Source organism: Pocillopora verrucosa, chromosome 5 (assembly GCF_036669915.1).
Source record: "Pocillopora verrucosa isolate sample1 chromosome 5, ASM3666991v2, whole genome shotgun sequence".
NCBI lineage: Eukaryota > Metazoa > Cnidaria > Anthozoa > Scleractinia > Pocilloporidae > Pocillopora > Pocillopora verrucosa.
The window spans coordinates 27006704-27567837 of record NC_089316.1 but is presented as its reverse complement, the minus strand read 5'-3'; the positions used below and the strand labels follow the sequence as shown (position 1 = coordinate 27567837).

Genomic DNA, 561134 nt, shown 5'->3' with positions numbered 1-561134 from the left:
CTCCACTGTTGAGATAAAAAAGCGTTCAGCTGAATTTTACTGTTTGGCATTACAAGGACCCTCTAGCTCCAAGGATATAATCATACAATTTATAGGATAAAGAATAAGCTTTGAGTTGAGACTGTAAAGAATGCTATTGAGAAACTTTAACCAATATCTATATGATGTTCCCTACACTGTGAAGGAGAACGATTTTCTGCAATTCATATAGCTGATAAACTAAGTTGAACTATAAAGCATTTCAAGCTTTTTCGGCCTTTAACTCTGCTGTTTTCTAAGTAAAAGGTCCATGTGGTCTTCAAAAGGTTATAAGGTATTCAGGATAACACTGATTATCAAAGAAAACAACAAAGATGCTGGGGCTTAATTGGTTATTTACCACAGAATCGTAAAGAATTTCAGGTTTTGATGGGTTTTTTGGTGGAGGCACAATCATTGAAGGATTTCCAACACAATACTGCCCCACGAGAACCTTGGCAAGATACATGTGGCGCCCTCCATAACCACCACCCCCAGCGTATCCAACAGAGTATTGAGCGTCTCTAGCAAAATAAACACCACGTCCATAAGCCGTGCCTGAAAAAAAAAAGAATGCTCAATTTAGAGAAAAATATAAAAAAAACATACATTCAGTGACGTTTTTGTTATAAAAGAGGCAATTGTATTATTCTTCCGTTATTACAGCTTTTATTACCAATTTTTGGCTCCAAAGAGTGATTTGGCCTGAGCTCATGCAACGTCTGGGTCACTTGTTAGGACAGGTGGACAAATATATGAATAGAATTGTGGCCAAAACACTATTAGTCTCACCAAAAAATTGCTTTAACTTGTTAAGAGCAATCGCTCAAAAATGTTGCGTCAATGCTCTTTTTTAACACACGAAGCTTTCGAAATGAATGATCCTTGCAGGATGTGGAAGATGTGCCAGATATTAACCACGTGAAAACCCTGCTCATCATAGAGTCTGTAGCTCAATAGTAGAGCGTTGAACAAGGAAATCTGAAGATCTGAGGTTCGATTCCTCACAAGTACTTGAAATTTTTCCTTAATCCCACCCCGTAGCTAGACGAGAAAACTTCTCCTCTATTTAAAGTTAAACTGACTTACCATGAGCCCCACAGAAGCTCCTGTTGAATCCTTGTGTGTTGATATGGTTGATATTTTTAGCATCAGTTCCATGAAACAGCTGTCTTTCACTATTTCCTCTCGTATCTTTATCCATTTTCTGTTTTCGTACCATGTAAGACTGATACAGATGAGGATTCTGTACGCGTTCAATCCTCTGAATATTTAACGCTCCGGCCGTGGCTTGAAACTTACGTACCACATCTTGATACTCAGGGGAGCTTGGGTGCAATTGTACTTTATGTACAGTGGAGTCATGGCTGGGCATTGGTGTCCAGTGCTTTGGCAGAGCAATTCCTACAGAAAGGACCAAAACATTAGAATGTTGAAATGAAAACCCATCGACTGAAGTTAAATTTCAACATCCAAGAACATATTCAAGGTAAGACACATTCAAGATTATCAAGAAAGCTCAGTGGAGACATTTAAGGACAGCTTTTCTGAATATCCCCTTCCTGTATTAAATGTTTATTACCTTAAACGTCCTCTGGGACATGAAATAGCTCTCAGTCCTTTCTTAAAGCTTATCGAAACATCCTCTTCAAAAGAAATGCATAGCAACTAACCTTCATCAGCACCCTTCACCTTTCTTTTCAGTGTTATTTGTTCACCAGACGTTTGTCCACGTCCAGAGTTTCTCTTCAAGTCGATAACAAACTTGTCTCCTCGTAGAGAAACTTGCACTGTGTGCTCGTCTTTGCTGTGGGCCAACTCAATCCTGGCATTTGCTTTCGGAGCGAACGCCATTTGTATGCCTTGTATTTCATAGCTCCACTCTATGTTCTTTGAAACCAACTTCGCTTGTTCTTCCTCCTGCTTCTTCTTCGTCCTCTCATTGATCTCTTTCCAGATCTCCCCGACTATTCCAGAAACTTCGGTTGGTCCACCACGAACGAAAATGCGATCAACGTCATCCTCAATTTCAATTTTGACGTCACGGTCTTTAGCCTTTTTTCTCAGGATATCTTTCTGCTTATCGGAAAGCTGACTGACGATTTCATTTTCGACTTTTTCCGTTGTACAAGCGTCAGAGAAACCTTTCTTCAAGGATTCCACGGCTTTTCCCACGCTCACCTTGTCTTTGCCGATCACAGAAATTCTTATAGAATGTTCATCACTTTGGCCTGGTGCCTGCCTATGTCCGCGTCTTCGGGTTTGCCTGGCTACTGCATCCTCTGAGTCACTGTCTTCTTCAATACCTTGCACCAGTTGTTTCTTCTGCTCTTGTAGAAACTCCTGCATCATAGATGCCTGGAACACGACCACTCTTACTTTTTGAATATTTTTACAGCGGGCACTGAATGCATTTAGTGCTTTGAACGTCAGTTGGGCTGAGTCCGCTCCGTTCAAGCCGTATCCTCCTGTGCCAACACACGGAATTGAGATAGCTTGAAAGTTATTGGCGTCCGCAACGCGAAGACCCTCCTCCAAACATTGCTGGAGATGTTGCTTATCTGAGGAGCCTGGAATTATGTGAATAATATGAGGTACTTGTAAACTACCTCCGCTTGTCATTATCGCTGTTCCAGGAGGTTGCTTTCCCAATTGGTTGCATTCTTGTTGCACTTGTGGACCACTCTGTCTTGCTATGGCTTTGCTTAGGTCTCCGGCGTTATTCATGTTCATGTCCGTGCTGTTGATATTCATGATAGCGTCAGTGCTGCTCTCTTGCGTCAAATCACCATTTATCACCTCGATACTGAAAGGGCTAGTTAAGGTCATGCGCTGAGCCACACCTACTTGTGGAGAAAACGAGTGCCTCTGATGTTCTTGCTGAAATGCCGATAACATTGGAGACTCGAAGATTACGATCCTGACCTTGCGGACACTACGGAAGCTTCCACTAAAGTTTGTCAGGGCCTTAAATATCAGACTGGCCGAGTCCACTGCAGAAACATGGAATGCACCGGTACCAACTGCAGGAATCGAAATGGATCCAAGACTATGCGTCTCTGCCAGCCGAAGACATCTTTCAACACACTGCTGAAGGTGGTCTTTATTATTGGTGTCTGGAATTAAGTGAATAATTTTCTGCGTAGGGAGATTTCCACTGCTGGTGATCAATGCGGTTCCACCTGATTGTTGTCCGAACTGCTTCAACTCAGTCTCAACCTGTGGCCCGGCTAGCTGTTTCACTGTCTGGCTCAACTTTCCAGCACTGTCCATATTCAAGTCCTTACTTGTTATATTCACTATGGCATCCGTAGTTTCCTGGCACAAGTCGCCCTGCAAGACTTCAATGCTTACACCCAATGTCCCCACTGTTTTCTTCCATCCAAAGAAGGAACGTATTCCTCTAGTTAAAGTCGTGAAGGCAGGGAGGCTAGTTTGCTTGGGCTGTAGTTTGTCCATCTCTTGTTTGAAGGCGGTAGTTAATGCTTGATCTTGGTTAAACACGACAAATCGGATGTCCCGTAAATTAGAACCAGGGTTGGTTTTGCAGAAATTGACTGTTTCATCCAACATGATTCTCGAGGCTGCATCACGTGGGAAGTGTAGGTTTCCAGTCCCAATGACAGGAAATGCAATGGAGTTCGCTCCAAGCGTTTCGCCTGTTTGCAGACACTTTTGAACGATGGCCCTTAGCGTCTACAAAAGATGAAATAGAAGTTGTTGACAATCATTTCATTCTTATGTGATCTCAATAGCAACTCTCCACACTGTCTTCTGTTCATTTTTTTTGAGTTTGGCACTTAAAATTTGGCGTTAAGTCATGCAATATCCCCTTATTGATATATTTTCCTTCTTCCCGTCACCTTTCCGGTTGATAATGGATTGATAAAGGGAGGAGAAAAAAACTGACTGGTCCTTAAAGTAAAAAGGTTAAAAAACTGAATCCCTTTCAAGCTATTTTTAGACTTCCTGAAATCTGTTTTCAAGAGATCAAAGTTATCTGAAACTTGAATTTTATTAACATTTTTCAGAGGATATTAAGAGGGCGCCATGTAGGATGTTCACACCAGTAGTAATTTCCTTACAGGATCAGCATCGAGGATGTTTGAATTATAACCTCACGGAAATTACCTATGGGCCTAATTAATTCTTTTCTAGTGGTGAAAATTTCACAGCTCAATTTTTTTTTCTAGTAAGATATTTGCTCTTACTAATTCTACAAAATTTCTGATTAGGATTTTCGTATGATATTAGAAATTGAAAGTTACCCAAACTTCCAACACCTTTGTTTAGAAGCCTGGCATATTAACTCCGCCGACGCTCCTCTAAATCGTAATGATGGCGGCTTACCTCCTGACGCCCATTTACACCTCGTTAGAAAAAAGGCAGCTAATTAGTGAGCGTATAAAAGGACCTCTGGTTGCAGCGTTTAGATCACCCCTGATGAAGACACTAGACAGGAGTGTCGAAATATTGGGTCTATGAATTGTAACTTCTCGGTTACATTCATTAAATCTTTAAACGAGAGTAGCATCAAACCATGTCTGACATGACGGAATGTTTGGCGATAATCTACATCGGAAATAACATCAAATCGAGCCTAAACAGTCTTCAGTTGCTGTATCCTACAAGAGAATGGATAGGATTCGCCAGTCGGGCATCCGATATCGTTTAGGCTTTCGTCAAATCTAAACAACAAGTATTCTTCGATGTATTTTAGAAAGGTCCTTTCCTTCGAAAGTGAACTAATACTTGATTAACTACGTAAACTTCATTGTTTCTTACCGGCTCCCCTCCACCGTTGTTCCACTTACAACAGTTAGTGTGAATCACGTGACTGACAGAGGAAAAACCACCAGAGACAGTGATGTCACCAACGTTGGGGGTTGCGGCCTGAGGACCACCGGAATTCATGATTGCTTTATCGCATGCTCCTTGAGAACTGACAAGTACGTCAGCCTGAAATACACAACCAAAAGAATATTGTCAGTGCTTCATTAACATCTTCAATATGGTGGACTGTTGTCGTTATCAGACTTGGCACTCTTAATAGGCGAGGCGTTAAATAATGTAACCACACTCAATGAGCTGATGAGAGCTAAGTGAAGAACTAAAATCCATAAATATACCAACAAAATCCTCTAAGGTATTTTCATGGGATATTCTCCTGGTGTGAAGAAATCAGTGTCAATCCTACCTTCTCAGCCTCTATATTTCCAGGTTTCCACGACACTCTGTGTCTTTGGGCTATTACCAGGGTACACGAGTCAGTTCCAGCAGTGGTAGCGTGGTCATCCACAGCATCATCTTCACTGTCGCCTGAAGAAGTAGAGGCGTCGGATACAGATTCGACGCGCAACTCCTCGTCCCTTCCTCCTCGGCCTAAATTTTTCTGGACTTTTATGGCACAGTCTTTATCTTTTTCCACTGATTTTACCAGCTGATCTCCTTTTCCACTGTCAAAGTATTTTCGAAGGCCTGGCTGTTTCACTTCAAAGGTTTTGAACTCAGTGGAATCCATCAGAGCATCGAGCTTCTTTCCTACACGTTTCAAACCCTCTCTGTTTCCAGAAATGACAAAATCATCATCGTCTTTTCCCTTTTTAATACTCACTACAAAATCTTTTAGTTGATTCTCTATGGTGCGTAGATCTTCTTGACGTAGCTCAAGAAGATACCTTCGCATAATATCAGACGTGCACACAAAACTTTCCTCCCTGATGCAATTGTTTTCAAGAAAGGTATTTAACTTCTTTATCACTTCGGTCACGTCATCACGAAACCCAGCTACGTATGTATCGTTCCAGTTGTCCCTCCGGACACGGACAGCCGTTTGGTTCATCTCGCCACACAACCTCAGCCATTCAGATGACTTCAACAAATGCTTGCTTTTCTCGTCCACTTGAACTTTCTCTTCCACCGTCAACTTGTTCACGAGCCCCGCCGCGTTGTTTGCATGCGCTGCTGATGATCCCACTATGGTGGCGTCTTTCTCAATAAAGAACACTGCTTCCACGTTGTTTCTTTCCAACTCACATTTGACAGTCTGAAGCTCCTCATCTGAGTTTAAAATCTCCAGGATGCTGACAGATAAAGTTAGTTTCTTCTCAACCATGTCAGCCATTTGTTTGTAGAACTTCATGGTTGCCTCAGTGAATTGTGGCTGGGGACCTTCGAAATATATTTCTTCACCTTCAGTATTAATCTTGATCTCCAGCTCCTTGTTCTTTTCTTGGAGTTTCTCGGCAAATTTTATCTTCTTCAGCAAAATTAGGCGCTTCTCAGGAACATTTGGAATTTTCTTCTTTAGGTAAGTTTTTCTGGTCTCCTCGCGGTATATTTCTTCCAACTTTGACTTCACCTTATCCTCGTTACTTTTCACGTTTGTTCCTAGTGAAACGATCCTAGCAATATTTGAATCAGGAATAGTCTTGATCAGCGGGGGATCAACTCCTAAGCAGATGCGAATGCTGGGAACTTTTGCTACAACGGCTTCCCAGAAATCCTTGTTGACCTGCACATCGCACTTCGCAAACTTGCCGAGGTAATTTTGTACTTGGTCAATGCATTCAGATTGCCATGAATCACTGTCATCTTCCCCACGGTACACTATTACAGCCATTTTGCTGTTAGGTTTCCAGGTGATTTCGCTCTTTTTTCCAGACAGTGAATTGTTCAGTTCAGCTTGGAATCCTGTAGACGTGACGTATTCCATAACATCGGGATCTACAGCTATGTGCAGCTGTTGTGCTTTGGCATCAGGTTTCTGGCTCACTCGAGATTCACTGGCCGCGGTTGCAGTAGCTCCTAAGTCACCGGAATCCTCCGCTCCATCAACGTCTTCGTCTTCGTCTTCTAGAAACTCTCGGTAAGCTCTAATAGACAGCTGGGTTTGTTCAATCTCATAAGGTTTCTCTTCATGTCTGGTTAACACTCTTTCCATATCTATTGATTAAAGCAACTAGGTGTCAGGAATTTCCTTGAGGAAGTTGTTTATCGTTTCACAACACTTCACGACACTTTAATTTGAGAGAGAGACGCACAGAGTAAGGACGATGGGGTTGTTGGGGCGGAGTAGATCAATCAATCAATCAATCAGTCAGTCAAACAATCGATCAATTCACGATCTAAATACTAATTCATCCCTCCTTAAGTCTAATGTGTAACTCAAGTCTTAAATCGGGGCAATCAATATTTGCTACGTATGTTCGAGGATCAGATGTCGATTATTCGTGCCTGAGGGAATTACACTATACTTATATTTTAGAGATCAGTGACCTACAAACCTTTTGCGTCTTGAAACACAACCACAGCTTGACTACTTTTAGGAACATGGTGAACCTTCTCCACAGGACCCCCACCATTTCGACGACTCTCAAAGTACAGTTCAATAAAATCATGGGTAATGTCTGAAAACCCAGTGACAAGGATGCTTTTGCAAACCGGGACTTGTTCGATAGAAACCTTTGCACCATCCAGACCTCTCTCCTCGCATTTGGTCTTTATTTTCGTGAAATCTAAAAGATAATAGATCACATTCTCAAAAACGTTTTGTCTCGTGTGATCTCCACTTTTAGAGTGTTCCTGAAAGGAACAACACTCAATGAATTACATGTACAGTTCACAAATAAATTGATTACTTGATCTGGATTATTTTGATAGTTTGGAGGAGAAAATCGAAATGTCTTTTAATGGTGAGACACCAAAAATAAGGCATCTTAACTCTTCAGGTACTAGTTAAGCATACAACAATCTTAATCAATGAAAAGTTAATTTCATATAATTTGAAGGTAAGTTCATTTCTTAAAACTAAGAGGATGAAACTGAAGTGGCGTGACCTTTCATCCCTGATAAATCGCGAACAGATCCAAGTGCGATATAGAAATTTCTGCTTATTCTCCAATTATCAATTGATTCATACGTCAGCGTGCGTTCATCGAGATATGAAGCACGCGGGGAGTTTGGAGAGCACGAAGGATGCGTAAGAGTTGCTCGAGGCGTTGCCGAGAGCAACTCTAGCTTCTTGAGTGCTCTCTAAACTTCTCAAGTGCTTCATATCTCGATGAACGCACAGCTGATGTATGAACCAATTGTTTTATAACATTTTCAACCCGATGGGAAATTTTTTCTCGAGGAATACGTTTGCTGACGTCATGAGCGTGCTCAATAGCAATATGAAGTACGCTCGCGCAATTGAATTTGATGAGACAAATTTACTAGGCGTGTTATAAATTCAGTTGAAAGGTATGTACCTTTGATTTCATCAGCCATGGTGACCAAGGCTTTTCCATTCTTCAGCATCTGTACGTCTTTGACCTCTTCCCCACCACTCTTTGCCTCAATAAAGTTCACCAGTCCGTCTGGCGAAGTTTTCTCACTAAGCCCTCGAATGAGTATTGTATTTCTTTCAAATTGAGACTGATCAGCAGGACGGGGGGCCGGGGTTTTACTGCTGACAAGCTCCCTTTCTTGAGAATCTCTTCCTTTTCCACCTAGTTGTTTCAGTTTTCTTGGCATGAACTGAGAGTAATCTTTAGCATCTGAAAACTGATCGCTCTCCTGAAAATCTCCTGGAACTTGATGTTGCTCCTGGAAATTGCCACCCCGTCCCCCACCTCGTCCCTTACCCTTTGGCTTCGGTTTTGGTTTTGGTAGACGCCCTCGACCGCTTTGACCTCCACGTCCCAATTCAGGTTGAAAATTGCCTCCATCACCAGAGCGCCATTCCTGAGATCCATAAAGCGAATTATCTCGATGTCCTGCGATTGGGTTCGGACGAAAGCCACCTCTTTGTCCTCGTTGGTTTCCACGTCCTCTCTGCGACGGAAAGGCGTTTTGATGACCAGACCACTGTCCTTGAGGGGCATAAAATTGATCATCTCTAGACACTTGGGTCTTGTTTGGACCCTGGAAAAACCCACCTCTGGGTCCCCTTTGCGGTCCTCCTCTTGTCATGCCTCTTTGCCTTGTGTTGTTACCTCGACAAGCTTGGCTCCCCTCATTTTGATCAGACTTATCGCTATCACAACTATTTCTTATTTCACCTTGTCGTTCTGCATCGCCATGTTGCCCTTGCGTCTGATTTTTTTTTCTGGGTTTTCTTCTCTTTTTCTTCCCTCTATTACTTTCCTGTTCAGGGCCTCCGGAAGATTTGTCCTCTGCCACCCAAGCTTGCTTAATAGGACCGTGTGTCTGAGGATTTTCAAATTTTCCTTCAGGTTTCGTAATCAATGGTTTTCCTTCAGCTGGATTTTTAAAAAGGTCCGCAGGATTCTCCATATCTTGAAACTCTTGAAGCTTCTCACTGGCTTTTTCGATATTTCCTTTCACGTCATCTCGACGGAGAATTCTTTTGATAAGAACTGGTGGCAAACAACTGAATATCTCTTGCAGTTGTTTTGATTTTCGTTCAAATTCTTCTGGGTCCTCTTCTTCCTCTTCCTGCTCTTCTTTCTCGTTCTTGTTGACAGCAAATGAAAAACCCAATTCCTTGTCAATATTCTCTTCAACTGTTTCACTAACTCCGCCATCTTCTTTGTCAACAAAGTCACTGACATTAAAAAAACCAAGATCTTCATTCCCTTCTTCTTCTTCTTCATAATCGTCGTCGTCGTCTGTGAATGAAAAAGTGAGGGACCAGTTAGTTTTTTATCAATGGTGGCCCTGTAATACATGTTATACCTCTCAAAGTCAACTAACAAAAAAAAAAAAGAAATACAGCTGATTTACGAGCGCCTCAAAAGTCAGTGAAGGTGATGATACAGGACTCTCTCCTCTCTCTCCCCCACTGGAAATTTCTTCCTACCACCCTGCGTTTCAAATGTCGCTGTAGCTTTTTCCACCAAAACCGCACACGATCTGCCTACAGTGAGGGTCTGAATGCCTCTGAACATATAATAAAACGTTTCATTACACTACAAAATTCAACGTAACAGTCTTGGAGTTAGAGAGACGAAACTCCTTTTTGTGAGGAGGAAACCAACGACAGAAGTAGTGTGTGATAAATTATGCCGGTGTAATTTGGGGCATAATGCTACAGTTGGAGCATCAAACATAATGCCTGTATAATGATTAAAACTAATTAACAATTCCCTTGATTTTACAGTTTAACAAGAAATTAATTCTGTCGCCATAGAGTCAACAGTGATCCTGCTTTTCTTGTTAAACTTTAGGAATTTTATCCAGTAACTTGTCGTGATCTGAACTAAGCCTTTTACTCTCAGTAAGTTTTACCTGTTGGTGATAGGAATGGAAGGGAGGCTGAGGGGCTCTTAAAAGCTAACAATTATTACGAATTATTGAACTGAGCATAATGGAAACAAATTACCTTAATGCCATTTTGTTTTCAAGGGTGACACTCAAAAGTATAATGCTCAAATATTTTAGCATAATTTATCTGATCCTAGATTAAAGTAGAACACAACCACTCGTGGGCATTTCATTCCGAGATTAAAAGACTGAAGATATCTTGATATGCCTGAATAAAAAATAACAGCATCTCCAAGTGTCTGCTTCATTTTATTTAGCGAGCTTTTTTTAAAATCATACGGTGCATTTGTCTGGTATTATTTTTCCCGATTATTTTACATTTCTCTGTTGCGGGCAAGAATTTTTGCTGCTTCTAGCTGATTGAAGCAAGCTCAGACAGTAATATTTATGTCCTGGTGTTGATTCGATTTGTTTGTGTCACAGACTGTCTGAAAATGCTGAATTGATAGTGAGTGACATTAGATAGTCTCGTGTGATAGGACTTCCGGTTTAAATCGAGCAAATAACATGGGGAATGTCCCTCCGATGAGCAAGGGAAAAAAAAGTTTTTCGACGCTGACCTAAAGATTTATGATTTATCAACCTGTAACTTTGAGGATTCTATCATCTCAAGAGACGTAATTCCTTAATTGTGAAGTTTTTTTGATGCCCTGTTTCCCGAAAGTGTGCTTGCATCAGAAATTTACTAGTACAAACAATTGCTTCAGGATGCTTTGACCCTTCGAGATTACTGCGCTTAATTTTCAGCAAATTTCTCAAATCGCGGGCATTTAGGCAATAAGCAACAAATGCACCTTTCACGTTATTTCTTGAACTAAACTTAGGATAAAAACTCGAGAAATTTGCGAAGTCATGAACACGAGCCCAAGTGCAGTGGTGCGTTAATAATAAACACCTACGATATCTGCAATATGGGAGCCAAAAATGTCTCGATCGGTCGCTTTAACGCAGGATTCTACTAGATTAAGTTCTCAATCCATTTACCAAAAATCTTATACCTAAAACTAGCGGTAAAAATTTACTGTCGAACAATTATGAGAGCAAACGATCTTATAAGTACACTAGAATATTATCTGTTTGGTTTCTATTTACATTCATAGCAAACCTTACCGTAATATGAATATTCGTCCTCCATTGTTGATGAGGCACGAGCTTGAAACTTGTCTTTGATAACTTGTAGAACTAGCGAATGCTGAAATGGAAAAAAAGGTCTTTGTCACTGCTTACTCAAAGACTACAGTGAAAATGACAACAGTAGAAAGTAAGAGTATATTGCAGTTTCAAACGCAAATATCTTAAGTTTGCTATGAATTACAGAAGGCAGCTTCATCTCTAAAGCTGTAAAAGATTTTGTCTCTTTATCAAGTAGTTAACACTAGAAGTCGTAGATAACTTCTGAGAGTACTTATGGGGAATTAGTTGCTTGTATTTTCTAGTACAAAGCCAGAAAATTGTTCCGCTCGCGAGAACTTGTGTTAGTTGATAAATCCCTGAGAATTCTGAGAAATTATCGATGCGTTCGATCACGGATTACACCAGGATAATTCACAAGGAATCCAGAAAACTCACCGTCAATCTTTACAATTTTTCAAGCGAGGATTCCTCTTCCTTTCCCGACAGAAACACCGTCATAAAATAACTACTTCGTATGCAGTGCACTTTCACTTTACATGAAGTAACATTCTAGGAATCGTACTTCCGGCTTTCTTGGAAAACCGTGAGGAGAAAAAGAGACTGGGAGCAAACCAAATTGGGACTTCCCTTTCCGGGTGTTACGTGTGAATCCAGTTATTTTCAGCAATGATTTTAAAGACACGGAAAATGACAAAACACCATAATTAAAGTTAGCTTTTCTTATAAACATTAAAAGAGGCACTGTCTCGCAAGACAAACGATTAAACGTTTATTTATCATTATAGCCGGGATGACGACATTTTTGTTGCATGAACAGGTTTTAGTCGAAGATGTTGCGGAAAGCTCGCGCAAGAAAACAATATTTCAACGTTTCGCTGGTCGAACCAAGATTGTTACCCAACATAATTGTAAGTTGACGTGGTCGTTTTCTTATACGATGTAGAAAAAGAGGAAATGATCCTGTTTATTCGAGGCTTCTTATATTTGAAAGTATAAGCTTGAACTTAATTTCCGGGATTATTATTGATGTCAGAGACAATGAATTTTAAAGTGGACTGCTAAGATCTTTTGTTTTGGCTACAACTCATTGCTTTTTTTTTCTTTATTATTACGGCCCCACTGGGGTGGGGGGGGGGAGGGGGGGGGGAGGGGTCTGAATATCTCGTATCCTATTTATTCCTGTGATTTGTATCACATACCAGTTCGAAAGATCCTGTATCTTGTTAATTATTTCCTCAAGTATCCTTAGGGCCTCGTTATTTTTTGTTTTCCATCGCCACATTTGGACAACTCATTGTCCTCGCTAAATTTTATAACTACTCAGTACTCCGACATTGTTTTTATATCACGCATAGTGGAATATTTTCTTTATACTTCCTGACGGTGCGGTAAATCGGCGAAAGCTCAGAATAAAAGGGAAATACAGTAGTGGGAGACCCTCACGGAATCGTTCATTTAATCAGTATGCTGCTGAAAGACAACTTTAAACGTTTACTAAAACTAAAGAGTGTCTTTCAATTAACGGATTTTTAGTATATCATGACATACATTATTTATGTCCTAACTTTCAAATTAAACTGTTCTAGGTAACGTTTTCACATTTCGTACGTTATAAGAAATATAAAGAGTCTACCGGTAAGATTACTCTACTTTGAAAATTAATGAATTCTCTTCAGCAAGACCTCGTTGAATTTTGTCTTATTTTCATCCTGTTTTTCGAAAAGTGATTAAATATTCTGGGTAACACTGACTGTCTTGATACACGACAGTGATTAAAGGGTTAGCCAGATTGTCGACCGTGGAATCAAACAGAATCTCCGGAAACTCAGGATTTACAGGAGGAGGTTTCATCATGCCCTTTTTTCCTAAGCAATATCGACCCACCAATACTCTGGCTAGATACATAAAGCGATGAGGACCAGTACTGGGTCGAGTTGCGTAGTGTATTGAATAGGAGGCGTCCCTGGCAAAGTTGACTCCAGCACCATACATAGCTCCTGCAAAAGAAGAAAATGGGAGTAATAATTTATGTCATTTCTAGTGCGATTTTGAATTGGTATTGAAGGACACGGAACCTTTTGTAAAACTGCTTGTGTGGCGTTATGTAATGTGTCACGTTAGGTCGAGTGTGTGACAAAATCACATGATATGCGAGAAAAGACCTCGTGCAAAATATGTTATCTTTGGTTCTGTACTTTTACAGTGGACCGATATTGTACGATTTTAGGTGCTTACAGCCGGTCAGATTATTTACTGGTTCCAGCACAATAATAGACAATTTGCTGTTTAAAACGGAAAACACTTGTTATGCTTTTGAGTTGAAAGTGCCGACTTCCTGTCGAAAAAAACTTTTCTTTTATCTTTTGCCCATGAAAAGGGTTTAGGACACATGCGTCAAAAATAGTTCAGTTGTTCTCCAATTCTATTTTTTTGTGTGGCCACAAGCCAAAAATGATTTTTGGCCAGACCACCCATGTGGAAAGCGATCACATGTGTAAATTTCACAGATTTTGTCCAGCGCGCTGCGCCTGCAATAATGTAGCTCACGGAATCATATCTCGCGACAAGTTACAAAATGTATTCAGTTCGTTCACAGACAAAATATGAACACTTCAATTGAAATACTTTTCATACCGACGTGATCAAAGGAGACCCTTCTCTTCGACCTTCATTTGTATATTAAAAGTTCACCAATTTGTATGAAAGAATTCTCAATATGCAGGCGTTAATCGGGCTAAAAAAGCATATCAGTGTATAGTTTATACACCAATGATTCTACTCAGCAGAATCGAAGTGAGAACGGAGTTATTTTGTTGTTATCCTTCTGTCTCGAAATCCGCTTATCTGGAGAATCTGCTAACCTGTAAAGTGAGACTGTTGTAACGACCTGCCACTGAAATCGAATAAGGGAATAACATGACTTTTTGAGGGAATATTGTTTATTTGCGCCCGCGTAGTGTCAAATGACACTACGCGGGCGCAAATAAACAATATTCCCTCAAAAAGTCATGTCATTATCATTATTATCAATAAACAAGGCCAAATGATATCAAGAATGCGAGTTTTAATAATACAAGCTAAGTGAATGGCGAATTCAAAGTCACTTCAAATCATCATGTAAGTGTTGATTGAACAAGCTATTAAAGAATCAACTCAGTCCAGTGAACTTATTGAAAATTACCGAAAAAATGCTTAAAATCGTCTATAAATAATAGCTATATATATCATATATATATAAATATATATACATAAATATATATATGTTATTTGCCGGCTGGGAGGTCCGTATGGTGAAAAACTGTGACCGAGGTCTTGAAAATACTGCCCGAGGCCGTAGGCCGAGGGCAGCATTTTCAAGACCGAGGTCAGTTTTTCACCATACGGACCGACCCTTAGCCGGTAAATAACATATTTATTGTTTTTAAACTTGACGAAATTCTTTCCGAAAGAACCCGAATGATTTATGGCCGTAAATACGGCAAGATCTTCCATAAACTGAACAATTTTTGAGTGGGTAAATGGTAGTTAAAATAGAGGTGATGCAAATTTAAGAGAGATGCCTCAGCGAAACATTTTCATTTCCGTAAAGATAAAGGTGATTTAAAAGGCTTCCAAACAAACTTTGAAACATTATTTTTACAAGTATCTGTCACAATCTGACACCTGTCAATTAGAGAGCGCGCAAGAAAAAAAAAAAAGCGTAGGAACATTTGAAAACCAACAGAACCAGTTTGGCAAGGACTGTCACGACAATGTTTTCTTCAAAATCAGTTAATGATCTAACGGAAAGTATTATTCACTCTCATCGACCATTCATTCATGTACGAAGATTTACCTCTGTTCATTAAGTAAACGGCGAGGAAAGTAATTGTGAGTAAATTCAATTTTTTTTATTTGAAGTTGTGAGAGTTTGCTCGTTTGTTTGCTGTAATGGCGTGTTTAACTCTGATCTTTCCTTCACAAAAACTAAATTCGAACGGCACACTCCAACGAGATACAAGGGAATGTAATGCGGCCTTTTCTCAAAAAATTCCTTCAATTTCTGTTGTGCAATTTAAGGTACAAATGTCCAAATTGAACGGAATTGGAAAGACTCACCAGGAGCGTATATTTGTTGTAGAACTTAAATTAAAACTTCGCTCGCTCTTTCACTATGAACAAATTGCTCGAGAAAATTCAGATATTAAATGAATGAAAGTTCCATCGTTCAGTTTAACTGCAACCAAATACCTCACGTTTCAACTTTCTGGGTACTTTTTGTGAAGGATTAAAATTAATTGCAGACGGTTTTTAGGCCGCTTGTCAACCAACGTAATGACACTATTGTTTATACAAATTCATTCTGAAACCAATATTTTTCTGTCAACCAAAGTGATTTGATAGAGAGAAAAGAGAGGATTCATAAGTTATTTATCGGCTTGAGGTAGTAACCGACGTGTTTGCTTAAAAAGACTGCCCAGCCGGAAAACGAGGTATGTTTATGAAAAATGACAACGAAAGTTGGGATGTACTCGGCGACTCACGAAAGCGTTACCGTGGCCCGTGGGCAGAGATAGGAAAATACTGACCGGGTAAAGAACCAATCAGATTGCAAGCTTCGTTACCGTGCCCTCTAAAAAAACAATAAATATAAATATCGTCTATAAATAATATCAGCTGTAGGGCTGATAATGTATTAACAGCCCGCTGTCAGTCTTTTGCGGCCCGCTGAGCGTGTGTTTTGAAGAGGCCGATTTTCTATTTGGCCGCGTATATTGATAATAATAATTATTAAAGCGTGGCTTGATATTATGCGGTTCGTGGTGGTCATTTGAGCCAACCATTTCCTAGTTAGGAAAGAATGCTTACCGTGTGCAGATCCAGAGAATCTCCAGTCGAATCCTGAGTAATTGATTTTCTTTGTGTTGTCAGGAATGGTGCCGTGGAATAATTGTCGCTCGTTGCTTTCTCCCCTGTCAGATTCCATCTTTTGCTTCAGCAACTGATAAGCTTGATACAGATAATAATTTTGTACCCGTTCTATACTCACGATATCAACTGAATGGAGAGTCTCTAAAATTCTATCCATGACTTTCTGGTACTCAGGTGAAGAGCTATCAAGTTTTACCAAGTGAAAACTGATGCCGTTTCCTTCGTTATCGTGTGACATTGGTGTCCAGTTTTCTGGTAAAATGTTTCCTTTGAGATAAAATGCTTTAGTTAAAAAGTGAATCTCCGCTATTATGTGAGATTTCTTAAATGTTGGAAACTGGCTCTTACTTCAACGGAGAGCCTATCTTGAGAAAAAGAAGCTATTAGTTTGACCTCGCCTCTCATCTCATCACGTGATTGTTGCTTAGTTACCACGCAAGAACGTTATTATGGACACAAACCTAGTATGTTACATTAATGGAGGGCTGATTTACACAAACAGGTCTAGATTTCATGAATAACTTTTTTTTTGAGGTCTTGGGCACTATAATCGTCAATTTAAAGGACAAACAAAGACCCTTCCCAAAGTGATAAAGATTTGCAGTTGGATTAAAATAAAATTTACACTACCTGTGGGTTAACTATAAGTTGGGTGAAGTACACCTAGCCAAGACGTGGCTGCACCGAAATGCAACGGCATACAACTGTAAACAATGCGGTAGATTACAGACTCCGCAAATTGACTTTCTTGGCTTTTACATTTTTTAATCGAAAGTTAGTGTTACCTGCTTCCGGCTTGAAATCGATTCCTTGCTTTGCAAATCCTGATGACTTTGGATTTGGTGGCGATGCCTGCCTGCTGGACGGTGAGAGTAAATGAGTTAACTCTTGTGGATGCTCTTGTTTGCTGGATTGTGAAGGTGGTGGAGCTGACTGTAGTTTGGGTGATGATGCTTTCCTGCTGGACTGTGAAAGTGATCGAATTGATTGTGGTTTCAGTGCCACAGGTGGTGGTATTAGTTTGCTAGACTGTGAGGGTGTTGAAGTTGATTCTGTTTTTTGTGGTAGTGCTGGCTTGCTGGACTTTGAAAATGATGGAGTTGATCGTAGTTTCGGAGCAACAGCTGGCGGTTGTGGTGTACCAGTCCTGGTCTGTGACGGTGGCTGAGTTGATCGTGGTTTCGGAGCCACAGGTGGCGGAGGTGGTTTACCGGTCCTGGTCTGTGACGGTGACTGAGTTGATCTTGGTTTCCGAGCAACAGCTGGCGGTTGTGGTGTACCGGTCCTGGTCTGTGACGGTGGCTGAGTTGATCGTGGTTTCGGAGCCACAGGTGGCGGAGGTGGTTTACCGGTCCTGGTCTGTGACGGTGACTGAGTTGATCTTGGTTTCCGAGCAACAGCTGGCGGTTGTGGTGTACCGGTCCTGGTCTGTGACGGTGGCTGAGTTGATCGTGGTTTCGGAGCTACAGGTGGCGGGGGTGGTTTGCCGGTCCTGGTCTGTGACGGTGACTGAGTTGATCTTGGTTTCCGAGCAACAGCTGGCGGTTGTGGTGTACCGGTCCTGGTCTGTGATGGTGGCTGAGTTGATCGTGGTTTCGGAGCTACAGGTGGCGGGGGTGGTTTACCGGTACTGGTCTGTGACGGTGACTGAGTTGATCTTGGTTTCTGAGCAACAGCTGGCGGTTGTGGGGTACCGGTCCTGGTCTGTGACGGTGGCTGAGTTGATCGTGGTTTCGGAGCTACAGGTGGCGGGGGTGGTTTGCCGGTCCTGGTCTGTGACGGTGACTGAGTTGATCTTGGTTTCCGAGCAACAGCTGGCGGTTGTGGTGTACCGGTCCTGGTCTGTGATGGTGGCTGAGTTGATCGTGGTTTCGGAGCTACAGGTGGCGGGGGTGGTTTACCGGTACTGGTCTGTGACGGTGACTGAGTTGATCTTGGTTTCTGAGCAACAGCTGGCGGTTGTGGGGTACCGGTCCTGGTCTGTGACGGTGGCTGAGTTGATCGTGGTTTCGGAGCTACAGGTGGCGGGGGTGGTTTACTGGTCCTGGTCTGTGACGGTGGCTGAGTTGATCTTGGTTTCCGAGCAACAGCTGGCGGTTGTGGTTTACCGGTACTGGTCTGTGACGGTGGCTGAGTTGATCGTGGTTTCGGAGCTACAGGTGGCGGGGGTGGTTTACCGGTCCTGGTCTGTGACGGTGGCTGAGTTGATCGTGGTTTCAGAGCTACAGGGGGCGGTGGTGGTTCACTGGTCCTGGTGTGTGACGGTGACTGAGTTGATCTTGGTTTCCGAGCAACAGCTGGTGGTGGTTTACCGGTCCTGGTCTGTGACGGTGGCTGAGTTGATCGTGGTTTCGGAGCAACAGGAGGCGGTGGTGGTTTACTGGTCTGTGGCGGTGACTGAGTTGATCTTAGTTTCGTTGCAACAGATGGTCTTGGTATGCTGGATTGTGAATGTAATCGAGCGGATTGTGGCTTTGGTGGTGGTGCTGGCTTGCTGGACTGTGACGGTGGCGGTGTTTTCATTGATCGTTCTGAGAGAGTTGATGGTTGTGGTTTTGACCTCTTCCTTTTCCCTGTGAAGTATAATAAAAAAAACTCACTGTCCGTGGAACGAAATGTTGTAATTATGGATCTTCTGCATCCTCAGTTCAGTTAGTAAACGCTGACTACTTAACACTTTACTCCTCTTTTGCGCATTTTCTTGGCATGTCGTCGAATAATACAGCATTTAAAGTTTAAAGTCAGGGCAGTTTCTGCTGCTCTATTTTACCTTCTCTTGTCCAGTTGTTTTCCTTCTGGCTGAGTCCATCCAGGGGGGTACAACTTAACCCCTTTTTCAACTCCTTGTCAGCGGCTGTCGCCGGTAGATTGCGCATCCTGGTATTTTTCTTTGGTTCAAATTGTTGTAAGCACCGAACGGCTGCTGTTAGGTCCCCATTAACTTTATTGTTGCAAAGAATTGCTCGAAAGAGAGGCTTTGGCAAACCTTGGAACTCATCCTTTAGCTTTTTAACCTTATCTTCCAATTCCATTGCTTTATCCCCCAATCTTCCAGTACGCAAGTGGGTGGATTGCTATCCCTGGGTTGCAAATTCGAGCGATATCTAAGTTTGAAAATATATTTTAAAACAGCAAACTTAAATTAGTACTCTATCAAAAAGAACTCATGGTTTTTGGAAACGTTCAGGACACACAATGTCCTAGGAGACATCTATGGCAGTGAACGATAGCCATAATCGTGATGTCTGTGTATTCCCAGAGTTTTCTTATTTGGTGCATGCATTTTCTATCAGGGAAACCTATTCTTAGTGGGTATAAATTCAATACTTCTGAATCTGTCAAGAGCTCACGTTTTTGTATTTAAATCTTCATGGCAAGGATCTATCCTTTAGCAAATGCATGGAGGTAAATCAGTACCTCTTAATTAAATCCGATCGAGCGGAAAAAGCGAGGTTCCGTAACTTATAATTTAAGAACAGGCCTGGAAAACGAGGTTAGTAAGATATTTTTTATCTCTCTGGGTTTAAGTAGAGGAGGAGTATTTCAATTCGAACAAAGTCTTTAATTCAGCGGGCGTACCGTGAGATACGTACTGTCAAATTGACCGAGAATAGCACACGTACTAACTGAGAGATGTAATTGCAATTAACGAAATAAACGAGTTTGTAATCATACAGACACTCCTAACCAAGAGAAGCCCATCTTTCTTAGATGGAAGTACAACTGAGTGTCTGATAAAGGCGATCTGAATTGAATATTCTTCTTTAAATTGATAGTCTCCTTCAAAGCAATTCTTGTGAATGTCACACAACAATTCACTAAACGAGTTTCTGCTTGCGTGACATCAGGATCAATACATATTACAATACACTTTATTATTACGGCCCCCCCCCTATACGAGGCTATTCTGTCGTGATACAATAATATTTATATAATAAATTACAATGAGTAAAAGAATGTTTAGATGTGTTGCAAAGAAAAAAGACACAAAAAATTATAGTAATAATAATAATAATTAACATAATTTCGTATAAAGGTTAAAAGATCCATTTAAGAAGAGTTTCTGATAAAATGGGCCACTTTCCTTTCTAAACTTAAAATATCGTTTGTGCTTCAAATGTTTCCTGGAAGGAGGTTATATTCGCGAAATGCGAAAGAGTGTTGGCCAGTTGATAATCTGCATTTAGGTAGGTTTAACTGAGACATATTTCTAGTGTTGCGTCCCGACACTAAATCTGTCATGAAATAAATAAAAAAGATAAGGTGGTGCCTGCTTTGTTCTACACTTATGGACCATGGTAACGGTATTTAAAAAAAAACAAAAAAAGCAGTGCATATAGTTATTATTATTTCACTTGCATTTAAAATTGCCTGTGTGGCCTTGTCAAAATGGTGAGTACATTAGAATTTTCGATCAAAAGTGTGTCTAACAGTACTTATCTTCAGCAATATTTCCGCATAGCGCCGTACTAACAAACATTATATATGTAAACAGGCCTTTGTCGAAAGGTGGCAAAGTGCGAAGTAGTAGGTTACCTTTGAGACTTCTGGCTTTGTTATTAAGGGGTTCCAGAACATACGGCACCGAAGCATCCACTAAAACAATCACAGCAAGTAAAATCCGTTTTCTCGACTTAACTTTGCAAAAGAATCAACTTCAGGAGTTCTTCGGGCTTTCGATTCCCAGAAAGGAAACGGAAGTAAGTGTGCACTTCGAGAATGAGAGGGGAGGGGAGGGGTCGTCTTCTTTATCGCTCTAGTAAGTAACCGCTGAATCAGATATTATAAGCACCACTATTGGGCGACAGCGAATGTGGGTTTTATTTTCTCTGCGGCTAAGAAAGGGAGTTATCGAATATTTTTGTTTCAACACCGAGAATATTCTTCCGCTCAGGGGAGGTTTTCTGTTTAAAGACAAGCAAAAATGTATTTTTAAAAGGAGGACGAACTCAAGCGAGTAAAACGCCTTAACAGCGGCGAACCACATCACTTTATCGCGAGATAGATAATTTAACGTCCATTTTCCATTACAACGAAACATGCGCATCTTTTGAAAAATTCACAGTTTTTAATATTATAATACAACAGAAAGAATTTGTGTAGAAAAAAAACATCAGTGATATTTTATCGTTTCGGTCGAACCTAAATTTCCACCTATCAAGAAACTTTTGAAAATCTTTCGATTTAGCCTTTGCTGCCAATCTTCTTTCCTCCCAATGTATATCGATACGCTCTGGTCTTTTGTAACCTGGATGAGCTTGGCGTAACAGGATTTTGTGCAATAGCCTCCTTTTGAAATGTTGAAGGTATCGTGGTGTTCATTCTCCATACCTAATAGGACATGTAAAGAGTTCACTTGGGAGATCATTAAATGTCCTTATTTTAATTTTCATACACGGCTAATGGCCGTGGTTTTCAGACGAGAAGTTGCAGAAGCGCCTCGGACAATAGATCCGTCGAAGCTGTCTCGAAACGAATTTTTAGTGTTCCGTGCATCACCTGATGCATATGAAAGCACGTTTCCGATGAAAAGCTGGTTAAGTAACTTAATTATACGAGATCAAAGTGCCTTTATAACGAGAAAGTTGTTTTGGCGGAGATCTTCTGAGTGTCTAACTGAAAGACGATATCATTTGCTCACTTAAAACCATTCATGACTTGGTCGACTCTAAGAAGAGAATTTGCATTTTGTGACAGAGAGCGGTAGGGGAAGTTCATTGTGTCTTGGGAATAAGATAAAACATTGAAAAATAAAACAAAGAAAAGAAAACTTTTCTTTCATAGTTTTTCTTTTGTTTCTTTGCTTAGTGCCTGTAAAGAACAGCGAATCATGGTCTAAAAAGAGACACCGATCAGTCTCTCCTCCCTCCCCTCTATGCCTCCATTTCTCATTCCTTTTTTTTTCAAAGTTAATTCCCTTAGCGAGTAAACGCTGACTTAGATATCGCGGGCACCGTGCCTTAGCGTACGCCTCTGTTGTGCTTACCTGCATGTAGCAAACAGTTCCTTGATTTACTCTTTACCCTGTAGTCTTAACATGTTAGCTGAATTAAAAATATATACATGTAGGTTATCAACGTCGTTCAACTGTTAGATTTTGTCGACAATTTCCGAGGACCGCCCGACTCGGAAACTGGTTTTTAGTACTCCTCGGTTGTGCTTCACGTCGCCACCTTACAAGTGCCCATGCTTCCTTCTAAACAACAGTGCTGGTCATCATGGGTCCACGATACAGAAATCAGGGATCAAACCGTCTCACAAAGGCCGCGCAAGGCGATGGTAAAAAGATCAAACATAATAAATCCCTTAAAAATAAGGTCAGGGACGTACAGAGACTGCTTAAAAAGGTGAGACAACTCGAATATTCGAACAAATACATTCTAGCTGTTATTTGCAGCGTGTTCATTAATTTGTTCGTCAGCTGTTTGAGGTAGTTTTGTTCAGCAGAGTTCAGCCTTAAGAGAAATCGCTAAGCCTTAATTTTCCACAGAGGGCCCTGGAAAAAAAAAGAGAGAAACTAAAAGCTCGTTGCAGTTACGTTCTGTCTTCTGTACTGTTCCAGTGATCTTGTTTCTTCTCGTACATTAAGTTAGTGCCTTATATCACGAGATTGTAAGATGAATTGAGACGCAAAAAAAGCTCACGGTCGCTGCAGTCACAGCAGTAAACTTGTATGCTTCATCATTCTCCATACTGTTCACCATGCATTCGACAAGGAGGTTTGACAAGTACTGGCAAGTTTAATGATCATTTTCTTAATTCCCATGACTGAAATGTTTGATTCATAAGTGATGCAGTAAGGGGAAATAAGACATCAAAATCCACAGCTACAACACAAGGCGTGCAAACACCTTTTGCCTACAATTACATAGGACATTTATATTTGTCAGTTTTACCGTTTTCTATCAAAGCCCAAAGTTTTTCAACTCCCTGGCTTTTGAGATTACTGCCTTTTTATCTCTCCCATCCTTCAAGAAAAAAACCAAAAATATGTATTCTCAACAACTACCAATTCCATTGAAGAAGTGTACAATGGTTTCCGTGTTTACATAGCCTGATGTAAACTCGCTGGAGGTTGGGAGAACACGAGATAGGTGTAGGAAACCATGACGCGAAGCAGAGGGGTTTCCAGCTTATCGAGTGTTCTCCCAACCTCCCAAGTGTTTACATCAGGCTATGTAAACACGGAAACCATTTTACATTTCTTTTATAAAATAACTAAAGAAAGAGGAACGAAAACCATGTTTACATACGCTCATGTAAAATGGTTTTATGGCCAATCAGAGTGCGCATACTATTTGAATTTTTTTATAATGTAGACTATTGTATTGCTTCACATTGAAAGAAAAGTCTTATTTGAATGAAAAAGTTTTTAAAATTTAATTTGGTGTTTCCAATTTTTTTAGAGTGATCTTCCAGCAACAGTGAGAGTTGTTCAGGAGCGCATGCTTGATGTCATCAAAGAGACAATTAAAGATAAAGCAAAGGAAGACAAACAGAGAAGGATTGAGAAAAGATCTAAAAAAGTCAAATTCTTTGGTTGGTGATTCTGACACCTTTATTGTATGTAAATTTGAGGTTTAGCTGCATAATGAAGTAAATTTTGAGAAAAAATCATGAGGAGAAAAGAAAATACATTATTTTGCACAAACCAAAGGAAAAAAAAGTGTGTGCTTGAGCCAAGGAGGAGCTTATGCAGTTTCTGTAGCATCAAAAGATCAATATCAGTATCTGGGCAACTGCCCACCTACCCCTCCCCTAACTCAACAACAGTCAATTGATAACAAGTTAGGGTTAATGTTGGGTTAGGGTAGGGGTAGGTGGGCAGTTGCCCAGATACTGATATTGATCTGTATGAAGAGACTAGAAGTATCACTACTCCCCCCTGGATGGGATGCTGGTCCATTGCAAGGTTTTCCCTCAGCATTTCACCAGACTTATCTGATAGTCGGCTGGTACCCATATATACTCCTGGGTGAGGAGAGGAAATGTCAAAGCAAATTATTTTGCTTCAGGGACACAACAGAATGACCTGGTCAGTGCTCACCCTGGAGTCCAGCACACTAACTTTAAGGCCCCTGCATCTCCCTCCAAACAGAAACCAATTCAAGTAGAAGTCTTTATTTATTTTAACATCACAGATATAAGTTGCCACCCTTTCTATCCATGAATAAAGGGGGTCTAAAGAAACTCTGGTGTTGTGTCAGTGGGTGAGTATAGCAGGTAATTTAGTGTTAACAACTGAGTTGAATTTTAAAGCCAATTTTTTTTTTCAATTCAGTTGGTAACACTTCATTACTCTCTATCCATGGTTTACACTTTGTATCCAAATTAAGTAAAAGATCCTACTAGTAATATTTTTGTTTTCAGATTAAAAAAAATTAAATTTTTTCTTGTTTTTTCTTTCTCTTTCAGAGAAAAAAAAGATCTTTAGAAGGTTCAAATCCTGTATGAAAGAGCTCAGTGATGCAGAGGATATTGAAACAAGGTTAGTCAGAGCAAATGGCAAAGGAACAACACTCAAAAAGTCAGCTTTGAAACTCTTTACAGTGGCCAATTTATATTAACAACTCCATTGATAATACCAAAGTACCCTGTTATACACAGTAACACATTACTCCACTGTTCACTTCAGAATTAAGACACAATGATAAAAAAGAAATGCCTATGTATTTCAAAAGTAAGAGGTGAAGAATTTATTACAACTCTGTTCTATGCATTAACGTAGGTTTTTTGCAAAATATAAATGTTTTTATTTGATCTAAATTTTTGTAGAAATTCTGCACTGAAAGAACTTGAGGAGATCAAGCAGCAGTGGAATTATGTTCAAGTAAGCAAAGGGTGGTGTCTGATAAAATTTGTCTAAAAAATGTTTTAATTTTGTCTTAGTTTCCTCTTGAATTGGTTTTGTTTTTGGCAGTGTTAAATTTGAGTTCAGGAGTTAAGCACCTGGTGTAACCTATGACTCCCAAGAGTACCTAGAATAATTGTTTGTGTATACCACACAGAAATCGAAAAAAATCAGTTTATTTCCATCAATATACCAAAGAATGGTCAGAAATTATTAATAAATTTGGCTGTTTGAAGGTGAACAATACATGCCAATCACTTCTCAACCAGCCAATCAATGTGGATAAAAAAACACTATACACCTGTGTGGTATATAGGTAACATTGTCTTTTCTTGGGGGCTGTCCAAGATCATGTTACCATCATGTTAATGAACCACATTTCAGTGTCATTTTTTCTTCATGTCAAAGTGGTGTTATTGTAATTTGAAAATAATCTTTTGCTCAATTAACACTGTTTTATCTTCTTGTAGCATTTTCCAGAAAACACAAAGTATATTTCATTATTTCCGCTGACATCCCATACTAATGCAGAAATTGTTGCAAAACAAGGTACAGTTATCTATGATTTAGTTACATATTGGGATAATGTTTACTATATCAGTGTGGAAAAAGCTGCAGAAAAATCCTGGAATTTATATATTCAAAAGAATACATTTCCCTCTGGAACAAACATGAACCTAGCTCATAAGAATGACTTTGGCAAAACCAGCCCAGAATTATCACAACAACCAATCAGATTAAGGGAAAATATCACAAGGTGCCAATGAGAATGTAAATTAACAACAAGCAAATTGCTTGGAACACAGAAAAACACAAGAGAGTGTTTTAGTTTTGTATCTCTTCAGTTGAGAGAGGGGCACAATTTTTATGTACAAACCACTGAGCAGAGTAAAGTAAAACAAGTGCTATCATAGCTTTTTTTACCCTGATTCAAGTTTATCCACATAAAATTCAACCTAAGTTGATTTTATTTTTATGCAATTTGCAGAAAAAATCCAGGAAACTATTGCAAAGAAGGTGGAAGCTGGTGAGTTGGTGGATGCATCCAGTACAATTTGGAAAATGGGCAAAGCATCTCAAAGAGCAAAAAAGGAAAAACCTAATGTGGTATTGAGTGATGAAGAATTTGGACGAGCTGCTACAAAAAGAGGCAGTGAAGATGGTGAGATACAATTTGTTGTGTTAATAATGATGGTTGCCATGGGAGATGTGGAGCTCCTTTAATTATGGACCCTAAGCAGTCAGGACAGTGATGCTAAGGAAAATGTTGAATCAAGAAATGAACTTTCATTTTTGTGTGGAATTTCGGCAATGGCTCCATGAGGTCATCCTCTATACCAGTGCCAGACCTCATTGGGATAGAGGGGGTTAGTTTCTGCAGAAACTGTGGTGCTGTGTCGGTGGGAGAGTATAACAGGGTAATTTAGCATTATCAACTGAGTTGATTTGGTAAATTAGCCACCATAAAGAGTTTAAAAGCGGACGTTTCGAGCATCAGTCCTTTGTCAATTGCTTTGATGAAGGGCTAATGCTCGAAACGTCAGCTTTTAAACTCTTTATGGTGGCCAATTTACGTAATCAACTCAGTTGATAATACTTAACCCTTTAACTCCCATGCGTGACCAAGAGAGAATTTCTCCTTACTATATCTATACAATATCAACCAGATAAGTGGTGAGAATAAAGAAAAATATCAATTTGAGGATATCAGGTTGATCCAATACTAAATTCTCTAAACTAACATTATAAGAATTGTATGGTTGACGGTGAGGAGAATTACAAATTTGATTTGGGAGTTAAAGGTTTAATCACCCTCTCATCAGGGTAGGCAGTGTTGAGTTCAAAACGCAACTGCCAATAGATGCATTTAGTATTAAACTGCGCATGCAGAGCCACTACTCTGCACATTGCAAATTTAAAACGACTGGCAAGAGTAGAAGCGCAAGTCTCCACTTTTATCTTGATTATTCCCAGGTTTCTTAACTTCTGTGAGCACTTTGTATATATTTAGTTGGAAAACCCTTAAACCTACAAAACCTCCCAAGCAAGGATATTTTATACTCAAGCGCTCTCCCACTAAACTATCTACAATTCTGGGTGGAGAGGGGCATGGTGAGAGCTTAGTGTCTTGTCACCAAGACACAACACAATGACTTGGGCAGTTTTCGAATCCAGACCTCTGCATCTGCGGTTCAGCGCGTTGACCACTAAATGTTTTGGCAAATGTGATGAAACATACTGATATGGTGAATGTTTGTGCGTGTTCTTTTAGAATAGATACTGAGTTCTTTCCTAAGGGAAGAGCGTTTTCGGAAACCATTTTTAATAATTTTTCTGCTTGTCATGTTTGATAGAGTCTGGAGATCAGGAACTACCGCTAAAAGTCAACCATGAAGAGGATGACTTCTTTATGGATTCAAGTCCAAGCCCAGGTAAGTAATGAAGATGTAGTAGCGGCGGTGGCAAAACGATATGGAGGTTTGGGTCGGGTCGAAAAAAAGAGGAGAGAAATATGGGTCCGTTGGGTTCCTTAACCGACTCGTCCTAAGCCTCCCTCCTTCCTTCGAACCGACCCAAACCTCTCGCTTTTTTTCGCTCTGCCGCTATTACAGTGCACAGTTTGACTAACGGAACGACTGGGACAGGCTCGGTTATCACTGGTTGTAGAATCACGCGTGAAAAATTGGAAGAGAAAAAAATTAATGTAATTTGTGCGATATTCACACGCATATTTTGTGCGTGCAGATATCCTTCCATTCCTCAGAACTGGTCTGTTGACTGTGTTGTCCATAAATAGAACGGATAAGCTCTGAAAACTCACGGGACTAGTTATGGGCTGAACTGGTACTGGAATTCACGTGGACTACTTGTGAAACACGCGAGAGTTTTCGGCGCCAAATGCCTAGTCTAGAAGGACCACTAGTGAAATTAATTTTGACTGTAAAAGCATGCAAGACTATGCAACTTACACGCACTACCTCGCGAGGACTACTCGCAAAATTTGCCAGAGTCTTAGTCGTTGTATGCTGCAGACAGTGGTGGTAACGATTCCCATTCGTTTTGACTCTGGTAACACGCGAGGCAGCGTAACTTGCACGCGTGTCTACGCGAGGAGTACACTTCACCGGTTTGGGCAAGTTTTTTTAACTCCGGCCAAACAAGCTCTCTCAGTACAATTAGGCTCAGAAATTATGGCGTATGTTGTCTTACCATTGTTTCTTTTTATCTTTATGCAGTAAAAAAAGAGGTGAAAAAGGAGAAGAAGAAGAAGTCGTCAAAGAAACTAAAAAGATCCCAGTTTAAAATCGAGAAGAAATAATTTTTTTTCTCAAACCGCTGCTCATTTCTAAGAGGATGTCTTTCAGGTACATACTGCAGCTAATGTTTTCGTAAAATTATTGTTAAAAAAAGAAAAAGAGAACTGATTACAAAATCAGAGATAGTATTGAATTAAGTCAGCTTAAATATATTTTCGTATGTTTCCTCAGAAGTAGTAAAGCGTTAATAGTGTGAGTTTATTTATTAATGACATCGATGTTGTCGAAATTTCCAAAAATATTTATTAAAACCTCAACTACACTTTTGTTGGTAAGAAATATATCCTATTTTCCTTCACATTGTATGTGAAATAAAGTAAACGACATTTTCGGTACGTGACGTGAATTTTTTTTCATTGAGAAGCTACAAAGAGGTAATACCTGTTTTCATAACCATTACGGTTTCTTCAAATGTGATTGGTGAATTAGCTGCTTTATTTTCCACTAATCATTCTGTAGAGTTGTAATCGGACGGTGTAAAGGGACAGTTGGCTGTAATGGGACACCTGTCATCGTACTGTTGAAGCAGCTAACCGTACTTAGTCCACTCAGCTAAATCCGCTAATCTCAGAATTTATCACAGTAACCATGGCAAGAACCACTTATCCTTAAAAAAAAACTGTGTAATTTCCAAAATTGAAGAATTTTTTACTATAGACATCGTCTCTTCTGGAGATGTTTATCCTAAATGTATTTTTTTTATAGGAAATTGCAACGGTTATGATTAATTGGCGACTGGACTTCGTGTCGTCCAATTGGGTTTGTAATCATACCCGTGATTGACAAATCACTCGTATGATTACAGACCGAATAGGACTCTACTCAGTCCTATACCATTATCAATACACATTATTGATTAGTTCCAAATTATTAACAGAATTTTGAAATAATATAACTTTGGCAGAAAATAAATTTAGTGAATAGGAAATTGCGTTGGGTTTTCTCTACTTCAAAATGTGATTGGTCCGGTAAACTCGCGCCACTTTTTCAACCAATCACATTGAAAGCTAAAACCAATCATCGCGACTTGGTCACCCGCGTCTTCCCGCGCTTCGAGCAGTTGCGTTGCTTTTACTTCATTGGCTGCATGTGGTTTTTCTTCTTTGCTCTGATTGGTTGTGGTGACTTCTTTTGTTTTGGTTTTACGACAGCTGATTGACATACGCTATAACAAGGCGTACATCAACAATATTGGATCATTTGCATTTCGTTCAAACGTCGCTGCCTAAAATGGCTTAACTGTAATGAGCTTATTTGTATTGTAACTAGTTAATATCAGTCTTAACGCCCGCAGATCGAGTTTATTCAAACAAAACACTAAATCACATTTTCACTTTATCGCATAATCTGCTCTTGACGTCAAATAGAAGTGTTTTTACACTGAGTTTAAAATGCATGAGGTGATGTTTTATATACTGCTAACAATGGAAACGAACAACTCCATAAACAGTCTATTATTTAAGAAGGACTACACTTCAGAATATTACGTCATGTAACGGTTACGCTTTGCTTCAGCGGAAGCGCTTTCAGCTACAATAACACTCCACTGAATTTGCTACTAATTTATTTTTCGAATGGCAAGATATGACAGTCTTACAGTCTAGTTTTAATTAAAAGTATTCTATGCATTGTCTCTAAGGCTTCCTGGCGTATTCTCTACAAAGAAATTGGCAACCGGAATATAACACCTTTTTCATTTTGCGTACAGCGTTCCGTGTTCGTTCTCAAATACAATCACTTTGCGATGGCACTCAAATGATTAAAAAAAAGCAAATGGAAAACCGGAGAAACAAAACAAAACAGAAGGGTTTTATGCACGACATAGAAATATTTGTGTTACAATAACAATGATTAAACGGAAAGAAAACGTTAAGGGGTTGCGTGGTATTCACATTATTTTGTGAGCTGTTCTTTACTTTTCAAGCAATAATTTTATGAACTTAGCTTGAATGTAAGCTATTTCAGAGACGGAAATATAAAATATTAACGGAGTGTTTCAGTTTCCATAACGATGATTTATTTAGCTAGCGTTGGCTAGCAGGTGTTTATTGAGCTAAATTGATGCATGGAAATTACCAAAATGAAAATTGTTTTACATTTATTTTTTCCTTTGTTTCTTTGTTACCTGTGATTCGTCAGTTGCAAATAGGTTTCTTGTCAGGTCGGAGCACTGACGCTTAAACTAGGAGGAAAAAAAAGGGCGAACTGATTAGAAATCTTTTAGAAGGAGGTTATTTAACCTGCTAAGATGTTAAACGGGAAAACAACTGCTGCTGAAAAGGACGGAACTGTAAAAGTTGTTATTCAGATGATCGTGTTTACCTTCATTATAATTGCTACATTTGTAGGCAACGGTTTAATCTGTATTTCGGTGGTGAAATTCCGCCATCTGAGAACAAACACGAATTTCATCTTGCTTAGCTTGGCGCTGACTGATTTGACAATGGTAACAATAATGATTCTTAACGCTACAACCACCGCTATCGGAAAGTGGATTTTTGGCGAGTTTTGCTGTCGTGCGATCGCCTCTGTTGGTCTCACGTTGTCGTTTATTTCAATTCTTCATATGTGTTTGCTGAGCGTTGATCGCTATATCGCCATCCAGAAACCACTTCGTTATCAATTTATAGTTACAAGAAGAAGAGTGATAACAATTTTGTTGCTAATTTGGGTGTCAGTGAGTGTCACTCTGAACATACCACTAGCTGACTTCGAGTTCCGCGCAGACACTTATGGGTGCACAAGTGACTCCAACCGTGACTCCAGTGAAGATTCCGTGTATATTTTCTTCCTTGTGGGACTATTTATCATTTTTCCATTTGGAATAATTTTCTTCTCCAACGTTGTTGTCTTTAAAACCGCCTTCACACAAGCAAGGCAGCTGAGCAGAGTTGAACGAAGCCTGCGCGAATCATCCGCAAACATGTGTGAAGAAAGCGAGCCACAACACTCAACGAGAACTGTCGAAACACACTCTTTGAAGCGGGAAATAAAATCAGCCGGGACTTTCGCCTTGGTTGTTGGAATATTTCTGCTCTGTTATACGCCATTTTACACGGCTGGAACATACAGAAAAATTGCTGGACCTCTGAAGGTTCCTCGTAATGTGCTAGTAACGACAATGTGGGTTGGGTTTGCCAATTCGTTTTGCAACCCAATTGTCTATGGATTGAGGTATTCACCATTTCGGAAGGCCTTCAAAAAATTATGCCCCTTAAAATCAAAAGGGAATAGGAAAAGAAATTACTGTTATAATTCTTCAAGTGATCGGTGCGATCGATTTGGAACGGTTTTGTCAACTAGTTCTGCTCTGTAATTTTAAATTCTCTGTCGAGTCGTAAAATAGCTGTTTTTCTCTTTTTTAAGGTTCGATTTAGATCTCGCATTTTCTCAAGTAGCAGGTGCAAGGTCAGAATTTGTTTCGTTTATTAGTAAGTCTCAAGTTGACAACGTCAAAATGAAAACAAAACTATTTTATCTACAATGACAAAACGTTAAGCTGGTAGAGTAGGAAGTAACAGGCTTGTATCTTGTACACAAAAAATCGTTTCTTGTACCTTGAATTTAAAAGAGCTAACAGCAAATAATTTCATTGTAAAATTGATATTCTGTACGTATTAATTTAGTTTGTAAAATGTAGATCGGTTGCGGTCTCGATTAAGAAAGATTATTGCCAAGTAATTTGAATTTGAATCAATGCGAAATGTATTTATTCTAAGCTTCTTACATCTGACAGCTGTTTCATCGTCAACTCTTATTACAGTGCTGACAAAATGCCGTTTTTTACAGTTTATTTATTTGATACTGGGCGGTCAGTCTGACCACGTAGTGTTAGGGAAATTTTTCCTGGAAAAACTCAAGCAAGCTGAATAAAGTTATAAACGAGGAGACGGCTTTTAAGCTCGTCACAGCATGGGAAGAATCATATGACGTCATTACAAGACAGCTGAGCATCAGACAATATACATTCATGAAAAAAGGGTCGCTATTCAAGTGAAAAACAGCAAGGAGCTGAATATATTTTATCAGTTCAAGCTGTGAAAGTGCATTTACTGAAAACATTCATTGAAGAATTACTCAAAAAGTAAATGATTTTCATGTATGTTTTCAATTCACGAAAGTCAATTTGCATAATTATTTGGGCGAAAACTATTCAATGGAAACTAACTTATGAGCAAATTATTATTTTTCTGAGTTTCAATGCCTCGCGTTAAATAATTGATATTCTGAAATGGGAGTGAAATGGGGAAAAGACATGCTAAGCTATGGTGGATTAAAAATATTTTCTATAATCCTTGTGGTCGCAAGCCATCTGATTTTAGAACTCTTTCGATCGTAAAATTACCGAGCAAAAAATTGTTTTGGTAAGAAATAATTTAAAACATAAATTTAATTATTAACGAGTTGACGATTTCTGAATTCAGCTAACGACCTTTTGTTGACATTGCAAGATAATTATCTCAATCAAACAGAATGTGTGAACATCACTTGTTCTGTTTTTCGTCGAGAATTAATCGAAAAAATACAAACAAGGGGAACATCTCAATAGAATCTTCCCTTGACGAGTTCCTCGGTCCACTACAATTAGCCACGCACATACGCTTAGATCACACGTAAACTGCAGGCGCTTCCAAGATGGAATGACCGTGAGCGCCTAGGTGAAATAGGAAAATTGGCCCCAGTCGCACGCGCATGTGGGTAATTCGCGCGAGGCTCTGGTGATCAGAATTTATCACAAAAAAATCCAAAAAATGCCTGGACTTCATGAACTCGACCTAGAGTTCCTCGAACACGTTGAAACATTTCGCGCGTGTTCCATTCAACAATCAAGAGCTTCTTTGATTCGTGCATTGTCGTGACCTTAATGTTTTATTCAGGGTGATATTGTAAGGCGAAATTAGATGCTAGTCACGTAGGGAAGTGAAAGGTTTGGGCCCACACTGTCCTTCGGGTTCCCGTTCAAATTATATCGACATAATTTTTCTTCATTATTCAGTTTGCAACCTTCCCAAATGAACGTGGAAATTTCCAACAATTTGTAAAATCCAAAAGAAACGTTTATTATATCGCATTCGTTCATATTCAATATTCATAGGTTATTCGTACATCTTTGAAACAGACACCAGGTCTGCCAAATCAAAGAGGTTTCACCCTCGCATACACTCAGAGTCGATGAACTGAGCTAAGAGCAAAGTGAAGTCAATCGATAATAACTCGTCAATCATCGACATTTCGCAGCTTTGACGAGTATTTCTTCGGCCTCTATCGGCTCATTGTGACTTTTTTCCAAGAAGGAGACTCTAAAATTAGTCCCGCTACAACTCAATTGACAATATTCAGATAAAATTCACAATACTTGTCTCCTTTTTCAGCTGCATACTTATTTAAATTATTTTCTTTAGGAAGCCTTCAACTGCTTTCCGAGATACTCCCTAAGGGAAGAGAAACACCGTTAGTACTGAAAGACTAGTTGCAAGATTTTCACCTTTTATTTTACTAGCGTCATGTTCTCTCGCGGTTTCGACCAGTTATGAACGCACAGCAATATTTCAATGCGTGTTTCACTAGTGGATGTAAGTTTTCCACCGCACCATCACTGGTACAGCCGAACCTCGTTCTACTGCATTACCCGCTTACACAAACTTCAGCCTCATGTCACAACGTTTTCTTGTTCAGTTTTGTCTTGGTAATTTTTTTTTTTTTAAAGTCAATGACAAAATCTTCAGCAAAAATTTTTTTCCTGTCAAACTGCGAAACAAAACCTCGGTTCTTGTACGTTTCCCGTTATTTGGAGCCTCAAGGATTGATCACATTGACAGAAGAAACAATCAGAAAGATGAATCATCTCAGAACTCACCAGTTGTGAACCATGAGTTTCTGTACAGCAAGTAGAGCTTCCTTGCGAACATTAGGGTCATTATGGGTCATCATCTTCATCACCATCACTTTACACCCAAGATTCTCCAGTACGCTAGAAATAAAACAAGTAGTCACCCATCAGCTACAACAAACCATGTGACAGGCGTTCCTTGTAGGTCGAAGGAGACTGGGACTAGAGACAATTCACCTGTTTCCGCGCATTACCTCCAAAATATGCCTTTAACTGGTCATTACAATCTGAGACAAATCTTTTCCTTTCTTACAAGAGCTGACGAACGGAATATCTTTTCCTACATTCTCCGAAAAGCCGTCGGATGGAGAAATGAAAATCGGATAACGAACTTACTGTTTTCCACGTGGGTAATGCCGGACGTACTCTCCAGTATCGTGAGCCGCCACTGCTAAAATAGTTGGATCAGCGGACTTCTCCAATAACTTAGTCAGGATTCTTGAAAAAAATATCAGAGCAAATACATAAGTTCATAACTCTTCTCCACCAGCGACTAGTAACCTTTGCACGCTGGTGACTATAGAAGGTTTCGTGGTAATATCTTGATAACACGGAGCAACAGTACCTAAGATACTACACCCTGCTGCACAGGTTCTCATTTCACCATACAACACTTTTTGCTTCCACGGGCACACCTCACACAGGGATGTTCTGAGATCTATGATAGATATGTTGTAAACTTACTTCAACAGTTCGTAGTTCTTTTCGTTTAGACGTTGAGCGTTTTCTCTCTGCAAAAAAAAAAAACAATAATTTTAATAGATACTTGGTGCGCGTGACCAAAAAGACTGTTCCTAGAAACGTGCTGCTCTAAAATATTGTCGTTAATGAGAAATATAATCTTGATCATAACGGAATCAGAGAGGAAAAGCTAGGAAAAATATATAAAGTATTAAAATCAAGCCAAGTGAAAAACATGAAACTGTTATAGCCATCTTCAATTACTAGGAAATGAAAAGTAAGTTACCCAGAACTTCTCAGATTTGTGTACTGGACTCCACTCCAGTCTCCCTGATCTAACTTCAGCAGCGTATTCATCAAAGGTACTGGGTCGAGAGAGAAAAAAAAAAGAGATCTGTTCAAAAACCAGAGCAAAATGTAATGATCTTGACAAGCGAATGATTCTTACCTCAAATCTTGTACACGTTCATTTAGTTTTTCATACACAAACTCCACATCTTCCTGAAGAGTAATAAGAAATACGACGTGAAATCCCAAGATCTGATTGTAAATTCTCCCATCTTCCCATTGGAAGTTCGTAGGGCTGAGTCGTAATTTAATTTCATGAAAAGCGGTAAATCTGGCAACCCACTGCTTCCAATATGTGAGGGGTTGTTGGTTAATAATGAATCAAAATACAATGTAAGGCACCAGCTTCAACACAAGGTTATTGTTAATACTAATAGGTTTGTAACGTTTCGTTATGCACATAGTATTGTTAATTAGGGTGTTGCGCTGTACCTGTAATCCAGCCTTGTGGCTGCAATTGGTATTAATAAACAAACTACAACTACATCTAGCTGCGAGGTATTTCCTTGTAAATTAGTTACAAGAATCTGGTGTTGGATCAAGTGAACAACCTTAACCTGATAAGTTCGAGTATTCTCATTACCTGTTGGGTAGTTAATGAATGGATATTATAAGGAGAAGTTGCATGTTAATCACATCTGGGAGTTTAACAAAACCTTTTTGAGGACGGGAATTACATATAATTATACAGCTCAATTCCGGCGGAAGTAAATTTTCTCTCAAATCTTTCCGAAGCTTACAATGTAACAATTACCAAAATTGATGAGATTTGGACCTACAATGGCTGAGCGATCAACCAAACGGATGCGATGCTGGCTGAGATTTCCAAAATTCCTTCTCGTATAGGGTCAACTGCAATCACCTTAACCACCATCGCTTCCGCGGTAACTCAAAACTGGTGGACACTTTTAATCTAATCTGTTTCTGAATTTTGTTCTGGATTTATGCATCTGAGAGTAAACTCCGGTTACCTCACCCGAACACTTCCTGCTGATTCTCGCCTATTTACCCAATCTCAAATAATTTCGTAAGCCTCTACCTTCTAAGATCTCTTGGCAATTCTTCCTAATAACTACCATACATTTCCAATAAAATCCTCTAACTAGCAAGTTTGCACATCTGCATCAACTCTTTGTTGAATTTTACATAAACATTGTTAAGGGATGTTACCGTTTAAACACTTCTAAAACTTAAGTGAACCACACACCTTTATGTCTTCATCGACCCAAGTTTTGCCATTCAACACTGAAAGAACCTAAAAAAAGGGACACGAGTTTGTATATAAATATATATATATTTAAGATTCGTACGCTTCAGAACATTTACTTATCTCTAACTGGAATGCCTGCCAATCTCGTTTGTCTGTTCATAAGCACTGTTCATTTTAGAAGAAGAAAAGAAAAGAAGAAGCCCAGCGAAAAAGCGGAAGAAAATACATTACTTCCTTTCTTACGGCACGATAAACATTTCTTTCATTCCTAGTTTTAGATTATCTATAGTAGCCTCATTACGCGCTAATTTACAAGCAAATTTCATCTAATTCTCCTGAGACACTTTGACTATTTTTCCGTTTTTTAACAAGTCATTGTTTTGGCTCAATTTTCGATTTCAACCAGATGTAACTTATTGTTTACAACGACAAATCTGGGAAATCTAGTTAGTAATGGATTCGTTTGTAAACGTCTTCGGGTCTTAGAAGAGTTTCAATGTTAGAAAAGAGAAGGACTGAGGTTGAAATACTCGTTTCCTTGAAAAATAAAAAATTAATAAATAAAGATAGAGTAGCGAAAAAAAAAAAAAAACTTCAAAGTTTGTCAGCTTACAGGAAGAAGCTTGCATTGAATCATGGACAATGCTGCTTCGTTCTTCTTCTCCTCTGGTTTCTCCAACAAATTCTGAAAAAAGAGAAAGTTTTCCTGTTAGATTTAACACTCTATGATGCATGTACACGACAAACAAAGTTATTTCATCTGAAATTCAGGCATCTCCCGCTTCAAAATAAGGTGCTGGACAGAAGTTGTCTTCTCCGTTTTTAGGCGAGTGGGGGCGCGTGTGAGACGCGCGTGTGAGACGCGCGTGTGAGACGCGCGTGAGAGGCGCGCGTGAGAGGCGCGCGTGAGAGGCGCGCGTGAGAGGCGCGCGTGAGAGGCGCGCGTGAGAGGCGCACGTGAGAGGCGCGTGTGGAGAGTACACGAAAGGCAAGTCAGGCGCCAGTGAAGGAGTGGCAATTCCTCCCATGCTCCCCCACTCGCGCATTCGCCTCTCACGCTCTCTTCGCGCTTTTCGCAAACTTTCCTCGCGCTTGCCTCCGCTCGCCTGAAACACAAAAAAAACCGACGTCTCCTCCGCAGTATCCAACAAAGAAATGAACCGTACTCGAAAACCGTCTTCACTAAACTTACCCTTAGCGCAGCAATAATAATCCGTGTCACTTTCTCTTTGCCTGATTCTCTCAAAATGTCGGCCAGCACACGAATAACAGCACTATTTCTGTAAAAGAAAATGATCATATCATCACGACAAGTTGTAGTTCAGTGAGTGAAAGATTTACCTTTATTATCGCATGAGAATAACTAAAGAGGAAGGGGTCCACAGGTATTGGTGAACTCTGGTTTTAGGACATGGAATTTCTTGGCATCCTCCAAAATTCCAAAGACGTGCTTGTGTGCTACCCTTCCTGTTAAAAAAATCTACCTTTGCTTCAGTGTTAAAACAAAAAATGTTAAGTTTTACATGTTCATTACCCAATCATACGCTCCACAATCCTTGGATCAAACGACAACAGCCAGAGAACAAAAATGAGCTGGTACTGAAGCTGGAAACCAATATTAGGGGCCACAAGAGCAGACACAACACTGAAGGAAACAGATAAAAAAAACATCAAATAGATGACTTGAAAATTAACCAAGACTGCAAATCAACTAACCCTTTAACTCCTAAGATCTAATTGTTGATTCTTCCCTCAAGCTCCTGCGTATTTCTTTGTAAATTAGTAACGAGAATTTGGTGTTGGATCAAAATAACAACTACTGTCCGATACATTTGAGTTTTCTCACTACCCGTTTGCTGAATAATGTTTGGATATTATAAGGAGAAGTTTAATGTTAATCACCTGTGGGAGTTAAAGGGTTAAAGATGCTCTAAGAATAAGCCTTTGAAAGAATTACATCTGATTACATTTAATTCAGGTTAACTTCCTCCCCCTTCCTCCCCCTCCCTCCCCCCTCCCTCAGGATTATAACTGGTTACAGGGAAATAGTTGGGGGGAATCTGAAAAAAATTCTGGGGGTTGAGTGGAACATGCAGTATGCTTCACTTTGATTCAGTTGAGCATCCTGTGTAAAAGGGGCTTGAGGTAATTCTGTTATATTTCTGTTTAAACACACCTTTGAATGCCATCTGCCTTGAAGAACGCTTGTCTGTATACATGATGTCTCAACATCAGCTGAAGACACTGAGCTACACTATGATGGTACCCATTTCCCTGAAAAACGAAAAAAATTATTTTCAGACACATTGATGTGACAGTAACTGAGTGAATAGTGTTTTATTAACAGCGTATCCCTTCGTGTTGCTCTTCATTTACGGCAAACCATTCAGCCTGATAAAAAATAATTCAAGGTTACAGCAATGCGTTTACCCTTTACACCCTAACATCAATATGCATATTCTCCATACTGTTCTCTATACATTTCCCAAGGTTCTGACAAGGAGAATTTGTTTAACAATCAAGAGCTTCTTCAGTTAGTGATCAATTCCTTTATTCTCATGATCTTAATGGTTGATTCAGGAGTGATGTTGTAAGGAGAAATCAGATGCTGATCACTCTTGGGGTTAAAGGGTCAATTACTTACTGCTGATGCCAGGCCATTTTTCATCCAAGACAGGAAGTAATTTAGGTCAGAATCTGGCAACAAAACTTTTCCCCAGGAAGCCAACTTAGCTATAATAATACCTGTCTGAAAAAAATATAATTAAAAACAATTATTTTACATACAGCGGTGATGAAAAATAATTATTAAAATAAATATCATTTCTCCCTGAGAGGAACTTTAAGGACAACTATTTCATGGCGCATAATATTTGTAGGGTTGACAGCTCCAGATTTCCTGAAGAAGACTTGCAGTTTGTGGTCAAAACTGCACAAGCCACATGCAAAGTTACTACACTGTACATCTGGAGACAAGCGAGAAGGGGAATGTTGATCATCTGAGAGTGATACGGTGAAAGCCCAGCTGTTACCTGATGAACAATAAATTGATCCTCCCTGTTGAGAAATTTCAGAAATGAAGCCCACACATTGACATTTGCCCTGTGTAACAAACATGAAAAAACATTCATCATTCATAACTCTGAAGGCAAACTCAGGTAAAATGAGGGGCACACAAAAATCAATACCAAATGCAAATTTACCTTTCACCAAATTCATGAAATATAGATGCTCTGCTTCTTTCCTCCTGAAAGTGGAAGAATTCACAAATTCATCTTTTTGAACTAAAACTAATGTTATAAAAGAAGGAAAAAATATAAGATAATTTTTGTAATTTCTTTCACACTCTTTGGGAAGTCATCTTCATTTTTACCTCTTAATTTTAATCATGAAGCTCCCAAGATCTCATAGTTAATTCTCCCCTCCAGCTGCTACACATTTCCTTGTAAATTAGTTACGAGAATTTGGTGTCTGATCAAGATTAAAAACTTCTATCTGACAAGTTCAAGTTTTCTCATTCCCTGTTTGCTGGATATTGTAAGGAGAAGGTAATTGCTACAGTGCATAGAAAACAACTGGTTTAAAAGTAATTATAAATCAAATTTGATTTGAAATATTTTGTAAATTGATTTGAAATATTTGTAAATTTACTGTCCATCTATAAATGTTCTTTTTCATTTCACGTTCATCAACTAAAGCGACAAAAATTAATAAACTATTGTGCTTCACTGGACTTCATCATCAAACAGACAAGGGACTGCTTTCATTGGTCAAAAACTCAACACCTGTTTCAGCCTCACTCAATTTGCTGTTATGGCAAAATATAAATTGAAATACTTACAGTCAGCATATCATCAATTAGAACAAGTATATATCTGATTGTCTTGTCCCGTGACAGTCGAGCAAGCAATGACAAACAGCTCTTGGCAAACTGAAGAAGAAATATGCCGTGCCAATCAAGTCCATTGAAGAGAACAGTTTGAAGCAGTTCTCAAGAAATAAAGTTTGAAAGTGTTTTGTCCACTTTTCACGTTTTCATACCTGATCTCCCTTCTCCTCGAGAATTTTTCCTCTTTCTTCAACTCCCATGCAGTCATAATCAGCAATCATTTCATAATCCTCCGGGTTTATCATTTGGCTCCTTATGAAATTAACAGGTAATCCAGTTAGAAATAACATCATATAATAACTAAAAGACATTAGCAGGGATGTAGATAATAGCAGGAGGCTGGGAAAATTACCCAGCTGTGAACGTGATTTTTCTGGCTGTGAAGCACCACTTCCTTATCCAAAATGTTTTTAAATGTTGTCAGAAGATTGTTATTTATTTATTTCATTTGCTTACACCTTCAAGGTATAGCGTGCCAAAGGCATGTAAGAGTGGGCCTTCAGCCCAAATACCTGCCTATCATTGCAAGATTCCCGCCTGTTAAAAACTTTAGCTACATCCCTGCATTATTAATATACATGCCAGTAGTAATTTTGACACTGAAATCATTTTGAACCCATTTCCCTCTGTTTGCAAAGCAAAAATGGACAAAAGTTCAAATTGTTGTTAGAACAGATCATCTAAATCATCTGTACTTACCCTATTTATAGGTGCACAATTTTACTCTCACTGCGCACCTGCAAATCACTAAAACTAATGGTACCTTTTATAATGGAATATTTTCACAAAAATATCCTGTTGGAAAATTGACATTTTTGCATTCTTAAGTTGGCAGTGTGTCTGGGTGGGTTGTGTAGCTGAATAACTACAATGTTTTGTCATTCCTGTGGATCATTATTGTCTTGTCTGTCATTACTTTTAAAACTATCGATGTGGTTATCAGCATCATCAATAATTGTCTTAGAAACACCATCAATCATCACCAAATGTTACAATCTTAGTAGGAAAAGTTGAAATTCTTGTTTAGGACTCAACTACTTAGAATGATAATATTTTGCATGCCAAGCTATGGAAAAATTCAATTTTTCTCTAATTTGTTACAGAGCTAAGGTCTCCTGATGAGAAAGGGCATGGAACTTACTGAACATAAGTCTGCCAGTTGACTTTCTGTTTCCTAACTTCTTCACTCTCAACTGATAACAATCCAAATGGCATAACAATGGCTGCAAAAGATACAAAGATATGGATGGAGCAGGTAAGGGTAAGTGGCTCTCACAGCCAGTAACTGTGACTATTATCTCTTGATAGAGTAATTTTCAATTGAGTATTAAAAGTTATTTCAGAATGTTTTGATTTTGCCTTACTTTTCTATGTAATTGGTCCAAAAAACTCAAAGTACCCTCCCTGCCAATCAAGTTCAAACTAATAGGGACCTTACACAGTCAGGATAGTTATGTCTTGAGAGATGTCATTTAAAAAATTAATTTATATTTCAGCTGGAATTTCACAAGTGGCTTGAGGTGTTTACAGTCTCTTAACCCTTTAACTCCCATGAGTGACCAAGACAGAATTTCTCCTCACAATATCATTGCAATATTAACCAGATAAGTGACGAGAAAATAGAAAAATATCAATTTGGGGATGATTAGTTGATCCAATACCAAATTCTCTGAAATAACATTCTAAGAATTGTATGGTTGACAGTAAAGAGAATTACAAATTTGATCTGGGAGTTAAAAGGTTAAAGTGTCACATCTCAACTTCAGCATATTGTATCTAAGCTGGATTGAGTTCCAAATGGAAAGTTAAACAATTTGCTGTCATGGTTTCCTTTCTCAGACCAGCAAATTCTGGTGATTTTAATGTATTTTGGAGAGGACAGTTAAGTATTGTACAAAGTTTTAAAATGCACATGTATGCTGAGCCATTGTTTAGCCATGTCCTCTGAGCCATTGCAGTTGTGGTTTGCTTCAGGTCCCTCCTATCAATTTTGAACTCGTCACTAGCACTTTCTCTCTTCATGATCATTATTCAATTTTTACTTTCAAACAAGTCTTCATTTTCTCCTCAAGTTATTTTCTTGACACTTTTCAGTTTGTTCCAAACATTTTAGTACCCCAGTTATAATTACCTCCCACTGGGTGATTACAGCAAGATATGTTGCAATCCTCAACCAATCAGAGTGTAAGAATATCTGTGATCACCTGAGCAATGGTACTAGAAGCTTAGTACCTGATACGTACACAAATAAATTTAAACAGCGCCAAATAGATAGACAAATAAATAAATAGGATAGATAAACGAATAAACTTTACCTGAGGAAAGATTTGGATCTTCCACGCCCTTGTCTGTGGCAATATCTGTGAAGCTCTCGTAACCGGCCATAGTTTGAAACTGAAGGAAAACAGATAAAAATAACGCAAAATCAGCTGTTTCGACAAGACACTGTTTTATGATTTCCGACACAAATTGACAAAGCTGATACTACCACGTACAGCGTACTTTAACTGACTGAAAATAAAGACTCGAGTAATCATTAAGGTTCACCTCAAATGTATAATGGATTTTCCAAACGGAAGTACTGTTACATCTTTCATGAGGGATTTTTCGACAAATACTGTATCTGGTAAATTAAATATAATCACTAACAAATTAAAGATCCTCTCCTATTTTCCCCGACATGAACTGAGTGAGCCTTCTAGAAAGTAAGAAGAAGTCTAAAAACACATAGACTAGAATATGATGTAAAGGAATTACCGGCTAAATATCGGCGAATACAAACTTGTTATGAAGATCGAACCTCCATCACCCAGATTCATGTGACCTGGCCAGTGAGACCCGCGAGAGACTGGCATTGCGACAAGGCTTGGTTACATGTCCTAAACAAAGATGGCGGACGCTCTTACAGTGCTCTGTGAGGATTTTAGATGAAAAAGGAGTTAGTTGTTTCCTTGGAATGGCCTGAATTATCTTGAAAAGTATTAAAATGGAATCAGGTAAATATTATAATCCTATGTGTGAGTTTAAGTTTCGAAGAAGAGGATCAAATGTTGTTTCAAATGAGAAGTTATTCAACAGTACTCTTTCGAGGTTTTTTGGGTACTAAGCAATTTTGTTGTTGTTAAGCTTTTCGAGGGTGCAGGAGGTTGTTGTTATATGTGGTGGCTGCTTTTCCTTTGATTATTTTAAGCCTAGCTACACCTTTAGAATTACGTTTTTCATTTCTTCACCTGGACTTGAAACCCTGGTATAAAAACGTTAATGTTTTTATTTCTAAATCGTATTCCGGTGCAATGCTGCTTTGCTTATATCTACAGAAAAGAGAGGCGTCAGTCCATCCCCAAGCATACCGCCCATCTCTAGAGAACAAGCTCTACTGGAGACATTTTTTCATGCACTCAGTCAGTTTGCTTTTGATAAGGCAAAGGATCAAGTGGTAATCTCCTCGGCATTTTTTACGACTTATTAACCCTCAAACTCACCAGATCTGTTTCTAAACCCCCCCCCCCCCCCCCCCCCCCCCAATGGTGGCTACACATTTCCATGTAGATTAGTCACAAGAATTTGGTGTTGCATTGTGGTAACAACTTCTACCAGATAAGTTTGGGTATTTTCATTACCCAGAGATGCCAACCTGTTAAGATCTTAAATCTTGAGATTTTTCTCTTATACCACCACAGCATCAACCCAACAACACCTTCCCAACTGAAAAATTGATGCCCAGCCCTGCTATGAAATCTATCTCCTTCCCTGAAAATGTAGAAAGCCTTTGTTTAGTTTCTGCAAGATTTGATTGCATAAAAAAATGCTTTAAGAAATGGCAACATGTGTGAAAAACCAGAATTGTTTTGATTTGGGTAAATTTGGGAATACAATGTTAGCCTACACTGGAGCAAATACTTTAAAAGACTGTTCATTGCTAATATCCAAGAGATTTGGTAAATTATGTAGGAGAACAGAAGATTTGATCTATATCTAAGAGATTCCTGCATCATGTGGGAGAGTTGGCATGTATGATTTCCTGTTTGTCGAATAATGCATAGATATTAAAGGGAGAAGCTACACATGAACCCTTTCACTCCCATGATCTCTTAAGTAATTCTCTTTACTGTGTACCATATACTGCTTACAATTTTAGTTTGGAGAATTTGTATTGACTCAAATAATAATCCACTAATTGATATTTTTCTAAATTCTCATTACTTGTTTACTTGAGATTGTATTGATATTCTAAAGAGAAATTCTGTTCTGGGTTCATCACTCAAAAAACTATGAATTCTACCTTACTTGACAGGGGAAGTAACTTTGAAATGTTTAACTTTTTAATTTAATGATTAATTTCACTAGTATTATCAAGGTTCTTACTGAAATTAGATCCTCCTTGGTTTCCCAAAATGGACTTCCTCCCTGGATTTAAATATACTTTGTTCTAAATTTAAACTGTGCAACCTCTGAATAGTTTCTAATACAAGCAATGAGACAAAATCAAATACAGCTGTGTCCTTTTGGATAGCCAAGTCTTGAGTCAATTCAGCAGAATTTATAGTTTAAGGTGGGAACCAAAGGCTTTTTTTGCTCAGAAGTGATACTGACATTAAATTCCTGGTTATTTTTCTCATGTAGGAGAAAGAGAAGGAAACAAAAAGATTACCTCTGGTATCCAGTACACCATGGTCTTCACTGCTAGTTACCCTGTCACATCTGGCTTCTGCAGAAAAGACATACTTCTCTTTCCCTTTTATTGCCAGAAGGTTGTTCAGGAAAGATGTATGTAAAAAAAAAAGCTGACCAGATTTAATACCTGACTGACAAATAATTCCTTGCCTTGCTTTTATAATGATCTCCAGTCAGGCTGTTGAAGTATCACTCTCTTCTATCAACCGAACAACAGTCATTTTCAGGACTACTCTCACTATGACAAGGAGACTATAGAATCTTTTAAACAGAAAGTGACTAACCAGGGTTTTCAAAAAGATTTGGAGTAACCAGACTGTGATAGAAAGTAGCTGTCACCAGAAGTCAAAGGCTCCTCTGCAGATGAGGGTACAGGGAGCCACACGAAAAGCCCACATGTTTTTCAGAGTAGACAATAAAATGCAGTGGTTGCTAGCATATTTTGACAACCCTGGATTAATAATACTGAATACTTTGTCAGAAACAAATTATTATTAATATGTATCACTTAATTTTAGTCAGCTTACTATAACAATATTGTGATTATGCATGCAGGTCAGGTATAGCTAATTAATATGAGCTAACTAATTCTAATCAGGCTAATTATATTAATTAATGTGTACTTATGGGCTAATCATTTATGTTAATTATTTTTTATGTGTAAACTGATTGAGAACATGCAGTTTTGTTTTGCAATATTCAAGTTACATGTAGGCCAGAAATGTAATGCAAAAGAAGGTCTTGGACAATATGCAGGTAGTGTCTCTATTTTTTTACCTAGGTAGTTAAATTGAAATCTGTATATTTTGTTTGCAGTCTGTAAGGGACAGCTTCAAAACCCTGATAGTAGAGTTGAAGAAAATTGAAGAAACAACACACAGTTCCACAGGGTCTCCACTAGAAGGAAGTTTGTTGGCTGAGCTGTGCAGACATTTGTGTCAATTTTCCCAGGCTAGACAGGAGTTAATTGACTTGTATCTTTTGGTAAAGTTCTACAGACTTGTTCACTCAGCTTACGTGTCATAGAGAAGGCTGTTTTTTGTTGTTATGTGGTTCTTTGGGGTGATTCTCTCTGAGTAAAAAAATGATCATCCATTTTCCAGGTCAAGACTTTGTACTCTGATGCTCAACTCCTTCCTCTCTTGTTTAACCCTTTAAGTCCCACCAGTGACTAAGACAGAATTTCTCCTTATTCTATCAATACAATATCAAGCAGACAATTAATGAGAATTTAAAAAAATATCAATTAGGGGATTATTGGTTGATCCAATACCAAATTCTCCAAACTAGCATCACATGAATTGTATGGCAGACAGTAAGGAGAATTACTACTGAAATCTTGGGAGTGAAAGGGTTAAATTAGTTATTCTCCCTTCCAGCTGCCATGCATTCCCTTGAACTTGAGCAACTGTACACCTACCCCTCCCCTAACCCAACATTAACCTTGACTTGTTATCAATTGACTGTAGTTGTTGTGGGAGAGGGGTGGGTGGGCAGCTGCTCAGATAATAACATTGATCCAAAGAAATTAGTGCGATATCATTATTACATCCCCTAACTGTTCAGTTTCTATTTTCTCATGACCTATTCTCTTGATATTGAGTAGACAGTGTAAGGAGAAGTTAAAAAACAATCATGATGTTGATATCTTGCCACAGCCACATGCAAATGATGTTTTCTTGCTTGTCAATTTAATGGAACATTTTAAATTGGTACTATATTCCTTGATTGAAAATGTTAATTACAGTTATGAGGCCATGGCAATGATGGGATCAGCTACAAATGTAAAATATACAGACTTGTCAAATATGATTGATGAGATTTGTCAAAGGTACGTAATTTTTTGAGCTAACAAGTTAACAATTGTTGCATAAAAAGTGTAAGGACTTTTTCTCAGATGGGCTCAAGACTTAGGTCTCTCACTTCATCAAGGTTGTTAATTCTTATCATTATCTGTTCATATGTTAAGCTCTCAGGGGAATATTTAACACATACATACAAACAGGGGTAAACATCAATAAGGGCACTGGTATGTGTCATGTGGTGCTCATATAAGGTGTGGTTAGAAGAATAGCCCCAATCTCTTCACAATGATAGCCTGCTCAAAGTTAATCAAGTTGATATGTTTCTTTGTAGACACAATAAGGGCTTTCATCATCCCATTTTAGATTCTCTTAAATCAAGCTTCAGGTATGTGACTCAGATACACATTTTTATCAGTTTATTTGAACTCCAGCTCATGTTTTTCTAAGACTCTGGTTTTGGGTAAATTATGTAGAGTTGCTATGACAAGATGATAATCATTAATATAAAAATCTAAATCACTGCTATCGAAGGACCCAAAAAGTTGGTAAATGTGACAGAACAATGATCTGCATCTATACATTGGCCATGTGGTGACTGGGTCATCTGTGGCATTTTTGAGATGTCACCATTTGCCATTGACATGGCCATTATGGCTTTTGGATCAGATTTCTTGCCGTCCCACACTTACCAGGTGCATAAAATAAAGGTTGTACAGTTTGGCCTACATGGCTGGATCTTATGCTGTCAAGTATTAGATGAAATGACCAAGGCGTTGGAGCTGTCCCTCAGACTTTCAGCCGGCAACTTTCTGAAGAAACTCCCTAAAAGTTAATTAACCATTTAAATCCTAAGATCTGATTGTCGATTCTCCCTTCTAGCTGCTGCACAATTTCTTATACATAAGTGATGAGAATTTGGTGTTAGATCAAGAAAACAACTTCAGCCTGATAAGTTTGTTTATTCTCATTACCTGTTTACTAGATATTGTATGGGTATTATAGGGAGAAGTTAAATGTTAATCACTTCTGAGATTTTAAGGATGAAATCATGTATAGTGTTTCATTTTCCTAATTTCTAATTGATCAAGATCAATTGAACAAGATCAAACTTTGACAGCTCACCAAGATTTTGTATTTTTTCACCTAGTTTTGAAGTGGATATTTTGTCCAATTTGTTGAAAGCGCAGTGTGACATGGCCGACTGGAGATTCCTTCCGTCCCTTCTTCACCTTCATGAAAGTTACGTCAAACTGTCCTCTTGGTGTCAGTTTCTACCACCAGGGGAGGTAAGTGTTAGACATGTTACATCTCTAACCTTTTTGCTCCCAAGATTGGATTGTTAATTCTCCCCTCTAGCTGCTACACATTTCCTTGTAAATTAGTGACAAGAATTTGGCATTAGATTAAGTTGACAACTTTAATTTATGATAAGTTTGAGCATTCTCATTACCTGTTTGGTGGTTAATGTGTGGATATTATTAGGAGAAGTTACATGTAAATCACTTCTGGGAGTTAAAGAGTTAAAGTAGAGAATTTATAGTTCACTAGAAGTTATTCCCCATAGTCATTGAGAAATCAGATTGTGGCAATATTGCTGATTACACTCCAAAGATATGGGCACATGCTTGGAGAGTCATTGAACTATTCTGTGTGCAAACAAATATCATTATCCCAGGGAAAAAATAAGCTCTAACTATTCCTTGCCGGGAGGCCCTCATAATTATTAGCAAAGAACAATCGTTTCTTTGCCTGTGAATGAGATGAGGGGAGGAGAGGTCTACTAGGGGTCTGGCACTAATAATGAGTGCTGTACCAGACCTCTTGCTGGCTCACTTTGGTCAAGGACTCAAACTTTCTCCTGGGAAAAGAAACATGTTGTAATGTAGCTGTTTTGACAAGGGCCTGCTCTTATGCTGACCATTTCTTGACTATAAAACAAATGATTGATTCTCCATCATCCTCCCAGCTATCAACCTCACTCACACGAAAGAAGTCACTATTTGGCAGCACCCCAAAGAAACACATTGAGGCACCTTTTCTTTATCAGTGGCTTGGAAAACTGCAGGATGCCTTAGTTTCAAAGGTAACAATGTAAAGTTCATGTACATGTTATCTGTTTTGTAACTCAAGTTGGATGGAAAATGATGATGATGATGATGATGGTAGTGTTAGTAATGATTTAGACTATTAGCAGTCCTTCCTTTTCAGCAAAGTCCATCATGCAAAAAGTCATCAGAGAAAAAAAAAGAAAAAATGGTAGCTAACAGGCCGCACATCACTCATGCTAGCCACCATTTGTTTGTTTGTTTATTTTATTGCTGATTTATCTTGGGAAAGGAAAAAGGAGGGACTCCTTATAGTCTAGTAATGATGACAATTGCATCAGTATACATATCAGTATAATATTAAGGAGAAGTTTGATGCTAGTCACTTTTGGGGTTTTAGGGTTGGTTAAATATGACCAGGAGGTGATGGGCTTTAGATATGAATCACTCATAACCCTTAAACTCCCAAGCTCTATTTGTAAATTCTCCCCTCTAGCTGCTGCATATTTTCTTGTAAGTTAGTTACAAGAATTTAGTGTTAGATCACAATACACTGTAACAACTTCTATGTGATAAGTTTGAGTATTCCCATAACCTGTTTGCTGGATAATGAACGGAAATTATAGGGAGAAGTTAGATGTTAATCACTTCTGGGAATTAAATGGTTACACTACATGATGCAGTAAACTCAGTCTATTTTATACTTCATTCTTCTTTTGACACGCATTTGCTCCATTTTTTTTCTATTAGTTCACTCTTTATTTCTACTTTATACTTGGGAGACAGACCACACCAATGGACATGAAGTCATTAATTTCACGGGCTAGTATTGATTATGTAGGAAGGTATGTGTCACTTTGCGTATCGTGGTGGCTAATGTTATTCATTATAATTGTGTTTACTGCTTCAATACTTGTTCCAAACTAGTGACAAGATCCTGAAGGAAATCTTTTGTGTATCTAATGAGTACTTCAACCTTTCAATCCAAGATCTGAAAGCTAATTCTCCTAACTGGTGACCTTAAAAACCTTGAGTGTCTATTTCTGAGAGTTAAGTGTCCTATCAAGACACTTACCCCTGGTTAATAATTTTCTTGATTCTCAGTAACAATCTAATTGACATTTTGATAAAGCTGTAAGGAGACTTTATATGTTGGTCACTCTAAGGAGAAAAGGGGGAAACCTTTTTGTCCCTAAGAGTGACTGGCATCTAATTTCTCCTTACAATATCACCCCTGGTCACACGTTTAAGTCACAAGAATAAAGGAAAAGATCACCGACTGCAGAAGCTCTTGATTATAAATCAAATTCTCCCTGTCAGCACCTTAGGAAAGATATGGAAAACAGAATGGACAATATGCATACTGATTTGAAGTGTTTGTGTTTTTCAGGATCATGGCATTCATCCGTCGTTCAGATGCAATAAGTGTCAACATGTTGCTGGATACTCATCAGTTGGAGCTGTACCAGGGACATGGATACCACTTTCCCTACGATATTAAGGAGAAGCCCTCTGGCTTGGGAGCTTTCCCTGCCATCTTTTCATTCCCTGGGGTAAGTAACATGTCCCTAGGGGTACAGTCTTTTCTGAATTTGGGAAGCAACTTTCTGATGTAAAATGGATAATCAAATAAACAATGTTATGGTATAATTTAACCGACAGAAAAAACACTACAATCCCACAAACTCAACTACTTTATTAATCAGCAAGTAATGTTATTAACAAGGAATGACTCCTATAAGAAGTACAATACTTATTGTTAAAAAATTTAATTTAGCCCAATAATAAATATCATTGCTGTCTCCAAAGTTCCTTGAAATGAGCAATCTTCGGCAGTAACTCTCTCTTGGTATAGCTTTCAAAACTGAGTTGTCCCTCCGACAACAACTACTACTACATAAGCGAGGCTTTATATATATATTCACAAAGTATTCTAAACCATCCTCAACGTTGTATGTGAAAAGCTACACACTGTACTGGTTAGCAGGAGTGTTTAAGAACCAAGGCACTTTTGCAAAGAGAAGGGAACATAACTCCCAGTGTTATAGTCTGGTCTTGTTATTGTTTATACAGGCCCACACTTATTAACCAGCTTTAGAGCTGAACTGGGTCAGCCTGGCTAAATGACACAAATAGATAATTAACCCTTTAACTCCCATGAGTGACCAAGACAGAATTTCTCCTTACAATATCAATAAAATATCAACCAGATAAGTGATGAGAATCAAGAAAAATATCAAGTTGGGGATAATTAGTTGATCCAATACTAAATTCTCTGAATTAGTATCATCAGAATTGTATAGTTGACAGTAGGGAGAATTACAAATACGATCTGGGAGTTAAAGGGTTCAATAAACAAAACATTAGTTCAGATTGGGTGTAATTCAATAATCAAAGGATATTTTTAGCAAACTACATTTACACCTGCCCCTTATAAAACTTCCAAGATTACAGGTAATTTACAAAATATGAAAAGAGGTGAAAAAGAGAATTTTAAAAGGGCTAACAAACTTTCTTTTTTTACAGGAGCGGCCTGTAGGGCACTGGCCAAACATTGTGTCTATACTCCTCGATAAAGTTCATGAACTCAATGCCATGGAGAAGATCGTGTACTTCTTTGACAATGTAGGGCTAATTTGCAAAGAATTTAGTAACATCTCCTTTTCTGCCTTATTTCTCCACAACTTTTTCCTACTCTCACTTGTCTGCGTTGGTTTAATTTTCAGCGTGTCCAGAGCACATACTTCTTGACTCGAGTGGACCCACGCCTGACTCTTGTAGTTATATTCAACAGTAAAAGATCAGAGAAGGACTCTTATGTTAGCACGTTTCTGACTGGTAAGGAAATGAATCGTGAGAATTGGTTGAAGCATTTATGCACAGTGAACATTCCTTGCTTGAAAAACAACCACTAACTTGAATTTGGTTGACCCAAATTTCCTGTAAATACAAACCCATAGCCATTTATTGCCCTCGATTAAACTGTGGTACTATGTTAGGGGAAGATTTTACAAGACAATTTAGTTGGTAATGTAAATTTGGGACAGTAAGGAGTTTCTAAAGCTGGCATTTCAAGGGTTAGCCCTTCGTCAGAGCAATTTGCTCGTCAATAAGAAACTCTTTACAGTGGCCATTCACATTATCAACTCAGTTGATTATTAAAACCAAATTATGTTGTGTTTCTCTCAAAGTTCATTTTCCAGGTATTTTTTTACTGTCAGCTTACTTCATTTGAATCCTTATTTTCTTGATCAATCCTGGTTTCCCTGTTGAGCTGAATTCTGCTGTAGTTTCCTCACTGAGTGGCACTCCAATCTGCTATGTCTGGCCACTAATTTATTTTTTTACTTCACCACATGGTGAGTTTTTGACCCTTTACACCCTAACATCAGTATGCATATTCTCCATACTGTTCTCTATACATTTCCTAAGGTGCTGACAAGGAGAATTTGTTTAATGATCAAAGTTTATTAGGTTGGAGATCATTTCCTGTATTCTCATGATCCTAATTAATGATTCAGCAGCATTAATGTAAGGAGAAATTAGACACTGGTCACTCTTAAAGGGATTAAAGAGTTGAGTGTAAAACTCTGTTGAGTAATTAAAGTATGGGTGGCTATTGATAACATTTTTGGTTCTCGCTTGCATTGTAGAAACAGCTGCCCTTCTCAGAAACACAAAAGTCTTTGCTATGCTTAAACAAGGGGGAAAGAATTGAACATAGAGAGATGTTCTTAGTGAAGCTGTATATCTACCATTTCAAGAAATGGAGCTCGGAAGTTAAAGGAAAAACAGAAAAGAAGGCTGGATGATTAGTTAATCACAACATTGTTCTAAAATACCAAAAGGATAGACAATCGATGTAGTAAAGAATATTTATTACCGAGTTGATCGTGAAATTGAAGTGGTGAATAATATTAAATGTAAAATTTATTTTGATATTAAGTATGAGGCCATTAAATGGTAAAAAACACTCGTCTCCTACCACTTTTAGACTCATCTAGCCCATGTTAGCCACGTTTTTCTCTGCTAACCTACATCTACCCAAAGCTACCAAGTTTGCTCACATCTACCCTTTGTTAGGCAGGTTCTACCACTTTCCTCAACATCTAAGCTTTTTCTTCCCTGAATTTGCCCCTTTAACCCATATTCATCCAAGTTAACCACACAGAAAAAGGTTAAGTTAGGGTAGATGCGGGTTGACGTGGTAGAACAATGTAAACTAGGACAGAACGTAACCCATTCATGAACTACTGAGGGCTTGTCTTACGTGGGACATCTTATGGGCTCACAGACGGCTCAAGCTCCAGCTGTGAGATGATCGTCTTGCGTAATAACAGTCATAGCGGAATTATAAGAGTTTGTAGGGGAATATTTATATACGACCGCTCACATCTATGTGTGAAAACCTTGAAATGGATAACTCGCTAAAATGCGTTCTTTTCATCAAACTAGACCCTGTGAGCAGGGTAACTGGGATACCTGGATGGTACTGGATCCTTGGAATCAAGTGTAGTGATACTACGGGTGTCAGACTAGTATACTGAAATAGTGCGCTCAAGTCTGGCCAAGGGCATAGACCTATTTCAAAACATAGGCATGCTAGGGTGGGTGGATTACTTGAAACATTGTGAGTGATGTCTACATTCTTACAAAAGGAGAGAAGAATATTAATGTGGGAAAGAACGAAAATGTCGAATTACCTCACACACAGGTATTTTGTGGTAGATTATGTGTGTTTTGCGAATAAATGTAACCAAAAATAAACTGTATTGGTGCCACGGATACCTGTTAGTACAAAATGCAGACTGCAGACTGGGTACAAAATGAAGACTGAGAATCTGAAGAGTTTTTACGTCTGGTATATAACAGTCCGGGCCATATCCATTTCTGGATACTTGATGACGTCACCAATATGGATATGTATAATAACATGTCATCTTACAGCTTACCGAGCGTCACGCAATCGCTTTTCTGCGATCCGCCTTCACGATTATTTGCACTATTGTGGAATATTCCTGGCCCATTTCTTGATGAAAATCGATCGCAAAATTATTTCAAGCCTTCAATATAGTCTTCTTACTTTGCGCGCGAGTTGGTTGGTGTGATGTCTGTACAGATTTTACCAACGTAATAAAAGTAGATGACGTGAATAACAGTGATGGTAAAGCAAGCTTAAAACGGCAGAAATCGCCAGAAAATACAACGGATACACAGGGTATGAGTAATTTTTATTGATTTTACAAGAAAAATGTTCATATTTCGAAATATGTATCGTTGTAAATCGACCATACTTCGTTCCCTGTACTATTCCTTATAACGTGCAGTTCCTCTCGTAACTTAACACCGAGTCACACAACGCGTGATGCGTTCATGAATTAATCGTTGGCTTTTTCTCGAGACGTGAGCTTGGGCCACCTGTGACAAGACAATTGCGTAACAACATTTAACATAATAACATTATACACAAAAAAACACAGGGTTTTGGATCACGTATTTATTAAAAAAGAATATCCATACAACTACAATGAAAACAAACATAAGATTCACCTTTCCGATCATGAAATTAATACCATTCGTACTGTTATCGTAGCTACGTTCCTTGCCATCAAGTGAATCCAACATGTCGTCTTTCTTCACAAGCAGTTTGCATCCATTATAGTTATGTTCTTCAGTCTCATGGTAGTAACGTTGTTCAATAGATTGCATAGAGTATATGCAGTTTGGTTTCAGATTTCAGATTTTGCTTTTTACAACAAGTGAACGTTTTTCAACTAAGACATTGGCATACTTAGCATACAAGGTATTCAAGGCTTTCAAGCGTTCGCGACTCAATTCGTTCCAAAATTACCACTCAATAACATCTTTCAGTGTGGATTAGCCGCGATTAAAACGACTTGTATATGCGTCTGTAAGTATTTTGCGCGTTTGCGCCATAATGCTCCTGAAGATCGGAACGCAAATACGTTGAAATTTATAAACAAGATCTCGTGTTCGTCATGTGACCCGGCCCTGTCAGTGCATGACAACGTCAATCATCATCAAGATAACACTCGTGATCAGCATGTGAACACCTCATTGGATCACAGTTAGTTGTCATGTCAGTTAGTTCCGTAACATTACAACAGATTCTATTTATTATTGATTCGGGGATGACTCATCATGAAACAGCTACTCTAGGACATTCTTGAAGGTCAGACTACATTTCCTTCGTAAGCGAAACGTTTAAGACTCAAGATGTATGGAGATCGAAAACCGTTCTATGGCGATCAGCTACGTATAATAGGGTCACCCGAGAAGCTGGAGAGGGACGGAAATCCAGGCTCAGATCTTACAAATACAAGGAGGGACCTTGAACTGCTAGATGTCTGGGGCCGAAAGAGAAAGATTCTATCTTATCCAGCTACAACAACATTTGACTCAAAAGTCAATATTGCGTTTCACCCACTCTTTGAGATAAGCCACCCCACGTTTTTGTACTACACAGGCCACGGACTTGACAAGAAAAAGGCAAGTGAACTTCATTATTCGGCATCTCCTCGCCTCGACGAGTTAATGAAGAGATTTGTTCGTTATCGTGAGCGTCCTGATGATGATCCTTTGTTCCATGTATTAGACACTTTAAAAGAGAAATGCGATGGTAGGAAAGTAAAAGGGGGAGAGCTCTTTCTACACCAATTTGGTTTCTGTGACCTGTATGGCCTGTTGAAGTTTTGGTGTGCGGGTGTCTGTGACTACGTAAACTGTTATCCATCATTTCATTCTAGGAAAACATGGTTTCCCGAAGATGAGGAACCATGGTTTCTCGAAGATGAGGATCCACGGGTTCCCGAAGAGGAGGAAACAGGGGTTCCCGAAGATGGGGAACCAAGGGTTCCCGAAGATGAGGAACCAAGGGCTCCCGAAGATGAGGAACCAAGGGTTCCCAAAGATGAGGAACCAAGGGTTCTTGAAGATGAGGAACCAAGGGCTCCCGAAGATGAGGAACCAAGGGTTCTTGAAGATGAGGAACCAAGGGCTCCCAAAGATGAGGAACCGAGGGTTCTTGAAGATGAGGAACCAAGGGCTCCCAAAGATGAGGAACCAAGGGTTCTTGAAGATGAGGAACCAAGGGCTCCCAAAGATGAGGAACCAAGGGTTCTTGAAGATGAGGAACCAAGGGTTCTTGAAGATGAGGAACCAAGGGTTCTTGAAGATGAGGAACCAAGGGCTCCCAAAGATGAGGAACAATGGTTTCTCGAAGATGAGGAACCATGGGTTCCAAATCTTTTTAATTCGCAGCTGGTCGTCATCCTAGATAGCTGCTATAGTGGAGAGGTTGCTCAGCAGTTACATGACTTTGTCAGAGATATTAGAGAGAAAGTCCCAAGTCCACCTGATGGAATAAAAATCACCATACAAGCTGCATGTGGTAAGGATGAACGCACATTTGGTGGGTACTTCACACCTGTCTTCACTTACCTCAATGACCCAGAGAATGAGGAGGTTTTGGAAAAATGGAAGGATGAGTGGAAAAAGATGACAGAAGAAGCCAGGAGTAACTACAAATCACTAGACCTGCCATCTCCAATGGTAGTTACTACATTGCCTGCACGTGACGATACTACTATGAAATTTACCTTCCGGGGAGACTATGGTTTGTATACTAATGTCACACTTTTTCCAGATGCTGGATTCTTCAAATTTTGCTTTGTGAAGGTGCGCCGACACCAGGATAAGACATTATTTGAAGGACAGGATAGAGTTCTAGATGGAACAGAAGCCAAGAAATTAATGGACAATGGAGAGTTTAAAGTTTTTGACTACAAGTTGAAAACCTTTAGCGGTTCTTCTGGACAAGCTGCTAGATTTAGAGGAAATCCTGTGGGGTTATTTTTGCTGGAAGTACCTTCTGGTAAATTAAAATTAATCATCTGCGCACACATCCACTTTGCCCACAATAACACCGGGTATCACACCAGGATAAATCTTGTTCAGCACCACAACGTGCCCTGTGTAACAGGCTTATATGGGGAAGATCGTGGCAAAATGACTCCAACAAAAATCAAGAAGGGTGAGCACAAGATTGACGTTACCGATCACTATAATGCTGGCAAATTGGTGCAGAATTGTCGTGAATTTGTAGAGAAGGAGGAGCCTGGCAGGTGGTCTGATGTCAGTAAATGGGACATGGCAGGGAAAGATGATGTCAGTGTACTAGGAAAATTCAAAATGATACAAGAGCGTTCAGCATGGGAAGACGAGTCTTTGAAGTACATTGAACAGTTTAATCTCCCAAAAGTTTCAGACGAGTAACTCTTGGTAAGACTTGTTGATTGTGTGTTTGTTTTATTTGGAATGTTAATTCAAATATTCTCACCAGGTAATGTGCCAATTTCAAGTTTCAGTTTGATCAACAAATGTTGAAGAATCTAGCAAAGTAACATATTAGTTCTTGTTGTTGTTGTTGTGATTTTCATTTGTAAGCATCTTTTTACAATGCAAAAATTGTCTATCTAAGTCTTACACTCATGAAAGCAGGCTCTTTACTGTTAAACTCCTCCGATAAAACACGTCTACTATGCTGGAGAGATATGACCCTTCTGGTTTAAATGCCCAACCAATCAGGCACAGACGGCAGTCAAATGCCCGTGGGATTCCAAGGGGGATGGTGAAGCCTCTAATTAATTGACGCTTAAATTAGAAAGGTTACTAGCCATCCTATTGTTTAAAATAAGGTTTTAGAGAAAAATGTAGGTTTTACAGACTTTATTAGAGGAACAATCAGTTGAAAAGGTGTGGAATAATCAAACACTTTAACCTCTTTACTCAGCTAAAGATTTTATCCTTCATCATTGGTCAATTTTTCTGCATGTTCACTTGTACAAGGTAGTGTTAACTACTCATACAAATACAAATTAGTTTCCTCATAAAGCTCTTGACAAACAGTCTGCCTGGTAGTTGAAAAATGAGCTCAAACTTGGTTGTTCAGAAAACTATGCACACCCAAATATATTTGTTATGTTGGTAGAATGGTAGATTTATGATCAAATTTGTCCAATTTCATAATGATTTGGAATGCAGTTTTAAAATTTATTTTTTATTTACTTATGTTGATCAGAAAGGCTAGTGTGAAAAATCTTTGATTATAATGCTGTATTTAGTGATTTTGATTAGAAATGCTGGTTTAAAAAAAATCCCAGATTGGATTTCTGTATTTTATGTTAATTATAGATGCAGTTTTAAAAAACAAATCTTAGATCAGAATTCTTTATATCAGGATGCTGATTGGAAATGCTTGTCAGAAAAGTGTAATTCTAGAATCCTTTACGAATGACGTAAATTTTAAATTCTGTGCGAAAAAAGTCTCAAAGTACATTGTTGTTTTTACTTAAGTTGATTAGAAATGCTGTTTTAAAAGATCCAAGGTTAGAATTCTGTATTTTGACATAGCATAAAAATGCTATTTTTAAAAAATGTTAGATTAGATTGCTTTATTTAATTATGTTTATTAGAAGTGCTTTTTCAACAAAATGTTACAGTAGAATGCAGAAATGATGACATTGATTGCCAATGCTGTTTTGATTAAATCTTAGATTAGATTGCTGTAGTTAATGATGTTAATTGGAAGTGGTATAGTACATGTAGATTATTATCCAACTGCACAAAGTAGAGTACCAATAACCCACAAAAGAGTACAAATATCTTGCAAGATTGTACAGTTATTTGAACAGTTGGTTATTTTGTATTGTCTATCTGCTCTGCTTTTCCTGCCTTACGAGAAATAAGGAGAAAGATAGCAGGAAAAAAAACAGTTGGATAATATCTTATTTTAATTATTTAACATCTAATAAGATATATTTATGTCATATTGATGACATTGATTGCTTATACTGGTTTGAAAGAATCTTAGATTAGATTGCTGTAGTTAATGATGTTAATTGGAAGTTCTCTTTTTGCAAAATGCCGTTGTAGATTATGCCATATTTATGACATAATTTGATTACAAATACTGTTTTGGATAAATCTTAGATTAGAATGCTTTATGTAGTGATGATGATTACCATGCTTTTTTTTAACCCTTGTTCTCCCTTGAGTGACCAAGACAGAATTTCTCCTGACAATATCAATACAATATCAACCAGATAAGTGATGAGAATTAAGAAAAATATCAATTTGGAGATAAGTAGTTGATCCAATACTAAATTCTCTGAACTAACATTGTAAAATTTGTATGGTTGACAGAAGGGAGAATTACAAACTTGGTCTGGGAGTTGAAGGGTCAAAAGATCCTTATATATTATGCTGTAGTTAATGATGCCAATTAAGAATTTGTTTAAAAAATACCTGATTAGAATGTTGTATTCACTAATGTTGATTCAAAACACTCTTTGAAATAATTTTAGATTAGAATGCTGTATTTTTAAAGATTTCCATTGAATTGCAGTATTAAAAACTCATTTAATGGATTGCCATTTTATCAGTGGTTATCTGGTTTGTAAGGGTCAACTTAGGGGATATTGTTAAAAGGACTTAACACCCACACATTTGACAGATTTTCATGAATCTAACAATGGAATCTGTGCAGTTACAGAATCTTCAACTTTGCTTAAAAGGGTAAGAGATAACTTTTGCAGACTTAGGGAATGCAGGAGGGTAGGTTTTAATTTCACAAGGCAAGTTTAACTGAAGAGGGTTGGGAAAAATTGTTTTTGGTTTTCCTCTATCATTGTATTATCTATAAATTTCCAGAATGGTACATAGCGATTTTACTCTTTGTCAGGGGTATCATCTGCTCATGGGTGACAATTTGTTGACTGGTAGGGGTTTGGGACCTGAGGGGATCCTTTTCACATAAAACCTAGTGAAGCCCACTCTCCCCTCCCCAAACTAGAATGTTTTGAAGATTCCAGAGGTTGGTGTAAAATAGATAGAAGTTTCAAAATTTGAAATAACAAGTTAAACACAATAGACACAAAGCAATTAATTAAGGTGTACTTTATTTTTCGCCATGTAATACTGGATGATTAATTTGAATTCAAGACCAGTGCCAACTAGCATCATTTAACCCTTTCACCCCCGAGATCTCAATTGTTATTCTCCTTACTGTCTGCCAAACAATTTTTATGATGTCAATTAGGAGAATTTGTGAATGGATCAACTAAGGAACTAATTAAGGAACTAATTATCCCATAATTCTTTTTTTTTATTTATTCTCGTGACTCGTCTGCTTGACATTGTGTTGGTATTGTTAGGAGAAATTCTGTCTTGATCATTCATGGAAGCTCAAGTGTTAACAAGAGGTATATTGAAGGAATATTGATTCTTTTCTTATTTCCCATGCATACATACTTGGGTTTCCTGTGACCTAGAAATGGTCTACCAAAGCTTTCCAATGACACAGCTTAATATTTTGTGAACGTCACCCTTTTGGATATCTATTACGTAAGGGGAATATTAGCTGAGGTAAGTTTACCTAGCGTTCCAAAGTTCTTTTTCTCGTCTACTTCCTTTTTATGCTTGCAGTTACTCACGCATTTGACTACTGTCTATTCTTTATAACAAAAAAAACTGCTTCGTTACAGTTATGTTTTCAATTTGAGAATTTGATTAAAAATGTCCGAATTGTAACTCTCACATCCCTTCTGTGACTGTTACGTTCCATGAGTAGTCCACGCAACCCGTGTCCCCGAGCGTTTTAAGTAACACGCCAAAGAACAGCTACCGTTGAGAAACGATGAGCAAATTTCTCCTGAAAAAATTGAAGACGTGGAAAAACCATTCTGGCCCTTCTTAAAACCTACGTTAATCTTCCATCATGAAAAACAGTTCAAAAACATTATTTATTTTTAAAACACACACGCTGAAATCAGTCTATCTAAAAAACTTAATCCACAATAGCTTATTTTCCACTTATTTGCGCTTTACATCTAGGTTTCACGTCTTTCAGACGTTCTGACTATAGTAAGCAAAATAATAATGACAAATCTCATGGTACTAAACATAAAAAGACTTATGCTTGCCAGCTATATTGCGAAAATAATTGCGAATGATTTCAGATTGATTATATATATAAATTTAAAGATCATGTGATAAAATATTTTGTTTAACACGGCCCAGCCTTCATAAATTTAACATAACCCAGAGCGTAGAAAGGACGCGGATGGGCGAAAAAGAAGACCTCCCCAAGCCCCTCTCATTTAAGTTTCCTTAGCTCGTTCGGAGTTTGCATGCCCAAGGCCCTAACAAATGGGAGCGTTAGCCACGCCCAAGCTACGTAAGCCTATTTAGCACTTTTAAAAGCGTCACATGAAGACTATTTTTGATAAATATTTTTCAAGGAAATTTCTAAAAATTCCGAAAGCAGAAAACTCATTTCGGCGGCACATAACTTGAACCATCATGAAATTCGTCGAACATCTTTTAAATGTTTTACATCATTTCTACCTTATTTGAAGCTAAATACACACTGATAAACAATCAATACTCTTCACCTTCGTAACGTACTGCTGAAAATATTTCATCCGATCAACTCTTTTCAAAAAAGGTTTTCCAAGAAAATCTTTTTCCTTTTTTTCTCGTTCGATGTGAAGTTTTCCTTTTCCAAGCAGGCGTGATTGAAAGACCTGTCATCATTCATCGGCTGGGGGGAGGGGAGGGGCAAAGGAGTTTGGGGGATCACATGGTTTCCAGGGGGATCAGAGGGGGAGGGGGACTCTAAGGAATATCACACGCCCTATGTAAATTCCATCGTGACACAGACGACATCCTCTGACCTTCCCTCCCCTCCCCTCCCCTCCCCCACCAGTCCCGATGGTAGGTCTCTTCCCCCTCTCTCTCCGTTTCTAAATTTCCTATAGGTCTTTCTTTCCGATGTACAGCCCTTTTTCTGTTATTGAGAATTTTTTTCGTTGCGTTTTGCCCACTAATACCCAAAACCCCACTCAAAGCAAAAACGGTCTGTCCTCACTAAAGGCGTGCTGCCTTGATAACACACCAAATTCTCCCCACGTGCCCTCCGATACGTTGCATGAGACAGGCAAGGAGAATTTTCATTTTCACATTAGAATGTCGTAAGTTAACAAAGTGCTAGTCTTGCTCTCACACTCACCCGTATCTACATATTTAACAATTTTATACGACTACCATTCTTGATTTTTTTTTTCTTTACCTCCCTAAAATCAGTACTAATCTGCCAAATCTTTTCGCATTTCTTTCAATGATTTATAATAATGGCGCGTGTTGTCGTCAGTCATGTGACTTTGACGTCTCTAGCTGTGATTGGCTGTGATGAGTGATTGACAGTTGATTACATCCACGGAAGGAAGGCCAACAAGAACGCCAGTAGTCCTGCTCGGATCTCAAGTGTAACTTGCGTGGACTGGGAACGTGTCTTACCTTAATGCAGAGAAAACGAATATATTAGAGTAGAATATTACAGTTACAGATAAAGAGAATTTATCATATTTTCATATATGGACGATAACTAAAAGGAAGTGACAAAGAAGGCTTTAAAGATTCAGGCTTGGACGGGAATCAAGCTCGTGCCTCTTTGATACCACCTCTCAGTCTTAACGCATACCTTCACCCGGTGGTTGAACTTCAAGTCTGTCTGTAAGGATCTTTAACGGACCCAAAGAAGTAACTCCCTTGCGCTGGTCTTGATTCGATGCATCCCGCCGCCTTCTGCTGTTGCGAAGGTCTTTTGTGCAACCTTCGGCGCAACGCGTTTTGTTCCCGGAGTTTTCAGCGCAGATGAGTACCTCACAGTGAAGATACACTACTTCTGACCCCTCTATTTTAAACGCTGAAAAACTGAACCGCTGATAAACTGAATCCGATACTTTGTAGTTTAAGTATTCCGTCTTAGGGCATCTGAGAAAAAAAGTAAAAAGGGTTAGGTCTGTTTGAGCTACAGGGCCTCACGCCCGCTTAATGGCACGGAGTTCTTCGTTACAGAGTTTTTTGTTGGAGAGGGTTACAAAGCAACGAAAGACGTTCTAAAGGCTTTTTTTCTCAATTTTTTTTACATTCTACCATAGGGACATGAAACCAAGTAATCCTTACCCCTCCTCTATCAACCAGTAGACCCCCGAGTCGTTAGCATTCCGGTGTTGGTGTTGATGTTGGTGTTGGTGTTGCCAGCAGTTTTCGAGAAGCATCGACAAGCCTGACGCATTGGATTTCACCCTCACTTGCAGATAAACACTTTCACTGACATGAACTTTCACCGGAAATTGAGTATATTGGCTAATGTACTTGTCCGTTTGGAACATGTTGGTTTCAAATGTGAAGTTCCCAAATTCTAACCAATGAGAGAGCAAGGAGAGAAAAAAAAGGAGAAGTAATACGTTATTAAAGTTTAAAATACTTCAAATTTTACCAACGACCTTTTGTAATTCTCGCCACTTAGGGGCAAGTAGCGGCGAGAACGAGGTTTATAATGCACGGTGTCTAGAATGACACAACTTTCGGATCGATGTAAGTATCTGAGCAGCTGCCCACCTACCCCTCTCCTAACCCCAAAACAGTCAACTGATAACAAGGAAGGGTTAATGTTGGGTTAGGGGAGGGGTAGGTCCGCAGTTCTTCAAATACTAACTTTGATCCTAACTAAAGGTGAAAAAGAGTCATCATTTTAAATCCTAAATGTACTGACACTATACAGTAGAACCCCCACAATTTAAACACTCACTTTCTCGTAATTCGTGATAGTGGCTTCCCTTTCCCAAACAAAATATTCAATTTTGCTCTGACCTTTCAAACCTCCTGATACAATAGAATCCTAAACTTTCCACAATTTGCGACTACAACATTATATTTACTCTCCCCCGCCCCCGTCAGGAGCTTCGAAAATTCACAATTTTCCCCTGCAGTCAAATTTAACATTTCGTTGTAACCTAAGTTGTACCAGACATTTAGCTTCAATCCCTGAGGATCTAGCGATGTTTTCAAGATAGAAGGGAGAAAACTTCGACAAACTCGCCTTTTAGGAAATTTTATGCATTGTTTTCTGAGCATTATAACCTTTTCAATCCCAAGATCTCTTTAGTGATTCTCCTCACTGTCTGCCATAGTTATTATGATGTTACTTTGGAGAATTTGGTATGGGATCAACAAATAATCCCCTAATCGATATTTTTCTTGATTCATCACTTGTCTGCTTGACATTGTATCCATTTTGTAAGGAGAAATTTTGCCTTGGTCGCTCATGGGAGTTTAGGGGTTAACGAGGTCTTACCTGTTGGTGGTTCAACGATGACTTTTGTGTCAGGTTTGAAGGAATGCAGCATTATTTTCGCAGTTGTGTAGTATAAACAATGCAGGCGAAACTGATATGCAGGTTCTCGTGCGATGGGAGATCTACCAGCGAGATCCGCGTATACTTCATTACGAAATCCCAGTAAGTTTCTCTCCGGACCGGCCTTGGTGCCACATCCACCCAGCGGTGCTCTTATGACCATAATGGAACTGTTATAAAAATAAGGACCACAACTGGGGTCTGTGAGGCGGAGAGTGGCTGGATCGATCCTTGCATAGTGCTTTCGCGTGAGAGTCAATTCCATGTAATCTGGTTTACAACGCACGCGCAAGCCTTGATAACCGTTGCCTGAGAGAGAAAGCGTTTAACGTCAATACATTTTATGCTATACAACACAAATGGGGAGAAAAACCTAATTTTAACAGATGAAATAATAGGGGATTGGAACTAAGAGAAAATCTTGTCTTTGGCTTCCCCTCAGACTTCTCGTCAAGAGAACTACTTTTAAATTAAGTGAACCCGCAGTTCCTCTCGCGAGAGGGCGCGAATATTCTGCGAGGAGGGGTAAATACAACGGTCAAATGTCTATGCATGAGCCAAAGTTGTAATGACTTGGTGACACAGCGGTCACATGAGTCAAATGAGTGCGTAGCATCTGTTATCACTTCTAGCGCTTCTTGTCATCGCCCCCACAGTAAGCAAACCCCTGGAGAAAAACCCTAGACAATTGTTGTCTGGGCGAAAAACCGGCGTCAGCTTATGTTTTGCAGAAGAAGACTCGCAGCCTTCAACGCTCAAATGGCTCCAGTGGCGGAGCATGTGCAATCATTTTGCCGCTGTGTCTCGTTAGGTAGGATGCTTTCAGGCTGTCAGAACCAAGTTGTTTCTTACAAGTTACAAACAACCCCACAAGCTAATAAGTCTCGGTGTTTTTTAGAGCGCATAACTTTTTGATAAAGCTCAAAACGGAATGGTAAGTACAGGGGGATACCCGTACTTGAATAAGTCTTGAGTTTTCCATATTGTCACAGTTATCTATGAACGTTACAACTTTCTTTTGCTCATTTTACGAGACAACGGTTGTTTCTTGTGTTTTCCTATGACATTTTGCGCGGGAAATTGGGGCGCGGATGGCCAGAATTGATCTCCTCGCGCATGCCCAGCGTTTCACCTTGTTGTTTCAGATACGCAGCCCCACGCGCGCGAGGAGTTACACGAGCAAAGCTGTGCGCGTGTGTCTCCGCTATACGTGGGCCTCGATTTTATGCACTCAACTCAGTTTCCAGGCCCGGGTCTAGCCATATTTTCAACACTTTTTAAATTCACCTATATTGGTCAACAAGTGCCTTTCGAGAAATTTGGGAAATAAATTCACAGCCTGAAGCGTCAAGCTCACACGATAACGTCATTCAACCGTCTACTATTAATTAAAAACACAATTACAGTTAAGTCAATGATGTGGTTTCACGATGTAAACAATTCAGTGTGTTTTGACATGATTTCGTTTCCATTCTTTTAGATTGGTTCCAATTTTATGAATCGTTCGTAGGCAGTTTGACGAGCAAGTAAATAAAGAGTCTTAGCTCGTCTTCAGAACTCTGAGAGGCTAGATTTACGAAGTAAATAACGTTAATTAAAATAAATGATTGATTGATTATAAATTGAGTTTATTTGTACTGTACTCCGAGACATGACTTTCTCAAAAGTTCCATGGGAGACAACCAAATTGGAAGTTCACAGACATGACATCCACAGCATGAAAAACAAATCTACCAGTTGTAGGCCATTGTACTGTGAATAGATTACAACTGACTTTCTAGCTCTAGCTCTTTCTAGCATCGATGCTACACCAAATTACCGGAATAACACTCGCCATAGTTAATCTAATGTTATTCAGCAGAGCATAAACTTTAGACAGCAATCCTTAAAAGTTACGCTTTCTCTCAAGCAGAAACTTCATGTTTCCGTCCGAACGAAAAATCTAGTCGACATTGCAACCAGCTGCTAGACTGAACTGAGAAAATATGCCTAAAATGTGTCGCCTCCAATTGCTATTTGTTCGTTAGAAAGCTTAAACATCGCCTACAATACCATCTTTGTGTGGTCTCGTCTTACTAATCTGACACACCCGCACAGGGATTATTAGCGATTTTTTTAAGTTTTACGAAGCATTTCAAATGTTTCCCCTACATGAAGCCATGCCATCGTAAATAACTCCCCAAACAATTCACCTCTAACACTTTGCACCATTTCTAAAATTTCGTGAAGAACTGGCTGGAATTTGCTCAAGAGCGTTAGCCCTTCGTCAAATCGATGACGAAGCTCGAAACGTCAGCCTTTAAACTCTTCACGATGGCCAATTTATGTTTTCAATCCAGTTAACAGCACTAAATTACCCTGTTATACTCTCCCACCGACGCAGCACCACAGTTTCTTTACCCCCTATATTCTAGAAAACTTTTTGAGCGGAAAGAGTACTGTCGAAGCGAAAATTTAAGGATTGAAATTATACGACATCGGGTGTGAAAGCGGCCGCAGCAGTTTCTAGACAAAAATTTGTAAGTATAATTTATATTTACATCAAGAAACACACAACAACATGATCAGAGCCAACATTTTCTCAATTAGCGGGTTTATAAAAAATAAATACTAGACCGGCCGGTCGTACTAATATTGAAAAAAGCGACAATGACCTACTTGAGGCGCTCGAATTTAAACCGCGAATATGGTGTATTTTTTGATCTTGTTCATATGTGTGGGTTATTATTAATGCACAAGAGAACCATTTTGAACATATTAATGGATTAATTTTCCATGCATGACAGAATATGCTGGATTGCTCGAAAACTAGACGCTAAGAGCTTCATTTTGCATGGAAGCAGTATCTAGATTTTTTTGTCGTAAAATGATTATTGGAGAATAAACGAAATAAAACAGTCATTTAGTATAAAAGGAGTAATTAATATTTTTGCCTCACAACGTCGAAATATTTAAGCAATGGAGACATTTTACAATGCAAACTTTTCAGTTTGATTTTCACCATCGAACCACTCAAATTACGATCTTTGTATAATGAAAGAAATAAAACATATTCATTAGGTATTTAAGAAGAACTTGTCATCCGAGTTTCACGATGTCAAAATATTTCGGCAATGGAAGCCATGCACAATGCAAACTTTTTAAGATTATTTTTGCGCAATCCCTGACAACGCACTCGCTAAGTTGAAAGAATGTTATAAAAATAAGTGCCAGCCATAGTTCTTGTCATAAACGTCTTGGGTTTATCAAAAAGATCCCATGGCCAATCTGTCAACGACTCAGTTTTATCATCACTCAGTATCTTTCACCGACAGCTTATTGGATATTAATCTTTCATTAAAATTCGTCGTTGCATAAAACGCTTTCTCTGTTAAAAACAATTCAAGCTTGAAGAAGTCAATAACAGTTCTAAATGATTTCTGAGAAGTAAAACGCTTAAAGACTGTTATACGCCACGAAACGATGTATGTTGTCTTTGAGGTTCGTTCACAAAGGTGTCAAAACAGACACCAAGACATAAACGTTCGTTCGTTCTCGAATTGCACAACAGCGCTTGCCGGACAATACATTTGATATTTACTTGTAAAGAGAAGTTTTCTCATCTGCACTACATTCTGGGGTGAAAGCGTAATGGCAAAGCGTACTTATGTATAATGAAGACAAAAAGATATATTTTTTTTAAGTTCAACAAATACACGAAGTAAACAGTGTTTGTATGATGTTGAGAATCAAATACAGTCAACTCAGTCGAACGAAATTGCGACTGATGTTATAAGTAGAGTTCTCAAGAGATGTCCCCAACAGAAAGTGGTTCTTAATGCATTGATTTAGAGCGAGATGCGACGAAACAGAAGCATAAAAACCGAGGTAGCCGCTAAACACGTGAAACAAGATAATTTGAAAAGTGTTTGTGATCAAACAAGAGCTTTTCTATCGAATCGTACAGTGCTCACCACAGGAGAAACTGAACATAAACCAAATAAATCATAAGATCAGCTCATGTGAGGTCCACTCAAATGCTAATTCAAAATTCTCTTTCTCAATATGAGAGCGTATTATTTGAAGCAAGAGCAACTTTGAGTGCGTGAATTTCACGCCAGGGTTGTTTATATTAATCTTACTCTGTTACAATCTTTACTTACTTGCATGAACTGTCACAACGGTCAAAAGAGCCAAGAAAATCTGGGCAAAGCATTTCCTGAGGATAATTGTGGTGTCGGGAACCATTTCCATAAACCAGTGACAATAATTCCAAGTTGCTTGGGGCAAATTCACAATGGTCAACAAAAACCTTCTCTCTCGACGAAAGCGGCGCCAACTCCTGTAAAGCCTGTTTAGTAAAGCCTTTGAAAAAACAATGTCTGGCTGCGAAAATCTGAAACTGTATCCTCAGACACTGCAACGCGATATTTCTACCACATATAGCGACAAATCCAATCAGCTGGAGTGCTTGAGAAGCGTGTCTTTAACTTTTTTTAGTCAACACGAGTCGGAGTCATTTCGGGAAAACCCGCTGACCCATTGGCTTTGTCACGCGGTTTCGTGACTAGCACTTTCCTATTGAGTTAGATCACGGATAAATTTATGTAGATTTTTTGATAACCTTATTAGACGTGGCATTTCAGCCGTATCTTTGATAATTTTGATATGCATAAACATTGAAGAAAATTCCAGATGTGAAAAGTTTTTAAACATTGATTTCAACTTCTATTTCAAATTATTGAAAAAAAAAACAAACAAAAACAATTGAATTACTCTCCTACGGTGAATTTTCAACAATGGACGCGACGGAAAATCGCGCATAACTTACTGAAACAAAAGAGCAAGTACCAGAAAAACATGGAAGCTTATCAGTCACAGCACGTTGTCCACCCAATTATTGTTTCTTAAGTACAAAATTGATTGACATACTGATCTCAGCCGATAAAGATGTTAATTATAATCCAATTTGTATAAATTTACCAAATAGATTTGTTTGTGATGTCTGAGTCGCCATGAAGGTTATCAGGGGTTATCAGGTGTTGTAAAGGCCGGAGCTAGCGAGCAAGAACGAATATTTTTCAGTTTTTAGGGAAGAACGTGAAAATTTGGCAAAATATCAGAACTGGTGTCTTGACTTAGACTCGAAACGTCATAAGAAAAAACGCGTTGACATTGACTTCTTTTGCAGATACGTGATGCTGATATTTGAAAGATAAAGTTTGAAGTACATGAAAAGCTTATGTGAACAAGTTGCACATTAGTTTGAAGAGTACGTTCTGCTTAATCGAGCAGGTAATATTTAGTTCAGTTGGAATACCCGAGGCTGAAAACGCACATGACGTTGATTTATAGCGTATGATTGCGGTTAATAGCTTTCGGTGGGATGCGAAAGAACGAAAACATCGAGAATTCACGCAAAAAAGTAACCAACTAAAACAGGTTCAAAAAGCGAAGGGAAGTCAAATGTCCCAGGTGATCAAACACTTTCACCTTTTCATAAGTGTCAAATTCTCGCCAACTACTTTTCTGTCGCATGATCACGTGTCTACTCGTCATCCTTAAACAATCTGACTCTATAAATGACTTCCGTTGTTAAATGTGTCATTATGATTCCGTCCAAAATCGAAATATCGATCAGTCTGTGCCATTCTTTCAGAAAGTCACGAAATACCTCTATTAAGCCACACTTTATCACGATCGAAAACGACCGGCACAAGAGTGGAGCTTTAAATAGTGATCAATACTCTCCATAGAGTGCTTGAAGCTGCATGTGTAAGAGGCCCTTGATAAAAGATCGAAATGTTGTGATAATGCTCAAGGGTCAAATCTCTTTCATCAAGAGTGCTTCACACTGCATTAGCTTTTATGAGAAGCTTCACAGGCCAACTACTTAAACTTCGAGCAATGTGCTCTCACGTGAGATTGGGCGGGCATACGTTTAAATAATATCCTAGAACTTCCTCTGACTTGAAAAGCGTCTTTTCAGTAGTCCATAAAAGAAACCGATTTGAAGGGGACAGTAAAACAAAAATATTCCATGTTGTCGTGCTTCTGTTCAATAATAAATGTGATATGAACAAAGAAGTGGCACGCGAGGAGCAGCCGAATGTCCGCGCGAAGTGCAGCCGAATGTCCGCGCGAGGTGCAGCCGAATGTCCACGTGAGGTGCAGTCGAATGTCACTGATGTTAGTTCTCACCACATCCGGTGGCGTTTTTTATGTTCTATTACTGAAATGATGTACGGCAACATAGAATCTATTTGTTTTATACAGTAAAGAAAAAAAAATATATAAATTTTTATGTTTAGTATATGCGTCTGTCCTCTATGAGATCATAAGAAAGACCCTCAAGATAGATTTGGCTTTTCATTTTTTATTCAGTTGTTTGCTTTGAATCTTGGTCTTCGTTGATTTCACCACTCCATGACTTTTAGTTGAATCATACTCTTTCTTTTTTTATTTTATTTTTTTTTACCTAGAAGCGTATTGCTTTGGTTCTCTGAGCTCGTTTTCTTCATAGACTGAAATATATGAAATCTTAAATAGGACGCTGTCTTCCGAGAGGATTGGGTCGAATTGCTAAGTTACCCGCGAACCGCCGTCCCAGGTCGTTTCGGCAGACTTCTTTCCCATTAAATCTAGAGCTCGAAAACTCTTAATATTGTATAAATTTACCTCATTTTTCTAATATTTTTACTTGTGTTTCTGATAAACTATCATCAGATATGAGCTAGTTATAAATCCGATCAATTCCTTAGTGACTAAGCTTTTCAAGGAAAAGATGTAAGTGAAATTTTTCCTCGTTTTTCTTTCTTCTGTACATGACACCTTCCTTTTAAAGAAGATTTGAAACTTCAAGCCTCGGTCGTAAGTTGCCTCACCCCATAAATTTACTAATTCATACGTTGTTTTGTGATAGTACAGCGTTGTCACGATATGGAACATGCGCAATGACGGTGGATATGTCTCTCCTTTTCCTCTATTTATTTTCCGCTTTTTTTTCTATTTATAAACACTTTTCCCTTTATGAACATGAGAACCTAATGGCTGTCGTGGTTCACGGCCTAAAGGGGGTAATTATTTTTTGCACAACACAAAATAATCCTTTAGTTGTTAAGAGTCAGCGTGGTTCTGTAGACGAAACGGTACGCAAAGTGTGACTGAGACAATAAGTGTCGCTAAAACCCACCCCCCACGGGGAAGAAGACACAAAACAACGAGCCTGTGTCTTGAATGTATAACGCTCCCAAAGATAAAACAACCAGGGTTCCTGCGTTATTTTTTATCTGATTACAAGTCTGAACGAAGCCAATTTTAGTCTACCTATGCATAACCTGTCTGCTTTTCCTTTGTCTTAAGATTGTACGGTTTAGACAAGTGTATTTCAAAGATTTGGGTGTGAAGCGAAATCCTCTAACAGACCAAGACGTGGCTAATTTAATCATAGGTTAGATTGTTTTGACTGAAAATTAACTCCTCTCAAAGAGAGCTTGGCCTCGTGAATGAAAATTTTTCGGGAAGATTTATGCTCCTTTAAAAGCTCTATAATCTTTTTTTCCGTTAGCGGGTTTGAATTCCAGGATTCTCTAGACAACTGTGTCACAAATGAACGATATGATAGACATATCATTAAAATGATTTACCGTAAATGTTTGCATTGAACTCAAAAATTTAATAAATTTTGTCTGGCTGACTGCTCTTTCTTTCATTTTCTTAGCTTCATAAGTTAATTGACTTTCACAGAACAATTAAATGCGCGACGCATTTGCTTCTAACTCCTCAATGACATATTTTCGTTGTGACTTTTGGTCTATAAATATCATTTTCAGCCTAACTGACTTCCTATTTCCTCTTTGTACGTGAGATTCTATGCAGGAGACAAATCAAGATCCTAATTCGGGTAGATTTTGAAAGAAAGTCTAGTCGAAATTAATTTCACTGTCAATTTCTGTGAAGCTCGCTGAAACCATGGCCTGCGTAATTTATACCGAATGTCCGGTACACAGAAGTAAATTAACAAAACCTCGTGGTTTACTTCTGTTTAAACAAAAAGCTTAATCTAGGACATTGTACTTTGGCGCTTTAAAAACAGGATATTCATTATTTGCAAAGTCGAGATAACATTGTGATTGATTCAGTGGTTCATGAATTAAAGAGCTCTTAGCGATGGTTTGACGCGTTATTCATCTAATCTGCGGAAAGTGTTTGGTTGTAAGGGGTACCATGTGGCAATTTACTAATAGTGGGTTTTATGTTCTGATATAATATCGGCGCGGAGCGGTAGTAAAAGCATTCAGGTCAAATCATATTATAGCTCGGTTTATCCTTAAGTCTATGAAGTTCCGTTGGGGCCGTCAACAGAGCACGCTGAGGAAAATTAGCGCCTGATTAAAGCTCCATTCATTAGAGCATTTTTTACTGATGGTTCAAGTAAATCCAGCTACAATTGACAAAACCATGAGAGTACCAACACAGTTAAGTTCTCAGTTGACTGCAACTGGCGAATCACATATGTGCTGTACCTCTATAGAAGGCCTAATTGCGGTCCTAAAGAAAATCGGCTTTGTACTGGACAAAGAAGGATAACACATCATGGACGATTAGATCTTTGTTGATCAATAAATGTCTTTTTAGAAGGAAAAAAAAGTTGAAAAAAAACCAACGAGATCGATATTCTCGAAGTACGCTGACCAAGCGACTTTAATCGGTTTTTCATGCTGTGAGTCTAATTTCTAAAATTAACAAATTGAATTGCTTTATAGGTGGTAAATGTTGAGACGATAACCTTTTACAAGCTTTATTTCAAAATATGCTCTTTCAGTTCACATATGTAGTTTTTACTAAAAACGTAACGGCAAAAAAACATGAAATTTATTTTAACCGATATGTATTTGTTTGATGGCGTGGATTTACTCTTTTCAACCAATGTTGTAAGCCAGTTTATTGCAATTAAGCTTTCATCCACCAGTAATCTAAGACTTTTATTGCCTCGGGCAGTATAATAATCCGCTGTAATTTCTATTCGTTTAGTTTCTCGCTCTGTTTAAAACTCAACAAGCGCTGCTCTCTCACGGGAAATTTCGATGGAAATCAAGTGCTGCCGCGCTTACGAAACCTCGAGGGAAATCAAGTGCTGCCGCGCTTACGAAATCTCGAGGAAAGCTGTAGTTTTAATCAAGTGCCGCTAAATACTGTTTTAAAACATAAGAGCCTTGTTGAGTTGCAGAGTGCTGTAACGCCCTGTGAGGACTTTGGGAATAGCAAAGCTTTGTTTGTTTTCATGCAGATACCAGCTAATCATGTGAAAACACTTGCACAATAAGTTTCTGAAAGAAGAAGACACAAGTATGTTACTGCCTTCAATTCTCACGGCAACTGTGTTCTTGTAACTTGTAACTATTCAAATTGTAGTTCTTTGAGTTAGTATATTGTATCGTTTCCCTTAGAGATTATGTGTAATATAAATTATGTGTAATAAAATTTGTCATCTGATTGTCAGAGTGCGAATGTCACTGTGATTTATTCACGACACACACAAAGCACAGGACTTCAAAATTGAATAAATTATGCGTGGTACGCGGTTGAATACTCTACAGGATGTAGCGATCTCGATTGTTAAGAAATACTGTAAAATTTATATCAGTTCTTTGAAGTTCTTGATTATATAGCGCCGTCTGAGCAAGAAGAACATCTCGAATCATTCGTTTCTGCCCACTCTCAAGAGCATTTATTTTATGCAAATGAATGTTGGGACCGCCTAGTACAAACGCTCCAGAACAAAACGGATGGTGATAACTAAGGCGTGAAAGACAAACACTATTGGTTCTTGTTTGTGAATAATAATGAAATAGCGGCCCCATAAAGAATACCATCCTTGATCCCAGCTAGCTGATACTTAGACGTCTGCAATAGCTGGTGTGAGCGCAGCTCGTCTTTGATTCTCCAAATTCGTCTTTCGGTCAAACTTCTTGGTGAGGGATTCGCCGATTAAAGCGATTACTACCAAAAATGGCGCTGCACATTCTCGTTGCACTTCTTGTAGGATTTTCAAACGGTAAGAAATTGTCATAACTTCTTTGGTTCCTAGAAGATTCCATTACTGTATATCAAATATTTGGATTTTGATTTAAGCTTGCTTTTTTAACAGTTACATCTTGCACAGACGAACAATTTGTTGATTAATAGACGCGAATAATACTCTTCTGATGTGATCTTATGGCGCGCTTCGGAATAAATTGTGCAAGAAAATTCTTCGTAGTTTTCCGTCGCGCTAACCAGAATTCGCACTGAGGCGAAACGGCGCCGTACTTTCCTTAATGTCTTGCACAAAGCTCTAATTTTACTAGTGTTTAAAGTTGGAGAAAGTTTACGACAATTTCGCAATGCGGTAGACCAGCTAACTTGAACAAAATCCTTTGACTCTTTGTTCGGCGACAGAGAGCTACATTCAACATTCTTTCAGTCGCTGACGATTCATTTGCACATCCCAGCGCTTGCTATCTGCGGCCTAAATTTTTGTTTCTTTGTCTTACACGCTAAAATGATTGATAATTTTGAATTTGGTTCGCTGAATGAAGTGAAAAAGATATAGACTGCACGTTTCTTCGAGTCTGTAGGACTGGTCGCAAGGCCACGCACCATTGCATACCGGGTTAAATATGCATAAAATACAGCTTGAAAGCAAACATGTGCTGTAGTTTATTAAGTGATGTTTGTTTTGTCTCTGTTAGACGCTTTTAATGGAAGTCACTTTCGCTGTTCATTTCATTAGGTGAATCTCAAAATTTACTTGTAACTTTGTTCTCCTAGTTTTGCTTGAAATTTTTTTCGGGTGTGGTTGAATTGAAATCAGACCTGAAAACCACAAATCCCATGCCTTTTCAACCTCCGAATCTAATGAATATTAATCGCTAAATCCTTGGCACCTTTTTGGAAAGTATTGACAAACAGTTTTGACAAAATATTTCGCTTTGTTTGGACTTGGCTTACGATATCAGCTGTGTCAAATATAGCTATGCCCGTTTCAGACATTTTGGCTATGAAAACCCTTGCGTGTGTGCGGGGCTTTTCGCGCGGGGCTTCGAAGCAAGTATCGCGACTTAAAAACCTAAAGCCACAAAAAGGTTTTCGGGTCAGTCAAAACAGCTTAGATTAAAACGTTTTTAATTCATTCCGAGATAACTTCGGCTTCCCGCGTTGTGCTTTGTCTCATTGTGTTGGTCGTCGAAAGAGTGATCGAGATCTAGCAAACAAAATAGTCCCGCGGAATTTTTTAACGTGGATATTACACTCATAATATCGGTGTGTCACCGTTTTGAGGCAGAAGATTCTCAGACGCCTGAAATATTATACATCTGATAACGATCCATATAGTCCAAAGCTTTGATTCGCATCAAAGAATTTTGTTCACACTTGTGATGCAACGAGTGAGTGCTTCTATTGTTTACGAGCCACCTGCCTTTGAAAACACCGCGCGCATTTTTATCAGTCATAAATGGTCTCTGCGCAAATTTAGCACAAACCAGAGAGTCAAAACTGTCTCGGTCTTGACATCGCTAATATCTTTGTTGGCGCCCGATGATATAAGCAGATCCAAATCTAAACAAAAGTCACGGGGTATATTGATATGATTTTCATCATAGATGCCATACTCCCAAGGTTCATTCTTGCTCAAACAAATCGACCGAAACTTCTTTATTTTTTTTATTGGGTCTTTATTAGGTAGTGAAGGTCCTGAAGACCACAGCCCAATTTGCTTATGGCCTTAAAAGCAAGAGCTTTTAAGTGGCTAACTTTAACAGCCAACTTGTCAACTTAGGCTAACATACTTGCAGTTTTTTCGTTTACAACCTTCCCTTCGTTACGCGCTACCAGATTTTCGTGAGCTTTGCAAAACGTATTTGATTCTTCGCAGCTAATGTTTTGAATGATCAGTAGACCGTTTATTGTCACTTAGCTAAAAGCTTTTATCTTAAAACATAGTTTGAAATATGGATATTATCAAAAAAATGCATATACAATACGAAATAATTTGCTTTCACCAAACAATATTATGCATACCCTAGTTTCGTGTTTGGCGCACATGGAGCCACCTTGCGTTGCCTGATGAGATATCAATTACTATCTGTCATATTCTACCGCGTTTTCTGAAGCTAATTGCTTTTAAAAAGACGTCTGCAATTCTTGCTTGATTAAGAATTAAAACTGGTGGCAAAGTTTATCAACTTAATTAACTCGTGGGTTCACAGGTTTAAACCAGCCGTCGCCACTCTGATCCTGAGTCCACAAAGCCTAGCTTCTTGCATCTTCTTAAGTAAATGTCTTAATCCCATATCTATTAATGCAGGGAAAATTGAAAGCGTAACTACGAGATACAGCAGCAGCAGTATGCTAATAGAACTTTTAAGTAACAAAAAGGAAGATACAGAAAAACTGTTCACACAGAATTAAACCTCGCGTGACACGCGCAGCAAAGGAAGAACACGCGATGTTTCTTGCTCGATCGAGTTTAGGCGTTTTTCCACGCCCTTCGGCAATGCTTGTTACCTTTAGAACGTTCAAGCGGTTTTATGTTATCCCACTTCTAGCTATATTTATATCTGAAGTGACAGGTATTGTAAATGACGGGGAAAGCAGCAGCCCAGAAAGATCGAAGAATTCCGCGAAGAATGTCGACGTCTTTAGAAAACATTAGGTCCCAGGTCTTTGTACTTTTACTGTGCTAGAACATTCGAGGGACATTGCATTCCTTTTGAAAAAACATAATTTTGTTTAATAAAAATCAACTGAGCAGATATTATTTCAAGCATCCTTCGACACGTTTTGTTCAAAATTGTAGTGCCTGCTTTGTTGTACACTCAAAAAACTGATGTTTTCTGTTTATTTTCAGTTTTTGGCCAAGAATCACCAACTTCTGGTCCCTTTAAAAGTAAGTAACGCAGACGTGAGATCAGCGCGAGAAACGGTTTTGGTCTCTGAGCCATACCTCCGGAAATTTAGCGAGACTGTAGAGATATTCTGTTTACATTAATTATGGGGATTGTTAAGTTCTGTAAAACATTAAAACTATCAACAGAAAAAAAAAAAATTGGACTGGTTACAATACCAGAGGAAAAATTAAATTTTAATTTTAAAAATTTGGCCGCGGGTTTTTTTTATCCCTGGGCACAACATTTAACGATCAAATTGATACAAGTTCAATTTGGAGGAGAAGGGGTTGGGCAGACACTCTTAGCTATCAAGTAAACAGGAGTAGTGAGTTTTACTTAAAGTGTTCTATGGCATCCTGAGCATGAGGCTAACGCACTTATTGTTGGACCCAGTAGTGTGGTATTCAATGTTTTATCATCTTTGTTATCTTAGCCCTGTCCGTCGAATGTACTCACGAGTATATGATGGTAGTGTTGGAGCATCATCCCAATCATACAGATCTGGACATGGACAAAATCACTCTGAAGGACGTAAGCTGTACCCTTAATGACCTGGGAGAATTCAATGCAACCCATCTGTGGATGAAAGCTCCGCTTGATGGCTGCATGACAGAACACAACACAACTGAGGACACCATCACATACTTGAACAGTATCGTTGCCGAGACAAGAGCCTCTGCAGGTAGCGTTCTGATTTCCAGGGAGTTTCAGGCAGAGTTCCCGTTCAAGTGCAGCTATCCACGCTCCGCTATCATGTCTGTCGCCAGCTTCTCCCCTCGGGAAAAAGTTATCTACACAAGGACAGGTAAGAGAGAGGTCTGGGTACTTTTTTCTCCCCAGGTCTTCCGCGGCTAGATTAACATCCACTGTCAGTCGCCTGTTAGGCTTTCTTCAAGGCCCTCAGGACCAAACCATTAGGCAAATTCAAGAGGGACAAGACTCGGAAACATTTAAGTTAAACCGAATTTTGAATGTTTTTTTTCCTATCTGCAGCTCAATTCGGCAACTTTACCTTTACGATGGACATGTACGAGACGGATCAATATTTGAAACCATATGACAGCTACCCGGTGAAAAAGAACCTTCAGGAAAAGATGTACCTCGAGGTGAAAGTCACGTCCAATGATTCCAAATTGGTGCTGATTCCTGAGAAATGTTGGGCCACGCCCAGTGATGACCCAAACGATGGAAAATTCTTTGCTTTTATCGATAAGGGGTAAGAGGCTCTGAAGATCGTCCAAGAAAAAATAGGAATTAAAATGACGAAATGAAGCGTTAATACGACTTTATCAAATTGCTTTAAAAAAAAAAACCTTGGTTTCTTGATTGTTTGAAACATGACATGCTTGAATGAGAGACTTAAGATCAATGACAGTATCTGAGAAACTACAAGCTCACCCTACCCTAGTATAACCTAAAAGTTCTCTGGACGCGACCTGGAAAGGAAAGGGAAATGCCATTGTTTTTTGCGTAGTTTGACCCTAACCAGTTGGCTGAAAAACGCTCTTTCGGATTTTTCTTTTTTACACGAAACTAAGCCGAGGAGCAATCACTGAGAAGAATCCTTCTTTGAGGTTTGATTAGACGGACATGTGTCAACTGTGATATCTCCATAAATTTATCGGTATTTCTGGTATCACGATCGAAATTCCCGTTATGTCGTACTTCTGTATCTAATCCGTGTCACGAAATCATCGGAAGTCCTTACACTTGTACATGCACTTACATCTATACTCTACGTTCTAATTTTCCTGTGTTGTAACTTCGGTTCTATCCAGTTGCGGTGAGGACGAAACATTGGACTTTGAGTACAAGGAAAATGCAGTTCAACGCTTCAACTTAGACGCTTTCCGCTTCTTAGGGGAGAGCTCAGGGTCCACTGTTTACCTTCACTGCGCTGTGGAGGCCTGCCGTAAGGGAAACAACGAGTCGCGTTGTGCCAAGGGATGCGACCGGGACAACTCCAGGAAGAGGCGTGACCTGGAATTGGAAAGCGTTGGAGAGCAGACCGTTAGCATCGGACCATTGACCGCTGAAGATATTCAACCACAAGAACAAGGTTAGTGTGCGCGTGCGTGCGTGCGTACGCGTGTGTTCACGTACGTATGTGTGCGTGTGCTTTACATATTGCGCGAACGTGAGATTTGTGATTGCGTGAGTGAGTGGCAATAATATGCATGGACAGCAAACATCTCGTTAAATCGTCAGCGTGCGTGAGTGTTATCGTGGGCAAGTAAATGGTTTTGACCCGGTCGTAAGCTTGTTTTTTTTTCTCCCCCACGAAGCAAAATCTCGCTATAAAAAGTAAATTCCTAACATGTTTGGTTTCATTCACTTCACAGCTCAAGAATCTGGAAGTTCGCTGACCGTTATTGCCGCGGTCGCTGGTGTCTTGGGCGTGGTCGTGTTGGCGCTTATCACGGCTCTGGTTGTGTTGTACAAGCGTTTTCATTCACCCCAACAGGCTGGTCGAGTCGTATACACTACGGCTTCCAATGATGAAAGCAAGATGCTTGTGTGAGAGAGAATGGGTTGACGTAACGTGGCACACTAAAGGAAAGTCTTTCGCCTTTCACCCCTTCCTTTTGTTAGCCTGTGCAGCAAATAACACTTTCGATGATTTTTATTCTTTTTAGTTTTTATCGAAAAATTTTTTTTATCACTCGAGCTTTTAAATGATAAGTTCTAACTTTGAGAACCTTTGAAAAGCTCTCAAAACCTCGATCGTTTGGTCTTCATTTACACTTTTGTACTAAGGCAATAAATTTTGCATTGAAAGATGGTGTGCGAACAAGAAGTCGTTTCAGTAAAATAATTTTTTTCCATTCAACTGTTTTTTATACAGAAACAAATCAATTAATCGGTGACAATTTTATCGAAAGTTTCTAACAAAATGTTTGCGGTGATGAATTGCTCAAGCGTTTTTGCATGTTGGCGTTTAAGGTTTGACTAAGTTTGATTAATCTATGCAGACTTGCTACCAGTCGTTACGCAATAAAGATTTGACGAGTTGGCTCTGAGACTAGAGAACGCTTTCCCAGCCTTCTTTTCGTACTTCCTTGTTCCTCCTCAGCCCTCTATCTCTTTTCCTAGGCGTGTAAGAAGGAAGGGATTGGGCGCAAGTCTAATATGTTGATCAATCGTTGCTGTTTTTCGTAATTTCTAGGAAATGAAGCGAAACAAGCATGCTTAGAATTCTAGCAAAAGGGTGCGACACAAACAGAACGACTATATCACGTTGTTACCGCTTTTAAAGCAAGCTCAACAGAGTGAAGAAATTTATACACTCTTCTCGATTTTTGCTGGAAAAGGGACCAATAGAATCATTCTATTCAATTAAGACATAATCAGATTGAGGGGTAGCTTGTATATGTAACTTTGTTTTTTATGAAGATTTTCCATCGAGCAGAATCCTAGCGTTGCAGGCTAAGAAGCGTTACTTTTTGTTATCCTAGCTTTTAATTCCATTTTTAAAAAATCAAGATAGCAATAATGTGCCACTGTAAGAAAGTCTTTCTTTCCTATTAAAAATGCATGAAAAAATACAGGCTTGTGAATTACGAACCTATTTTGAAGTGTTCAAAGTCGGTGGTAACGGTGGTTTCGTCATAGTCTGCAGAGTTGTGGCTGTCATCTGATTTTTACGGCAGCGAAAGGCTGAGGAGAGAAAAAAAATTTTACCAAGGGGGGTGACCGAAGGTCAAAAGGAAGTAGAGGGGAGGGGTGGTGCCTTTTCCTGCCCCTCCCCCCCCCCTTACCGTCCACTCTAACTCTGTATCAAACATGGTCGTTCGGAATGAACAAGCGCGAGCTTTTATCTTTAATCCACCAGAATAAAACCCCTGCACTGCAAGGTAACTTCGTCACCGGAATTTTCTTAATAAATTAAAAAGTATTGCACTGCACATGCTAATAATTCTGCGCTTGATTACCGCCATTTTTGTTATCAGTCTCCCCTCTTTTTAGGGCATGTGGTCTTAATGGCGAGTGGCTCCGGGGACGAGAACGGAGGAAATTGCGGTCTTTTCATGGAACCTGTATGAAGGTTCACCCCTGTATCAGGTTCACCCCTGTATCAACCCCTGTATGAAGGTTCACCCCTGTATCACCCCTGATGAAGGCACTAGACAGGAGTGTCGAAACGTTGGGTCTATGAATTGTAACTTCTTCGGTTACATTCATTAAATCTGCAAACCAGTGTAGCTTCAAACTATGTCTGTATTGATTAGTTGCAAACAAGATTAAGTGACTATCATTTCCCTTTTTTTCTTTAATCCGGGAATAAGCACCTCAATGCCGAATAAAGGTCATAAAAAATAATCAGAGACGTAAGCCAAGACGTTTTCGTGTTTTAAATCTTCGAGTACCGCACAGCTAGCCTTCGATCAGGCTTCATGAGCATCTTTAGAAGCCTCCAGAGGTCTGTGAGCCGTCTGACTCATTTCTCGTGCCAGATCCCTAAAAACCTCCTACTACCGAGCAAAGAGGGCAAGCTAGACTTTCGCAGACTTAACGCGAAGCCCGCGATACTCTCGTGCTGCAGCACCAACGAAATCGTTCTCGCAGGCGCTACTACACGACATTCAACGTGCAAAGTTTGACAAGGTTCTTTCTCAGAGCAATGCCTTAAATAACCCGAAAAAAAAAGAAAAACAGAGACAAAAATCATGATTCAGTATTTGCAATTTATTTAGCTACCTCATTACGTTTGATTTAAGCTTTAAAAAGCACATAAATACTATTTCCGTCAAAAAGAACTTCATTCCCCAAGATTCAAATAATACAATAAATACATATTAGTGATAATATTACAACAGTTGTACAATCCTTTGATATATTGTCTCTTCAGTGTCTTTAAATAAATATTTCCTTATAAATAAAAGATGTCTACCTATGACGTGGAATGCTTGAACAAAGAACCATTCTCGTCCATATTTCCACTACCAAAGACTTTGGTGAAGTGAAAAGTGAAATTATATAAGATACTAGTTTAATACATAACTATATCGGTCAAACCGTCGTTGAAAACCCAACGCTACTTAAATGAAATTCTCTATTTTACTTAAATTAATCTTCCTTTTTACTGGTTATCTACTCTTGAAAATGTGCCATTTGATATTCAGTACTATTTGATTTGTCACACATTACTCTTGCGTTATGCACCGTTTCGACCCGGTGAGCATAAGACCGTCACGCGACATAAGACCCTATGTCACGCGACTCTTGAGCCCTTACACAGGTTTGGTCCTTGCCCGTGGAACTATTTTGTCACGCTACGTTTCTGATCAGGAAATAGTTGTGTGACGAACCATAGAACTGCTGCCGACAAGACAAAACTTAGACATTTGCTCATAATGTAAAAAACGAAAAAGGATTGAAAACTGAAAAATTATATACCTAACACTGATCTTTCTGCAGTCCTTATATTTAAAGAACAGCACAGAGCTAGAGAATCAAACCTCTGACTTCCAGAAGTGACTAAAATACAGCTTCTCCTTACAATGTCTATTCATTATGAAAACAACAGGTGATGAGAATTGACATGCGCATCAGTAGGAATGAGTCACCTTCATATAGCACCACATTCCCCTACCAATTTTTCATGGCAATGTGTACTGAGCAGCTCGTAAGGAGAATTTCTTACCAGATCAGGGAAGTCAAAGGATCAACCTTATATGAAACAAGGCAACCAGTTAGGTCAAACAGTGAAGTTAAGACATCGGTGGTTATTCATTGACTAATAAAATGACGCAATAGCCATAACTGAATGACTTGCACATAACAGTGGTTCGTTTATATTCGCTTCGGATCTTTTTTTCAATCAGGCGGTAAATTTAAAGAGGCAATTTCACAACGGCGTGTTCAATGATGAAAAGTTTTTTTCATCCAAAGTTATTTTTCCTTCTGAATATTAGTTCGTGGTTCCTATAAGCACGTCTCTTTAGATTGTTCTTAATTGAGAGAAAAATCAAGCTCAAGTTCCTTACCTAACTTATTTACTTACGTAAAAACTAGTCACATGATCCTCGTCTGTGTCACCCTGTGATCAATCAACTGAAAGTCTGGGGCGAGGTCGGCTCTTAGTCTTAAAATTGTTCATAATTTAACTATAAATGTAACTGATTCTCGGTCTACTTCGCCCATAAAGCGTTTCCGTGGTAAAAAACATTTCACATATCGTCTGTTTATTCATCAAGCATGAACATTTCAACTCCGAGTGAACTTTTACTCCAAACAGAATTCCCAGAATTCCACAGTGGACGCCCCAAGCTTAATCCATGTCATACAGGTGTCAAACTCATACATAGTCTCCCTCCTCGTCCATGTTATGCGCGTGACCTGGTGGCGGGATGATAGTGGGCATCGGTGACGTCATGCGCATAGGACTGGGCACGCCCGGTTCCCTAGGGGAAGGACCTGGGGACTTTTTAGGCGATCCACCACCGAGTGGGGAGGAAGATGATGGAAGGGGTGGATCACACATGGATGACGTAGAAAACAGTTTATACCAACTAATAACAAGATTACTAAGGTCCAACTCGTCGAGTAAAATCTGTACAACGCCCATGAAGACTTTTCTGTCCATGCGTCCGTAATCTCCCCACACAATAACCTGCAACAGAGAAAACATATGAGTCAAGTAAATCTTTCAATAATAAGACTTTTAACATGTTAAAATAACTAGATTAACGGATCTTAAAACGCACCGGTAAGGTTTGACGCGTAACTCGCGGTGTACTCCATTGCCAGTTAGCAATGAAAACGGAAGAATCGTACCCGGAAACACTCAAAAAAGAAACACTCAATTCACTTACCTGAAGCGTCTTTCCAGTGAATTCTACCTTGAACTCGAGTTGTTGTTGATATAACGGTTCTAACGTTCTTCTTGCGGTTCTGGTTTTCTTTTTAATTAAGCAGCGTTTACCGTCCATGACATATACTTTAACATAAGGCGCTGGAATCAGAAGAAAAAAAAAGCAGATTATTGGTGCTCACAAATGAAAGCTAGTGTGCGAGTGGAGACTCATATCAGTGCAGCAAGACGCACCTTTCCCCGCCGTCGGGAAGATTGAGACGATTCGAGAAGTTTGCCGGGGGTCTGGTACTTATCAGTGCCAGACCCCTTACAGACCTCTCACCAGCTCGCTTCGCTCATAACTCATTTTCTCGCGGGCGAGGAAAGCCGAAGCGCTTATAATGAGCGCATGCTCGCAAGCTATATTAAAGCTAAACGGCACAAGAAGATGAAGACTAGACGAAGCAGTGTGATGATAAACGGAGACACCTCAGCTTTGTGTGATTATTTCATTGCAAAAGGAAAAAAAAAGAACTTGCTATCGACGAATTAACAAGACCTTGTCGACAGAAGTAAACGAAGGGCATTAGACAGCAGCTAAAATACCTTTCCGCAAAGAGAGAAAAGAGAATTGGTCCGCTATCCTCCACACTTCCGCCATGTTTTTGATCGTTTTTGTTGCATTGTGGTCTCAAACTAAAGATTAACGAACTGACGAAGAAAACGTTCTCAGTTAAGACCAAAATTCGCATGCCCTCCCCCCCCCCCCCCCCTCCCGACCTCCGTTTTCCAGGCCTGGTTCTAAGCGAAGTAAATGTGGACATTCCAGCCAAAAACCAAGTGTTTACCTGGTAGAATCTTCGAGCCCGGTTTCGGTAGCAATCCCTTGGCTCTGATGACCTCGACCTCTAACACTCCTCGCCTGTTGTAGAGCGCCAATTGGATGTCTCCCATGGAGGGTGATGCGAGAACCTGGCGCCCAACAATCTGCGCTGGACCTAAGCCATCGATAAAATCATTCAGGTGACCCTCGTTTCCAAGTTTTATTCCGGGCGGAACCCAAGGACTGAGGAGAGACAAAAGATTAGCTCGGTCAGTCAAATGCGAAAACTCTTGTAAAAGAGGATAGGTTTCTATGGAAACAATAGAGGCGAAGGTAATACAAGAGGCCATTTGCTAATCCTTCCATCAAAAGAATCACCAAAGATCACTGTTGTCGACTAAAAATACCAACGTTGAATTCGCATCAAAATGAGAAACAGCTGGGATCATTTCCAAGGAAACAAAAACGTGTGAAAGCTATGTTCCATCTAAAAAAAGATATTGTATAATAACGAAACAGTTTTTTGCAACCTTTAGTTTAACTGTTAAACTGATCACGATAGCTTCCGTCAAAAAGGTCTTGGATTATCTAAACGCCTTCATTTCAAGATCTGAAGGCAAATTCATCCAAATGATAACTACAGGTTTCTTGGTTAGCTATTTCTGAGAATATAGTTCGTTATCAAGCAAACATCTGTTATTAGCTCGGCAAAGCGATAGGAGGTGCTTTCCGTTGCTTTAAAATAATTGCTGTAGATTTATCATTACAACAATCGATAAGTTTATGACCAATCAGGCGCAAGTAAAATCTCTTTGATTTAAAAAAAATCCCTTGTCATTTTCAGAAGTTTGATAGTGAATCCAAATTGTCGGGAGAATTTCGAAACTGATCGTCGACCATGTTAAAACCATACTAGTACCGTCAATTGAGTGAAGGAAAAACATACATTTCCACCAATAAAACCCCTTTTCAATGACAATTACGAGACAGCCTTGACAATTTGAAACTATGTTGGATATTTTACTTCGCTAAAATATTATTTGCCGACGTTGTTGGGCTGTTGTCTAAACAAAAACGCATTATAATTAAAAGTAAATTTTCATCTTTAAGTCCCCTGCCGTACTGGCAAACATTTGTCTTTACTTTGAAGAATATCGTCTTTCATTTATTTCCGAAAACCATCTAATACTGCAATCCTTCATAATTTAAACTGATTCTCGATCGCACAAGGGTTGTGGTGTAAGACCGTATTTGTAACTCGAGATTAATCAGCGTTGTGTGTGTAATTAAAGAACAGTGTTATGAGTTAAGTGGACATGGCATTTTGTATCTATTTTTGTGTTGCTGTGATACGAGGACCGGTTTGTCTTCCTCGTCATGTTTCAAACGAACCGAATAACACTTCGGTTTCTTGTACCGCAGTTCACAACGTTTTAACTAAGGAGCTTTCTAACCCCGTAAATCGGGAAAATTTTTGGATCTTCTTCCTTTCGAAGTGACACAGTTCCAACAGAGCATTTGGACCAGAACAAACAGCGATAAACTCGTGAATTCATTAACAAATCGATCTGTTTCAGCACAAAAAGTGTTCACTTAAAGAGTTACTCATTCACGTATCTTGTTTGAAATTCGTTTTCAACGATAGAAGTCTTTCTCGTTCTATTTAGCCTTAAAACCACTGCTTGGCATCTCGAAAATACTACGGCAATTTTCAAACGATGAAAATGGTAATAAATTTAGAGAAATTATTCTTCCAATTCGCAGAGGATAAACCGATACATTTCGAATACTCGGCGGTAAACCCTTTCAATACTATTGTAAAACCATGCCTTGAAACATCGAAAATATGACAAGATACATGAAAGATACATTAGCACAATAACCGCCGCGCACAATAAACTTCCGCTCTAGTTAAACTCACAGTACCAAAGATTATCGCGTAAAAAGGTACCCACAGTTTTTGACGTTCGCCGGTTAATAGGTGTGGTCTACCTTCGCTCTGATTTTTAAAACTTTGTCTGTCTTGGTAAAATCCACTACGATTGTTCCTTATTTGTTTATGCAAAAGTCTGAAATTTTACGTCGTGGCTGGCAAAGAGCGAAAATTTAGGACCGTCAATGAATTAACGTTCACTAATTTAGACACTCGAGAGTAATTCCTTAAAGGCTGCGATTGCAACCGAGCGGTGCTGAAATACACGGCATAAATACACAAAACATCATCCTGCAAATATTAGAGAAAATGTTTTGGCTACAGTGACTACTGAACAGAGTGAACTCACCTTTCTCTATTTGCTCTAACAGCCTGACCAACCACCTCAAAAAATTTCGTCATTTCAGCCTGAAATTCTCCCACAATAACGACTTACCGCTGTGTTATGTCACTTAAACGCATCTTAGGGTTGTCGCGCAATGAGAATCAGTGATAATGTCATGTTACAAAAATGAATTGTCACTCTAGCCGTCAACAAGCCGTTAAGATGGTTAAAAGGCGATAACTAATAAATAAATCATTAACACGATAATATATGCATTATTTACGTATACAATCCCATGGAGCATTAATTATTCATATGCCAGAAATGCCTTAGATAGATCAAACCTGGGATTTAAAAAGGAAATGCATTTACTCGAGTATCAGTTAGTGATGACCTTCGTGGCAGAAAGTATTACATTTTGTCTGCTCCACGCAAGGCAGCATAGGAAAAAAACATCACAATTAAGCGAAGAACATAAGTAAGCAATGGCTAGCGACTCAGTATTGCATTAAAACCTACTTCAAAACTCTCTGTGAAGTGGAGTGAAGCCGCCTTATTGCCGCGCTTCATTTGCGTACATTTCTTAAAATCTTGGTATTATTTCCACTGAGAATTTGCTAACTTTAAGACCTATTTCGTTTGTTTACTTAAATCTTGACAGAAAAGCACCAAAATAGCATTTGCAAGCAAATAAACAGGCTGACTCAATCTATCTTTGATTACTAAAGCAATAAGAAAAAGGAAAAAAAGGAAAAATCAAGGCAAATTATCTGTAAATAAAATTTAAAAAGTATCACAGTGCAACTGAGAACAGAAATGAGCACGATTGACTTCACGAGTAACTCCTTTTTTTTTTAAAGAGAAATTGAGTAAAATTCTCAAAAATTACACGCAAAATTCGAGAAAGGATCAATGATAAAACAAATTACGTGAAGTACCTCACAGGAGCCCACAAATGTGTTGCAACCGTTTGAAAAACTCGCTCGATCGAAGACATGAGTTAACACGACTCGCTCCCTCCAAGCAGAAAACTAAATGGTTTTCAAAGTAATATTTAGCAAGCGTCTGTGAAGAACAGACTGATCTATTGAAAATTTCTAAAATAAAACAGCTGGCAATCGTACCAAACAAACCACCAATACTGTAACAATTAATTTGAATATTTCAATTTTCCAAGGAGTAACTATAGACACCACAATGTCCAACTGGTATTTGAAACTCACCTTTTCAATCAATCATTTCACTCCGACCGCCATCGAGCGCTAAATTTCTTTGAGATTTTTCTCTCAGTTAGTGTTTGCAAAAATTGGTCTTAGAGTTGCTTTGCGCCCTTCAAGCAAAAGCTCGTTAAAAGTGCGTTTTTTTATTATTTTCAACTAAAGGCTTCGCTACCTTGAAGGGCCAGCTAAATTTGAAGAGCGCGTTGAATAATCCTTTCACAATAAACCCGCTTACAAATGAATTTTAATATGTTTTTTGGGTTTGCAGAATGGGCGTTAATCATCTCACACAATCCTGGTCAACGTTTGGAAATGATTCTGTAAAATCCTGCGATTTTTAACCGAAAAAAAGTACACTTACAGTTGTAATTTCAGAATTGAAACACCGAAATATGAAAAAACCCATTAAAAAGTCCTTAATCAGTACTGTTTTCAAGTTCAACACTGTTTTCAATAAAAACTACGAAACTGTTTTCAATCAACAGCTTTCACTTGGTTGTGAATTCAATCAACTATATTAAAAAACGCTTTCAAGTAATGAAATTAAACCTGGAACATAACAGATTTGTGGTGCCTTTGATCCAACTTATCCAGAAAAAAACAAAGCTCTACAACCCAACAAAAAGAAATTGAAAACTTTTCCGACAAAAACTACACCTCACGGGCCCTCCAGAAATTTCAGCAGTGCTCATTGTAAGAGGTTGATCCAGTTTTCAAGCTTACAATGAAACAGCTATTCCGTATGCTTTCATTATGGACATTTGTTATAACGCTAAAGAAAAAGTTGTTGATTTGGTTTTTGTAATTACCGGCGTTTTTCATGGTAGCCTTCAAATAAAAACAAATAATGACCAATTGGAAGCACACAGTTGAATATGCGGGCTTCTTTTTACACCAAATCAATTTCGTCCACTTCAGGTGTTAAGTGAAAACCATGCACTCACAAATTGTAACTGGATTTTCTCATTCGTTATTTATTACTACCGTAAAGAGCTGACGAGTTTAAAATTTAATGAAAAAGAAATTATATCACCTGATAAAGCGAGTGATAAACGAGACTGAAAAACAACATAGCCAAAAAATGGAATTTCCTTCTTTTAAGAAAAAAATTATCACACAGATTTTCAAGTTTGACCTATCTTATGGAAATCAGTAAGAATTTTAAGAAAGATATAAAATATTTATAGCGTGCGTGGGAGAGAGAAAAACCTGTGTCCGTCTTAAGTTAAAAAAAGATATAACTAGGCTAAAATCACGAAAATGGCACAACCCGAGCCTGCAGACATACGTCAGTGGCACTTACCTACTCTCGACACTAGTAACCGAGCCTGGTATACTGTTCAAGCTTCCGCTCCTGTCACTTGCTATAGATGACGACCGACTGCTCCTCCCACTGCCGCCGAAGCTCTCGCTACGTCCCGTCCCGCGGGATGGCTTGATGTAACCGCCTGTAGGGAAGACATGAAGATTATTTAGACTGCCGGAACGAGCTTCTTCACGAGCCAGCAGTTTGCCTGTGGAGGAGAGGAGTGAGGAAAAACTTGTCAGCATGTTTACATTACAAAGTGGTACAAGGATACAAAGAAATATTATTACGCCAAAAGCAAGGAAAGAAAAGTCAAAGTATAGAAGACTGAACTCACCTTTAACTCAGCAAGAACGGTTAGTGTTAGCATTTGAAGCAAAAAGAAGATTGTTTGATCAATATCTCTGCACTGACCAAGATATTAAACGTTACATGAAGAGATACATATATAAGCAGAAATAGAGAGACAAGCCAAGAGAAAAGTGACTTAACCCCCTCAAAACTGACCGCGGTATATTTACACTGAGAAGTTTTCATTGCAAAACTTTTCCCTGCAGCTTATGTGGGAAAATATGACTAGTCTTCCTTCCCAAAGTCCTCTTATCCTCTATCAAGTCATTTTTGAACAAGGAGGTTTGTCCAGAAAAAAAAAACTTGCTAGGGACGTAATATGCTGGAGTAGGTGACTTGCGAAGTACTCTGAATTAAGACATTTTGGAGGTTTCATGGTAATTCCACACATGTGAATTAAATCTAGCAAGCGTCGTTGGTAAGGTTTCGTGCTGTAGTATTGGCAAAAAATTTCTCGACAAATGCGTTCATGTACTGATTAGGCATAGCATGACAAAAGACAAACTGAGAATTTTTCGCTTTAACGGAAACTCACCGTTTGGGAGCCCGCGATCTTTATCGTGTAAGCTTGAGCTGCTCTGACTTCTGCCATGACCGAGAGGGACTGGACTTGGGATTGGAAATGGACTTCTAGGCCTCTCGCCTTCCGAATCAAGGTTTGGCAAGTTGCTTAAACTGTTGCGGCGCCGCCTTCCGTCTTCTGTCGACAAGAACGAATGAAAATATGTAGAAAGCTAGCTTCCTCTCGCCAACAGCACGCGTGTTTTCAGGGGAGCGCGTGAGAAGAAGGAAACACGCATGTAGAGCCAGCACATTTGTTCTCACGCGTTCTGGGGAGACGCGCGTGTGGAAGTAAGACGTACGTGGAGGGAAAGGTCGTTGTCCTCATTCGATAGTTTTTCTTTTCTTTTTCTACTGAAACTCAGATACTCATCGATATACAGAGCACAACGATTTTCATCATCTGAAAATGTAAGCGATGTAGGACCATTGGCTGCAAAGTGGTACTTTTTGATAGCGGATGTTTAGCAGGTGAGGAAAAACGAAAAAAATGAACGTCGGCATTGAAAATCAACTGTGAAAGGTAGGTGGGGCTACCACATGTATAATATCTAGATTCTTGTCAGCATCATGATTCGTTTAAGTTCACGTCTTTAAGTTCACGTCTCGTTTAAGTTCGCGCCTTTTCCCGCTCGCGAGAAGATTTGAGTTGAGTCGCAGAGAGGTTTCCGGGGGTCTGGCACTAAAAATGCCAGTGCCAGACCCCATGCAGACTTCTCACCGCTTTGCTCAAAGCCTCATATTTTCCAACGAGCGTAGAAACGCACGTGCTGAAGCGCTGATAATGAGCGCATGCTCGTAAGCTAAAAAGAACAAAGTTGAGTTTATAGTACAGGGACCGGTAGTTCGAAAGGTGGATACCGCTGTCCACTGGATAAATCTTTATCCGGTTGATAGCGTAGTATCTTTTGTTAACACTTATCCGCTAGATAGTGTTATTTGCTTTTTGAACGACTGGTCGAGTGCTTATGCCCTGGTAAGGGCGACGGACTCCCCGTTCTGGCCATGGGCCTCGGAGACTGGACCCAGAATTTTCATGTGTGACCAGGCCTGGTTAACAAGTTTATATTGCTATTTCATTGCTTAACGTGTAAGCAAAGTTAAGATGACAAACAATGTCAATGGTTTAGAATTGTTTTATGTTTGATGTTTGAGTGATTAATGAATGAACTCACGGGGTCGTCTGTGACTTTCATACGGTACTCCATGGTCATGCGGTGGCATATCAGGTGAATACATGCGGTCTACAATAGCAATATAGCATGATTAGAATTTAAAACAGGCGATCTCCTGTTCGAGCACTAGAAAGCAAAAGTTACCACTGAAAATTTAGATCACTGTTATTTTTCCCTTATTTCTAAACATAACACATTAAAAAAATGAAACTTAGCGATACACTTTCAGATTATCAAAGAATTTTATCTACAACCGTCTGAGTGGCAATGGCTTGCAAAATTTAAACAAACTGATGATGGATGTTTAACGTCTCCTACGTTCCTCTTTTAAGGGATCTCCCTAAACACTTTTGGTGAAACTTAAACACAATTTGACTCTTTGTAGTTTGTTTTCAATTTTTTTTTCTTTCGTATGTAATTGTCGTTATATTGAGTTGAGAAGTATACGAATCAAGTCAAGCTGCTTAAATTCGCATTAGAATTTACTTAATTAACTAATTAATAAATTAATTATAATTTTTATACTATGGGTCATTCACTTCACTAAACTTAATGATATTAATTTATATTAATTTATTCGCGAGATTTGATTATTACATCAGCTAATGTTACCTTGAGGAGTATGTGGCCCCTGATGATGCGGGGGCATCCCCAAAGAATGCTTATGCCCTGGTAAGGGCGACGGACTCCCCGTTCGGGCCATGGGTCTCGGAGACTGGCGCCCAGGTCGCGGGGACATGCCCGGATCAAACATTCCCTCGTTTTGCGCAAACACGGCGTCTGGGGCCTGGCCATATCCCATCCGGCCTTTAGCGCCGCCAACGACTAGTTTAGCCCTAGCAGGGTCGACATCTTTTAATTTCTGTTTAACAGCTCGGGCCCGCTCTTCTTCGTCTGTGGTTAAAACGGCTTTATCTCAGAAATTACATTTGTTTTAACTTATTAGCTGTGATTATTGGGAAAGTTAACCAGTTGTTTTAAGACTTAAGTTTATGCATTTCTCTCTTGAAGAGGCCATGGTTATAACAATTTTTGAACGAACTTGTGTTGAAAGTATTACATAAGACTCGAGTCAACTGTTGTTAAGAGTATACGCCAAACTCGTTTTCTCTTATCGGTCAACAGTAACATGTATATTTTAACACCATCTCTTGACAACTGAGGTTATGTGTAGTTTGTTGCAAGCCTAAATGTCTTATCAATTGCTGCGGACGGCAAGCATTACAACCAAAACATTCGTGGTTACTTCATGCAAACGTTTCTTTAAGATAGTCAGAGTAGGAATAGTGCTGTATATAGTTTTTCAAGGCAAAATTTCAAGAAAAATTTTTATCCAACACAAGGTTTGAATCACGGAGTGACAGCATAAATTGTTGTGTGGTCGTCCGCTTGCGGGAAATCCAGGAAAGAACAGCTCTCGGTGACAGTGGAAGACGTTTCGAAAACCTAACAATGACCCCGCTCCGGCTGTCGAAACTTTAGTAAAGTTAACTGCCACCGAGAACAGTCTCCTTCAGAGCCACCCGCGCTTGGTCGATCCCAACAGAGTCAGACCGTGTTCAATTACAGTTTCCACAAATAATCTTAAAACTTTTACATATTTATCTTTTAAGGTCAAAGTGCAATGTAGTGTAGCGTAGATATCTGTGCTGTGGAAAAGTGAGTGATGCTTGCTGTGGTGTTTTTCAGTCAGCTTACCCATAGGTTCGCGTCCTGGCGGCAATTGAGGCAACATGCGGGACTTTTTAGCCCCGGGGCCTCCGCTAGGGGACATTCTACCAGGGGAATACGTTCCGGGGGAAATATAACCATGTATACTCGGGGACATGCGATCGTCGTGAAAGCGACCAGGTCCATGTTGGTGATGCATTGGTCTAGTCTGTTGCGCCAGCATTCTGTTGGGGTCAGCGGCATAATGGGGGTAGCTAGAACCTGGCTGAGGAGACTGGGACGGATGATTTGGTGACGTATGGTATGGCTTGGCAGTGTACGCTTCAAGTGAAGTTTATACGAAGATTAGAACATGCAGGAAAACGTTAGGAAACCGAGGACCTTCCTTGCGTTACTTTTGAAGAAACAATTAGTGCTCTTTCTTTTAAATCGACGTACTGCAGTGGTTGATGAACAATCGCACAGTTCACAGCTTGTAAAATTATGGTTAGGTTCGTTTAATTAATTGTGTACAAAGAGAGAGTTTAATTCAACTTCAGAAAAACGACTTACGTTAATGGCTTGAGTCTGATGGTTTAAAAAATTACTTTTTTAGTTTCTTATTCAAAAAGTTTATTTTCCCAACAAATCTGATCCTGTCCTGGAAAATTCTAAATCATGTTCGTGTTTTGAGCAGTCGAGTTACGATTAACAGTGGGCAGTACTGCGTTGATTATACGCAAATTACGCGCTTAAATCTCTGTCCTACCTTGCACCATCTGTTGTTGGACGAACGGAGGTCTGGGACTGTCTCGGTGATGATCAATCAACTGTTGCTTCAGCAGGTCATTCTCGGGTGACTGAAACGGAGGCTGGGAACTAGTTACCGGTCCATTTGGAGTATATCTCGACTCTTCCTCATAATCGCTTCCATAACCGGTCGGACCAGCTGAGGGAGAGGAAAAGAAAATGATTAGTACCGCAGCACATGACAAAAATACGAAAGGAGCTTTCCATATATCTGCGCAATGGTTTGGCCTGCGCTTATTATGTCATACCTTGATCGCTTACTGGCTCCCCAGCTCCTCTCGCTCCTTTAAATCTGAATGAGTTGTGAGGAGACTGGTTAGGAGTGGGCGGCACCAAAGGATCATTGTCGTCTTCGTGGTTCTTGAGTGGGTACCAGTACCCGTTACCGTCGAGGTTTGCCTCAGACATGCTCAAAACAACCTGTGTCGAGATTGACAGACATGAACATAAGGTCATTTATGATTTGAGTTTAGAGCACTTTGTTGAATTTAACAACGATATGTTTCAGCAAACGAGGAATATAAATTGGACAGACACGAAACACATTTTACTGGTGAGAGAGCAATTAACAATCAAAATACTATCTCATACCTCGCCAATAAACTCGCTTGAGCCAACTTTATCATAATCCCATACGGTCACTTCGAGAGCACGGCCACTGAACTGCAAAGAGAAAAAATAATAATTCCGTCTAAAATAACCCTTTAAGAAAATGTCTTAGAGAACATCGAACACCCTAAAAGATCTTTGAGGCGTTGAGCGACAGAATCAGTTAACCCTTCAAGCCCTTGGAGTGACTGGCAGCTAAAGTATCAGACCTGAAACACATATTGAGCTCATGAGAACAAAGGAAACAATCACCAACTTAAAAACCTCTTGATTGTTAAACAAATTCTCCTTGTCAGTACTATAAGAAATGTATGGGGAAAGTATGGAGAAGATGCAAACTGATGTCAGGGTAGAAAGGGTTTAAGAATCTCAACTATCTTACAAGAGTAGTTTAGTATTATCAACTGAGTTGATAGCGTAAATTGGCCACCGTAAAGAGTTTCAAAACTTAAAACAGAACTGGAAAAACTGTTATATGTTTTCCACATGACAACAATTGATGAGGAGAGGAATTACCTTCTGTGGCCGGCACGGATAAACAAACGTCTGATTCCATTTGGGATTGAAAGATTTCATTGCTGTCTTTGTTCGTCTTTTGCTCTGCATGCTAAAAAGTGTATACATATACTGTTACTGATGAAATTCGCTGAAAGATATCTCATCAATTTTTCATCAACAGCCAGCAAAAAGCCTTCATTATTGGCACTTCTGCACGAGCGTTTTTTCGCCTGCGGGAAAGTACGAGGTATTCAGTAACGAGAGTCGGCGAGAACTCTGCAAGGGGTTTAGCACTATTAATGTCAAATCCTTTGGCAAATCTTTCCCCGGCTCCACTAAATTATTCCCGGCGACGAAGAAACGCACGTCTTGCAGCGCTAGTAATTTATAAGAGGCTGCCAGAGGCTCCGTCAGTGGCCTGGGCGCAATTCATAAAGGTACATGACAGAATATGACATCATATGACAGCATACCTCTTATCAGGAAGAAAGTAAATCCTAATATAAGGGTTAGGTGGTGTGGTGGTCTCTTTAGGAGCCAGGCCTTCAGCTCCCACAACTGTCACGTTCAAGTTCGCAGCATCTTCGTCATAGAACAGTTTCAACTAAAAACAAAAGGATGCAGCGTTATATTCAAAAATTATGGTTGGGAAAAACCGTCGAGAAAGATGTAGACTTGCGTAGGATTACATAGGCTTTCTCCACGAAAAGTCCTAAGTTTTCCTTTTTCCTCTACTTTTGTTTCATTTTCCAGATGTCTAAGAACGTTTCCCTAGCATATCTTTTGCATATTCTGCAAGACAGCGGTTGTTTCTCAAGTTTTCCGCAAAAAAGGAATTTGTGCGGGAAATTGGCGCGAGGCCCTTGGCGCCCTTGATCCCCTTACGCATGCTCAACGTTTGACCGCTGTGTTGCACTAGACACGGTTTTCCTGACTCGCATCCGCACTAAACAAAAATAGGCCTGCGCTCTTCACAACGACTCCTAAAGCCACGGAACCACACGTACCTGTAGACGACCTGTAACTTCTTGCTCCTTTTCCTTGTCCTTGTCCTTGTCCTTGTCCGCACCAGTTTGTTTCACAGACTTGTTGGATTTTTCATCCGGTAAAGGACCGCCACCAAAGAAAAAATCGTCATCTTTGAAAAAAGAGAGACAAAATTGTGCGAAATTTTCTCCAAACATCGACGAAAAAAAAAACTAGGTGGTTTTAATGGGATCTCGTTACTGAATAATCAATTTTGTTTTCTGCAAAAAAGCCGACAAGGTTTTTTAAAGTTAGAGAATTCTTTTGTTTTTCCAACCAGAAAGTGCTTCATTGTTTTCGATAAAAACAAATACATAAAATGATTGATCCTTTCAACCCCAAGATCTCGAGTAATTCTCCTTACTGTCTGCCATACAATTCTTAAGACGTTAGTGCGGAGAATTTGGTATTCGTCACCAATCCCCTAATTGATATTTTTCTTCATTCTCATCACTTATCTGTTGATATTGTATTGATATTGTAAGGAGAAGTTCTGTTTTGGTCACTCATGGGAGTTAAAGGGTTAAAGACATAAAATAAGATATGGAATCTACACATTTTTTATTCATTTCACGAAGTACTCGCAGTGAAATCTCGTATCCAATGTTGAATTCGTCTTTGAGTCTCACCGACTCGATTTTCAGAGAAGTAGAAATATAACCAGATTTGAGATTAGTCAAGACTTTGCTTGGTAGTTAGATTCACAAAATGAAAAAATTTAACAGGAAAAGACAAGGCGAGGAAAGAATAACAATGTTTCAAACCTGCTGGGGGCTCGTACGAAGACGACTGACTTCTACCAGTAGACATAAGCCCATTCTCCCTCTGTGTTGGTATGACTGTGGTCTCTTCCCTTCTGCTATCCGGTGGCTTTCTGTCCTGTTGAAGTGACATTGGAGCTGCAGATGGGGACATCCGGTCCCTTTTTACGGGGGATTCTCTGGTAGGGACCTGCTTGGGAGATTCCCTCTTTTGTTCTTGTCCCCGTGGTGACTTGTCGGGTGACTGGGAGGTCCTAGCTGGAAATTTACTCCTAGGGGAAAAAATTTTAAGAAAATCCTACCATTTAGGAGTCTTCTCAAAAACTCCTTCCTCTCCCAACCAACAATCATATTTTTATGTAGGGAGGGGAAGGATTTCGTGTTCTTTCAGAATTAAAAAATCCCTCCCTGATCATTTTCCCCATTCTCACTACCGTTCTCCCTGATTACGAAATAACTAGGTAATGAGAATTTATGTGGATTGATCACTCACTTATCTCTACACACGATGAGGTGAAGTTCGTTGCTATCTTGATTGTCCTCCATGGATGAGTTGATAATTTCCACCACTTCCTCAAACGTGCAGTCCACCAAAGACTGTTCATTCCAGTCCTGAATTTCATCACCTGTGTAAGACACCATTTTTAATTAATAGCAAGGAGCTAGCTACCAGATGGAAAATGCTACCCAGAGAAAACACCAGTCATTGATAGTTATGAGTATTTCGCGTCGAAAACTGACAGAACGACGAAAGAGGCAAATAGAAGAAGTCGGAGGTCATAGACGCGCTGCCAGACAATCAGACAGAAAGACAGACAAAAACTGTGGTGCTGCGTCGGTGGGAGAGTATAACAGGGTAATATATTATTACCGACAGAGTTGATAACTTAAATCGGCCATTGTAAAGAGTTTAAAAATTAACGTTTCGAGCGTTAGCCCTACGCCATTCCCTCTGATGAAGAGCTAACGCTCGAAACGTCAGTTTTCCAACTCTTTACGGTGGCCAATTTACGTTGCGAACTCAGTTAATAACACTAAATCACCCAGACAGACAGACAGAAAGACAGACAGACAGCCTAACATAAATACTGAAAGACAGGCAAACAGACAGACTGCCAGACAGACAGGCAGATTGACTGTCTCACATACTACCAGACAGACGGACTGCCGGAAAAAAATGGACAGACAGACTGCAAGACAGATTGGCAGGGGGGAAAGAAAGGATAACAGATATAACAGACAGAGGCAGGTAAACATTTAAACTAACAGACCAACAGATTGATAAACACCGACAACACGGAAAAAGAATTGTCTGCTTGTCCATCAATTTGTCTATGTCTCTGACAATAAGTCAATTGATTGATCAGTCAGTCCGTGGTCCACAACACTAATTTTCCTGACATTTGTTCACTTTTTCCATCAGTCTGAATTTCTCTCTTCCAGTCTACCACATAGCAAAAGAACTCAAGTCATTACCAATTTGAAGCTTGGCTTGTCTCTCAGCTGGACCTCCCTTTCGTATCTCAGTGATAAAAGCTCCCAGTTTCCCATCATCTGTCATCTTTCCACCTATCACCTTAAGCCCATATGCACTGTACGGATCTGAAACACCCATCACCCAACATCAGTGCGCATATTCTCTATAATTCTCTCTATACATTTCGTGAGGCGCTAACAAGGAGAATTTGTTTAACAATCAAGAGCTTCTTTGGTGGGTGATCATTCACTTCATTCTTGTTACCCTAATATATGATTCTGGGTTGACACTGTTGGGAGAAATTAGATGCTCGTCACCTCTAGGGATAAAAGGTTGATAAGAAAAAATTCACGTTACCAGTTGATGAGCCCTTGTATTTTGGGTCTATTGTCAGCAGCACTTCGCCTAAACACTTGTTGTCTTCGTCAGGAGCAGACCACTTGACAAAGGTCTGAAAACGGAGAAGGAAAGGATGTCAAATTGATTCTGCTGCAAAAACAGGACTAAAATCTTTCCCACAAGGGTAAAATTAATCTCATGAAGCTGACTTATCTCCATTACCAGCCATTGTTCAGGAAATGAGCCTACACTCTTAGTTCCTTTTCTAGAGGATCAAAGACCAATGAAAGAAGATGTTGGAAATGGAGCCTAGAGGCTGATCTTCCAGGAAACTACTTAGTTAGGTTAACTATACTGGCTTTTTCCTGCCCAAGATTATACCCAGAGTTCTATGGCATGGAGTCACAAGGATTATTGAAACTTCTTCTAGCAAAGGTGTATGTATACAAAAAGCTGAAAGACTGGTCAAGCTAGCAATAAAGACATATGGCTAAACTGGCTGGAGGTTATCCTAGTTTCTGTGGCATGAAGTGACCTGAAGCAGTAATCAGGCTTGTCTGATAGTTCACTAGCACTCATGTATACTCTTGGGTGGAGAGGAGCACTGTGAGAGTCGAGAGTCTTGCCCAAGTCTTGCCCAAGAACACAACTTAATGATCCAGCCAGGACTTGAACCCAGGCTTCTCAACCCAGAGTACAGTGCACTGACCAACAGTCCCCCACTGGGAAGAGTTATAGCAATATCTAATAATACATTTGAACTTCACAACAAAATCTGCTAATATTTCTCTTTTAGTTTGGTTTTTCTTTGTCACTGTTTCCCTTTGTGGATGTGACAAATGTACTTATTAATGAAGCTCACATCAGACTTATCTGCACAAAGCACATCACAGCACTTTCTGCTTACATGTATAAAAAGATATATTTAAAGGCAACCAATTGGTCAAACTGCCATGCACGTAGATAACAGACAATTTTTATAAAAAGATGTCAAATATTTATCAAGCAATTTTTCATGCAACAATCATATGAATTCAAACCTTTTTTGTACTGGACTCAACTCAGTGAAAAAACAAAGAAAGTTCAAAAAATATTCTGATGTCCCACAAATCATTTCATCAAACTAATCCAATTTACCAAAGGAAACCACATGATGGAATTCCTTGCTGTGGAAACCATGTTGTTCAATAATTAGAACTGCAGAAAAATTGAAAACTTAAGTCACGATCGTGGCAAGTGAATTTATTGGTCAAGGACAGGATGTAACCTAACTGTTTCATTTTTCTGTATTTTTCATATCTAGTTGTTTATTTTTTGCACGATGTACTGCAAAGTGCAGGGCTTTACCCTCATCATGACAGCCTGGGAGAGAATTTTACTCCACCTCATGCATTACAGAGCTTACTGCCTATAGTAGAGGTAATGAACACATACACTGTACAAAGAGAACAAGCTTCATCACTTTTACTCCTCATTTGTAGGAATAAAAATGATGAAAACTTGTAAGATGCACATGTACTTGTAACTACACTCCCTGTCAAGCTGATCAGCTAAGAAAAAGATTTTGTGAATTAATCACACATCAGTAGGAGAATAAATTAAATAAAATTCTAATAATTGCCAGAAGCAGATAATTCAACATCAAACCTGCAAGGGGTCTGTGTTGGTCTCAACAGCAGGAATGATTTCAGATTTCTTGACAGAGCTGACAAGGTTACTGACAACAGCAGAAGGTGTCATGGACACAGAAGGAGAAGAAGAAGAAGAGGTGGCAGTAGAGGGAGCAGATTTCTTAATAGAAAGAGCACTGACAAATCTGTCTCCCAAAGACTCTCGATCCTGAATTGAAGGTGGCTCATCTTTAAAGAACAAGTTACTCTGTGGGGAACCGAACAAACAAAAGTCAGCTCAAAGCTTCAAGATCCTCTCAAAAACACTAAAATTTGCATGCTGTATCAGCCACAAAAGAAATTACTGTACATTCAACAAACAATTATTTAAGAGATTATTCCTACCAGAAACATTCTGAAAGAGGATGGAATTAAATCTAATAAACACTGAAATCAGAGCCATCCAACAGAAGTCTGCTGCATTGAAGGTCATAAATAATTCATACTTTCACGTTTTTGAATGTTAATTTGAAGAATAACTTAATTACATGTATTGATAAATTTTTTTTATCATAATCCAGCAAGCTGATCTTGAAAGAATGCCACAGAAAATAAAATATTTATCACAGCAAAGTGATTTAATTTCTTCAAAATTTGCAAACAATTTAGGGGTCAAAATTGAATGAGAAAAATCCTTCAGCTAATGCTTTTCTTGGGTAAAATTTTATCTTCAAAACCAGTACATATTCCTTAAGTGAGGCTCCATAGCTTTCAACAAAAAATAAAACAATTTTGTCTTCTGAAATCAAATTTAAATGTTGTTTGATATGAGAGATACAAGAGTTATTTGCAGAATATCATTTATTAACTCTTGTATTTCATCACAAATAAAATATCTCTGGTTTGGGAAAAATTATTTTTAGTGAAATATAAATTAAGAATAAGGATTTGGCCTAAATTGCTTCTTGAAAGATAAATATTCATGTAAATTTACTGAGAGAGAGTACATTTGTGTACAGAGGAATAAAAACAAGTATAGGTGGCAAGCACAGGATTTTCCTCTCAAAAGTAAATGATGTTTTTATAATAAATGACAAGAAAATTTTGATTCAGAAATATACAAATAAACTTTTGTAATAAATATAGAAATGGATGCAAAACGAGTGTGGACAGGGATTTACTTGAGATGGTAGAAAAACTTTGTATCATGATGACAAATTCTAACCTCACACCAAAAATACTATGAAATAATAACTACAAGATTTTAGAGGATGACGCAAGAAAGCTTTCTAAAAATCAAAGTAACACAAACATTGGTAGATAAACAGCAACTTCTTTATCATGAATTTGATTTTAAGCCAGAGGGTCAGATCCATAATGTATATCTCTGGGTCTAATTTCTATGATGTTTCATAACTTTCCCACAGAGGAAAAAAACAGAACTCCAAATTCTTGTGAAAATATATGTTTAGGAAAGTGACCAGTAAAGTATTTTTCACTTCCTTCTCCTCAGTTGGAGGTGAAATGAAAGCAAAAAGTGATAGCTTGAACTATTATTGAATGTCACATTCGTAATGATTATGTTAACTTTACTTTGCAGCCTGCCAAATAATATGAAGAAAACCATTGTACACAGAACATCTGCATCTTATTGAAACTTTGCTATTGTATCAACTCTGACAAAAGTTATTTCATATAGAGCAACCTTCAAAAAGCTTGCTTGTTTGATTGCTGGGTTATACTGCCCAAATATTTGGTGCTATACTACAACAAGAATTTCTAGAAAAGTCCCGAATTCTTGCTCACTATTGCTAAATAAGATCCTATGAGCCATTGCCCTGATGCATTGTGCTAATTACAACTGACGTGGCCGATAGTTCAAGAGTCATTTAGAACACAACACTAAAAATAAGCGAAGTGACATGAGTGGACCACTGTATAGTTTAGTTATTGAGGATAGTACACAGGACTATGGCAAGTTTCTGTGGCAGATATTTTGATTGTTCAAGCATCCTAAGGAAGAGTTGAAGCATTTTCTTTGCTCTGAAAAAAGGCTAATTAGAGTAAAATTCCAATTCAGCTTTTTAAAAATTTGCTGTGGTGGTAAATCTGTTTTGAACAACAACTTCACCATCAAAACAAAGCAAGTCTGATTGGAGCTCTTCAAAATTTTTAAGTATGTCAGGAAGCTTACCTTGTCTCTTGTCTCATCAAGTGACATGCTCCTTGGTGGGCTTCTTCTGCCATCAGGCTCCTCATCAAATGATCTGACGCCATCTCGATATCCAGGTCTATCTGTTCGTTTGGGTGACTGTCCCAGCATGCCGTGCTGATTAGAATCACCAGCAACAGGTCTCAGCTCCACTCTCTCCTGCCTGTTGGAGAGGGCAGGTCCCACCCTTCCATTCATCATGGAGCTATCATGTATCTGGCTGTTTCTGCTGTCAGACTTTTGTTGCGCACCTTGACCATGCTGATCTGGAAACCTGTGAGGTACAACATTCTGCGCCTCAGGACTATATCCATTTCTAGAATCAGGCAAATGTTGCCTTCCTGACTGATCTAACACTGGACCTTTATCAACAGAGCTAGCCCTTGGCTTTCCTTGTTCCATAGGATGACCTGGTTGTGCAGGTCCATACTGCCCTCTAGAGGGGTCCAAAGAAGAGCCCTGTGGTTGATTTCCATAGGGCCCTCTTGGTTGCTGTTCTAATCTTGGCTCCTGTGGAGATGGTCCCATTCGCCCCCTTGTTTGGTCAGGCATACCATCTACTTTGCCCCTTCCTTGTTCTGGATATGGACCTTGCTGGGGTGCCCCTACATGGTTTCTAGGAGTACCTAGCCTAGGTGAGCTCATTGGACCTCTCATTGGATCAGGTCCCATTAAAGGAGAGCCAGTCGGGCCTTTAGGATGTTGATCCAGAGGAGGTCCTTGCCTTAGTGACCCTGACTGCATTTTTGCTGGATCAGGGCCCAAATTTAGGCGTGGCGAGCCTAACTGGCCTGGATGCTGAGGCTGGCCACCCTGTTGACCAGCTGGCATTCCATGACGTGGTTGCCCACCAACAATCATCCTAGGCCCCATCTGAGTCACTCCCGGTGGTGCACCTGCTCTTGGACTATGCTGGGGTCCCATGCGGTCACCAGGTCTTGGGCTACCTTGCACTGGGTGAGGGCCTCCTACATGATTTGGAGGGAAACTTCCTGGCTGTCTTGGCCTATTGTCCATTGATGGATGCCCAACAGCTGGTCCTCCTGGCCTTGGACCTAGATGGTTGCCAGGTTGGGAGCCAGGTGGAACCCCTCTTCCATGACCAGGTTTCCCATCAACCTGTCCTGGAAAGGGAACTCCAGGTTGGCTTCCAGGGGGTGCTGCTCTGCCATAACCACCTGCAGCTTGTTGTTGGGGTGCTGGAAATCTTGGCTGCTGATGAGGCCCTCTTATTCCAAAACCAGGTCTAGGTTGATTTGGAGCAACGGCTCCCCTGGGACCCTGCTGCTGAGAAGCTGGCAGAGCTCCTCGTGCAGCAGGAGAGGTTCCTGGATGTCCCACTGGAGTAAAGCTTGAATTCTGTTGCTGAGGGGGAAAGTTGGGGTGCATTCCTGGTTGAGATACTGGACCATGCATTCCTCTACCATGAGGTCCCCCTGGGGGAACACCAGGTCTGACACCTGGTCCCTGGGGTTGTTGAGGTTGTCCTGATCTAATTCCTTGAGCTTGACCAGGCACTGCCAGTCCTCTTCCTGCTCCTTGATTCATGGGGCCGGCCCTTTGCATGTTTGGCATTCCACCAGCAGCACGGCCATGAGGAGCATGATCTAACTCTTCATGTCCCTTGAATTTTACAACTTTTCGTCGTACTTTATTTTCATCTGGTCTGTACAACTCATCATCACTTAAGTAAGCAGGGCTCCCAGGGGGTGTCTCATGTAGTGAATCCACCTCCTCATCAGAAACTGATGGCCTGCGAAACCGATTTCGTTCACCATCCTTCCCTTTTGTCCTTCTCCCACTACCCCTTCCAGAATCAGATCTGTGTAAGGAACCTTGTCGCCTCATAGCTCGTTTATCTTCTTCTGTTGGAATTGCTCTAAACTCACTTAATTTTAAGTCAGAGTCATTGCTTGGTTTAGTTTCATTGGCAGTTATTGCAGGTCCAAACCAATTACCAGTTTTAGTGAGCATCTCCTGCTTCTTCTGGCACACAAGACAAACCCATGACACCTGAAATCAAAGAGTATGTGCCTCAGTCTCATTTCAAGGAACACTTTCACTGTCTTACTACATAACCCTCTACCCTTTCTTAAATTCTACCTTGGTATTATTCTACCAGTTCTTTTAAGTCCAAAGGGTGCTTAATTGCAGCCCTTTTTTGCAGGATTCCTCTCTCTGGCAGATTTCTAAACTAATGGAGTAACACCAATTACACCAGATACTTCCTCATGTACCAATCCCAATAAGAGAGAGAAGTGGCGCTGCAATAAACAGTTTTAACCAAGTTAGCTTTACTTTCTATCTGGCCTAGCCTTATTTATCTGATATAGCCAGACTTCATGAGTCAAATGGCACCAGTAAGACTCAAGAACTCTATCACACTAACACCTCTTTCAGTTAATCCATGAAATAAATTCAACTTACCTTCTCACAGTTGAATTTTTTCTACTTTATAATTTTTAAAATTTGTATAAAATCCTGAACATCTTACCATAAAGTATGTGAACTCCATTTACAACCCAGTTTAAAGGTATTTCAATAAATCAATCATTGAATGGTGATTTCATTCAAACTTGGGTGACAAAATAATATTTGTCCCTTTCTAACTTTTAAAAAAATTCAAATGTTCATTTAAAATCTGAGCCAAAGCAAAAGTTAATAGAAAAAGTTAATTGTGAATGACATCAAAATTAAATAAAATGGCTTTAAAAAACGTGCATGTCAATATTATAATTCATTTAATTATCATGAGCTATATAAGACTTACGTAAAACCTAGTAATTTACATTTATTATCGAGTTTAATTTATCATTTACTGCATATTGAAAAAAAGATATCTAGCATAACGTAAGCAGATTTTATCATAAAAAGTGTTGGATTACATTTTTAAATTGTTTAATTTATCATTTATGTTATGCCAATTATTTCAAATTATTGTACATTTTATTTAGTATTTGATCTAAACATGAGTGGTTTTATCTTTTAGGTAATTATAATTATGCTTATCCAAGGCCTGTTTTAATTTAATTTAATTTTAATTCATACTGATTATTCCACTTTATACAGATCATATGTTACCACATTAAAGACTAGCTATCAAATAGTAATTAATTACTATTATAATATAAATTATGCAAATAAGCAAACATTTTTTAATCAACTCCTTCATAATTATGTCGTCATTTACAAAATGTTATATTTTTTAATTTTAAACAATTTTGAGCAGATGACATTCATTCCTGTTTACTAAAATTATCATAACCATTAGTTCTTATCATTAGAAGAGAACGTTAAGGGAAAAACATGTTTGGCAACAAGTTCACATAACAAAGTCTTGCCACATGTAGTCTGAAAAAAAGTCACTGCAGCCTTGGGTGGGGACAAGTCACCCCAACACTACTGCTCCTGTGTTAAGGCAAATTTTGTGGAAATCTTTGTAGCTGTCAGTAACAGAATTTTGTTGCGTGGATCTGATCCCAAATTCAAACCAATGTGATTCCAGCAAAAAAAAGATATTTAGGAAAATTCTTCATGTTAAGAAAGACAAATTGTTGTTGCAAATTGTTACTACATTATGTCACTGTGATTCCATCCCTAGTGTTCCTTGGTCTTAGATTTGTCTGTTGTATGCAACATTAACCTGTCATTTCATATCTCATGCCTTACTGTTCTTTATTATGTTAATTTAATGTTATTTACCCATTCTTAAATTTATTTTTAAGAATGAAGTATCAAGTGAAACTCTTTAACAGGTACCTCTTCTTTCCAAAAATTAAAGATCATGTCAAGAAAAAGCCTGAATGTCATTACAAAACCAGCAGCTACCTGTGGTTCTGTATTCAAGTTTTTGGAGGTATTAGTAATACTTCAGTGTCAGGTTAAAACCTAATAAAGGAGTCCTGTAACTTAGTGTCCTCCTCTTAAGGGAGTAAAGTGTAAAATTTCCTGTCAATAGTAACTTTTATTGCTGCCTAAAATTGTATGGAATTGTTGAAAATTCAACTAGTAAAAGGATTGCCCTGGAGGATTGACATTTTCATTAGCTGTTGTTCTTAAAATAAGAGAGAAAACTGTCCCATTAACTAACATGTAGCTGTGTGGAAAATGAAAGGAAATAGCTGATAATAAATCTCAGATCTCACTTAGAAACAATAAAACACTTGGGGGGGGGGAGGGTGATGATTGATGATTTTAAACTCAGCATCAATATTAATTAGCTCAACAATTCTCTATAAATTTACTTAATATCTGTAAACTAATTGATGACAAAAAACACTTGGAAAGTTACACTGTGGCATCTCATTGAAACAAAAGGAACATTGACCTAGCAAAGTTTCAATTCCAAGATATAGCTATAAAATTTATAGAGATTGTGGATAAACTTTTTGGTTGAAATATTTTATAAATTATGCATAACTTCTGTCACAACCTCAGTGAGCAAAACACAATAATTCAATTGCTACTTCAGAAGGAATTCTCAAACCAAAGCTTGTCAAACTAATTTTTGCATTATTCTGCGCGATCATGAAACGATATTTTTATTAAATCCAACTTTTTAGAGAAGAATAAAGATCTGTGAGTCAGTTCAATCCTAGAATTAGGCTATAAAGTACATAAAAACACACACCAAAGCTTAGGAAAAGTAGATGAAATAATGAAGAAACTGCTATTTGGAAGAGTCAAATTATGAAGCAGATAAATTAACATGTATGTTGTTTTTGTAAGTGTTATTAGCATACCCATCTCTAAAATCTCTCAGTCCTGGTATGGAGAGGCCAGCAATCATTGTGGTTTAAATTTGATTACACACTCCATACAAGCCCTTGAACAGAGTAATCTTAGTAGTCAAGAGGATATTAACATTTGAAAATGTATAGCATTCAGGTCCCCAACTGAGGTTCAGGTGGATTGGATCATACAGAAATGTCAAACATTCCTTTCTTTAAATTCACAACAAGGAGATTTCACATTCACACAGCATGTAAAATTTACAATAAAATATTGTAGCCTAGCATGAACTGTAGAACATGCTTACTAAAAATCTCTTCACAGATGCCTCATTATTACAAGTTCCCATAAGTTCTTGTTCAGTGCAGCAATTTTCAAATATATTGAAGTTTTGCACTTTCATGCAGCTTTGACAAACACAACAAGAATACTTTCTGCACAAGATCACTTTCACTGCTTCTCCTGAAATTTTATGTAACATTCAGGAAAATTACTGAAGTTGAAACAAAAAGCTGTTTCGAGCATTGAACACCACCATCATATTACAGGAACACACTTCCAACAAATTTTTACAACAGCCTTGTTCCACATTTGGTCATTAACCCTTTCACTGAGATCTGATAGTTAATTCTCCCCTCTAGCTGCTACCTATTTCCTCGTAAATCAGTTATAAGAATTTAGTGTTAGATCAAGACAACAACTTCTACCTAGTAAGTTAGAGTTTTCTCAATACCTGATTGCAGGATAATGTATGGATATTATAGGGAGAAGTTCCATGTTAATCAGTTGTGGCAGTTAAAGTGTTAAAAGCACTTTTACCACAAATTCTAAGGCCTAGAAGAAAGCCCTGAAGTAAGTACAGAAAAAGAGAGTACCTTGGAAAGGTTGTACTGAAAAGAACTTTAAAATAAACACCAAAAGATGGATATGAGGAAATAGATTTTACACTAGAAATTCTTTGCCAAAGCATTCAGATTGTACACTTTGTAATTTCACATATTTTTGCTGTTGAATAAAATCAGATTAAATTCTAAGTTAAAGTAAAGAGGTTTGCCATTGCGCAAGGGCTTCTATAGCATATACATTGTATTAAATACAAACTGTGCATGAATCCAAATATTTTTTGAACTTGGGGATCTTGTCTTGACATAACACCTAATTCTTATAACTAAAATGCAAAAATGTATGATGGTCAATGATAAGAATTTTAAGATAAATCAAGAGACAGAAATTGTTTCAAACAAATCAATATTTTTTTCACAAGAGAGTCCAAATAAACCAACTCGAAGGGAAAACACTCTACAAGAAAACTTTTAGACTTGTACAAAAGTGTTCCACTGCCATCTGTGTAACACTGACACAAAGTAAACATTTTATACTCTAGACAATGAAAACCATTAATGGTTGCTTTTCCAGACAAAGCAATTTGAATAATGCATTCCCTAATTAGTGCACACTAAAGTGCAAAGGGAAACAATAATAATTACAATTTTTCACTGAAATTCTAAAGGTGTCACATGCCTTTATATTGTAAATTACATTGAGTCTCTTGCAAACCTATCTATTCATAAGAAATCTGTTCCATTAGTAGGCTTTGGTGCAAAGCTTTTCAAAGTAGGCTTTGGTGCAAAGCTTTTCAAAGTAGGCTTTGGTGCAGGTTTACATTTCTGTGGTATTTACAATTGCTCAAAACTAAATCACTTTTAGTCTGCCTCTTTCAATTGACTAAAACAACAATTTCTTGGAAGGTTTTTTTTAATTCACTTGGTCTTAGTTTCCAAACAAAAAATGCCAAAATATCCTTGAACCCAAAACACATTGCATCTTCATCAGACAAAAACAATTTAAGGTGTTTTTCTAGTTAAGTTCAGTAGAACTCCCCCATGTGTTTCTTATGTACAGAGAAAGTCACTCAGATACTCAGTAACACTGGTTTTCTAAACATTTTGTAATTTGAAAAGTAAACACAAAGTGATGAATAAACTTGAACAGCCAAATTCTCTGCTAAAAATAAATTTCACAAATTGCAAAAATATAAAAAAAAAACTATCGAAAGCTGTTTTTGCCACAAAACCTTTAACATTTAGGGTATACATTCAAGAAATTGTTACTAGTGAGTAAATAATTGATGATATAGAAACACTAGCTTGCATACATCAAGTCACAGGCAGCAATCAGCAAAAAAAAAGTTACCAAGTGAGTAGTCAGCAATTATTGACAATCCCCTAATTCATTTAAAAACAGAAATATCTATTTCAATGCTCTCACCAATCCTTTACAAAGCAAATAAACAAGTGCTGATTAAAAAGCTGCATGGATGCTCTAGTTAACACATATTTACATATAGATTACAGGATTTCTATTCTCATGATAATTTCATAACACAAAAATAAACACTCCTGCACTGAGTTTACTCACAGGGTGCCAAAGGCAATTAACAGTCTTTAAATGGCTCCCACAGTGAACTGCTCAGTAAATAATGAAAAATGAAACTTATTGACTATTCACCTCTAGACAAACTGATGCAGGTCTAGAAAAAAATTAAGCTTCCTTCTGGATCTTAATTATACACACACACATACACACACCAGAATCCTGATTATCTTACATTTAGTTCATTTTAATTATTTTTTATAATACAAAAGTTTAAGTTTATGGTTATGTTTATGCTTTAATATCCAAATTCTTACAATACTGTCAAACAAGAACAGATGTATGCTATTCATGAGGATTCATGACATTTTCACATTTACACAGACTGACATGTATTGAATATTTTAAACATTTTAATATTTAAGGGGGTTTACCGTGTGAAGCTAAAGAGTCTTTAGTTAATGACCATTAATTCACTGTCAAGTGTATAGACTGAAGTTTAAGATCCATAGCAAAAGAGTTTTAATTTAACTGACAGATGCAGTTACTATGACAAAAGGGATTGTTAGGATCTGATGGAAGGTCATGTGCAGCGCCAATATAAGCAGTAATGCATCAATAGGGTGGTTGAAATTAAAGGAAATGAACAAAATATGAAAAACGCAGGTGCACACCAAAGTGGCATCAGTTCCAAAGAAGTTAAAGCGTGTTTTTCAACAAAACATATATGGCTCCATGATAATTTAATTTGAGAGCAATTACATTTTTTTTCTTTGGCATGATAATAAAAGAATTTATGAAGAATTTCAAAAGGGCAGTTTCAGAGAGCTACAGGACAGACTTGCAAGACAGGAGAGAATGTACAAAAGGACTTCAAGTCTGGGAAAAATTTATATAAAAAGTGGGGGAAGGAGTTGGAAGAAGTAATATTTCACAGAGACTTGCCAAAAAAAATCGTGCATCATAGGCAAGCTTCACAAAAGAAAAAACCATCACAATTTCAGTTTAACAGGAATCAAGTGGTACAAAGCATTTCAAAGGAGATCATGGCTTGCAATTACAAAGTTTGAGTTCAGCACTCTAGGCATTAGATTGAATACAGACTAGACAGATAACAGAATGAAAAAAAAGGAAGCAGAGCAAGCTGAAATGTGGGGATGGGAATGAGGTGACTGAGACACCAAACTGAGAAAACAACCCAACTCAAATTATTTTCCAATATGTCCTTTGCACAGCTCAGTAGGAACAATGCACCTCTGGTCAATTGTGACAAAAGCCCAACAGGGCAGTAATTGACTTGTGACAATGTGTGGGAAAGGAGTGTTTTTGGCAATTAGTCTTACATGAAGTCACCACGAAAAGATTTGTCACAATATTACAAGATTGAATTTTTTTCAGTGCCATTTTCAAGCAGACTGGTGATATTTTCTACGCAAAAATGTGTGGGGGTGTCAGAGGGGAGGGGGGGCACAACCCATAGATTATCCTTCAGAGCAACTCCATGACCTACGGATAAAGATCAAAGACCATCAAGACAAGAGACTGACAAAAGTATAGAGTGTTTACAGACCTCAGGACCCAGAGCAAGAGTCTTGAAGTCTTGTATCAAGTTCGTAAAGAGAGACAGGCCCTGTCCTTGCTGCAAGAAAGTTGAACAAGTTAATACACATTTTACAAAATAAGATCTGTGCAAATCAGAAGAAAGAGACACACAAGAGCCTAAAGGCTGAGTTGTACTAACAATAATGTCGGAAAGGCCAGAGACCTTTGGCTGAAAGAAAACAAACACAGACATCAAGGCAATTCAACATGCATGGTGGAAAGTAATATTATTCCAGGGATATATTAACAGTTATTTCAAATTTACCATTATAAGTAAATAGACATATATGCTTAAAGTAAATTACTTTACGTGGATTTTTAAATTATTGTTTGCCAAAGTGAGTATTTTGTGAGACAATTGTTATTTCTTACCTGAAGTTCATAAAATTTATTACATGTAGTAATTTTACTCATATACAGTACAACTGTGTGATATTTTAATATCAAAGTCCTGAGAAAATTGTTAGTTCACAGCAAAATTGTTCATAAAAAAACAAATTGTTAATATTTCTAACACTTGATGTACGTGTACATCTGTAACATAAAAACTGTCCGCCAAATAACCATGGTACAATGTATATTAAACATTCAAGTTAATAGCAATTGCAATGTTAGAGGTAAGTTGAATTATCATCTATTATTAATAATATTAAGATTAATACCACCTGACTCAAATATCGATCAATAAATTTATAATATAATATGTGACTACAGACATTATCAAACATTCTGCAAAGATGCTTGGACAGCTTAAATCAAAATAAATGGAACTACAATGAACATGTAGGAGGCAAATGAAATGAAAAAGGAACAAAAATGAAATTGAAACAAGAGCTAAATGACAACTTCTCACAACTGCGAAACAAAGATCTACTGCACACAGTGTTCACCTTTTGACCCCTAAGAGTGAATTTCTCCCCACAATATCAGCCCTGAATCAAACATATTGTCATGAGAATAAAGCAAACGATCACCAACTAAAGAAGCTTTTAATTGCTAAACAAATTTTCCATGTCAACATATTAGGAGATGTAGAGAGAACAGTATCAAGAAAATTTATTCTGATGTTAGAGTGTAAAAAGGTCAACTGCCATCATTTAAGGATGCTTCTCAAGATCAACTTCAACCAGTGTAATCACTTTCAAGTTGTGAAATTTTACAAGATGACATGACAATTTCACCAATGACAGCAATTGCCTCATGAAGATTTAAGGTACGTATAATTTTAAAAGACTGCAACACACTGCTTTACCAATCAAACAATGATTCATTGAGATACTTTATAGATTACGAGCATTTGTTATACCCTTCCCAGTTTGTATACAGTAATGGGTATAAAAATCTTAATTTCTTCCGGATAACCTTGCCTTAATTTGTTCTTGGTTCCAGCCATTCAACCAATATCTCAGTCACAAAAACAAAAATCTTGGAAACAGACTGAACAACTTTTCTTCTCATATTGAATTTAGGGAACTATAGGCTTGGAACAAAGCTATCCTAATTGACCAGACCAGAGAAAAAGTGAAATAATTACAAAATTTGAAAGCCTCTCCACTACTGCTGCACATTAACTCTTTGCATTGGAGTAAAAAAAAGGATTTTACTATTGAATTCATAACCACAGTGCTTTTTCATATAATTTTTCAAAATGTAAGAACATTTTTTCCCAGAGTGTGCACAGTGCTTGCATTTAAAACAAGGTTAAAACTTATTATAAGTATCAATTCATTCAGACCAGCTGAGCATATCTTAAAGCTTGGTAGCAAAACAAGAAGCAGGGAAAAAATGCTTGCAAAAAAAACATTTGGCAGGTTTAAAGACATCAATATTTTTGAGGGAGTAATCAACCAGAATCTCAATTTATGAGACATTACCTTCTGAACAATTCCCATCAACACTTAAACCATAAATTAAGAAAACTGTTTTAACAGGTGCATTGCCAAAGTACCATGCCAAAACAAACACATTTCCAATATTACCATAGCCATCACAATTAAGAATGTTATTGCCAGAGGGAAGTTCATCTATAAGTTGTTCCTAAGCAGTGTCTCAAATTCTCGGCCGGCATTGTTTTAAAAAGGAAACATGTAGTCTAAACAAAAGTCGGTGTCTTTAATTTGTCAACTTGATGCAAAAAGTATTCAAGAATTTGAACAAAACCAGAAGAAGGATTATATAACTACAAGATGCAGAGTCAACACAACAAAATTTCCTTAATGAGATATGCAAAAAGATTGTTAAAATTTGGTGGCAATTTAGGCAAATGTTAAATTTTTTTTTCATTCATAAACAGTCAAAAATAACCCCTATAGAGATCATACTATTGGCTTTGGGAATGTAAAATGAGAAAAATTTTATCAAAATGTTACCAAACAAAGAAAAAATAATATTTCAAATTTTAGTATGTTACAGTTTAAAGCATAATCTTGAATTATCATGAAAAACTTCAAATAGAAGTTCTTTGAAGTTGAAAGTTAATCAAAACCCACCATCAGATAAATTAATGCTAAAAGCATTTGGTCAGATGAAGAAACTGCCTTGGGGCAAAAGCAAGTTAACAGAATACTACTGACATAGCAATCGCTTAATTGACCAGCAAACAGTAACAATTTTAAAACTCCTCCATGCTTATAAACCATGTCATTGGAAATGCAACTCAGCAATAAAAGTCATAATAAAGAGATTTTTCTAGAAAAAGGCGCAAATAATTTTTGTGCCTCATCAAATTTCGAGAAAGAAATTCTTCACTTTTTAATTAATGTTTGGGTTAGTTTGAATTTTTAATAGACTCCAAGACGTAATTGCTATCATTTATCAGTCTTATAACAGTTGCAAATCTAGAACACCAAAATTTGGCAAGTTTTTTTTGCATGAGGAGATAACCTTGTTCACTCTTTGAATCAAGTGTCAGAGCTAAATTCTAACCACAAAAGAAGCAGTTGTGTCTAGCTTCACTGAAATAACCTTTGCCGTGAACTTTAGATCTTATCAATCCCTCTTAAATGCATTTTATATATGGCTTTGTTCTACGTCAGCAACACAGACGCATAACCACACCAACTGGTAGGTGTAATGCGAATAATAATTTCAAGTGCTAAACACATGATTGTAAGAGGTAAGATGAAAAAGCAAAGTAATTTGGAATAAGAACAAATATTGCGTAATTCATATCGCTGCATAAAAGTTTAAATTTTTGTTATTGTAATGGCAAGAGAGAGGATGAAAAAAGGAAATTACCCTGTGGTTTGGGTGACAAATAATAAGACCAGATATTTGGTTTCAATGTACTTCTGCATAATCAATGTGAAGCTACAATCTGTCAAAATACACTTTATTCTTCACAAAAACAAAAAGTATTCTTTAAACTTGCAAAATGCACAAGTTAGATCACAGCTTAAAGGGCTTTTCAGTCAGACAGGTTTTAAAAATCTGGCTAAAAACAAAAATAAAGGAAAAATCTTATGCTGAGTATTATGAATATTGATCACAATTTAATAATAGAGAGTAAACAAGATAATTTTTTTCTAAGTTTGAAAAGTGTACATTTGAAAATTTTCCAATACAGAATGTAGAGGGGCTGAGCAGTTATTTCAACCAGATCTTGACACAAGACAAATATAAATCAGTAAATTTAGCATTATTTACTCAAGGCAGGTTCTTTAAATACAATGCTTTATGAGGCCGGAATGTTTTGATCTAGTAATTATTCCAAACAGAGAATTTCCACTGTGAATACATGTACACTTTTAAAAAAAAAGAAAACATTGTTTTTAAAAAAATAATGCAGAAGTATTTGGAGTGGTTAAATTTTAGACATGTCATTTCATAAGCAAAATGTTTGCCAAAAAAAATGTTGGGTGGGTCTATAATATTCACCTGTACATCACAACTGGTGACAAGCATATTGGAAAAAAGTACTGTTCGAACATTTCACTATAAATTAAGCCATTTTCTACTCATTCCGATATAAAAAAGTAAACTTTTGAAGTACCCTATGATGTTAGCGTCCATGGGGATTTGCTAAAATGCCTAGAAACTTCCATATTCATAAAAAGTAATCCGCCAAGCAGAATTGGAACATAAAATAGTATGTGAAATGTAATACTCCGAGGAATGTTCCCGACACAACAGTCTGTAGCCCTTAAAAATAATCCGCAGGAAATTTTCACTACGGAGTTGTAATTGCAGATTACCATTTTAAAGTTTAAGCCACCGTGGGCAAATGATCGATGAAGCTTACCGATAAAATTGTTCAAGCTTCAGTGAATAAGAAATTATTTTAAAAGTAAATCTACAAAGTGGAAGTTTTTAAAAATACATGAGCAAGGAAGCCTCTAGCTGTCAACACTGTGTTTACTATCAGCTCTGCAAAACCCTTCAGCAAATGTTTTGGAAGATCTCGAGCCTTGAAATAAAATGTTAAAGTGTAAAATTGGAAGATTAAAGTTATACTTTGACTTACCGAAGTCTGAGTGGGCATCGATGCAAGAAATTGTCGAAGAATCCGATATGAAGGTGGGGAAAAAAAGTAGAAAAAAATATTCAGTTATTTTAATCTAAGCGAAATCGAGAACCACAAAGGTTATCCACTACTCATCAAAAAGATCCTACAGTCGTTTAAAATTATTTAAAAATAGAGAGAAAATGTGAATGACGCCTATGATAACAATAGTATCTTTTACACATTTCCCTACGTTGAAATCGCTTAAAAAATTTCATAAATTCACCTGTTTTGTTCCAGGAATAGTAACTTGAACTCCGCACCGCGCACAGACTTTGAGTTTACAATACTTGCACTCTTTTCCGGCACCATCAGTAAATTTTGTTTTGTGGCAAATTTCGCAAACATTGTCCTCCTTTAAAGCAGAATCCGCTTGTGCTTGACCACTCTTTCTTTCGACGCGATGTTGATAACTTTCCACCTCCTTCTGTAGAGATCTACAGCAGAAACATGCCAAAGTATAAACACTTGTTTAATTTCCAACCAAGCGTGAAAAAATAGCGAACTATGCAAGCTCAATATAATATAGTGACCAAACGAAGTTCAAACGATTACTTTTCGGAAAAGATATCATTTCTTCAAAGGAATAAAATTAAACACGCCGAGAAAAGCAGCATCAGCTATCGCCAACATGGCGTTATGTATAAATTTTAGTAGTGGGAATTTAGCTTACAGTTGCAACTGATTTGTCTCCTCTTCCATTTGTTTTTGTCGTTCCAATACGGACTGGATGATTTCCTTTTCCTCCTCGGTTAAATTCGAGAGATCTGGCGGCGGTGGAGACGCCGGTAATCGAAAACCAGCCATTTTCCTCATCCTAAACAAGGAACGTCAGGAGAAACCTTGAGCGAATTTGTGGGGATTCGCCTCAGAACGGCGAACAAGTCCACGCTAAACAGAAAGTTGAGCTCCTAAGATGCTGCAAATCGCTATCTAAGTTGATGCTCAAGCTTCCACGTTTCCACTTCCATCGTAATTTTTCATTCATTCTTTACAAAATTCTCTCCATGCCCAGCAAAAAATTATTGTTAAAACCACAACACTGCCTATATTCCGTGTAAAACTTGACATATATGCTAATTTTAGCACCGGCCGAATGGCGCAGAAATCGGTAATCTTCGGAGACTGTCGGTAATCTCCGGAAAACTAGTGGAAGTCACGAAGCAACGCGAAGTAGTAAAGTGCTCTTGAAACGTACGGAAAGGAAAGGATGATTCGCCGTGGCGTCCCGCAAATTCAACATTTTCGTGCATTAGATCAGTTTTACAGGAACATAGCGTGACCGAAATTACGGGATTAATCTGGTTGGAAAACGTCTCTGGTAACTAGGCTACCCAAGGTTATCAAAAAAAGTTGCCTGCGAAATTGGAATTAACTTGATAATTGCTGCATTACTCAAGGTACTAGACGGTTTAGTTCAAAATTGACTTGTTTAAAACATTTGATCCAAAAAGTTAGCCATACAGTAACCCAAATATTGCGAAAATTATGTAAGAAAGCACCGCAAGAAATTTAGCGCCGAAGTCTTCTCTCTGTTAGCCATTAAAGGGTTTTACTTTACTTATCAACTTTGATTGACATTTTGTTAAGTGTCAGCACCTGCTCCATGGCTGAGTCACGCTATCAATACTGAGCTTCTGAAAACGGACTAATCAGAATGCTACATATACACTAGAGTAGGACTGGGGCGACTGAAGACCTTGGCCTCAGAGATACCGAGATTATGAGTACTTGGAAAGGCGAGACAAAGGTAAACTTGTCAGCTACAAGGTCACACTGTGAGTTTTTTTGCTTTCGGTACACGTTTTTGAAGAGACACGTTGTTGTTTAAGACTTCCCCGCGTCTTATGAACCAAAAAGAGACCATGTGCTATCTGTTTTAGTTAAACAGGGGACCACTCTTCATTTATCGGGAGAGGGGGGGGAAGGGATCGGAGGAATTTTGGGGGGATGGGGATCACATACTTTTCGGGGGGGGAGGGGGGAATTACTACTACAGAGCCCTGAGGGAGGATCATGTAAATTATGGGCCAATTACCCGTGTGATTGGCTCCTGATATAATTTTTTTTTTCGTGGCAGAGAAACAGCAGAGAAACTAAACTGAGAAAACTTTTTTCTAACTTTAGAGTCCATTTAGGACTTAGTAATGCTTTAAACTTGGATTTTAGGGCAATGGCATACAAAATTATGTAAATTAACCTTTCGTGAACTCAGCGATACGTATAAGAAGCTTCCGCAGACTGTTGATCAATCTATCAATTCAAAAAGGTTTTTTATCCGTGTATGCGAAGGCTGAACGTACATCTCATCAAAACACTTAACAGCAAGTGCAATTTTGCGAATCTGTCTAATTTGAGTTAATCAATTTCAAGTCACGTTCATAGATGTTATGTCTTCGTTCAAAGCATTTTCATTATTTTCAATCAACTTGGTATGTCGGATATTATTTCTGTGTCACTAATCGAGTCCCTAATTAAGCCAAAATGCAAAAAGATTCTTATCTTGTGACGCTAGAGTTAAGTGATGCGTTTTTTTACAGTGTCATATATATATATATATATATATTTTTTTTTTGATCTTTCTAACGCAAAAGTAAGGTGTAGCAGATTGAATCGTTTCATTTCGCAGAGCTCTCTGAAAGGGGAGTCTCTACGGCCACCCTGGTATTTCACGTTGGCTTGTACTTTGAAGCTTTGCGCAGGGATCCAACTTTTGAATTTTCAGAAAGAAAAACAATTTGATGATTGCCTGTATTAAATTAATGCGATAGGTTTTTATCTCCAACTTGATTTTGGCGGATAAACCGGAAAAAAAAATCGTTACACGAGTGTCACTATTGTTAGGTTGGGGATAGAACGCTGTACCAGCTATTTTTGGCTCAGAGGAGAGGGGAACTTTGTCTTCAGTGAGGTGTCTTAATAGCATTTGAGGGAATACCACGTCGTAATGTCATTTGAGGTCATCGCTATTTTGGCAAGGGGGAGGAGTGACACGAGTGCCTCAGAATACCAACACCCCTCCCCTAAGCTGCTACTGTCGAGTTCAGCTGATTTTGGATTCTGATATTTTTAAGTTTTATTTCGGTGATTTTGTCCCGCTGATATTTAATTAAATTAAAACATGGCCCATCCAAATTTTGTGACAAAAAGACAAATACAGAAAGGATTTATAATATAAACCATCACACCCACCCACTTCCCCGATTAATACAATCGAGGCCCAAAGAATTCATGATCAAAGATTTTCACTCCACCTACTCTATTTACACTCGTTATATCTCTAAAATTTACATTTCAGATTTCGTTCCTAAAATGTATCTGGAATGATACTTATTCTCTTAAAAATGAACAGACATCAGAGCTTACGGTGTGAATCACGAGTATGGCTTTGCTATTTTCTGCTCTCTGACGGATAGGGAAGATTAGAAATCTTAAATCCGAAAAGTTTTTAAAACTTTCACAAAGTAGCGCCCGCTGATTCCAGTCAGCGGCTATTCGTACATTTCATGTCACGGCAAATATTAGTTTTTTACATACGTATGATACAAATCTAAATTCGTTATTGATAGGATATAAAAACCCTTTTTTTTTTCAAAATAGTATTCGCTAATAAATCCGTCGGCTATGTCTGACTCTGTGAGCTTCGAATGAACTCTTTACAATATTTCTAGAGTGTGCAAGGTATGAATTAACAACAGTCAGTTTTTTAACCAAAAGCATTCATTTTCACTGTCGACCATTGAGTCATCAGCTTCGAATGTTTGGCGCGAGAAGTCTGGGGAGGGTAAAAGATACTCTCTACGGAGGGATAAGGTGTCAGCCCTCCCCATGCCCAGCACTCAGAGTTGTTTTACCCTCTCCAGAGATCTCTTTTGGCAAATAAATCCAAACTACAGCCTAGCGATCGAATGTCACAACCCAACGGGTTTAACTTGGCGCCAAAATTTCCCAGGACTATTCACAGTCCTTTTCAGGCGTATATGACGCGACACTTAGCACGTGACCTCAAAAGGCACATTAAATTGCCACCATATTTGGCAAGTTGAGGTGCACTGTTTTTTTCTTAGCTTCTCTTCCAGTGAGATAATACGTAACCAACTGTCCTTTTCCTTTGACTTTTACAGGTCCGCGGTAGATGAACTTAAAGCCCCTGTCTTTCAGAATCTCATACGTCTGCTCTGTAACCTGCAAAAACAACAGCAAGTTCCTCTAAATCATTGAAGCCGCCACGCGAGTGTCGCAAGCAGGCTTTGACACGCGCGCGAAGTTCGCACGTTTCGAGACGGTCAGCGATGCGAGGTTTAAGAAGCTCAATGCCGCAACGCTTTTGAGAGCCTCCTTGCAGACTGCGCAATTTATTGGTTATGGAAAAAAGTTTCGGTATATACATTTGCAGAAAAATAAACATATGTAAATGACATTTGAAAGGAAAGCTTCCTGGGGAAGCTAATCTGTTGAACTCCCGTTTTAATATTGTTGGGTTACGGTCTTCATCAAATCATCTTTGTTGGCAAAATTTTTCTTCAACAAGCTTTTCCCTTAAAATTTCTCGGCCCAATAGCTAGCAAGACAGTACTACACATTCGTAGCATCGGTGTTGAAATTTCTAAGTAGTGCTATGAAAAATTTTCCATGTTCCATCTACCTTTTGCACCTCTCAACTAAGAAACAATACAAACCTGCATATAGCCAGCTTTTCCAGTACTTTCCATCCTGCTTGCAACATTTACCGTGTTGCCCCAAATGTCGTAGTGCGGCTTTTTGGCGCCAATTACTCCGGCTACAACAGGACCTTGACAGATTCCTTAAAAAAAAGAAAGGAAAATTGTTAATTAGAAATACCGAAGGTTTTGGAAACGGACTTTCACTTTCTCTTCGTTTGTCCAAGTAGAGCCACTCTCGACTTGTTTACTTTCTATAAACTTATGGAGGGAAACTAAATGCGATAACTCACCCACTCTTAGGACAAATTGATTGAAGCATTCTGCATTGATAGAATCCAGTTTGTCTCTTAAGGCAAGTGCAAAGTCCACAACCGTCACAACTTGTTCCCAGTTCTCACTGTGTTGAGACTGAACATTGAAACAAAAAACAATAAGTACCCGGATCTGAACAGCAGTACCAACTTTTTCGTTCTGTTACTATTGCTACCAAAAATTAGACCGACGATTTTCCGCGAAGGCCTGCAATAATCTTGTTTTGCTATCATATCTTGACAAATTAGTGATAGGCCTAGCTTCTAAGTTTCGTCATGTTTTCAATTCCTCTTAGGGACGAGCCTGGCGGGAGGGAGGAAGCTTAGAGAGTTTTAGAGGATCACATGGTTTTCAGAGGGGGGAGGAGAGGGAGGGGGGGATCAGTCGTTGCTCACAGAGTATAAAGAGGGAATTATAGTAGACTGACTGCCAATCAGGGGGGGTGGGGTGGGGGTGGTCATTAGAATACTATAGAGCCTTGGGGGGGGGTTTATTCTGACACAACAAAAATCCTTCTTTACAAGTTGAGGAGTTGAGTTGTAGTATGTTGGTCCTTGTTCTTTATCTTTTTTACCTCACATTCTGGTTTGAGTCCTGCAGCCGCCATATAAGTGCTCTTGATCGTTTTGATTTTCTCAATACTTCGAAATCTTGCCTCTGCCAGAACCTGGAAAACAAATGAAAATTAAATAATATATCTTCAAATTCGATAAACTTCCATTAACATTTTGATGGAGTAATTTTCAATTGAGGGCAGAAAGTAAGCCGGGATTGCATTGGTTTTGTTTTATTTTGCTTTGTGATTGGTCCAGAAAACTCACACCTCTCTCTCTCTCTCTCTCTACCAATCAGATGCAAAACTAAAACCAATCACGACTTGGTGCCTGCATTTTCCCGCGCTTTAGGCAGATTATTGTTTTTTTTGCTTTGTTTTTGGTTTTACGACACTCAATTGAAAAGCGCTCAAAGATTTTAACATACCAATAACCAATTCAAGCCCTTGCAAGTTTGTTTGCAAGTGCTCAGGTTTTACGAAGGATACCCCACGGGGGGGGGAGGGAGGGGGAGGCAGCTGCCTCGTTTCTAGGAACCATATTAACCCTTTCACTCCCATGATCTCATGAGTAATTCTCTTTACTGTCTGCTATATATTTCTTATGATGTTATTTTGGAGAATTTGGTATTGGATCAATTATAGTCCTTAAATTGTCATTTTTCTTTATTCTCATCACTTGCCTGATTGATATTGTATTGATATTGTAAGGAGAAATTCTGTCTTGGTCACTCCTGGGAGTTAAAGAGCTAAGTGAATGTCAGTGCAAAGGTCGTGAATTTCTTGTGTTACTATTAGTTTCACCATACCTCGTCAAAATCGTTTATGATCTCGTTCAAGAACCTAATGCATTCCTTTCCACCATCGTTGATTTGATCTTCAGAGTAAAACTCGTCAAAGTTTGGAATCGAAGCAAACATGACAGTCACGTACTTGTACGACTGGCTGTACAGGTCCTGTCACGCAAAACAAAAGAAATATGTCATGCAACGATATGATTTCAACTTGACTTTGTTTCGTTACTATTAAAATATTTCGAGTTAAGGGCCCAATTTCATTCCAGTTCATGAGAGCTTTGAGTAAAGCTGAGACGTTTGGGATTTTTTCAACAGATCATGTAGAATTTGTCCATAAACCGAACAAAGTCAAGTTTTGTTTTCACACAATTACCACCGTGGGTCTTCAACCAATGAAAGACAAGCACTAGATGACTTGGCGCGAGTGGTAGAGTTTCCCGCGTTTTCTTGGCCAATCACGTGAAGCCTACACCATGATTAGGTTTGAGAGATAAACCATAATACTCACAAATATGAAAATGACGCAGCATCCAACCTACCGTTTCGTCTTTATTCTGATGTTGAAGAAAATAATCCGCCACGTGTTCAGGTAAAATGTTATTCACTAACTTTTGATTTCTTTCCCTGATTTTTTCTAATTCTGTTTTCTTTTCAAAAGCCTGCAAAAAAAATCACATCTTGCACCTCAAAAAAGAGTTTCCCGAAGCGCGCTCTAAAGGAGTCTGAAGAAATAATCGGAAGGTCGTACGTTCGAGCAGTCGGAGTTCTTTTTTTCTCGAGTATGCCCGTGTCTTTTATTGAATAACCTCGTTTTTCATTTAAAAAGTTTTCCTTTCGTATATAAACGCAAAATGACTCGTGGCACAAAGAGGTTGATTATGGAATCAAATATTCAAGCATACCTCCATTTTCCACAAGAACAACAGACGTGCAGTTCGCTCAGCCTGAAAGAGACATTTGTAGACATTAGCCAGGTGTGTGTAACATATGCGCGCACGTGTCTTAATGAAGACCACACCCACTTCTACAGCCTACTCAATCATTGAAAAAAGTGAAACATGGGTATTTTACTCAATTTATCTCTTACTTGTCGGCCATGAAGGACAAGGATGCAAAAACAGAGCCCCATGATGACAGACGAAAAATACTTCTTTGGAACAAACGATGTGTGTCTATGGAGAAAGATCAGAGAATAAAAACGAATTAAAACAGTTAAGCAAAAGAGGGAACTGTACATGTACAGACTGGGACGAAAGACGAGACAATGTAAAGGAAATGAATGGGTCGGCGAGAAAGACGTACAATTCTTTTTCATTTTTGCTTTCTTCAATCTAACCCCTCCCCCCCTCCGTGCCTATTCCCTCATCTCTTTTCCCTAATTCCCTATCACTCGTCCCCCATCCCCCATTGCAACCCTATTCCCTACCCCCATCCATCGTTCTCTATCCGTTGTACACTTTCTTCTATTCCCATTCGCTATCCCTTATCCCCCTTTCCCCTATTCCCTATCCTCCTTTCCTCGATCCCTTTTCCCCTATTTCCTATCCCCTACCCCCTATCCCCTGTCCCTTATCCCCAATCCATCCTTTCCCCTATCCCTTTTCCCTATCTCCCTTTCCTCGATCCCTTTCCCCATCCCACTATTTCCTATCCCCTACTCCCTATCCCCTAATTCCTTATCCCCTATCCACCCTTTCCCCTATCCCTTTTCTCCTATTCCCTATCCTCGATCCCTTTTCCCCTATCCACCCTTTCCCCTATCCCTTTTCTCCTATTCCCCATCCTCCTTTCCTCGATCCCTTTTCCCCTATCCCCTATTTCCTATCCCCTATCCCTTATCCCCTATTTCCTATCCCCTATCCCTTATTCCTTTAACCCCTATTCCCTATCCACCCTTTCCCCTATCCCTTTTCTCCTATTCCCCATCCTCCTTTCCTCGATCCCTTTTCCCCTATCCCTTATACCCTATTTCCTATCCCCTATCCCTTATCCCCTATTTCCTATCCCCTATCCTTTATTCCTTTAACCCCTATTCCCTATTCACCCTTTCCCCTATCCCTTTTCTCCTATTCCCTATCCTCCTTTCTTCGATCCCTTATCCCCTATTTCCTATCCCCTATCCCTTTTCCCTTATTCCTTATCCCCTACTCCCTATTCAGCCTTTCCCCATCCCTCTTCCTCTATTCCCTATTCCCTATTCCTTTTCTTACTCAGTTGCTCAAAAGTTGGGACAATCGGGACAGGCATATTCCCCAGTCGCCCATTTCCTTCCCCTACCCCTTGTCACCTATCCCCGGTCCCCCGTTCCCTGTCCCCTATCCTCTATCCTCTATCCCCCGTCCCCTGTTCTATATCCCCTATCTTTTTTGACTAAATCCATCCAGCACGATGTTCCTCACCTCAAGCCTATCCTTCGCTGTTTCTGCCTTTACGCTCCATAAAACCAAATACCTCCTCTCTCCTAATCCATTCTCTCTATCCATATACGCTATGTCCTATCCGTCGTCCCCATCCCTATTTCAATCAGCTAACCCTGATCTCCTGCCCCCCCTTTGTCTTATCTCCTATCCCCCTGTCCCTAGCCCTAACCTGTATCCATCCAACATCATATCCTTTTAACTTGCTGTGTACACTAACAATCAAGTTAGAAACTTACTCATGGCTATAGTGCACATAAGCGTCGTAGTTGTCGTAAATGTCTTGTTGAACAAATATGTTGATGGTGCAATAAGTGAGTAACACACCCAGTGTTAATAAAACCTTTAGTGAATGACTGAGTTGGACTAGCACCGAGATTCCTACTAGGATCAGGATACCATTGTAGGAGAAATACTAGAAACAAACAAAATTAAACGAAACATAAAGTTAAACAACATTTATTGGAGGAGAAAATAACAAATAACCTAAAAATCAGCGAGAGTGACGCAAGGGGGTGTTTGAATTTTTCCATCTAATCCGGTTTTGAAGTGACTCTGTAGAAACGATCGCCTTTTCTAGTCACCAGAAAAAAAATGTGCGGAAAGGCTAGGTCAGCAAAACCTCGAGAGGATAATATCTTTATTTCAAAATGTATCAGTTGAAAAAATCTTTTACTTCACAAAGTGAACTTGGTATGGAAGGTAATAACCGCTCACAACATTTCCCGAATCTCTCTCATTTTCTTCAATAGGAAAAAAAAAAGCAATACTTGACTTCACGTTAAGATTTCCATTTCCAAAGCTCTTGCCATTCTCAAAGGCGGAGAAGTGTGGCAGAAGAGGCAGATATTGTCGAATCTGAAGTTTCAGCCACCTCCACCTCGTCCCAGTCCTCCGAGGGGCAGAGAAAGAGACAAGGCTTCCTTTAAAAGACTAGGGCCAAGAGACAGTTCACTTTCCAGTTACTGAGCTTTGTGCAACTACGTACCTGAGGGTATTCACAGGACGGACTTAAAGGATCAAGATACTCTGATCTGTTATATCTAAGCGCCACATCTGTTTTGTCCAGTTTCGTTGCTGTACAACCAAGCTGAGGAGGGCGTGAAAAACAATCACATTAAGTTACCTGTCTGTTCTGTGCTTTTGCACAGCGGTCAAACGTGTGCGCAAGTGCTAACGTTATAATGACGGTAACGTGCTTTCAAGCTGTTTGAACCAGGTTGTCGTACAAGCCAGTAAGTCACGGTGTTTTAAAAGTAAACAACTTTTTTTTTACAAAGCTCAAAGTAAAATGGAAAATCACAGAATACTCATAGCTTTGTCCTCGATTAGCCTCAAGGTTTTCTCTCACCCTATTTTTTTCCTTGAAACAATTTATAAGCACGCTTCAGTTTTTTCGCATGTTTTGCGTGATAACGAAACAGTCCTTTGAAACAGTGCGCGGGAAATCGGTGCACAGTTAGCCAGAGTTGATTCCCTTACACATGCCCGGCGTTTAACCGCTGTTCTTAGTTTGCATGTCCTTCTCGTTTTCAACGTAGCATATAGGTTACGCGTCTAGAAAACATTTTAACGACTCAGCTAATATTTTGTTTGCTGTCTTTCCTGAAAAATACCAAAGTTACAAAATAAATTCGGGGACATAGAGATGATGGGTTCATATATTCAGTTATCGTTCCAGAATGGCTTATAATTTAGTTTTTCTCCTACCCAGACCTCGCACTGAAAATGTCAATCATATAAGGTTAGACCTGGGTACGAAATTGAGGGAAGCTTACCATGTCAATCAATTCTGTTCCAGCCAATAATGATACGCTTAAAGCAGCGAGAAGCGTCCGAGCTGGTTTACTGTTATCGAGGACGTTTGAAATATCCATCAAGAACTTGGGGAAACGCTGAAAAAAATATTCCATATATGGATAAATTCTTTAATGGAGTAGGTCCGTGTTTGAAGAAAATTGTTTCTTAGGGAGGTAAACATTTAGCGAACGTGTTGGACTCGGAAGAAATCTAAGGACTGCGTTAGATTCAAACTCTGGCAATGTATGATTTCGCAGTTCATTACTCTGCAACTGAGCCAAAGAGAATTCAGCGGTGAACCAGTCACCCATCCAACAAGAGCTTATCCGTCTAGGAGTATCACTACTCCTCCTTGGATGCAAGTTCACCACAAAGTTACCCTCCAACATTTCATCAGGCTTGCCTGACAATTCATTGGTAGCCATTGAAAATAAAATGCTTTGCCTAAGAACACATTGACCCGGCTACGAATCCAGCGCACTAACCACTTCGCCACTGCGTCTATCGGTGATCCAAATTATGTACTTATTTCATTTGTTCCTTTGATATCTAAAACTAATGCCAGACATTGAATGATAAAAATCAGCAATAGAAAGCTGTCTCTCACCTTTGGAAAACTGAGAGCAGCTGTTAGGACCGTGGGAATTGCCAAGAACAGGAATCCCAAGGAAAACGTCAAATAGTTTCGTAAAGATCTGTGCGAGACAAAATTATCATGAGATACTTCGAAATATACCTTGCTTAAATGATCCTAATTTTTCTTTCGTATGCGTTGTGGAATTAATTTAACCGTCCCTTCATACCGGATCTCTACGACGACACAAAGACAAAAAGGTTGTTGATTGGCTTTCGGTCTGGCACTTTTCTCCATAGCAGTGGACAATGACTGTTCACTGTAGTGGAGGAAAACCTCCAACTTCCTCGAGATTGTCTTTCTTGAGACCGCAAGTGACAAATAGATGTCAATAAAATCTCTTCATTTCCAGTCCCCACTAACCCACCCTCCACCCCCCCCCCCCACCTCTTACTTACCTTGGTAAAATTGCAAGTTCAACAAAGAAACAGAAGACGATGATAACGCAGAGGCAAAACAGCGACCCTCCACTCATTTCTTGTTTTTCCAGGGCATACTGTAGAAACAATGCATGAGAAAATATTGTCAAAATGAAACAGCACTACCCAGATGTTAAAGCATAACCGTTTTGTCGTCAGGGCCCCTGTTGATACCAGTCTTATGACTGAAGGGGTCACCCTTTTTAAATGTCAATTATTATTATTATTATTATTATTATTATTATTATTATTATTATTATTATAAAAATGAAGTGGAGTATGGGAGAAGAACCTGAGTAACTTTCGATGGAATGCTAGATTCTCCTTTCAATTCTCTTTGTTCCCTTGTGAAACAGAGACAAAAGGCAAAATCTATATTCGAGGCAAATCGCCCATTCATCCGTAGCTTTTCCCAGCTTCCTTAGCTTGAAGTGACTGGGAGTATTACAACTACTCCTCCCTGCGTATGATGCTAGTCTATTGCAAAGTTACCCCCCCCCCACCCCCACTCCGCTCCCTCCCTCCCCTCCCTTAGCCGGTCATCAGGCCAGTATTCAGTTATACTCCTGAGTGGAGAGAGAGAGAGGTCGTGAAAGTAAAATGTTTCGCCCATGAATGTAATACAATAAGCCGGCCAGGTCTCGAGCCCAGACCTCTCCAACCGGAGTCCATCGCAGTAACACTACGCCACCGCGTCTCCCGATGTAAAACAGAGGGAGATGTTCATATTGCATCAAAAGTCACTTAGGCTTTTCTACCAAGGAGCTCTTCAAATAAATAGTGAAAATTTTGTTTTTACCTGGAACTCACAGTCACTTTCCACAAATCGTAGAGTAAAAGGATTCATTTTCTCCCTGACGCTAAAGAAAATTAAAGGATGAGAAAATTACTTACAGTGGAATACTGCAAAAATAAAATTAAAAGCCATAAATGAAAAGCTATGGTAGCTATTTCTTTATTCATCTCGCTTTTTTATGTGTGTATTTATGTATTTCAAAATCCATACCCTCCTGCTCTCTCATCAAGAACGTCAGACAACAGTTTGTTCAGATTTCTTTCACTGAAATAATCAACAATGAAGAACGTGTTAAGGAAGAACAAAGACATTTCAGCAGTAATTTTCAGAACCCACAGTTCTAAGAAATAAACAGAGTTTACTGTTGGTGTTTCCAGACTCTCTTTAAACATAATCATTGGAACACCAATGCAGCATAATCTCAAGATTTACTGATTTTGCAAAACAGAAAACATTTTTAGAAATTGCCAACCATGTTGCAGTCGAGGAGTCTGCCTTTTCCGACTCTTCCTCCTAAAATGAAGAAAAGATTATTTCACATCCAGTATTTACATAAAAAAACAAGAAGTTCGCATCTGACCAATCAAGAAGAAAGTAAGAAAATATAACCAGTATTAACCAATCAGTATTCAGGACAGAAACGTTGCGAACGCGCCAAGAGCGTGAAAATATGCAACCTGCGCCAATAGCGGGAAAGCATGCCGCCCGTACCAAGAGTGAGGTAACATGCAGCCTGCTCCAGTAACGGGAAAGCCTGCAGCACATGTAAAGAGTGGGAAACATACAGTTTGGTGTAAACTACGTTCTTGCTGAAGGACTGCTTGTTTACAGGATCACCTTTTCTCTTCTTGTATCAATTCAAATAGTACTTTTTAAAGACTGGTTTTAAAGTTTCTAAACGAGAGAGAGGAGATACATGATTCTGATAAGGAGAAACCAAACCCGTGATTTAGCTAATTGCGAGCGTCTTAAAGATAAATTGAGAGTGAAAATCAATCACTTACATCAAAAAGAGAAACCCTTCTAAACTCCATGTCTTCTCTGTTAATAATACGCTGTTTATCTCCCGTAATAAGCTCCACTATCGGCGACGACGTTCGTCTTTTTTCTTTTGAAGAAGGCTCAGTCAGCCACATGGCATCCACGCTTTCCTGCCAAAGTAAACAAAAAAATAAAATCTTTGCACTTTACATAGCAAATAGAAATAATTATGGGCCGTAAGAGACTTGCGTTCATAGGATTGAGGTTTTTCTTCGCGTCTTTCCAGTTGTCTTACCATATCATCCATTTATGACAGATAAATAAATTTATAGCACTTTTTTATCAAGCAACGTGAAACAAAAACCCAAGTAATCACGTCCGCCAATCAGAAGAAAGTAAATGTCAAGAGCAGCTAATGAGACCTGAAGCGCGGGAAAACGCGCGTAACCAAGTGTAATTGGTTTTATTTTGAATCTGAGTTGAAAATGGTGCGGGTTTTTAGGAAGTAAAACGAAGCAAAAGTAATCCCACGTTACTAACGGCACTCAACTAAAAATTCTCTTAAAGACGAAGACTCACCACGCTTGGGGATGAAGCTGTTTTATCACCGTCTTCGTTTTTTCTTGTCACAATCAGGAACGTTTTAACTCCTTGTTCTTTAATGAAATCATTTCTAGTGTGACCCTCACCCGGCTCGACATCGTAATCCAGTTTAACGCAGTTGTATGTGGGCTCTGATATGTGAACACGACTGTGAGAGAAAACGATGATTAGGGGAAAAACAACTTGATAAGGGCGTGGATAGCACAAGATTCCCTTCATCTTTAGCAAGAGGAAATGATAGCTAATGAAAATAAAACAGACTGATATGTTTGTAGTTGTCACTGAAAATATTTGTTCACGGTCCGCTTACTTGAAAAACCCCTCTGGGTCTCTGATTCATGTCACATTTTGAGATCAGCACCGAACAAATTTATAATGGCCATGAATAAGCAAGGCGGTATAAGAAATACTATCAACGGACGATGAAAAAAGTGGGGATGACACGAGGCGAGAGCTATTGACTGCAAACGCAGTGGCCTGGACTCAAGACCGTAACATTAGGGTTTAGTTTCTCGCCAAATCGACCTTGTTGCACACGTTCCTGCAACCGAGTTCCAAACCTCACTGGAAATTACGTGGATAACTTATTACCTCATCATACTCGAGTAAACGCGCGTTCCCACAAACAACCGCACAAGAAAATAATACTTTTATTATACCAACCCTGGTATTCCACCGGATTCCATGCTGTTAGCAAGTGTGACGTCATTTGACCAAGCATCAAATTGCCACTTAATCTTTCCCAGGACTCCGGCGAGCACAGATCCTGTATGGACTCCAACGCGCATATCTAAAGTTTTCACGCCGGTTTGTCGCCTGACCTTGCTGTGGGAACAGAAAAAAATACATCATTGCTATTCGTTCAAAAATATATATCACAAACACGGCGTTAGATGGCTACTCACGCTATGTGGCTTATCATGTCACGTCCCATTTCAACAGCACATTGCGCATGCGCTTTGTTGTCATCCAGGCCTGCGATGCAATAGTAACAATCTCCCAGAATTTTGATTCTTTGACAGCTGTTTTTCTGCATAAAAAGGAAGACAGAGTGAATGTCGACATATCAGAAACAGCGATATTAACTTCCGCCTGATAAGCTTGAGTATTCTCATTAGCTGTTTGCTGGATATTATATGGATATTATAGGGAGAAATTACATGCTAATCACTTCTAAGATTGAGTTTATAATTAGATAATTAGGTCAAATAAATAGGAACTTACTGTCCCAATCTTGTCAAAGTTAGCAAACAACTCGTTCAGTGTGATAATTAACTCCTCCGCTGTGCACTTAGAGGAAAGTTCCGTGAACCCAACAATGTCAGCAAACAGGATGCTGAAACGAAAAGGAAATCGTTTAAAATTTCATCTTAGCAGAGAGAACCTAAGTTTTACATTTCGCTGAGTTTTAAAGTTTTCTCACCAGTTCTCTTTGAAAAGTTAACCCTTTAGGGGTTTCCTCTCTAAAAGGGGATCAAAATCACAAATTACCTGCACTCCTGATGTCGTCTGATAAACAGTTTGTTAAAAGCTCCGTCTTTCAAAAATGTTCCATCATTTTCTAAGTCATTAACCATTTCTGTGGCTACGTGTTTGGGAAGGACTGAGTGAAGTAATCGTCTCTACAAGAAAAAAAGGGAAAAACTGCATTAACACGCTGTTAGGTGCTCTACAAAATGAAGAGTGCCAAACAGCGAGATAATGAAGCTTGGAATCAAACAAATATTTATTTCTTGTTCTAGATTAGTCCAAACGCACCACCAAATATAAAAATCCAAGTGATATTCCCCCGTTTTCAAACCCTACGTTCAATACGACAAGTCTTCGTTTAGAATTTAATTCAACAAGAAAGAGTGTTTTGCGGTTTTTACAGGAGAAAGGAAATGTTTGTTTGTGCATAAAGTCGTAACAGGGAACAATAAAAAGTGAACATTCCACGCATCAAGCTTTGTTCTCGGAGAGCTGTTTGCATCTCGTATATGATTGGCTGAGCCGTAGGTGTGGGGGGAGCCTTCCCTCACTTGAAGGGTAATTTTCCATCCCTCATAATCACGACACAGAATATTACGATGCAACTCTACCCAACTACTGGTGGTTACTAGGTAACGATGATTGACGTGCGGTTACCGGAATAACCCACCTGTTGTCGATTTTCCGATTCCAAGGCGATTTTCACCTCTAATGACTGCCTAGTTTCCAGAACAGATCTTCTTTGTCTTCTGTCAGCGATATAAGAATCTATAGCACCAATAATATTGCTGCAGACGAACAGAAGAATGTTTGCCCCCAGCTGTTGATAGAGCAAAAAAGATATGGATGAGATCGCCATAATTCTAATTATCTGTGAATTCACGATGGAAAGGATTTTTGATCAAGTTTGTTTTGGGTAGCTTGCCTTGGCAGTGAAAATTGTAAAATATGACAAGTTTTTCCTCTAAAAATATTTTTATTCAAAAGCTTGACAGCTTTTAAAAAAAGAGAAAAACCTGTCACTGATGAACTTTGCCAGACGGAATGAATTGCCAAAGACACCTGACAAAGAAATTACTGCTCATTTGAGGTAACCATTATTTATATTCTACAGTTTTACGTCGCAAGTGCAATTGAAAATCGACCTTCCTAATCTAGGTAGCAAACAGTAAAATACAATACAGTCAATACAGCCAAAAATGAAGAAAATCACATTAAAAGCTTAATTAAACTGAGGGAACACCGCCTCTTCCTTTGCAATCTGTCTACTTTGGACAGCTTCGTTAGTTCACATGAATATGTGTCCTACCTATTTATCAGAACGGGTACTTTTAGGCTATTACTTGACGCTGTCGAAGCCAACTTTTTCTGTGTATCTACAGTCAACTTCCGTAGTTAAAAGAGTTCTAATGTTGTTCAGGTAACCTTCATATTTTCGTTTTGGTTTCCAATATAAAAGTATAATCTATAGAGTCATTTATTCCTATCAAAATATTATCCCTTGTATTTGCCGAGCAGCAGGAGTTCATATCTCACTTCCTGAGAAACTCTTCAACTGCAAGACACATTGGGGAAAATTTCAGTCAACGATCACCCGTCTGTCATTAGGAAGTCAATAAAACAAAGCTGGGAGGAAAGGCTTTTGACAGGCCTTGATAAAATGTACAGTTTTTCAGCCAAGTCAGCTACGGGTTTCAACATTTTGTGCAACAAAAAGTGGTTCGCAACGCTTGGAAAAATAAAATTTTGTTCTGCCTCCAGAAACATCGTTAGCAAAATGTCGACCAACGGTTCAGATAACGTGACCGAGAAATAATAAAAAAAAAAGGTTAGTCGCAGATGTCCCGTGAAATCCATTTCAGGTGAATACAAAGGTTTCAAACTAGAAATCCTGGCGCCTGCTAGCCATATTTCCAGCCAAAATAAAAGCGATCTTTTTAAAAGAAAAATAAACTCCAGATTGTCACATTATTTGATGCAAATCGCAGATATTCAGGCCTTTTTTGATACGTTTGAATTTCTGATTCTTATTTTCAGTTGCGTGCAACAGTCTGTATCATATCACATATCAAGCCCGTGGGGAAAAACGAAAACATTCCGGCCGTTATCATCTTGGCAGCAACCGCTATTGTTAATTTACAAACAAAAATAGGTTTACTGTTTACAGCTGCGATCAGAAGAATCATAATGTTTTTGCTATATTCTTTTCTATCTTAATGGAAAATAATGATATCTAAAAGACGAATTATTTGCAATTAAAACCGAAATTGTATGAAATTCAGATGTTGCCAAGAGATATTAGATGGTCAATAAGCCTATTGAAAGCCGAATTTGACATCGTTGCGTTGGTCGATTTCAGGTTTGTCTTAAAGGAAGCTTTTAGAGTTTTAGCTATCTTTGACGAAACAATTCATTACTCAAATTACATCGCCGGTGATAAATTTTTCACGAAGACCGCTATTGGCGTTCCACTGCTAGTGACGCATTCTGTCTGCCATGTGACGAGGTAATAAGTTTCAAAGTCATTATGTACGAGAGACCTTTGTAAACAAAACCTATTGCCTCTCTCTTTCATTACAGCGCCATATGCAGGATGATATTTCTATTAATTCACAAAAGCTATTAGCTATAAAGCTTTTCACCGTAAAAAAGAACTCGCGTCTAAGTTTTCGTCAAGAAATAAATTAAACTCTTAAATAACTGGCTAGTCTTGATAGGGGTGTTTCCAGTATTATGCTCAAAGTAGAGTTTAATTATTTTGTGTTGCTAGGCTAGATACGGTAGAAACCCAAAATGATGAACTGAATACATTACGCAACCAGAAAATTTTCTTTCGCACTGACAGAATTAGTTTTTCAGGTCTAGCGTCAAACGCACGAATAAATTAAGTATTGGGTTATAGATTCAAAGACAATTTATGTTAAGTTTAAAATAACCGAAACTTTTACAGCAAATCTGCAAAACTAGGAATTTTTTTTCGCATTTAGTTCTTTCAATAAGCCATAATTTCGTCGGTTAACTTTGTGAAATTTGTGCTTTTAGCGCAAACGTTTTGGTCGTAAATAAGTCTGGTCACCGTAGCAACTCTACAAAACTCTGAGCGATAAAAAAAAGGTTAAATTTGGAAAAAAAACACTCTTGCTAAACCGTTGCGAAGAAACGAGTAAGTTTTGCATCATATAATGAGGCTCGTTTCGCTTATTTGCTCTTAAAGAGATGTTGCTGTAATAATATTAAGATTTTCTATTGTAAATATAGTGGCGCTTCAATATTGAGAGAAGGCGATCTCGAGAAACAACTTTAGCAGCTAATTTTGTGTGCGTGTCCGGTCAAACTAAGCAGAAGTTGAGATTGTTTTGCTCTACCTCACCAAGAAAATTGTCGCTCTTAGGTCGGCAAGAAAATGAGCAGTGAAAGTAAAGAAAGATTTTTATTTTTAAATACTAAGGCAAGGATATAAACATGAAAGGAAAACCAGATGGTTCTAGGTTTTCTGTATTGTGGCATCTCTCGCGGAAGACCGGCAATTTAAATCACACTTTGACATATATCTGCGCTAAAAGACGCGACATTGCGCGTGGTATAAATACACGGGTATGGTCCAATTTCGACGTCAAAACAACGAAATAAGACCTCGGAAGATCTTAATAGTGGGTAATTAGCGAAACCTTGCAAGCGTTCCTGATAGGGGACTGCAAATTCACTTTCATCATTCACTTCTCAAGTGGGCCGTTAGGTTGTTTCGACATCAGAAGTATAAATTTGCCACAACTAATAAGTTTTCTTGTTCGCCTACCGCGATTTTTAAAACTCTCCGAATTAGAAAACTTATATTTACTTACCTGCCTTCCAAAATACTCTTTATTCTGTGTAGCAAAACTGCTAGTGATAACTATATGTCCAACAGCAGCTAGGAGCGACATGGCAGCACACAGTGGCAAACTGGCGGGTAACATAACGTTTGTGATAAACATAAAAAACAGGAACATCCCAACGGAATCACTTGGCACTAGAGGATCGTAACCGATTGCCAAGTCCACTTGCAGCTGGAAGAACACTGTAAACCATACAATATAAGGCAGGAATTTAAAAACTCGAGCGGGAAAAAGCTTCAAAAAATACAGGATGATAAACGAGAGGTTTAGCGCGCAGAAGGTAGATGTCATTATAATTCGATTCACTTGTGTCGGGTTCGATTTGCTAAAAACCACGGAATACATTGTGATTAAACATAGATTGACCACAAAATCCAGTAAAATTATATACAAAATCCTGTCCAGTTTGTGTCGGCAGTAGTAGCGTTGGTAAATCTCTTCCAGTTGGTGAGATGAAAACTGTACTCTGAAACAAGCAGGCAAACACATCAATTTGCCGATTGATGCGAAAATAAGTCGCATTTTACTCGACTGTGCGTTGTTGTAAGAGCTGCTGTCTTTAGCAAAGGCAACTTTAACATTTGACGTACTGATCTTCGATTCAGAAATAGTTCTGTCACAATCGTGAGTTCTTGTGTTTATCGTTTTCAAGGAAGTACGAGTTCCTGAATTTTCTCCTTCCTCTGAGTGAGATTTCTTTCGTCCCTTGCAACTTTCCACCGCATTAATATTATTTTCAGTTTCGTCACTCCATTTCACAAACGCAGGCGAAACTCTCGCCGTTACCCCATTTTTCTTCATGATTTTTGATAGTTTTTTGTCACCCTTTTATGAAACACTTTTACCGCAAATTACCAGCTCGTGGCGGACTTTCATCGTATTTTTCATATGCGGCAATCAAACGAGTTTACACTGTCTACCACCTCACCACTGCGCTTATGCAAATATAAGTCAAACCTTCTGCACAAGTCTGATTGGTCATCTTAACAATGCCACGGTTGGAAGAAAATAAAACCCGTTGGCAGAATTTATTTGACTAGCATGTGTTTTACTTACAGGCAAAAATAAAGAAGTTAAAATTGTTGACTGTATTGTTGTTTTTTTTTTCGCTTAATAATCTCATGAAAATTTTAACTCAAAAGCGTCAATAAATTTTTTTGTTTTAATTAGTCTAAATTGAAACGTTTGCGTGCGAAGAACTGCTGTACACAACTTCGGAACAGTCATTTATTTTTTCATTTCGATAAAACACTCCTTTTTAAAGTGATAGAGTCCTTCGAGAAGAATTTGTACACCAATTTTCCATTCGTGTCGAATATGCAGATAAGTAAAATAAACTTCCCGTGTGTTATTTCGGTAGGGCTAATGACAATTTTTATCCTTTTACAAATTCGATGTCAAATTTTCATTTTAAAACCCGTTTCAGTAATATCAGATACGTGATATGAAAACTGACCTCGTTTGTTTCAGTCTCGATTCAGAGTGATATTGAGATCATTAAGGTACAAACTGTGTCAAAAACAAAAACTCGCTTGATTTCGGCAGCGATAGCTTAAGACAATTTATCTCCATTTTTTTTGCCAAAGTTTTTTGTGTTCGAAAATAAAACTGAATCCAAGGCACTTTATAACATCTATACCCATAATAGGGTATCACATCGATAGCTAGAAATGAAATATAACAATTGAAAAATCAGAGAAAGTATCATAGCATTAAATGGTGCCCGTTGGTCTCAACAAGAGGACAAGCAAAGCAAAAAATATCTTTTGAACAGAAGCGCCGTAAGTCTGATAACTATTACTGATTAAAAAAAAAAAAGTCGTGTTCCTTTTAATTAGTCTGACGATGGTTGTTTTGTAGCATATTCATTCCCTAAAAGTTTTTTGTAATTTTAATTTTCCTGCATTAGTTTCAAAGAGGGCGATTTTTCAGCAATGGATATTTTCAACAATTTCATCGCGCGCATAAAACGGGCAGAATCCAATAATTTGCAGTTGCCGTCAATTTGCATAAAACCTTTACTTCTTCGCCCAGAACCTCGAGCTTAAATGCTCAAAATAATATTACCCTAACTATTTTCCCAGTCAAAGTGCAATTTAGATTTTAAATGGTATAGAACTCGAGGAGCTAAAATTTATTGTCGGGCTATATCTACTAATAAAGACATTTGCACTTCGAACAGCGAAGGAAAATTAGTACAAATTGCTCCGGAAGGATCATTCATTTGATCAAAATTTAACCCGCAAAGAGGGAAAATTTATGAAGACAACAAATGCGCACCTGTGCTTGAACAAATATCGTATTAGTTTTTCCGACAAATATGTTATAATTAAAAACCGGCTCCAAGATGTTCTGTCAATTGGTGTAATTTCAGAGTTTAAAGCTTGCAATTCATCTTGTCTACAATTTGACGCAGGCGTTGATAAAAAATTTCTAGCAGAAAATGGAAACAAAGCGAGTTTAAAGCTTCCTTTGTTAAGAGTCTTTGGCCTTCACAGGGGAGGTGTCTTGAAAACAAGAACTCACTCGCGCACTTCATTCAAAAATCGCTCTGATTTGGACATAAAATTTACACCTTGGTGTCATATTTTGCTCCAAGATGCACATGCTTTTAAATATGAATTTAGGCAAGAAACAAAGTTCGAGAGAAAAATAAAAAAAATGGAAAAGTTTCGAAAGACGTGACGACGAATGACACTCCATGTTGTTGTTGCAGATTACAATCCTACAAATAATAGGCAAGCAAATTTGTACTAGCTGTTTTATTTTTCATATTTGAATCATGCTGTCAGTAGTTTCCTAGTAATTATCATTTAATTTTCTATTTGTTTTCAAGACCTGCTTTGTTTCGAGCGGAAATGCTATTCTATCGAAGGTCATTAATTTACTCATTGACAAACACAGAACTTTTGAACTGTCGTAGTTAATTAAAACAGCTACAGAATGGCCAATTTGTGTTCTCCAAAAATATAGAAAACGCGAATTCTTCCGTATTGCTAAGATTTGCATAGGTTGTTATCAAAAACAAGATACTTACATCTTGTGCAAACGTTTCTCGTCCATCTGTTTACAATCAAATTTGCATCTTGCTTCGTTCCATATTGTTTCAGTTTTTGTCTCAGAATTAAAATTAAGAGCTTCTCGAATTGACAATGAATAAGAAACGTTGCCATTTTGTTTTTGCTTTGCTATAATCTTTGTGAGTATCGAAAACTAGCGTGAAAAAAAAAGGGTCGATGTGTAAAATACTCCATGGTGAACAAATGTGTCATATCTTCTTTTCTGTTAATTTTACCCCCGAATAAATCAATTGGTCACATCAGTCAAACCAACCGGGAAATACGATTTAAAACGAGACAAATTTTCAAATCAATTTTTGCAGTTTTACTTCTTGGCTTTCTGTTTTTTTTTCTTATCCAATCTGCCACAAGAAAAATGTCTCAATTAAGTTTTGCTAAGGCAAACAAAAACAATGATGTATGTGATTATGACCCTTTACATCCCGACATCAGAATGGATATTCCTCTTAATGTTCCCTACACATTCCCTAAGGGGCTGACAAGGAGAGGTTTTTAAAAAATCAAGGGCTACTTAGGTTGCTGATCATTTCCTTTATTCTCAAGACCTTAATTAATGTGATTCAGGGGTGATATTGTAAGGAGAAATTAGATCCTGGTCATTACTATGGAATGAATAAACAACCCTATGCATTTTCGTAGTGTACCAAAAGCAGGTTCCTCAGTGGCTCGCTTCCCAACATTTCAAACAAGGAATATTTCGAATAATTTCCCTGTTAGTAAGAATCTCCTGTGAGTACCTAATTTTTCAACAGAAATAATTACTGCCACCTGCTTTTTGTACTAGCAGTCGAAACTTGCATGTGGTGTTTGAGGGGGAGGGGTGGAGGAGGAATGCGAACTCTTATTTACAGCGTTGAGGAGAGGGAGCTGGGTCGAGACGAGAAAACCTCTTTTCGTGCCACACACCATGCCTCCTGTCTGTCTCCCAACTTCCCCAAATCAGTCAGTTCTTCAGCACATGATGGCTTTAATGTTTAGCATAACTACGGTAAACGCTCAGATAGGCCCCTGAGGAACTTTGATTTGGGTGGGAGGTCCTACAGAGAATAGGAAGGAGGCTTACTTGAGAGAGCTCTTGCAAACGCCAGTCATCATTTTTCTTCTCTTTTGCAGCTCAGGATACTGTTTTTCAAAAAACCTGCATTGCAAACAGAAACTAGTACAAGCAGACTTTGTCGTGTAACGATATACATGAAAAAAATAACGCGCTTGTGATTGGCTGAAAACGAGTGCATTTTCCTGTAATACGAGTAAAAAGTTGTAACACGAGTGCAAATGACAAATAGCTAGCGCAAGCTGTCAAAATTTCGTCTGTCTTGACTTTCTGTGGTGCTTTTTTCAAGTAAATTATAAAGAAGTTATAACATGACTTCTCATGAAATTTAATTTAAATAAGTATTTGTAAATTTTTCAATGATTACAAACTGCTCTCGTCCTACAGGCGGATGCGATTTGTCGTCTTCGAAAAATTTAATAGTGCATATTTACACCAAATTGCACTCGAAATCATTTTCTTACCTGTTAAAAATTTGAGTATGTAATCGCATGGGCCCGAGGGTAGTTAAAGATTAATTTAATGCACATTTCCAAAGTTTAACCAAAATGCCACTAGTCTTCGAAAATCAAAAATCGGACACAAGTATCCAAAATCCTAAATTAGAAATAAAAAATCGGCCACAAGCGACCAAAATCAAAGATTGGCCACCAGTGTCCAAAATGCAAAAGGTTCAATCAGCATCAAGTCATCATACCTTTCTTGATTACAAAAAGTGCCCTCGTGATAAGAAATAACGCCCTCCGTCTCAGACAATCGGCATTCAGTAATTTTGCCCCGCATGTGATAAATATAAAAATCGCATCTCAGAAAGTCAAGACGGACGAAATGTAGGTAATTTGCACTTGTGTTAAATGAATATCAGAAGCGCGTAATTTTTACAAACACTACCGAACCCAAATGAAAGACAATAGCACAGTAGAACCACCTTCATGGCAATGTAAGTGTGACATGATTTTGTCGCGCGTCTATACTCTGGTTTTTTTTTTTTTAGGGGGAGGGGGAAGAGGAAAGAGGAAGGGTAGGAGGTACATGAAGATGGGGAGGGGGGAGAGGAGAAGGGGGAAGGCAAGGGTAATAAGAGGGTAGGGGGGGTTTCTAGAAACGTTGGATCAATGTCAGTATCTGAGCAACTGCCCACCTACCCTTCCCCTAACTCAACAACAGTCAATCGACAACAAGTTAAGGTTAATGTTGAGTTAGGGGAGGAGTAGGTGAGCAGTTGCCCAGATACTGATATCGATCCGAAACGTTTAAGGCAATAAATTGTTCTTTGTCAATAAAACGGATAATTTAATTCAAATAATAAATAAATAAACAAATAAACGCTTTTAGGAAAACACAAAGGGTACGATGTAACAGTTGGCTTGCAGCAATAAGAGATTGGTCCTAAAATATCAATTCTTGCAAAATCATGAAACCTGAGCAGTTGTTCAAATAATAAAACGGATCTAAACAAAGTAATCGTTGTGTAACTTTAGTGTGCGTTCATTCTTTGACCCAAAAAAGTAAATTTTTCCTGGTTTTTCTTGTCAAGCTATCACACAGTTTGAAGCCTGTAATTCTTCCTGTGTTAACTCTTTGGGTGCGTCTGAAGAATTCTCTACAGATCCTCGAATCCTGGAAGTGCTTTTGCATCCGTTTAGGGAAACCGTTCCTCCTTTGTGTAGCGATGTCAGTTCTGTGTCTTGATGGTGCGAGTTGAGTGGTGTATCATCAGTGACACCTGACTTTTCACTGAGTTTCTTCTTCATTTCATCCAATTCCATACGCAGACTACCAAGAAATAAAGACAAAAAGAAAATATTCTGTTAAAAGATGGTTTAAAACGCGTGAATTAAAATCCATCGTTGAAATCATTCAAAACCTATCCATATTTCATTTTGCAATAAGATAGGTTATCTACAGAGTGGATCAATATCAGTATCTGGGCAACTGCCCACCTACCCCTCCCCTAACCCAACATTAACCTTAACTCGTTGTCTGGGTTAGGGGAGGGGAAGGTGGGCAGTTGCCCAGATACTGATATTGATCCAACAGAGTTTCAGAGAATTTCGCTCCCATTCGCTCGCATACTATTTGGCGATGGAAACGTCAGTTTTAGAAACTTTGATCGATGACCAATTTAAATTATCAACTCAGTTGATAAAACCAAATGATCCGAATAAAGGAAAATAAATCAACGACATCGCAATTTCAGCCGAATATTCAATCGGTTTCTTTCTATGCTGCTCAATATGACGCAAAGAAAAGACACACAAAATCAAAATCGGACTTACCTCTGCATTTCACTGTTATACAGATCCTCCTGTTCCTTGATAGTTCTCTCCCTGACCTCTTGTGTTGTGTACTGTAAAAGCATAAGCTACTTAGTTCCGCAAACAAATCAGTGCAGAAGATGATATTTATTTAAATTGTTGTTTTTCCAGCTAGTCAGTTATCTCATAGCAAGTTTCGATTGACCTTGGACAGCATTGGTTTTGCCGTGCTATGTTCTGCGATCAGAGTAAAAAGCATGCTCCACTTTCTAAGGTGCAAAACTTAATCAATCTCGGCTTGTTCACCCCCTTTTTCCCACGCTTTTGATAGTTTTAAAGTTCTTACTTAGAGTTTAATTGGCTCTTTGGGATAATCGCTCTTCTTCTCAATTTCCACTGTGATTATTTTAGTTTTAATTTAACACTACCGGATCATCAAACTTCGCTAAAAACCCAAAATAAAGGGAAAAAATTAACAACTTCAGTTAAACCATAAACTGACAAATGACTTAACTAGCTCCAGACGTGGGAAAATCACCCGTGACCAAGTCGTAATGATATGCGCTGTTACATCTGATTGGTAGAGATAACTAAAGATATTCAACCAATCATAGAATGAGGAAAATACCCGACTGCTGATACCATGGAAACATTTCCACGTTCAATATATCACAAACCTAGTCGCCTAGTTTTGAATCAGATTCCGCTACTGCAAGTTCAAAGCGTCCGCATGTCACTCTCCAATCAGCGCAGATCGACACAAAGTCTTCCCAATATTCAAGCGAAAAGAACAACGGATTAAGAGGAAACGGCGCTACTTTCTATGAAGTAGTAACGCATTTTACAATAGTTACTTATAGCATTCTTGACAGTACCTCTTCGTTCCTATTCTTCTGACGGAAGAAACACCTGCAAAAAATATGAATCGTAGTTGTCAATGCGACATAAAACATTGGCGAAAATCTTGCGCCGGTTGCGTGCAGCCAGTCTGAAGCGCGAGAAATGTTTTCTTAGTGTCAAGCGTAGGAAAACATAAACTCAAAAGAGAAGCGCGGGAAAACATGCAATTAGCGAAGAGTTCGGCGCGCAAAGACTTGCATCAGGTACGAAGCGCGGGAAATATCGCCTGATCAAGGTCAAAAGGGCAAAATATGAGAATATTTTGAGACCGAGCAGACTCTTACTTTCCGTTGGGAGTCGTATAGGTCAAACCGGGGCAATTGACAATCTTGATCTCCACCACAAAACGATCTTCAACTTGCATCCTTGAACTGAGCCTGGCACAAAAACAAAAGAAGAAAACGATAAACTACTTTGATATATGAGCTGCTGGCCTTAAAATTCACAGTTTGTGCACTCGCACACATTGCAGACTTGCGTTGGGAGAAATATACCCCAGATAGCCTAATCTGCAACTCAATTCACAATTCCTTCCATCTTACTTTTCACTGCCTCGCTGTCTCACTACGGGTACAAAGTCCACTTGATAGCTGTGATGTTTGACTGACGGGTGAAAGCGATCCATAATATCATCGACACCAAGACGCAACTGATCACGCTGCGAAACAATAAAAAAATGGTTAAGGGCACTCATTTTGTTCTGCGCATGCTTGCCTTGTAACCGCTGGGCTCACCCAACCTTGGAACGGGAGCTCGTAAACAGGAAAGTGGAAGGTTTTACAAACAAGATGTAAACTTAACCTTTTATCTCGCACAAAACCATTTCTGGGTTCATTGAGGGAAACCATTCTATCTTCAAACCATTGAAGGTAAGACTTTCACAATTTTACAACAGACAAGCTTGAAGAGGTTAAATGTTTTTTTTTTTGTGAACTTTGTGAAGCAAAGAAAACTCTCAAGCATACCTGTTTTTTATTAATTTTCAAACCAGCCACAATCCCATCTTTGTGAATTCCAAGGTAAACTGTTCCACACTTGCCACTGTTCAAAAACGCACATAGGGATCTATAGAAGAAAAAATAAGACTAAGTTTTCATCCCTAACATCAGAGGCATATTCTCCATACTGTTTCCTGGACATTTTCTGTGATATTAACAAGGAGAATTTGTTTAACAATCAAAAGCTTTTTTAGTTGGTGATCATTTCCTTTATTCTCGTAGCCTTCATGATTGATTCAGTGGTGATATTGTAAGGAGAAATTTGATGCTAATCACTCTTGGGAGTAAGAGGGTTAATGCAAACCTTCAATACGCCATGGCTTACATTTTTCCACCAAAGTCCTTAGGTATGTAACACAACACTGCTATCACGCGATGTCACGCGATGTGGTCGTAACGCACTCATACGCACCCAGTCAAGGTCACATGTCACGTCAATAAAATGCCACATAGCTACCAATCATTAAATTAACTGTATTCATGGCCTCTTTAGGGCTTACCTTGTAACTGGCTTTATGGAGACATTATTTACGTTGGTCTGAGGCCTGGCAATTGAAACAAGTGAAAAAAAAAAAAACAATTAGTGTGGTACGGAAAACAACGTTGCAGAAAAAAAAAAAGGGCCAATGAAATCATTAATTACCTGATATCATGCAGGTCATCTTCACTAAACGATACATGATAGCCTTGAATGTAATACTTTTCTTTATCGACATCTGTCTACAAGAACAATTTGCAGTCATTGTTAGTGCATTACTAATAGTTTTCCGTAAAAGTAATATTGGGACTCAGGCCAAGTGCCAACGCTTAGCTCATCTAGGTTCTCTCAGCAAGAAATAGCATTCATTCTAGCATTCAATTGACCCTTTAAACTCTAAGAGTGACTAGCATCAAATTTCTCCCAACAATTTCACCCCTGAATAACACGTTAAGGTCATGAGAATAAAGGAAATGATCACCAACGAAAGAAACTTTTGATTGGTACTCAAATTCTCCTTGTCAGCACCTTGGTAAATGTATAAAGAGCAGTATGGAGAATATGCATGCTGATTTTAGGATGTACAGGGTTAAGCAACTGAGACTTGCCTGCAGTCATGCGCGCTAATTATTAGACCAGCGCGTTTGCAAAAAGTACCTTCCATCTGGAGCTCCGCTTTTTAGGCTTAGCTAAATCCATCTTTCACTTAACTTAATCAAACAAGATTTTTATCCATAAACCGCATAGTGAAGCTACCTACATTATCGCTGGAGGATGTAACTTGCTGGCTGGTCACTAGTTTTTCTCCGTCCGTGTCGCCATCTGTATCTTCAAAGCTGTTACTGTTGTCATAATCTGAGACTCCTTTTGATTCTCCGCTTGAACTGCGTCTAATGTTGTCTGGAGAAAGCGCCACTGGGGTAGGTTTAGATTCCACTTCGCCGCGACGCAACCTGTAAAATTTACAGTATTTCATTACTTGTGGAAAATAGATTAATAACCGTGCAATATTGCAGGTAAATGAAGATTTCTCGCTCAAGAGTGCTCCTTTATTGAGCGTCATAACACCAAGGTTAAACTAACCACAAAAGCCAATCAGAACGAGCAAAATATCATAGGGAGCCAATAAGAACGCAAAGCAAAACTGGTAAAAAGTTTACGGCGCGGGAAAACGCCGGTGACCAAGTCGCAATTTGTTTGAGTCTTGAATCTGATTGGTCAAGAGGATAAGCACGAGTTTTCTGAACCAATCGCAAAGCGAAGAAAAGCAAGACCAAAGCAATCCTTGATTACTTTTGACGGAAAATTGCTTTTACATGAACCCAGTTACTTGTTTGAGGAAGCACATGATACACTACTTGAATTTCTACTTTCATATAAAAAATGATCAACTTTACATAAAGTTACAGCTTTTCTGAAGCACGATAGTAAGCTACCTCCGTCGCCTTCGTCGAGGTCGTCTATGACGCGATCCTCCATCATCTGATACAGCCAAAGAAAACTTTTTTCTCTGTCGACAAATTTAAAATAAATTCCTTCGGTGACGATAAAAATAGCAACAACATTAGTATTATTTAATGAGGAGGATAGAGTTGCAACACGCACACAACCATTCGTAAACAGTGCAGTTTTAACTAACTAAAGTTACAACCTTATCACTTTAAGCCATAAATTTCGAGGTCACTCAAGCCGAGTGACCCACAAGGCGCCTCGGTCTTCGACAGGAAAAAACAAGGACTTTTGTATTGTTTCTCAGTGGGGTGTTGGTCTATGTTACCCCCTCCCCTCCCTCCCTCAACATTTTGTTGTGCTTTACTGAGAGCGTGCTGGTACCCATTTCCTCTCCAAGATTGAGAGAGGCATTGTCAGAGTAAAGTGTGTTGGCCAAGAACTCAACCTAGAGACCAGGCCAGGTGTCGTACCCAGTCCTCTCGACCATGAGTCTCACACGCTGACCGTGAGACCACAAAGTCCCTTAGACGTAAACTCTAAGACTCCATGGGCCTGTTATTTATTTATTAATTTTTAGACTATCTAAATTTGGCTGAATCTTTTATCTGACCATTTATTTTTGTGAGCAGTTTCAGAGAGCCGACGGCTAAAAGAGGAAAGCCATTTATTTATTAAATCAACTCTGTGAAGGAGAAAACCTGAAGCTTACTTCCTGCGTAAAACGCATATATACTTTTAAATTACCGTATTGACACCGTTGATATCGTCAACTATACTGCGGGGATCAAGGTCTCGAAACGTTTTCGTAACCTTCAAATCACAGTCCTCAAGACTTGTTCTGCGGAAAAAGAAAAGGATCTTTGCTCCAGCAAGATATGGGGGAAACATTTGATGCGTTGTGTGCAGTTCAGGTTACTTCTGTTTGCTCATTGCTTTTCTACAATGGCAACAATTCACAGCCACCCTTCATTTTCCCGTGAAGCTCGTCTATCCGACTAAATGTGCACTAACAAATGACTTGATAATTTTTAACGTAATTTTCGGTCGAGGGTCGAAAGTAATCCCAAATTTCTTTGCTTTTGCGTTACTTCGCTCTGTGATTGGTCAAAAAAGCTCTCTGCATGCTTTTAACCAATCAAACGGTCTACGAAAAACCAATCGTGACTTGGAGGCCAGAATTGATCCCCTTACGCATGCGCGACGTTCACTCGCTGTGATGGAAGGCTCATATTCCGGCTCATAACAGACTGTAAATTACTCACATATATTTGCCTACTAAGTTCCTGAGAGCATGAAGGCATTTGGTCTTTATTGCTTCACTTTCTGAGGCACGATAAATGCGACTCAGTACAATCAAGCCATCACTATCGGCCAGGCGACAGCGGTTCACATAAGAATCTCGAACCAGGTTTTGAATGGCTCCGACAGCCAGCAGGAGAATCTCTTCATCTTGTAAAAACCTCTGGCAAACATCTACAGAAAAACAGCACAAAAACCAAACAAAAAAAACGTAATAACTTGTAATCAATGTCAATCATGCAGTTTGCTTGCCCAGGTTAGGGAAGTCCTGGTAAGGACCGTTATTGTTGGAAGGGACCTCTGATCCAGCAACCCAAGTAATCATAGGCAGAAGTCATCATCAGAGGGGTAAGTATGTCTGCACTCAAGCCAAGTAGCCTCTCCAGGTGGGACTCATCCCTGCTTCCATGGCATGAAGGGACTAGGAGTACTGCTCCTCCCCCCCAGATAGGATGCCAGTCCAATGCTACGGCCCCCCCCCCCCCCCCCCCCAGCATTTCATCAGGCTTCCCTGACAATTCACCAATACCCACTAATACTCCTGGGTGGAGAGAGGCATGGGGACAGTAAAGTGTTTTGCCCAGGAACACTACTCAATGACTTAGTCAAGTCTCAGACCCAGACCTTTTGGCCCTGACTCCTGACTGCTATCTCATGAGCCACCTTGTCACCCCCATCAACAGAGCAGTCACCTGATTATGAGTTTCCAACTATCAAAATAGAGCAAAACAGTAAGTTACCAAGGAGAGCTTGAATGCCTCCCAGAAATCCAATTCTGACCTGCACCTTACTGTTGATGGCAAGATTCAGGAGGGCCCCTACAGCCTGGATACAAACATCTCTGTTTGGGACAGTACACAGCTGAAAATGAGCAGCAATGTTGGTTTAATTAGGGGTAAGCCAACTAAAACCTTACAGGTGATTTAAATAAATCGGAAAAACAAGATTAGATATGCAAAGTGTTTTTTTGGCTCAGAAGACGAGAAAATTCTCCTGCTGTTATGCAGATTTCTCTGGCCAGATCTAATTTTACTTCAGACATGAAGAACATTTGCTTGTTACTTTACATGTCTTGATGACAAGCCTTGACACTCAAATAATGATAAGTTGTGCAGTCAAACCTATTTTTGCTTGGAGACAACTCATCAAAGAGGTATATTAACAAAGCTTTAATGTACATGTAGCCTTGAACTAAATGCTGGAAAAGTCCTAAAGCTATATTTAAAACTTGAACTTAGTTCAGAATTAAATTCTTCTTTCCAAACATAAACTACTGAAAAAACTGTCCTCCAATTCAAGGAGTTGACTGGGCACAACCTTTATTTGACCAGACCTTGTGCATTGACCATCAGTCATTTCGAGCCCTGAGCCTGAGCATGCAATTCTCATAAATTCATGGAAGAAAGGGGTAACAACTTATTAATGTGGATTTCTACTCAGGAATGTTTATGGCTCAATTCTCACAGACAGACAAAATAATGCTCTTTTCACTAAAACAAGACCCACCTTGATAAGGTATTCTAGTCCTTCTTGAGCAGCGATATAAAGACGATTTGAGTTATCATCTTCAGTTAAATTTCTAAGGGTGCCTGAAATATGTTAGGAATGAGTATTTAATATTAATGACTGGAACATTATATACACATACAAAGATGAATCTGATTTTATCATAATGCTGTGTAAAGTGTCATGTATTTACCAGCAGCATGTTCCAATACTTCAGCACTTTTTGGTGGTGGTTGAATTCCAGACAAGCAGCATAAGGTTGCCTAGAATCAGAAAATTAAATTTTGCTCGTAATACAAAAAAGATAACCCTTTACACCCTAAGATCAGTATGCATATTCTCCATACATTTCCTAGAGTGTTGACAAGAAGAATTTGTTTAACAATCAAGAGCTTCTCAAGGTTCTTTTTCTTGAGGTTCTTTTTTTAACTGAGTTAGTACCTGGGGAGGAATCTGAAGTAGTTCTTCTGGTAAAACATACAAGCAGTTAGCAGAAACAGTCCCAGCGAAACCATTGTCGATGGCAAAGACTTGCACAGTGGCACTGCTATCAGTGCTATCATCTGCTAATAGGACTTGAGCTCTGTAGGAGTTCCAGTGACCTGCGACAATTTCAGTGACACAGACATATGTTCCAGGTTCTGGAATGGCATCTAGAGGAATTTGTTCCTAAATGACAAAAGAGTGCAAGATATAGGTCAGTTTTCCTTTCTAAACTCTTGCACTCCCAAGATCTTATTAGTAATTCTCCTTACCTTCTGTCAAACATTTCTTATGTGGTTAGTCTGGAGAATTTGGTATTGGATCAAGTAATAATCTCCCTATTCAAATTTCTCTTTAATCTTATCACTTGTCTGCTTGATATTGTATAAATGTTATCAAGAGTAATTCCTTCGCACTCACTCATCAGTTCAGTGGTTGACTGATTACAAGAACCTCTGGTCACTGTTTAGAATTACCTGTGCTAACAGCTTTCTATTAACTGCTTCCATCTTTTCAATCACTGGTTTACCTCCAACATGGGCCCAAAAGTGACATGCATCAATCACCTGGGTAACATAAATATCTGCCCATCTCCCATCTGCATCCTAAAAAATGACAAAAATTGCTTGATCTGTGTTATGTTCTGACTTTCAAGATAAAAAAGAAAAAAAATACTAGAGCCTGGTTTTAAATCAATTGAAAGAATTCTTTAGAAGAATATACATGTAATGGATGAGAGAAACGATGTCACAACCGGGGGGGGGGGGGGAAGGGGGGAGTAACATTTCACGTTCAGATAAGAGAAGAGAGAAGTCCTGAGAAGGACCATTGTCAATAGTAGTAACTGATCAACCACAACCTTAGCAGAAATAGTCCCTCAACTCTGATGATGACTTCCCTTACCTGTACAATCAGACCACCAGATCAAAAGAAAAGATAGATTAAACATAGACTTCATAATGATCTAAATCATGTACAAACTTGTACCTTAGCATTGACATATTTTCCTTTATCCTCTGAACTTTTAGTTTCGTCTAGTGACATTCTTGGCCACATTAACTGGCTCTTTATCAACTCGTCAGTAATTCTTATATCCTGATAGTCCATTGTGGTATCATATAAATCAATGCTGTATATCCTATTGACTTGTATCCCACCACTCACTAGACCTGCAAATCATAGTTTTACACTTAACCTGTTAACACCCAAGATCTGATCGTTAATTCTACCTCTGCCTGCCAGCCATTTCCTTTTAAAAATCGTTTCCAAGAACTTGGTGTTAGATCAAGATAACAACTTCTACCTGATAAGTTTGTGTATTCTCATTACCTGTTTGCTGGATGATGGATGAATATTATTGGGAGAATTTACATGTTCATAACTTCAGCAAGTTTAAGGGTTGAATAAAATACACAGTACTTTGACCTGCAGTTACCATAGAAGGAGGTTCATCCCACAGATTCAACCTGTGTTACAAGGATATGTTTGAACAGCCTGGTTTGACTGAAACACAACTTATTTCCTCACCAGTTTTGATTAACTTTACAGCCTTTTCTCTGATATTGTCCTTGTTCAGTTCTTTCAATTGGCCAACTAGTTTCTTTCTGTACGTTAAGTCATGAAGTAGTTGCACCGCATCACTGCAAGACCGATAAGGGGGCTGACAACAGTTGCCATGGAAACCCTCAGGGTTGAATATATCACACATTCTGACAAGAAGTTTGATTGCACCAGCACTGACTACATCTGTTTGACATGTTTTACTCTGAAAGGTGACAAGACGAAGCACTGCAACAGCCTGCTCATGAGCAAGAAATCTCCAGCATGCATCTTCTGCAGTGTCTGGTAAAATATAAATTAACCCTGATTAGAGAATCACGCTTATGAGGCAAAATTTATTTGAGATTGATTAAGTCCCTTTTAACTCCCAAGATCTGATTGTTAATTCTCCCCTCATGCTGCTGCTACACATTTCCTAGTAAATTGGTTACAGGAATTTTGTGTACAGCTAAGCTAATATCTTGTACCTGATAAGTTTGAGTGTTCTCACTGCCTGTTTACTGAATAATGTTTGGATACTGTAAGGGAAGTTACCTGCTAATCACTTTTGGCTATTAGATATGCAGACCTGTATGGGATACTCCATTTCAGGTTACCAACTAGAACCTACATCTTTAAATCTAACCTTTTCACACCTAGATCTCATTACTAATTCTCCTTACTGTCTGCTGTACAATTCTTATGATATTAGTTTAGAGAATAAGGCATTGGATCAACTTATAATTCCCTTACAGATACTTTTCTATATTCTTATCACTTTTCTGCTTGATATTGTATTGGTATTGTAAGGAGAAATTCTGTCTTGGTCACTTATGGGAGTTAAAGGGTTTGGTTCAGGATACCAACTTTTGTGCCACTGTACCTCTTCCAAACTCTTCATGTGCAGTTAAGTCAATATACATGAATCTGAAGTTTTGAAACCAGGGAAATATTTCAGCTCTAAAAGTCACGTCATTTGATTTTTTTGAAAGTCTTGTCTACCAAAGAGCATGTTCCCAATGAGTGGACTCACCCTACCCCCTCAAGGTACCATAGAAATTCCTCACTAGCTTTGCATGACACTAAGCAATAACTTTTCAAACCTCCACCCTCTCCTCCCTCCTTGACTTAGAATTCTCAATGATCTTCCAGTAATAGTTAGTAAGACAAAAATGCAAAAGAATCTGTGTAATTAGTTAAACGTCACAGCACCTGTATCTTCAGGTGACAGTTCAGGATCACAAAGCTTCAGCAGTGGAGGAATTCCTCCACGTCCCACAATCTTAGCCTTCACTTTTGGGTTTCCATAAGCAAGAACTCTGAGGGCAGCTGCACAGTATGCACCAAGGCTCCAAGGAATGGTTCTTTTGTCACACAAACCTACAACGCAAGATCTGACTGTTAATTCTGCTCTTTACCTGCTACACATTTCCTTGCGAATGAGTTATGAGGATGTGCAGTTAGATCAAGATAACAACTTCAAACTGGTAAGTTTGAGTATTCGCATAACGTATTTATTAGATGATATATAGATATTGTAAGGAGAAGTTGCATGTTAATGACCTCTTACAACTGTGATTATCGGCAGGATTTCATGTCCTCATATGCCCTCTGGGAGGTGATGCCTGCAACGTCACAATCCGAAGCTATGCAGTCGAAAACCTTACATTTTGCTAACTTGCTAGCCAACAAGCACAACAAAAGCATGCAACTACTCAGGGAGCTATTGAATAAAATTCAGACCTTCGGAAAACCTTTGACCTTCATAGGACAACCGCAGCCACCAAATAACAGCTAATTTCAAAGATCCTAGCATTCATTCCAAGAAGACGTATTTATACACGTAAAACCGAGTTTGTATCTAGTTCATTTCCAAGTATAACCCTTGCTTATCAAGCAGTAAACTACGCGGAGGTTACGCTTTGCACAAAGTTCTGTGTTTATTGATCTTTTGTCTTCCAGAACAATTATCAAGTTGTTTGAACACGCGCATGCATATACAAAAAAATATAAACAAAACTCTAGTTGCGCATTTAAAAGCTGGTAGCCATATTTTAAAAAACCATTACTAACCCTAAGTAAAAGATCCTCCTTACCAATAATAAGCTCTACAGATCCTTCATCGACGAATTCTTGCTTTCTCTCGGGATTTTCCAAAGATTCTTTGATGATATCTTTCAAAGCTTCGATCGTGTCGCCGTAATTCCGCTTGGAAGGCGCCATGGTAGAATATCTCAGATGCTTAGCTAACTTTTCGTGTAACCAAAAAGAGGTAAGGTATGATCCAAAAAAATTCAGGCAAACAATCTTACAATTTCACTACAGTACTATAACCGAGTTGCTATTTTGCGCAAAAGTGCGCGCGAGATGAACCATGTGTAGTCACAAGTCCCACAATACTTTGCGCGCGGTAGCAAATTTTCTTTCTCTCGTACTCGTCACAAAAGTTGTAGAGTTCTCGCCTCGAGCTAAGGCCTTGAATCCGCATCCATCGCTTTATCAAGGCAACCTACATCCGTATTTTTTGACAAAAAAGTAACGTAAGAAAATAAACTAAACGATGGCATCAACATCAGAACTTGCTTGCGTGTACAGTGCTCTCATTCTCCACGATGATGGAATCGCCATCACGGTACGTAATAATCAAAATGGCGGAATTGTCATAGGATAAGTATTGTTAATTTTAAGTGGCTGTGATGAACATACACCTCTGACATATGATCGTAAAAGGGTGATTCCAATTTTTTTAATTCTGAGCCGCTTGTTTGTGAGTATATTAGAAAATTAGTTTCGAATCCAGATGTAAGAATGCTGTGACATGTTTCCAGTTTCCACGTGAATGCTGGTTTTTGATCGATTTATGCATCAATTCAAACCAAGTCTTTACGATTAATCAGTTCAGACATAATTCGGTACAAGGTTGTTCTTGGTTTCATATTTAAAGCATAAACATGGTAAGCACAATAATTTATTCTACAAAACTACTTTGACTGCAACGTGTGACCAAGACAGAATTTCTCCTTTATGTCCATATAATATAGAGCAGAAAAGTGTCTGGAATAATGAAAAATATCTACTAGGGGGATTATTCAGGTATACTGAATATAGGGGGTAAATTTCGTAAGAAACTGTGATACTGCGTCAGTGGGAGAGTATATCGCTCTGACGAAGGGCTATTGCTTGAAATGTCAGCCTTTTAACCCTTAATGGTGGCCAAGTTACGTCTTCAACTCAGCTGTTAATGCTAAATTACCTGCTATTCAGGTATACTAGTTGATTCAATACTAAATTCTCAATACTAAGATCATGAGAATTGTAAGGAGAATTAATTATGAGATTTTTGGAGTGAAAGGGTTATATTAGCAGATATAACTTGTGAGGAGAAAAATGATGAGGAAGCACTGGCATTATTATTTTGCATGGTAAAGTTTAAATTTACAACTGGAGTTGCTATAGAAAGTTAATCTTGAAGCCCTGGCTGCAGTTTAAACCTAGAAATCAGTACAATATTGCTTGACAGATAAAAATTATGCTATCTTAGGATATGAAATGTATTCTTGCTTTAATATACTATATTCTTATTGTTACTCAACAGGCAGAGAAGATCGAAAAGTTAATTAAGGCTGCCAAAGTTGATGTAGAACCCTTCTGGCCAGGACTGTTTGCCAAAGCCTTGGAGGGACACAGTCTAGAAAGCCTTATCCAGAGTGCTGGTGCACCTGGTGCAGGAGGGGCTGCTGCCCCTGCTGCAGGAGGTGGTGGTGCTCCTGCTGCTGGTGGTGGAGATGAGGCTAAGGAAGAAGAAAAGAAGGAAGAGAAGAAAGATGAATCTGAGGAATCAGATGATGACATGGGATTTGGTGAGTTTAAACTCTCAGATTTAGGGAGCCTTTTTTGAATAAATAATCAATGCTGGTAATATTACATCGGGTTATAATTGGTTAGAAGATTGTAGTAGAGTCTATAGGGTTCCTGCAGTTCAATAATATCCTCTTTCAGGTCTCTGACAGTCATGGAATTTGTTTTGTTCATGGAAAATTATGAAAAATTATGGAAAATTAAAATGATTGAAAATGAAAGTTCAAGAAGTTAGTTGTAAAATACTTCAATATTTGATAATACAGTAGCTTTGTGGTGTAGAATTTATTATTTTTTTAAATTTGTGGTGAAAAAACTACTGTATCATGTTGGTACATGAGCAATTTTCCCCTTTGAAGTTTTCCTCCTAATTTGTTGGTATCAGATGAACTAACCTGCTCTTCTTTCTCTTCCAGGATTGTTTGACTGAGCAGATACTGTCACAGCAGCAAGAGTTACGTTTAAATAAAAAGATACAACAGAAACAAATTGTGGTCTTATTACTGAGTTTGTGTATTGATATCAATGTTTTGTTCATTTAAAAAAAATGGACTTGGGTTGTTTAAAATCTGATAGATTTGCCCCTGATATTGTTGCTTTTGGTGCAGTTGTGTTTTCTCAGAGTTTTACTCTTCTTCCATTCCCTTGCATCTACTAAAACCAAGAATTCTCATTAGTGTAATACATTCTGCCATTTCTAACACTAATAAGATCTGTATCAAACGTGTCTCAAATGCCTGTCCAAGAACTACAAACATTACTGCTCTATCTACAGGCTGGAAATTCATATGTAGAAAAACCAGTTATTTTTGGTGGAATGCCTTCCAGTATATCAATCTTCTGGGATGAAATTCTCCAAGAATCTTCTCAAAATTCAACCAAACTCTCCTTCAGGCAATAGTTAAGCGTTGGATATCATCAACAACTCTTCCCATCTGTGCTTCAAGGGTCTCATACTCACTTATCAGAGAGTTGAGTGAGTCTAAACTAGTATCAAATTGTGACACTTCCATGCCATCAACATGAGTGTAATGATGGACGTGAGCTTTACGTTTGTAGAGCTTCATGAAGCGATCCTTGAGGTCCTGAAAAGTGTGCCTGATGCATGTATTGTTAGATAGAGCTAACAGTGAGTATGGATGACCTACAGGGGGAACAGAGCACAGTCCAGTCTTCCATCCTTCCTGATTCCAGTGAATAAAATTTAATGAAGGTTTGAGTCTTTCAATGTTCCTTCTAATATCAGAAATTTCAACATTTCCCCTGAGCATCAAAGCACATGCCAAGTACAAGCTGTGTTTAGGATCAGCTTTGATGAGTTGGTGATCTTTTGAGAAAGCATCCGTAAACATTTGATCAAGTCGTCGAGGTGGAAGATTTACATCAGTGAGGCTGTACAGTGGTGTCTGGCTGGAGACCAGGTAATGGATCTTGGGAAATGGCACTAAATTCATGGTGATTTCATTCAAATCAACATTTAGGGAGCCTTCAAATCTAGCAGAGCTTGTCATGTTCAGTATAAGGTTTGCAGCAATGTTGTTCATGTTGTCAAATGGCTTCTCTGGTCTTTGGTCAACACCACCTTCACCTGATGTGACAGCACTGCTGGCTTTAACACGTGATTGGCTGCTTGAAGAGAACACCTTCTTACCAGTCTTGGATGGTGGAAGGGCACTTGTAACTTTATTGCAAATGTCCACCAAAGCCTTTTCAAAGAAAATAATCATAAACTAAATTAATCACCCAATGTTTTCTCTTTCACTGTGAAGCATATGCTGAGAGGAGAGAAAGTGAGAAAATGATATGGTCATTGTACAACTAGAGGCTGGAAAAATTTGGACATGAAAGGTGTTGTACTTGGGTCTAGTCAGTGGATTTTTTGTTCTTCCGCCTTCAGTTTTAACTGTTTACACCCTAACATCAGTATACAAGTTCTCCATACTGTACTATGTTCAATTCTTGTAGTACTTACAAGGAGAATTTGGCTGATGATCAAGAGGTCCTTGAGTTTGTGATCATCTCCTCAATTCTCATGAGCTTAATGTTTGATTCAAGGGTGATATTGTAAGGAGAAATTAGACGCTAGCCACTCTTGAGGGTTGAAGGGGTTTTACTCACACTCCAAAGACAAAGGAGAGATGTCGATCATTGTCTTAAATTAAGAAACATGATAACACGTCCATAGTAATTGTTTCACCCCTGTTTCACTAACCAATTCTTGGCCGACCATCAGCCAACTGTTGGCTGACTGTTGGCCGACTGTTGGCCATCTGTCAGCTAACTGCCGGCCAACCATCAGTTGACAGTCAACCAGCAGTTGGCCAACAGTATCTTTTGGGAACTGTTCTTCACTTTCACCCAGTGATAGAGGATCAGAGCAGAGAATCTGAAGATCTGGGTTTCAATACCTCATGGGAGACTCACAGTTTTTTTCTGTCTAATGCTTGTGAAGAATCAAATTGTATCTTTTTTTTAGTTAATACTTCTTTACAGAGTTTCTTTATCTATCCCACACAAAAATTTATGTTTATCTGGGAAATTACAGCGGCAACAAAAGCTCAATTCAGAAAAAAAAAATTATATCTCGTATAAACTAAGTAAATGTAAAAAACTAGTTTATTATTATGCCTACCTGGTTTTCTATTGGAAGAACACAGTCTGCAAACTCAGTTAGCTGATGCATGGCAAGGATGCTGAAAAGGGAAAAAGAAAATGACAAAATGATCAGCTGGTGAGAGTAAAACATTTTAATCCCAAGATCTCTTTAGCAATGCTCCTAACTATCTGCCATGCAATTCTCAAGATGTTAGTTGGGAGAATTTGGTTAACTTATTATCACCTAACTGATATTTTTCTATGTTCTCAAATTTCCTTGTCTGCTTGATTATGTATTTTTATTGTAGGGAAAAATTCCATCTTGTTCACTCATAAGAGTCAAAGGGTTGATAAAATCCTGATTATTTACTGGCTAAAAAACCATGACCTCTTTATCATTTGAGAAAGATGCTGATGTGAAGATACACTACAACTGGTCGGTAAATAATATTGCATACACTGGAATTGACAAGAAGTGTAGTGTAGTTTACCTGTTATATGGTGATGTGATAACATCATCATCAGCTGATGGGAACACAGCTGTAGTGAAGCGATACACATCTGGATATTCATCGGCGAGGAGGTTTAACACTGATGTACCCAATCCTGAACCAGTACCTTGACATTAGGATAAAATCGTTAGCAACAAAAACACCATTAGTTTATATAAATATGATAATACTTCTTGCAAAAAGCATCATTCTCAGACATGACTGGAAATTTAGTGTATCTTGTTTTTACCACTCACTCTCTTTATGACCTCATCCTTTGCAGCCTACCAAAGGCATGTGAAAGCAGATACCTTTTTTTTTTTTTTTTCCCTTTTCAAAAGCATGTTAGAGGAAAGGCCCCTTCATGGTGTTTATATTCCTAGGGAATAACTTAATTAGCCCCAGGCCTCCATGCTGCACTTAGCCAGCTGTCACTTTGTTTGTTCTGTTCAATTGTTCCAATTTCTTTACCCTCCCGACCCTAGGACTTTCCTTAAGCCCTCAGGAGCTCCATGTTCCCTCAAAAAACAATGTCCAAACTGATTTACTGTCTCGTTTGTTTGCTGTTTTATGTGAAAGAGGTGTGGTGGCAGACAGCAAAAAGCTGAACATATCTTCTGCTTTTGCAGGTAAGTTTTACCCCTTTTCTATTTACCTTTGATACAAAAAATATTTACAAAAATAAGATAAGACAGTCCAGTACAAATGCAAAGGCTAAACTTTTAACCTTTTTATTTCCTAGAGTTACCAAGACATAAATTCTTCTCAAAATATCCATATATTAGGTGATGAGAGGAAAGAAAATTTCAGTTTCAGGATGCTGTTTGGCTCTCACCAAATTTGCAGAACTTAAATTATAGGAAATGTTTACCAGACAGTGGAGAGAATTGATACTCAGACCTAAGGAGAGAAAGGATAAAAAAGGCTACCTCCACCCATGGAATGGATAAGGAAAAAACACTGTAGGCAGTCACAGAGTTCAGCTGCATGTCTGATCACTTCGCTGATCTGTTCTCTGTATTGTTGTCCGTACATCATAAATCCTGTGGCCCTGTGTTAAAAAATTTAAAAAAAAAAAATTGGTCTCTAATTATTCCCCAAGGCACTATTCTTTTTTTGCTTACCCTTAAGAGTGACTAGCATCTAATTTCTCCTTACAGCATCAAACCTAAATCACACATTAAGGTTATGAGTGGCTTAGAATAAAAGAAATGATCACATACAAAAGCTCTAGATTGTTAAACAAATTCTCCTTGTCAGCACCTTAGAAAATGTATAGAGAACTGTATGGAGAATATGCATACTGATGTTAGGGTGTAAAGGGTTAAGGGTCAAGCTTTTCTTGTGTCACACTTAATTTGTATCACAGTCCTTCTGCTTAAAATGTGCCTCCCAAGTTATGTGAAAAAAATATCTTATTAGGCCTTAAAACGCCTGTAAGTGATTAACATGGAACTCCTCCCTTTAATATCAAAACATTACCCAGCAAACAGGTGACGAGAATATTCAAACTTATCAGGTAGAAAATGTCATCTTGATCTCACACTAAATCCTCCAAATGAAATTACAAGGAAATGTCCTGTGGCTAGAGGGGAGAATTAACAATTAGATCTTAGGGTTAAAGGGTTAAAATTAAGAAGATTATACACACCAGTTATTTCCTGATCCAGACACATCAGTTATTGACTGTTGACAGTCAAATACATCACGCAATGGACCTTTGAGAATCTCATTCACAACACCTTCCTCCATATCGATAACAACTGCCTAATTAATGCCAAAAAAACATGGAAGTTATTTCACAAATTCTTAGCCAAGTACTCTGAGAAGGCCTGAAAGATAAATTCTGGGAAGGAGCTTGACAAAATGAAATTACAGATTTATACAACAATACACCTTGGAAGTTCAAAATTATGACTATAATGACACAAAGGCATGAAGAAGTCAAGTACCATTGACCCTTTCACTCTCAAGATCTTTTTAGTAATTCTCCTTACTGTCTCTCATACAATTCTTATGATACTGGTACAGATAATTTGGTATTGGATCAGTTAGCCTCTGGTTAAACAACACTACTGAAATTTGAAACCAACAGGGAAGATCTTTACTATAATATTCAATAGAAGTGTATCAGGTGATGTACTCTGGCTTATCATAATCTACATACCCTTGCTTTTAATGATTTTATCTTCTGCTTTGCATTGCCCAATGGAATATCAACGGGATTTTTGTATCTAAAAAATGCAAAAAATACTAGCTAAAACAATTACAGTAACTCTTTGAATTCATGTTTTTTCCTTTGCGACATAAAAAAACACATTTTGCTTGGCATACCTTGTATCAACATTACGAAAGAAACTGTTGAGGGATTCGTCAAATAATCCATTCTAGAACAGAAACAAAAACAGCCAGTATTTAAATGATAATTAGCATTGAACTGTTAATATGGTTTTTGACTTCTGTAAAAATTGCAGTGTACCTTATTTGTGCTGGCGTGTTCTCTCAAAGCCAAATCCCAGAATCGGCAACCAATCTAATTAGAGAGGGGGTTAAATAAGGATAATGACATAGATATTCATTGAATTTCACTTGTTCCAATTAATAAGGACAAAAAATGAAACCAAAAAAAAAAACAGAAACAATAAAAACACAAAAACAAACAAATTCAAGTTTCAAGTTCATTACCTCTAGCTAATCAAGGCAAGGGGCATAAAATATTCTTAAAGGATTACAATTACAAGGTCGAAGCCTTAAAAGAGCAGATAAAATGTATACCAAATACATCAGCAAATTTGAAATGGATAAAAAATTAGAAATTGCAGTCTGCAACGTACAAAAAATGGAGAAAATACAAAAAAAGCACGTCCAATGGTTAATAACACAGCCATTTTTAAAAATCTATTTAAAAAATTTTTCAGACAATGGGATCATACCAGAAGAAGAATTCTCACACGATTCTAATAATTAAATACAGTAAACAAAAAAAATTCAACTTTGACGAACTCACTTGGTTTCCACATTGTCCCACTGAAAAAAAAACGGAAAATAATAAAAATTTAAACACAAAATTAAAAAAAATTTTAAGTGTTAATAAGTTATTACCTTGAACCACGATCGACTGAGTCATTTTAAGACTTTCAAATTTGTTGTCACCAACGCAAAATTGCGCTTCTGCTGGGCGCCATTTTGAAGTTTCGCGCAAAAAATTGAACATGCGCAATGGCATAAATACGGGTACTTGATAGTGGAATTATGGGAAATCAGGTCTCTTTCACCATCGTGGCTGCCTTGAACGAATTTCTGATTGGAAAGACGAAATTTATTTAGGTATATTTTCTAAACTGAAGCGTCTATTATGTCTTTTATGCAGTAATAAGTTTCCTTAATTATCAATTTCACTCACTGAAATGTTTTTTTATTGATTATAGGCGGTCAAACAGCAAAATGGTGTCCTCTAAAAAACAGGTCTGTTAGAATTTTTGTACACGTGCATTTATTGGTAAAACTTGCAATAATTACTCTCAAAGTTTACGCGAGAGTTTTTGTCTAAATTCTCGTGTGAACAGGGGAAACTTGCATCGTAGCTTGATGAGGGGTTTATGTATAATTATACTTTATAATTTATTGTCTTTATTGTCACTATTGCCATCACATACACAGAGAATTCGAAATTACATGGATACTGATCACTAGACTGGTTTACACTCCACGAAGGTTTGGTTTCAACCATTCCTTGTGATCAGCTTAACTCTTTTCTCCCAATATCTGATCGTTAATTCTCCCCTCAAGCTGCTTCACTTTTCCTTGTAACTTAGTGACAATAATTTGGTGTTAGATCAAAATCACAACTTCTACCTGATAAGTTTGAGTATTCTCACTACCTGTCTGTTGGATAATGTATGGATATTAAAGAGAGAAGTTACATGTTCATCACCTCTGGGAGTTAAAGGGCTAAACAACTGACATGTATTATGTTGTCTAAGTGATACCTTTTAAAACCTTGCAACTGATATAAGTGACATAAACAGTGTTAACCCTTTACCTCCATGAGTGACCAAGACAATTTCTCCTCACAATATCAATACAAAATCAAGCAGACAAATGATGAGAACAAAGAAAAATAGTAATTAGGGGATTATTAGTTTGATCCGATACCAAATTCTCCAAAGTAATTCTCCATAAGAACTATATGGCAGACAGTAAAGAGAATTATTGATGAGATCTTGGGGGTTAAAGGGTTAAGGTATCTTTAAGTTTATATAAGTCCCTTCAGTATGTTGTAGCTATAGTTTTATATGAACCATACTTTTCAAAAAACAGAAGCCTAGACCCAAGGGTAATCTATCATTTTTGCTGTGGTTTTCTTATATCAAACAACTGTGTGAACAATGAAGTTTGGAGTTATACGGCAATCTTGCTCAAGAAAGTTCCATGCAACAAGCCAGTGAGCAGGCTGTATAGACCAGACTGTCATGTCATCAGTTGAATTTATTTGTTGACAGTGAAAAAGTGAAGTTTGTATTCTTAAATTCATAAAATCTTCAACATTAAATGCCTGCCAAATTTTCTTTACAAATTACTGAAATAAATTTTTGAGCAGCTTTTAATTGGTTGTCAAAAGTGATCCACAAGTGCTTTAGTTGTGATAAATGTGCTCTGTGATTGGTCCAGTAAACTTGTGTGACCCTCTAAACCAATCAGATTCAAAACTTTTTCGTGATTTGGTCACTTTCATTTCTCCGCGTTTAATGCAGCTGGTGTGTTTTTACCTAGAGTTTTCACTGGCTAACAATGATATCGACGATAGCATGGATTGGCTGATAAATCTGGTTTTGGTTTTTCAACTGAGAACAGCTCAAAGGCTGATGTACCGTATATAGTCTTGGCTTTTGTCCATTGTGTGTCTCTTACATTAATTCCTGTGTTCCTTACTTGCTTACCAAAGCTTGTAGAGAGAAGTTAATCTCAAACATGTTTCCTCCTCCAGAAAAAGGCAATGGAGAGTATCAACTCTCGTCTGGCACTTGTGATGAAAAGTGGAAAGTTCACTTTAGGATACAAGTCTACTCTTAAAACACTGCGACAGGGCAAGGCTAAGCTTGTTATCATCTCAAATAACACACCTCAGCTTAGGTAAGACATTTAAATGTCAAGTCTTATTAAACTGCGTACATTTTATGACCAGTTTGCTTAATGTGTGATTTAATAGTGATACTGTATTAGAAATTAGATCCTGGTAACTTTTTGGGGTGAAAGAGTTGTAATGAAAATTGATCGACTTAATGATGTATCTCTGTTTTCAAGGAAGCTTATGACTTTCTGCTGAATATATTTGAAAAGAGCACTTTTGCTTGCAAATAGAAGGTTTCCATCCACATTTGATAACAGTTAACCCTTTGATCCCTTAGATTGACTAGCACTTAATTTCTCCTCATAATGTCGTCCCTGAATAACACATTTTTGTCATGAGAATAAAGGACCTGGTCACTAACTAAAGAAGCCCTTGATTGTTATAAAAGTTCTCCTTTTCAGAACTGTAGGAAAGTATAGAGAACAGTATGGAGAATATGCATATTGATGTAAGGATGGAAAGGGTTAAGGTGTTTTATGTTTATAATGATCCGTGGTAACGGAAACACAAAGCTGTGCCTTTGTGATAAGAACTTTCCTTTTATGTCAGAAGTTAAATTAGGTTTTCCGTGAAGTAAGTCCATGTGCAGGTGATCTCTGCATGCAGTTATTGAAAAGTGTGTTGGAAAATTGTCCTTGATTTAATAATATTGAGATAATAATCTCTCTCGCAAGTGAGCAAAGCAAACTAGTGAGAGGTATCTTTAACAGCATCATTAAGATAATATTTGTGTCTACATGGAGCCATGTTGTATCCTCTTCATAAACCATGAAAAATTAAAACCTAGAAATATTTTGTATTTTTGTACAGGAAAAGTGAGATTGAATACTATGCCATGTTGGCCAAGACTGGAGTCCATCACTACACTGGTAACAACATCGAACTTGGTACAGCCTGTGGCAAGTACTTCCGTGTTTCAGTCCTCAGCATCACTGATCCTGGTGACTCAGACATCATTCGTTCCATGCCAGCAGAACAGCAGACAGCACAGCAACAACAGTCATAAATAAATGTTGTAGAAAATGTGAATTAAAATGTTTCTGAGAGAGGGGCTTTGTTTTTGTTTTATTAGTTACTGTCATTTATGTATATGTTTTAATGTTTGGGACACAGGCTGACTTTGTTAAATGTTTTAGGATGTACCATAGTTCTGAAGAGGGAAGAAAGACAGAGCTTTTTCTGACGTGTTTTGGCTGGTCAAACAAATGTATCATAATTACTTTCTGTAGATTCAAACTCCAAACTGGCTGCGTTAAGTAGAGCCTTCCATTCCTTGTTTGGACTAAAGGGATCACAGACAGAGCTTTTTCTGACGTGTTTTGGCTGGTCAAACAAATGTATCATAATTACTTTCTGTAGATTCAAACTCCAAACTGGCTGTGTTAAGTAGAGCCTTCCATTCCTTGTTTGGACTAAAGGGATCACAGCTCTGATTTGATCAGTCTTTTGAGCTGTTTACATCTAAAAGATTCATGCAATGTGGCTGTCTGATGTTTCAGCTGCTTTCTTGTCTGTATCATCTAATAGAGAGTCATTGACCTGCTACTCAAGGGTTAAGATTGGAAAAGCTGATGCTTTAGACTAGTGTGTGGGTGTGTGATGATGGTGAATATTTTGATAAAAGTGAGTTTTGAAGAGTCGTTTGGTTTCTATAAGAATGGTTCTACGTCTTAGCTGTCAAATGACCAGCAGGATGAATTCAAATGTTTTTAAACCTGCCCTAGGAAGGTGTGTTTCAGTTTGTTTTTTCAGGAATCTAATCAACAATGTAAATTATGCAGACTGTCTTGTACTCAAACAGCATGAAGTGGGGGTAGACATCCTATCCTCAGTTGTAGGGAATATGTTGAAAAGGGAGATGCCTATTCCATGGTTGAGAAAATTGTTAGCAAATAATTTTTTTTCTGAATTTAGCTTTTGTTTATCATGGGGATCATTTTGACATGTCTTTTAACTCGCCATAATAAAGGTGGAAAATATGTCCGTAGAAGATATGATATGGGTTAATTGGCTTAACGGAAATTATCAACTCTCAACTTCGTGCAAGAATGCGGGGGCTTAACGAATCGATACCGAGCATCATCCGATCACGACGTCATATGCCGATGGTAACGGTTGTGAGTCACGTGGCTTTCTACCCTTTTAAGGCTCTAAAACGGCCGTAAGAGCGAAACGGAAGTCGTCATCAGCGGGCCCGGCAGGAAGAGAACAAATGACTTTAGGCTAGCGCCGATCGCGTTTTGGCTGCAAACAAGTTTGTTGTTAAGAATTTTCTGGCGGTACGCAGTAAGGAGGCCAAACCTAATTCGAAGTACGTGTATCACGAGTCCAAGTGCCTTAAATGTCAAATGAAGAGGTGAAGGATTACGTGGGTAGCTCCGAGGGCGCGTAACAGCTGGTATGATATAGCAAGAGCAAAGCTGCTAAACACCTTCATTGCCAAGAATGGCTAGCATTCTTAGCGTTGTTTTGTCCGATTAGAGTTTGATAAATTGGTCGGCAAAACAGTATCATGGCAGAAAGGAATATGAAGATGAAGAAAAGAGTCATCAAAGAGGGGATCCTTCATAAAAAGACCAGCTTGCTGAAGCAATGGCGTCCTCGGTTTGTAGTTTTGAACCGACAGATGCTGTGCACTTTCAAGAAGGAAGACGACCAGAAAAGAGGACGAACTGCGGAAGCAAGGATCTTCCTGATGGACATTGAATCCATAGAGAAGTGCGAGAGTAAGAAGCGCAAACACTGTTTTAATTTGATCGTAGAGGGGAAGCCTTTCTTCAGCTTCAGTTGTAGTTCTGAGCTGGACAGAGAAATGTGGATGCGATCAGTACAGATAGCTAAAGAGAACGAGCTCAACGAAGAGGAAAACGATCCAATAAGAAGAAAAAGCACCAAACTAACTGGAGGACTCAAACGGATAACCATCCAGAGAGAGAAAGGACAGGGGCTCGGTTGTACAATTAAAAATGTCGGTGGAGTTATCCTTGTCAACAGAATTCTCGAGGATGGGCCTGTTTCGACTTCTGGCATCCTAAGGCCGGGTATGTAAAGCTTCTATGTCTTAATTAAAAGTTTGATCAGTGATGTTTACTAGTAACCTGAACTTTAGAACATAATCTTCTGCAGGAGGATGTAATGTCATGTTTCTTTTCATGCCGTCTACTGTTTATTCGGATAGCATCTGATCTCTTGAGAATTGGCGGCAGATAAACACCAAGAAAGCGCTAATTTTCTGTTGAATGTGGGGCCTAATTTCATAGATAAATTAATCCTAGCAACATAAATTGCCCTTGCGGTTAAAATTTACGAAGACATCCGTGTTAATATCCACAAATTTTGTGCGATGAACAAAACGTACAAAATTCATGAACAGAATTAAATTTATTCCATGTATTAGGACCACATCACTCTTAGGGAGTACAGGTGTTTTGTTTATTTGGAACAGAATTTTGTTAAATTGTTTAAATTTTTGTTCCGTGTCACCACAGTAAGTTTTCAAAGTGGCAACAATTTACCATCTAACGTGGTTTTCTGTCAGTTTTAGTTCACTACAGCCTGTATCTCACAAGAGTTAAGATTTAGACGAATTTTAGGTATTGTTCTTTTCGACTAATTAGTAAATCTTTTAATATCTTATTCAGAAGCGACATAAAGCGACTTTACATCTGTTCAAGACCTGCTAATTTCCGTATGCAAATTGACGTACTGCACGAAATTCACGCGAGCTGTTTGCATCATTTATCAATATCCATTGTTTTGTCGTCGAAGGAAAAAAAAATTCGACCAAATCTTCAGCGGCTTTTGTGACTAGAAGATATTGATAACGGTTTAGTGTAGTAAAAAAAGTGGAATTTTATTTAAAAAATCGCTGTTTTTTTAAGGGAAGTTCACCTTTTCCCATTTTTACTTTCTAAAGGGAAGAAATTGCATCGCCTTTATTACATTTTTTACGTCAGAACATCTGCATGAGTCCAATAACTTATTATGAACTAAAATTCGTTTTTCAAGATATGATATTACATTTATTTGTTCAACATGGCATAAATTCAAACTCCCTTACCTCCGCTGATACCGCAATTTTAATTGCTCTTTCGAGTTTCAGGTTAAATTTAAAAGATTTTCGACTCATTTTTAAACAATTAGAGAGGAAGTGAAATGCATGACTCAACAAGGAACAAAGGCAGTTTTTTTTTTGTTAGAAGGAATCATCTGATAACAATTCTAGAACTTTCAGTTTCTTGAGATATAATTCATAATGGTGATGTTTGCTGTACTTCAAAATATTATTGTCAAATTGTGCTTGTTTTTTTAAATTGGTTTCTGTCATATTAGGACATTTTGTTCCTAATAGTTTGGCATGTAGCAATTAAAAAACCATCAATTTGTTAGATATGAATACATAACAGGTTTTTATGCCTGTCAAATCTAGCAGATACTAAATTAATCTCTTGCTCTCCTGCTTCGTTTCCTGACAAATTTCTTAAATAACAATAAATTTAGATAATTTTTTTTTTGAAAGGGGAGGTCAAATAAATTTGGTAATTTTCCTTCATCAATTTTGGAGTATGGTGTTAATTTTAGAAACTCCATTTTGCAGAGAGAGTGTAGGAAGAAGGGCTCAAGAAATTAATGGGGGAGGGATGTTATCAAAAGTGGTAACCATCCCTACATTTCATATTTTAAAGGTTGACATCTCTGGTTATCATCTCAGGTTGTCATCTCATGACAAATTAAATTAATTTTACCTATTTTCTCCCTTAAACTCCCAGAAGTGATTAAAATCTATTTTCTCCCTTTAATATTCATCCATTTTCTCACAAACAGTCAATCAGAATACTCAAACTTATCAGGTAGAAGTTGTTCTGTTGATCTAACACCAAATCCTTCAAATGAAATTACATGGAAATGTGTAGCACCTAGAGAAGAGACAGGTATCCCAACAAAAGTGTCTTAAAACGTAGCTCAAAATTTACCTTCTTTTTTATTCTGCTTGTATTTAACTCTATTTCATCTCCCTTAACACAGGAGACCAAATCCTTGATATCAATGGGATTGAAGTTGGCGGCCGCTCTGTTTCGGAGATAAGTGAAATAATCAAGGGAAGCCCAGAGCTAGTTGTTTGCACAGTGAAACCATTCTCTGATTACCGTTACTGCGACACACACTCAACAGGTCACACAGAATACGCCGAAATAGACTTGGATTCTCTTAAAGCTAAGGGCAATGATGACAGTAGCAATTCTTCACAAGATGGTGGCTCTGATAGTCCACGGGAGTCCAATGATCAGAAAATACATAGGGATGAGGTAAAGAAAAGACACTCACTACCAACTGTCTTGCCAGACATTCATTCTGCTAAAGATTTTCATAAGGGAGACACTGTCAACTATCTCGAGCTAAACTTTCCCCAGAATGATCGCCCACGTGGTAGAAGTGATGCATCACGTTCCCCACAAGTGCCCCACAGAGCTGGCAGAGAGCGCAACAAGCCAGCTGCTTACATAGAACTTGAGTTTAACAAGAAGGAAAATAAGTTTCAAGAAGTTGGCAAAGAAAGTTCTGATGCTAAAGCAGGAGACAGGAAAAGTTCTTCGCTACCAAGATCATAAGAAAATCGGAGCTGTATGTAACTGTTTTTGTACAGGATTTAACCTACTCAATCACCACGAGTTAAAAGAGAAATTTTTAGCTAAAAATATCACTACACTTTTGAGAAGAAAGGTGAAGCTAAGAGTGAAAATATCAAATAGGTAATATTGTTTGATGTAACAACCAAATTCATAGAGCTAAAAATTATAAAACATACAGAGTTGTCATTAGAAAACAGTAGGCGGTGGAATGCTAGCTGTCAGTTGTGTCCCAGTATGGACATAATCATGTCCCACGTCTTGGGAGAGTTTGAAATTGCAATTTTTTTCCAGGAAGAGGGTGCAACCAGACCCCCCTAGAAGTAAGGGGGGGGTAAGTTTCTTAAGAAACTGTGTTGCTGCATCAGTGGGAGATTATAACAAGGTAATTTAGTCTTATCAACTGAGTTGATAACATAAATTGGCCACCATTGGCTCTGACAAAGCACTATTGCTTAAAATATCAGCTTTGAATCTCTTCACGGTGGCCAATTTACATTATCCACTCATTTGATAATACTAAATAACCCCCCCTCCTCTGCTTTGTGACATACCATGTTTGCTATGCAAGCATTGTTCAATTGAGCCTTTTAGTCAGTTCAGATTTTACATCTATCCCATTTCCTAATGACAACCCTGAAAATATAAAGGAAATATTTTGGACAATTCATATTTAAATCTTGACAGTGGACGTGTGAAGATTACAGGTAGAGCACCAAATGTAATGGCCAAAAACAAATTGGCCTTAACCCTTTAAGTCCCACTAGTGACCAAGACAGAATTTCTCCTTACACCAGTAGTGCAATATCAAGCAGACAAGTGATGAGAATGAAGAAAAATATCAATTAGGGGCTTATTGGTTGATCCAATTCCAAATTCTCCAAACTAACATCAGGAGAATTGTATGGCAGACAGTAAGGAGAATTACAAATGAAATCTTGAGAGTTAAAGGGTTAAGGTGGCTAAGAGAAAAAAACAGTGAGCGGAAGAAGAGAATGGCTCACTTGGTTGTGTTAATAAGTGCCCAATGCAAGTTATGATAATCTTTGTTAATTTTTTTTTTCTTTTTCCTATCCAACTTTTCTGTTAATCAAAACTACAACAAAATTCTCAAACATGATTGGTTATCACTTGCCCGATTTGAGTACTAATGGGATGCATCATGCTTTTGGTGGGACAGTGTAAGTGGATGGAGTTTATGTCATGTCTGCATAATTGGACAGTAGGTGTCTAACAGTGCATGCTGTTGTGGCAAATTGTTGTACTGTAGTTCCTCTTGTTCAAATCATGGATTCTCTAGTAGAACTTTTCTTAATTTACTTCCTGGTGATAATTGTAAAAAATATGCCGAACATCAAGTATAAATTCCTTTTTTTAATATTAATTTGTGTCAACTCTGAACTCTTTTGAAGGGAGAACAAGTGGAAAAATTGTGGCATGTTTACAATTTTATTGTAATTCTATTTTATCCTATTTATTGACAAACCTACAATTAGATCATTATACATTAGGAAAAGACCATTTATTAGACAGAGGAGAATAACTTTAGCTCATTCATGGTGTTAAATGTTCCCACGAGCCTAAGCATTGAGCCATGATGATGAGTAGTCAAAAAAAGTGAACTCTTCATTTATTAGACAGAGGAGAATAACTTTAGCTCATTCATGGTGTTAAATGTTCCAATCAGCTTAAGCATTGAGCCATGATTACGAGTCGTCAAAAAAAGTGAACTCTTCATTTATTAGACAGAGGAGAATAACTTTAGCTCATTTATGGTGTTAAATGTTCCAATCAGCTTAAGCATTGAGCCATGATCATGAGTAGTCAAAAAAAGTGAACTCTTCATTTATTAGACAGAGGAGAATAACTTTAGCTCATTCATGGTGTTAAATGTTCCAATCAGCTTAAGCATTGAGCCATGATCATGAGTAGTCAAAAAAAGTGAACTCTTCATTTATTAGACAGAGGAGAATAACTTTAGCTCATTTATGGTGTTAAATGTTCCAATCAGCTTAAGCATTGAGCCATGATCATGAGTAGTCAAAAAAAGTGAACTCTTCATTTATTAGACAGAGGAGAATAACTTTAGCTCATTCATGGTGTTAAATGTTCCAATCAGCTTAAGCATTGAGCCATGATTACGAGTCGTCATAAAAAGTGAACTCTTCATTTATTAGACAGAGGAGAATAACTTTAGCTCATTTATGGTGTTAAATGTTCCAATCAGCTTAAGCACTGAGCCATGATTACGAGTAGTCGAAAAAAGTTACTCTTCTGATAGATGCTAGGAATCACTGATAAATATAATTTATTTGAAAGCCTACAGCACAGAGTAAGTGTATATACTAAATACTTGTTGTGTGCATTGTATTGGTAAAAAAAAATGAGCAAGGTGAATTGTTTTGTAGTATAAAGCACAACTTTGGGAATTTTTTTTTTTTGGTGTGAATTTTATTCAGTGACTGCGATAAACAAGAACATACTAGTAATAGTTGGTCAAATAAATTTAAATGGTCAGTTTGAATTGTGTTAACTCATGAGTGACAATTATTTGTGTTACTTTTAATCCTTTCCATGCATATTCTCTATACCTTTCGTAAGGTGCGGATAAGGAGAATTTGTTTAACAATCAAGTTGGGGATCTTTTTCTTTATTTTCATGACCTGAATGTGTGATTCTGGGGTAATATTGTAAGGGGAAATAAGATGGTAGCCACTCTTTGGAGTCAAAGGGTGAAGACTGTCTCAAGGTAAGAGCAATTTTGAGCACTCGTCTCACTGTTTAAAATGCAGCGCAGTGGATCCATTACATTACTTTAATTTGAGCACCAAATTCTATAACCTTATCTGTAGGGAAGTTTATAATAGCACCTGGAGGTGGAAGACTTAGTAGAACTGGCAATGAGAAAACACAGCTACCTAAAATTCATTTTCAGGTTTTGGTTCTGCTGTTTTTAATACAAAGCTCAGTTGGTGGTGCTCATCAAGTATTTGTATTTTGTACCAAAATATTCTCAAAGCTCAAATCATGTGAAATAAATGACAACCAAAGGGGCCGCTTAATATTCAGACCCTGGGCCATAAAAGGTCAAAAGATTGTTTGTCTGTTTAATTGCAGACCTACTTTTTCCGAGTCGGTGAAGCACAAAGAGGATGATCGTGGACTGGAACGAATGGCCTCTCGACGTAGTTTACCTTGAACACATTTAAGAAAAAAACAGCTCCAAAAATATTATTGCACGTCAGGAGACTCTTTTTTTATGAAGTTTTTCAGACAGTGGGCAGCTTGTCTGCTAGAGCCCTTCTAGAAAATTCTGAAAACAAAGCATGAATTCGTTGCCTTGGAAATTAGCAAGCTACTTTGCACATCAATAGTCTTAGACCAGTGAATATTGCATGTACATTGTGGATTTTTGATGCTCCTTTCATGAGAAATGGCCGGACGAACCTTTGCTATTCCATGTGAAATATGCGCACAAGGATTAGCCGATGTGAGAGGAAAACTAAAAGGAGAATTCTGGAGTCAGACGAACTGGTTATTCCAGTGACACCTTCATAAGATCGCTGAAAAATTTTCGTATCTTCTCTATATAGTTACTGGCAACGTAAACTTATTGATTTATTACCGCCGATCGTGACAGTGATTTGATTGCAGTTTCTTTCTTAGCTCGCTCACCGTTTTAAATAGTGGCAGAGGTCTTGTTAGGGGAACTCTGACGGCGTTGAAATCTTAATCGGGAGACACGCTCCCAAACCCTGAGTATGCCGCCTAGAAAACCTCCTCATGTCGTTTGCTACATATGTGGTCGTTTGTATGGAACGACGTCAATCTCGCTTCATATTCCAAAATGTCTGGAAAAATGGCAGATCGAGAACAGTCAGCTACCGAGACATTTACGACGAAAGCCGCCTCAGAAACCAGCAGGATGGGGTAACACTGCTTTGTCAAATGACCCGAGGGAAAGAGAATCGCAACTAAATGTCATGAACGACATGGCTTTCCAAGCTTCGCAGATGCAGCTTGTTCCGTGCGAGAATTGTGGACGGACGTTCAACCCAGATCGCTTACCAGTGCACCAGAGAAGCTGTCGGCCTAATAATCCCCTCAAGATGTCCAAAAACTTTGATCCTTCGAGGGTTGGGTCTGGAAGGCAGAGCACGCCGGGAGGGGGTGATTATGGCAGGAGCCCGCCACCCCCCAGAAAGCCAAAAACTGTTGTGTGTTTCATATGTGGCCGAGAATTTGGTAGTAAATCTATCAGTATTCATGAACCCCAATGTCTGAAAAAGTGGGAGCTTGAAAATAGCCGATTACCAAAGCATATGCGAAGACCACCTCCTGTTAAACCAAGCATACTTCCCAGTTTGTCTGGGGGGGAAGACCTCGAACGCAGGAACCAGATGGCATATGAAGCAGCTCAGAAACAGCTGATTCCCTGCAGAAACTGTGGCAGGACATTTCTACCAGAAAGGCTAGAAATTCATCTGAGATCATGCAAACCCGGGAGCAAGACAGTGCCAATAAGACAGTCAGGTAGGTGTGCTAAAATTAGTCTTACCAGGGTTTCATTTAAAACTGGTTACCAGTGCTCTTCTACTGCCTATAGGACCTCTCAATACTGTCTGTTTAGGCTGCAAGCAGTCTCTCATGTTTTGGATTTTGACTCCCATGGGTGACCAAGACAGAATTTCTCTTTACATTCTCAATACAATGTGAACCAGATAAGTGATGAGAATAAAGAAAAATATCAGTTTGGGGATAATTAGTTGACCCAATACTAAATTCTCTGAACTAACATTATAAGAATTGTATGGTTGACAGTAAGGAGAATTGATCTGGTAGTTAAGGGGGTAATTACAGCCCCCTTTTGGGGCACAGCTGCCTATTACACTATTAGTACCACTTGTGGAAAAAGTTATTATTACCTCTGATTTCACACCAAGCCTTTTGAGTTTGTGGTTTAGGAGAGACTTTAGGAGTTTGTGTCATTTGATGTAGTTTTCTAGAGAATGAAAAAAAAAGATGATTGCAAGCTTATAGAAAATTCTCATGTGTCTCTTCACAGGTTCAGCTCGCCGACTGTCCCCTCTTACCAACCCAGGGGAGATGAATGCTACCCACACTGGTCAGTATGGCAGACAGAGCCCCCTTACCAGGTACAGTGATCAAAACAACAACATTAGTCCATTGGCTAAGGACAAGACTTTCATCAAAAGAAAGTCTACGAAATCCACTCCTCCTGCTTCTTCTCAACGTCCTGCAAGGTTAAAGCCAATGTCCAATACTCGTTCACCATCTCCATCATACAACCTTACTGGGAATTCTCCTGTGATAGGGAGTCAACCAACAGAACAGGCATCTGAACCAGCCAACCTGGTTCAGTGTTATAACTGCGGCCGCTCATTCGCTGCAGATCGCTTAGCAAAACATGAAAATATATGCCGCAAAGCTGGTAAACAAAGAAAGGTTTTTGATGCCACAAAAATGAGAACACAAGGAACAGAGGCAGCTCAGTTTAACAGACCTGGAGCTAGGAAGGCACCTGATCCACCCAAACCTAAATCAAACTGGAAAAAGAAACATGGTAAGGAATTGGGTGACCAAGCATGAATTTCTCCTAACTTCACAACATTGTAATGCAGAATGGTGATGAGAACTGAGAAAAGTCATCATCAAGGGGAATATTGTTTGATCAAGCAGCAAATTCCCAGATATAAAATCATAAGTAATACATGACAAACAGTGTGGGGAGTCTATACGGAGATTTTAGGTGTGAAAGAGTTTAAGCATCTGAATAATTATTAGCGGAGCTCACAGAGCGTAGCCCCATAATTATACAAAGTAGAAGTAACCCATCAAGCTGAAAAAATTTGGTTGTATGACTGTACAACTGTATGGCCATATGACCGTACGACCGTACGACCGTACGACCGTACGACCGTACGACCGTACGACCGTACGACCGTACGACCGTACGACCGTATAACTGTACAACCGTACAACCATAAAAGGTGCTACTTTTAACATGCCTGGTCAAATGTACCACGGGCACACCAACATCATGGCTTTGTCCAGTAGTCCAGTGGTCAGTGCATTGGGCTCCGAGTCGGACGACTTGGGTTCTAGTCCTGGCTGGGGCAAGGCGTTGTGCCCTTGAGATGTGTGGAAGAAAAAAATGTGAGCTCCGCTTTTAGGCTTGGCTAAATATATATATTAGATCAGTGATGCCTCATTAATGCTCTGTACCACAGATTTACAAAGTGTGTGTCATTTCATTTTCCAACAACGATTTCTTATTATTTACGTAATTTGTCTTTCTCTTGGCAGAGGAATTCATTAATGCCATAAGAGATGCCAAAAAGGTACAAGAACACATCAAACGTGGTGGCAAGGCATCAGATCTTCCCCCTCCACCTCCTAGTGAGAACCCAGACTATGTGTTCTGCAGGTTCTGCCAGCGACGCTTTGCACCAACAGTGGCTGAGAGGCACATTCCTAAGTGCCAGAACACAGCAAACAGGCCTTCACCTCCCAAGGCAAGGGCCTTGCAGGCAAGTGGAGGTCGTTATAACTCCAGGAATCCTACTTCCTCAACCAGGAGAGTTTATCGGTAGAGTGTATAGTTACCTTAATACTAAATATAGCCTCCGACGTTTATAGTGGAACTCTGATGGTCGGGGGGGGGGGGTTCGACATCATGCCACAGTGAGGTAACAAGGAGCCTGGCTGTAGCGACAGATCACTTCATGTGGTGTTCCTTTTGTTGTTGTTGAAATTTCTGTCTTCTTTCTCCCCAAATTATGTTGACAAGCAGGTTTAAGTTGGTGTGTACGATCACAACAGGGAATTAATCATGACATAATGTTACAGCAACTTGTGACCTTGTTGCTGCCTTGACCTTAAAGTTGCTGAACATGCCCAGTTTAGATGAGACAAGGCAAGACTTTCAAATCTGTTTGGGATAAGGGCCCTGTTCCTTCCCCCCAGAAAATAAGAAAAAAAAAGATCAGACTGTATGGAAACTAAAGGAAATGAAGCCTTTACATGAGGTCAGCCAGACAAGGACGAGCTGACCCAGGTCCCAGAGAGTATGCAGTGCGCTCAGTATTCTTCACAAAGGGTTTTGAGACAGAGACACTTTTCTTAACAGAGTGGGTGATAGGTGAAAAAAGGAGTGGGAGGGAAGGAGAAAAAGAAAATACTTCTTGCATGTCCCCTCTCCTCACCCCAACCTCTCAAACCCAAAATCAATCACATGGTGGCTCAGTGAATGATCTTGGGCTCCCTAGTAAGATGCCTGTGCTGAAAGAAAATTTTTGGTGTGTTTGTCAAATGCCCTTCCCCCCACTAAAAAGGACAACTGTTATGTGACAAAGTTAGCTGAATATTTTTGTCTGAGTTAGACAGTAGTGCCAATGCTCTTCATTACTTTTTAACTCATTCAGCTCCTGTTATAAGCTTATTGTGAAAATTATTTGTGAAATAGTGCATACTTTTACAAACATGGTGTGACTATTTTTTGCTGTTATATTTATGTTGCCGTATTTATGTGTTTGTTGGACTCGCATGTAACATAGCTTCTCAAACAAAAATAAATTAATATAAGTTTTATGAGCAATACTTTATGATTACCATAGAGATGAAATTAATATTTATCTGCTTGACCCTAACAGCAGGTATCATACACAAACTCCATAAATCAACCAAAAGAATTCAAGTTTATGATATCAAATGATAAAAGGTGTTCTGAACAGTGATACTTGATTTATGCATAGCATCAGATTAAAAGTACTGTTAGTTATCACCTTTGATGTTTAGTTTAAATATTTAATATATTTTGTCAATTCCTTTATTTATAACTTGGGGGAATAAATTCCAACCTGCTATTAAAATATGTCTTGTATGATTTTCAAGTTTATTGTTAAATTTTTCTGCCCTTGAAAATTTAAAAGAATCACTCTGGTTGGATCTGTAACATATCTTTAATTTATTGCCTTCTCACAAACATTGTTATATAACATCAAACAACATCTGTAAAATCAGTCTTTTTTCTTTCTGTAAAATAAAAGTAATGTCACTTGATATAAATTAATAAAATGATACTTTCCTCCAATATGTTTGTACCTTTAATTTGCCTAGTACTACATGTTACTTCTGAAATCCTTTTTGTTTTAATAAAGAGGTCCACTATTTCATTGCACTTAAAAGGGTTGTTCCCCTGGGTGTCTCCTCTTCCCCTCCCTAGGAAGAGAGACCTTGGGAACAAAGTTGACCCTCTATATAATTCTCATCACTTGTCTACTTGACATGGTATTGGTATTGTAAGGAGAAATTCTGTCTTGGTCGCACATGGGAGTTTAAGGGTTAATAATCAAAATTATCCTTTAGGGAGGATGGTTCTGTTCAAAAAAGCTTGTCTTTTCATTTTTACTTGATTCAGGCCTTAAATTTGTTTCTTGGCCAGTAGTATAATAGCCATGCCAAACTCAATAGCACTTCCCAGCGCACCAAGTGATGCCCAGCCATAATGTAACAACATAAAAGTTCCAATTCCAGGGGCTAATGTTCTCATGAGTGCTTCGGATGTTGCACAAAGTCCTAAGAGTAGCCCAGTGTTGTGTCTGCTGACAGCTTTGGTTGCCATGGAAGTTGTCATTGTTCGTGCTATGGAGAATCCTATTACCAAGATCACTTGTGAAACAATGTACGAAAATGTATGTGTGGCAAAATACTGCAATAAAAAGAGAGAAAATATTGGTTTTTATTAGCTAACTGCACTTAGTAGAGTACAAATAACCAGAGGATTAAGTAAAAACATCATGCAGTATTGTATGGTTATCTGTACAGTTGGTTATTTTGTACTGTAAAAAAAACCTGTTAACCCTTTAACTCCCATGGGTGACCAAATCAGAATTTCTCCCTACAATATTAATACCATGTTAACCAGTTAAGTGATGAGAATAAGAAAAAATGTCAGTTTTGGGATAATTAGTTGATCCAATACTAAATTCTCTGAGCTAACATCATAAGAATTTTATGGTTGACAGTAAGGAGAATTACAAATTTGATCTGGGAGTTCAAGGGTTAAACCAGTCAGCTGTGTGTGCTACGCTTTTCTATCTGCTTTGCTTCTCCCACCTTATGAGAAATGAACAGAAAAACTTGGCAAAAAAAAACAAAAAACAGTTGGATAATAAGTAACTTATTATACATTTTGGTGTGCAGTATCACTGAGTATTTCTACATGTTGTTTGTATTTTGACTCACCCTATGGGCTCATCAAAAAAAGGCACAATTTGTAAAAATACTCAGCAAGACTTAACCCATCAAAAAAAGTTGTCTCATAAGATTTATGTATTATTTGGCAAGATAGTATCAAGGTGAATCCAAGCATTTTGATTGGATCCTACTCAATCAGAATTTTGCAATACAAACTGTTTCTATGGAAATGGTCATACATTGTGTATTTTTGGTCACAAAAGTTGGCAAATTCAAAATAAACAAGTTTGGTCTGAGTGCCACACAATTAACTTTTTACTAATCTTACTTGCCCAAGGTACACTTAGGAATATTAGCCCTGTGTTTTTTGTGTTATAGTACTGTCACTATCTCAGGCCAATATTCCCTAGTGTGGCCCACATACTCTGTTAATAAAAAGTTAGTATTTTTACTTATTTGTATTTTACTTGTTTGTATTTTGACAGCTTTTATAGGCACAACTTAGTGATATGTTTTACCAGGTACTATCAAAATTCTCTGAAGTAACATATACTTGTCTAAACATTTATGTCATGGTAAAAAAAACAATAACTAAAATAAAGGAATGTATATCTAAGGGAACCTACCATCAAAACAAAGGCACATCCAGAAATAATAATAGCCAGAATTAGAAGGGAAAATTCAGTCAATCTTTTTAAGAGCATACCAATTCCAAAACCTTGAACCATCTAAACCCAAATGAAAAAAAAAAATTATAAACAATACATACAATTTTACAATGAGTGAGATAATTAGCATCTATCTATGGTGGAGGGTTGGAAGAATCACAATTTACAATCAGTTAAATAAGATTTAACTTGGATAATGGGAGTATATCCTCACAGGTGATCTACAGTGTTGGAAAATGCAGAAAAAGAGCCTGAAAAAAAAATCAAGCTTTGACAGGATTCAAACCCATGCCTTCTAGATACTATTTGGATGCCTCTGCCAAATAACCTCTGAAGCCACACTTTGGCAACAAGACACATTTTAGAGAATTTTCTTTCCTGTGGGGGAATCTGATCTCAATCTGAGTATCACTGAAAATTCAGGATAATGGCAGAAAATTTAACATAATAAGAATCACATTTGATGATGATGATGATGATTACAATAGTAATAATGATGATGACAAGGATGATTTTGAGTTATTGGTAATACAATACAATATTATTATTACAATATAATAATAATAATAATAATAATTATATTACATTAATTATAATTACATAATTATTAGTAATTCAATACATACAGCAGAGGCTGCACCGATCCCAGCAAGAAACAAACCATTTTCCTTTGGTCCAATTTTGAAGTACTCCATGTTTATAACTGGACCTAAGGCCTGGATCAATATTGCCGGTGCTAAAGAAGCTGCTTGTGCCACCAACATGTACAACACTTGTGGTATACTTAACAAGTCATAAGTTTTTGTAAGAATAGATTTGTCTTGGCTTTTGGAATCTATGGAGGGGAATAAGAGGTTAAACATTGGACATGCATTGAATAAGTTTTCAGACAGTTAATAATGGTTCCATGAAGGCCTAGTAAGTATAATTAAATAATCCCTGTGACAAATCAAGGGGATTTTTCAACAATATTCACTGAGTATGAGGTGCAAAACAAGGCAGCTGTTTTGAAGTTGAGCATCCTTGCTATACCTCATGCAAGGCAATTATGGTGAGATGCGATGCCATCCTTGACCAATCAGAGTGCATGCATCTCTATAATAACTGCAGAAATTATACTAAAACTTTGTAATCTCACTCACCTGCAGCATCTAGCTTGTTCAGTGACTTTGTGTGTTTGGGTAAAAACATCTGTATTGTTAAAACAGATACCAGTGATAATATTGAAGCTAAAAAAGCAGTTGTATTGTCACCAAACTTCTCTGTTACAAAGCCACCAATGAGTGGACCAGCCATGATTCCAAGAGAGAAAGCTAGACCAAGTTTACCCAAAGCAGCAGCTCTACCTGCAAAATCCAAATTTTCAGTCAGTTTTTAGCACACATTGCAGACCTATTTTTGAATTATTGAAAAGGAAAGTTAAACTGATTTAGGAATTATCACCTTAGAGGTAACTAAGGATTAAAAGGAAAAAAATTTGAGTTAGAATATTCTCTGGTCAGTACTTCACAGTTAAGTTTTTTGAGGCTAGAGTCAAGAAAAATTATTGCAAAATTTTTTTTACCTGCTTTATCTGATGTGTCAGTCATCACCATCTGTAGACCTGAAAGGCAGTGTTAGTATTGATTGGGGGATCAGTGAAATTATAACTCCAAAGAGCAAAGAATCAAAAACATCATCCCCACATGCTCTACTACAAAGATAAAATTTTACAATCAGTGACAAACCCACCAGTAGATAGGAAGGATCATGAGGGGAGGTGTAAAGGTAGTATCCTTGTATAGAGTTGATTAGAGGTGAGTTGACAAATGTTTAGAACAACCCTGTGAGTCACCAGAATCTATCTTTTCTTGGGGTGTTAACAACTGAGTTTAAAACATTAATTGGCCACCATAAAGGGTAAAAAAGCTGAAGAAGGGCTAACACTTGAAACATCAGCTTTTTTACCCTTTATGGAGGCCAATTTATGTTTTCAACTCAGTTGTTAGCATTAAATTACCTGCTATACTCTCACCCACCGACGCAGCACCGCAGTTTCTTTAGAAACTTACCCCTTTATTTTTTTGGGGTGGTCTAGGCACATATTTTTTCTCCTTAGATGTACAATTCTTAACACTCATTTTAAACTTAGGTAATTCCGAAAGTGAAGTTCCCTCCACAGCATAATAACACTTAGTAATACATAATTTAGCCACATTTTAAGCTTTGAACAACCATAACTAGCATGGACCTACAGTTCGGCTAAGCTAATATAGGCAGGCTATGGATATGATCCTTGTCATTTTTTGCAGAAATTTTCCAAGTATAGTGGAAGGTCCCTAGTGGTTACTATGACAACTTTGACAGCATTCATTTTTAATAATCAGCTCCCAAAGGAACAGTTCTTTTTTGGTGTTCAATCAAGATAATATCTTGTGTAGGTGCAAAAATTTGTGTTATTATTTTGTTGTTGTTGTTGTTGTTGTTTCATAGTTTTGTGTTAGGTGTTTAGTTTCTTGTCTTCATTGGTGTCCTTTGTCAGTTATCAGTTTTATACTTGTTATATTTATTTGCATATCATATATATTCTGTTTGTGCGTAATTTATTTGGTCAATTTTCTAGTTTGCGGAACACATCGGAACATATCATGCTTTGGGTTTCATTTTTTCGTCTTTTGGTTTGGTCACATTCATCTTGTAAGTGTCCTTATTCATTTTGTATTGTCGTTTTCCAGTACTTTCACTCATACATTGTAAGTTATTTTATGCTATTTCGCGCGTTCAACAATGTGTCATGTCAAGTTTGTTAAATTTTCGATGAACAGAAGTTTGTTCTAGTAAAGTTTGAATACGAGTGATTAGTGTTTGCAGCTATATCTCGTACCTGATAAATTTGAGTATATTCTCTTTACCTTTTTGTCAGATAATGTGCAGATACTATAGGGAGAAGTTACATGTTAATCATTTTTGGGAGTTAAAGGGTTAAGCCCATCTGAGCTGCTTTCTAAAGAAATATGAAAGTAAAAATTAAGGAAAGAAAATTTCCTAACCCTGAAATGTGTGCATGAAACCCAATGGAATTTGGGACAAAAATAACATTGGTACTGAATTTGCCAGGCTTTGAATACCAAAGCCAATAACAGCTGCAGAAAAAGAGAGCATCAGTGCAGCACGGGAGCCAAACACATCACCAAACCTCCCATAAAGAGGTCCACCGCACAGAAGGACAAAGGAGAACAGTGTGTTCAGGTAACCCAGGGTAACTACATCTGCTCCAAGCCGTCTAGCCATATACTAAAAAAATAAAAATGTTATTTGATAAGCACTGAAGGGATGTAGCTACAGCCTGGAAATATTAATTAACCTGAAAAATCTGGCTTTCACAGATGGTTGATTGTGTGCAGTAAAATGTAAAATGAAAGGGTTTATAATGATGCCTAAAAGCTAAGTGCCTCAGAACAGCCACAACAAGAGTCTGATAAATTATGCTAAAAAATTTGAGCATTATGCTTCTGAATGTCACCCCTGAATACATTTGCTCCCAATGACTCTCAGAGGCCCTGCATCCTCCCCCTCATACCCTCCCCCCCTTCCTCACCCCCCCCCCCCCCTCATACCTACAACTGCTAAGAGAAAAGGCTTCAGGACACAGCATTTACTGGATCAAATTCCTCAAGTGCCAGCATGAAAAGCTGGCTAACTGTTGACAGTACTTAGGCTTCAGAATTTATCTCTTGTTGAACTGTAACATAGAGGGAATTTTTAAAGAAGTTTCGTCATAAAGCCGGCATTATTTTCGATGCTTCAACTATGTCATTATGCCCAAAATTATGCCGGCGCAAGTTAACTAACCACAACCGATGAAGCGCGCGCGGTCGTTCTCCGGTTTTTGTAACACGAAGCATTTCTCTTCGCTTGATTGGGAAGAGGTGTAAAAGAGAATCGGCTTTCTCAGATGATCAAAGGTCCTAGCTAAAGTAACATTTGCAAACGTTCACACAGATACTTACCGGGAAAACAGATTTACCCATGAAAAAACATGACGAGAACAAGAACGAATTTACAAGTACGACTATCCTTACTAAACTGTTCTTCTCTAGCGTGTCTTCTTTATCTACAGTTGCAGCCGAATCATTGTCGCTCTCTTTGTGACCCATGGTGGTCGCAAAAAATTAAGTGAGAACCGCCTAGACCCCTCAGCTACGCAAAGCATTAATTACGTAAGCTCCGTGACACGAATAAGGGTCACGCAATGCCCTATAATACTAAAATCTGGAGGAAATTGCGGGTAAAAAGCGGATGAAGCAATAGACGAGTCGAGAGGGATCAGGCGGATGTGTGGAATGAAGGACGTAGCAAGCATAGGGGGAAAGGGGCTGAGGGAGAAAAAAGAAAATTGTTTGAGCCCCTCAAACTTTACTGATGGTTAAAGATTTTTGACGCATGGCAGCTGTCGCGAAATCGCACTCACTGAACATACTTTCCACTCTTTACTCAGATGCTAGATTTTAAACATAAATTGATAAGTTTTTTTAGGGACTACCTGGTCGATTAGAAACAAATGACCGTCTCCCGCCTGTTTCAGTCGTTCACAGGCAGCCCAAGCTCATTACACGTTCGTTTCTTGTAATTGATCTTGGGCCAACTGCGAGTCTTTCAGTTCGTAAATGAAGCGCACAAAATTAATGAAGGATTGAGGTAGAATGAACTTATTTAAAGCACCGCCGACTAACTAAACGCCTAGAACTGGCAGCCATTTCCCATAAGAACGAACTGCATGCACCTAAGTTAGAAGGCTGACTTTCTACATTGTACCACTGGCACTGCAAACAGAGTACCTTCGCTCACAATAAAGGGCAAGACATTTTTTTAAGGGGATTTTGGCGGACCAATGGAAAATCTGCGAAATTTGACAACACGAAAAGATATGTTCCTTGGAGGGCTTCAGTTAAAAATGAAACTTCTAGAGAACATGTCTTGCTAACAAACAAAATCAAATATAGAGAAACGAGACTAGATCAAAAAGGCATTACAATCAAAATATATTTTCATGTTCTCCAAGAGAAAGTAAACTGGTTACCAACAAAATCAACCAAAACCTCACAGAGGAATCAATTCAAGGGAAAATTTCTGAATTCAAAGAAAAACATTCAAAGAAAACTACCTCAGAACATTTTATCCTCTCCAAAACTAGATTTTGATCACGTTTTATGGATATGGTTAACTAATTTATCCCTCTTTAAGCCAACTGTTTAAATAAACAGAAGCATATGAAGTTACTTGCTTCTGTCTTAACTCATTTCAAACGTAAAACCAAAATCTAAAAAACCAAAAGTCTAAAGCAAATATTTCATAACTCTTGTTTCTGCTGTTCTTTTCTTTGTGAACTCTCTTTGTGTTCGGCTCCTTGATCATGTGGTTCTCCACTGTCCCCCACATAACTTGTGTCATCATCCTTGGATGGAGTCTCGTCCTGATCTCCTTTATGCCCAGTCTCCTGCTCGCTTGAATTCCCGTCATCCTCTTCGTCATAATACTCGGACTCGATCCCAAAAGTCAAATGGACCAGAGCATAATACGTATTCAAAAAGGTTTGGCGAAAGACGAAGAACTTGTCTAAAGTAAATAATCGAAAGTTGTCCAACACGGTTAAGTTTTTGAGAGCCATTTTCTTCTGCTGGGAAGGAGACGTTTCTGTCGGAGGAAAAAAAGGTGAAAAATCAACAAAAGATAGGAGTGGTCCTGGGAGCTGAAAATTTTCCCAGCCTAGATAGCAACTTACCCGGATGTAGAATCCAGTTCCTTAAAGTCTCGTTGTTCCACTCGGTCGTGTTAGTGAATATGTACATCCAACACGAGGGCGTTTCAGACACCGTGTACACCACGTGTGTGTCATTGGACGGAATGGAGATCTCTCCGCCTACTTCCACTGTATGGTTTGTTTTGTTAAACTCCACCTTTACTTGACCTTAAAAGCAAGTGCAAATCGATTCAGTATCTGAACGTGTTGGGTTTGTGCGCCCGCATTTCTTTCAATGCCATGGCTGGGTGCACAAATGCAGAAGTCGAGCGTAAGGCATGCGCAAATGGCTCAATTTGGCCGGCCGCTTGCAGATTTCCCGCGCTAAAGTTCTAATGAAATAAGACAGAGCCGCTATGACGCAAAATTCGCGCACGTAAATTAACTTAATTGAACTGTTCATAGAAATGAGCGAACTGGCTGAAGCGCGGGAAAAACCTCAATGGCCGACACATGACTGGTTCTAGTTTACGTTTGATTGGTTGATAGGCTGGCGCTAGTTTCCTAGACAAATCGTGAGGTTGGAGGAGAGGTTACACAAAACAAATGCAAACCGGATTACTTTCAAGACGTTTTGAGAATTTACCATGCAGCAGAGTCAAAGATGTGTTCAGCTCCTCGTCCACAAAATTCTCCAAAAGAAGACCAGGAAAGTCCGCCACAAAGGTAATTTCACTGAAGTTTGACTTTTCCTTCAGCTCTTTCCTGATCTGAACCAACTTCTCCCGCCATGGAGATAGTTCAGTCAGCAGGGGCTGTATCCAGGGCGTCTGTTTAAACGGTGACCACGGTGCCGTGACCATGTCCACGTTTGGATCCACCATGCGCTGTTGGAAGCGTCTGTTCATTGAGCGCCACACGTCTAGATAAATGGCAGGTTTGGTGATGTTCAGATCTTGGTGAGCCGTCAGTTTCTCAGTCATACATGTCATGTATTGTTTAATCATGTCCGGGTGTGAGTTCCAGCGTGACTGGCGCTGTTCCCTTAACCACGCCTACAAACAACAAAAAGTAATGACGATGACGTTAACGACCACGGTCACGGTCACCGTCACGATCACACCCACGGTCACGGTCACCCCAATTTCGATCATTGTCGTTGTCATGATCACACTCATGATCACGATTACGCTCACGATCACGCTCACGATTACTATCATAATAATGAGGTTTCACTTTAGTTATGTTTTAAATGATCAAAATTATGATAGGATTTGAAAACTGAGATTCTTACCGAGGGCCTTATATAGGTGACCTCTCCAGACACCTGGTCCACTACTTTGACCCTGACATGTTGAGTGCTCCAGGAATGCACCATCATGTCCCATGAATATCCATACAGTCCCTGGGTCCATGCATTGTAACCCTGACATCAAATGACATGAAATAAAATAAGTAAGAGTTGGCACTTTTGTAAAATGGCTCACAAGGTCTCTATCAAATGATAATGAATATATGAAAATCATATACGTGACCTGTGGATAAAGGAGTGAATAGGAAAGTGATCTTTGCAGTAATGAACACCACTTACGCAGTAACAAGGCTTCTTAGCTCAGTTGGTAGAGCACTGCATGAGTGCTTATTTTCACTTCTGCATAAGTAGTATTCAAGATCACCTTCATATTCAATAATAATAATAATAATAATAATAATAATAATTATAAATGCTTTATTTAACCCTTTAACTCCCAAGATCTGATTGTTAATTCTCTCCTGTAGCTGCTAAACATTTCCTTATAAATTAGTTATGAGAACTTGGTGCTAGATCAAGATAGCGGCTTCTACCTGATAAGTTTGAATATTCTCATTGCCTGTTTGCAGAATAATGTATGGATATTATAGAGAGAAGTTTCATGTTAATCACTTCTAGGAGTTAAAGGGTTAAACTGAAAAAAACCGATCAGCTAATTCATCATGAACTGGTGATCAGTACATAAAAAATACTATTCAAGGTCTCTATCATTTAGGTCTTTAACTCCCAAGATCCACATATGAATTCTCTATACCATCTCCATATGTTGCATGTGATTCTAGTTCTGAGAATTTGAAGACAAATCATCCAATATCTCCTTGCTGATGTTTTTCTTTCTTCTCGTTATCTTTTTACTTGAAATTGTATAGATATTGTAAGGAGAAATTCCTTGGTGATCACAACTGGGGGTGAAAGGGTTGAAAAGTTGCATAACATACAACAATGCTGAATTGTGTATGTTCTCTTACCTTTGTAACAAAGTGTGAATATGGAAGAAAGAGCTGGACTCCTATATAAACAAGAGTGATAAGCACAAACGCCTTCTGTTTAAATGTTGCCTTTTTACTTTTCTTTGAAGGCTTCTGTTCACTGCTTTGTTCTTTGCCATTTGCTGTACTTTTGACTGATTCCTGATACACACAATGTGCACTAACTTGAGGTTCTTCTTTGGAAGGTAAAATCATGTTCATGAAGGTGGGCATGCATGAAAAGAGCTTCTTGGGCCAGTCATAAGCACAAAACAAGAACAAAGTGGCCAACATGGTGTATGGAAACATACCAATGTGAAACATCTGAGAGTTCATTCCATGGAACATGGCTCCAAAGAAGATTCCAATGGGGCGTGTCTTGTCGAAAATTAGAAGAAAGCCTTCTGACAAGTCAAAGAACAGTCCTCCAAGATGGACAAGGTAAAGGTCAATAGCTTCATTGTCAAGGAAAGAACGGAATGGATCAAACACCCATTGGCGTGAGAGACCTGTCATAGAATACCCAGTCATCCAATCCATGTCAATTTTCTTCAAACCAGCGTAAAAATACACCAGAAATACCTACCAAGCAGAAAGATATGTGTTTACTATCCTCAAATCTAATTTCACACAGTCAAATTTATTTGACATTAATGATTAAGAAAACATAATTTTTGGTTATTGTTATAACCTTGAACTCTCTACACCCAAACATCAGTATGCATATTCTCGATACTGTTTTCCAAACATTTCCTAAGGTGCTGATGAGGAGAATTTGTTTATCAATCAAGAGAATATTTGTGATGCAGGGGTTATACTGTTGGGTAAGTGATTAAGTGATTAACAGGAAACTTCTCCCTATAATATCCATACATTATTCTGCAAACAGGCAATGAGAATATTCAAACTTATCAGGTAGAAGCTGCTATCTTGATCTAGCACCAAGTTCTCATAACTTATTTATAAGGAAATGTTTAGCAGCTATTTGTGATGCAGGGGTTATACTGTTGGGAAAAATAGGATGCTAGTCACTCTTAGCAATTAAAGGGTTGATAAAGTTTGTGAAGATTTAGGAGTGTGTTTCACTACAACTTTAACTCCCAAGATCTGATTGTTAATTCTCTCCTCATGCTGCTACACATTTTCTTGTTAATTAGTAACAAGAATTTAGCGCTAGATCGAGATAACTTTTACGTGATAAGTTTGAGTATTCTAATCAAATGTTTGCCAGATGGATATCAAATGTACGATGTATAATGTATGGATATCAAAGGGAAAAGTTACAAGTTCATTATTTCTAGGGGTAAAAGGGTTAGTTTTTGGCTGAGCTTGTCAAAGTGAAGGACCTGGCTGAGATATCACAGCAATCTATCTGCTGTTCATACAAACCTTATTGCAGGGGGATTATCAAAAGGAGGCAGTGTTGTTGACAGTTTTTTTTTCAGATGTGCCTCGCAAACCATATGAGGAAAACAGTGAGTTTTCACTTGAATATTCTAGTTTTGAAAGCTTCAATCTGCCATGTTTGTACCATTTATAATCATGGTAATTGAGCTGAGTGGAGTGCAATTTGGGCTGAAATCATACGTGTGATTTCAAAATCGAGTGAGCACACAGTACAAGTTCAATTTGAAATCACAAGTATGATTTCAGACTAAAATTGCATGGTACAAGGTTCAATTACCACTTTATTACATCCATTTTGAAATCGCCCAAGTACAGGACTTGGTCAGTTCAAATATTTCATTGATGTAGTACTGAGCTAGTTTGAAATTAAATTCATCCATTTTTTGGGGGGGAAAAACAAGAGTTTTGGAAACAAAGGTTGCAAAATTTGCCACATGATACTCTTTGTCTTTCATTTTCCTGCAATACATTGGTTACTTTAAACAAGCCTTTAAATCTGATTGGTTGTTTTGTTTTCAGTGTAGCCTCCTCATTTGCTGGGAAAATGATGCGATTTAAAGCAAAAAATGGTGCAATTCGTGAATAAATCGCACCAATTAGAGCCAATCAGATTACAGGGACCACCAGTGATTTCAAAATGGGTGTAATAAAACCTTTTAACTCCTATGTGTGACTAGCAGCTAATCTCTCCTTACATTATCACTGCTGAATAAAACATTAAGATCAACAGAATAAAGGAAATGATCACCTGCTAAAGGGGCTCTCTGATATTAAATAAATTCTCCTTGTTAACAACTTAGGATATCTATAAAGAACAGTATGGAGAATATGCACACTCATCTGATGTTTAGCTGTTAAGAGTTTAGCTTGTAAATACCTTGGACTTGAACTATACATTGTATATGATAAGTATAGTTATAATCCTTAGAACATGGGCTATAAAAAAACTAATTTACCTGAAAACGCAGCAAAACATAGTTCCACTTTGGAACATGGGAATTCTTTATCGTGGGATTTAAAATCCCATCCACAGACCTGAAAAAAATGAAGTGATGAGTAACAGGAATGAAAATATTTTAAAAAAAGTAACCATTTCATTTATCATTGAATGAAAAAAAAAACCACCAAATCAGAATTCACCAGTGTATCTTATGCGTCAATCAATTCAAAGCTTCAACATTCCGCAGCAAAACTCTCCCTGATTTATCTCAAGTCTCCCTGCAGGTGGGCAGAGAAACTTGCATCTTGCTGTGCAAATAAAGAGGAAGCCTGCTCACAAACTTCCACATACTTCAATTTCCATGAGGCATGCTGACAGATGAACAAATTGTTCATTTTAGCAAAACAGGATTGAAACTTACCAGTAACAGTTAGCATTGCTTAGCAGAAGCATCACTGAAAATAATCCATACAGATATGAATGGTTATTCCAACGCGACTTCTCCAGCAGGAATATATACCAGTAGGTTATCAAGAAGGACAAGCAGCTTAAACGAAACATAAATCCCAAGAAAATTCCACAAGCTCCCAGGAACATAATAAGGTAAACAACATGCATCCAGTCAACTGGTAGAGGTTTGATGAAGTTGAACAGTGGAAAGTGGCAGGTGTCTCCTCCAAAGTGTGCCTCAATGAATAACATGCTGCGCTCTTGAGGAATGTCAACCATCATGAGCAATCCTGGAGAACAAGATCTCATTAGTAATTCTCCTTACTGTCTGCCATACAATTCTCATAATATTAGTTCTGACAATTTAGTATTGGATCAACTAATAATCCCCTAATTGATATTTTTCTTTATTCTAATAACTTGTCTTCTTAATACTGTATTGATATTGTAGGGGGAAATTCTATCTTGGTCACCTATGGGAGCTAATTTGAGCAAACATTAGGAATAGTGATAAGCATCTAATTTCTCCCAAAAGTGTCAACCCTTAATCAAACATTCAGGTCATGAGAATGAAAGAAATGATCACCGCCTAAAGGAGGACTTTTGATTGTTAAACAAATTCTCCTCATCAGTACTTAAGGAAATGTGTAAGAACAGTATGGAGAACAAGAAAACTGATGTTCACATTTAAGGGTTAACTGGCTGAGAACCAGGTTATGTAAAATATTATTTGAATATAAAATATGATCAGTAAAAACTAAACATACCAAATGCAATTCTCAACACAGCAAGATTGGATGGATCAGCTGGTGACAGCATAAACATCAAGAACTTATTCCACAAGCTTGGTTTCTCCTGCACAGCTGAACGAGGATTCTTTTCTTCTGCTACTGCGACTACTTTACCCATCCTGAAAAACTATGATTTATTAAGATAAATTTATGTCTATTCACATTATTGTTTGAAACACATCAGCCTGGCTTTATTAAGATATCATTTATGCTGGAAGTTTGAAGAGCATGAAAGATGCTCTTTAGAAATTCTCCTTGCTGTCTGCCATACCCTATCCTATGATATTACTTTGGAGAATTTGGTATTGGATCATATCCTAATTAATCATTTACGTAATCCTCATCACTTATCTACTTGATATTATTTTGATTTGATTGTATTGAGAAATTAAGTCCTGGTAACTCAAGGGTTCCCACGATTATTTGGACTTCTTCTCAACAACGTATGGAAGATGAGTATACAGCCTTCAAAATGTACTTTTTGGGTCACAATCAGTTATCACCTTTATTCACAATGGAAGACATCTACATCTGCAAGTTAAAATCATGTTTCTTTTCTTATCTTATCCTTTTTTCCCCTTAATTTAATTAAAACATTTCTCAGAAAAGAACTTTGACCACTGTGTTTTAAGTCTCCTCTCAAAACATAAAAAAACATTTGAAATCAAAATGCGCTTTGAATTAAATGAAAAAAAAAGAGTTTATCGACAATTAATTCAATATTCACGACATTAAATTGAGATTTTAAAAATTAATCGCGCTTGAATGAATTGCCTACTCGTATACGTTACAGCTTCATTAAAGAGTAATGCAAAAATTGGATCGAAAATATTACCTTTTGACTTTTGAGTAGAGATTTCACACGCAAAAGTTACTGCTAACACAACGATCAAACGAACAATTTAGCCTCTTAAGTTTACAAATTGAAGAAGGTGCTTGGATTAGAAGACTTACGTTCAAAATATTATTCGTGCGGCGTCAATTTTAGGGTTGATACTCAATCAACAAGTCTGACGCGCTAAAAAATCAAAGATAATCGCTCAAAATAGTCTCAAATGACTTACCTTGTCCAAAGGTACCGTGCCGTAGGGATGTCTGATTCAAAGAAGCTCTATCTTTCAGCTAAATCAACTCTAATCCAATGAAAACAGCAGGGCTGTGACATTCAGCTGTCTATTTTTCTTTCATGAAACGCCCTTTTTATGATATTAAAACATCTGTCCAAGCATTATCAATAGTTTGCAAGGGCGCCATTTCCAACTTAAAAAAACTAGTTTCCAGTGTCTCTCGGATTAAAAGGATTAAAAGCTTAATTTTTCTTACAAAATTTTAGCAAAATTCTTAACCCTAGTGCCTTACAAATAAAGCAATAAGTTTAATTCATTTATTTGCTTTCATTTACTCGGTTTCCCTCCCATTGTGAGGCAGAATTTATTCTGTTCAAGCCTTATTTTGTGAAGTATCTTTCATTTAAGCGTACACAGCACACTAACTTGTAGAAAAAAACAATATGGCGGCCGTGTCACAGTACTGGTCGAGACACAAGAAAAAGTCTCCCCACGCGTGGTTTAAAGGCTGTATATTCCAGCATATATGGCGAGAAAAACAACATAGCTTTGCTTTAGGTGAGTGTAACTAATTTTTTGCCTCTTTGAGTAGCTTTGTATTGGGAAAATTTTCTCGCCGTGAAATTGTTGTTACATTGTATTCATTTGTGTTGTGCCACAAATCACACGTGGTTACCGTGAAATCTGCAACGATGGAGGCTTTGATCAAGTGCATCGTTAGACAGAAAGAAAACATAATAAGTGAAGAAACGTCCCATAGCTGAATGAGATTTGAAAACGGGATAGATTTTTTAAGAGAAATGCAAGATGATGTTTTGTTGAATTGCGAATTATAGTTAATGTTGAGAAAGGTTCTTTCCCCATTGATTGAGGTTTCACGAGCCAAGTATGGTTTAAAATATGCTTCTTTGAGACAATGTGTTTTGTTGTAGTGCAATTTTATTCTTGGTTTTAATATTCTTCCCCTTAACTTTGGGAATGGTAAACGTAATATTTTAGTTTTGAAAGAAGGAAGGAATTAAACCAAATTGTAGCTTACTTTCTCTAGCATTCTTTTGTAATCAATGTTCGATAATCTGGAAACTTAAAATCTGTTTCCTGGATTAGGTCAAAATAGATCATATCGCCTGCAGCACATCACGTATCTCACAAGAATGCTGCTGGACTGTTTACTGAGCCATAGATTTGATGAAGCCCTGGAGTGTCTTGTTGGATTATGTGGATTTTGTAGAAGAATACCTGAGCTGTTTTGGCGAGTGAGTTGCAACATATTCTATATATTAGTTTAACCCTTTAATTCCCATGAGTGACCAAGATAGAATTTCTCCTGGCTATATCTATACAATAACATGCAGACAAGTGATGAGAATAAAGAAAAATATCAATTATGGGATTACTAACTGATCCAATACCAAATTCTCCAAACCAACATAATGAGAATTATTTAGCAGACAGTAAAGAGGATTGCTAATGAGATCTTGGGAGTTACAAGGATAAGTCTGTATTCAAGCCAAGTGACCCATCCAGCTGGAGTTTATCCTGGTTTCAATGACTTGAAATGACTAGGAGAAGTAGGACACTCCCCTGGATGGGATGCCAGCCCATTACAGGGTAACCCCCCCAGCATTTCATCAGGTGTCTATGACAGTTCACTAGTACCCATATATACACCTGGGTGGAGAGAGGCATGGGGAGTAAAGTGTCTTGTCCAAAAACACAACACAATGACCTAGCCATGTCTTGCAGCCAGACTCTCTACAGGGATTCCAGTGCACTGACCATCAGGAGTCTTTGTCCACTGTGTCTCTCACATTTTTTAAGTAGTTTTCTGGAAAAAGAAAAAAAACTTGGCCAATTTGGGTGAAAAATTTGTTTTTCTAGTTAGTGACCAGTTACCATTTCTTGGACCCAAGTCTCTTTGCTGTGGCATCCAGGCATCCATCATGTCTTTTACCATATGCTTTTGACGGTTTTGTTTTTCTCTCTAAAATATTGAATTGTGATTGGATCAGTGGGCAAAGTAAAAAATTGGAACACTGAAGGAGATTGTTTGTCTAAGTTGTAGGACTCTGTGTAATCTGTAACCTCAACCATTTGTCAAAATTTTCCTTACAATTTAGGGACCAGTTATAATCCAATAGGGGAAGGGGTAGTTTTTTATGTCTGTGAGGGGGAGGGCTTCATCAGTCCCTCCCTTCCCCCACTCACACACATAATGACTGGTCTCCAGTTAAATATAACAGCAGAAAACAAGAAACTTTGCTTGACACTATTTTATTCTCCATTTGTGCTGTCCTCTAAAAAGCTAGAATTAGCTATTGGAAAAACTTTTTAATAAAGGGGACAGTTTCTAAAGAAACTGTGGTGCTGTATTGGCAGGAGAGTATAACAGGGTAATTTTACATTAGTATTATCAACTGAGTTGATAACATAAATTGGCTACTGTTAAGAATTAAAAGGCTGATGTTTTGAACATTAGCAATTCTTCAGAGCACCGATGAAGGATTAATGCATGAAATATCAGCTTTTAAACTCTTTACAATGGCCGGTTTACATCATCAACTTAGCTGATAATACTAAACTACCCCACTTAGTTTTTTTTCTCTCAGTTTCATTTTGCAAGAGGGTAGATAAATAGTATTAAGCACTTAAAATGTTAAGGAGTTTTAAACAGGATTTTGTCTTTTTCCTAGCTTGTTTGCACAGTGAAATATATCTTGTGAATTTTTTTGTTTTCAGACAGGATCCGAAGTTCTGAAAAACCGTCCGGGAAGCCACATGCACATGATGCAATTCTTAAAAAACATGTTTGTAATTTGTGTACCATTTAAAACCGAACTTCTGCTGGATCTTGCTATGTACTTGGTGAAACACAATAATGATATTACAGAAGCACAAGAACTTCTTACATCAAAACTTTCTCAAAAGCCATTCATGTCAAGCCCTGTTCTTCAAGCTTATGCTGGACTCTTTGCATATATTCAATGGAAGAAATGCAAACACAATATTGACAATAGATATTTAGAAAACGATGATCACAGTGATATGGACTTAACAGGAGGTGATAATAGGACTTATGCTGATCTGAAACGTCAAATGGATTTTCATGGGAAGAAGGCTCTGGTTTTTTTCGTCAACTTAGTCGAACATTGCGGTGTGTGGGACATCTTTATTACAAGACAAGTAGAGATGTTAAAATATTATGACATGGCTGATGAAGCAAAAAGTATCCTAGTGAAGTACAAGGACAAAAATCCTGAAAACCCTAATTCACATCGGTAAGACATTGATAAAAATCTAACCCTTTAACTCCCAAGATCTGATTATTAATTCTCCACTCTAGCTGCTACAAATTTCCTTGTAAATTAAATAGGAGAATTTGGTGTTAGATCAAGATAATAACTTCTATCTGATAAGTTTGAGTATTCTCATAATCTGTTTGCTGGATGATGTATCTATGTGAAAGGGAGAAGTTACATGTTTATCATTTTTGGGAGTTATAGGGTTAAGTAAAACAAAACATTTTCTTGTTAATATTATAACTTTCTCCTTGATATTTTTCTGCTTGATGTGGCACTCCTAGAATTTAAAGGGTTTTTATGACACAAATGTTTCCTAATATATTACATAAAATGGTTTTTCCTGATACATTGAAAGCTTTCAAATGATACCTGAATTTCCAGCCAAGGCAACATGACCGTTTTTCCATCTTGGACAATTTTCTGTTTTAACTCTGGTGGGTGTGTGACTCTGACGATGATTTCCACTCACTTTGTCAAAACGTAAGACACCATTACTTACAACAATCCTTTTCACCTTTACACTAAGCCCAGATAGTCAGGCCACAAAATCAAATGAGGCCTGTATCTGTTGATGATAAATATTTTGCAATAAATATTCATACTTTGTATTCTTCCCTAGTGATTTTATAGAGATATCTATATGTTTTTGAACTAATTTTTGTATATATTTAGAACTGTAGATGATAAATGTTTTGTGATTGATATTAATACTCTTCACTCTTCTTTGTTATTTTACGATTACTTGGTTGAATCTTTAGCACAGAGGACCACTAGTTTATCATTTACACTGTCATGTGTTACCCTCTCCAATTTAAGTTGTTACTTACCTACTTACTTACCCAGAGGTAAGTAAGAAGTAGAGTATTTGGATGTCTTATTGCATAAATCCATGTAGTAATAATTTTCAATGTTTTCACTTTTCATTTTTAATAGGTACTTATATTATTTTCTGAAGAATGAATGTGCCAGTAAGGAAGAACTATGTGCAGTTCTTGAAGATTTGCTGAATGTTGATCCAACAAGTGAATTGAGCAAGGATTATATCAAGCTTGCTAAACACAAGAATGGTAAAAGATTTTAACACTTTACTCCCTAACATCAGAATGCATATTCTCCCTGCTGACATGGAGAATTTATAGCTTCTTTGGTTGGTGATCATTTCCTTCATTCTCACAACTTTACTGTTTGATTCAGGGGTGATATTGTAAGGAGAAATTAGATGTTAGTCACTCTTGGGGGTTGAAGGGTCAATGTGTGTCCAGAAAAACAAAAAAATTAACCAGGCCAAAACCAACAATTTTTTTACAGCACAAGCTACTTAACCCTGTGATCCCTAAGAGTGACCAACATCTACTTTCTCCTCACAATATCATGCCTGAATCACATATTAAGGTCATGAGAATGAAGGAAATGATCGCCATGTAGAGAAGGTCTTGATTGCTAAACAAATTCTCCTTATCAGCTTGTGAGGAAATGTCGAGAGAACCCTATGGAGAATATGGATGATGATCTCAGGGTTTAAACGATTAAAACGTTTCAGTCCAGGTTTGATTCTCTAACTGTTGTTAAATTTTGGATGGTAAGCTCTCACTGTTGAGATTTCAAAGGGCCACTCATGTGATATTCTTTCCTTTGAATATACTGACGCATTGTCAAACAACAGTTCATTTAAATTGGTTTTTTTTGTGCTCTGTTTTTTTACAGATCAGTCAAATGGACTCGTAGATATTTTAGGAGCGCTTTTCGTAAAGCTCGACCATGCAGCATGTCAATTTTGTGTCACAGCCTGGAAGAAACTTGCGGCTGCTCTCACTCAGTTCTGCGCGGCTCATGACACGAGAGAATTGAAGATATTTTGGGACGAGAGAGCTGATTGGTGGCCACAATTTCACTTCCGTCTCAGTCTCGTTCCTAACAAGGATCACGTGTCTGAACTGGAATGGAAACTGACTCGTCATAAGGCAGAGGCTGCCAAGTTGCTCCTTGGACAAGGTGCGTGTTTTGTGTTAGCACATACAAGCGTTTTATCGTGCGTTTCATAATCATTCTTGTCTAGAATTAGGGGAAAATCTTACCGACAGAAAAACACTACAATCCTATAAACTAAACTACCTTATTAAACAACGAGTAATAATCTTGATAAAGAGCGACTCCTAAACGCAGTACAGTACTTATCGTTAATAAACGTAAGTAAGCCCACCACAGTCTGTATCTTAAACAATCGGTCACTCCTGACAACAACAAGGTGGAAACTTAGTTACTATTCCCGGACTATGTACTTTTTTACCTAAAAGTCGTGCGCTGATTATGTTCCAATTCTTTTCTTTTGGTCGTGTGACAAGTTCCTTCTTCTGCTCCTTTTCTTTCTCCAATTCTCCTTGGTTCCGTCCTTATTCTTCCTCTTCTTCCTCTTCATCGTTATCACAATCATCTTCCTCTTCTTCTTCTGTTTCTTCTTCTGTTTCTGTTTCTTCTTCTTCTTCTTCCTCTTGATCGTCATCGTAATAACAGTCTTCCTCTTCATCGTCATCGCAGTAATCTTCTTCATCATCTTCTTCTTCTTCTTCTTCTTCCTCTTGATCGTCATCGTAATAACAATCTTCCTCTTCATCGTCATCGCAGTAATAATTTTCTTCATCATCATCTTCTTCTTCCTCTTCGTCGTCATCATAATAATCATCTTCCTCTTCTGTTTCTTCTTCTGTTTCTGTTTCTTCTTCTTCTTCTTCCTTTTGATCGTCATCGTAATAACAGTCTTCCTCTTCATCGTCATCGCAGTAATCTTCTTCATCATCTTCTTCTTCTTCTTCCTCTTGATCGTCATCGTAATAACAATCTTCCTCTTCATCGTCATCGCAGTAATAATCTTCTTCATCACCATCTTCCTCTTCTTCTGTTTCTTCTGTTTCTGTTCTGATCGTCATCGTAATAACAGTCTTCCTCTTCATCGTCATCGCAGTAATCTTCATCATCTTCTTCTTCTTCCTCTTGATCGTCATCGTAATAACAATCTTCCTCTTCATCGTCATCGCAGTAATAATCTTCTTCATCATCATCTTCTTCTGTTTCTTCTTCTGTTTCTGTTTCTTCTTCTTCTTCTTCCTCTTGATCGTCATCATAATAACAGTCTTCCTCTTCATCGTCATCGCAGTAATCTTCTTCATCATCTTCTTCTTCCTCTTGATCGTCATCGTAATAACAATCTTCCTCTTCATCGTCATCGCAGTAATAATCTTCATCATCATCTTCCTCTTCTTCTGTTTCTTCTTCTGTTTCTGTTTCTTCTTCTTCTTCTTCCTCTTCATCGTCATCATAATAATCATCTTCCTCTTCTTCTGTTTCTTCTTCTGTTTCTGTTTCTTCTTCTTCTTCCTCTTGATCGTCATCGTAATAACAATCTTCCTCTTCATCGTCATCGCAGTAATCTTCATCATCTTCTTCTTCTTCTTCCTCTTGGTCGTCATCGTAATAACAATCTTCATCGTCATCGCAGTAATAATAATCTTCTTCTTCTCCTTCTCCTTCTTCTTCTTCCTCTCCCTCCTCTTCATCGTCATCGTAATAATAATCTTCCTCTTCATCGTCATTGTAGTAATAATCTTTTTCTTCTCCTTCTTCTTTTTCTGACAAAGAAAGAAGTAAAGGATCATGATCAAGTGCTTCTTCGTACTGATCCGACGTAAACTTACTACTTTTTTGTCTTCTCTAGAATGGTGCCGTTTCATTTTCTGGAAAAGATCGAAAGCTTTCACTTCTTCCACTTTCCAATTCATTGTAGACTTGCTTGAGATATAGAAGTCGACTTTGTGTGCCTTGAATGGCCTCCTCGAGGTTGCGCTATAGTCAGGAACTGTGACGTGTTTTGTCGAAATAATAGCAGTTGAAGTCCACTCCGGCTATGACACAGCACTTGTTAGACTCGTGTAATCTTGCTATGATTATCTTGGTAAGATATGAAAATTATCTTACGCTTTGTAGATATGTGTCGCAGGTGAACAACGCAAATACGATCCTTTATAGTCCGTCTGTCTGGCACTGCTCCACTTCTCAGAACTCTTGTTTCATTTTTAGGGATTATCTCTTTGAGAACTGTATCGAGGTTCACAGGTGATGGATCGACTTTCTCAAATGCGCTTTTTTTATAGATCACCCTCGCCTCTTGCCCGTTTGCAGCCTCCATGTAGTTGTAATCTTTCTGAGGTATCCCGGTGTCTTCGAAGAATCCGTCGATGCTCTTTATGGTCTCGTGTAGTATCATAACGTCCGGGTCGACGTAGCTAATCACACTCTCTAATATTTGTTTTCGAGCCTCTGCCATTCCTGCTCGGCCTGACCCGTTTATGTTCCAGCTGAGCACGGTTAAAGTCAAACTTTTGTCTTCAACGCCACGAGCAAGTTGAATATTTTCAATACCTTTAGAAAGTTGGTCAATTTCGGTTTTGAAATTCGTCTTCATTTCGTTGCAGTGATTGAAGCTTGAGATATAAAACCTTCAAAGACGAATTGTTTAGCGCAGTTGTTCTCAAATATGTCTGTCCGTATTTCGAAATACACTGCACAAATGCTATCACTAATACAAAACCAGGTCTCAACCTTCGGTCAACCAAGCTATGGTAATTTTTACCGTTTAGCTTACTTATTCTCTTAAATTTACTTCACTCGAGCTCTTTGTGCTCCCTTTTGGTGATAAGGCGCTTGCGAATGGATTGACGAATTCTCAGCGTCGCTGCGTCACATGTTTTAAATGAATAACTAATCTTCCAACTGCATCATAACAGCATGGGTTGTTATATCAATTGTCGATATATTTTTAGAATCTTCCCGGTGACTGGGTCACATTTAACATGCATTTCGAGTGCGTTAAACGATTTTGTGATGTGTAACCAATGGTTTTTAATCTCTTAGTTCTTGGTAGTTACCTCACTGCTACTTGTAGTTTGATATGCCACAAAACCAGAGTAGCTGCTCTAGCAGCGATTTTTAGATACCTAATATTGTATTAAATAGCAGATTGTGCGCGGTCATCAGCATGGTCGAGTTGGTTTATGACAAAAGATTACTTCGTGAATTGATGAACTTATTCCAAGCGTGACTGACCATGTTTATGGTTTGGTGAATAAAAGTTTTCTACTTCTCAAGAAAGCTGTATTTTATTTCCTTTTTGTCGCGTAAGGGAAAACTGGACACGAGTAAAAAAACATGATAATGATTTGTAACTAGACTTTGGGATTGATAGCTAGTCTATTGAAACTCTTGCGGATATCTTTGATATGATACATTTTCTTTGATTTCAGGAAACCCTTTTACACAAGCTGTGAGGAATCAAGAACCACAGGATAGTGAATTAGAATCGTCTTTATCTCACAGTGACACAGGATTACCAAGAATAAGAAAAACAGTTAATAAAGAGCCGTGTTCACCCCGGAAAAGGAAAAATAATGACGATAGGTCCTATAAACACAAAAGAAGAGTCCTGTGTGGACAAGTATTGGAAAAATGAATTCCCAGATCCGTTTTATTACTGTTAATTGTTTTCAAGTTTTTATTCTAACGGTACGACGTGTACTGTAAACAATTTGTTAGACAATACCCAATACCCATACTTGAATAAGCTTTGTGTACGAAAAGTCTTGACTTTTCTTTACCCTACATTCGTTTCCTTTTACAAATTTCTATGAGCGTTTCACTTTTTTCGCATATTTAGCGAGACAGCCATTGTTTTTTACGTTTTCCTTAGATATTTTGCGCGGGAAATTGGCGTGCAGCCGGCTAGGAATGATGCCTTTGCGCATGCCCGACGCTTGACCGCTGTCTTGGAAACGGGTTAGTGTATCGGTACGTCGGCACTAAACTGTAGGGTTAAGCCCTACCTAAGAATACTGTAAGGATTTCACACCACTGTATGTTTTGTGAACGGCAAACAGTAAAAAATTGAGCATATGCTAGGTGCCATTTTACGTTGCTGTGGTTTGTAAAACACCACGTTTAAATAAACGACAAACCAAAATCATGAACCCTGTTTTTGCAGTTTGAACATTGAGTTATCAGTTTATCTTTTTAAAAATTTGCTAAAAACTGTCCCTATTGTAATTCTATAACAAAAAAATAAAGGTTACCAACCCATTGTTTGAGGAATAAGAAAGATGGTAATTTTTTTCCTCGTTGCATATGAACTTCGTAATGGCCTTTCTCACTAAAGAGTCTCCGTGGTTCAGTGGCATCGGAGCACAGAATCCGAAAGTCCTAGATTCGATTCTTTGAAGGGGACTCAGAAGGTTTTCTTTGCCCCGCGCTCATGAAAAGACGCAGAGGGGGTTTTTTTTTTTTCAAAATTTTTGTCAGGTCTTGCTTAAACACGAAGGCACGGTATAAAAGGAGGCTTCCCTGAGAAGGTTATGATTCATTTGTCAATCAAAGGTCGATGAGTGAACCGTATGGAGAATATGGATGATGATGTCAAGGTTTAAAAGGTTAAAACGTTTCAGTCCAGTTTTGATTCTTTAACTGTTGTTAAATTTTGGATGGTAAGCTCTCACTCTTGAGATTTCAAAGGACCACTTGTGTGATATTCGTTCCTATGATTATACTGATGCATTATCGAACAACAGTTCGTTTGAATTGGTTTCTTTGTGCTCTGTTTTTTTACAGATCAATCAAATGGACTTGTAAATATTTTAGGAGCGCTTTTTGTCAAGCACGACCATGCAGCATGTCTATTTTTTGTCACAGCCTGGAGGAAACTTGCTGCTGCTCTCACCCAGTTCTGCACGGCTCATGATACAAGGGAGTTAAAGATATTTTGGGACGAGCGAGCTGATTGGTGGCCACAATTTCACTTCCGTCTCAGTCTCGTCCCTAACAAGGATCACGTGTCTGAACTGGAATGGAAACTGACACGTTATAAGGCAGAGGCTGCCAGGTGGCTCCGTGGACAAGGTACGTGTTTTGTGTGCACATACAAGCGTTTCATTGTGCGTTTCATAATCACTCTTGTCTAGAATTTGGGGAAAATCTTACCGACAGGAAAACACTACAATCCTACAAACTCAACTACTTTATTAAACAACGAGTAATAATCTTGCTAAAGAGCGACTCCTAAACGCAGTACAGTACTTATCGTTAATAAACTTAATTAAGCCAACCACAGTCTGTATCTTAAACAGTCGGTCGCTCCCGACAACATCAACTACTACTGCTACATAACTGAGTCCTTATATCTATTCACTAAATGTTCTGGAACATTCCAGAAGCTTACAAATGAGCTATTTAGTAGTATTACGAAATAACTGCGTCACTCGATGAAATGTTCTAGAAAGTTCTATGGTACTTATGTCAATATGACTAAGTAGTCTGGAGATTTCTAGAAGCTTATATTTACAACACTAATTACTCATAACAAAATAAAGCTATGAATCCTCGGTGGTAAGCTTTAACACTATAGCTAACAAGTTACTTATTTCTTAAGATAATGTGGGATCTCGTGGAAATTGAAAATAGGCACCTGTACAAAACACAATGAAATCGTTACTGAAAATATAATTTTCATGGAGGTAAAATTAGGCAGCTAATGAAGATGATACAGTCAACGAGGCCTGTATTTAAGCAATAAATCATTAATAAAGGATGCACTCAAGGTTTTTTTTTCCTCTTCTTCTTCTTTATCTTCTTCTTCTTCTTCTTCTTCTTCTTCTTCTTCTTCATCTTCATCTTCTTCTTCATCTTCTTCTTCTTCTTCTTCTTCATCTTCTTCATCTTCTTCCTCATCTTCCTCTTCTTCATCTTCTTCTTCTTCGTCTTCTTCTTCTTCATCTTCTTCTTCTTCGTCTTCTTCTTCTTCATCTTCTTCTTCTTCATCTTCTTCTTCTTCATCTTCTTCTTCTTCATCTTCTTCTTCTTCTTCTTCTTCATCTTCTTCTTCTTCGTCTTCTTCTTCTTCATCTTCCTCTTCTTCATCTTCTTCATCTTCTTCTTCTTCTTCTTCTTCTTCATCTTCCTCTTCTTCATCTTCTTCATCTTCTTCATCTTCTACTTCTTCGTCTTCTTCTTCTTCATCTTCTTCTTCGTCTTCTTCTTCTTCGTCTTCTTCTTCTTCTTTTCCGTTTACTTCTTCCTCTTTTCCTTCCTTTCCTTTTCCTTTTAACTTCTTTTTCTTTTCCTTCTTCTGTTTTTACTTCTGATAAAGAAAGCAGTAAAGGGTCATGATCAAGTGCTTTATTGAGCTGATCCCGCTTAAACCCATCACTTTCGAGTGTTTTGTCCAATGAAGAAAGATCGAAAGCTTTCACCTCTTTCACTTTCCAATTCTCTGTGGACTTGCTTAAGATATAGAAGTCGGTTTTTTCCTTGTTTTCCCTCCTCGAGGTTGTTGTATAAGAAGGAACTTCGACAGATGTGCTGTCGAATGAATCGCAGTTGAAGTCCACTCCGGCTATGACACAGCACTCGCTAGACTTGTGTAATCTTGCTATGATTTCGCAAACTTTAGTGGCTATATTTCCTCCATGGTTTCTGATGTTGCGGTAAGATACAAAAATTATCTCACGCTTTGTAGATATGTGTCGCAGGTGAACAACGCAAATACCATTCTTTATCATCTGTCTTTCTGGCACTTTTCCCCTTCTCAGAAATTTTGTTTCATCTTCAGGGACCATCTCTGCCAGAACTGTATTTAGGTTCACAGGTGATGGGTCGACTTTCTCGAATGCGTTGTTTTTATAGATCACCCTTGTCTCTGTCTTGTCTTCAGCCTCCTCGTAGTTGTAATCTTTCTTAGGTATCCCGGCGTCTTCGAAGAATCCGTCGACGCTCTTTATGGTCTCTTGCAGTAGCATAACGTCCGGGTTGATTCTGCTAATCGCACTCTTTAAAATGTTTTTTCGGACATCTGCCATTCCTGCTCGGCCTGACCCGTTTATGTTCCAGCTGAGCACTTTTACAGTAGAACTCTTGTCTTTAACGCCACGAGCAAGTGGCATTCTGTTGCATTGATTGAAGCCTAATGCGATCACTGATACAAAACCAGGTCGCAACCTTCTGTCATCTAAGCTATGGTAATTTTTTCCCGTTTAGCTTCCTTCTTGTCTTAAATTTACATCACTCTTTGTTCTCCCTTTCGGTGATAAGGCGCGAATGGATTGGCTAGTTCTCTGCGTCGCCAGTTCACATGGTGTAAATGAATAAATAATCTACCAGTTGCATCATCAACAGCGTGGATTGCCATATCGATCGTTAATATATTTTTTAAAATCTTCCCGATGACTGGGTTACATTTGACATGCATTTCGTGTGCGTTGTACGATTTTGTGAATTTATGACCTCCGGTGTAAAATCTCCCAGCTCTTAGTAGTTTCCTAACAGCTAGTTGTAGTTTGATATGCCATAAAACTAGAGTAGCTCTTTTAGGAGGGTGGCATTGGGACCTATTGGAAACCGCAAAACCGTAGAAAAATCATCCAAAACCGAAAAACCGGAAAAAATTCGATCAAAACCGAAAACCGTATGCAAAACTGTCTGAAACCGATACATTTTCAAATCCTAGTTAATAAAACCCTGATCGATCCGATACAGTGGTGACAAGTGAAGCATACAGAGTAAACTACACTAATTTCATTACAGGATTTATGAATGCTATAGACTTGGCATTCGTATCTTCTAGTATCTGCTTAAATTAACAGCTGCTCTCTCGAGGACCTCGAGCGTGGTCTCTGCGAACTCAGCAGCTGGTAATGGAGCCTAGTTAATTAAGGAAATTCGCACAAAAGTCCTCTATAGGATCGCAATTTTGCAGTCGCAAAAAGCTTTAGCTCTGGAAAGTTTCATCAAAAATCCCTAATCTAACATTTCCATTTGCGAACTAAGACCTGAAAGTTTGGAGATTCTATTGGAATATTGGATCATTCAGTCACGTGTGGCCTGTAACTTGGTCACCAACTTCAAGGTGGCGTTGATAAAGAAACTCTGGCAATGTTCTGTGCTTAGCCGTACCCTACGTGTAGCTGTACCATCCTCTTCCCCCCCCCCCCCACCTTGGGGGAGGGGGAGGGTACAGCTACACTTAAGCTACCTAAGGATCCCTGCGATATTTCAATTGGTTTGTCGCGCATTCCTCTCAATAAAATTGGCGTTTAGCGGCTATTCGAGATCAGTGGAGGTGCGTAATTGCCGCTCAGATAGAAGAGAAACCGGAACCCAAATAGGTCAAATAGGAAAGACCGAAAACCGCATCGGATATCAAATCCGAAAACCCGTTAGTATTTTTCACAGTGATCTTTATTAATTTTAGATGATAGCGCCATGACATAATTTTGCTTGATGAGAGTCGCGGTTTAGGTTGCATGTGTGTGTGGTTCGAACTAAAGAAAAATACAACAGAAACTAACATTAACCTAACTAAAAATGAAGCGATTGCAGGGAAAACTGAATACGAGACCCACACCAATGATACATACAAAAGATAAACAACGTAAATGAAAAAGAAATAAAGACTTACTTTGGTCTAGCTCCTAACGATAGCAAATAACTTGTAGCGATTATCTAGCAGCGATGATTGTGTAATAATCATTAACTTACGAAATACTTATTGATAAAAATGAACCGGAACAAAAACGATAATAAGCGTATCGAAACTAACAGAGCTTAGATACCTAATAGTGAGTAGCAGACCACATGTAGAAACTAGAATGGTTGGTGAACAAAAGCCCGTTTCTCATTTGACTTCCAAATTGCAGAGTTTTCTACTTTACAGGAAAGCTGTATTTCGTTTTCGTCGCCTAAGGGAAAACTTGATTCGAGTAAGAAAGAAAGATGGTAATTTGTTACTAGACTTTGGACTTGAGAGCTAATCTGTTGAAACTCTTGCGGATATCGTTGATGTGATATATTTTCTTTGGTTTCAGGAAACCCTTTCACACAAGCCGTGAGGAATCAAGAACCACAGGACAGTGAATTAGAATCGCCTTCATCTCACAGTGACACAGGATTACCAAGAATAAGGAAAACAGTCAATAAAGAGCAGTGTTCACCCCGGAAAAGGAAAAATAATGACGATAGGTCCTATAAATCCAAAAGAATATTCCTTTGGGGACAATCATTGGAAAAATGAATTCCCGGATCCGTTTTATGATTATAAATTATTTTCAAGCTTTTAGGAAACTTTTCATTTACACGGCCGGACACTGTCCTCAAAGAACTCCTTATTTCTCTTTAAAATATATCAATTTTCCTTGAAAATTTTTCTACCTTTTTTAGAATCCTCAAGCGCTTCTTGAAAGTGAACAAATTTGAACGTTGTCCGTTTCGCCAACTCTGCACACGCAGTACGAAGAGATCCAAGCGTGACACTAAGAAAATTTTTTTCGAACTCTACCGGCACGGTCTTTGAATAACTTAACGTCTGGCAGTCAGATATTTTTTTCATATTTCTCTTTGAAAAATAATATTTTCTATTGGAAAATATTTTATTTTTATTTAGAATCCTCAAGCGCTTCTAGTAAGTGAAAAAATTCGAATATTGTCCTTTTCGCCGACCCTGTTCCAGAGTACATAGAGATCTAAGCGTGGCACTTAAAAACATTTTTCTTCGGATTCTACTGGACAAAATTCAAAGTACTATAAGGAAAGTATAAAACAACGAACGGCGAATGTATTTACCCTAAAACAATTGACTATATGTCCAGGATGGCTCTTGAGAAAGACGATTTTAGAAGGTCTTCAGTAATCTGGGAGTTTCGTGTTACGGGAAATTGGGTCGCGGCGCGCGTTGCATCAAGGGTGAAAATGGGCCTTTCAGTAGTGATCATTAATCCGAAGATCGCTTTTATATTCATTTCTTTCTCTGCAGTTCACATATATAATTTTCATATATTTACAGCCATACGCAAAAACATCTTTTGTTATGATTCTAAGGGTGTTTGCAAGAGGGAGCATAAATACCATGGTAACGCAACTGTGATTCTTGAGGAGAAAAAAGGGTTTTTTTTTGGCCACCATTTAAGAAATGTTTTACCATGTTCAACGAAATAGACAAACGCATGGCATTATCGATTAAGTAAATATTTGATGTTCTGAAAAAGGAAATGAAACTACTAATTACTTTAGACCGGAAGTAGTCAGTCACAACGTGGCGTCATTTATGAAACTCCACGTATTCGAATGTGCTACCACTGGCACCGTGTGATTGCGGCTTCACAAATAGTTGCCGGCGTCAGTGACATGGCAAGTTTGACTTACTTAGTCCTCAATACACTTGTTTCGTCGGTGTCACCTGTCGAGGGAATCGTAATTGTGATAGAAGATGTCCCTAGACTCTGAAGTTCGTAAGAGATCCGACATGATGGAAGAAACTGGCCCAGATCCAGATCCTGTTATAACATCGTCAGGAAGTACGATCAAAACCACAACCACAACTTGCAAGAACAATCGTAAATGGCTACTTTTGAACACACATTTGAACGCTGTTATTTATTCTTCCTGTTTCTGGGTTCAGATTGGAGTTTTACCGGTAAGTGAAAATATTTAAGAAAATTTTATACACGAGTTTATGTAGAATCTTGTGTTCGGTTGATTTGTTTTCAAATTGCATCTTAAGGAAAAAAAGATTAAGGCAATGATCGTTTGTCACGAAACAGTAGGAATGGCGGAATTAGATCAAGTTTATTCAATTTAGTTTGAATTCTTTCCTTTTTTCTTGGAAGAGCACGCTCTTTTATGTCTACAGGAAAAGAAATTTTTCCTTGCGGTTACCGTGGAGCTTTCAGCTAAAAGCGGGAATTAAAAGTTTTTAAATAATCTGCTGACATTCGACAATGAAGATGGAGAGTCAACATTTGCACCCACGAGTTATCCCAAAATTAATTTAAACCGAAGCCAGTATGGTTTTCTAGGTAATTGCACCTGCTAATGAAAACTTGAACGTCAGATACACTATTCAGCAGAGATACCAACTTGTGACACTTGTCATGTCAAGGGAAAGTAATGTTGAATTTTCCATTCTTTTCATCAAACCACCTCGTGAATTGTCCTTCTCAAGCCATTCAGAGTACTTGAAGATTTTGTCACATCGCTTGAAAAATTTGCCATCTTAAGGGGTCAGGCTTATTAATTCTTACTGAGGGGAGAGAGAGGGAGTTGGAAGATTTGGTTGCATCACAATGAAATTTACCTGATCCCCCTCTAAGGCCCTATAGTATTTTGCTGACCCCCCCCCCCTTTATTGACAGTCAATTTTCTACAGTCTCCAATTTATACTCTGTTAGCAATGACTGATACCCCCCCTCTGTTCCCTATGAAAAACATGTGATCCCCCCTAAAATCCTCCCCCCCTGTGCATGGGATAAATGATGACTAATCCCTAACTCTCTTTGTTCTGAAACAGTCATGTCAGTTTTTAGGAAAGGTTTGGTGACCTGTGTGAAGCATGACATAATTTGCCATGAGAGTTGGTATGTCTGTGCAGCATGAATTTTTTTTATTTCTATCAATTCTTCCATATTTCACTTTTTCATTCTATCAGTATTTATCCAAGAAGCTTGGAGCTGACCCAGTAGTCTTTGGCTACCTTCAGACCACGTTTGCTGTGGTGCAGTTGTGTGGTGGACCAATATTTGGAAGATTTGGAGATATTTTTGGAAGCAGAGCTGCCCTGGTTTTGTCTTTTATGGCAGCAGCCATGAGCTACATGATTCTTGGTTTGGCATCAACTGTAAGCATGCTGTTTCTGTCAAGACTCCCTTCCATTTTCATGCACGCAATGCAAGGTTAGTACAGCAGAGTTATCAGGTTGTTTATTATGGCATAGAGATTGGAGAAGTTTTCAATCCACTGTGCACAATTTTGTGACTATTATATTTGATGGGTTAAGTCTTTGATTCAGATATGGAGAATGTCTTCCTGTTTTCTTTACACTACTTTCTAGGTACTACATTTCTTATCCCTTTACAGCCTAACATCAGTATGCATATTCTCCATACTGTTCTCTATACATTCCCTAAGGTTCATACAGGGAGAATTTTTTAACAGTGAAGACCTTCTTTCGTCAGCGATGATTTTCTCCATTCTTATGACCTAAATGTTTCATTTGGGGGTGATATCTTAAGGAGAAATTAGTTACTAGTCACTCGTAGGGAAATGAATATTATACCTCTTGTTCTTAATGCCAAAGATTTTTTTTTTCAAAATGTGTTGGCCAATAAGATTGAATTTTTATTTCTCAGGATCACAAATGGTTGTCACAGATATCTCAGAGAAGGAAGGTGAGTGAGGGAAATAAAAAGAACAAATAAAACTCTTTGCAAAGGATTTTCCTGGGATAATTTCCATCCTTTTGCTGAACAATGTCATGGTCCATAGTTTGGCTTTGCTGTAATTGGCTTGGGTTGTGGCCCAAGGTATCATCATTTTGCTAGTTTTTTGTATCCACTGAGGAGAATCTGGCTACCTATGTACCACACCAGACTAACACTGATGTTGATAACTGTAATATCATAGTGCCAGGGCTGGGGAAAATAAAGCATGGAGAAAGCAGGGGAGGAGGGTTTGGAAATTCCATGTTTCATATCATATCAATCTGGGCACAGTTATTCAAAGGGTAGATACATGCTATCCAATGGGTAAATGGCTATCCCACAGATTAGTGTTAACAAAATGTACTGCGCTTTTCACTGGATAGAGATTTATCCAGTGGATAGCAATATCCGCCCTTCAAACAACTGGGGCCGACTGTGACTATGACTGATTTTTGCAAAACATTTATTTATTTATTTATGTTTTTGTTTGTTTTTTTTTTTTGGGGGGGGGGTGAGGGTATTGGTGGTGGGGAGGAGGAGGGGTGAAGAGAAATAGAGATAAACATAAGTTGCTTTTTGAGATCTATTCCAAATTCTCAGAACTAACGCTAGCATGATAATAATTGTTCAGCCAATCCTTTTTCTTTTTTTTTTTTTTTTTTGCAGGTCGGGCAGATGCACTTGGCAAACTGGGTGTGTCTTATGCCATCGGCATGGTGATAGGTCCTTTTGTTGGAGGTCTGATCACAAAGAAGTATGGAGAGCAGTCAGCGGCATTCTTTGCTGCAACATTTTCATTCATTAGCATAATTATCTCACTACTTTTCATCCCAAGAAATACGAAAGCATTATCACCACAGGAGAAATCTGCTGAAAAGCTTGAAGCAAGTGAGTCAATGAATTTGGTTCTTAGGCTTTCTTTAGGTTAAGGGTCAAGCCTAGCCAAGTGAGTTGTTTGATGATGTTCAGGTAGAGCAGTGGCCTTAATGTTTTTGACGCTGGACTCTGTTGAGAGGTCTGAGTTGCAGACCTTGCTGGGTCATTGTGTTATGTTTTTGGGTTAAAAACACTTCACTTTCACAGTTCCTCTCTCCACCTAGGAATATCAATGGGTGTGGCCAAATTGTCGGGGAAGCCTGATGAAATACAGGGGGGTAACTTTGGGTTGAACTAGCATCCCATCCAGGGGGGAGTAGCAATACTATGGAAACTGGAATAAGTTCTGCTTAGATGGGTCATTGGGCATGGTCTCCTCAGACTCCTAAGGCTGTACTTATGCCATGAAATGTGCATATTAAATTTCCACATGGGCATGCTCTCCCCAGACTCTTAAGGCTGTGCTGATGCCTCAAAATTTTTAAATCAAATCCCCACATTGGTTGTTCCTCTACTTCTCATAGCCATTAGTAAAACTTATATTTATAGACCAGGGTTCTGACACTAAGGTAGAATCAAAACTTCCTCCCATAAATGGGGCATATAAAATAGGTTTAAAAAGCTTTCTATTAACATCACTGCATAATTGCTGTGCTTTCTTTCAGATAACAAGGAACAACCTGCAAGTGTTTTTAGCATCAAGAAGATCCTAGAACTTTTGCATATACCAACTGTGTTATATTTAATTACCATCAAAATCATCACAGGAATCCCATTTGGAATTTTCCAGTCTATGTTCTCATTAGTGTCCATGGAATTTTTCAAGTTGGAGCCTCAGCAGAATGGCTTTGTCATGTCATATGTTGGGGTACTTTCAATAGTAAGTGATGAAAGATGTGTTTAATTCCTATGAGTGACCAAGACAGAATTTCTCCTAACAATATCAATACAATATCAAGCAGACAAGTGATGAGAATTCAAAATCTTCCATTAGGAGATTGTTAGTCGATCCAATACCAAATTCTTAGAACTGACATCATAAGAATTGTTTGGCAGACAGTAAGGAGAATCACTGAATGAGATCTTGGGAGTGAAAGGTTTAATTTTGAGCCATTTTCTTCATTAGCCATCCAATGAGAAAGTTTTGCAGGCCTTTGTGACTAAATTGCATGCAAGAGAAGATGCCCATGTATGCTTATTATTTCTCATTGTGGAAAACAAAGAGCCAATTTAAAGGTGTTTGCCTGTGCAAGCAAATGATTATGTCCAGGGGTTTGGAATGTTGTCTTCTGAGTGGAATGTATAGGTCTTGCTTGAAGAATTGTGATTAAAACATGTTTGGTAAGAGCTGGGGTGGAATCCTTTTTCATTGTAAGACAGCTGTGAACTAAGGGCACCATCTTTTAATGCTTATTACCCTAACATCAGTATGCAGATTCTCCATACTGTTCTCTGTACATTTCCTAAGATGCTGACAAGGAGAATTTGTTGAACAATAATATTGCGATCCCCTTTAGTTGGTGATCATTTTCTTCATTCTCATGACCTTAATATTTGATTCAGGGGTGATATTGTAAGGAGAAATTCCATGCTAGACACTCTTGGAGGTTAAAGGTGTGAGATGAAGACAGATTAAGAGAGGGAATCTTCCATCTGAGAAAATTTAGGTTATGAAGTATGAAGGGCCTCCTTTGATTACGGTTCCTCTCAGTTAGTTGTCTTTTCCCAATGATGGTGAATAATGATGAATATTTCATGTGTCTTTTCTTACAGGTTGCTCAAGGACTTATTGTGGGTGTCTTGTCAAGAAGATTTAGTGAGCCTTTTCTATTGAGAGGAGCCATTTGTGTGATAGCATCAGCATATGGGCTTTTGGTTAGTTCCAACTGATTCATACATAAAAAGGTCTAACTTTACTTTGACCATTTCCAGTGTCTTCTAATGTTTTCTTCAACGTAACATTAAGAATTTGGTTCTACAATAGCATGAAAATGTTTATTCAGTCACACAATTTATTGCTTTGGTGTTCTTGAAACTCTTTTTCATCATTTTCCATGACCCAAATGAATGCTTAGAAAAAAGGATAACTTCTTTCAATATGTTTGTTACATTCAAAACAGTCAGTTACCTTTGAGGAAAGGAATTTTGACCCCAAAAGAATAAAAATATTTTTTCAGCCTGAAACAAATTTTTGATCTAATTGAAGAGTAATATATTGGGTGTAGACTTTCTCCTGTTTAACTGAGTATTTTTGTTGCTATTGTGCATCATTATCTGTAATTGATGTTACATTTCATTACTGATGCCGCCTTTGTGTAGTGGGGTTTCTTACAGACTAGCCTTAGAGTGGCTCACAAATTAATGCAAATTTTGATCATTTCTTATCCAATCATTTCCTTTTAGTACATGGTGACAGACATTTACCAGTTTTGCATTGTAATCATCCCAATGGTAGTTGGTGGGACAACACTGAATGTCATCACAACGTCAGCCATGACAAAAAGTGTGACAGTCACTAAAACAGGTGCTGTATTAGGTCTCTCCATGGCAACCAACTCCCTTATACGAACTGTCTCCCCAACCATGGGAAGTATCATGTACAAGAACTATGGTTGGCCCTCAATTGGTCTCTTGGGACTTGTGGTGAACGCTGCAGTTGCCTTGTTTTTATTTTACCATGGAAAAGATTCATTTTAGTCACAAAGCTTTGGATACACTCAGTTGTTGGTAGACCTTGAGTTGAGGTATTTTCATGTATGCCAACATTTTTACTGCAACACTGATGTGTCGTATCATAATTTAGCTCTTGAGAGTACAAGACAAAATCTGCCAGAGTTTTCTATGAAAATTGAAGATGTCAAAAAAGTTTTCTGTGGTGAATTTAGATCAGTCCATGATCATGACTTGCTTTGAAACCAGTTTCCCATTTTTCTGTACTTGGTAGATGACCCTTGTGTTTTGCTCACCTTTAAACTACAATACGCAAATAACTCTTCACACTTATGTCTGTGGCTGCTAGAGTTTGAGGCATACATGCCTACATTTTAATGTGCTCCAGGGAGAATAAGATATTTACAAATTATTCCTCTTGTTCACATATAGTTTTATCAGTCAATAATTACTTCATTACTTACAAAATATATTAGCTATCACCAGTAGAACCTCAACATAGATTCCCTTATCATCCTTGTGCGGTATTCTACCAGCCACACTGGTTCAATATGGGATCTATATTATTCCTTTTTTTATTGACATCATGTGAACATTATTAAACTATGTAAGGCTACATGAAATTTCATTGGCACCATAGGAACACTAACATTACTTTCCACTGTCACAGATGTTATGAATTGATGAAACTCAGCAGTGCAGACAAAAATAGATTAACCATTGAAGAGGTTAAGTTCTTGTGTCTGGGCATCCCATTAAATTAATTTGACTTTTCATTCATAGGGAATGACCATTTGAAAATAAATTTTCAGAAATTTTCTGCAGATGAATACCAAATGAAATTGAATTAATTCTAAACATCCAAAAAAAAAAAAGGGGAATTGTGTCAGTTTAAGCTGTATATTAGTAGCAATACGTATCTGTTAAAATGTTTCCTTTGATCAAGACTAAATTATTAAAAATAAGTTCCTAGTTGCTAAATGTTAAAATTCTACTTCTACTTTAAAAATGATTGAGTTGTAAAGTTCACCAGTTTGATGTTGTTGTTGTTGTTTTTTAACCCCTTCTAGCTGTTATACCTTTCCTTGTAAATTAGTTATGAGAATTTGGTGTTAGATAAGGATAACAAATTCTACCTGATAAGTTTGAGAATTCTCATTAACTGTTTGCTGGATAATGTAAGGATATTATAGGGAGAAGTTTCATGTTGATCACTTCATGGAGTTAAAGGGTTGAACAGAACAATTCTGACCCAAACAGGACTAAAAGTATTGCTCTCTTTGTGTAGTGGTCTCTTCAAAAATTCTTGTCATGCCTTCTAATGACCTTGTGTGACAGAAATGTTCTCTTCATGTCAAATATAAGGAGTATGATAGTTCATGCCATTATATTCTCAATGGTAATAACAAAAAAATAAGAAAAAAAATGATAAAAATACTTCTGCTTCCATTGCCTTTCTTCTAATGATGTGACAGATCAGTGTCAGTATCTGAGCAACTGCACACACCCACCCCTCCCTCAACCCAACAACAGTCAACTGATAACAACTAAGGGTTAATTTTGGGTTAGGAGAGGGGTAGGTGGGCAGTTGCTCAGATACTGATTACTGTAATTGTAATCACATCAATAGTATTTTCCATGATTGGTGAGTTTGTATCTGCAATCTTATTATCTTATTGCAATCTTATTCAGAGGCACGTCCAGATACAGAATTGAATTTGGAATGTAGGAATGACCAAGAACTGAACGTTAGCTCTTGGCCTTCTTGGATGCTTTTTTCAGTTTCTTGTAGCACGAGTGACACACGCGGACGGGAGCATGGATCCCAAGACGGCTGATCTCTGACTCGTAACTACTGCATCTGAAAAACCAAGGGACAGGAAATATTCTTAAGTAGTAAACTAAGTAAATGAAATCGATGGAAGCAAACCAGTCGATAAAGATTAGCTCTTATTGTCTTATTGTCCACGTGTCTGTTTAGTAGAAACATCAGTGACACAATTCGCTGCGCCTCATGCAATTCTTTTTTTGTGCCTGCCACATCTCGATGTCATCTGTGATCTATTACTGAACAGACGCACGACAACATAGAATTTATTAGTGAAACTGTTTTTTTTTATAATATCTCTCAGTTAAATTCAAAGTTTGTTGATATTGAAATCTTCCCCCTTTTATTTGAACCAAGAGATGCACCAATCCTTTAACTCCCAAGATCTGATAGTCAATTCTCCCCTCCAGCTACTGAACAGTTCCTTTTAAATTAGTTTCAAGAATTTGGTGCTAGATCAAGACAACAACTTCCACTTTCTCATTACCTGTTTCTTGGATAATGTAGGGATATTGCTGGGAGAAGTTCGATATTAGTCACCTCTGGGAGTTAAAGGGTCAAATATCTTACTCACCTTGTTTTTTCGGTCTGCGCAGTAAGTTAAGGAACCTCGTTAGTCAATAACTTACAGTACAGACCTCGAACTCAGCTAGTAAGAGGTATCTTGTAACCGCATGCAAATCACAATTTCTCCCGACGAACACCACAAACGTCTTTAGCATTAGACAACTCTTGGGAAAGCCAAACCCCAAAGATTATGAATTACCTTGCACAGAAAACCTTCCCACAATCCCTGCAGTGATGGCGCCTCTCAATGAACTTGAATCTAATTCCACAACCTGCGCAAATGTCAGCAAATTCGTCCTTCACCCAATGGTCAGCCATACGACCTGCAGGAATACATAGAAGATATCAACGGATAGTCTATACTATAATAGTAATTCTAAAAATCCCATGGATCTTTGTGTGTAAGATACGTGATAATGTTATGTGTGTGTATTTATCAGCATGATCGGTCCATACCTGCGGCGTCAGTCACAGACCAACTGTAGATCCGTCCGCGGAAATCTCCAACAAATAACTTGCGATGATCCCTTTAAAAAAATGGAAAACGATCGGTATTTAATCAGAGAGAAGGGTGGCTGAATCCTTTACATGATCATTGACAACAACAAGAGCCGAAAAAATATGTGGCTGTGTTAAAAGATGTTTTAAAAATGCGTCAGTCGCTCCGTTCGTAGTCCGTCGGTTCGTTCGTTCGTTCATTCGTAGGTCGTTCGTTCGGTCGTTCTTTCGCTCGCTTGCTCGTTTCTTCGTTTGTTTATTAGATGGTCGGTACGTTTCTCCGCTTTTCCTTCGTTCGTTCGCTTGTTCGTTGTTCATTGTTGATCGTTCTTTATTCACCGTTCGTCATTTATCGTTCGTCTTTTGCCGTTCGTTCATTCGTTCGTTCTTCGATCAATCGAAAAGTCAGACGTTCCTGTCTTCGTTCAGTCGGTCGATCGTTCGTTCGGCCGGCTGTTCGGTCGGTCGGTCGTTCTCTCTGTCGATCGATTGGTCAGTTCACAGAAATCACAAAACTCACTTCGACACAAGTAAAGATGTAATGGCCGCTGGAGCTGAATTATCTTCTCTGGCAAACGCTGTGTGCATTGTCAGCTTATGTCTGAGCACCAGGCGTCTTCTCCACACTTTAAATGGTACGAAACAGAAAAAAAAACCATTCAGCAATTTGTTTGAATCCGAGAGTAACAGCTGATTCTGTCGGGTGATCGTCATAACTATTGTCAGCAAATGACGTTTCGACAACCTGGGTGCCGGGAGGTTATCAACAAAGTCAGGTATCAAAGGTTTAGTTGAATGCGATGGAGCCATCCGCTCGACTCATGGGCTCGAAACGTCAGTCACATCAACATATATGATTATAAAATACTCTCCAGCTTCTTAAGACAGAAGCTAAACTCAAAATTGTTTCTAATATTCAAAGAAATGATAGAGAAATTTTTAGCTGAGAGTTGAAGTGGTTGCTTTGGTTTTGATTTTCTACGCTCTGTGATTGGCCCAGAAAACTAGCGCCACTTTTCTCAACCAATCAGATGCAAACCTAAATCTAATCACAACTTGGTCGCCCACGTTTTTCCGCGCTTAAAGCAGTTTCCGTTTTTCATTCTGAGCTCTCATTGGCTGCTTGTGATTTTCCCTTGGTTCTGATTGGCTGATGTAGTTACTTTGGTTTTGTGACCCTGAACCGGGATGCGCTCTATACATACCTGGTTTAGGCAAGTCTTTACTCTCGCAGTTTCTCTTATGGGTAATTATGACGTACTCCTCTTCTATACTTTCATCACGCAGGTTAGGTGTCATATGACGTCTTCTCTCCACTACTTCAGTCAACTCAACGTCCTCTGCTGCCGTAGGCCTCACGTGATCGCTGAGTTTTTCCTCCAAAGTCTCTTTTGCCAATTCAGGTCGAAGGTCTGCTTGTTCAGAGGTAACAACTGACTGGTTGGGCTGCGGGATCTGATCGGCCGACGCGTTTTCGCGCTTTAGAGAGGAGTCTAGATCCGAACACGATTCCGTTACTAATTCCTCAGTCCCAGTCTCCTGTGGTGCGTCCTCTGCATCTTTACCTTTTAGTTCCGAGTTCTTTGACGGAGTTTCGTCAGTTTTCGGAGATACTGATTTCATACTTCGGCGGGTTTTCGCCGCCTCGTCGTAGAATTCGATCCCCCACATCTGCAAAGACAACACTAGTAAATATTTAAGCCAAAAAAAATCTGTCATTGAAAAAAAAAGTTCAGCAAGAAGTTTATAAAAAACATGAACAGAAGGAAAAATAAAATTATGCTTACCCGTACGACACCGTCTATAGAGCCCGTGAGAATAACATTTTCCTCATCCCATTCAGAAAGCTGTAAAATAAACATAATATTAGAATGTCACATTTGAAAAGAAAAAACTGGATTGAATCGCAGATGTCAGGTAGAAAAAGCGTGAAGTCGATTTAAAAATACCAGCTGAAGTTTGAAATTTCATGATAAGTTCGCCGTAAAAGAGTCAGCTTGCATGCTTGTTAGTGACATGAAACGACAGTGAAATATCACATAGTTAGTTCATTTTTTTAAAATTCTAGTCACCTTTCCGCTTTAAAATGTATTGATATAGTGAGGAGAAATTACTAAATGGTCACCCCTCACTCCAAGGAGTAAGTGGGTCATTAGGAGTTCACCACTGCTCCTGAATAGTGGAGAAAAATCGAGTTGCGAGGCGCATGAGCAGAGCTTCGTCGTATCGAACCAGGGAAAGTTGTAGAGGTACAATTCTCAAGTCCCACAAATAACGTAAATAAAAGAAAAATGAAATAGTCTGGGAGAGCTTAAGAGTTGTTGCACGTTGTCTGTTGCACGTTGTCTGTTGCACGTTGTCTGTTGCACGTTGTCTGTTGCACGTTGTCTGTTGCACGTTGTCTGTTGCACGTTGTCTGTTGCACGTTGTCTGTTGCACGTTGTCTGTTGCACGTTGTCTGTTGCACGTTGTCTGACGCACCTCGGACATGGCACAGCATTGTATATGGTTGGTGTTCTGTAATGAAGTGTTCTCTTTTACAATCAGCTGCCCATTGACAGACCAAACGTAGAGATATGTTCCGGCGCAAGTCGCGATATCTCCCTGGAAGTAAAAAAGGAAAATAAAACAGAGGCTGTCAATGTGTAGGTTGCTAAACGGAAGTTGCGTGACATGACACTTGTAACGCATTCACGGTTAGGGTAAAATTGAAATAAAAGACGCGATGAGTAGAATGATAGGTTTTAGGAGAGAGTGTACTAAGTTTGCGACGTGGTGAATGTTGATGATAAACAATAAAAACAAGGATTTGACGATTGAGAGAAGAGTGCATCCCACAAGCTCGGTACATTGGATTTCAAATGTCGGGTTTTCTTTGCGTCGAATGTTATCTGAGCGACTACACACCTACCCCTCCCTCAACCCAACAACAATCAACTGATAACAAGTTAGGGTTAATGTTGGGTTAGGGGAGGGGTAGGTAAGCATTTCTCAGATACAGAAATTGATCCAAATAACAGAGAGTTGTTTGCTTACCGTTAGATCATTGATAGCTATGGCAGTGATTGGTGCCATGTGTTGAGACAACTGTCGGACGTAAGTCAATTTGCTCAAGTCCCAAACAATACATGTCTGATCCTGCAAAGGAGTAAGTTAAAATCTCATGAAATAAATGATACTAAAATTTACCTCGCCCTTAATACGTGGCTTCGTATCTCAGTTGCTAGTATCTGAGAGGAACGCTTTAGAATTACGTCGAAGCCTGAATTTTAAAGACTTTTCTACTGAAATGTCTTTAATAACTGTGTTATTGATAAATTGATAAGATCGTTCCTATAATTGTAGAGGATATAGATAAATCACTGTCGGTGAACAAAACAAGCTCGTTCCATAAGCCAAGTACACCAGGAGGGTTTAACATTTACACCTTGACATCAGTATGCATGTTCTCCATACTGTTCTTCATACGTTTCCTTGGGTGCTGACAAGGAGAATTTGTTTATCGATAAAGAGCTTCTTTAGTCGGTGATCATTTCTTTTATCTTTAATCTGTAATTCAGGTGTGATATTGTAAGGAAAAATTAGATGCTAGACACTCTTTGGGGCAAGAGGTTAATACAAGGAAATCATTAGGTTTATTGCAGCAGGTTTTACGTAAATGTATTCGTTACTTGTACAAATACGAATCCCTTTCATTCCGGCGACCAGACCTTACCAACAAAGCAAACTCTTACCTCAGAACCGCTGATAATAAGATTGTAGGCTGTAGATACTGCTAGGCACGTGACAGACGCGTGGTGCCCGTATAACACCTGTCAATCAAAATTGTACAACCATTAGACTTAGTAACTTAAATAGCGTTTTGGGAACGACAATGAAAGCCACTCAAGGGTAGAGTGAGGAAGGGTGCGGCTAGGGGAGGTGCCCAGAAGCAAGTAGGCGTTGAAGAGGGGGGGGGGGGGAAGGTACGTCAAGATTCTACTGAAACGCTGACAAAGTGCTGTTCCTTTGAAAAATCCCCTTGGTGTGGAGAATATTTGACTCACCTCGTGTAAAATAATCTGCGGTCTTCTCTCCCTTCCTTTCATCATGTCCCACACACAAACAAGCTGCATCATAACAACAGAGAAACTTGTAAGTTATTTTACTAGATACGAAAAATTCAATGGAGGCAAGCACGTGAAATGAAATGTCGCATTAACAAGTCTCGAGATCAAGATCAATTAGCACAATCACAGTCAATATACTGAGTCCTTTATACAATTCACCATTTCGACCTCCTTCCTCTTTTTTATACCCTGAGCTAAAGCGTAGTTTCTGCGCGTCATGCAAACGACTTGACTTGTCATACTAACCGTGCTTGTTCCTCCAGTGATAAGAGTGTGGGAGTCTGGGCACGACGCGCATAGAACTTGCCCTATGTGAAAGTTCTCGTAGACGGCTAAGATCTGGAAGAGATCATCGAAAAAAAAGATGAATGATTGATTAACATATCAACATATGAACGTAGTCCAAATCGCCATTGTCTCTATAGGTCAATGGAGAAGGGGAGGGGGGGGGGGGGGGGAGCGTCGGAGAACAAGATTAGAACTGACTGAGAATCAGAGCCAAAGGGGGAACTCTAAATTTTTTCCGTCCGACAATCGACACTTTATCGTAGACGTATTCATGAAAACTGAATACAAAAGTCCGTGAGCGAGTACGGTAATTACCCTCTCTGTTTCATAGAACCCAGTACGCATGCTCGAGTCACCAAACCCCCAGGCGATGTAGCGGTTGTTATGAGGCGGAACCAACACCTAAAAGAAAAGAACAAAAACATATGAGTAATTGTCTTGAATGGAATAATGGAATGGAATCTTCACTTCCAAATTGCCACAATCTCTAAAAATTCTCTTTTCCTTACTTTGTTTTTCTCCACAGCCAGAAGCCCCCGGTTGTCAGTTTGAATCATCTGTCCCACAGGACCTTTCAGCTCTGACAGAAAAAAACAAAAGTTTCCTGCAGTTTCCTGTGTTTGCTAACCTGGAATCGCTCACGACGCTTTTGAAATTGCCAATCCTAGTAGTACATGAAATGAGTGTTGCTTGCTGTCTAGCTTGACGCTAGAGAGAAAACAGTGTTGCTTTCTCTCTAGCGTGACGCTGGAGAGAAAGCAGTCACAGCTTTTCGCCGTCAGCTCACCAGTTTGAGCGGCAAGTGCATCTGTAGGGCCTTGGGAAAGCTACACAGCTTAACATTCTAATGTCTTTTTCTATCATGAAGGCGTTAACGTCTCTTAACACTGGAAAATTCTTGAAGAAAATTTGAACGCGTGGTGACTTACCTTTGACAGGCTGAGCTGAAGGCACTAAGTTAGGCAGATTGTGAAAAAACAGTCGATCGACATTGACCAACGCACCGGTCTGGGAGTCAGACTCCACGCTACGAAACACTCTCTTGGGAGGGTGGGGACGTTTGAAGAGCTGGGAAAATAATAATGATCGATTAATTAATTTAATTAACAAACGAATGAATGAGTGACTGACTGACTGACTGACTAACTGAATGAGTGAACAAGAGGACGAATGAACAAAACGACCAAAAATGTATTGTATTAATTATGCACTTAATTCAGGGTCTTACAGAAAGATTGCGGAGACCTTGTTACCAATAACCATAAGAAAGGGTTCCGGCAAAGTGCGAGAGGAACATGACAGAAAATTCTTGGTGGGAGGGGGGGGGGGGAAGGGGTGTGGAACTTTTGAAGACTATCAAGCCATCCGACCCTTAAAATGACTTGATCAAGAAACGTTCCAGTTAACCAAGGACTTGATGATACACATAATATTTCACCTGAAGAGGCCACAAACTTTTACCTGTTTTGGAGTTTGTCCAAAGTTGTCGATCATACTAATGATTGATTTTCTTTTGATTGGATCATCAATGCGATGGAAATCTGAACGTAATTAAGGACAAAAAAGCGCATAAAACCAGTAAAAACGATTCAGACATCAATTTCATGATACATAAGAACACGTTAAGAGATTAAAACTTAAACGAAAGTGAAGTCAGTGTAAAGGATATCAACATTGCTCTCATAATAATAGAAGTAGAACACATTGTTGGCTTCAACAGCGGCAGGACCCTGCTGTTTGTATCCAAAGATCAAATCAATCCACTCGTGGAGATGAGCACTGACGTAATCACACTCTAGAGCCTGGAAACGAAACATATAGCATGTGAGCCACGTTACATCTTCACAGCGGACAAACGCGCGCTAAATTCCCGCCAAAGCTTTTATCATTGACGGACGCGTTTGCAACTCCCGCCAAAACCTGCAGCAGCGACAAATGTGTGTTGAATTCCCGCCAAAAATGCCACCACTTAGTAGCGCACGGAAAATTACTGTAAACACTAACAACATGGTCAGACATGTTAAATTCCCGCTGAAACTGTTATCACTGACAAACGCGCGTGAAACCTCCGCCACAACCTGCATCACCGTCAAACGCGTGTTGAATTCCCACCAAAACTAACACTGCAGAGTAGTGCTCTTAAAATTCTCCGTCAAACATAACACTACGGACAAACATGTGTTTAACTCCCGCCTAAACTGCCAACGCAGACAACAAAACCGAGAGCGTCCTGGCGTTTCATTTGGTCACCTAGGACAAGTTTACCACTTGATCATACCTTTCTATGAAGCCGGATAAATTCCCGCGGATCACCCTTAGCCCATGTTGGCAGACAAACATCACCTAGGACTTCGCCGTTTTGCTTGGTTCCCAGTTCGAACTTGTTGTGGTTTGTGAGGAATTCCGGGAGATAGAAGAACTCAGGAATCAGCTCCTTGACGTCCGCCATGTTGGTTTGCGCTGCGGAGATCCATGCGTCTCTGATCGAGTGAAACAAACGGTCAGGAAGGTCAAAATTTCCCTGGAAAGATGAAGAAAAATAAAGATTAGAAATATTGAACAGAAAAATAAAATATCACCTAGTGATTTGAAACAGGTGAAAAAGAAACGGCTTTTAGTCGAGTGTCGCTCATTTCCTTGAAGTACTTTGGTTTAAACACTTTGATAAAGCTGAGGAATTTGCTTAAGGTCTGATTGGCCCACTGTGTTGTTTAAGTTCCATCTGATTGGCTGTTGTTTTTGCACTGGTGCCGTCCTTACCAATAAAAAGAATCTACATAAATGTATATAAAATAGATTAAAAATACAAACCGCATGATCTATTATCATAGAAAGCTTATGAGGATGGTTGTTATCACTGTCAAATTACTGGTTTGGCACAAAGGCTAAGTAAAGACCATTACCTGAACTCTGAGAAAATGCTGTGTAAACGGCTCAAGTCTGATAAGGTAGGACGCCACTATCATAGTCGACGAGTAGTGTGTCCCATAATGATACGGCGGAATCTCACCTATAAAAACACAATCAGCAGGATTATTGCTGGTATGCTTGAAATGTGTTAAGGCAACATGGCTATATTCAAAACGTAGGCTGTACGTCACAAGAAACTGTACGAGCTGAGAGGACTAGCTATTGGTCGAAAGTACTTTCCTGTGTATTCAGGCAGCTCATACCTTTGGCGGATTAAGTGAAAACAGTTGGGACTACAAATACGCATTCGCTCGCGGTTATTATTTATTGTGAGAAAATAAGACGTGTATTCTCAACTAACATCCAAACAGAAAAGTGGCCTTCACTACGTGCGTAAAACTGGAAACGAGGGGAGGGGAGATCTAATTTAAGATCTAATTTGAGCATGAGACTACATCTTTAGAATCTGGAGATAGTACTTCGCGAGTTTCCTCCCTTTGAATACTGGCATTTAAGCTTAGGCACAAAACAAGCCAAAATTGTTGCAAGATGTATTTACCCGTAGGATCTTCCCACTCTCTGTACTTCTTCTGGAACTGCATCAGTCTATCCTTAGACTGGGCTCCCATTGGCTTGGAGAAGACGCGGAAAGTCTTAGGGTTGTTAAGATCCAGCTCCTGTAGGAATACAGAATAAATAAAGAATTCCAATCTAAGTTTAGTGATCAGGCAAAAACAACATAGGGCAAAATACATACAACTGTAGAATTCACACTCAAGGATAGATCATACTGCTAGACATCTCTTAGGTTTCTTGGGACATAAGATATGTGTGTGGCGAGCGAGGAAACGCATTGGAAGAAATCTTGTGATGGGAAATTGCTGTTTATTTTTTTTCCAAATACCATTGCACAACAGGGAAACGTCTCTGGAAGGGGCTTCATAAACACAGAGGATAGCCAAATGGAACAAATTAAACCACGAAAGAAAACTTCGTGTGGTTATTTTTTAATCTATTTAGCGAATGAAATTTACCGATAAGCCTCGACTTAACCCAATTTTTTGACTCGCGTTCAAACATGGGAAGTGGAAATGTAGCTCCCAGTTCCTAACGCGTCCTTGTTTGACAGATGAAAAGGAGCAACAGCTTAAATTCAACACCAGATCCTTGCGGATATTCAAACTACAAAGTGTCTGTCTTTACCTCTGAGTCGTAATCAGCAACCACCCAAGGGAAGACGGGATATTGCATCAGATCATTATACGAGCGGCCGGCCAAGGTATTGAGGTGCATCAGGTACTGGAAGTTGGTTATTTCACCACGCTGATAACAAAGACATAAACAAGAACAATTTTTAATTGATAAAAGAAATTTCTTCTTGGAGCTATTACAATTATAGAAGGGAGCCAAATGGCGCATAATGCCAAAGTGACAGAGGGCATTTCTCTCCTCTTCCCTACGTGGGACGCTGGTTTATCACAAGTTACTCCCCACCCCTCACCCCCAGCATTTCGTCAGGTTTCCCTAGCAGTTCGCTGGTACAATTTTACGCTCCTGGGTGGGGAGAGAGAGGCACTAGGAGAATCTTAGCTTTGATCCAGATAAACAACACAATGACACGGCCGGGTCTCGAACTCAGACCTATCGACTCAACGCGCTGACCATTGGGTCACCACGCTCTTTCCACATCCTTTCCTTAACAAGCTAATTTACTTCCTTAAAATATTTCTTTAAGACTAGGGGCAATAGCTCAGCTCGTCGCATGACTCAGAAGTAATCAACGAAAAAAAAAATCACTCGACGCTTTTTTCGCGGTTACTCCTAAATTGCACGACGAACTGGGCAGGGAAAGACTGCTGGCGCTTACCTCCCATCTCTGAGTGACGGATCTTTCACCCATTAATGTGTGAATGAGACCCAGCCTGTTGGAAAAGAGAAGTAAAACAGGGTCAGCATGATTCTTATGTCAGTTTCTCTCTACTGTCCTTACTGGCACGCAAGTAACCAACTAAGGAGAGTTTCAAATTTGAACTCACCCGGCCTCTACATCTGTGTCTCTTTTCATACCCACAACCGACTCCTCGGCGTTCTCACGGAGAGTCGATGCTTTGGCCACGAGTCTGGATACAAAATAATCAGTCAATCGGTCATGCAAGTCAAGCGCAAATGTCATACCCCAGAAAATAATGCGTGAAGTTGTCACATACAAGCGTCACGCTAGAGTAGTTGAATTGTGCAAAAGTGTCACGCATTATGCGAGTAGAAATCGGCAGGAGTTTGTGGATAACAAGAACAAGATACTATTACTTACTTATCGTAAACTTTACTTCTCACAGGTTTGGGGAAAACAAGAAAATGATTCCGTCCGTCACTGGAAAATACTTCCAGAGCTGTCTCCTGAAATGAAAAAAAATTATGAAAAGAAAATTCTTATAAATGTGCTTCATTAAACGAAAGGTTTTGAAAACCAACGAAGTCTTCTAAGAATCTGAAGTTTCATGAACCACATACTCGCTGCAAAGCAAAGGAAACGTACCTGGAAAAGATAGCGCCTTTTGTGGACCTCTCGGATGTCTCCATAAGCCCACTTGCTGCACCTACAAGGAGACACGACAACACAGTTCTTGTCTGGTTTGTAGATACTGGAGCAAGCAAGGAAACCACAATCGAAGGATGTGACTTCCGATACATGTTAAATTAAGCTATCATAGTCTATTAGAGAGGAAAAAGCACAAATACTTTTTTCAACTTACATTCGTTCTTTGGTGCTCGATCGATGCTTGTCATGAGAGGAGTTTGGAATGATGGGATCGTGTGTCCTAAAATACCGACGGACATGTTAGTGATTCGTACATAATTATGTGGTTGAAAACGTCAATCTCAAGGCAAGCTGGTGGGTAGATTAACTTTGTTTTAGGACGACTTCATCAAAAGTAATTATCAAAAGTAATTATCAAAAGTAATTATCAAAAGTTAAAATGAAGTTGGAAAGAACACACAAATCTCTTCCAAAATATATTCGTCACTCGTTCCCCTTCCGCGGCACCTAAGTCAGAACAAGTAAATACCTCAAATCACATTCCGGAAAGTTTTCTACGTAATCGTAGACTTAAAGCCTCTTTTTAGAATACTTTTAACATCTTTAAATTACAGACTCTGAAGAGCATTCCTATCCCAGCTTTGAAACATTGCAAAAATCTTCTTTGATCTACACTCATAACCAGCTGGAAACCCATTGACTTGTGGAATAAAAAGGATATCAGAACACAGTGCGAAGTCAATCTCATAACCATTTTACCGGCTTACCCTTGTGGTAGCGAGTCAATATCCTTGATCTCTTTAGTGGATAGTAACGTCACACCATCTACTACATAGAAATGTTCTTTTCCAAATAGGAACAGTCCTTCTGCAGTGTCCATGCCCTGGATTGTAGCACATCGGAACATAGAGGTAATCTGATGCATTGTAAAAAAAAAAGATCCATTAAGTAATTGTAGCGAAACCGAACTAAAATTCTGAATAGCTTGATGGTTGTTTAAAGAAATGACCACCACAAAAGTTGTCATGGATCTTTGGAAATGAGAGAAATTGCGATATAATTCCAGTTTCGTTCTGAAGCCAAGTCTTCAAAGGATTGACAAAGTTATCCACCTGGGCCCATTTGTATAAGGGTGGATAACGCTATCCAACGGATAAATCGCTATCTAGCAGAAAGTGATAGCAAAACGTTATCCACCAGATAGAGGTTTATCCAGTGGATAGCGTTATCCGATCTTCGAACAACCGGGACTTGGAAGAAACTTTTCGAAACAATACAATTGTACTAACGTTCAGTACAAAAAAACAAAAAACAAAAAAACAGAAAAAACAAACAAACAAACAAACAAAAAAACGGACCATGTCAGTATCTGGGGAAACTGCGCACCTACCCATCCCCTAACACAACATTATCCCTGACCTGTCATCAGTTAACTATTGTTGGGTTATGGGAGGAGTAGGTGCGCAGTGGTTCAGATCCTGACGTTGATCCAAAATACTATCACTATGTTGTACCGTTTCTCCGGCCTCAAGGAGTTTGACAATTGTTTGATTGTTGTCCACCTGTAAGAGAAACAAGAAATTTATTAAGTATCTGAGAGCTAGAAATTTAAACTGACGATTTAGACCCTATTTATTTGGTCTTGAGTACCAGGGACAACTCTCCCCCTCGAGACAGGTCCCTTCCCCCCCCTCGAGACAACTTTACGGAGCGTTATATGAGGTTACCAGTTGTGATACCTATCCCGCCACTAGTCTCTCCGCTGAACTAAAACACGCGGGCTCCAAACACAGTTTCAGCCTCCTCGTCTCGGGTAGAAGAGCCGAAGTGTTTACATGAAAAAAAGGTGTCCTACCTAACAGGGTTATCCTATCTACCGAGGCAATACAACTCATTCTGACGAGCTGCATCACCCAGTTCGTCTCCCAAACCCCCCTCCCTCTCCCTCTCTCTCCCAAGACGAGTTCGTCATTTCATGTAAGCGGTAAACTTAGCTCGGCCAGGGTTACTCGGGGGAGGTCTGTGGCTCGAACCGCAGGGGGCATGTTTTTCTGTACTAATGCTCTTTTTTTCCCACCTCGCTTCCTTCATTTTCTTCTGTGATGTGGCTCGGTTCTGACGAGATCGTCCGCAAAGTGGTGACCCTTTTCTCATCTCTTTCAGTAACTACTACACAAACAGGAGTAAAAAAAAAATTGCAATGAATCCCTAGAGAATTTTCTCAGAATTGGACAAATCTTACACAACATTGTAGTAAGTGATCGCAACCGCTGCTCACCTTGATGTTGTGTGAGGGCTTCAATTGGTCCCAGCCCTCTTATGACATGTCCTCTCAGTTTGTAATGAATCTTGCTGTCGCGACTTATGGGCGCTCGGTGTTTTAGAGACCTCTGAAGGGAAAAAATCAAAGAGATGTCCTATTTTGAACCTTGCAAATAGATCCTTCTCCGGCCACAGTTGAAAATAAAAACCTTTCAGTATTACACTTAAAAGGGAACTCATGGCAGCACCACAAAAATTCACCCATAGTTTTGCAATCAGACTAATAATGTGTTCCTTGAGGTGTAATCATAAATCTGACAACATAACTTATATTCGTAATGTATGAAAATATGCTTGAACGATTCACGACTGTCATTTCTCCAATAAAAAATGAGTTGCACTAAGTTGAAATTCTCAGGAAACACCATTTGGGCCACGTTAATTCTTGATTGTAACGTGAAAATTTTTTTCCCTATACCAGTTTTATAATTAAGCCAATCACTTTTGAGATGGTTTCACTGTAATTGTTTCAAATCGCACGAAGAGTGCATTGGTAGTGCAAAAGAAAAAAAATTGACTCATTTTTCAGAGCCACACTATGTTTGACAGTGAAAATAATTCAACAAATTATTCCTTTTACATTTACTAACCTCTCTGGCTTGCTTTGCCACCTTCTTGTCATATGGGTAATGCAGATAAAACTTGTCATTACGATGCATTTTCTTCCTCATTCGATGTGGTCCTGATAACACGTAACACAAAGAAACAATCAAAACAGAGACAGCGAAGGAAAACTGTAATATCCTCATAGCGCAATTTAGTTCGCCTGTATTGGTGTTTCTTTATGTATTCGTTTAACTAGTTCTCATTTCATTTGTGCTCTCGTCAGAATTAAGAGCAAGCAATGAGCTCTTTCATCGAAAAGATGATGCTGATGCAATGTCTGTTAGTGACATAAACGCTGTAGAAGTTAATTCCGGAATCCTGAGATTAGGAGCATCACTGAGATTGGAAATGTGTGAACGAAAGAAGAGCGAACTTCACTTTAGGTCACAAATTTTTAGAGACCCATCTATGTCCAACATGAGAGGAGTTACTCATTATTTGATTGTAATATTTCTCTGTCTTAATAAGTGAAGTCGATATCTCGAATTTAACAAAAAATATTAATAAGACGCCATGTTTAAGTCTAACCAGCTCTACCGATAATTTACTGTATTCTCAACACATATCTGTTAAGTAACACCTAAATACCATAAGGAGATATTATCTTTTGAACACTGTTACCTTCCACCATGTCCAGCGCCCACTTGTCAAGCTGTGAACTGCTGGCGGGACCCCACAAGCCTCGCTCGCGCGTCAGGTCAGTTTCCATTAGGGCCCATTCCTCCGCCACTGATTTAGAAATCAGCTGATAATTCTGAAAGTAAAAGCACATTTGCAAATATAACAGAAGCAGGATGCAAGCTGACCGTCGTGCCAGTCTTCGCTCGACCAGGAATAGCTGCATAGAAGTCAAAACGTCAAGATACTTCATTGATAGCTTGATTTAACCCTTTACATCCAAACATCATTATGCATATTCTCCATACTGTTCTCTATAAATTTCCTACGGTGCTGAAAGGGAGAATTTGTTTAACAATGAAGAGGTTCTTTAGTTGAGGATCATTTCTGTTATTCTCATGACGTCAATGTGAGATTCAGGGGTAATTTTGTAGGGAGAAATTAAATGCTGGTCAGTATTAGGAGTGAAGGTGTTCAAATCGTGATAAATACGGTGAATCTTACGAGCGTTTTGATTGGTTCTTACGTATGGTCTATTAGGGAACAAATGAATAAATGACGTCACCATTAACTGTTATCGTCTTTTTAAATCACATTTCGCCGTAGTAACAGATCACAGAAGACGTCAGTATATGGTAACATCATCAGTAACTCACCCGAATGTGCCCCCTTTCTGTTTTAACAACATTCTGACGCCATCTGTGATTGTTCACTGAACAACGAATCTATTTTTTTACATAGAAAACCTCTCTGTACCTGCAGGTGATTTTTGTGATGAAGTCTGACGAGATCTCGCACCACTTTTGTGTGCTTCATTCTCCACAGGTGTGATTCGCTTAGTAAAGTTTTCGGATCTTTGTTCTCCTTCCTGGTTTTCTTCGTGCTGAGCATTCGGAGCGAGGGTCCGCTTCGTCCCTTAGCGTTCGGTTTCTTCAGAAAAGTGAAACAATAATGAATTAATCTTATCATGAAGATTTAGATATATGAAAATTCACATATTTGCACTGCGGTGGATCTTCTAATTTAATCTTATCATGTTGGACAACTTGAACCCCTCGTCTTATATCCTCCACTCTCTCTCCTGAACAATTTCCCATCTCTTATCGCGGATATTTTCTTCGTCCTCGTGCAACATTGAGTATTGAGCGAATGTTCCATGTTCAACGTTATTATCGTATCTCTCAGTTATTACGTGCACTAAAATTAATCAATTTGGCGGGGCATATCTCACTGTACGGCCTGCTAATTTAAAAAGGTTTGCTTTGATTAAAATTTTACTCCTCTATTTGAACCCAGAGTTGAAATAAGTATCATACTAACCTCGTTTTCTTGGTCCGTACTGTTAGTTACAGAATCTCTTTTTTTTTCCGCTCGGAGTTATGGCCTGCGCTCTTCGTGCTTGGGCCATAAATCTGAGTGGATAAAACTCAATCCATAACTTACAGTATGGACCTCGAACTCGGTCAATAAGATTCCTTTATCCCTCAGGATGTAGAGGAAGAACAAGAAGATGGCAAAAGGCAAGGATAATTTGTTTAACAATCAAGGGCTTCTTTCATTGGTGATAATTTTCTCAATTCTCTTGACCTTAATGCACGATTCAGGGGTGATATTGTAAGGAGAAATAAAAATCTTATCCAGCTTGACTGTACCGTTTGTCCTAAAGTCTCAGCTTTGAGTTTTTCTTCCTGCGAGATGTAAGTCATCCACATTTTAAGAGCCTGTTCACCAATCAGCGGCCTGAAACAAAACAGAAAAAAAAGGTCTCATTTGGTTTGGTTAGCAGCGCCGCAAAGAGTTAATGATCAACTGAGAATGAAAAACACCTTACCTAACAGATTTTAAATCCAGATTTAAGTTCGTTGTTCCTCCAATTGGCCTAAAGAGCGTAAGTATTAGAAATCAGTCTTAAATAAACTACGATAAAATACCTTGATATCCACACTAACCACAACAGTTTTTAGGATTGGGACACGCGAAAGACTGATGTTCCGCGCGGGACTCCAGGTCGAGAGGTCTGGGTTCAAGACCTAACCGGGCCATTGCACTGTGCTCTTTGGCAAGACACTTTACTCTCCCCATGCCTCTCTCCACTCAGGAGTATAAACTGATACCGGCGAACTCTCAGGGTAAGCTTACGAAATCCTAGGGAGTGGGGGTGGACTAGCATCCCATCCAGGGTGGGATGGGTGGGGATTGCAGTACCTCTACGTCATTTTATGCAACGGACTCAACGATAAGCTCTGGCGTCTGTAAGATTCCAACTAACAACCCTCTGAGTGCTTTAACCACACAAGGAAATAACAAATTGTAGACTACGGAAAACAAAGACGAAAAGCAGATTAATGAATCTTACATGTGTTCTACATAATAATCTCTGCTGCTACTGTAGGACTTGAAACTTGGCTTTGGGATTTCAACACTGAGAGCTGCTACCATAGCCTGAGAAAGAGAAAAAAGACAAAAGCGTCACACAGAAATTAAATCACCTGAAAAAGACAGAAGTAACTGTCAAAAACTTTCATGGAAACAATCATTTCCTTATAACACTCACTTCTCTTTTATTCTGAACAAATATGTCCCAGACCCTCTCGGCCGCAGCAGCAAGAAGCCTGGTACAGCTTGACAGCTCTTCTTGTTCGGACACGTGATCTGCACCGACCACTTCGGTCATCTCTTCACCAACATCAAGGCTGCCGACTAAGGCTGCACATGAAAGGAAACCAAGATTAAAACTAGTTGTCCATCATAATAAACAAAACGATACGAGAGTAATATTCCGTAGTTTCCATTTTAAAGGTCAAGCAAATGTTTTTTCCCCGTTTTTAGTGACTGGAAAAAAGATTTGTCCGAAATATGACCGCTGAGTTGCTTACCTTCCGACTTTTTTCCCAGGCTAGGACTGTTGTTCACGCTCACTGCCAAAGATTTGTGCGTTCCCATGACAAGAAGCCAGTGGCACAGACCAGCAATAAAGTTCGGCTCGTTGTTGACAGATGCAAACACCAGCTTGTGGTTCGTAGTCAGGATATGGAGAAACTCCAGAAGACTGGTTTGGTCTGAAGAAATGACGAGATAACACAACACCGTTAACAACCCGAAACTCAAGGAACATTGCGTATGTCAAGTTTTTCACTGTACGATTGGACCGTGTAAAGACGGCAGGTTTACACGCACTCAAGCCTCAATTTCGTGCACTCAACCCAGGTTTCCTCGCTCGTGTTCAAGCATGTAAAATGTGCGCCTTCAATACGCGCGGAATATTTCATGATAGTTGCTAAACCTTCCTCACCTGTGAGCCGAGCAAGCGGCCTGGAGAGTTGGTATAAGATAGTTCTGTTGAGAGAGTGGTACGCACTATCCATCGATACTGACTGACCTGGAAAAAAAAAAGAATGAAATAAATAAACAGACAAACAAAACTTGTCTCAGTTTGCCAGATCTATTTAAGATTACAAATCACTGGTGCTTCAGCTTAGTATCAAGTACTTCAATAACCTTTCATTAAATCTAAGACAGAAGCTTTTTATATAGAAAAGCCTCGTTTAGATTTCTTTTCTGCCAGCTAAACAGACAACCCGCATCTTGCGCCAATGCAAACAGGGACAGCTCTTCAAAAATGTACCCGCCTTGAAGCGATTTCCTTCGCGTGGACGCGGGTAAACTACAAAATTATCACAGCTAAGATATTTCTATACGTAGGAAAGTTTGTCATGTCAGCAGACTGATAAGGGTGGAACACGGCCTTTATAATCAAGGAGATGTATCATATATTCACGAGAAATATAATTAAAGTTCCCGTAATATGGTGTTACCTTTAACTGCTTCAATCATGCTGGTGATGAAGTTAAAAACCGTCTTGTAACCGTGAACGAAATTGCCTGAAAAATGAAAAAAGAATATTTCCTTATCTTAATTTTTAGAAAGTTGTATGATTCAGATTCAAATTCAAACATTAACAAATAGTAACTTTCATGAAAAAAGATCCCTAGATCGACCATTCTGCCCCAGGAGATGGGAGATGGCGAGTGGATTATTTTTATTCCAGCGGAAGAGGGCGAAGAGATAAGTTTTTTCGCATTCCTCTTGCGAAACAATATTACACCTTTATCGACGGCTGTTTCCCCTGGGGTTTCGTATGCTAGAATTTTGCTTCTGTTTCCTTACCTGCTAAAAACTCAAGAAAACGAGTAAAAAAAAAACTGTCAAACTTACCAATCCAGAGCTTATCAACAACTTTGGAAGCAAAAAAGAAAGCATTTGCCACGATCTTGGCATGATTGCCACACCCTGCTGACGGGTTAGTGAGTAGATTTCCTCCAAGAAAATACTCAATCTGAACAAAAAGAACTTCTGTTTGGAATTCTGCTTGCTGTGGCTGGGAACACTTGACTGGATAACACTGTGATGTGCGTAATAAAAACATTAATATGCAGGTGATAAATGCTAATGCATGCTAAGCAAATAATGGTAATTTATGACATTACATGGAAAATGATAATGTATGACATTTTGAAATAAAGCATAAAACAACAAAATTCTTCGACACCTTATTATAATCTATGATAATTGATTCAAATGCATGATAATTTATGATTATGTATCATGAATTTAGGAAAAATTATTTCATTTCGTGCTTTTCCCAATAGTTTCAAAGAGGTAAGATTTCTGCTTACCTCTAAGATGGTGTCAATGACACCCAGACTCTTAGCAGATGAGTTTAAAGTGAGGGATTCAGTCATAATCACCCTGAGGAACTCGAACACACATTTCCTCACTGGGTGAGAGATCAGGAGGGTCTGGGACGAGAAGACAGTCTCAGTTTCTGCTCCAGGTTCCCCCTCATTCTCACTGTCTGATCCAAGCTGGATGAAAGAAACACAACAATTCCTAAGACTCAGAAACTATATCATAATCATGTTCCTTTCTTCCGTGCTAAAATTTAGTGTTAGAGCAGTGATTAATTTACTTTCAAAAAAACCGAAACCAGTGTTATCACTGTGGCCAGTCATAAAGGAAATATTATCATTAGCCAATGTGTACTCACAGTAAAAATAGGCAAACTCCCAAAAGCGCGGGAAAACGTGGGTGACGCAGTATTCGTGTTATATTCTGATTGGTTGAGAAGATGGCGCGAGTTTTCTAGACCAATCACAGAGCGAGGAAAAACAAAAATAAAGCACTCCCAGATTACTTAAGTCCCTTAGTTGAAAATTGTTCTGACTGGACAATAATATGGCTGAATTATCAAATCAAAGGGGTAAAAATACGAATGAAACGATAAGTTTCCATTCCCATCTCGATACCTTAAAAAAAAAGCCAAGGATCAAGCCCTGTTACGTCACTATTAGAAGCTATACTAATTACAGCGCCGACAATTTCCTACGTGATTTGTCATTTGCGCCTTTTCACATAATAAGCCTATTTGACGATTTCAACGATCAAGTTGATGTATTCAACGAACTGTTCTTGGAAGTACTAAGTCAACATGCTCCAGTCAAGAGGGTTAAAATTAGATCTAAACCTAACCCGTTTATAACACCAGAAATTCGTCAACTAATGAGAACGCGCGACCAATGGCGCAAACTTGCGGGAAAAACAAATGACCCCTTCCACTGGAACGGATACAGATTTTTTCGTCAAGAAGTGAAAAGGGAGATTCGTGTGGCCGAAAAAGTTCACGTCAGGACTCAGATCCTGGATAGCAATGGAAACCCTAATTCAATTTGGAAAATCATTAACCGGTGTCTACCACGTAAACAACAAGATAGTTTTATGGCTTCTGAGGATCCCACTGGGTTAGCTAACGAATTAAATGATTTCTTCATCTCCGTCGGCAGTATTACTGCTCAAAAAGCCAGGGACTTATCTTTACATCATGGACTTAGTGTAAATTTGGACGTGCCGACTCCTTTACACATATCCACCGACGTTAGCCCCGAATTATTCGTTCTCCATCAAGTCACGGAAAATCAGGTAGAAAGGGTGATTAGAAGCCTACCATCTAACAAAGCTCCTGGAATGGACAAGATATCCTCCAGAATTCTTAAAGACAGTTTACCCAGTACGCTAACAACAATTACCCACATTGTGAATAACTCCTTTGTTACCAACACATTTGCACGTGCATGGAAAACAGCAGAGGTTACACCTATTCTCAAATGCGGTAATCCAGATGTCCCTAACAACTATCGCCCCATCTCATTATTACCAATAGTCTCAAAAGTCACTGAAAGGTTGGTACATGGACAACTTATGGAGCATCTAATTAGAAATAATAAACTGGCAGCACATCAGAGCGGAAATAGAAAGCTTCACTCGACAGAAACAGCTCTGTTGTACGTTACAGATCAGTTGCTCCAGGCTATGGATAACAAGAAAGTTTCCATCATGGTCTTATTAGACATGTCTAAAGCATTTGATAGTATTCGACACGACATCTTGTTATCCAAGCTACAAAATCTCGATTTTTCCCAGGGTGCGTTGAATTGGTTTCAGAGTTACCTTTCTAACCGACAACAGTGCGTTCGAATAGGTGACGCAGTTTCTAAAGTACTCCCACTTGAGTTCGGAGTTCCGCAAGGCTCTATTTTAGGTCCGGTTTTGTTTACAATCTATGTTAACGACCTCCTTTCTGTTCCTAAACGTTGTCTACCTGCCTCCTATGTTGATGACTGTAAATTGTACTTGTCCTTTTCACCTGCCGAATTACCCACGTCCATCCTCGCCTTAAACGAAGATCTTACGAGAATATCTCAATGGTGCTGTAAAAACTTTCTTTTGATTAATCCGGACAAAACTAAGGTTCTAGCTGTTGGATTACCACAACTTTTAAAGAAACTGTCATCATTCAGTATAACACTTTTTGACAAGGAAATAACACCTGTGCCTGTCGTTAAGGACTTGGGTGTTCTTCTCGACACACACCTCAGTTATAACCAACATATCACTGAGATTGCCTCTAAATGCCTTTTTAAATTGTACCAAATCAACAGAATCAAACACCTCCTGGATAGGAAAACACTTCTGTTAGTAATAAATTCTTTTGTCTTTAGTAAACTCCAATATTGTTCAACCGTCTGGAGTAATACCAGCAGCAGCAATATTGACAAGTTACAAAAAGTCCAAAACTTTGCCGGGCGAATTATTCTGGGACTAAGAAAGTATGACCATATTTCGGATGGGTTGCGATCGTTGACATGGCTTCCTATTAGAGAGAAACTCATTCTAAATGACGCTACTATGATGCACAAATGTATTAACAAGCTTGTTCCAGACTATCTTGCTGATATGTTTAAATCACGTTCTCAAGTCCATAATAAACAAACTCGATCATCTGGTGCTTTGGATATACCTTTATGTCGCCTGTCAACAGGGCAGCGCTCCTTTGCTTTCAGAGGAGCCAAACTCTGGAACTCCTTGAATGATAACATTAAGTCTTTAAAATGCCCCAGGAATTTTAGACGTCATCTTGCAAATGTTTTATTAAGTTGATATATTATATTATATTATTGATATATATTTTGTAATTATAATGTTATTGTATTTACATTCTCAATTAATTTATATATTTGTATTTTTTTTTTTTTTTCTATTGAGCTGAAAAGCCCACTTAGGGAGCATCAATAAAGTATATGTATGTATGTATACCTCTTGAAGTTTCAGCAAGTTTCTTCTCTTGGGAAACAAAACAGCGACAAGCTTCTCAAGGAATTCTGGTGAGGTGCACACGGTAGCGAAGCTGGAGATGTTTCGGTACAAGAAACTTAGGAACTGTATCAGCGTCACTGGATATTCTCTGAGCCAGGAAATCTCCTCTGTATCTTGCCACGGCTGTGAATGGAAAACTTCATGTAGGTATTTGAAGGTTTAACCCCAATGAGAGTTCGCCTCCCATTAGTTCGCTCGCATCACCACGAGTTTGCTCCATCAAATCAAACAAGTTTGCCCTAAAAATTTTCAACTCGTTTCCTGACGACAGAATGTTCCTCTTCTGATGAAAGCATACTTCATTTCGATCAACACGCAATTTGACTGTGCTTAGTTGGGACACAACAAACGGAGTCAATCCTTGGGTCAGCGTTAGCTTAGAGTTAGGTTTAGGGGGCTTCAAGGTTCCCAATTAAGCTCACGCCTTTTTAGATAGGAATAAGGTCCCTTATTCCTATCTAAAAAGAAAAAAAAAACATCCTATTTGGTGGTGATACAAAACATCTAATGAACAGCTTTGCTCGAATGTTTTAAAACTTTTTACATTTCTTAGCCGCCCTCTGCAAAACAACAACGTGAAATCACCAATGACCCCGATGACATGTTATTTGAGTTCGTGTTTGGAACTAAACGCTGTTTACATACGTTATGTTAAAGTTGAGGTATGGTGCCCTAAGGGGCGGTCAACATATCCAGAAATTTTCCTAGTTCTAGTCAAAAATATAAATTACTTTTTCAAGCGACGTCTTCCGCGGTGTTGCCGTCCTGATCACTAGTGGGCGGCGTAGGATTTTTTAGAAACAATCGGAGCACGTGATATATTTCACCGTATGCTTAAGATGGATAACGTTACTAAAGGATATGCTGTGCCGGACTTGCGATGCTTAAGTGAAAATCAGCGTTACAACACCTTTGAAGTTTCACTAACCTCGTTAACCATAATGTGCGCCATTGCCAGCAGCACATGCGCAGCTTCGGGGCAGTAGATGTTGTACGAACTAGGCTCCTGGGGACTGGGGGTGGGGAGTTTGACTCCTGAGGCTGACCTTGACCAGAACACAGAGTACAAACTGTCCCAGTCAAACTGCGCACCTGAATACACATCTGACAAAAAACAGTTCTTGAGTCAACTTCACACCCTAACATCAGTGAACATATTCTCCCCACTGTTCTGTTTACATCCCCTACGTTATTGACAAGGAGAATTTGTTTCATGATCCAAAGCTTCTTCGGTTGGTGATCATTTCCTTTATTCTCGCGATCTTAACCCTTTACATCCTAACATCAGTGTGCACATTCTCATACTGTTCTCTATACAGTTCCTAAGGTGCTGACAAGGAGAATTTGTTTAACAATCATGAGCTTCTTTAGTTGGTGATCATTTCGTCAATTCTTGTGATCTTAATGTTTAAATATGGCATGATATTGTAAGGAGAAATTAGATGCTAGTCACTCTTGGTAGTTAAAGGGTTAAAAGAGCAATCACCTGTGTTAGTTGTTGAGTTGTTTCCCTTCAAGTTGGCTAATTTATCAGCAGGACAGGACAGAATATAAAATCATTCAAGGAGAGCTAGTTTCTAAAGAAACTGTGGTGCTACTTCGGTAGAGGTATTACAAGGTAGGTAATTTAGTGTTAACAACTGGGTTGAAAACGTAAATTAGCCACCGTAAAGGGTAAAAAAGCTGATGTTTCGAGCGTTAGCCCTTCGTCAGAGCGATAAAAAAGGTAAAAAAGCTGACGTTTCGAGCGTTAGCCCTTCGCCATCGCTCTGACGAAGGGCTAACGCTCGAAACGTCAGCTTTTTTACCCTTTACGGTGGCTAATTTACGTTTTCAACCCAGTTGTTAACACTAAATTACTTGCTATACTCTCCCACCGACGCAGCACCACAGTTTCTTTGGAAACTTACCCCTTTATTCGTATTATAAGGTAGTTTGGTTATATCAACTGAGTTGATATTGTAAATTGTGCACCAAAAAGAGTTTCGCTCCGACGACGGGCTAACTTTCAAAACATCAAGTTTAGAAATTCTTCACAGTGGCCAATTTACATTATCAACTCAGTCGATAAAACCAAATTCAAAATTATTTGTCTGTGTCTCCTTATTACTCACCAGACACAGGGTGCCCAAGCAGAAGAGCAATTACCAGGTGATAAATCTCAGGAATATCAATATGTTTCGGCAGAAGCTTTTCCAGCATTAAGAATCCTGGGATATTACACACCTCCCTGTTGATCTGATACTTCTGTCTGTTATCAGCCACAGAGCCTACATTGAAACCTGTGAAAAAGAAACAACAAACAAACAAACAAACAAATAAACTAAAATTAGTGGAAAGTAAATTAGGAAAAAAAGAAAGGCAAACCGTAAATGGTTTGATAAGTTTGGATGTCAGCAAACGGGAAGTGAAGCTGAAGGATAATAAATTTCACCAGCTGGTAATATCCAGCAGGGAGCTGTGCCAGTCAGTCAGGGTTAGACTTGGAAGATTTATCTTGGTAGCGCGCTGACCACTAGACCACCGTATCATTCACTTGCAAGACTCTTAAGTGTTACTGCTCTCACAGAATAAATCAGCTCATACCTGCTACGACATAAGTTGTCTTGTTTAACATGATGTCAGTACCATCTAACCAGCTTCCACTACCCAGTCCCTCTCGGAATCTGTTGAGTGCTGGCACGCTGCTGAGCATGGTGACGAGTATGCGAGTGGCACGCACTACTGTGGTGTTATGGAGATGGGCTTGAATGAAGAGCAGGAGCCAATCAAATCCGAGAGTCTCCTGAACGGCGTCAGCGAAACTGTAAAGCATACAATATTTTAACAAAACACAAACTTCCACGCTGAATAAAAGTTTGTTTAGGAGCGATTTGAGCCGAATTCTCAGGTTCGGTTTCCAAAGGAGGAGTGTAGGCTCACCTTCCAAACAACAGCTCATTTTTTTAGCAGGTAATTTAGTGTCAACAACTGAGTTGAAAACGTAAATTGACCACCGTAAAGAGTAAAAAAATGTCGTTTCGAGCGTTAAAACGAAAGAACAGCTTTTGTACTCTTTACGGTGGCCAATTTTCAACATTTTCAACTCAGTTGTTGACACTAAATTACCTGCTATACTCTCCCACCGACGCAGCACCACAGTTTCTTTAGAGACTTACCTCCTTTATTCATCGCTCATTTTTTAGTTCAGTTTAGCAATCCGAGTAAGTCTTCTCCATCCTTGGCCATTCCTACTCTTTCGTATCACACTAATATCTTTTGGTCTCCTTCAAGTTAATTTACTAAATCGATATCATTTTAATCAAAAATTCAGAAGAAAAAAAAATGGCAATTTTCCTCGACTTACCTGTGATCCAGTTCACCTCCTTCAGCGTAGATCAAGCACAGAATCAGCTCAAGCATCACATTTCGTAAGCAGATGCGTCGCGGTGACAAAATCTCCTCTCCCTCCTCCCCTTCAGTAGTAGCAGCTTCAGACGATGAACCCAAATCCAGTTTCAATTCGTTTTCGTTCGAGGGATGCGCTGGTAAAGTAGAGACTAAGTATTGACCAAACCTGAAAATAAAGACAACAAAACTGAGCTGAATTCAAGTCTGGTCAAGCTCCACGCGACGAGAGAAAATCACAAAGTATTTCTTTTATTGATCAAGAAACCTATAAATGGATTACCACAGTTTTCCTGACATTATAAATAAACCAGTAAATTCAACGTTTTAAGCGGCGAAACCCTGCGGTCAAAACCCACGAAGGCTTAACCCTTTAGTTCCCATGAGTGACCAAGATAGAATTTCTCCTTACAATTTCAATATAACTTCGCGCGGACAAGTGATGAGAATAAAGAAATATATCAATTAGAGGATTATCAGTTGATCTAGTACCAAATTCTCCAAACTTACATCATATGAATTGTAGAGCGAACAGTAAAGTGAATTACTAATGAGATCTTGGGAGTTCAAGGGTTAAGCTAGAACATAGGCATGCAACGCATACAAGAGTTTTTTTTTAATGGTTAGGGTTAATAACTAACTAATTGGTGTTTGTGTATCTGTAAACGAAAAAGAGCAGATACTTTCCAAAGATTCCTACGAAAATATCGTTCAATGGAGAGGAAGAAAAAAGAAACCCCTTTAAATTTATCGAAAATAAACTCAGACACAGGTATTTTGTGGTCTGCTGTCACTGGTGTCTAAATAACTGTGAGCGGAAATAAACTGCAATGGTGCCATACTTACCGTAACCTCCTTCGCAGCTGTTGTTTGGTCTCGTCACGCAACGCTCTCTCTCTTGCTCACTCCCTACTGCGTGACGGGACCAAACAATTGCTGCGGAAGAGGATACGCTAGTCTGCAGTTAGCTCCTCATTATCGGCATTTGGTCATGCGCGTTTCTTCGCCCGCACACTAGCCAGCGAGAGGTCTACCCGGGGTCTGGTACTGATAATTAGCGCCACATTCCCCGCAAACCTCTCCCCGACTTGTCTTGCAACGCATACTCAATCTCGAACCCCTCAGGGGCGGACTGAGATTTATCACGCGCCTTTAACCTTTAAATAGACACATGCTGTGGAAACAATCTTTTCCCGCTTTAAAAAACTGAAATGTTTTGAAAAAAATTCAATAGCACATGATTTAAACCTCGAAATAATCTTAGATCGGCAACAATTTGTTGCTAAAAAGTTGACGTAAGTTTTTCATGGTCTGCAAAATAAAATGATGAACTCAACTTTAGGCCTATACCTTCCATGATCTTACTAAGTTTCCTTTTACAATGTTACAAATGTCGCTATAAACGCTTTCGAAAATGAAGTGTTGCGTCAATTTAACACTGTCCGGCTGATAAGTTTTATTAATTCTCCAAAACTGTTAGCTGAATAATATATTTATACTTTACGGAGAGACTTGTAAGAAGTTGGAGAGCGATGTAGTTCTGATTTTGGTTTTGTAAACAATATTTTATTTTACCGATTAAACTGTTATTTTTTCACACTAGTTATAGTCATTTCTTCTCTTTTTTTTCAGGGAAAGCATTATTTCAGTTTCTTACTCTCGGTTTCCTCGTCATACGATCAGAATACTAAACTCTCGAACCCCTCAGGGGTGGACTGAGGTCTACCACGTGCCTGTAACCTTTAAATAGACACACGCTGCTGACTCTAATTCTTAATTTGGCTGCTTCACTTGACAAAGCAACAAAGCGTTTAGTGTTAGAGTCGTGGTAAGTACGATAATTATTTATTAATGCGCTGATTTGTTAATGTAATATCTCATCAATTTTCCAACACATATTTCAACGCCTTGGTAATCAGAGCTGCTTTACATTGACTATCACTGAATTGCCACAGAAGGACCTCGTTGTGGATAAATTCCCCGTATGCTATCAATTGCTTTTCATATCCAATAGAGAAAAAGTTTCTTGTGCATTAAAATCGGTACTTCTGCCATGTTAAGTCAAATTCGTTTCATTCACACCTATCCAACGTTTTGATAAAAATCAAAGCACCTGTTGAAATTTAATCCAATAGACACACCTAATCTGTGCCCCAAAAACGTCTTGAGAAGTTTACAAATTTTAAATGTACACATCACGTTTTACGCGCAGGGTCTGTTGTGTTCGGTAAAACAATGTCCGGATTCAGAAAGACGGAAACCGTTGTTGGTGTTCCCAATGCAAAAAATGGGTGAAATAGGGCTATTCTAAATTGAATTGTTTTTCTGGATGAAAATGTTCATCACATAAGCAGAGATTCTTTTTGTCCTAAAATCTCCGTTTGGTTACGTCTAACGTTTTATGCCTTGGCCGTCCTAAGTAGCTTAACGTTTTTCAGGGTCGGTGGTGATGCAGAGAGTGTATACAAAACGTACAGCATTGCCACATCTCAAATAAATTTGTGATAGATGTTAATTTTAAATTGATAAGCGATGGATTTTCAGGTTCCTAAACGGCCTTTTTACTATTTACCGATAGAACCTAATCTTTTTACCTGGTATCCGTTGTTCCCTCTTTGTTTTATAATTCCTTTTTTTTTTTTTTTACCTATAAAATTTTCACGTCTTTCCTACAATAACTATTTGCATTTACCTTTGCTTTGCAGAGAAAATATTATTTCATTTTCTTCCTTTGGTTTCATCAGTCATACGACTAGAATATCAAACAAGACAAGCTCCTTTTTTAGAAGGTTAGTGGTAACAAAATAGATTTAGAAACAATCTTTTCCCGCTTTTCAAAAATGAAATGTTTGGGAAAAAAAAAATGGCACATGATTTAAACCTCGAGATAATCTTAGATCGGCAACGATTTGTTGCTAAAAACTTGACTTGAGTTTTAAGTCTGCGAAATAAAATGATGAACTCAACTTTAGGCCTATACCTTCCACGATCATACTAAGTTTCGTTCACAATGTTACAAATGTCGCTATAAATGTTTGAGAGAATGAAGCGTTGCGTCAATTTAAAACTGCCCTGCTGATAAGTTTTATTGATTCTCCAAAACTGTTGGCTGAATAATATATTGATACTCTAAGGAAAAACATGTGAGAGGTTGGAGAGCGACGTAGTTCTGATTTTGGTTTTGTAAACAATATTTTGTTTTACCGATTAAACTGTTATTTTTTCACACTAGTTAATGCCATTTTTTCTCTTTTTTGCAGGGAAAGCATCATTTCAGTTTCTTACTCTCGGCTTCCTCATCATACGATCAGAATACCTAACAAAACATACTTCCTTGTTCACGGGTAAGTAGAAAAATAAAAAATAATAAATAGAATACCTTACATTCCTTTTGCTTTCCCCCCTTTTTTTGAATTTTGCCACCTTAAATCAGGCGTAGCAGAAATCAAATTCAAGAACAACGAATTCTGACGTAAAAAAAAGAAAAAGCGCTACAATGCTTTTTAACGCATCACGTGGCGAAAAGGAGAGTCCTAGCGATACATCTCAGACCAAGAAATTATCAACTGAAGTTTTTAATCTCGTATCGGACTTTCACAGTGATTTTTTCAACCAATCAAACTAAGAACTTCGTTCTCACACGAGCTGCTTGCCCTTATTTTTGTTTCTTTCGCCTCTCGGTGTCATCATTCAAATCAGGACTCTGAACAACGCATATTTGTTTATCACACGGTTAGCTACTGAAAAACTAAATTCAGTGATAATTATTCTTTTCACGCTTTAATATAAATTGCAAAGGATTTATGGTCTGCATCATCTTAACCCTTTAAACTTATGATCTTATCAACAATTCTTCCTTCTGGCTCCCTCACATTACCTTGTTCGTCAATATGAAGAATTTTTGGTGTTGTATAAGAAAACACTCTCAGCTAAGAATTTTCCTCGTCGCTTGTTCACAAAACAATATGTTGATATTGGAAAGAGATGCAACCTGTTCCTCACTTCGTAACTTCAAGGTTTTAAAAAATCAGCCAAATCGCAATTTAAACCATGAAACTCTTGTTGATGATATGCGAGCTCCAATATTTATTGAGATATCTTGTGGGCAAGCTGTAATTCAAGTTCCATCCTTCTTAGGTTCACAATGATTACTTTTAAACGATAATTTTCATATTCAATCTTACGGTCGCTCTTTGCATTCTTCTTTTCTTTACAGAGAAAATTTAAATCAATTCCTTGACTTTGGTCTCCAAACTACCCAGGGATCTTTTCGTTTTTTCAAAGGTGTGCGGCTAATTATTTATTTCAGAAATTTTATGCGCTAAATTGTTTTGGATTGACATGTAGTAAGGATCGAATAACAACCTACTATGATGAGTCTGTTTACACTCACTACTTGATTGCTGTAAGGAGAAGCTAGATGGCCATCACTTCTGCGATGATGGAAAATATGAAGATCCCGTATTTTATTTGACAAATCTTATGCGCCACCGCGGAAACAATTTTCATTTCTACTTTAAGTTTTTTCCTATTATTTTGAGGATTTCTTCTTCCCAACCGTGTGAGTAAAACGTTCTTACACCAGCTATTTGCATTTACGTTTGTTTGTCAGGTAAAGTCTCATTTCATTTCGTTACTTTTGTTTTCATTAGTCACACCGTCAGGATCTGAAAATAAGGCATGTTCATATGTTTCAAAGGTAAGCTGTTTGTTTTGTTGCGTTTTTTTCAATTTCTGCATTTTTATTACTTCCTTTGTTTCATTTTCCATTAATACAATTGACATTGTTACTTTACCAAACAAAACAATTGGAAAAGTCGATGTATGAGTAACTAACCTAGCACGAATGCAGTACAATGAAATGGAAAGTTTTATCTTCGTCTCAAACCCAAAGCGTTTTGATAACGAGTGCACGGTTTAAACGCTGACTCGAATCTTTCCTTTGCCCAATTTTATGCTGCATTAAAATTAAAATCTTTCCAGTTTTGAAAATAACTATTGAGTAATTATTGACAACATTTATATGTTTTAGTTTCGTACACGTCAAATTAATAACAAAAACGAATTCCTTAAACTGACAAACCGGCTTTCTTTGTATGGGACACAAGGTTAGAAATACCAACAAAGATATATTCATCTGAACACCGTTGAATGGTTTCATACTTTGTTTTAATTGTAGAATGTAATTTTTTTTGCGTTGCACTTATGTCCTTCAAATTTGCAAGCCACGCAACGAAGCAAAATCTACGTCGCGTTGATGGATATCTCCGGATCGATTTAAGATGTACTGATTTGCCTCGATTCTAAATCAAACAACATTGCAAAGGAATGGTCCTGATCCTGTTTCACGAACGAATTCTAGAGAAATTCACGCGTTACGTATGCAAAAGGAAAACTTCACCTCTCTCTCCTTGTGTAGAAAGTGCATGCGAAATGTTAAGGTTTTCACGCAATGAAAGAAAAAATTATAGGGTCACGTTTATTTCAGGAGGCAAGTCACGGCCCACATTGGCTCATAAATTCACGAATCACGCTCGCCTTTGTGTAAAATTCACGCGTCACATCATAATTCTGGTCTTGATCATACACGTTATCATTTTCTCAAATGTGATTGGTGCTGCATTGGCTACTTTATTTTTTTCATTAATCATTCTGTAGAGAGGTAATCGGACAGTTGACTGTAATCAGACAACTGTAATCGGACAGTTAAAGCGGCCCGTCATATTTAATACTTTCAGCCAAATCCACCAATCACAGAATTGAAAACAGTAACCATAGCAACAACCACTTAACCTAAAAAAAAAGACTGTAAGTTGAGGAATTTTTCATTAGGACGTTGTCTCTACTACAGATATTTGTCCTAAATGTATTCGTTGTTTTCGGAAATTGTAACAGCGTTGATTAATTTGTAACAGGACTTTTTTGTCGTCCAATTCTGTCTGTGATCATACCCGTGATTGACAAATCAGACTTCTGCTTCGCGGTCGTCCAATTTTGTTAGTCACTCGTCTGATTACAAACAGAACTTCACTCCACTCGGTCCTATTACCATTATTTTTCACACGTCACGTGTAAACCTTTTGGCACTCTCTTTTTGAAAGTCAATTTGACAGCTTTCGTATGATAGTGCAATGGCTTAGAGAAAAATCTAAGATAACTGAAAAATTTGCGTGACTTCAAGAGTTTTCAAAATTCATCACCAAAAAAATTCAAACAAGAAAATCTACTTCCTCTAAGTTGACCCTCTTAACTGCCATAAAAACATATTATCACGGGATAAATTCCGGATTATAAAGTATGAGAAGAATTTTCATTCCAATCTTAAAGATAGAAAGAATGCAAAAAGGGAAACATCTTATCGCTTTTAATATTTCAGTTATTGAAGGTTGATATGTACTGTATTCCCGAAAAAAATCTTAATTCTGGGCTGAAAATCTGATCCAGTAAAGAACTTTCCGACTTCAGCTGCTAACTCCGCTGAAGCGAGTGACAGGGGCGTGCATGCGGGCGAAAAAGCGCAATCTTGTGCTCTACGATTATTCGAATCAATTTAACCCAGTTGATGCGATTAAGATTAGTTCCGCACAGACGTTTGTTAAAAGGAAGAAAATGATGACTTCCCTAAAAACACCTTAAGTACACCACGATTTATCAGTTTTACTTTATTGGACTGAGTTTCCTTTTTTGTTGATTCTTTCCTATCACAACAATCAGGAGAGAGCCGTTATGAAAAACGCAGCAGAAATCCGAAAATCACTTCAGATAGGTTTAAATGTCGCCACATTTCTTCTCAACACTGATCGTGACCTACGAGCGACTCATTTATTTGGTGAATGTGCGATTCTACTTCAAATCCTTGGAAATGTGCTTCATTCCCTTGGCGAACATCAGAAGGCTAAAGAATATCACAAGAAAGCACTTGCCATCGCGATAAAAACTGAATGTGCGTTTCATTCCCTTGGCGAATATAAGAAGGCTGAAGAATATTGCGCGAAAGCACTCGCTATCGCGATAGAAATTAGCGACAGATATGGAGAAGGAACACTTAGTGGGAGGCTTGGATCTGTGTATCATTCCCTTGGCGAACATCAGAAGGCTAAAGAATATTACAAGAAAGCACTTGCCATCAAGATTGAAATTGGCGACAGAAATGGAGAAGGAACAGCATACGGGAACCTCGGATCTGTGTATCATTCCCTTGGCGAACATCAGAAAGCTAAAGAATATTACAAGAAAGCACTTGCCATCAAGATTGAAATTGGCGAGAGAAATGGAGAAGGAACAGCATACGGGAACCTCGGATCTGTGTATCATTCCCTTGGCGAACATCAGAAAGCTAAAGAATATCTCGAGAAAGCACTTGCCATCGCAATAGAAATTGGCGACAGAAATGGAGAAGGAACAGCATACGGGAACCTCGGATCTGTGTATCATTCCCTTGGCGAACATCAGAAGGCTAAAGAATATCAAGAGAAAGCACTTGCCATCGCAATAGAAATTGGCGAGAGAAATGGAGAAGGAACAGCATACGGGAACCTCGGATGTGTGTATCATTCCCTTGGCGAACATCAGAAGGCTAAAGAATATTACGAGAAAGCACTTGCCATCGCAATAGAAATTGGCGACAGAAATGGAGAAGGAACAGCATACGGGAACCTCGGATATGTGTATCATTCCCTTGGCGAACATCAGAAGGCTAAAGAGTATTACGAGAAAGCACTTGCCATCAAGATAGAAATTGGCGACAGAAATGGAGAAGGTACAAGTAACGGGAACCTCGGATCTGTGTATCATTCCCTTAGCGAACATCAAAGGGCTAAAGAATATCACGAGAAAGCACTTGCCATCGCGATAGAAATTGGCGACAGAAATGGAGAAGGAACAGCATACGGGAACCTCGGAACTGTGTATCATTCCCTTGGCGAACATCAGAGGGCTAAAGAATATTACGAGAAAGCACTTGCCATCGCGATAGAAATTGGCGACAGAAATGGAGAAGGACCAGCATACGGGAACCTCGGAACTGTGTATCATTCCCTTGGCGAACATCAGAAGGCTAAAGAGTATTACGAGAAAGCACTTGCCATCGCAATAGAAATTGGCGACAGAAATGGAGAAGGAACATGTAACGGGAACCTCGGAACTGTGTTTTATTCCCTTGACGAACATCACAAGGCTAAAGAGTATTACGAGAAAGCACTTGCCATCGCGATAGAAATTGGCGACATAAATAAAGAAGGAACACTTAACGGGAACCTCGGATCTGTGTATCATTCCCTTGGCAAACATCAGAAGGCTAAAGAATATTGCGAGAAAGCACTTGCCATCGCGATAGAAATTGGCGACAGAAATGGAGAAGGAACATGTAACGGGAACCTCGGAACTGTGTTTTATTCCCTTGACGAACTTCACAAGGCTAAAGAGTATTACGAGAAAGCACTTGCCATCGCGATAGAAATTGGCGACAGAAATGGAGAAGGAACAAGTAACGGGAACCTCGGACCTGTGTTTCATTCCCTCGGCAAATATCAGAAAGCTATAGAATATCACGAGAAAGCACTTGCCATCAAGATAGAAATTGGCGACAGAAATGGAGAAGGAACAAGTAACGGGAACCTCGGATCTGTGTTTCATTCCCTTGGCGAAGATCAGAAGGCTATAGAATATCACGAGAAAGCACTTGCCATCAAGATAGAAATTGGCGACAGAAATGGAGAAGGAACAGCATACGGGAACCTCGGATCTGTGTATCATTCCCTTGGCGAACATCAGAAGGCTATAGAATATCACGAGAAAGCACTTGCCATTGCGATAGAAATTGGCGACAGAAATGGAGAAGGAACAAGAAACGGGAGCCTCGGATCTGTGTTTCATTCCCTTGGCGAACATCAGAAGGCTAAAGAGTATTACGAGAAAGCACTTGCCATCGCGATAGAAATTGGCGACAGAAATGGAGAAGGAACATGTAACGGGAACCTCGGAACTGTGTTTTATTCCCTTGACGAACATCACAAGGCTAAAGAGTATTACGAGAAAGCACTTGCCATGGCGATGGAAATAAGCGACAGAAATGGAGAAGGAACAAGTAACGGGAACCTCGGAGCTACGTTTCATTCCCTTGGCGAACATCAGAAGGCTAAAGAATATTACAAGAAAGCACTTTCCATCGCGATGGAAATTGGCGACAGAAATGGAGAAGGAACACTTAACGGGAACCTCGGATCTGTGTTTCATTCCCTTGGCGAACATCAGAAGGCTAAAGAATATTACGAGAAAGCACTTGCCATCGCGATAGAAATTGGCGACAGAAATGGAGAAGGAACAAGAAACGAGAACCTCGGATCTGTGTATCATTCCCTTGGCGAACATCAGAAAGCTAAAGAATATCACGAGAAAGCACTTGCCATCGCGATAGAAATTGGCGACAGAAATGGAGAAGGACCAGCATACGGGAACCTCGGAACTGTGTATCATTCCCTTGACGAACATCAAAAGGCTAAAGAATATCTCGAGAAAGCACTTGCCATCGCAATAGAAATTGGCAACAGAAATGGAGAAGGAACGACATACGGGAACCTCGGATCTGTGTATCATTCCCTTGGCGAACATCAGAAGGCTAAAGAATATTACGAGAAAGCACTTGCCATCAAGATAGAAATTGGCGACAGAAATGGAGAAGGAACAAGAAACGGGAACCTCGGATCTGTGTTTCATTCCCTTGGCGAACATCAGAAGGCTAAAGAGTATTACGAGAAAGCACTTGCCATTGCGATAGAAATTGGCGACAGAAATGGAGAAGGAACAAGAAACGGGAACCTCGGATCTGTGTATCATTCCCTTGGCGAACATCAGAGGGCTAAAGAATATCACGAGAAAGCACTTGCCATCAAGATAGAAATTGGCGACAGAAATGGAGAAGGAACAGCATACGGGAACCTCGGAACTGTGTATCATTCCCTTGGCGAACATCAAAAGGCTAAAGAATATTATGAGAAAGCACTTGCCATCGCAATAGAAATTGGCGACAGAAGTAGAGAAGGAACAAGAAACGGGAACCTCGGATCTGTGTTTCATTCCCTTGGCGAACATCAGAAGGCTAAAGAGTGTTACGAGAAAGCACTTGCCATTGCGATAGAAATTGGCGACAGAAATGGAGAAGGGACAAGTAACGGGAACCTCGGATCGGTGTTTTATTTCCTTAGCGATTTTCAGAAGGCCAAAGAATATCACGAGAAAGCACTTGCCATCAAGATAGAAATTGGCAACAGAAAAGAAGAAGGAACGACATACGGGAACCTCGGAACTGTGTATCATTCCCTTGGCGAACATCAAAAGGCTAAAGAATATTATGAGAAAGCACTTGCCATCGCAATAGAAATTGGCGACAGAAGTGGAGAAGGAACAGCATACGGGAACCTCGGAACTGTGTATCATTCCCTTGGCGAACATCAAAAGGCTAAAGAATATTACAAGAAAGCACTTTCCATCGCGATGGAAATTGGCGACAGAAATGGAGAAGGAACACTTAACGGGAACCTCGGATCTGTGTATCATTCCCTTGGCGAACATCAAAAGGCTAAAGAATATTACGAGAAAGCACTTGCCATCGCGATAGAAATTGGCGACAGAAATGGAGAAGGAACAAGAAACGAGAACCTCGGATCTGTGTATCATTCCCTTGGCGAACATCAGAAAGCTAAAGAATATCACGAGAAAGCACTTGCCATCGCGATAGAAATTGGCGACAGAAATGGAGAAGGACCAGCATACGGGAACCTCGGAACTGTGTATCATTCCCTTGACGAACATCAAAAGGCTAAAGAATATCTCGAGAAAGCACTTGCCATCGCAATAGAAATTGGCAACAGAAATGGAGAAGGAACGACATACGGGAACCTCGGATCTGTGTATCATTCCCTTGGCGAACATCAGAAGGCTAAAGAGTATTACGAGAAAGCACTTGCCATTGCGATAGAAATTGGCGACAGAAATGAAGAAGGAACAAGAAACGGGGACCTCGGATCTGTGTTTTATTCGCTTAACGAACATCAGAAGGCTAAAGAGTATTGCGAGAAAGCACTTGCCATCAAGATTGAAATTGGCGACAGAAATGGAGAAGGAACAGCATACGGGAACCTCGGATCTGTATATCATTTCCTTGGCGAACATCAGAAGGCTAAAGAATATCACGAGAAAGCACTTGCCATCAAGATAGAAATTGGCGACAGAAATGGAGAAGGAACAGTATACGGGAACCTCGTATCTGTGTATCATTCCCTTGGCAAACATCAGAAGGCTAAAGAATATTGCGAGAAAGCACTTGCCATCAAGATTGAAATTGGCGACAGAAATGGAGAAGGAACAGCATACGGGAACCTCGGATCTGTATATCATTTCCTTGGCGAACATCAGAAGGCTAAAGAATATCACGAGAAAGCACTTGCCATCAAGATAGAAATTGGCGACAGAAATGGAGAAGGAACAGTATACGGGAACCTCGGATATATGTTTCATTCCCTTGGCGAATATCAGAAGGCTAAAGAATATTACGAGAAAGCACTTGCCATCGCGATAGAAATTGGCGACAGAAATGGAGAAGGGACAAGTAACGGGGACCTCGGATTGGTGTTTTATTTCCTTAGCGATTTTCAGAAGGCCAAAGAATATCACGAGAAAGCACTTGCCATCATGATAGAAATTGGCGACAGAAGAGGAGAAGGAAGGATATACGGGCACCTCGGAGATGTGTTTGATTGCTTTGGGGAAAATCAGAAGGCTAAAGAATATTACGAGAAAGCACTTTCTATCGCGGTAGAAATTAGCGACAGAAATGGAGAAGGTGTAGGACACTTGAGGCTTGGATTTGTTTACTATAATACGCTTAAAAAAAATCGAGAAGCTAAAGAACATTTCAAAAAAGCAGTCGGCATCGGTACAGCAATCAGTGACAGAAATTTGGAAGCCAGGGCTACTGCAAATTTGGCATGTGTCTTCGCTTCTGTGAATGACCATCAGAAGGCAAAAGAACACTGCGAGAAGGCGCTTACCATCAGCAGAGAATGTGGTTGTAGAAGAGTCAAAGCAGAGATCTACCGAAGCGTTGGGTACATATTCCAATTGCTTGGTGAACCTGACAATGCAGAAAATTATTTAGAGAAAGCTCTCTCCATAAGCAGACAAACTGGAGACAAAATGTCTGAGTTTAACAGCCTTCTCATTACTACACTGTTCAGGTTATCGCAGTCGGGGTATGTGGAGGCAAAGGAATATCTTTTCAAATGTATTGGAAAATACGAACAAATCAGAACTTTTCTGAAAGGGAACAGTAAATTCCAAACGTCTCTGTTAGAAGTACACGGTACTTTTCCCTACCAGTTACTCACTCGCTTGCTTTGCAGTACTGGAAAATTTCAAGATGCTCTCTATGTTGAAGAGCTAGGACGAGCAAGAGTCCTTGCAGAATTCATGGCAGAGAAGTACGCCGTGGAAAGTCACATCTCAGCTGATCCACAGTCATGGTCCGGAATTGAAAACATCGTGAAAAGAGAAAGTCACTGTGTTTCTTTGTACATTTCGTATGAAGAACAGAGAGTTCTTCTCTGGGTATTGAAAGCAAATGGAGAACTATGCTTTCGAGAAACAGACGAAGTGAAAGTAGACACTCTTATTGATGAGAAAGTTTGCGATCTGGAAGGAATTTTCAAAAAGAGCGCCACCGGCTTTGGCGTTTTACCCGCAGCAAACTGCGAGGATCGATCCTTGGATGACAACGTGAAGACATCTCTTCATGATGAGAGCCGAGAAAATTTGCGAGCTGACGAAACCAAAGATACCGAAAGAATTCATCATTTGTGCTACAAATGGATCATCGCTCCAGTGGCAGATTTACTTACAGAGCCCGAAATCATCATTGTGCCGGATCGTTTTTTGTACCGAGTCCCATTTGCTTTATTGCGTGATGAACCGGCCGGAAAGTACTTATCGGAGAAGTACAGAATACGCATTGTCCCTTCTCTGACGACTCTCCGGATCATACAAGAAAGTCCAGCGGACTACCACAGTCAAACAGATGCACTAGTTGTAGGTGATCCTACGGTCGGCGAAGTTTATTACGATGGACATCTCACTGACATTACACCATTGTTCTGTGCACGTAAGGAAGCAGAGATGGTTGGTGGACTGCTGGGCGTTCAGCCTTTGTTAGGAAGTCGCGCAACAAAGCAGGCGGTACTTCACGCAATACCTTCCGTGAGTCTGATACATCTTGCCGCACATGGAAATCCCAAAAGAGGGGAGATTGCCCTCTCTCCTCAACGTACTTCTAACATTACTCCACAAGAGGAAGACTACCTACTGACAATGCCCGAAATCCAAGGAGTGCAAGTGCGAGCTAAACTGGTAGTACTCAGCTGTTGTCACAGTGGGCGTGGCCTGGTTAAAAAGGAAGGAATTATTGGAATCGCTCGGGCATTCTTAGCATCCGGTGCACGTTCAGTGTTGGTTGCATCGTGGGCTGTAGAAGACGAAGCAACGGAGAAGCTCATGAAACATTTCTACAAACACCTTGTTCGTGGAGAAAGTGCCAGTGAATCTCTTCACCAGGCCGTTCAATGGTTGAGAACCAATGGTTTCCCCAAACCTCGCCAATGGGCTCCGTTTGTTTTGATGGGGGATAACGTGACATTTGATTTTACGAAAAAAGGGTAAGTCTGATTATAATGAGCAATTTTCTAAGATAAACTGATTAGCACGCTTAACTTGTTCAGTTTACCAGCTTATGGTCTTTTGTTTTTCGTTTTTTTTTGCTTCCATTCATTGTTAAGAAAAAGAAGTTGATGTTATCTTTGACGAATCGCTCTCTAAAATTGGCCTTGAATTAGAGTTTCTTTTGTATGCAATACACTCAGAAGTAATTACTCAAGGTCAGTGCGATGCTAAACGCTATGACGATGAAGGTGACTTGACAAGCTGAAAAAGTTAGCTTTATCTTTAATAAATCCAAAAAAAAAATAATAACAATAACTTGACAATCTTAAGTCACTTTCGTATTAAGCATATGGTATGTTCGACAAGTTTGGATAATCATAACCAATGACATTGAAGAAGAAAGTAAATTCTTTTAATGGAAATCTGTTCCGTTTACTTTTAAGTTGAAATAGTGACAAATGTATAATACTTTTTTAGGAAAGAAGAACTCGAGGAGGACAACAACGAGGCGGAGAAGAAACAGAGTGACTACTGATTCTACAAAAAGATTCTTCTTCATGTACATTGTCTTTAAAAGAACACTGGTATTATTTTGCGAAGACATTTTAAATTTTCTTTTTAAGTAAAGTAGTAGATTTTGCGTGCTTTTGTAAGCAGGGTTTAATCGAAAGCTAGCGACAGTGAAACCTGCAAATTCAGCCTTTTGATCTATTAAGTAGATCAATAGGGAACTACAATAAATTAGGAAGGGAAAATTGAACGCAGGAAATTTTCTTGATATTTTAAAATGTGACAATGTTGGAAAAGTTTCGTCAAAGCTAAAATTAATCCTTGATTTACATCACCATGATCTAGTTCTCAATTCTCCAGTAGCACGCAAACGTAATCGTCAAAGAGTGATAACATCTGTTCGCACGTGCAAGCGATGATAACATCACAAGTTAACGGAACAGGGAAAAAAAAGTGCTCAAATACTAAAGAAACAATTAGATAGAAAAAAGAAGAAACAGTGTGGAGATTTTAACGTAAAAAAGACAGAAAAGAGAACAGTGGGCCAGAAATTACCGCAAAAACCAAACAGCGTAGGGAACAGCGCGCCACATGATAGTCTCACAGTTAAACGGAGAAGGGAACAGAGTCCAATATCATGACTTTTTGTTGTGGTAAAACTAGGAAAAACCGATTGAACGAGACACTAATGCAATAGTCAAATGGAATTGCTTGAACAGTTCGTGGGGTATTAAATTGACAATCAGCCAGTATTCAGAAGAAAAAAAAGAAAAAACGCTAGATTCTAGCGCAAGAAACAAATATAAACTAGAACAAACAGAGGTAGATAGTAACTTGGAAATCAAACAGAGAAGAAAACAAGCAATGTGTTTGATTCTATCGCAATATTCAAACAGAGAAGAGAATGCATAAGATATGAACAAAACAAACAAACAGAGGAAAGGAAAAAAAAGCAGTGCGCAAAATATTTACAACAAACAGAAGGAAAGAGAACAATGCACTGGACAAAAACGTCAGATTGGAAAGAAAAGGAGCATTTATTGCGCGAAACATTGAAGTAAAACTCCATCAGAACTGGGAAGTGAAGAAACAGTGCGCAAGATACTGATGTAACAAATATTAAAAACATAGGCATGCAAGAGGTAATTTTTTTGGTTGGGTGGGCTGAGGTGGGGCACTATGTAACTGATGTTTTTATTTTTTTAAACTGAAGAAAAAGAACTACGAAAATGCTTCTTTACCTTAAGAGAGCGAGAAAAAAACTTCCAATTTACCTAAAATAAACTAACTTACAGGTATTTTGTGGTCTATCGTATGTCTGCTGTCTAAATAATTGCAAGCAAAAATAAACTGCACTGGTGCTACATACCGTTGTCTCCTTCGCAGCCATTGTTTAGCCATGTCACGCAGTGCCCTCTCTCATTAAGGAGAAAGCGCATTTGCATGACGAGACCAAACAACAGTTTGAAAGGAGACTATGCTTGCTGCCAAAGTCCCCGTTGCGGGGGGACTAGGGCTAGATTTCATTGAACAGTTTAAAATTTTTGAGAGGGAATTTTGCAGGTGCCCCTAACGGGTTTCAGTAAAAGCTTGATATTCTGCTCTTTTCGCGCATAGTCAACGTGTCAAACGGACGTGTCCCAGGAACTGTTTCAACGATCATCGTGACTAATTTAATCATAGCTATACAAAAAGATGAAGTAGGTCAATTTTTAAACGCACTAGAAGGAGCTGCAATTGTTAGTGGATTGGATGACGGTTTAGACGTGCAGGCATCATATTTCCCAAGAAATTTCACATTTGATTGAAAATCCAAAACCACAAAACATAATATTTTGTCACAAGACTGCCTCAGGTGGTCTAGGAAGGCGGAAAGACCTTTTGACAAGACGTTTTGCAAGCGTTCTTTGCGCGACCCGGCCCAAACCTCCGTCCTTTACGCGTTTACCCAAGCCTCTCTCGGGTTCTTTTCACTCGGCCGCTACTGTTGCACCGTTCATTATTTTGCTGAATGCTTGAAATAGGCGCAAGAGTTCTTTGATGTCATGTGTTAAGCAGTAGAGAGAAGATGTAGGATATGTAACTTATCTGCACACCACTACATGTCGAATGAAGACCAAACTATGGTGAGAAACTTACTACAGAATTCGCATAAGTTTCCATCCTAGACCCGGTTTAAGAAAACATTTAGTGATATTACACCACAGCGATGTTGGGTGTAGCTGAATAAATTTCATACCTCAGCAAGTTCTTCTTGTCATTTGTGTTACTTAGTAGCACAGACAACACGCTAGCGATGGTGTGTGCTGTAGCATCTGTCACGCTGTCATCCTGGAGCACAAACAACAGCTTGGGAACCAAACTGAGTCGCTGCATCAGTTCAGCATTCCTCACTGATTCACTGGTGATATAAATGCGTTCTATTAATGGAATTGCAACGAAGATACGGTGATCTGAAAGTTAGCCAGCTCGATTTCGAGTCGGGAGGTGCAGATTCGAACCCTATTCAGATCATGGTATTGTCTTCTTGAGCGTATCATTTTAAAACCTCTCACGGAGCCGACGATTGTCCGCTACAGAGTACGCTCATAAGACAACCACTTGACTCTTAGATTCCTAGGAATGACCAGCATCTTATTTCTCCCTGCCCTATCAGCCCTCAATCACACATTAGGGTCACGAGAATAAAAGAAATGATAACTTACTAAAGAAGCTCTTGATCATTACACAAATTCTCCTTGTCGGCAACTTGGATTTGGATGAATTTTGATAATTGGATAAAATAAGTTAATGGATAGAATAACCTTAAAATCACTTCAGTGCATCAAGTGCAGTCCAACACGCCCCATAAAGAGACTTTCATTCCTTTGATAAAATAGTTGTAATAAATTATTAACAAACGTTTAAGGCAGAAAACGAAGAACTGTTTACCTTCCTGGGCCCAGGAGTTCCAGGAAATGTGAAAACAAGGACCGCTGTAGGTCTGCAGGCGCCTCACGCCACACCTGTGTTACGTTCAAAAAGTCACGCAGTCAGTAAATCAGGATCAATGTCAGTATGTGAGCAACTACGCGCCTACCCCTCCCCCTAACCAAACATTAACCCTTGATTGTTATCAGTCAGTCAACTCTCGTTGGGTTGGGGAAGAGTAGGTGCGCAGTTGCTCAGATACTGACATTGATCTGTACCTCACAACTCCACAAGGGAAAACAGCAACACTAACACGAGGCTAATTCATCTGGCCTCAGGTCAATAGTAGAAGATCAATTTGATTCTCGCGAGACAGGATGCACAACATAGAGCTCTTCTTTACTTCTTTCCTAGTGAAGTATCAACCCTTTCACCCCTAAGTGACTAACATCTAATTTCTCTTTACAATATCAACCCTGAATCGCGCATTAAGGTCGTGAGAATAAAGGAAATGATCACCAACTAAAGAAGCTCTTGATTGTTTAACAAATTCTCCTTGTCAGCACCTTAGGAAATGTATAGAGAACAGTATGGAGAATATGCATACTGATGTTGGGGTGCAAGGGCTTAATTGTCTTCCAGGATCATCACTTAAAAACCCTTTCTATTCACTCTTATTGATATTTTAGGTTATGGTTTATCATCACAGTATATTTTGTATTTTCCTTCCTGTTGCTAGTTTTAGCATTTTGAAGTTTCCTTCATTTTAATTCATTATCCATCTTGTCGGAAACAGCTAAAATATTTTACAAAGTTCCTTTCAAACTTTTTATCGGCATGACTATTCAAGATCGGGACAAACTATGCGACAGGTCTTAGTAGCAGATCGGTTTGTGCGCATTGCTTCTACAACAAGCTGCGATTCTTTTGTTGTAGCTATAATGCGCGCTAAAACTCGTTTGAATTCGTGCCATCTGTTTTGAAGGTTTTTAATTAGCCGCCAATTGAGAAATGGAACTAAGACGAGAAATTAAGACAGCATTGACAAAGATTTACAACCTTCATACTGCAAACTGTGTCTCGACCTTAAGTATGTCCACAAATGGGTACCACTCTGTTGCAATATGCCATATCTTTTGTTTATTACCTCTAAATCACAGAGCAAATCTTTAAAAGCCACTCGGTTGGGGATGACAGATGATTCCCTGTCACTGTCTACTGTGCCAACCAAGGCAAATGTTAAATGAAGAATGTGAGTATTTAACAAATGTTTCTTTCTCCGGAGTAGCAACGCCAGGATCTGTAAAGAGATTTGAAAGCAATTTACCTCTTGCTTAAATTAAAGACATTAAAATTATATCTTGCAATACCAGAGAAACCTAACCGAATATAGAAGAATCCTTGAGTTCTAATTGAAAAGAAGCAAAATGATTCAAAAGGAAATTGACTCGGAAGCCCTCTTGTACTGAAGAAATGCTTCAAAAATTGATCCAGGGTATTTTTGAAAACAAAGACACAGCAACTTTCAACTGAGTGTCAAAGTAAACCCTCGCGACTGAGCTGCTTTTACGTAAGGTCTTCTGACTACTGAGGAAAACGCGTGCCACCTTCTTAACCAATCAAATACAAGCACTACAATCCCCCACGACAAAGGCATTCGCGTTTTCCCGCGCTTCAGGCGTTTGCGTGAGTTCTGAGTTCTCATTGGATCCTGTGACTACACGTGACTAGCTCTCTTTTGATTGGTCATTGTGATTATTTTGGTCGGGTTTTGCGACAATCAATCTACATGCACTCCAATAATTTCAAGAAATTTTCTTTTCCCTTGCGTAAGAGCATGCTGTAGTCGTTTTAGGACAAGAGCATACAACTTTTCAAAGCTAGATTTTCACAAATAGCTTATCTTCTTTGCAAACCGTACCTGGTAACCTCTGGTTCTTTCCATGTCTATTCTCGCCGATGGATTACTTCTCAAAACACAACTAAGAGCCTTAACAGACGCATATAGCCCTTCAACATTGGTTGCCATAGCTACCAAACCCAGCAGAGCAGATACACCACCAATGCATTCTATCAACTTGGAGACTGGGTCTGGACAGAACGTTCGCACACCGGAGCAACCAATGATCACTGCACCAATGGTCCGCGCAGAACCTTGGAGATGGGCAGCGGTGTTGTGTATCAGTCGTACTGGTGTGGTGTTATCATGGGTTGAGAGTCCAAGCTGAGAGAAGTAAAACACCATCAAAAGGGAGTTTTACTTCTAAATTTCATTTACAAAAACAAGTTTGAGCTTGTCCATTTAAGAGTGGTACAAAGAGTCGTACTTTGTCCCACCCGGCCAACCGACTTAAAATATAAATAAAATACAATGGCAAGAATTTAGGAGCAGAACCAAACCTTGCAGGGTTGAGAGGAGATAGTTTAATCCAAGAAATAATCATCAACTAAAGAGGCTCTTGATTATTAAACAAATTCTCCTTGTCAGAGCCTTAGGAAATTATAGAGAACAGTATGGAGAATATGCATTCTAATGATAGGTTATAGAGTCAGGAAGATCTTACCTCTCTCGCTACAGCCTTAGTATCGCTCCTTCTGTAATGCTTTCTGATCTTCGCCAATGTGAGAACTGATTTTGCGTGCGCATGGATACCAAACATGACTTTGTCTTCACTAACAAGTGGTTCAACACCTTCAGCACCATACTGAGGATTAAAGAAAAACAACTTCAATTGATGTGGTTAACTTTGTTTAAGGGCTTATAACACACTCCTATCATTCCTCATGGTCAAAAGTAACTCATTTCATTGATACACTAACCACCGTGAGTTGACCTTCGGGACACGGAGCCTGGAAACTACCGACATAGTTCGGCCCCAGTCTATACATCTCCTCAGCGGTTGCACCAGAAAGAGGCTCTTCTATGAGGTGGGTAGAGCCCAGTCTCCACAACAATCGGGAACATCTGCGGTAGCCTGGGTTGGGTGGGGTACCAAGATAGGCAGAAATGTAAGGAGCCACACTGACTACTGTGCCATCTGGACTGGCCGCGGCTGCCTGGATGTACTTTGACTAAAATAAGAATATTTCAAAACAATAGTTTAAATTTGTGCCATTTCTTAGGTTCAGCGAGGGCTTTACATCTCATCCAATTGGTCTTTTCATCAAAAACTTCAAACAAAGAAGTGAAAACTTTCTCAAAAGTGTGGAATAAAGAACACAATTTGGAGAAGTTAAAAATAATTCATTTCGCGGTAATATTCTCTACGACTGAGATGTCGATATTCATGCGTATTTTTCTAAGAAGCGACACACTATTTCGCCGCTTCGAGCTTTTTCATCAAGAAATAGCAGATTGAAACAGAATATCTCCTTATCAAAATTAAAATTTCTCACATAATAAAGACATTTTCAATTGAGTTTCGAAAGTAATCCCAGATTACATCGGTTTTGCTTTCCTTTTCTCTAGGATTGATCCAAAAAAAACTCGCTTTACTCTTTAGATCAATCAGATGCAAAACTATTACCAATCACGACTTGGTCGCCCGCGTTCAGTTTTCCCGCGCTTTAGGCGGTTTCCTTGTTATGACTTTAAGTTCTCATTGGCTCTTCGGGGTATTTTCTCGTCTTCTGATTGGTCGTTGTGATTGTATTTTGGTTTTGGTCGTAAGATACTCAATCGGAAAGCGCTCTACAGTAAAATACTACACTTACGCGACACGTGCTAACATGCTTCCCATCTACAAACAGAGCACACGTGCTGTTCCTTATCAAGGCTTTGTTTAACACAACCATCACGTGGTGCCACCGGCCTTCCTCTAACAGCTGATCGCTTAGGAACCTGGCCTCTGTGCGTTCACGTTCACGATGAGCCTGCATTACTGCTGACTCGGTACCTTCTGCACAACCACCCTCATCCGTACAAACCTGTCAAGAAGTGAACAAGTTTATTGAGATCGAATTGTTAAGGAGAAACAGTTGCGTGCATAGAGGTCAGAAACACCGGGGGAACAGATAGTGGTGACAACTTTCTTAGTGAGGGGGACGTCTTAGTTAATCCCTGTCACAAAGGGTTCAGACGAATCGACTAAACTTACCACTAGCATTCTGTCTTTAGCTGAGATGCTGATGCTCAAGCAGGGAACGCTTGGGATTTTCTCGCTTCCACCACGAAACTGCCGCATAATTGTCAACAGCCTGACTGGATGCTGGTCTTCTGTGGTGTCACTGTACTGATCAATACACACCCATGATACAAATGTCAATCCTGCCTGGGGGGGGAACACTCTCTCCCCCACCCCTACCCCTGGGACACTGCTCACGACTGCGGAAGGGGCCATCACAGAGCTTACAGTTGCTAGACCTGCTAAGGAATAATATATATGTCACATGTCGAACAATGACAAACGCGGTGTCGTAACAGTTAGCGCGCTGGACCGCGGGGCGTAAGGCCTGGGTTCAAGACCTGGCCGGGTCATTGTGTTATGTTTTGGGCAAACAAACACACTCTCCCCATGCCTCTCTCCACCCAGGAGTATGGAGGGGTATTGGCGCACTAACAGGGTAGCCCGAACAAATGCTAAGGGTTGGGGGGGGGGGGGGGAACCGGGGATGGACCAGCATATCCCATCCAGGGGGGAGGGTAGAGTAGCAATACATCCAGTCGCTTATGTTACAGAAACCATGATGGTTGGGACACTCAAAGGTGGCAATGTCTGTCCTTTAAATCTTGACAACTGTGTTTTGTTCCCGGCCAAAGGAATTTATTCTCCCGACCCAGTAAAACCAGAAGCAGCTCACCTGTGTAGACTTGCGGCGCAATGGCCGGCAAGAACAGACAACCAAACCCATCCACACTCATGTCAAACTCCACAAAAGATGGGCAATCTGTGGCACCATGCGCACGTGCATCTCTTGGGGTTGTCATGGAAACTACACACTTGACACGAGTGAGTGACACAGCACCCCCACCCTGGGTTCCACAAGATACTTCGTCATCATCATCCTTCTCAATATCTTCAACATCATCAGCTTCATCATTCAAAGCATTTGTTGGCTGATTTAACCCATCGCTTTCAATCTCCGAATGCTCTGGGAGATATTCTTCCATGCGTGAAAGTCTGCCTCTTAAGTCATCAAAACTAACTTCAGCTGCTTTAGGTGGGGTGTCTGTGGCACTATCAGCTGTGTCTGTGCTTTGCATTTTCTCGTCTTCAATGTCAGACACCTCTTCGATATTAGTCTCAGAATTTTTTCCTTCAGGTGATTGCTCTGCTGAGCTCTCGCTAACAGTTTCCTTCGTCTCCCCTTTCAAATCTAAAATGACCATATCCTCTCCTTGATCAATGGATGAAACTTCCTGCGCAGTGTTACCAATCGTGTCAATATCTACTCCGTCAACCTCCGCTGTTGGTATGTCTGAGGGCTGATCGTTGGTTTCCATAGTAACACGATACTGCTGGCCATAGGGAAGGCTCGTATCTAGATCGAGAGAATTTTCAAAAGAGCGTCGCGCAGAATTTCCTTTAGATCTTCTCGGTGGAGGTTGTGGCGGGGTATCTTCACTCTCTGATTTATCATCGTCATCATCATTGTCCTCGTCAGTGCAAGGAGGGTTAGGTGAAATGTTCGATTTATGAACTATCAGATACTCGTCCTCGTCAGAATTTGATTCCACATCAGACACTGATTCTGAGCTTGGTTGTATCATACTCAGCATCACATCTCTGAACGTCAGAGTATTTGAGTGTGAATCTGCATCAGAATGTCTCCTACTAACAATGTCGGAAACCTTTCTAGGGGTTCCTTCAGAGACTTTTCTCAAAGACTCGTTTAAATCTTGGCTTTCTCCTGTTTTGTCTTCAGGAATTTCCTCCAGAACAGTTTCGTCACTTCCTTCTTTAGCATCACTTGGTGCCTCCAGAGATTGACAATAAAGAGGGGAACCCAGTCTGAGAAAATCCCTACAATAAACAAAATATCGTAATATGCTAAACTCCGGAAATAGCTCTCTGATAGAAATGCCATTCGGGCATATGGCAATGAATGAACTTTATTTCACCCCAGAGTAAGAAAAGAGGTTTTTAATACGATATCAAGAGGAAAGGAGATCTAGCTACCTGAAATTACCTCGGAGTTTAAGTCTACATCCTTGATGATTTGGGGGGGAATGCTTCGGTGAGTTTCAAGAGTAAAAAAATTAGTGAAAGTAAGAGCTAGTCCCACAAAATGCCAAGGGGGGAGGGTGACCCTTCCATTCTATCACAGAGGAGGAGTAAGACTCTTAGTCGCTTAATTCTACAAAAACCAAAATGTTTACCTCTTTGTTATCTAGAACCAGGGGAGTATCCAGAAAATTTTGAGGAAGGGGGGGTCTAAATTCTGATTAAGTAAACACCTATCTTTATTTCAACACTACAGCCTAAATAAGCTGAGAAATATTTCTTTCTGGGGAAACTTTTGATACTTCAAGTTGAGTAGTAATAAGCGATCCTTTTGTTTCATACAATTAGTAAAAATACACCAGGGTTTATGGAGGGGGGGAGTTGGGTCTGGATCCCAGCCCCTCCCCCTGGATTCATCTTAAATGGAAAAAAATTAAGTTTTAGACAAGTAGCAAAAATACACTAAAACGGGAGGGAGGGGGGTGGGGGGTGGGGGGTGGTGGGTGGCTCTTGACTCCTAGAACCTTTTCCTGAGTTCACCCCTGTGAAAAACGCTTTGTTTAAACCTACCTCAACACTGTAGGTGTCAAGGACTGGGAGGCCAGTCTTTCAAACATTCTTTGTAACGGTGCATGTAATGGATGTTCTTCTGTGACCAAAGCAGCCTCACATCTGTCAAGGATCTGCTGTGGTAGCCCTGCTTCACACATGACTTGCAGGTTGTGCTCACACTTCAAAAGATTCTGTAGATGACAAATCCAGTACAACTGTAGCTCTAAGCATTCCTGCAAAACAAAACCAAAAGGTGTTCTCCTCATTCTTTAACCCATGTACAAAATTCCTTCAGTTGATCCGTTCAGGTAAGAGTGGTCTTGAAGAGCAGTGCTCCAAGTTGGAATCATTTTGGTCACCATGGCAAGTAGAAAAAAAATTGTAAATAGAATAAGAGAGATGGTGAGTTTTGAGCACGGTAAAGAAATAGAGAAAGATGTTTTTCATCTTTTCACGAGTGTGGGACAAAGAAAAAACTCTGAGTTCCCATGAGGAATCGAACCTCAGACCTTCAGATTCTGCACTCTGATGCTCTAACACTGAGCCACAGACTCTACAGTCTGCAGAACACGTGTTATATGAATTTGTCTCACACTCTTGACAAGAGGAAAAACATTTGTCGATCAAATTGTAAACTGATGTTGCCAGTTAAGAAGGAGGCAATAACATTATCATTATTTAATTATTATGATCTTAAGTTAAAGACATTTGCGTAAAATATTTTTAGCACTCTGTTGATGCATTTTTCTTCTCAGTTGTCTTAGGTCTGTGTGTTTGATCTTGAGGTGTTGCACTAGCTTTAAAAAGCCATTGATGGCAATTTTAAAATGAAAATTACAAAAATTGCAACTTCTGTAAGGCAGTTGACAGTGAAAGTCCATGAGGTTTTGAAAATCTAAGCTTAGTTCATCCACAGAGTCAACCCTTACCTCTGATGTAGCAGTGCCATTCATTTTGGAAACAGCTGGAAGAAGATCAACGGCCGCTGTTACTGCACCACCATGATAAATATATGGAACACCAATACCATTTCTCCCTGTTTGTGTTCTGGATGAATCCACTGGTAAGATCCCACCACTCTTTAAACCAAATGAATCTGTAGCCATGTCAAAAAGGTTCTTGAACATCTCATTGGCTGCATACAGCACCGAAACTGGATCAAGATCCAAAGGGTCTTCAAAAACTAATGTCATTGATGATCGGACTGAGTCCGCACTCGCTCGTGGGGTCAGCGGTAGGTGTTGGAGTGATTGCGAAAATCGTCTCTCACAAAGTGTCCATTTCTTTTGTTCTTCACCCACACAATAAGGTGGAACATCAACGATGTCCATTGAAAAGCAACCCAGTAAGCGTATTGTGTCTGAAAGCCCTCGGAATCGGATCTTTACAAGTGAAAAACAACAAAAACAAATATCAAACCAACAACCTCTCCTTTTCTGGAAAATAGGCTTATATATTTGTTTCCAAATAAAAACTACTCACCAAGAAGGGAACAGTTTTCTGATAATCGACAAGCGAAATGATGCATTTTGTGTCATTCGTTCCTTCAAATACATTTCACAGCCAGCACAACAAAACATTTAAAAATAGCTTACCATCACAAACAGACCAGACTTTTCAGAGCGACTTAAACCCTTTATCTCCCATGAGTGACCAAGACAGAATTTCTCCTTACAATATTAATACAATATCAAGGAGACAAGTGATAATAAAGAAAAATATCAGTTAGGAGATTATAAGTTGATCCAATACCAAATTCTCCAAACTGACATCACAAGAACTGTATAGCAGACAGTAAGGAGAATTACTAGTGAGATCTTGGGAGTTAAAAGGTTTAAAAAAAAACATTTTTGTTTCTTGTTCTGTCACAGCAGCAAAATGTTCTCCTAACTGGAATCAGCTATATGTTTAATGGATTATAATTGAGGATAGTCCATCCATTCCTAAAGTGGTGATCAGTATCATTAGATCCATTGAAAAAATTAGGAAATTTTACCTCATCCATGAAGTTCTTGTTGGCAGGATCATCTTGAATGGCAGCTGTCAAAACATGGAACACCGTCCGCAAGAGAACAAGAATCTGTTCCCGGTTAACTATGAGAATACATAGTAATTAACATCATGAATACAGAAGTTTTCTATTGAGTGTAAAAAACTGATATCTAATATCAGCAACCAATCAGAAAGGGATTTACATTATCATTAGCCAATGAGAACTCAAAGTGAAAACAAGCAAACTACTTGACGCACATGAAAACATGGGTGATAAAGTCAGAATTGTTTTCGGTTTTGCATCTGATTGGTTGAGGGGATAGTGAGTTTTCTAGATTGATCACCAAGTAAAGTTAAGAAACATCAAAGCAATCCTGAATCACTTTCAACATTCAATCAAAAACAAGTAAATTAAAACAAAAAACTGCTACAGGTTATGTCAAGTACCATCAGTCCATGCAGGATTTACAGGGTCAGCCAGACTTCCTTCCATGTTTATCAAGACAGACATGACGTACACAAATCCTCCAACTTCACGAAACACAGCTCTTGTTCTGGGATCAAGGTCAAACACTTTAAGCAGTGCATCTAACACATCAGTTTTAAGCTTCACCTCAGACAGCTGAGTTGAGTGCATCAAGCCAAGGAGAGTACCTAAAAGAAAAAAAATTATGTTAGTAAAGATTCCAAAGTTATTATTTTTTATGTTCTTAACAATCACAGCACTTCGCTTTTTCTAATAAATTACACAAAGGACATTGGAAAATGTGAGGACTCTCTTCTACCTCTGGAGAGAATCTTCATTCCCCTAGGAAGAATCCCTCCCACCTCTTCCCTAACAAGAACCTCCCCTACCCCCTGAGAAGAATCTCTCCCCATTGGAAAGAATCTCTCCCACCTCTCCCCTAGCCAGAATCTCTCCTACCCCCTGTGAAGAATCTCTCCCCATCGCCTGAGAAGAATCTCTCCCCATCCCCTGGAAAGAATCTCCCCCTATCCCCTTGGAAGAATCTCTCCCACCTTCCCCCTGGCAAGAATCTCCCCTACCCCCTGAGAAGAATCTCTCCTCACTCTCCTCACATTTCAAAATGCTCCACTGCTCCTGTACTTAAATAATGGCCATGATTAAAAGACTGAATTCCCCTCACCAAGATCATCATTTCCACCACTTAAAATCAACTCTCTGATAATCTTCAAAGACTCTGTCCTTGAACTTGAGTATGGCACAATGTTGTGGACACAGCGAGCTCCTCCACATTCTCTGAACATTGTGGCATTTTTGGGGTTATTTTCCAAGAGTAGTCTTAGGCATCCCATCAACAGGAATGGAAAATCAGGAACATTTTCAGAATCATCATAACCATTCACATCTAGCTGGCTGATGGCTGTCTTGACTGTTTCTAATAGAGAACAAAATGAACTGTTTTACATGATTCTTCTCCAAATTAAAACAAATATCAACTCTTGTAATTATCAATTTTCTAATTCTTAATGAAAGAAACTCCATTTGACCTACAGATCCCAGGTGGAAATCTTATTAAGATCTTGTAGGATCTAACAAGATTCTTAATTAAGAGTCCTAATAAGAATCTTGGTCAGAAACTTTCAAGAATCTCAGTAAGATTTTAACCCTTTAACTCTCATGAGTGACCAAGACAGAATTTCTCCTTACAATATCAATACGATATCAAGCAGACAAGTACTGAGAATAAAGAAAAATATTAATTAGGGGATTGCCGGTATTAGTCGATCCAATACCAAATTCTCCAAACTAACATAACAAGAACTGTATGGCAGACAGTAAGGAGAATTACTAATGAGATCTTGGGAGTATGAGGGTTAGTAAGATTTTCACCTGAGATGAAAATAATGCAAAGAAATAATCCTTGTAGGTGAGCTGCAATTAAACCCTTTACACCCTAACATCAGTATGCATATTCTCCTCACTGTCCTCTGTATATTTCTTAATGTGCTAGAAAGGAGAATTTGTTTCACAATCAAGAGCTTCTCTAGTTGGTGATCATTTCCTTTATTCTCATGACCTTAACCTGTGATTTTGGGAAGATATTGTAATGTGAGGTTAGACGCAAGCAATTGCAGAAAACAAGCCTTAAAAAAAAAAAAATTCATGCTTTGACAGAATTCAATTGTATGCCTCCCAGACACTAGTTGGGCCCTGCTATCGACTGAGTGAGAAAGCCACATTTGGGGGCAGGGCGCTTTTTAGAGGGGATTTTTATGGGCATAAAAAAAAGTCATCTTGGTCAACTTCTGTAGCTCCCACTGCGTGCCTGCATTTTGACATCAACATCTGGGAAATATGACATGTGCTTTGTCAAAAAAGGACTAATCGCAGTGTTTGTACTGGCATATTTTGCCGACCAAAATTGTTGAGTCGGAAACTTGCCTTATTGCCTAACTGATTGTTTACTCAGCTTGATCACTGGAATATTTTTGGATTTTCATAGGAATACCTGTAAATAAATGGTTGAGTTTTTGCTTTCCAGCCTTACGATTATGTAGTTCTGCGAATTGCGTAATAACTTCCAACAATCATATTTAAATTAGCCTTACCGTCATATTTTTCCTTCAACCCATCAGCATATTGCTTAAGACAGTTTGTCAAAACTTCTAAAACTCCTACATCCCTGAACACATCTTTATACTTGGGATCAAAGCTCAAAATGCGAATAAGAAAACAAAGAGCAACTTGATGACAGCCAGAGACCCTATCAGAAAAAAAAATATTAAAGGAAATAATTGGTTGTATGTAAAATACTTATTTCTTTTCTCCTTTTTCTTCTACAATGAATTTCAGACAAAACTGAACTCAGGTGATGTCATAAACAGAGATTGTTCAAGTACAGTTGAAGCAAGAGAAATAGGTTATCTTCACATTTTTTTTTTTTAAAGAAAATATGATCTTACTTCTTGTTCTTGTAAAGAATGCTGACAGAGATCAGCTCCGGGCATGGTACCCAATTGAGATTACAAATCACCAGTTCCAGTAATTGGAAAATTCTTTCCTGTACTTCAATGTCCTTCTCCGGAGCTTTTTCAACAAATAACGACAATGTATGCTGTGGTTCCAGAATGAAAAAATTTGCGTTGTCTGAGCGATAGATGTTCTTGATGCAATCCAGGATATTTAGACAGAGGAGCTTGTCTGTTGTCTGCAAAAGAGCAAGATCTAATGAGCCTCATTCATTACATGGTGGAATGTTACCAACAAAAGGATTGATCAATGCTAGTTTGAAACTGCACACTGAAATCTAAATCTTTACCTTTAGGAACACGGTTTGCAGAACTTGAAAAGCCTCAATATTTCTGACGCTACTGCCTGGTAATAAAATTTACAATCATAAGTTAAAACATTTCACTCTATGTATAAACTATTGTATTTTATAAAGATTTCAAGCCCTGAGAAAAAGCAGTAACAAATACAAACAAATTGAAATTACACAACATACATAAATATGGAATAATAATAATGATAAAACTTTATTTAAACACAACAAATATTTAAAGGTAATGTTAAATATAGCATAAATAATATTAATAAATGATAATATTAATAAATTTATCTAAAAATATAAAATATATACCTATTAAATAATAAAGCAATATATATCTCAGACATTGCTAAACAGTGACTCCAAATCCAAAAGAAACCCACAAAAACCAGTTAATTGAAATTGATTGATATTCATTGAATTCAGAACGACTGCCCAAAAGTGTCTGACGGTTAACACTTTAACTCCCATGAGTGACCAAGACAGAATTTCTCCTTACAATATCAATACAATATCAACCAGATAAGTGATGAGAATAAAGAAATACAGACTGTAGGCATAGAGTTGAACTTGAGACACCCAAGAACAAATTCAGAGAGTAACAGAGTTAAAATATTTAACCGTGGACCACCAGATCACAAGCCCAGCCCTCTGACCACTCTGCCACTCTGCCTTTTTAACTTTAATCATGACTGTATAGAGGACTACAATTACCTCCACCAATTGGTTTCGGAATTTCAAATTCAGGATCCTGGAATGGGGTACCAATACTGACAAGAGGTCCCAATGTGACATGACCAATCATGACTAGCGATGACACAAGAAGAACAACATTCCTACAGGCTTCACGAGCTTCATTCTCTGTCATCTCTCCTAGCATTAAAAGCAGTTCTGACAGGAAAAGGTAGCCATGACAACTTCGAAAATCAGCCAATAAATAATGAGAAATTGCTGATGAGTCTTTGAGACAACAAACCAGTGTTACAATCATTTCTACCAACTCCAAAGGATTCACTTCTTGGATTTTCCGCATGTTCATCAGACATTGTTTAAAGCATGACTTGCCTAAAAAAAAAAAAGGACAAATGTTTACATAACTTCCTTTGACACAAATTTAACCATTTAACTCCTTTGAACAATCAAAATAGAAATTCTTGCAACAGTTACAAAATCAATGCAATATCAAGCAGACAAGCAATGAAAATAGAGAAAAATACCAGTTAGGAAATTTCAGTTGATCCAATATCAAATTCTCAGAAGTAACATCATAAGGATATATAGCAGACAGTAAGGAGAATTGCTTAATGAGATCTTGGAGTGAGAGGATTATTTCAATCCACAACATTTATTCCTACTACATGCTTCATTTTTGGATGACAATGATAAATTCCTCTGCTCCTTTAAAGAAAAAAAATTTTTTTTTTAAAATTTATTATCTTAATTTATACATGGATAATCTCATGTTATCAATGACAAAATTCTTCCTTCTCAAAAACAAAACTATGTTTCCCTTTTTAGGAGGTGCATGCCTTTGTTTTGTTTATTTAGTTAAAATTTGCATTTCCTCATTCAAGGATTATTTTATGTAAAATCATCTCATGTTTTCAAAATCTCAAGAGGGTGTCTGAATGGGAGACATATTTAAAATAATTTCTGAAAATAATATTCACTGATAAGGAAGTTTTTTTGATGATAAAGAAAAACATCAGAGATGAAATACTAAGGGTATTTTCTTTAACAGTTTTTCTTAGAGGAAAAAGTGATGCCACATTTTCACACTTTTTTTGTACCATCCCATTAGATATTAATTAGAAATTAATCTATTTCTGACTGTTTTGATCAGCATTTATTTGTTTATATTTTACTGAAATGACTCTGGTGAAACTTCTTGTACAAACACTCATTTTATATATAGTTTATGTAAACTGATACATCAAAAAATTTCCTCTTCTAATTTGGTCTCTTTCGTGGAAACAAAAGCTTAAACAAAATGAAAGAGGATGAGAAAAATGTATTCAAATCAGATTGAAAGATTGTAACTTTCTGAGATCAAATCTTCAAATCTAAAAATTCAATAACTACATGTACAGCTAACCAAACGCTCTTGACTCGAAACCGACATGGCCACAAAAACATATTTAATTATTTAAGAAAAAAAACATTTTGATCGTCGTCAAAACAAGTTAGAAATTGAAAGAAGTAATAAAAGAAGCTTCTAAAGAAAACAATAAACCTATTAACGACTGGCACGATTTCAAAATTATCTGCTAATCGATGTCTGCCATTAGTTTACTTACTGTGAATATAATGCACTACGTCTCGGTCCAAACCATGGCGAAATAAACTCATCAGAATTTCCGACACACAGCTTCGCCACTGCGCATTATGTTTTGGGATCGGGCACGATATTGCAGTAAAGAGCAACGCCAGATCGTCTGTGTGAACAAGTTCCCTGGAAGTCGCGTGATAATTGCATAATTTTACCAGCACTTGAGTGTACAACTTTTGAATTGTTATAGCATCATCTTCCATATCTTCACTACTCTTGTCACTAGTTTGTTCTATTGGGGGTAAATCGTAGAATAAGTAAAGACATTTGACCATGTTTGAAGGCAAACTCGCGGCCACCATGCATTCCACTACTGGGGTATCTGCCGAAGCAAGAATATTCAGCGTGTTCAACAGAGTCCATCCAGATACAGTATCCTCCGCAGAATCACGCATAAGAAATTCAATGATCATTCTACTAGCTGTTTCTTTTTGTTGATTCGCTGCTCTTCGTCGAATTTCGTTCACCATAAGCCGAGAGACGTGCGCGGCGAATTGACAAACATCTCCAAATTTCTCTGTTATACAACTGGGTTTAGCGTGGCCGAACACTTTGCAAAACAAAGGCAGCATCATATACAGCTTAGACTCTTGTTCAGGAACAGTTAGTGGCACAGGTGAATGAAGGAATTCCATGAACAGCTTTCGTAAATGTCGCAACGATAAAGCTTCATCTTCGCTCGATTGATGAATGTTCGGAACCGGTCGCCCGGATTTACCAACAAGCTTTCGAACAAATTGCATTTTTGCGATCCTTTTGGAACTAGAGCTAACACTTCAAGGTTTCTCTAGTGTTAAGGGACCCATAGTTATAAGAACTAAGCGCAAATCAAGGCCATCAGCCGAGATTTTTTATAGAAACCTCACGAGTTTGTATAACTGTCCATTTTCCAAAACTTCCCTATGTTCATAATTTCATGGGGATGCCCGCTGACTGGACCGCTGGCTGTGAATTACCTTACGACTTTTCGTGCACTGTTATACAACATAACCAAGCTCAAAATAATTGATTTTTCGGAGCAATATTGTTATGAGCGCTGATAACAAGATGCCTTCGCCTCACCGATTACTCATAGTCGGTGCAGGGCTAACAGGGTCAGTTACAGCTTCCTTGCTGCGCAGAAAGTTTCCAAAGGATGCGTTGAATATCACTTTCTGGGAGAAATCTCGCGGAGCAGGGGGGAGAATGAATACCAACAGAAGCGCAAGTGATTCACGCTGTACCGTGGATCTTGGAGCACAATATGTAACAGCGACACCGGATTATTACAGATCTCACGAGAGGTACACTGACTTTCACATCCTCTTAGGTTGAGTAAATAGTATGTCTAGCGGCAGTTAGTTCGAATGGAAGGCTGTTGCATAACCACACCAGGAAATAAATCCTTTACATCTTAGCATCGATTGGTGCGCTTATTCTCCAAACTGTTCTCGGTACATTTCTTAAGGTGCTGACAAGGAGAATTTGTTTAACAATCGAGAGCTTCTTTAGATGGTGATCATTTCCTTTATTCTCATGACCTTAATGTTAGATTCAGGGGTGAAATTGTAGGGAGAAATTAGATGCTAGTCAACCTTAGGGTCCGTTGGGTTAAAATAGGTATCCATTGGAATAGAATAGCCTGAATCCATTTTCACTTGTATATGAACACCCTTCCTTGAACTTGCTGAGTGGTGAAATACTAATAAAAAGTATTAATAGCTTTTCAAGAGCTAATGTAGTCCACTGCCATATTTGCTGTGCAATCCTTATTGCTGCAGGGTAGGTTGAATCAGTAATACCAAGTATGGCAGGGGGTTTAATAAAAACCAGTTACAGATAGTCTACTGCTGCTGAGAAGACCTCTTACCATTGTCTGATCAGCTTTCAAGCAGGCTCTCTAGTCTGAGTTTTGCCTTCCAGCCCCTTTTCCAGGCATAGCCACATTCTAAACAATCAATAGCAGTATAAGGAAAAAGTTACTGAAACCCTGAGTCCAATTTTCAGCCTCGAGTGACAAATGTGTTAACAATTGCCACTTTACCATCCTGACCCCGCCATTAACAAATTTCATGGCAGTGTTTTTCCAACTTCCTTGAGCATTTTGGAGGGTGATACTCCCCTAACATTACCTGAGAAGTGGTTTACACCACCCATATCAGTTTCACTGATGGTTTTTTTTACGGTATTTCTTAAGCAGACTGGACTTATCCCTACCCAACCACCTCCTCCCTCCCCCCTAGCCCAGATAGGTGATCCTCATTTTTGGCTATGGAGAAAGTCGTATTAAGAACAGTTCTCATGGGAAGAAATTATATGGAAGACAATTAGGCTTTAACTTCCTTTTTTATTTGACTCAGAATCTTAGCAGGAGGTTTTCCAATACAAAGTGGCTTCAATAATCCCTGGGACTGGGAGGTTAACTTTCCCCTTTCTCTTCGATATCCCTGGGAAATGATCCTTTAGTGCACTGTGTGAGTTTTTTGTCATTGTTCAAGTCTTGGATGACTATAGTTACTGTGCTGACTGAATAACTGTATTGCATGAAATAGTTCTCTTTAAACACGTTTTCTACAGATTTTGAACAAACAGGCAGCTCGTGATACTACCTTAGCAGTATGTGCAAGAATTTAATTACTCATGGGAGTCATCAAAAATTTTGGTGGACAAATGTAGAAAATTTGTCAAAAGCTTTGTCAAGTGATCAATTCTGAAACTAAAACTTTTTTGCTCCAGTTTCTATCAGGAACTGATATCAGCAAAAGTATTGGTACCATTTAATGGAATCATCGAAGGAGAAAACAAAAAGGAAGGAATGAAAAACTTTACAGCACCGTCAGGGATGAATTCCATAGTCAAACATTTTCTGAATTCTTCAGGTAAGTTCAAATATAATTTGATTTTAAAATAGGGGGGACCTTTTGCTTTTTGAAAGTGGAAGAGTCTGATTTATTGCATCAGTACTTCATGGCTCAATTTTGTTGCCCAAATTTGTGCATCTTTTGCTAGTTTGCCTAAGGCTTTTTCTTTCCTTGTGTATTCTTTAAGCATATTTCTCTGTCCTTGTATGGACCTCACCCAATTTCCATCTACGATGGAGGCCTTCTGTCCTGTTGAAATCTAAACAGGCTGAAAATCAAGCCTGCCCCTCCCCCTGTTGTGAAAATCAGAATCAGCCTCACAACTTAAGTTGTTCAACAAACTTTCCTGAGATACTCTGTAAACACTTGAGAGTGTTTAACCCTTTACACCCTAACATGAATATTCATATTCTCCATACTGTTCTCTATACATTTCCTAAGGTGCTGATAAGGAGAATTTGTCTAACAATCAAGAGTTTCTTTCGTTGGTGATCATTTCCTTTATTCTCATGACATTAATGTGTGATTCAGTGGTGACATTGTAAGGAGAACTTAGATGCAAGTCACTCTTAGGGGTTAAAAGGTTAAAGCAGATTAAGAATATTATGAAGTCAACTGTCATGGCAAAAAGTTGTAGGTACATTCTTACCTTTCAACCTAGTCCAGCATATTTTGACAAATTTGCAACCAATATTGAAACACACTTAACCCTTTAACTGCCAGATGTGATTAAAATGTAACCTCTCCCCATAATCTCCTTACATTATCCAGCAGACAGGTAACGAGAATACTCAAACTTATCAGGTAGGAGTTTTTATCTTGATTTAACACCAAATTCTCGTAAATAATTTCCAAGGAGATGTCCATCAGCTAGAGAGGAGAAGTAACAATAAGATCTTGGAGCTAAAGGGTTAATGTTTATTTTTCTATACTTTTTCAGAATCCAGCGTTTTCTATGAAACTCATTGCACTGCAATAAACAGATTTGAAAACCCAGAAAACATCAGTCAAAGCGCAAAACTCTGGTTAGTGACCGACCTCAAGGACAACACAAGTGAATTCGATTCTGTTATTGTAACGATTCCTACACCACAACTTTTAAACCTGAAAGGTTCCATTCAAGATTTCCTCGCGAGCCAACGCTCACTCCTGGAAGCCGTGCAGTATTCTTCGCGGTATGCCGTAGCCATGTATTTTGAACAAGGAGTCAAAATTGACGTGCCGTGGTGTTCCAAGTATGTAACAGGCAGTCCGTGTGTACGGTTTTTATCCGTGGACTCGAGGAAAAGATTTGGGAAAGGTAAATGAGTTAAAACCTTAAAAAAGGTCTTGAACGATGTAATTTTTGAGAAGCCACGCTCATTACTTGAAGATGTCAAGTTTTAAAGAGAGGAGTTGAACGAAAACAGTGATACCCACACAAGCATCCAACCCCCCCCCCCCCCCCCCACTTTCACAGCCTCGGAAAGTTCAGTTCCAGCGTTCCCATTGGTTCTTTAAGTGTAGATTAACAGCTCACGTACCGTAGTTTGATCCGTTAACAGAAAACTATCCGCCAGAAAATGCGTTTCATGTGCTCCTTTCGCAAGTGAAAATATTCATTACTAATATATAGTTATACTTCATTTAATCCAATGCACGAAGGAAGTAATGCGTTCTTATTGACTGAGAGGGATGGCCAGACGGGAAAATATTTGGCTTGAGGTCTTGATGTACAGACCAGGTGCAGTAAGGTCCATGTGTCATGACCGAGAGCCCAAAATTTTCTTGTCGGGCTGACCTTACTCAGTCAATAAGCGTTGTACAGTATCTTTTTTCTTTTGGCTGCCAGCACGCGGGTCCTTACGGCTTTTTACAGCCCCGCCTATGCTATCATATACGACTCTTGTTAGATCTTTGATAAAGTGCACGCGTGGCCGGATGCATCATGACGATGAAAGCCATTGGTGTACACCGAACTACAAAAATTGCCAACAATCTAATCTCTCTTTCAGATCCCGAAGACATCGGCCCATCTCTCCTGACACACACAAGCGTGCCATTTGGAATAGAACATTTAGAGATGGACATGAACGATGTCAAAGAGATTATCATATCACACGTGAAACAAATACTTCCCGACCTTCCAGAACCCGTGAACAGTCGCTGTTTAAGATGGCGGTATTCTCAAGTGTCACGCGGTGTTGATGGTTCTCCAGGATGCATTGCGTTGTGTAACTCTCCGCTGCTGGTTACTTGCGGTGATGCGTTCTCTCACTCGAATTTCGATGGTTGTATAGACTCAGCTATGTCTGTAGTGGACACATTTTGCAAAATAACATCCGTTAGCAACCTGTAGGTTTTTGCAAGGTGGTGGATAGGTCATGCTTTGCGCGTGACGTGACAGAATTTTCGTCAAATAGTCACGTAACGTTCCTTTCTCCTGTGGACATAAGCGTAACCTGAGAAGTCAATGACGATTTCGAGCTGGTGCAAAGGACATGGGCTATTTTTTTATTACAGAATATGAAGTCACTGTTAGATAAGCAGATTGACTTAATCCTGGCGTTTAAATCTAAGAGGGCCACGACTGTTGTAAGACAGCCATTTATACATTAAAGGAGTTGGAGGACTGATTGGTTCCCAGTCTTCTTTATTTCGCCGTCCGCACGGTAGCGAAAAGTGTTATGGGTAAGGTCGGTTTTTCTCTCTCCTTCGTATCAACCATTTCTTTTCAATCTCTTGAACTGACGTGCCGTGTGCTACAAAAGGCAACCGGGACGAGTCCGGATGCAAAAGCGCAAAGTGTTTTGGGTAATGTTGTATACGGGAACGAGTCAGGATAGAAATTTGTTCTGCTTTTTATAAGGTGTGACTATAAAAACTAAACACTGAACAAATTAAAGATGTTGGCGCATCTTTGTTGGGCTGCAATGAATACTGAATGACAATATATTTTCTAAAATCAGACTTTTATTTCCTAAAAGTGATGCAGAGTTATTGTTGTTAAAATTGATCGCATGCAGTGACTTGCAACATTGTATTTCATTATTAAAGATCCACTGTACTGTAAACAATATAGCAGGTTGAAATCAGACCGCATTGAAATTAACCCTACACACACTGACATCAGTATGCAAGTTCTCTATACTGTTCTCTACACATTTAGTTGGCACGAGAATTGTTTAACAATCAAGAACTTCCTGAGAACACGATCATTTCCTTTATTATCATGACCTTAATGTCTGAATCAAGGGTGATAATGTTTAAAGAAATTAGCTGCTTATTCATCTTAGTGGTTACAGGATTAAATGAGATTTAGATGCTGAGTTCTACATCATTTCCTTTCCAATTCTAAACATTGCAGAGTACGGGGTTAGTTTGAGTCGTCTAAAAAAGAACTTTCCTCAGCAAGGACTCAAACACTGGAAAATTCTTTTTCACAACTCACTAATTACTTGCATCATGTAATTCTTTATGGCTTTCCCCTGTAATTCTACTCCATAACTCTGTGACATGAAAACAACGTCACAAAAGATCTTGTTCCTAGGCCTTTGCTCACCATTGGAAGACAAAGTTTTGGGGAAAGAGTGTGTGCATTGGTCAGCCCAACTATCTAAAGCAAGTAACAGGGGTCGCTATTTTGGAAACTTTGCAATATCTACACTAAGGAAAGAAGTACAGATGAGAGAAAATAATTTTAAAAAATCAAGCTCCTCTCCATTTCTTGGTCAATCGAAAGTCGATAAAAAGGCTTGGATCAATGTCAGTATCTAAGCGACTGCATACCTACCCCTCCCGGTATCAGTTGACTTTTGTTGGTTTAGGGGAGGGGTAGGTGCGCAGTCACTCGGATACCGTCATTAACCCTTTAACATCTAATTCTCCTTACTGTCAACCAAACAATTCTTATAATGTTAGTTTGGAGAATTTAGTATTGGATCAACCAATTATCCCCAAATTGATATTTTCCCCCATTCTCATCACTTGTCTGGTTGATATTGTATTGATATTGTTAGGAGAAATTCTGTCTTGGTCACTCATGGGAATTAAAAGGGTTAATTCTAAAGTGTTATAAAAAAAACCATCGTTTTTCCTATCATACCTAATTGATAATAATACCTAAATACATATTCCTTCTGTGTATCTAAGAAGTTTGATTAAAATAGCCTCATTTTCTATGGACATTTGGAATTATGAGCAACAAAATAAAAAAAACAGGACTTGAGTGTCGTAAACGTGCAACGTCTGACAAACTCATGTTGCGATGCTTTTGGAGGTAGTTACATTTCTTGTTAATTTGGTGATAAAAGCTCTGTACAAAGTTGTCAAATGTGGGATAGAAAACAGTTCTCATGACAAAAAACGGAACTAGAAGATAAACCCATCTTGTAGCAACTTATTCTCAAAATATATATAAAATCCATATAAACTTCAAAGTACCATGATCAATAAAAGTGTCATCTTTTCAGCTCGGACGGATAGCTATAGGGCGTTGTATAGCATGGGCGTGGTCTTGATAAACAGCTCTGCCATAGCTCCCATTAGAGAGGGTAGGGCATCACTGTTTCGACGCAGATCTTCTCCCTCTAAAAACAAAACGAATAGCTTTATTTGTTTAATGCCAGGGTCGTCACCCCCAGAGGAAGGAGAGCGATCATTTAACGAAAATAAAAAGGTTGAAAAAAAAATCAAATGAGATTGGAGGGCGACAAGACGCGCTGTGGGAAAACCGTAACCAGTAGATAACGCCTTAAAAATGTAGCCCGTGTAAACATTGAACCAGAGGAAAGAGCACGAAAACGATTCAACATTGTAAACGGCGAAAAAAAAGAGAACCACTAAAAGGAAACGCTAATAAGAGTGGGGAAATTACGAGCCAACGAGCGCGAAACACATAACTAGAACGGTGACAAGGAATGGTAAAGGTGACAAGATTGCGTGACAAATTGAGTCGCCATCTTGGATGCTAATTCAGTCATGTAACTGGCTCGTGCCTAATTTGCAAAGGAAATCCTACTCTCTGGTTGGCTGTGCCCGATAGATCAACCGTGTACCACTAAAATGGCCGTCGCCTGGAAGTTTAAACACAGGCAATGGTGACCGAAGCACATGAAAAATGTGAGGAAATGTAGCTACCAGAATTTTCCGAAAGTTCCATCAAACATTGGCATAACTCACCACTAATGGACTTTCTCAACGTAGTTACCAGGAAAGGTTCCAAATGAATGCGTCCTTGAAGATGTGCCTACAAACCATCCGTCATCGCATTTTTCCAGAACGAGTACTTCGTCACCTTCTTCAAGTCGAAGCTCGTCTTCGTTTATGGGTTCGTAATTGTACAAAGCACGATACCTGAAAAACAGTGAAACAGAGTAAACCGCAATAATTATCTTGGAACGCGCTCTTTCAATCACTTCACCAGCTTCAGGGCGCTGTGTTACAACATACATGTGTCGAAGTCTGACCTATAGGCAGTAACAGCGGCGGTATTACCATACCTCTCTCCTTGCTCGTGCCCTATTGTGATTGGCTCATCAATTATTGCATGCGCGACCACACCACCAGAACTAAAACGAGGCTCCGCTGGCTCCTCGATGTACTTTACTTGTGTGTGTTTGGGAGGAGAAGCCTGGCTTGGATACATAGCCCCCGAGGAACTGGAACCAAATAAAAAAGAAACCTCAACATGGTATTCTCCGTCACCATAAATAAGTCATGAATTGGATGATTTCCGACCCTTACCTTCTGGACTGCTGCTGTCTGTGATCATAACTAGGTTCTGGTCTTCCAAAATCCGGTTCCTAACATTTAAAAACAATTTACTGGTGACAAACTTCCTCAGAAATCGCGTCCTCACGGACGTAAAAATTCTGACGACTAAAATTCATAGACAGCTATTGAAACCAGCAAGGAAAATTTACAAGTTGACATGAAAAAAATTTTACTACCTGCTCCACACGGACTGACTGAACTGGTTGCACTTGTTCTTGACGAATGACTGCAGGAAAATGAAAGAAAGCAGTCGTGAATACCACAAACAAAACGTCCGGTCTGTCATGATTAAAAGATTAACTGCCAGCTCATTTTAATGATAAACAATCCCACACGATCTTAAGGGTTGTCTTAAATTTTGAATACCTTTCCAAACACAAATACTGAAGTACGCAACGACAGCTTTACCAATCAGAGCGGACGTGATGCTTTTTCAACCAAACAGGTTTAAATGGAGCGCATGTCCATTGAGTGTCGTAAAATATAAACCAAAAAAATCTGAACCACCAATCACAATAAAGAGACATCAGAAGGAGCCAATGAGAAATCAAAGTAAAAATAAGTCAACTGCCTGAAGCGCGGGAAAACATGGTCAACCAAAACGCGGCTGGTTTTAGTTTTGAATTTGATTGGTTGAGGAACCAATGAGAAATCAAAGTAAACACAAGTTAACTGCGTGAAGCGCGGGAAAACGCGTTCAACCAAAACGGCTGGTTTAAGTTTTGAATTTGATTGGTTGAGTAGTCAATGAGAAATCAGATTAAAAATACGTTAACTTCCTGCAGCGCGGGAAAACGCGGTCAACCAAGACGCGGCTGGTTTTAGTTTTGAATTTGATTGGTTGAGGAGTCAATGAGAAATCAAAGTAAAAATAAGTCAACTGCCGGCAGCGCGGGAAAACGCGGTCAAGCAAGACGCGACTGGGTTTAGTTTAAATTTGATTGGTTGGTAAAGTGGCGTGATTTTATTTGACCAATCATAGAACTAAGAAAAGCAAAACCAAAGTAGTTCCCGATTAAATTCAAGAGCCAACTGACTGTTGCTCCAAAAACTAATCGTATGTGGCTTGACGAATTTTGGTAAGAGCTTCCCTCACGACGATATTCACTGTTGTATCCGATTTCCACCAAATATCTTGCAGCCGTATTTTATTCAAACGAAAATGTATAGTAACCTGCCCCAACTTCTTAAAACAAAAAAATTTGACATAGTGAACTGCCTCTTCAAGAACAAACATACCTTTAACTTCCGGTTCGCTAAAAACGTCTAAGTAACTTGATGGTACTATGCCTTTTCTGTCACCAATTCTTCCTTCGTACCAGTTGGCGTCTACTTTCCTCACTAAAGCTATGACATCTCCCTGGAAGACAACATATTGTCTAGTCAGTCCACTTAGACCAAATGCGGAAAAGAAATAAAATGATAAAACTCGTTTCGATTGATTGCGGTCAAAGGAAAATTGAAGTACCGGTACCTACTCCCCCCCCCCCCCCCCCCATTAGCCAATCAGATCAAAGTAAAGTATTAAAAAGAGCAAAGAGCCAATGAGAACTCACGGTTAAAACAAGCAAACTTCACAAAACGCGGGAAAATGTGAGTGACCAAGACGCGGTTGGTTTTTGAATCTCATTGGTTAAGGGGGTGGCGTGATTTTATTAGCCAATCAGGAACCGAGGTAGAGCAAAACCGAAGTAATTCAGGATTTCCCTTCGACACTCGTTTGGAAATTACTTGACTGGGAAGAAAAAATTTAATATAAAGAAATTAATTCAATACCTTACTACAAGGAAGTTCTCTCATACTCTCTGCTTTAAAGGTGTACCTCAGCCGACCCTCCCCTTCCACAGTCACAGACTGCGTCACTTGCTGACTAGGTGGCCGAGGTTGAGCCTGGGTCTGCTGTTGGGCGTGAGTTGGAGGCTGATGCTGTTGCGGCTGCGCGCGTTGTTGTACAACTTGGACGCGCGGAATTTGCTTCTGAGGGACTGGGACTGGTTGTGGTTCGGGTTCTGGTTGTGGTTCGTCTTCTTCCTCTTCGACGGGTCTGATCTAAAATCAAAAAGCAAAAAACTGCCTAACTCTCCGAAGCGACATTCATACCGAGAAAACATGATCAATCATTCAATAAGATCACGAGAATAAAGGTACCGAAGGAAATGTATAACAGTCTCGACTCGAGTGCGTCATATTATGAGGTAACAAAAACACCTTTGAAACGTGTTTTAGCTTTGGCGAGAAAGAGATAAAAGTTATCTACCTCCACATAATTTTGAGGGAAGATTCCCCGCCTGCCATTTAATTCTCCGTCAATCCAGTTCTTGTCCACTTGTCTGCGCACGTTGATTATGTCACCTTTTCTAAACGAAAGTTCCCTAATAGATAAAAAAAAAAAAAAACTTTCAGGGTCTCCATAAATGCACATTACTGAAAAAGCCACGGAATAAGACACATAACTTTTTTTTCAAAAACGAGAACCGTCACTATGTCTCCTACAAGAGTGCATAAAACTTTAATGCGTTAAGGACTAAATGTGTGGGGGAGGGGTTCGAAGATTTTTTTTGGGGGGGGGGGAGGGGGTGGGGGTCACATGGTTTACAGGCAATAAATCATAACCTGTCTCCTTCAATTTTCACGTGGACTTACTTATCAGTTTGCCCCTGGAAGCTGTACAGAGCCCTCGCCAAGAACTGAGGTTTACTTGCTGCCCTCCTGGCAGCTTCCTCCTCCTCTTTTCGCTTCCTCGCCACCTCTGCCTCGTACTCCCTTCTCAGCCGTTCTTCTTCTTCCTTCCTTCTAAACCTTTCCTCCTCTTCCTGTCTCCGTCTGAATTCTTCCTCTTCTCTTCGCCTCCGTTCCTCTTCCTCCCTCCTCCTGCGCGCTGCATCTTCCTCTCTTCTTCTAAAGACTTCTTCGTCGGAAGGAGGCTGCTGCCTGACTTGTAGCTCTTCCGATGCAGTTCTTGACGGAACCTGGGCAAAACCACCACAAATAGGAATCACTATAATAAAAGCTGGCTTCCAAAATGACCAAGATTAAAAGTTGAACCCTTTAGAGTGACTAGCATCCATCTTCTCCTTTCAGTATTAACCCTAAGTCAAACTTACATTTTAATCAGAGGTGATGAGAGTAAAGAAAATGATCACAAATCTAAGAAGCTCTTAATACTTGGCTATTCCTCCTTGTCAGTACCATGGGAAATGTACAAAGAACAGTATGAAGAATATGCAACCTGATGTTAAGGTATTACGAGAATCCTGTATTGTTATTGGGAACCAAGCGTAACTGATCTGGAGTTCAATCCTTTAACTTCCATGAGTGACCAAAACAGACCTTCTCGTTACAATATCATTACATTATCAAGCAGAAAAGTAACGAGAATAAGGCAAACTATCTATCAGGGATTAGTTAACCCAATGACAGATTCTCCAAACTAACATCATAAGAATTTTATGGCAACCGGGAAGAGACCTTGAGAGTAAAAGTAAAACTTGGGAATATCTGGTTTTATAATCCATTAAATATTTTTGCTCACGCTTGACCGCAAAAATAAAACAGTAAAACAGTCTTCCATTGAAAAGCTCAAACACTAGCCTGCAAACGGGAGGGGCGTAAAAAAATCCTACGTGACTCAAACTTCGTGCCCGCCTCGCGCTTACGTTCGCCTGAAAACAAAACAAATCAAGTTACCGTTCTTCCCCGGAAGCGGCTCTCATACAGGCTGGACGCGCTGGGAGGTTGGTTCTTTTCTTCCATTTGAACGGTCACAGACGCTGGAGATCTCCGCTGATCAAGGTAACTTGTACGAGGAGAGGACGAGATATTCACTGAGGCGGGCGCCGCAGGTACAGGGTCTTGGAATCTTCGTTCTTCCCCGACACTCGCTGTTACCACAATTAAAGAAAACAATAATAATTTCGCATTAATTATACACCACGCACGTAAGAGTAGTATACGAGGACATTTAGGTACACAGCCAATCAGTGGAGGGTATTGTGTACCACGTGGTGCGAATGAACCAAGCATATGGTCGGGTAGGCATTCAAGATCACGCCTAAGCGTCACGCGGTCACGCGCAAAGGATCATACTGTCATATGGAATCCGGCCATTTGATTGGTTCATTCGTACCATGTGGTGCAAAATACTCTTCCCTTATTGGCCGTGCGCCATACTGGTCCCGTAAACTATTTACTAAGGTAGTGTTTGCCAGAGATTTTTAAGAGCCAACCACAAAATGGCAGTTTTAAGCGGTAGACCTATGTCAAAGCGAAGCATCAGCGTTAAAAACTTTGCACGGTGGCCAATTTTCGTCATCAACTCGATTAATAACCACCAACTTGTCTTGGTTGAAATGTGACAGGCGTACTGCTAAAGTTAAAAGTGTCTAGAGGAGACAGAAAGATGAACAGAGGATACTAACCATATGACGGCCTCTTTTGAACAATGTAAGACTCCGGTTCTTCAATCGTTTGAACTGGAACCTCGACTCCCTTTTGCATGTCTTTGTACCACGCTGGAACATGACCAGTACTTGGTCGAGAGGATCTTCGTTCTCCACCCGGCTGCCACGAAGCCCTCCTGTCAATGTCATTACTGGACCACGCTGGTTCAGGTTGTGATGAAACACTGCTGGTGTAACTATTTCTGACTGGTTCTTCGTGTACGTAATCTGATTTTCTGAGAAAAACATCATTGTCTCTATGATCCGGAGACGGAGATGCGCTCCTGGGTGGAGTCGAGGAACCAGAGCCGCCTTCGTGTTCCCTGACAGTTCCCTTGGCAACGTCACTTGCGAGTAGGCCAGATAAATTTGAAGAAGCTGGTTTAGGAGAGATGAAGATTTTAACATAAACTTACGAACAACAGTTTTTTATCCTATGGATATCGTGCAAAAGCGCTATTGATGAAGACCTGCTCTCAGACTAGAAATTAGTGAATGGAATCCCCGTATGTATTGTGCTGCAAAATTTGGTTTTAAATTCTTACTGAGAAGACAACACTTACTTCCTGCACTTGAATGCATTTCCTTGAACATTTCCTTGTACCACTTTCCACCCCTTGTGATTGACTATGAAACAAACAGATGATAAACCAATAATATATCAAAACCAATTAGTTGCCGTCGCCAAAACAATAATCGGAGGCAACTGCGAGGGAAGTGTGGAGAGATCGCGAAGAGTGAGTCACGTGCGAGAAGAAGGACGCGAGAAACACGCACGTCTCGCGCACTTTCCTCGCACAAGCCTCGCGTTCGCCTTCGCTCGCCTGAAAAAAAAAACGCAAAATAAACGAAGCCCATTAAACAAGGTTGTGGGGTGCAGCTCGTCACAGCACTTGCGGTATGTTCCCTCCTCAGAGGAGCATCAACTGTTCCCGATGAGCTTCATCAGTGATCAAAGCAAACGTTTCTGGAGACTTACTGGTCGATGCGGTCCTGGCGGGGGGTTACCCGTCTCTGACTGTGTGTGTTCTTCACTGTATTTTCTGGGGGGCTTCATACGGGTTGGTGGTGCTACCTTGATTGGTTTCGGGTCTCTTGAGGCTGAAATACAAAGTACATGTTCAAGCAAAACTTATATGAGCAACTTTTAAGGCCTTAAAGATAATTGCATAAATCCACAAATACACCAGCGACAGTACACTGGACAAATTTCCCGCGCGTCCTAGCCCTCGCACGTGTCGCTCCGCTTGCTCGAAAAATGTCAAAAAAATTATGCTCTTTCTTCAGGTCAGTATTTACCTTCCACAGCTGCGTGTTCCTTTTGTTTTTTAAACTGCTGCATGGCAGGTCTTGTCATTGAGGGAGCTGAATCAGAACTACTTGCATCGCCATTAGCCATCATAAACTCGTCCTCTGAGCCAATAGACCCTGATGTTAATCTAAAATGGAGGAAGCAAAATCAAAACCATGAGAGGGACTGGCCCGTGAAGCTGATGGTTTTGGATCTATGTCTGTATCAGAGCAACTGCGTACCTACCCCTCCCTTAACCCAACATTAACCCTGACTTGTTATCAGTTGACTGCCGTTGGGTTAGGGGAAGAGTAGGCGTACAGTTGTTCAGCTGCTGACACTAATCCAGGGTGTTTTCCCGTGCTGGATAAAAATAATGAAGGCGACAGAGATGTAAGAAAGATGAAGATTTGCCAGACAAAATCCACACAACAAACCAGGCAATGCAAGTTAACTAGAGACCATGTGAGACAAAATAAGTGGTTAACATGTTATCTACGACACTTATGGGACACCGTGAGCTGTCTGCATGTGCTCTCAAAAATGAATTGCATCGGACTGCGAAAGGTATTTGAGGCACTTAAAAAAGCACTTCCTGAGTTAATGTGACTGATGGTTAATCAAGAATTAGTTCTAATTAATTCATTTTTTAATTTTTCCATGAACTCATTTCGGTAGCTTAATAAGTTTGAATTTAAACTACAGTTACTTTTACGCGGAAGATATGCTCCTAGTTTTTCAAAGTTCCCTTTTTACATTTTATATTACTACAATATTTTAATCAGATTGATTTACACCAGAAAAAATTTTTGTTACTGACAGTACTAAACATTGATAAAGAAGATTCTGCCCAATTCAGTGGATTTTGAAAATTTATTGTCATTTATCAGAAGTGTTATAATGATTTTACATATATTTTTAAATTCATATTGGCTCATGACATGAAGGCTAATCTGGAGAAATGGTTTAAAATTGCAGCAAAACATTTACCAGTAGTTCTAAGAACAACCTGTAACTACAAAAAGGCCAGTTTGCCTTAAACAAAAGAAGCCCTCTTCTACAAATTACAGTAAAATGATTTTAAGACAAGGCAAGTTGTTTAGGTATATATTCTGTGAGGTTGTTTGTTTACTTGATTTTATACCATAGTACTATACTAGAGCAATTTTTTAAATTGAGTGTCAGAATTAATCCAGAATTTGCTTTGGTTTTACTTTACTTTACTTTGCTTGGTGATAGAAAACTCGTTCCATCCACTCAACCAATCAGATACAAAATAATCATAGCTTTGCTGTTATCATTTTCCCACCCTTAAAGCAGTTTGCTTGTTTTCACTTTAAGTCCTCATTGGCTAGTGTTGCGGTTGATCTATCTTCTGTTGATCGCTGCATTACCTCTGGTTTTTGTTTACTGACACTCAGTTGAAAACTGCTCTAAAACTACTTTCACAGAGAAATTTATGATTCTGTCTATATTTTAAATGATCTTTATACAATCCACATCTATTAATAAGACAAACTATTTCTTGTTTTAATGAAAAAAGTACGAAGGACTTTGAGTGCAAAATTGAGTTATGTAAGTTTGAAATGCATGCATAAGTTAGGGTGCAAAAAGAGAAATTTTCATTAGATACTAACTGTTGATTAGTTCCAGCTCTGTCATCATATCTATGAAATTGTAGACAAGAAGAGGCAAATATGAAGATGAGATTTAATCAGTAAATGCCGCAGAGGATTCCCTTAAATGCTACGGAGAACTTTTATTATTTTTTTTTTACTGCAGGTCAACAGATCTAAAACGGAAGAGCAACTTTAATTTTTTTTTTCTTTTTATAACAGACACCATATTTTGAAGCTGATGATGATGATAATGATAACAATGACCACAATGATGATGTTGCAAAAGCTATACATACATATAATTAACCCTTTAACTCCCATGAATGACCAAGACTGAATTTCTCCTTACAATATCAATACAATATCAACCAGATAAGTGACAAGAATAGAGAAAAATATCAATTTGGGGATAATTAGTTGATCCAATACTAAATTCTCTGAACAATATATGAATTGTATGGTTGACAGTAAGGAGAATTACAAATTTGATCTGGGAGTTAGACAAATAGATTCCATGCTGCCGTATGTCTGTTCACTAATAGATCTCAGAAAATGTGGTTAGAACAAAAAAGTGGCCCATGAAGAGTTGCCATGTAAGTGTGTGATTAACATTTTTATCACATTTTGACATCTTGTGTGACCTATTTCTATTTTACCCAGCATAGCATGGAATTTATTTAATTTGTATGATAAAAAAGCAAAATGTTGTTTATGGTGATATCATCTAAGCATATGTCAAAATTGTTTCAACAATGTGTTATATACATATATGTATATATTGGAAGGTTAATTTTGGACCACAAGGAGAGGATGTACTTCAAATTTTGTACCAAAGAAGAATAAAAATTGGTCATGAAGTTAATCCTCTGTATATAATCCAACTGACTTAAGATGAGAAAAACAAACTTATTAGTAAGATGGTGTTATTTTTGACATAGAAAAAAAATATATCAGCTTGCTTGTAACAAATGCATTATAGCTGTTGAGGGGAGTTACACAATGTTAACAGAAGGACTTCAAAAGATTCAGTAAATTTCTTTTTTTATCCTAGGATAACAATTTACAACAAATACTTGCCTTCTTCCCCCTCGACCAATAGGGCGTGGTTTATCAGTGAATCCGCGAGAGTCTACTGGTGCTCTCATCTGGGCACTGGGTTCTACCAAAAAGAAGAAAGAGGAAAGAGAAATTAGAAAAAATAAAATGTCAAGGCTTAAGTGCAAATTGGCTTTCTTAACCATTTAACTCCCAAGATCTGAATGGTAATTCTCTCCTCTAGCTGCAACACATTTCCTTGTAAATTAGTTATGAGAATTTGGTGTTGGATCAAGATAACTTCTACCCGATAACTTTGAATATTCTCATTAGCTGTTTGCTGGATAATATAAGGATATTATGGGGAGAAGTTTCATGTTGATCACTTCTGGGAGATAAAGGGTTAAGGACATGGCTCTTGGCTGCCATAAATCTCACAAGAGAGGGGTGTATAAGCAAACTACAACCATGTATTCAGACAACTAGTTAGCGCACTGTGAAAACACTGTACCTGAGGATGTTGAGGAGCTGGATGCAGATCGTATTCCCTCCATACCATGAACTAACTTAATTTGCTCCGGAGGTCTCACCACTTCTGATATAATGTTAGGATTCCATTCGTTTGCATTGGATGAATCATCTGCAGTAGAAACCAAGAAAAGCTAAAATTATGTGCATGCTACAGATCAAGATGAAAATTTCTACCTGATACATGTGTGTATTCTCATTACCAGTTTGCTGGATAGTGGGTGGATATTGTAGGGAGAAGTTATATGAGAATCAGCTGTGGGTGTTACAGGGTTAACAGGTTGAAACATGACCCTATTGTGAGTCCAACCAAAACTTTTGCATTCTTGATGTAACCACATCTAACACTTGGCTAATGCAAACCTTCCACTTGTTAAAGCTTTCAACCATTTCCATCAAAGCATATTTTGCAATCTATAACTATCAGCTGACATGAATTTTTTTTCATCTTCCCCTTTACAAAGATAGCTAGTGCCAATCTACTTTGTGATGATTTTTTTTAATAAACAAACCTTTGTATGAAGAAAATGCATTTTCATTATTATTTTCTTCAACATTTCGCCATCTCTGAAAGTCTAAATCCTTTTTATCCCCTCCTCGTGGCATTGTTGCATAAGATAACACTTCATTTGAAGACGATGGCTTGAAGTTTGCTTTGATAGTGTGAGCTGTTCGGCCAGTTTCCATGTCATCTTTAGATTTTGATGAAGATGATGAGAAGAAACTGTTGTTTGTTGCAGTAGAGTCTGGAGATGGCATAGGTCTTCTGAAAAATAGAAAAAAAGATAAAAAAAAACATTTATCAAATGGATTGAGTAAACCATCTGTAATAAAGGGAACTCGAGATGGTGCAGTCTGACTCACAAGTATCTATGGTGTTCTTACAAGAGTAAGAAGAGTAAGAGGGTCTTAAAACATAGACAAACCACTGATTCACCACTGAAAAATGGTTTCATTTTACAGTAATAAAAAAACATTTCATTTTCAGATTTTTCGTGGCTATATTTTCCTCCAAATACTAAACCAAGATCAACCTGCATCCAACACAATATGCAGTCTTCAAATTTGTAAGAAGCTGAGCTTTGAAACAAAACTATCCTTGCCTACATCTTTCAAATACATTACACTTGAGATTTTAAACTTAGAAAACAAATTTTTTGGATCATCTTGCAATTACCAGAGTAATTTTAGTCTGAAAATGTACCACCTGAACTTCCAGAGGTGCAGGTATCTAACACACAGCCTCTTCTCACAATTTCAATTCACAACCAAGTTAATCCAGCAAGGAGAACAAACAAAGGTATTGACCACAGGATGCAAAAATGATAACACAAAAAATATTTTAATGAAACCTAATTAATCAATTTTAATTAGAAATTATTGTCTTACTGTGAAATGAAATCTTATTACTGACACAAGATTAAAAAAAAACTGTGTAAATAACACTCACTCTTTATTTACAATCTAACTTAAATAACTTTATGTAAGGTTTGTATTATCTAAATTTTGTTTAAGAATCAGTGGCCTGTGAAAATGATAATCAAGAAAGAAAGAGATATGCTAACCTATAAATTGCCACCCAGGTAGAAGACAATGAAAGCAGTTTGAATCAGGAAGTGGTCTTCCTCTACTAACATGAGTGACTGGAGGAGTGTATTGAATGAAAACAGAGCTACACAAAAACACTTTTGAAAGTGCACAGGGTGATACATGGAGCAAATAAAATGAGTTGTTTTATTTTACCTCAGCTTCACTGAAAATTGTAAACTAAAGTTGATGCAAATTCAAAGCCTACACAAATTGGAACAAATAACCACTGATGAAGTCTAGAAGCAGAATTTTTGGGTATAAAACTCTAATATAGCAACTTCCTAGTGATACTGAACATTTTCAAGCAAAGCAAAATCTGTAGCCACTGGCGAATCTAAAGGCCACATACCAAGCCACCAAAAGAGCCACTACATCTCTGGATGAAAATTTAAATTCTCATAACTGTCTTCTATAAATTGCTTATAATTTAACTCTGAGAATTTCAAGTTAAATTGAAAAATATACCTTAGCTGATAGTTTTCTTATTTTCTCATTACTCTCCTGCTTTAATCCTTTAACTCCCAAGATCTCATTAATAATTCTCCTTACTATCTCCCATACAGTTCTTGTGATGTTAGTTTGGAGGATTTAGTATTGGATCATCTTATAATCCCCTAACTGATATTTTTCTTATTCTCATCTCTTGTCTGCTTGATATTGTTTTGATATTGTAAGGAGAAATTCTTTCTTGGTCACTTATGGGAGTTAGGGGTTAAAATGTCAATATAGTATTCCTCTTTGGCATTCAATACCAGAATAACAACCAAACAATTTTTTGTTTTATTTTTTTTTCTGTTACATTTTGTTCTTGTTATCCAAATGAGCTTTCAGTCTTATGAAGTCTTCTCAAAAACTTAACCAAACATAAAGAATAACTCCGTCAGTTGTTATTGAGCCAATTTCTTTTCAACCCAGAGGCAATTGCTCACTCAGAGCAATAGAAAAGAAGTAAAACAAACCCTAGTCAATGGCATCCTGATATAAATAATAAAAGGCTTCTTAAATCCAATGTGCACTTGCAAAGTAAAGTTAAATATTCTCCAAGTAATATGTCCAATTTTCAGAATATGTATTGCACCATAAGGCTTCCTTCAAAAATTGATTCAAAATGGGAGAATATTTTTCTGCCATTACAGAAGAAATGGCAGAATTGTTTGTTCATTATAATATCACTCTAAAAAAAAGTCAGTTTTTAACAGCTATTCATAGTTCCCAACACATTGCAAAAAATATCTCACAGCATGATAAAAAAAAAAGCCTCCAATTTGCTTGAAAATATTTTCTTGGACATCATCTGTTCCTTGAAGCTCAAAGGTTTCCTCTTGTCTGGCTTTAAAAACCCAGTTCCCTTCTTGGAACAGAAAATGTCACTGGTAAAACACCCAAAGGCATGCACATTTCCTAACTATCTGGAGACTACTGTTTACTATTTTTGCAAAATCATGCTAAATATCCTTTGATGATAAATTCAGGAGATATTCTAAATTCTCTACAGGATTGGGCAGGATATTTCACTTTTAATTGACACATTGATTATAAAAACACTCTCAAACATTCATATCATAAACAGTTATTAAGAAAGAAAACGGATGTAATTAGGCTAAATTGATAACAGTAACTGATAAAAAAGAAAATGATACTTGTTTGTTTCATTTCTCAGTACATTTACAAGCCTACTTTTATGTTCCAAAGTAATCTTTAGAGAGCCATGCTTGATTTCAATCTACAAGCCTCCCACTTTTTCCACATTTGTAACAGAAAAATTCCAAAAGCTGATCATTTCAGGCAATATAACAAAACATGTGTTTTTAACATCAAATACAAGAAATTCACATTGAAAATATGAACACACGCAGATAACCAAAGTGTCAAGCTTCAAACAATTTTCAAATTATGACAAACCTGCTCCCTACTGTGCACAGAGGCCTTGTATTTGGTGCAGTGACATACATGAACATTCATGTAAAAAGCACAAAGTACAAGTTTATTACAGACTTTTTTAAAAAAGTAAGTCTGCTTACTTCTTAAAAAAAATGCACTATACCATTGTGATAACTTTTATAAGAGTAACATTGCCTAAAACCAAATCTGATCACTAAATATGTATTTCAATAAATTTTGAGGCATCTTGATTAAATTATGTTGTTTGCACCAATATTTTGAGCTAATGAGACTTTATACCTAAAAAAAATTTATAGCACAGCTCTTAGGTTACAAAGGTGTTCAGTGTTCACTGTCTGACAAGCCACAAAGTTGTGAATCCATATGAATGAAATATGAAATTCCCAAACATGAAATTTGAAAATTATATCATGTGAACCTCATATATCTTTAACAATCTGATAACCAGATTTTAACTGTAATAGATCACATATACAATTTGTCTAGATTAAAGATCAGTCTAAAAATAATTTGCTAATTACGTGATCACAACAACTGGTAAAGGTTGTACAAATAGAAATTTTTTTAGGGAACGATAACAATGTCATTGGGAGGCAATGAATGTATTCTGATGAAGATTAAATATATTATGCAAATTTCACATTTTGTAAACAATGTCCTTGAATGGAAAAATAAATGAAAGATTGCCTCTAAATGCATAATTCTGAAACAAGATAACTTGAAAATGTAAAATATCAATGAAAAACGGGAAGCTTTCTAGTAAACAGATCTCACAAAGCACAAAGACATGACAAAATTTAGGACTAGAGGATAAACATTTTATGTAAATTATCTATAGAAGGTAAGGTTAATTTCCAATGTACACTTCAAGTATAAATGATTACACACTGAAATCTATCTTGCAAAACAACTCTTTCGAATGGGAGTCAATCTAGAGTTTTATCCAACATGGGTGAGCAAGCAGTGTTTTAAAGACACAAACATACAGCTGAACTGCCATGTTTTAAACAAAAACACAGGAAATGGATGTTCATTTGTATGCTGTGAACTTAAAATATTCCAAAATGTAGTTTATTATTGGCAAACATTCTCTCTATTAAGAGCCATCCACATGTACCTGTATATCATGAAATCTTAAGGATGAATAAAAAACAATGTATTAACTAAACTATACTGGAGACACGTAGTGTATCATGACAGTTATTTCATCCTTCATGAAAACACAATTCACTGTTACCTGCTAAAACTGAATGATGCTCTTGTCACAACTCTTGATTCACTAGCCATGATGTATGAGAAATTATTCACTCTGGCTGTTTGATTTAAACAGCAAAAAGACAGAGAAAACAGGCAGATAGCTGGATTCTATATTTACCCCTTATCCACCCCTACTTGTAACATAATAACTTTATTTCTCGAATAACATACAAAAACAACACATGCCATATATGGAAAACCCTCATCAGCAATCAATTAGGCATCAATTTCACAGAGACTTGCAAAAGGTCAAATATTCTGCTCTTAACAAGCAAAATTAATTTCCATGACCTACAGTTGAGAGATTGGTTTCAACACCAGGAAAAAAAGGAAGGTTAAAAAAATAAAAATGCATTCTAGCAGATGTAAATGATAAACATACAATATATATCAAATTAAAACAGTAGATTACAGACGAGAGACAGAAGGTTGTCAAAATCGGTTTAACTTATCCCAGAATCATTCGATCCAATTTAAAAATTATATCAGAAACAACTTTAGTGTGCCTCCAGATCATCTCTTTTAAAATGCAGACACAATTTAACATCATCTGTTTAAAAATTTATCATGTAATCTCACTTTTGAGTCAAAAATATACTTGTCTAGCAATTTCCAGAGTGCTTTCAGCTTACCAAAAAAAAACAGTGACTAATAATAATCATCTCCAAATGGTTTTTTAAGATCATTAAAATTTTCAAATATCTTCAGCTACTTTCTTCAAGACTCTAGACTACATAAAATATTGCTTCATTTGTAAGAGAAGATTAAAGTTATCCAAGGAAGAAAGGCAGAGGTCCCCTAATAAATTATTTGTAATCTCTTCAATGATAAGAAAAGTAAGAAAACACAATATTATTGTAAAATAAATCACCCATATATCATTCACACATCTTCACTTTGAATTGAAAATTAGGCTTACAATTAAAAAAGGATTAAACTTAGATGCTGAAAAGCAGATTATGTAAATTAAGTTTCATTTTGATTTTTGAGTCACTAAAATATATAGCTTACCCATTTGATTTCAAAAATACGAGTTTTAAAACCAATTTCTTCCAACCAAGCAATATTAATTGAGCAATAATTTTTATCTTGCTAATGATCAAAATGGAAACAAAGGGAAAAATTAACTGAAAATTTTTGTCTGTAATTAAAAGCCAAAAATACATTGGAAAGAGAAAATATCATATTGAAAGACAAGACTGAATAAATAAAACCTCTATTGTATCTTTTTCTCTTGCAAAAGAAGAATTTTTGTTTTCTTTGACCCTAAAAACCTCTAAAACCACCTAACATTTAATTTCTTTTTACAATATCACCTCTGAATAACACATCAAGGTCATGAGAACCAACTACAGAAGCTTGTGATTGTTAAACAAATTCTCCTTATCTGCACCATGGGAGATGTTTTGAGAACAGTATGAAGAATCTGCATACTGATGCTATGAAATGTGTTATTGAATTAGAGGAACTTTGGAAAAATTCAAACCATGACAAATCTATTCATCTTCCCTGTTTCAACTGATAAGTTTACACAAATAAGAAAAAATAAATTTTAATTACAAAAATAGTCAAGGTGCAATATGTAGTTCTGCGTCATAACTTACCTACAAAGGATCATTTTCAGCATAGATCCTGTCTTTTTAATACTATTCAGAGCATCACTGTGTGTCCACTCTTCACAGTTTGCATTATTGATAGAGCGCACTAATAGTCCCTCCACAATTCCAGCTGTGTCAGCTTTACTGTTTGGTGTCACCTGTAAATGGATTAATTAACAAATATTATTTCTGCCCCATATCTTCTCTGTGCCCAAGATCTGATTTTAATTCTCGCCTCCAGTTTCTATACATTTCCTTGTGATTTGATGATGAGAATTAAAAAGGATATCAAATATAAACCCTTGTCTAATATGTTTGTCTATTCTCACAGCTAAATACAGGAAATTGAATAAAAGTTAAGAAAATAATTTAAATATTCATCACTTTTGAGATTGAAAAAAAATCCTAAAATCTTAAAAAAGCATTCATAAAATAAATTTGAATTTCCATAACTTGATATCTAAATAAAATTCTGTATGGTTCAATCTAAAGGAAAATTTACCTTAAGGTACAACAGCTGACGAGCAGTAAAAAACTAAAGCATTTTAAATAATCTTCTCATAAATATTGAAATACTCTAAAAACATGTCTACAGTTGTAACTTGACATCTAAATAAAATTCAATGTGGTTCCATCTGTGAGAAAATAAACTTTAATATGCAACTGCTGATGAGCAATAAAAGGCTGAATCTTTTATTTTGCTTATTATTTTCTTCTAAATATTTCAACATTCTTGAAGCATAAGTCTGCTGCCACATGCAACTTCCAAATAGTGGGAAAAAAGGAAAAAAATTAATTTCGGATTTGATTAACTAAGTGAATTTTTTTCTCTGAGCAATAGATGAATTTTAATTAGTGAACTGGGTAATCGATGTTTGAAATGAAATCCATCAGATACAAATTTATCAACAAATATATTTGGGAACCAAATCATAGCTTAAGTGTAAACATATCTTGAATGATTGAGGCCGGATAAGCTGTCTCGGATTTTATATTATGTGTGGGATGATCCCGTTTGCCACAATAATAAAACATGCCACAACAAAGTTATTCATCGGTTCAAAAAAACACTAAGATTTGCGCGGGCACTAGCTTGCGAATTAAATTGTCATAAACTTTTCCAATAAGACTGCCGTTGACGGATGCCCCTTTGAGCATGTCATAATTTAATTACCTTAGTATTACTAAATTATCTACAACAAAATGGAATTCTAGTGTTAAACTTCCAATCAAAGTTGTCGCTCCACCATCAAACCGCAGATTAAACTGTGTTGATAGTAGATTACTGCCTGAGGCATCATTTCAGATGCGTTTCGAAATCGTTGGAAACCGGGCTGTTTATTGTATATTGTTCCTCCCATAATAAATTAATCTAACTCTTTCTAGCAAAAAGCTTATTGAAATTCCTATGCGTAACATGAATTGTGCTTTTGAAACAAACTCTGTTCCACGCGCAACAATTCGAGTTAAGCATAATTCGATTTGTTCTTTGCGGCAAGAGCTTAAAATAGAATTCTCGTTTAAAACAACATTTAAAAAATATTACGATAATTTACGGCGTTCAGATTGTTGTATACTTCAGAGAAAAATTTCTTGAATAAATAATAGAACTTGATATTACGAAGATTATTGATCACCGACGCAAAACCCACGCAAACCATAACGCTATTCATGAAACCAGCACGAAATCAACAAATAAAAAAAATTGTTAATTCCACAAGGAATAATTCAAATCAATTTATAAAAACCATAGATTTTGAAAGGTATACGTTGCTTGTTTGGTTGTAACACTTCTCTCATCACCAGAAGACGATGACATATCTGTGCAGTTATGCACCAAATGTAATTACGCTGAAAACGTTTCAAGTCCTTTAAAATGTAGCGGTCAAACGCGAATCAGATAAAACCGAACTAATTGCTGCTCTAAGCAACGGCAATTGAGACTGCTAAACTTGAGGAGAAGTATACAAGGCGCTTTTATCCGGAATATATGATTACAGTGTTGATAAAATTTCAGCGAAGGCTGTGATCATATCTGTCAAATCCCAGTCAAGGTGTATCGAATATCTCTTACAACTTTGAAATTTGCGAATTACCAAACATAGCTAGCGCGCTGTTTGCGAGATTCTTATGAATAACTACGCAAAGGTCTTTAATTCTGGAGATGTAGTTGAACGATTTATCTGGCATTTCAAAGAAAATATTGCGCCACGAATAAGTAGCCAACCTGAGTAAATACGTCTAGTTTATGTTTCAACTCCGATATAAACGGACGCAGTTTTGTGTTAAACCACTTGAGGTTGCAGCCAAACTCACTTAAATGCCCGTTTAATTAAAATGACATGCAAAACTTGCAGGCATTTCATAACAACTAACCTTTGCAATTCTTAAAGGTGCTCGAAATTCCTTGCCTCCTTGCAATCGAAAACCCCAAGGAGCTCCGCCGCTCAGCACAACTTCGTAAACTTCAGAGGACGCCATTATCGAGCGAATAGCAACAACGATTACCCATGAATCCCTCCGCCTATACCAGCTTGACTAGTGAAGGTCAGAAGACCCTTACCATATATGGAAAGTTCGCGCTTGTTCTCAAGCCCACTTAATGATAGTTTCCAGAAAACTTGTGTTAAAAAGTTCCCCAATTTGATTACCTAATGTGATAAGACCAAGGAACATTGATAACTCATTTATCATAGACTCATTTATCAAACTGTAAGTCCAATATTGCTCTAACACATCTGATTTACGCAATCGCGCCCTAACCCATTCAATTGCATGGTGCACATTGCGTAAACCAGAAACCCATAAATATATATATTGAAGCTGTCTTAGCTGTCTTGAAAAAGGCCACCAATGAGCGATGGGACAAATATAGTCTAAATCGGGTAAATTACATCCCGGAAAAAATGAGATTTGATGTGATGAAAAATATCCCCAACATTATGTAAGTCTTCTTAAATTTGCAACACACGTGTCAAAGTTGTCAATACCTTTTGGAAATTTTTTTATTAAATCCTCTTAAATGAATCAGAGATAAAGTAGGTTGTTGAGACGAGATTTGCGTATACTACACTTGTCATATGTTAAGAAAAATGTTGAGCTCCACAATGAAGATAAATTGACATTCCTAAAGAAACTGGTTTATTACGCTTGAGTACCCATGACCGACTTTTAGAAGTATTCTTTCATCGCGAGATTTCTCTCTCAGATGATGATAACCCGCATCAAAACCATGCAACTGGGAAATATAAAAAGGCTGGAAGGATTACATGCCCGAAACACAATACTAAAATAACTTAAAGCCGATTTAAACACAATTTTTGTTTTGTCTTTTTAACCCTGGAAATATTAAAACTTGATGTGAGAAGTCTTTGACAGAAGGTAAATAGGGAATGCACGAAACTGAATTTAAAGAAAACTGTAGGAAGAAACCGCTCCACGTTTTTTGTTTTTGTTTTGTTTTTTTTTCATTATTCCTGACTATTTTCTTCAGTATTTTTTTCTGCGCGAGAAAAGAATTTAAGAGATAAAGTAGTCGCGTGATGAGCCGCTTGTCTCGCGTGAGGGCCTCGTGCTCCCTGGTCCTCTCTTCGCGTGCGAGTTAATGCGTGCGAGACAATGAACGAAAAGAGCATTGCTGCTTTTTAGAATTGGCCCATATGAGAAACGATTCTCCACACTCGTGTGCATTGATTTTATTTTTTAACCTAATCGAAGGTGAACAAGAGTAAACTGCTCTATTTTGTGTAGTTTAAAATTAAGGGATTGAAAGTGCGAATGCACAAGATGAACTAGCCTACGAGCAACACAGCGGTCAAAAGTAAGGCATGCGCAAGAGGACCAATTTCAGCTGTCCGCGCTTCAATTTCCCACCCAAAATTCCAACTGAGAATTTAAGAAACAATTGTTCTCACAGAGTAATCAAAGAAAATTGAAATGTGTAACAGAAAAGAAATATGCCAAATGAAATAAAAGTTGCGAAGAGAAAAACTCCAGATTTTTCGAACACAAAAACTTTTCCGAGTACGGGTATCCTGTTCATTTATCAGTCTCTACTATGCTTTAGTAAAGACGGTATACGTTTATGAACCACAATGACTTCTGGCTTGTGTGGTTATTAAAAGCACGTTACTTAGACACTAAAACGTTGGCACATGCGCAGACGTTTGACCGCTGTGTCCTCTTAGCTCTTATTCATGCCAGCTACGCTGCTCATAGGGCTGTTCTTCAGAGAGCTTGCTCGCAGGCTTAAGATGTACCCAAAATGTTAACCCAGTCACTTTGCTACAAGTTACAGTAAGATTTATTTCAATCTATCTTAAATTAGTGGCTGAGTACTCTCTACCCCGTCGTACAAATAAACAATTAAAACTACTTTTACAAAAATACGAATAATTTTCAACTGACCATGAAAATAATTATTATTGATTATCTTAGCAAAGAATTAGTTTCAATCTATTTTGACACAATTTAAAACGCAAGGCATTTAGCTCAACAAAAGCCAAACCTGCGTGACGAACTCTCGAAAAGGCGGGCACGCGTATTTCGCAACGGCTCCCCCGCGCGAGGAGCCACACCCATATGAACAGAAGACATAATTACCACAACCTTATCAAACGAGGGCCTCGTTTCTTGAAAGACTCAATAACTTGACGGGTCCGAAAAGCTGATTAATTCGTTAAATATCGATGAATTAATGGTCTTGAAATTCAAACAGCCATAAGAAATGTCTAGATACTAAACAGAATGACGTGGTTTTCGAGTTAAGACTTGCACTTCTTTCCCTTCAAATTTAAATCAAGAAGATGGCTTCAGGCTCGTTAAGTTACTGAAACTTTCAAGTAAGAGATGCCGACCCTGTCGCTGCGCTCAAATGAAGAGTTACGCCCCAACATCTGAACGCCTGTTACGCAGGCCAATAAACACTCGAGATAAAACGTTACTTAAAATTGAACCTAAAACATGTGTGCTTCATTCTAGTTTCTTGACAACGGCCCTTTCTTTGAGATACGCTTGGTAATAAAAATTAGAAAACAGCCATATCATGGTCAGCTCATAGGCAATTCCGTACCAGCACCAGCCGTGTTGTAGATATCCCACGATCATGTGACACAGTCCAATCATGAACTGAATCAGTTGAAGTTGGGTCAGGTTCTTCTTCCAAGCGGGCCTTTGACCAGGATTGAGTGCAGATTGGCCGTAGTAGAAATACAGAAACACGTGAATGATGGCGTTCAATCCCAATGGTACAGAGATGGCCGGCCAATTGCCGTTAATGGAAGCGTATTCACTCAGCATCAAAATGGAAGAGTGGTGGTAAATCTAAGAGGAAATAAATTCAAAAAGATTATTTTTCACTTTACTACGTTCGAAAACCAAGCATCCGCTAACGAAAGGCTTCTATTTGCCCAATTCAATCATAAAAAAATACAATGAAAGATATTTACTTATCGAATTATTATTTTTTCCTCCTAAGTAAAAAAAAAAGGTGGTTCCTGTATATGCTTTAGCTGACCATTGCCTCCTTCTAGGCACCCGCCCTTCCCTCCACCATGCCCCCGCCAATTTCAGCCTGCAGTTGTCTCTGAGGGGGGGCGCGGAAGCAGATGGGAAGACAGGAAAAGATGCCATTCTCCCGTCGTTCCCTTGGTAACTTTCAGTCATCACCCGTCCCCATTTCTCACGCTTTCAAAGACCGATTTAGAAGAGGAAAGAAAACGAGTCAGCCCCAGACCTCTGTAATACCGATCCACCTCACCGGTCTGTCGATCTCGCGTTGGGCAGCAAGGAGCTCGTGGGCGCGTGATGTAATAAGCCCGCCATGTTCTACTAGATTCACATTTTCAATGGTCTTTGAAACTTTTCCTAGAATCGTGTCATTTGCAGTCAAGAATTTACCGTTTCAGGTTACTTACATGAAGTAAAGAAACTTGACGCAGCCTGTGTCTAAGAATCATGAAGACTGTGTCCATGAGCTCGATGTACTTGGTCATGTAGTACACCCAAAAAGCGTGCTTTACGAGGGAATCTTCCTCACATGAAAACAAAGAACGTGGCCAATTCCTTGCCAGGGCTGCAAGGATGATGACGACTGAATAAAGGCTGAATATACTACATGCAAAATTGTAAACCACCAGAACCTGGGAGATTAAGAAAGAGAAGATAAAACATAGCGATATAGCGTTTTTCACATCAATCTTGATCATAGAAATGTCACACTACGTGCTGTTTATATGCTCCTTGGTACATCTCCGTCACAAATAAACTCGACTAGCCTACCCCTCCCTTGCTAGTGAGGTCTCTCTCCAGGCCTACGCCTCATATATATTCATCTAAAATATGGCAAATGCGGGCTGATGTGGATCCACTAAAGGAATCTGTTAACATTATCCATACCTTACGGAGACCAAAAGGGCGAACATATCGAGTCCAAAGCGGCGAGAAAGCCACAAAAGACAGGTATACAATAACCACGGGTAGAGACTTCAGTTTCACAACACCGTTTAAGAAGTAAAGCACGAATTCTGTAACAAACAAAAATACACATCGTTAATGTAAACAGACGAGTATAGCTTTCTTTACCTAGAGTCCTTGATCCTGTAAGTAATAAAAAAGAAAAGCGACTGATCTGGCTCGCTAAATATATCTTATAAGACGTTTTAGCGTGTGGTTTTTGCTTGGTACTTTTGCGTGCTGTGCCGTATGTTGACAAGCTTTTAAGTGAGTCAAAATACAAAAGAAAAGAGTACAAATACTCAGCGATACCACACACCAAAACGTCTAAAAAGTTATTAATTATCCAACTGCTCTATTTTATGCGCATTTCTTATAAAGCGGGAGAGGCGAAGTGGCTAGAGAAGCGTAACACACGCAACCGATCGGTAAAACAGTTTTTTTTTTTTTTTTACAGTACAATGTAACCAACTTTCCAACATCGCAGTATATCTATTTGTAATTTGTTTGCGTTTCTAAGGCGAACGGAGGCAAGCTTGTATCTATCCACTAAATTCGTTTCGTTTGAAGTCCACACCACACGTTTAAGGACTTCCTTTGCGCGCCGTAATTTGTTCCATCATTATAAATGCTAAAATGCCTGCATCCTGCGTGTGACAAACCGCTGCACAAAAATAGTGCGTGTGTATAACAAGTTCAAGCTACTTGTGTTTGCGCAAAATCCATTCAGAAACTGCTATCAGACTTCAAATGAAAAAAAACAAAGGGTGGGGGGGGGGGGTGTATGGTGGCCGAGATCTGCCACTCAAAATTTTACAAAATTTTTACTGCCCGCACAGTATCATGGTAGTGGCAGCCCTCGGCCACAGCGATACTCACTTTGACTATTGTTTTGATTTGATGTTCCATTTATTTTTTATTTCGCCGTGAACTGTCCTAGGATTTCAGTTTAATTTTGAAATGATTTTACTTCGGTATTGCAATTACTTCGGCTTTCAAATTGGATTGCTACTTCATTTTACTTTCAATCGTTCTTTTTCCTTTGTTTTGCAGTCACGTTCCATTTTACTTCCAGTTTTGATTTATCTTTTCTTTTATTTTTTATTAAATCTTTGAAAAATTGTAAAATTTTGAGAGGCAGCGCTCGGCCACCATAGGGGTGTCAGAGTATTACAAAATCATTTCAACTGAGTTGACGTTGTAAAATCTTTACGGTGACAAATTTGCATCAGTAATTTACTCAGTTGGAATTATCGAAGAATAGCTAGGCCCTCTGATAAGCGCTGCAGGACGCGTGTTCCTCCACACGCGGGAAGATTCGAGACAAGTCGCGGAAAGGTTTGCTGGAGGTCTGACACTAATAGGAAGGCCCTCACTTGACCCTTTGTATACAATCACGCCAGCTTGCGTTGCTTAATGTTAAGACCTCAATTTTTTTTCTCTGCTGACCGAGAAACGCACGTGTTGGAAAAGGTTATTATAAGGGCCTACTCGCCGGCTACCCTCCATTTATTTATCTATCAATTTACCGTTGACCATTTACCCATTTAAGCCAACAATAAATTTTAATTCCGACATTCAATCAGTTCCTTGACCTCTCGGAGGTGACCGATACTCGGCCCCTTCCCACCCCACCCCTCGCAAACTTTGTCGCCATATTTATTTCCATCGGTCAAGCGGAGTTCTCAGCCGGTTACTGCGACACGCAATCGCACATCTTTTACAAAGAAACAGTACACTTGGGAAATTAATCACATTCTGTGTTGCGTATCAGCACTTTCTGGATTAATTTTGCAGATATTCTCCGAACCGGCTGTTGTGAGCGTCTGTTTCAAATGATCGTAAACAATAAAACAAAACGAAACGAACATTAACACAATTTCCTACATGTAAACACAACCCGGACATACCATTAATTATAAGTCATAAAAAACTAAAATTCAATGAAATTCAGTCTCTTTTCTGAGGAACTACGACGAGTCCAAAGACCAATTTTAGGTCAACCATATCACTCATAATTGTCGGAAAACCTCACATGGAGGAACCCGTGCAACAACTACTTCACTTGCAGTCTGATATAATATTTTGGGGCAAAGACGGTACAAAATATTAAGTAAACGTTACCTGCTAATGTCATACCCATGGTCCGAACCTATCCCGTGCTAAAACAGCTGATAGGTACAGCAGGAAAGATCGAAGAGATTCACGCTAAATGAGGTGATCTGAGATGGGTGGTATGATCCACAGCCCGTGACTAGGGTGAAAATGCAAATTTTAACCTAAATCTTCAATCCAGTTGCCCCCTGGGTACAGCGGGAGAGAATGACCTGATTTGCATATGATCAACTCTGAGCGCGTGAATCAAAGATTACGAAATATTGTATTTGGGGATCAAATTCGAAGCCATCGTGTTCTCTGATGTTGAGCTGATGTCTCTGCTGTTTCCTTCACTCCACTTTTCGTCTAAAGTTCCTTCGGCTGTAGCTAACAATTATTATTCTCAGAGAATGTAAACGCACGCTTCGCTTCCTTAAAAAGCTTTATTGTATTACACTTGTAAACTATTAGACAAAACGAATGACTAGAGGCGTTAATTGGGAGAACTGTAGGTGAGCAAATCTTTCAACATTCTTCGTGGCCGCGCGGGTACGCTTGAAAATTTTGGTAACCAAATAAAGTATAATGCTCTGTTGCTAGATAAAGGAAAGTCTCGATAAATATAAAAAAATTTTTGAAATTTTGAAGATCGCATATTTTATTTGAGACGTTCTTATCTTTGTTGTAATCCCTAAGTTGTTTTTTGGGAATTTTTCCCGAGTGTGAGCTTTGAGTCTCATCAGTGTTTTAACCCGAAGACAACGCAAAAAAATACCTTCTGCAAATGCAACAAAACAAACCAAAGTCCAGTTGAAACCACATCCCCTCTCATTGCTAAGGGCACTAATTCAGGTATCAAAAAAAAAAAAGAAAAGAAAAAAAAAAGAAAGAAGAAAGACTTATGTTGTCCCACTATACCCCTCCAGAAAACGCTACTCATGCGATGTTGCGTGACGCTAGGCGTGACGGCCTGTCAGGCCTTGTCTCCAACGGACAAGCGGTAAATGTAACACACTATTTTTACCGCTCGAGGCGAAGAAGGTCGAAGTTCCACAGTTTGAGATGGAGTCACGGGCTGGTAGGTAACTGTTGTATTCAGCCCCTTCCATTCGCAAATACAAAATAAGCCGAGATATATGTGTCTAGCCGCTTTTTTTTTTCTTCTACATCGAAAGATCTAAATAAAAAATTAGATTTACATATAGGATTTGCACATTTCGTAAGGTCGAAGGTCTATGTTCGGTCATGTAATTTAGTAACTGGCTGTGTCAGATTAAAGATTTCCAAAGCTAAACGAGAAGATCTGACAGTGTTTCTATAAGATCAATTTAAAATTGATTCTCCTCTCTCTTTATGAGATCAGTTAGTTGTCCATTAGCCTTACAATGCCCTACTCAATGTGAAATTACTTAACCCTCTAGGATCTGATTGTTAATTCTCCTCTCTGGCTGCTACACAATTACTTGTAGGATAGTTACAAGAATTTGGTGTTAGATCAAGTTAAAAACTTCTACTTGATAAGTTTGAGTATTCTTATTTCCTGTTTGCTGGGTAATGTATTGATATTTTGGGGAGGAGTTGCATGCTAATCACCTATGAAAGTTTTAAGGGTTAATTAGTTACCAAATGATGATAAATCCTTTGAAATGAGTGACCAAGACTGAATTTATCCTCACAAAATCAGGCAGAAAGTGATGAGAATAAAGAAAAATATCAATGAGGGGATCAGTAGTTGATCCAAAGCCAAGTTTGGAGTACAGACATCCTAAGAATTGTATGTGCTGTGCTCATAAAGAATTTGACCATTATTTTCTTGCTTTGCAGAGAAGTATCTAAATTTCTTCAAGGCTGTTGTGGGATTGCGGTCATTTCCTGTGGCAATTATTTACCTGATACTTATACCATCATCTTTACTGTGGAAGAAGTACACCTCTCCTTTAGGACTACATAAGGTAAAACTATTTATGAGATGAACAAATGCCTTCTGTAATATATCATATGTAAGACCAAAGTTGTGTGCAAGATTTGGTACTTAATGTACCATTTTTAGTCCTCTTTTCAGTTTTGGCTGATTCATTTGTCAAATCAAGATGTGGCTTTTAGAAAAGTATAGAAATAAATTATTTACCAAAGGTAAGTGAAATGAGTGGAAGCAATTTAGTCTGAACTCATATGAGTGATTTTGAAATCAAACAAGTGCACAGCTCAAGTTGGATTTGAAATTGCAAATATGATTTCTAACCAAAATTTGAACAACACAAAGTTCAATCACCACTTTATTACATGTGTTTTGAAATTGCAAAATTCAGTTGCTTAGAATTTTTTAGTGTCTACAAATAGTCTACTGATTCAGGGCTGAGCTGGTTTGTAAAAAGTTGTAAAAGTTGTCTTTGTTAGACTGATATTATTGGATTGGTGCCATTTGTGAATAAATTGCACCAAAGAGAACTAATCAGACTAATAGGATAACCAGTGATTTCAAAATGTATGTAATAAATAATTAAGAGGAATTTATACAACTTCATGAAATCAATTGAAAACTTAGGGTCCATTCATATTATGCTTCATTTCAATGCAGTCTGATTAGTTCTCCCTTCCTCCCCCCTCCCCCCCCCCCCATATTGTAATTTATATGAGAGTTGTATTGGGAAGTAGTGACTGACGATTTGGTAACCTCAGCGGTCATCATCATCCAGGTCAAGTGAAGAGTTTTTTGTTAGTCAAATACTCTAAGTCTGGCTGGTGAACTGAATTCAGTATCTGAATAAAAAAACTGAGTGATCAAAATGTAAGCCTACCAATCAGGTTACATGAACCAGAATAACAACACTTGACCAAAAAACAATTTTTTACTTGACTCTGACAATGACTTCCACTGAGGTTTTCAAATGATCAGTCACAACCATAGACAACAATCTTTCCTAGGACTTCTCCCACAATGCATTTGATTCACCTCTCTCATGACACATTTGATCATGTATTCTTGCAAAGTACATGATCAAATGTTACTCCTGTGTTCAAACCCTTTACTGTATCTTCTAATAAATTATGACATGTTTTCTTGTTAGGTTTTAGTGGCATACAACTTCTTGTGCAGTGCTCTCAGCCTGTATTCTTTGGCTGTTATAGTCAAGGCATACTATCAGGGTGGTTTGCTATATGTTTTTGCTATGGAGCATGATGCAGATGTCAAACATGCCTTTACCATTTACTTATTCACCAAACACTTGGAGCTGTTGGACACAGTGTTCATGATTCTTAGGCATCGCCAAAGACAAATCACCTTTTTACATGTAAGTCTGTTTAATTAAATCCTTTAAGGATTGGAAATTTGTAGAGAACAGTACAAAGAATATGCTTACTGGTGTTAGGGTGATAGGCAGATTTATGGAGAGGGTTGGGGCATCCAACCCCCTTCCCATCAGACATGGGTGTGTCCTCTGAATCAAAGATTAGACCTCACCCCCTCCTCATTAAAAATTTGTGGTACCAGCTCTGTATAGGTTTACATGTGCCTGGTGTAATCTAATCTTTTTTTTTCACTTAAGATATAATATTTAATATACAGGTTCAACAGTGTGGAAGGGCGAGGAGACGTCCAAGAAACCACCAGGTTTATAGGGGATGTGGATATGTGGCTTGGCCAATTGAGACTCATTTCATTGAAAAATAAATCATCTTTCTTTTAAAAGTGAAAAAACTAGTCAAACCAGTCATCAATATTGGGAGAGAATTCCAAATTTTAGGACCTTGGTATAGTACTGCAAATTGTTTAAGATTAGTACGAACAGTTATATGGTTGATAGCAATTGGTTATTCTTGTATCATAACTGTGTACTTGCCCATCTGCAGAGAACAAGCTGAGAAACATCAGTGGCAATGGTTGATTATGATAATAAAACATAAATTTAGCTATTTGCAATGCGCTGACTCGGAAAATATCTAAGTTGCCCAATTGAGCAAATGTTACATCTGCATACTTTTTATTTCCTTCATGTTAGGTGTACCATCATGCATCAATCTTACTCCTGAGTGACTATGCCTGCCATTTCACCCCCTGGCCAGCAATTGGGGTTATGTTAGGGATGAATTCTTTTGTACATGTATTTCTTTATCTTTACTACGGCCAAGCAGCACTGAACCCCACCCAGAGGCCACAGTGGAAGAAGACAATGACACAACTTCAAATGGTTCAATTTGTTGTTGGTATTGTGCACTCTTCTTTTGGCTATGCTCATCATGGTTTCTGTGTTTTTAGTATTTTCTATGGCCTCAGCATGCTGGGTTTGTTTGGTAATTTTTATTATCAAGCTTTTATACGAGTTAGACGTGAGAAAAAATCTGAATGATTTAATTTACAGCCCTGACTTTTTACAGTTCTCGTGAGTGATTAAGACAGAATTTCTCCTAATAATATCACTACAATATCAAGCCAACAAGTCAAGAGAATAAAGAAAAATATCAATTCAATATCAAATCAATTAGGGGATTATTACTTAATCCAATACCAAATTCTCCAAACTTACATTATAACAATTGTATAACAAACTCTAAGGACAATAATATTACTAGTGAAATCTTGGGAGTGAAAGGGTTAACCGTTGAACCCAATCAATCACTTCTATAAAATAACCCTAAAACAAAACGCAGTATGTTTTAATTTTTTATGAGCTTACCAGTGCAATAAATGGTACACTGTTGATCAACAGGGTGTTCATAATATGTTAGTTATTTTCTAATGTATAACAGTTGAGAAACAGTCTCTTGTATTTTTTAAGTTTACCTCTCTCTAAAAGGTTTTCCTTTTAATAAAGGTCATTTTACATACTACACACATGCCACCATAAATAACTGAGTCATGGTATACTCAATAAATCTATCTTATTGTGTTCTATGTCTTGACGATCACTTCTTAAGCTTTTTTTAAAGAAAGACTGATTGAAATAATCCAAACTATGGCAAGCAAGCAAAACAAAATTCTCAGGAGGATGAACACACTGAATTTTATAATCCAATTCCACTTTACTGGCCAGGTTGGCATTATTGAACTATGTTTGCATAGCAAGCATGGCATGTTGCTTTGCAACATGCCATTCAAAGGGGTCTAGATGCATACCCCCCAGAAAAATTTAAAATTTCAAAACTCTCTGAGATGCAATTTCCAGCCTTCTGGGACATATTTGAGTAACCTAATTTTAGCCAGACATCAGTGTTAGTATCAGTTCAAAAATACTTCTTTTCTGTCTTTGATCACAACTCCAAGAGGAGCCAGTGTAAAATGGTCTGACAGCTGGGCATTTCTGCTGCTAACCAGCTTCTAATTACAATGCTGACTCAAGATTGTCCGAGGCAGGTTAAGTTTGCATTCCAGAATTACTCAATGACTGTTCCAAAGCAGCCACAGTTGCCTCTCTGCCCAGCTTTTGTCTCCAGAGAATTAAAACCTGATAAATCTGTTCTCTTGAACGATGTGGATTTTGTCTTTTCACTTCTCGTATTTCCTGCTTGGTGAAACCAAGTTCACGAGCCAGTGGAGTCCAGTCTTTTTCACCGATTTTACCTGCAATGTCTACCAATAGTTCATCTGAGATGGCTGACACATGCTCTGTCTCAGGCCTATAAAATTGTTCCAATTGGCACCAATTTATTATTAAAATATGTCAGGCCACTAATTATATACCCCTCCTTCCAATCCTCCTAATACATAATTTATATAAAAAAAAAACACACATTTAACAAAAAAAGAAGCCCCCTTTTTGAAGTACAAAGCAAGTTCATTATTACCGGTATGTGGAAATATTAAGTATTCAAGAGTCTATGCTAACCTACTGTGTGGTGCCGGTGTATCTAATTCCTCAGGAATGATGGAGAATTTTGTGAGTTTAGTCACCTCATCTTCTGGGAATTGTAAAATCCAGTTCACCCACTGATCAGCATCAATATATCCTAAACAGAGTAGGTCAGTAATAAATTCACATTAAATAATCACAATCAAAATTAAAAATACTAAATGGTCCATTAAACCTTTAACCCCTAAGAGTGACCAGCATCTAATTTCTCCTTACAATATCACCCCTGAATCACACATTAAGGTCATGAGAATAAAGAAAATGATCACCAACTAAAGAGGCTCTTGATTATTAACCAAATTCTCCTTGTCAGCAACTTAGGAAATGTATAGAGAACAGTATGGAGAATATGCACAATAATCTTAGAGTAAAAAAGGGTTAGGTCTCTCCATAAATTAACATCACAGGCATCTTACCCTGATCTTTGTCATCTAGTGTCTTAACAAGAAGCTCTGCTCTTGACTTGGCAGTTTCCTGAACAAACAACATTTTTAAATTTACTTTGATATATGAGATGCTTTATGCAAAGACTTTGACCCCTCATAAATAAACTAAAATTATTATTTATTGTTGGCTGATTCGCAAGCAGGTAAGACATGACAAATTCTGTGTTCTACCAGGAAAGTTCTGGAGTGCTTTCTTTGATCTCACAGATAACAATTGTTTTGCTCCTAGAGGTGAGTACCTGTCTTGGCTTACAAACAGATTATAAAAACATGCCACTCTATCAGCTCAGGGGGGGGTTATCATGATGGAACACTTAATTCTCTTGTCTAATTTGTAAGGGCATTTATGGCAGTCAGTTAGGAGAATTACTGTTTGGATCTTGGGAGTGAAGAGGTTATTGAATAACTGCTAGCCTCTGCCTCTTTCTTATCAAATAATATATTAATTTGATTCTGTTTTCTTTGCAAATTCCTAGATCTTACCTTTATCTTGATCCATGAAAAACACAAAAATAACTTGATCTAGCCTGTAGTGCAGGCATCTCATTGGGGCCAGTAATGTACAAAAATCGTATTCATTTATTCCACTGGTCATGTTTGATTTATAGTTAGAGTGGAAGATGAGGGGAGGGAGTGGAGGAAGACAAAAAGACCCCACCCTTTCCCCTCTCTTTTTTGACTGTTGCTCACCCTCTTAGTACCAATTCCTTTCTCTTCCCAGTCTTTTGCTGTTGTATAAATCAAAGATGGCAGCTGAAATTTTCACCAAGATTATACTGAGCACTCGTCTGCCAAAATTACACCTGCACTACCAGTTTAATTTTATTATTAACAATCACAAATTGTAAACATATTTGTTCTTACTTCATCAATGCTGCTATCAAGTGACATCAAGATCTGTTGTAACACAGGGACATCCAAAGGTTGTGATTTGTTCAGCAATTCAAAAATTCCTAAACCAGTGATACAGAAACAAGTGAATTCTTAGTTTCAGCATTCATAAGGATTAAATAGTAAATATAAAGGATGCTTGAATAGAGGAGATGTTGGGGGCCAAATTCACTATTAATTTTCCTTAAAATTATCCAAAAATATGTTGTATAATATTCAACTTTTTCTTCTTAGTTCTTAACATCACAACAATAAAATTTAAAACCTCTCTCTCGGAATATTTATTGAAATACAGCCTGCCTTAAGCTTCACCCAACCCCTAAGGCATTTTTATTTCAGGATACAGCAAGACAAAAACTACCAAAGATAACTTGTTGTTGATCCTTTAACTCTTAGAATTGATTAAAATGTAACTTCTCCCTTTGATATCAATACATAATGCATCAAACAGGTAATGAGAATCCTCAAAGTTATCAGTTTAAGTTGTTATCCAGATCTTACAACAAATTCTTGTAACTAATTTACAAGAATATGTGCAGCAGCTGGAGGGGTGAATTAATAATCAGGATTAATACCTGTTTTTGCTGACATTCTTCATTTATAACTTGTCCAGTCTTATAAATACCTGCTAGTTTCTTGTCCAATGGAGCAGTTTTCCACCACTCGAACACACCAACAAATGCATGGAAGTTCACATTTCCATTCTCATCTCTTGGAAAAGTTCTCAAAATCTATGATGCAAATTGTCAAGAAAATATCTCAGAATTTTCCACCACCTACTAGCTTCAAAAAGCAACCCTTCTACAAACCCTTTAACTCCCAAGATCTCATTATTAATTCTCCCCTCTAGCTGCTACACATTTCCTTGTAAATTAATTATGAGAATTTGATGTTAGATCAGGATAAAAACCTCTACCTGATATGTTTGAGTACTCTCATTACCTGTTTGCTGGTTAATGTATGCATATTATAAGGAGAAGTTTCATGCTGATCACTTTGTCTAACTTATTTGTTTATCTCTATTGTTCCATTTAGTTCAGAAATGCTACAGTTTTCAACGGTTAAATGTAGCTATCAGTCATAATCAAACAATCATAAAGTATGTTATGAAAATTGTCACCTGTCTTGCTAATGGATCTGATGTAAAAAGATGCTGTTGAAACGCCTCATTTGGTAAAGTTTGTTCATCATTGGGTCCAAGCTGCTGAAATCTGGCCCAAAGTCGCTCAGCTTCTGCCACAAGCACTTTGAAATTTAAGAAAGTTGGTAAACTTAGTGATATTAAATGATTCCTTTTCTAGTTTCAAGTTCAGTTTTAAGGTAATGAGACATGTGCAGGAGCTAGAAGGGAGAATTAATAATCATATCTTGGGACCAGTTGATCACCACTGAAAGATACATAATAGCTACATATTAAGATTCCTGACAATATAGCGAAGTGTTGCAGTGATCTACCTGTCCCGATCTCACTTCCAAAGCAAGAAGTCACTCGTGGCACAGCGTCATAAGAGCTTTCTTCATCATCTAATCTCGCTGTATATATAGAATCCTCTTCATTTGATCCGATAGCACGCTTTTCTTCTTCAATCGGACTTGTAGTTTTCGGTGGAGGCGTAGAATTAATTGTTTTGAAGTTTGATCTAGAATCTCTCTTTGATAGATTTGACAGTCGTCGGAAAAAGCTCATTTTAGGAGCTGGTAAATGAAATCAGATAAGAATGTCTCTCCGCGCAATTTTTAGCGCCCGCAAAAAGGCAAAAGAATCAGTTCAACTATATTGCACTTACTTGAAAACTCCTCTGGGGATATCGGCTCTTCGCGTAGAAATAAAGGCTTTAACACCTCCTCAAGACCAGACTCTGCGTTCTCATAATTTATCGTGTCTGGCGCGGGTGGATCAGGGATGCCTGCATTCTCAGTGTTTTGTTGCTTTTTCTGCCCCCGCAGAAACTTGAACATTTGAAGAAGGTATTTTTGAAAGCTGTTGAAAATTATTTCTGGTATTGTTTTACAAAAGGTGGCGTTCCATTACACATCATTCCCAGCTGATTTGAGTTTCCTGCAAATTTTATAGAAGTCCAGTCGCCATGTTTGTTTTGAAATTTCTTACAATGCACTGTGGGAATGTGCTTATATTGGAGGCCGAGAGCGGAAGTTGCGACCGCGGTTTGAGCGATCAGTGATTTGTTTTCAGGGAAGATCTCTAAGCTATTGGGCTGAAATTTGATGAATTAGCTTACAGGAAACTCAGTTTATCTATTTATACATCATTCATGTCGTCTTCTCCACTAAACCAACTGCAGAAACCTGCCATTTTGCTTGGCGGTGCGATCGTAGCATTTGTATTGTTCGTAACTCGTCAACCAGTGGAATTTGAGATTAACACCATCTGGGTCACTTTGGTTTTAATTTTGGTTTTTTCATCTGTGGTCGCCATCATTAAGTCAGTGACCTTTGTTCTTTGTACACATGTTCTTTTTATTGATATGCCTGACCCTGATAACTATGCAGCGGCTTTGCTGAGAAGCTATCAATCTAAAATGAACGATAATTTACTTGCAAGAGTTGGAAGAAAGGTATTGAAAAGTTTTGGACTTTCCTTGTATCCGTTGTATATCGTTTGTGCTGGGCGTCGTGTTAACCTCGGGTTAGCGCACAAGAACACGCATGGAAGATTCTTTGATGAGTCTGCAAAATGCTGGTTGAATTGGGATCCTAATCAGCACGTTGGGCAACTTGCAGCAGATAAAGATATAATGTGTGACTCAAAGACAATTGAAGATTCTTTCTTGGTTCTTAAGAAGAATATGTTTGACTTGGACTGCATCCTACACTCTGCGGGATTTGCAGATTACATCCTAGTCAGAGGACATATCGCCAAGGAGATTCCATTGTCGTACTCGCATCATGCAGATGAATGGCGTTTTTACAACAATGTAAAAAAAAGCTGGGTTTCATCAGCTGAGTATGACCAGTTATCTGACAGACGCGGTGATGAGTCCGACGATTCTCAGAATTTCGAACAAAGGAGGAAACTAGCACATCAAATCATAAACAAACTTACAGGTGCCTCAGATTTTGCATCAAGCTGCTTTGGTTCGCACTGGTTGAGTTTGGACCAGTTTCATACTCTGCTGTCTAAATATTCAAAGATTGGTTTGACTGTGGCTGGTCCAGCAACAGATATGGCATACTTGGTTAAAAAGGTATCCAGTTGGACAGGTAATGTGAGAGAAATAAGTGCAATGTGGGCAGTTTGTGAACTTGGTTTGAACACAGGCAAGATGAATGTATGTGAGATGAATTTTAATGAAGCTGCAGATCTGGAAAGTGCAGAGTGTTTGTCACCCAAATACTTTTCAAATGCAACTTTTTCTTTCCTACCCACTGAAACATGCAAGTTGACACCACAATTCAAAGTGACGCAGGAGATGGCTGAGGAAATGAGACTGCTGCAATGCATCAAGGATAAGATAGCACTGTGGACTCATGTTAAAGGTGGAAAAACAGAACCTTTGTTTGATTATTTCATCTGCGAGTCCCCAGATATGATGGAAACATTGCTTAAAATGGGCCTCATAAGAGTGTTTGTGATCCCAAAAATGCACGAAGGATACATGATATTGTCACCAAGTGAATGTGAAACCAAATTCACTGCCTGGGTGAATCCAAGTGAAATGTTCAGGGTTTTTATACAGGGAAAAAGCAAAATTTATTTTGATGGCAATCACTGGTCCTCTGCCAAGGTCGTTGCATGACTCTTTTATGTTGACTGGAGACTTCGTGTCACTGACTATTTCAAGAAATACAATAAATTGTTTGAGGTAAAAGGTTAAGTCTGTACTTGAGGCAAGTGACAAATTCAGCTGGCAGGTTTTTATGACGTGAAGCCACCAGGAGTATTTGTACTTCCCCCTCTCTTTCCTGGATGGGATGCCAGTCCATCCCGAGGTTAACCCCCAAGCATTTCTTTATTTCTTCCCTGGCAATTTGCTGGTACCTGTTTATACTCCCTGGTGTAGAGAGGCACTTGTGAGAATAAAGTGTTTTGCCCAAGAACACGACACAATAACACGGCCAGGACCCAGCATCTAGCTCACTACGCACTAGGCCAGTGTGTCCCCCACAAAATGTTTGAACCTAGGAGCCTGGGAGTAAAATCTGATTGTGTAGTCTGATCATCCAGGTGAGAGTAATCCTAAGAGGGACTGTTGTTGGTAGTAGTGATTAGTGTTTCAACAACCACTCAACTCGACAATGACTTCTGTCGAGGTTGAGTAAATGTCAGTCACTACTTGCAAAAACAGGCCTTCTCAGGACTGCACACACCAGGAAGATCTGACCACATAGTGAAATTTTTGAAGAAATGTCAGTATTGCAGGAGAGTGACCCAGAATAATTGATCCCTTCTCTCTGAACTCCTACAATTCACTTGGGTCATGGACTGCGGCCTAACAGATTGTTCCAAGAGCTGATGAAAGCCCCTTTAACAGACTTTGTCTTGTTTCAAAGAGTTTTCTTGTCTTTCACTGCCTCTTTGCTTCTCGAATCGTTATCACGAAGCTGTTTTGGCAATATTCCTTGCTTCAATCTTCACCAACTGATACAGGTGCGCAACTTTTCCCTTAGATCCTGGGCTGCCTGTGCAGTTTTGGCGGCTCATTTGTAATTTTAACGTTGTGTAAACATCCTCTTGGCGTCCAGCTATGATCTTGGGTTTGGTAGAATTTCAAGATGGCGTCGCCATTCGAAGGTGACGGCGTACGGGTCTTGTTGACTTGTTCATGTTCTGCCTTATCTCCGGCGGCTCGTTTGTACTTCTGCCGACACTGTATTAAGCTGAGATGTCCTCTGTGTGTTTCTCATGAGGTAACTTCCAACGAAAACCCAATCCTGGATTATATATTAGAACTCACGTAAAAAACAGCTGAATAGTAAGCGTGGCTGATCCTCTGCATTTTTTAGGTGGATTCGTATTATTGTCCGAACTGTCTGGAAAATATGCCTTCAGCAGAAGCGAAAGTTAAGAAGAACAGGTAAATTGTACGGTAACTAAAGGGGGAAGCGTTTTTTAAATATGAAAAGTTCGTTCTGTTGATGTATACGTAGCTGTTGATAGAACTTATGGTACAATACGATATTATTAAAGGGATGTCGCAAATTTTGTGATCATCATGGAATATTGGACCAAGTGTTTTATCACGATGTGCTTTTAGATTAGTGATCAGAAGCAAGTATTTCAAGTAACGAATGGAATGATAACTCAACCAAATCAGATCACCTTGAAGTCGAGATGAAGAACTTTGAAACCAGTGTAGTGGCCAACTTTCCCACACCGAATAATCTAACAGTTTAAAGCTAAGATTTCCGCACAGCCCCATGCTTCATCATGCATGCAGTTCATGTACAAAGAAAACAATAGATTGCCTTTGGGATTGTACGATACGATAGTATGGCGTTGTGCCGAAATCTTGGTATGTCCAGAAATGCACGCAGTAACGAAAATGGCGAAAATTCGTTAAAATTGTCAAATCTGCCAAGCTTATTTGGCTTTGAAAAATTTGACTAAAATTCGCCAAAATCATCAAATCCATGAACATTCACTCGGTTTGACAAAAATTTGTCAAATCTGCCATTTTCATTGCTACATGCATTTCTGGACATAAGTGGAAATCTTATCACTTTGATTATTATTTTCTTCTGTAAATTACAGATGTGCCAATTGTTTTGACTGCCCAAGCTGTGGTAACACACTTTCAACACGAGCAACAGCAGTGGCCATACAAGCTGAGAAGGGAGGTGATGATGCCAAAGCCATGCAAGCCAAGAAGGTGTATTACTTAGCCTGTGGCTTCTGTCGCTGGTCATCCAGAGATGTCGGCATTGAAGATAAAAGTGTTGGTGAGTTTAAGTTACCATCAGTTGAACAGATCATGGCGTCATGGATGTATAGCAACCATTTTTTTTTTTTTTTTTGGGGGGGGGGAGGAGGGAGGAGGGAGGGGTTATTTGTAGTCTGTTTCAAACTCATTTCAGTCAAAGCCCTCTTAACCCTTTAAACCCTAAGAGTGACTAGTATCTAATTTCTCCCTACAATATCACCCCTGAATCACTTCTTAAGGTCCTGAGAATAAGAGAAATGATCACTAGCTTAAAAAGCTCTTGGTTTTTCTACAAATTCTCCTTACCAGCACCTTAGGAAATATACGATGAGCTGTATAGCTGTATAATATACATAGTGATGTCAAGTTTATCAACTAAAATTCTAACCATTGAAATTTAAGCTCTATAATATTCCCTGGGGCAGTAAATCTGTATTGTTTACTGAACACTGAGGATTAAATAAATTTTTTCACTTATCTGTTGCTACAGCATTACAGTTTCTGTTGAATAATTTGCTAACTTCTTTCTTCTGACGCCAAATTTACTTTCCCTTTTTCATTTTCCAGCAAGTGGTGCATGGCAAGAACAGGAGAGTCCTGCTACTAAAAGGGTACTTACTCAAATTACTAATTCAAATAAATATTGGTTGACTTTGACTGTTATTAATCATGATATAGTAAGTGACACCTCTCACTAATGGCTATAGTTTGCAAGGTGAAGTGGTTTTAATCAGATTTTAGCAGTAACCAGTCACTAGTCTTGGACAAAACAGAAGCTCTGTTTGTACACTCTATCCTAATCCTCTCACTCTTAATATTGCATTAGTAATTCTCCTCACTGTCTGCCATATAATTCTCATGTTGCTGGTCTTGAGAATTTGCTATTGGATCAACAAATAATCCCTTAACTGATATTTATCTTTATTCTCACCACTTGCCTCCCTGATATTTTATTCTTTATGGTAAAATGAAGAGAATTGTGTGACAGACAGTAAGGAGGATTACTAACGATATCTTGGAAGTGTAAGAGTGTTGTTCACTTAACAGGGTAGCATGTTGTTTTGTTTTCATTTTTCTCTCTCATATTTTTTTTGGCTGACTTTCAGGTTAATGTCCTTGTGGAATATTATAGACAACTTGCACAGAAAGAAAAAGTGGAAAGGGAGAAAAAGAAATTGACCAAACGACGTAATTTCATGCATTTATCGGTGAGTAACCAGCTTGTACATGAACAGATAGATTTATTTTGCTGAAGACAAGTAGCAGCAGTAATTTTGTGGGATTTTGCATTGTATGATTGCAATCAAGATTAACCTGATATAATTATATTTTCCAATGTGAAATTTGATCATAAAGAAAAACTCAATAATCTAGGGAGTCGATATATTTTGTATTCAGCTAAATTCAAGTATATTTATAAACTGTAAAGTCTTTTAAAAAAGTTAAGGCGTAATAATACATGTACATTTAGGGGTTACTTTTTAAGAGTATAAATTTATTGCAATCACTTTGCCTTGAATTTAATCAACATAATGTTATTGATTATCATTTTTGTACAATCATCTAATCCTGCATGGCAAAAATTAACTACACTGGACACAGTTTACTCCACGAAAGGTGAGGTTCTGTGACATTTGAGTTTTTACCAAATAACAAGTATGAAATAGTGATAAAAACTAATACTAAATCTTTTGGGGGGTAAAAAGTTATAGATCTTAGTTTATAATTGAAATGTTCAACATTGTAATTCTAAAACCAAAAATCAGGGGACTTGTGTAAATAAATTCCGAAGACAAGATTATTATAATAGGCATAATTTTAACTAGTCGTTTCTCAAAGTGTATACTCTATTTAAACCTGCAAAATTTAACTGCCTATTTTTCCTGTTTATTGTTCAATAATAAAGTGCTCCCTATACTTCTAATTGCAATTTAAATTTTCACGATCTTCGGCAATTTAGTTTAGCATAACATTGCTAAGAGACCAGACTATTCTCACCCAAGGACTCTAGGCAATGAACATTTGGTTTGGTTTTTTTTTTTTTTGGTAGTATCACTGTTATTTTTCCAAGATATTACTAATTAAAGAGAACTTATCGGCCATTACAACACCAACCTTTGTTTTGTAATTTAGAGGTAAGTCATTTGGTCCAAGTGGCAATGTTCTTTTAACCTTTTTTTTTTTAAGGATAAGTTTGGCTTGTCGTCACTAACAAGACGCAAAAGTAGCCTTTCCTATCTTACTGCTAGTTTCAGTCCAAAAGGGTAAGTTTTCTGTCTATTCTTGACTGAATATTTTGCTATCCTGGAGGGTAACTCCAGTCAATTTTTGAAGTCTATGGACTGGGATCAGTCTTTGGGGTCACCCTCCAGGATAACAAAATATTAACTATCTTGGAGGGTGACCCAGAAGACTGATCCCCAGTCTGTAGACTCCAACAATTGACAGGAGTTGTAGGACACCCCACAGATAGCTCCTTGAGCTAATGCAACCCTCTCTTCCCCCTCTGATAAATTGGTCCATGGGCAAATATGACCCCTCTCCCCTTTGGATAGATTGCTCTATGAGTCAATGCAACCCCTCTCCTCCCCCCTGAAAAAATTGATCCATTGACTAATGCAACCCTCTCCTCCACTCAGATACATTGGTTCATGAGCTAATACAACCCCTCACCCCTCCTTAGAAAGATTGGTCCATGAGCTAATGCAACCCCTGTCCTCACCACCTTGGATAGATGACCCATGAAATCATGCAACCCATCCCTCTCCTCCTTCCCCCCCCCCCCCTTGGATAGACTGGTCCATGGGCTGATGCAAGCCCTCTCCCTTCCCTTCTTATGGATATTTTGTACAGCCCTTATGCCTTTTCCTTGCAATCAAAACAATAGCATTAAGTAAAGTGACTGCACACTATTTTGCTTATAGGAAAGATATCATGGATGAAGAAGTTAATTTAAAAAATCCAAGTGAAGCTGTAGAAGAAGTAGAAACATTACCAGAGGAATTTTACAACAAACCCTTAATCCTTGAAAAAGGTAGCTGGAAATAAATTTTCACATCACAGTTTGAATTGCAAATGTTAATAGATCAGTTTCAGTGTCTGAGGAACTGCACACCTATCCCTCCCCTAGCCCAACAACAGTCAACTGATAACAAGTTAGGGTTAATGTTAGGGGAGTGGTGGGTAAGTATGCAGTTTCTTGGTTACTGACATTGATCTGCCAAAGTTTAGTTCCATATTCTTCTCTATGTCAGGGAGGTCTCCTTATTAGAAAGCTCACAGTATTTTGTTGAACAATATATTTTCTAGTTCCAAATCTGTCACAAAGACTTTGTCAGCCTGATTTCCAGCCAGGAGCCATTGGGTGAGAGAAGAATGTGTATTCAAAACTTGTTACAAACTGCAGAGAGCTTTTATGCTTGCACAGCCATTAACTACATTGTTCCATTTCTTTATTTATAACATTATTGTCATTTCTGTTTATATTATAGTGATCTTCACCCCAGACACAAACACCTCCTGGCAAAGAGATCGCAACGCTGCAGGGTGAGGAAAAGAAACCTGTTAGATAATTGTGATGTTTTGGCTCATGACTGAGACAGCTCTGTTTATTTTTTCATTGCACAGGAATGTGAACATAACCTCAGCAAACCAGAATTCAACCCATCATCAATAAAGTTCAAGATTCAGTTAGGAGCAGTGTAAGTACACAGCTCTGTTCTGTGTCCAGGGGTGTCTTTTGGGAGAGTTCAAGTGCCACAGGTTACCAACTTTGACGTTTTATCTTTGGGAGACATTGATGATTCTGCTTTTAGTTCATGAAAGATTTTACCCCTGTAGACCCTAACATCAGCATGTATATTCTCCTTTTTGTTCCCTACACATTTCCTATGGCACTGACAGGGAGAATTATGCTAAAAAATCAAAAGCTTTTCAAGTTTGCAGTCATTTCTATAATTCTCATGAGCCTGATGTTTGATTCAGTAGTGACATCTTGGTAAGAAATCAATACTAAGTGCCCTCCCAGGGGTTAAAGTGTTGAGGTCTGTGATTTCTGAGTTAATTTCCCACAGACATGAGTTGATTCTTCTAGTAGCAAATCTTCTGTGCCCCTTGTCACTTGTATTTGAAAAAATCATCTTAGTTATGAGTACTGATACAGTACTAAAACTGACTTTGTTCTCTTGCAATTGTTCTGACATTTTTGTTTTTCTTGCAATGTACAAAATAACTTTCAGCTTGGACTAGTTTTGTTAACCAGTTTCTTTGTTTATCTTGTTCAGGCATTATGTACCACTGTTGAAAATTTCAAATGTCCCAGTTCTGAAGTTTGGTAAGGTGAGTGTCAATTGTGAGCTCAAATTCCTCACTTGCTTCCCAGCAGAATTTTTTTCTTACCAATCTGGAAACTTGACAGGCAGAGACAGGGTATCAAATTCTCAACACATAGGTAGTGGGTACTTATAATTTAGAAGAACCACAGCACCATTGAAAGTGTGCTAAAATGTAAAGCACATGAGAACCAATGAGATTGCACTGAAATGCATCATTAGCAGCTAGCCATCATGCAACAGAAAAAGGGACTCATAACGATTAAACCCTATTACCTGCCAAAGACCAGAAGAAAAGCATTCAAAACATCACAATCCTTGATTGATAGGATGAGTCTAACGTCAATAGTAACTCTGTGTCATTTATCATTGTCAATCATGGGAGACATGGTAGCCAATGGTTAGTTTGTTAGACTGCAAATCGAGAGGTCTGGGTTCAAGACCTGGCCAGGTCATTGTATTATGGTCTTTGCAAAACACTTTACATTCACAGTGCCATTCTCCACCAAAGAGTGTAAATGGGTTGCAGTGAATCGTCAGGGAGGCCCTTTGAGGGGAGAGGTAATACTCTTAGTCCCTGAGGTTATGCAATAAGCTCCAGCTGGATGGGCCTCTTGGCTCAAGAACAGACTTTACATTATCATTGCCAAACAATGAACAAACATTGTGTTATCCTTGTGATTGTAGGAGTCTCAAGTGACCCTCTCACTGACAAATCCTGTGGAAAATTTATTAAAAGTCACCCTGTTGCAATTTGAGGAAGAGGCAAAAGACACAGCCAAAGAAAATGACACACAGGACCAAGAGGATAAGTCAGATCAGAATGCTGACAAGAAAGAAGACAATAATGAAAATGAAGAGAAGAAAGAAGATGAAAAGAAAGATGAGGGTGAAGCTCAAGACAAGACTGATGTAGAGAAAGATACAGAGAAAGAGAAGAAGAAGGATGGCTCGCTTGGAGTGACAGCTGTCATTCACAAGCCAGATCGCAACATGAATAACAGTTGTGAAAGTAGATGTTTTGTATCCACTGCTGAGGTAAATCTAAATATTTCTCTACCCTTTGAGAAAGAGTGATTAGCATCTAACTTCTCCTTAAAATGTCACCCCTGAATCAAACACTAAGGTTATGGGAATAAAGGAAATGATCACCAACTAAAGAAGCTTTTGATCGTTAAACAAATTCTCCTAATCAGCTTCTTAGGAAATGTATAGAGAACAGTATGGAGAATATGCATACTGATCTTAGGGTGTAAAGAGTTATAATGTATTGTAATGAGAAATTCTATCTTGGTCACTCATGGAGATTAAAGGGTTTAGGGTCCACGGTCCCTGAGAGAAGGCAACTCACGTATAGCAATCGATATTTTTAATCGCTGTTGTTCGTTGTTTGTTTGTTTTTTTGTTTGTTTTCCTAGGTTGTCTTGCCAACGTTCCCGCTGATGTTAGGAGCACGTGACGAGGCTGCTGAGTTTGATGAAATAGACTCTGGTACTTCTGCAGAAATGTTTAATGATGATCCAAGGTTAGTTGTGAAATGTTTAATGATGATCCAAGGTTAGTTGTGAAATGTTTAATGATGATCCAAGGTTAGTTGTGAAATGTTTAATGATGATCCAAGGTTAGTTGTGAAATGTTTAATGATGATCCAAGGTTAGTTGTGAAATGTTTAATGATAATCCAAGGTTAGTTGTGAAATGAAATAATTTAATACACATATATACGAAACATCGGATAGCGTTGAAGGCGCGCTCTGATTGGCTGCTCAAATTCCAATTATCCTTCGTTATTCACGGCCTCCGCTCGATAAAAATTGTAATTGTTGCAGGAATAAATGTTGAAACTGTTAAGCGTATACTGACACAACTATTGATCTCTGTTTCGGTGGCTAGTGGTGACTATTCGCTGAGCTGCAAAGCGGTTCAGTAAATATCCACCAAATATTAGGTGAATCTTTGTGAAATATTATATAGTTCTCATTGGCCGCTGAGATTATTCAGCTGAAATCAGTTTTAGTACTTAGGTTACACGCTGTCTCAATTGACACATTCAAATACTTCAGATAAAGTACTTCTTTACTACTACTAAAAAAAAAATTGTTTGAAGGATTAGAAGATTTACTACCACCTCAATGTTTTTGATTGCCATAGTGTATCAAACTGTAGGTTGTAATGTTATAGCTGCTTTTGTTGTCTTATCAGAGTTGTCGTCAACCGACAAGCCAACAAGTTGTGGTTTCTTGTAAAAGTTTTGCCACAAAAGCCAGTTGGGGATGTCAAGGTGTGTAGGAGTTCTTGTCTTATTCAAAGCAGCGTTTTTCTATTTCAGTTAAGTGTTGAAAATAATCCGGGGTTGTCTTGGCTTTGCTTTACCGCTTCCTGTTACTCAAGGTCGCGAACTTTACCGCGGGCGAAGAAACACTCGTGCTGAACCTCTCTCTGTCAGTAGAACTGTGGTATGCATGAGGTCTTCTTTAAAAAAGACGATAATTGGTCATTTACTGTCATTATTTTTCAGTTTTCCATGATCATGCAGTATGAATACAAACACATAACAACAGCCCTGGTGCGAGGCGGTCAGGAGTCGGAAGAACAAGTGGTTACATTGAAACACAAGCTACATATCAACCTCGGCCCAGTTCTGACCGAGTCATAAACTTAATATTATTGATATTTATAGAACGGTAGAGAGGGAAATATGAAATTTTGTGGTCCAGGATAGGGATAAACTATTGTGCATTTTCATATGTTCTGTGGGGTATGTTGGTGCGTCGTCTTTGTTATCGTGGTTGTTGGCTTCGTCGTCGCTTCCTGTAAACTTTTTTTTTTTTTTTTTTTGACTTCGCCGTAATTTTGAAACATCGTCATCGCCAGCTTTTATTTTCGTCTTCGTGACTGTTAATGCGCCAATCAATTCAAAGCTTCAACATCCTTTCCCCCCGGGAAACCCACGACCATCTTCCTTGCTCGGCGGTGGGGAATTTTAGCCTGGTCTTGCTGGGGTTGGGAATTTGAACCAGAAGTGTCAAGTCTTTCCAGTGGAAAGTGGAGGTGGTAATTTGAACAAACCAAACTTCAAAAGTTCAAATGCCGGGGGGCGGGGGAATGGTGAAGTTTTCGAATCTCGTAGTTCTTCCAGAATCTAACGCAGGACTTCGACGTCTTCTGTAGCATGATACTAAAGAATTTCAAAACTTTTATTTTTTCTATTTTTACGCACATCTTTCGTTGAAAAGAGCGAGACAAGGCAGATTAGCAAAAAACATTAATGCGATATAAAAGGAGAGGGATCAATGCTGGTGTCTGGGTAATTGCGCACCTACTCCTCCCCTAACGCATCAATAACCCTAGCTTGTCATCAGTTGCCTGTGCTTGGGTTAGGGGAGAGGTAGGTGCGAAGTTGCTCAGGTCCAAGGAGAGTCTTAAGATTGTCAACGAAGGAAATAAAATAAGCCAACGCCTCAGGGAAGGAGATGAATAAATAAATGACAGGTTTGCAATGAAGGAAGGCCCGATTTAGGTTAACCCTTTACACTCTAACATCGGTATACAAATTCTCCATACTGTTCTCTATACATTTCCTATAGTACTTACAGGGAGAATTTGTCTAACAATCACGAGCTTTTAATCATTTCCGTCATTCTCGTGACCTTCATGTTTGATTTAGAGGTGATATTGTAAGGAGAAATTAGATGCTGGTCACTGGTCACTGGTTATTGGTTACATCTTGATGATGAGGGGATCCAATTAGCAGCCCGTAATACAGTGGAACCTGTATTAAGGGCCGCCGTATTTAGCGGTCACCCTTTGTTAACCAGTCGCTTGTCAAAGTCCCAAATTTTTTCGCCTTACTGTAATTTTCACTTCTATCAAGCGGCCGTGGTCAATCTTTACTGATACCTCCAACTGTGCCACTAAAGCGGAAGCACTTAAAACTAAGAAAAATCCTTCAAGTATATCAATCTATTTTTCTCTCCCGAAATCAATGTATTTGGTACTTTGAAGGGAGTTTTTGTGCATTGAGAGGTGAATTATGGGTTTAAGAGACACTTTCTCTATAACACCACTATTCTGTGGAACCTATTTTGATCGGTCAACCCGCCTTTCTCCGTGAGCGATCGCTTTAATACAAGTTCGAATGTATGTATGAGAGAAAACTGGACGCTAGTTGTAGAGAGATGCGCGAAAGGGTGGCCGGGAAGGGTGGGTGTTTTGCGTTGCGCGTTCTCGAGCTTTGAAGTGAAGAGCAACATGGATAACTCAGAGGTACTACATTTGAATTTAGTGCTGGATCTGGTATCCTTTTTCAATATTTTCAGAGGAGACATGGAGGAGATCATCGATGAACATGCCCAAAACTTGGCACAAGCTTGTCGCGATTATCCCGATGTAGAGGTTATTCATTCCGGAAGCGGATTCGAAGGGCTTTCTCTTCCTCAACTGGTTCACGGTCAAACATGGAATACTGATGCCGACCACATGATCATCAAAACCAGCCCTAAATTACAAGAAGGTGTGAAGCGAAAGGAGACCGAAGGAGAGAAAAGCATTGAAGAAGACGAACACGTTGCGCATGAGAAAGGGTCTCTTTCTGACAAGGGATCAAATATCGCGGAAAATGACCTGTTCATTTATGACGCTTCGCATGCAGGATATTTACACTTGTCGAATAAGAGGCTCATTTTTCCAACTGATTCAGATTCCGTTCGGGAGCACTGCCTTCAGAATTCGAAATTCATCGAGAGTAGTCGGGAGCTCATTCCGTTGAGTCTTCCATGGATGACATCGAAGGAAGGCTCCATTGTAGGTCCTTCGTATTCCTTGCAGTATGCCACTGGCTCATATAACGTCGATCATGACTTTGTATATGGGCTGAAATGTGAAAAGTGGCCATTGCAAGCGACGGAGTGGATTCTTAGGGACAGGCCGCAATCATGGCCAAGTTTCGAGCAGGTTTCCGCGATATCATCTCAGGGTTGTCATGTCGTTCCGGTTGGTTCCCACATGAGCCACCTCAAGGAGTTCGAGTGGCGATTTTCTTTCTCTGTTGCTGAGCTGATGCTTGCTCGTTCCCTGACAGACGAACAAAAGTTAGCATACTCCGTGCTTAAGGTACTGATCAAAAGTGAGATGAAATTGCGTGACGCAGATGCTTTCGCCTCGTATTATCTCAAAACGTGTTTATTTTGGTTGCTTGAGAGGAAGGGAGTCAAGGTTTGGAATGAACAGAGCTTGGCCACAAATGTTCTTGAACTGCTCGATTTCCTTATTGCATTCTATGCCAAAGGCTCGGTGCCAAATTATTTTATTGCTAAGAACAACATGGTGGATCACCGCTCTCCTGAAGACATTTTGAAAACGTGTCACGCTCTGAGGGAAATCCGCGACTCTGTAACGCAATCTTTTTGTTATTACATACAAAGCAATCAAGTACTGCCCGTTTTGTTTGATACATCGCTCACTCAGCAGCTCAAAGAAAACCCTACAAAGTTTCTCCAGAATTGTAAATACAATTTTCTAGTAATGGCTTTGGCTTATATTCTAAGACCCATAAAGAAAGTTCAAATTAACATTTCGAATCGGTGTCTCGAATCTGCTGCTTGTCTGGTGAAGAAGGCCGAAATTCTACACAGAGCTACTCACGAAGCTGGGTCTCAAGGGTACACAAGGTTGCTTTCAGCTCTTTCTGACACTTTCACACCCGTTGAAAATCCAACAACAAACATGGTGCTTTCAATGCTCGAGGAATACTTAGCCACAGATGAGATGAAAGTAACGGAGGCGAGTGCTGTAGCCTTGGCGGTGTTTAACGTTTTTTTAGCTCTTCATCCATCGCCTCTCCACAAGGAAAGTTGGGACAATTCTCTAGAATTTCATGAGTACCTGGTAAACCCCATCTTCAAAGATTGCCTCTTCTGGGCAGCTCAAGTTCACGAAAGATATTGCGACGCCATCTATAACTTTGTCGTAAAGAAATGGGTTGGTGGACCCAACTTTTTTACAACGGATCACGAGGCCACCAAGTTTATGAAGCTTCTGATGGTAATTCTTGGAAAACCTACAAAGCAGGCAAGCGCTGTGACTGGATCTTTGTTTCGGTCAAGCAATGAAGGACAAATGTTTTTCCTGACTCGTCTCCTCGCAGATTATTTGATGCACGTTCATTTGGAGTGCGCCTACGTCACATTTCAAGCAAGCGCGTTCCTCATGAACAAGAGTGTCCTATCCGAAATTTACTTGAGTATTAACTGGGGAACCTACAAGCCAAGCCAACTGCTCGCTATTGAACTAGTCTTGTCTAAACAAGAATTACAAGCTGAACTGTCCGAGGAAGACTTCACTAAGTTGATTGAAAAGCAACACGAGTTGAAAACAGAACTTAGCATTGGATAGGGCGCAAACGGCGGGAAGAGGCGTGTAGAGTTGGGACTCGCGCTTTCAGCGCTTCACGCCTTGCTAGTAGTGACTGAGAGAAATAATAAAGAAATGCTAGAAGACTTACAGGTCTCAAGGAGATCTTGTTTGTGTGCAGAGAGCTTGTTCTTGACATGCTCAATTTTGTTTACCGTTTTTTATCACTTTCCAACGCCTGTAAATTACGTAAATCTGATCAAAAAATTAAACTTGCTTACCATCAGTCTCAATCATAGCTGCGAGAATAAAAAAAGACAATTTTCTCTCCCTTCCATAAAAAAACCAATGTCAGGGCTTCTGCAAATAAAGATCCTTTATCAGTAAGTTAAAAAAGGGTCAGTTGCGAGATCTAACAAAATTAGTTTTGACTGAAGTGATTCTTCGTACACTCTAGCTGACTACTGCAAAATGCGCTACTTTTTTGAGTTCCCAGTCCTTAGACCAAAGTGCAAAATAGTGTTAAAATTATTTCCGTTTCTTCTGATTCTGAAACACTTTGAAGAGCTCAACTCGAAAACGCCGCGATTTACATGAGATCACCGCACTTAACCACCCAATTATCACCTCGAAATTAAACCTCGAGTGTTATGAAAGGATCTTTTCTCAAACTTCAGAGATACTTTCAACAGAACAAGACTCTTCCCTCTGTGAGTCAGAGCGCGCCACGTAAGTTTGTTCCCAATCTCTCTCGGTTATTGGTCACACAACACCTAATAAAGAAAATATGGCGTTAGTAACGAGGTTATTTTCAGTGAAATTGTTATACCTTTTAATCATTTCACTCATGGCTGGTATAAATTTAGCAGACTTAGAAGGTCTGAATGAATATTCTCTCGCAAATATCACCGCAGCAGTGAAGAGCGGTTGCGTTTTGGCGGCATTGAAGCCGGCGTTGAAGGATACTACTCTTCATTCAATTTTTCAAAAACTTTCTATGGCTTTTAAAAATGAAAGCCGAGTTAATGTGGGAGTTTTAAGTCTTGGTGATGCAAGTAAGATCTCGTGGGAACGTAGTACAGGTCGAGATTTGGCTGATTATAGCGATCTGGCGTTCTTTCCAAGAAAAAAGTCGGACAGGGCATGCCTTATACGACCAGCTTGGAAACATTTACCTAAAGCCCAGATATTTCGGGGCTCCAGAACAGTTCAAGAATTACTTGCATTTCTCAATGAAAACTGTGAGACTTTCAGGCAACAGGATGGTAGTTTATCTCCAGCCGGTCTATTAAGGAGGAGAATTTTAAAAAATTTGTACCGGGTTCCAAAACGTGAGGACCTAAGACATGATCATAATTCAGGCCCTGTCAACATTGGTGGGACATGTGAACGGATTCCTCTTCCTTCCAAAGAGAAATTTTTTAATGAATACTATTTTCGATCAAAGCCGGTTGTCATCACAGGTGAGAAAAATTGTACAAACTTGGTAATATGTTTAGAGTCATTTCCAATAACCTTTGTGAACAGCAGCTAGATTATTTTTCCCCACAAACCCCTCCCTGAAGAACTTCAGACTGGACAATTTTATTGGAAGTAATTAAAAATTAAATTTAACTTATCTTCTTTCTTAAGCTTAGTGGCTTATCTGACTTAAGCTTACCTCAGCCTCCACAGCATGAATCTAATAGCCTTTTTCTAGCTCTATCAGTCTTGCCATCTTCCTAAAGGGGGGATGTCAGTCTATAACAAGGGGTTACTCACCACCCCCCAGGTTTCTCTGGCAACCTAGACACTTCAGTGTAGCCTAAGGCACCAACCAACTATAGGTCATTCAATTTTCCACATCACGTAACAGTTTTTTGTAAATTACCCTTGCTTTGACTTTTCATAGATGCTGTAAAAAACTGGCCTGCGATAAAAAAATGGACAAGTGATTTCCTCACAAAAAAGTTTGGACACAAGATGGTGCGGATTGCATTTGCACCTTATGGAGAATATGAAGGTTGTGAGAAAGCCAACAATTTTGAGGATTTCAAACATTTCAATTTTCCAGATGTGGTGAAATCTCAGCTTCCTTTTCCAGACTTGGTGGTTGTTCGTCCTGCATTTTTAGAAATGAAATTCTCATCTTTCATGGAAATACTTCAGGCATCAAATAATAGTCATATTTCAGCTTATTTAGAGTACTCTTCAATACCAAGTTTACTTCCAGAGCTCGAACAAGACATCAGAGAAATGCCTTTTGTTGCTGGAGAATTAAAGAGAAGACATTTGAATATTTGGCTAAGTAATGGTAATACGTTAGGCAAGCTGCATTTTGACCCATTTGATAACTTTCTGTGTCAGGTAAGTTGATCTAAACAGAAGGTGTTCAAGTGGAGTATATTTTGAATTAGTTTTGTAAATTGAAACAAAAAAATCACAATGGCATGGAAAAAAAAAGTGGGAGATGCGCCATCCTTACAGTCAATGTGGTGGACTTCAGGTTGAAAGGTCCAGGTTCAAGACATAGCTGGGTCATTGTCTTGGGTGTAAGACACTTAACTCGCACAATGCATCTCTTCATCCTGGAGTATAAATGGGTACCACAAACTGGATTAAGATTTTGCTGAACACTTTAACTCCCATGAGTGACCAAGACAGAATTTCTCCTTACAATATCAGTACAAAATCAAGAAGTCAAGTGATGAGAACTTAGAAGAGTATCGATTAGGGGATCATTAGTTGATCCAATACCAAATTCTCAGAAGTAATATTAGAAGAATTGTATACTAGATAGTAAGGAGAATTACTAATGAGATCTTGGGAATTAAAGGGTTAACCATTTACACCCTAACATCAGTTTACAAGTTCTCCCTACTTGAACTCGCAATGATTTTCTTTATTCTCATAACTTAAATGTTTGATTCAGGATTAATAGTGTTGAGAGAAATTTGATGTTTATCACTCCTAGTGTTTTAAGGATTAACTATTTATTTATACATCTCTATAAAAGTGTACAGCTTTATAACTGCAGTCAAACCAAGTGAATATCATTATCAATATCTCTTTTCCCTTTCAGATCAGTGGGACAAAACAATTGTTCTTATATGAACCACATGATAACGCAAAACTGTATGAAGCTCATATTCAAGAAGCTACACTTGACTACAATCCCACAAACAAGAAGTTCCGTCGTAAAAAGCTTCTAGAAAGTACCTCGATGGTGATGTCTCCAGTTGATATCCTTAAACCGGATTATCAAAGATTTCCAAAATTTAAGGAGGCACTGGCTTTGAATTGTACAATAAATGAAGGTGATGTTCTATTTATGCCATCATTTTGGTGGCATGAGGTTCAGTCATCTCCAAGTAAGGAAGAGCAAAGAAATGTAGCAGTGAATTTTTGGTAGGTCTCTTAACCTTAACACCCTGATATTAGTATGCAAATTCTCTATACTGTTCTCTGTACATTTCCTAAGGTGCTGATGAGGAGAATTTGGTAAACAATCGAGAACTTCTTTAGTTGGTGATCATTTCCTTATTCTCATGACCGTGATGTTTGATTCAGGGCTGATATTGTTGGGAGAAATGAGATGCTAGTCGCTCAAACAAACTTAAGATATGTATAAAACCTTAAGATATGTATAGAACCTCAAGATATGTATAGAACCTTAAGATATGTATAGAACCTTAAGATATGTATAGAACCTTAAGATATGTATAGAACCTTAAGATATGTATAGAACCTTAAGATATGTATAGAACCTTAAGATGTGTATAGAACCTTAAGATGTGTATAGAACCTTAAGATGTGTATAGAACCTTAAGATGTGTATAGAACCTTAAGATGTGTATAGAACCTTAAGATGTGTATAGAACCTTAAGATGTGTATAGAACCTTAAGATGTGTATATAACCTTAAGATGTGTATAGATCACAGTATGGAGAGTATGCTTACTGATGTTAGAGTTTGGATTACAATTGAGGAGGTTCTTGCTTATCAGGGCCACATAGATCTGCAGGGCACAAAATGGTTTAATATTTTAGGCAGAGAAAATATTTTATTATGTTTTCAATTTAATTTACTAGTTTTTATTTTCCTTTTCTTATAGGTATGAGCCTTTTTTAACCAAAGAGTTTCCTTGTTCCACATGCAAAATGGACATCAATTCCTTTTATCGTCACATGCTGTACTCGTAATATTTACAGTTTACAAAAACATTGTACATGTCGTGAAGATTATCTTACATCGGTTCAATTCTATTAAAAAGATTATTTACAAACTTCTTGCGTTAAACAATGACCACTATCGACACAATTCAAATCGAGTCTGAAATTATTTGTTTGAAAAAACTTCGTTATTTTCCGTCACTGTAACTAAGACAACAGTGTTTGATTTTAAGTCCTTGGGTATTAAATTATACGCTTCAGCAATTAGGACAGAGACTGCCACAGAGGTTGCCCAGACGTGCAAAATCTGTTTGCTCCATTTTTCCATGGTGTTTTTAGTGGACCTTAGGACTCCACTAAGCTTTTTGTTGAGCAGTCTCTGAGCATCTTCTACCGTGAAATCTCCTTGATATTTCATGGCCCTTGTCACAGAAACACCTACTTTAGTGCTAAACATCATACACGTATAATCGGTTATGGAGCCACCTTCGGGAAAATACTGCACTTCCATTTCGGTTTTCTGCAGATCGGCTCCAAAACAGCGCCGAAGGAGCTCAAAACTTAGAATTTCACTCTTTTCTGAGCTACCCCCGGCGTTGGGACATGTTGACATTCGTTTAGCTCCTTTTGACAAGGACATTTGCGAAACCGGTTTCAGTTGTCTGAGTTCGGTAAATACCACACCAGAGTGTGTTTCCGTGCAAACTTTACGGCGAAGATTAAAAAGATTTCCATGTTTGACAGTGAAGTTTTCTCCAATATACATTTGTGCATCTTCAAGGAGAGGATCTTCGATCATGCTGTAACTCTCCTGTCGAAAAACATGGCTTTGACTACGAGTTCGCGGTTTCAGTACAATTTGGCCGTTCCATCCCGCTATGCCCATGCCGAGAACAATTTCGTTTCTTTTGTCGATGGAAAAGTGATTTTATGATGGTCATGTTTTTCTGGCTTGGTGTAGTTAAAAAGAATGATGAAAATTGTAACACGGGTTGTTAAGTATTCTTCCAATGTCTAATTTTGGTATGTTTACATGACTTTCATCATCCTTGCATCATGTTTTAACTGATCTATAAATAGATGTGTTATGACATGACGTCATACTTGAACGTACCTTACAGGATTATAAATTTGCAACGGAAAAAACTACTAAGAAATAATTTTTTCTTCAATAAGAAGAAATAGGGAAAGTCAGTTTTGAAACCAAAAACTGTAAGTATCTTATTTTTGTTTCTACATCATCCAATTGGAGATTTAGTCTATTAGTCAATACGGATTGTTCTTCGATTTTCAATGCAGTTTGTTAGGAACCTTCAGCGACATAGAAATTCATTATGCTGTTGCGTTTCTTTGAAGTCATGAGATGATTTAAGATATAAAACAGTTCAGAAGCTCCATAACCTGCATATTCTTGTACTGATGACCGGAAGTCTGAAAGTGCCGTAGACGGTCAAGGGGAATTTTAGTAAGGAATAGGGGAATCGATGGGAAGTGTAACTGTCATCGGAGGTCTCGTCCCAAGTTCCCTTGGGGTATCTCAAAAGCCATTCGATCCGACTTTTCAGGAAAGGAACTATGGGGCAAATTTTCGAATTTGAAAACCTTGTGAACGAAACGAAAAAAAATTATTTTCAAATTTTTCATGATTCATTAAGCACCACACTGTTTAAAGCAAAATTGCACTTTATTTTATCATCTAAGTCGTCAATCTTAGCTGGATTAACATTAAATTTCAACTTGTCCATAGTAGGCGGACATCGCATGCACGGGCATTTGACCGTTATCCATACCTCAGGGATAGTGAGCTTCAACTTTGCCTGGCTGGGGTGGGAAATTTGAACCGGAAGTGTCTAATATTTCCAGCGGAATACAAGAGTTGTATGTAATTATGGAGGCATTTAAAGGTAAATAGTTTACTTTCGCGAGCGAATGGCTCAGAAGAAAAGGTCTAGGTTTCTACGCGCTCTAGGTTTTAAAGTTTGGTCAATGTGTGGAAAGTCACGGGCGTTGATTTGCCTTTTACCAAAAGATTGTGTGGGACCGGCGGCGGGGGGAAGTGGAACCTTTGGACTGATCGACGCATTACTAGGGGCAAGCTTCGTGGATTACCACGTGATGTCTCGAGATAATCATTCCGTGTTTAAAGAAGACCACTGCCAAGAAACTCCGTAGTCTTTTACATCGATTTTTATAATTTTTAACGTTTGATAAAATTCGGCTTCGAAGCTTCTCAGCGGTTAAAAAAAAGACACTTCTGTGCAGCTCTTTCGTAGGAGAGTCATCCCACTGATCGCAATAGAATATTCTATACCCAAAATAATTCTTAACCATGGTCTCAGCGAAAGACTAATTGATTGCAAAAGTTGTTTTCGTTTTTTTGTCATTTGATTGTTTATTTCAGACAAGCCTTGAAATTTGATTGGTTACTGTGTTTTTGTTTTAGCCTCCTTACTGGCTGGGAAAAAGTGTAATTTGTGAGTAAATCGCACAGACGAGAGCCAATCAGATCGTAAAGATCACCACTAATTTCAAAGTAGAAACATAAGTAACGAACAAGTGAACCACATTCATATCAATCTACGCCACACTATGTTTTTTTAGCTTAATTCAAGATGGCAGCGGAGAACGTTTTCCTCTGATTTCCTGCACCACCATCTTTGGACAACCGGGAATAAAAATTGCTGATAAATTGCAAATTATGCGGCAAACATTTAAATTAAAAACCTAGTGGATGAAAGGGGAACCTGGTTAAAAATAAATAAACAAATAAATAAATAACAAGTCAAAATCGTTTTTATTTTATCTTGTCAAACTGTCAAAAACACATTCCTGTTCCCATTCTTTCATACTACAGATTTAGTTTCAAATTTTTTATGATTCATAAAAGGTCTTGTTAATTTTTTGAAGAGCTGCACTTTATTGTTTCCTAGGAAAGTCTCCATTTTCAGCTATAAATTAAGGAAGAACATAATCATTCAATTGACTTTGCACATAAAAATTTAACTTGATCATATTGCAATCATGTCACAATTTTTTTAACAGCTTTGGTTATCCCATCAGGCGTATGGCGCACCATCATTCTATTCTTTCACCAGATCCCTGGTAGCTCGCTCCATAGAAACATCCCAAAGAGAGCTTGGCCCGGCTCACGTCCAATTCCAAGCATGCACCTGTGTGACCGGGTTTCAGCGAAACTTGTGTAATTTTAAGGCACGCCTTCACTGAAAAGGTGAATAAGCGGAAAGTGTGGCAAATTTCTGGTGGGTCTCGAACTGAAAAAAAAATCAAAACCGATTAAATATCAAACCACACTGCTGAGAACGAATCAGATTGTTGTACTGTTCCATTACGATTGGCTGAAAGATAAAGGTGATTTAGAGTATTAAGTGGTGCGATTTGTGATGAAATACAATGCTAAGAACCAATCAGATCGCAAGGACTAACAGCAACAAAAAATGAAACAAAGTTTACTTTCCTTGTTGGAAAATACAGGGAGAAGTCAGCTTTTAAAGTAACAGAAGTTTTCACGACGTTGATTGGGAATTTTAAAGTTCCCTGTAAGGTAAAAATTGTCATCAACAGCGGAACCGTATTTTCACAGTCGTTCGCTTTCAGTCTTTGTATTGAAATGTGAAAAAAATCTCAGTATGTATGAAATGAGAAACATCATACCATATGGAAAGCGTTTGAACGATTTTTATTTACTGGTTGCGATGCGACAAAATTTTCTACACTTCGCTTCGCTCACTTGTCCTTTTTTTTTTTTGACGCATCGCAACTCGTGAATAAAAATCGTTTGTGTGCACTTTCCGTGGAATAATCTCCATTTAAGGCATGAACCATGCAGGAGAAGAAACTTATTTTTGAGATCTTTCTATTAGCTTTTACTCACTCGATATATGCTTCTTGAAAATGGCGTGACCGTTGATAGTCAACGCTAAATCAAATCCCTGGCAGATGAAAAAAAAAGAAAGAAAAGGCATTGACAATTTTGAATATAAGAAAATAAGGGGACCTTCAATTTCCATTTGGTCTGAGTAATTAATTGCAACAAAACCTCTCTTTTGAGGGACATCTCACGGTCAGAGAACACCTTTATTCAGGAGACAAAAACTTTGGTCCTGTTTCAGAAAGGAAGAAAAAGACCTTGGCCGTCATTAAAGGGACACTTTTCTTACTTCCAGGGGAGTGCCCAGAATGGAGGTTCCAATGTATAACCTTTGCATCTAGTACGTTAGTTTAAGGGACACCTCTAATCAGGATACACTTTTTATAGTCATTAGGGCATTCCCTGAATGGAGGTTCCGCACCAAAGAGACGAGATTCCACGAGAAGAGATGGAAATGAATAAGAATGAAAGGGTTGTGAAAGAAGAAATGGAAAGAAATGAGATTGAGGATAAAGAAAATAAATGAATAGAAGGAAATTAGGTGTAAAATGGATGGAAAGAAGAAAAAGGATGATGTAAACAGAGCAAGAAAATTTTTTAAGAAAGAAGATAAGGAAAAAAAGGAGGAAATGTGAGGAAAAATAGTTGACAGAAAAAGATGGAGCGGACGTGAATAAAATTTCTGTGTGCCTCACCTGTCCTGTTATATCGATGTCTGCATGAGCACAGGCTGGAAAAAAAAAAAAAAAAAAAAAAAAAAAAAAAGAAAGAAAAACGATGGTAACATATTTTCAGAGCAAAGACCTGAAGACACAGTTTTTTGGGATTGGTAATTATTTAGACTTTAAAGAACGGGCCTCGGTATCAGGAAGAGGTGGACCGTGGATGCCTTATGCTTCATATAGGTGTAAAGGAATTATACACTGAGTTCATTCAACGCATACTTTCCGATTAAACAGCAGTAATCTGACCAGCAACACACCCTCTCAGTAACCATACATTTCGTTGTAAACTATTAAAAAAAATTTGGTGTTGTAGAGACAAACTTCGTACTTTCTCCAAAACAACTAATGCCGTTCGGCTTAAGGCTTACATAGTTTCTAGTTTAATCCAGCCTGATCTTCAGGACGAAGGAAAAACTCTCGTAACAAGGTTGCGATATGTCTCCTCTCCCTCCCTTCCCCCCTTCTCGTCAATCACTTTCTTCCCCCCCCCCACCCACTTAGTTTCCTGTGCGAGTGTAACCGTTACCTAAGCCAAGATTAAACAATATTACCTTTCACAGAGTGACCAAATATTTTAAACTCTGCACAGCAGTCACATTGGGCTGGAGCCTTTGAACACTGGCAGCTGGCTTTGTCAACCGCCATCACTTCTGTGACGTCACCATCTAGTGTCTCCTTAGGTGGATTTGCCAGCAAACTAATGCTATCGATCTGGTTTTCCTGAAAAAAAAAAGTGAAATAAAAAAATTGAAACATGATTCAAAATGAAGGAAGAAAAATAGAAACTCATAGAAATCCATTTGGCTTAAAATTTGGAACACTGGAGTCAAGCCGACTGAAATTAATTCTATTACTTGCCAGCTTTAAGATCTATATACCCCCTTCCCCCACCCCCCCCCCCCCCACAAACATCGTAACGTGCTAATCAAAACTTGAGACGCCTCGCACCCAACCTTGTTCCCAGGCTCTATCTCTTTTGCATAGGAAAAGGAGAAGAGAGATAAAGGGGAGAGAAGCTGGGTACCAGTTGCCCAAAACTCTTCGAGAGAAGTTGTGGTATTAGATTCATAGACCAGAAAGTGGTGTGCTAATTAAGAGCTACACGGTAAGTCAAATGAATCAAAGATGAAGTAATACTAACCTTTGACGCTTGAAAGACATTTTTCAGTAAGGACATGAACGACGCAGGATCTAGAAAGGTCTCCATGTCCACTCCATGCCCGTCCCTATCGTGGAAGAAGAAGCAGCCGAGAGGAATGTCTCTTCCGCTGTGCCTCGATTTTAATTCCAGAGCTGCACATCCTCCAGTGTGATCTCTCTTGATCGTAATCTTGGTGAATTTCACGCAGGCCTTTCCATAATTCAGACGAGGAATGTCAAAACATGCAGGCCGTGGACGGGAATCTGTCGTTAGGAAAAAAGAAAATTTGTGCGGTCAATAACAGAAGCGCAGTCTACGCTGACGATATCTGATCTGCGTCACCTCTGTTGTCGCGTAATGTATCTTCCAGTGGAGAGCTAGTGGCGTGACGGTAGCGTGACGGCAAAAATAAACTGTTTAAGGCATGGACCATCGGAGAAGTTATGGTGGATGGGTGTAAATGGAATAATTTTCCTTGTAAATTGTCAAGAAAAAAAAAACATGCCTACGAAATTACGCAAGAAAAGCTGCCTTAGGACTAAAACCAAATTCCCAGACAGGGTACCATCCCTCAAACATTCCTGCCTTAATCACTTTTCTGAGGCTGCGTCCCGTTTGTGGTGCAATGCTTTTCTCAGAATGAGGTGACGACATCGTTACAGCTCAAAGAAGAAGAAGATGAAGGAACGCAATGAAAATGAAAAAGTTAAATTTGCCGAAGGAAAAGTCATGAATATCAATTGGATAACACTGATATTCTTAGTCCATTTGCAAACGAAGGAAAATGTTCCTACCTGATACGGTGCGGTTAAAAACTTTACGTTTGTTCCACATCATAAAAAAGTCCACCGCCTGTAACGGAATGCAATCTGTTAAGGCTAGACTGCTACATGCATCAAATGCTAAATTTTCCCTTTCAGCTAATTTACAACGCATTGTTAAGTTGCAATTTTCCGAAAAAAACAAGGCAAGTGTCAGGTTAATTTTTCTTGTTAAAAATCATCAAAATTAGCAATTAAAGAAGTAAAAGAAGTGAAGCTCACCAATGGCGACGGGACGAAAGACGAGTTCATACACACTGTAAAAAGTCAAATAAACAATCATTTTGATTGGTTCTTGCCTATGATCCATTGGAGGACATACGCATAAATGACGTCATAACAGACGTCACCGTATGGCGTCACCACTTAAACGCATGACGTCATCAAATACGCATAAATGGCGTCACCACTGGCACTGTCACTTGATGTTTTTCATCATAAAAACAAATAGATTCCATGTCCCCATTGGTCCGTTCAGTAAAAGATCACAAAAATGTCAAAATGCGGTAGGAATATCAGTAACACTCGGCTGCGCCTCGTCTGCCACTTTTTTCGTTCTTACCACATTTATGATCTAGTACTGAACAGAAGCACAGCAACATGGCATCTATGTGTTGAATATATACAAACATCACTCGTTTCGTCGGAAAGTTCATCATTGTGGCAATTATAGCCACATTCGTTGAAGAGAAAATGAAAATGTCAGTTGCTTTTTCATGATCTCTTCTACGAATATACGAGACCTATACCCAATCTTTGGTAACTAGATTTAAACACCAAACTACGTGTGCTATTTGCAAAATCGTTCAACTCTTCAAAAAAACGAGTCCTTTACGCCTGTCACTAGTTTCCAGGTTTTTCCGAGCTAAGAATTTCTAAAGAGTCTTTAGCATCTGAAATAATTATTTTAAAATTTATACTTACCATCCGCTTCGTCATAATTTTGGAATGCAGGTGCCCTGATTTGAAGGCAGCAGCCGCATTTGTGATGATCATCAGAACAGCTGCAGCGACGGCGAGTAATCTGTAGGGAAGACGAACTGAAATCCGCTTCGTCTTCTGCAATAAAAATTTCAGTGTCAGATTAAACGGCTTAGAATCTGTAGGGCGTGTTCTTTAGGCGGAGAAAATCTTTATCACGAACTTAGAGCTAAGTGTACGTTAAGGCGCCTGTTATGATTAATTAGGGGCAAGATTAATGTGTCGTAACAACCATCCATGGTTCAAAGAAGATATCGGTAAAGAAATTGAGAAAGATGTTTTCGTCTTAGCACGAGCGTGGGTCAAGGAAAAAATTCTGAGTCCCCATTGCTGATCCTAACACGTATACAGGACGCGTGTCATATGAACTTCGTAAGTGGTTCAGTGGCTCAGTGGTAGAGCATCGGCATCATTATTATATATATACCGTGGGATGTATTTCGAAACCTTGGAGCCAAAATACTCGAAAATGAAATATTAGTGGAATGAAAAATCAATTTTTCGATGGTTTTAAATATGTTTGGAGCGGACATAATGCTCATTGCTTCGTCCTACGGGGCTCGAAAATGCAAGATATTTGCACTGTCTTTTTGTTAAACCACATCGAACGGGATGTATAGGCAAGGCGTTCTACAGACTGCTAGGATCAGTAATGTTGATCGAAAGTATCCGATGTCGAGAAAGAGCAAAAAAAGGGGTAACATTTGACACGTATTGCGAGCAAGCAACACTATTTTACATGAAAATTGTTACATACCATTCTCCCATGTCGGCAGTGCGTAGACGATGTTGCAGAAAGCCAAGAATGCGATGACCACTATAAAGCGAGCCATTGTGTTGTGAAGTATGCGGACGAGCTGACAGAATGAATAAATCCATTTGAAGGGACGTGTTTTAAATCATGAAAACCGAGAGGAATTGGTGACGACAATTCCGATCTTTTCAACCAATCAGGAAATATCATGGCCAAATATGACAACAAGAAAACGAAATAACTCTTAAATGCTTCGCTATATTTATCAAATTATTGCTGTAACGCATCTGTACCATCAAATGTTTTTTTTATATGCAATTTCCAATTTTCCAAGTACTAATAAATTCGGTTGAAGTGCAGTCACAGAATGAAGAACAAAACGCAATAAGCTGCTAAATCTCCTACTAAAAAGACAAGAACAGTTTAGATATTTTTGTACGGCGATTAGTTGGGTGAAATTGGTTGCAAACCTCATGGAAAAAAATCCACTTGAAGCAACAAGACTATTTCATTTTCGCGTCATTTTAATCCGTCATTTTAATAGATCTTACAAGAATTAAAATCTACGGGAGATCAAAATTTCCTGACTTATAAAACTGAAAGTTTGGCTTTGTCCCAAGTTGCTAGATGAGTTGTTGAACCAAAACAGAAGATCACGGAAACAGTCATCATGTGATTGAAATGTGATCGTTTCTCCACTTGTGGGTAGAAACAAACACTTAACGTTTTTGTCAAAACAAAATACACGTGGGCTATAGAGTGTTTGTTAATACACTGAGGAGTCCTCCTAATTGCCATTAATTATTTTTTCCTTTGTGACTGATAACTTTGGTTTTTTTTATTTAAATTTCTCATTATGGTGAGTGTTCAAGCAAAACGAGATCTTGCACTTTCGTCGAGTATCATTAATAATTTTCCGCGACTTCAGCAATCGTTTTTCAGTAATGAATTCATGTCAGTTTTGCCCAATTTATAATTTCTAAATGCTGCAATGTCTAAGCTTGTTCCTAAATTATTTTTATAAAACCCTGAGGAAAGACGATTCCTTTGAAATACGTAATTTATTTCAATTACCCAGAACAAAAGAGATTTGTTGGTCAGAAATTGTTTATAGACTGAGATATCTACCCAATTAAAGACAGGATTTCTTGGAAAACGAACGCAGTTCCATTTGTTACCGGTAGTGGCTGTCTACTGAAATTAATCACGATACTCACATCCTTGGTAAATAAAAAAATTAAGTTGGCCCTCTTACTACTTGAACTAACCTTTGACTCTCCATGTTTATCAGAAATTATAAATCCACTATAAGGCCGATTTATCATACAAGGGCAACAGAACGGGCAAAGTACGTGACGGTATCACATTATAGAACAGGGAAAAAAATACGAACGGAAAGCGGAGTAACAAAATAGCCGTTCTGAACGATCTAACCTTTCATTTTCCCCATTTTAAGCTTAACTTTCAAAACAATGTATAATACTAGTTAAGGGCATTACATATTTTTGTTTTTGGTCATGAGCGAACACTGACGGTTTCCTTTTGTGTTACTTTCGTCTTTCGCGCACGCCTGGTGCGATCGGTATGATGCTCAATAAGGCTGTGGGATGTTTTTCGTAAACTTAATGCCGAAATACTAGAAAATGAAATAATTGTGGGAAAACAAATCTCTTATTTGATGACTTAGCATATCATACGGGGGAACATTTAGCGCATTTCTCTTATTTTCCTCCCCATTACGGCACTCGGAAAAATTCAACAGAACTCGGAAAATATTCGCGCGAGTTGAAATATCGAAGAAAGAATTCTTCGATTCCTGCGAATTAAGAATTCTTAATTCACAGTTTTAGAACCGATAGAAGTTCAAAAATGTTTCAGGTTTGTCCAATATTTTTCAATTAATACACGGCGTGAATTTGCAGCGCGAATAGTATTCATGTTTGGGAACAGCTGTCTTTTTTTTCTTTAACACAATGGAGGTATCACTATAAAATGTGCTTAAAACTTGAAATCTGCTCAACCGTTTTCATTACCGAGTTCTTGTCAGACATTATGTCAGCTGTTCCTTAAAGACTGCGGTGCGATTTCAATGGAATACATTAGTAAATTATGACTAGAAATGAAGCCAATGAGCACACCTCTTGTTAAGATAATCTGTCAAAGTAATACGCACTCTTTGGGTCTAATTTATTTCAGCGGAGTTTAAATTTTTCTGATACAACTTCCTCGCCATAGAAACGGCTTTCACATGAATTGAATCCGTAAAACGCTTTCAGGCAGAGATCCGAAATTGTACAGATGGTTTCCTGAAATCAATAACTTCCGAATTTTCTTTTAATCAGCTTTATCTGATACAGAGTTTCACACGACCACAGGCCAACCCAGCGATCCACAATTGGTTAGGATTTGCATAAATATTAAAAAAGTCGAATCCACATTGTTTTGTTTCGCGGTGTGACGTCGCTGTTTTACACATCTTACAACACATCGATCAAGAAATTTCTCAGACAGATTCACTTCTTTGGTAATATTCCACAAAGCTTAATTGCCAAAGTATTCGGAGTACGTTTGTTACTCAACGCTAAAAATGTTACTTTCCGATGGTTCCCAATTGCGGACATGACTATCTTTGTTCAATATCAAACAGATTACATCTATCTAGAAAATCATTCTGCACTGAACAATTCTTTGGGTCCAGTATTTTCAGTGTTACTTTCATGAGTTTCCAATATTGCAGTTTTTTCTTCATCAGTGCCTCCTTCTTTTTTCTCGCCGTTTTCGGGACCAATCTTCTCGTAAAGCAGTGGACGACCAGCATCGGGTGACTCGCGGCTACAGCAGTAATTCCCCATCGCATTCAACACACAGTTCTCAAAACGTAAATATCAGATGAAGAGTCCTTCGCTATCTTTCAGAGCTCTTGAGCATCAATGATTCAGAATACCAGTTTCCTCAGAAACTTAATCCATGATATGTATTTCCACGTTTTATCTGGCGGACAACAAAACATATAAATTGACTCTTCTGCCACGTATCCTGTGACCTCTTTAGACTCCGATGGCGATATCTCGTCAGATTTGTTTCCAGTCTATCCTCCTCAAGAGGACTCCAATCGAGTTTGGTCTTGTTATTCTGTATTAGTGAAATTGAACTGACGAACGCGAGAACGAGGCTCTCCTAGTGCCCAGGGTCAATAAAGAGAATTAAATGTTTGAGATTGGTACGAGATTAACAGATAGGAAAGCAGAAATTACACCCTACAAGAATGCTTCGCATGAAATTTTGCAAGAGTCAGATTCTACTTTACCAAAGGTATAGAGGAAATTTAAATGTAAATCCACTGAAAAAAGTAATTTTCAGTTAATAATTCTGTTTTGAGGTGAAGTTGTAATTTCTGAAACTGCGTTCGTCATCAGAAAGTTTTAATGGGAATTGACGACCTATGATGCTGCAAGCGTCTCCACTTGACTTCCATTGCATCGAGGACTCTACACGAAAGTGGGTTTTCAAATCGAATTACGGGTTGTAGTGTTTTCAGTGCGCCTCCTATTGGAGGTATTAGGTAGAACTCATTACCACTTCCAAGCTTAACAACAGCAGTAATAACAGTTTATGTAAGAAATAACAGTTTATATCCTTTTAATTCTTTTCCTTCATGGATCTTTCGCTCTTTTTGTAACATATGACACTAAAGTGGAATATTTCCACACAAACTTCGTTCTCATACTGAGTTTATAACCTTTCCGTAAGTAACTAATAAAAATATTTAAATTCACTTCTTTCAAGGTCGGTCAAAGTATCTTTTAACAATAACATATTGTATTTTAAATAGCTTCATTAATAATTAGAAGCAATAAATATTTCTATAACTTGTTTGTGAACCACGATCTCTTTGTTGATTCCTCTTTCAAAAATGTGTGCAGTTTCTCACCCTCGTCGAAGCTGAGTTTTTATCCCAGCGTTCGGTTTTGGATTAATCACAACTTGTATGAAAGGCGGAGCAGTTGTAAAGGATGACTGTTCCTCTCTCATGACAAGAGGGAACAGAGGGATGCTTTAAGTTTTTTAACGATCTTGAAAGCATCAAAAGTTTTATCAATTTGACCTCGCACGCGGTATGTGAGTCATAAGGTCAAAACACCTGGTGACCATCTCTGCTGGCGTCACATTAGCGAGCAAAATATTCGACACGAAGGTGATGAATGGATTATATAGGGAGTTTTAGGGTGAGAGCTGTTTTTAACCTAAACGTTTCTTTTTTCCCATAACAGCGCAAAGATATTTTTAAGAGGAACACCTTTCAACTACAATCCTAGGGATCTAATGTGCACATTTTTCACAGCGGGAATACTCCCGTGTTGAATTAACAATGTCAGCTACCTAAAAAACGCGAAAGGAAGTAACAAAACGCAAGAAGAACGTAAATCTTTCTCCTTTCCCCTCCGAAATTAAAAGAGCCTAAAGCAGTAGCACGGGGGGAAAGGGATTTCAACTCTGCGGGGGCCGGGGAGGTCTCTTGAGGTTGGAGGATGTCTTAGATTGTACAACAGGTTTACTGGTATTCCAACAAGATTTCTGGATCGCGAAGCCGTCTACAGAAATTGATAAAGTCTTGGACGGAATCTTCGTAAATTCTTTGCCTCCACTGTTATACCTTAGATAAAAACAAAAACAAAATGATTAAGCTACGTTTTCGTGGTAACATGGTAAAATAGGATTCGATTTAGAGATTGATACGTAGTGCTGCCGTAACCGACTCGGTTTCAGTAGCGTGAACGAATAGGAGAATTACAACCCCTCTACACCATCCAAGGCAACACCAGAGCATTTTTTCAGGTTTAACTGACAATTTTTCAGTAGCTTTTCATACAACTCAGTGAGAAAGGCACCGCGAGAAGGCGTCTTACCCAGAGGCAAAATACAATAATTCAGCCTGGTTTCGAACCCGGATCTCTCGCGTCCAAGTCCAGCACGCTACCCATTAGGCCACCAGTACAAAGAGACGCAAATGTAGGTCTTACTTACTTGTAAAGACTTTCAATCATTTTGTTTGTGATAACACGAGGTCCTATTCCAAAGATTTTGAACAGCTGTGAACAGAACGTCATTAAGGTAAGATTTCACCTCGAAACTACAACAATCCCCGAAAAATTAGTTCTTTACTTAGAGCGCTTTTACCTCCATTATGTATTTAGGAAGTTCCTTCTACTTTAAGATGCTTGTTACTCAAGAAAACAAAAAAAAGTCTCCTCTAAAGGCTTTAAAAGGATCAAACAAAGAACTAAGAGGACAAGACGTTACTTCGTTCTACACAACTTCCCCCCTCCGGAAATCAAAAAGCCTTTAGTAATACAAAAGGGGGGATATTTCATCTTTGCAGGAGTCGGGGAGGTCTGTTGAGGCTCGAGGACATCTTACAATGAAGCACAGGTTAACCAGGATCAACAAAGGAACGACTATTAACCTGATCGTTTTCAAGGTTGTGCACATACATCCCTCGGAACTTCAGACCGTCTTTGAATAAAATCATGAAGTGATGGCCATCAGATTCTGAAATAGCCTAAAAAAAAAGACGCAAAAGGTATTAATTACTCCATCCATTACAAGGACCACAGTTTCTGGCAGTTTATCTGTCTATTTGAAAGAGTATTGAACTCGTAAAGAGAATTCAGCTTCTGAATATTTCTGGAGGTGAAAGGCATAATCCTTTGACACGTTAAAGTGACTAGCGTCTAATTCTTCTTACAATATCACCACTGAATCATACATTAAGGTCATGAGAATTAAGGAAATGATCACCAAGTAAGGAAACCCTTGATTGTTAAACAAATTCTCCTTGTCAGCACCTTAGGAAATGCATGGAGAACAGAATGGAGAATCTGCATACTGATGCTAGGGTGCAAAGGATTTAACAAACCCACAGAAGACAATAGTGTCACTTTATCGTCAAAAGGATAACATCTCTACAAACCTGTAAACATTTTTCCTTCTGATCTTGGTTCACTGTGCCTGACAAACACACGTGGGAGATGGCATTAACGATTATTTTTCTGTTCGACTTCCCGCTCGGTTTTACATAACACTGTGGACCTGACAAAAGAAAAATTAACAGCTATGTTCAGTCTGTATTCTCTAACAACTCCCACCACAATCAACAAGTTTAAAACGTACCACTAAATTCCGCAAAACCAGAAAGTTGCGACGGAGCTGGCGCTAAGTAAGTGGAGGTGTCATCATTGACATCATATACATGTTGGGGGCCTGGACGACGAAAAGTGGCGTACGAGTCTGGGATTCGAGCGGGCTGAGCCTGGGCCTCTCTAAGTCTCAGTTCCTGCTCGGCTTTTCGTCGTTCTGTTTCCTCTTGACGTAACCTCTCCTCTTCCATTCTCTGAAGCATTTCTTTCTCACGTTGTTTCTCTTCTCTCCTTTAAAATGGAAAAAAGTATTTAGGCAATACCATCAGCCAATCAGATCAGAGTAAAATATCAGAATAGACAACGAAGACTCGACAGCCTAAAGCGCGGGAAAACAGGGGCGACCAAGTGACGGTTAATTTCAGCTTGGCATCTGATTGGTTCAGTAAAACCAGAGCAATCCCGGAATCCTTTTGGCACACAGTTGAATTTTGCTCCATTTGCTATTAGCTATTTGCCCTATTTTTTAAGTCATACTTGTTTGAAAGCCAATTAGACCAAGAGAGAGGTTGACATTTAAAATTCAGCGTGAAAATCTTAAAAATTGAGTTAAAGTTCATTTCTGATTATTTTCTTGGTCTTTAAGAATTTTGTAACTCCATTTACCGCCTCTTTTTCTCTAATTCTGCCTCCTTTCGTGATTTCTCCTCTGCTTGCTTCTTTTGCCGAGCCTTCATGAACCTCTCTCGCTTCCGTTGTTGTTCTGGAGTCAATCCCTGTATTGATGAAGAAAATAAAGATATACAGATTGAAAAGGTCAAGTTTTCATGAAAGGATTGGTTCTTCTGCAATTTCCCGCCTAAGCTAACCTTCCTGTCCCAAATACTTTACCTGAGGCGCAAGATTGTCGTCATCGCTGATAAACATCGCCATTCCTTTCTTCTGCGGGGTGTGAATCTCAACCTCAATCTCTCCTGTACCTCCAAAGTTGTTCGATTCTTCTTTAGCGTCATTACTCTCGGATTCTGCGTCAGGATGCACCAATGGGGGCGGTGTAAGTACTGGCCCAACGTTCACATCCCAGCACTTTCGCGTAGGACTGGGGCGGGAAGCCGCTGGTTCGTGTGAAGCTGGACGTGTTGGTCCCGGCGTGGGCCTGAAACCGACTTCAACCGCTGGCTGGGATGACGGACGCGCTGTTCCCTGATTATCAACAGGTGGATAATCAGACAGACGAAATTCACGAGTCTCAAGCCCTGCATTGTTTGGAGGACTGGACTCCAGTGCAGTAGCAGGCAATGGAGAGTTTGCTGGGGACGACCAAGCGACGGGAGGCGAGGGTTGATTGGGAAACTCGGGCACAGACTTTCTCGGTGTTTCGTGGGAATGAGGCGTCGTGACCGGAACCATCTCCGGACGCTTTACCTAAAAGTTTAAAAAGCATTTACGATGAAGAGAATTCTCCTGATCTAGGAATCTAAAGGAGCGTAAGCTCGGTTTGTGCGCTTGTATTCTTCATTACTATTCAAACAATCAAATCTAACCAAATTAACGGTTGTAAAACTTTACCAAATGTCGGCTGCGCAGAACACGATGATTTCCAAATTACTCACTCACCTCAGTCCCTTCTCCGACGCCCGGACCTCCTTGTGCCTTTCCAATAACATACCAAAAGGCAGTCTGTCCCAGTCTCCGTCGCTGGTCTTCCCACTCGGCCTGGGCTCGATGTTTCTCTGCCTCGATGTGACGCCGTTTTTCCTCCAATTGCATGCGCAGATAGGCGATCTGTGATGTAACAGCTTGTTCATTTTCGGCTTCGTCCTGTTCCGGCTCTTCAATCTCACCTAAGAGCAAAACATTGATTAAAATCATCTTTGAGTGCTTAGCACTCCTTCAAGAGGTGATGAGGGGAGACAATCACCCATTGCAGGAAACCCCCATCCCCACCACCAGGATTTCATTAAATTTCCTCCTGGGGTGGGGGGGGGGGGAAAGATTTACTATAACAGTAAAGCATCTTGCCCAAGAACACAACACAATGACCTAGCCATGTATTGAACCCAGACCTCTTCGTCTGGAGTTCAGCACGCTAGACACCAGGCCAGCGCCTCCCGTGACGAAGAGTGACCCTGGTGAATATTCCAAGGAGCGCCACACGGCTGAGAGACTTCTTCATGTAACTCGAGCATCATTTTCACACCAAAAAGTCAAAACATTATATTAAACTGTTAAGTTACGCGACTCTTACTGGCTGGTTCTGAACAGAAAACAAGAAGAAAATAACATGACTTTTTACCATTACATTTGCAAACAGCCCTGAGTCTGCAAAATCATGACTACAAGAGACTCCTTTCGCTAACAACAATTTGCTGTAGTCATTAAAAAACAAGGCCTTTGGTTTAACCTTTAATGAGTTATCAAAGGTTTGAACCTGATCACTGATGGAACTATCAGGTTCTACTTTCCATTTCAAACAAACCTTGAAAATCATCAGGTAAGTCAGTTACTTGATCAAGAACATCCGCAGGTGACATCCCACAATCCCCTTCAGCATCCATTAGACTCTCAATCTTGTCCAGAACGCTTCCACTTGCGCGCCAAGTGGCACGTTCTCGTGAGGGTGTGCTTGTAGATACAGGTTTAAGCCCCTTTGCAGGAACCTTATCTGACGACGACGAAGTATCGTTAGATTTATCTTCAATCCCTTGCGCTTTCCCGTCAGAGTTTTTCACGTTAGATTCATCATTACTGACATTCACTTCTTCAACTTCATTGTCCACAAACTGAAATTTGGACGTATTTTGACCCTGCTGACCGCTCGAGGAGTAAAACTCAACCACAAACGCGTCAGAATTAGTTCGCAGTGACGCAGTTTTCTTTGATATTTGTCGTTTCGGCTTCGGAGGCGACTTCTTTTTCACAGAGTTGTTAATCACCGTTTCTTCTGAAATTTCTCTCGATTTATTCTCAGCGTTATCTATAATTTCGATCTTTTCACTTGTTTGCATTTTCATCTCACAGTTGTTCGAGACTTTTTTCAAAGCCTCGATTACAGGTACACCCCGTGAAACTTCATGTTCTACCGAGCCGCTCACGTGATCAAGTGTGAACGTTCGACGGTTTTCGTTGATCGTCGTGTCTTCGGTGAGAACAATTTTGTCGCTTGGTGCAGGACCCACGAGTTTTGCCAAATCTAGTTCTTCGTTCGAGCTATCAAGAATGAGCGTGTTGCTTCGGTTGCGCGGCGAATCCACACTTTGCGACGAAATATCGTAGTCGGAAAGTGACGAGATAAATCCGGAATCGACCGATCGCGGTCGGACGTCACTCGAAGATGAAAGCTGTTCGACAGGTTTTTCAGATGCAATACTGTCTAAAAGGTCCGCTAAAGAAGTACCAGTTTGAAATGCCAGTTGCACAGCAGAAGCTATATCATTTAACGAATGAGCTTTTCGCATGGGTGAGGAGTTAGGTGGTCCTTGAGTGGAAGGGTGTGATGACTGCTGACCAGCTGTTTTATTACCGCGATCAATAACTTCCGAATGGCGTTTTCTCTTTCGGTTTCCTTTCCCAAGAGAGAAAACCTTCACATCCTCGCCCAGCGCAGTTCTTGAAAATTCCACCAAATCCTTGGCAAGTTGATCCAGGGCTTGTATGACAGGAATCCCAGCTTTCGTCTTGTCTGAAAGCGTCTTTGATACGTCCCCAAGGGAATGAGTGTTCCTCTCTGACGACTTTTTCTCGGTCTCATCGTGAATGAGTTCCGAGTCGGATTTGGAATTCAGTCGCATTAGATTAGTTCTGTAAGTTGTATTTGCTTTGGCCACAGGTGTCACACTTTTTAGAGCTTCTACAACTGGGATCCCTGCCGCTGTGGCGTCGTCAACAGTCCGCGAGACGATGTCTAACGAATACGTACGGCGATCAGATTCTTTACCTTCATTAGGAGTCTTCGGCAAGGTTCGAGAGGATTCGTCAATAGTTGGGGTTTCCCGAGAACTCTCCAAACTTGTTTGCCCACGATCTCGAGCCATTTCTTTGGCATTCGCCTCCAGCAAAAGCTCGCAAGCTGAAGTCAAGAAATCTAACTTCTGCACAACACCTAAGCCCTTTGCTTTACTGTCGCTGCTGTTTACTTTCTCAGGGGTGGCTTCATTTGTTTTCATATGTAAAGTCAGTGGCGATAACATCTGCCGCTGGCTGCCATCATACAAGCGTAACTTAGTTCCCTCACCAATTGTCTCAAGCGGACTGGCCAGCGCGTAGGTTTTTCTGTTAACTAGTTTTTCTTGCCTTCGATGGACGGCATCAGGCGTTCCTCGGAGAGAGACGCCATCTTTAGCATGTGTAAGCTGCCCTAAAGCGTCCACAACAGGGAGACCTCTCTGTTTTGCCTTCTCCAGTGAATGACTCACTTCATCCAAAGTGTAAGTCTCTCTGTTTTCACCGCCTCTCTCTGGGATCTTAAGTCTTAGTGGACTCGATGACTTTTCTTTTGACAAAGACTCTAGCGCTTCAATAACAGGCATCCCGGTGCTCTTAGCGCGCTCCAGCGACTTCGATACATCATCAAGGGTGTATGTGCCTCGCTTCTGAGCCCTATCCCCAGTCTCTTGAACTAGCTTGGTATTTTTAGTTATGTTTTGGAGAGCTTCAACCACAGGGATACCATTCTCAGAAGCATTCTGAAGTGAAAAGGAAACTTCATCCAGCGTATAAGTTCTTCTGTTTTGCTCAAACTGGCGAGTCTCTTGAAAAGATTGCCCTTGGCGGCTCTTTGTTTTTGACAAGTGTTCCAGCGTTTCAACAACAGGGATCCCCACTTTGGTACCAACTTCGACAGAATTGGATACATCGTCGAGATCGTACGTGCCACGCTTTCCAGGTGTCTCGGAAGAACGTTCTTGATCAGATGACAACTGTCCCCCATCATTAGACGATTCATTCCGGTCAGTAAACGATCGCCTCCTGTCAGAATACGATCTTCTACGATCAGAAGCCGATGGGAAGGTCACAAAAGTCAAGCAATCCTCCAGTTGTTCCAAAGCATCCTCGAAACAGGCTTCGATCTCGTCCCGATCGTCATGTGGCTGTGCTTCCACATCGGGGTGTGCACTGAGACGGCAAAAATTGTCGCCAGCAGAAGCGTCACCATGAGCACGCGCAGGGGTCTTCCCCTCCTGGGTTAAGTTATTCAACGTGACGGAAACTGGAATTCCTTTCTCTACGGCCTCCTCGATCGCGTGAGATACTGAGTCTAATGAGTAAGTGCCTCGGTTTTGGGGTGGTTCAGTTTTCACTTTGTCTTCACATGAAGCATCAAGGATCAGATGAGTCTCCTGATCAGAAGCAAGCCGATCTAACGCCTCAACTGCCGGTAGACCATTACGCTCGGCATCTTCTAGAGTCTGCGACACGCTGTCCAAAGTGAAGGTGCCACGATTTTGGTGAGTCACAGTATTGAGTTTTTCTTCCGAGTTTGCCTCAGTCGATGAAGTGGACTCGTGTTTAGACGCAAGCTGATCTAACACTTTCACTGTAGACACGCCCTTCTTCTCCTCGTCGTCTATGGTCTGTGACACAGTGTCAAGAGTGAACGTACCACGTTTTTGAACGGAATCGGCCAAAGCTGGTGAACTGTCAGCATCACTCCCGACAGGCGATTGCAATTCTTCGCGTTTAGCGAGCTGATTTAAAACTTCAATGACAGGTACACCTTGGTCAGTTCCCCTTTGTAACGACGATGAAACTGCGTCTAAACTGTATGTTGAACGTTTCTCGGAGGCTACAAGTTCCTCTTCTGACGTCAAAGTCTGCTTTGCGAGCGCATCGGTAGTACTGGGGCCTGGATGATATTCTTCATATTGGGTTGCCCGTCTCTCTTCTTGTTCTGTCGCACAATCTAATTCTTTCGCTACAGTTTCCAGAGTGAAAGTGCTTCTTTTTTGAGAAATTTCGTTTGACAAAGATGTCGTAGCAATGTCTAATTCCACTTGACTTAGTTCAGATTCCTTCTTAATCAAAGAGTCGTTGAGTACATTGACCACAGGTAGCCCACTCTCAGTGACATTAGCTTTAGATAAGGATACAGACTCCAGAGTGAAGGTACTGCGTTTTGTGCCACGCTCGCCTGACTCCACATTTCCTTTTTGTCTCGCTTCTTCCTTACTAGCAAGTTCGTCTAAAACCTTAACGATCGGTGTTCCCTGATCTGAGACTGAATCTAGAGTGAATGTGTTTCGTTTAAGCAGCTTCGGTAATTCAGAGCTATTGTTATCTTCCGAATCCTCTAGCGCACTAATTGGCTTGCACGGCTTCGAGTTCTGTTGACGTCTGAGGTTAGAACGCGTTCTCAGGGCCTTGAATGGTGATTGCATCAGAAAAGGTTCATCCTTAGCGCGTTTTGAACGCGGTTCATCTTCAAAGCTGACTTCAAAGGCTAAAGCTTTGTCCGTAACTGCCCCAATTTCTTTATTACCAGCAACCGGTGATTCTAAAACAATTTCCTCGTTTTTCGATTCGAAATTATCAGTTTTAAATCTCGACAACACACGAGGAGGCGGGCGACTTTTTGTCGCATTTTGGAATCCCACATCGAACGCGATGCTATTTTTTGGAGAGATCTGGGACATGTCAGATTCACGTTCTGTCTTCGACGATTCTTCGTTCGATTTTGGAGATTCACCTCCTAGGTCTGTTTTCACTTTTTCATTTTCTTCGTCTTCGCGCGCTCTAACGGCAGGTTTGGTAAAAGGTTTCTTCACCTGCTCTTTGCCCGGAATAACACCCAGTGTTTTCATTCCCGAGGCGGCTTTAAGCGCCGCTATTCTGTCACGAATACTCCCACCTGTCTGAGCGTCTGGCTCGAGACTAGACTCGCTGTGAAACATATTTCTTTCTTTTTCAAATATCTCAGTAAAGGAACTACATTCACCATCTAAACTAGTCGTTGTACCAGTATTCCTTAATAACGATCCTGATTCAACTACAGGTGTGTCATCTTCGGGACCAAAACGAGCACTTGCTCTCAGCCTCAAACCCGCGGGCTCCTCTTTGGCTCCATTTTCTTGCAAATCCCATGGAGCTCCCTCAGTATTGCGCATGTGTTTAGGGCGGATAACCACTGTTGCTACGAAACACGATCGCCCATGAGATATTTCGCCAGCAGCAAGTTCTGTTGAAGCTTCTTTCTGCATGCAATCTGAAGGGACGACGAAAATTAAAAAACTTTATCATTCGAAAATAAATAAGAAAAAAAAGAAATATATTATGGAAGGTCAAATTTCGACAGAGATTGTTTGAAGCATTAGGGTCGGCCTTTGCATGTAAGAACTGATGTACATAACGCTATACCGGAAAAGAGATTTTCAAGTTCTTAGCCGCTAGGCATAAAGGTAGACTAAAAATTTCAATATTATCGTGATTTTGCAGCCCATTTTAGCGTTCGATACAAATAAAACTCTAATAATTTATTTTTCTTTTGTAAATTAATGTAACTTGCGGGAAACTACGGTGAAAATAACTTGGGTTGCTATTTGTAATCAATAGAAAAAGAAAACATTATGTGTATCATCTAGTAAATATTTGCAGAAACGTTTTTTCATTTTCACCAAAAGAACCGAAGTGAAGAGGTTATTTCGAAAAATTCTGCTCGAGAAATTCAGTTCATTTTCCGAAAAAAACAAAAAAAGTTGATAAATGAAACAAACTTTCAGCGTTTTCCCTTAATTAGGTAAACATATTAGTAATTATCTTCAAAATAATCATTTCACAACGCTTTTGGACCGCAAATAGTTCTTCTCTTTCTCACAAAACGGATTAACTTTACGCCAAAAATATCCATCATGAGGAAAAGATACAAAATCTATTCTGAACGAAATCGATAAATTGGAAGGCAATATAAAAGTGAGCATCTAACTCCAATATACATGCATGGTACTTATTACTTTCATATTTACAAAAGGGCGCCGAATAACCCTTGACGAGCGAAAAATGTTCAAAATGTAAACTAGATGAAGATAATTTTGTCTCTCATAATACATTCATCAAACTTGGCTCAGTAAATAGAGGATAAAAGGCAGAATTAAACAAAAACAAACATCTCTCTCCCTTAGATATAGAGTATGGGCGAATATAACTCTATAACAGAAATATTATGAATATTGCATGAGTGCTTTCAATGAATTGATGATATTTTGTCAAGCACGGTTGAGTTCGATTTCACCAAAAAAATTACGTGACATTTCGGATATAAAACAATTAGAAACAATTAATAAAGTCAAAAAAAGCTTTCTAAAAACTAAGAGCCTCGTTACGATAAAAGTACACATCTTGATTCTGTGCTGACAAAGAATGTCGATGCAATGAAGAAAAACACCGCAGCTAAAAAAGTTCCGTATTGAATCCAGTTTAATATTAACTGCTAACCTGCTACAACATATATTTAACACGAGATTGAAAGACGAAACGTTTTAGCGAATGTGAAGGTTGAAAGCCGGGATAAAAAAAAACACAAGGCTCCTGTACAAAGATATCAATAAACAAGAAATCTACCTTGAATACTTCTTCACCGAGCATTAGAACCGCTCAGTGTGGTACACTCAAAGGAACAAACAGCACCAGATTATAAACACGTTGGTTTCCGGTGGTATTCGACAGGTCCTGTGAAATAACTTCTTCGATCTTCCCCGCTTGCTCGCTTATTAATACGTGAACTTCTCGGTGGCGTTCCCTCTAAAGTTAGATCACAGAGATTGACGAGATAACGCAAATCAAACGCGGTCAGAGCCTCGCCAAGAAGTACTCTAGGAAGAAAAAACTGCGCGTGTCTGTCTGATGAACCAGTGATGTTCACAACACAACAGCCGTGTTAAATGACGAATTCACTATAAACGACTGGAAACTATTTCTGAAAGATGACGATCGAATCACACGCTAAGTCCTCTCTTTCTAGCAGATGACATCACCGCCGTTGAATTTATGAGCGACATTTCCTACACAACATCCAACAGTATGAGCGAAGCAACATTACAGCGCTTATGTAAAAAAACAAAACCACGATCCGTAAGTCTGTTTACAATTTCCCGATTTCTGTGTTTCCTTCGGTTCAGTCGTCACACTCCAGGCGAACCTTGGCAAATTTGAGAGATTATTCAGTCACGGACGGCGAAAAACAACACAAGATCCGATTAAAACACTCAGAAATAAATACACCATGCCACGACTTACAAGTTAATATATTCAGTTCTTACATGCAAATTACAGCACTAAGGGCGAGAATCGCCAAGTATCAACAATTTTATTACCTCGCATATATTATTTATCAGTATGGTTAAAAGACTGTCGGAACACTCACCTTAAATTCACAGCGGCAGGAGAAATTTCTTCAAATCCAAAAGAGTCGGCTTCAGAGCGTCTTTGTCATACAGATGAAAAAGCCAGTGTCATGCTTTTAGCATCACTCAGGCGTGTCTGATCGATGTCGTAAACTTCGCGCGTAAACACAGTCACACAGGAGCACGAAAGGACAGTAACGCGCGGAAAAAAAATCACTGTTCGCCAACAAAATATTGACGGTAAACTGAGAAAGATACCACTAACATCCAAAAAAGATCAGTAGATCACAGAAGAACGGTCGAGTTAGCAGAAAATGCCACAACCTGGTATATAAAGCGATCGGTGGATTCGAGTTGATTACGTCCAGGATTTCTTGCCAAGGAAAATTAATTTGTCTGCCACACCTCGATGGATATCAACACCGGCGGAAAAGGGTCAAAACTGCACAAAATCCCAGCCGGATTGCCGTATTTTACCTGACCTTGATTTCGCAGTCATTTCCTAACGGCCCGAGCCAAACATCCGTTTCTCGACGTAAAATGTTCGCCGCAAAACAGAATTCATAAACATCTTTTCTGCCTGCTATTACCCTAAAGATCTGTCAATGTTGATAAGGGTTTAATTGCATGGTGTCTAAAAATTTCCCAAATGCCTTTTTAAAACTTCCAATCAAACTAAATATAGAAAAAAAAATCACCGGATGTGAAAGCAAGCCATGTTCCTCCACAGGCTAAATTAGGTTTCAGGTGTGGGCGAGCAAAGGTCATAACCACAGCGAAAAATCTGCCTGCTAAAGGGCATCATATTTCTATCGCCTGTGAGTTTGTAATGGTTATAAAGAGTTGTCAGTTTATTGTCAGCGAAAACTTGTCGTCACTTCCTTTACAAGAGCTCGCGAAGGGAGGAGGGAGATGGGGGGGGGGGGTGGTTCTTTCTATCCCCTTTCTCCCCACCCCTGCCCAGAGCGACTTACAATGCAGCGTCCAGAACCAGCCAGGAGAAGGAAAAATAGATGACAATTCCCTGTACCATCCCTTCCCTTACCTTTGTCATTCAACATGACCTGCCCTCCTACACCACTCCGGGCGGCAGTCAGCCAACTGATTCTCGCTCCCGGGCTTCCACGGCCTGTATGTCTGGGGCTGCCACACCTTCTGGGACTATCACTGTCATGACTTTTCGGGGTGGCCTGTGGAAAAAAAGACAAATATTTACTTATTTGGAATCACCTGTGCTGTTTACGCAGTTTCTGTCTTTCTAAATTTTTCTACAAATTACTTTTTCCTTACCGACATTTCTTTACTGGCATTCAACTGTTTGATCAGCCTCGCCCCAGCTTCCTGATCATCCGTCCAACTGATCCGGTGTGGATTATCACTTCCGGTTCCCTCTGGGCTATCCCGGATGTGTTTATTTGCAGTGTGCTGTCCAGTGTCTTTGCGGTCGCTGTTTGTTGAAGAACGTAGTTCGTTATGCACTGGAGAATTCCTGGTACCAATACTAACATCCTCAACGATTTGACCGGTGGGCGTTTTCCTGAAGGTCCGAGACCGCAAAATGTTTGACGCACCAGGTGAGCGAACCGGCTCCTCTTCTCCCCCTCTGGGCGTGGCGTCAGTCTCACTCTCTCCTCCCCTGCTCGGAACGGATCCTCTAACGACAGCTGTCGTTGATTCTTGTTCAGGAGAGTGGTGTAATTCGACTTGATCACGACCCTGGTTACTTTCCTGTCTCTTGGTAGATTTGGCGAATGTTGAAAATGGATCAATTCCGTTCCCTCTCTGACCTTGGAAAGAGGCCATATTATTCTGCGCCAACGTACTATCTGCTGAAGCAGCCATAAGTTCCTTTCTGAAAGTTGAAAACCCGTCTGACCGCCGCACATCCCAGCTCTCTATAACTGTTCCAGAGACTCCATTTGCATCATTTGCTTTCTTTTCTGGCGAACAATTTTTCCTATACGTTGAAAATCCGTCAGACGTTCGAAGATCTTTCATATCAACACTTGTCCTTTCTTTGAAAACTTGGCCGCCATTTGTTTCACGACTAGAGGCTAATTCCTGTTCCTGAGGCCTGTGTAATTGTGCACCTCTAGGAGAGTTTCTACTGAATGTTGCAAAACGGTCTTCTTGTGATCTTTTAAGAACCTGGTTACCCTGCATTGAATTGCTGCCATCACCAAGACTTCCACGTTTGCCATTGTTATAAGTTCTATAGTCTTGCGTAGCAGGATTAATTTCATAACTTTGCACAACACCTTGATCAAAATCAAACACGAACGCTTCCGCTTTCTTTGATCGGTTGACAGATGCACAATGGGTTTGCGCACATTCGTTTTGGTTACCTTGTTCTTTGGAGTTTTCAGTTGGAGCGTTTTCCTGAGTCCCGTGCGAGCTCGACAAAGAACGTTCGTAAATTACCACATCTCCTGGGCTGTCCAGTGCATGTAGATCACGAGATCGGAGAACAGCCTCTTGTCGAGTGTCATCCCGTTTCCCGCGAGTTAAAGCGGGTACAGGTGAATGCACAGGCGAAGTCTCGAGTGAGTCCCGCCTCCCGTCTACGCCTTCGGGTGCGAATATCTCTCCCACTTCGTCTTCACGCGCGGACAACACGTACGGTCGAAATGCAGACAAATTCTGGCTCACATTAGTACCTGTCTGGTTGAGTTTTCTACTTGGTAAAACGCCGTATAGTTCTGAATTTGAATTCACCCTGGGACGAGTTTCCTCAATGCTTGCGTTAATGACAGGGATACCAGCTGCTTTGGCCGTTTCCACAGGAATGTGACCAACTGTGTAGCTACCACGCGCGAGCTGTTCGAAGGACTTACTCCTGGATGAAAATTCCCGGTTTTTGTTTGCTGGCATTTCGTTAAATCTGGGCGTAGCACTAGGTTCAGGATTACCAGAAAAGTCATCGTCCTCATCGTCATCTGCGACTAAAGTGTTGTCTCTGTCCTTAAGACTGAATCGTTGCATCTTCCTGTCCAATGTATTCGCAGGGGAAGTTGTAAAAAACGCTGGCATGAACGGCGCAACGTCTAAAGGCGAGCACGGGCTGCTTGGGGCGGTGGAATTCGACGCCGAGTTTGGATTTGACGCGATAGACGGACACGGCTCTGTCGTCTCCGTTATAGGAGACAGCTGATCCGTTGGAACTTCCGTGGGTTCGTCAGGAACATCAAGGCGCGTGCGCTCCGTAGGATTCCTAGGACTGCTGGCCGCATTATTGCGGGCGAGCATTATAGGATCGTCATCGTCTTCCATCTCTATTACAGGTTCATCCGGGATCTCTCGTAACTTATCCTGTGTGAGCCGCTGCATTACTTCCAGTCTAAACTTATTCATGTCCTCGCTACTGACACTCGTGTTAAGTTCGTCGTCGTCGTCGTCGTCTTGAGATTCGGACGCATTCGGAAGTTTGCTCGGTTTTCCGAACCTGCGAGGAGTCTCAACACTTCTTCCCGCCAGAATCATGGCCTCGATCTCCTCAAACTGTTTCAGTTCTTTAGTTGAGATGTCGCTCATGCAGCTGTCACGCACACTTGTGTGACTAACACCTGAGGACCAAGAAGACAATGTTCTGTTTTGGCTTTTTTCGCGGAATTTTACGGTTTCTAAGATTATCGAAAGTGTGTTTTAGATTTTTAACACTTAGCAGTCATATGATAAATTGCTTATTGACTGGGTGGGAGGACCGGAAGGGAAATATTTGGCTCTCGGTCATGACATATTTCCCGTGCTACCCTTCCATATAGTCAATAAGATAAGGCCATATCGGGGAGTTTAAGAATTTATTCGTGTGACTCCTTCTACCTGAAGGCAAAGAATTCTGTCTTTCTATCGGCTGTTCTCCAAATGGTTTCATATTCAGACTGTCGGTTGACTTGGGATTGGACAACAGGCTGTCTTGTGATGTGTGTTCTTCACGGGTAGCTTTTGAGGACATCACTGGTACATGGGTCCCACGGGTATCCCTCTGGAGGGCACCACCTTCTGTACTCCTCTGAGGAACACTGTTTGTTAGGTTTGGTCTGATAAAAGAAAATTGGATTTGAGATACATGTTAGCTGGGTGAAATAAGAGACTTGGGGCTATAAAAAGCAATCAACTGTGTTCTCGGCGATCAATCGCACAAATTCAAACCACTGCATTTGTTTGAATGATCGCAGTGACAAAACTTTTCCTGAAAATTTCCCATGTCGCAGGAGGTGGGCTTTACGGCAATTTGCCATGCGATGTGCAAAAGTGATTTGTCACTTTGTGTGTCCTGGCCTAAACAAAGAGCTACAGACCAGCTCCCTGTCCTCAAGGGCAGAGTAGCAATGCATTTGGGAAATGCTTGAAAGTGTTCCCCAATCTCTTCGCTTTAGTAAATATAGGTACTTAACCCATTACACCCTGACATCAATATGCATATTCTCCATACTGTTAACTATACATGTCTTTAGGTGTTGATGAGGAGAATTTAATTGGCAATGACAAGTACTTCTTTAGTTGGTGATCATTTCCTTTATTCTCATGACCTAGATGTGTGATTCAGGGGTGATATGGTGAGGAGAAATTAGATGCTAGTCACTCTTAGGGGTTCAAGGGTCAGCCCTCAAGAGACACTGCACTGCTGTAGCCTTTTGGCATAAAACCCTAACAATTTAACAGCACACTGTCACCACTCTAGTGTGGGAGCTCAACACAGTGACCCCAATGCATGGTCAAATCCAGACACAGCGCAGTCAACCCATTTACTCCCAGATCCAGAGACATTACAGTGACACCAGTCAATGCTAGAATCCAGATGAAGCAGAGTCACCCCAACCTCACATGATTATGTTTCTCGTGATTTGTAAAATGCACTCAGACACTAAAACTTACCTGAAGTCAAGTGATATTCTCTCACTTCTACTCGAGGCCAGATTGGTGTCCGACAAACTTGCCCCAGTATCCTCCCTCCAGGCATGGAATGATTGCCTGGGTTCTACCTTTGCTTTATCAAGACCAGTCAGTGACTGGGAACGCTGTAAGTCATTGAGATGCAGTTCTGCGACACAAATCAAAACATTATAAAATGCATTATCATGAGTAGATTTTTAAATTAGCATTCCTCACTGATCTTGGCCCTTTTGCTCTAGGAGATAATCAGAAAACAGTGGGAGGGAAGTCAGAAAATTATCCATTCAAGGATGTAAAATCAATCCAACACCATATTCTCTGCACAGCAGGCATATGGCACTCACGAAAGAGAATTACTTCTTAGATCTTGGAAATGAACAGATTACAGGAGCTACATCACAGTTTGTGGACCTTGAAATTATTTATTCCTTTTTAAATATTTTGACTTTACTCACAAGTTAGTTAGGAGAATTTACTGTTACCTAAAGAAGTGACATACCTTGTAAGTATCTTTGAAGTATACTTTTATCTGCAAAGTTAGATTAAATTTAAAATGGTTTACATTAGCTTTTAAAATCATTGTTTCCAGCTGTTAAGTCAGTGAGCAATGCTATCACTAAAAAAAATATACTTAAAGGTTGTAAGTCTCTGTGCTTTTCAAAAACCAGAGACATGGTTAATCCAATGAATTTAGAGACAAATATTCAGACGACCAAAATAAACCACATTTCCATATTTAACTATCATGAAAATACAACATATGGTTTTGTTGAAAACAAGCTCACAACATTGATTATTGACAGTACTGTACAATTTCTGCTTAAATATATACATCCAGTGTTGTTTGTCGTTTTCACAATATTACTTGCCATAAAAAGTACAATCATGACGATCAAACCCTAGAATATTATCAGGTTTTAGAATTTAAAAAAATATTCTTGTGATGTTTTGAGACATGAACAAAAATTAGTGAATTATTGTACCTTTGTCACAATTCTCTATGGCAAATATGTCGAAGAAATAATATTTATAATCTCTCTGTAAAAATATATTCTGTTATCTGGCTGCACAAACCATGATAGTTTTGATTTTATGCGGCTTATACCTTCCAGAAAAAAGTGTCAACACAGCAACCAACTGAATTGTACAAAATTGCACAATTGTGCATTCATGAATATTTGATTTGCCTAGTTTCATTAATTTTTAATGTCAAAAAGCACAAGATATGTCCTTGAGGCAAATCATTTCCTTTACTTCCACTTCAAAAATAATTCAATTTGGCAAAAAGGAAATGGATTTCCCAAGCCCTTGGCAAATTGGAATTTATTTGGTTTTCCTCAACTTGGAAACTGGATAACAATCTATGAATTTCTACAATTTAAAAGCTAAATGCAGATAGTACAGACAGAAGATAAATTCTAATAAAAAAAAAACAAAACAAAAAAAACAAAAGCTATGGAAATGAGCTTAAGAAGCACTGAGTCCAAAAAAAGCTAAAATCTGTTAAATAAGCACTTTATCATAACATGTATTGTGACTCGCCAAGATGGAAAGGATGAAAAAAAACATTAAGTAGAAATATATGCAGGTGGCTAGAGATTATCGATGTCGTAAATCAAATTACAATAGAAAAAAATATAAATTTTACGTCATTTTGTTCTTAGGTTTTAAAATTTTTAGCGGGAGTTCAATTTAAATTGCTTGTTTAATGATATAAATGCCTTTTAAGGGATTTTAAGGATGAACAATTATGATAAGCCTTGACTGATACTTTTTCTGTCAATTGTCTATTTGACTGACAGTAACCCTATTTTGCTCAGCTTTTAATTCCCTTAAGTTCATTCTAAAATAACATTAAAAAATGAAACACAATGGTTAGCACTGACTGATAAAATAAAGCCACAATTCACTTTTTGATTTTTGATATAGGAATTAATACCAGCTTTTTTTAAAATTAAATTTACTTCAGTCAAAATGAATTTAATTGATCAAACAATTATCTAATATCATTTACTCATCTGGAATTTAATCATTAAGGTTTATTTAAACAATTTTGTCAAATTGACCAAAGCAAGAAATAACAAAAATGTCACAGTTTTAAATATAAGATTTATCACTGATATTACCTCTGACTACTTCTGTTTCTTCTTCTTGTTGCATGTCCCAGTCTTCCAGGTCAAGAGTTCTTTGCTTCTGTTTATTGCGTCGCAGTAGGAGTTGTACCTCTTGCCTGGGAGTGGTTCGGGGGCTACCATGCCCTGCAGCCATATTTGCAGGTAAGCTGTGTTTCCTGGCCTCACCTGCAAGAACAGGCCTCTGAAGTATTCCAGTAAATGGATTTTCTTTTTCATTGAACTTTTCATTGTCTTTCTCACCACCCTGAGTTGGCAACGACCCATTTAAAGGGGGCTGCTGGCCGTCATAATCATCAGTAAAATCCAGATGAAATGGTGACTTAAATGACAGTCGACTGTTTGAATTCACTTGACCATCACTTTGCGATTTCCACATAACACTGTTCTCCTGCTTAACAGCATCCAATGCAGAGCCAGTTAACTTTCCAGACAATGAGGATGATCTTTCACTTTTACTTTTCAAAGATTCTCTTGGGCTCCCATGTGTGTATTTGCTTTCATCAGAATTCAAGACTGGTGCACTGGAACATTTATTACCAATCATGTTTTCTTTGTTAGCGGTAATGTGCTGCAAGTCAGCATCTGACTTAGAGGTCTGTTTTGACACAACACAGTTTTCAGACACTGATTCCACTTCGCATTTCTGGAATATCTCAGCTAGAAGTGCAATAATGTTGGGTTTCATTGCTTGTGATCCATAAAGAAAATCTTCAACTTTAAGAGCAAGGACTGAGGTGCATATAAATTGACTGCAAAGAGAGCGGAATAAATCTAGATTGTGGACACAATCTTTGGTTGCAAGATTTTTCCCCAGACACACATCTGAAAATTAGGAAGAGAGATAAAGTCACTGCTAAGATTTAAGCCACAAACTGTACCAACTCCTCGATCAAATTAGCTTAAATTGCTATAAACCAAACCAAACAAAATAAGCTTTTGACCACACAGCTATGATGATGACTTCCACCGAGGTTGTCTAAATATCAGTAACCATACACTGCAGACAACTTCCTTCTCAGGACTACCCTCACCCAGATTACCCATGTCTCTGGTTTTGCGAAAAGTACAGCAACTCACAACCTTTAAGTATTTTTTTTATCATCTTAACTCAGAATTTTATTTACACAGCTAACACAGTGGCAGGTTGAAAATTGATGATGTCTTATATCTAACTGCAATAGTGAATAACTTTTAAGTTGAAGACTTGACTCCCAGACAGAGAAATGTGCCAAGTACATCTGTACAACTTTAAGGAAAACTGACTTTAAATAGTGATTATACACACAAGAAACCGGCCTTAAACCTTTAACCCCCAGATCAAATTTGTAATTCTCCTTACTGTCAACCATACAGTTCTTATAATGTTAGTTCAGAGAATTATGTATTAGATCAACTAATTATCACCAAATTGATATTTTTCTCTATTCTCATCACTAATCTAGTTGATATTGTATTGATATTGTAAGGAGAAATTCTGTCTTGGTCACTCGTGGGAGTTAAAGGGTTAAATACAAGAGCGCAGCAAAATTATGAGCAGAATAAGAAACATGTTCAAAAAATGTAACTGATGAAAAAAAGAAAACCAAACACAACAAATTTAAAATATAAACACACTAAATAAATATAAATAAATACAAAATTACACAAAAAGTAATCTCACATTGATGATCAGACGTACACAATCAAACAAACATGTTTGGGGTTTACATTATTATGCATCACAATGTACCTTCAATGTTAATCACTGTTGGGTGATAAAACATTATAATCCCAAGCAAACTTTTTCCATCACTGACATCTTTCAAAAGTTCTTCCATCAAAGGAAATACTGTCTGCACTTTTGGCTGCAGTTGATCACGGCGAAACCTGAATCGTTTGGCTTTGTCTTGGTTCTGTAGAAGTTGTTCTGCATGTTGCTTCTGCTTCTTCAGCTGATTTTCATTCAACACTGCTGAGATTTTGTTGATCCACAGAAGGAGTGCATCCTCCAGATCAAATGGTAGCTCTTTAGAAGCATTGAATGATGAAAATTTACTGTGGGTATCAACAAAAAACATATTTTGAGTCAAACATTAGAGTCCTGTTGTGTGGGGAGGGGACTCCCTTTTTTTTAACCACATTGGTTATAATATGGGTGATAGAAAAATGGAAGGAAAACAGGATGAAACACTGGGAATGGAAACCTGCCATAGACTGGCATCCCAACCAGGGAAGGATACAATAATACTCCTAGTTGCTTCATCCTAAGAAAACTGGGATAAGGTTCCACAAATGACTCACCTGGCTTGATTGCTGACTTTACTATTTTTACCTAAGTTTTCATGCCAATGACTTTTAGTAAGGGTAACCCTTAAAACCACAACTGTCAGTATGGTTGTAATATTTTAATTCCTGATTATCATTTCCATCTTCTGCATTTTAAACTGTTTGCTGATAAATCAAAGAAAAGTGAACAGCATAAATGATAAACAAAAAATTAAAAAATACAGTACTTGATAAATTCCCCCCTTTGCATGCGGCAACTAACAAACAATAGAAAACTTCCAAGGGGAATCTCACATAACAACTGCAATTAAAGGAACCCCACCTCCATTTTTTTCATGAGACTCCCAAGAGAAGTCTGGAGTGAAGTCAGGAGTGATACTATCTTTAAAAGTTGGAGCATTATAACACTCTCCTATTTGAGACCTGTGTAAATTACCTGACACACTGCACAACTTGTGGAACACTAACAGCCTGTGCAGAGAAGGCATTCATGAGGCAGTCCATCAAAGCAAGATGAGTTGACTAAAAACATGTTGGAGAAACAAAATTTTGCAATTAACAGAATACATACAGCATCCCTTGTTGCTAGTAAGGTAAATCATTCCAAACATCAGGTCCCTATGACAAGATCATTTGGTTTAATCAGCTGAAGTGATAATCTACCTTGGCCACCATAAAGAGTTTCTATGCTGGCATTTCAAGCATTTACCCTCCGTCATTCCATTCACTCTCAACTCAATTGCTAAAACAAAATTATCTTTGTTATCCTCTACCACTGGCGCAGCACCACAGTTTTCTAAGAAACTTACCCCCCTTTATCAGGTCCATATGATTGACATTGGTTAAGGTTGTAATGTCCAGAAATGCATGCAGTAACAAAAATGGCAAAAATTCATCTAATTGTCAAATGGGCTGAGTTGATTTCACTTCAATCAATTTGACTAAAATTTGTCAATTTTGCCGAGCAGATTTTGTTTTGACAAATTTGCCTAAAAATTGGCCAAAATCGTCAAATCCATTAACATTCACTCAGTTTGACAAAATTTGGTCAAATCTGCCATTTTTGCTCCTGTGTGAATTTCTGGACATAAGTGAAGATTGATGAAATGTTAGTTGTTCACCACAACTAAAAATAATCCTTCACTGAGCTACTCTCGACTGGACTGGACTTATTATCATTTTTTTTTTATCTTTAGTTAGTAAAGAAATAGAGAAAGATAACTTTTTTCATCTTATCACAAAGGTGAGACAAAAAGAGAACAGTAGAGTCTCTGTAGCTCAGTGGTAGAGCATCACACCATGGAATCTGAAGGTCTGAGATTCAATTCTTCGTGGGGATTCAAGGTTTATCTTTTTCCCCAGCTTGTATTGAGAATGAGCTTTACAAAATTTTTTTTAATATCTTGAAATACAATAAAGGAAATAAATAACATTTTCACCTGCACATAATATTTAAGTAAATGATCCTTGTGGCTAGGCTGCCATATCTGTAATTCTTTTGATTGCAACTAACCTGTAATGATTATTTCCTTAGTTAAATTTTTTAATCTTACAAAAGGTACCTTTCTAAATGGTTTCTTCTGCTGCAAAGCAGAATCTGTGACAGCGATGTCACCTTCCTCCACCACGTAAAATCCATGGCGTGACAGAGTCTGGAGAACAGCCCACTGACCCACCACAGGAGCTTTTCCATGAAAGATACTATTGCAGACCTGGCAATAGATCTCACCTTTGGTGAGGAATTCTGTTACCTCTGGACGAACAGTTATACGCTTCTATTGAGATAAAACATAAGGCATAATGAGACTGGTGAAAAGATGAAGTCCTAAGCATAACATCAGTATGCATATTCTCTGTACTGTTCTCTAAATATTTAATAAGGTGCTGACAGGGAGAATTGTTTTAACAATCAAGAGCTTCTTTTGTTTATCATTTTCTTAACTCTTGTGGCCTTAACCCTTTAACTCCCAGAAGTGATTAACGTAAAACTTCTCCCTACAATATCTATACATTCTTCAGCAAACAGGTGATGAGAATATTCAAACTTATCAGGTAGAAGCTGTTATCTTGATCTAGAACCAAGTTCTCATAACTAATTTACAAGGAAACGTGTAACAGCCAGAGGGGAGAATTAACAATCAGATCTTGGGAGTTAAAGGGTTAATGATTGACTTAGGGATGATATTGTAAGAAGGTATTGATAACTTTGTCATATAGTCATGTGCCTTGTATAAATGAAAAAAATGAAAATGTGACAGCTTACTAAATGTACTTGACCACCACAGACTGGTATTTTCACTTAAAATTAAGTTGGAAAATTTTTTTTTCTATGTGCCACAGCAACCAAAATGGTCATGGCTTGGATCAATGAAAATTGGAAGCTAGGGCATTATAATTTAGAAGATCAGCCCTTTATGTGACTGGTATTGAAACCTTTGTGAATTTTAATAATTTGTGTATTTAATGATATATAATATTGCCTCATCTGACTGACTGCATAATAATTGTGTACCTCCGAATCCCTCTGAATAGGACTGGTAACTTGAGAGGGGATATTTTCAAACTCTCCATCTTCAGTGGCACAAAACACCAACCAGTAAAGGGATGCTGCAAACTTTGCCTGTAAACAAATGACCAAGTAAGTAAATTACTAACTTAGAGTTAAATTTTATTTCTTAAAAAAAACATTAGATCGTGAAAGAATAGATTCATATAATTAAAGAAATGACTTGCTACAAGTTTTTGAACCTAAGGTCTGGAAAGTCAAGTCATTTTCTTTTTTTCATATTAGTGATATTAAGTGTCCAGGATTTTAAAAAAACTTGTGAATTGTAACTTGTTTGGGAAACCAGACTACTATTACTTCTAGAGGCATTCCTAACAATATTTTGGTAATATTGTGTCATCATAGATAAATTATATACCCCCTTCTAACTTTTGCACTGTGAGTTGGAGCCAAAACATTGTTGACAATTTGATTCACTCATGTACTAACATCAGTGTATAATAACGTGAGGTATTTCCTTTCAAAATTAATTATCTGTCCTCACAGATACTTAGACTGAAGTTTCTTTTGAGTGCTAAAAAAAAAAGTTTCAATAATTTCACCGTAAATTTCACGTATGTATTCCAGATATTGTAAGCGTATCACTTCTTAAAAGCTTTCACACAGCAAGAACACTTCGTATAGAACAACTTAACAAGTTTTAAAGAACTTAATTAGTGAATAACAGGTGAACACGCGTACGTCGTATCGTGAGACTTTCAAGAGTATTTGAATAACCGCTTCTGATCGGCGATTTTTATCGAAAAGTAAAACCAAAATGCAAATTGGTTGACGTACATTTGTCACACACAATAATCCAATCATGTTGACTCGATTACGCTCGTTAGATGAAACGATCCTTCACCCAAGAAACCTTGAATTTCTTCACTCAAGGAGAAAAAAGTAACGATATACAACTTTGCGCTTGAAAATGTTCATCAAACCTTCGCTTTGCTTCCCAGGAATTTGTACGGTGGCTTTCGCGTGAAGTTCTTCATCAATAATATATAATTTGCCAAAAGCTAAGGAATCTGTACCTCAAGGATTTGACATGGTTTTCTTAACAATATTCTACAAACCTCAAATGGATCGTAGTCGGTCACAGGAATCACATTATAACGGGAATTTTCCACTTTTGCGTCTTCCATGGATAATTCTCTCTCTTGTGCAAGCCTCAAATATCCATTACGTCCAATACAAGCTCAATTTTGATTCGTAAAACACCATATTGAACTCTGACTTGTAAAAACGTGCGCTGAACATACAAAGTGTCAAAACCATAGCAAGAAGCCACTTAGATTTAGATGGTACTTCCAGCTTTCTAAAGGAAAAGAAGAATTCGTGCTGGCCATTTTCCTTTAAAATATTCTGTTCCTTTGACTCAGGGCATCAAAGCGAACTAAAGGAACAAAATACTCTTTAGGAGTAGATTTGTTTTTGTCGAGTTTTCTTTCACATTTCGAACCATTCAAATTAGCCTCCACGCCTGCGCAGGTCGTCATGAATATTTTCGTGACCAGTCTCATACCGAGTAGTCCCTTTAGAGGGTTCACTTCCAAGCTCTTCCCAAATTAGGAAAAAGCCCATTATTTAATTATATCCTTCAGTGCTTATTCATTCTGTGCCTAGGTCTGCTTCGTCATCATCATGTGACAGTCATGAGTGCGCCCCGCTTCACCCACTTCCCGCCAAGAACGTCACATGTTGCGTAACAAGCTGATTTCTAACTTTTCATTGGTTCTTGCACTGAATGTTTCTCAAACAGTTGCCCAGATACTGAAATTTTGTCCAATCACACGAGGATCAATAGTTTATTTTACCTGTCAATCACTAGCCATAACATTACATCACTTTGTTTTGATCAGTGCATAGCGAAGTTTTCCACGTACACATACATAAAGGCGCCCTCTTCTCGCGAAAGAAATTTTGTTTTTCTAATAATTCCTGATTGTTGATAAGCCGTGCATGGCTGTCGTCTCGTCCTGTCATAACAAAAGCAATACATACGAAGAGACCACAGCCGCAGAAATCGACGGATCGACCGTACAGGAGGGAATGAAGTATTCGTGGTCTTCTACTCGTCGGACCAAACACGATAGTATCTCTTCGGTTGATAGCAATTCTTCTTCTGATTCACCCTTCTTAGACTCCCTAAACGAGAAATCTTCAAAGATGAACTCAACTAAAAAGCCATGTGGTAAAAAGAGAGGCAGAAGACCCTCTAAAATCGACTTGGAAGCAAAACTAGAGCGAAGTAGGCAATCTGCCCGAGAGTGTCGCGCTCGAAAGAAGCTGCGATACAAGAGCTTAGAAGATATGATCGCTGACAAAGAAACTTATGTGTATAAACTTCGAGAAGAGCTCGAAATGGTAAGGCATTGTACAACCGAGTGAATAGAGCACTGTTTGCCTTAATCTCATTTGTGAAGATGGTTAAAGTTGTAACCTAATAGTTTTTGTGATCGTTCGAGAAAAATTTTTTCTTGAGAAAAACAAAACGCTCCTCGTCCTCGCTTTTTCTCTGGCATAGCTGATGATACAAAATGTTATTTCTAGATCAAACGATGTAATAGTTGTCATCAACACAAAGAATCATAAATATTACTCATTTGTCAAACACATCAACCATAAGCAAGTGATACCACTTCTGAACTCTTTCATAAACGAAGATGCGAGAGCTTTCGATATTTGACATGAATCTGACCGTGGCTTCTTCCAAAATTATTTATTTTTGTGATACTGTTTTAATTTTCAGTACCGAAGATGGTGCAAGGCTGTCGATAAGGGAGCATATCCTACCGAACTACTGGAATTCTTAAAAGACAACGCCGAGGGCAGCAATTGAAGTTGGCAGACCGTGATGGGATCCTAGTCTGACCGCTAATTCAACGGATCCAGGCCAACACTAAAGGAAATTCCTCAACTCCATGGAATTTCAACGGATGTGGTCGCAATTCTCTGCCATTAGATGCTTTTGATCCTTTAGGCTGCCTTCGTGAACTCAGGAATTGTAATCTTAATTTCAAGGCTTTATACGATCATTCAAGACCAACTTACAATTAGTCCATGTAAAGAGCCCTGACGTGATGTTTAGCGGGCGCTGTCAATAAGCTTAAGATTGGCATAAATATTTGAACTCTTTCTTAGAGTAATTATTGTACGTGTCCAGATTAATATCCCCACACACCCACTAAAAGATCAAAAATTTTAAAAGGTAGAGAAAGGGGTCCCCAGGTAGGGGGTCGTACCTCTTTGTTGAGTTAATTATGATTTACACATCTAGATAGACATCCTTGCTCACCCACTGAAAGATTGAAAATTTTAGAGGTGGAGAGAAGGGTCCCTAGGTAGGAAGTCAAAAGACTACTGTAATTTCTGGGGAGAGGGGATTGCTGAAGAATTCAATACCCTATCTGGCAGGGTAATGCATAATTCCTGGGAAAATACACAAAAAATTACATTTAGTGTGGCCACTACAGCTGTTATTGTTAGATCTCTTTGGGCCTTGAGTTTAAATTTCTTTTCCACTAAATATGCTTGATTCCAACCAAACATTTTAAAGAATAGGAGACAAAAAAAACTGGTTGTCTCTTAGGAGGTTTTGATGAATTTTCAACTGATATCAGAGCAGTGAAGGTAAATGTTTCAGCAGTGCTAAAATGCATGGTGTTCACAGATAATAAATTAATACAAAAGAGATCTAAGACACCATAAGTTTCAGTAGAATGACTAGTTTTGATGGGACTGATAACGTATAATGGGTTTCCCAATTCCTTTTGCTAAGATGCGTGGCTTTTTTCCCCTCATAGTTAGCCCGAATTGAATCCAAAGGAACTCTTTCCAAAATCAGAAGTTCTAAATCACATGTCAACATTTTGTAGGAAGTGACACTATCAAACACTGTCAAGTTGCCCTTTTTTTTTTTTTTTAATGATATTTAGGCAAAGAACGTGTAAGAAGTGTTTATTGATTTATTCCATGTTTATGGTAGCACAAAATTTGTCTACAAATTTCATTAAAGTAGTGTAACTATTCTAAAGTTATAAAGATAATTTTAAGCTGTCTGAAATTGATTCTTATTTCAAGACTTCGAAAAAAAACTCAGGAAATTACAAGTGCATAATATTTGTGGCTGGGAACATCAGATGTTGTTTTTTCTCTACAGCCATTCGAAACAATAATTTAATGTATAAATTTGTAATTCTTTTGATTTCCATTTTTGTTTCAATAAATTGCAATATTTACAAACAAATCAACATGTAAGTATCATACATTCTAACCCTGTTGACCCCAGGCAAACTTGACTTATCCCTCCCCCCTCCCCTACCCTTTTCAAAATGTCTTGGTATAAGTGGGAGATGAGGGGGGGGGGGGGGGCTGTTGAAACCACATTGTAACTTTGGTTAACATTTAACTCCCAGATCAAATTTGTAATTCTCCTTACTGTCAACCATACAATTCCTATGTTACATCAGAGAATTTAGTATTGGATCAACTAATTATCCCCAAATTGGTATTTTCTTTACTCTCATCACTCATCTAGCTGATATTGTATCGATATTGTAAGGAGAAATTCTGTATTGGTCAATCATGGGAGTTAAAGGTTATATTCAAGAACTAGAGGTTTCAAAAATTGTTGTTTTTAAGAAAGTTGACATCAGTGAAATATCTCTTCATTCCAGTTCTGAGGTGAAAATTCCATCTTCTCTCTCATTATAATTTTCAATGAAATAAATTTCATTTTAATTCCTTTTCAAACTGAATTAACTTTGCTTTGATGAGCCTTTGCAATGCTCAAAATTCAAATGATTTTGCACAAGTCTGTAACTTTAGATTTTGCCTGTACCTTTGTGTGACAATGGTTACAACAAGGGGAAAAAAATGGAAACAGACTCGAGGTTGAACATTCTCATGTAACTACGCTAAAACATCATCAGTTTTGCCTCTTAAAAATAAATGCACCTTGCAAAGCTGTTATTTTCCAGAGCCAACTTACCATTGTTTACATGACATGTCACATCTTGTAAATCTTTCTTCTTGCCATTTGCAAAAGTACGTTTCTAATCTTAAAATAACCTAAGTAAATGGTTGCTGGAAAGATGGACCAACAGGAAATTGTGTAGTGTTCATTGTTGACTGTGCAGAGTGGAAGAAATGGTTGCCATGGTTACTCATCATAGTGTCAGCCTTGACAAAACTTGCTGCAAGTGGAGGAAGCTTGGCTGTTGCCCTTCCCCTATGGCTGTATCCCCCTCTGAATGCTAGAAAAATCATTTATTAATTGAATAATAATAATAATAATAATAATAATAATAATCTCACATCACCTCCTTATAAGTAATCTGGTGCAAAACTAATATCAACTGCAGGTAATTTAGTGTTAACAACTGGGTTGAAAACATAAATTAGCCACCGTAAAGGATAAAAAAGCTGATGTTTCAAGCATTAGCCCTTCGTCAGAGTGACAGATTGCCTGCTATACTCTCCCACCGACGCAGCACCACAGTTTCTTTAGAAACTTACCCCTTTATTCATAGTATCAACTGCAACTTTGTCACTTATTATCCCTTTTCCCCCTAACATCAGTATGCAGATTCTCCACACTGTTCTCAATACATTTCCAAAGAGGCTGACAAGGAGAATTTGTGTAACAATCAAGAGGTGCTTTAGTTGGTGATCATCTCCTCCATTCTCATAACGTTCATGTTTGATTCAGGGGTGACATAGTGAGGAGAAATTAGATGCTAATCACTTTTAGGGGATAAAGGGTTATAGTTTCCTGTACTCCAGGCAGCTTAGGTATTTTAATTCGCATTCGTATTGATCCTGTGATATTTCTCCTTGTTCTGATTGACAACTGCATTATTTCAGGCTGGCGGAAACATGTCAGATGTCAGACCATTTTGTACTCAGCTACTTTGTGAATTGTGATCAAAGACAGAAACAAGTATTTTTGAACTGATTCCAAGATCAATGTCTAGCAAAAGGAAACTGACTCAAATGTGCCCCCCCCAGAAGCTGTAAATCATCTTTCAGAGATTTTAAAATAACAAATTTTTTGTGGGGAAGCAGGACCCCAGATTGACCCCACATCCCCCTTCACACACAGTTTGGAGAAATAAATTATTGATGTTGCATACCTTCTCCTCTCCCTCTTCCAAACCCCCGACCTCGTCCTCTACCTCTTGTCGAAGCAGTGAACTGTCCATTTGTTTGTTTCCTTTTTGCCTTGTTCATATGCTTTGGACTTGTCATGTGTTGGATCATCTGTGTTTGTGAATTAAAAGTTGTAGTACAATCCATACAGCGCAACTCAATTTGAGGATGGTTTTTGGGTTGCTTGTCTGAAATTTTAAATGCAAGTTAACAATGAACAGAACTGACTGAACAGTTAATTAGTCAAAGACCCTCTCTGCTATGAATTGACCTTCTGAAGGATCTTTGCCTATTCTCCCTTTGATCTACAGTAATTCCATCTTTAGAGATCATCATAAGAACATACTTTTACTGCACAAGTAGACATAACAACAACGTCAATGTTTCATCGCCCTTTAACCCTTTAACTCCCAAGATCTCATTAGTAATTCTCCTTACTGTCTACAATACAGTTCTTGTGATGTTAGTTTTGAGAATTTGGTATTCAATCAACTTGTAATTCCCTAATTGATATTTTTCTTTATTCTCATCACTTGTCTAGCTGATATTGTATTGCTGTTGAAAGGAGAAATTATGTATTGGTCACGCATGGGAGTTAGAGGGTTAACTTTCTAACACAATGAAACCGCATATCAAGTTATAGAATTAACAAAGTTGCTGAGCACCACAAATAACAAGGGCTAAACTTACTTGACAACAACATCAAGGAAGACTTTAGCAAAAATAATTGAGATAAGTCTTCATTACAAATAGTGCAGATAATAAAAAACAATATAGAATTCATATAAAAGGCATAATTGAAAATATTTTGCACATTTGATCATAGCAGAGCTTGCAGAGTGTGGCTAAATCTATACATAACAAAATAGTAGTAACCCATCTAGCCAAAAAAATCTGGATGTATGACTGTACAACTGTACAACCGTATGACTGTACGACCATACAACCGTAGGACCATACATCTGTACGACCGTACAATCGTACGACCATACAACCATACAACCATACGACCGTACGACTGTACAACCGTACGACCGTACGACCATACGACCATACAAGGTGCTACTTTTAGCATGTGCGGCCAACTGTACCACAGGCACTACCTTATAATCAGTCCTCTACATGGACACGGAGAAGTTGCGAATGAAAATCCATTAATATTACCACACACTTTATCCATAGTAGGGGCTTTAGTTTTGTTGAAGAGACATGCAGGAAAAAAAAAATGTAAGCTCCGCTTTTAGGCTTGCCTAAAACTATATATTATGCACATATAAATGTGCATTACAAATAATAAACATGAGAACTTAGTGCTAGATCAAGATAGGAGCTTCTACCTGATAAGTGTGAATATTCTCATTACCTGTTTGCTGAAGAATGTATAGATATTGTAGAGAGAAGTTTTACGTTAATCACATCCGGGAGTTAAAGGGTTAACAGGGAAACCTTTCAGCAGGCTCAGTGACAGAAAAGCCATTAAATTTTGGCTTAGTAATAACAGTTACTGTTTCACTACCAATATCTAAGCAGACATTCTCCTTAATGAACATCATATATTTGCTTGTACTTTGGTGGTAAGATTTTGGCATTGGATCGATTAAATATCCTCCAATTTTTAATTTTTTTAAATTCTCATATTGTTCTGACTTGATGAGTCGTAAGGAGAAATTGCACAATGATCATCTGAAAATGAGTAAAGGGTTAATCATTGTTTAACCCTTTAACTCCCTGAAGTGATTCACATGTAACCTCTCCCAACAATATCCACCCACTATCAAGCAAACAGGTAATGAGAGTTGCCACATATATCAGGTAAAAGTTGTTATCCTGATCTAACACAAAATTCTTGCAACCAATTTACAAGGAAATGTGTAGCAGCTAGAGGTGAGAATTAACAATCAGATCCTGGGAGTTAAAGGATTAAGAGAGAAAACAGGAAGAAATTCTGATACATACTTGCAACATTATTCTTGTGCTTTGATCCTTGAAGATGAGTTTTCATTTGCATTATGGAGTTCATCATTAAACCACAAATCTCACAGTATAATTCCATAGCTTTAGTTTTTGCCGGTGACAGAGGAAAAGTTCTATCTACATTTCCAGGAACATCATAGGTATGACTAGTTCCATCTGTATTAAGTTCTTGTTGTGTAAGCAATCCATTTGCTCCTGGTACAGAACTTATCTCTTCTCTACTATCTTCTACACTATTCAGTTTCTGTCTGTGTTTTGGGCTTTGAAAATGCTGTGTTGCTTGTGATTCTGAGTTGAATGATTTTTGACAGATTGCACACTGTAGATTTCCATTTCCTGCTTGTTTTGCTGGAGGAAGATTGTGATTTACTTGAAGGCGAAGTGGAACACTGTTGGTAGAGTTGTGTTCCGTGGAATTCTGCCAAACCTAAAATAAACAGATTTATACTTTGCACTCTCCCATTCTGCTTAAAAATGCATTCATAAAATGAACTTTCCAGTTGGTCTGTCCGTAGAGTGATAAGGTTAGGGTGTTAAAAATTCATTTGCAGTTAAGATTTGGCATCAAATTCTTTGTTTTAAATATTTAATGTAGTTCTACGCAATTAAATGACTGTAAATTTTTAATCAGCTAATAACGAAAAACCTTGGCCTTCAAAATTCTTTATCATGTCATCTCTGAAAGATATACCCAGTAATAATTGCTTGTTAACAGAAAACATAGAAAGGATTTAATGATTCTACCACTAAAGATATATGAATGAAATTATTGAAAGAAAATCATGATTCCTGTCAGTCATGCCATGAAAATTAAAGATGTTTTTTGTTTGTTGTGGAAATCAATTGAAAAAGTTAATAGACAATAACATGAGAACCACTCAAATATTTCAATCTCACAGGAAGTTGTTGGGACAAAAATATCAGACATTCAGACTTGTAACTCGTCTGCTAATTATGACCCATTGAGAGGTGTTTATAAAACTAAGTACCATCAATTTAAACATTTTTTTATGAAATTTTCATGAGGAAGAACAGCTTGAAAAACAGCTGATCCTAACCCTAACCCTAAGTGAAATCTCCACTGGATTTGATGATCTTGCAAAGAAGTGGGAGTTATGATTTCATTTTGCTACTTTTTAGCTACCTGTAATGTAAATCGTGCTGGAAGAAAAAACAAAAAAAAAACAATATTTTCGAGAATAAAAATAGTTGAATCACGATCGAAGGGCACCTTACTTATTTTTATTTCCTTGTTTAGGTGCATGTAAAAAAATAGGCTTGAAGAAGCTGCGCCAGACCGCAAATTAGCCCAAAGACCTGCTGGCAGTTAAATTAAAAACGGGAAACCCTAGCAACAGCAATTGACAATTGTAAGATATAAATGACGAAAACAGCACGTAGTTTGATTTAAACTTGATTTGAAAATGATTTCACTCATCTAAAAACTTTTTCAGCCCCTAAAATACTGGAACACACGACCAATCTGTCAATCAAAACTTATGTTAAAAAAAAAAACCTATTTAAAGAATAAATGAACCACACTTATCTATAACTGTTAAATTAAGATATTTCACAAATAAATTATCTGACCGAGCATACCGTTTTAAATTCCTCAACCTTCTTGAGTTTGTTCAAATGAGCTTTCCCCTCTCTGTGCTGTAAAGTTTGAGTGATCGAATTAAGCTGTACGTTGCAGATTTCGCAAAATAGTTCTCGTTGGGGATGCTGTTCAACAGTTTCAAGACGCGCTGTTTGCTTGTGGGGTACAGGGTTTGTGTTTTGATCCTCACTCGCCTTCCGTTTACTTCCTGCATGAGGACTGTTAAGCTGCTGAGATAAAGAGTTCAGAGGAGATGCGAAAGACGTACTGATCATTCGACTAGAATTATAACTCTCAAAAGTGTTGCATTGCGGCATTTCAGTGTTCGCCATATTGACATTTAAAGTTCAGCTGAGTACAGCGGGCGCGTGCGGCTGTCATCTTCTCTATTTTGGAGGTCGTGTACTAGTCACCAAACAAATAAGCCGCAGCTGCTCGTTACCTCATTCGTCAGTTCAAATTTTGTTGTGATCAGTGCGTTTTGATGCAACCCTTTTCTCTCGGCGGTCACAGATCCAGAGCATTGAGAAATAGGTGTCCAAAGTATTGTTGTTGTAAGGGTGTAATCTTAGTACAGTCCCACGAAAAGTTTGGGAGGCGAAGGAGGGGGGGGGGGGGGGAGGGGGGCATGCATACCCTCGTTCTACCTAAATTCGCTCAAGTTCAGGGAAGGAGGAAGGGAGTTAATTTGACTTTATCACCTTTAACCCTTTGATCCCTTGGCATGTCACACAACAGTGTGCTCTCCTCTTTTTGATGACGACCCGAAATTGAAGCCCGCGACAAAGACCGTGACTCGTCACCTTGACCAGTTTTCGGAGAACATAGGGTAATAAGCGGACCCATCCCATTCTCCCCTGGAGTAATGATGGTTGGACGGTTAATGCACTGAATTGTAAGTCGAGAGGTCTGGGTTCGAAACCTGTCCGGATCGCTGTGTTGAGTTCTTAGGTAAGACACTGTACTTTCAGTGTGCCTCTCCATAACCAGGAGTATAAATAGGTACCGGCGAAATGTCAAACGAACTTGAAGTCATGCTTGCCATGGACGGACACCCCATCTAGGTGGGGAGTGGTAACACTCGTTATCACTTCTTGAACTCGGGCTGGATGGGCCTTCGACTCGTTTCCAGACCTTTTCTGAGCTCTCCTTCCTTTGCCTATTAATATCAATCAAGTAACCGTGAAAAACTTGAAATTCTGGCGTATTTTTATTTCCCAAAACTTTACATCGAATCTTATCACTCCATGACACCCATAGAGGCCAATATAAAGATTCATTTACCCTTGCTCTTGAAAGCTTTATCATGCAATACAACTCTTGAAGTTTACTTTAAAAAAATACTTGGTATTTACTTTATCGCGCTTAGTTAGGGTATTAGAAGAAAGAATCTGCGCGAGATGAATCCCATTTAACAAAACTGTTACGAGGTGCTCCAAGTGCTTTTGAACCAGAGGCTTGGGTCTAGTCGTTGTGCTTCAAGTCATTTCCTAACAAAGTCGCCTCAATTTCTTGCAACACCAAGTTACGTTAAGCGTTTTCAGAATTGAAATTGACAATTACGGGCTAACGCTTTTGCGAATTGTATCAAAACGAAAAAAAAAAACCTTTCTTATTGTGACAAACCTAAGAGGGAAGAGAGATTAAGCTGAGACTGAATCTATCACCAGAAGACAAGTGATTTATGGAGTTTTCATCGGATTTCCGAAAACACCGATTTCTTTAGGAATAAGCTTATGTGCACGTGTCCAAATAACCGGTCTTTTTGGCTTGATTCTCTCTCACTGAAAATCAAAAAGCCTATTAACGTGTTCTTCAAAAGGGTGTTTGCACCGAATCCTGGATCAAGTGCTAAGCTTGCTTCCTCTGTTAAAAAAATTGTATTAGTGAACGCTTTTTTAGTTATTTTTTCCTAAGATAAGACAAAACAGACGGAAAAAGAACATAGACAGTAAATCTAACTTAAGTGCTTGGAAACTAAATCATAACATCTACACCAACACTAAGTTGGTTTTATCGTATTTGGAACAACGCGAACCTCTTTCAGAGAAAGACTGGTTGCGAACAAGCTGTAAGAAGGCATCATGGGAACTGGAACGGGTTCAAACCAGCATGGTATGAATCTGCACTTCCACCTGGAGAGCTAAGATTTGGTGAGCTTAGATACTCTGGCGAACTTGCTTCACTCATCATTTGATGTACCAACTGTAGAATTCAGAAAAAAGTTGATTAACAACTGCATGTCAATAAGAAATCTGGAATTACTTTAGTTTTGCCTCTAACCGCTTTGTGATTGGTCTATAAAACTCACACCACCTTTTCAACCAATCAGGCACAATGCTTTAAGTGGGCGGATTTGTGCGCACCTTACAGTGAAGCCGCTAGAGGCTTGGGGCGGAAAGCTTCGCGAGTCGTTTTTGCAGCTGCTGCATTTGTTTTCGTCGAATGCCAAAAACCGCGCGTTACTTTTGCTGAGTTCAGGTTTAGGATTAAGCGTACTTCAAATGAGTGTTGTTGAACCAAAAATTTAGAAATCAAACTATAACGACAATCATTTGGAAAAAGTGACCTGTAACAAGTAGCCAAGGGGAACTAAAAACAAAAGCAAGACAACAGCCTTAAGCGCGGGAAAGCGCGGGAAAGCGCGGGCGACCAAGTCACGTGGGACTTCAGTTTTGCATCTGATTGGTTGAGACGTCAGCGCAGGTTTACTCAGGTCACCTCTGTTTGGCCATTATGATAAGCGTTATAAAAAAAAAAGGAAAGACTGTGATAGTTCCTAAACAAACAAAACAGAACGAAGCCTTTCTTACGTTAACAATTTCTTCGTCACTCAATCCTGTACTTTCCCTTCTGTCTACAATAAAGACGTTAAAAAAAGAGAAACGAAAGTTTTAGTGCTCTCATTTATACTCACCCCTGGAACCTTCGTAAAACTCACTTATTTTAATCCATAACATTAACATTGCTCAGCAGGCGCAAGTCAAAGTCCCACGATCTAAGGAGAGGGAGAATCCTGGGAACGAGGTTTTCAATGCGCGTGCGCCATTAAATTTGAAACACGCGATGAACACGCGAGGAAAAAAAGGAGCCTTTGGTCGTTTATCCCCGCGCGTGCCCACGTATACGCTCGTGGCAACTCGCGTTTTGAAATTATGCTTAGACTGCCACCCAATGCAACAACCGTCATCGGGTTTAGTTTTTCACTCTTGTAACCGAGCTTGAAGTTAAACTCAGCAGGATGTCTCAAGTGGAAACAGTTTCGCTTGGTTGCCAAAGGGAAAAAAACCACGACCTTTCGGGTTCTAAGCCAGTTTCAAAACCGAAGTGTTTAAAAGGGAATTTCCCAATCTAGTTAACATTCATGTTAACCTTTCTCTCAAATAAACAGATCAAATTGTTCAAAGTTACTTAGGCAGGTGTCTTCACACGAACCCAGTCAAACAGGTTTGCTTGGTTGCTTAGATCTCGCCCCAGCTGTAGAACTGCAATGAAAATCTCATTGTTTCCACATAAGGAGGCGGGCTGGCCTAGATATTGGTGGCCCAGACATTTCAACCTCTCAGCCCAATCGAGGGACGGTCATGTCTAATTCATCTCAGTAACTGAGCTGAAATTTCTCGAAATTTAAGCTCGGTAACCAATAAGACCATCAGACAAACTGTCCGTCTTTCTTGATACCGGGCCAGTCAGTTTGTAGGGGCTCTAACGGAAAAGTCCGAGGGAAGGATGCAAAAACATTGACTGTGTTTATAGAAAGAGCCCCAAATAATTCCATTTACAAGTAAGCTTACCTCGACACGGCCATCTGTCATAAGCTTCCGGCTCTGCCGGGTAGGAAGAGGGCTGAAAATAAAAGTTAAACTTGCGCAATCAATTGTGTTTATAGGAGGCGAAATTTATAGAGGTACTATTGTTTATTTTTGACACCCCATAAAGTACACAGTACAATTGATTCTGTCATACGGATGATTTAGTCTTAAAAATAACCCCTCAGATATCGCGGGAAGTTGTTTTTGTAATATTATCACCTTGGGTGTCAATAAACAACTGCTTTCCGGGAAACTCGATATTATCAAAGGTGATTAAAAATCGTTTAGTCGTGCTAACACCACCGAATGAGGGACGTCCGTATATCCGTAATCAACCCTTTTGATTCAAGAGATCCCAAAGGAACTGTAAAACCGTTCTCTCGAAGGTTTCAACATCCAAATGTAGTTTGCAAAGCAACTTCCGGTTCCGCTCTTCATCCGTATAGCAGCTGTGGTCACGCAACTATTTCAAATACAAACAATCTTTTGTTCGCTTTGTTTCATTTTCGTAACTCTATATTCTCAAAATGATAAGGCATAATATTTCAACTGATTTCCAAGAAACGTCACCAAGCGTCATTTTGACATGACACGTTTGTGAAAAGCATTCTTTGAGTTGATGCAAATTTGGATAAATTGGAGGATTTTTTTATGACATAAGGATTGTATCCGGAGAAAGCTGTGAGGTGAGTCATTATGTAAACGCAGAAGCTTTGAGCAGCGGCGGAGTAGTCATGCGTAATTACGCAGCGTGTAAGGTTCGTCGGCTGTTTGTGTTACCTTAGCTAATGATGTGAATTTTAGGAACCACATTGCTCTTTTGTAGTGAAATGTCTCTGAATCGATGAAAGTGAAAGTAATTTTATTATGATTTAAGCGGTCGTGGAATATCGAATTCTTATTCATTCAAAGTAGTCGGCGAGTGGAGTTCGTAAAAAAAATCAATTCTGCCTACTAATTAGGACGCTCAAGCGAGATCATTACTTATAAAATTGAGAGGGTAGCTATGAGATTAAAGATTGACTTCCAGCTATAATTCGCAGATCTAGCAATTTTTTTTCCTGTAAATCTCTTGAGGGGTGGAAAACTTTCCTTTCCTAAATCGCTCTCTCTTATGTAACTCGTGAACCTAGAATTCCGAGAAATTGACTGGTGGAACAATATTTGTTTCGCGTTGCGAAAGCGATATCACTTGAAATCGCCGATTGAAATATCTCTTCGAAATTTCTGTAAAACGTCAGTGGATTTGAGATAAATTTCTTCAATATCTTCAAACCCCATCTAAAAAACCAAACTTGTCATTTAAATTCAGTGTTGATTATCTCGTTAGCTTTTTTCAAATACAGGGAATTCCCAGAAATTCGATCAGAATCCTCAAAAAATCAGTTGAAGTAAGCAGACTTCGCCAGTCTGGGTAGAACCGATGAAACCGAAGAGATATCGTGCGTGTAGAGCCGGACATGACCGCGTGTACTCCGCGCGCATCGAATCCAGAAGTCGCGGGTGCAATTCTCAAATTTGGCAATGAGGGCTTCAGAAATAAAGATTATTGCTAGGACTACCTGACGAAAGGTAACTAAAGGAAATTAAGCCGTTTATTTTAGATTTTTTTACATATATTTGGAGGAGATAGAGAAGGGTTTAGAACCACTGGAAAGAAAAATCTGTTTTAAGCGGCCCACGAATTACGAGGTAAACCGGAAGCAAAAAAGTCAAATGTAGGATGATTTTTTTTATGAGTTTTACATGTTTTCCATAAGAAAAATGCTTCTCACTCCAGCTGTTGCAGGAATTACTACATTTGTGTATGAGATGAGAAAGCATGGAAACTTGCTTACCTGGTAACACACGCCCAAAGTCGGAAAACTGGTCTCTCTAAAAGATAGTCTTGGAGGCTGAAATACGGCTTCGCTCCTTCTTATTTCCGTTGTCTGACTGGTGGACAACAAAGGCGGATTCTCTGTGAAAAGAACAGGGAAAATCTTTTATCTCTACGTGATCATGATACAATTTTGAAATCATTCATGACAAGTTTCTTCGAGACGACAAAGGGGTTTTGTTTCAATATTTTATACAATTTGTTGTTTACTTTTTTAATCAAGAGCCTTGAAATTCATTTCAAGAAAGTGATTGAGTTGATTCAATGATGAGAGCTTAGTACAGCGTGCTAATTAACTTTTTGATTCATTGAAAGTTCATTCAAACTTTATCTTTCCATCATCGTGGTTTCAGTTCTCTAGTGCTCTATTTAGTTCCTAAAACTCATTGTCTGAACCGTGCTGAAATTGCCGAAGGGCTACATCTTTTCAATCAATCCTGTCTTGTCTGAAGATCAAAAATTAAATCACATCTCTAAAGCGTCAGCGCGCTTCAAAAATTATTCTTTCACGCAAAAATCTGGGCGATCACGTACCGAAAGCCCAGACAGTGAAAGAAAACCACAATATTTATTATCAAATTATTATTAATTAAAGCTTTCCAACTTTTTACTGAACAAGTCTTTACTTAATAGAAATTCAGTTGAAACGCGAAATACTGATTATTTCCTGGTTTTCACTCATGCTCTTGGTATCGCTAATTTTCTTCAAGTCACATCGGTAAAACTTTTGTCCCAGTGAAAAAATGGATGGCAAATAAAATTCAGTTTGCTATTCACTTAAGCGACGATGCAACATTAAATTACAATTGCTGAAGCTTAAGTTGACAAAACACGTGTTTGAAGATGAAGAAAAGGCCCATTTTGAAGAGTACCTGTCGGTCTACCTGTCGCAAAATTCGCAAGTCACCGTTTGTGCATTTCGCCGCTGTCAACTTCCCGAAATAGCACTATTCGTGGCCATGTGCGTCAACTTGCTGCGAAACTGGTTTTTCCAGCTTTTTGTTCACATTCACAAGTACATGTTCAAGTGTATGCAATTATTAAAACAAAAAGATTACATGATCGTATGCTGGCCGAACCACTAATTTTCAAGTCTTTTGAGGACGAACTGTGAAACAATCTGTAAAGAAAGTCTGCAATATAAATGTAACACACTCAGTTGGGAAAATCCGATTACTTTCTTTACAAACAACGGAAAAGTTGTTTATAGAAATGATTCCTTCGCGATGATTCTTCGACGAAAGTGAAAGTAACCATGCAAGGAGGCCTGATCCGATCTCTCCCAACATAGATTACCTTTTCTTTTCCTTCATAGTTTATATTGTTTTGCAGCGCTATTAGATTCTAGTTCACTAATGCTCGTGTTCTTTAAATAAACAAACCTCACCGAATTAGTTGAATTGTTGATGCACCACACCGTTGCATCAGATAAAGATAAAAAAAAAATCTGCTTACGTTCGAAAGTCTATCTTAAATTTCATTTCTCAGTTACTTCGTGTTACAGCACAGAAGAAAGACAAAAGAAATCCCACACTCAGCAACCTGTGAAAGGAGGAAGGACATTTGGTAGATATTTGCCACGATATTTGCAAGTTCCGCACTTGCTAAAGATGATTTCTCGTTGATGAAGGCGTTTTTAGCTCAAGCGCAAAGCTTTGAGCTGTGGGAAAGCCTAGTTTGATGTAGACGTTAATTACGGGTGGTTGTGTAATGGAGTCTATTCTACCAAATTCTGAATGAATACCTACCTTTTTGTTGGGGAAAAATGGCCTAGAATACACTGACGAGTACAAATGTTTTTGGAAAGCCATCGAAATTAAAGTAACCGCTACTACATGTTGTTGGCTCAACTGAATACAACAACAACAATTTAGCAAACCAAACTACAGCTAGCAAAAACGTGATCATTATGAAAGAATTTCTTTAATTGACGGCAAGTTGACTCGATAATAGTTTGTAAAAAAAACATTGCTTAGGATTGACAATGTTTGAGGTCAAATAAGTCTGGATGTTCCATTCCCGGCACGGTTTCCTTTTTTCTAGGATGAAGGAAATTGCCAATATCAGGTGCTCAGTCGTTGGCAAGTCAATAAGGTTGTGTTCTCATTTCGTGCGCAAGCAAAACAAACTTTTCTGATTTTTAAGTGGAATCGCGAATGATCGCTGACACTCTGAATGGAAGAGAAGTTTTCACTGATGCTTTTTTTTGCTAAGGTTTCTACTTCAATTTTAGTAAGTTGCAACATTTTACTTGTGATTGCACGGCAGTTGTTTGCTAGATTTGCGGTATCACAAAATATTGCCCAATTCTGTTCCTTTTTCCTGTCACCTGAGGACTCGTTGTCTCAGTATTCATTACGGTGAACTCAGAGCTTTCTCTATATATATCACAAAAATTCCTGGAGTCAATGTTAGCCTTAATGTAAGCTAAGCTTACCTCTGCCTCTAAGCGGCCTCATTCGGTAGATTTTGAATGCATCCCTTCCACGCGGACAACTTTTGGTGCGAATTTCTTTGATATCAGGCAGAGCGTTTAGGGCGCACCTGAAATTCGTCTTCCACTTTCGAGGGTCAGCTTTATCCCTGCCTTCTTTATACTTTCCTGTGTATGTAGCCCAAGCTTGGAACAGAGCAGCATCTTCAACGCTCCATCCATGCCGACTGCCGTGCTTCCACGGTACTCTAAACATTCTGTCCTTTGGGTCTCCTTCCCATCTCAAACCAAATCGGCCTTCATTGATATTCATCACAAGCCAGTCGCGGAGGCGAAGTTTCTTTCGATGATGCATTGTAGTCTAATTGAAGCAAATTACGGAATCTCTGAAAGCACGAAAAGTCAGATAAAGAATAACTCGCATCAGTTTACCTCTATGAGTCAAACACTTCGCGCTCCGCAAACTTTCATGGAGTCACTTCGCTCCATGTTAAACTTCTTCATAGAAAGATCGTTAGCAGCACGGCAAGCGCTGACATCACACTGTTACATTTGCAAACTACATCACGGTATTTCACAATTTGATAATGAAATTCTGTGTGGGCGATTCAGTTTCAAAGGTGTGACCCCAAACACGCAAACTTCTGGGAAAGGAAATCGTTTGCAGGAATTAAGTGATCAAACAAAAAAACTACCCTAAATTTACTTACCCTTCTACCTGAGTTGCGCGTGCCGAGCGTTACAACGCTTGTAATGAAGCTTGATTCGGTGCAACCGAGGAAAATTACTGTGAGGCTTTTAAAACTTTCACTGACCAATCAGATCGAGGCTTGCTGGCACAGAGCCCTCATGATATTATCCCAGACAGCTGTCGTTATTCTTTTCATATCAAAAGTGTTATTTAACGGTCATGATGCTACTCAATAAATATAGTTTCGATCCTACGCGATGAAAAAACCTTCCAACTTTTTGTCAATGTTTACAAGAACGATTTAATTGCGCTGCACGAGTTAGCAAACAACGCCTATACGCATTTCAAACGCTGTGCGGTTGTTAACGTTCCTATCCAAGGTTTTTTGTTCGAGTTTAATGGTTAACTATTAAAAATTTCTTCCCAATATGGGAAGGTACGCAAATAAACACTTAAAAGGAACAGTAGAGATGTGCCGTTTTGCAATTCCAAAGAAAGAATTAGCTTCTTGACTTTACTGAATAACCTTGCTTTTATGTAACTCGTGTAGCATAAATTACCGACAACTTTATTTTTCCTAAGGGAGACAGCGAGGGAATTTACCATGTACAGTCATTCATTCAAGAATCTATTTTCAACTTCTGCTAGCCGTCATTTAAATATCACATGTTCATAAACAGGAAATGCCCAATTACTGTCTTGTGTGGTTTCGTATGAGCTACGGTGATGCTCTTTAAACCGGTCACAGTACAAAAATAGTTATAACGTACATCCAGCCGTCAAATAGAGTTAAGCTTTCGATTCGCCATGGGAAGGGTTTTAGTGCTTTATCGGAAAGAGACCTCATATAATTAACTTGGGATGTTCCCCGTGGAAAAATTTGCATCTTTACGAAATACGCGCTGAATGGTCCATATGTATGCAGTTTTTCAGTTTCATCAAGAGTTTCAGTAATTACACGTGTTTTCGCGGCTAGGTCTTTAAAAACTAAAACAATTTCATGATTTTTCAGTTTCTCTATGAAACGTTTTCCGGTCTAAAATTTAGGCTTTCTCAAAGCACATTTAGTGAAGCTTCATCGGTGGCACCAGCTATCAGCTACGGCTTTTGTTAAATTTTTTGGGACCAAAAAGAGAGATCAACAATAGGCTTTTAAAACAAAGAATTAATTTACGACAAGGTTTAGGAAAAATTTTTTGTTTCAACGTAGACTTCCTCTAGATACAATTATAGGATCTGAGATTTGTTAAACACGCGGCTAGGAGTGACTAAGCATGATTAAAAAGTTATCGCAGTTCATTACTAAGTTTGTTAGATAAACTCACACTAAACCGCAACATACATTAGCAATAAACCTGATACAATAGCTTTTTGCTGATACTAATTTTGATGAATGGGATGAAAAAGGAAGGTTACTTTTTCAACGTGTTTGAAATTTAGATAAAAAACATGCGCAAAGTATTAATTATACCTACTCTACTCATCGCGGTAAGCTGGATCACGGTATATTATTAGAAAAAACACGGGCCCCTTGTTTTTCCGGAATTTTATTACTCAGGAAGTTCAACGTGCATTATCTTATCAGAGTAATATTTATAAACCAGTTTAATGGTTCATCTAAATAAACAATACAATGTTACGCGCGATTAATATCGGCGACGTGTTCTATTCAAAAAAGGGGCTTCCTTTATCGTGTTGAAACAAACACGCGCAGATAAATAAAACACAGAGGTTATATCTGTGTATTCGAAAGGTCTCCACGAGTGAGTTATTCGATACTTTTTAAACGTGTAATGTAGACCAAACATCTTGATAGTCAAACACGTTTTAAGATGAAATTGATCCTGACCCATTACAGAAAAAAGTAAGTTTGTTTAAATCCCCCGTGGAGTTTCTCAGAACTTGATTAAGATTGAAGACAAAGATTGCAGGTCTTCTTGTCTTCTCCTAGGAAACAGACTGAAGGCGCTGCAGTCTCTCTTGTCAAGTTACTAATCGCATATCTTAATTGTTCTTTAAGACAATAGTGGCTATTGATTCAATTAAACTGAATGAAAAAAATCTGCAAATCAAATTCTTCGCCAAACCTCTTCAAAGTTCGCTAAAAGAAAAAAGAGGTGAGTAAGAAGTAATAAAAAACTAGATGAAATTTTTCAGTAACGATTGCTCGTTGAAAGCTGAAATCGTCGGTTTGTTTTGGCATAGTTTCAGCGAAGTCTTTTTGCCACGTTTACCCATTTCCGATGTAACATTTTGTTCAATATCAATCGGAAACACGTCGCAGACATTAGATATAAGTGATGCCATTATGACCTGATGATTTCAAAATAAATATTGGCTTAAAAATTGTACCAAAGAATGACAGATCGACCACGTTCACAACAAACCTAAGCGCTTGATTTAGCCCTTTTTTAAAATTCTCAAATAGCTCTTGATGGCCAATAGGCAAATTTCATCTGTTCTCAATACAGCAAAAAGTTTCATGTTGTATTTCACAGACGGCTTAAATCGAAAAGAAAAAAAATCGATTCATATTGCCGTTCGGGTTACTGTTATCGTGATTCAAATTATAAAGTTCCCTAGGGAGTACACGCCTTTCGCCTCGAGTGGTTTCTCATGATCCCTTCAAAATAAATTCTTCCAATGCAACAATTATGTCTCTGTAGAACGTGATTTTGATTTGAATGACCCCAAAAAGGGAAAAATAAAGAGAGAGGAAAACGAGGCGAAAAACCATATTTAGTGTTGTAAAATAATTCAAATAGTACGCGCGCTCTGATTGGCCATAAAACCATTTTACATGAGCGTATGCAAACACGGTTTTCTTTCCTCTTTCTTTAGTTATTTTATAAAAGAAATGTAAAATGGTTTCCGTGTTTACATAGCCTGATGTAAACACGCGGGAGGTTGGGAGAACACGAGATAAGCGTAGGAAACCACTCCGCTTCGCGTCGTGGTTTCCAGCTTATCGAGTGTTCTCCCAACCTCCCGCGTGTTTACATCAGGCTATGTAAACACGGAATCCATTTTACATTTCTTCATTAACAACTGAGTTGAAAACGTAAATTGGCCACCGTAAAGAGTTTTAAGGCTGACGTTTCGAGAGGAAACCCTTCGTCAGAGCGATTGGAGGAATTGTGGGTTGTGTGTGGGTTTATATGCAGAAAATGGAGTTACGCTAAAACGATGGCGTGTTTGTCTTTTTTTATCTTTTCAGCATTTCTCCTAAATTTAGCTCTAAGAATGAGGTACTAGAGCAAACAATTTCCCAAGGGTTAGGTCAGTTTGCTGTCTTGATTTCTTGTGTCACTCTACTCCTCTAAAGTGTTTTTATCGTGTTCAGTTTTTATCTTTGGTCACTCCTGGGAGTGGTAGAATTAATAGAATACTTTAGAGATACGAGTGATATCATTTTACAAGGGCGTGAATTAACGATATCGGAGAAGTCCCTAAACTCGTTCAACATTCAAATATCTTCCAAGGTTTTGGTACCTCCAATATCAAATTCCGTTTCAGAAATTGGTTAAAAGTTGATCAGTATTTGACAAAATGCAGCTTTAAGTCTAGATAATGAATAGAACTATGTGCATTGAACAAAGGAGATAAGTTTCTAAAGAAACTGTGGTACTACCTCGGTGGGGCGTATAAGATCATTTGGCCTTACTAAATGAGGTGATGATATAAACCGGCCGACGTAAAGGGTTTCGAAAGCTGACGTTTCGAGTTTTAGAGAGGAGAGAACTTCTAAACCTCTAATTAAAGACGCGTGAGATTGCTGCAGGACAATTTCTTCATATTGCAGCTGTCAGTGTAAGATATAATCGACGAATGAACATCATGAGGGGAAATTGAGCGAGAGAACTTAATTACTGTCGGTAGAGGGGTAGCGCACGATCCTCAACCCTGTCCGGATACCCCCGAGTGAAGTTTTCTTGCCTTGATACAGAAAAGATAAAGAATAATCCAAGCGAGTTGGTGGCTTGACTATCAAACCTTGTAGGAAAATGATCCAAGTAGGGACAGCTCGCACCTTACGAAAGTTGAATTGTTACTTTAGTCATTCTTCACGACTTGCACCGCAAGAATTATTTACCAGTTACTCGCCGAGGTAGAGGTGAACAGTCCTTAAGCGTCTTGTTTACTACACGAGTGCCAAGTTGTAACACGATTGCAAATTACGAGCGCTGTCAGAATCTCGTCTGTCTTGACTGTCTGCAAGAGATTATAAACTTGCTTTCTCTTGCTTTCTGTGATGTTTCTTTCAAACAAATAATAAATAAGTATATGATTTCTCATGGAATTTGATGTAACTATACACATACATTTTTTAAGAATACAAATTACACTCGCCCCACGTCACACAAATTAATGTTTTCTTTGAAAAATGTGTTCATTTACATCAAATCATGTTATTACCTCTACATAATTTATTTCATGGTCGGAAATTGAACTTTTGACCCACGATTTGTCTCCTGGGCTGCTCGAAGGTGATCAATACTTGCTAATCACTTTCGAACCATGATTAAAAGGGGGTAACTTCCTACAGAAACTGCGGTAGAGGATATTTAAACTGAGTTGCTAATATAAATTATAAAATAATTCAAATAGTACGCGCGCTCTGATTGGCCATAAAACCATTTTACATGAGCGTGTGTAAACACGGTTTTCGTTCCTCTTTCATTAGTTATTTTATAAAAGAAATGTACAGTGGTTTCCGTGTTTACATAGCCTGATGTAAACACTTGAGAGGTTGGGAGAACACGAGATGTGCGTAGGAAACCACGACGCGAAGCGGAGTGGTTTCCAGCTTATCGAGCTATGTAAACACGGAAACCATTTTACATTTCTTCATTGGCAACCGTAAAAAGTTTCTTAATTACTCGGCTTCGCAGAATGCCCGAGTTATTAATTGGGTTTTTTTTTTTAGTGTTGTCGTTCAGTCACAAATCGCCGTCTCGCTACGGCGCACGCGTGAAGGTACGTGCTAAAACGCATGCATAGTCAGCATAGAATGCGCACATGGTTGAGCAATGGCGTATTTATCGAAGGTGTTGTTGCTGAACCAAGAAAGAGTGAACAGTATGGAGTCTAAGACGCTAAAAACACGCACGAAGGTAAACACAGTTTGGGGTAGACCCGCGGTCCGCGAACTTTATGAGAGATCAATTTACGAGCGAACTCATGATTATGAGTGAACGTTCTCATCATCGAGGGTTATGCAATATCAAATCAGCTATTTACTGTTAAGCTACGTAGACTTTATCGTGTATTTAGACGTGATCGAGAACCCAGTAGAATACCAGTACGAACCCTGAAATGTCTGAGGAACAAGAGCAGAAAAATGATGGAATTTGTTTACAAGCGTATTCTTCCAAGTATACCAAAGTCTTCCAAGCTGCAATTTTACACTCATGTGAAGGTCAGAAAATTTTCAAAAATTGAAAAACATAAATGTAAGCGTGGTACAAAGATAATAAACTTAAATAAAATCATACAGCATGAAACGGTTTTGCTGAATTGTTCCAGGAGGGTTTATCAAAGGATAATTAAATGGAAATACAAAGCTAGACAGTATTTGTTATTGTTTCCTTGTAGGAGAGTTATATGTCTTTATAAGACCGAGACCAACATATCTAATTATTGTAAGATTAAGTTGACGACAGATATAGAAACGAATCCTTGTTCAACTTCATTGTACATTGACACAAGATATTTTACCGAGTGCGTATTATAGTTCGAGACCCCGTAAGAAGCCAGAGTTCACGCAGTTATGCGTCTTGTTATGCTGACGTTTCGGGCATTAGTTTTTCTTCCGAGTCAGCTTTTGAAACTCTTCACGGTGGCCATTACTTTTTCGAACCAACCAATCAGTGCGCACGAAAAGCACCAGTCACCTGTGTAGTGTCAACGAGTTGCGCACGTCAAAATAAGCCAGTTTCCGTAATTTCGCTTTCATATGTGTTTACCCTCCAGAGTTTCTAATTGTGTCTGTACGTACCCACTGTCAATGCCAATTTATTAATATTTTTTCGCTTTCTTTGCCCCGGTGTTTCATTTTCTGTTAGTCAAGTTCTTGCTGATGTGTAAACACGGATTATAAGACAGTTTCGTTCCTGCTAAATTCGTCTCTGTAGGATTTGTGCAATTTTAGAACCCCTGGTAAAATACGAGATATAAGCTGACGCTCTTCGGATCGACCCAAATATTAGAGACCAACACTTAAGGGAAGGGAAGCCTCTTTTCTAGTAACAACCCACGCTCATTTCGTTCCGACACTGCTTAGAAATCCGCTAATGGTTAGACATTCTAGACTTAAAACCTCTTTCGTCCAGCCAAAGTCCCCCGCCTGGTGATATGTAAATGAAACATTAAGCAATTAGCGGACGAGATTGAGCATGAATTGATAAGTAAGTGAACACCCTCTGGAATTGAGGAAAGTGGCCTACGAGAAATTTAACTCATAAGCGGACACCAAGGCAAAATGGAGCGCATCTCCAATTATGTGGGAGCGTTATGTCGGACTCTGGTTAATGTAAAAAAAAAACAAAAAAAAACAGACAACTTGCTTCCCGTAAACAACTGGAGATTTGACGAAAAACCGATCACTTCTCTTATGTTGCTCTGTCAAAGCAACGCAACCAAGCCGTATTTTTTTTTTAATTTGCAAAAGGGGAGTTGAAAAGTGTGCATAAGTAGAACTGTCCACTTACAAGAGTGTCTGTTAGCGGAGAGTTGACTGCAGTGAACTCAACAAGAGAAAACAACAAAATTAACATAAAAGAGGATCTTTTCACGAAGCGAAAGTTCCGCGGAGACCTCTCAACAATGATAAGTCTACTATAATTTGTGAAATCAAATAAACATCGCTTTGAAGTATCTCTTTATTCACATATTTGACATCGTATTTTTACAAGAGACCCGTGTCCATTTGTTCCTATTCATTTGTGAAGCTTAGGTCATCTCAAAATGTTCTCTATGCCACAATCATTACCTTGTATTTGATTTTCACATATTTATAAACCCACAGGGAAAAAAAATACCGAACAGGAAGGAGAGTTCATCATATTACGCATGAATGAAAGAGGAAGTATTTCTAAGACAGGAAACTAGTCATCAATTTACAAGCCACAATAACAAGCAGTCAATTTAAGTCGTTTAACTATTTAAAGACTCAAATTAAGATCAAACAAGACGACGTGTGTCTAAACGACTGCCGATAGATTTGAAGAGACACGCGTTGTTCTCAAAAAATCTCCGAACAATTTCCGATTCTAAGTATATCATCTCATGCTTTCAATAAAACTCTGTAGAAGAGAATCATACCATAGAGCGAGTACTGCGTATTTGCCGTACAAAAAAATAGCCTATTTAGCAACATGGCTATCCTACAGATCACACGGGTCGTACACTTTTACCGAAAGGAAGCTTTATCGAGGACTACGTCCAGCGCAGAACAGAAATGATGCCTACCGTGCGTCAGCGGCATTTGCCGGGTACGAATATCCCGGATGTTATAAGTCAGATACTATCGCTGTGAGAGGTTCCTAGCTGACTTGTTGTAAAAGGCACCTGACGCGATTGAGGTTCCTGACAAGGTTTCTGAAGTCTGTTTTTCTACCAGGCTGGGCAGGTGTACCATAAGTCTCTTCAAGAACTACAAGCGACAAGGAGAAAAACACGTTACTGAAATACAAATGGATCTAAGCCATTCCTTAAGATGTATTACGCTTCCGTTTTCAAACTAGGTTAAATGTTAAGCCCTTGGTATAAAAAAAATATTTAGCTCTCGCACGAATAAAAACTCATTTTAAAAAGAAAAGTTTTGCAGCAGCACACTGGTCAAACGTTGGGCATGCGCAAGGGGGACAATTTTGGCCGCCGCGCCAATTTCCAGAAAATAATTTTCAAGGAAAACATAACAACCGCTATCACGCGAAATATGCGAGAGACATTGGTATTTTCATAAAAACTAGTAAAGGAATGAAAACCAAGGAAAATTCAACTCCAGAACCGAAATAAAATAATTTAAAAGCCTCACGCAGTCCTGCACCTCTCAGTTACAAGTTTTCTCGCCCCGTCGTTAACGCGTGGGCACGCGATTGTTGTGCACGCGTTATCCCGCGAGGTCGTGCATGCGTGGTCACGCGCAATTTGGTATCTGAAAGCTTTTGGAAAAGATTCGATAACGTTCAATCCAGATTCGAGAAAGTTCAATCAGTTAGCTCACCTGCTAACTGTTGTTCAATCTGATCCATACGTCCTTCCAAATCATCCTGTATCTGCGTGATATCATCCAGCAGATTGTTGATAGCTCCCACGCTCTCATCATCTGACAAACTCTGCCCAGATTCCTGATTTTCTATCTTGATCTCACTCTCTCGAGCCCCCGCTGCACTGGCTGAATTTCTTGACTCGTTCTCTTGTTTAACCTGTGATTCGGATCCTACCTTGGGGTTGCTCTCACCGGTGGATGTCTTTACCTCAGCCTGATCAACCCTAGATGACCCCCCATGGGGCTTCAGTTCTGCTGATTGCCCAGTCCCTTCCGTGTCATTTTCGGGCTTTACCGCAAGTTGCACATTTTCTGATTTACTGACAGATTCCTCTTCAGATTTCCCCTGCTCAGGTAATGACGCACTTTTCATAAACACTGTCCGTTCACCGGCAGGAACTAAAGCCGGGATAGGAGACTGCGGATCTTCCTCCTTCTTTATCACACCTAATTGTCCTTCGCTTCCACCGGTACGCGATCCAGTACTTCCACTCACAGCACTCGCCCCTGTTCCTGACGAGCTGGAAAGTGATGACATTAAAACTGACCCTGTGCTCAACAAGGGTACGCTTTTATCTTGTATATTGTTATTGGTGTCCCCAGGGCCCTCCTCAGGACGGGGTGAGGTGGAGGAACGTTCTTCTTTCACTTTCGGCAGCCCGTTCGGAGAATGATCCTCATGCTCTACGTGACCATTTACAACAAGAATGCTTTTATTTTCAGTGCAAACCGTTTTTTCTCCTTGCTCGTTCACGTTTGTTACGCAACAATCCTCAACGGTTTTTTCTTTACATTCCGTTTCGTCCACGTTTGTTGTTAAACTACTCCCTCGCGGTTGTCGCCAGCATTTCAAATCAGGATGAGACGGTTTCCTAGAATTAAAAATGAAAATAAGTACAAAGTTGACGAAATCTTTAAAAACCCTTTGCAAAAATTTATCAGGATTGTATATAATCGAAAAAGTCACGAAGAGTGCAGTAAATCAAAACCATTGCAGGCCTGCAGTACTTTGGAAACCTAACTGAAAATTGCTCTAGATCATTTACGACTTCTCCGGAGATTTACTGAGGCTGTTTGTATTTACCCGAGGAGTTCGAATTTCAGCTTCAAACTGCGTAGGGAGCGGTTCACATCATGTATGTCACTCATCACGCCGTGAGTGGCGAGGTTGAACTCTGCTGAGTATTCAGGCTCTGGGACTGATGAAAAAGGCATGCATGCCAAGGTACCTCGTCTGAACCAATCAAAATCGTTCTGCAGGAGAAGTGATAGAAAGGATTACTGACGTGAACGTAGCATCAGTCAATCGAAGACGCGGTGAGTCTGGGTTCGAGCCCTGACCGGGTAAAGAGACTTTACCACTTTACTCTCCCCATGCCTCTCTTCACCCAGGAGAAAAGAATGGTTACTGGCGAACCTTCATAAAAAAGGGGGTAGGGGGCTTCTTGCAATAGGCTTGTTGTGGGACAAAGAAACTGAAGAAGAGCTCCCGCAGCGTGTGTAAAATTTGATCACAACATCAGAGGTTGTTGCTATTAACAACACTAGTCGTAGGAGAAACAAACACTCTAGAGAAATGATGACAGTGGTACCTTGTATTTTGCGCTTTTCCTTAACCCTGAAAGAAAGCCATGAGAAAGAAAATAAATAAATAACAATTGTATTTCACTCAGCATTTGTTTGAAGTCCACGAGTACTCCCTTTTTCTTACAACGAATTTGAACAAACAACTCTTACCTGTTGGTTCGGTGCACACATAGCAGACGTAATTTGGCGGAACAGTTTGTTCACTGAGACCCACACACACACTGTGCTGCCATGTTAGACACTGCTCACACTACAGTACCAACGACAAAAGATAGACAAATTAAAACAAAAGAAAACGGTCTAAATCAGGGGGAAAGGAAGCCTGTTCCTCCTATGAGTAAAGGGAATAGAAACGTTGTCTGGATGTTTAAAGAAGGGGAGGAGAGGAAAGGTGGCCACTAGAGATTTTTAAAGAAGAGAGAACTTAACTCGATGGGCTTTAAAAGCCTATCCCCCCCCTCCCTCCCTCTCTTCACAATGGAAGTGTAAGGGAAAAACTGCTCAGCCTTTTGGCTGTTAATGGGGGGAGGGGTGGGAGAGGAGAGATGCCTTAAATGCCTTCCCAGAACCCTCCCCACCCCTGAGAGCTTCCTTCACAAAATACACCAGGGTGAGATTTGACAAAAAGATCACCTGTATCATGAAGCCGCCTTCCTCGGACTCATTACACACACATCTTATCACATCTCCATTGATGTCTTCCTCCTCTTCCACCTCCATGCATTCCATTGTCCCTGGGTCAATATTCTCCGTATCTACCCCACCCCCCTCAATCTCCAGGTCTAGTTCCTGACTGACAGAAGGTTCAGAGTCCATAGCGGGGGATATCACCACATTCGATAACTCCTCCAGTGGTTCAGGTTTTATGGTCGGCGATGGGACCACACTACTTGGACTGGTTATCTGAGAGCTGCCTGATGAAAGAGTGGCTGGGGCTGAAGACCTGTGAATGCGACGCTTGTGCAGGCGATGCTGGCTGACAAACTCGGGGGAAGTGTCAGGAGCAGAGTCCGACCTGACGGAGACTAACCAATAATAAAAAAAAATAAAATTGGCCATCATGATGTACTTAAAAAGCATTTTTATTCTTTCAAAAACAAGACTTGGCTACGAGACCTGGTCAGATCATTGCGATGTGTTCTTGGACAAGACACTTTACTCTCCCCATGCCTCTCTCCACGCAGGAGTATGAATGGGTACCTTACAAATTCTCAGAGAGACTAGACAAGACATCATAGGGGAAGGGGGGAAGGGGGCTGCGATGGCTAGCAAACCCCCCAGGAGGGGAGTGAAAATACTTTTCGTCCATTTATGCTATAGAAACTGGGATAATCTTCGCCTGAATGAGCCACTTGGCTCTGGTGCAGACACAAACTTTTTTAATGTCTCTTTTCTTCCATTTTTTAAATTAAATTATTAAAATAGATGCGGACTTAGTAATCCCCACCTGACTTTTTTCTCTTAATTCCAGTTTTGTCCTTTTGATTATGGTAGTATTTAATGTGATATTCCAAGCCACTTTCTTTACGGAATGACTTATCACACCCAGATACTTGGCATTTGTATTTATTATGGTCCATTTCAATTATCAGTTCCTTGGGGGCTGAAATCAAAGGCAAGATTTTAATAAAACAAAACCACCCAAAAAAAAGGAAAAAAAAATGTGACGTGCAAAATTTGATGTAAAACTTCAGACTACTCATACCCAGATCTTTAGACTTGCGCATCTGAAATAAATAGCATTTTCATTAGTTTTCTTCACCTACATCATCTACATTTCAGCAGAAAAACAAATACACTCAAAAGAAAGACTTTTCTTCCTGATGTTGTGCATCCACTGGTAGATTTCCTTAAAATTATGTTTCTTTGCTTGGTTTATCACAATCATCAATACTTTAGAGAAAATGTTTTGTTTACTATCAGGGCGTGAAATAATTTTTTTTTTTCTGATAGCCACTTGGCTCCTAAATTCTTCAAAGTGGTAGCCAATTCAAAAAAAGTTGGTCGCCATTTTCAAAGACAAACAAAACCTTTTTTTATGCTGTCATCGTTCTAGAAATTAAGTAAGGGAAAAGATCGTTAACATGCTACAAAGTGGACACTAGGATGGATGATATGTAACGTTCAAGCTCACCTAAATCCAAGATGGCGTCTAGTTATCGATCGAGACGCATGTGCTGCGTTTTGGAAACAAACTTCGCGGGGAAGTTTGCTGCGGATTTATCTTTGCGAATCTTTCTAATTCACTATATCGTTAGGTAAGGTTATGATGAAACATTCTAGTCGCCAATTTGGCGACTAATTTTCAGGATTTGGTCGCCAAAGTGAAAAATTTAGTCGTAATGGCGCCTGTATTAGGCGCAATTTCACGCCCTGACGATCCCTCCATAACTGTACACTTCATGCTCCAATCATCAGTAGTAGTTTTAAATTGAAATTGCATATCTTTTCTTTAAAAAGAATCTCCTTAATTTTGGAACTACATGTATTTTTATCACGTTTGACAAAATGTTATCGTTTGGATAACATCAGTGTTGTTCTTTGACCAAAAGGCATCTGTGAAGACATTGACAGTGACTTTCATTAAGAAGATTGCTACAGGGTATGAATATCTTACCCTGCCAGGAAGTAGAGCTTGTAAACCATCTGGGCTCAGATCATGAGGCACCCCTGATATTCCAGTTGCCTGTACCACAGACATAGCAGTGGCACTTGTTGGTGTTGCTGTGGTTGATGCTTTCAGATTTGACATAGACGTCAACTGACTTGCTGGTGCTAAAGGTTTTTCACTGTTCTCTGTTCCATCTTTAGACCCCCCGTTGGAATTAGTTTCTGAAATGGTAGGTTTTGGAGCAATACTTTCCCCACCCTCTCCACTCCTTTGGACAGTGGTCTGTTCGGCACTGGAAGCATTTTCTGCTTCTGATTTGGCTGCTGATGGCGCCTCCACACTTGATGCAGGCAACGATTTGGTTGGAAGGGGCCTTTCACTTTTGCGGGAGCGTCTGTTTTGGTGCTTTGAGCTTTCTGGAGTAGGACTGACGCTCGCTGGAACAGGAGGAACTTGGGGACTTTGGGGAACCTGAAGACTACGATCTAAAATTTCCAAAAAAATAAAATTCTTGATAATTATTATATAATAAGCTCAGTTATGCACACATTCTGATTGGTTTTCACTTATGATCTATTGGAGGACACACGTGTAGATGATACATTATATAAAACAATTATATTCCAAGTTGCCGTGCGTCTGTTCAGTAATAGATCACAGAGGACGTCAAAATGTGGTAAGAACATCAGTGACACACTCGGCTGCGCCTCGTGTGCCACTTTTTTGTTCTTACCACATTTTGACGTCATCTGTGATGTATTACTGAACAGGCGCACAGCAACTTGGAATCAATTTGTTAATTTGATACATGAGAAGCAGGGGAGACAAAACTGGTTATTTTAGTATTCTGTAAGCTCTTTTAGTGTGCGATGAGCTGAGAGGCTTCCCTTGCATTATCAATCAGCAAAATCCTTTGTCATCACTGAATGACAGTGGTTGTGTCTATCTTCAGTGCTCTTAGCTGCTGCTCACAAACAAAAGCACAACAAGTACTTACCATCATGTGCATGCCAATGGTCCTCATGGTGATGGCTCACTGGTAAGAAGCTCTGTGATGTTGGGGGCCCATGTCTAAGACCTACCCATGCTCCAGGAGGGGCTTGTTCTCTAAAATGAGGCATTCCTGGTCCACCACGAAGAATCCTCTGCTCACATTGCATCAGCTGTGCTAGTGCACTCTCATGGCTAGGAGGAGGGGGAGGAGGAGGAGGTGCCCCATGGGGGAGTGGAGGGTACACAGGTTGTCGCACCCCAGCAGAACAAGAACCTGTGCAACGAAAACAAATAGCTGTCATTTAAGTCTCACTACAATGAAAAAATTCCTTCTTGTTCTCTATTGCTTATGGTGTTAATTCTGGCCAAAATGCCTCAACCAAAGTATTAGAGCTAACAGATAGTGTTTCAGTCGAGTTAGAAGAGCTGGATCAAGAAAGGAAGAGGTGTCATTTATAAACCATTTCAAATTTTCAACGTATGAACAGTTGATTTAATATGCAGAATGGTAACTAACTCTTAAAAGCACTAAAGTCTGCACATAAAATGAGCTGGGGTCACACATTCTACTGTTAAACTAACAGCTAACTGATGTCATTTTCCCTCTAAATCCAGCCTTCCCAGTTTAACTTGACTTAAATTAAACATGATCTAGTAATATTTTAAAAGAGAAATCCCATTTGAAAATTCAGACATGTTTTATTTTAACTTCAGGCGTAATGCTTGACAGAGTGCTTTTTTGGCTTAAAGTCGAAATGAGATCGAGAAAGAGTGAAAAGTTCTGTTCATTTTTGCAGATCTTTATCAAGTGAAGGTAATCAAATGACTACTTACACTGACCGATGCAAGGTCCATGTGGAGGATAGTGCATCCCATGAGCATACAGCATGTACCCTGATGACGGAGGAGGATACTCCGGGTGAGGATGCATGTGACCAGGGGGGAGATGCATCCCATGACCTGGGTGTGGTCCATACAGATGCTGATGGTGAGGAGGGGGACAACATGACCCTGGCATGGGTGAGTAAATAAGGGGAGGGGGTCCTGGAGGAGGTGGATATGACTCTCTGGGGTAGGGTGGTGGATTAGCAGGAGGTGACGGGCTCAGTGCAGAGGGGGGTGGAGGTGAAGAGTGATGTTTCGCGAGTTGAAAGGCAGATGGTGAATGAGCTGCAGCTTGAGCTTCGCTCTGCCGTTGTGCTGACAGCTTTCCAGTGATCTGGTCCAACCGAAACTTCTTGGCCTGATATGTCTGTTTCTTGGGAGCAACTTGGTTTTCATTTGCTGCAGTTGATGCCGTTGGGCTCGTTGGAGTGGTTGGAGTAGAAGTTAGACTTTCTGTAGGAATTGTCACGATAGTTAATTCATTTTCTGTGGTAGGAATCTCTGTCTTCTCCTCTGGTTTTGCATCAGGTAGTAAAGGCTTCTCAATGTCCATAAATGCCATGGAGTATCCATATCCTCTAGGACTTATTGAAGATGATCTACTCCCCTTAAAACTCCTCCTCCGTTGTACAGTTTTCTCACTCTTAGCGCTAGTTTTGGTGCCAGTTTTGGGGGGAGCCACCTTAGGGGGCAAATTAACCTCCTGGGCATCTAACTTGGGGGGTGACGCAGCCCTTGGGGTAAATTGTTGTTTGGTTGAAGGACTAACTTTTAAAGATAAACTTGTTTTAAATGACATGCCACTTTTGGCTTTGCGTGTTCTTGACAGACGTTCAGCTCGTGAAAGTGTTCTTTTAATTTTGGGACCTTTTGAAGTTTTTAGTTTAGAAGTTGAATTGCCTGGTTTAGAAGTCACTATTGAAGTACTTGTCTCTCTCAAAGAAGTTTCAAATGTAGTTGAAGAATCATTTTTCTCTGGAGATGTCTCTGTGTCGGGGTCTTGGATATTTCTACCATAACTATTTTCATTTTCTTCTTGTGGAGGGAGATTACTTTGTTGCTCAAATTCAACACCCTCATCGCTTATATTTGAAGAGTTTTCTGTGGCAGTTTTGTCCTTATTTTCTGACACATAGTCCACCTGTTGTTGTTCTATACTTTCATCTTTAAAACTCAAACTGTCTCTATCATTGTTGCAACTACTCTCTTGCTTTTTTCTGTGTTCATAGTAATCTTGAGGATCACTCTCCAAAGTCTCATGTGTGCTTGAATAGTGTAATGACGCTGATGATATTGTGGAATGTTCCTTTGCATCAAAGAAAACCTTCCTGTCATCATTTTCAGTTTCATTAGCGGACTGATGTTTATCTTCCCGATTCTTTTTCAGTTCATCATTTGTTTTGAGCGCATTCTTTTTATCCATGAATCTTCTCTGCTTCCTTATACCCACTGTGGATGTTTTTTGATGTGGTATTTTCTCCACAGGCGTTTTATGCTTCACCAATTGAGTAAAATTACCCTCCAGTAAATCCTCTTTTTCTGTCAATTGATGCATATCAACATGTCTTTCTTTTCTATCTGAAGGCTCTTCATTTTTGATGAATGAATCCACATCAGCTTCAATCTCTTTACTTTTCTTGTCCCTCAAATAAATGAAGAAAAAAAAAACTGATGAATATTTAGCAGTAGGATGCCACAATTAATGATGTAAGAAGCTTCTAACTAAAAACCCTTGACAGTTCTTTTGGTAAAGTGATATAAGAGGACCACTTCAACCCTTAACACCCTTGTATCAGTATACATATTCTCCATACTGTTCTCTATACATTTTCTAAGGTGCTGACATAGAGAATTTGTTCAAAAATCAAGAGCTTCCTTGGGGGTGATGATTTCCCATAATTCTCATAATTTAATGCTTGATTCAGGGTTGATATTGTAAGGAGAAATTGGATACCAGTCACTCTTAGAACTTTAAGGGTTAAAAGTTTTGTTTTGATTTTTTTTTTATCTTTTAATTACAATGTTTTCTTGAATGGTGGTGAATCAAAAAGACAACTGAAAGTAAGTGTAATTTGGGAGTACATGTAAGTGTTCCCGATCAATTCACAACACCGTCCCCTTGCCTAGTGTCAGTAAGCTCATACTGTCTTTACTCTGCACAAAGTAAACCTTCACAGACCCAAAACTCAAGCCTCATTAGCAAACACATTAACACCAAGAAATGCTATAACTTTTTGCTTCAATCTTAGCATGTCAGGCTTTTAATCCAACCCAAACAAATTGCTATGATCAATGTACCTAAGACATAGAGTCTGTCATGAACTTGACACTTACTGTTTTTGAGAATCCACTGTTTGCTCATCAACTTCAGGCATTTCAGCTGGACTTGATACACTGGATTCACTTGCTGTGCCAAAGTCATCCTTCCTGCAAATATGAATGTTCCACAAAAGAGAATTAAAGGTCGTAGCACAGAGTGCTTTAAAAAACAAAGAACATAAACTTCCCAAACAGCCAATAATCCCTTACTCATGCATTTTCCCCTTTCTTCCTCTGTAATCTTTTCTCTTCACTGGAATAACTGTTGTGGGGCTGGTCTCTGAACTCCTCTTACGAGCTCGTTCAGCTCTAGCAGATGCCATCAGCTGCCGCCTTTCTCTCCTTTCTTGAATTTCCTTTTCATGCTCCTGCTTGTCATTGGAACTCATGTTGATCTTCTGCAAAGGGAGAGGGAAAAATCACTAGTTTATTACAAAGTATTTAGAAAAAAAAAAGAAAGAAAAGCCATGCTGTCAATACTTCAACCAAGACCCAAGCAAATTGCTGGCAAAAATATTTTTTTGCGATAAAATCACTGTCCAGTACAAAATAATCAACAGAGACACATGCATTCATCATAACATTAGAGTATTCTTAAATTGTTAGGGCACAAGGTAAGACAAATTATACTCTGAAGCACTGTGTTCCACACAATGCATGATTTTCCCTGTTTCCCAAACATGAAGCAACTTGGAGCATTGCTACACCCCCTGGATAAAATGATTGCATAGAAGCCCTTCTTACACCACCCCACACAACATCACACCACAACTCCCCCCACCAAACTTTTTTTGATGCTTCCCTGCCAATTTGCTGACACATAAGTGTAGTCCTAAGTGGAAAGAGACTCTATTGGAATTAATTGTCTGGCCCAAGAACACAACACAGCTACCCCTTCCCCCCTCCCCCAGGGCTTGAACTTAGAGCTCTTCATAACAAACACAGGAGTACAAACTACTTGGCCATTATCTCTCCAAAACTTAAAAAAAAAAAAAACAACAAACTTGGTAACTGGTTATAAATGATCTTCAAAAGCACTCACCCTATTATCTGGTTTGATATTTACTCTGTGGACCACCTTCTTGAATCCATCATAAAAGTGAACTTCATATGAACCTATAGTGCAAGGAGCTCAATTAATTTCATTCATGCATACAGCTTGCTAAATTGATTATCTGCCTTCAGTACAGACTGACAACATTGATTCATCACGGACAATTGTGTTACATTCTTTTGCTCAAAGATTATGCGGTAGAGCAGTAAAAATCAAACAAAATTGCTGCTACAGCTGTTTGGTTTTGAAAACATTTTTCCAACAAGTTTAAAGCTTCACAAATTTAACAAAGAAGGGAATCCCCTCAACTGAATTAATAGCAATGTAAAGTGGAACACACATGTTTACATGTCAATTCATCACTCTGAAACACAAGCTTGATTGCCAGTTTGGAAACTAAAGCAAAAATATGTACAGTGCATTGTTTGATTTTCACTGTGTTTGTTAGAGATAACTGGTAATACTGGTTAAATTCACAGGTGATACCTGTTGAACTTTCATGAAGGCAGACACTCACTGTCTCAACTTATAACACTTATTTAAAACAAGCAGCAAATGTAGTCTTTACTACCAATATCTGTGAACAAATTCTCTTAATTTCTATGAATTTCTTTGTGCAAGAGTGTGTTTTAATTACTGCTAGGAATTTGACATTACATCAAGACAACATCCTCTTGGTGCTAGTTATTTTTTTCTTCACTACCTGCCTAGTTGACATTGTATAAATATCAAAAGTTAAAATTGGTTTGGATTTCTCATCCTCTACTTTGATTTCAAATGATTGTCCTTGATAAAAAATAATCATTTAGTGAATTTTCACATGCCCACTCTAATCCCAAGAGGATATCATCCCTAACAATAATATTATGGATGGTTAAGAATATATGAAGTCATATAAATAATATTATGGGTTTGTAACTGCTATCCAAAATTACATAAACTATCATGTTTTGATTTTTTCCTCTCTTTTTGTTAAACATCGATTAAAGCCCAAGATGGATGAGTGCATGAAGCATCATGTTCACCCTCTAACTCCTAGGGGTGACCAAGACAGAACCTCTCCTTACGATATGAATACAACATCAAGCAGACAAGTAACAAGAATAAAGAAAATACCAATCAATGAAATTATTCCTTGATCCAATACCAAATTCTCCCAACTAATATCATAGGAATTCTATGGCAGACAGTAAGGAGAATTACTTATGAGATCTTGGGAGCAAAGGGTTCTACTGGTCAGAAGGATTCATTGGACTGATGTACCTCCCTGCTTACAAATAATGATTCATACAAATCAAGTAAATTTTCCAGACCTGGTATTCACTTGGAACATTATTACAAATTTACAGATGTTTTACCTTCACTAAGGCACTTGGCAATTTTCGCTGGGTAGAATTTACAATCCTGCCACTTTGCTAATACTCGATCACCAGTTTTCCAATCCTGCACACACAAAGAAATCACAAATTGGTCACCATTAATGATTTTCCTACTCCATATCAGCACAAAAGAGAGGGTGGTTAGCTTACTTAAGTGTGTGAATGCAGGAAATTCCATCCAGACAATACCAGCCAGAGGGGTTCCAGCATACATACCTCTTACTAATTGAGTTCAAGGTCTGTGCTGTAAGTTACAGACCAAGTTTGTTTCTGCTTGGATTTTGCACTACAGCCATAATCCAAGCCGAAAAAACCAGGTTCTGTAACTTAAAGTACAGGCCAAGAAAACAAGGTTAATGAGATAATTATTTGAAATCTATTTCCTCAATAGGTTCTAATACAGGGGGAAGATTTCAATCCAAACAAACTTTTAAGTTTAGGAGGCTGCACAGTGAAATACAGCCCTATCTGTATCAGCCCTTCAGTACTATTTGAGATAACTTGCCTGCAGAGCAAAGGTTGCATAGATTATAGTGTACACTTACTCTACATGCAGTGTCTACACTCTCTGGGCAAAGAATATCTACATGGGATTTGTAGCTAATATTTTTAGGCTGCTTCTGCATTCATGCTATGGGACAGACCAGACAAGGGTGAGTCTAAAAAGCACTGAAGCTGAGGAATCCTGCTTTCATCCTTACCCTGCTTATTTAACCTTTTACACCCTAACATCAGTATGCATATTCTCCATACTGTTCTCTATACATTTCCTAAGAAGCTGATTAGGAGAATTTGTTTAACAATCAAGAGCTTCTTTAGTTGGTGATCATTTTCTTCATTCTCATGACCTTCATGTGTGATTCAAGGCTGATAGAGCAAGGAGAAATTAGATGCTTATCACTCTTGGGGTGTAAACGGTTAAAACATGAAACTCAACTTTAGTCCATGTTGTATAATGTACAAAATGATTTCAACACAGTGTTAAACAGAAATTCAAATTTCAAGTTGTTGTTTTTTCCCCCACTGAGAATCTCAAAAGACTGTTGAATTCTAGGCAATCAAAAAAACAAAACAAAAAACAAAGGGATAGCACAGCAAAGATAAGAAAAGTATTATAGAAAAGACAAACAACAGCAAGATCAGCTTTGTCGTGATTATAGAAGGAAAGAGCTCTGTATCAAAGTGATTACAAATATCCTGTGGAGTGTTATAAAATGAATTGAAAACCAGAGAATGTGTGCATACATGAGTTTTGCTTCAAAGTAGTGAGGCAAAGTCGAAGAAAGGAGTGAAATTTTTGTTCTCTAACAGGTCATGAAACCAGATGAAAAATGATTAAACTTAGATTTTGGATTATTAACACTCACTAAAGGAAGTGTGCATGTTTCACACTTCACATTGCACATATCTTGTTGGATAATGTTTCCTAGCTATGTTTGTTCATCAATAAATCCTTCCTAATCCTAAATATTGATTCCAAAGTTTGAAAATTATAAATGGAATACAGGGAAAGAGTTTACAACGGTGTACAAAACACAACTTGTCAAAAGGTACGTCATTCTAACTTTGCCAAAGAAATTTAGAAGAAAGCAATGAAAAAAAAAACAAATTTCAGTTTTTCCAATTTTAAACCGTACTTATGCCTTCTACATGCAATTGAAAATAATTTGACTTCAATGTAACCACAGTGATGTGGGGCTGTGTTTCACAAACAGATGCAAAAACATTCAGTGCAGAGATGCAGAGATGGTTAAAGAAATCTAAAATCAGATATGAAAGTGGTTAGTGCTGTACCACTAACTGAACAAGGTATTGTGGGAAGAGGAAAAGAAATTTGAAAATTATACGAATTCTGCTGTCAAAATGAAAAGCTGTTGAAGTTTGGATTAGCATCAAATGAAGCTACACCTTCATCGTGTGATATGTACACTGTATGAAGCAAAGAGAGTGAAGACTGACACTATATTTGGTTTTTGGTTTAAACAACTGAAAAACTGAAGTTAAATGGTGAACATTAGGACATATTTTGCAAACACTGCCGCTGGAGGAATTTTATCAGTTTCAAAGCGATTTCAGACAATCTCATTGCAACATCAGCTTGCTGTTAAAAGCTCACAGAAAAATTAGATCTTGATTTACATACATGAACAACACAGTTTAATTAAAAAAATTATTATCTTACTTCACAACATAAGGTGGTATTTTTACAAGATAAAAATAGCAAAATAGACTCATCTGGTTGACCTGATAGTCGCAAACTTCCTGTTCATCGCAAGGTACAAGGGAAGAGGGCCATAGCACAAAGAAAGCAAGAGAAATATAGTTTAGATTTAACCAAGTGTGTACATAAACTTGCACACAACACGCAATCTATTAATAATGGAACAGGGAATATCACCCAAAAACATCTGCATAATGAATGAATGAAAGGGATTTAAGCAACAGAATTAAAAAAAGGTTATGTAAAGAAGGAATTGATATTGAATATTAGGAATTGTCAAGGCAGAAAGTAAAGACCACCAAATGGTGGGTAAACATCATTTTAATGAAGGAACAAACCCTAAAAAAGTGCACATATGAAGTTTGATATTCAACTTCAAGCAGCACAATCCCATTTTAGTAATAATACATTAGAAATGGAAGACTCTGTATTGGATGCTAAATGTAATGTCTTGTGACATCTGTTTGACTAATGATGCTATCAAATTAATTTGCAGTCAGAGCACCATCCAATGAGGCAACTGAATTCAATGACTCTGGCCTTTTTTTTAAGAGCACTAGGGAAAAGAGAGTTTTACTTTTTATTTAGATTAATTTCACTGAGACAACCCTTTGAGGAAGATGCAATTAGCACAAGTTAAGCACAGGTGAAAGACAGAAACAGCTGCAATATTTAATCAATATGGATGAAGCATAAACACAACTTTGCTGTTGTTCAGTTGAACTTAGCTTAAAATAAATTCCAGAAAGAAAAGATCACAAATTTTTGTGACTTAAACATTTTGAAAATAGGAAAGAATACCAAGGAGTATTTCTAAGAACAAACAAAAAAAATAAGTAGCACAACCAGAACAAAGTTCAGCACCTGCTCTTCCATCTTAGCTCTATGAACAGTAGATGTGTATTCAATACAAACAAAATATTGAAGAGCATAGCCCCAAAAAGGAAAATTACATGTACAGTGAGAAGCCGAAGATCATGGTGAATTCACTTAAAAGATAATTCGGTGAGCAAATCTTTGAGAGTTATTTTTTTTCTCTTCATAGGCGGAATGTGGAATTGAGGATAGAAATCAGAATCACTGATAGGAAATTAAAAGCATAATGTTAGTCAAAAAGAAATTTTTAGGCAAGATTGGCATGTATGCTCACACAGTTACATTTTAGTTCATGCATCAACAATGACACGATAAAGACAAGGTACCTGCCAAAATCAACTGTTCTGACAAATTTTAATACCACAATTTTCTGCCTATCATTATTCTGTGCATTTATCTATTTCATGCCCCTGGAAAAATCAGCAAAATTTAAGTGAAACCCACTCTAATGATTTCAAATAGGCTATTGTAACAGAATTATACAACAAAGAGAACAGATTTCAAGTTATTCTGTGTTACTGTTGCTTAAGCATTAACCAAAAACAGTCAATAATCTACTGCACTAGTACAATGTATTCCCTTTTTAAGCTTAGTTGACCAAAATAAGTTGGGCTTGTCAAACCTTTTCTTCTTTAGAGTCCTGAAAAAGGTGTTGCCGTCCGTGTGGCCTCAAACGTTCACTGTCAAATGCAATCCATTCATCATAACGATGATTCCAGCCCTCAAAATGAATCAGTACCTTCTTATCTTTTTCATCAACCCGGCATATTTTAGCAGAATACCTAAAAGATATTGACAAATGTAAAATATAATAAACTTTAAAGGAAAAAAACTCTGTAATCAATTTTTTGCTTTGAAAACAGAACTAAAGGGTATGGTTGCCCAAGGCCAGCCAAAAAACTGAGTAAGGTCTGATACAAAATTCCTGAAATGAAAATGATCCTTGAATGATGTATTAATCTCCATATACATGGTAGCTACCTTTGCGTTTAACCATTTCATTTATATATCCCACCAATGACAATCACGTTTGGAGTATTTTCTCTCCAAAGAAAAAATATCTGATCTGATCTTTCTCCCATGAATAACGATTATTTTCAGTTACAATACATTTCATACCATAGTGGCAAACAGTTTTTGATCAGTTTATAGCATAGCATAATAACAGTTCACTAAAACAGAGGCAGTTCTGTGTATAAAAATTTAATATTGCATCAGTTACTTTGACAAAGTGTTAATCCCAAGGCTTACACTCCACAAGTCTAGTATTTCTCTGCATAAATGTGTATCAAGTTGGACTTCCTAGCCAGCTTTGGATGAGTTTTACAAAACATTCATCCTTTACATACAATATTAAATAATAAGCTGAGTTATGCAAGCATTTAGATCAGTTGTTACCTATGATCTGTAGGAGGACGGATGCAAAGATGACATTACCATCAACAAAATTTAACTTTTTTATCATAAAAGATGAAAAGAATCCATGTTACCATGTGTTTGTATAGTAATAAATCATTGAAGTTGTCAAAATGTTTTAAGAACGTCAGTGACAAACTCTGCCACACTTTGAGTGCCATGTTTTTGTTCTTACCACATTTGACCTCATCAGTGATCTATTACTGAATTGATGCAAGTTAACATGGAATCTTTTAATTACCTAACATGAAATAAAATCATTCGTAGCAAGTGCATACAGTTGAATCCCAGTAACTCAAATTGTCAAGAGAAATTGAAATTACTTTGAGTTATCGGGGTTTTGAACAAAAATACCAGAAACACCTGATCAATTCCAGACTATGAGCAGTTATTTCTCTTTCCTGGAGAGAACTGTCATAACTATTTGTTTATGGACATGCAAACATGTGATATCGACAAAGGTTAGTTTGTCATAATATACAACTGAGATTAAATGTAATCCACAGTGCAAAATTTTCTGGCTCATTATTCTTCAAAAGTGAAAATCAACTTCAAGTTATCAAGGGTAAAATTGCAAAGAAAAGTACCCAAAGGGCAGTAAAAATTGTTTCAAGTTAGTGGGGTTACGAGTTGGCGGGGTTTCTAGTTATTGGGGTTTTGAGTTATAGGGGTTAAAATTATAGTAAATAAGAGGCAAATCCAAGGAAAATCAGTTTTGCCTCAAGTTAGCGCGAATTTGAATTACCAATGGTTTGAGTTATTGGAGTTCAACTGTAAGTGCATATTTTTGCTCTTGCTAATAGCTTGAGAGATTTAAGAAGTTGTCAGAAAACTGTGATGAACATCAAATGCATGCAAGGATTTCTCAAATTTGAATGATTGTGATAGAGACATTTTGGCTTGCAAAACAAAGAGGTAAATGTTTCAAAGGGACATTTGGAGATTAAATGCTACTTGAAGAAGGCTTTCAAGCACTTGCAAAAGCTCTTAGCTTGTGCTACTGAGAATATCATCAAGCATTGATAATTTATCACAATGAGAGAGTTGCCAGCCTAAGGCAGATCCCTTTCAACCTCTTCATGTATTACAATATTAACACAGATGCTCAATGTGTTTGCATTGATCACATGTTGTAATCTACTCCATGAAAATACAGAAACTAATTATTACAATTTATAACTAATGAAAAGAATGCACTTGTTCATCTGTGCTAAGGTTTTATTTAAAATCCACCCAGGTTTACCATTTTTGCTCGACTTTAACCTCTTGTTGTATATATTTCCTGGTGTTAGAAGTAACAATATTGAAGAATACCACATAAATATAACGAACTATACCAAAAGTATTGTTTTGTACCAGAAGTAAATATTTCTTTACGTACGTAGGTAAGTATATTTGTAATTGAAAAGCTTTAAGTAACAGACGTTCAAGATTATAGTTTCTATCGATTTCTACAAAAGTACAAAGGAAAATGCGAGTAAAATATCAATTTTTATCTCGTAAAAAAAGTGAACAAAAGAGGATAAAAATTCGCTATAATTTCAACTTGATGTGGTGACATCATTATCGGCACTAAAATTAAAGCAAACTTCGAAACGACACTTTTTCAATCTTTCCCCGAAAAGCACTTTGTCAAACTGAATACGTACCGTGGCAGAGATAAGAGGAGGAAAACCACGGAGTATTCCGGCCAAGTTTTGAAATGTCACCGCCAGAAATCGATTTATCACGAAAATTTTTAAGAACAGGCTGAAATCAGCCAAGCATGCAAACAAACAAAATTTGAGTTACGCGCGCAGTTTTTAGGAACATTCCTACCAAAAACACGAGTCAGAAGCAAGTAAATCTCTCCGTGCATGAAAGTAATACTACTCACCAACTTAACGTGTAATCCATTGCTTCGAGCCGGGCTCCGACTTGAAAATTAATTTTATATTTCGTTGAAGTGGGAGAGGTTTTCGTCGACATTTTGACCTTCACTGTTGACGATTCGTATAAATGCTAACCATTAGCACTACCACACCAAGTGAATCATTGCTCAAACGCCACGCACACAATAAGGAATGCAACCCGTAACCCAGAAACTCAAAAGACTTTTCTCTCCACGGACAACACCACAGGTCAACGTAACAAGAAACGCTTTCTTTCTTGGATCAATAGGAAACAACATGACTCAAATATCCACGAGGATTATAATTCCAACCACAATACCTTGCGAGCAGGAGGTTCATTAACTCAAGGTACTAGTACAAGACAACACATATTGCTCCTATCATTTCGCGGCCATTTTGGAACAAAATTAATAACTGTGATTTCCAAGATAACGATTCCTTACTAATGCCAATTTTCGCCTTATTTTGTGGTATTTAGATAGAAATGTGTTTGGTTGACCTAATGATGAATAAAATACAAGACTCCAACGCCCCATAAATTGTACAAATTTTCATTAACATACTCCATACTTTTGTTATGAAAATGACAAAGTGCAGCAAACTATACGTAAATTAAAAATATTACGAAAAAATAAACTAAACAAATGTATTACTCTTTACAATAAGTGTGTATGTGGCCGAGAGAGGCTAGAAAATTGTATGCAACAACTACATTTTGGATTATATGGTTTAGCCTAGCTAGTAAGTTAATTGTTTATAAATAATTTTTAGTAGGAAATAAGATGTAAAGATATTGTTGGAAGTGTCATAATTCCTTGTTATAGATGTTGCTTGTAAGCAACTCTCTGAAAAAGATGCATTTAATGCTTTTTCCAAAGTTTGTCTCTTGTGTTGAAAATCCTGTGAAAGGACCACACCCATTATCTGAATACTATGCAAGAATGCATGATTTTTCTCATTTGGGAATTGAAAAACATTTCACTCTAAGCTTTGCTTTGCAGAAGTAGTTGAATGTGGGTAAATGACATAGATCAAGGGTATAAACGATGTTTCCTACTGCGAATAAAATTCGACCCTCTAGTTATAAATATTAATAGTAGGTATATCAATAGCCATCAATAATCTGAGAATAGCCATTCTGAGGATCTATCTGTTTGTACATAAGTTGAAAATTGCTTTAAAATGATTGAATCAAGTTGCAAATTTTATATTCACATTTGGTCTCACGAGTAGAATGAAGAAAGTGCCTTTGATTTTGAACAGCAGCATAAAAAGGAAGTATGCCACAAACTACTGCAACCTTTTCAAACTACAAGAAACATGTTACTTTTAAGTTATTGTGTTTCATAATCCTCAGCTTCATTAAAATCTCAATAAGAAACAAAATTCACAAATGCATCATGCCAGGTACAAGAGAAAGGTCTCTCCTGATATGTTTTCCACAGATTTGGTTTGCAAAAGCTGTGTTATGTCTTAACATTCATCCTCTTCTTAAATCTAAAGGAGGGCTTATTTTCATGTTAAATCTGAATTGTTAACCTCTCAAAGCATAGACACCTTCAACATTAGGTTTTAGGAATTTTATACCTTATTATTGATATCAAATCCATTTTTTTTAACATTCTTCATTGCATGACTGAACACAGTGTATAACAGTTAAATAATTACTTAGTCAATCATAAATATCATATCATTAACATGCATACGTTCATACCTGATTGCTAGTGATGAAAAAGAATTCAACAAACAAAAATTAACTAAGGAAATAACTTATTTTGCTTTCAAAAAGACAATTTTCATGATAATAACATAAAAAAAATTATCCTCATCTCCACATTTTCCCACAAAATTTTTTAATAAAGAATCATGCCTCTTACCTTGTGGTGCTCTTTCTTTGAAAACACTAAACAAGACCTGCTTTTGTCTATACAACGAAAAATTTCAAGCCAAAAGTTCCCCAATGACAAAGGAAATAAGATTCTTTTTTATTTATGAGCCCAAGGTGATGAGGTACTCAGCGGTGATTCGCATGAATTTATAACCATAACCAACCAATCAGAGCAAGACACGAGAGACCGGCCCCTTTGAAGGTCAGGAAGGTTTTTTTACACATTTCCCACGTCAGCCAAAAGCTCTGTTGTGGCTATAAGCCTGAGCGATTCTTTCGCTAAATTCTGCAATTCTCCAAACATGGGGCTTCTATACTGTAAGTACAGGTCTCAAAATCTGCGTAGAGATGGTCCTCTTTGGTTTACTGACAATAATTTGTATCATTTTGCAGGTGTATTTTTATCATGTTTCGTTTCGCTTGCAAGGGGTCTTTATGGTCCGCAAACTGATGTGGTTCAACTGACAGCAAATAATTTTAGATCGATGGTTATGGACAGTGATAGTGTATGGCTTGTAGAATTCTTTGCTCCTTGGTACGTATGAAATATTTGTTTTCAACGCTTCAGCTGAAATTAAAATCCAGTTAGGTACACTTGTACGTAACTGAGTGGAGATTTTCATAATTCAATAAATCTATGTGATTTTGTATACCTTGAAAAGCGTAAATGCTTTCCGAGCATAGCATTTTAAAATAGAAAAATCTAAGGCTAGCTGTGATAGTATTTATTTGAACATCCTGGGACAGAGAAAAACGAAGACAGAGAAACGTGATTTTTTAAATCTTTGCTTTAATTGTTTAAATTTAAGTGATAATGTGAGAACTTAATTATGTAGTGTAGATTAAGTTGAATTTTGTTTTCCATTCTGTGTGCCGGAAATAAGCAAATCTTCCTGTTCGAAATTTTAAATGTATTACATCTTATGACAAACAGAACAAATTGTTTGAAAGTATGACAACCAATCATTCTATCATGAAGTGTCCACATAGCCCCTTTTCTGTGTCTAGTTGTGTGACAAATCGACTAAAGATTTTCTCTTTTTTATCTAACCTCCCCCTTAGTATGAAAGACCAAACTCTAATCCCCCCCACTTTTTGTTTTCAGTAACTTCAAAAACTTTCAGCTGATGAATCTAAAATTTGATGGTTATTTTGATAAATCTTTCTTACAGACCTTGTCCCTACAGTTACCTCCTAGTGGGGGTGGTGGGGAGTTCTTCCAAGGGGGGGAAGGTGGGAAGTTTTGATAAAAGTGGAATGCCACAGTACTGCAAAAATTCCAAAGAGGGGAGAAGAATACCAAAGTCTGGGGTCTAACAGTAGGGATTGAGCTGTTCACTTGGTAACTAAATTATGCTGTCCTTATTTAGGTGTGGCCATTGTAAAGCATTAGCTCCAGAATGGAGTAAAGCGGCATCAGCACTGAAGGTATGTGCAAGCTGTCTAGCTGAAGTCTGAGAGTTTTTTGGGAATACTTGGAGGTCAAGGAGGGTCCTGATATCAACTAAATAACAGGATTTATGTCCTTGAAAACTCCATAATAACCTCCCAAGGTTCCTGATTTTGTTTTAATGTTCTAGGCCCAGTTGTTCAAAGGCTGATTAGCGCCAGCCCAAAGTAAAATTTCATGTGGGTCTCTTTACTCAAAAGCCTTTTTGGGATAATTTTCTGCTTTCTTTTTAGAGCCTCCAGTGATCATATTCTGGACAAAAAGAATCCGACTGAATTTTCTTTCAAAGCTTTCTGATCTGAAACCAGATTTCACACTAATCCTGGGTTATCTTAACCCAGCTTTGAATGACCTGGCTCTACATTTTACTCAATGTAGTTAATGGCCATGCAGCTTTTGGTCTCAGTCTTATTTCTAAATGGTTTTCTTGGCATCTCAGATTTTATCATGCCCTACCCTTTGTCAAAATAGTATATACAACACTTCAAGCAGCCAGAGACAAAACTGTCCATCAAGTGTTTAATTTCTAACCATGTTTTAATATAACAAGAGCAATAAATTAATTTTTTGGTATCTGTGTGGTATATACTAAAACAGATATTCACCTCACTGTTAGTGAAAGTGGTGGATATTTACCTTGCTGCTTTGTGTCTCAGCAAATATATACCACTTTTCACCTCCACTTTGGTGATAGATTGTTAATTATTCTGTTGTTAGGGTGTTGTTAAAGTTGGAGCTGTAGATATGGATGATCAACAAAATCAACAAATTGGAGGACAATATGGTATCCGGGGATTTCCAACAATAAAGGTTTGTAACTTAAAGCCAAAACATAATGGTGACAGCAAGGAGGATGTGGCAAAACAAAAGATCTAATGGGTATAACAATAGCTCAGCATGTGTTTTTTAAAATTTTGTACAATTCTTTGGTGTCCTCTGCAAATCAATATTGTGAAATCACTCAAATTGATGCAGTCTGAGAACAGAAAGCCAGACAGCAATTTACTGAAATTTCCAGCCATTTGCAAAATTCTAACTTAAGATTCTCATTTTAAATTGACATCTTCCAAGGTGTTGCCGTCCTGATTACTCCAGGTTCCAAATGCTACTAGTCACACACTTGTATGGTTGCAGTAAAATCATCTTACAACTTTGTGGCTCATCCTACCCGAGCAATCATTTGAGTTGGTGGATTTTTAAATTTTGTGTTGAACACCTTGTCACATTAGGCCAGATCTTTGAGTTGATTGAGTGTTGTTGTGTTTACTTTGAAATTAAAGTATTCTTTTTCTGTTGTTCGTTATCTTTTCAGGTGTTTGGTGCCAACAAGAACTCTCCAACTGATTATAATGGTTTGTTCAAAATTATGATCATTTGATAATTCTTGTTTCTTATGATTTGAAGATTGGCTGTTTGTGACTAGAACTCATTTACTTTTCTTTGAAGGTGCCAGAACAGCTCAGAGTATCATTGATTCTGGTCTCAGTGCTGCTAAATCCATGGTGAATCAGCGACTTTCTGGAGGAGGGAGATCTGGTTCTGGTAGAGGAGGAGGAGGAGGAGGAGGAGGAGGAGGAGGTGGAGGTGGAGGAAAACAGGTATTTTATTAACCCCTACATCCTATTATCAGTATGCAATTTCTCCACACTATTCTCAATACAGTTCTTAAGGTGTGGACAAGTAGAATTTGTATAATGGTCAGGAGCTTCTTAATTGTTGATCATTTGTTGTGACCTTAATGTGTAATTCAAAGTTGATATTCACTCTTATGGGTCAAACAGTCATGATCATGAGAATAAAGGAATTGATCACCAACCTAAGAAACTTTGATTGGTAAACATCTTCTCCTTGTCAGTACCAAAGGAAATGTGCAGAGGACAGTATGGAGAATATGGATTCTGATCTATGGGTGTAAAGAGTTAAAGAAGTGTCTCTTACAGAGAGTCTGCTCAATATACTATCTGTCAGTAACTTGATAGAAGTAAATCTCTATGAAATCATTCTGCAGGGTAGCAAGGAGGATGTAGTTGAACTAACTGATGCCAACTTCGAGAGAGAAGTTCTCAACAGCAAAGACCTTGTTTTGGTTGAGTTCTTTGCACCTTGGTAAGTCACAGAGGATACTTTCTTGATGTAATTTGGAATTCTTCTCAACAAATATATTCTAGAAGCTTGAAGGCAGAAGTAGTGATCTGATCTTGGTTTTACTTCAGGTGTGGTCACTGTCAAAGGCTTGCTCCTGAATGGGCAAAGGCAGCATCAGAGCTGAAAGGCAAAGTAAAAGTGTGTGCTCTTGATGCTACAGTTCATACTACCACTGCTGGGAGGTACCAAATTCAAGGTTATCCAAGTATCAAGGTCTTTGCAGCAGGTGTCAAAGATTCCCACAGTGTTGAAAACTATGAAGGAGGAAGAACAGCTTCAGACATTGTACAGTTTGCACTGGATAGGCTTGCTGAATCCATTGAGCCACCTGAGGTGCTTGAGATTGTCAACAGTGAGGTTCTGAAAACTAACTGTGAGGAGAAGCCTATCTGTGTTATTTCTGTTCTGCCACACATTTTGGATTCTGGAGCCTCTGGAAGGAACAAGTATCTGGACATATTAAAGTCGATGGGTGAGAAGTACAAGAAGAAGCTGTGGGGTTGGATCTGGACGGAGGCTGGGGCACAGGCAAAGCTTGAGGATGCTGTTGGCTTGGGTGGCTTCGGGTACCCAGCAATGGTAGCAGTTAATGCTCGTAAAATGAAATATGCTGTACTGAAAGGTCCTTTTGATAACACAGGTATTGATGAGTTTCTTAGGGCTGTTTCAGTTGGTCGTGGTGCAACAGCACCCATCAAGAGTGCAGGGCTTCCTACTGCAGAGGAAATACAACCTTGGGATGGCAAAGATGGAGAACTACCAATAGAAGAAGACATTGATTTATCTGATATAGATCTTGATGAGGAAGAAGGAGTGAAAAAGGACGAGCTGTAAATGTGTGGATGCGTAATACAGAACTGATATTTGTTGGAAATCTCTGTGTAGTGCAGTTTCGGCATCAGTTGTAACATGCACAACTTGAGTCCAAGAAGAGAGCCTAGATTTCCTAACAGTACAAAAGTTATCCTGTAGCTTTTTATCCCAAGTGGTTTTTCACATCAATATTAGGAAGTTGTTCACTAATAAATTAATGTTTGGTCAGCTTTGCATAATGCTTTTTGTTTGATGTTGTTACAGTAATCTTGTCCTGTCATCAGTCAGACCCATTTGTATTCCAGAGTTCTAGGGCTAGTTTTTGAGGGCTGGATTGTTGGAAACCTGATGATCACGACTCGAAGATGAACCAAATCCTTTTCACCCTTTAACTCCTAAGATCTGATTGCTAATTCTCCCTTCTTGCTGCTACACATTTCCTTTAAAATTAGTTACAAGAATTTGGTGTTAAATTAAGATAGCAACTTCTGTGATAAGTTTGAGTATTCTTATTACCTGTTTGCTAAATGATGTATGGATATAATAGGGAGAGGTTACATATTAATCACTTCTGGGAGTTAAAGGGTTTAAGCCTGAAGTTTTTAAGGCTTCTTTCTCTGCAATATTTTCAATGACAGTCCACCTGCACAGATTTTTTTTTTGTTACCAGTGCTTGAATGACATGAAATTGTGGAGTTAAGAGCCAAACTTTCACTGTTGTTCAAGCTGCCATCAATCATCCTGATAATTACCCTCTGAAGGCAGCAATGATTAAAAGGGGTCAAAATTCCAAAATAACACATCAGGAACATGCACTTAGTACCCTTTGAATCAGGAGGTAGTTTAGTTAAGAGGTCTGCCATTTGACCAACAGCATGAAGCAATTGGCAATGAAACATCCACAACTTGATATTTCAGGTTAATTGAAAGTCCACACCCACTTAAAGCGGCCCAGGCATTAAGTGATCGGCAATATTTCTTCTCTTGCATAGATGATGCCATCCATGGGGCAGTAGTAATAATGCCAGTCCATCGCAAGGTTACACGCCAGTATTTCATCTGGCTTCCCTGACAGCTAAGCAGTACTGTATGTAATTATATACCGCAGGGTGGAGAGAGACACTAATAATGAAGGGTTTTTTGCAAGAACATAACACTTAATGAGCCAGCCAGGTCTCGCATCCTGACCTCTTTTACCTGTGATTCAAAGCACTGACCATCAGGCCACTGCATTTCCCACAGGTCATTGAAAAGGACAGCAACTTGGATCAGCTTCGTACTAGAGTAACTTCCTTTCATATTAACTTTGACCATGGCATCAAACATTTTAAGCCTTTAACTCTCGAGTGACCAAGAGAGAATTTCTCCTTACACCATCAATACAATATCAACCAGATAAGTGATGAAATAAAGAAAATATCAATTTGGGGATAATTAGTTGATCCAATATTAAATTCTCTGAACTAACATTATAAGAATTGTGTTATTGACAGTAAGGAGAATTACAGATTTGATCTGAGATTTAAGGGGTTAACAGTTGCACTCGGCTTCCCAACATGTAAAAATGTTTTCTACTTTTCTTCCATGTTCAAATTTATTAATTTGGTGACTCTTCAAAGCTTCCCTTAGCTTAGAGGACACAAGGAAGTTCCCAGTCATTTTGCAATGAGAGAATAATTAATCTTGTCCAACACAATACCAAAAAAAAGTCTCAGAGTGGCGAACTTTTAGTCCACTTCCAGCCATCTTTCTTTGGAGAAAGGAGACAGGAACATGTTTGAGCCTTTTTCTGCCCTGGGGAAGTGGGAAAGTAGAGATACTTACGATTGGTGTTATAACAGCGCGTAAATTTGTTTAAACAAATTCAATTGCGTGAGCGTGCCTCATATTCCTATTGTGCACGCTCATGACATCCGCAAACAAATCCCTCGAGAAAAAAATTTCTCAGCGATTTTTTACTTTGGGATTTTACTACTAAAAACTGGTTAAGACTTCCGTGGCAATTTAAGCTAAACACGGAAAGTTGTGAGCCAGCTAATGAGGAAGAAATGTTTTCCTTAAACAAAGTTATTAACGCGCTGAGGCGTAGCAGAGGGAATATTAACCGTTTTACAACATTCAAACCATCGGGTTGAAAATGTTATAAAACAATTGGTTCATTCGTCAGCTGTGCGTTCATCGAGATATGAAGCACTTGGGAAGTTTGGAGAGCACTCAAGAAGCTAGAGTTGCTCTAAGCTACGCTTCAAGCAACTCTTGCGCATCTTTCGGGCTCCTCAAACTTCCCGCGTGCTTCATAGCTCGATGAACGCACGCTGACGTATGAACCAATTGTTAATTTCCAGTCACTCTGGGTGAATGAAACAATCTTATCATGATCACATTTGATATTCATGCATTATCAACTGATATATGCAGTCAAGAAGTGCTTACAACAGCAAAAAATCAGGTTAATTTTTTTTTATTTTCTCCTTCCCTTGAGAAGGTTACAACTAATTATAGAAAACATTAAGAATTATCATATACAAAAATAGACAATTAAATGTCTTACACTTTAATATAAACTCCTTAAAATTGCTTTTCAAGTTAACTGTTTCATAATTAATGTTCTTGATCAACACTCCACCCTTTCCAGTCTAGAGACCAGGGATCAGGGAGCCCGAGAAACCACAGTCACACCCAATGAAATTGTGCCTGATTTATAATCGATTTTCAAGCAACAAAATCTATGAAGATTGTTGCATCTGTCAAACTTTTCAGCATTAAGTTTCTGAACCAGAATTTGAGAGATGACTGGATAGCAAAGTAAATGATTACAGATTCTGGAACTCACACTGAATCTGCAAAAAACCTCTAAATAAATGAGAAATTTGCATAGAAGTTTGGTGAAATATTTTCTTGTATTCCTGCAGTTGTGGTTTGTTCTGACTCCCTTAACTGCCAATAAGACTGCTAATAAGTTCCCTTGAAAATAATAATTGTCTTCTAATTTTTAAAGACGAGATATAATATTAAAAACTGTCTTAAACTTCACCAATTAATATAATTTCACATAATTTTAGAGCATCAATAGTATTCTGACAACAACACACAAAGTTCTTAAGCATGAGGACAGTTTTTAAACCTTTTACCTCCCAAGATCTGATTGTTAATTCTCCCCTCCAGCTTCTAAACATTTCCTTGTAAATTAGTTATGAGATTTTAGTGTTAGCTCAAGATAACAACTTCTACCTGATTTGTTTGAATATTCTCATTACCATTTTGTTGGATAATGTATGGGAATTATAGGGAGAAGTTACATGACTTGTTAATCACCTCTGGGAGTTAAAGGGTTTTAAACTTCTACGATTAAGTACTGAGAAACAACCCTCATTTATGGGTACAGAGCAAGTTTCAGTTGACTGTGGGTAACAATCTTGTGGTGTCATATCTCTAAGTGAGCATTCATCATGGGAATAGATTGGCATGACTGCATGTTAGCAAAACTAGAAACACAAGTGACTTAAGTCACTCATGCTTATCGCTGATGCAAAACCCACAATTTTTAAAGGTCTCATTCACCCATTAAAGATTGCCATGCTACACTGTTGTTAGATTCTTAAATCCTGTAATACAAGTTACCAGAACAAGTTGTGCAAGTAGCTGACTGGTCCAGCCAGTCATAAATGAGAATTGCATCACTCTCTTCAACTGCTAACTTAACAGGTTGAATGTTTATACTTGCTCAGGACAGGTATAAATTTGTGTTGTGCAAAATCTTTATAATCAGTACATTACCTGAAATCACCACAATCCAATATCACAATTACTTAATTAATGCTGACCACATATTTTCAATCTTCTCTTATAAAATTTGTCCAACATCTAAAATTCAGACTCTTGAATTAACCTATTCCACTGTTTTTTGGATCAAACGAATTTTTTCGGTTGTAATCTCTCACATACTACAATAATTAGTATTTACAGTAGTACCAACTAAATAAAAATGTGCTTCTCTGAGTTAGAAGATAAATGTTGGAAACAAAATCTAAAGCACTTATTGCTATTATTATCACTATGTTGGGTATTGTGGCAAATTTTGCAGGCTAAAATTGGGAATTTGGAGGGCTAAAATGTATTTTAGCATGCTCCAATGCTTGCGTGATTGTTCAGACTGTTTTGTGGTAATTTTTTTCTATTTTATTTCTAAGTGCCCCCAAATTGATGATGACAATAGTAATACAGTTTATTTTACTGTGCATAAATATGTTTTGGACCCTTCTAAGATTGAATCATTTTCACCTGACCTGTTAAAATGGCCCTGCATTAGGCCCAAAACATATTTATGCTGGCAAAAATATAAACTCTGGTGTTTCATCATTAAAATACTTACATATGCAAAATCATCGTAAGTTTTTCTCTTTTTAAATCAAATATTCAGATTTCTGTCCATTAAAATGTAATAAGTCCAATGACAAGTGATAATTAAGTTATTCAACAATTAAAACTAATCGCTGAATGGTCTAGATGCAAGCCATAACATTAACCTTTACGGCATTATTGTCTTATTTAACACCTTTCAGTTTCTAACCTAAGCACTATTTTCATTCATCCTTTAATTTTTGTGCAGCATTAGTGCAGAACAAATTAAAGGAGTTGTTGCCTTTTCTCCCATGAGCATGCTCACTGACTTTCCTCACACCAAATTTTAGCACCCTTGGTTGCAGCTACATATTGCATGACGAAGAGCCACAATCTAAATTTTGCAATCAATATGTTTTAACTTGCAACTGCCAAAATTGAATTTTTAAACAACAAATAACTACCAAAATCATTTACCACTGCTGTTTAAATACAAAAGCCCAGGTTTCTTTGACTATGATGCAAGTGATGTGATGAATGGAGCCATGTGACCTTCAAACCAAATCAGAGTTCAGAGGTCATCATCTCCAATTCCCTCAAAAACTTTGTTTGTTGTCATGGCAGCATTATTTGTTGGAAGAGTTGCTGGTTTTGGTGATAGACCTTTGTTCTGTGGACAAACAAGAGGAATTTGTCATTTGATACAATAAATGAAAGATTTGATAGGTCCAATGTTAATCTTTTTACAAAAAAGAGTTCACTATCATCACATGATCAATTCATTACAGAATAAGCATCTCATAGTGCTTTGCTACAACAATTGAGAGGCTTAGTTGAAAATGAAAGTGAGACAGTCTAAAAATTTAGGCTATTCAATTATTTTTTTTAATTCAAAAGTGCATGAATTTTTTGCTTGAGGTCTTCAACTGAACAGAAAAAGACTGCCCTGCAGTTCTTTTTGGCTGGTTTGCCCTCCATTCTTGAGAAAAAAATGTACATAAAAAACAGGTTTTTAGTTTGATTTTTCCATTGGTCTATGAGACATACTGTTTTTGGACCAATACTCTGGTACTCGTTTCTGCAACACTCTGTTTAGCAACATCCCTATCATGGAGGGAAGTCCAAGCGAAGGCCACTGCAGCCTTTTGTTCAGTTTACTCTGAGCCAGCTTTTTAAACTTAACCACTTATCTTTGCTAATAGGTTTCATTACAACAGCTACAGAGTTTCTGATTGTAATACACAAATTATTGTTTTCTACCAAATTAATCAACAGTTTGGGGTGCAGCCTACACACTGGTTCCACAGTTAAATATAGTGTGTGCCAGAATGAAATTGTTAAGTTGACTGTAACCTTTAACCTCAAGACTTACTGATGACTGTTTTGATGTTTTCTTCCCTGGCGTACTTTGTTTCTGGGGAGTTTTTGGACTTGGCAACGGAGGTGAAGAGTTGTCCAAAGCTTTATTTTCTTGTTCACCATCACCCTGATCCAGAATTAACAATACAAGGTCAACCATTTTTGGCATTCCAGCATCTCTGGATTTCAGTACTACCAGTCTGAAGGATTGAGGTTAGGGACCTAGGGGCACCAGGGGTGGGGGGAAAGGGGGGAAGAGGTAAGGGAGGGGGGAGGGGGACAGGGGTAACATGGAGTTTTTATGCAAGGGAACTCAGATTTTCTACAACCCGCAAAATTTCTGATGCCCAACCTTTACACTTTCAAAACAAAATTTCTCCCTCACTGAAACATGAACCCAAAGAAGTCCCAGGGATGCAGAGCTTCTGATTTTTCACTGACCAATAATAAAGGAAGAATTTTTTTACCTCTATAGATGCATCTGATGTCACAGAATTTTGTCGCTCAAAATTGGGGGAAGCTTCCTGTTTGAGTTTAGCGCGATCTTTTGGCTGAAATAAAAGTAAATAAACAAATAACAATAGGTTTAGATTACAATTATTTGGTCAAAGGTCAATCATCACAAAACAAAGGTTATAGTTCTAAGAACTTAGGTCATGAAATTTTAAGGCATTCTGGGTTATGGACAAAAACAATCCCTCAGTTTATAATAAAAATACAAAATATTTTTTAAAGAAGAAAATTGAATTAGGTGATAGTTAAAAAGGCACCACTTACAGATCACAACACACAAGTCACCAAAAAGGTAACCTAGGAGGTCATAGGTCATAGAGGTCATATTCAGGGTTTCATTTAAAGCAGGTCACCAAAGTCTCCCACTGTCTATAAAACCTCTTATGGCCATACTACTTAATAAGGAAAAAGTTATTGAAACCTCAGCTTATTATAAGTTAAAGGTCATGTACCTTTTTCACAGGTCTTCCTTGCTTCATTCGGAGTATCTCATCCACAATACTCTGAAGACAGAGGCTCATAAGAATTGCCTAAATTTAAAAAAACATGTGACAAATTCAGTGAGAGTATGGTTCATCCTTCTTTTCATCACATAAAAAGAAACACTTCTCTTTTCCTACCCTGCCCCATTCCTGTGTATATTTTATCAACCCATAAACCTCTATGAGTGATAAGCATCAAATTTCTCCCAACAGTTAAACACCTGAATCCAACATCAAGGTCCTGAGAATATAGGAAATGATCACAAACTCAAGAAGCTCTTTTGACTCTTTACCTCACTGCTGTAAATTGTGATCCACTCCATTTCATCTTTTTTGACGAGGTATTCAAATGCAAGTTCCAGATGTTCTTTTTTATCTCCATTTTCATTCTTTTCACTCTAGCATAGAGAAACATGGAGGCAATGACACAAATACTACTGCTCAGTCTCTAACCCTTTAACTCCCATGACTGACCAAGACAGAATTTCTCCTTACAATATCAATACAATTTCAACCAGATAAATGATGAGAATAAGAAAAATATCAATTTGGGGATAATCAATTGATCCAATACTAAATTCTTAAAACAAACATTATAAGAATTGTATGGTTGACAGTAAGGAGAATTACAAATTTGATCTAGGAGTTAAAGGGTTAAAATTACTTTGTCCTGTAACTGGCAACAGATTATGACAGGCTTTATTGAAACATTTGAAATCATTTTTTACCAAAAAGTTGTAAAACACCTCTTCTCGTGATAGAACTTTTTTAAAACAAATGATTCCTCTTCTGGAGAAAAATAGCTCAATTTTTATAGTTAATTATTGTTAGAATTTTGGTACCTTGACAGATAACACACCTGATAAAATAGAGCAGAAGTCATGGAAATTTTATCAACCCTTAACCTTCCAGAAGTGATTAAAATCGAACTTCTCCCTGCAATATCCATAGATTATCCAGGAAACAGGTAATGAGAATATTCAAACATATCAAGTAGAAGTCGTTGTCTTGATCTAACACCAAATTCTTGTAACTTATTTAAAAGGAAATATGTAGTAGCTAGAGGGAGAATTGACAATCAGATCTGGGAGTTAATTGGTTAATGGTTACCAGAATATAATAATTTCAGGCCATGAGGTCTCAGCTCAAACACGAACCAGGTCATTGTGTTGTGTTCTTTGGCCTGAAAATTGATTTTCACAGTGCCCCTCTCCGACCAAGAGTATAAATGGTTATGAGCTTGCTCTAAAGGAAGCCTGACCAAGGGCTGAAGTAGCCTGCTTTGGGATGTCATCCCATCCCAAGGAAGAAACAATACTCCCCTCACTTTACACTACAGAGGCCAGAACAAGCTCTGGCTGGCTGGGTCACTAAGCTCAAAATATTGAGAGCTCCAAGTCTAGCACAGCCTAAACCCTATAACTCCAAGAAGGGATTAACATGTAACTTCTCCCTTTAAAATCCATACATTATTCAGCAAACAGGTAATGAGAATACTCAAACTCATCAGGTAGAAGCTATTACCCTGATCGAACACCAAATTCTCATATTAACCAATTTACAAGGAAATGTGTAGCATATAGAGGGGAGAGTTAACGATCAGATCAGATCAGATCTTGGGAGTTAAAGGGTTAAATATAATTATTACATGGCAATTCCTAAAATTTTGGAACATCTATAATAAATTTAAATTATTTCATAATTCACTTACCGTTGATGTTATTCTCCAGCATCTTATTCTGGTCACCTTAAAGCTCCCTTCTTGGATTTTATGCTACAAAAAAAGAGACATTTGCCTGAGTAACTGAGGCCTTAAGTTACTTTACAAGCATTAGAAATGGTAAAATAGGTTTTCTTCAAGCCAAAAGAGGCTGTGAAACCTTCCTGAGATGTTCCCAGTTCAGCTGATGAGCAGACTTAACACATTGTATTTCCAAGTGAACCTCTTGAGCAAAGCAGTGACTCTATTTAGATATACACTTACACCAGGTGTTTGAAGTCTAAAGTTCAGTTCTCTGTTTCCAACACTGATAATAACTCTTGTGTCTTCTTCGGGGTAGTTTGTTGTGCAGGGTTTAAACTGCACATAGCCATAGAATCTTAGTGACCTGGCAAGTTGCAAAAACTGTAAAAACAGATAACAACATTTCCCAATGTCAGAAGATAAGTTATTTTGTTTTATAATGAACAAGCACTTTTCTGATGCTCACAAACTGCAGACTGTCATTGCAAGATGCATAGCATTGTGTCCACACAGTACATGAAAAGGAAAGAATTTCTTCATGCAACTTAAATTACCTGAAAGTCATAAATGCAACTTAGGTTTCATGTTTTAACCCTTTACATCCTAACATCAGTATGAATATTCTCCATACTGTTCTCTATACATTTCCTAAGGTGCTGACAAGGAGAATTAGCTTAATGATCAAGAGCTTTAGTCTGTAATTGTTGATCATTTCCATTATTCTCATGACCTTAGTCTGTGATTTAGGGGTGATATGGTGAGGAGAAATTAGATATTAGTCACTCTTAGGGGCGAAAGGTTACGCATCAATATAAAAATTGTCTCACCTCTTGCTTGGCACCTTTCTGTTTGAGATCTGCAAGTTTTGAGTGTGCTTCCTTTGGGCCAACTGTCCAACCTCTGTCCAGATCACTGACAGCCTGAGGAGAATTACACAACATCACCATATTTGGAAAAACAGATCAGCTTCTGAATATCTCTGATTTACTAATCGCTCTATAATTAGTCAATTCAGCAGGCTGTACTTTACTGTAAAAGCTGTATCATCAGTTTATGTTCAAGCATTGACCATATACTGGGTACCAGTTTGACCTTGAACAGGACACACATGTCATTAGCGAGTCATGTGTTTTACTGCTGCGAACAAGGTGGAGCCTTGCTATGTAGACGCTAATTTGCCTCTGTGTTTTGAGACTTTTCATAGGTTTTTCTTGGTCATATCACACTATTGTAGCAGGTCCCAAGGTTACAGAAAATTCAGCAGAGAACATTGTGATCCTAAGTTGTCATGAAATTAAAGTTACATGTACAACAGTTCAGTTTAGCCAGGTGTCGTCTTGTAATGGAACAGTTTTTTGCTCAGGGTTACATTGAATGTACAACTATCTTCATCTATCTTTTTGGCACACACAAGAAAAAACAACTTTGTCCTTAACTTTCAACAGAAACCTGGAAGTTTACACCAGGAAGAAGTATAATAACATGAATACACACTTCAAGCTGGAACTTACCTGAACATACAATAAGTTCATTCCAATCCTATCTTTGACAATCTTTTCCTCTATTTTTGGATCCCACAACCTTGGTGAAACAAATCAATTCATTTAAAAATATATATATTTTTTTGTAATGCTTTTCTCCGTGAAATACCTCATTTAAATTAATCATATTGTTTAATATTCCATGAAGTAAGATTGCTCGTAAAACCCCCATAGGCTTAACTCTTTTACACCCTAATATCAGTATGCATATTCTCCATACTGTTCTCTATACATTTCCTAATGTGCTGACTAGGAGAAGTTGTACAACAATCAATAGCTTCTTTGGGTAGTGATCATGTTCTTCATTCTCATGACTGTCATGTGTGATTCAGGGGAGATAGGTAAGGAGAAGTTAGATGCTAGTCGCTCTTAGGGGTCCAGGGGTTACCCAGTAACATTGATCTAATAATACAGGAACTTTTTACATTTTGAAGATTATAGGACCAGAGAAACTTATCTGCCTCTGTAAACCCTAAAAATGACATTTAACCCTTTAACTCCCTGAAGTGATTAAAATGAAACTTCTCCCTATAATATCCATACATTCTTCAGCAAACAGACTATGAGAATATTCAAACTTATCAGGTAGAAGCTGCTATCCTGATCTAGCAAGTGACCAAGTTCTCATTACTAATTTACCAGGAAATGTGTAGCAGCTAGAAGGTAGAATTAACAATCAGATCTTGGGAGTTAAAAGGTTAACAGCAAAAGGAGACTTGTTTTAACCTCAAGTTCCACAGAAATCTCACAGAAAGGACCATTATGACTTACGTTTTTCTGACAGCCACTCTGCAAGTTCCAGTTTCTGACTTCATGGTCAAAAAGGGTGCCTCAAAATCCTGAAATCTCCTAACAACTGTGGGAAAAAAATGACTTCGTTTACAATTCAAATGACATTTTTCTTTTAAGATCTATTCCATTCCTTCAAAAGATCCCAAGATCTCTTGTTGTCTGCCATAAAAATTCTTATGTTGTTAATAACCTAATAGTCCCATTATTGAAACTTTTTGTTATCCTCATCACTTGTCTGTGTTATATTATATTTTTGATATTGCATTGATGCTGCGAGGGGAAATTTTGTCGTGGTCACTCATAGTTACAAATTAATCTACTTACTTGTTGCTTCTCCATCATCAGCTCTTTTAATCAGAAAAAGCCCAAAGTAGTACACTAAGTCTTCATTGAGATTAATCTCTGCCATCAATGCCTGAAAAGATTTCACATAGTTATCATGCATCATAAAAAATACTGGGTAGAGAATCTTTAGGTATTGTTTTACCAGACTGATTGACTCAATGACTAGCTTCCTGTCTAACAGATTGATTGACAAACAGAACACATGATCAACAGCCTGAACAACTGTTTGCTAAGCTGACTGACTGACTGGCTGTCTGGCTGACAGACTGTCTGGCTGACAGACTGTCTGGCTGACAGACTGTCTGGCTGACAGACTGTCTGATTAACTGACTAACAGACTGACTAACTGACTGGCTGTCTGACTGACTGGTTGTCTGACTGATGGACTGATTGACTGGCTGACTGACTCATTGACTGTCTGGCTGACAGACTGGTAGACTGGCTGACTGACAGACTAAATGACTAACTATCTGACAAAAGTAATTTGGTATCATCAACTAACTTGATCACATAAATTGACCACTCAGAGCTCGGACGAAGGAGTAATGCTTGAAATGTCAGCTTTGAAACTTTTTACCGTGGCCAATTTAAGGTACTCATAAATCCAAGCACAAAATCCAGCAGCAACAACCATTTTGAATGACACACTTTATTTGATGTGAAGTTGTGATGTCAACTCAGTCGATGATACCAAATAACCCGGTCATACTCTCCCACTGAAACAGCACCACTGTTTCTTTAGAAACTTAGCCCCTTTATTATCTGACAAAAGACTGACTGACAAGAGTGAATAAAGGGGGTAAGTTTCTGAAGAAACTGTGGTGCTGCGTCGGTGGGAGAATACAGGTTAGTTTAGTGCTATCAACTTAGTTGATAACATAAATTGGCCACCATAAAGAGTTTAAGCCCTTCGTCAGATTGTTAGCCCTTCACTCTGACAAAGGGCTAACACTCAAAACATCAGCCTTTAAACTCTTTATGGTGGCCAATTTACGTTATGAACTCAGTTGATAACACTAAATTACCCTGATGACTGAGTGACTGACTTCCTAGTGGACTGAAGAATTCAGTTGAACTGACTAAGAAACAACAAGTGATTGACACGACTATAACTGACCCTGTCCACTAATCCACTACTCAGAGTATAAAAAATTACAAGACAAAATACACCTGTTAAAAACACCCACTGGTGAATAAGAAAAATAACATTCATAGTCTTTATCAACTGAAGTTAATTACGTAATCACCTTGTTAAAACTGCAAGCAAAAAGCACTACCCACTTTTTCAAAACTCACCTCTAGTATATCATCTGTTCTGTCGGTGGATTGTATCATTAGTGAAACTTTTTGTCCATTCATGAAGTAAACATCAAGTTGAACATTCTCCGGCGAAGCAGATAAAGATTCCTAAAGGCGAACATAACATTCACTATCTGTAAACTATCAATGACTTTAGATTGATGTCATAACTATGCCCATTTACAAACACTTCAAAAATACATTGTGTCTGTTCAGTAATAGATCACAGAAGACATCACATGTCCCAAGAGGCCCAGCTGCGTATGTCACTGATGTTCTCATCACATGTTTACCCTTTAACTCCCATGAGTGACCAAGACAGAATTTCTCCTTACAATATCAATACAATATCAAGCAGATAAGTGATGAGAATAAAGAAAAATATCAATTAGGGGATTATAAGTTGATCCAATCCCAAATTCTTTAAACTAACATCACAAGAACTGTATGGCAGACAGTAGGGAGAATTACTAATGAGATCTTGGGTGTTAAAGCATTAACATCTGTGATCTATTAGTAAACAAACCCACAGCAACAAAGAATGTATTTGTCTTGCATGATAAAAACCAAACAAACAAGCAAACATGATGCTGTTAATGATGATAATATTATCATCTCCAAAATGTATGCCTCAGTCCTCTGACAGATCATAAGCAATAAGTAATTCAAATGCTTCATTTAACCTGTCACAAAATGTCAACACTTTACACCCTAACATCAGTATGCATATTCTCCTTACTGTCCTCTCTATATTTCTTAATGTACTGAAAGGAGAATTTGTTTTGCAATCAAGAGCCCCTTTAGTTGGTGATCATTTCCTATATTCTCCTGACCTAAACCTGGGATTTTGAGGAGATATTGTAATGTGAAGTTAGATGTTTGTCACTCTTAGCGGTCAAAGAGTTCATTACCGGAAGATTTTAGATATATTAAATTCATATATTTGCACTGCAGTGAAGAAATGAAATTACGAGATCCTCACAGCTAAGAACACTACTGAAACAAGCAGTTGAAAATAGGACCTGAAAAAAATTCAGGCCCATATGAGATTTGAACCCATGACCTCTGAGATACCAGTGCAGCGCTCTACCAATTGAGCTAACAAGCCAACTGGGAGCTGGTCAATGCGTTGGGTCCAAATAAACCATCCAAGTGATGAATGATGATTTTAGATATATGAAATTCATATACCAGTATTTGCACTGCGGTGAAGTTATGAAGTCCTTACCTTTTGGGCATTTAGGAAAAAACTGATGAACAGAGAGCTAGTAGCAACCCCAGGATCTTGACAGACTGATTGTAAATATCTCTCCAGGTGAACTCGTCTTTCTTCTACTTGTGCTGGTGTCAAAGACAGAAGCTTTCTTGGAGGGAACTTTGCTACAATTCTTGGCCCAAACTCTTTGCGTAACTGAAAAAAAAACAACAACAAGAAAACACAGTCTTAGACACAGAAGTCTTGTGAACTTGATGCAAATGTATATCAAACAGCTAATGGTGGACACCAACATATCAGATATTCTCTCTTATAAAGAGAGGAATCGTCAATAAATTAGGATGTACTAAAACTTTGTGATAGTATTGGGAGTCAAGTGAAACATTGAGCCACTATCTAAAACAAAAGGCTGGTTTTAAACAAAAAAAAATCCTAGATGGTTGAAGATTTTACTGTTTCCTGACCATCCCAAAGTTTTCTGACTCATGAAAACTCAAAATTGAAGACATTCCCTACTGTCTGGAATGGTCTGCAACAAAATCCCGAAATTGGAGCAGATCCCAAGTGCAATCTTTGAAAATAATGAACACTCCTATTTCTACTATCAAGGATGTTTTGTGACGGTCTTAGCTTTCAACCAATCCTCTAAATGCTTGACCCCAGTAACCCCCAGCCACAAATAAAATGGTATCTGTAATCCACCAAGACAAACATCCAATGATCTCCAGATATATTAGCAAAATCTGGGACACATTGCAAATCATCTTGGATTTTTTCAACATATGAAAACCAGCCTTAAATGTTAAAAACCTACATTTCCATCACTCAACAGCATCCACTGACAATTGACGAGAGCTTCAAATTTTATATTTTTTCTTTCACATACATATAAGGTCACAAAATATTTCTGTAAGACAAATGGCTACTGAAAGATAAAATACTAAAAGCTTTAAAAACTTACTTGTTCATTGAATTGGTAAAGATCTGAAAATCTAATACCACAGTGAAATGAGCCATTGATGTGTACATTGTAAGCCTGCAATTGGAGTTTTAGCATGAGTCAGTTATTTCACAGCATATGATTTGTTGGTTGTTAACTCTTGCAGATACAGTGAATTGTGGTTAACATATCTTAACATTGTAAGGGTGATCAGTGAGTGAATTCTCCCCAAAGCTTTAATACACTATTTACACATATAGGAGAGAAATTTAAAAAATAATCAGAGTCCTGAACACCCTAACATCAGTATGCTTATTCTCCATACTGTTCTCTATATATCTCCTGTGGTACTGACAAGGAGAATTTACACAAAAATCAAGAGCCTCTTCAGTCAGGGATCATTCCCTTAATTCTCATCATCTTAACCCTTTACAGCCTAACACAGGGCGTGAAATTGCGCCTAATACAGGCGCCAATGTGCCTAAAAATTTTTCACTTTGGCGACCAAATCCTGAAAGTTAGTCGCCAAATTGGCGACTAGAACGTTTCATCATAACCTTACCAAGAGATATAGTGAATTATAAAGATTTGCAAAGATAGATCCGCGGCAAACTTCCTCGTTAAGTTTGTTTCCAAAACGTAGCACATGCATCTCAATCAATAACTAGATGCTATCTTGGATTTAGATGAGCCTGAACGTTGTATATCATCCATCCTAGTGTCCACTTTGTAGCACATTAAAGATCTTTTCCCTAACTTAATTTTGGAGGGTCTATCTAGAACGCTGACAGCGTAAAGAAAGATTTTGTTTGTCTTTGAAAATGGTGACTAACTTTTTTTGAATTGGCTACTGATTTGAAGAATTTAGGAGCCAAGTGGCTATCAGAAAAAAAAGTTAATTTCATGCCCTGTAACATCAGTATGCATATTCTCCATACTGTTCTTTATACATTTCCTGAGATGTTGACAAGGAGAATTTGTTTAACAATCAAGAGCGGTTTGAGTTTCCGATCCCTTATTCTCCTGAACTTAATGTTTGATTTAGGGGTGATTCTGTAAGGAGAAATTAGATGCTTATCACTCTTAGGAGTTAAAAGGTTAAAGTTTGATTCAGGGGTGATACTGTTGGGAGTATAACATGCTTGTCACTCCAAGGGAATAAAAGGAATGGGGATACCTCAAAAGATAAAAAAAAATAAAGAAAGAAAAAAAGGAAACTTTTGTGGAATATCCCAAAAAGAATATTACATGATCATCAGTGTGAAAGCTGACTTCAAGATCCTGGAAGTGATAGGATCATTTTCTCAATTCTGTTTTCTTTTCAATGTTGATGTTGTATAATAACAAGTTTACAACAAAGAGTCCGAAAGGAAATCATGAAACTATGGCCCATTTCTCGAAAGACCCTGTAACTTTTAGGGGCTGAAAAGGTGATTTAAGTTTTCTGTGTTTCATTAAAGATTGAGATATTGACAGTTTTAAAATTTAACCAACTGGTTCCTGCACTAAAATCTACTAGATATTTACTTAGAATTAGATTTAGAAGCATTATTTCAGGTCTTTAAAGTTACAAGGATATTTCAGATCCTTGCTGCAACACATTACTGCATTTACAAAATGAAAGCTTCGAGAAAATTAATTTGTAACAAAAGATTATGAGCTTGACCAAAATTAACCTGTAATTGCATAGTTTAGTATGCATCTCATTATGCACGTCTGAACTCATTCACGATTATAGCTCATGTGTAAAAAATAGTCCACTAACAAATTACATGCACACTGAATTATCATACCAATGAATATCATTGGATCTAGATATGAGGGCAAGCGTCAACCATAATTTCAAGAAATTGTTCACGTGGTGAAGAATTTACGAGAGCTACTGCATGCTGAGATAAAAGTTTGATAGCAGGCTTCAATGAAACCAAAACCAGAAAGGAAAAACTACAATTTAAAATACGATATACCGGTATTCTAAATATATGTTACAATATAAAAGAAGACAGATAAATATTATTGTGGAAGATAACATAATTCAAAGTGCAAAGATAAAATATCTTTGTTTCTGACATCTACAAATACAAACTTTACGCAGTTGAATTAAATCCAGCCGGTGCTTATTCGAGCGTGTTGATAAACAACGGTACCGTTTGGGGATCAACACCAGCTCTGACAAGCTGTCACCTTTCGAAAGAGACATTTGTCTTTCCATCAAAACCCAAAATTATCATGAGATCGTTTTCATCTCAGTTGCGCAAACCTTTTGACAGAAAGTACAATCTTCTGAACTAACATCATTTGAGATTCCAAGCGAGCTAATTTAAAACTCAGCTGGTTTTCAACTCTACAAAGTAAAGTTTAGAAGATCGATAAAGTATGACGAGTTATAAGAGGTTAATACTCGCCAAATAATTAGATCCATTCTTGTCCTTACGCTCGATCGTATCAGGAACGGAAAAATGCATTCTGTTGTGCAGTGCAGTCCAAGAGTCAAGCTAAAACAATCTGTGCTTAATTCATAGACACCTTCATCATGTGTATTCCATCAGAGTTCCATCCTGTGTTTGCAAGTTGTGATCACGTGTTCTTCGGGTGCCTGGTACCGAACGAGCGGGACGAAAATTTACCCTTCTCTCCCCTCCTCAAGGGTTTTATTATAGGAACTAATTCGGCAAGGATCGCTTCAACTTTTTAACAACCTAACCAATTTCTTTAGCCTCGCGAAACAAACCGAGACAAGCAGAAGTCAATGAAGGGAGCTGCTGTGCCCAAAAATGTTTTGATTTTCGATCTGTGGGGTTCCTCGATCTTCTTTAGAGACGCGGGTTTTTACTCGAGGTAGATGTCTCACTTCATGTGTCAGGGTCCAAGTTGCCAATACATTCGTAAAGCGGAGCTTCTTCTCGCGATGCACAAGAGTGGAGCCCCATACCCAGGGAAAAAAATGTTATATGATAGCTGATTATTATTATCTCGGCCGTGAAACTGTATTTCGCATTTGTTGAAAATACTCAAAAAACAGGATAAGTTGACGAAAAGCTTCTTCCAGGCTCTCGATTAGTAAGGAAAGCTCGTTCCCTTTTTTCACTCAGTTTCCCACAAGGTAAACTGATGCCTGGAGCAGGGAACGTCGACCCGAAATCCGTTCTTAGGGCCTTTCCGCACGAGTGGACAAAGCTAGAACTGTCCTAACAAAATCAAAGGACAAATTTTGTCATGAAAAATATTTGTTTCGTCTATTGCATCCGCAGTAAAAATTTCAAAGCCGTAAAATTCCATCAGCGACTGATCTGTTCATAAGACCGACCCGCATAGTTTGCCAAAGGATCCCACCTCCAGTTTCTAGGATTTATCCTTAGTCGTTTCAAAATTTTAGAATCTCCGAGTTTTGCAACAGACAATTTTTGCCTATCTGGCAAACTGATTTCAGTTCAATTACACTCTTGTCGTAGCTTTTACGACAAACGATTGACAAGTTTATCACAGTTTTGTATATCTAGCCAATTTTGTCCAGTTTTTACGCTGGACAAATTTTGTCGGCGATGCGATTGAAGATTTGTCCGCTTCGGCCAAAATTTGTCAAGTAGCGACAAACCATCCGTACTTGTAAAATGTTGGTAACGACAGAAAATTTGTAAAAATAAACAAAATTTTCGCTAGTGCGGAAAGGCCCTTAAACAACTTAATTCGTTGAAATAATCATCATAGGAAGAAACGGGGATTATTTGGAATCATTAATAGAGTTAAGGCCAAAGAACCTAAGCAGAGCCCCCTGCTCAAACGATGGACCACCCCTCTACAAATTTCCTTTCTTCGTATCGCCTTAAAATAGGAATTGGAACTGAACTACCCGATCTTAACGGCTAGGACAAACTCCAATCGCGATCCATTCTAAGAAAATCCTTGCAACTAAAAAACAAATCACTATCGTTTACTTGTTATACCTGATAATTTTATTGGAAGTTATATGTCATCTACACTAATTACACTTGGAGTGAAGAACCTTTATTGATTTTAACACCGATCAGGGTAGCCCCTTCAGATGCAAAAAGCCGTCTGTTATCAATGGGAGCCCTGACAAATTGATATGCGGTGTCTAAATTATTTTTACCTTTACGTATCACAAGAATAGCAATTTAATTTTAATTCCTCAACTCATTTTCATTTCGAACCTAAGCAAATTCTGGATTTACATTTGATAAATTAACTGACCCCTAGTTGTATTACAAAAACTTAAATGCCTAAAACGCCTTACATACCTATCTCCCCCTATGCTTTTTGTAATTATATAACGTACCTGTCATTTGGATTACCTTAGAACCTTACAAGAGGTTCTACTTTAAAATATAAAAATCGATCTTTTGTTTGACATGTTTTTTTTGGAAAACGTCAAAATCAGCCAAGAATGGATCAGTTCAAAAGTGTTGAATCATTTGGAGTATGTCAGTCCTGGAGTGTCAAGGTTTACTCAACATAATGCTAGCTTCGACAACAGAAATAATTCCCTTATAATATAAATAACCAGGGACATTATATTTATGAAAAAAGGAGGTAAGTTTCTAAAGACACTGTGATGCTGCGTCGGTGGGGGATTATATCAGAGTAATTTAGTATTATCAACCGAGTTTATAACGTAAATTGGCCACTGTAAAGAGTTTCAAAGCTGACATTTTAAGCGTTAGCCCATTCTCAGAGCGAAGGATAGGACAGGACTTTGCTCTGACGAAGGGTTAACGAAAATCTTTACGGTGGCCAATTTACGTTAACCCATTATATTTAGTTCAACTTAATGGAATCCTTGAGATTGTTTGGTAAGATAGAAAAACACAGTAAAAAGAAAAAAATAGACCCTGGTGAGGAAACAAGGATGCCCTAAGATGAAGAAAATTAAAGCATATGGGTCAAAAAAGACTTCGAAGATTGATGGTAGATTTTTCTCGGTGAAAAAAATGTTTGTTTGTTTCTTCAAGTCTTTGAATCATCCTCGATCCCAGACTCTCTCTTCTTTGCACTTCTAAGGGAAGATTGAGGAGGAGAGACGGGTCTGGGAACTAGCCGGTCGTAGTCGGAATACATTTAAAACGTCACATGTAGTCTATAATCTTTTGTCTTTAAAACCTATAAAATTTTCCGCGAATCCTTGCTTGATATTCAAGGCGCATCATGAAAAAATGTCTTATCCACAACTAGACCATTGATCATTCCTTTCTTGACTTTTCTCTCCAGTTTCGCGACGTCACCGAGAAGTTTGAAAGAGACCATTACCTTGGAGAATCTAGGTGAGTGTGATATCGGCTCACGAACCTCTCTGTTGAGGAGAAAAATAATAGTGTTTGTTGTAGTCCAGTAGTCTCGGCCCCTAGTAGAGGTTAGGATTATCGAAGACGAGGCCGTTTCCGTGATTTATTTTAGTAAACTTTCAAGGTGAAACAAGAATGTGTATACACCGCTAGCACATGACACCGCTCCCCCAAAAACATTCCCAGCATGCCCGATTAGTACTGGTAACGCAACGCGTGACAGAATTGTGATGGTGATAATGAGAGAACGATTAGGAAAACTTCATTGTCATGGCCTCAAGCATAAAAGCGCTTCACAAATGGGTGTCCTAAAAGCCAAACGGTAAGGAACTAAGGGGAGGAGGGTGGGGACTGCCAAATTAAAAAAAAAACGTCACAAGGAGCTAACAAGAACTTAAAGTCAAAATAAGCAAACTATGCCTGAAGCGCGGAAAAGCGCGAGCGACTGAGCGGGGATTGGTTCTAGTTTGCATCTGATTGGTTACGATAGATGCCAATTATGGAGCATGATATATCAGATATACCATATATATCATAATTGACCATAAGAAATTGAGAACGTTTTTTAATATAACCCTATGACCAAATGAAAAAAAAATATCTATTATTATTTTAAATTTCTCCTTTTATAGAAAAAAAGACACTTACGAGAAGGCGATTTCGGAGACCACTGCGTTACTACCTAAAGCGTTTTCAACCTGTATGTGAAAAATGTAAATATCAAAGTTTATGATCCATCAAATATTTTTTGCTCGCGCGCGATTGGTCTAAACGCAGCACGTGACCGAATATCCCCCCGGCTAAAACTGCATGTTATCTGAGAATATCACCCGAGCGATATTCCTCAATTTGTAAACTTAACGTCCACTACGATAAGTCTACGTACGTATTTTTGCGCCAAATAAGGCCATTGTGATACAAAAGAAGAAAAGGTAAAAAAGGTAGAACACGTAAGTGTCTCACTCATATCCTAACGTGACCCTTAATTTGCTTGAAAACGAAGGCAAGGGTAAAGCCTGTCATACGAAAATGAGTTTTATTCTCAAACAGACACAATTCGTTTGCACAAGGATTGTTTAGTTCCTGTCTTCATATCGAATTTGGGGGTTTTTGAAACTCGGAACTCGGCCTATTGTGACAACTTCAACCCAGGAGCGGTAGGCTGCGTCCTCATTTTGAACACCTGCAGACTTATGTGAACGAGGTTTTGAAATCAGGATGTCCTTTATTAGCTTGATTCTTCTCTAGTTATCAGCATCAAAACAAATTATTTCTCACCTCTTGTTTCACGTTGTTTGCAAGAATGTTGTAAGCCGCTGAATTCTCATTTGCATAACCACTATGGAAATCTTGATTCAAAACAAACGACACTTTCCTCCCTTGTCCTGCAAAGACAAATGATTGACGAAATCAAAGCGTTACGACATAAAGAAAACTTCTAACGAGTAAGCGTTGAAAAAATGCTATGAATGGAAAAAAAAAGTATGAAAGATTGTCAAATTCTTGTGAAAACTTACTTCGTGACTGGTGTGACGCGGCGTTTCGTGTCGGCCAAAAGACTTCTCAGATCCTTTGCGGAATTAATAATGTATCTAAACGATATTTTGGCCCAAACGAAATATCGCGTCATATCAGACACGAAGTATTTTATGACAAGTATTCGATAATCCGTCTTTGTATGAATTGTAACTCGTGAACATGCAGTTGAGGGTTCTTCTGTAACAGGGGGCCAAACTGCCTACATCTTGAATTCGCGAACGAGACTTTGAGCACGATGCTCAACGAGTTTGCTTATGGATTCCAAAAAATATCTAGAGAGTCTTTTACTGAGACGTAATATAGATATAAAAGTATTGATCAAACTTAATATTAGGGACCAATAATTCTGCACGTGCGATTAAATTGTCTCTACATTTCCTTGTTATCCACTTTAAAACAATTCCTTGCGATCATCAAATTTTTTTACAGTCTCACGACGAGGTGGTAGATGGCTATGTTATATCGTTGTGACTATTATAGGTCTCCACTAAAACTTCTAATCTCTTCTAAGAGTAACTAGGTAAAGGTTTTACCTAAATCCGATAGCATTTGTGAATTGTCGTCTGCGGCTTTCACACGTGGTACTTCATTCCGACTAGACGCTCCTACGGTGTGATGAGTTATTTTGATGGCCTGGAGTTTCCCAAGTTTCATCATCTTCTCCATGAGACTGATTCTCTGGTGGTGTTGAGGCGCTACAAACAGCTGCATACCTTCCACCTTTTCAGCTGCACCAGATCCCGAAGCGGAAGCCTCACTGTCATGGAAACTTTTAATTTCAGGAGGACTGGGCATTAAGGAACCGGACCCGGACCCGGACCCGGACCCAGAACCGGAACTGGTGTCACTTGTGACCACCAGAGGTATACCACTATCAAAAATGGCGTCCTCGATCTCGTGTAAATCTGTCTCTGGCTGTGCGTCTTCCTTGCCAAACCCCGAAGCATTTTCAGGGAAGGCGATCTTAAGACGGGCAATGCCTTCGGAATCGGAACCTTTGGAACCGGAACCTTCGGAACCGGAACCATCGGAACCAGACCCAGATGCTTCGTCATCGTAAGGACCGGCAGTTACATCAAAATGAGGCTCCACCCAAGCCTTCTCGTTAGGCGCAAAATCACCGGAGGCGCTGCCAGAAGCGCCAGCTCTTTCTTCCGCTCGAGAGATCACTGAACGCGAATTGATTCCCCCACCATCTCCTCCCTGCTCGCCTTCAGACTCGTAACACGCATAACCGGAAGAGCAACCGGAATCGGATTCTGAATCAGTAGAGGAAGTATCAAAGGGTGCATCATCTTCTCCGGAAGTGAGATCCTCACCGGATCCACTAGCAGTGGGAGCGTCACTCCTTTGAGCCAACTGCTCCCCAGACGTTGGCTCGCTAATCGTGACGCTGCTACCATCATTAGAAGCCCTTTTAGACAAATCAGGGATAGATGTTTCAGATCTCCGGATCAAATGGAGCTCTCTGTCGCTTCCTCTGTCGTTTGCGCCAGGTTCAATTCTAACAACAGGCCAAAAATTAGCACCAGCAGAATCAATACCGGAACCGGAAATAGACTTCTCCTGATCATCTGGCTCGTCTTGCTGTGCGGTTTCTCCAGAAGATTGATTATCTGTTTCTTTGTTGTTTGATTCTCGAAAACGAGGCTCTCTGTAACTCTCTCCAGACCCTGACAGGCTTTGAGAGGAAGAGCTATCATCAATGTCCTCTGATTTTTTACCAGATTTTGCTACCCTGCTACCTAATCCCTCAAAGTCTGCAACAACTTCCGGTATCGCTTTTTGCCCACCACTACCGGAAGCGCTCATTCCTGATGCACCCAAATCAGCTAGAATATCTAAAAAACGAAAAACAGCAGTTAAGGAAAAAAAAAAATGAGGCTGTTGATTGCTCTATTGTTTTCTCGTAAATCTTCTTTTTGTTGTCATATGTCATCAACCTAAAAAATTATTAGTTAGTGTAGGTGTAAACTGCTGATTTTCGAGTGCATTTGTAATTATGAATTTAGACAGATGTAAGGCAAAGATTGAATTTGGGGTGTTTCCTTATGGAGGGACTGGGACCGAGAAGCCCCCTTTGGAGCAGTTTTGAGAACAATAAGTAAACTAAAATGTGCATGTTGCACCTGCTTCGGGAATTAAACACGGGTACTAGCAGTGGATGGGGTGAGCTCCTTCTATAGCTCCATCTTGTTCAGGGCGGGAAAGACGAGGGAAAAGCTGTGAGGAATTTCCAATTCAGAAAGTGGGAAGTAATCTAGGATTTCAGCGGTTTTGTTTGTCTAGACATTTCGCACTAACTTCTTCACCGCCGATCAGGTGAAAAATTCTGTAGTTTGTGACTTGGTCACTCGTGTTCTCCAGCGCTGAATCTTTTAACTCCGATTTTTCATTGGCTTTTTCTAATATTCCCTATGTTCTGACTGATTGTTGAGATCACTTTTATTTTGGTTTGACGAAATTCAGTTGAAAAGTGCTTTATTGAAACTTGCGATGTTTGCTTTTGCAATCGATTTACCTTCGTGTCTAATGTAATCACAACGGCCAATCAGAGTACAGAAGATGATCACAAGGAACCAATAGGAACTCAAAGTAGAAACACGTAACCGACCTCAAGCGCGGGAAAACCTCGTGACCAAATCGTTCTTGATATTACTTCTGATTGGTCCATGAGCGAGTTTTCTTGACCAATCAGAGAGCAGAGTGAAGCTAAACCAAAGCAATCCTGTATTTCTTTTGAAACTCAACTGAAAATAGCTCTAAAAGAAATAACATGTTTGCTTTTTCAGTTGCTACAATTAGTCATTAAAATAGATTAAAGCAGTTACCGTCACATCGACCGCAAGAGTACGGACACACTAGAGTCATGTAATCCTTGTAGTCTGTCATTTCACAATATTGATGTTTCGCCCATTTTCCACAAAGCTCGTAATGATCGCGGCAGTCTAGTTAGAATTAATGTTGGAACAGCATTAGAACAGTGTTGGACCAGCGTTAGAGCAATATTGGGACAGCATTATAGCTTGAAGTTAGATAAATATGATATCAAAGGTCAGATGTTACGTACTCGTAGCTAGCAGGGGTGGGGGGGGGGGTGGTGCATGACTAGGAGAAATTCGAACTTAGGTCTCCTCCACTTACCGTTAAAAGGCATCGCATCGATGAAATAAAAACTCGCCACAACTGCACATACAACGAGGACCCTCATGCTCTACAAGATAAAAAAATCTATGAAGTTTTCTGGGCAACAATAGTACTTCTGAACCTTTATTTAGAAACGGGAAAGACAAAAGCTTTTGGTCTTATAATATCGCACCTTAATACACATATCAGATTGGGTTTCGATCAACAAATTGATATAACAGATCCAAATACCATCATTATTTGTGTGAAAGCAGTGAAAACAAATTAGTTTGGTCGATAATTGGTTGTTAACTTCTCCAGTGTCAACTGGAGAATAAGTTATGTGCAGGTTATTTATTGTATTCCATGCTATAGTTATGCCTTTAAAAAGAAAATCAACTCGGAGATCATAAAGTCATACGAATTTCTACTTCCAATTATCATGGTACCCCTCAGCGCGGGCGTCAAGGTTTGCAAAAAAACGCCATATCGTCTTAAAAATGTTTTTTAAAGACACGTTTTTGCGTTATAAACCTTAACGTGAAAACATGATGTAAGTTTACTCAGAGCCACACCAGAAACTAATAAATAAAGTAGTTGCTTTGAGCGCGAATCGAATAATTATATTCCTAGAGGAAAATCGAACTGCAAATGGCGGGGATCATGTTCAAGATTTGAACAAAAAGTCAGTTTTCGTGAGATATCCAGCTAAAACATTTAGTAAACGGGACTGAGTTTGAATACCGCTTATTCAAAGTTGCGTACTAACGTTCCGTTACTGGCATAATTTAGAATGTTATGGTAGAATTCGGATTACTCCAAACTAAAAACCATGAGAAATAACTCAGAAACTTAGCTCCTAAACCTACCTTCTCTTTGAGTATGTAGTCGCTTGATCTTTGGGAAAATGAAAGCTGTTCTTTTGAATGTCGCACCGGACTTCGGTGGTCTTATTTCGACAAAGACAAGAACCTGCTCTACCAGTCAGAGTCCTTTTGTCTTTGTTGGTTTATTTTCGTCAATAGCGCCTTGAAATGATGAAAGATTAATGTCTTTTGAGCAGGGACCAAAAAATCACCTCAGGAAGAAATGATAAGAGTTACTCGAAAGCTTAATGCTGTCAGCAAAAAGGCAAATTCAGTGAATGGCTATAGAGAAGAGCCACGTAGTGTAGCTAACATTTAACTTTTTCCTTATCCCAAACCATATAAGCTTATATGAGAGACTTCTGTTTCTAGATCATTCACCCTCTCGTTGCTGAGTCGGTCGTAAGAGTGAAGAGAAATGAGTGTAAAAGTTAGTGCCGCCGCGTGAAGTTTTAGTTCCCAGTTCTCGCACGGCCCTGACTAAATTTTTCTGATGTCCCTTTGTTTTATTTTTCCTTGACTTGTGCGGTGCACTTAGCAAAAAAAATTTAAAAAAGAGGGTTGTTGTTCGTATTCTAGAATTTCGTGTTAACGAACGCTCTTACGCAGAACACAGATATCACCCTACTGCTTGCTTTGTAGTCATTGTGTACTTATAAATGAACAAGATTTCGCAAGACGGGACACACTACTTTTTGACTGATGGCATTACATACTTTCAAAGAAAATTCTTTAATTTTTACGCAGGCTGTGGATTATTTGATCCATAGAACTGCAGGACTTCAGGTGCTTGCGCAAGCGACAGGAGCAGAAAAGACTCAGAAAGCTCTTTGACAACAAATTAAAAGTCTCTTTCTATCCCCGCAATGCATCCTGGTTGAGCGTGGTCCTTCAAAAGCCACTTTATTGTCAAAACTAAAACAGTCATGAATAATTAATGAACCTTTTGTATTTCATCAGGTATGACTTTAAGTCTTAATGGACTCGATGGGTCATTCACCACCACATCATTTTAAATTCAGCTGGAAATACAATAAATTTCCCTGGCAACGTGCAGTGTGCGTTGCCAGGCATGAGGCAGCAAACCTTTTTGGAACCTCTTGGACGTTCTCCCTTCAACGTTCTCTCCATTGGCTAAAAAAATATCTTTGCGTTCTTCTAAGGCAAATCTTCAGAGAGAAATATTCCGATCTGCGTGAGATGCGTTTTTTTTTCTTCTTTTTTTTTACAGGAGGAGCTTACGCCGAGAATTTTCTGGGTCTGAAAGAACTATGATGGCCGAGAAATTTGCGAATTACTGAAAATTAAAGTCGAGGCGCTGTGAGGGGTGTTGGAAGATTCCTAGATTCCAGGCTTCCAAAGCAGCTCACGGTCATGAGAAGATACTGACTCACGCACAAGAGTGTTAGGTTGGGAGCAGAAAGTTGATTCTCTTAATTTAACTTCCGGGCAGTTGAACTTCTGGGCAGTTAAACTTCCGGGCAGTTGAATTGAAAAAATCAACGAAGTCTTCTTTAGTAATTTGACTCATTTTATTCAACTCTTTTTCTTTTACGAATTTTCAACCAATTTCCAACGAATCGAAGTTACCCTTTTCAAAAAAGACCTTCTACACAAGACCTTTTACATCTTATATTAAGGACTCGTGATTTCTATCGCGTGATAGTTGATGAGCTGGCCTGAGTCAGCTATCACGCGATAGAAATCTAAAGTACATAATCTAATTTTAGAATAAATCTAGCCAACCAAATCTTATTAAGAAGACAGTTATATTTATCAAATCCTATGTTGTTTACAACCACATCCTCCTAGCCAATACACTTTACTTACTATGTATCACGAAATCACGGATAGCGAGTCGCTGAGGCAATCAGGTGCAGCCTACCTGTGATAGAATTTTACTAATTTTAACAATTTTTGCTAGTCCACCTAACAGGCGCCATTCTTTCTCTTTTTTTTTCTTTTTCCGTTTTTTTGTTTTGTTTTTGTTTTTGCTAAGGAAATGTAACTGCGAAGACTGCGCTAAATTTATCGTAGATCATCGCCTGAGAGCGCAAGCCAAACAACTAAGGGGGGTAGGGTTAGGGCAGTTGTTACACACTCGCTTCTTCAGAAAAGTAAAGCGGCTTATTTAAAGTCTTATGTCAAATCAAACTTTGATTGGATTACCAAGCCAATCTTTATAAACTATTTCAAAAGAGCTTAGCTTCTGTTTCTTTATCTGTTTAACATATTCCGGAGTGAATACCAAACCTTCCGCGCATCTTTCCCATCTAAGAAAGGCTTAATTATGTATCAGCAGCCAAATATTAACAGTTAATGAAGGCGATAAAGATACGGACTTGATATCATTGACGCCAGTGAAGTGGTTTATCTCGGAAGTCCTTCACTTTGTCCGCGCAACCAAACCAAACGCTTGCCTTTGTTAAATTAAATAAAGCGCAAATTGGCAATATCCGGAGAGGTATTATTTCAATAATTCTGCACTGCAAAGTAACAGACATGTGTTGAAAAATTAGAAATATTTTGGATTCTTTACACTTGTCCTCTTTGACCTTGATATTGTCATGATGACATAGCTTAGTCATCAGAGGAAAAAGAATGTCGCATCCGATATTGCCCCTTTCAAACGTCGGAGCAATAACTTTGGGTTTCGTTCTTGCAGCTACAACCTCTGTGACACTGATTTAACATTTGGCAAGCTTTCTAAACTTCGAACCACTCGAAAACCAAATACTGATGCTTCTTGCTCTTAAACGTTGGTTAAATTCGAGTACAAACAATGCCGAAAGTTCTCCTTTCGAAAACTTCTTACAGAAACACAAATGCCTTTCAAGTTCCGGCGCTGTCTGAAAATGAGAACAAAATTATAAAAGAAGGCAGTTTTTTTGTGACAGGCTGTCATCTGAATGGTACACACAGCGACAGCGATGTACTGAATGCAAACATTTAGTGACTCCTTCGAAAGATTGCCTCGTTTACTGTAGAGACCATAATTTCAAGGCGGGGGGGGGGGGTACTTCCTCAGGAAACTCATGCAGATTCAGCCTTGTTCGCCTGGATTTTACAGGATCCTACGAAGGAGTACCTTTGTCCTCAGAAGGGTCATTTATTAGTGGATTCTTCACTAAACGCCTCACACAGAGTCAGTGTTGTTTCAAGTAACTATTAACAGCATTCATTTTGCGACACATCGGGCTAGTGGCTGTATTCCCCTCTCTCCCTCCCCCCCCCCCCGCAGTCCTCAATTATCTGTTAAGTGAAGGAATGTTGACCTTGCACCGTAACAATCGTGTTATCGTCTGAGTGGATCACAATTTCAAACTATTTTCGTGAAGGCATTCACCTTGTCGCGAAGTAGCTTACATCGTGATAAACCATTTATAGATTCAGCGTTATCAGGGCATAAGCTCTTCGCGGTCATGCGAAATGTGAGCTATTTATAAAATCTTAAGTAACTCGCATGCCGAATCATACTCTATCATACCAAACGTCCAAAGAAAAATTGCTAAAATTCGGAGAATTTCATTCCCATTTTTCTGTTTAGCTTCAACTTTTTATTGTTTATTCAAGACATTTAAGGTTAAGTCGGATCAGATGCAGACATCATGGTGCCCAGAGGACCATCCATTTATCACAATTTACATAAAGCTTAAAAGATCGTCAAAACACTCTTCAGAAATCCATGTTTGACCCGAATTTTGCGTAAAAAACTAGATCGGAGAGGGTGGGCTGGGGCGGGCTGGGGTGGAGTCTTATTATCCGCCCTAGACCTCCCGCCGCGTGCCAATTTGTAATGTAAGTTGCTAAAGCGAAGCTCATCATCCGTAATGTTTTTATTTAGCGATGCAAATATATATGCGAATTGCTCATAGCTGTGAACCCCTGATAATTTGCCAGCATCTGCTAATAGGCCTGTGACCGCGGGTTATCTGTGTTTATCATAACTAATGAACCATACCGAGCTAGCCGGCTTCAGCCGCCGGCTCCAACCAGCAACACAATGTTTTCATTAGCTTTCATTTCAATCTTCATATAACACTGATGCAATGCTATCAAAACACAACAATACCTGTGTGAAAACAACTATTTTTCAATCGCTTGTTATCTAAGCTTCTCACATTAGTATGGTCTGTTTTCTTTCCATTAAAAATTATTTGAACTCTACGCCTGTTTCTCTAACGGAATCACTATAATGCCACCCACAGCAAAAACTTTTCCGTTTCTGTAACTTGCAACTGTAAAATTATCTTTGTCTACTTCCAGAAGCGCCTGACATGCTACCTCCATCCCAAAGTCTCTTACCGCGCCAACATAAACGACTGACACGATTTTGCAGCGTGTTTTAGTAGCCTCTTTCATGGCTTCGACGCGCCGTTTCACCAGCTGACAGACGTTCTTTCCCAAGCGATCACATTCATCCCGGTTATACTCTGTAACACAGTCAAACTGTAATTTTAGTGTTTCTTGAATTATGTCCTGTATTGCAATATTTTCTTTCTCCACGGGTCCGAGAACTGCTGAGTCTTTTCGCGAAGAACATGGCGAACTATCCAAGCTGTTCTGCGATCCAGGGCGACTGTTAGTCAGAGAAGTCAACCACATGTCACTTGGATCTGGCGGGAGAGTTTGAGGTGAAGTTTGGTTGAACACCGGTTGAGACGAACGCCTTAGCCTTCCCTTTTCTTCCGAATTAGATTTGGAGTTGAAATGAAACGAGAATAAAGACAGTTTTCTTGCTCTTTTGCCTGGCTTGGGTGAGAATCTCGGTTCTTTCTCTGGAAAAGGCGAAGCGTTGTAAATATTTGTAGCATTGTTCGTACGCTGCGTAGCTTCGTGACCGGAGGTGAAATGAAACGGGTTTGAATGCTGCCTCTCTCTTGGAAACCAAGATCCGTTTGCTTCCTCCATGCTTCAGCTCTCTCCTCTGAGATGCTCTATGAAAATTCCCACTGAACGTATCCTTAGACAGCTCTAGGGTCTCTCAACAGACCACGGGCAAATCACGAGAAAAACGCGAGGCGTTAATGTCAATAATGAAAGAAAGGAGTACGTGATCTTAAGTGAAAGACACGCTCTTAATTGTCAAATTTATCGCGGTTTAAATCGTCTCAACTCGCTTCCGGCAGTTAAGTGCTGGTTAACTGATATCTGCCAATCCTTTAATCCTTCAACACAGCCACATTGTTTTGCAAAAAGTAAACAAAATGTTGCAAATTGGAGAAAGAAAGAACAGTTAATTTTAGTTGATGACAAAATATGCTTTCATAGCCGGGTGCTTATCACAGGGGGCCGTGAAAAGGCTTATTTGCACGCTCAATCAGGCTTTTTCCAGCTGTGAATTCTCTCGCATTTACTTATTCGGTGATATTGTTATTACAGTCATTTTTCAAAGGAAGGTTTTTTTTCCCCGTGTAAACGACGCACAAAATTTATGTGGTAAATGAAAACAATTATCAGCTCAAATCTTGGTACGATTACTAAGAACTTTTGTTCCACAAATCGCTTGTCATTTAGAGCTATTTACATATGAAGTGAATTGAGCAAACAAATGGTTAATAGCCTCGAGAAATATGTAATCCAAGTGAAAGATGAAAATGAAATAAGTTGTTAGATACCACAAGGGTAGAGTAATCCTCCATTTAGAAACCTCCTGTTAGTTTGTAATTGATTTAATTGTCTCCCAGCCGAACCTGGGCGTGGGAATATGGGAACTGTTTTCACAGCATGGAATATCAAGGACATTATAGGCTTTTTTGAGTATTTGATAGCACAGCGTGTTGTTCTTAAAGGCGCGGAAGTATTTAACAATATTGAGTCATTATTTAGCTCAGTATAATGCAAATTTTACCGCCCTCTTTAATCAATGCACAGTCCAGCGTTCACGCCTGAGAGCAGACTTTGTTTTTGCGTTTTATTAATAAACATTACTTGGCCATTTACACCAACGCACAGTTGCGTGTTATTATGCCGGTCAGCTTGGGTGTAGAGACTATGAAAACCGCAAGGTCGTTTAGATGGTTGCGGTCTCTATAATCCAGATTATCGAATGCACAAACGTTCTCTGTTTTACCTTTAGAGTAACTAGCATACTCATCAAAATAACAAGTCTCGATAAAGAGCCGCTGTTTGGGAAACGAGCCAACGGTTCTCGAACATGGGGAACTCGAAATCTGAAAAAAAAAACCGATCGATACACTCTCTGACCCATAAATCAATTCGATTCATTTGATTAAGACTGTTGCCAACATAATTAACTTAATTAAAACCAAACTATTCCGGAAATATTGTATTACTAAGAAAAACTTTGCGATCTGCACCAGTAAAACCAAACACACAAAGTCATTTATACCGTGTAAGAATATAGCACACAGGTAAAGAGCGCTTTTCATGCGCGATGATTAGCTAGACAAAGTTGCGCGTAAAGAGTTTGATATAGCCGACTAATTTTTCAGCATACAGACAGAAATAAACTAATGTATTGGTTTCTGTGTGGTGTATACCATTACACCACTAGTTCTTCATCTCTACTTTGATGAATAATTGTTTATCATTCATGATATTATTTCTCACAGGATGTCGCTGAAAATGATATACAGATGTTTGCGGTGTGTTTTGGCAAAATTCTAACTTCGTACTGAAAAATAACTGAATCGGAGATAATTTAGGTCTAATTGGTTTAGCTATGATCCTCTGTGGCTATAGGTTTACAGCGCGAAAAACCAATTCAAGTTTTTCGGTGTCTAATTGAGAGATTTGTGTTTGTTTGCGTACTGGAAAGTCTCGAGAATGGTTTCGCGCTCTTTTCGTTCAAATCTGACAAACGAAAAGAAATATACCACGGGGGTAGCCGAGTTTTTATAGTGTTTCATGCATAGTCTTCACGGGTTATCTTGTTGGAAACATTTCAGGACAATTTGTGTACGTTTACTTGACAACAAGTGTAGATGATTTTTCCATAGACAAGAAATATGCTTCAGAAACCATGTTATCTTCATCTCTGTCGTTTAGAATTATACTTTAAACTTTGAGACTTCCCGCTGTTGGAAGTAGCCTAACGATTTCAAAATTGTCCACTTCAAATGCATGTGCATGAAATAAAACTCGGGACGCCGCCATTTTTGTTAACAAAATGACCGTACACGCAAATCACAACGCGCGGAGAAAAAACACCGGCGTTCTGGTTAAATAAAAAAGGTTTTTTTTTAGAATACCTTTTTTTTAGCCCCCCAGTTCTTCATAAAAATCTACGAGGGATGGAAAGAAGAGGTTTTAGACGCAGGTAATTGATTGGCCGAAGAGATAAGCAAGATTCAAAATGGCGGCGCTTGTTGAAAAATCTTTTAGAAAATTTGAAGACGTGTTTCGCAAAGTCAGGTTACCTTTTAGAATCTCAATGGGGCAGATATTTTATTAAGGAGATAAAAACTATATAATTTCCTTCCCCTAACCTAGAGATCATTTAATCTCTTTCATTAACTGTTTTGCACCCTAACATCAGTACGCATATTCTCCATAATGTTCTCTAAAATTTCCTATGGTGCATGCAAGAAGAATTTGATGATCATTTCCTTTATTCTCATGACCCTAGTATGTGATTCAGGGGTGGACACTGCAAGGAGAAGTTAGATGTCAATCACTCTTAGGAGTCAAAAGATTGAGAAAAGCTTCTCTCTGACTACAGAATAACATCGACACCCTATGCGTGAGCTACACGTTAAAATCGTGAGGTCCTATGTGTGCAGAGAACACGTCTATCTCCACAGAAAAAAACGCTTATCGATGGAAAGACATTTTTGATCTAATTGACGCTTAATTCTCAGACAAGGGGTTATAGGAAGTGGGTGGTATACTGCACAGAGAGATAACCGCTAAAGATTCCGGGAATGAAAAGGGACACGTCGTACCAGCCTGTTACGCAAAGTCGTTTCATCATTAAAAATTTGCTTGTTCTGTATGTCCTCTTTTTCAAATTTTCGGTTCCAGTAAGCTAACGGAGCTTCTATTGCCCTCTTTACTATCTCAGATATTAGCGAGAAAATTTAAAAAATGTCCCAGCATGCTGTGAGGCTACGGAGGATCTTTCGAAATGAAAACCGTCTGGTCAGAGTGATAAACCACTTCTGGCGAAATTAAGTCTGTGATATTATTATTACAAGAAGGCTAAAATTACTAAGGAAAAGCGAAAGAATCAGTTATAACACTTCAATATTTTTAATCCAATTTCAGCCAGACTGATATCTAAAACTAAACAAATAAACATGACACGCCATGGCGGGAAACCGTAGCTCCTACATTTCCGTACCCGAAGAATCTGACATGCAAGTTATTTCATCATCGTATGAATATATTAGTGTGGTGATTAACATTTATATGATATATCAGTATAGAGAGTTTGTTATAACAGACGCAAATCCAAACAAAGAATCACTCCTAAAACTCGCTGCAGCGAAGTTATCTCGATCAGTCTCCCATAAGGCCTGGACAGAGGCGAACATTCCCTCGTCTCTCACGGATCCAATATACGCTTGGCATACAACCTTGCACTGAACATTTTCCGTCTCCTTCATGGACTCTACAAGCGTTTTTAAAATCCTACAGATGCTATTACAAACTCGGTCACAAGTCTCTCGCTTGTATTCTTTCATTGATAAAAGATGCGCGCGCAGCACGTGCCTAATGAGGTCGTGGATTTTGACATCTTCCTCTTTGAAGAAGGCTTGTTCAGGGACAGGCTTGGTTTGTGACTCTTTACGCTCTAAATTCGCTGCCTCTTCTACTCTTCTCTTCTCTTCGTTTTCAATGGTAGTTGCCACTTGTTGATTTGGTGGAAGTTGTGGGTCAGTGTTTCGTCTCTTTCGTTCCTTCTCACTCGTTGGTTTATGAAATATCGTCAAAGATAATTTGCGAGTCCTCTTTGTTTCTTTCTCGTTAGTAACATCTTGTTTATTCGAACCAGTAGATTGATTCCCAGCGAAAATTCCATGCAAAGATAGCGGAGAAATTCTTCTAGTGATGCTGAGCTTTCTTCTTCTCTCAGAGGGCGCAGGGGGTCGAATCTCATCATTCTCATCAGCGACCCCATTTCCGCCAAGACTTGCAGCGTTAAACGGAAACAAGTCAGATATTTTCTTAGACTTTTTCATTGCTGTTTTTCGACCATCTTCCTCTTCGGCTTCGCTTAATGAATGATAACTGGTTCCTTCGTTAGTCTTCGACGTCGATCCGGCATTAAACGAAGACGCCCTCGAGGTCGTTCGGCTACCTGTCGGCGCTGAAGTGGTGTTTGCTGAATCACTCTCATCAACAGTCTCTAGAGCGACTACCGAGCTGCACGTTGAAATTTCAGAAATAGTGTCATCGTTATCGTCGGTAAAAACGTTGCCAGATTTCATTTTTTCCATCAATAAATCTCGTAAAGAGCTGTCTAGTTCGGTTGAGTCTACATTCGGTAGATTCCGAAGGTCGGGCTCAAGAAGCGGTCTTGACTCAAATCCTGGGCCAGAATCAAAAGCTAACACCGGAGACACTTGAACGTTGTTATTAGAAGCTTGGAAAGGATTCGTTTCTTTGCTGTGATACGAAGTAATTTTCATCAGTGGTATTTTAACCGTAATTGGCGATTCATGTTGGTATTCCGCGCTGTAGTTTATCAATGAACAACAGTTTTCAATTAGTGTACTTCTCTTGTATATGTATCAAGTTGCTCTACTGCCAGGACGTGGTTATGTGTGTCCGTGTTTGTCAGCAGCACATGAATCTTGTGGAAGGTTAATGAACTGAATAAAATGTAAGCTTATTTATTACGTGCCATCCACGCACCTGGGATCACAGTGTGATATCAAAATAATATTCTGCAATTCATTTGTTGCGCAAAGCCGGAGGAAGAGAACTCTGAGGTTCAAACCTCAAATCCCACTTCTTGCGGAAGTTTAGATCACTTTTCAAAACGGCCCGCCTAACAAGATATCTCAATAACCATGTCCTTAAAGTGTTATCCATCCATGTTGATCTGTTTAGTTGCACTAATACTCATTCGCACTGTTTAAGCAATTACCTCGAGGCAGTAAAAGCCATGAATACCAACTGGCGTACAGAGGAAGAATGAACATATATTGTATCAATGATGGTTTTATTATCTTATCTACCCAAGCTAATACCTGTTATCACATCTTACTTCTCAGATGCTCCAGTCTGTGTTTTATATCTGATCCTCGATGGTCAATTGAGCGCTTGTACTTCATTGGCAAAAATCCGAAATCAGAGCGCAAATCAAATAACTTGTAAAATTTTAGACAAACATTATTTGTTTACAAAACGCCTGGAGCGAATTCAGGAGATGTTTTTCGGTAAAAGAGCGACAGGGGTTGGCGGCATTTTTAACTAGTCTCGACCATCTGGCCCCATATATGGATCTGTCATTGGATCAGGTATTTCGTGACGGTCACATTCTCAAACAGCTATGTTCAATCAGTTTAGACTAACTGCTAAAATGGTGCCGAAAGATCTAGAGATTCTTTCTAGAAGCCCACTCAACCCTTAATTTTCAGTAACGAAGCACCTCGCAACACATGGAGATTTTTTTTTTGTACAAACAAAACATTTGTAATGCTTCCAATTTTTTCAAAGATTGCTGAAAAGATAAATAAACAGTTAGGTGATCGATTGCCCGTTACCCGAAGTATCCGGCCGAGACAACTGTTTTCAGTAATCAAGTTTATGTATTATTTAATCTTCTTTTGTATCAAAATAGAAAGAGTGTTGAATTAAGCAAGTTGCTTAATGACCTCGGGACATCTTTGCCTCGGAGCACGCAGGAAAAAGTAGTCAAATTTGGAAATGTCAGAGTTGTTTTCAAAACGGCCGAGCACGTTGTCAATATAGAGTCGTTCTCTCGACAAGCTAATTAGCTAAATACTTAAAACATATGTGAAGATATATTTTTTACTCATTATGGTCTTGCAGAACAAATTAACAGATAAAAGGATGAGTGGTAGACGAAAGGCCGCGAGCTACTGAAATGGCTGAGGGTGCGCGATTAATTGTGATCGCGACAAATAGTCTGCGCCCTTGAAAATTGAGTGCGTCATATTAAGTTTTGAGAGCAGGAAAATTGAATGTCGCTGTAAAGCTGTTGATCTACGGACCTCCTGGGCCAACGTCTGCAGTTATCAGTGTAGCGCTGAAAGCTCCTGTAGCGTGAGAGAAAGAGAAACAATTTTTTCTTCACATCTCTTCTGTTATTGGGAATAAAAAGTACAACAGTGAACTACAATATTTTTAAGTCAATTAGTACTTGTGGTACATAATAATATTTGAAAGCTCTTTTTAAAAAATGACATTTTTTTTGAGAGATCAGGCACAGAGGGGAGGGAGGGGTTCACAGGGGAGGGAGGGGTTCACAGCTGGGAGGAGTGACAGGCTGACTATGAGATTCTTGTGGTGGGGAGGCAGGGTAGTTGTGTGGCAACAACTCGGATATTAGGGTATTATCATGCTAAAAAGCTCCCAAGATCAAAATATCAACTCTCTACAATATCTCCTTAATACAATTTTTAGCTCTGAGAATTTGGTGCATTAAGTCAAACAATTTCACTCTTTTTATTTCACCCACTTCAACATTGTAGCAAGAAATTCCCTTAAAGTCACCCCTGGGATTGGAAGCATGGTGTGTCAGAGGTGCCCTGGTTGAGATATAAATCAGCTACAAACAACTTGTACTGTAAACTTGTTGTGGTAATGCCAGGTATTTGATCTATCTAGTTCTCATTCATGAGCCTTTGAGGCAGCTCTCAGCTACAACAGACTGGTAGGTAAAGGTTAAGTAGGTAAGTCTGTACTCAAGCTTAACCCCTGAAGTGATTAACATGAAAATTCTCCCTATAATATCCATACATTGTCAGTAAACAGGTAATGAGAATATTCAAACTTATCAGGTAGAAGCTGCTATTTCTTGATCTAGCCCAGGTTCTTATAACTAATTTACAAGGAAAATGTTTAGCAGCTAGAGGGGAGAATTAACAGTCAGATCTTGGGAGTTAAAGGGTTAAGGCCCATGCAGTTAGAGCTTATCTCAGTTTGAATGTTTACCCCCTAGCATTTCATCAGGCTTCCCTGATAATTCATCAGCACCCAGTTATACTCCTGGTTGGAGAGAGGCATGAGAGTAAAGTGTTTTGTCCAAGAACACAATACAATGAACTGGCCAGGTCTTGGACCCAGACCTCTCAACTCAGGGTCCAGTGCACCAACTAAATTAGGCCACAATGTTCCACAATGAACAACAGTAGAATCATTAAAATATGAAAAAGTTAGTAGAGAAGGAAAGAAAACTGAAATCCAAAGGAGAAGTCCTGTTGATGAAATCCTAGTCTGGTGCATACTCACCTTCAAAATAAAACACAAATAGAAGAATTCTGTTCAGCCTTTATTTGCAATTTAAACATTTCCATCTCAACATTTTATTATTGAATGTCACCATTTTACTAACTCAGTTTCTGGTCTCTTTAGCCAAACATCGTTACAGTTGCCACATAACGCAAGAAGGAAGCGTTGCGTGATAATTCAGCCGTGAGTTGCGCGACTGCGTGGTTTCTACTCAGTATCCGGTGGACAGTTCGCAAGCTCAGCTTCATTCACATCATAATCTTTCATTGCGCTTTCCAGAAAGAACCAATGTCCTAGAATTCCCAACGTCGATCACACGTTCAGGGAATGTCTTCCATCTTGGCTGTACATATTCACAATGTTTTTCGTACAAATCACAGCCAGGTCCAAACTCAGTCACATACACGACAGACAAAAATCCAAAAGTCTGTATTGCAACCTTTCTGATTGCGATATTTCAGAATATTCTGATGTAACCTGTCCGAATTTGGATTCCTTATCAAATTGGCTGATCTGCAAAAGTTCATTGGAGCATTCTAGCACAGCATCTTCATAAGAATTCACATCTGGGTTCTGTTCGTAAATGTAGTAAAGTCCTCCGAGCGATGCTAAGGTGCAAGCTGAACGGAAGGGTTTTGCCTTCATATTCTGGTACAGTTCTTTAAATACCAGCTTGTAATCTGTGAAGACATTGTAAGCTGACCTGCCGAGTTTTCTTTGCTTTAAATTTTCAAACTGCGGTAAAAACATGTTGTTTATACGGTTTACGTTTCGAAACGCACTCATCAATCGGGCCGCCATCTTGTTTACCCCGCGCCGAAAACGCATGATTCTTCGAACACAACAGCTGACCTGTTATTGACTCACACAATTTTCACGTGGTTTTAACTGCCTACGGGACACAACAAGCGAACCAAGAAACTTTCCTCCTGCAGAAATTAGACATGGTGCGTATTTACATTTTTTCCCTGCTTAGAACTTTATGCTACAATTCACAACTCTTGCTATTCACTACGATCGAGTTAATACTCCGATTTTGCTGAGTTCTGCTGTAGGTTTGCAAAAGTGTCACCATGTTTATTTTAACCGATAGCCAAAAGAAGGAAAAGCCAAATTGCATTGCAAGAAAGTTGTACATCCAAACTCTAGAAAAGCTACAAAGTTGGCGAGGCAAGCACAAACAGATGAGAAACTTCAAAGGTGCGATGAATATTTAAGTTTCTGTTGTCGTTTCAAGTTTCCAAACCAGTTTGAATTAATTTTTGGAAAGATGTCCTTGTAACTCCATATATACTATTCTAGGATAAAATCTTAATCTCGTAGGTAAGCCATTTTTTCGCAATTGTTTGCCTTTATCAAAGAACTGATTCACTTTGTATCGCAGTCATCTCATATACAAAACTGAAACAGAGAAAAACATTGCTAAAACTGGATTGAAAATACTGTGTAAACCTGAGTATAAATGCAAACTAACTTGCATTCAGCATTTTTGAGAAAAGTCGACGGAAAAAAGGGAACAAGTGCACTTGACAGTCTCAAAAGGTAATCTGGATAGCTGATAATCGATGAATTTGAATAAGTCCAAAAAATAGGCAAATCCATCAAAACTGCTATGCCACGTTCTTACCTTGACGTTTTCGTAGATTACCCTGAAATCCAAAGGTTTAGGAACTGTAACCTGAAAGCTACACACAATACATATCGGGGTTGTTATAAGCACTTTCATGCTTTTTTTTGTAACAACCTTTTTCAAAATAACTGTATAGTGTCCAAAAGTTGTTTCCAAACATCTGCAGCTGATTTTCAGAAGTCCTTTCCACAAATCACTTTTTTGTTGTCGTTGATTGTATTTAGGAAGAGGACTGAGAGGAACTATCTTCTTCAAATAAAAGGTACAGTTCTGAGATGCTAAACTGAAAAGTCTGCACTGTTTTTATCTGATTATAGACTAAAATCCAACACCCATAGGAATTTTATTGTACCAGTTCACAGTAAGGTTATCATCGTGAGAGTGGTAACCTAATTCAACCATTGACTTCTGTAAGCATGCTGGCAATGCCAATTCACTTAATCAATTTTTTGGTTGGCTTTGTAAAAAGATGTGTGACATCCAGATTAATGAACTTTGTAGAGAACTAAGGCAATGGGTTTGCACTTGGCAAATGCTTAATTATTCAACCACTGATATTTATTCAACATGTCAGATATGCGTGGTTTCATATGAAGATTGTGATCATTGGCAGAAATTTCCCACTGGGGGGACACAAAGATGATTTTTATCATTTCCAGCAGTAAGAGTGAAAATGGAGTAGTGTATTGTCTGCTTCAGATCTATGGCAGAGAAGTTTGGAAACTTTTTCAAGGTCCACATTATTTTTTTCAGTTGGAGAAAAGTTTAGATGGTTTTTGAGAACATAGATCATGATAAAACAGAGTATTCGTGTTCTGAAGTGTGTGAACTCATTGAGAGGTAGGTGAATATCTTACAAGTGCATTACTTTATTCATACCTATTCGTGATTTTGGCAAGACTGTATTTCACAGGGGTTTATTCTTTGTAATTTCATTACTTGGAAAATGTGAAAAAAGGGCTGTGAATTTGAAATTCCAAAAACATTTGTATAACTTTACCTTATTTTTCAAAATGTGTACACTTTTGATGTCCTGGGCACCAAAAAAAATTGTATACAAGATCTAAAAGATTAAATAGAATAAAGATGATAGCTAGATTGCTCTACTATGTAAACTATGTCAAAATGTTTTCGGCATGAATGTCATTTCACAACAGAAGATATCAGACTTAGAAACTTATCCGTAGAATGATTAATAATTTTTGATTACATCTACGTATATTTTGTGGATATGACATATTGAATTTTCGACAGGGAATTAAACCTTGTTTGAGATATGGATTCGTGTGCGGATATTTATTCCTGCGATTCAATTTTGCTTTGATGAGCACCGGTTATGCGGCTGGCCAGACTAGAATGAAATGTTTATTTTAAGAATGAAAAATAATGAAGATTGCTTTTGTGTCTAGTATGCACAATCAAGATAAAAAATATGTTGTACAAGAACTGTAAAACTCTGAATTTTCTTGAATGCCTTCACCATTCACCAATATCTCACCACCATCCAACCCAATGGACCTGGACTGAGTTAGCAATGAAACATTCTCTAAATATTTTCTATGGTATTTTACATCGCTTTGACGGAAGAGCTTCAACAAATCAATGAAACAGAACAGTATAAAAGGCAGACAAGGACGAGCTCACCCCTTGCATTCAGAGAGGTACACACTGAGAAATGTTATTGAACGGGAAAGGGAGCTGTACAACACTTGTGGAATAGGTATGGGTTTAATAGTTTTGGAACTATTTTTGGGCATCTGGACAATTGATTTATCAACATGCCATATTTATTTGGCTATAGGGCCTTGAAAGGCAAATTATTTTTACACAAATAACGCAAATAATATTTGGTTACAAAATCTGGGCTATAGAAAGGGGTTCGGATATTGCGAGATTTTTTCCTTAAAACAAAACTTTTTTGACTTACCAGCAATTAATTATCGGTTAACGCTTGTGGGCAATGCGTGTTCTTGTGTTTTCCAGAGAAGTCAATCTTGCTTTCTTATACGTTTTCCAAAAAATTTCCCTTCTAAATATTCATGACAATCAGATGTGTTTCTTTGGTGAAGTCTCTGTCTTATCGATGAACATTGTGTTCTAAGTTTAGTTTCTTGGCTTATAGACTGAATATCTTTGGCAAAGTTTTTGTGATGATGCGCTGAGTTTACAAATTGGAAGTTTGGGGGGCGGTCTTGGACTTATAGCCAGGTAACATACAGTATTACTAATTTGCTTCTCCTGCACACCCACCTGCAATTATCTTAGAAGGCAAATGTGGATCAAAAACATCACAGAATCATTGCACAGATATGATTGTATTGATTGATACTTTAAGCATTGTGGTCTAAAACTGAGGGACTCAAATTACTGGCATCTGTCTCAACATTCTGAAAGGGATAATTTTGAAAAACAGTGTTCAACAAAATGTGACCAAAGAATTACTTGTCTCAGACTTGCCTCTTTCTCCTTTATGTTTTCAACAATCCCAGAGCAACGCAAGTTATTTACTTGTCTCAGTCTTGAATTGCTGTACAATTTTATGTTAGATTCCTATTTCTAACGAGTGATGAAATTTCATCGTTTCTTTTTCTTCTGCACCAAGAGATTCCAGATCTAACATCTGCAAAAGTGTTGGCACAATTTGGGTGAGTAAAATGTCTTGATTTGCTTTCTTTAAGCAAGAAAATACATCTCAGTTACTGTAAGTATGTCTCAGACCAGGATCAAACGTAGTTCAGGCCTGCTGCAGGGTGTTGTGGACATTTTGGCAAATTACAGGGGATTGTGAGCTGATTGGGAACAGACAGAAAGAGACAAAAAAAATCTTTGAAGAATAGGCTTGGGAAGTTCTGCAATAACAATAATAACTGTAACTTACATTCACCTTTTAAACCCTAAGGGTGACCAGCATCCAAATTCTCCTGGCAGCAATACAGCTGAATCATTCATTAAGATCATGAGATTGCTAACCTAAGATGCTTTGATTGTAATACAAATTCTCCTTGTCCAGAGCAAAGTAAACATATAGAGAAGAGTGTGGAGAATATGGGTACTGATCGATGTTAGGGTGTAAAGGGTTAACTTAATTTGAGCAACAATATCAAGCTCTTCCTTAGTTCACTGTTAATACACAGACACATGGAGTAACTAGGAAAAAAATTGGTTAACCCTTTGACTCCCAGAAGTGATTGACATGCAACTTCTCCTGGTAATATCCAGTGTTCTTCAAGGGTGTCGGCAACTGGCTTTTTCGCCGGCTACTCATGTCTCAAGCACCGGCTCCTTTTGTCAAACAAAATCACAGAAAATTATTCTCTTTTTTTTTCGTAAGATAATTTTGAGTGTGGCTTGAATTTGTGCTCTATTTGGAAGTGCTGGCTGCTTTATAATTTTAGCTGACTACTTCAAAATCTGTGGAGAACACTGAATATCCATACTTTATACAGCAAACAGGTAATGAAAATACTCAGACTTATCATGTCAAACTTGTCATTTGATCTAACACAGAATTCTCATCACTGATCTACAAGGAAAAGTGTAGCAGCTAGAGAGGAGAATTAACAATCAGATCTTGGGAGTTAAAGGGTTAATATTTACATCAATAGGAGGAAACACAGTTGGCTATTTACAAAGCATAGTTGCAAATTGAACTCAAAACTTCTTCAGAGTGAAGATTTTTAACTTGGTACCTCCAGATTTCAAATCCTGCAACTTGCCACCATTGCATTTCTTCTAAAAAGGGTTTTTTCACTCTTTGCAAAGTAAATGGTTAACTGTTCTAGGCTAAATCGGCTATTTTTTTATTTTATCAAAAATGTATCAAAAATGATGATTTTTTGCAGTGTTTGGCTGGAATATGAGTATTTTAATCTTACATTTTCTCTTAGAAACTTTGATTTATTTTTGTTTTTTAGAGATTGGAACTGCGATGTGGCCAGCCTCAAGCTTATCAGGATGCGAAAATTCAAATCTTCAGCTCTCGAGAAGAAACAGGAGAGAAACGACAATGAAACAGATGAAAACCCTCAAGACGGAAACATTAAAACTTAAAATGAAATGTAGGGTATTGGCATTCTGAGGTTGATCATTTGCAAAACGGGTTTGACCTTAAAAAAAGCCTCGATTTATTGTGTGGCGCAATGGTGGCCCAACTTCTGCGAAGTCTCAGGTCAGGAAATGAGCTTCCTGTGAGTCTCTGTGAGCGGAGGATGGTTGAGCGTCAAAAGCAAGAGGCTGGGCAAGAGTTTGATATAATCTTAACAATGATGTTATTACTCAAAGGTTACATGGTACTCTGGATAACATTGAGAATCATGAAAAACTACAAATATGCTGGGATTTTTACTCTGATCCACGACAGAATCGTAAAGCACTTCTGGCCTCGAAGGGTCTATCGGTGGAGGCACCTTTATGTCTTGCTTCCCTGTACAGTACTTTCCTACCAGGACTCGGGCAAGATACATGTGGCGGCCAGCATCACCGTTCCCAGTGTAATGAACAGAGTAACTGGCGTCCCTGGCAAAGTATACACCCTGTCCGTATTTTGTTCCTGGAAAAAAAAGTAGAAGATTATAAAGCAAATCGTATAGAAATCGTTGGCGGGTGTATTTGCAATAATTATTATCTGGGGTGTAATGACCTCTGGGGGCAGTGTGACCGAGTAACCAGGGCGCTGGGGCTTGTAATCTGGTGGTCTCAGGTTCAAGCCCTCCACCCTGTTACTCACTGGATTTGTTTTCATTTGCCCCGATTCAATTCCTTTGCTGCGCTTTGTATAGAGCCAACTGGTCTGCCTCATGTCAGTTGGGATTCTTAAACACTTTGTTTACAATGTCTGTTCCAATTTGCTTGTATTTTCAATTTGTTTGTATTAACCCTGGAAAGTCCCGTTGCGGAGTGGTCAATTCAGTGTACATTACATTACTACATATGCAACTTTGAACGACTTTTTTTCCCGTTTTTTTTTTCTCACTAAAGGCAAAATTTATAGGCCTTTTCGTAAGATTGTTACCGCGTTTCCACGAGTAAAAATTCTTTTTAGTTAATTAGCGCATGTTAACTCAAGGGTACGTCCTCACCATAGGCTTTCAAATTGGAATACTTACCGTGGACTCCACAGAAGCTTCGGTTGAATCCCTGTGCGTTTATATGGCTGACGTTTATAGCATTCGTCCCATGAAACAGTTGTCGTTCGCTATTTCCTCCACAGTCCGGCTCAATTTTCTGTTTCCTCGCCATGTAAGCTTGCCACAGATGAGGATTTTGCACTCGTTCAATCTTCTGAATACTCAATCCTTTAGCGGTCGCATCAATCATGTGCTTCACATTTTTGTATTCAGAAGAGTCTGGTAACAGCACCTCTGTGTGCACAATCATATCAGGTCGGGGCATTGGTTTCCAGTGCGTTGGTAGGGGAAATCCTAGGGAACAAGAAGGCCTGACTTAGAGGTGCATGAAAGGTTAAAGTGAGCAAGAATGTTTCCTTTATTTGTACCTCGGCGACATCGACGAGAGTCTGGTCTCCTTTTAAAGACTTGATTACTATTTCTTTTGGTACCGTAAAATTATTTGTCTTTTTGTCACACAGAGAAGGGTAATAGTGGTTGGTTTCGTCACTTCAACGAAAGGAATCATCTTAGCAGCTAACTGTTACTGCACGATTACTCGTAAGAAAACAGTGAGTAGCTAACCTTTTATCTTTCTCGTCAGAGTTATCTGATCTCCTGACTGTTGTCCGCGTCCAATATTTTTCTTCAAATCTATCAGGAATTGCTCTCCTGACAGAGATATCTTTATTTCTGACTTGCCTTTATTATGCGCCGTTTCAATCATGGCGTTCGATCTCTGATTGAAAACCATTTTAATGCCTTTTATTTCGTAGCCCCATTCCACACTTTTTGATATCAGATGCGCTTGCTCTTGGTCCTGTTTTTTCTTTTTAATCTTTTCCAACTCTTTCATGATCTCCACGACCATCTTGTTCACTTCTGTAGATTCACCCTGAACTAAGATACGAGTAGCGGTATCTTCGACTTTAAGTTTCAAGTCACGGGCATCGGCTTTTCTTCTCAGAGTCTCAATCTTCTCATGGGAGAGTTGACTAACCACGCCGCTTTCCACCTTTTCTGTTGTCAAAGCCCTGGAGAAACTTTTCTTCAGGAATTCAATAGTATCTGTGACGTTTGGCTCTTTGCCCGCGACACAAATATCTACACAGTTAAGCACGTTGACTTTAAAGCGACCATCTAATGCGATGCACTGGGTTACGACTTTCTTTGAATTATGCTGAAATTGCTGAAATGCCTGCATCATTTGGACTTGAAAGATAATAATCCTTACTGTGTGGACACAGTTAAAACTACCGCAGAAGTTGTTAAGAGCTCGGTATATCACGTTAGCGGATTCTGTAGCAGACATTTGGAATCCACCAGTCCCAACTGCGGGGATGGAAACGGAGCCAAGACCATGTGTTTCTGCAAGTCGAAAACAACTTTCCAGGCACTGCTGGAGGTGGCTTTCATTTGCTGAGTCGGATATAAGGTGTATAATGTGACGTGATGGTAGCTTTCCACTAGCGGTCATCACCGCTGACCCACACGGTTGCTGTCGGAACTTATTCAACTCATCCTGTATCCGCTGACCGCCCAGCATCTTCATCGTTTTGCTCACCATTCCTCTATCCATATCCAAGTCTTTGCTGACAATATTTACAATGGCGTCTGTTTTCTCCTGGAAAAGGTCACCATGAGCCACTTCAATAAGCACGGGAGTCTTTTTTAACTTCTTGTGTACGTTTTGCTCGACTCTTAATTTGTCCATCTCTTGTTTGAAAGCGGCAGTTAATGCTCGATCTTGCTGGTAAACAACAAATCGAATATCCTGCGTAGAGGATGCGGAATGAGCTTTGCAGAAGGTGATTACTTCTTCCAACATAAGTCTGGAGGCTACATCACGAGGGAAGTTTAGTTTCCCGGTACCTATTACAGGAAATGCAATGGAAGTCGCTCGTAGTTCTACACTTTTCTGCAGACACTTTCGAACAAGGCCCTGTAGAGTCTATATGGAAATAAAACACATTGATTTGAAAGCTGCATGCATCCTTTTACGCATACGAACTGCAACTCATCTAGTAACGTGTCTACTCCAACAAATTGAATACCTACCTCTTTGCCCTGGCCACCATTCCAACTGCAACACCGGATGTGGATCACATGCCTAACGAAGGCAAAACCACCAGATACCGTGATGTCTCCAATCTTTGGAGATGCTACTTTTGGACCACCAGCCTTAATGATTGCTTGAGTGCATGCCCCCTGGGAGCAGACCAAGAGATCAGCCTGCAATTCAAGTAAATGTTACCATACCTTCTTAAAGGACGTTATGACTTTCCGGATGGCCAAAAATATATATATGGGGTGTTTCGCAACAGTAATATCGTCATTTTGAAACAGAGCTTGCGACATGAACATCCGTAACTGAGGAAATAGTGGCCTATGCTATTTAGCTGATATTTTATCAACATTCAAAGTACGTATTCAAATATGAAAAAAATAGTTAAAACAACTGTCACCTTTTCTGCCTCAATGTTCCCCATTTTCCATGATATTTTGTGTCCATGTTTTGTTAGCAGAGGAGAATCGTCAGCTATAGAAGAGCCTGCTTCACCTTCATTTGCATTATTATCGCCATTGGAATCGTTGTCGTCTTCGTCCTCAGCGCCTCTGCAGCCATCTTCATCGTCTTCATGGTTGGTATTGGCTGCTGATGAGTCATGATCTACAGTTTTTGATTCGTTTTCGTCTGCTTGCATAAAACTTTTCTGGATGCTAATGGTGCAAGCTTGTTTCTTTTTCACAGACATCATTAAGTAGTTTTCTTTCCCGCCTTCAAAATATCTACAGAGGCCTGGCTGTTCCACTTTCCAAGTCTTCCAAACGATATTCTTTTGAAGATCATCAATTTTCTCTCTTGCTATTTTTAAGCCTGTTTCTCTTCCAGAAATTTCAAGGAAATTGTCGGTATTTCCTGTTTTAATCTTCACCTGAAATTCTTTCAGGTGAACCTCAATGCAGCGTAAATCTTCATGACAAATGTCGACGAGATACTTTTTAATAATTTTTGCCCGACACTGAAACTGATCTTTCATGATGATGCGGTTTTTTTCCAAGAAGGTCTGTAACTTTTTCATCTCGTGAGAAACGTTTTCTCGGAACCCAACTAAGTATACATCATTCCAGGAGTTTCCGTGAACGTGGACAGTGGACTGGGTGTTAATCTCCTGACAAAGTATATGCCAGGTATGGGATTGTAGCAAAATTTGACTTTCTTCCTCCACGTAAACTTTTTCTTCCAGCATCAACCTATTAACAACCTCCAAAGCGTTATCGACATGCGCAGTTGATGTTCCTACCACCCTGGCCTCTTTATTAATGAAGATCACAGCCTGCACGTTGTGTTTTTCCAATTCACCATTCACCGTCTGAAGCCCAACTTTTGAGCCCAAAATCTCTTTTAACTTCACGGATAATTTCAGTGATTTTTCAACCACGTCATTCATATGATCCCGAAACTCCACGATTGCCTCATTCAGTTGTTGCTGAGGACCTTTGAAACGTAGTTCTTCGTTTTCAACATCCAAGCTGATTTCTATTTTTCGGTTTTTCTCTTTAAGGTTCTCCACAAACTTCAGTTTTTTCAGCAAAATTAAGCGTTCTTTAGGAACATTTTGTATTTTGATTTTTGTGTTGGTTTTCAGGATCTCATTGAGGTATATCTCTTCCAATTTAGCTTTCACTTTTTCCTGGTTACTTTTTACATCTGTTTTCAAGCAAACAATCCTCAAAGAATGAGTATTACCGCTGATTTTTATCAGGGAAGGGTCAAATCCCAAGGACCCTTGAGCCACCACGGCTTCCCAAAAATCCTTGTTTACCGGGACATCACACTTCGCAAACTTGTCGACGAAATTTTGTACTTCTTCAAAGCAGTCAGACTTCCACGAATCGCCTCCACTCTCTCCGTGACACTCTATTGCAGCTGTTTTTTTGTTGGGTTTCCAGGTGATAACTCCTTTCTTTTTAGCCAAGGAGCTATTAAGTTGATCCTGAAATGCCGTTTTGGTGATGTATTCCATCACATCAGGATCTACAGCCATGAGCATCGTGTTTGATTTAGTCCTTCTTGCAATATCCACAGTCTCTTTCAATTCGCCTTCATTTTCGGGTCTATCACCTTTGATGTCTTGCAACTCGTAGCAAATTTCAAGTGACAACGTTTTCCCATTTGAGATTAGTGGTCTCTCTCTGTGTAAGGCCAAGACCCTTTGTATATCTGTCAGGATGAAGAGGAGTGGTACGAAGTAAGCCTTTTTTGCTTTAAATAATTCTTCATAAAACTTGAATTAGGAAGGTACCGCATGAGAGAATTCATGTAGCAGACAGTAAATGACTGAATTAATTAGTCAGTCAATCGGTCAATCAGTCATTCAATCAATCACGTCCTCTATGTATCTATCAATCAATCAACCAATCATTCAATTAATCCATCAAATCCGCTCTCTTCATTAAAGTCATGTCAACCATCAGTTCATTTTGGTTATTATTCAGAGAACAGTAAACTATACCCAAATTACTGACTGATATACGTTATTAAGTAACAAACCTGTTACTTCTTGAAACACGACGATAGCTTGATGACGCTCGGGTACATAGGTAACTTTCTCTACAGGACCTCCGTTGTTCCTACGGCTCTCAAAAAACAGTTCAATTTCTTCATAGGTAGTGTCATCTGAAAAACCGGTAACAAGAATGCTTTTGCAAACAGGAACTTGCTCGATGGACACCAAACCTTTAGTTTCAACTTCAACTTCCTTCTTGATATAACTGTAATCTGAATGAAATAAAAAAGTCATGGTACCTCGTGCAATAACCATCAGGTCTCCCCAATATCACTTCAGATAATGTGAGAGTTATACCAATGTTGGTGCTGTGGTATGGGTCGGTGAGTTACTACTAAGGCGGTGAGCAACTATTAAGTCTTGTTTCGTGTTAGCTTATTAGTTGCAAATGAATTGACGTGACTTTGACTTCGCCTACCTTTTACATCTTTGGTCATCGTGATTAGAGCTCTGCCGTTCATCAACATTTGTACCTCCTCCACCTCGGCACCGCTCACGACCTCAATTAAGGTTTTCAGCCTGCGTTCATTCATCAAGCTATCGAACCCACTAACCAGCAATTTCTTGGTCTCAAAGAAAGCTTGATCTTCAAGTTTCCCGTTTTCATTTTCTTTCTGTGACAGTTTCTGTTGATGTTGTTGTTGTTGTTGTTGTTGTTGCTGTTGATGTGGTGGTTTTTGCTGTTGCTGCTGGTGTTGTTTTGGTTGTTGCCGTCGTTCTTCTTCTTCCTCTTTTTCATTCCCTGTAAGTTAAATGCAACAAACATTCACAACATTTTCCATTTTTCTTATTACATTAAAGAAGTTTCAGAAGGTTATTCTCGTTAATTTGTATTTAGCCTTTTTATTTCCAACCTCTACTCCTATTGCATGCTAATTATGCTAATTATGCTAATTATGCATGCTTTTTTTGAATGAGAATCCCATCGTGACCCTTCCGTAACTATCAATATTTTATTCTCTAAGCCATTCCAAGCAGGAAAAACATTTTATTTTGATCTCGCTGCTGACATACTCTTAATTCTACACAGTTTATTTCTTGTGACTTTAGATTTATTTGAGGCTGAGTTAGAACTTGAACTATGAGTGGTCAAATATCAATTCAATTAGGGAATCACTACCTCAAACATAGAGCTCTCAGTCAACCGTCAATAAAATATTAATGAAAAGAGTGGTATGAGGGCCAACATATGCAATTCCGTCGAAAGAGACAAAGTTCGAAATGGATTGTAAACTACAATTCCGCCCTCCGTTCAGCTCATTATTTCATTAAATTGGGGATATTTCCATCCGTAATCCCTACCTCTTATTTTTACACCAAGCGCAATTCCTTGTTCAAGCACCTTACCGTTTTTAATCCTACAAAGGTCATTCTCAGAGGCACTTAGTCTGCTTGCTTCATCGACATTGTCCGTTGCTGGCCATTGTAAGGTTTCCCATCTGTCTAATAATGCTGACTTATCTTTGGGTGACAATGATGGGGAGAACTGCTTTAATGTCGATTGTCTTGTGGGCAGCAACAGTTGGGATTGTATTGATGTTGATAATGATTCTCCTCTGGGTAGTTGTGGGAATTTTATTGATGATGACTGTCCCGTGGATGTTAGTGACGTGGACTGTGTCGATGCCGACTGTCCCATGGGTGGTGATAGAGATGGGCTTGATGTTGATTTATCTTTGTGCAGTAGTAATGGTGGGGTCAGTGTCGTTGATTGCTCCGTGGGTAATAGTGGTAAAGATTTTTTCAGCATTGATGTCGACTTTCCTTTAGGTGGTAAGGGCGGTGAAATTTCTGTTGATGTTGATTGTCCCGTGAGAAGTGATGATGATACTTCTTTTAGTGTTGTTATCGACGTTCCTTCTTGTGGTACTGGGTTCTGTGTTAATGTCGACTTTTTTTTAGGCGGAAGAGGTGGTGGGGTTCCTGTTAATGTTGATTGTCCTGTAGGAAGTGTTGACGATGGTTCTGTTAGTGTTGGTGTCGACTTTCCTTCTTGTGGTAGTGGGTATTGGGTTGAGGTCGACTTTCTTTTAGGTGGTAGGGGTGGGGGCAGTTGTGTTAATGCTGACTGTCCCGTGGGAATTGGCGGTGATGGTTCTGTAGGTGTTGGTGTCGACTTTCCTCTTAGTAGTAGTGGGTGTCGTGTTGGTGTCGATTTTCGTGTGGGTGGTGGCATTGCAGATTGTGTTGATGATGAGAATGATTTTCCCCAGGGTGGTGGTGTTGGTGTAGATCCTGTTGATGTTGATAATGATGTTTCTCTGGGTAGTGATGGAGGTTCATTGTTTTTTGATGCTACCGTCCCCATTGGTGGTGGTGAAGTTTGGGTTGATGTTAATTTTCCTTTGGGTGGTGGTGTCGGGGATCGTGTTGATGTATATTTCCCTTTGGGTGGTAGAAGTGGTGGAGCTTTTGTTGCTTTTTATTGTTTCGTGGGTAGTCGTGGTGGAGCTTATGTTGGTGTTGATTGTCCCGTGGGTCGTTTGTGGCGGGGATTTTTCGGGCCGACGTCCACTTTCCCTCGTGTTGCAATAAATTTAAGAGAGTCTAATTTCCTGACGACTCGAACGAACTTTTCTATTTAAACGTCATTGCCAGGGGTTTCTAAGTAAAGTGTTATGAACATAATACATTAAGAACGGAACAACTAATTACAAGATTGGAAATAACACAGGAAATACAAATAACAAGCAATATGTATAACATAGGCAATACTAATAACATGGGAAACAAGGGACACTCGACGAAAGGGCAATTTACCAGACGATTTTGGAATACAGCAGGCATAAGAACGTTCTCGTGATTACATTTCAACTCGAGCTCACACCTTTTTATTTGCATGATCCTCGCGAAGGTTAAACTTATACAGAAAAAACTAAAAAAACTTATACAGATAGCCGCGCGAACTGGGGCTAAGAGGGGGATTGGTTTCTACAGTAGAGTTTATGGTGAGATATAAACTTGAACTTAAAAGAAAATCATGTGGAGCAATTTTTCAGTTAAAAAAAAAAAAAAACTCTATGTTAGCGTATGGAGTGGTATGTTGGTATGTTACTCGCCCCAATCAGATCGCCGCATTAGAGTACGTATCTCGCACCAATCAGATTGTCGTATTTTGACAACTCGTAGTAATCAGAGTCTTCGAGATTCAACGAATTAACGTGCGATTCGGAGAGAGTGATCACCATTTTGATTGAGAAATGCCGGCTTTCCTGTGTTTTTAATGTGTATTTTACTGCGCTTTTGAGGATAATGCGATACTGCTGAACAGATGAAAGACATCAGATTACTTAGAGTAAACGTATTACTCATGCTGTGAAAAGAGAAAATCGAGTTCTCTGCACTGAAGCACGATCATGGTTATTCTTCCTTCTCGACGAGAGTGAGTGGATCGCCTGGGGTGCTGATGGATTGCACCAAACATTTTGATTTGAGCAGTTCTTTAGCGGAAAGCTGTGTTGCGAGATTCATGATCTGTTGAGTGTGCCGATTATATTTTTCTGGAATTGGTTCACTCGGTGCTATCCCCAGAAGAATGTCTGATTAAAATAAACTATGCGCGATTTTGTGTGGCTCTTAGGCAGTTTTGTCGCCTCATGTGGCAACGACTTTGATTGATATGCAATCTTAAGAGGTCTTTTTAATGAACAACGATTTTTCCACGAAAGATAGCTGATTTTTCTCCTTGGTGGTTTAGTTGCGGTCAATTTCATGGTTAACATCCTGGTGCGTTACTCTTGGATCGGGTCTTTCATTTTTGGAACTTCGAACTATTGGAAGTGTGTTATCTTTATTTAGAATCCTGAAGTGCTTCTAGAAAGTGAAAAAATTCGAACGTTGTCCTTTTCGCCGACTCTGTTTACAGAGTACGATTCTACCGGAAAAAATTCAAAATACTGTAAGGAAACTATAAAATGACGAACGGCGAATGTAATTACTGTAAAACAATTGAACATATGTCCCGGATGGCTCTTGAGAAAGACGATTTTAGAAGGTTTTCAGTAATCTGGGAATTTCGTGTTACAGGAAATTGGGTCAAGGCGCGCGTTGCAACAATGGTGAAAATGGACCTTTAAGTAAACTGGCCTCAAGCTAGGGTATGGATACTTCGTTTCCTCTCTTTCGATTGTTAGGAACCAATCTAAAAGTACAAGTTTCAACTAAATAGGATATACATGAGGATGTTTTTGCTTGATGAATAATGAAAAAGTAACTGATGCCGTCGTTTCTGTGCGTGGCTTTCGCATTAGGAGATTGGAATTATTTCCCTTTCAATTTCCCAATCCAGCATGCATGCATCCAGTCTCGATCTCAGGGTCATTTTGGCTTTTTGTCAGTGGTATGGTTACCAGATAACATTATTTGGCGACTATACCGCTAGCGAAGTCTGATTTTCACATATTAATCTTTTCGTAATCACCAAACAGATTAGAGATAAAACCACCAGAAAGTAAAGAAATGGCCAGTCACAAAAACAATGCTTCGCTTTCCCAATTAAAATTCGCGGGTCCTCCATGTAAGCTTATAACAATATAAGGCACATAAGTAAAAATCAGAGTGTGAACACCCCTGAACGTTGAAAAAAAATATATATATATATATATCAAGTCGGTAGAACAGTTTTGGTCTCGGTCCGCATCTTTGTGAACAAAATGAACACATATCGGTTAAAAGATGATAATGCGGACGATGTGCAAGGCTCTCAGTTGTTTCTCGAATATTGCGCGTGTTAGTCATTCCATAGTGACATCTCGTGCGCGAGATGAGAAAGACCATATGAAGGCTTGAAATTCTTCCAGGAACGATTGTGGCCGCTTTGTTCGAAACCAAAATGCAATGGCCACTTTATTAAAAACAAAACATACCAAGAAACGGGCAAGAAATATTCCACAATAGTGCAAATAATGACCGCGGAGAAGCGATTGCGTGACGATCGGTAAGTTGTAAGAAGACATTTTATCACATATCAGACGAAAAAAATAGTTTAAAATGTCAGTCTGCATTTTGTACCTAGTCTACATTTTGTACTGACCGGTATCCGTGGCACAAATACAGTTTATTCATGCTCAAAAACTAAAATTTATTCAATAGTAAGTTGATATCTTGTTTTCGATGAAAATAAGAGCCTCCCAGTTGATTTTACAAGTCTTTTTTCTTCTCACATACCTTGGTTAGAAGCCATGTTGTTTATGTCGCACCAGCAACGTGAGAAATAAGTGCGACAAAATTCGCTCAGGTTTTGTTATGATTTTGTTGCTGATACACTCCAGGGAAGCTGTTGAATACAAATGACTGGATATCTAGAAGTGGGATACCCTTACGCTTGTTATCCCGTGTAATCTTTGTTTCAACGCAGACCACCGTGACCTCTATAATGTCTGATGTCTGAGCTCACTGGAATGCTTGCTTTCCAGTATGGCGTTGCTATGTGGTATCTAAGCACGAGATCTCTAGCTGCAAAAGGCCTATTATTCGCACAACACACACAATCGACCACAAAATACCTGTGTGTGAGTTAACTCAGCATTTTCGTTCTTTTCCGGGTTGATTCTCTTTCGTTTTGTGAAAATGTACACATCATTTTACAATGTTTCAATTAATCCACCAACCAAAAAGAATAACTCTTACATGCATAGCATGCCTATGTCTTGTCGAGTTAGCAGGTGACAACTCACGCAATCAAGTTAAAGAAGGAATGTCACATTGTATTTACCTAAAGCTTTTGCACTTGGATGACAGTCTAATTATGTGTCTGATACAAGAAAACTACTGCCATTATCACTGCTTACTACATGTTTGAAGTTAAACCTCGAAGCTATAACGCTTTCTTGGCTAATCGACTCGACTTGAATTGAAAAGGAGCCCATCTCTAACTCATGTTACAAAACAGAACTGCGTTAACTCATATCGTGTTACTCTTGAAGTGAGGCGGTTTTGACAATTACTAATTTATGCACACAAATAACATCTAAAGGACGATTTATCACTTGTAAAAACGAACTGAAATATTTACCTTCTTATCCTGAACTGCAAAACGCATCAAAAATTTCGAAAGAAAAGAACAGCAACCTCACTGAGTTGCAGTTTTCACGGAAGTTTAGCCTTTGGTTTCTCGCAACGACAGTCGGGAAGGATCGAAACTGTTTGCAATTGTTTCGTTTTTACAAATCAGCTGATTGACATTTAATTTTAGCCTTGATTGACAGTCAATGGTGCAATCGTTTTAGTAAGTTTACATTGAGATCAAATGACACGTTTTTCAGTTGTGAAAGAAAAAGTGGCTCTTACTTGGTGTAGAAGACACAGTATACGCCATAATAGAATTTCATCACAACTGTCCCTCGCTAGCTAACCTGTAGTTTTCCTGATGACCCGTTTCTTTCCCTTTTCGCTGACCTGTTCTGCAGCAGTTTCTGGCTGGATAACGCCACAGAGGAAACCAATTTGTTTTGAAGCCAGTTTGATTTTCAGGTTTATGACTTCGAATTTTTCGCATGTAATTTCATGGATCGCTCGCTGTTAGATTTCTTAAGAATTATGTATTGTCTCTTACAGATCGAATAACCTTAGAGAAAGAAATGTACGATTCGTATCCGGTCAATTACTCGATAGCCACTTAACGAGGGTCCCCAATAGTTTTTTCGCGATCCAGAATTGAGCTTATTTGAAATTAAGGAGGGAGCGAGATGCGGGATTATTACTATGAACGGGACACGGGAATCGGCAATTTTGAGTGGCGGGATTCGGGAAACAAATGTGGAGATGGCCCGTCAAAGAAGACGTTTAAAAGCTCCATATTTCAAAAGGCATTCGATCTGACCTTTAAGGACAAAAATTACGGGACAAGCGTTCACATTTGAAAACCTTGTGAACGGAACATAAAAAAACAAAACAAAACAAAACAAAACAAAAAGCAGGTGGAATGGATACCAACTGAACGTAGCTTTTATTGTCTTTCTACGTTCACAGTAACCTACACTGTCAAGAATACATTCTCGATGCCAAACTTTTATCTTACAGATTAAATTTCAAGTTTTTCATAATTTATTAGGCCCTGCATTGACTTAAACCAAAATTGCATTTTATTTTCATTGTTTAAGTCGTCACTCCTAGCTGGAATAACAATACTCAACTTGTTCACATTATCTAAGAGAATATAGTGGCTAAGTGCTTCCAGCAACTGCCTTATCTAACCCGTCAGGCGTATGGCGCACAATAATTCTATTCTACCAGAATGATTCTCAGATCCCTGTAGGTCGCCATGTAAAAACATCCCAGGTGAAAGGTATACGAGTCTACGTCCACATCCAAGCATGCGCCCATGTGACTGGGTTTCAGCGAGACATCAGTGAGCTTAATGCACGCATTCAATGTAACATCGAAAACAGTTACGTCGTGGCAAATTGGTGGTGGGTTTTTAACTAAAAATAAAATGTCAAAACCAATTACAATGATAATTGAACTGAGCGGAGTACAATTTGGTTTAAAATCATTTGTGTGATTTCAAAATTGGAACGAGCCAAACTTCTGTATTAGATTTCCTGGCTGGGGCGAACTTGAAAGAGGCGAACTTACTATGGGGCGACGTGTCCGTTACCAGAAAGCAAGAAACAGATCCAGATAAGTTAACTGAGTTAGAGCGAATTTTCACAGCAGAGTAACTCGCTGATCATCGCAAGACCACTGTTTTTAAATCAAAGTCATTCAGTTCTACTAATAACTAAACATTTAGAATGAAATTTTTAAGGGTCTTTCAAGGCATAAGCCAAGCAATAATAGAAAAGTATTTTCGAGATATTTTGCTAATTTTTACTCACCAGATATCTTTTGCTCGAAAATAATATGACCATTGACAACCATTTTAAGATCAAATCCCTGACAGATGACAAAAAAAGTATTGAAAACCTGAGTTATTCACTGCAGTGGAATCTGTTCTTTCAGGAAGAATCTACATAGGGGACACTTCTAGTTAGGGGAATAAAACCATGGTCTGATGGACACGTAAGAAAAAAAAAGGGAATATAAAAAAGACCATGACTTTCATTCAAGAGACACTTGTATTCAAGGGACACTTTTCGTAGTCATACGGGTGTTCCCGGAAAGGAGGTTCCACCGTATAACCTGGGTATCCGGTACCTTGTCGAAAAGGACACCTCTGGCCAGCGGACAACTTTCCTAGTCCCGAGGGTGCTCCTTGAACGGAGGTCTCTCGTTAAATGGTTGAATTTCGACAAAGAGAGATAGCAGTGGAAAAGAATGGAAGGAAAGAGGAAAGAAGTTGAGGAAAAGAGGAAAAGTAGAGGAGAAAAGAAGGCGCATAGAAATGCAGACTAGCACTAAATTCAGTCACTGATTGTCTCACCCCTCCGTCTGGATCCATGCTTGCACTAACAGAGGCTGAAAGAAAATAAAGCAAAATAAAGAGATGTAGCTACGGCGTGTGCGCAGTTCATAATTTGAGTATGCTTTAAAATGATCAGCGGCAATCAGATGGAAAACTCTTCATATTTTTTCTCTAAAAATGGTGCAGTTCAGCTCAGGTATTGACTGGCCTCTATCTCTGTATAAACTAGTTCCTTGGACGAAAGAAAAAACCCTCAGAGTGAGGATGTTATATGGCTCCTCTATCACGCTACCCGTCCACCCCACCCCCGTTGTTCATTTTCTCTCTTCTCCCACTCCCTTAGTTTCCTTATCGGTGTTACTAGGTTCTGTGAGCTCAAACGATATTACCTTCCAATTTTATTCCAAATATTTGGATTCTGAGGGAGCATTCACATTCAGGCGGAAACTTTGAGCACTGACATCCGTTCTTGTCACCATTCCATGTTTCCAATGCTGGACCAGTCAGCGAACTGGTGCTATCGATCTGGTTTTTCTGATAGTTTGCAAAAGAATTGAAAATATTGTTTAAGATGAAAAACTGAAGTGGAACATCACAGAAAATTTTTCGTCATGGATTTCCTTAAAGCTCATTAGAATTAAGTCACAAATATCCCCCACAAATATATTGACGTTTTGGAAAAAATTAAGTCACTTCGCATCTATCCTCCTTCCCAGTCTCTTTCCTCTTTGCCTCCTTTGTCGTTGAAGGTAAAGAAGAGGGAGCCAGGGCTTGAGTTTACTCACCAAAACTTTTCAAAAGAAGGTACAGTGAGAGAATGATTGACCAGAAAGTATTCACGAGGTGAGTTACTAAGAAGCTTAATGGTAAGTCAAACGAATCACATGTGAGGTAATAACAACCTTTGATGCTTGAAAGACATCTTCCAGTAAGGAAATAAACGACACAGGATCCAGAAAGGTTCCCATTTCCACTCCATGCCCGTCCTCACCCCTGAAGAAGAAACAGCCAAGAGGAATATCTCTTCCGTTGTGCTTCGATTTAAATTCCAGAGCCGCACACCATCTAATGTGATCTTTCTCGATTGTATTCTTGGTAAATTTAACGCAGGCCTTTCCATAATTCGGAAGAGGAATGTCAAAACATACAGGCTGTGGACGGGAATCTGTTGTTGAAAAAATTAAACCAAGATGTTTTGCGATCAAAAACAGAAGCAAACTAAAAAAAAACTTGCCTACGGATCGCCTCACGAAATGCTGCCTGAGGACTCAAAACAAAGTCACCAGGAAACCAAGGTAAATGTTCCTACCTGATATGGTGCGGTTTAAAACCTCACGTTTGTTCCACGTCATGAGAAAATCCACCGCCTGTAACGCAATGCATTGTGGTAAGTTTGAAATCCTTCATCATCAAATGTTTAGTTCTTTCTTTTAGCTTTGAACTTAAAATCATCCAAAAAATTTGACAAAAATCACGTCATCAGAAAATCATCAAAATTAGGAAAAAATTGTAGCGAAGCTCACCAATGGCGACGTGGTAAAAGACGAGTTCATACACACTGTAAAAAGTCAAATAAAAAAATCATACGATAAGTTGAATTATTCAAGAAATTTGATTAGTTCTTACTTATGATCTATCAGAGGACAGACGTATAAATGACCTCACCATTAACAACATTTTGTTTTTGATCATAAAACAAATTGATTCTTTGATGCTGTGGGTCTGTTCAGTAAGAGATCACAGATGACATAAAAATGGGGTAAGAACAACAGTAACACACTTGGCTGCACCTCATGCGCCAATTTTTTATGCTTACCATATTCCAACGTCATCTGTGATCTACAACTGAACAGACGCGCTTCAACATGGAATCTATATCTCACTTTGAATACCAAACAAAGCTCAACATGTGGTAATAGCCACATTCGTTGAAGAGAAAATGAAATAGTCATTTGCTTTACCAGTTTCTCTTCCTCGAATATTCGAGACTGACACCCACTCTTTGATAATTAGATTTACACATGATACGTGCGGTATTTGGTAGAATATTTCATAAAGCCCTCCCCTCCCCTGAAAGGTACGACCATTGTGATCTGGCTCCTTGCTTGACGTCACCTTACACCTATCGTTAGTTTCCAGGTTCGTCCGAGCTTAGAGTTCTTAAGGAGTCCGTGGTATACGAAATAATCATTTTTCTCATACTTACCATCTGCTTCTTCATAATTTTGGAATGCAGGTGCCCTGATTTGAAGGCAGCAGCCACACTTTTGATGATGATCAGAACAGCTGCAGCGGCGGTGGATAATCTCAACTGAAGACGGACTGAAATCCGCTTCCTCTTCTGCGAAAAGATTCTCCATGTTAGATTAAAGGGCTTCGAATCTGTTACGCACTCTCTATGAGGGGAAATCGTTACCAAGAACTTATATGAAGATATCTGGGTGCCTTTTATTGAGAAGAGGCTGACCTGAGTATCAGGCCTTCCAATAGAAGGGGGAGTGGTGAAATGATTCCGAAACCATTTCCCTAGCGAAGGACTAATTAAGGTTAAAATTCCAGTCCTCCTTGAGGATCCAGGCTAAACCATAAATTAGGTTTTATTATCCCATTACTAAGCCATTTTACTATGTGGGGGCAGCAACGCCCAAAATATGCAACGGTAGTACATCGTAGATCAGGGCAAAAATACCGACGAAAAGCGGAACAACATAATGGCCACGCTGAACGATCCAAACATTGATTTGTCCAAGTCCTGTAGAATGATCTTCGTAAGGGACGAATTTTTAAATGAAAAATATTTTCGGCAGAAAGGACTATTGAACTCGATATGCGATCGTCACAAAGTTTATATTATGTCGTAGGATGTATTTCGAAAAATTGAAGCCAAAAAATCAGAAAAAGAAACTAAATTACAAGGCTTATAAAATAAAAAAAATTCTGCATTCGATTATTTAGCATACAATACGAGATGCTTGTTGTTCGTATTTTTCTTCATCCTACGGAGCGCGAGAGAATACGACTCAACCCGGAAGATATCTCGACGTCTTATAAATTAAAACAATGACTACACTCTACACATTAAGCATCGTGCATATCACTATGATTTGAAATGTTGCAAGCGTCCGATGTTGACAAAGAATAAAAAAAAAGGTAACATTTGAGACGTATTACGAGCAAGCGATTCGATTTATCAAACGAAAATAGTGTCATACCGTTGTCCCATACAGGCATTGTGTAGACCAGGTTGCAAAACACCAAGAATGCGATAACCTCCAGTAAGCGACCCATTGTGTTGTGATTTCTTGTTGTGACGAACTGACTGAATGAAAAAAAGAATCATGGAACGTTATTTAAATCTGAACAATTAGCATGTGACTGAACTATGGTTGCCCCAAGTTGGTAAATGAAATAATTGACCCAAAACAAAAAATTACGGTAATAATGATCATGTGCCTAGAATGTGATGGTTTCTCCCCCCCCACCCCTAAAACTTAGCTATGTTCCAAGTTGGTAAATGAAATAATTGACCCAAAACAGAAGATCACGGGAACAACTATCATGTGCTTGAAAGTTTTCCAAATATTTCTTAAATAGCTTTGTTGAAGTTTCAGAATTATATCTCTGGAGCTAAGTAAAATAATTTTTTTTCAAGTATTCAAAAAATTACCCAATAAAATTAACAAACAAAATCGTCTATATGCAATTGCAGTAAAAAAAACTGTTCTTGAGTCTGTTCTTTTTGTAAATAGGGACGTGATATCTGATTGGAACGTGAAATGTGATTCCCTCTTCTCTGAGGTATGTCCCAAACAGAAGAAAACAAAAATGATTATCATGTTCTTGAAAGGTGATTGTTTCATCCGTTAAATTTGGCCATGTTCTAAGTTCCTAGAATAACTGACCCAAAACGGAAGAACGGGAACAATTATCATGTGCTAGAAATGTTATTGTTCCTTGTGATGTCACCTTGGAAGGTCTCAACACAGGTTAATTAGAGGCATGCATTATGAATTGTCTTGTGATGTCTCGTGACAATCATTCCCTTCTTAAGGAGGATATCACCACCGAAATACCCTATAATCTTTTGCATTTATTTTTACCATTTTGTGGCGTTTGATAAAATTCAGCCAAGCCATAAATTAAGTTTTATTATTCCATCATTACGTCATTTTTCTATGTAAGGGCAACACGTCACGCAAAATATTCCACGGTATTATATGCAGTCACATTTCAAGCGCAGGATTATTGTTTCCGTGATCATCTGATTTGGGTGAATTATTCATCAATTTGAAGGTACAATTAATCAAGCAGATAAAAATTTCCAGTTGTAATATTTGGTAATGACTTTTCCTGATTAATTGAAAGGATAGAAATTTTCATAAATTCCCCTGAGCTACAAAGCTCTAAAGCTTAATTTTACGGTAAGAAAAGACATGCAAAAGACTTCAAAGTTTTACGGCAGCGCTATTCAGATATTTTCTTCTTTGAGATTAAGGCTGTCACGAAACATCACAAGGTAATCCCTAATGCTTGGCCTTAATTGGCCTGGTTACCAAAGAGCAATCACATTTGAAGCACGGGATGAAGTAATTGACCCAGAGCAGAATATATCGGATATGTTCTGCTCTGGGTCAGTTACTTCATCTCGCGACTTGGAACAGAACCGGGACTGAACTGAACTTTACGCGACGGTCAAATGTTCGTGGGTTGCCCGAGGGATGTTAAAATGAAAAGTTCAGTCTTAACGTTGTTTCAGCCAAGATTGACGACTTAAATAAAAATAGTTAAGTGCCATTTTACGTGATGAATCATGAAAAAATAAAATATGTAATATGCTCGAGAATGTGTTTTTGTTAGTTTCAATGAGCGAAGAATGATAATGAAAACGATGTTTACTTTTAAGGTCTATTCCACTCACCTGGTTTTTTTTCCCTTTTTTTTTTTCCATTTTTCACGTATCATTCACATGGTTTTCAAATTCGAATGTTTACCACATAGTTTTCAAGAAATCACGACACCAACTTCGGACGAATTTTTGCTCATTTCTCGTTTGTGTGTCGAAAAAGCCGTTTTTATGAGATGGTGTTTCACTTCTTTCCACAAATGCCTTTAACTTGTGAGTCGTATGAAAATACAAAGCAAAGATTTTCACTTTGCATGGTGTTAAATCACATAAGAAACTTTGAAAATGTTTTTTTTAATCGATACATACACAAAAGATAAATAAAATAAATAAATAACCAAACATGAAAAAATTAAAGTGTTAATTTTAAATCCCAACTAAGGGCTGGAAAGGTATCATTAGTCCTAGATTTTTCAATCACTTTCGCATATTTTGTTGACAGAGAGGCGCATTTTAAAGATTATTTTCTAACAGGAAAGTACAAACTTCTAATTGACTTTAAGGGCCTGTTAACTTGGAGGTGGGGGACCCCAGGTAGGTGAGGTAACCCGCCTAGGTGGGGTAACCCGCCTGTCCATATAGTTTCTTATTTTATCTTGATCACGTTTACATGATAGGTGGGGTGACCCGCCTAGGCGGGTTGCCCGGTCTGCCAGGTAGGGTAACCCTGTCAGCCGGGGTGACAATTTGCCATGTAAACGTGTCAAGGTGGGGTAACCCGCCTAGCCGGAGTCGCATTCATGGCAAAAAGCTCAAAAGCGAAACATGTATGTTTTAAAACTTTGTACATTTCCTAGCCGTCTCATGGCAGAAACCACCAGAAACCGCAACAGACACACAAGGAGTGTAAAATGTTCACATTTCGGAATATTTAGCGTTGTAAATCGACCATATTTGGTTTCCCAAACTATTCCGTATAAAGTATTAAGTCAACGGTTTCTCGCGAAACCAAACACCGCGTAACATAACATAACGCGTGCGCTTTCATGAATAAATACATATGTATCCGATAATTAATCTTTCGTCTTTTTCGAGATGTGAGCTTGGGGCGCCTCTGCTCAAACTCCTTAATTGCAAGCGCACCAACAACCTCAAGAAACCTCACCCCAGCACCCCGTGGTTTTAAGATTGCATGTAAACGCGTTTTATTTTTTCGACCACGGCTAGGCGGGTTACCTCACCTACCTGGGTGGGTATTTAAAAGGACCACGTCAAAATTTTGTGTATCTGCAAAAATTTATCCTCAATTTTACACTTGAAGATCGTCTCGATTGCGATCAGCGTCTATCCGGTTCATTATTTTTGGTTTATTCCAATATTTTCCTGTGTAACAAGCTCATTTAGAAGGATCTCGCGCATGTTGAATATAAATTTCCACATAACTAACGAATAAAAATATTCTGATGAAATTCCTATGTGATAAAAACATTAAATAACTCATAATTCCGAATTATCGGTCCTGGAACCCTTTGGTGTGTGCCCTGTGTCAATACTGGTTTTAGTATTGACACAGAGTATAATGAAAAGAGGCCAATTTAGGTAAAGAAAAAGAGTTATCGAAGGTGTTTCTCTGTCTGCTTGTAAAATAATTTCTCGCTGCTCTCTTATGAATTTCATGCGTTTGTATTTCTACTAGTCGTCTGAAGAGTCCGATTTAAGCGCTCTTTTAAGCTCATAGTCACGTTTATTAGTAGCATTGATAATGTCGTCATTGATTCAGGAAAGTTGTTTAAAATTCACCATCTTCACATTTACAGAAGCGTTGCGAAATGGTAAAAATACATGCAAAAGACCACAGTGGTTTTCGGTGGTGGTATTCCGAAATCTTCTTCTTGAGAAGGGAATGACTGTCACGAGATGTCATGAGGTAATCCATAATAAAGGTTCTCAGGTTGAGAGCTTCGGTTATAACTGAAGGTTGTTGTTAGGCTTCAGCTTAGATGTCGCATTCTCAGTGAAGCCTGAGATGATAGGCCATTTCTAAGTTCTCGCGGTTGAGAGATCTGGTGCCGAAATTACGAGGCTAAGTGTGAAGTCGCTTTCATCGGTACAGAGAATAAAGAGCTTTGGTAGTGCAAATTAGAAAATTTCTCGAAATTAGTGTGGGATACTGAAGAAATATTTGTGGGAGAGAGATATTTAGCTAAGTGATGGCGCTAAAGAATGCAAAAAACAGAACTGTTCGATTTAGGCAAGAAAGCTGCAGCAAATGTGGAAATGGCCTATTAAAGAACACGTTTCAAAAGCTCCATATTTCTAAAGGCATTCGATCTGACCTTTAAGGAAAAGAATTACAGGACTAAGCGTTCAAATTTGAAAACCTTGTGAACGGAACATAAAAAAAAAAAACAAAAAGCAGGTGGAATGGATACCAACTGAACACCGCTTTTATTGTCTATCTACGTCCACTGTAATCTACACTGTCAAGAATACATTCTCGATGCCAAAATTTCATCTTACAGATTAAATTTCAAGTTTTTCATAATTTATTAAGCCCTGCATCGACTTAAACCAAAATTGCATTTTATTTTCATTGTTTAAGTCGTCACTCCTAGCTGGAATAACATTAATACTCAACTTGTTCACATTGCCTAAGAGAATATAGTGGCTAAGTGCTTCCAGTAACTGCCTTATCTATCCCGTCAGTCGTATGGCGCACAATAATTCTATTCTACCAGAATGATTCTCAGATCCCTGTAGGTCGCCATGTAAAAACATCCCAGGTGAAAGGCATACGAGTCTACGTCCACTTCCAAGCATGCGCCCATGTGACCGGGTTTCAGCGAGACATCAGTGAGCTTAATGCATGCATTCAATGTAACATCGAAAACAGTTACGTCGTGGCAAATTGGTGGTGGGTTTTCAACTAAAAATAAAATGTCAAAACCAATTACAATGATAATTGAACTGAGCGGAGTACAATTTGGTTTAAAATCATTTGTGTGATTTCAAAATTGGAACGAGCTCGATTTGAAATCACAAAAATTATTTCAGACTAAACTTGCACGACACGGAGTCCATTTGCTACTTTCTTATATCTGTTCTAGGATCTTATCATTTGATCACCTATCAAGTATAGAATTTTTGTCTTATCGTTTCACTGGCTAGTTTGCTGTAAAAGTGGAATGAAAAGAGCCGTCATATAGAGCAAAAATCAGTGCGATTTGATTAAAAATCGGACTGCTGAAATCAATCGGATTGTTGTTTTTTGTTGTTGTTGTTGTTGTTGTTGTTGTTGTTTCAGTGTTCCTTCATAACTCAGAGCATAAAATGATGTGATTCTCTAATAAATTACAATTCTAAGAGCCAATTAGAACGCAAGGACCATCAGTGACAAACACAGCAACAAAAGTTAGTAACACGTTCCTTGTTGGAAAACATCGGAAGACGTCAGTTTTTAAAGTTACAAAAGTTTTCATGCCTGACCTAGTTTCATTGAGAATTTGAAGTTCTGAAAGTGATCGAAACGGTCTAAAACAAGCCAAGAAACACTGATGTTTTGCCGCATCACAAATTCGAAAATAAAAGGGCTGAACACCGAACTTCTGTATTCGATTTCCTGGCTGGGGCGAACTTGAAAGAGGCGAACTTACTATGGGGCGACATGTCCGTGACCAGAAAGCAAGAAACAGATCCAGATAAGTTGACTGAGTTAGAGCGAATTTTCACAGCAGAGTAACTCGCTGATCATCGCAAGACCACTGTTTTTAATCAAAGTCATTCAGGTCTACTAATAACTAAACATTTCACGGAATGAAATTTTTAAGGGTCTTTCAATGGATAAGCCAAGCAGTAATACAAACGTATTTTCGAGATATTTTGCTAACTTTTACTCACCAGATATCTTTTGGTCGAAAATAATATGACCATTGACAACCATTTTAAGATCAAATCCCTGACAGATGACAAAAAAAGTATTGAAAACCTGAGTTATTAACTGCAGTGGAATCTGTTCTTTCAGGAAGAATCCACATAGGGGACACTTCTAGTTTGGGGAATAAAACCATGGTCTGATGGACACGTAAGAAAAAAAAAGGAATTTAAAAAAGACCATGACTTTCATTCAAGAGACTCTTGTATTCAAGGGACACTTTTCGTAGTCATACGGGTGTTCCCGGAAAGGAGGTTCCATCGTATAACCTTGTTATCCGGTACCTTGTCGAAAAGGACACCTCTGGCCAGGGGACAACTTTCCTAGTCCCGAGGGTGCTCCTTGAACGGAGGTCTCTCGTTAAATGGTTGAATTTCGATAAGGAGAAATAACAGGGGAAAAGAATGGAAGGAATGAGGAAAGAAGTTGAGGAAAAGAGGAAAAGTAGAGGAGAAAAGAAGGCGCATAGAAATGCAGACTAGCACTAAATTCAGTCACTGATTGTCTCACCCCTCCGTCTGGATCCATGCTTGCACTAACAGAGGCTGAAAGAAAATAAAGCAAAATAAAGAGATGTAGCTACGGTGTGTGCGCAGTTCATAATTTGAGTATACTTTAAAATGATCAGCGGCAATCAGATGGAAAACTCTTCATATTTTTCTCTAAAAATGGTGCAGTTCAGCTCAGGTATTGACTGGCCTCTATCTCTGTATAAACTAGTTCCCTGGACGAAAAAAAAACCCTCAGAGTGAGGATGTTATATGGCTCCTCTATCACGCTACCCGTCCACCCCACCCTCGTTGTTCATTTTCTCTCTTCTCCCACTCCCTTAGTTTCCTTGTTGGTGTTACTAGGTTCTGTGAGCTCAAACGATATTACCTTCCAATTTTATTCCAAATATTTGGATTCTGAGGGAGCATTCACATTCAGGCGGAAACTTTGAGCACTGACATCCGTTCTTGTCACCATTCCATGTTTCCAATGCTGGACCAGTCAGCGAACTGGTGCTATCGATCTGGTTTTTCTGATAGTTTGCAAAAGAATTGAAAATATTGTTTAAGATGAAAAACTGAAGTGGAACATCACAGAAAATTTTTCGTCATGGATTTCCTTAAAGCTCATTAGAATTAAGTCACAAATATCCCCCACAAATATATTGACGTTTTGGAAAAAATTAAGTCACTTCGCATCTATCCTCCTTCCCAGTCTCTTTCTTCTTTGCCTCCTTTGTCGTTGAAGGTAAAGAAGAGGGAGCCAGGGCTCGAGTTTACTCACCAAAACTTTTCAAAAGAAGGTACAGTGAAAGAATGATTGACCAGAAAGTAGTCACGAGGTGAGTTACTAAGAAGCTTAATGGTAAGTCAAACGAATCACATGTGAGGTAATAACAACCTTTGATGCTTGAAAGACATCTTCCAGTAGGGAAATAAACGACACAGGATCCAAAAAGGTTCCCATTTCCACTCCGTGCCCTTCCCCACCCCTGAAGAAGAAACAGCCAAGAGGAATGTCTCTTCCGTTGTGCTTCGGTTCAAATTCCAGAGCCGCACACCATCTAATGTGATCTTTCTCGATTGTATTCTTGGTAAATTTAACGCAGGCCTTTCCATAATTCGGAAGAGGAATGTCAAAACATACAGGCTGTGGACGGGAATCTGTCGTTGAAAAAATTAAACCAAGATGTTTTGCGCTCAAAAACAGAAGCAAACTTAAAAAAAAACTTGCCTACGGATCGCCTCACGAAATGCTGCCTGAGGACTCAAAACAAAGTCACCAGGAAACCAAGGTAAATGTTCCTACCTGATATGGTGCGGTTTAAAACCTCACGTTTGTTCCACGTCATGAGAAAGTCCACCGCCTGTAACGCAATGCATTGTGGTAAGTTTAAAATCCTCCATCATCAAATGTTTAGTTCTTTCTTTTAGCTTTGAACTTAAAATCATCCAAAAAATTTGACAAAAATCACGTCATCAGAAAATCATCAAAATTAGGAAAAAAACTGAAGCGAAGCTCACCAATGGCGACGTGGTAAAAGACGAGTTCATACACACTGTAAAAAGTCAAATAAAAAAATCATACGATAAGTTGAATTATTCAAGAAATTTGATTGGTTCTTACTTATTATCTATCAGAGGAAAGATGCATAAATGACCTCACCATTAACAACATTTTGCTTTTGATCATGAAACAAATTGATTCTTTGATGCTGTGAGTCTGTTCAGTAAGAGATCACAGATGACATAAAAATGGGGTAAGAACAACAGTAACACACTTGGCTGCACCTCATGCGCCAATTTTTTATGCTTACCATATTCCAATGTGATCTGTGATCTACAACTGAACAGACGCGCGTCAACATGGAATCTATATCTCACTTTGAATACCAAAGAAAGCTCAACATGTGGTAAAAGCCACATTCGTTGAAGAGAAAATGAAATAGTCATTTGCTTTACCATTTTCTCTTCCTCGAATATTCGAGACTGACACCCACTCTTTGATAATTAGATTTACACATGATACGTGCGGTATTTGGTAGAATATTTCAATTCTAAATGCGTCAGTCCTCCCCTCCCCTGAAAGGTACGACCATTGTGATCTGGCTCCTTGCTTGACGTCACCTTACGCCTACCGTTAGTTTCCAGGTTCGTCTGAGTTTAGAGTTCGTAAGGAGTCTATGGCATCCGAAATAATCATTTTTCTCATACTTACCATCTGCTTCTTCATAATTTTGGAATGCAGGTGCCCTGATTTGAAGGCAGCAGCCACACTTTTGATGATGATCAGAACAGCTGCAGCGGCGGTGGATAATCTCAACTGAAGACGGACTGAAATCCGCTTCCTCTTCTGCGAAAAGATTCTCCATGTTAGATTAAAGGGCTTCGAATCTGTTACGCACTCTCTATGAGGGGAAATCGTTACCAAGAACTTATATGAAGATATCTGGGTGCCTTTTATTGAGAAGAGGCTGATCTGAGTATCAGGCCTTCCAATAGAAGGGGGAGTGGTGAAATGATTCCGAAACCATTTCCCTAGCGAAGGACTAATTAAGGTTAAAATTCCAGTCCTCCTTGAGGATCCAGTCTAAACCATAAATTAGGTTTTATTATCCCATTACTAAGCCATTTTACTATGTGGGGGCAGCAACGCCCAAAATATGCAACGGTAGTACACCGTAGATCAGGGCAAAAATACCGACGAAAAGCGGAACAACATAATGGCCACGCTGAACGATCCAAACATTGATTTGTCCAAGTCCTGTAGAATGATCTTCGTAAGGGACGAATTTTTAAATGAAAAATATTTTCGGCAGAAAGGACTATTGAACTCGATATGCGATCGTCACAAAGTTTATATTATGTCGTAGGATGTATTTCGAAAAATTGAAGCCAAAAAATCAGAAAAAGAAACTAAATTACAAGGCTTATAAAATAAAAAAAAATTCTGCATTCGATTATTTAGCATACAATACGAGATGCTTGTTGTTCGTATTTTTCTTCATCCTACGGAGCGCGAGAGAATACGACTCAACCCGGAAGATATCTCGACGTCTTATAAATTAAAACAATGACTACACTCTACACATTAAGCATCGTGCATATCACTATGATTTGAAATGTTGCAAGTGTCCGATGTTGAGAAAGAATAAAGAATATGGTAACATTTGAGACGTATTACGAGCAAGCGATTCGATTTATCAAACGAAAATAGTGTCATACCGTTGTCCCATACAGGCATTGTGTAGACCAGGTTGCAAAACACCAAGAATGCGATAACCTCCAGTAAGCGACCCATTGTGTTATGATTTCTTGTTGTGACGAACTGACTGAATGAAAAAAAGAATCATGGAATGCTATTTAAATCTGAACAATTAGCATGTGACTGAACTATGGTTGCCCCAAGTTGGTAAATGAAATAATTGACCCAAAAAAAAAATTACGGTAATAATGATCATGTGCCTAGAATGTGATGGTTTCTCCCCCCCTAAAACTTAGCTATGTTCCAAGTTGGTAAATGAAATAATTGACCCAAAACAGAAGATCACGGGAACAACTATCATGTGCTTGAAAGTTTTTCAAATATTTCTTAAATGGCTTTGTTGAAGTTTCAGAATTACATCTCTGAGCTAAGTAAAATAATATTTTTTAAGTATTCAAAATATTACCCAATAAAATTAACAAACGAAATCGTCTATATGCAATTCCAGTAAAAAAAGACTGTTCTTGAGTCTGTTCTTTTTGTAAATAGGGACGTGATATCTGATTGGAACGTGAAATGTGATTCCCTCTTCTCTGAGGTATGTCCCAAACAGAAGAAAACAAAAATAATTATCATGTTCTTGAAAGGTGATTGTCTCATCCGTTAAATTTGGCCATGCTCTAAGTTCCTAGAATAACTGACCCAAAACGGAAGAACGGGAACAATTATCATGTGCTAGAAATGTTATTGTTCCTTAGCTTGTGACGTCACCTTGGAAGGTCTCAACACAGGTTAATTAGGGGCATGCATTATGAATTGTCTTGTGATGTCTCGTGACAATCATTCCCTTCTTAAGGAGGATATCACCACCGAAATACCCTATAATCTTTTGCATTTATTTTTACCATTTTGTGGCGTTTGATAAAATTCAGCTTCGGAGCTTCTCAGCGGTTAAAAAAGAACCATCCAGGCCCCTGACTGCGATAAAATGTTCTATTCCAAAATTATTCCTAAACCGTTGTTCAAGAGAGAGAATAACCCTAACCCTGAGGGAAAAATTCTCCTCCAGGCTCCAATCACAGACTCTCTGATTTCTCTGTCGAATGTTGCACCAAACGAACTACAGATAACTTGCTCGTAAGCCAAGCCATAAATTAAGTTTTATTATTCCACCATTACGTCATTTTTCTATGTAAGTCACGCAAAATATTCCACGGTATTATATGCAATCACATTTCAAGCGCAGGATTATTGTTTCCGTGATCATCTGATTTGGGTAAATTATTCATCAATTTGAAGGTACAATTAATCAAGCAGATAAAAGTTTTAACATTTTCCAGTTGTAATATCTGGTTACGACTTTTCCTGATTGGTTGAAAAGATAGAAATTTTCATAAATTTCTTTGAGCTACAAAGCTCCGAAGACTAATTTTACAGTTAAAAAAGACATGCAAAAGACTAAAAAGTTTTACGGCCGTGCTATTCAGATATTTTCTTTGAGATTAAGGTTGTCACGAAACATCACAATGTAATCTATAATGCTTGGCCTTAATTGGCCTGGTTACCAAAGAGCAATCACATTTGAAGCACATGATCATTGTCACCGCGATATATTCTGCTTTAGGTCAATTACTTCATCTGGCGACTTGGAACAGAACAGGGACTGAACTGAACTTCAGGGGAAGAAGCAGCCTCATTTCAGGCACATGATAATTGTTCAGTGGCCTTGTTTCTTTTTTCTTATTTTAATTTTCTCGATAATTTACTGGAACTGTTTTATTGGTTTTGCCCCACCCCTCCACCCTATCAATTTCCTAATTATTTTTCGATCCATTTCTTTTTATTCATTCCTATCTTTAGTTTTTTTTTTTTGTTTGTTTAAACATATTTTGTTTTTAATTTGGCCGTCACGCTACTGTTGCACCCTTAGCTTCCACTGAGAGAAGCACTGCATAAGAAATCAGAAAGCCTACTCTTTATAATTACTTTTCCTAATTCATGTCCTGATTTGTCCGTCACACTGCCGTAACGCTATTTGCTCTCCACGGGAAAATGCATTGCGTGACACTACGAGTAACGCAGATCAAATAAAGGCAGCGCAGCCTGCACTTCTGTTGTTGATGCCAAAAATTTTCGTTCCTTTTTTTTTTTTTTTTTCAATGACAGATTCCGGTCAACAGCCTGTATGTTTCGACAATCTTCGTCTGAATTATAGAGAGGCCTGCGTTAAAATAACCAAGGTTACGATCAAGAAAGATCACGTTACAGGTTGTGTTGCTCTGGTGCGTTGCTTCTAAGTAACTCACTTCGTGACCACTTTCTGGTCAATCAGTCTTCCTCCCTACCTTCTTTTGGAGCGTTTTGGACAAACTCGTGCCCAGGCTCCCTCTCCTTTATCTCTCTTATCGGCTGGATGTGAAGTGGCTTGATTTTTTATCAAAACGTCAGAATATTTGTGGAAGATATTTATAACTTAATTCCGATGAGCTCTAAAGAATCCATGCCAAGAGGTTTTTTTGTGAAGTCTCGTTTTATTTTATATTGTCTGTCTTAAATAATACTTTCAATTCTTTTGTAAACTTTCAGGAAAACCAGATCGATAGCATCAGTTCGCCGACTGATCCAGCAATGGAGACATGGGGTGGCGACAAAGAAGTGGCTGTCACTGCTCAAAATCTCCACCTAATTGTGACTGCTCTGCAAAGTTCAAAATATCTGAGCATTCAGTGGAAGGTAACATCGTTTGAGCTCATAGAACTAGTAACAGTGATTCCCACATAAAAGAGACTAAGGGGGGGGGGGGAGAATGTAGAAAGGAGCCATGAAGGGGGGGGAGGAGGGAGAGGATAGGTGGATAGAGGAGACATATAACAACCTCATTATGAGGGTTTTTCCTTTGGTCCTGGAGACGAATTAATACAAAGATGGAGGCCAGCTAAGAATTGGGCTGAACTGCATCAGTTTTGATAGAATAAGTGAGAAGAGTTTTCTTTCAGATGACTGCTGACCATTTTAAAGTCTACTCAAACTATGAAGTGTACATGTGCCATTGATAATTCTCCTCTTCTTTCTTTTCAGTCTATGCTCATGCAACTATGGATCTAAGCGGAGGGGTGAGGAGTGAGGGGATGAGGTGAGGGGTGAGGGGTGAGGGGTGAGGAGTGAGGTTATCAGTAAGGCAATCGGTGATTTAATTCCAGTCTACTCGGTGATTCAATGGGCGTTGTTTTCCCCTCTTCCTCTTTATCTTTAGAATACAGCTTGTTGTATTATATCCGAGTAAGTTTATGTTTTAGCTCATGTTTTAGCAAGAAAGCGGCGGTGAGTAGCTGGAAGCGATGAGAACAGGCGGCTGTAATGCATTATCTCAGTTTGATACGCCTTGTGCGTTATGCTTCTTTGAAAATGACTTCTGTTTAAATTTACTTCGTGTATAGCTTAATAATTATTTAACCAATTGCCCCTGGATCTACGTCGATCGGCAAGAAGACTATTTTGTCTTTTGCACCTTTTCACGTTTAAATGATTTCGCTTTGCGCTAATTATTCCACTGCTAACCTAAGAAAAGAAAAGAAAAGAAAAAAATAGAATGAAGACAACGCTCGATGTCGAGAGTGCGTGAAAAGACGGGTTTACTTAGACTATTGTCAAGCCTCGCGTTTTTGTTTTTTGGTCTATTGAAGCAAGTAAACATCGCTGTTGAAGGCAAAACAAAAGTGCGATTTTCGCACCTTTTTCTGTTTCAGTGATTTTATTCTCCGGTTAGCCAAAAATTCTCAAACAAAAATCTTTATCGTCGCATTAGGTGATTGAAGAAAAAATAGTGTAACTGGTTTGGAATTGTTTGCGCAAACCATCGTTTTTTATTCCTTTTTTTCGTGATGACTCCCTACCTGGCGCGCGCTCACGTTTGTCGCAGATTTGTTAGAAGCTGAAGTTCCTGGCGAAGCTGGAAAACTTCAGCTCCTCTCTCTGCCAATTCAGCCGCCTGGCATTAATGATCTTAACATTTTCCATTTTTTCAGCTCGTAGCTGCTCATTCTCAGCGCGTAGATGGTAAATATGCTGGTCGTACGTCCCAAGGAGTGGCAAAGAGATGGCAGACTGCTTTATCTCAAAATGCCTCGGTCCGCGTCTGTAGAGGACGTTTGGCGCCTTCTTTATCTTAAACTTGGATAAAATTTTCAAGAAAACTTTTTTTTCGACGATCTCTTCTGATGATACGAACGAAATGATTGTTGTCAAGTGACAATAGCGGAGTGATCGTTGTCAAGTGCACGCTTCTCTATAACCATTTACATTAGCATGACAACAAGAAAACAATGGTGTCAACTGAGCGCGAATTTCAAAGATCCTCAGCTGCGTTCAAAACATGTTATAGACCGGTAACTTAACTTTTGACGATTAAGAGACAAAGACGAGAAAACAATGCACAACTGACCACGAAAGCGTTGCAAATTATGAATACTCGAGTGGAACTAATGCACTGAAAGATTTTCGTGACTAAATTCCCCAAGAACCCTGTTACAATTTCTTAGATTGACTAATTATAATCTGCAATATGTTTGCGAAGAGTTAAAATCGATTAGTTTGAATTGGGCGAGTAACAGTAGTAATAGCGCAACATTTGTTTTTTTAAATAACACGAAAGACGCTTTTGTTTTCTTATACTTTTAAGACATTCAATAATTTTATCATGACAATTTAACCCTCCCAACAGTTTACTGATATTTCGAACATAATTGATAGTAGCGGCAGTTCTTCGCTGCAGGTAGGCAACTTTCCCCGCAGCGGGTTTATCAGCTGGCCTATTGCGAAGCATTAAACAGACCAGAAAAAAGGCTTATTACTTCGCTTCACTTTTGAGTTTCTTTTCCGATGACTGGGTTTTGCTTGTAGTTGTTTTACGCTTTTCCATTTGTATTTAAAAATTCAAACCCTAGCTCTTGATTCTGAACGTTGACATTCGCCGGTTTGCGCGAAGAAAAGAAATAACTTCTACAGCCCGCGCTTCATGTGACAAAGTTTCCCTTCCGTACCCCCGGTAAAATTGTCTTTGTTCTGAGCGACATTTCCCTTACCCCACCCCGAGAATTGTGTTATTGTTAACATCTGATAGTCAACGAGTATTTTGAATCTCGCGCTCAGAAATTGGCTAAGCGTCGGTTCTTTCAAACCTTTTCTTTCAAACAAATAAAACGCCCATGAAAGGAAGGTAATCCAGTGCCATTGTTTACCAAAAACTAAACACAAAGTTTGATATGCTGAATACTGATTTTAAAGAAATTCATTTTAAAGTTCGAAAAAGAGAGAAGGTTCACTCAGCAAATTTGTTTGCTATCATTCCGTAAATATAGAAAACTTTGCTTAAACAGAGGTGGTTGTAACTTCACTTGGTCACGTTCTTTCATGATCCTTTCGTCCAGCTTACCCAAATCCTATCTCTGGCATGCACGTTTTTCAAATTGGTGGAGTCACTTTTTTTTCACATCAATAGCTACGAAACTAAGGATATACTGACTGCAGCTAGAAACACGAGAATCGTTAATGATCGGCACGAGACCGACTTTGTGCCTATGGTCTCTTTCTCCAGAGGGCGCCGCCACAGTGTTTTGAGTATCCTGGTGTTTTGGGTATCCATTAATCCAACACCCCTTTTCATTCAGTATCCCCTCTTGGCATAGACTGGGACATGTTACATGGCATCCGACGTTGAATTGTCTTGGACATCGCTGTCCAAAGTTTATTGATACACTGAAATATTATGACTAACGAAACAAAGGTTTTCGTTGGGTCGTGAAGCGTCGAATGTATAATAGAGCTTCCTTTTGTTATATTTTTACGAATGAAACAGAAAAGTCGTTTTTTTCCTCAAGTAGTGACGATTTCAAGCACAAAAAGAGTGAAATAAAGATAACATCTGAAATGAAAACATTTGTTTGATTAATTGTGTTCGCAAGTATCTGAAGATCCAGAGTATTAATGGGGAGTCACATGTCAATCCCATCAAGGACTGTGAAAATGCACGAAGAGGATCACTTATTAGTTTAATATCCTTAAATCACCTCTTTTTCTCCTTTCCAGTTGGGAAAAACCAAATTGGTGTTACTGCAGAGATTTAGACAGTCAATTAACTTGCACGTTATACCATCGCATCGGATTGGCTAAACAGATACATGTTCACTTTATTCCCGTATAGTTATCAGAAATTATCAGTATCAGACCCCTTGTGGGCCTCCCATTGCTCAACTTTGCGCGCGAAGAAACGCTTGTGTCATAGCACTGGTATTGGGGGCCGGTGCTCATCGGCTATAAAAACTTGGCTTTTCAAGCTCTTTAGCCCCGTCATGGATCCTTCCCACATGCACTGCCTCGAGCTCTGGCACTAAAATAGGCGAAAAACGAAACAATTTGGCTTTTGGATTGAATTAACAAGGCCAGCTTCTGCCGCAAGTTTCGTCAAAATCGGTTCACCCATGTTTCTTAATTGGATGACTTGGGAAACTCTTTCACAGACATTGACACTGAAACTTATAAAATTAGGGCGCTTTAATTTTACCAACCACTTACAGGACCATCACTCACAGCTAAAAGCAATTCGCATAGATGCACAAACTAAAATAAACTACACATTCGGTAAGAGTTGACCCTTGTTGAATGGTAATTAGATCGAGTTAATTACCTGCCCCACAGGCAGGATTACAACACACTATACTATCATACCCTTGCTTAAACTCTGTACAGTCCAGGGTACGTTTTAATCGGTTTAATCCACATGTGATCTCAGATACGGCCCTACACTTCCAAATCCAATCGTCTGGTAAGCACTGCAAAACGTTTTGGAGAGCGTTTTTATCACAAATTGATATGCTTTGAAAAAGTCCTGGTCCGTCCGTCGCTTGACGTCGTCTTCTCTCTGTGTAAACATACAATCAAAGAAACGATGTCAGAAAAAGTAACGGTTTTGGACTTTTTGTCTTTTTTGACTGGCATAGGCTTTTACTATAAGCAACTGGAAAAAAAGAGAACTGAAATGAGTTTCTGATTCATTTTAATAGATTAATTCAATTCAGCCTCATCGTGGTTTGCAAATAAATACAAATGTGAAACATAGTTTAAGTTTGTCAAGTTTGTCATTTTAAATACCAATTTTAAATGACAAATGTTTTTCCATTCCTTATCCTAATCTCTTCTTGATCTCGGTTCATATAGTAATTTGGTTGTTATTGTAGATTTGAAGTTTGCTGTTAAGGGATCAGAAATCCTGTTATCTTGTATTCGAACCTCCTGTTGCTTACCAAAAAATCGACAAGATATTGTTTGGGGTATAGAAATCACGGAAGATAGCAGTAATACATGGGGAAACGGGGATTTACAGTCTGCCGTTTGATGAACAAAACGATGACTCTCACTCTTATTCATTAAACTGTCAAGTTCACTAAAGTATGTTTCGCATGTTTCATCCTGATCACTTTATAATTGCTTCTGTTTGTGTCCTAATGTCGATCTCTGAACTTACCTCTTGCAACTGAAACAGAGTCACTTATATTTTCCTCCAGACGGTAGATCGGATGTTGATCACAGAATTCTCTGACAACCCTTCTGAGGGAAGTCTCATCGACTTTGTCGCCAATTACCCAGTACTTGGAAATGGTGGAGATGTTATGATTTAGTGGCTGATTTACAGCCTAGAGATTTTGAAAGGAAAGGACAGTTAGACAACAAATTTGGATAGACGACATATTACTACGGGACCATAACAAAAGATGACGTGATATCACGTAAGAAGATAATATTAAGGCCGGTTTATGCTTCGCACCACTTCTGTCTTGAAAATAAAATTTGACTTCCCCCCCCCCCCCCCAAAAAAAAATAGAATGTTTCCCAGACCAAGCGGATTTAAGGAAAACAAGAGCTGACTTAATCAAATAAAGGTCGGGACAAACTTGAAAAGAGTTAGAGATGTTTTATTAAAGGAGTTTAGCCATTCGACTTGAGGTAAGGTTATACAATTTTCATCTGTTAGGTTAGGCCGGAAAGATATTACATGGTAGCCTGTGAATTGCCCAGGGCTTTATAAATAAGCGGAGGTTAAATGGCCGATCAGTCCCCCCCTCCACACCTACCTCCCCCCCCCCCCAAAAGTCTCTTTTGTATCGTAATATTAGGAGAAATACTGAGTCGTAAAGCCGGTTTATTACACCTCGTAACTGGGAGTTTGCTGATATCAAGATTTCTTTTTCAAGCAGAAATCAAAGTTCTACCTTTTCTATCACTTTTGTGAATTTATCAGTTTTCAAAACGTGTGATTGGTATGTTACATGCAGAATAATAACAATAACAATAATAATAATAACAATAATAATAATAACAATAATAATAATAATAATGATAACGATAAAAGACGACAACAACAGTACACATTACCTTCTTGAAACCTGTCTTCAGCGCGTTTAGCTTCGGAAAGTCTTTTTGCATAGGCTGCACGTAGCAGGCACCTTTCAAGCGACGAACCGCAATATTCTGCGGACATTAAAAATCTTCAGCAGATTAAACACTACATGTGAAAATAGCTTACATGTTTGTTAACACCTACCATTTGGAAGTCGAAAAGCTCGTCAGTTTCTGCGAGTCCGTTATGAGGAGGAACATGGAAACGAGCAAACTGTTCATCTGCGTTGATTTCAACTTCCTCGTAAAACCTTGTTTCCCTTTCCATGATGCTGAGTTTAAACTTTTGTGATCCGTGAAGCACTTTTTGCACGCGATTAAGCTGTTGAAGAGAACGAAGAGTCATGAGTTAGCTTATGACATATCATGTAAAAAGCAATCCTACCAGGTGTGGGCATTTTTAATAACTGATGAGGCTACAGTACGCCGGGTAAGTACTTTTTGATGCCCTTCAAGCGGTGATTTTTAGCGGCTGAGAGTTTACCTGTACTGTAACAATCATTCGTCATTCTACAAAAGGGCAGACCTCAAATTCACTGCCTAAGCGATATAATTACGAAGATATTACGAAAAAACTTGCTTACCACGGATGCTTGAATATTACTCATGCAAGAAAACAGAATGAAGCAGGCAACAAAAGCGGGCGAGAGTCCCTAGGAGGAATTATATTATCATTTATTATTACAAACAGAAAACAAATTAACAAATCAAAATGAGCCGTCCACAATTATCAATTAAAAGGCTTTACAATTTAAGAAATCTGTTCAAAAGATCGAACCAGCTGATTGATAAAATTGGTTGGTTTCAGTAATAAACAAATGACCGGTCAATTTTTAAGGCTAAGTAAGCAAAGGTAAAAGTTATTTAAGGAAGCACGCATTCACGAATGAATGGGTCACAGGTCTCCAGCTGTCTTCTCATAAACCTTGAAGCGAGTTTCACACGAAAATTTTTACCTTTTGTTTCTAAGAGTTAATTGACTTACCATGATTCTTCTTATTAATGTCTTTAACTGCTCGGAGTCCAACGTTTAGCAAGTGTTGACTTACTCTGTGTTGTGAAGAGTTAGCGTCTGACCTTTATAGCCGTGGATGAGTGAAGGAATTGACTTAGAAAAACAAGTTGATTCGAACCGCTTCAGCCATCGGCAATGTTAAATTATTCTTGTTGCTCTGAAGCGGGCTGACACGTAGGATTGTGAGTTCTTCGCCAGCTAAACAGGAAATTTGAGGTTTCAAGGAAAAGGAATGAAGGAAGTTGTAAACATGATAAAGCTGTGTCTAAAATGTTAAACTCCGTTCTAAATTGAAACTCCAAAGAGGACTAAATATCAAATGATGCAGAAGTCGTTATGTCAAAGGGTCTCTGAAATGTATAAGTCGAAATTTTCCGTTGAATAAAGCCAAGTTGGTAGGAATGGAAAGGCTCCATGTAAACTTAAACGCACGGTTTTTGTGTCTGCTGCATTTATAATGCATGCAGACACTTAGATAAGCTGTAAAACGCGCGACCAGCTACTTCATATACGACAAGATCTCGGATTTACTCTTGACGTTTCACTGCGGATTCCATTTGGTGATGAGATACATGATGTATGCACGGAGGGGTAATACTTTCGGCCTGTAATACTTTCGGCCTGTAATACTTTCGGGTGCAAACTTCGTTCCTCAGGGGAATAATCTATCCAATCGGATACGAGGAAAGGACAAAGGAAAGAGGTCGTGGCAAACTACCGATTTCCGGGAAGACTCGGAACCAATCAAATCTGAGAAAAGGACAAAGTCAAATCCGTCAAACTATGTGCTTTCGAAAAACGTTTGGGTTGCGTCGTATCGTCCTGATTTCGTTCGTCAAGCCAGGGTGTATTATTGCTTGCAAGGTGAGTGATCTTTTCGCTTTTCATATTTGTAATGGATTTCTTAAAAGGTGTTTTCTCATTTGGCCACAGCATTCGCACTGGGTTTCATTCCGGCCGAGTGAAAGGTTTTGAAAGATGCTTTGAATTTGTAAATCGACTGAAGCTTTCTCGGCGCCAACACGATCACCGCCCCGCCATTTTGCAAGTGCTCAGGACGCAAAATAAGCTTTATGAGTCCCATTTGGGGAATGCAAAGTCCCTTCGGGGAACAATTGAGCTCCATTTGGGGAATGAAAAGCCCGTTAAGGGAATTATTAAGTCTCACTTGGGGATTACAAAGCCCAATGCGGGATATAATATGCCCTGTTTACGAAATGGATTTGGCAGAAGATACATGTATTTCACTACACACATGAAAACATCTATCACTAGACAAACATGTGCGAAAGCTGTGGCGATTTTATACAGAGGAGAGAAACCTAGAACTAGTATTCTTATGATAATTACTATCTAAGCATCGCTATGAACAGATCTTTGCATACAGTTGTAAGGTATCAATGCTTTCAAAAATTGGAATCCTTCATCAAGATGAATCAAGCGCTCAATTGCTCCTTCACATTTCAACTGTCCAGCATTTGAAGATTTGCTATTTCCTTTGCACTTCCTAAGTGCAACTTGTGATTTTCTTAAGAGAATTTTCATTTGAAGCTTTTTTGTTTTGAAGAATATATTTTCAACACACATAGCAGCTCTCCTATCTGATCGTCTTAGTTCAGATTTAAAAATGTCGCTATAATGAACATTAGCTAGTCTATCTTTATTTTCTGGTCGACTTTGACCAAGGAATATACCAGGATATGCTAACTCTTCAGAATATTGATCTCTGAATATACTTAAGGGTTTGTTTCCCTCTCCTGGTGCAACATTTAAAATACGTTGAGGCAGACTGTCTTCAAAATAATGTGTGTTGATCAACATGGTGTCAGTAACACCAGCAGGTGTTTCTGCTTCATCTTCAGTCCACTGATCATCATTATCATTACTGTCATTTCCATCTTGCTTATTGGAACCACTGCTCTTTTCTATTTCTTGTTCACTTTGATTTTCAGTATTAGTATCATCTAATAAACAGTTTGCAGTATACTGCACTCCTCAACCTTCATTTAGTGTTATTCCTGCTGTTGTTGATTGATTTATAATGAATAAGTAAACAAATAAAAAATTATAATTCACCTAGGTAAGTTTTTTTTTTGGCATTTTGTTGTTATAGTTAAATAATTTGTAGTAGTAGTCGTAGTCGTCGTCGTCTTTTGATGCAGTGCTCCCTATGTTATTAGAAATTTTGAAATACATTATATTGCTATGAAACAAACTCAAAAGGTTCTTTTTCACTTGCAGTCAATGGAAGAACAAAAAGAAGAGATTGTTGGTTTCTTACACAATGTGTCTCCAACTAAAAAAAGTAGCAAGACATCTTACTTTGACATGTCCATACAAACCACCGATGGCTTAGTAAGAGGAGTCTGCGTCTCCGGAAGTAAACAGGAACACTTTGATCAAATGAGCAAAAAGAAATCTCCAATAAAACTTCGAAATTTTAGAATTGAAAGAGCAGGAGAAGCAACCACAGTACTGATGAATAACAATGTACTGTTAGAGCCTACAAAAGAAATACCTTTTTCAAGAATTGAGTTGCCAAGTGCCAACAATATCCAATCAATTTCAGCTGCAAACACAAATCAAAGTATCACCATCAAAGCCAAACTTATTCAGATGTCATCAACAAAAAAAGTGAAGACAGAGTATGGTGAAAAAAAAAAGTTGTTTGCCTATCTTGTGGACCCACATGGAGCCATTAAGGTGACACTTTGGGAACAATTCTGTGGATCTCATTAATCCTGCTGAGCTACCTCAGAACTTTACCAATACAACAGCAGCAGCAGAAATACTTGGAGTGCGAAGTGTCACGGCATATCAAGCCTGCTGCAACTGTAACAAAAAGCTGGTAATAGAGATGTCGCCCATACTAACCTGTTCAACTTGTGGGCTCAAGCAGAATATGAAGTCCACCATTCAACAATGTTATGGACAACTACTGGTACAAATTAAAGAATCGAAGATCACAGTGACCCTGTTCAACGACATCCTGCATGATATGCTAGCGTCACAAGGAAAGAGCACTCTTCCGATCACTGAAGAAACCATAACTACCTTTCTTCTAGAGTTACCAACTATAACCAGCATAACATTCAACAACAAACAAAAATAGTGGAGTCAGTGCAAATCTGAATAAAATGAACAATTTCCTGTCACACATCAGTGGAAATTACTACTGAATACCAAACGTTAATAATACCTGTTTTGTTACAGTTTGCAACAAACATTTTGTAGACACTGGTTTTAAGTGAAATGATTGTTTCTCTGACTGATAAACATTATTTACAAGTACACGTGCTGCTTTTTTTGGGATAATATTTCTGTTGCATTACATTTCTGATACATTTCATTTCAATTAAAAGACAAACACTTCAAAATACTTTTAAAAGTATATTCACCTATTGGTTACTTGAACACAACAATGTAAATATACTAACTTTGTTTTACCTATGTTTTGTTCCAAATTGATTGCATATTACCATTAAATGAAAAACATAATGATTTCTTAGGAATTATTACAACCAGAGACTTTTTCTTGCTTTGCAAAACTGCTACTGCTTTGCATTACAGTTGTCTTGTGTTACAAAGACTTCTGATACTATTCAATTTTGTTAAAAACTATTGGCTGTTGTATTTCAATTCTTTGATTTAAATATTCTGCTACAAAATAAAAGAAACGTTCACTTTAATGTTAGATTCTTTGCAGTACCATAACACAATAAAAGTTATTTAAACAGTGATGAAGATGTAATCACCATCATGATATTGATGATTGATATTGATGATCCCTTACCTCCAACTGGAGCATTGGACATTCACCACTTCAGTTCCCCATCTTTGTGATGCCTTGAGCATTCCATAGCACTGCCTTTCGGGAGATGTTTCTAGCCAGTTTAACAGTATTCAAAAAAATAGGCGCCTACAGCAGATTCCATTCCACTACAGCAGACACAAGTACCCATTGGGTACCTATTTTTTAAGTAATGCCATTTGATGTCATTTCAAAATTTGCTCATGATTGCCAGGTCTTCGGTTTTATGTCAGTGTTGGTTTGACAATGACTTGTCCTCCTTTGGAATAAGGTGATTGCTTCCTTTCGTTTTGATATGGAATTTCAGTTCTCTCGACGTAAGCCTCGATGAAACCTTCCTCTAAACCATGGCCATACGAACTCGACGAAAATTACGAATAACTCGACAAAAAAAAGCTTATTGTACGGGGCGATTATTGACACAAACCTTCCTCGATCTAACGCGTCAGTAGCTTTCTCTTGTCACGACATTGCATGTGACTACCTATTCCTCTGAATTAAGTTTCAATTTTAGTTTTTCGTTTACTGGTGTATTCGGAGTAGTTCCCAGCTAGTTATGAAATGTTTTAATCCCACTGGGATTAAAACATTTCCTAAAAATGGTTTGGACACCAACTAAAGATTATAACATAGTGCGCTCAAGTCCTACTTCTTACTACTTCAGCCTAACTTCGGCTGAAAGTTCCCGTCGAGTTCAGCCGCGACGTATCAAAACTTTCGAGATGGTTTTTCCGTTCTATCCCGATTGAGATAGACCTTTTAAAGATCAAAATGAAAAGAAAATATGCTAAAATAATACTTGAAATACTCTTTCAAGCGACGAAACTAGTTTTGGAGTTGACGATACTTTATTCCCAGACGCGATCCAAGTTACGGCTGAAAATAAAACTGCATGAGTTTTCTGACTTCAACTAAGACTTCGCGACGTTGGTAATTCTTCATTAAAACGGTAAATATCAAGAACCAAGAGTAAGTATTAAACGGTGAATATTAAGAAGCTCATCTCGCTTATCTAGCGCTCTCCAAACTTCCCGCGTGCGTCCATAAATCGATATACGCACGCTAGGCATAAATCCATTCTTTAGTTTACAACTGGTGCTACTGAGCATAGTTCTTTCAACGGAAAGCGAAGTCCAAAACAGGACAGTTGCACTTTTCAAAGAAGATTCTTATGTATGTCTGAAACACGTTTGGTGATGCATGTAGACGATAAATGATATGCACAGGAAATGAAAATTGATCACATCTTTCAGCCTCCAGTGGCAGAGGCTTTAACATCTCTTGTAGCTGAAGCGACACTAAAACATTTTTTAAATTTTGCCCAACGTCATGGTTTATGTGTCTTCAAAAATTCAACCTCAACAATTGCAAGATCATCCATTGCAATCACAGGCGGCCTAAGCTCAAGTCCCGAGAAAAAGCCAACGATGAACTCGTGAACGCTTCACGCGTTGTCCATTTGCTGTCACCACCGAATTGATATGCGACTTAATTTTTCTTCCTCAATCTATCAGAAACCCTTCCTGATAATTATACATAAACAACAAAAAAAGCATAACCTTTTTATTTCTTTTTTATTTAAGCCACATTCCTTGCAATTCCAATCTTTCCCCGTCAGCAAGCGAGGAAACGTGACAGGGCTCGCGTAAAATGAACGTGACAGTTAGAACGAAAGGAGGTTGAAGACAGATTTCGAAAACAAGTCGGAATTTTCAAAAAGATTCAAAACAGTTCACGAGAATCAACGTTGATAATCAACCATTTTGCATTGGTAAAACTAAAGCATAGTCTTCTGTATCAAATCACTGTGATGATATTGAGATGCATAAGGAAGTATGACTGAAAAGAACTATTATAATCCTGAACAGAGTCTATTTTGCCAACGATTCTTTGATGAAATCAAATGGCTTTAAAACTAATTAAGTGGATCAGTATATTAAAGTTCACATGGCAACCAGGTGGACAATCAGACATGGTTTGATGCTAATCTGGTTTAAAGATTTAATAAATGTAACCGAGAAGTTACAATTCATAGACCCAAAGTTTCGACACGGAGAAAATTTTAATGAAGAGGAGAGGAAATATGTTTCTAATGTCCTAAAGGCGAATGGCAATACCAAAAATTTTCTCCGTAACTGCCGAAAACCAGTTAAAACCAGTAGCACTCCTGATGAGAGGGAAACAGCGACTGGATTTGTGTTATTCCCTACATTCAGGGTGTTACGGAACCCATCAAGAGAATTTTGAATAGCCACAACGTTAATGTTGCTCAAAAACCTTTTCTTTGAGGCATATTTGCGCCAAATATATGAGGGTCCTGTCACGAAAGAACAACAAACCGACGCCATTTATCTTATTCCGTGCAATGACTGTGATTACGAGTACATCGGACAGACCAAACGTCAGTTTGGCGCACGTTTGAAAGAGCATCAAAAAGCGGTCTTCTTTTGCAAAAAAGAAAATTCAGCTTTATCGGAGCACACTTGCCTAACTAACCATACAATTGGGTGGGATAAGTCTAAAATCATCACCACTAATCGGCGTTACCACCAGCGTCTTTGTTTGGAAGCCTGGCATATCAACTCTGCCCACGCTCCTTTAAGTCGTGATGATGGCGGCTTACTTACTGACGCCTATTTATATCTCGTCAGAAAGAAGGGCAGCTAATTAATGATCGTATAAAATGACCTCTTGAGGTTAGGTGGAAAACGCGGACTGTGCGGAGTGCGGAGTGTAGAAAATGCGGAGTGTGGAAAATGAGGAGTGTTGGAAATGAGGAGTGCGGGAAATGAGGAGTGTGGAAAACGAGGAAAATGTGGCGTGTGGAAAACGAGGAGTGTGGAAAATATGGAGTTTAGAAAATGTTTCACTGCGATATCGAACATTTTTTTTCAAGCTATAAAGAACGTCAGCAAAAAGGTAAACAAAAGAATTAAACGAGTGAAACATTACTGTCAATAACAACAAGCAGTCCATGTTCTTTGAAAAAGCGATGGATCATTGCATTTCAAAACTTAATCATACATATTTCGTAGCTATGTAAAAAGTACAGTGCAGAATAGGTCATCAAAAAAATCAGCGCGTGTAACATTATTGTGCATTAACGATAGTAATAATCCGTCCAAGGCATACATCATTGCATTTTCATTGCTAAATCGTACAATCCTAGAGTGTTTTTTGTAGCTTGTAGCTTATAAAAAGAACAGTAACAAATGGGTAATAAAAAAGTTATTGTGAATTAACAATCCGTCCAATCCGTGTTTCATTGCATTTACATTGCTAAATCGTACAATCCTAGTGTTTTTTGTAGCTAGAAAGAACTGTTACATAAATATTTTGTAGCTTATAAAAAGAATAGTAACAAATAAGTAATCAAAAAATTATTGTGCATTAACGATATTAATAATCTGTCCAAGCCATGCATCATTGCATTTTCATTGCTAAATCGTACAATCCTACAGTGTTTTTTGTAGTTAGAAAGAACTGTTATATAAATATTTTGTAGCTTATAAAAAGAACAGTAACAAATAAGTCATGAAAAAATTATTGTGCATTAACGATATTAATAATCTGTCCTAGCCATGCATCATTGCATTTTCATTGCTAAATCGTACAATCCTACAGTGTTTTCTGTAGACATAAAGAACCGTAACGAAAAGGTAAGTAAAAGAAATCAATGCTTGTAGAATTATTGCGAATTAAACGATATTCACAATCAATCCAAAGGCTTTCAGCATTTCCCTCTGGCCTTCGTCAAGGGAGTGGTAGGTGGTGAGGTCGATATGTACACGGTCGTCAAAAACAGGGTTTTTTCTCATGATTTGTAGAGGACTAGGATGGCAATAAGTGTTGGCAAAGTCTGCTGCTTAGCCACCAGCCACTTCAAATATGCCTCAAGGATTCCTCTTCTTGATGACGCAGCGACAGCATGAGCACATAAATAGGACGCGGAGTACCCTCGGCAGTCCTGACACTCTACTTTCCCGTTAGGGTACATGACGATGATATGCGGCTTCGTGGGCTTTGATTTTGAGGGAATGATGAGGGTGTCATATGCTGAGGCTGCCGGTAATTCTGTTACTTTTCCTTCCTTTAACAATACTTCTCCTTTGTGCGCAATGAGCTTTAAAACGTCTGGGGTAATCCAGTCTACCCCAGCAGAAAGAATCTGCTGGAAAACAGCAGACTCGCCTTCCACCTACTTTTTGTTCACAGAGGCCACGCCGTTAGGAGAAGCTTCTTCAAGAACAGTGTGGTGAACGCACGAGAGGGCTTCTTTTCTCTAGATGTTTGTCATCTTGGCCCATTTGTCGCCTGTGACAATTAAGTGGCGGAACTCTGGACGAAGTTGGTACTCTCCTTTGTCCAATACAGCCAACTCCAGTTCTTGCTTCTGGCTCTTCACTAATTTCTCGAGGGTCTTTACTAGGGTGTATTCGTCAATTTTGGCAGTTCCGCATTCACGCTTTACGCAGTCCTGAAGGACACCGTTTGTGCGTTCAGATCGATTGGTTGTGAATTTGTCTGATGGGCAACCGAGGCCAGCTCTCTGACGAACGGGACTAATAACGCTGCGGATGAATTCTTCCGTTTTTTTCGAGCCAAACTAAGAGTGGAAGGCTTTTCCATTTGAGTGGAGCGATGTCCACTTTTCCTTCAGACTTTCAAACATGCCAATAAATTCTTCTGCACTTCCTGCATGTGACAGTCCACTCTAAAAAACGCTGCCTATCTTTCTTCCAAAAATAACATCCATTATGCTCAGTTTATTCTCTCCTTTAATGTCCATAGACACAAGCTTTGTGTCTATATATTTGCGAAAGTGGATTTCGCAAAGCGGATGAGTAGCTCTTTCGAAGGTTTCGTTAAAACCCCCACTGACGCCTTTTTCGTCATCTTTTCCGAAAGACTCTTCAATTCTGGCTCAAGAGACTTCAGGGTTCCACCAAAGAGTGAATACGTGGATTGTACCTTCTTTTCGTGTAGAAGCACTGGGCCAATCATTGTTGGGTATTTACCGTCTTCCCTGCGAAGAACTATGAGATGCTAGTATCAGATCGGTATGACATTGTATGGACCAAAATCAAACGTTGGGTCCACGGTTAAAGGCCAATACTACACCAGATTGCAGCAGAATCGCTTCAGATCATCCAGCTGTCTGTTCGTTCCCACGACGCAAAAAGGTTCAGCTCCAACTCTGACGTCACGAACAAATGCAGTCTTTGGGTCCCTTCCTCAGTGGATCTTGCTCTCATTTAGTAACATATACCACGGGTCAGAGGTTCTTCCTGCGCCTGAAATGTACTTAGCGTAACTTCCTTTGCTGACAGCTTTACGCCTTGCCATATCTTTTACTTGCTGTCGATTTCGCGGGACCTGACCCAATCCCACGCTGGATTGCAAACCACCAAGGCCATCTGTTATTGCGTGATGGACGGCTTCTCTAGCTTTTATTTCCCCTGCGACAATTTTCAGCTGATCTCTTGTGCCTTTTCCAGGTACGAATATATGGCGTCTTTTTTTTTCGGAATTCCCATGAGGCATTTTCGCAATGGGATGTTCCTGGCCACTCTTGAAGGAGTACTTTACAAGACAGTATCTGTGCAGTTGTCCTCCAGGGACTGCAACGAAAATTAAATAGTGAAACTACAGATATTTTCAATGCAGCACATTTTCAATGCACACTGGTTTAAAGTACTCTGCCTTCTGAAATGTATCATTTTTATGTAGACATTTGACTCCTGACAACATGAAAGTCTCCCTTAAACTTAAGGATATACAAGTGATGGAGAGGTTACAGAGGAGAACGAAAAAAAAGGTTATCATGCCTAAATCACTTTCCATGAACGGCAGAGACGGCCCCTAGGGTTATTTCTATAAAAAATGTTTTTATACATTATTTTTTACAGTCATCACAGGCGGCCTAAGCTCACGTCTCGAGAAAAAGCCAACGATTAATTCATGAACGCGTCACGCGTTGTGTAGATATTAAGATAAGATATTCACCTTGAAACTTTGCCACTCCTAACTCATTTATGATTCGCTTCGCGGTCAATTTCACTGCATCTCTTCCCCTTCGATAGCAATTTATCAAACCACGCAGAATATTCAAATTTTGTACGTTGCTTGGTTGATCAGGACAACAGATTAAGGCGAGGTGTCTCTGTGGGGATGGGGTAAGTATTGTACATTGATCGACCGTATCACTCGCGGTAGAGAGACTAATATTAAAGATTAACGACTACCGTCCAAAAAATATATATATTTCACTAACGGAAAAGGATATCGATCCTCTTTTTAAAGTCGTTGTCGTGTTTCAGCATGCAGTATTCCCTCTTTAATGTCGCCACATCTGGGTCGCTTGACTCCGCATCAGTCAATTGAGCAGAATTGTCATCCATCCATTCTACGCTAAAACAGAATCTGTCGTTGCTGTTATTTCTCCAGTTTCCCACGTCATCGCACTTGATGTCTTGTGTTGATGGAAGAGCTTCAAGATCTACAAAGAAGGTAGCATGGTGATAAACCTCGAGAGGCTGGATAGAGCAAACTTTGGAGGTTGAAGGTAGATCTTTTTGCAGCAGGGTGGTCACCACCGTTTTCGGCTTCATAAATTCAGGCTTGTTCGAAAACAAAGGTAGAGCTTTATCTCCGCTGTAAAATTGGATGGACTCTTCGTCCGCGTTTGTTTCTTCTCCATCTCCTCACGAGAGGTACTTTTATGTACTTTCTCACACGAGATGACAACAGAGAAATATGTGACATGTAATACGTACTGAAGTGAGAAAGGATCTTTCAGTAAACTGTCATCACTAGAGACACTCTCATGGGCAGATGAATCTGATACTTTGCTTCTGTGGATACTGCCAACAAGAAAAGCAAAGCTATGAAGATCGTTCTTCGTTCCCCATAGGTTCTTTTCAAGAACTAAAATGGAGCAAAGCGTAAACAAAAATAATGTGAATCCCTTCTTCGGGCATACTGACCTGACAATCTTACTCTGCGGAGGGTCATCGGCCCTGGGTGACGTCGTCAAGTCAATAACCTTGTGATAAATACAAAATACAATTTGCTACTTCGGTATAAATGTCATACCTTCCAGTCATGCATATAAAGCTTGTAATTTTGTTGTTACAAAATGGTGCAAATCTACCTTCGCTTGTTTCTTGACGTTTGAAGGATTGTCACATGCATTACGTTTGGTACCTTTCTTGCCTGCAAGCAAGAACAAAGGAAATCACATCTAAATATCTGCCTGATAAAATAACTCAACAAAATCACTCCACACGTCTTCACTTCAAAAAACAAGGAAACGCACACACACACAAAAAAAAAACAGGCTAAACTTCTGCGAAGTTAAAAAGGAATTCTATGCCGGATTATGTATTTTCCAACCACACAAGAACCGACACTTTGACCATTTTGTTTTTTCTCCATCAAATGCCTTCCCCTCCTCAAGATTTTTGTAATCATTGTCCTACTCCAGTGCCTGCTACGCAGGCTGTACCCTAAGAGGTACCACGATTATTCTAATGGCGGTCATTTTAGATTTAGCACCCTAAAAGGTATCAATTTCCAAATTTTGAACCCTAAAAAGTGCAACGAGCACTCCCGTCATTTTTATATGGGAGCCCCCCTCCCCCGGGCGCAACGCGGCCAAGGATAAGAATCAAATAACTGAAACACAAGAAACGCCGTATGCAAATCACGCGCTTCGTCCCTGCGTACTGCTATTACAAATACCTGTGTCTCCTCCACCGTTGCGATCGACGATTTCGTTATTAGCCTTCTCTTCCAAACTGGTGCCCTCTGAAAGTACAGATGGTTCTTTTTAAACTTTACCGTTAAGTTCCATTAGGACATCTTCAGCGCTTTGGCGAAGAAAAGCGTCGAAAGCTGTGCATTTGTGATGCAGGTTGTCAAGCTGGCCCCACTCTTTTAATTGTCGCTGTTGATATTTTTTGGATGATTGAGGTTTGGATTTGTTGGCTATCATCTCTTTAAGCGGCTTTTCAAATTTGGAAGCAAGGTCTGGAGCTTTTTCAGAGCTTGAATTTAGTTCCATTTCATGAGGTAACTCGACGTCAGGATTGATAATACTGAAAAACGTCATCCCCAGTGCCCAGGTATCTATCGCTTTTAAGTCGTCCATTGTTGCGTAATTCAATTTCCCTTCGAGTATGATCTCTGGAGCCATGTAGGGCTTTGTACCACGCTCAATGTTCATTGTCTTCGCATGAATGATGGAGGCTGTTTGGAGTAAAGTTGACCTACTCTCACCGAAGTCAGTTAGTTTGCAAACTACTGGACAATCGGCAGAGACACTTGGCAGTTGATCCGCACTGATGTCTTTTTTACAGTAGTGCCGTTTGCTGACCAACACGTTGCTTGGTTTTAGGTCACGATGCACGATATATTTGAATGGAGAAAACAGAGACCTTCCGCGACGTCCTTTGCAGCCTTCGGAAAAACAGGCAAGAAATGCTCAAAGGCTTCAGTCTCGCCCTCGATGTGGTCAAGGGTGTTTAAAAACTCTAACAAATTGGATATTTGATGGTTGAGGCCAAAGGGACTAAAATTGAAGCACTCGCAATCCATCATTATTACCACTGGCTTTGAACAAACGCCGATAAATTGCGTTTGGATGGGAAATGCTCTCAAGCATTTTTGCCTCCTTTGTAATGTTCTTTAAGAGAGAATTCCCCTCTCCAAAAAATCGCTTAACAACAACAACTTTACCTTTAGGTGCGTAGTTGCCTTTCATCACCGATCCAAAGCTTCCCATACCAATCTCGTCCTTATCTTTTACGTCACTCCACGCAAAACTGGGCAGGCCCTCGAAGTAACCTTTTGAAAGCGATTAAGGCTGAAGAAGTGGGATTTTGAATGCTATACGACCACGTGGAGATTAATGCGGACTTGTACTCACATGTGAATGTGCAAATTAAATTGAATCTATCCATGGCTTATTATTAGCTGTAATAGAAGAACGCATTTCGCAGGATTTGCACCATCTAGGTGTTGGCGGTAGCACCTTTTCGAACTTGATCAAAAATATTTTCCAGGCGCTTTCTGTCAGTTTATAATATTCACGGCTAACTAGCTAAGGAAAACAACAAAATTAGCGCGAGGTTAACGTTCTGCCTACAGATAACAACAGCTTAATAAAGAATTGACCACCCAAGTAAGACAGAATTTTTTATGCATGTTTATATTTTTGTCTTTTTCTTTTATATATTTTCTACACTACGCATTTTCCACACTCTGCATTTTCCACACTCCTCATTTTCCACACTCCATATTTTCCACACTCTACATTTTCCACACTCCCATTTTCCACACTCCACGTTTTCCACACTCCTCATTTTCTACGCTCCGCACTCCGCAGCTCTCGTTTTCCACCTAACCGACCTCTTGTTGCAGCGTTTAGATCACCCCTGATGAAGGCACTAGACAGGAGTGTCTCGCGACATGTACTTACAGTAGCGAAAAAATAATAGATCTGTAATACTATTAGCAAAGCGTAATCTGGAGAGTTTCGATTGGTCAAAGATTACGCGGGCTTTCCTCCGCAGGAAATATTGCTTAAGCTCATTAACTGTTCGAGGCGGAGCTAAGAAACAATGGCTTAGAAAGTTATTGTTTATGCTATTATTAGAAAAATATTACGCATAACCTGCGTGTGTTACATGTTGGATGAGCGTTCGATTTTGAAACCGTCCGTTGCATATTCACCTCCTTCTAAGTCTTACTCAACACACTCCGGTTCTATCATTACCCGTTCAGGATTCGATTTTCATCGGAAAAATCCACCCGCATAATTTTTTTATATGATAGTATGGACAAAATGAAGTCTTAATTGTCACTTTGACACTTGTTTCTTCGAAACGAAAAAAGAGTCACACAGTGTGTTTTAAAAGTTAATTGAACTAGCGCAAGGATGAGATATACTGCCTAAGTATTGGTTTTATTCGTTCCTAGTGTGGGAGGCCAGTAGGCCTTCCGTGAGTTGTGTGTCCACCACCTTGTCTACTTTTCCTTAGAGGTAAAGGCCTCGAGAAGCTTCAAGGTAAAAGGGAAAGTTGTAATATAAGTTAATTTATAAAAAAAATACTTTGTTAGCCTTTTAGTTAAACAGGAAATAGCCCACTGGCCTAAAAAACACTATAAAATATGATTTGATGAGTGATGCTGAGACAGCTTTATAATTGAAAAAAAATAAGTTTGTAAGACAGGATCGATATAAAGTAATAAAGGGGTAAGTTTCTAAAGAAACTGTGGTGCTGCGTCGGTGGGTGAGAGTATAGCAGGTAATTTAGTGTTAACAACTGAGTCTGAGGCTGATGTTTCGTATATTAGTCCTTCGTCAATCACTCTATATAAAGTAACTGCATAGATTATAGATTATTTGTTGTGTTATCATTGATTGTTTACAAGATAATGGTTTCAATGTTAAACATATGAGTAACTTTACAGCTCAGTTTCACTGTCTCTATTGTTCCCTTAGTTTTAAATTGGAACTTCTACGGCTGTTTTAAGTTGCTTTTCTTTAAAAACTTACTCTGCGTCAGCCCGTTTAGATCAACAAACTTGGTGGTAAAGCTTTCGAATCAGTTTAGGCATCTTAAATAGCAACACTCACGGTCACTAGCAAAGCTGTGTAATTTCTAAGACTTAAGAATAAATTTACCAATCCTAATTTCAGCTTTTTTCAAGCTTGTCTTTTCTTCAAGGACCTTAACAAGTTTCAGTTCCACGCGAGTAGATTTTGAATTTGTAGCTCTGCAAAGAACATTTACTAAACTGGGATTTGTATTTGATTCCTTCACGCACTTTAAAATTCCGGAATAGCTGGGCGCAATTCTCTCCAAAAAGAGGTCAATAATAGTTAATCCGGAATCAAAAAGGCACTCAATGCTTGCGTGGAAGTGCCGCGCTGTCATCGAAGCGCCTTCATTCAGCTGTTGGCGACGACGACGACAGCAGCATGATCGAAGATTTGAAGGCATCTTTTAAAGTCTTTAATTTAGCCAAATTGACTCCAACTTCGAAAACTGCGCCATACTGAAATACTGATTTGAACGAAGTTCACTATAAAGTTCGAAAAAGAGAGAAGGTTCACTCAGCAAATTTGTTTGCTATCCTGCCGCTGTTCCCACCCTCAGCAATCTCATTGCATAAATTTAGAAAACTTTGCATATTTTCTGTTGCACACGTTTATGATATCAACAAAATAGTCGGTGTTTGAATAAACCGGGCACTTTATATCTTAAAAAGAGGTAGTTGTAACTTCACTTGGTCACGTTCTTTCAAAATCCTCATGTCCGGCTTACCCAAATCCTATCCCTGGCATGCACGTTTTTAAACTTGGTGGAGTCGCTATTTTTTTTTTTTACATCATTTATCGTCATCATTATTATCATAACGCTTTGAAACTAAGGATATACTGGCTGCAGCCAAAAACATGATAATCGTTGATGATCGTCACGAGACCGACTTTGTTCCTATGGTTTCTTTCTCCAGAGGGCGCCGCCACAGTGTTTTGAGTATCCTGGTGTTTTGGGTATCCATTTATCCAACACCCCTTTTTATTCAGCATCCCCTCTTGGGATAGACTGGGGCATGTTACATGGCATCCGGCGTTGAATTGTCTTGGACATCGCTGTCCAAAGTTGATTGATACACTGAAATATTATGACTAACGAAACAAAGGTTTTCGTTGTGTCATGAAGCGTCGAATGTATAATAGAGCTTCCTTTTGTTATGTTTTTACGAATGAAACAGAAAAGCCCTTTTTTGTTCTCAAGTAGTGACGATTTCAAGCACAAAAAGAGTGAAATAAAGATAACATCTAAATTGAAAATATTTGTTTGATTGATTGTGTTTGCAAGTATCTGAAGATCCAGAGTATTAATGGGGAGCCACATGTCAATCCCATCAAGGACTGTGAAAATGCACGAAGAAGATCACTTATTAGTTTAATATCCTTAAATCACCTTCTTTTTCTCCTTTCCAGTTGGGAAAAACCAAATTAGTGTTACTGCAGAGATTTAGATAGTCAATTAACTTGCACGTTATACCATGGCATCGGATTGGCTAAACAGATACATGTTCACTTTATTCCCGTATAGTTATCAGAAATTATCAGTATCAGACCCCTTGCGGGCCTCCCATTGCTCAAGAAAACTTTGCGCGCGAAGAAACGCTTGTGTCATAGCACTGGTATTGGGGGCCGGTGCTCATCGGCTATAAAAACTTGGCTTTTCAAGCACTTTAGCCCCGTCATGGATCCTTCCCACATGCACTGCCACGAGCTCTGGCGCTAAAAAAGGCGAAAAACGAAACAATTTGGCTTTTGGATTGAATTAACAAGGCCAGCTTCTGCCGCGAGTTTCGTCAAAATCGGTTTAACCATGTTTCTTACTTGGAAAACTTTGGGAACACTTTCACAGACATTGACACTCAAACTTATAAAATTAGGGTCACTTTATTTTTCCACTGAGCTACTTACAAGAACATCACTTTCAGCTAAAAGCAATCCTCATAGATGCACAAACTAAAATAAACTACACAGTCTGTAAGAGTTGACCCTTGTTGAATGGTAATTAGATCGGGTTAATTACCTGTCTTGCAGCTAGGATTACAACACACTATACTATCATACTCGTGCTTAATCATTGTACAGTCCACAGTACGTTTACGTATCGCGAGTTCACATGTGAAAAAATAAATACAGTTGCCCAAGTTGATCGTGCACTTCCAAGTCCAATCATTTGGTGGGCACTGCGCAACCACCCTATCGATAGCGTTTTCATCACAAACGGTGAAGTTTCGAGCGAGCCCTAATCCGATCGTCACTTGACGTCGTCTTCTCTCTGTGTAAACGTACGATCAAAAATATGATGTCAGAAAAAGTAACGGCTTTGGACTTTTTGTCCTTTTCAACTGGCATAGGCTTTTAGCATAAGCAATAGATTAACCTAATCTCTTCTTGACCTCGGTTCATATAGTAATTTGGTTGCCATTGTAGATTTGAAGTTTACTGTTAAGGGATCAGAAATCCTGTTATCTTGTATTCGAACCTCCTGTTGCTTACCAAAAGATATTGTCTGGGGTATAGAAATCAGGGAAGATAGCAGTAATACATGGGGAAACGGGGATTTACAGTCTGACGTTTGATGAACAAAAAGATGACTCTCACTCTAATTTATTAAACTGTCAAGTTCACTAAAGTATGTTTCGCATGTTTCATCCTGATCACTTTATGATTGCTTCTGTTTGTGTTTATGTTGATTTCTGAACTTACCTCTTGCAACTGACACAGAGTCACTTATATGTTCCTCCAGACGATAGACAGGATGTTGATCACAGAATTCTCTGACAACCCTTCTGAGGGAAGTCTCATCGACTTTGTCGCCAATTACCCAGTACTTGGAAATGGTGGAGATTTTATGATTTGGTGGCTGGTTTACAGCCTAGAGATTTTGAAAGGAAAGGACAGTTAGACTACAAATTTGGATAGACGACATATCACTACGGGACCATAACAAAAGATGACGTGATATCACGTAAGAAGATAATATTAAGGCTGGTTTATGCTTCGCACCATTTCTGTCTTAAAAATAAAATTTGACCTCCCCCCCCCCAAAAAAAATAGTATGTTTCCCAGATCAGGTGGATTTGAGGAAAACAAGAGCTGACTTAATCAAATTAAGGTCGGGACAAACTTGAAAAGAGTTAGAGATGTTTTATCAAAGGAGTTTAGCCATTCGACTTGAGGTAAGGTTATACAATTTTCATCTGTTAGGGTAGGCCGGAAAGATACTACATGGTAGCGTGTGAATTGCCCTGGGCTTTGTAAATAAGCGGAGGTTAAATTGCCGATCAGTCCCCCCCTCCACATCAACCTCCCCCCCCCCCAAAAAAAAAAGTATGTTTTGTATCGTAATATTAGGAGAAATAATTATAATAATAACAATATTTATAACAATAATAATAGTAATAATAATAATAATAATGATAACGATAAAAGACGACAACAACAGTACACATTACCTTCTTGAAACCTGTCTTCAGCGCGTTTAGCTTCGGAAAGTCTTCTTGCATAGGCTGCACGTAGCAGGCACCTTTCAAGCGACGAACCGCAACATTCTGCGGACATTAAAGTTCTTCAGCAGAATAAACACTACATGTGAAAAATAGCTTACACGTTTGTTAACACCTACCATTTGGAAGTCGAAAAGCTCGTCAGTTTCTGCGAGTCCGTTATGAGGAGGAACATGGAAATGAGCAAACTGCTCATCTTCGTTGATTTCAACTTCCTCGTAAAACCTTGTTTCCCTTTCCATGATGCTGAGTTTAAACTTTTGTGATCCGTGAAGCCCTTTTTGCACGGCAAAATTAAGCTGTTGAAGAGAACGAAGAGTCATGAGTTAGCTCATGACGTATCATGTAAAAAGCAATCCCACCAGGTGTGGGCATTTTTAATAACTGATGAGGCTATAGTACGCCGGATAACTTTCAAGCGGTGATTTTTAATGGCTGAGAGTTACCTGTACTGTAACAATCATTCGTCATTCAACTAAAGGGCAGACCTCAAATTCACTGACTAAGCGATATAATTACGAAGATATTCAATATCGAAAAAACTTGCTTACCACGGATGCTTGAATATGACTCATGCAAGAAAACAGAATGAGGCAGGCAACAAAAGCGGGCGAGAGTCCCTAGGAGGAATTGTATCATCAATTATTATTACAAACAGAAAACAAATTAACAAATCAAAATGAGCCATCCACAATAATCAAGTAAAAGGCTTTACAATGAAGAAATCAGTTCAAAAGATCGAACCAGCTGATTGATAAAATCTGTCAGATTCAGTAATAAACAAATGACCAGTAAATTTTCAAGGCTAAGTAAGCAAAGGTAAAAGTTATTTAAGCAAGCACGCATTCACGACCTTGAAGCGAGTTTCACACGAAAATTTTTACCTTATGTTTCTAAGAGTTAATTGACTTACCATGATTCTTCTTATTAATGTCTTTAACTGCTCCGAGTCCAACGTTTAGCAAGTGTTGACTTACTCTGTGTTGTGAAGAGTTAGCGTCTGACCTTTATAGCCGTGGATGAGTGAAGGAATTAACTTAGAAAAACAAGTTGATTCGAACCGCTTCAGCCATCGGCAATGTTAAATTATTCTTGTTGCTCTGAAGCGGGCTGACACGTAGGATTGTGAGTTCTTCGCCAGCTAAACAGGAAATTTAAAGTTTCAAGGAAAAGGAATGAAACATGATAAAGCTGTGTCGAAAATGTTAAACTCCGTTCTAAATTGAAACTCCAAAGAGGACTAGCTATCAAATGATGCAGGAGTCGTTATGTCAAAGGGTCTCTGAAATGTATAAGTCGAAATTTTCCGTTGAATAAAGCCAAGTTGGTAGGAATGGAAAAGGCTCCATGTAAACTTACTCACGGTTTTTAGGCATTGCCATTTGATGCCATTTCAAAATTCGCTCATGATTGCGAGGTCTTCGGTTTTATCATGAAAGTATTGGTTTGACAAGGACTTGTTCTCCTTTGAAATAAGGTGATCGTTCCCTTTCGTTTTGATATGGAAGTTCAGCTCTCTCGACGCAAGCTTCGATGAAAATGGCCATACGAGCTCGACGAAAATTATGAAATATTCGACAAAAAATAACTTATTGACACAAACCCTCCTCGATCTAAAGCGTCAGTAACCGTTACTGACGGTAAGTTTCTTTTGTCACGACATTGCATGTGACTACCGTGTGATGGTGATTACCACGTGGTGTTTGATACTCCTTTGAATTAAGTTTCTATTTTAGTTTTTCGTTTACTGGTGTATTCGGAGTAATTCCCGGCTAGTTATGAATGTTTTAAGCCCAGTTTGGACGCCAACTAAAGATTATAAAATAGTGCGCGCTCAGGTCCTACTTCCCCCTACTTCAGCCTCACTTCGGCTGAAAGTTCCCGTCGAGTTCAGCCGCGACGTTTCAAAACTTTCGAGATGGTTTCTCCGTTCTATCCCGATTGAGATAGACCTTTTAAAGATCAAAATGAGAAGAAAATATGCTAAAATAATACTCATTTTAAAACTCAATGAGCCTGTAACTCTTTCAAGCGACGAAATTAGTTTGGAGTTGACGATACTTTATTCCCAAACGCGATCCGAATTACGGCTGAAAACAAAACTGCATGAGTTTTCTGACTTCAACTGAGGCTTTGCGACACCTCAGCTGCGCCTCCAGCCACACTTACGTTTTTCTCGTGCTGTCCAGACTTCCCGCGTGCATCATAACTCGATATACGCACGCTAAACACAAACCAATTCTTCAGTTTACAACTGGTGCTACTGAGCATAATTCCTCTCAAGGAGTTAAGAAAACAGCTGACGGAACACTAAGTCAAAAACAGGACAGTTTTAGTTTTCAAAGAAGATTCTTATATATGTCTGAAACACGTTGGTGATGCATGTAGACGAGAAGTGATATGCACGGGAAATGAAACATGATCACATCTTTTAGGCCTAAGTGGCAGAAGCTGGAACATCTCTTGTAGCTGAAGCGATACTAAAACATTGTTGAAATTTTGCCAAACGTCATAGTTCATGTGTCTTCAAAAATTCAACCTCAACAGTTGCTAGGTCAACCATAACAATTTGTCATTCTTCCCTCCGCACTTTAAATAGCCATTCTAGAAGTCTATTTTGTCTTGTAGTGTGAATATAAACTAACAACAAAGAGTCTGTGATAAATTAATGTCATTTGCTGTTGCCATCGACTTGATATTCAGCTTTTTCTTCCTCAATCTATCAGGAACCCTACCTGATATTGTTAAATAAACCGAAAACAGAGCATACGTTTTTAGCTCTTTTTTTTAAGTCACGTTTCTCGTAGCTTCATTCTTTACCCGTTAGCAAACGAGGAAACGTGACAGGGCTCGAGGAAAAGGACCGTAACAGCTAGAGCGAAAGGAGGTTAAAGGCAGATTTAAAAAAACACGAATCTTCAAAAAGATTCACAACAGCTAACGGAAATCAACGTTAATAATTAACCATTTTGTATAGGTAAAACTAAATCATTTATCTCGAGTAAAACCCACAAAGATGAAAATATGATGCGATTCTGTCAATAAAACATATGAGATATCAGTGAATCAGGGATCAGATTGAAAAAACATGGAAAGTTATAATTAATTTTGGTATTATCAGCTACCTTGATAACATAAATTGGCTACCGTATAGAGTTTAAAGGCTGACGTTTCGAGCGTTAGCCCTTCGTCAGAGCGATTGGAGGAATTGTGGGTTGATATGCAGAAAACGGAGCTATACGCTATTGGAGGGAATGTGGTGACGAGAAAACAAAAATAAATTATTTGAATGAAAAGCGCTCGTTGATACCATGGGGATTAAGAGTGCCTATTTGGAAGATAAAATTTTGTTCCAGTGCTTTACGGCTTTCCGAACTGCCTAGATGTAGGGAAAGGCCGCAAACTGCCATATGATGTTTAGAATGATTAGGGAGATTAAAGTGTCTAGCGACTGGATAGGATGTGTCCTTGTCATTTCTTTCTAGGTCGCGAAGGCGTTCTCGGAATCGGTCACCTAGTCGTCTTCCTGTTTCACCAATGTATAACTTTTCTCAATAAGTGCAAGTTATACGGTAAATGACATTGGCGGAGGTGCACGTAAAGTGATCAGTGATCCTAATGGATCTCAGTCTTGGGTCCCGAAATTTTCTATACGTTTGAATGAAAGGACAAGTTTTGCGGCATCGTGAGCGGGGGCGCATTTGAAAGTTCCGGGTTTGTCATTGGTTTAAAATGAACTTCTGACCGAAAAGTTGCCTATGTTTTTGTCACGTTTGAATGAAATAAGTGGGGGTTGCGAAAAGATAGTGCCAGTCTCTGAATCTTTTTCGAGTAATTTTTAGTTTTTTAAGAATAGTAGATTTAACCGCGTGGTTGTGAGGGTGAAATGTGAGAGTGAATGGAATGCCATCAGTGTTTCCCTTCCTAGCCGTTTGTAGTGCTGACTGTCGATCAATTTGTTGGGCGCGGTAGTGGTCCGCTTGAACCACAGACAGGATAGACATTTATCGAAAAACTGGCACCTTGCCACTGATTTTTCGGAAAAATCAGAGTCATCGCTGCATAAACGACAAAGTCCGAGAAAATGTGAAAAAGATATGGAATTCTTGACGTGTGCTGGATGCGAAGATGAATACAAGAAGTAACTATGTGAATCTGTAGGTTTGCACTAAACACTAGTGCGTAGACAGTTGCCTTCAATTGAAATTTGGTGTCCAGAAAGGCCGAAGAAGTGTCGGAAATTTCTCAGGTAAATTTAAGAGCCGGGTGAAAGGAATTTACGGCGGTTATAAATTTAGTGAGCTCCTTTCTGGAAGAGGAAAAAATTTTAAGGAAAAAAAATTTGAGAAAAAATTTGGTGTCCGACAAAACGTACGAAAACGGATTGGCGTAGCTTGGTCCCATTTTTAATAGTACCCATGGCTACGCCATTAGTTTGTTTGTAATAGTTGCCACCACATGAAAAGCAATTAAGTGTAAGTACTAGTTCGGTTACATGGAGTAGTGTTTCAGAGCAAGGTTCCTTAACAATGCGTTGATCGAAAAAATGTTTGAGGGCCCGGAGACCTTCGTCATTTGGAATGACAGCATAAAGAGATGTACTATCCACAATGAAAATAAGTTTGTTTTGGCCAAGGAAATTAAAGTCACGAAAAATTTCAAGTGCGTGTTAGCTGTCCTTATTGGACGATGGTAAAGTTTTGACGACAAGTGACATAATTTTGTCTAAATAGCTGGAAATAAGTTCGGTGGGACAACTGCAGGTAGAAACGATGGGTCAACCTGGGTTGTTAGGTTTGTGGATTTTAGGTAAAAAGTAAATACACGAAGTTCTAGGAGTGGTGATGGTGAGATTTTTTTTGCGGTAAAAAGAGGTTGTCGAAAACGTGAAAAAGCTGTACTACGCTTCCTTATTAACTCGTGATTTATTCACTTGATTTAACGATTTTACTTAAAGGCTTGGTCTAATTCCCACTCACGACTCTCGGCTTATTAGAAGGAAACACACACTCAACGTCCCGTTGTAAGGACGTGGAACAGTGCCGTATATGGGGCGACGAAAGACTTGCCGCATACATACTTGTTTGGTTATGTATAAATAAACGAAGTCACTCATAAATGTCAATTAAATAGGGACAATTAACGCAGTGTTCATCACTGCCAAGATCGCTTTCTTATTCACATCCTTATCCGCAGTTCAAATATATGACTTTCATATATTCACAGTCGTTGATTCATCACTTCATGGGTTTATTTGGAACCAACATAATGACCTACTCCCAGTTGGCTTGTTAGCTCAGTTGGTAGAACTCTGCACCGGTATCGTAGAGGTCATGAGCTCAAATCCCGTACAGGCCTGAATTTTTTCCACGCCTTATTTTCAATACTGCTCGTACTGCGAAGATCGCTTTCGTCAAGCTTTTCTTTTCTTCAAGGACCTTAACACCTGCTTCATCGAAATTATTGAAGGCTCTCGGCCGTTTCCCTCAACTAAATATGCCACAGCTTTCGCAAATTCGTCGCAAATCACAGAAGTTTAAGTTCCACGCGAGCAGATTTTGAATTTGTAGCTCTGCAAAGAACATTTACTAAACTGGGATTTGTATTTGATTCCTTCACGGGCTTTAAAATTCCAGAATAGCTGGGCGCAATTCTCTCCAAAAGGAGGTCAATAATAGTTAATCCGCAATCAAAAAGCACTCAATGCTTGCGTGGAAGTGCCGCGCTGTCATCGAAGCGCCTTCATTCAGCTGTTGGCGACGACGACGACAGCAGCATGATCGAAGATTTGAAGGCATCTTTTAAAGTCTTTAATTTAGCCAAATTGACTCCAACTTCGAAAACTGCGCCATACTGAAATACTGATTTGAACGAAGTTCACTATAAAGTTCGAAAAAGAGAGAAGGTTCACTCAGTAAATTTGTTTGCTATCCTGCCGCTGTTCCCACCCTCAGCAATCTCAGTGCATAAATTTAGAAAACTTTGCATATTTTCTGTTGCACACGTTTATGATATCAACAAAATAGTCGGTGTTTGAATAAACCGGGCACTTTATATCTTAAAAAGAGGTGGTTGTAACTTCACTTGGTCACGTTCTTTCAAAATCCTCATGTCCGGCTTACCCAAATCCTATCCCTGGCATGCACGTTTTTAAACTTGGTGGAGTCGCTATTTTTTTTTTTTTTACATCATTTATCGTCATCATTATTATCATTACGCTTTGAAACTAAGGATATACTGGCTGCAGCCAAAAACATGAGAATCGTTGATGATCGGCACGAGACCGACTTTGTTCCTATGGTTTCTTTCTCCAGAGGGCACCGCCACAGTGTTTTGAGTATCCTGGTGTTTTGGGTATCCATTTATCCAACACCCCTTTTTATTCAGCATCCCCTCTTGGGATAGACTGGGGCATGTTACATGGCATCCGACGTTGAATTTTCTTGGACATCGCTGTCCAAAGCTGATTGATACACGGAAATATTATGACTAACGAAACTTTTACTCCTTTTTCTCCTTTCCAGTTGGGAAAAACCAAATTGGTGTTACTGCAGAGATTTATACAGTCAATTAACTTGCACGTTACACCAGTGCGTCGGAAAACAGATACATGTTCACTTCATTCCCGTATAGTTATCAGAAATTATCAGTATCAGACCCCTTGCGGGCCTCCCATTGCTCAAGAAAACTTTGCGCGCGAAGAAACGCTTGTGTCATAGGACTGGTATTGGGGGCCGGTGCTCATTAGCCATAAAAACTTGGCTTTTCAAGCTCTTTAGCCCAGTCATGGATCCTTCCCACATGCACTGCCTCGAGCTCTGGCGCTAAAAAAGGCGAAAAACGAAACAATTTGGCTTTTGGATTGAATTAACAAGGCCAGCTTCTGCCGCGAGTTTCGTCAAAATCGGTTTAACCATGTTTCTCACTTGGAAAACTTTGGGAACACTTTCACAGACATTGACACTCAAACTTATAAAAATAGGGTCACTTTATTTTTTCCAGCTACTTACAAGAACATCACTTTCAGCTAAAAGCAATCCTCATAGATGCACAAACTAAAATAAACTACACAGTCTGTAAGAGTTGACCCTTGTTGAATGGTAATTAGATCGGGTTAATTACCTGTCTTGCAGCTAGGATTACAACACACTATACTATCATACTCGTGCTTAATCATTGTACAGTCCACGGTACGTTTACGTATCGCGAGTTCACATGTGAAAAAATATATACAGTTGCCCAAGTTGATCGTGCACTTCCAAGTCCAATCATTTGGTGGGCACTGCGCAACCACCCTATCGATAGCGTTTTCATCACAAACGGTGAAGTTTCGAGCGAGCCCTAATCCGATCGTCACTTGACGTCGTCTTCTCTCTGTGTAAACGTACGATCAAAAATATGATGTCAGAAAAAGGAACTTTTTGTCTTTTTCAACTGGCATAGGCTTTTAGCATAAGCAATAGATTAACCTAATCTCTTCTTGACCTCGGTTCATATAGTAATTTGGTTGCCATTGTAGATTTGAAGTTTACTGTTAAGGGATCAGAAATCCTGTTATCTTGTATTCGAACCTCCTGTTGCTTACCAAAAAATCGACAAGATATTGTTTGGGGTATAGAAATCAGGGAAGATAGCAGTAATACATGGGGAAACGGGGATTTACAGTCTGCCGTTTGATGAACAAAACGAAGTTTGCTTACTTAGCCTAAGTTCACTAAAGTATGTTTCGCATGTTTCATCCTGATCACTTCATGATTGCTTCTGTTTGTGTTTATGTTGACCTCTGAACTTACCTCTTGCAACTGACACAGAGTCACTTATATGTTCCTCCAGACGATAGACAGGATGTTGATCACAGAATTCTCTGACAACCCTTCTGAGGGAAGTCTCATCGACTTTGTCGCCAATTACCCAGTACTTGGAAATGGTGGAGTTGTTATGATTTGGTGGCTGATTTACAGCCTAGAGATTTTGAAAGGAAAGGACAGTTAGACAACAAATTTGGATAGACGACATATCACTACGGGACCATAACAAAAGATGACGTGATATCACGTAAGAAGATAATATTATGGCCGGTTTATGCTTCGCACCACTTCTGTCTTGAAAATAAAAGTTGACTTCCCCCCCCCCCCCCCCAAAAAAAAAAAATTAGAATGTTTCCCAGACCAAGCGGATTTGAGGAAAACAAGAGCTGACTTAATCAAATTAAGGTCGGGACAAACTTGAAAAGAGTTAGAGATGTTTATCAAAGGAGTTTAGCCATTCGACTTGAGGTAAGGTTATACAATTTTCATCTGTTAGGGTAGGCCGGAAAGATATTACATGGTAGCGTGTGAATTGCCCTGGGCTTTGTAAATAAGCGGAGGTTAAATTGCCGATCAGTCCCCACCTCCACACCACCCCCCCCCCCCCCCCAAAAAAAAAAAAGTCTCTTGTATCGTAATATTAGGAGAAATACCGAGTCGTAAAGCCGGTTTATTACACCTCGTAACTGGGAGTTTGCTGATATCAAGATTTCTTTCTCGAGCAGAAATCAAAGTTCTACCTTTTCTAACACTGTGAATTTATCAGTTTTCAAAAGGTGTGATTGGTATGTTACATCAGTGCAGAATAATAACAATAATAACAATAATAATAACAATCGGCTGAAAGTTCCCGTCGAGTTCAGCCGCGACGTATCAAAACTTACGAGATGGTTTTTCCGTTCTATCCCGATTGAGATAGACCTTTTAAAGATCAAAATGAAAAGAAAATATGCTAAAATAATACTTGAAATACTCTTTCAAGCGACGAAACTAGTTTTGGAGTTGACGATACTTTATTCCCAGACGCGATCCGAGTTACGGCTGAAAATAAAACTGCATGAGTTTTCTGACTTCAACTAAGACTTCGCGACGTTGGTAATTCTTCATTAAAACGGTAAATATCAAGAACCAAGAGTAAGTATTAAACGGTGAATATCAAGAAGCTCGTCTCGCTTATCTCGCCCTCTCCAAACTTCCCGCGTGCGTCCATAAATCGATATACGCACGCTAGGCATAAATCCATTCTTTAGTTTACAACTGGTGCTACTGAGCATAGTTCTTTCAACGGAAAGCGAAGTCCAAAACAGGACAGTTGCACTTTTCAAAGAAGATTCTTATGTATGTCTGAAACACGTTTGGTGATGCATGTAGACGATAAGTGATATGCACAGGAAATGAAAATTGATCACATCCTTCAGCCTCCAGTGGCAGAGGCTTTAACATCTCTTGTAGCTGAAGCGACACTAAAACATTTTTTAAATTTTGCCCAACGTCATGGTTTATGTGTCTTCAAAAATTCAACCTCAACAATTGCAAGATCATTCATTGCAATCACAGGCGGCCTAAGCTCAAGTCCCGAGAAAAAGCCAACGATGAACTCGTGAACGCTTCACGCGTTGTCCATTTGCTGTCACCACCGAATTGATATGCGACTTAATTTTTCTTCCTCAATCTATCACAAACCCTTCCTGATAATTATACATAAACAACAAAAAAAGCATAACCGTTTTATTTCTTTTTTATTTAAGCCACATTCCTTGCAATTCCAATCTTTCCCCGTCAGCAAGCGAGGAAACGTGACAGGGCTCGCGTAAAATGAACGTGACAGTTAGAACGAAAGGAGGTTGAAGACAGATTTCGAAAACAAGTCGGAATTTTCAAAAAGATTCAAAACAGTTCACGAGAATCAACGTTGATAATCAACCATTTTGCATTGGTAAAACTAAAGCATAGTCTTCTGTATCAAATCACTGTGATGATATTGAGATGCATAAGGAAGTATGACTGAAAAGAACTATTATAATCCTGAACAGAGTCTATTTTGCCAACGATTCTTTGATGAAATCAAATGGCTTTAAAACTAATTAAGTGGATCAGTATATTAAAGTTCACATGGCAACCAGGTGGACAATCAGACATGGTTTGATGCTACTCTGGTTTAAAGATTTAATAAATGTAACCGAGAAGTTACAATTCATAGACCCAAAGTTTCGACACGTAGAAAATTTTAATGAAGAGGAGAGGAAATATGTTTCTAATGTCCTAAAGGCGAATGGCAATACCAAAAATTTTCTCCGTAACTGCCGAAAACCAGTTAAAACCAGTAGCACTCCTGATGAGAGGGAAACAGCGACTGGATTTGTGTTATTCCCTACATTCAGGGTGTTACGGAACCCATCAAGAGAATTTTGAATAGCCACAACGTTAATGTTGCTCAAAAACCTTTTCTTTGAGGCATATTTGCGCCAAATATATGAGGGTCCTGTCACGAAAGAACAACAAACCGACGCCATTTATCTTATTCCGTGCAATGACTGTGATTACGAGTACATCGGACAGACCAAACGTCAGTTTGGCGCACGTTTGAAAGAGCATCAAAAAGCGGTCTTCTTTTGCAAAAAAGAAAATTCAGCTTTATCGGAGCACACTTGCCTAACTAACCATACAATTGGGTGGGATAAGTCTAAAATCATCACCACTAATCGGCGTTACCACCAGCGTCTTTGTTTGGAAGCCTGGCATATCAACTCTGCCCACGCTCCTTTAAGTCGTGATGATGGCGGCTTACTTACTGACGCCTATTTATATCTCGTCAGAAAGAAGGGCAGCTAATTAATGATCGTATAAAATGACCTCTTGAGGTTAGGTGGAAAACGCGGACTGTGCGGAGTGCGGAGTGTAGAAAATGCGGAGTGTGGAAAATGAGGAGTGTTGGAAATGAGGAGTGCGGGAAATGAGGAGTGTGGAAAACGAGGAAAATGTGGCGTGTGGAAAACGAGGAGTGTGGAAAATATGGAGTTTAGAAAATGTTTCACTGCGATATCGAACATTTTTTTTCAAGCTATAAAGAACGTCAGCAAAAAGGTAAACAAAAGAATTAAACGAGTGAAACATTACTGTCAATAACAACAAGCAGTCCATGTTCTTTGAAAAAGCGATGGATCATTGCATTTCAAAACTTAATCATACATATTTCGTAGCTATGTAAAAAGTACAGTGCAGAATAGGTCATCAAAAAAATCAGCGCGTGTAACATTATTGTGCATTAACGATAGTAATAATCCGTCCAAGGCATACATCATTGCATTTTCATTGCTAAATCGTACAATCCTAGAGTGTTTTTTGTAGCTTGTAGCTTATAAAAAGAACAATAACAAATGGGTAATAAAAAAGTTATTGTGAATTAACAATCCGTCCAATCCGTGTTTCATTGCATTTACATTGCTAAATCGTACAATCCTAGTGTTTTTTGTAGCTAGAAAGAACTGTTACATAAATATTTTGTAGCTTATAAAAAGAATAGTAACAAATAAGTAATCAAAAAATTATTGTGCATTAACGATATTAATAATCTGTCCAAGCCATGCATCATTGCATTTTCATTGCTAAATCGTACAATCCTACAGTGTTTTTTGTAGTTAGAAAGAACTGTTATATAAATATTTTGTAGCTTATAAAAAGAACAGTAACAAATAAGTCATGAAAAAATTATTGTGCATTAACGATATTAATAATCTGTCCTAGCCATGCATCGTTGCATTTTCATTGCTAAATCGTACAATCCTACAGTGTTTTCTGTAGACATAAAGAACCGTAACGAAAAGGTAAGTAAAAGAAATCAATGCTTGTAGAATTATTGCGAATTAAACGATATTCACAATCAATCCAAAGGCTTTCAGCATTTCCCTCTGGCCTTCGTCAAGGGAGTGGTAGGTGGTGAGGTCGATATGTACACGGTCGTCAAAAACAGGGTTTTTTCTCATGATTTGTAGAGGACTAGGATGGCAATAAGTGTTGGCAAAGTCTGCTGCTTAGCCACCAGCCACTTCAAATATGCCTCAAGGATTCCTCTTCTTGATGACGCAGCGACAGCATGAGCACATAAATAGGACGCGGAGTACCCTCGGCAGTCCTGACACTCTACTTTCCCGTTAGGGTACATGACGATGATATGCGGCTTCGTGGGCTTTGATTTTGAGGGAATGATGAGGGTGTCATATGCTGAGGCTGCCGGTAATTCTGTTACTTTTCCTTCCTTTAACAATACTTCTCCTTTGTGCGCAATGAGCTTTAAAACGTCTGGGGTAATCCAGTCTACCCCAGCAGAAAGAATCTGCTGGAAAACAGCAGACTCGCCTTCCACCTACTTTTTGTTCACAGAGGCCACGCCGTTAGGAGAAGCTTCTTCAAGAACAGTGTGGTGAACGCACGAGAGGGCTTCTTTTCTCTAGATGTTTGTCATCTTGGCCCATTTGTCGCCTGTGACAATTAAGTGGCGGAACTCTGGACGAAGTTGGTACTCTCCTTTGTCCAATACAGCCAACTCCAGTTCTTGCTTCTGGCTCTTCACTAATTTCTCGAGGGTCTTTACTAGGGTGTATTCGTCAATTTTGGCAGTTCCGCATTCACGCTTTACGCAGTCCTGAAGGACACCGTTTGTGCGTTCAGATCGATTGGTTGTGAATTTATCTGATGGGCAACCGAGGCCAGCTCTCTGACGAACGGGACTAATAACGCTGCGGATGAATTCTTCCGTTTTTTTCGAGCCAAACTAAGAGTGGAAGGCTTTTCCATTTGAGTGGAGCGATGTCCACTTTTCCTTCAGACTTTCAAACATGCCAATAAATTCTTCTGCACTTCCTGCATGTGACAGTCCACTCTAAAAAACGCTGCCTATCTTTCTTCCAAAAATAACATCCATTATGCTCAGTTTATTCTCTCCTTTAATGTCCATAGACACAAGCTTTGTGTCTATATATTTGCGAAAGTGGATTTCGCAAAGCGGATGAGTAGCTCTTTCGAAGGTTTCGTTAAAACCCCCACTGACGCCTTTTTCGTCATCTTTTCCGAAAGACTCTTCAATTCTGGCTCAAGAGACTTCAGGGTTCCACCAAAGAGTGAATACGTGGATTGTACCTTCTTTTCGTGTAGAAGCACTGGGCCAATCATTGTTGGGTATTTACCGTCTTCCCTGCGAAGAACTATGAGATGCTAGTATCAGATCGGTATGACATTGTATGGACCAAAATCAAACGTTGGGTCCACGGTTAAAGGCCAATACTACACCAGATTGCAGCAGAATCGCTTCAGATCATCCAGCTGTCTGTTCGTTCCCACGACGCAAAAAGGTTCAGCTCCAACTCTGACGTCACGAACAAATGCAGTCTTTGGGTCCCTTCCTCAGTGGATCTTGCTCTCATTTAGTAACATATACCACGGGTCAGAGGTTCTTCCTGCGCCTGAAATGTATTTAGCGTAACTTCCTTTGCTGACAGCTTTACGCCTTGCCATATCTTTTACTTGCTGTCGATTTCGCGGGACCTGACCCAATCCCACGCTGGATTGCAAACCACCAAGGCCATCTGTTATTGCGTGATGGACGGCTTCTCTAGCTTTTATTTCCCCTGCGACAATTTTCAGCTGATCTCTTGTGCCTTTTCCAGGTACGAATATATGGCGTCTTTTTTTTTTCGGAATTCCCATGAGGCATTTTCGCAATGGGATGTTCCTGGCCACTTTTGAAGGAGTACTTTACAAGACAGTGTCTGTGCAGTTGTCCTCCAGGGACTGCAACGAAAATTAGATAGTGAAACTACAGATATTTTCAATGCAGCACATTTTCAATGCACACTGGTTTAAAGTACTCTGCCTTCTGAAATGTATCATTTTTTATGTAGACATTTGACTCCTGACAACATGAAAGTCTCCCTTAAACTTAAGGATATACAAGTGATGGAGAGGTTACAGAGGAGAACGAAAAAAAAGGTTATCATGCCTAAATCACTTTCCATGAACGGCAGAGACGGCCCCTAGGGTTATTTCTATAAAAAATGTTTTTATACATTATTTTTTACAGTCATCACAGGCGGCCTAAGCTCACGTCTCGAGAAAAAGCCAACGATTAATTCATGAACGCGTCACGCGTTGTGTAGATATTAAGATAAGATATTCACCTTGAAACTTTGCCACTCCTAACTCATTTATGATTCGCTTCGCGGTCAATTTCACTGCATCTCTTCCCCTTCGATAGCAATTTAGCAAACCACGCAGAATATTCAAATTTTGTACGTTGCTTGGTTGATCAGGACAACAGATTAAGGCGAGGTGTCTCTGTGGGGATGGGGTAAGTATTGTACATTGATCGACCGTATCACTCGCGGTAGAGAGACTAATATTAAAGATTAACGACTACCGTCCAAAAAATATATATATTTCACTAACGGAAAAGGATATCGATCCTCTTTTTAAAGTCGTTGTCGTGTTTCAGCATGCAGTATTCCCTCTTTAATGTCGCCACATCTGGGTCGCTTGACTCCGCAGCAGTCAATTGAGCAGAATTGTCATCCATCCATTCTACGCTAAAACAGAATCTGTCGTTGCTGTTATTTCTCCAGTTTCCCACGTCATCGCACTTGATGTCTTGTGTTGATGGAAGAGCTTCAAGATCTACAAAGAAGGTAGCATGGTGATAAACCTCGAGAGGCTGGATAGAGCAAACTTTGGAGGTTGAAGGTAGATCTTTTTGCAGCAGGGTGGTCACCACCGTTTTCGGCTTCATAAATTCAGGCTTGTTCGAAAACAAAGGTAGAGCTTTATCTCCGCTGTAAAATTGGATGGACTCTTCGTCCGCGTTTGTTTCTTCTCCATCTCCTCACGAGAGCTACTTTTATGTACTTTCTCACACGAGATGACAACAGAGAAATATGTGACATGTAATACGTACTGAAGTGAGAAAGGATCTTTCAGTAAACTGTCATCACTAGAGACACTCTCATGGGCAGATGAATCTGATACTTTGCTTCTGTGGATACTGCCAACAAGAAAAGCAAAGCTATGAAGATCGTTCTTCGTTCCCCATAGGTTCTTTTCAAGAACTAAAATGGAGCAAAGCGTAAACAAAAATAATGTGAATCCCTTCTTCGGGCATACTGACCTGACAATCTTACTCTGCGGAGGGTCATCGGCCCTGGGTGACGTCGTCAAGTCAATAACCTTGTGATAAATACAAAATACAATTTGCTACTTCGGTATAAATGTCACACCTTCCAGTCATGCATATAAAGCTTGTAATTTTGTTGTTACAAAATGGTGCAAATCTACCTTCGCTTGTTTCTTGACGTTTGAAGGATTGTCACATGCATTACGTTTGGTACCTTTCTTGCCTGCAAGCGAGAACAAAGGAAATCACATCTAAATATCTGCCTGATAAAATAACTCAACAAAATCACTCCACACGTCTTCACTTCAAAAAACAAGGAAACGCACACACACACAAAAAAAAAACAGGCTAAACTTCTGCGAAGTTAAAAAGGAATTCTATGCCGGATTATGTATTTTCCAACCACACAAGAACCGACACTTTGACCATTTTGTTTTTTCTCCATCAAATGCCTTCCCCTCCTCAAGATTTTTGTAATCATTGTCCTACTCCAGTGCCTGCTACGCAGGCTGTACCCTAAGAGGTACCACGATTATTCTAATGGCGGTCATTTTAGATTTAGCACCCTAAAAGGTATCAATTTCCAAATTTTGAACCCTAAAAAGTGCAACGAGCACTCCCGTCATTTTTATATGGGAGCCCCCCTCCCCCGGGCGCAACGCGGCCAAGGATAAGAATCAAATAACTGAAACACAAGAAACGCCGTATGCAAATCACGCGCTTCGTCCCTGCGTACTGCTATTACAAATACCTGTGTCTCCTCCACCGTTGCGATCGACGATTTCGTTATTAGCCTTCTCTTCCAAACTGGTGCCCTCTGAAAGTACAGATGGTTCTTTTTAAACTTTACCGTTAAGTTCCATTAGGACATCTTCAGCGCTTTGGCGAAGAAAAGCGTCGAAAGCTGTGCATTTGTGATGCAGGTTGTCAAGCTGGCCCCACTCTTTTAATTGTCGCTGTTGATATTTTTTGGATGATTGAGGTTTGGATTTGTTGGCTATCATCTCTTTAAGCGGCTTTTCAAATTTGGAAGCAAGGTCTGGAGCTTATTCAGAGCTTGAATTTAGTTCCATTTCATGAGGAAACTCGACGTCAGGATTGATAATACTGAAAAACGTCATCCCCAGTGCCCAGGTATCTATCGCTTTTAAGTCGTCATCCCCAGTGCCCAGGTATCTATCGCTTTTAAGTCGTCCATTGTTGCGTAATTCAATTTCCCTTCGAGTATGATCTCTGGAGCCATGTAGGGCTTTGTACCACGCTCAATGTTCATTGTTTTCGCATGAATGATGGAGGCTGTTTGGAGTAAAGTTGACCTACTCTCACCGAATCAGTTAGTTTGCAAACTACTGGACAATCGGCAAAGACACTTGGCAGTTGATCCACACTGATATCTTTTTTACAGTAGTACCGGTTGCTGACCAACACGTTGCTTGGTTTTAGGTCACGATGCATGATATATTTGAATGAAGAAAACAGAGACCTTCCGCGACGTCCTTTGCAGCCTTCGGAAAAACAGGCAAGAAATGCTCAAAGGCTTCAATCTCGCCCTCGATGTGGTCAAGGGTGTTTAAAAAAACTCTAACAAATTGGATATTTGATGGTTGAGGCCAAAGGGGCGACCCTAAAAGCCGGAACGGTGGAATGGCGGAATGGCGGAATGGCGGAATGGCGGAATGGCGGAATGGCGAAATGGCGGAAAATGACCCCAAATCCTAAAGCACGGAACGGCGGAAAATGACCCCAAATCCTAAAACACGGAACGGCGGAAAATGATCCCCACTGTATTGGATTGGTGGGCTAGGGGATCTTTCACCCATACCAAACGCCACTGTGTGCTTCTTTTTCAACCGAAAAATGCTAATATTTTTTATAATTATTTTTAGGGTTGAGTCTGACGATGACGACTCTGAAACATTTGTGAACGGTTCTGAATCCCAGGATCACAGTGAAACTGCGTCTTTTTATCTTGGTGATAAACACATACCGGTTTATGCACGGCTATTACTAGATCCTCCTGAAGATAAAGTCGCTTCGAAACCACCCGTAAAGTGTCAAGAAAACAAAATTTTCATCATTGATAAAAAATCGCCGTATTTTCGAAACCCAGACGACTGGAAAGCAGATGGCCTTGGAGTCTACAAAAACGATGGAACTCGTGTTGTTGCGTATTACAAGGACAAGAATCCGGAAATCCGCTGGATATCCAAAACAAAACCAGAAGATTGCAAACGCTCCACAGTTCTTCTCAAGAGAACGTACTGAACGCACGTACAACATCCTGATTTCCGCAGAAGAGCTTATGAAATACTCAGATATAGTGGGCACAGCTTTACGGCCGAGCGATTCGTACTTTACAGTACAGTTTCAGCGGAAAACCACATGCGATCACGACCAAACCACACGGCAATTCTAAGTCCGAGAAAGCTTTTACTCGCACCAAACCTGGAGTTTTGGAGAGCATCAAGGGAAAGGTGAAAGGTTCTGCTCCTCCGTTCAAAGTGTATGACGAAGTGTTTGAAGAGGCTGGGGGCCTACTCAAGGTTTGCAGTGTCTCAAATGTTCCCAGAAATAGAAAGCAAGTGGAGAACGCAAAATATAAGGGAAGGGAAGTTCGAAGTCAAACCGAGTTATACGACCTAACCCTCAAATCAAAAGAAGAGGAGGAAACGGGAAAAGTTTATATTCGACGCCTGCAAGTAGCATCTAGTCCGGCATGCGTTTTGGCTTCTGATAGGCAAGTTCAGGATGTTAAGCGGTTTTGTGCCAATACAACTGAAAATTTTTCAGTGCTCTCCATCGACATAACTTTCAACATTGGCGACTTCTATGTGACACCTACAACCTATAGGCATCTGCTGCTGGACGACAGGAGAACTGAAAACCCACCTCTTTTACTTGGGCCAACACTAATACATACGAGAAAGGATAGCGACACCTTCAGCTACTTTGGAGCCACACTTACAGGACTTGAAAACGGCACTAGAAACATACGATTTATAGGGTCAGACCGAGAAGATGCCGTTGAGAAGGGAATGAGTCTTTATCTTCCTGTTGCAACATGGCTTGCTTGCAAACGTCACGTGGTAGAGGACTGTAAAAGGAAGCTTCGCTCGTTAGGAATCTCATCAGAGTACCTTACAGCTTTTCTACGTGACATATTTGGGTCTGATGCCAACCATGAAAAAGGGCTCATCGATTCCGAAGGATGCATGGACTTTGATGCTAAACTTGAGAGTTTGGAAAACGTGTGGAATTCAAGAGAAAAAACATCAAGGGGTACAGCACTCTCCGATTCAAGTCAAGCAGTATTCCACAAGTACTTTGTCGCACACGTTACGGAAGACATGAAGAAGAAGATGATTTCCCCCGTTAGAAAACGTGCTGGCCTAGGGGAAGCCTTTTTTTACAACAACGCAGCAGAGTCCAAACATCAGCGGATAAAAGCACGAAAAGGGTAGATGTATGGGGAAAGAAAACTCGCCTGGACTGAAGTAGTTGACTTGCTAAAATCTATTTCTGAAGAGGAGGAAAGGAATTGCGAAAGGGCTATTGTGGATGTGGGTCCTTTCAAGATAAGGCAGCAATACAGTTCCAAGCTTCATGTTCCCTTCTCCACCTACATCGGGAAGTCGCACGCCCAAAAGGAGAAGATTAATAGGAGAGTTCATGAAATTTCGATGGAGGCATTTTTACAACTGGAAGAAGGCTCGATCAATAATGCAAAGGCTAAGAACAAGAATCTGACCAAATGCGCTTACAAGAACATGCCAAAGTCAGTCGGTGGGAAACCTGGAGAAGCCGAACGGAAAAGAAAACGTAATCCCCAGTCCGAGCGTTCAACTAGCAAATACACAGAAAGAGTTCCTACCTCTCCGAAACCAACACTTAACACCAATACCTTCAAAGTTAAATGGCTCAAGAACTCGAGAGTTTACAGATGTTATGGGTGTCGGCAAAACATCCGTCCCAAACCCCAGAAAGGCAAAACGGAAGTTGTTCCTCCACCACCTTGGGACTTTGTTCTCGCACGGCTGGAACTCCGGCTAATCTCTAATGGTGCTGGTGAGCTGAAGATGTCCATCAAGCCGGAACCAGTGCATTATATTATCACCCAAAATTGTCCTGCATTCGCAACGCCCACGGCAAAAAGTATTATCCGTCGGTGGAAGTAACGGATGCTGACAAGGAGGTGATGGATGATATTCATCTTCGGCATTTACGAAGCGAGTTCGGTCTATGAACAGTCTGCGCAATAGTGACTACGAGGCCATAATTGCCGTATTTTCTCGAATAAGCGCTCACCCCAAACGCCTTCAGACTCAACTACAGGACAATCAGTGCAGGTTAATAATCTCCTATTAAATGCCCCCCTCGATTAAATTCTCTCCTTGTAAGAGCCCCTTCTTTTAGCCAAAAATTTAGATGAGCGCTCGGGTGCTTATTCGAGGAAATGCAGTGCTTTTCAAGCCCGCTCGGCTAAGTTTGGTTTATAATGATAGAAAAGTAATAGTATTTCAAATATCGAAGTTTGTGTTTTTATGTAAGCAATTGTAGCAAAAGTTTTCGCTTGAGTCGACCATTGTTTATGTTATAAGACGAAACCTGTGTGAACATGATTCGTAGACAGGTCCGTTAATGTTAGTTATTGCTGAAATTATTTCCAGTTTTTTTAAATCAACATCATTCTCACTTTTAAATTAAGCAACCGTGTAGCATATTTTGTCTAAAATTCACTCATTATTATTATTAGGGTTAGTTGGTGAAACCTGTGTTAAGATGACTGACATTGACAGGTTCCGTTAATATTAGATAATGGTATTCCTCGTTGATTAAAGCTCGATATATTTTCACTGATAATGTCGAAGTTTTAGTTAAGATTGCATTAACAAGAAGTAAGTCAACGCTAGTGATTGCATCACTGCATGTGGACAAATTCAAACCCTGACAGGCCTAATGTCAATTTTACTCGAAAAAGAGAGGTTGATAAATTAGTTAATGGACATCCACAGCATGATATTAAACATTATTACGAGCAAAGATATTTTTTTCCGGTATTGACTTAATATCCGCGGAAGTTATCCTCCTAAGGGGAAATTAGTGTGGGTACACTTGATTTTTATTTGGCTCTCTTGATCCTTTGGCCTTCCCTATAATTCCATCTTTTAGGCTTTGGGGTAATTTTCCGCCATGCCGTCTTTTTTTTTGCTGCTAGCAAATGACTGGAAAAAATGGGGTCAAAATCTTGTTCGAGTAAGCGGGGGTTTCGCTTAGGGTTCGAGCACTTAATTTTAGTCACGCGCGTTATCGTCGTGGGGATAAATGAGCCAAGCGCTTGGTGTCTTTGTACAAAATTTGTGCAATATGCCCTGACATCCGTTCCGTGTTTTAGGATTTGGGGTCATTTTCCGCCGTTCCATGTTTTAGGATCTGAGGTCATTTTCCGCCGTTCCATGTTTTAGGATCTGAGGTCATTTTCCGCCGTTCCGTGTTTTAAGATTTGGGGTCATTTTCCGCCGTTCCATGTTTTAGGATTTGGGGTCATTTTCCGCCGTTCCGTTTTCTAGGATTTGGGGTCATTTTCCGCCATTCCGCCATTCCACCATTCCACCGTTCCTGCTTTTAGGGTCGCCCAGGCCAAAGGGACTAAAATTGAAGCACTCGCAATCCATCATTATTACCACTGGCTTTGAACAAACTCCGATAAATTGCGTAATGTTTGGATGGCAAATGCTCTCAAGCATTTTTGCCTCCTTTGTTCTTTAAGAGAGAATTCCCCTCTCCAAAAAATCGCTTAACAACAACAACAACTTTACCTTTAGGTGCGTAGTTGCCTTTCATCACCGATCCAAAGCTTCCCATACCAATCTCGTCCTTATCTTTTACGTCACTCCACGCAAAACTGGGCAGGCCCTCGAAGTAACCTTTTGAAAGCGATTTAGGCTGAAGAAGTGGGATTTTAAAGGCCATACGATCACGTGGAGATTAATGCGGACTTGTACTCACATGTAAATATGCAAATTAAATTGAATCTATCCATGGCTTATTATTAACTGTAATAGAAGAACTCATTTCGCAAGATTTGCACCATCTAGGTGTTGGCGGTAACACCTTTTCGAACTTGATCAAAAATATTTTCCAGGCGCTTTCTGTCAGTTTATAATATTCACGGTTAACTAGCCAAGGAAAACAACAAAATTAGCGCGAGGTTAATATTCTGCTCACAGATAACAACAGCTTAATAAAGGATTGACCACCCAAGTAAGACAGAATTTTTTATGCATGTATATATTTTTGTCTTTTTCTTTTATATATTTTCTACACTACGCATTTTCCACACTCCGCATTTTCCACACTCCTCATTTTCCACACTCCATATTTTCCACACTCTACATTTTCCACACTCCCATTTTCCACACTCCTCATTTTCTACATTCCGCACTCCGAAGCCCTCGTTTTCCACCTAACCGACCTCTTGTTGCAGCGTTTAGATAACCCCTGATGAAGGCACTAGACAGGAGTGTCGAAACTTTAAGTCTATGAATTGTAAACTTCCCGGTTACATTCATTAAATCTGTAAACCAGAGTAGCATAAAACCATGTCTAGTGTCATGTGGATCAGTATCAAACACGAAAAAGAAAGATCGTTTCACTTGGCCGACAGTTTTATCCTGTTTTTTGCAGAAGCCACCTGGAATAGCACGGCAACGATGAGAAATAGCTCTTCGCGCAGAATGCCTGTTGTTCTCGCGACATTTACTTACAGTAACGAAAAAATAATAGATCTGTAAAACTATCAGCGAAGCGTAATCTGGAGAGTTTCGATTGGTCAAAGATTACGCGGGCTTTCCTCCGCAAGGAATATTGCTTAAGCTCATTAACTGTTCGAGGCGGAGCTAAGAAACAATGGCTTAGAAAGTTATTTTTTATGCTATTATTAGAAAAATATTACGCATTATTTGCGTGTGTTACATGTTAGATGAGTGTTCGATTTTGAAACCGTCCGTTGCATATTCACCTCCTTCTAAGTCTTACTCAACACACTCCGGTTCTATCATTACCCGTTCAGGATTCGATTTTCATCGGAAAAATCCACCCGCATAATTTTTTATATGATCGTATGGACGAAATGAAATCTTAATTGTCACTTTGACACTTGTTTCTTCGAAACGAAAAAAGAGTCACACACTGTGTTTTAAAAGTTAATTGAACTAGCGCAAGGATGAGATATACTGCCTAAGTATTGGTTTTATTCGTTTCTAGTGTGGGAGGCCAGTAGGCCTTCCGTGAGTTGTGTGTCCACCACCTTGTCTACTTTTCCTTAGAGGTAAAGGCCTCGAGAAGCTTCAAGGTGAAAGGGAAAGTTGTAATATAAGTTAATTTATAAAAAAATACTTTGTTAGCCTTTTAGTTAAACAGGAAATAGCCCACTGGCCTAAAAACACTACAAAATGTGATTTGATGAGTGATACTGAGACAGCTTTATAATTGAAAAAATAAGTTTGTAAGACAGGATCGATATAAAGTAATAAAGGGGTAAGTTTCTAAAGAAACTGTGGTGCTGCGTCGGTGGGAGAGTATAACAGGTAATTTAGTGTTAACAACTGGGTTGAAAACGTAAATTAGCCACCGTAAAGAGTTAAAAGGCTGACGTTTCGTGTGTTAGTCCTTCGTCAATCACTCTATATAAAGTAACTGCATAGATTATAGATTTTTTGTTGTGTTATCAGTGATTGTTTACAAGATAATGGTTTCAATGTTAAACATATGAGTAACTTTACAGCTCCGTTTCACTGTCTCTGTTGTTCCCTTAGTTTTAAATTGGAACTTCTACGGCTTTTTTAAAAACTTACTTTGCGTCAGCCCGTTTAGATCAACAATTTTGGTGGTAAAGCTTTCGAATCTGTTTAGGCATCTTAAATAGCAACACTCACGGTCACTAGCAAAGCTGTGTAATTTCTAAGACTTAAGAATAAATCTACCAATCCTAATTTCAGCTTTTTTCAAGCTTTTCTTTTCTTCAAGGACCTTAACACCTGCTTCATCGAAATTATAGAAGGCTCTCGGTCGTTTCCCTCAACTAAACATGCCACAGCTTTCGCAAATTCGTCGCAAATCACAGAAGTTTCAGTTCCACGCGAGCAGATTTTGAATTTGTAGCTCTGCAAAGAACATTTACCAAACTGGGATTTGTATTTGATTCCTTCACGGGCTTTAAAATTCCAGAATAGCTGGGCGCAATTCTCTCCAAAAGGAGGTCAATAATAGTTAATCCGGAATCAAAAAGCACTCAATGCTTGCGTGGAAGTAGCGCGCTGTCATCGACGCGCCTTCATTCAGCTGTTGGCGACGACGACAGCAGCATGATCGAAGATTTGAAGGCATCTTTTAAAGTCTTTAATTTAGCCAAATTGACTCCAACTTCGAAAACTGCGCCATACTGAAATACTGATTTGAACGAAGTTCATTATAAAGTTCGAAAAAAAGAGAGAAGGTTCACTCGGCAAATTTGTTTGCTATCCTGCCGCTGTTCCCACCCTCAGCAATCTCATTGCATAAATTTAGAAAACTTTGCATATTTTCTGTTGCACACGTTTATGATATCAACAAAATAGTCGGTGTTTGAATAAACCGGGCACTTTATATCTTAAAAAGAGGTGGTTGTAACTTCACTTGGTCACGTTCTTTCAAAATCCTCATGTCCGGCTTACCCAAATCCTATCCCTGGCATGCACGTTTTTAAACTTGGTGGAGTCGCTACTTTTTTTTTATCATTTATCATCATCATTATTATCATTATGCTTTGAAACTAAGGATATACTGGCTGCAGCCAAAAACATGAGAATCGTTGATGATCGACACGAGACCGACTTTGTTCCTATGGTTTCTTCCTCCAGAGGGCGTCGCCACAGTGTTTTGAGTATCCTGGTGTTTTGGGTATCCATTAATCCAACACCCCTTTTTATTCAGCATCCCCTCTTGGGATAGACTGGGGCATGTGACATGGCATCCGACGTTGAATTGTCTTGGACATCGCTGTCCAAAGTTTATTGATACACTGAAATATTATGACTAACGAAACAAAGGTTTTCGTTGTGTCGTGAAGCGTCGAATGTATAATAGAGCTTCCTTTTGTTATATTTTTACGAATGAAACAGAAAAGCCGTTTTTTTTTCTCAAGTAGTAAGGATTTTAAGCACAGAAAGAGTGCAATAAAGATAACATCTGAAATGAAAATATTTGTTTGATTGATTGTGTTCGCAAGTATCTGAAGATCCAGAGTATTAATGGGGAGTCACATGTCAATCCCATCAAGGACTGTCAAAATGCACGAAGAGGATCACTTATTAATTTAATATCCTTAAATCACCTCTTTTTCTCCTTTCCAATTGGGAAAAACCAAATTGGTGTTACTGCAGAGATTTAGATAGTCAATTAACTTACACGTTATACCATCGCATCGGATTGGCTAAACAGATACATGTTCACTTTATTCCCGTATAGTTATCAGAAATTATCAGTATCAGACCCCTTGCGGGCCTCCCATTGCTCAAGAAAACTTTTCGCGCGAAGAAACGCTTGTGTCATAGCACTGGTATTGGGGGCCGGTGCTCATCGGCTATAAAAACTTGGCTTTTCAAGCTCTTTAGCCCCGTCATGGATCCTTCCCACATGCACTTCCTCGAGCTCTGGCGCTAAAAAAGGCGAAAAACGAAACAATTTGGCTTTTGGATTGATTTAACAAGGCCAGCTTCTGCCGCGAGTTTCGTCAAAATCGGTTTAACCATGTTTCTTACTTGGAAAACTTTGGGAACACTTTCACAGACATTGACACTCAAACTTATAAAATTAGGGTCACTTTATTTTTCCAGCTACTTACAATTGCAAGAACATCACTTTCAGCTAAAAGCAATCCTCATAGATGCACAAACTAAAATAAACTACACAGTCTGTAAGAGTTGACCCTTGTTGAATGGTAATTAGATCGGGTTAATTACCTGTCTTGCAGCTAGGATTACAACACACTATACTATCATACTCGTGCTTAATCATTGTACAGTCCACGGTACGTTTACGTATCGCGAGTTCACATGTGAAAAAATATATACAGTTGCCCAAGTTGATCGTGCACTTCCAAGTCCAATCATTTGGTGGGCACTGCGCAACCACCCTATCGATAGCGTTTTCATCACAAACAGTGAAGTTTCGAGCGAGCCCTAATCCGATCGTCACTTGACGTCGTCTTCTCTCTGTGTAAACGTACGATCAAAAATATGATGTCAGAAAAAGTAACGGCTTTGGACTTTTTGTCTTTTTCAACTGGCATAGGCTTTTAGCATAAGCAATAGATTAACCTAATCTCTTCTTGACCTCGGTTCATATAGTAATTTGGTTGCCATTGTAGATTTGAAGTTTACTGTTAAGGGATCAGAAATCCTGTTATCTTGTATTCGAACCTCCTGTTGCTTGCCAAAAAATCGACAAGATATTGTTTGGGGTATAGAAATCAGGGAAGATAGCAGTAATACATTGGGGAAACGGGGATTTACAGTCTGCCGTTTGATGAACAAAACGATGACTCTCACTCTAATTTATTAAACTGTCAAGTTCACTAAAGTATGTTTCGCATGTTTCATCCTGATCACTTTATGATTGCTTCTGTTTGTGTTTATGTTGACCTCTGAACTTACCTCTTGCAACTGACACAGAGTCACTTATATGTTCCTCCAGACGATAGACAGGATGTTGATCACAGAATTCTCTGACAACCCTTCTGAGGGAAGTCTCATCGACTTTGTCGCCAATTACCCAGTACTTGGAAATGGTGGAGATTTTATGATTTGGTGGCTGGTTTACAGCCTAGAGATTTTGAAAGGAAAGGACAGTTAGACTACAAATTTGGATAGACGACATATCACTACGGGACCATAACAAAAGATGACGTGATATCACGTAAGAAGATAATATTAAGGCCGGTTTATGCTTCGCACCACTTCTGTCTTAAAAATAAAATTTGCCTTCCCCCCCCCCCCAAAAAAAAAATAGTCTGTTTCCCAGATCAGGCGGATTTGAGGAAAACAAGAGCTGACTTAATCAAATTAAGGTCGGGACAAACTTGAAAAGAGTTAGAGATGTTTTATCAAAGGAGTTTAGCCATTTGACTTTAGGTAAGGTTATACAATTTTCATCTGTTAGGGTAGGCCGGAAAGATACTACATGGTAGCGTGTGACTTGCCCTGGGCTTTGTAAATAAGTGGAGGTTAAATTGCCGATCAGTCCCCCCCTCCACACCTACCCCCCCCCCCAAAAAAAAAGTATCTTTTGTATCGTAATATTAGGATAAATACCGGGTCGTAAAGCCGGTTTATTACACCTCGTAACTGGGAGTTTGCTGATATCAAGATTTCTTTTTCAAGCAGAAATCAAAGTTCTACCTTTTCTAACACTGTGAATTTATCAGTTTTCAAAACGTGTGATTGGTATGTTACATCAGTGCAGAATAATAACAATAATAACAATGATAATAACAATAATAATAGTAATAATAATAATAATAATAATAATGAAACGATAAAAGACGACAACAACAGTACACATTACCTTCTTGAAACCTGTCTTCAGCGCGTTTAGCTTCGGAAAGTCTTCTTGCATAGGCTGCACGTAGCAGGCACCTTTCAAGCGACGAACCGCAACATTCTGCGGACATTAAAGTTCTTCAGCAGAATAAACACTACATGTGAAAAATAGCTTACACGTTTGCTAACACCTACCATTTGGAAGTCGAAAAGCTCGTCAGTTTCTGCGAGTCCGTTATGAGGAGGAACATGGAAATGAGCAAACTGCTCATCTTCGTTGATTTTAACTTCCTCGTAAAACCTTGTTTCCCTTTCCATGATGCTGAGTTTAAACTTTTGTGATCCGTGAAGCCCTTTTTGCACGGCAAAATTAAGCTGTTGAAGAGAACGAAGAGTCATGAGTTAGCTCATGACGTATCATGTAAAAAGCAATCCCACCAGGTGTGGGCATTTTTAATAACTGATAGGGCTATAGTACGCCGGATAACTTTCAAGCGGTGTTTTTGAATGGCTGAGAGTTACCTGTACTGTAACAATCATTCGTCATTCAACTAAAGGGCAGACCTCAAATTCACTGACTAAGCGATATAATTACGAAGATATTACGAAAAAACTTGCTTACCACGGATGCTTGAATATGACTCATGCAAGAAAACAGAATGAGGCAGGCAACAAAAGCGGGCGAGAGTCCCTAGGAGGAATTGTATCATCAATTATTATTACAAACAGAAAACAAATTAACAAATCAAAATGAGCCATCCACAATAATCAAGTAAAAGGCTTTACAATGAAGAAATCAGTTCAAAAGATCGAACCAGCTGATTGATCAAATCTGTCAGATTCAGTAAGAAACAAATGACCGGTAAATTTTCAAGGCTAAGTAAGCAAAGGTAAAAGTTATTTAAGGAAGCACGCATTCACGACCTTGAAGCGAGTTTCACACGAAAATTTTTACCTTATGTTTCTAAGAGTTAATTGACTTACCATGATTCTTCTTATTAATGTCTTTAACTGCTCCGAGTCCAACGTTTAGCAAATGTTGACTTACTCTGTGTTGTGAAGAGTTAGCGTCTGACCTTTATAGCCGTGGATGAGTGAAGGAATTAACTTAGAAAAACAAGTTGATTCGAACCGCTTCAGCCATCGACAATGTGAGATTATTCTTGTTGCTCTGAAGCGGGCTGACACGTAGGATTGTGAGTTCTTCGCCAGCTAAACAGGAAATTTAAAGTTTCAAGGAAAAGGAATGAAACATGATAAAGCTGTGTCGAAAATGTTAAACTCCGTTCTAAATTGAAACTCCAAAGAGGACTAAATATCAAATGATGCAGAAGTCGTTATGTCAAAGGGTCTCTGAGATGTATAAGTGAATAAAGCCAAGTTGGTAGGAATGGAAAAGGCTCCATGTAAACTTACTCACGGTTTTTAGGCATTGCCATTTGATGCCATTTCAAAATTCGCTCATGATTGCGAGGTCTTCGGTTTTATCATGAAAGTATTGGTTTGACAAGGACTTGTTCTCCTTTGGAATAAGGTGATCGTTCCCTTTCGTTTTGATATGGAAGTTCAGCTCTCTCGAGGCAAGCTTCGATGAAAATGGCCATATATTCGACAAAAAATAACTTATTGACACAAACCTTCCTCGATCTAAAGCGTCAGTAACCGTTACTGACGGTAAGTTTCTTTTGTCACGACATTGCATGTGACTACCGCGTGATGGTGATTACCGCGTGGTGTTTGATACTCCTTTGAATTGAGTTTCTATTTTAGTTTTTCGTTTACTGGTGTATCCGGAGTAATTCCCGGCTAGTTATGACTGTTTTAAGCCCAGTTTGGACGCCAACTAAAGATTATAAAATAGTGCGCGCTCAGGTCCTACTTCCCCCTACTTCAGCCTCACTTCGGCTGAAAGTTCCCGTCGAGTTCAGCCGCGACGTTTCAAAACTTTCGAGATGGTTTCTCCGTTCTATCCCGATTGAGATAGACCTTTTAAAGATCAAAATGAGAAGAAAATATGCTAAAATAATACTCATTTTAAAACTCAATGAGCCTGTAACTCTTTCAAGCGACGAAATTAGTTTGGAGTTGACGATACTTTATTCCCAAACGCGATCCGAATTACGGCTGAAAACAAAACTGCATGAGTTTTCTGACTTCAACTGAGGCTTTGCGACACCTCAGCTGCGCCTCCAGCCACACTTACGTTTTTCTCGTGCTGTCCAAACTCCCCGCGTGCATCATAACTCGATATACGCACGCTAAGCACAAACCAATTCTTTAGTTTACAATTGGTGCTACTGAGCATAATTCCTTTCAAGGAGTTAAGAAAACAGCTGACGGAACACTAAGTCAAAAACAGGACAGTTTTAGTTTTCAAAGAAGATTCTTATGTGTCTTAAACACGTTGGTGATGCATATAGACGAGAAGTGATATGCACGGGAAATGAAACATGATCACATCTTTTAGGCCTAAGTGGCAGAGGCTGGAACATCTCTTGTAGCTGAAGCGATACTAAAACATTGTTGAAATTTTGCCAAACGTCATAGTTCATGTGTCTTCAAAAATTCAACCTCAACAGTTGCTAGGTCATCCATAACAATTTGTCATTCTTCCCTCCGTACTTTAAATAGCCATTCTAGAAGTCTATTTTGTCTTGTAGTGTGAATATAAACTAAATTTCGTGTTGTATTTCCTATCGCAACAAAGTGTCTGTGATAAATTAATGTCATTTGCTGTTGCCATCGACTTGACATTCAGCTTTTTCTTCCTCAATCTATCAGGAACCCTTCCTGATATTGTTAAATAAACCGAAAACAGAGCATACGTTTTTAGCTCTTTTTTTTAAGTCACGTTTCTCGTAGCTTCATTCTTTACCCGTTAGCAAACGAGGAAACGTGACAGGGCTCGACGAAAAGGACCGTAACAGCTAGAGCGAAAGGAGGTTAAAGGCAGATTTCAAAAAACACGAATCTTCAAAAAGATTCACAACAGCTAACGGAAATCAACGTTGATAATTAACCATTTTGTATAGGTAAAACTAAATCATTTATCTCGAGTAAAACCCACAAAGATGAAAATATGATAAATAAATTTGGCCACCGTAAAGAGTTTAAAGGCTGACGTTTCGAGCGTTAGCCCTTCGTCAGAGCGATTGGAGGAATTGTGAGTTGATATGCAGAAAACGGAGCTATACGCTATTGGAGGGAATGTGGTGACGAGAAAACAAAAATAAATTATTTGAATGAAAAGCGCTCGTTGATACCATGGGGATTAAGAGTGCCGATTTGGAAGATGAAATTTTGTTCCAGTGTTTTACGGCTTTCCGAACTGCCTAGATGTAGGGAAAGGCCGCAAACTGCCATATGATGCTTAGAATGATTAGGGAGATTAAAGTGTCTAGCGACTGGTTTGGATGCGTCCTTGTCATTTCTTTCTAGGACGCGAAGGTGTTCTCGGAATCGGTCCGGCCTAGTCGTCTTCCTGTTTCACCAATGTATAACTTTTCTCAATAAGTGCAAGTTATACGGTAAATGACATTGGCGGAGGTGCAAGTAAAGTGATCAGTGATCCTAATGGATCTCTTGGGTCCCGAAATTTTCTATACGTTTGAATGAAAGGACAAGTTTTGCGGCATCGTGAGCGGGCGCATTTGAAAGTTCCAGGTTTGTCATTGGTTTAAAATGAACTTCTGACCGAAAAGTTGCCTATGTTTTTGTCACGTTTGAATGAAATAACTGGGGGTTGCGAAAAGATAGTGCCAGTCTCTGAATCGTTTTCGAGTAATTTTAAGTTTTTTAAGAATAGTAGATTTAACCACGTGGTTGTGAGGGTGAAATGTGAGAGTGAATGGAATGCCATCAGTGTTTCCCTTCCCAGCCGTTTGTAGTGCTGACTGTCGATCAATTCGTTGGGCACGGTAGTGGTCCGCTTGAACCACAGACAGGATAGACATTTATCGAAAAACTGGCACCTTGCCACTGATTTTTCGGAAAAAAACAGAGTCATCGCTGCATAAACGACAAAGTCCGAGAAAATGTGAAAAAGATATGGAATTCTTGACGTATGCTGGATGCGAAGATGAATACAAGAAGTAACTATGTGAATCTGTAGGTTTGCACTAAACACTAGTGCGCAGACTGTTGCCTTCAATTGAAATTTGGTGTCCAGAAAGGCCGAAGAAGTGTCGGAATTGGTCCCATTTTAGTACCCATGGCTACGCCATTAGTTTGTTTGTAATAGTTGCCACCACATGAAAAGCAATTAAGTGTAAGTACTAGTTCGGTTACATGGAGTAGTGTTTCAGAGCAAGGTTCCTTAACAATGCGTTGATCGAAAAAATGTTTGAGGGCCCGGAGACCTTCGTCATTTGGAATGACAGCATAAAGAGATGTACTATCCACAATGAAAATAAGTTTGTTTTGGCCAAGGAAATTAAAGTCACGAAAAATTTCAAGTGCGTGTTAGCTGTCCTTATTGGACGATGGTAAAGTTTTGACGACAAGTGACATAATTTTGTCTAAATAGCTGGAAATAAGTTCGGTGGGACAACTGCAGGTAGAAACGATGGATCAACTTGGGTTGTTAGGTTTGTGGATTTTAGGTAAAAAGTAAATACACGAAGTTCTAGGAGTGGTGATGGTGAGATTTTTTTTGCGGTAAAAAGAGGTTGTCGAAAACGTGAAAAAGCTGTACTACGCTTCCTTATTAACTGACGATTTATTGACTTGATTAAACGATTTTACTTAAACGCTTGGTCTAATTCCCACTCACGACTCTCGGCTTATTAGAAGGAAACACACACTCAACGTCCCGTTGTAAGGACGTGGAACAGTGCCGTATATGGGGCGACGAAAGACTTGCCGCATACATACTTGTTTGGTTATGTATAAATAAACGAAGTCACTCATAAATGTCAATTAAATAGGGACAATTAACGCATCGTACAGTTTCCAATAAGGTGTCACTACTGCTCAAGTAGTGTTCATCACTGCCAAGATCGCTTTCTTATTCACATCCTTATCCGCAGTTCAAATATATGACTTTCATATATTCACAGTCGTTGATTCATCACTTCATGGGTTTATTTGGAACCAACATAATGACCTACTCCCAGTTGGCTTGTTAGCTCAGTTGGTAGAACTCTGCACCGGTATCGTAGAGGTCATGAGCTCAAATCCCGTACAGGCCTGAATTTTTTCCACGCCTTATTTTCAATACTGCTCGTTACTGCGAAGATCGCTTTGGTCAAGCTTTTCTTTTCTTCAAGGACCTTAACACCTGCTTCATCGAAATTATTGAAGGCTCTCGGCCGTTTCCCTCAATTAAATATGCCACAGCTTTCGCAAATTCGTCGCAAATCACAGAAGTTTCAGTTCCACGCGAGCAGATTTTGAATTTGTAGCTCTGCAAAGAACATTTACTAAACTGGGATTTGTATTTGATTCCTTCACGGGCTTTAAAATTCCAGAATAGCTGGGCGCAATTCTCTCCAAAAGGAGGTCAATAATAGTTAATCCGGAATCAAAAAAGCACTCAATGCTTGCGTGGAAGTGCCGCGCTGTCATCGAAGCACCTTCATTCAGCTGTTGGCGACGACGACAGCAGCATGATCGAAGATTTGAAGGCATCTTTTAAAGTCTTTAATTAAGCCAAATTGACTCCAACTTCGAAAACTGCGCCATACTGAAATACTGATTTGAACGAAGTTCACTATAAAGCTCGAAAAAGAGAGAAGGTTCACTCAGTAAATTTGTTTGCTATCCTGCCGCTGTTCCCACCCTCAGCGATCTCATTGCATAAATTTAGAAAACTTTGCATATTTTCTGTTGCACACGTTTATGATATCAACAAAATAGTCGGTGTTTGAATAAACCGGGCACTTTATATCTTAAAAAGAGGTGGTTGTAACTTCACTTGGTCACGTTCTTTCAAAATCCTCATGTCCGGCTTACCCAAATCCTATCCCGGGCATGCACGTTTTTAAACTTGGTGGAGTCGCTATTTTTTTTTTTTACATCATTTATCGTCATCATTATTATCCTTACGCTTTGAAACTAAGGATATACTGGCTGCAGCCAAAAACATGAGAATCGTTGATGATCGGCACGAGACCGACTTTGTTCCTATGGTTTCTTTCTCCAGAGGGCGCCGCCACAGTGTTTTGAGTATCCTGGTGTTTTGGGTATCCATTTATCCAACACCCCTTTTTATTCAGCATCCCCTCTTGGGATAGACTGGGGCATGTTACATGGCATCCGACGTTGAATTGTCTTGGACATCGCTGTCCAAAGTTTATTGATACACTGAAATATTATGACTAACGAAACAAAGGTTTTCGTTGTGTCATGAAGCGTCGAATGTATAATAGAGCTTCCTTTTGTTATATTTTTACGAATGAAACAGAAAAGCTGTTTTTTTTTTCTCAATTAGTAAGGATTTTAAGCACAGAAAGAGTGCAATAAAGATAACATCTGAAATGAAAATATTTGTTTGATTGATTGTGTTCGCAAGTATCTGAAGATCCAGAGTATTAATGGGGAGTCACATGTCAATCCCATCAAGGACTGTGAAAATGCACGAAGAGGATCACTTATTAGTTTAATATCCTTAAATCACCTTCTTTTACTCCTTTCCAGTTGGGAAAAACCAAATTGGTGTTACTGCAGAGATTTAGATAGTCAATTAACTTGCACCTTATACCATCGCATCGGATTGGCTAAACAGATACATGTTCACTTCATTCCCGTATAGTTATCAGAAATTATCAGTATCAGACCCCTTGCGGGCCTCCCATTGCTCAAGAAAACTTTGCGCGCGAAGAAACGCTTGTGTCATAGCACTGGTATTAATATGTCTTTATTCCATCATAAGATAAAACTACATATCTTATGTTACAATGAATTGAAAAAACTACAGAAATCTACATACATATTATGAATTAAAAAGTATATCATTACAATAAATGGAGCTTAAATATCAACCTATTTACAAATGTGTTCATAAAGCGCTGTGTATTAATTTTCGGGCGCGCGCAGCCTTTTTTCCTGAGATTGTGTAGATATGTCTTTTGGACAGGAATGATATCTTTCAGGGGGTGGCAATCCGTTGATTTTAGTTTCTTCAAAATATTTCTGTCTTGTTTGTTTAAAAGGTTCTTGATAAAAACTGGGAATGAGATAAAACCGCGTTCATGACATCGGTCTAAAAATTTTTGTACAACCGTAAGATCGGACTCAGATGCCCCATAGACTGAAAGTGCATAGCTAAAATTAGCCAAAACAATCGATATAAAAAGATGATCAATCTCTGCCTGAGAGTAATGTTCCTTTCTCAATGTTCGTAGGACGTGTAAACACTTGTTTGCTTTGACAAGCTTAGTTCTTACATGCTCATCAAATTTTCCATCACTCTGTAAAGTTACTCCTAATAAAACGAAGCTATTACATTGGGGAATATAATTAATTGGAGAGTAGAGTACATTGTGATTTTTCTTTCTAACAACCAGCTCTTTACATTTGCAAGGGTTGCAGACCATTCTATTGTCTTTACACCATGTTAAGAACTGTCCTACTAAGTCGGCAGACGGGTCACTATTCCTAGTGATAGGCGAAAGAATAGTGGAATCATCGGCATATTTAAAAAGCACAGGGCAACCATTAAAAAAAATCTCCAAATCGTTCAAAAATATATTAAAAAGATACGGTCCGCTTACACTACCTTGTGTGGTTCCTCTATTGACAAGTTTCCACTGTCCTAAAAAATTACAACTAACAACACGCTGTTGTCTTGCATAGAGGAAACTATGATACCAATTGATAATGTACGGATTTAGAGGTAGCTGTTTCAGTTTGGCAGACAAAATAGCATGGTTCACAAAATCGAAAGCCTTACTGAAGTCCATGGTAAAAATTCGCACTGCGCTATAGTCACTACTATCTAAATACTTGTATGTCTGGTGCTGGATAGCGAGCAAGGCATTTGTGCAACTACCCGCCTGTCTATATGCAAATTGGGTGTGGCTCAGGTTGCTCTCAATGACTGACTGTGCTTGTGTACGATACACGACCTTCTCAAACAACCGGGCAATAACGGGAGTAACATTAATACCACGGTAGTCCGAGTCCTCTATAGGCATATTCACTTTGGGGAGAGGGTTAACATTTGCCCTTTTCCAGGAGTCTGGCCATGTATGAGTAGACAGCGACAGATTCCAAACGTGAGTGACGATTGGTGTGAGTAGCTCAGCACAGTCTTTCCAGATCCAGTACGGGAGGTCGTCTGGTCCCGTTGCGGTTTTCTTTACATGAACTAAGGTATTCCAGACACACCGCTCAGATATTTTCGGGGGCTTTACACTGTCCGGGATATCCATATCACTAGGTCTAACGTAAGTGTCATCATAGCACAGGTTGGCGAAGTAGTCGTTCAGACGAACTAGAGAGTTCTTGTCCAAATTTATCAACGATGACCTGCGACGCTGCGATAGGGCGTCCACGCCCTTCCACCACTCACCGCTACCAATGGCAGCCAGTTTTCTTCTGTTCTCGGTTATCAGCTCAGAAATGCGCTTATTAAATAAAGACAGGCGTTCCTTATTCTTTGAAGATATATGGGACTTACTCCTCAGCATACACTTGACTAATGGGGACATCCAAACTGGGTCACGCGATGACATGCGTACAGATTTTTGCGGCATAAACTTATTCATCACTGCACGAATCTTTACCTCAAGCACCTCGACCGCCTTGTTTATGTCCACCTCATTGAGGACGTCACTCCAGTCCAGCGCAGTGAGTGCCATATAAAATGACTGTTTCCGATGTTCCCTACAGTCCCGCACAAGAACTTTGCGGCGCATAGGTTTAAGCTTTAATCCCGCCGGTAAAACAAAGCCTTCATGGTCTGTCTTAATAAGCATATGTATGGAATATGCTTGACCGAACAGATCCGCTCGGTTGGTCATACAGTTATCCAAGCACGCGTTACCCCGCGTGGGAAAATCAACCACGAAATCCCAGCCAGACAAAGCCTTAAATTCTTGCATATCCAAACGATTTACATCGCCACCACAGACAATAGCCGCTTCTGGGTGTTTGTTCAACACAATGTCCACAAAAGATATTATATAATTAATTAAGTCGAGATCCCGGTAGCTATGCTTGGGAGGATTATACAGGCCGCAAATTAGCATAATGTGATCGGACGGCAACTGCACTGTTAAAGCAATAAATTCATATAAATTGGACCGATAGACATCCAAGACTTTAAGACTGTCTCTCACATACACCGCAACACCCCCTTTTTTCCTTTTGTCCAAGTCTGCCCAACCTCTGTCCCGCCTGAACACATTGTAATTTGGGATATTCACCACGGCGTCCGGCATATTAGTGGAAAGATGAGTTTCACTGACAATACACACATCAATATCCTGAGATCTCAGGTCAGCCTCAAGCGCCACAGGTGCTCGTACACGATTTTTTGGTATTGGGGGCCGGTGCTCATCGGCTATAAAAACTTGACTTTTCAAGCTCTTTAGCCCCGTCATGTATCCTTCCGGTTTACGGTTAGATCGCTCCATGGTTAGATCGCTCCAAGTCAGATCGCTCCATACCGAAGTCAGATCGCTCCACTCGAAAGTTAGTTCGCTCCATCAAATAAGTTACTTCGCTCCATACATAAGTTACTTCGCTCCATGAAGAAAACTAACGTGGAAGGTTGATAAAAGACAGAAGGATAAGGGAAATTTCATCATTTATTACACGCTGAAACACTTATTTCATCATTGGTAATTCGCTTTGGTGGGTTCAAGTGAACGAATCGTCGATCACTTTATATTTCAGCAACTTGATCGCAAGCAACATCATCAACTATAAACTACAAAGATCAGAAGTAAGTTAGGTTATTAGTTTTCTACGTTCATTACACACTGAAACACTTGTTCCAACATCGGTAGTTCGACCGATCGCAAGACGCAATACACATCATCAGAAGTAGATCAGAAGTAAGTTAGTGTATTAGGTTTCTACATGGAGCGAAGTAACTTATGTATGGAGCGAAATAACTTATTTGATGGAGCGAACTAACTTTCGAGTGGAGCGATCTGACTTCGGTATGGAGCGATCTGACTTGGAGCGATCTAACCATGGAGCGATCTAACCGGATACTACCATCCTTCCCACATGCACTGCCTCAAGCTCTGGCGCTAAAAAAGGCGAAAAACGAAACAATTTGGCTTTTGGATTGATTTAACAAGGCCAGCTTCTGCCGCGAGTTTCGTCAAAATCGGTTTAACCATGTTTCTTACTTGGAAAACTTTGGGAACACTTTCACAGACATTGACACTCAAACTTATAAAATTAGGGTCACTTTATTTTTCCAGCTACTTACAAGAACATCACTTTCAGCTAAAAGCAATCCTCACAGATGCACAATCTAAAATAAACTACACAGTCTGTAAGAGTTGACCCTTGTTGAATGGTAATTAAATCGGGTTAATTACCTGTCTTGCAGCTAGGATTACAACACACTATACTATCATACTCGTGCTTAATCATTGTACAGTCCACGGTACGTTTACGTATCGCGAGTTCACATGTGAAAAAATATATACAGTTGCCCAAGTTGATCGTGCACTTCCAAGTCCAATCATTTGGTGGGCACTGCGCAACCACCCTATCGATAGCGTTTTCATCACAAACGGTGAAGTTTCGAGCGAGCCCTAATCCGATCGTCACTTGACGTCGTCTTCTCTCTGTGTAAACGTACGATCAAAAATATGATGTCAGAAAAAGTAACGGCTTTGGACTTTTTGTCTTTTTCAACTGGCATAGGCTTTTAGCATAAGCAATAGATTAACCTAATCTCTTCTTGACCTCGGTTCATATAGTAATTTGGTTGCCATTGTAGATTTGAAGTTTACTGTTAAGGGATCAGAAATCCTGTTATCTTGTATTCGAACCTCCTGTTGCTTGCCAAAAAATCGACAAGATATTGTTTGGGGTATAGAAATCAGGGAAGATAGCAGTAATACATTGGGGAAACGGGGATTTACAGTCTGCCGTTTGATGAACAAAACGATGACTCTCACTCTAATTTATTAAACTGTCAAGTTCACTAAAGTATGTTTCGTATGTTTCATCCTGATCACTTTATGATTGCTTCTGTTTGTGTTTATGTTGATTTCTCAACTTACCTCTTGCAACTGACACAGAGTCACTTATATGTTCCTCCAGACGATAGACAGGATGTTGATCACAGAATTCTCTGACAACCCTTCTGAGGGAAGTCTCATCGACTTTGTCGCCAATTACCCAGTACTTGGAAATGGTGGAGATTTTATGATTTGGTGGCTGGTTTACAGCCTAGAGATTTTGAAAGGAAAGGACAGTTAGACTACAAATTTGGATAGACGACATATCACTACGGGACCATAACAAAAGATGACGTGATATCACGTAAGAAGATAATATTAAGGCCGGTTTATGCTTCGCACCACTTCTGTCTTAAAAATAAAATTTGACTTCCCCCCCCCCCAAAAAAAAAAATAGTATATTTTCCAGACCAAGCGGATTTGAGGAAAACAAGAGCTGACTTAATCAAATTAAGGTCGGGACAAACTTGAAAAGAGTTAGAGATGTTTTATCAAAGCAGTTTAGCCATTCGACTTTAGGTAAGGTTATACAATTTTCATCTGTTAGGGTAGGCCGGAAAGATACTACATGGTAGCGTGTGACTTGCCCTGGGCTTTGTAAATAAGCGGAGGTTAAATTGCCGATCAGTCCCCCCCTCCACACCTACCCCCCCCCCCCAAAAAAAAAGTATCTTTTGTATCGTAATATTAGGATAAATACCGGGTCGTAAAGCCGGTTTATTACACCTCGTAACTGGGAGTTTGCTGATATCAAGATTTCTTTTTCAAGCAGAAATCAAAGTTCTACCTTTTCTAACACTGTGAATTTATCAGTTTTCAAAACGTGTGATTGGTATGTTACATCAGTGCAGAATAATAACAATAATAACAATGATAATAACAATAATAATAGTAATAATAATAATAATAATAATAATAATAATGAAACGATAAAAGACGACAACAACAGTACACATTACCTTCTTGAAACCTGTCTTCAGCGCGTTTAGCTTCGGAAAGTCTTCTTGCATAGGCTGCACGTAGCAGGCACCTTTCAAGCGACGAACCGCAACATTCTGCGGACATTAAAGTTCTTCAGCAGAATAAACACTACATGTGAAAAATAGCTTACACGTTTGCTAACACCTACCATTTGGAAGTCGAAAAGCTCGTCAGTTTCTGCGAGTCCGTTATGAGGAGGAACATGGAAATGAGCAAACTGCTCATCTTCGTTGATTTCAACTTCCTCGTAAAACCTTGTTTCCCTTTCCATGATGCTGAGTTTAAACTTTTGTGATCCGTGAAGCCCTTTTTGCACGGCAAAATTAAGCTGTTGAAGAGAACGAAGAGTCATGAGTTAGCTCATGACGTATCATGTAAAAAGCAATCCCACCAGGTGTGGGCATTTTTAATAACTGATAGGGCTATAGTACGCCGGATAACTTTCAAGCGGTGTTTTTGAATGGCTGAGAGTTACCTGTACTGTAACAATCATTCGTCATTCAACTAAAGGGCAGACCTCAAATTCACTGACTAAGCGATATAATTACGAAGATATTACGAAAAAACTTGCTTACCACGGATGCTTGAATATGACTCATGCAAGAAAACAGAATGAAGCAGGCAACAAAAGCGGGCGAGAGTCCCTAGGAGGAATTGTATCATCAATTATTATTACAAACAGAAAACAAATTAACAAATCAAAATGAGCCATCCACAATAATCAAGTAAAAGGCTTTACAATGAAGAAATCAGTTCAAAAGATCGAACCAGCTGATTGATCAAATCTGTCAGATTCAGTAAGAAACAAATGACCGGTAAATTTTCAAGGCTAAGTAAGCAAAGGTAAAAGTTATTTAAGGAAGCACGCATTCACGACCTTGAAGCGAGTTTCACACGAAAATTTTTACCTTATGTTTCTAAGAGTTAATTGACTTACCATGATTCTTCTTATTAATGTCTTTAACTGCTCCGAGTCCAACGTTTAGCAAATGTTGACTTACTCTGTGTTGTGAAGAGTTAGCGTCTGACCTTTATAGCCGTGGATGAGTGAAGGAATTGACTTAGAAAAACAAGTTGATTCGAACCGCTTCAGCCATCGGCAATGTGAGATTATTCTTGTTGCTCTGAAGCGGGCTGACACGTAGGATTATGAGTTCTTCGCCAGCTAAACAGGAAATTTAAAGTTTCAAGGAAAAGGAATGAAACATGATAAAGCTGTGTCGAAAATGTTAAACTCCGTTCTAAATTGAAACTCCAAAGAGGACTAAATATCAAATGATGCAGAAGTCGTTATGTCAAAGGGTCTCTGAGATGTATAAGTGAATAAAGCCAAGTTGGTAGGAATGGAAAAGGCTCCATGTAAACTTACTCACGGTTTTTAGGCATTGCCATTTGACGCCATTTCAAAATTCGCTCATGATTGCGAGGTCTTCGGTTTTATCATGAAAGTATTGGTTTGACAAGGACTTGTTCTCCTTTGGAATGAGGTGATCGTTCCCTTTCGTTTTGATATGGAAGTTCAGCTCTCTCAACGCAAGCTTCGATGAAAATGGCCATACGAGCTCGACGAAAATCATGAAATATTCGACAAAAAGTAACTTATTGACACAAACCTTCCTCGATCTAAAGCGTCAGTAACCGTTACTGACGGTAAGTTTCTTTTGTCACGACATTGCATGTGACTACCGCGTGATGGTGATTACCGCGTGGTGTTTGATACTCCTTTGAATTGAGTTTCTATTTTAGTTTTTCGTTTACTGGTGTATTCGGAGTAATTCCCGGCTAGTTATGACTGTTTTAAGCCCAGTTTGGACGCCAACTAAAGATTATAAAATAGTGCGCACTCAGGTCCTACTTCCCCCTACTTCAGCCTCACTTCGGCTGAAAGTTCCCGTCGAGTTCAGCCGCGACGTTTCAAAACTTTCGAGATGGTTTCTCCGTTCTATCCCGATTGAGATAGACCTTTTAAAGATCAAAATGAGAAGAAAATATGCTAAAATAATACTCATTTTAAAACTCAATGAGCCTGTAACTCTTTCTAGCGACGAAATTAGTTTGGAGTTGACGACACTTTATTCCCAAACACGATCCGAATTACGGCTGAAAACAAAACTGCATGAGTTTTCTGACTTCAACTGAGGCTTTGCGACACCTCAGCTGCGCCTCCAGCCACACTTACGTTTTTCTCGTGCTGTCCAAACTCCCCGCGTGCATCATAACTCGATATACGCACGCTAAGCACAAACCAATTCTTTAGTTTACAATTGGTGCTACTGAGCATAATTCCTTTCAAGGAGTTAAGAAAACAGCTGACGGAACACTAAGTCAAAAACAGGACAGTTTTAGTTTTCAAAGAAGATTCTTATGTATGTCTTAAAAACATTGGTGATGCATGTAGACGAGAAGTCATGTGCACGGGAAATGAAACATGATCACATCTTTTAGGCCTAAGTGGCAGAGGCTGGAACATCTCTTGTAGCTGAAGCGATACTAAAACATTGTTGAAATTTTGCCAAACGTCATAGTTCATGTGTCTTCAAAAATTCAACCTCAACAGTTGCTAGGTCATCCATAACAATTTGTCATTCTTCCCTCCGCACTTTAAATAGCCATTCTAGAAGTCTATTTTGTCTTGTAGTGTGAATATAAACTAAATTTCGTGTTGTATTTCCTATCGCAACAAAGAGTCTGTGATAAATTAATGTCATTTGCTGTTGCCATCGACTTGATATTCAGCTTTTTCTTCCTCAATCTATCAGGAACCCTTCCTGATATTGTTAAATAAACCGAAAACAGAGCATACGTTTTTAGCTCTTTTTTTTAAGTCACGTTTCTAGTAGCTTCATTCTTTACCCGTTAGCAAACGAGGAAACGTGACAGGGCTCGACGAAAAGGACCGTAACAGCTAGAGCGAAAGGAGGTTAAAGGCAGATTTCAAAAAACACGAATCTTCAAAAAGATTCACAACAGCTAACGGAAATCAACGTTGATAATTAACCATTTTGTATAGGTAAAACTAAATCATTTATCTCGAGTAAAACCCACAAAGATGAAAATATGATGCGATTCTGTCAATAAAACATATGAGATATCAGTGAATAAGGGATCAGATTGAAAAAACATGGAAAGTTATAATTAATTTTGGTATTATCAGCTACGTTGATAACATAAATTGGCCACCGTAAAGAGTTTAAAGGCTGACGTTTCGAGCGTTAGCCCTTCGTCAGAGCGATTGGAGGAATTGTGGGTTGATATGCAGAAAACGGAGCTACACGCTATTGGAGGGAATGTGGTGACGAGAAAACAAAAATAAATTATTTGAATGAAAAGCGCTCGTTGATACCGTGGGGATTAAGAGTGCCGATTTGGAAGATAAAATTTTGTTCCAGTGTTTTACGGCTTTCCGAACTGCCTAGATGTAGGGAAAGGCCGCAAACTGCCATATATATGATGCTTAGAATGATTAGGGAGATTAAAGTGTCTAGCGACTGGTTTGGATGCGTCCTCGTCATTTCTTTCTAGGTCACGAAGGTGTTCGGTCACCTAGACGTCTTCTTGTTTCACCAATGTATAACTTTTCTCAATAAGTGTAAGTTATACGGTAACTGACATAGGCTGAGGTGCACGTGAAGTGAAAGTAAAATGAACTTCTGACCGAAAAGTTGCCTATGTTTTTGTCACGTTTGAATGAAATAACTGGGGGTTGCAAAAAGATAGTGCCAGTCTCTGAATTGTTTTCGAGTAATTTTAAGTTTTTTAAGAATAGTAGATTTAACCGCGTGGTTGTGAGGGTGAAATGTGAGAGTGAATGGAATGCCATCAGTGTTTTCCTTCCCAGCCGTTTGTAGTGCTGACTGTCGATCAATTTGTTGGGCGCGGTAGTGGCCCGCTTGAACCACAGACAGGATAGACATTTATCGAAAAACTGGCACCTTGCCACTGATTTTTCGGAAAAATCAGAGTCATCGCTGCATAAGCGACAAAGTCCGAGAAAATGTGAAAAAGATATGGAATTCTTGACGTATGCTGGATGCGAAGATGAATACAAGAAGTAACTATGTGAATCTGTAGGTTTGCACTAAACACTAGTGCGTAGACAGTTGCCTTCAATTGAAATTTGGTGTCCAGAAAGGCCGAAGAAGTGTCGGAAATTTCTCAGGTAAATTTAAGAGCCGGGTGAAAGGAATTTACGGCGGTTATAAATTTAGCGAGCTCCTTTCTGGTAGAGGAAAAAATTTTAAGGAAAAAAAATTTGAGAAAAAATTTGGTGTCCGACAAAACGTACGAAAACGGATTGGCGTAGCTTGGTCCCATTTTAGTACCCATGGCTACGCCATTAGTTTGTTTATAATAGTTGCCACCACATGAAAAGCAATTAAGTGTAAGTACTAGTTCGGTTACATGGAGTAGTGTTTCAGAGCAAGGTTCCTTAACAATGCGTTGATCGAAAAAATGTTTGAGGGCCCGGAGACCTTCGTCATTTGGAATGACAGTATAAAGAGATGTACTATCCAAGGAAGGAAGGAAGGAAATTAAAGTCACGAAAAATTTCAAGTGCGTGTTAGCTGTCCTTATTGGACGATGGTAAAGTTTTGACGACAAGTGCCATAATTTTGTCTAAATAGCTGGAAATAAGTTCGGTGGGACAACTGCAGGTAGAAACGATGGGTCAACTTGGGTTGTTAGGTTTGTGGATTTTAGATGAAAAAGTAAATACACGAAGTTCTAGGAGTGGTGATGGTGAGATTTTTTTTGCGGTAAAAAGAGGTTGTCGAAAACGTGAAAAAGCTGTACTACGCTTCTTTATTAACTGACGATTTATTCACTTGATTAAACGATTTTACTTAAACGCTTGGTCTAATTCCCACTCACGACTCTCGGCTTATTAGAAGGAAACACACACTCAACGTCCTGTTGTAAGCACGTGGAACAGTGCCATCTATGGGGCGACAAAAGACTTGCCGCATACATACTTTTTTGGTTGTGTATAAATAAACGAAGTCACTCATAAATGTCAATTAAATAGGGACAATTAACGCATCGTACAGTTTCCAATAAGGTGTCACTACTGCTCAAGTAGTGTTCATCACTGCCAAGATCGCTTTCTTATTCACACCTTTATCCGCAGTTCAAAAATATGACTTTCATATTTTCACAGTCGTTGATTCATCACTTCATGGGTTTATTTGGAACCAACATCGCTTTCTTATTCACACCTTTATCCGCAGTTCAAAAATACGACTTTCATATATTCACAGTCGTTGATTCATCACTTCATGGGTTTATTTGGAACCAACATAATGACCTACTCCCAGTTGGCTTGTTAGCTCAGTTGGTAGAACTCTGCACCGGTATCGTAGAGGTCATGAGCTCAAATCCCGTACAGGCCTGAATTTTTTCCACGCCTTATTTTCAATACTGCTCGTTACTGCGAAGATCGCTTTCATATTCAAGGTGTCAGTAAATTGCAGGAAAGCTTTTTTTTCGGTAAGGGTCAGCCCGCCAAACAACGACTGCGCCGCCTTTGTCGGCCGCGTTAATAACTGTCTTCGCTTTTTTTTTTAAAGAGATTTTAGTGCCGACGAAAACAAACGGGGTGAACAAACATGAAGCAAGGCAGGATTATAATCGGGGATTCCTTGAGCTCTCTAGAGAGCTCCCAATCAACCTGCTGCATTTCTTGAACGGAACACATCTCGATTATTGGCCTCAGGGAGAAAAGTTTCTCATAAATGAGAACGAGGCTGTAGTTTGAGAAAATTTGTAATTGTGCGTACATAATGGTCGCAACAAAAGCCACTGAAAACGCAGTACGCAATTGTAAACTACAACTTTTTTTCCATCAGTGCCAAAAACTATTTACACGGCATCGGTTAGTTTCGATGCTCAACTGTTTTATATGGTGTTTTGCCAATTCATTACCACCGGTAAGTCTTAACAAGTCGGGGATGTGTCGCGGCAGAGTGTCATGGAATCTGGCTTGACTTAAAATTTCCAAAACTCGGCGGTGTAATGGTGAAAAATTATCTTTCCGAGAGATCTTCTTCATCAATTTCGTTTAAACACTTTCCTGAATGATGGGTATGGCTTTTGTTTAATATATTTATTCCCTAATCTAAAATCTTGTCTATTCTCATTGAAAAAGGACGTTAGAGGTGGGACTTTCAGTGCGTGTTTTTTTCTTCTCTCCTAGAAAACTGTCCGTCGGTTTTCTTTCCAGTTACCGAGAATTTTCGACAACCCGTGAAAAATAATTCGAAATATCGTGAGGCAGGCCACAAAATTCCTACGGCACAACTAATCTGACATGCAGAGTGATTCCAAAAACAATTTACCGAATACAACTTTGAAGAATCGAGTTTCCATAAACCTTTCAGGCCGAGCTATGTACATACGTGTAATATATTACTTCAGATTTACTTCCCTACAACAGCATGTTCCAATTACTGGGGATCTCGGTAGCCTAAGTTTAGGCCATTTCGTCATTGGGTAACTGGAGGTGGTCGGAAAAATTAAGTGTGCGGGGTGAGGGAGGGGAATCTCGAAAGTATTTTTATTAATCGCATTCGAATACTTTATATGTAATATCTGAATTACACGTTGCAGCTGGGAGGTATAGTTTTTTGATGTTCAAAGGGGTAAGTTTCTAAAGAAACTGTGGTGCTGCGTCGGTGGGAGAGTATAGCAGGTAATTTAGTGTTAACAACTGGGTTGAAAACGTAAATTAGCCACCGTAAAGGGTAAAAAAGCTGACGCTTCGAGCGTTAGCTCTTCGTCAGAGCGATGATGTTCGCTTGGTCCTTTAGGATGCACTGATCCTTGCTGAGCGGTTACAGCGTTATCTTGTTTTTTGTAGAATCGACGATATCAGCGCACAACAAACGGTATTAATATCGCAGGTACAACCAATCCGATGGATATCACAATTTTCTTCCATGGTGCTGTGAAAATCAAATAAAGACAACAAAAATAGTTACAACCAGTATCAACGTCACCATTTAGCTTCCAAGATTGAAACTTTTTTTTTTTCAAAATTGGATGTATCATAAGTTAACCAGGAAAAAATTAATCAACGATGAATGAGATCATTTTTTACCAAGAAAAAATTAATCAACGATGAATGAGATCATTTTGTAATCAATAAGCCATCAGATGAGTATTTACCGGGTAACTGTTTATGTATCACAATCTATTTGCCTTATCTAAAGATATTTTTCCAATTGAGCTCCTCCTAAAGACTTGGTATGCTCAATATAAAGTTGATGACAACTCAGATACGTACTTTTTAATTGTTTCTGTATAAAGTGTTTATTTTAAAGAGTAAAGCTTTCTCGGATCAATATCAATATCTAGGCAACTGCTCACCTACCCCTCCCCAAACTGAACAACAGTCAATTGACAACAAGTTAAGATTAATGTTAGGTTAGGGGAGGGGTAGGTGGGCAGTTGCCCAGATACTGATATTGATCCACTTTCTCTAATTGAGGCTCCATTATTCCAAGCGACTCTACCTTTCTTTGTGGCTCTACCTTTGCCTGACCCCCCTCCCCCACGGGCACCGATAAAATTACAGCTCCATTGCAGAGGTCAAGCTATTTTTCCTGTTTTTAGTTGATAGCTTCTGGTTTGGTTCTACCACTGAGGATGGATGTACATGTATGAATAATTTTTTTTTTAATTCTATGAAACTATTTTTGAGGAGAAGGTAAATGCGACGGAACCCTGGCCACGCGGCCTCAAAAAGGCCTGGGAGCAACTTTCCCTCAATCGTTAACTGATTGATTAGCGAGTTTAAGTCGTTTGTTTGAAACTTAAATTTTGTAGCGCAACAAAATTTAAGTTCAGATACCTTTGGTTGGTTTGGCTGTTGACGAGGGTTGTGCAGTTGGGGTGACTGTTTCCATTGGCTGCGTTGAAAGTTTGGGTTTCTCAGGAGGTATAGCACGTGTCGTATCTATTTCGCTCCTAAGTTCTGATTTAAGTGGATCTGAAGAAGTGCTGTACAATATCAAGGACCAGCTATGAAGTTGACCTGAGGAATAAACCCGGAAACATTGGCAAGCGCACGCAAAACATTAACAATTCCGCAGTTAGGAAACGGTATCGCCATAAAAGCTGGATTGCTGAATCTGTGAGCATATGAAAGATCTGCTGAATGAAAATACCGTTAGTAAACGCTAGAAATGTGCGGTCCCTAGCGTGGAATTACAGCTCCATCATGGAGGTCAAGCTATTTTTCCCTTTTTTTATTTGGTAGTCTTGAAGTTTCAGCTTTTAGCTTCTGGTTTGGCTCTACCTCTGAGGAGGAATATACATGTATGAATAATTTTTTTTTAATTCTATGAAACTATTTTTGAGGAGAAGGTAAATGCGACGGAACCCTGGCCATGCGGC

General features: G+C 38.9%; 53 protein-coding genes, 1 long non-coding RNA gene and 1 pseudogene across 82 annotated transcripts in view; 22 read left to right on the top strand and 33 right to left on the bottom strand.

The window, feature by feature from the left end:
• The window catches only part of LOC131777481 (protein mono-ADP-ribosyltransferase PARP14-like), a 12461-nt gene extending 480 nt beyond the window's left edge, over positions 1–11981 (bottom strand). The window contains exons 1-9 of one of the 2 annotated variants that reach the window (XM_066167005.1): positions 11857–11981; positions 11398–11479; positions 8271–9632; positions 7305–7535; positions 5216–6963; positions 4804–4977; positions 1692–3714; positions 1108–1422; positions 1–576 (exon numbers count right to left, since the gene is read on the bottom strand). The exon at positions 1–576 is cut by the window's left edge and continues 480 nt beyond it. In XM_066167005.1, coding sequence (XP_066023102.1) covers positions 299–576; positions 1108–1422; positions 1692–3714; positions 4804–4977; positions 5216–6963; positions 7305–7535; positions 8271–9632; positions 11398–11422 — 6156 coding nt within the window. In that variant the 5' untranslated portion in view covers positions 11423–11479; positions 11857–11981 and the 3' untranslated portion in view covers positions 1–298. The remainder of the gene's footprint in view (positions 577–1107; positions 1423–1691; positions 3715–4803; positions 4978–5215; positions 6964–7304; positions 7536–8270; positions 9633–11397; positions 11480–11856) is intronic. The other variant, XM_066167006.1, reaches the window with a different exon arrangement.
• A 1144-nt stretch (positions 11982–13125) lies between these two features.
• Positions 13126–18855, bottom strand: LOC131773189 (uncharacterized). The gene is made up of 3 exons (XM_059089174.2): positions 17118–18855; positions 16270–16599; positions 13126–13418 (listed from the first exon to the last, which is right to left on the bottom strand). The coding sequence occupies exons 1-3, from the start codon at positions 18853–18855 to the stop codon at positions 13126–13128; spliced, it is 2361 nt and encodes a 786-aa protein (XP_058945157.2).
• A 3471-nt stretch (positions 18856–22326) lies between these two features.
• Positions 22327–30321, top strand: LOC131777484 (uncharacterized). The gene is made up of 8 exons (XM_059093790.2): positions 22327–22679; positions 23739–23871; positions 24748–24820; positions 25108–25162; positions 25654–25732; positions 26172–26345; positions 27538–27615; positions 28420–30321. Exons 1-8 carry the CDS (start codon positions 22551–22553, stop codon positions 28500–28502), a joined length of 804 nt encoding a protein of 267 aa, XP_058949773.2. The 5' UTR covers positions 22327–22550; the 3' UTR covers positions 28503–30321.
• A 340-nt stretch (positions 30322–30661) lies between these two features.
• On the top strand, positions 30662–32615 carry LOC131777488 (alpha-1B adrenergic receptor). The gene has a single exon (XM_059093795.2). The coding sequence runs from the start codon at positions 30749–30751 to the stop codon at positions 31814–31816; it is 1068 nt and encodes a 355-aa protein (XP_058949778.2). The 5' UTR covers positions 30662–30748; the 3' UTR covers positions 31817–32615.
• A 920-nt stretch (positions 32616–33535) lies between these two features.
• Positions 33536–43355, bottom strand: LOC131777467 (V-type proton ATPase subunit H-like). Of its 2 annotated transcripts, none has more exons than XM_059093772.2 (19): positions 43276–43355; positions 42834–42912; positions 41660–41741; positions 40671–40770; positions 40471–40560; positions 39833–39876; positions 39662–39731; positions 39274–39378; positions 38806–38903; positions 38164–38274; positions 37822–37909; positions 37243–37314; positions 36627–36674; positions 35520–35572; positions 35358–35436; positions 35075–35121; positions 34727–34828; positions 34358–34471; positions 33536–33932 (listed from the first exon to the last, which is right to left on the bottom strand). In XM_059093772.2, the coding sequence occupies exons 2-19, from the start codon at positions 42901–42903 to the stop codon at positions 33899–33901; spliced, it is 1407 nt and encodes a 468-aa protein (XP_058949755.2). In that variant the 5' UTR covers positions 42904–42912; positions 43276–43355; the 3' UTR covers positions 33536–33898. The 2 variants fall into 2 exon arrangements, with proteins under 2 accessions (XP_058949755.2, XP_066023168.1); XM_066167071.1 differs by lacking the exon at positions 43276–43355 and adding an exon at positions 43066–43160.
• Positions 43356–43399: 44 nt separating this feature from the next.
• Positions 43400–53015, top strand: LOC131777468 (KICSTOR subunit 2). Its single transcript, XM_059093773.2, has 13 exons — positions 43400–43514; positions 43836–43954; positions 45142–45285; positions 46009–46166; positions 46940–47023; positions 47329–47382; positions 48145–48283; positions 48964–49080; positions 49793–49887; positions 50433–50595; positions 51569–51667; positions 51769–51880; positions 52696–53015. The coding sequence occupies exons 1-13, from the start codon at positions 43505–43507 to the stop codon at positions 52758–52760; spliced, it is 1359 nt and encodes a 452-aa protein (XP_058949756.2). The 5' UTR covers positions 43400–43504; the 3' UTR covers positions 52761–53015.
• Positions 53016–55189: 2174 nt separating this feature from the next.
• Positions 55190–60063, top strand: LOC136280988 (uncharacterized). Its single transcript, XM_066167069.1, has one exon. It carries the CDS (start codon positions 55280–55282, stop codon positions 57335–57337), a length of 2058 nt encoding a protein of 685 aa, XP_066023166.1. The 5' UTR covers positions 55190–55279; the 3' UTR covers positions 57338–60063.
• A 2082-nt stretch (positions 60064–62145) lies between these two features.
• On the bottom strand, positions 62146–68818 carry LOC131777469 (ZP domain-containing protein-like). Its single transcript, XM_059093774.2, has 5 exons — positions 68465–68818; positions 64263–64631; positions 63089–63326; positions 62604–62896; positions 62146–62419 (listed from the first exon to the last, which is right to left on the bottom strand). The coding sequence occupies exons 1-5, from the start codon at positions 68553–68555 to the stop codon at positions 62331–62333; spliced, it is 1080 nt and encodes a 359-aa protein (XP_058949757.2). The 5' UTR covers positions 68556–68818; the 3' UTR covers positions 62146–62330.
• Positions 68819–74160: 5342 nt separating this feature from the next.
• Positions 74161–80778, top strand: LOC131777496 (ZP domain-containing protein). The gene is made up of 6 exons (XM_059093806.2): positions 74161–74358; positions 77194–77232; positions 77667–78038; positions 78227–78449; positions 79012–79292; positions 79576–80778. Exons 1-6 carry the CDS (start codon positions 74313–74315, stop codon positions 79752–79754), a joined length of 1140 nt encoding a protein of 379 aa, XP_058949789.2. The 5' UTR covers positions 74161–74312; the 3' UTR covers positions 79755–80778.
• A 1120-nt stretch (positions 80779–81898) lies between these two features.
• Positions 81899–111472, bottom strand: LOC131777493 (regulating synaptic membrane exocytosis protein 2). Of its 6 annotated transcripts, none has more exons than XM_059093799.2 (21): positions 111390–111472; positions 102698–104728; positions 100541–100771; positions 98912–99005; positions 98554–98679; positions 97571–97703; positions 97081–97349; positions 96298–96428; positions 95764–95894; positions 95309–95399; positions 94775–94846; positions 94432–94603; positions 94143–94322; positions 93422–93715; positions 92336–92617; positions 91724–91792; positions 90523–90687; positions 89634–89844; positions 84878–85095; positions 84049–84188; positions 81899–83846 (listed from the first exon to the last, which is right to left on the bottom strand). In XM_059093799.2, exons 2-21 carry the CDS (start codon positions 104687–104689, stop codon positions 83532–83534), a joined length of 5316 nt encoding a protein of 1771 aa, XP_058949782.2. In that variant the 5' UTR covers positions 104690–104728; positions 111390–111472; the 3' UTR covers positions 81899–83531. The 6 variants fall into 6 exon arrangements, with proteins under 6 accessions (XP_058949782.2, XP_058949783.2, XP_058949785.2 ...); XM_059093800.2 differs by having other exon boundaries at positions 89634–89778; XM_059093802.2 differs by lacking the exon at positions 93422–93715.
• Positions 111473–117130: 5658 nt separating this feature from the next.
• Positions 117131–120291, top strand: LOC136280990 (uncharacterized). The gene is made up of 3 exons (XR_010717511.1): positions 117131–117322; positions 117513–117672; positions 120047–120291. It is a non-coding gene; the product is annotated as an uncharacterized lncRNA (long non-coding RNA).
• Positions 119002–136149, bottom strand: LOC131777512 (adenylate cyclase type 3-like). The gene is made up of 24 exons (XM_066167065.1): positions 135211–136149; positions 132039–132188; positions 131390–131520; positions 131123–131234; positions 130804–130928; positions 130562–130723; positions 129875–130046; positions 129319–129465; positions 128787–128827; positions 128525–128578; positions 128318–128378; positions 127498–127595; positions 127073–127160; positions 126444–126560; positions 125654–125755; positions 124905–125080; positions 123336–123420; positions 123151–123192; positions 122788–122907; positions 122261–122407; positions 121473–121565; positions 120877–120994; positions 120602–120726; positions 119002–120107 (listed from the first exon to the last, which is right to left on the bottom strand). Exons 1-24 carry the CDS (start codon positions 136042–136044, stop codon positions 119940–119942), a joined length of 3468 nt encoding a protein of 1155 aa, XP_066023162.1. The 5' UTR covers positions 136045–136149; the 3' UTR covers positions 119002–119939.
• Positions 136150–140698: 4549 nt separating this feature from the next.
• On the bottom strand, positions 140699–152653 carry LOC131777457 (uncharacterized). Its single transcript, XM_059093759.2, has 21 exons — positions 152387–152653; positions 151503–151670; positions 150279–150593; positions 149739–149920; positions 149228–149356; positions 148710–148937; positions 148462–148531; positions 148269–148351; positions 147503–147623; positions 146726–146936; positions 146208–146301; positions 145448–145521; positions 144772–144964; positions 144177–144253; positions 144034–144078; positions 143501–143600; positions 143078–143193; positions 142820–142912; positions 142511–142544; positions 141657–141727; positions 140699–141153 (listed from the first exon to the last, which is right to left on the bottom strand). The coding sequence occupies exons 1-21, from the start codon at positions 152511–152513 to the stop codon at positions 140910–140912; spliced, it is 2775 nt and encodes a 924-aa protein (XP_058949742.2). The 5' UTR covers positions 152514–152653; the 3' UTR covers positions 140699–140909.
• Positions 152654–152766: 113 nt separating this feature from the next.
• On the bottom strand, positions 152767–160376 carry LOC131777459 (tubulin epsilon chain). Its single transcript, XM_059093761.2, has 10 exons — positions 160337–160376; positions 160242–160261; positions 159714–159767; positions 159569–159621; positions 159402–159468; positions 158886–159001; positions 158164–158285; positions 157235–157361; positions 156781–156841; positions 152767–155854 (listed from the first exon to the last, which is right to left on the bottom strand). Exons 1-10 carry the CDS (start codon positions 160359–160361, stop codon positions 155039–155041), a joined length of 1461 nt encoding a protein of 486 aa, XP_058949744.1. The 5' UTR covers positions 160362–160376; the 3' UTR covers positions 152767–155038.
• Positions 152780–154637, top strand: LOC131777458 (large ribosomal subunit protein P1-like). The gene is made up of 3 exons (XM_059093760.2): positions 152780–152922; positions 153886–154150; positions 154565–154637. The coding sequence occupies exons 1-3, from the start codon at positions 152851–152853 to the stop codon at positions 154576–154578; spliced, it is 351 nt and encodes a 116-aa protein (XP_058949743.1). The 5' UTR covers positions 152780–152850; the 3' UTR covers positions 154579–154637.
• A 112-nt stretch (positions 160377–160488) lies between the features above and the next one.
• Positions 160489–163411, top strand: LOC131777460 (large ribosomal subunit protein eL30). The gene is made up of 4 exons (XM_059093762.2): positions 160489–160561; positions 160663–160699; positions 162222–162367; positions 163176–163411. Exons 2-4 carry the CDS (start codon positions 160679–160681, stop codon positions 163369–163371), a joined length of 363 nt encoding a protein of 120 aa, XP_058949745.1. The 5' UTR covers positions 160489–160561; positions 160663–160678; the 3' UTR covers positions 163372–163411.
• Positions 163412–164545: 1134 nt separating this feature from the next.
• LOC131777506 (disks large homolog 2-like) lies at positions 164546–170529 on the top strand. Its single transcript, XM_059093814.2, has 2 exons — positions 164546–165406; positions 167391–170529. The coding sequence occupies exons 1-2, from the start codon at positions 164878–164880 to the stop codon at positions 167972–167974; spliced, it is 1113 nt and encodes a 370-aa protein (XP_058949797.1). The 5' UTR covers positions 164546–164877; the 3' UTR covers positions 167975–170529.
• A 397-nt stretch (positions 170530–170926) lies between these two features.
• On the top strand, positions 170927–175884 carry LOC131777476 (zinc finger protein 474-like). Its single transcript, XM_059093783.2, has 3 exons — positions 170927–172525; positions 173058–173576; positions 174320–175884. The coding sequence occupies exons 1-3, from the start codon at positions 171754–171756 to the stop codon at positions 174604–174606; spliced, it is 1578 nt and encodes a 525-aa protein (XP_058949766.2). The 5' UTR covers positions 170927–171753; the 3' UTR covers positions 174607–175884.
• A 514-nt stretch (positions 175885–176398) lies between these two features.
• Positions 176399–182728, bottom strand: LOC131777473 (solute carrier family 22 member 18). The gene is made up of 7 exons (XM_059093778.2): positions 181869–182728; positions 180909–181152; positions 179444–179482; positions 179022–179225; positions 178506–178714; positions 177838–177939; positions 176399–176723 (listed from the first exon to the last, which is right to left on the bottom strand). Exons 1-7 carry the CDS (start codon positions 182013–182015, stop codon positions 176436–176438), a joined length of 1233 nt encoding a protein of 410 aa, XP_058949761.2. The 5' UTR covers positions 182016–182728; the 3' UTR covers positions 176399–176435.
• A 155-nt stretch (positions 182729–182883) lies between these two features.
• Positions 182884–190742, bottom strand: LOC131777471 (vitamin K-dependent gamma-carboxylase). Of its 2 annotated transcripts, none has more exons than XM_059093777.2 (9): positions 190531–190742; positions 189443–189593; positions 188647–188965; positions 188242–188320; positions 185879–186460; positions 184893–185024; positions 184245–184653; positions 183641–183826; positions 182884–183552 (listed from the first exon to the last, which is right to left on the bottom strand). In XM_059093777.2, the coding sequence occupies exons 2-9, from the start codon at positions 189582–189584 to the stop codon at positions 183209–183211; spliced, it is 2193 nt and encodes a 730-aa protein (XP_058949760.2). In that variant the 5' UTR covers positions 189585–189593; positions 190531–190742; the 3' UTR covers positions 182884–183208. The 2 variants fall into 2 exon arrangements, with proteins under 2 accessions (XP_058949760.2, XP_066023165.1); XM_066167068.1 differs by having other exon boundaries at positions 189443–189585.
• Positions 190743–190845: 103 nt separating this feature from the next.
• Positions 190846–199977, top strand: LOC131777479 (TATA box-binding protein-associated factor RNA polymerase I subunit A). Its single transcript, XM_059093786.2, has 6 exons — positions 190846–191091; positions 191641–191789; positions 193273–193811; positions 194769–194902; positions 195540–195827; positions 199130–199977. The coding sequence occupies exons 1-6, from the start codon at positions 190977–190979 to the stop codon at positions 199333–199335; spliced, it is 1431 nt and encodes a 476-aa protein (XP_058949769.2). The 5' UTR covers positions 190846–190976; the 3' UTR covers positions 199336–199977.
• Positions 199978–206027: 6050 nt separating this feature from the next.
• On the top strand, positions 206028–213100 carry LOC131777515 (solute carrier family 22 member 18). The gene is made up of 7 exons (XM_059093826.2): positions 206028–206334; positions 207346–207589; positions 208046–208084; positions 208784–209005; positions 209659–209873; positions 210767–210868; positions 211397–213100. Exons 1-7 carry the CDS (start codon positions 206128–206130, stop codon positions 211688–211690), a joined length of 1323 nt encoding a protein of 440 aa, XP_058949809.2. The 5' UTR covers positions 206028–206127; the 3' UTR covers positions 211691–213100.
• A 132-nt stretch (positions 213101–213232) lies between these two features.
• Positions 213233–271392, bottom strand: LOC131777514 (WD repeat and FYVE domain-containing protein 3). 3 transcript variants are annotated; one of them, XM_066167059.1, is made up of 65 exons: positions 270471–271392; positions 268888–269238; positions 268165–268220; positions 267809–268053; positions 267455–267609; positions 266029–266280; positions 265328–265534; positions 264885–264982; positions 263818–264270; positions 262907–263121; positions 260973–262135; positions 260270–260538; positions 259887–260099; positions 258993–259244; positions 258737–258877; positions 258094–258396; positions 257320–257472; positions 256194–256267; positions 255502–255663; positions 239005–239214; positions 238245–238462; positions 237773–237940; positions 236587–236762; positions 235599–235781; positions 232625–232813; positions 232164–232350; positions 231764–231829; positions 231241–231327; positions 230825–231007; positions 230503–230654; positions 230305–230390; positions 229780–229827; positions 229601–229688; positions 228705–228878; positions 227952–228084; positions 227315–227406; positions 226681–226792; positions 226480–226571; positions 225917–225964; positions 225170–225318; positions 224617–224682; positions 224400–224460; positions 224175–224260; positions 223900–223983; positions 223731–223785; positions 223067–223186; positions 222423–222540; positions 221857–221963; positions 221232–221474; positions 220624–220755; positions 220415–220495; positions 219883–220021; positions 219463–219533; positions 219269–219355; positions 218912–219004; positions 218603–218665; positions 218291–218368; positions 217593–217694; positions 217038–217160; positions 216344–216403; positions 215762–216227; positions 215077–215182; positions 214515–214585; positions 214258–214381; positions 213233–213524 (listed from the first exon to the last, which is right to left on the bottom strand). In XM_066167059.1, exons 1-65 carry the CDS (start codon positions 271243–271245, stop codon positions 213413–213415), a joined length of 11226 nt encoding a protein of 3741 aa, XP_066023156.1. In that variant the 5' UTR covers positions 271246–271392; the 3' UTR covers positions 213233–213412. The 3 variants fall into 3 exon arrangements, with proteins under 3 accessions (XP_066023156.1, XP_066023158.1, XP_066023157.1); XM_066167061.1 differs by having other exon boundaries at positions 226480–226568; XM_066167060.1 differs by having other exon boundaries at positions 260270–260535.
• LOC136280989 (tetratricopeptide repeat protein 28-like) lies at positions 250910–254029 on the top strand. The gene is made up of 2 exons (XM_066167070.1): positions 250910–252748; positions 253230–254029. Exons 1-2 carry the CDS (start codon positions 251238–251240, stop codon positions 253285–253287), a joined length of 1569 nt encoding a protein of 522 aa, XP_066023167.1. The 5' UTR covers positions 250910–251237; the 3' UTR covers positions 253288–254029.
• Positions 271393–271416: 24 nt separating the features above from the next.
• Positions 271417–276303, top strand: LOC131777465 (renalase-like). Its single transcript, XM_059093768.2, has 4 exons — positions 271417–271785; positions 273218–273360; positions 274283–274642; positions 275337–276303. The coding sequence occupies exons 1-4, from the start codon at positions 271532–271534 to the stop codon at positions 275678–275680; spliced, it is 1101 nt and encodes a 366-aa protein (XP_058949751.2). The 5' UTR covers positions 271417–271531; the 3' UTR covers positions 275681–276303.
• LOC131777464 (sorbin and SH3 domain-containing protein 1 homolog) lies at positions 276275–296849 on the bottom strand. 3 transcript variants are annotated; one of them, XM_066167066.1, is made up of 20 exons: positions 296732–296849; positions 294362–294513; positions 288521–288774; positions 287992–288120; positions 287523–287604; positions 286464–286493; positions 284835–284974; positions 284515–284636; positions 284099–284162; positions 283515–283913; positions 282784–282977; positions 281740–282065; positions 281354–281468; positions 280873–281145; positions 280336–280456; positions 279273–279322; positions 279067–279125; positions 278823–278981; positions 278503–278676; positions 276275–277910 (listed from the first exon to the last, which is right to left on the bottom strand). In XM_066167066.1, exons 1-19 carry the CDS (start codon positions 296834–296836, stop codon positions 278505–278507), a joined length of 2946 nt encoding a protein of 981 aa, XP_066023163.1. In that variant the 5' UTR covers positions 296837–296849; the 3' UTR covers positions 276275–277910; positions 278503–278504. The 3 variants fall into 3 exon arrangements, with proteins under 3 accessions (XP_066023163.1, XP_058949749.2, XP_066023164.1); XM_059093766.2 differs by lacking the exon at positions 286464–286493; XM_066167067.1 differs by lacking the exons at positions 294362–294513; positions 296732–296849 and adding an exon at positions 292738–292888.
• A 1185-nt stretch (positions 296850–298034) lies between these two features.
• On the bottom strand, positions 298035–303063 carry LOC131777487 (very long chain fatty acid elongase 5). Its single transcript, XM_059093794.2, has 4 exons — positions 302933–303063; positions 300752–300879; positions 300271–300495; positions 298035–299677 (listed from the first exon to the last, which is right to left on the bottom strand). The coding sequence occupies exons 1-4, from the start codon at positions 302949–302951 to the stop codon at positions 299327–299329; spliced, it is 723 nt and encodes a 240-aa protein (XP_058949777.2). The 5' UTR covers positions 302952–303063; the 3' UTR covers positions 298035–299326.
• Positions 303064–303899: 836 nt separating this feature from the next.
• On the top strand, positions 303900–307794 carry LOC131777501 (very long chain fatty acid elongase 5-like). Its single transcript, XM_066167072.1, has 4 exons — positions 303900–303983; positions 304730–304857; positions 305974–306198; positions 306907–307794. Exons 1-4 carry the CDS (start codon positions 303968–303970, stop codon positions 307252–307254), a joined length of 717 nt encoding a protein of 238 aa, XP_066023169.1. The 5' UTR covers positions 303900–303967; the 3' UTR covers positions 307255–307794.
• On the bottom strand, positions 307275–312182 carry LOC131777490 (uncharacterized). Its single transcript, XM_059093796.2, has 7 exons — positions 311879–312182; positions 311212–311336; positions 310717–310822; positions 310065–310153; positions 309171–309228; positions 308731–308851; positions 307275–308521 (listed from the first exon to the last, which is right to left on the bottom strand). Exons 1-7 carry the CDS (start codon positions 312048–312050, stop codon positions 308260–308262), a joined length of 933 nt encoding a protein of 310 aa, XP_058949779.2. The 5' UTR covers positions 312051–312182; the 3' UTR covers positions 307275–308259.
• Positions 312183–314706: 2524 nt separating this feature from the next.
• LOC131777466 (dynactin subunit 4-like) lies at positions 314707–323807 on the top strand. 2 transcript variants are annotated; one of them, XM_059093770.2, is made up of 16 exons: positions 314707–314960; positions 315057–315127; positions 315805–315992; positions 316541–316584; positions 317080–317181; positions 317576–317590; positions 318161–318237; positions 318898–319007; positions 319283–319337; positions 319465–319519; positions 319601–319674; positions 320257–320311; positions 320992–321342; positions 321723–321829; positions 322506–322584; positions 322822–323807. In XM_059093770.2, exons 1-16 carry the CDS (start codon positions 314826–314828, stop codon positions 322957–322959), a joined length of 1656 nt encoding a protein of 551 aa, XP_058949753.2. In that variant the 5' UTR covers positions 314707–314825; the 3' UTR covers positions 322960–323807. The 2 variants fall into 2 exon arrangements, with proteins under 2 accessions (XP_058949753.2, XP_058949754.2); XM_059093771.2 differs by lacking the exon at positions 317576–317590.
• Positions 323808–324514: 707 nt separating this feature from the next.
• On the top strand, positions 324515–326934 carry LOC131777485 (cyclic GMP-AMP synthase-like receptor 2). The gene has a single exon (XM_059093791.2). It carries the CDS (start codon positions 324555–324557, stop codon positions 326694–326696), a length of 2142 nt encoding a protein of 713 aa, XP_058949774.2. The 5' UTR covers positions 324515–324554; the 3' UTR covers positions 326697–326934.
• A 507-nt stretch (positions 326935–327441) lies between these two features.
• On the top strand, positions 327442–330885 carry LOC131777477 (bifunctional peptidase and (3S)-lysyl hydroxylase JMJD7). Its single transcript, XM_059093784.2, has 4 exons — positions 327442–328117; positions 328546–329000; positions 329716–330041; positions 330748–330885. Exons 1-4 carry the CDS (start codon positions 327442–327444, stop codon positions 330833–330835), a joined length of 1545 nt encoding a protein of 514 aa, XP_058949767.2. The 3' UTR covers positions 330836–330885.
• Positions 330886–330906: 21 nt separating this feature from the next.
• On the bottom strand, positions 330907–331830 carry LOC131777478 (AAC-rich mRNA clone AAC4 protein-like). Its single transcript, XM_059093785.2, has one exon. It carries the CDS (start codon positions 331689–331691, stop codon positions 330972–330974), a length of 720 nt encoding a protein of 239 aa, XP_058949768.1. The 5' UTR covers positions 331692–331830; the 3' UTR covers positions 330907–330971.
• A 1750-nt stretch (positions 331831–333580) lies between these two features.
• Positions 333581–339260, bottom strand: LOC131777483 (uncharacterized). The gene is made up of 9 exons (XM_059093789.2): positions 339120–339260; positions 338306–338440; positions 337604–337638; positions 337355–337412; positions 336561–336823; positions 335971–336139; positions 335390–335424; positions 334698–334755; positions 333581–334077 (listed from the first exon to the last, which is right to left on the bottom strand). Exons 1-9 carry the CDS (start codon positions 339193–339195, stop codon positions 333881–333883), a joined length of 1026 nt encoding a protein of 341 aa, XP_058949772.2. The 5' UTR covers positions 339196–339260; the 3' UTR covers positions 333581–333880.
• A 3478-nt stretch (positions 339261–342738) lies between these two features.
• LOC131777462 (calmodulin-regulated spectrin-associated protein 1-like) lies at positions 342739–367890 on the bottom strand. 4 transcript variants are annotated; one of them, XM_059093765.2, is made up of 19 exons: positions 367506–367890; positions 366394–366501; positions 365444–365656; positions 364318–364403; positions 363346–363650; positions 361608–362438; positions 359981–360010; positions 359464–359629; positions 358408–358625; positions 355879–358151; positions 355634–355778; positions 346871–347097; positions 346145–346678; positions 345920–346029; positions 345288–345544; positions 345088–345206; positions 344581–344676; positions 344142–344206; positions 342739–343770 (listed from the first exon to the last, which is right to left on the bottom strand). In XM_059093765.2, exons 1-19 carry the CDS (start codon positions 367572–367574, stop codon positions 343605–343607), a joined length of 6018 nt encoding a protein of 2005 aa, XP_058949748.2. In that variant the 5' UTR covers positions 367575–367890; the 3' UTR covers positions 342739–343604. The 4 variants fall into 4 exon arrangements, with proteins under 4 accessions (XP_058949748.2, XP_066023159.1, XP_058949747.2 ...); XM_066167062.1 differs by lacking the exon at positions 359981–360010; XM_059093764.2 differs by lacking the exons at positions 355634–355778; positions 355879–358151; positions 358408–358625; ... (6 more) ...; positions 366394–366501; positions 367506–367890 and adding exons at positions 347733–352454; positions 354609–355150.
• Positions 367891–368273: 383 nt separating this feature from the next.
• On the top strand, positions 368274–370557 carry LOC131777513 (cAMP-responsive element-binding protein-like 2). Its single transcript, XM_059093821.2, has 2 exons — positions 368274–368796; positions 369182–370557. Exons 1-2 carry the CDS (start codon positions 368392–368394, stop codon positions 369269–369271), a joined length of 495 nt encoding a protein of 164 aa, XP_058949804.2. The 5' UTR covers positions 368274–368391; the 3' UTR covers positions 369272–370557.
• LOC131777510 (zinc finger matrin-type protein 4) lies at positions 370384–376603 on the bottom strand. The gene is made up of 4 exons (XM_059093819.2): positions 376156–376603; positions 374539–374983; positions 372567–372770; positions 370384–371687 (listed from the first exon to the last, which is right to left on the bottom strand). The coding sequence occupies exons 1-4, from the start codon at positions 376486–376488 to the stop codon at positions 371503–371505; spliced, it is 1167 nt and encodes a 388-aa protein (XP_058949802.2). The 5' UTR covers positions 376489–376603; the 3' UTR covers positions 370384–371502.
• Positions 376604–377353: 750 nt separating this feature from the next.
• LOC131777470 (interferon regulatory factor 2) lies at positions 377354–385115 on the bottom strand. 2 transcript variants are annotated; one of them, XM_059093775.2, is made up of 6 exons: positions 384992–385115; positions 384285–384667; positions 381807–381928; positions 379951–380002; positions 378970–379013; positions 377354–378361 (listed from the first exon to the last, which is right to left on the bottom strand). In XM_059093775.2, exons 2-6 carry the CDS (start codon positions 384634–384636, stop codon positions 378239–378241), a joined length of 693 nt encoding a protein of 230 aa, XP_058949758.1. In that variant the 5' UTR covers positions 384637–384667; positions 384992–385115; the 3' UTR covers positions 377354–378238. The 2 variants fall into 2 exon arrangements, with proteins under 2 accessions (XP_058949758.1, XP_058949759.1); XM_059093776.2 differs by lacking the exon at positions 384992–385115 and adding an exon at positions 384714–384830 and having other exon boundaries at positions 384285–384642.
• A 6726-nt stretch (positions 385116–391841) lies between these two features.
• Positions 391842–410763, bottom strand: LOC131777475 (uncharacterized). 2 transcript variants are annotated; one of them, XM_059093780.2, is made up of 18 exons: positions 410462–410763; positions 407792–407951; positions 406317–406334; positions 404052–404136; positions 402682–402755; positions 401850–402037; positions 401655–401747; positions 399270–400963; positions 398440–398709; positions 397449–397927; positions 396537–396558; positions 396279–396434; positions 395465–395856; positions 394982–395081; positions 394837–394862; positions 394329–394498; positions 393200–394116; positions 391842–392626 (listed from the first exon to the last, which is right to left on the bottom strand). In XM_059093780.2, exons 1-18 carry the CDS (start codon positions 410551–410553, stop codon positions 392517–392519), a joined length of 5046 nt encoding a protein of 1681 aa, XP_058949763.2. In that variant the 5' UTR covers positions 410554–410763; the 3' UTR covers positions 391842–392516. The 2 variants fall into 2 exon arrangements, with proteins under 2 accessions (XP_058949763.2, XP_058949765.2); XM_059093782.2 differs by lacking the exon at positions 406317–406334.
• A 1785-nt stretch (positions 410764–412548) lies between these two features.
• On the top strand, positions 412549–417012 carry LOC131777474 (protein disulfide-isomerase A6). The gene is made up of 8 exons (XM_059093779.2): positions 412549–412683; positions 412759–412900; positions 413736–413793; positions 414533–414625; positions 415128–415167; positions 415262–415413; positions 415824–415921; positions 416029–417012. Exons 1-8 carry the CDS (start codon positions 412668–412670, stop codon positions 416792–416794), a joined length of 1365 nt encoding a protein of 454 aa, XP_058949762.2. The 5' UTR covers positions 412549–412667; the 3' UTR covers positions 416795–417012.
• A 2212-nt stretch (positions 417013–419224) lies between these two features.
• Positions 419225–433897, bottom strand: LOC131777480 (sorting nexin-17). The gene is made up of 15 exons (XM_059093787.2): positions 433751–433897; positions 431367–431441; positions 430418–430600; positions 429187–429297; positions 427870–427960; positions 427525–427609; positions 426724–426793; positions 426040–426132; positions 425453–425593; positions 425180–425242; positions 423762–423866; positions 423439–423516; positions 422941–423024; positions 422487–422600; positions 419225–421784 (listed from the first exon to the last, which is right to left on the bottom strand). The coding sequence occupies exons 1-15, from the start codon at positions 433808–433810 to the stop codon at positions 421686–421688; spliced, it is 1452 nt and encodes a 483-aa protein (XP_058949770.2). The 5' UTR covers positions 433811–433897; the 3' UTR covers positions 419225–421685.
• Positions 433898–435308: 1411 nt separating this feature from the next.
• LOC131777486 (uncharacterized) lies at positions 435309–442528 on the bottom strand. Of its 2 annotated transcripts, XM_059093792.2 has the most exons (7): positions 442180–442528; positions 441329–441398; positions 441016–441132; positions 438718–440025; positions 437924–438030; positions 437294–437343; positions 435309–436653 (listed from the first exon to the last, which is right to left on the bottom strand). In XM_059093792.2, the coding sequence occupies exons 2-7, from the start codon at positions 441393–441395 to the stop codon at positions 436497–436499; spliced, it is 1806 nt and encodes a 601-aa protein (XP_058949775.2). In that variant the 5' UTR covers positions 441396–441398; positions 442180–442528; the 3' UTR covers positions 435309–436496. The 2 variants fall into 2 exon arrangements, with proteins under 2 accessions (XP_058949775.2, XP_058949776.2); XM_059093793.2 differs by lacking the exon at positions 441016–441132 and having other exon boundaries at positions 442180–442527.
• A 3201-nt stretch (positions 442529–445729) lies between these two features.
• On the bottom strand, positions 445730–447276 carry LOC131777492 (uncharacterized). The gene has a single exon (XM_059093798.2). It carries the CDS (start codon positions 447085–447087, stop codon positions 446341–446343), a length of 747 nt encoding a protein of 248 aa, XP_058949781.1. The 5' UTR covers positions 447088–447276; the 3' UTR covers positions 445730–446340.
• A 3095-nt stretch (positions 447277–450371) lies between these two features.
• On the bottom strand, positions 450372–452193 carry LOC131777495 (uncharacterized). The gene has a single exon (XM_059093805.2). The coding sequence runs from the start codon at positions 451770–451772 to the stop codon at positions 450558–450560; it is 1215 nt and encodes a 404-aa protein (XP_058949788.2). The 5' UTR covers positions 451773–452193; the 3' UTR covers positions 450372–450557.
• Positions 452194–454600: 2407 nt separating this feature from the next.
• On the bottom strand, positions 454601–455391 carry LOC131777508 (mitochondrial import inner membrane translocase subunit Tim29-like). The gene is given in 4 exon segments (XM_059093817.2): positions 454601–454866; positions 454868–455006; positions 455008–455069; positions 455071–455391. Coding segments are annotated over 4 exon segments (618 nt in total). The 3' UTR covers positions 454601–454770.
• A 154-nt stretch (positions 455392–455545) lies between these two features.
• LOC131777509 (translation machinery-associated protein 16) lies at positions 455546–461078 on the top strand. The gene is given in 10 exon segments (XM_066166583.1): positions 455546–455614; positions 455657–455763; positions 456418–456455; positions 456947–456964; positions 456967–457036; positions 457760–457775; positions 457777–457800; positions 457802–457913; positions 458796–458838; positions 460108–461078. Coding segments are annotated over 10 exon segments (633 nt in total). The 3' UTR covers positions 460244–461078.
• Positions 460380–471960, bottom strand: LOC131777507 (protein mono-ADP-ribosyltransferase PARP14-like). 2 transcript variants are annotated; one of them, XM_066167063.1, is made up of 9 exons: positions 471883–471960; positions 467217–468473; positions 466288–466611; positions 465854–466081; positions 463764–465523; positions 463357–463530; positions 461884–463249; positions 461299–461613; positions 460380–460742 (listed from the first exon to the last, which is right to left on the bottom strand). In XM_066167063.1, exons 2-9 carry the CDS (start codon positions 468175–468177, stop codon positions 460465–460467), a joined length of 5406 nt encoding a protein of 1801 aa, XP_066023160.1. In that variant the 5' UTR covers positions 468178–468473; positions 471883–471960; the 3' UTR covers positions 460380–460464. The 2 variants fall into 2 exon arrangements, with proteins under 2 accessions (XP_066023160.1, XP_066023161.1); XM_066167064.1 differs by lacking the exon at positions 471883–471960 and adding an exon at positions 471036–471182.
• Positions 471961–472796: 836 nt separating this feature from the next.
• On the bottom strand, positions 472797–477585 carry LOC131777491 (uncharacterized). The gene is made up of 9 exons (XM_059093797.2): positions 477426–477585; positions 476420–476554; positions 475737–475771; positions 475523–475580; positions 475116–475378; positions 474603–474747; positions 474232–474266; positions 473687–473744; positions 472797–473290 (listed from the first exon to the last, which is right to left on the bottom strand). Exons 1-9 carry the CDS (start codon positions 477499–477501, stop codon positions 473091–473093), a joined length of 1005 nt encoding a protein of 334 aa, XP_058949780.2. The 5' UTR covers positions 477502–477585; the 3' UTR covers positions 472797–473090.
• A 3891-nt stretch (positions 477586–481476) lies between these two features.
• LOC131777497 (uncharacterized) lies at positions 481477–486807 on the bottom strand. Its single transcript, XM_059093808.2, has 9 exons — positions 486704–486807; positions 485697–485831; positions 485003–485037; positions 484788–484845; positions 484380–484642; positions 483867–484011; positions 483498–483532; positions 482954–483011; positions 481477–481982 (listed from the first exon to the last, which is right to left on the bottom strand). The coding sequence occupies exons 1-9, from the start codon at positions 486777–486779 to the stop codon at positions 481783–481785; spliced, it is 1005 nt and encodes a 334-aa protein (XP_058949791.2). The 5' UTR covers positions 486780–486807; the 3' UTR covers positions 481477–481782.
• Positions 486808–493134: 6327 nt separating this feature from the next.
• On the bottom strand, positions 493135–496582 carry LOC136281338 (uncharacterized). 2 transcript variants are annotated; one of them, XM_066167827.1, is made up of 6 exons: positions 496120–496582; positions 495719–495787; positions 495280–495456; positions 495111–495206; positions 494203–494371; positions 493135–493599 (listed from the first exon to the last, which is right to left on the bottom strand). In XM_066167827.1, the coding sequence occupies exons 1-6, from the start codon at positions 496120–496122 to the stop codon at positions 493358–493360; spliced, it is 756 nt and encodes a 251-aa protein (XP_066023924.1). In that variant the 5' UTR covers positions 496123–496582; the 3' UTR covers positions 493135–493357. The 2 variants fall into 2 exon arrangements, with proteins under 2 accessions (XP_066023924.1, XP_066023925.1); XM_066167828.1 differs by lacking the exon at positions 495719–495787.
• A 15445-nt stretch (positions 496583–512027) lies between these two features.
• On the bottom strand, positions 512028–516443 carry LOC136281204 (uncharacterized). Of its 4 annotated transcripts, none has more exons than XM_066167480.1 (7): positions 516236–516443; positions 514980–515207; positions 514618–514686; positions 514186–514365; positions 514016–514111; positions 513267–513435; positions 512028–512835 (listed from the first exon to the last, which is right to left on the bottom strand). In XM_066167480.1, the coding sequence occupies exons 2-7, from the start codon at positions 514980–514982 to the stop codon at positions 512576–512578; spliced, it is 777 nt and encodes a 258-aa protein (XP_066023577.1). In that variant the 5' UTR covers positions 514983–515207; positions 516236–516443; the 3' UTR covers positions 512028–512575. The 4 variants fall into 4 exon arrangements, with proteins under 4 accessions (XP_066023577.1, XP_066023578.1, XP_066023575.1 ...); XM_066167481.1 differs by lacking the exon at positions 516236–516443 and adding an exon at positions 515430–516179 and having other exon boundaries at positions 514980–515071; XM_066167478.1 differs by lacking the exon at positions 516236–516443 and adding an exon at positions 515426–516178.
• Positions 516444–530322: 13879 nt separating this feature from the next.
• Positions 530323–533276, top strand: LOC131782429 (uncharacterized; annotated as a pseudogene).
• A 5631-nt stretch (positions 533277–538907) lies between these two features.
• On the bottom strand, positions 538908–542256 carry LOC136281261 (uncharacterized). Of its 2 annotated transcripts, none has more exons than XM_066167605.1 (7): positions 542026–542256; positions 541594–541821; positions 541232–541300; positions 540805–540984; positions 540635–540730; positions 539725–539893; positions 538908–539283 (listed from the first exon to the last, which is right to left on the bottom strand). In XM_066167605.1, the coding sequence occupies exons 2-7, from the start codon at positions 541594–541596 to the stop codon at positions 539024–539026; spliced, it is 777 nt and encodes a 258-aa protein (XP_066023702.1). In that variant the 5' UTR covers positions 541597–541821; positions 542026–542256; the 3' UTR covers positions 538908–539023. The 2 variants fall into 2 exon arrangements, with proteins under 2 accessions (XP_066023702.1, XP_066023703.1); XM_066167606.1 differs by having other exon boundaries at positions 542030–542256.
• An 8728-nt stretch (positions 542257–550984) lies between these two features.
• LOC136281238 (uncharacterized) lies at positions 550985–554362 on the bottom strand. 2 transcript variants are annotated; one of them, XM_066167554.1, is made up of 7 exons: positions 554110–554362; positions 553678–553905; positions 553316–553384; positions 552889–553068; positions 552719–552814; positions 551802–551970; positions 550985–551360 (listed from the first exon to the last, which is right to left on the bottom strand). In XM_066167554.1, exons 2-7 carry the CDS (start codon positions 553678–553680, stop codon positions 551101–551103), a joined length of 777 nt encoding a protein of 258 aa, XP_066023651.1. In that variant the 5' UTR covers positions 553681–553905; positions 554110–554362; the 3' UTR covers positions 550985–551100. The 2 variants fall into 2 exon arrangements, with proteins under 2 accessions (XP_066023651.1, XP_066023652.1); XM_066167555.1 differs by having other exon boundaries at positions 554114–554362.
• Positions 554363–559353: 4991 nt separating this feature from the next.
• Positions 559354–561134, bottom strand: part of LOC131786390 (furin-like protease kpc-1) — a 16387-nt gene continuing 14606 nt past the window's right edge. For all 3 annotated transcript variants that reach the window (XM_066167421.1, XM_066167422.1, XM_066167423.1), the window contains exons 14-15: positions 560590–560772; positions 559354–559681 (exon numbers count right to left, since the gene is read on the bottom strand). In XM_066167421.1, coding sequence (XP_066023518.1) covers positions 559608–559681; positions 560590–560772 — 257 coding nt within the window. In that variant the 3' untranslated portion in view covers positions 559354–559607. The remainder of the gene's footprint in view (positions 559682–560589; positions 560773–561134) is intronic.

Coding starts and splice junctions, on each gene's coding strand:
- LOC131773189 (XM_059089174.2), bottom strand. CDS start 18,855: ATGAAAACACCGCCACCGTCACAGTCCAGCAAGCCAGCACCACCACCA. Junction 16,600..17,117: donor CGATTTCAAGCCGGAAGCAG/GTAACACTAACT, acceptor TTTATCTCAAAG/GAAACATTTTACCAGAAAAC. Junction 13,419..16,269: donor ATTCTCTGGATCTGCACACG/GTAAGCATTCTT, acceptor CTTCTTTTGCAG/GAGCTATGTATGGTGCTGGA.
- LOC131777484 (XM_059093790.2), top strand. CDS start 22,551: ATGGGTCCACGATACAGAAATCAGGGATCAAACCGTCTCACAAAGGCC. Junction 22,680..23,738: donor TACAGAGACTGCTTAAAAAG/GTGAGACAACTC, acceptor CAATTTTTTTAG/AGTGATCTTCCAGCAACAGT. Junction 25,733..26,171: donor AGAAATTGTTGCAAAACAAG/GTACAGTTATCT, acceptor TGCAATTTGCAG/AAAAAATCCAGGAAACTATT.
- LOC131777488 (XM_059093795.2), top strand. CDS start 30,749: ATGTTAAACGGGAAAACAACTGCTGCTGAAAAGGACGGAACTGTAAAA.
- LOC131777467 (XM_059093772.2), bottom strand. CDS start 42,903: ATGGCCGGTTACGAGAGCTTCACAGATATTGCCACAGACAAGGGCGTG. Junction 39,877..40,470: donor TAATTGATGATATGCTGACT/GTAAGTATTTCA, acceptor TTCCACTTTCAG/GAGGAAAGAAGCAGAGCATC. Junction 36,675..37,242: donor TTCAATGCAAGCTTCTTCCT/GTAAGCTGACAA, acceptor CCCTTTTTTTAG/GTTCTTTCAGTGTTGAATGG.
- LOC131777468 (XM_059093773.2), top strand. Junction 49,081..49,792: donor AGGATGCCTTAGTTTCAAAG/GTAACAATGTAA, acceptor TTTTTCTATTAG/TTCACTCTTTATTTCTACTT. Junction 49,888..50,432: donor AGTATTGATTATGTAGGAAG/GTATGTGTCACT, acceptor TGTGTTTTTCAG/GATCATGGCATTCATCCGTC.
- LOC136280988 (XM_066167069.1), top strand. CDS start 55,280: ATGTATGGAGATCGAAAACCGTTCTATGGCGATCAGCTACGTATAATA.
- LOC131777469 (XM_059093774.2), bottom strand. CDS start 68,555: ATGGAAATGGTTCCCGACACCACAATTATCCTCAGGAAATGCTTTGCC. Junction 64,632..68,464: donor CGTTGTGACAGTTCATGCAA/GTAAGTAAAGAT, acceptor TTTCTCTCTCAG/GCAACGGTTATCAAGGCTTG. Junction 62,420..62,603: donor AGTTCAACCACCGGGTGAAG/GTATGCGTTAAG, acceptor CTCTGCATTAAG/GTAAGACACGTTCCCAGTCC.
- LOC131777496 (XM_059093806.2), top strand. CDS start 74,313: ATGGCGCTGCACATTCTCGTTGCACTTCTTGTAGGATTTTCAAACG. Junction 74,359..77,193: donor TCTTGTAGGATTTTCAAACG/GTAAGAAATTGT, acceptor GTTTATTTTCAG/TTTTTGGCCAAGAATCACCA. Junction 78,039..78,226: donor AGTTATCTACACAAGGACAG/GTAAGAGAGAGG, acceptor TCCTATCTGCAG/CTCAATTCGGCAACTTTACC.
- LOC131777493 (XM_059093799.2), bottom strand. CDS start 104,689: ATGCTCACTAAAACTGGTAATTGGTTTGGACCTGCAATAACTGCCAAT. Junction 97,350..97,570: donor CTCATCGTGTGTAGAGATAA/GTGAGTGATCAA, acceptor TTTTTCCCCTAG/GAGTAAATTTCCAGCTAGGA. Junction 93,716..94,142: donor CCAACAACAGATGGTGCAAG/GTAGGACAGAGA, acceptor CTTCACTTGAAG/CGTACACTGCCAAGCCATAC.
- LOC131777512 (XM_066167065.1), bottom strand. CDS start 136,044: ATGAAGAAAAATGGGGTAACGGCGAGAGTTTCGCCTGCGTTTGTGAAA. Junction 122,908..123,150: donor TGTTCTTGTGGAAAATGGAG/GTATGCTTGAAT, acceptor TTTTTTTTGCAG/GCTTTTGAAAAGAAAACAGA. Junction 120,108..120,601: donor GAAAAGCTGGCTATATGCAG/GTTTGTATTGTT, acceptor TTGTTTTTGCAG/GTTACAGAGCAGACGTATGA.
- LOC131777457 (XM_059093759.2), bottom strand. CDS start 152,513: ATGGCGCCTTCCAAGCGGAATTACGGCGACACGATCGAAGCTTTGAAA. Junction 149,921..150,278: donor TGTAAAGTTAATCAAAACTG/GTGAGGAAATAA, acceptor TATGATTTGCAG/GTCTAGTGAGTGGTGGGATA. Junction 143,194..143,500: donor TGAAAATTAATAAAAAACAG/GTATGCTTGAGA, acceptor ATTGTTTCGCAG/CGTGATCAGTTGCGTCTTGG.
- LOC131777458 (XM_059093760.2), top strand. CDS start 152,851: ATGGCATCAACATCAGAACTTGCTTGCGTGTACAGTGCTCTCATTCTC. Junction 152,923..153,885: donor ATGATGGAATCGCCATCACG/GTACGTAATAAT, acceptor GTTACTCAACAG/GCAGAGAAGATCGAAAAGTT.
- LOC131777459 (XM_059093761.2), bottom strand. CDS start 160,361: ATGACTCAGTCGATCGTGGTTCAAG. Junction 159,469..159,568: donor TTTCGTAATGTTGATACAAG/GTATGCCAAGCA, acceptor TGCATTTTTTAG/ATACAAAAATCCCGTTGATA. Junction 159,002..159,401: donor TAAAATCATTAAAAGCAAGG/GTATGTAGATTA, acceptor GGCATTAATTAG/GCAGTTGTTATCGATATGGA.
- LOC131777460 (XM_059093762.2), top strand. CDS start 160,679: ATGGTGTCCTCTAAAAAACAG. Junction 160,700..162,221: donor TGGTGTCCTCTAAAAAACAG/GTCTGTTAGAAT, acceptor TTCCTCCTCCAG/AAAAAGGCAATGGAGAGTAT. Junction 162,368..163,175: donor AATAACACACCTCAGCTTAG/GTAAGACATTTA, acceptor ATTTTTGTACAG/GAAAAGTGAGATTGAATACT.
- LOC131777506 (XM_059093814.2), top strand. CDS start 164,878: ATGGCAGAAAGGAATATGAAGATGAAGAAAAGAGTCATCAAAGAGGGG. Junction 165,407..167,390: donor TTCTGGCATCCTAAGGCCGG/GTATGTAAAGCT, acceptor CCCTTAACACAG/GAGACCAAATCCTTGATATC.
- LOC131777476 (XM_059093783.2), top strand. CDS start 171,754: ATGCCGCCTAGAAAACCTCCTCATGTCGTTTGCTACATATGTGGTCGT. Junction 172,526..173,057: donor AGTGCCAATAAGACAGTCAG/GTAGGTGTGCTA, acceptor GTCTCTTCACAG/GTTCAGCTCGCCGACTGTCC. Junction 173,577..174,319: donor AAACTGGAAAAAGAAACATG/GTAAGGAATTGG, acceptor TTCTCTTGGCAG/AGGAATTCATTAATGCCATA.
- LOC131777473 (XM_059093778.2), bottom strand. CDS start 182,015: ATGGGTCACAAAGAGAGCGACAATGATTCGGCTGCAACTGTAGATAAA. Junction 179,483..180,908: donor TTTCATGCACACATTTCAGG/GTTAGGAAATTT, acceptor ACTGCCTTTCAG/GTCTACAGATGGTGATGACT. Junction 176,724..177,837: donor GATGTGCCTTTGTTTTGATG/GTAGGTTCCCTT, acceptor TTTTTATTGCAG/TATTTTGCCACACATACATT.
- LOC131777471 (XM_059093777.2), bottom strand. CDS start 189,584: ATGGGTAAAGTAGTCGCAGTAGCAGAAGAAAAGAATCCTCGTTCAGCT. Junction 188,966..189,442: donor TGTGTTGAGAATTGCATTTG/GTATGTTTAGTT, acceptor CTTGTTCTCCAG/GATTGCTCATGATGGTTGAC. Junction 183,553..183,640: donor GAACTGGATTCTACATCCGG/GTAAGTTGCTAT, acceptor TTCCTCCGACAG/AAACGTCTCCTTCCCAGCAG.
- LOC131777479 (XM_059093786.2), top strand. CDS start 190,977: ATGGCGGCCGTGTCACAGTACTGGTCGAGACACAAGAAAAAGTCTCCC. Junction 193,812..194,768: donor GAAAACCCTAATTCACATCG/GTAAGACATTGA, acceptor CATTTTTAATAG/GTACTTATATTATTTTCTGA. Junction 195,828..199,129: donor CAAGTTGCTCCTTGGACAAG/GTGCGTGTTTTG, acceptor CTTTGATTTCAG/GAAACCCTTTTACACAAGCT.
- LOC131777515 (XM_059093826.2), top strand. CDS start 206,128: ATGTCCCTAGACTCTGAAGTTCGTAAGAGATCCGACATGATGGAAGAA. Junction 206,335..207,345: donor TTCAGATTGGAGTTTTACCG/GTAAGTGAAAAT, acceptor TCATTCTATCAG/TATTTATCCAAGAAGCTTGG. Junction 208,085..208,783: donor AGATATCTCAGAGAAGGAAG/GTGAGTGAGGGA, acceptor TTTTTTTTGCAG/GTCGGGCAGATGCACTTGGC.
- LOC136280989 (XM_066167070.1), top strand. CDS start 251,238: ATGTCTGAGTTTAACAGCCTTCTCATTACTACACTGTTCAGGTTATCG. Junction 252,749..253,229: donor TTTGATTTTACGAAAAAAGG/GTAAGTCTGATT, acceptor ATACTTTTTTAG/GAAAGAAGAACTCGAGGAGG.
- LOC131777514 (XM_066167059.1), bottom strand. CDS start 271,245: ATGCAATTTGTTCGAAAGCTTGTTGGTAAATCCGGGCGACCGGTTCCG. Junction 257,473..258,093: donor AAAGAACCAGAGGTTACCAG/GTACGGTTTGCA, acceptor ATCTCTTTACAG/ATCCTGGCGTTGCTACTCCG. Junction 226,793..227,314: donor TGGCAAAGCAAGCCAGAGAG/GTTAGTAAATGT, acceptor TTTTCCCTTCAG/AGGTCTCTAAAACACCGAGC.
- LOC131777465 (XM_059093768.2), top strand. CDS start 271,532: ATGAGCGCTGATAACAAGATGCCTTCGCCTCACCGATTACTCATAGTC. Junction 273,361..274,282: donor ACATTTTCTGAATTCTTCAG/GTAAGTTCAAAT, acceptor ATACTTTTTCAG/AATCCAGCGTTTTCTATGAA. Junction 274,643..275,336: donor GAGGAAAAGATTTGGGAAAG/GTAAATGAGTTA, acceptor TCTCTCTTTCAG/ATCCCGAAGACATCGGCCCA.
- LOC131777464 (XM_066167066.1), bottom strand. CDS start 296,836: ATGGCGTCCTCTGAAGTTTACGAAGTTGTGCTGAGCGGCGGAGCTCCT. Junction 288,775..294,361: donor CTGAAAATGATCCTTTGTAG/GTAAGTTATGAC, acceptor TCTATTTTTCAG/AAGACCTATGCCATCTCCAG. Junction 279,323..280,335: donor TAGCGAACCGGAAGTTAAAG/GTATGTTTGTTC, acceptor ATTTTCCTGCAG/TCATTCGTCAAGAACAAGTG.
- LOC131777487 (XM_059093794.2), bottom strand. Junction 300,496..300,751: donor GCCCTTTTGGTCTCCGTAAG/GTATGGATAATG, acceptor TTAATCTCCCAG/GTTCTGGTGGTTTACAATTT. Junction 299,678..300,270: donor GTCAAGTTTCTTTACTTCAT/GTAAGTAACCTG, acceptor ATTTCCTCTTAG/ATTTACCACCACTCTTCCAT.
- LOC131777501 (XM_066167072.1), top strand. Junction 304,858..305,973: donor CTCCTTTAGGACTACATAAG/GTAAAACTATTT, acceptor TTTTCTTGTTAG/GTTTTAGTGGCATACAACTT. Junction 306,199..306,906: donor GACAAATCACCTTTTTACAT/GTAAGTCTGTTT, acceptor CCTTCATGTTAG/GTGTACCATCATGCATCAAT.
- LOC131777490 (XM_059093796.2), bottom strand. CDS start 312,050: ATGTTCAAGTTTCTGCGGGGGCAGAAAAAGCAACAAAACACTGAGAAT. Junction 310,154..310,716: donor ATTGGACAAGAAACTAGCAG/GTATTTATAAGA, acceptor TCACTGGTTTAG/GAATTTTTGAATTGCTGAAC. Junction 308,522..308,730: donor ACACCGGCACCACACAGTAG/GTTAGCATAGAC, acceptor ACAATTTTATAG/GCCTGAGACAGAGCATGTGT.
- LOC131777466 (XM_059093770.2), top strand. CDS start 314,826: ATGGCGTCGCCATTCGAAGGTGACGGCGTACGGGTCTTGTTGACTTGT. Junction 316,585..317,079: donor AGAGTCCTGCTACTAAAAGG/GTACTTACTCAA, acceptor GCTGACTTTCAG/GTTAATGTCCTTGTGGAATA. Junction 322,585..322,821: donor AGCCAGTTGGGGATGTCAAG/GTGTGTAGGAGT, acceptor ATTATTTTTCAG/TTTTCCATGATCATGCAGTA.
- LOC131777485 (XM_059093791.2), top strand. CDS start 324,555: ATGGATAACTCAGAGGTACTACATTTGAATTTAGTGCTGGATCTGGTA.
- LOC131777477 (XM_059093784.2), top strand. CDS start 327,442: ATGGCGTTAGTAACGAGGTTATTTTCAGTGAAATTGTTATACCTTTTA. Junction 329,001..329,715: donor TTGATAACTTTCTGTGTCAG/GTAAGTTGATCT, acceptor TTTCCCTTTCAG/ATCAGTGGGACAAAACAATT. Junction 330,042..330,747: donor AATGTAGCAGTGAATTTTTG/GTAGGTCTCTTA, acceptor CTTTTCTTATAG/GTATGAGCCTTTTTTAACCA.
- LOC131777478 (XM_059093785.2), bottom strand. CDS start 331,691: ATGGGCATAGCGGGATGGAACGGCCAAATTGTACTGAAACCGCGAACT.
- LOC131777483 (XM_059093789.2), bottom strand. CDS start 339,195: ATGGCTCGCTTTATAGTGGTCATCGCATTCTTGGCTTTCTGCAACATC. Junction 337,639..338,305: donor AAATTATGACGAAGCGGATG/GTAAGTATAAAT, acceptor GACTTTTTACAG/TGTGTATGAACTCGTCTTTC. Junction 335,425..335,970: donor ATTTGGTCACTCTGTGAAAG/GTAATATTGTTT, acceptor TTTTTTTTCCAG/CCTGTGCTCATGCAGACATC.
- LOC131777462 (XM_059093764.2), bottom strand. CDS start 352,449: ATGCAGAAAGAAGCTTCAACAGAACTTGCTGCTGGCGAAATATCTCAT. Junction 347,098..347,732: donor CTTACCTGATGATTTTCAAG/GTTTGTTTGAAA, acceptor TTTTGCTCTTAG/GTGAGATTGAAGAGCCGGAA. Junction 345,207..345,287: donor TGGTTTTGCGGAATTTAGTG/GTACGTTTTAAA, acceptor TTCTTTTGTCAG/GTCCACAGTGTTATGTAAAA.
- LOC131777513 (XM_059093821.2), top strand. CDS start 368,392: ATGGCTGTCGTCTCGTCCTGTCATAACAAAAGCAATACATACGAAGAG. Junction 368,797..369,181: donor TTCGAGAAGAGCTCGAAATG/GTAAGGCATTGT, acceptor TTTAATTTTCAG/TACCGAAGATGGTGCAAGGC.
- LOC131777510 (XM_059093819.2), bottom strand. CDS start 376,488: ATGGCGAACACTGAAATGCCGCAATGCAACACTTTTGAGAGTTATAAT. Junction 372,771..374,538: donor GCACAAGAATAATGTTGCAA/GTATGTATCAGA, acceptor TTAAAATTTCAG/ACAAGCAACCCAAAAACCAT. Junction 371,688..372,566: donor TGGAAGAGGGAGAGGAGAAG/GTATGCAACATC, acceptor TGATTTTTCTAG/CATTCAGAGGGGGATACAGC.
- LOC131777470 (XM_059093775.2), bottom strand. CDS start 384,636: ATGCATCATCGAAAGAAACTTCGCCTCCGCGACTGGCTTGTGATGAAT. Junction 381,929..384,284: donor GAGGCCGCTTAGAGGCAGAG/GTAAGCTTAGCT, acceptor TTCTTTTCACAG/AGAATCCGCCTTTGTTGTCC. Junction 378,362..378,969: donor GTGACGAAGAAATTGTTAAC/GTAAGAAAGGCT, acceptor TGAATTCTACAG/TTGGTACATCAAATGATGAG.
- LOC131777475 (XM_059093780.2), bottom strand. CDS start 410,553: ATGTCGACGAAAACCTCTCCCACTTCAACGAAATATAAAATTAATTTT. Junction 402,038..402,681: donor ATATCAAACCAGATAATAGG/GTGAGTGCTTTT, acceptor CTCCCTTTGCAG/AAGATCAACATGAGTTCCAA. Junction 392,627..393,199: donor GATTGAACAACAGTTAGCAG/GTGAGCTAACTG, acceptor TGTCGCTTGTAG/TTCTTGAAGAGACTTATGGT.
- LOC131777474 (XM_059093779.2), top strand. Junction 413,794..414,532: donor AAGCGGCATCAGCACTGAAG/GTATGTGCAAGC, acceptor TTCTGTTGTTAG/GGTGTTGTTAAAGTTGGAGC. Junction 415,168..415,261: donor CTCTCCAACTGATTATAATG/GTTTGTTCAAAA, acceptor TTTTCTTTGAAG/GTGCCAGAACAGCTCAGAGT.
- LOC131777480 (XM_059093787.2), bottom strand. CDS start 433,810: ATGCATTTTTCCGTTCCTGATACGATCGAGCGTAAGGACAAGAATGGA. Junction 431,442..433,750: donor AGAATGGATCTAATTATTTG/GCGAGTATTAAC, acceptor CTCCAATTGCAG/GCTTACAATGTACACATCAA. Junction 422,601..422,940: donor CATCAGATGCATCTATAGAG/GTAAAAAAATTC, acceptor ATTCTGGATCAG/GGTGATGGTGAACAAGAAAA.
- LOC131777486 (XM_059093792.2), bottom strand. CDS start 441,395: ATGAGGGTCCTCGTTGTATGTGCAGTTGTGGCGAGTTTTTATTTCATC. Junction 441,133..441,328: donor CGATGCGATGCCTTTTAACG/GTAAGTGGAGGA, acceptor AATTCTAACTAG/ACTGCCGCGATCATTACGAG. Junction 438,031..438,717: donor ACAAATGCTATCGGATTTAG/GTAAAACCTTTA, acceptor TTGTCTTTGCAG/GACAAGGGAGGAAAGTGTCG.
- LOC131777492 (XM_059093798.2), bottom strand. CDS start 447,087: ATGGAGGAAGCAAACGGATCTTGGTTTCCAAGAGAGAGGCAGCATTCA.
- LOC131777495 (XM_059093805.2), bottom strand. CDS start 451,772: ATGAAAATTACTTCGTATCACAGCAAAGAAACGAATCCTTTCCAAGCT.
- LOC131777507 (XM_066167063.1), bottom strand. CDS start 468,177: ATGGGGACGGTAGCATCAAAAAACAATGAACCTCCATCACTACCCAGA. Junction 463,250..463,356: donor ATGGTGGCCAGGGCAAAGAG/GTAGGTATTCAA, acceptor ATTTCCATATAG/ACTCTACAGGGCCTTGTTCG. Junction 461,614..461,883: donor TCTGACGAGAAAGATAAAAG/GTTAGCTACTCA, acceptor CTTGTTCCCTAG/GATTTCCCCTACCAACGCAC.
- LOC131777491 (XM_059093797.2), bottom strand. CDS start 477,501: ATGGGTCGCTTACTGGAGGTTATCGCATTCTTGGTGTTTTGCAACCTG. Junction 475,772..476,419: donor AAATTATGAAGAAGCAGATG/GTAAGTATGAGA, acceptor GACTTTTTACAG/TGTGTATGAACTCGTCTTTT. Junction 474,748..475,115: donor ATGTCTTTCAAGCATCAAAG/GTTGTTATTACC, acceptor GCAAACTATCAG/AAAAACCAGATCGATAGCAC.
- LOC131777497 (XM_059093808.2), bottom strand. CDS start 486,779: ATGGGTCGCTTACTGGAGGTTATCGCATTCTTGGTGTTTTGCAACCTG. Junction 484,012..484,379: donor ATGTCTTTCAAGCATCAAAG/GTTGTTATTACC, acceptor GCAAACTATCAG/AAAAACCAGATCGATAGCAC. Junction 483,012..483,497: donor GCATGGATCCAGACGGAGGG/GTGAGACAATCA, acceptor GTCATCTGTCAG/GGATTTGATCTTAAAATGGT.
- LOC136281338 (XM_066167827.1), bottom strand. Junction 495,207..495,279: donor AGCTTTTCGACTTCCAAATG/GTAGGTGTTAAC, acceptor TAATGTCCGCAG/AATATTGCGGTTCGTCGCTT. Junction 494,372..495,110: donor TGAAGACAGGTTTCAAGAAG/GTAATGTGTACT, acceptor CAAAATCTCTAG/GCTGTAAATCAGCCACTAAA.
- LOC136281204 (XM_066167480.1), bottom strand. Junction 514,366..514,617: donor GTCATATTCAAGCATCCGTG/GTAAGCAAGTTT, acceptor TCTCTTCAACAG/CTTAATTTTGCCGTGCAAAA. Junction 514,112..514,185: donor AGCTTTTCGACTTCCAAATG/GTAGGTGTTAAC, acceptor TAATGTCCGCAG/AATGTTGCGGTTCGTCGCTT.
- LOC136281261 (XM_066167605.1), bottom strand. Junction 540,731..540,804: donor AGCTTTTCGACTTCCAAATG/GTAGGTGTTAGC, acceptor TAATGTCCGCAG/AATGTTGCGGTTCGTCGCTT. Junction 539,894..540,634: donor TGAAGACAGGTTTCAAGAAG/GTAATGTGTACT, acceptor CAAAATCTCTAG/GCTGTAAACCAGCCACCAAA.
- LOC136281238 (XM_066167554.1), bottom strand. Junction 553,069..553,315: donor GTCATATTCAAGCATCCGTG/GTAAGCAAGTTT, acceptor TCTCTTCAACAG/CTTAATTTTGCCGTGCAAAA. Junction 552,815..552,888: donor AGCTTTTCGACTTCCAAATG/GTAGGTGTTAGC, acceptor TAATGTCCGCAG/AATGTTGCGGTTCGTCGCTT.